The 576,716-nt window shown below is 39.1% G+C and overlaps 1 protein-coding gene, 2 non-coding genes and 2 pseudogenes across 3 annotated transcripts; 2 read left to right on the top strand and 3 right to left on the bottom strand.

The window, feature by feature from the left end:
- The first annotated feature begins 39,378 nt into the window (after positions 1-39,378).
- TRNAA-AGC lies at positions 39,379-39,449 on the top strand. The gene has a single exon. It is a non-coding gene; the product is annotated as a tRNA-Ala (tRNA).
- A 15,384-nt stretch (positions 39,450-54,833) lies between these two features.
- Positions 54,834-54,988, top strand: LOC113876881 (annotated as a pseudogene).
- Positions 54,989-100,595: 45,607 nt separating this feature from the next.
- Positions 100,596-101,238, bottom strand: LOC113875343 (annotated as a pseudogene).
- A 41,145-nt stretch (positions 101,239-142,383) lies between these two features.
- Positions 142,384-552,055, bottom strand: CDH8 (cadherin 8). The gene is made up of 12 exons (XM_027516392.1): positions 551,593-552,055; positions 536,435-536,885; positions 413,579-413,873; positions 358,099-358,218; positions 315,100-315,267; positions 311,196-311,383; positions 306,949-307,202; positions 274,248-274,384; positions 219,519-219,640; positions 205,709-205,826; positions 145,905-146,156; positions 142,384-144,476 (listed from the first exon to the last, which is right to left on the bottom strand). Exons 2-12 carry the CDS (start codon positions 536,684-536,686, stop codon positions 143,983-143,985), a joined length of 2,400 nt encoding a protein of 799 aa, XP_027372193.1. The 5' UTR covers positions 536,687-536,885; positions 551,593-552,055; the 3' UTR covers positions 142,384-143,982.
- Positions 249,639-249,767, bottom strand: LOC113876864. Its single transcript, XR_003506602.1, has one exon. It is a non-coding gene; the product is annotated as a small nucleolar RNA SNORA18 (small nucleolar RNA).
- Positions 552,056-576,716: the final 24,661 nt, after the last annotated feature.

Below are 576,716 nucleotides of genomic sequence, written 5' to 3'. Positions count from 1 at the left end.
TTACTCAGAAGCATTATTTAAAGTGTAAGAATGATACAAAACAATAGGAAATGACAAGAAACTTTAAAAAGAGATTTATTTTTCATAGTTTTATCTTTTTTGCTTTCCCAAAAAAAAAAAAATTATAGTACACCTGATACACTAATTGGAGGCCACTGTCATGCCTCCTATTGTCCATCACTTTATGCCCCTTTAAATAAAACTTGTTTGCCCACAGAAGTACAGATCCTGCTTAAACTATCTCAACATCTACTGGAGTCATTGAAACACCACTGACACAATTTCAACAGTCCACCTGTTACCCCAACTCAACTTTCCTGATCTTTCAATTCCTCTGCTTCACCTAAAACTCTTGAGGTCATACTTTTCTCATGATATGGCAGTCTTATGGTTCTTAGCAACAGAAAACAACTCTGATAAGCTTCCACAGGTAAAAGACATGCATTGAGTATGTTGGGCATAAGCAAGAAGACACTGCTAGCTGAGCATATCTCAGTCTGTGAGCTTCTGCCGCTTTTATTTCCTTCAAATAGATTGTTCTAGCTGCCTCCTGTAACTGTGTACTCAATTCAAATATTCATTTCTAGGAGAGAAAATATGATTAAAACTAACTGATATTACATGTTCATGTAGAGCAACAGAGTATAGGCAGAGAGGTAGCACTTATCACCCCTGCAAAAGACATAGTAAACATCTGAAGCCAAACATGACCTGAGGTCCACTTATCCACCTGGTCTTTTTTATCAGTGGTACTTCATGTGAACATACTTCTAGGATACACTTATATTCATGCTTCAATAAGTCCATCAACATTTGAATATCTATTTGCTATTTGTTAGGCATTATTAACCCTTGAACTCTTTAAGTGCTCAGAAGAAGGTAGTCAGATTCTCTGTTCTCAGTATACATTCTGGTGAAATAAAATATCACTATCAAAATCATCTTATTTTCTTAGTTAATAAGACATGTATGATGTAAATAAGATCAACTGAGCAAGGGGGTAGAGAGTCTAGAAAGGATGATCAGAGAAGACCCCTCTGGAGAGGTGAACTATACTTTATGTCCTGTATGATGAGAAGTACCCAGTCAAGTGAAGATCAAGAAGAAGAATATTTCATTACACATAGTAGGATCAAATGTTTGGGAATGAGAATGTAGCCTTGGTTTGTTAGAGGAATCAACATGGCTGGCGCATTGTGTAAAGAAGATGACAGTGGAGGATGTGAAGTTGAAGAGGACAAAATGATCTTTCTGCTTAAGCTAGCTTACTGAGCTTGGGTTTATGCCAAGTGCAAATGGAAGTCACTAGAGGCTCTTAAGGGAGTGGTATGATCTGTTCTATGCTTTTAAAAATTCCCTCCAGATACTCTGTGGGACACTCTGTGTTTGTTACAGAATAAGAGTAGAAATGCAGACAATGGGAAATCATGATGATGTGAAAGGGAAGAGTCATGGTTGGATTTAAAGCATATTGTAGGGGTATCATACACTGCCAAATGTTAGAAATACAGTTGGAAACAAGTCAGATAAAGCTTCTGCCCTAATGAAGTGTTTAGTTAGGTGGGGAAGATGGAAAGTGAACAAGTAACAATAAGTATCAGGAAATTGTTCTTTGGAAAATGTTAAGGAAGGTCTAAGGTGAAGGTCCAGAGAAGGCGATGGCACCCCACTCCAGTACTCTTGTCTGGAAGATCCCATGGACAGAGGAGCCTGGTAGGCTGCAGTCCATGAGGTCGCGAAGAGTCGGACACAACTGAGCAAATTCACTTTTACTTTTCACTTTCATGCATTGGAGAAGGAAATGGCAACTCACTCCAGTGTTCTTGCCTGGAGAATCCCAGGGACGGGGGAGCCTGCTGGGCTGCCGTCTATGGGGTCACACAGAGTGGGGCACAACTGAAGCAACTTAGCAGCAGCAGCAGCAGCAAGGTGAAGATCGAAGGACATAAATTATTCCAGGGAATAGTGATGGGTTGATCAGAGGACATGAGACAGTCTTCCCTGTTATACGTGGTAACTGTGGATTGCAAATAAAAGACTATCTATTCCTGACCTCTTCAAAGTGACCTGTGTCAGCCCTCTTGTAGTCTTGACTCAAAGCAAATGGATTTGTGTATATATGTTAACAGTTTGCAAAGTTTCTATTCACAGAATACTTTATAAAAAGTCAAAGCAAAATGTACTTTCATTAAAGTAGCATAATTCATAATAGCATAAACACACTGTAAATGTGAACTAATGTTTTCACATAAAGATGTTGGCTCATTTGAAAAATCAGAATTTGAAACATCTACCAGACATATATATATATATACTCAATAGGAGGGAAGGAGGCATAGATTATGAGGGGAAATGGCTTATTTGACATGCCAGCAGCATAATACATGTTATTATTAAAAGCATAGTTCCTAATGTTAATCAGAACTGGGCTGGGATCCTGGATTTGTGACTTTGAGCTCTGTTGACCCTTGGGCAAGTTATTTAATCTTTCTTAATTTGTTTTCCACTTGTAAAATAAAATTTAAAACAGTGCCTACATCATAAAATTGTAATGAGGATTAAATGTGATAATTAAGTGTGAGTATACATGTAAATGCTCAATACATTTCAGTTATTATTATTATTACTGTTAGAAAATGACAGCTACTGATGGTTATGAAGCATCATAGCAGAGTGATTAAGGACATGAATTCTGGAGCAAATTGCCCGGGTTGACTACCGGCTGCAGTTTTCCAGTATGGTGTACACTGTAGATCTTTTCTCCCTTGAAACACTGCCAAATAATTATTTCTGACAAAAACTCTTCTTCCCTCCAAATTTTTTCCCCAAAATTTTAATTCAGAAATTTACATTTATCCTGATGTTCACAACATATCATTGTGATAATACTTGTTAGTTTCTTTTCTTCTGCTATCAGTTTTTCAAAGTCTTTCATGGTATCTGTATCTTCAGTGCTTCCCACATTATCTGGAACATAATAGATGTTCAACAAGCGTTTGTTGCATAATGAAATAGCAAATAAATGTTTCAAACACATAATGGCAGTAACCCTCCACTCCAGTGTGGGATCTGCATATTCCAACAAGCGACTGAACTGAACTGAGAGTCACATCTGTGTCAGAAATCTTCTCACCCTTTCCCCTTCCTGTGCTCCCAGCCTAAGCTTCTGTTGTGTTTGGCTTGAAGAAAAGAAGGGTTGGACTTGTAGAAATATCCTAAGACCAAATTTCAGTAAATCTTTTCCAAACCACCATTGTCTATGGTCTTAGCCAAGTCAGTTTTATTTCTTGGAATCTTTGGAGCCCTGGCACCTCTGCACCTCAGTGACGATCTCATTTCTTAACCAAATTTTAGTATGTTCTAGTACATGAAGTGGAGAAGGCAATGGCACCCCATTCCAGTACTCTTGCCTGGAAAATCCCATGGACAGAGGAGCCTGGTGGGCTACAGTCCATGGGGTCGCTAAGAGTCGGACACGACAGTGACTTCACTTTCACTTTTTACTTTCATGCCTTGGAGAAGGAAATGGCAACCCACTCCAGTGTTCTTGCCTGGAGAATCCCAGGGACGGGGGAGCCTGTTGGGCTGCCCTCTATGGGGTCACACAGAGTTGGCCACGACTGAAGTGACTTAGCAGCAGAAGTACATGAAGAAGGATTATGTGAACTTGGGACTCAAAGTTGCAGCAAAGGTTAGAAAGTCAAATCCTGCCCCAACTAAGGGCAGTTTTCTCTTTTAGAGCATCACAATACTTTTTTGCAGCACATTCTATTATGCGTGATTTATGGGACCTTTATTATTTTCTTCATTTCCATCCCTCCCCAGAGCCACTTCCTCGCTCCTTTCTTGGATGGTATAAAGGCAGGGTTGTAGAATTTGTTTCTACACAAAAATAGAAAAACAAAAAATGGCATATTTGAGACTCTGAAACCCATTTACTCTCATCCCAATATTTGAAAGGACAGGAAATCGAGATTCCAAGGGGAAATTGATTTGTGCAAGGCCAAATGGAAAGTGAGAATTGGTAGTCATTAGACTCCAAAAGCTGACCAAACAAAATTGGCCTGTGTTAAAGTGCATGATCAGATACGCAATAAGTGTACCCCTTTTAGATCTGGCTTTGCTAAAGCTAAATAAACGTACACATAAAGCTCAATTAAAATAAATATGTAAATATTGATTAAATTCTCACTAAAAACTCTCACTACAAATATTTTCATGCTACCACTGATGCAAATGAGCTTTGCCACAAAACTGTACCATTTAGAATGTTCAATTGAGACAGCAAAAGAGACACTGATGTATAGAACAGTCTTATGGACTCTGTGGGAGAGGGAGAGGGTGGGAAGCTTTGGGAGAATGGCATTGAAACATGTAAAATATCATGTATGAAACGAGTTGCCAGTCCAGGTTCGATGCACGATGCTGGATGCTTGGGGCTAGTGACTGGGATGACCCAGAGGGATGGTATGGGGAGGGAGGAGGGAGGAGGGTTCAGGATGGGGAACACATGTATACCTGTGGCGGATTCATTTTGATATTTGGCAAAACTAATACAATTATGTAAAGTTTAAAAATAAAATAAAATTTAAAAAAAATAAAAATAAAAATTGTTTAATTATACAAGAAAGCAACATATTAACACATTATTCTTGTGAAAATAATAAATTCATTACAGATCAAAAAAAGAAAAATAGAATGTTCAATTTTTTAAATACATTGCTTTTTTAAAGAAATGTTCACTTTTTGGCATCTCCCTCCATCTCAATCAAAGAAGAAAAGGAAATGTATAATCCAACCACTGTGAATAAGAATTACAACTTATTCTATATTCTTTCCGACTGTTAAATGTATATGTACAAACATATTTACTTGGATGCATTTATAGATATTCTTTGACTTACAGTGGAGTTATGTCCCCAATAAACTCACTGTAAGTAGAAAATATCATAGGTGGAGAATGAATTTAATACTCCTAATTTACCCAGCATCATAGCTTAGCCTAGCCTGCCTTAAATATGCTCAGGACACTTACATTAGCCTATGGTTGGACAAAATCATCTAACATAAAGCTCATTTTATAGTTAAGTGTTGGATATCTTATGTAATTAATTGAATACTGTACTGAAAGTGAAAAGCAGAATGGTTGGGTACAGAATGGCTGTGAGGTCAGCATATTGCTTGTTTACCCTTGTGATCACCTGGCTGACTGCAAGCTGCAGGCTTGCTGCCCTGCCCAGCATCATGAGAGATTATCGTACCACCTATCACCAGCTTGAAAAAGATAAAAATTCCTAGTATGTTTTCTATTGAATGAGTATTGCTTTTGCATCATCTTAAGTCAGTGACATTCTATGTATTAAATTTGTCCAGAACTGAATGTCTTCCCAGCACATGGGGTATTCAGCACCAAACATGGATAATGCTTGCAAACCCAGGCAAGTTGCTTACCTTACCTTACCTGGAGCTTAATGACATGGCAACTGTATGGCTAGTCCAACTCCTGTAATGTTAAACTTTTAATCTAGGCATGCCTATCTGCCACGTGGTGCCTGATGACCCCATGCTTGTCTTCTCAAGGGTGTCCTAAGAAGCATCAACCAGGGTCATTTATCCTCACAGTCAGACATGGAGTCATTTTATCTGGTCCTTGTTGTGGGAGAATTGAGTAAAATTCTAAAAGTAGTAAGCACTCTCAGAGAAGGCAATGGCACCCCAGTCCAGTACTCTTGCCTGGAAAATCCCATGGGTGGAGGAGCCTAGTAGGCTGCAGTCCATGGGGTCGCTAAGAGTCAGACATGACTGAGCGACTTCACTTTCACTTTTCACGTTCATGCATTGGAGAAGGAAATGACAACTCACTCCAGTGGTCTTGCCTGGAGAATCCCAGGGACGGGGGAGCCTGGTGGGCTGCCGTCTACGGGGTCGCACAGAGTCGGACAAGACTGAAGTGACTTAGCAGCAGCAATAAGCACTTTTCACAGTGGTTAAAAAAAAAAAAAGAAAAGAATTGTACTCTTCTATCAACACTGTCAAAGGAATTTTTTTGACGGACTACGTGAACAATGTGTACTTTAAGCTATATAAGAGTTGTTTTCCACTTTGAGAAAATGCAAAAAAACAAATCTGAGAAGAAGCTATAGTTAAACTCATAAACTAAACATTGAAGAAGCTTTCACATCCTGTTCCAGATATTGACAGACATCAATATAAAAGCTGAATTTTTTTTTGAAGACTGACAAAATATATGTATTTGGAATTCCCAGGGTGCTAAAGATCTTGTGAATTCACAGTAGAGCTGAATAATAACCAAGATCAAATAATATTTTTATAAACCCTAATTTTCCATTTGCAAATGACAATTCTACCAACTTATTCTATTCTGCATCATTAAATTGTCAAGAGGCAACTTCTCTTTATTGTATTTGAGACACTTTAGAAATGAATAGTTGTGCCTCCATTACATTCTTCAGTGGTCCATCAGATCTCTTCCCTTCCGGTTACTCAGTTCTCTAGTTCAAAGAATACACAATACCTGCAATCTATTCCACATCTTATGTATGAAGAGATTAATCATGTTAGTTTCCAAGAATCCTATAAATGAAGGATTGATGTATGTATAGGTACAGACATTTTTCAAGAAGAAATCTGCTTAATGGCTTTTAATCATCAGGTATCAAATAGCATGGTGATTGGAAATAGGAGATAAATAAGTCAAATCCCCTGTAAGAAAAGAGATGGATATTACTTTTTATTGGAGTATAATTGTTCTACAGTGCTGTGTTAGTCTCTGCTGTATGATGAATGAATCAGCTATATGTATATATATATATATATATGTCCTCGCTCTTGGACCTTCCTCCCACCCTACCTGCATCCCACTCATCTAGGTCATCACAGAGTACCGAGCAGAGCTCCCTGTGCTGTACAGCAGGTTCCCACTAGCTAGCTATTTTATGCATAGTACTGTATGTATGCCAGTCCCAATCCCCCAGTTCATCCAGTCTTCCCTTTCCCCGCCCTGTGTCCACACATCTTTCCTCTACATCTTTATCTCTATTTCTGCTCTGCAAATAGGTTCATCTGTACCATTTTTCTAGATTCCACATATATGTGTTAATATATGCTATTTGTTTTTCTATTTCTGACTTACTTTCTTTCACTCTGTATGACAAACACTAGGTCCATCCACATCTCTACAAATGGCCCAATTTCAGTCCTTTTTATGATTTAGTAATATTTCATTATACATATGTACATCTTCTTTATCCACCCATAAGAAAGACGGATTTCTTTAATGCCAGTACAATACACTGCTAATTATTATAATTTTTCCCTCAATGCCCATCAGTGGGTGAGTGGCTAAAAACATATAATACATATCTGTTATATTTTCTCTAGCCTTAGGATATTGCAATGGGATATTACTCAGCCTTGAAGGAAGAAAGAAATCCTGCCATATGCAACAACACGGGTGACTCTGGAGGGCACTGTGTTGAGTGCAATAAACCACTCACAGAAAGACCAGTACCACAAGATTGCACTTGTACGGGGCATCTAAAATAGTCAAAGCCAGAGGCAGTGAGTAAAGGGTGGTTGGCGAAGGCTAGGGAGAGTTGCTGTTTAACCAATATGAAGTCTCAGTTTTGCAAGATGAATGATCTCTAAGATCTGCTATACAGCATTGAATCTGTGGTTAACCATACTGTGCTGTACACTGAAAATTTTGTTCAGAAGGTAGATATCATGTTAAGTGTTCTTACTACAGTAAAAAAATTAAATAATTTTTGAGCTCTTAAAAATAGAAAAGAAATAGAAAACAAATGGAGGAGGGGCAAAGTGCAAAAGACCAGGAAATGGGGGAAGGCACAGGGAATGTAGGCACAAGAAATGTGAAATGATGGAAGTAGCATTAAAGTAGTGACCTTCAAGTATATTCAGATCAGATCAGATCAGTTGCTCAGTCGTGTCTGACTCTTTGCCACCCCATGAATTGCAGCACGCCAGGCCTCCCTGTCCATCACCAACTCCTGGAGTTCACCCAGACTCACGTCCATCAAGTCATTGATGTCATCTAGCCATCTCATCCTCTGTCATCCCCTTCTTCTCCTGCCCCAATCCCTCCCAACATCAGAGTCTTTTCCAATGAGTCAACTCTTCACATGAGGTGGCCAAAGTACTGGAGTTTCAGCTTTAGCATCATTCCTTCCAAAGAAATCCCAGGGCTGATCTCCTTCAGAATGGACTGGTTGGATCTCCTTGCAGTCCAAGGGACTCTCAAGAGTCTTCTCCAACACCACAGTTCAAAAGCATCAATTCTTTGGCACTCAGCCTTCTTCACAGTCCAACTCTCACATCCATACATGACCACAGGAAAAACCATAGCCTTGACTAGACAAAACTTTGTTGGCAAAGTAATGTCTCTGCTTTTGAACATGCTATCTAGGTTGGTCATAACTTTCCTTCCAAGAGTAAGTGTCTTTTAAATTCATGGCTGCAGTCACCATCTGCAGTGATTTTCGATCCCAGAAAAATAAAGTCTGACACTGTTTCCACTGTTTCCCATGAAGTGATGGGACCTGATGTCATGATCTTTGTTTTCTGAATGTTGAGTTTAAGCCAACTTTTTCAGCCTCCACTTTCACTTTCATCAAGAGGCTTTTTAGTTCCTCTTCACTTTCTGTCATAAGGGTGGTGTCATCTGCATATCTGAGGTTATTGATATTTCTCCCGACAATCTTTGATTCCAGCTTGTGTTTCTTCCAGTCCAGAGTTTCTCATGATGTACTATGCATAGAAGTTAAATAAACAGGGTGATAATATACAGCCTTGATGAACTCCTTTTCCTATTTGGAACCAGTCTGTTGTTCCATGTCCAGTTCTAACTGTTGCTTGTTAACCTGCATACAAATTTCTCAAGAGGCAGATCAGGTGGTCTGGTATTCCCATCTCTTTCAGAATTTTCCACAGTGTATTGTGATCCACACAGTCGAAGGCTTTGGCATAGTCAATAAAGCAGAAATAGATGTTTTTCTGGAACTCTCTTGCTTTTTCCATGATCCAGCGGATGTTGGCAATTTGATCTCTGGTTCCTCTGCCTTTTCTAAAACCAGCTTGAACATCAGGAAGTTCACAGTTCACATATTGCTGAAGTCTGGCTTGGAGAATTTTGAGCATTACTTTACTAGCGTGTGAGATGAGTGCAATTGTGCAGTAGTTTGAGCATTCTTTGGCATTGCCTTTCTTTGGGATTGGAATGAAAACTGACCTTTTGCAGTCCTGTGGCCACTGCTGAGTTTTCCAAATTTGCTGGCATATTGAGTGCAGCACTTTCACAGCATCATCTTTCAGGATTTGCAATAGCTCAACTGGAATTCCATCACCTCCACTAGCTTTGTTCGTAGTTCGCAGATGCTTTCTCAGGCCCACTTGACTTCACATTCCAGGATGTCTGGCTCTAGGTCAGTGATCACACCATTGTGATTATCTGGGTCATGAAGATCTTTTTTGTACAGTTCTTCTGTGTATTCTTGCCATCTCTTCTTAATATCTTCTGCTTCTGTTAGGTCCATACCACTTCTGTCCTTTATTGAGCCCATCTTTGCATGAAATGTTCCTTTGGTATCTCTGTTTTTCTTGAAGAGATCCCTAGTCTTTCCCATTCTGTTGTTTTCCTCTATTTCTTTGTATTGATTGCTGAAGAAGGCTTTCTTATTTCTTCTTGCTATTCTTTGGAACTCTGCATTCACATGTTTATATCTTTCCTTTTCTCATTTGCTTTTTGCTTCTCTTCTTTTCACAGCTATTTGTAAGGCCTCCCAGACAGCCATTTTGCTTTTTTGCATTTCTTTTCCATGGGAATGGTCTTGATCCCTGTCTCCTGTACAATGTCAGGAACCTCAGTCCATAGTTCATCAGGCACTCTATCTATCAGATCTAGGCCCTTAAATCTATTTCTTACTTCCACTGTATAATCATAAGGGATTTGATTTAGGTCATACCTGAATGGTCTAGTGATTTTCCCTACTTTCTTCAATTTAAGTCTGAATTTGGCAATAAGAAGCTCATGATCTGAGCCACAGTCAGCTCCTGGTCTTGTTTTTGCTGGCTGTATAGAGCTTCTCCATCTTTGGCTGCAAAGAATATAATCAATCTGATTTCGGTGTTGACCATCTGGTGATGTCCATGTATAGAGTCTTCTCTTGTGTTGTTGGAAAAGGGTGTTTGTTATGACCAGTGCATTTTCTTGGCAAAACTCTATTAGTCTTTGCCCTGCTTCATTGTGTATTCCAAGGCCAAATTTGCCTGTTACTCCAGGTGTTTCTTGACTTCCTACTTTTGCATTCCAGTCCCCTATAATGAAAAGGACATCTTTTTTGGGTATTAGTTCTAAAAGGTCTTGTAGGTCTTCATAGAACCGTTCAACTTCAGCTTCTTTAGGGTTACTGGTTGGGGCACAGACTTGGATTACTGTGATATTGAATGGTTTGCCTTGGAAACGAACAGAGATCATTGTCTCATTTTTGAGATTGCATCCAAGTACTGCATTTCGGACTCTTTTGTTAACCATGATGGCCACTCCATTTCTTTTGAGGGATTCCTGCCCACAGTAGTAGATATAATGGTCATGTGAGTTAAATTCACCCATTCGGGTCCATTTGAGTTCGCTGATTCCTAGAATGTCGACATTCACTCTTGCCGTCTCTTGTTTGACCACTTCCAATTTGCCTTGATTCATGGACCTGACATTCCAGGTTCCTATGCAATATTGCTCTTTACAGCATCAGACCTTGTTTCTATCACCAGTCACATCCACATTTGGGTATTCTTTTTGCTTTGGCTCCATCCCTTCATTCTTTCTGGAGTTATTTCTCCACTGATCTCCAGTAGCATACTGGGCCCCTACTGACCTGGGGAGTTCCTCTTTGAGTATCCTATCATTTTGCCTTTTCATACTGTTCATGGGGTTCTCAAGGTAAGAATACTGAAGTGGTTTGCCATTCCCTTCTCCAGTGGACCACATTCTGTCAGATCTCTCCACCATGACCTGCCCATCTCAGGTTGTCCCACAGGCATGGCTTAGTTTCATTGAGTTAGACAAGGCTATGGTCCTAGTGTGATTAGATTGACTAGTTTTCTGTGAATATGGTTTCAGTGTTTTTGCCCTCTGATGCCCTCTTGCAACACCTACCATCTTACTTGGGTTTCTCTTACCTTGGACAAGGGGTATCTCCTCACCACCACCCTTCCTGACCTTCAACATGGAATAGCTCCTCTAGGCCCTCCTGTGCCCGTGCAGCCATGGCTCCTTGGACGTGGGGTTGGTCCTCCCGGCCACCACCCCTGGCCTCAGGCATGGGGTTGCTCCTCCCAGCCGCCACCCTTGGCCTCGGATGTGGGGGCGTGGGGTATCTCCTCCCTACTGCCGCCCCTGACCTCAGACGCGGGGTAACTCCTATCGTCGCCGCACCTGACCTTGGACGTGGGGTAACTCCTCTCGGCCGCCCGGACGTGGGGTAGCTCCTCTTGGCCGTTCCTGCGCCGTTGCAGTCTGGTACTTCGGCCGCTGCCCCTGACCTCGGACATGGGGTAACTCCTCTTGGCCGCCGCCCTTCGGGCATGGGGTCCTCCCGGCTTCTGCCCCTTACCTCAGACGTGGGGTGGCTCCTCTCCGAGCACTTAGCGTGCCCGTCACAGCCGCCTGCGCTTTAGTGCACCCATTGCAGCTGCCAAGTATATTAGGAACCCGTAATTCCAACCCCTGAACTCCAAGTAACTTTGCCCTCAGGGCAGGTAATATAATATAAAGACAGTGGAATTAGGAGGCAGATTTCCAGAGATAAGTTCAACTCTGCCACTGTGTAGAAGTTATTAAATAATATTTGTCTTAGTGTTCTAAGTTTTTAATATTCACTCCTTTATTTGGCTACATCAGATGTTAGTTGCAGTACACAGGATCTTTTGTTGCAATGCATGGACTGCTCGCACATGCACACGTGCACACACACACACATATATACATAGGTGTGTGTGTGTATTGTTCGGTCATTCAGTCATGTCTGACTCTTTGCAACCCAATGGACTGCAGCACTCCAAGCCTCTCTGTCCCTTACCATCACCTGAAGTTTGCCCAAGTTCACGTTCACTGCATCAGTGATGCCATCCAGCCATCTCACCCTCTTCTCCTTCTGCCCTCAGTCTTTCCTAGCATCATGGACTTTTCCTGTGAGTCAGCTGTTCGCCTCAGATAACCAAAATACTGGGCTTTAAGCTTTAGTATCAGTCCTTCCAAGGAGTATTCAGGATTGATTTCCTTTAAGATGGACTGGTTTGATCCAAAGGACTCTCAGGACTCTTCTCCAGCACTACAGTTCAAAGGCATCAATTCTTTCATGCTCTGCCTTCTTTATGGTCCAGCTCCCACAACTGTACACGACCACTGGGAAGACCATTGCCTTGATTATAGGGACCTTTGTTGATAGAGTAATGTCTCTGCTTTTTCACACACTGTCTAGGTTTGTCATAGCTTTCCTTCCAAGAAGCAAATGTCTTCTGATTTTCATGGCTACACTCACCATCACAGTGTTTTTAGAGCCCATGAAGAGGATATCTGTCTACATTTTCCTCCTCTCTTTGCCATGAAGTAATGGGGCTGGATGCCATGATCTTAGTTGTTTTTTTTTTTTTAATATTTAGTTTTAAGCCCACTCTTTCACGTTCCTTCTTCACCCTCAGGAGGCTCTTTAGTTCCTCTTTGTTTTCTGCCATTAAGGTGGTATCATCCTTATGTCTGAGGTTGTTGACGTTTCTCCCGCTGTCTTGATACTCCAGCTTGTAACTCATTCAGCCCAGAATTTCTCATTATGTGCTCAGTGTATAGATTAAACAACATGGTGACAGCAGAGAGCCCTGTGTTACTACTTTCTCAATCTTGAACCAATCAGTTGTGCCATACAGGGTTCTGCCTGTTGCTTCTTGACCCACACACAGGTTTCTCAGGAGATATGTAAGAGATTCCCCTCTCTTTAAGAGCTTTTCACAGTTTATTATGATCCACACAGTCCAAGGCTTTGGCATAGTTGATGGAACAGAGGTAGATGTCTCTCTGAAATTCCCTAGCTTTCTCTGTTATCCAGCGAATGTTGGCAATTTGATCTCTGGTTCCTCTTCCTTTTCTAAACCCAGCTTGGACGTCTGGAAATTCTTGGTTCACATAATACTGAAGCATAGCATGCAAGATTTTAGGCATGACATTACTATCATGGGAGATGAATGCAACTTGTCTGAAGGGTAGCACATTCTTTAGTACTACCCTTCTTGGGAACTGGGGTGAGGATTGACCTTTTCCAGTCCTGTGGCTACTGCTGGGTCTTCCAGATATGCTGACTTAAAGAATGCAACACCTTGATGGTATCATCCTTCAGGGTTTTGAATAGTTCTACTGGAATTCCACCACATCCACTAGTTTTATTAACAGTGTGTGTGTGTGTGTGTGTGTGTGTGTATACATGATATTCTCCTTTATGGGACTTGGGTTGAGTCTATTTCAAAAGATCTATATGGAAAAGCAAAAAACTAAGTGAAAAAAGTAAAATATAGTTATCATGAATAAGATTGTTATCACCAAGGGATGAGTTTCAATCTACCTCCTCAAGCATTAATATCAAAATAAATTAAAACATTAGGTATTAAAAGAAACTCAAGATGTTGGGTGTTACAAGCTAATTTTATCCCTGATAATTTATAAATTGAATAAATATATGTTTATTTTGAGAATTCCTTCCCTCTTCTTACTACTTATATATACCTTACAAGCCTATCTATACCACTATATATACAGTGCTGCAGTTAGTGATGGCTCTGAAAATGTGATGAAAGCTTTTGTACCACTTTAGAAAATGTGCACATGTACCCACACTTTTGCACTATAATTTTAGAGGATACAAGCCTTCTTCCATCTTGCATGTCCTGTCATCCTTTCCTAAGTTAGTATTTTCTCAAGGGCCAGCTTAAATGCTATAACTTCCTAAAGGCTTCTCTAATTTACTCTGCATTACTAAACTTTCATTGCTAGAACTGCCTATCTTCTCTCATTTATCGTGTTTCACATCATCATAGTTACCTGAACATACACCTTGGCATTCCTACCAGTCACAAACTTACATAAGTCAGAGACCACATGATTTTCTTCTTTGTATGACTGTCACTGAGTTTTGTACATATGTGATTTGCAGTTATTTTTGATGAATGGTGACAAACAACAAATTATAGCAAACAAAACCTTGAGTATTCATGAGTTTTACTAAGGTAGACCTAATCTTTAGGCTCACAATGCTAAACTGTAATATAACAGTTAAAGTAAAAATGTCATTTTATTTTTGTAACATTTATTTATTTGCCTGGCTGCCCTGGGTCTTAGTTGTAGCACCTGGAATCTTTAGTTGCAACATGCAAACTCATTACAGCATGTGGGATCTATTAATAGTTCCTTGACCAGGCATCGAACCTGGTCCCCGTATGTTGGGAGCATGGACACTTATTAGCCACTAGACTATGAGCGAAGTCATGGTTTTAAATTAATAAAAGTTAATAATAGAATTTACTAGCAAACTTAATAATTTTTAAATTAATAAGTTAAATTTTTAATTAAGTAAAAATTAACAGTAAAGGTAAGTGCAAATGGAGATACTTAAAAACATGTATTACCAGAATCCCATGTTAACAGATATATCATTTCTTGGAGAACAGTTTGGTTATTTTTATGAAACAGTGGGGGAGAAGTCCTATATATTGACCATGTAATCCTGATCTTCTGTTGGAAAATTCTTAGAAACTTCTTAATTGATCAGAATAAGTAACACTGTAATGAGCATCTTTATCTAAAAATAATGGGAACAGCAATAAGCAGGATTTCCTTAACATGTTCTTATCAGTAATAAATTTGTGACATATTAACTATATTGAAAATTATACATCCATAAAAATTCTAGTAGTGGGGATTGTAAAGCAAACAGAAATGTTATTATATAGTAAGAGAACAAATTACGATTAATAATTGTTTGAGCAGCACACTATTAGAACAGAAGTATTAAAAATCAGTGAAAAGGGGGAAATATATGTAGCTTATTAGAATGATGAATTTGCCTTTCAGTGGTGGTGGTGGTTTAGTTGCTAAGTTGTGTCTGACTTTTGCAACCCCATGGACTGTAGCCTGCCAGGCTCCTCTGTCTATGGAGTTCTTCAGGCAGGAATACAGGAGTGGGTTGCCATTCCCTTCTCCAGGGGATCTTCCTAACCCAGGGATTGAGCCCGTGCCTCCTGCATTGTAGGCAGATTCTTTTACTGTTGAACCACCAGGTTTCAATTTAAAATTGTGTCGTTGTATATGTTTGTATGTATGAGAGAGAGAGACAGGCATCCTGGAGGTAGACAAACCAAACCATTAGGGGCCATTTTGTCCAAGAATTTTGTTAAGGGATGACAGGGATCTGAATCAGAACAGTGCTCCAGTGCTCATGAAGGTGAGGAAAGTAAGTGTACCTCCTATATCTCATTTTTTTCTAGTGTCACAGCTATTCTTCCCACTGTGTACTAGGGCATTTTTTTTTTTTTAACATTTTCTGAGCCTTCAGTTCAGTTCAGTTCAGTCACTCAGTCATGTCCAACTTTTTGTGACCCCATGGATTGCAGCATGCCAGGCCTCCCTGTCCATCACCAACTCCCGGAATTCACCCAAACTCATGTCCATCGAGACATCCAGCCATCTCAACCTCTGTCGTCACCTTCTCCTCCTGCCCCCAATCCCTCCCAGCATCAGGGTCTTTTCCAATGAGTCAACTCTTTGCATGAGGTGGCCAAAGTACTGGAGTTTCAGTTTTACCATCATTTCTTCCAAAGAACACCCAGGACTGATCTCCTTTAGAATGGACTGGTTGGATCTCCTTGCAGTCCAAGGGACTCTCAAGAGTCTTCTCCAACACCACTGTTCAAAAGCATCAATTCTTCGGCGCTCAGCTTTCTTCACAGTCCAACTCTCACATCCATACATGACCACTGGAAAAACCATAGCCTTGACTAGATAGACCTTTGCTGGCAAAGTAATGTCTCTGCTTTTGAATATGCTATCTAGGTTCATCATAACTTTCCTTCCAAGGAGTAAGCATCTTTTAATTTCATGGCTGCAATCACCATCTGCAGTGATTTTGGAGCCCCAAAAAATAAAGTCTGACACTGTTTCCACTGTTTCCCCATCTATTTCCCATGAAGTGATGGGACCAGATGCCATGATATTAGTTTTCTGAATGTTGAGCTAGCACAGACCAAAAATTATCTCCAAATGTTCACATAAAAAAGGAAGTGACCAACATCAGCATAGAGTCCGCTTTAAATATAGTCGTTCTCATTTAATTACCATGGAGATTTTGCTACCTTCCAATCTCAAACAGGCGCTGCCTGTTTTACTTTTCAGGCTAGGAATGGCTTCACTGTACTGCAGCTATTTTGTGTTCTGAAATATTTGTCTCCATGTGTCACCTTCTCTGTCACAATCAACATTTTTCTGCCACACTGTCCCTTGGGAAGGTTTGTAGTTTTACCCTGTAATGAGCTGAGTCAGTTCCTGCTTTGGATTTCAAATGAAAATCATCTTTTCTTGCATAAGGCCATGACACTTCAAGTGTTACACAATTAAATTACCCTATTTGCAAAAGTAGTTCAGGGTCCTGGCTCTTTACCCATATGAGACTCATAATTGCCATGTGCAAAGTTGGAGTAAAATCACCCATTTTTCTCACAATTAATCATCTTACAGTATGTAAATAACAAAAAAATCTGATAAGTACATTGAGACAAATGTTTGATAGTCTATGAAAGCAATTAATTCATTGATTAGTAATACTCACTGTTCTCCCTTTGTTCTTCAAATTTCTCAAAAACCATAATTACATTTAAAGAAAAAATGTTACTTCTCATTCTGAGATAAATTGCAAGATCTGACCACAGGAGAAGCAACTTGATCAAAAGATAATTTATTTAATTAGAGTGCCCTTATGTTCCAAGAGACTCATATCTGACATCACCATGCAATTTCCTATTCATGAGTAACTACAAGACGTTGTCTCACATCTCATTCAGTCTTTGACCCAAATAACTAAAAATGCCTACTTAGGGTACATACAGGATTCCCCTGCAGCAGAGGTTTTGCAGCCTCAGTACTGTTACCATTGTAGGTAGAAGATTTCTTTCCTGTGTTTTGGAGGATATTTAGCAGCATCTCTGACTTTCATACACTAGATGCCAGTCTCAGTCCTCCACCCTAGTTACATCAGAAAAATTGTCTCCGAAAATTGGTAATGGTTCCTAGAGGCAAAATTTTCTCCCTGGTTTAAGAAACACTGCCCTAGAGTGAATTTCATGTGTATCTTATAACCTATATATTTTTCAGTCCATCTGAAAGATTCTATCAAAATTGGCTGAATTAAATATGTAAATACAGGTATTAGGATCATCAGTCATTTTAGTATAATGGAAAAATAGGTAAAAGCTGAATTTTAATTGTTTAGATATTTTTCAAGGGTCATATCTCCATTGACTATGGCATGATGGCTTCAACAGAAAGCATACAAACATGGTTGATGGGAGCCAGAGACTTACATGGTGGCATAATCAAGACAGCAGTACTGTTAGATACAGTCAACAACCAATCATATTGAAATTATAGATGATAATATTCTCAAACAGCAGGTAACTGTTTCCAGGATTAACTACTACATTACAGAGTGAACCGGAGAAGGCAATGGCACCTCACTCCAGTACTCTTGCCTGGAAAATCCCAGGGACGGAGGAGCCTGGTAGGCTGCAGTCCATAGGGAAGCGAAGAATCGGACACGACTGAGTGACTTCACTTTCACTTTTCACTTTCATGCATTGGAGAAGGAAATGGCAACCCACTCCAGTGTTCTTGCCTGGAGAATCCCAGGGACCGGGGAGCCTGGTGGGCTGCCGTCTATGGGGTCACACAGAGTCAGACACGACTGACTTAGCAGCAATAGCAACAGCAGCAGTGTGAACACACACTGGATGAGAGTCTCCTTATCCTGTAATCCCTGTGTGTCATACAAAGAAATGCAAGTGGGCATTTTATCAGAGCTAAAGTAAGTTTATTTAAGTATGAGACATATAAATTAGCAATGATACCAGTGGGGAATTTCACAGTTCTGTAACTGATTATGAAACATAAAAAGTTATGTTACTATCTTGTGGAAAATTTTGCACAGTTTTTAGTCTATTTTCTAATTAGTGTAATTAAAGCCAAATTTTATACTTGGAAAAGGTGATAGATTGCATCAACTGCTCTTCCTTCGTCTTTGAATTTTTAAATTGCGCATTTAATAATATGAAATATAGCACATCCTACATTTTGGAAAAGCAGCATTTTGAAAAGAATAAACCTTATCTGACTAAGCTCCAGAACCTAATCTTACATAGTTATGTGAAATTTACATAGTCCAGATGTCTGCTCATTATATGACTTGGCAAAGTTCCCTATCTTACAGTCTTATAAAGGATGAGAAAGTGTTATTGAGAAAGCTTTAGCCTCTTCCTCAAAATAATAATAATAATACAGTTTGTGAAAAACCATGTTGCTTTAATCCCTTGTGTTACTTGAGGTGTTTTTTTTTTTTCTTTCAAGTTATAGAAACCAACTTAAACTGGCTATTTTTTTTTAATCCAGATGTTATTATTAAGATATCTTTTGGAATTCAGAAGCAGCAATGTAGACAGAATAAGAAACAGAAACTAGAAGTAATGTGAAATTTGCTCTGTGCTAGTCAGTCTGTAAGAAAGAATATCCCAAAAAGAAAACTTGAATTTTTACTGTTCATAAGAAGCTAGATTATAATAATATTTCATAACCCCAATTCTAGATTTCTAGTTAAATCAACTTTGGTCGGAAGTGAGCATAGATTAATAAATTGTGTCTAAAGTTCGTGTGGGGGGATTTAATATACAATTCATCCCAACCCCCTTTCCTCTCTGGTGTTCATGCCTTTGTTCTCTTTGTCTCTATTTCTGCTTTGTAAATAAGACCATTTACCCATTTTTTTCAGATTCCACATATATGCATTAATATATGATATTTGTTTTCCACTTTCTGACTTACTTTACCCTGTATGTCTGTGTCTAGTTCCATCCACATCTCTCCAAATGGCACGTTTCATTCCTTTTTATGGCTGAGTGATATTCTATTGTCTAAGGTACCACATCTTCCTTATTCATTCCTCTGTCAATAGACATTTAGGTTGCCTCCTTGTCTTGGTTATTGTAAACAGTGCTGCAGTGAATATTGGGGTGCATGTATCTTTTTGAATTATGATTTTCTCTGGGTATATGCCCAATGGTGGGGTTGCGGGGTCACAGGGAAGTTCTATTTTTAGCTTTTTAAGGAACTACCATACTGTTCTCCATACATGACACAGTTCAGTTTTAATTTTGTCTTCTCAGATTGACTCAAGTGTTTATTCTCAGTACATCTTGGATTTGTTGAGTTAGTTTCACTTTTAGCCTCAGTGTTCTTTTTTGTTGTTGTTGTTAAAATTTTTTTTATTATTATTTTTTTAATTTTATTTTATTTTTAAACTTTACATAATTGTATTAGTTTTGCCAAATATCAAAATGAATCTGCCACAGGTATACATGTGTTCAAAGCACCCCTTACCATTGAAAAATACTGTCTTTATGCCATTTCAAAGAAGTTCAGATATTGATTATTGTCCAAGTAGCTATACAGCCTTAGAAAAGTATTTAACACCTTTAAGGTTCAGATACTATATCTGTTAAATGGACATACTACCATGCTCATTTGCTAAGCGGTGTCTGACTCTCCGTGACCCCATGAACTGTAGCCTGCCAGGCTCCTCTGTCTGTGGGATTTCCCACACAAGAATACTGGTGTGGGCTGCCATATCCTCCTCCAAGGGATCTTCCTGACCCAGGGATCAAACCCACATCTCCTGCATCTCCTGGTAAAGGCAAATTCATTACCACTGAGCCACCTGGGAAGCCAGGAAATGGGTATAATAGTAACGATACCATAGAGTTAGGGTAAGGATTGAATGGAATAATCTGTATAAAATACATAATTTGGTGCCTTGTCCAACTTAAGTACATCCCTCCCATGTATGTTAGCTATCGCCGCTAGTGATAGTACTATTATTAATTTACCACAACTGTCGCCACCACCGCAACTGCTGTTGCTTCTACTGACCTGGAAACCACTTGGGGTGTTACCTCTAATAATGGACTTTGACTGTCCTGTAGGATTTTGATGAACCTCAGAGACTCTACATAGGTCCCCAGGGTATCACTGGTCCAGTCCATAGAATCTCCCATTATGTACTCTGATGTTGGAAAGTGGGTAGAGATAAGTAAACAAATATGAGCAAACATTGAAATAAAATTTTTAATTTACTTAATTTTAGCAAATAAATATCTAATTTTAGTTGACACTTATTTACTAAAATAAATGTTTGAAACAAAGGTCTCCTACCAGCACAGCATCTTTTTGATCAAAGTGCCGTGAAGCAAATCCTCTTCATTCCCTATTCAAAAAGATACATGCACCCCAGTGTTCTCTGCAGCACTTTTTACAGTAACCAAGACAAGGAGGCAACCTAAATGTCCACGGACAGAGGAATGAATAAAGAAGATACATCTACATAATCCAATGGATTATCACTCAGCCATAGAAAGAAACGAAATGGGTCACTTGAAGAAATGTGGATGGAATTAGAGACAGTCATATAGAGGGAAGTAAGTCAGAAAGTGGCCTTCGAGTAGAATCAGTGGTAGAGTGGAATCACTGTTTGTGTCTCCTTGGTGCTTGACATCTCCTCTGTGGATGCTGCCCCCTGGCTGGCTCTGCCTGTGCTGCTGTTAAGGTGGATAACTGTTCATTCTACTCTCTTTATCAGGAAAGTGGTGCACTCTGTACCATGAGTGGCAGAAGCCAAGTGCCATAGAACTTCCTTTACGAAACCATTACAAGTCAAACTCTCTGGAACAACCCAGGAGGAAATTGCTTGCTCATCGTATGCTTAATAAGAAAGAAAATAACAATGACATGTTAAAAAATCCTCAGTTTAAAGACAGGATATAATCACATCCTGATCCAAACCCCTGGTTTAACCAGCAATCAAGACAAGTATCATTACCATGTTCACATCGTTTGTCTCCCAAATCAGGGCTATTTCCATTACATCATGCTAAGGGACAGTACGGTTCTTATTTTAAGCAATAAATTAGCAGACAGGTTCACCACCTAAAATTTCATTGAGTATCCAAACCACAGTGGTGTATAAATATCTATAAGGTGCTGGATTAAACCTGACAATTAGCATTCAATTAACATCATATTCAAATATTTCTTTCTTTAAAGTGTTGCATATAAAAATGTAGGGAACAAAGGTAAACCTCTGTGCAAACCAAAGCCAGTTTGGTATTTTGTTTTGATGAAAATGAAGGGCGGTGGAGGTAGTTCAGCATAAATAACACAAATCGGTTGTCTCCTCCAGCCTTTGTTTTAATTAGCATTACAAAAGAGAAACATTGCATTTATTAGGCATAATTTCTAACCTCAGAAAGAGAATGTTACCTTCAGTTCCACAGTGAGTGCAAGCTGAATTACTGTTTCAGCTCAGGGGAGGATATATTTAGGCTTGTTTGTAAAGTGTAAATTAGAGTAAGCGTTCTGGTGCCATAAGTTAGCTGGATTACCTGCCTTGAACCTGGTGTAGCTCCTCTCCTTCTGAATAATTAAGAATTTATTACTGATTAAAAGTGATTGGAAAGTACATGTAGGTCCATATACACAACCATACAAGTGCGAGTGTGAATCTGTCTCATTCTGCATGCATAAAGGATAAATGCATTTGGACAGATGTACATGTTTAATACATTCAAGCTTTAACTTCTTCAGTAAATTTGATCTCTTAGTCTTTTCTGGTGGTGATAAAAAGAATAATAACAGTAACAATAATTATAGACCTCTTGAGACTTGGAGCCTAGGGAGAGGGTTATTGTTGTTCAGTCACTAAGTTGTGTCTGACTCTTTATGACCTCATGGAATGTAGTACTCCAGGATCCTCTGTCCTCCACAATCTCCCAGAATTTGCTCAAATTAATAACCACTGAGTCAGTGATGCTATCTATCCATCTCATCCTCTGCTAACCCCTTCTCAACTCTCACATCTGTACATGACTGCTGGAAAAACCATAGCTTTGACTGTATGGACTTTTGTCAGCAAAGTGATGTCTCTACTTTTTAATATGCTGTCTAAGTTGTCATTGGAGAAGGAAATGGCAACCCACTCCAGTATTCTTGCCTGAAGAATCCCAGGGACAGAGGAGCCTGGTGGGCTGCCGTCTACGGGGTCCCACAGAGTCAGACATGACTGAAGCGACTTAGCAGCAGCAGATTTGTCATAACTTTCCTTCCAAGGAGCAAGTGTCTTTTAATATCATGGCTGTAGTCATCATCCACAGTGATTTTGGAGCCCAAAATAATAAAATCTGTCACTGCTTACAGTTATTTTTAATATAGACCAGTTCCTCCTAATCTGCATCATTTCCATAAGTTCTTATGTTCATGGTAGAGAGGAATGGGTTCAGGGTACTCAAAAGAAAAAGTGGGGAAGAAAAGGGAATGAATTGGTTCAGCTTCTAAAACCTGAAGAGCATGAAGAGGGTGCTAGCATTTCTAATAATCAGGCAGCTGTCCTGTAAAAAGTATCATCCTTTAACCATTTTTTCTAGCTGCCTTGTAGGCTTGCTTTCAAAGTGCCTTATCTAATATCATTTTATTAGAGATTAAAGTCATCTGTCTAACACAGTATCTTAATAATTGTTGAAAAAGCACCATATTAGAGAATATACTCAGAGAAATCAGGTTCACCCCTGGTTATATCATGGCTACAGCAAGATGGAAGCAGAGAGCATCCTTGTATACCTATAATCAATCAGTTGTTTGAATCTGCTCAGTATCAAGTTCCTCTTATTCAGGGAATAAAACAATTTTTTTCTTAGGAGACAGCTGCTTCTCCCAAACCCACCTCCCCAAATTCCCTGAAACTAGTCTGAAGAAAGGAAAAGAAAGATACAATCAAAGTTAACCCATGATTCATATGCCTTAAGCCTAAGTATTTAACAGTGGACAATTATTAATATGCCTGTAGTCATACCCCAATAAGCATAATAGAATTTATGATTCTATTCAATTACACAGATAATTAGGGTATTCTTTTAGGTGATGGAAAGTCTAGGTATGAGCCCTGGGGCTCTTCCTTCCAGGGGCCTGGTTTTCCAGTTGGTATGTCGTTTCCAAAGATACAGGGCATATAGCTCAAAGTCCACAGTCTGGCCCAAGATGGAGTCCTGCTCTCAAGATGGAGCCTGTTCTGTCTGTTTCCTCCTTCATCAGCTCTGACCAACAAGATCTTTGCAACCCCCTGACTAGTGAGTTGGTTCAGAGGTAGATAGGCTTGGGAAGCTGGTGAGACCAAAAGAAAGCAACTTCACACCACTGTTAGAACTGCTGGGAAGATTAGTTCTCTGCTGAGGTTGCTGACATGGAACAACAGACTGGTTGCAAATAGGAAAGGAAGTACATCAAGGCTGTATATTGTCACCCTGCTTATTTAACTTATATGCAGAGTATCATGAGCAATGCTGGGCTGGATGAAGCACAAGCTGGAATCAAGATTGCTGGGAGAAATATCAATAACCTCAGATATGCAGTTAACACTACCCTTATGGCAGAAAGTGAAGAAGAACTAAAGAGCCTCTTGATAAAAGTGAAAGAGCAGAGTGATAAAGTTGGCTTAAAACTCAACATTCAGAAAACTAAGATCATGGCATCCGGCCCCATCACCTTCATGGCAAATAGATGGAGAAATAGTGTCAGACTGCAGCCATGAAATTAAGACACTTAATCCTTGGAAAGAAAGTTATGACCAACCTAGACAGCATACTAAAAAGCAGAGACATTACTTTGCCAACAAAGGTCCATCTAGTCAAAGCTATGGTTTTTCCAGTAGTCATGTATGGATGTGAGAGTTGGGCTATAAAGAAAGCTGAGCAATGAAGAATCCATGCTTTTGAACTGTGGTGTTGGAGAAGACTGTTGAGAGTCCCTTGGATTGCAAGGAGATCCAGCCAGCCCATCCTAACGGAGATCAGTCCTGAGCATTCATTGGAAGGACTGATTTGAAGCTGAAACTCCAATACTTTGGTCACCTGATGCAAAGAGCTGACTCATTGGAAAAGATCTTATTGCTGGGAAAGATTGAAGGTAGGACAAAAAGGGGACAACAGAAGATGAGATAGTTAGATGGCATCACCGACTCAATGGACATGAATTTAGGTAAACTCCATGAGCTGGTGATGGACAGAGCAGCCTGGCATGCTGCAGTCCATGGAGTTGCAAAGAGTCAGACACAACTGAGCAACTGAATTGAACTGAAGTTGCTGAATTTTGAGGCTACAGGTGAACTCTGTCCAGGTGGGGGCCTGGAAACTTCAGGTTTGAGGGGATAAGTAGAGCTGAAAGAAAGATGGAAATTCTCTCTCTCACTCTATCTTTCAAATCAGAAGCCCATTTTCAGTCCCTTGGGCATGTGCATGCTAAGTCGCTTCAGTTGTGTCCGACTCTGTGTGACGCTGTAGCCTGTGCCAGGCTCCTCTGTCCATGGGATTCTCCAGGCAAGAGTACTGCAGGGGGTTGCCATGCAGTTTTCCAAGGGATCTTCCCAACCTATGACCTGGAGGGATTGAACCCCAGTCTCTTACATCTCCTGCATTAGTAGGTAGGTTCTTTAGCATTAGGGCCTCCTGTGAAGCCCTATCAGTCCCTTACCCTCTTGTAAAAGCAAAGAATTCAACTCAAAAGTCCTTGGTGGGTAGAACCCTTTATCACTACTGTATTACATATTTATGAATTTTATTTGTAGTTAGAAGAGATTTAACACAATTATTGAGTACTGTGCAGAATCTTGGGAAAGGCTAAAAGCATTTGCTGGAAGCTAAATTAATAGGAACAATTTCTGGACTGCGCGTTTTTTGTTTATTTTTGTTTTTTTTGTTATGGAATAGTTGATTTACAATGTGTTAATTTCTGCTGTACAGCAAAATGATTGTTGCACACGCACACACACACACAAATGTATACATTTTTCTTAAAATATTCTTTTCCATTTTGGCTTATCATAGAATATTGAATACAGTTCTTTGTGCTATACAGTAGGGCCTTGTTGTTTGTCCATCCTATATACAATAGCTTACATCCACTAACCCTAAACTCCCCCTCCATCTGTCTCTCACCCCTCTCATCCTTGGCAAACATAAGCCTGTTCTCTATGCTCCAGACCACAACAGAGCTGCTGTCATCACTAACGAATAACCTTGTGCCTCTGCAGCAGTCTGGAAGCTTCCAGCAATAACATGGACCACAGAACCAAGCTGCCTCAGCCATCACTGGTTGGTGGAACCCAACTTACATGTCTACATTCTAGCTATAAGAGAAGCTGGACATTATTTATTTTTCTTCACTGGAAGCCTCTGTAGACTTCAAAAGATGCAAAATAGGGTATAAAAATTATCTAGGTGAGCCTGAACAATCAATGACCACTGTGGCTATATTGTCCCCAATACAAATAATTTAGGTTTGGCTGAGAAGCATGTTGGTATTTATTATCTCAGTCTCTTGATGAGAATTTAATCATCCAGCTGATTAAATTCATGAAAATCCAGTTGGAGCCCCAAGCTGACCCATCATAGGCTGATATATAATCAAAGAGGTTCTCCTGGCCAGAGAAACAAAGGTCAGCTTTGCCTTCCAGACACACGCATTCAGTATTCTTGTTTCTGACACTCTGGCACACAGATGAGCTTTTCCTTTTAGGAAAATTAAATGCAGAGTAGCAGATGTTGGCATTCATCAGGTATGACAGCTGAATATTCTGATAATCAGAAAATTAAATGCATAAAACAAATACAAAGCACAACTGATTGTATTTTGAGAGGTTTGTCTTCGTTTTCAGTATGAAAGCTGCACATACATCAAGCTGAACTGTGTAATTTCTTGGACAATTAACTGCAGTACATCAGAACTTTGGTATCCAGCTCAGGGATCTTTATTCTCATCACTCAGTACTTCTCCAATGCATTCTGATACGATACATGCTGTTGGAGAAGTCATGTTTCTCCTTCGTAGACTTTGGTGTTCTTATCTGTGATGATGACAGTGACGATGATGATGGCAAAGGCAGTTTATTAAAAAACAAAAAAAATGTCAGGACTTCCATGGCAGTCCAGTGGTTAAGACTTCGCTTTCCAATGCAGGAACTGAGGGTTCAACCCCTGGTCAGAGAGCTAAACCTCCACATGACTTGCAGCCAAAAAACCAAAATGTTAAAGGTAATATTTTAACAAATTCAATAAAGACTTTAAAAATAGTCCACATCAAAAAAAAAATTCATTTATTGAACATATATTTGATACTGTATTTGGTATCATATTTTCATATTTGGTATATCATATTTTCACCATATATGGATGCTGCCTTATATCTATAGCTGCTGTTTCTATCTCTTAATATAATGTAATCCTAGTACTAATCCTAATAAAGCTGCTCTGTTAGCTTAACCCAATTAGAAATGAAGAACTTCCCTTGTTCCTTCCATCACATACAATGTGTGTGCTCAGTTACTCAGTTGCGTCTGACTCTGTGACCCCATGGACTGTAGCCCACCAGACTTCTCTGTCCATGGGGTTTTTCAGGCAAGAATACTGGAGTGAGTTGCCATTTCCTACTCCAGGGGATCTTCCTGCCCCAGGGGCTGAACTCATATCTTCTGCATCACCTGCATTGGCAGGCAGATTCTTGACCATTGTGCCACCTGGGAAGCCCATCACATACAATATCCTGGGATATATTTGGGGGTTGATTACTGTACCAGGACCTTAGTCTCTAGATGACTTAACTGAATCCACACAGGCAGTCCTCTCTCACAAAATCCCAGGGTAGGCCTGGAATCACTGTGCTGAGTATCACAGGCAAGGAGCTGGCTCCTGAGGCCGCAGGTCACCGGTGTGAAGTGTAGTTTGCTATGATTGTTTGGAGAAGACTGAACCATGTATGGAATTTGATTTTACTCAATTGCTGATAAAATGTTGCTGATATTTTCCTGGTTGTTTCTACACACATGGTAAATTTCTAGCCCTTAATATCTCTGGACACTTTCGTCAAATTCTCTCTCAATTTTTCCTCCCAGTTATGCATACCCAACCTCAGCCACCAGCCTGAGGGATGAGGGTGGAAGGTAAGGCCCTGGTCTTCATGGTAGAGATGTTCCTTAAATCCATCTTAAATGTCACTCTCGTTTTTCTTTCTACTTAAAATCACATTCCCTCTGTGTGTTTTAGTCTCAGAGCCACAATGCATAGTCTCCTTAGCTAACCTTTCAGTAGTAGATTAAGCTGTTGAAAACAAAAGACTGAAGACTAGAAGAGTTTCCTGACTTCCTTCCTGTTCCATCCCAATTCCCCAAGGCAATGCGTTGAGAACTCTTCTGCTCAGATTGCACAGAAGGGAGTCCAGAAATAAATATTTTATTTCTTTTCCCCTAATAGCTTAAAACTATTTTCCTGACATACAGAAATCTAAAGCTTAAAGGAGGTTAATTAATCTGTTTAAGGTCACAAAATCTGTAAATCACAGAACTTGGACTTTGACCTATGACTCTGAAATCTATATTTTTAACTGCCATAGTTTACCCTTTGCTTCTAACTACCTCCCTGTATTGGAAAGTAGGATCATTTAAATGTATTGGATATTCTATATATCAAAATCCAGTGTTTCATCTGAAAGTTAAAGTGCTGATGGTATGTGATTTAGGAACTCATTGACTGACCTACAAATATATAATTATTTTCTTGTCTCTAAATATATGTTATAATCTTCTCATATTTTAAGACTCTTTCAAATATTAAACTTAATGATGGGTAAAAAACTATTGTATCAAGCAATATAAAGTTTGGTGCATTTTGCGTGGAGCACTATTCTCTGCTATGCAGAGGGAAAAAAAAAGTTTTTAACAGCTTCTTTTAGATTTTCTTCATTCATTCAGTCCAGACACACCTAAGAAAAATAAGGAGGAAGCAGGAAGGAACACTTTAAGAAAAAATACTTACTTTGCTTATTATTTATCTATTTGGATTTAGGTTTATCTATTTATCCATTCGGGTCTTAGTTGAGGCTCGGGATCTTCGCTCTTTGTGGTAGCACGGAAGATCTTTGATTGCAGTGTGCAGAAGCTTTGACTGCAGCGTGTGAACCCTTATGCAGCATGTGGGTTCTAGTTCCCTGACCAGGGATCAGCCTTGCCTCTGCCCTTGCAAGGGGAGGACAGAGTCGCAGCCACTGGGCTACCCTAAAAGTCCCAAGAAGGAACATTTTGTATATATATATTCTGAATAATGTATCTATATCTATAAAATTTATAACGTAAGAATATTCTGTACAACAAGGTTCTTTGAAAGTGCTGCACTCAATATGCCAGCAAATTTGGAATATGCAAGCAAATTTGGAAAACTCAGCAGTGGCCACAGGACTAGAAAAGGTCAGTTTTTATTCCAATCCCAAAGAAAAGCATTGCCAGTGAATGCTCAAACTACCACACAATTGCACTCATCTCACACACTAGCCAAGTAATGCTCAAAATTCTCCAAGCCAGGCTTCAACAGTACATGAACCATGAACTTCCAGATGTTCAAGCTGGATTTAGAAAAGGCAGAGGAACCAGAGATTAAATTGCCAACATCTGCTGGATCATGGAAAAAGCAAGAGAGTTCCAGAAAAACATTTATTCCTGCTTTATTGACTATGCCAAAGCCTCAACTGTGTGGATCACCACAAACTGTGGAAAATTCGGGAAGACGTAAGAATACAAGGCCACCTGACCTGCCTCCTGAGAAACCTGTATGCAGGTCAGGAAGCAACAGTTAGAACTGGACATGGAACAATTGACGGGTTCCAAATTGGGAAAGGAGTACGTCAAGGCTGTATATTGTCACCCTGCTTATTTCACTTATATGTGGAGTACATCATGAGAAACCCTGGGCTGGATGAAGCACAAGCTGGAATCAAGATTGCTTGGAGAAATATCAATAACCACAGATACACAAATGACACCACCCTTATGGCAGAAAGTGAAGAACTATAGAGCCTTTTGATGAAAGTGAAAGAGGAGAGTGAAAAAGTTGGCTTAAAACTCAACATTCAGAAAACTAAAATCATGGCATCCGGTCCTATCACTTCATGGCAAATAGATGGGGAAAGAATGGAAACAGTGACAGACTATTTTTTGAGGCTCCAAAATCTCTGCAGGTGGTGACTGCAGCCATGAAGTTAAAAGACACTCCTTGGAAGGAAAGTTATGACCAACCGAGGCAGCATATTAAAAAGCAGAGACATTACTTGGCAACAAAGGTCTGTCTAGTCAAACTATGGTTTTTCCAGTGGTCATGTATGGATGTGAGAGTTGGACTGTGAAGAAAGCTGAGCACCAAAGAATTGATGCTTTTGAACTGTGGTGTTGGAGAAGACTCTTGAGAGTCCCTTGGACTGCAAGGAGATCCAACCAGTCCATCCTAAAGGAAATCAATCCTGAATGTTCATTGAAAGGACTGATGCTGAAGCTGAAACTCCAGTACTTTGGTTACCTGATTCAAAGAACCAACTAATTGGAAAAGACCCTGATGCTGGGAAGGATTGAAGGTGTGAGCAGAAGGGCATGACAGAGGATGAGATGGTTGGATGGCATCACCGACTCAATGGACATGAATTTGAGGAGACTCTAGGAGTTGGTGATGAACAGGGAGGCCTGGTGTGTTGCAGTCTATGGGGCCGCAAAGATTAGGGCATGACTGAGTGACTGAACTAAACTGAATTGATTCTGTACAAAAAAGGAGGCCAGAGGTCAGAATGAAAAAAAAAAAGAAAGAAAAAGGCCCCCAAATAGAAATAAAGTAACTATATAACCTACAAAGAATAATTCATGGCCATAAAAGATGATGACCAGTGGGGAAATGTGTCATTTGGGAATAGGAATTCCACCCCCACCCCTTCTTTTTTATTTTTTTTAATTTTTTCTGTCAGAAGCCTCTGAAGAATGAACAGAGGCTGTGATACAAGTAACATAGTGAAAAACACATTCTAGAAATTCTGGAAGATGCTTAAGGTTAGACTGTTGAACTCTAGACCATGCCTAATGCTTTCAGGTATGTGTGTGTGTGTGCCAAGTCCCTTCAGTCATGTCTGACCGTGTGACCATATGGACTGTAGCCCACAGGACTCCTCTGTCCATAGGATTCTCCAGGCAAAAATACTGGAGTGGGTTCCATGCCCTCCTCCAGGGGATCTTCCCAACCCAGAAATTGAACCCTCGTCTCCTGTGTCTCCTGTGTTGCAGACAGATTCTTTACCCCTGAGCTACCAAGGAAGCCTACTTTCAAGTATAGACATGGGGAGAGTCTGCTACAATTTAGCATTTAATTCAAAGTTACAGTTTTTAAACTAGTTGATATCTTTATTTCACTATATGCTGTATTCTTTAGTGGAATTCATTTTCTGTAAATATTCCCTGTATCCCCAGGATTTTCAACAAGTTAGCCCTTCTATGTCATGAGAAGTACAAACAGAATGTTGATTTGTAAGAAGTTCTGTTCTAATCTACTGAATTCCTGGTCCACGGTTTTCTTCTCATTTCTTTATCCTTACCATCCTTGAAGATACTGAAAGTTTTTAATGGCTACTTCTTCCCTGAGCTTCCCTCTATAGCTCACAAGTTTCCATTGGCTTGGTTTCTTACATCTTTTGGTTTTTATCATAGTCTGAAACTGTGGGAAACATTTTTTAGGCCAAGTCCTTGTGTCCTGGATAGTCCACTATGCTGTGCTCAAAAAGAGAGTGGTTCAAATATATGAATATAGGAGTATCTGTTTTAAGGGTTTCTCAGGTGCGCTAGTGGTAAAGAACCTGCCTGCCAATGCAGAAGACATAAGAGATGTTGGTTTGACCCCTGGACCGGTACGATCCACTGGAGAAGAGAATGGCTACCCACTCCAGTATTCTTGCCTGGGAAATCCCATGGACGTAGGAGGCTGATGGGCTACAGTCCATGAGATCACAAAGAGTTGGACACAACTGAAGCGACTTGGCACACATCTGTCTTTAATATTTTACCTCCTAGGAACACTATTAGAAAAGAATGTTTCTACCTGTCAAAATTCCAGAAAGGGCCATGCTAATGTAAAATATGAATATATACATAGGTGATGGAAAGTCAAGCAACCTAAATGCATTGTCACATTTAATGTTCACATGAAAAGGGTAGATTCAGTTGTATCAGGTTTTCACTTGAACAACTTGCTTATGATCACATAGGCAAAAGGCAGCTAAATTCTAATTCAGCTTTGAGCTTCTATTGTATTAATACCCTGTAGTTCAAGATTAACTAGTCATTCATATTTAAGGATCTTGGGGAAATGAGATATGAGAGATATTCATTTGGGGTAAAATTAAAAAAAAAAAAGAATACACTATGTGGTTTGTTAGGGGGAAGGAAAGAATGCTAGAAACAAACTAATCATACAGTTCTTTATACACTGGTGGCACACTTCAAATGTTCTTTGCAATATGCTCTCTGCTCATTACTTCCATTAAGAGTTGGGCCAAGCACCACTCTCCTCAAAGACTCTTCTCCTAATACTCTGCCTTCTGAAATCTATCTCAGTTTTAAACCCTGTGTTATTTGGTAATCACTTAACACAACAGTTTTAAATGATCACTTCTGCTTTTAAAAATTCAGTTTCTATATATAACTGAGCTATAATAAATAGAAGTCCTGGCAACAGACATTGTTTATTATTGAACTCTAATGAGATTCACCTTGGCAACTCATGGTATATGAGCACTGTTGTTAAACTGATAACCAAATTTAAGTGATATTATCAGTTAATGAAATTTTACCATTTTATTCTCTTACATTTCACTTTTAATAGCTGCCTTCAGTATATTAAAAAAGAAAAAGTCAGTCTCAATTTTGCCTAATCATGTAGTGCAATGTTTTATTATACAGATATATGTATATACAGATAAAAGGTGTGGAAACTAGAGAGGATTAAGGGAAAATGGTGAAGTAGTTAGCACTAGGAATATATCTCCCTACTTAGACACTAATTACACTGGCAGAACCTATCTAATATAACTAGTTTGGAAGTCTGGAGTCTGTTGGAGGCTTGCAACTTCCAGGAAAAACCTTGGCTGGTAAATTGCACTGATTTTGGTCAATTTTATCTCATAGCCAAGTAGCAGCTGCCCATTCTCCTCCCTCAGCCACGTGGTAGGCAGGCAGCTGTGCGTGTGTGTGAACACATGCACAAGGAGCAGCTTGCACACAGCTTATGGAAGTCAATGTGGGCAGAAAGAACCCTGCCCTTTACATATTGGGAAGCTCTTTTCTGTCACTGGTTTCTGCTTCTGGTTACAGACAAATCTGTGCAGACAAAGAGGCTGGCAGCCATTGTTTTTGCACCTCCCCCGTTTTCACAAGCACCCCTCCCCTTGAGGTGAAGTGACTTCTAAGGGATTTAAAGGACCACTGTTCTCCCATCCCACAGAATTTCTTTTTTTTTTTTTTTCCTCTTTTAGAAACCACACATTAAAGACTAGGACATTCAAAAACAACTTGCATATGCAGACAAAAGCAGAGAGTGACCATACATGTCCAGAGAAAGGATCAGAGAAGAACTGAAAAACTTCACACCTCAGGCTGATCCTTGGCATAAGAGACAGCCTATAAAAATCAAATAAACCAAAGAAATAACAAAATCAGAAAACCCATGGAAGAGGTAGAATCTGATTTCCAGAGTCATAGTACTATATTATTAGATTTTCCCTGGAGTAGGAAATGGCAACCCGCTCCAGTATTCTTGCTTGGAAAATTCCATGGATAGAGTAGAGTTGCAATCTATGTTCATTGGAAGGACTGATGGTGAAGCTGAAACTCCAATATTTTGGCCACCTGATGCGAGGAACTGACTCATTGGAAAAGACCCTGATGCAGGGAAAGACTGAGGGCAGGAGGAGAAGGGGATGACAGAGGATGAGATGGTTGGATGGCAACCCCGACTCAATGGACATGGGTTTGGGTGGACTCCGGGAGTTGATGATGGACAGGGAGGCCTGGTGTGCTGTGGTTCATGCGGTCACAAACAGTTGGACACGACTGAGTGACTAAACTGAACTAAACAGTCTATGTATGGGGTCACAAAGAATTGAATATGACTGAGTGACTGAGCACACATACAGATTATTAGATTTAAATGTTAAACAAGCAAACAAACAAACAAAAGCACAGGGCATATAAGGAAACAGGGAAGCACGGTCCATTCAAATAAATAAACAGAAACTGTGAAAAAAGACCTAATGGCAGATATACTAGACAAAGATTTTAAAACAGTTGTCTTAAAGCTACTTGGAGAACTAAATGAAGATTTGGAGAGGGTCAATACAACAATGTATAAATAAAATGGAAATGTCAGTAAAGAGATAGAAAATTTAAAAGAAACAAAAAAGAAAATCTGGAGCTGTCAGTATAACAAGTGAAATAAAAATCTTATAGGGAAATTCAGAGGTCAAACAGAAGAAGAATCAGTGAACTTGAAGATAGAATAATTAGAATTATTGTTTGAGGAACATAAAGAAAAAGTACTGAGGAAAAACAAACAGAGCCTAAGAGACCTAAGGGACATCATCAGGAGTAGCAACATGAAAGCAGCAAGAAAGAAGCAAATTGTCACACACAAAAAAGGATCCTCAATAAGAATATCAGCAGATTTTTCATCAGAAACTTTGAAAGGCAGAAGACAATCAGTCAATGTATTCAAAATCCTAAAAGGGGGCAGGGAGAATTCAGCCAAAAATTCCATATCCGGTAAAACTGTCTTTCAAAAGTAAGGGAGATATTAAGACATTTGCAGATAAACAAAAGCTGAGGGAGTTTATGACCATTCTACCTGCCTTGAGAGAAACCCTCAAGGAGTCCTGCAAGGAAAGGTGAAAGTACATTAGGTAGTAAATTGAAGCTGTATGGGAAAGTAAAGATTTCAGTAAAGATGAGTACATGGGCAATTAGAGAAGGAAATATTATTATAACACTGCTTTGTAACTTCACTTTTTGTTCCCTACCTGATTTCAGAGACTAATGCCTTTAAAGAAAAAAGAAAGAAAGAAGATTGTTAGTGTAAAAGCTTATATTATTGTAACTTTGCTTTGTAATTCCAAATCTTATTTTCTGCATAATATAAGACTAATGCATTTAAAAGATTATCAGTTTATGTTGTTGCACACACAATCTATAAAAGTATAACTCTGTGACATCAACACTGAAAGGGCTGGCAGTGGAGCTCTAAAGGAGCCCCTTTCTTGTTTCAGAAAGACTGTCTTCTACCTCTGAACCTTAGAATTATTTGAAAATAAGTTTATAGAAATTCCAAAACCTAGGTCCCAAGATTTATGATATGTGTTGCATGAACAATAATGTCTCTTATTGAGTATTAAGTGTGGATTTGTAAATTGTAAGCAAATTACCCTCATTTTTAATACTATCCACAATGTCTCGTACCTTTCGGATTAATGTCTCCTTTTATTTTCTTCTCTTTATGAAAAAAGCAGCCCAGAGTTCTAATCATTAATGCCTACAGTTTTTCCAAGGGGTTTGAACTCAAGTGCCGAACTTTGGGTGTAGTGACAAGCCATATGGTGTGAGAAAGATGTAAATTGCTACCTCATGATAGCTTTAATAGATTCCTCATCACCACAGAAGAATAATTTGATTTATTCAATAGTCACAGATCAACGTTTCAAAATTTTCTTTAAAGTGGAAGAGAGTCATTTGCAAATGAAATACTCTAGTGACTATTACAGCCATTTTTTACAGGGAGCATGTTCCTAAAATGCCTGCTTCTTTTTTCCACTGTGCCTGCTTTCTGTCATGCATGCCACTGGTTTGCCCTCTAGCCCACCCATCACATTCCTATTCAGAAGGCAAACTGCACTCGTGACTTCACTTGGAAGTAGCTCCAGATGTTCCATTTGCTTCTGGGCAAGAATGTATTAACATTTTAAGCGCTAGGTAGTGGAAATGTTCAAATATCATCTGTAGTGTCTGATTTGTAGCAAGACTACTTAATGGATATTCTATACTTAGGATGAATGGCAAAATGATAAGGCATAAGAAGGAAACAGACTGACAAAATTTGGCAAGCTAAGAAAAATTTTGTCAGCTTGAGGACACCACTGATGTTGTTTTTCCAAGTCTTGCATATTGTATTGGTTGTAATTCCCAGAAAGCATCATGTAATGATTGCCTTTCTGAGTTCACTAGAGTGTAGCCACATCCACTAGAGTGGTGAACTTCATATCTAGCCAAGAATTGCTAGACTAGTCTTGACTTTGTAGTGATTTGAGTGTTTAACTCTGTTTGATGGTATTATATTGAGTTAACTGTCCAATTAATATCTTGTTTCATGAACTGTCTGTTAAGCTTAATAGCTGAGAATCCAAAGTGACTTATAAGAATGTATAAGAATCTTATAAGAATGTATGAAACTTTAGAGAAGATTCAATTAATGTTAGGTTATATATACACAGTCTCTGCAACTTTCAAATTATGAAAAACAAACCAAAATATTTTTCTTGTGTACTTTTATATGATCACTATGCCCATTTTTTTAAAACTCTAATTCATTATACATTTTCTGATCTATCCACTGAACTAAGGATTTGAAATCTATACCTTACCTTATTGTATTTCCTTCCTGGAAATAAAATGATTCCCCAATAAAGGCAAAAAAAAAAAAAAAAGCATGGGAAAATATTGTGATGGCTGCTGCTCTGAAATTTTAAGAAGAGAACGTTTGACTATGTGAAACCTGTTGCATGAATTATGGAAATCATTGCAGCTATTGGATGTATATGTGTGTGTATTGGCAACATGGGAAGTGGCATTTGAAGCTTCCTGACCCATCTCCTTCATGTGCCTCCAGCTTAAGTCCTCCCTCATGTCCAGTCTTGTAGGAAAATTGAATAAATGGGTTCCTTCCCTTCTCTGTTTATGCTGGTTTCAGTAACAAGGTCTCTGCTTTAATCTATGAGAAACTCCAGTCTTTCATAGCATCCCACAGCTACTTAAGGTGGAGAATAGTCTTCTAGTTCCAGATCTAGCTAACTTTTTATATTATCATCACCACTTTCAGATTTAGAGAAGCATAATTTTATTACCTATTTACAAATATTTAAGAGTGCTTTTAAGTACATCAATATTATTTACATGTGCATAAAACTGTTTGAGTCCCTTGGACTGCAAGGAGATCCAACCAGTCCATCCTAAAGATCAGTCTTGAGTGTTCATTGGAAGGACTGATGTTGAAGCTGAAACGCCAATACTTTGGTCACCTGATGCAAAGAGCTGACTCATTTGAAAAGACCCTCATGCTGGGAAAGATTGAATGCAGGAGGAGAAGGGGACGGCAGAAGATGAAATGATTGGATGGCATCACTGACTCAATGGACATGAGTTTGGGTAAAATCTGAGAGTTGGTGATGGACAGGGAGGCCTGGCGTGCTGTGGTTCATGGGGTCGCAAAGAATCGGATATGACTGAGCAACTTCACTTTCATTTTTCACTTTCATGCATTGGAGAAGGAAATGGCAACCCACTCCAGTGTTCTTGCCTGGAGAATCCCAGGGACAGGGGAGCCTGGTGGGCTGCCGTCTATGGGGTCACACAGAGTCGGACACGACTGAAGTGACTTAGCAGCAGCAGCAGCTTTAAATTAAACTGGAGGACTGGCAGAAAAATGAGTGATTGAAAGTGATAAGCATTTGCCCTCACAAATGTGAAATGAAGACTAGTGGCCACTTACTATCCTGAACCAGTTGTAGAAATGCTAGTTCAGTGATGCTTTCCAATTGGTGCTCTTATTGGGACCATATTGAAATAAACTATTATTTTTAAAAATTAAAGATAAAATTTAGTTACTAAAAAGAATATGCATAGTGAGACTGAAATAACTTTATTATTAGATCAAACAATTCCATATTTGTACTGAAAGGGTCAGAACCTGAATAATTAAAAATTGCTAAAACAAAACAAAAAAAGGAGTTCCCTGATGGTCTGGTGGTTAGACTTGCAGGCTTTTGCCGCCATAAGCCAAGTTCAGTTCCTGGTCAGGAAACTGAAATCCCACAAGCTTTGTAGCATGACCCAAATAAATAAGTTAATTAAAAAATTTAAAAATTACATAAAATTCTTTCTTTACATTAAATAGGAAGACATCTTCCTATTCTCTTCCACCTAATAATTGATCAGAATCATCACAAGTTTGGGGCTTCCCTGGTGGCTCAGGAGGTAAAGAATCTGCCTGCAATGCAGGAGACCTGACTTTGATTCCTGGGTTGGAAAGATTCTCTGGCAAAGGGACTAACCACCCACTCCAGTATTCTTGCCTGGAAAATTCCATGGACAGAGGGGCCGGGCAGGCAACAGTCCATAGGGTTGCAAAGAGTTGGACATGACTGAGTGACTTAACGCTTTCCCTTTCACCACAATATTGCAAAAAAAAACAAAAACAAAAGCAAAACTAGTTTGTTTCACCTTTTTCTACTTGTTCTCCCATCTCTATTTGTAGGCAGTACATGGATTATGCACTTGAAAATGCAGATATAAACAAAGTTGACATTCAGAAATATTTGCTGGCCCATGATTTCTTTCCCTTTAGAGTTTGAGTTATGCATAACTAGTTATAATACAATGTGATATATAAATATATATGAGGTAATATATACAGTACACTTTAAAAATCCATGGAATATATTCTTATAAAATAAAAACATTTTGAGGTACTTTATATAGAGAGAGATATTAGACAGATGAGCATATATTTTAAATGTAGAGACAGAGACAAGTCATGAACAAACAAGGACTGAATAATTAAAAGCCATGTTGAAGAAATGGAGTGAAGAAACTGTGGCTAGATTCAAGGACCATTTTTAGAGATAAGGTTGTAGATGGAAGTTGAAGGCAGATCTTCGGAGGTTTTGAATACCGGGTAGATTGGGCCATAATTGTGCTGGAAATAGAATAGACACTGAGGAGTCACAAAGGAAGGAATGACATGATTTAACCTGTACTCTTAGAAAATCAATTTGGGAAGAATTACCTGAAGGGGACTTGAGGCAGAGAAGCTGTTAGAAGTCAGTGCCCCTGCCTAAGTTCCAAGCAATGAAAGCCCAAACCAAGGCAAAACAATGAAAACTGAGAGAAAGAGGCCATTTCAAAAGACATTGTAGGAGTATAATTGGCTGGATATTGAAACTAATGCTCTATCCTGGGAGAGAAAGAAATTGAAGATGGCTCTTAGATTTTTGAACATGGATGATAGAGCGATAGTACAGTTAACAGATAAGAAAATAGCTAAATAATAGTTTTCAATATATGGATCAACTCCAGTAATAAGGTAGTATGTTTCTGAACCACTCTGATGAGGAGTGTATGTTCAAATCTGAAGTCTTTGGGAAAGAGCCCCATGGTGGATTAGTTTTGTCTGACAGAGACATACACATGGATGTCAGATATTTTCCATTCTCATATAGGGGAAAAAAAAAGAGAGAGAGGTTCACTACTGTATTTGACTTATTTTGTGGAATATTCTAAAGATTGTTGCCAACAGATCTTTTCTTTTTCTTGTAATGTTTTTGTTATATTTTAATGGAATACAGGAACAGAGATATTAAAAATTTTAATATCCTCACTTGGACACAATAAGGTTGATAATTAGAGCAGAGAAGACAATGCACGCTCTTTGGGTGAAGCAAGGTCTACATGTGTGAATCCAGGGATTTACCATGTTGACTTGGCTACATGAATCACATTTGCATTTTATGGGACAAGAAGACTTACCTAAGAAGATAATATGATAATAGCTAGCACTTAAATGTAAAAGAATAGGAAATACTCTCTGGCAAATGTATTCTTTCTTTATCCAATGAATGCTCACAATAGCTAACACAATAATGTGAGCTTAGTAATAGTACCAACCCCATTTTGTAGGTGACAAAACTGAGGCAAGAGTTGTTAAATTGTTTGCCAAATCTCATACAACTAGGAAGTTGTGAAAGCAGAATTTAAATTAAGGTAGTCTGACTCCAAAGCCCATATTCTTAGCCACTAAACTATACAGTTTGTATTGTAGATGGAGCCTGGGGGTGTGGCTCAGTGGTAGAGTGCATGCTTAGCATGTATGAGACCCTGGGTTCAATCCCAGTACTCCCATCTTCATATTTGGGCTTCCCCCATCTTCATATTCGCTTCCATTGGCTAATGGTAAAGAATTCGCCTGCCATGCGGGAGACCCAGGTTGGATCCCTGAGATGGGAAGTTCCCCTGGCGATGGAAATGGCAACCTACTCCAGTATTCTTGCCTGGAGAATTTCACGGACAGAGGAGGCTAGTGGTCTCCATGGGGTCCATGGGGTTGCAAAGAGTCGGACATGACTGAGCGACTAACACACATTGTAGATGGAAGCATTCTCTATGCAAGAGAAAGTGGACTTTTTAAAGAAACACCAGTGGGACATGGAGTTGTTATTAGGAAACCTAAGGGAATATCAAATATCAGTGCTTGGCAAGAAATAGAAATAAATGAAGCAGGCTGGAAGCAGAGGGGAATTAAATCATGCATTTCCTGTCTGAGGAGACTAGTTACACCTGAAAGTCAGTGATGCTGACCAACTGTTGACAGTACTCATTCATCTTAGTGAAACACCAGAAATCCAGAACATCATGGGCAATCCCTTTAATTTTCAGTATTGGGACCAAATAAATTTGTTTAAAGATGGGATGGGGCCAAAGCACAAAAACAAAAGCAGAAACCAAAACAAAAACATAGAGTGTGATAAATCTGGGCCACAGATTTTTTTTTAATTTTATTTTTTTTAAATTTTTTTGCTGGGTCTTGGTTGCTGCACACAGGCTTTCTCTGATTGCAGTGAGCCAGGGCTACTCTTCGTGGCCGTGTGCAGGCTTCTCACTGCAGTGGCTTCTCTTCTTATGGAGCATGGGCTCAGTAGTGGTGGCACACAGGCTTAGCTGCCTGATGGCATTAGAATCTTCCAGGTGTCCCATTAATGTCCTCTGCATTATATGGCAGGCGGATTCTTAATTGAATCACTGAGGAACTCCCCACAGACTTTTCTAAATGAGCAGCTTTTCCTCTAGGCATGGAGCTGCTGATTAGTTGAAAGGACATTTGAGCCAAATGGCACCTGTGTCAGACATCCAGGCTTGGGTAAAGTCTGAGTGTGTCTGCTTCTTATTCACACCATAAAACCAGATACGAGGGACTTGAGATTTAGTCGGTCATCAGAATTAGTTGTAGGACCCTGGGGAAAATGCCTTTCACTCTGTCAGCCTTTGATCATTAGTGAAGTTTTGGGAGGAGGAGGAGATGTTTGAAAATATCATAAAATCCTTGAGGCTTTTCCAGTCTAATACTTCCCCTCCTTTCTCTTCATTTATTTCAGTTTCTCCATTCTTCTATTTTTATTTTAGATGAGATTGTAAGTGTTTACGACTTCTTTAAAACACCGTATTATCTGTGAGTATAGACCCAGGAGAAGAGTAAAAAGGCCTACATTTGTAGCCTTTTCTTTTCAGCAAATGGAGAGTTTGGATTTTCCAAATCTTTAATATTTCTTAGATCCTGGCTATGTTGAATAGTGGCTGAATTCACAAAGAGATTATGCTTAAATGATTTTAGAGCTCCTGGCAACTTGCTCCTCTAATCTTGCTTTTGAGTATTCATCAAAGCCTTTGAACATTTATGATGATCATAGATGTTAGAGGACATGAAGGCTTCTTGGATCTATTAATTATACTCCTAAAAAGGGCCCATCCTCAGGAATTTTTGTTAGGACCTGATAATCCAATGGTGGAGAAAATAATAAAACAATAAATAAAATAAATAAGCACATGAGTGCTCTGGGTTTTAGAAAATACATTCAGTGAATGGACCAAAATTCATAGAAAGGAATATTGGACCCAATATTTCACTAAGAGATGTCACTTCTGCTTTGTGTGAAAGTGTCTACAGTCCAGGGATCTTTTGGGGGTTTCTATCAGCATGTAGTAGAGCTCTCTAAAACCCTAGATATCTTTATAGATAGCATATTAAATTTCGTGCAACCAAAATTTGAAATGCAAGAAAAAATATCAGATGATATTTTTTAACCAGGCTTGGTTAAAGATACAGAGAACTTCTATATTAGTCAAATCTAGTTTTATATCAAAAATACAAAAACTTGCTGAAGCTTGCTCGATTATATATGTGAGTTCTCACATATATAGTGGTTTCAGTGTTGTTTTATAGCTTTAGGAACAGAGGTACAGTCTGACTTTACAGAAACCAGAACCTGAGCCTCTCTATTCCTCTTCCTCTTCCTCTTCTAAGGACTCGTTTTTCTCATACATGACTCTGCACTATTGCAGAACACTCCTTATTCACTGATGAGCTGGCTTCTCTAAGCTCACATGCTTCATCACATAAACCCATGAAGCAGACAAGCTTTGGATTATTTCAACAGTTTTTTTTTTTTTTTCTCTTCAGATTCTGATCCTGGGAAATTTTGTGTAAAGTTCAGTTTTAATTCTTAAAACCAAGAATGAGATTTTCTTTACCTCCTGAATTTTCACATATGAAAATGATGGGAGGTAGTGGGCATTTGGAAGTGATCTTTCAGCTCCAAGAATTCTTTGTTTTTAATATCCCAAATAACAATATTTGAAATAAATCTATGTCAAATGTAGTTGCTTATTTCTAGTTTTAAAGACAGTTTATAGAGTTTTTTTCTGCATTATGATATGATCTGTTTATTTTTATTCTTTGCTCAGTCGTGTCCGACTCTTTGAGACCCCATAGACTGTAGCCCACCAGGCTTCTCTGTCCATGGGATTTTCCAGGCGAGAATACTGGAGTGGGTTGCTATTTCCTTTTCCAGGTTTGCCATTTCCTTCTCCAAGGGATCTTCCTGACCCAGGAATCAAACTGGGGTCTCCTGCATTGCAGGCAAATTCTTTACCAGGTGAGCTACCAGGAAAGCCCCCTTTCTTATTGTTATAACATAGTAAAATGTACATACACATATACATGTATATGTGTGTATGTGTGTGTGTGTATATATATATGCCCATGTGCATATGCATGTATTTATTTTTAAATTAAAATACTTTTTTTGAACTTTTTAGTGGAAACCCAACATTCCTTATGGGAAATGAAATATTGGAAGGAAAGTAGCCTGAGAGAGTTACCTAAAACAATTTCATCCATTCCTTTATATATCACCATTGTGTTGATTCAAAATAGCTACAGATTATCTAGAAAGAGGTATACTGAAGGACTAATCACAGAAAGAATAGTATTGTCTTCTTAGTCGCTCAGTCGTGTCCGACTCTTTGAGACCTCACAGACTGTAGCCCACCAGGCTCCTCTGTCCATGGGATTCTCCAGGCAAGAATACTGGAATGGGTTGCCATTCCCTTCTGCAAAGGATGTTCACAACCCAGGGATCAAACCTGGTCTCCTGCATTGCAGACAGATTCTTTACCATCTGAGCTACAGGGAAGTCCCCACAGAATGAACAGGTCTCTGTAAATATCTCTGTCAGTTATATGAGACACATCATGAATAGGTGAAGAGATAGCTCAGAGCCCTGGGGGAGATTAACATCCTGTGTTTAGAATCAAGCACTTTCCCTTACTAGACCCACATTTTTACAAGTAACTTTTCTAGATCTGCATTTTTCCATTTTAAAAAACAAAGTGATTAGAAAGATTAGCTCTGGTGGAATTTCAAGTTCAAAGAAATCCGTGATTCTTTGTTTAACAATATTGCCTTCCACTGTATTCTAACATGAAACTTCTTCTCTTTGGGTCTACATATTCTTCTCAAGTCTTCCCTGGTGGCTCAGAGGTAAAGAATCCCCTGTCAATGCAGGAGACATGGGGTTGATCCCTGGGTCAGGAAGATCCCCTGGAGAAGGAAATGGCAACCCACTCCAGTATTCTTGCCTGGACAATCCCATGGACAGAGGAGCCTGGTGGGCTACAGTCCATGCGGTAGCAAAGAGTCGGACACAACTCAGTGACTAAACTGCAGCAGCGGTATCATATATTTGTCTTTCTCTGTCTGTCTTACTTCACTCAGTATGGTAATATCTAGCCTTTTCTGACCTTGCTCTGTGACTCTGAAAACTAGCCTGTTTAGAATATCATTTGGGCTCCCTTGCTCTTGAATTTTAGTTGTATTTGGCCTATGGAAATTGGACGATGAAAAAAGGAGGAACGTAGACTCCTTTCCTGTTGAGCTGCACTTTGATAATACCTTTCTCTACCCAAAGCCACAACTCCTGACTGACAGCTCTCTCACCAAGCTTAAAATATAGGATATTGTGAATATATACATGAAACAAATCTTATTTAAAACTATAGGTAAATATATAAATTAATCTGTACCCTACAGAAACCTGGTGCCTTAAAAAAGATTGAAAACGATTTAACAAAGCATCTGCTTTTTTCCAGGATGATGGCCAATACACATATTTATCACGTGATTTCAAGTATTACTTGTTTCTTGTGCTTGTCTGTGCATCTTAGTTTTAAACCTTGGTCAGAGCTGACAAAATATGACTTAGTAAAGATGTAGGAAAACAGTGAATTTGTGCAATCTCTTATGAGGTCAGGTTGGCAGTATCCAAAATAAAAATGCACATATAATGCAAAAACAATGTTGAATGAAGTCTGAAGATGTATATACATGGGCGATGTACATTTACACATACTTGTAAGTAAAAGAAGATTTTCATCACATTGTTGATAAGAGCTTAAGGCTGAAAATAAGCTAAATATCCATCACTAGGGGCATGGTTACATTAGAATACATTCCATTTATTAAAAAAAATATTCTGTGTAAAAAGGACAAAAATCAAGTTTTCTATGCATAGAAAAGACATATAAAGCATAATGGTTACATCTAGAAAGAAATATTGGTGTTCTTTTTTGGGAAATAGACTCTTCATTGAATATACTTTTGAACTCCTTTTAATGTTTATTTTGTGCACATTTTATTTTCAGTATTTTAAAAACTTCTTAAAATCCACTGAAATAAACTAGAAACAATTTATAAGTAAAAGGCGTATTATTCACTGTGACTATTAAATGCGGAGTTTGATATGAAGATGTTGGGTACTGTTAGCTAAGCTGTTGTGATTAACAGTGAATTCTGTTCAGCAGTCATGCAGTCACATAGCAATTTGAAACTGCACAGAGGCATGAATTTGGCTCAAAGTGACATCGTATTATATACCTTTCAAGTTACTCCTGGGCTTCCCAGGTGGCACAGCGGTAAAGAATCCACCTGCCAATGCAGGAGACGTGAGTTCGATCCCTGGGTTGGGAAGATCTCCTGGAGGAGGATACAGCAATCCACTGTAGTGCTCTTGCCTGGAGAGTCCCACAGACAGAGGAGCCTGGTGGGCTGCAGTCCATGGGGTAGCAAAGAGTCAGACACGACTGAGTGACCTCACACAGCACAGCATTTTTAATTTAAGTAAACACTTATTGAGGCACTCAAGATAGGTACACTACATACTCCTTTTTTTTAATAGGAATTTTTTAATAATGTAAAAAATAATTTCATTTATTTATTATTGGCCATCCTAGATGTTTATTGCAGTGTGGGTTTTTCTCTGGCTGCTGTGAGCAAGGGCTACTCTCTAGTTGAGCTGCGAGGGCTTCTAGTCGTGGTGGCTTCTCATGCTGCGGAGCTCAGACTCCAGAGGGAGAGAAATCAGTAGTTGTGGCACACAGGCTTAGTTGCTCTGAGGCATGTGGGATCGCCCCAGACCAGAGATCAGACCCTGTGTCTACTGCATTGGCAAGCAGATTCTTTACCACTGAGCCACCAGGGAAGCCCACACTCATTTATAAAATCAAAAGTTTATCAGTGTTGAATTCAGGTGCAAGGTTCTTCTTGACAGTCTATTCAAACATTGCTCATGCTGTGACTCAGGATTTCAGGTACCAATTGAAATTTAATCTCTCTTTAGTCTGCAGTGAATATTAATTTTATCTACTGACCACGAAATCCATGTTGTGTGGTCAGAATCCTTCTACAATGAATGATACATTTGAACTTTTGCAGTGATTATGAACGCTCATATTGCAACTACCAGGTTGTGTGGAACCATTTATGTATGCTACTTCAATTCTACTAAAACTTTCCAGCACATCTATTTACAAACTGATGGTGCTAGACAATATGAGAATATAAGGATAAATAAGATACTGTCACAAAATTTACATCTAAGATGTAAATATAAGGATAAATTACACTGTCACAAAATTTACATCTAAAATGAGAGGATATGAGAGATTATGAAAACAAATTGTCCAATACTTTAGACAGAGTCTGTACACTAGTTATTACATTACTGTTAGTACCTGGCATTGGTTATGCTTATTAAATAAAAATATTCCTAAGCTGATGTCTACAACAGCTCTTTAGTGAAATTTTTGTTTTATACCAGTTTAGATTCACAGAAAATTTGTGATCATAGTAGAGAGATTTAAATACCTTCTACCCTTTCCAGTATTTTTAATTAACATTTTATGTTACTCTGAAATATTTGCCTAAATTCACTAATCAATATTAATAAATTATTATCAATCAAAGACCATAATTTCTTTAGATTCAATAGCTTTCACCTAATGTTATTTTTCCACCCAAGAATCCTATCCAAGATATTACATTAGATATTATTAGATCTCTTTAGTCTCCTCTTGGCTGCAACAGTTTCTGAGACTTTACTTTTTTTTTTTTTTTTAATTACCTTGACAATATGCAAGAGAACTGGATCCGATATTTTACAGAATGAGCTTCATCTTGGATTTCCCAGTTATTTCTCATTATTGATCTGAAGTTTGGACTCGGGGCAGGAAGTTCATGTTGGTGGAGTGTCATAGAGTATCAATTACACATACTATTAACATGATTTATCACTGTTGGTATTAGCACTGCTCAAACCAGCTGGTGTAGTGCTTGTCATGTTTTTCCAATATAGAGTTGCTTCCATTTTCTTACTGTACTTTTGGGAAGAAGGCAATACACATAGTGGGAGTTATGTTCTATTTACTTGAGGGTGTTATATCACCATGCGTTATTTAAAATACACAGGAGACTTTTCTCTTCCACTTATTTCTTTTAATCTTTTGTTTATTTAGAGCATACTTTTGGATATTTATTTTATACTTTGGGCTGTATTCCAATGCTACTTTTATTTTTTTTTTTCTTCACATTGTAATAGCCTTACCACTGGGAGCCATTCTAGTTGGCTCCTGTATTCCTTTGACCAACTTCCATCCTTGTGTGTGTATGTTTTGAGTATTTCCTTTCTGAAACTATAAGATGCCACTCTGGGTCTTAGAATTTGCCATTTCTCCAAGAGGACCTGAGTCCTCTTTTGGCAAATGGTATTAGAAACAAAGTTCTATACACTAGCTGTGCTCATTGCTACTGTGATGTTGCTTCTTGGCTGTCTCAGCTGATAGAGCAAAGGAGCATGTGTGTGTATACTAACTCATGTATATCCATATGTCAGTAAGTATGTCTGTATCTATATAAAAGTAAACATTAGTTTAGGTTGATGTCTGCAACTATAAACCATTTTACATGGATCGTTGTAGCTTGCTCCATTTGCCTATTTGTAACCTCTCACTCCAATAGTTGGAACCTGAATTCCAACATCCCTCTTTGTAATTGTTCCATTACGGTATACATATACAGGGATTTTAGAAATATTAACTAGCACCACTGTAGGGGAGGGTACTTTATCAGTTAGAGTACAGTGCTTCTATATAGTTCTACTTACCTTTAATCTTACAGACTCCACACTTACTTCCAAAGTCAGCACCCTTTTCCCCACTTCTACAATGGGCTTTTTTTTTTTCTTTTTTTTTTACATTTCTACTCTAGTTTGCTTCCTTGGTCACATTTTACATGCCATTCAAGGATCTCCCAGTCTCCTATATAATGTTTTATTTTAATTTGCATACATTTTCCTGATGACTCAATGGTAAAAAATTGCCTGCCAATGCAGGCAATTAATTAACTTTATTAATAATCATCAAGAAAATGGACTCACCAGAGATGTCTTTTACAAGTTAATGAATAGAATAAACTTCATCACATTCATGCAAGAGAACATAGTTTGATCCTGGTTCAGGAAGATCTTCTGGAGAAGGGAATGGCTAACATTCCAGTATTCTTGTCTAGAGAAGTCCATGGACAGGGGAGCCTGGTAGGCTATAGTCCCTAGAATCACAAAGACTTGGACACGACTGAGTAACTAATTTCTTATTCTTTCTATGGATCTTACATATATAATGTCATGTATCACCAATACAGTATTGTAATAAGGTAGATTTTTTAAAAAACCTTATGCTTCATCTGTTTACCTTCCTCTTATTCCTGATTCCTGGTAGTCATTGATCAGTTTATATTCTCTACAGTGTTGCCGTATAAATGGAATTCTATAGGATGTAGCCTTCTCAGACTGGCTTCTTTCACTTGGTATTATGCATTTAAGATTCATCCATCTCCTTGAATGGCATGATAGCACATTCCTTTCTGTCATTGAATAGTATTCTCTTATATGAATGTGCTGCAGTTTATTCTATCCATCTACTTGTAAAAGACATCTCTGGTGTGTCCATTTTTTTTTTTTGATGATCATTAATAAAGTTGCTACAAGTATTTGTGTAGAGACTTTTAGGTGGACAAGGTTTTACTACTTTTTCACTTTCAATTCTAAAGTTTCAATTTAAAGAAATTTTCTTTTTTTTTTTTTTAATAACCACTTAGATGCAGTTTATATGGGCCAAATACTACACTAAGCTCTTGATTTTTAAAAATTATGTTTATTCGTTGGTTTATTTATTTTTGGCCATGCCATCTGGCATGCAGGATCTTAGTTCCCTGACCAGGGATCAACCCCATGCCTCCTGCGTTGGGAGCACAGAGTCTTAACCACTGGACCACCAGGAAAGTCCCTGAAGACATTTTCTTTATATTTCATTGTATTTTACTCCCTAATACAGTTGAAGTACATAAGAGTGCTTCTTAAACGGTTTCTTGTCTAGTTTACAAATGTATTTTAAATTCCAAATTCTGCCTTCAGAGGTGGCTATTCTAATTTGTCTTTTAATCTCATCCCCCATTAGATGTTGTACTGATGGTAATTACCTATTTTCTTATCTGTCAGTCAGTTTTATGTAGATGGACACCGGTAGTTTCAATCAGATGGAATGCTTCTAATTTCTCTCTTAGATTTCCCAGCAGAACTTTTCTTGAATGGTTTACTAAACTCTAAATAAATTACACCTTCTGAATTGGTTTCCAACTCTAACAAGAGTCAAGGATAGCTATCAGTTGTCTGACATGCTCAGGTTTTATTATCAAATATTACATGTCAGCCAGCAGACACTGTGTCTCCAAAAAGAGGCTTTGGTCCATTTGCTAAAAACAGCTATGAATGTTGATGCATTCTTAGTAAAAGGGTAATTTTTCGAATGTGTCTGGACAAACATTATGTGGGTCTGAGTCATCCTGGCCTTTATCTCTCTCTTCTTTGAAGAAGATTCTGGCTTTATTTCCCTACTCTGTTTATTTTCATCCCTACACTCTGCAGAGTATCTTGCTGGTTGTTTCTTCTTGGTACTTTGAGCAGAATCTGGAGATGGAGAGGAGGTAGTAAGAAGAAACGTGATGGTTCGAGAAGAGATGTGGGCACGAGAACTGCTGTGGGTTGGAGGAAATTGATGAGGAGAATGGTGATTTTTAAAAAGACCCCCAACATCATGCTCAAGAATTGAAATAGAACACTGGAGCTAACTTGGAGTTATTTCTACCCTCCTGATTATATTTTTCAGATTGTGATTATGATAAGTTTGGATTAAGTGGTCTACAGCTTCAAGAAAGTGGCAAAGTGTCTTAATATCTCACTCAATCAGAGCATACAGAAACACATACACAAACACAAAGGTAGCCACAACAAATACAACCACAGCAAAGCTATCCTAAGCTGGTATAAAGGTTGATGTTAAACAAAATAGAAATGTAATCTTTCTGACTATGCCAAAGCCTTTGACTGTGTGGATCACAATAAACTGTGGAAAATTCTAAAAGAGATGGGAATACCAGACCACCTGACCTGCCTCTTGAGAAACCTATATGCAGGTCAGGAAGCAACAGTTAGAACTAGACATGGAAAAACAGTCTGGTTCCAAATAGGAAAAGGAGTATGTCAAGGCTGTATCTTGTCACCCTGCTTATTTAACTTCTATGCAGAGTACATCATGAGAAACGCTGGGCTGGAAGAAGCACAAGCTGGAATCAAGATTGCTGGGAGAAATATCAATAACCTCAGATATGCAGATGACACCACCCTTATAGCAGAAAATGAAGAGGAACTAAAGAGCCTCTTGATGAAAGTGAAAGAGGGGAGTGAAAAAGTTGGCCTAACGCTCAGCATTCAGAAAACTAAGATCATGGCATCTGGTCCCATCACTTCATGGGAAATAGATGGGAAACAGTGGAAACAGTGGCTAACTTTATTTTTGGGGGCTCCAAAATCACTGTAGATGGTGATTGTAGCCATGAAATTAAAAGGCACTTGCTCCTTGGAAGGAAAGTTATGACTAACTTAGCATATTAAAAAGCAGAGATATTACTTTGCCAACAAAGGTCTGTCTAGTCAAGGGTATGATTTTTCCAGTGGTCATGTATGGATGTGAGAGTTAGACTGTGAAGAAAGCTGAGCACCAAAGAATTGATGCTTTTGAACTGTGGTGTTGGAGAAGATTTGTGAGAGTCCCTTGGACTGCAAGGAGATCCAACCAGTCCATCCTAAAGGAGATCAGTCCTGGGTGTTCATTGGAAGGACTGATGCTAAAGCTGAAACTCCAGTACTTTGCAAAGAGTTGACTCATGCAAAAGAGTTGACTCATTGGAAAAGACCCTGATGCTGGGAGGGATTGGGGGCAGGAGGAGAAGGGGATAACAGAGGATGAGATGGCTGGATGGCATCACCGACTCAATGGACATGAGTTTGAGTGAACTCCGGGAGTTGGTGATAGACAGGGAGGCCTGGCGTGCTGTGAATCATGGGATTGCAAAGAGTCAGACACGACTGAGCGACTGAACTGAACTGAACCAATGGTGTGGGCCTCCCTTGGGAGAGCATAGAGGAAAGGAGGTCTGCACAGGCCCTAGAGGAAAATTGAAGGCCTTGTGAGAAACTGTATTGTTGGAGGGGGCCCAGAGCAGGACTCTCTAAACCCTGGAATGCACACTCTTCTGTCCATGGAATTCAGATTCCTGGGATTAATAGCAGGCAGAACTGCTCACTTCCATCTTCTGTCGAGTCCACACTACTATTAACTTCAGTTGAGAAGATTGCAGCAGTTTCCTCATGGTCCTCTGTACAAATATTTTCCCCTTACATTTTTTTTTAATATTTATTTATTTATTGGCCACGTGGCATGTGGGATCTTAGTTCCCTGACCAGGGATTGAACCTATGCCCCCTGCATGGAGTCTTAACTGCTGGACCACCAGGGAAGTCCCCTATTTATTAATATTTTTAATCCTGATGGCAAAGTAGTGATTTAAAAGGCAAAATTCCTCTCATAACCTTTCCACCTTCATTATCCTAAGATTGATAAGAATCCACAAAAGTTTTTTAAGACATAGAGTTAAACATGTGTATGTTCTGGTCCCTGGTTACCTTAGCAACATCATCGCATACCTCTTTCCTATGTGTATAAGCCAGGCCGTCTGTCAGGCATGTTAACAGTACCATGTTTTTCTAGCCACAGAATTTTTGTCCACATTTGTCCCTACGCCTGGATGCTACAACCCACATAAATTACACTTGCAATGGTTAAGTCCTCCCTCTTCCCTCAGAGCTTCTAGACTAATTCTTCTTTATGTGTTTATATTTCACAACCCTAGCTGCATGTTAAAATTCTCAAATACCAATGCCTACGCATCAACTCAGATATCAGATTCATTCAGGTAAAGACGTAGGCATTAGTATTATTCAAAGTATGAGAATAATTGCTTCATATGCTACATTAGGGCTTCCCTGGTGGCTCAGATGTAAAGAATCCGCCTGCGGTGCAAGAAACCTGCTTTGATCCCTGGGTCAGGAAAATCCCTGGAGGAGAGCATGGCAACCTTCTCCAGTATTTTTGCCTGGAGAATCCCCATGGGTTAGGGGAGTCTGGCGGTCTACAGTCCATGGGGTTGCAAAGAGTCGGACACAACTGAGCGACTAGCACACATATGCTACCCTATGACCACGTGCGTGTACCTCTCCTTTGTAATTCTATAAATTGCAAGAAAAATCCAGGAATGTACAAAGTATATTTCCTTTTTATAGCTTTCCTTTGTAAACCCTGTATTAATTCTTTGATTAAATTTTTTTAATTAGGTATTTTTAAAATATCTTCTGTGCAGGAGACTCAGTTCTAGTTAATGGGGATGGAGCAGCAAAGAGTATCCTCTTATTTATTCCCTTAGAAAGCTTACATTTAGGGGCATTGTAGGGTTTCAATATATATTTGATGGACAACTGAGTAAACATTTTTATGTATTCAATTTTATTTATCTAGAAATATAATGTTTCCCTTTTCCTGAGATAACTCTTCATTTCTTCCAAAATATTTAGAGCAGTGAAGTTCCAAGCTGAGCTTTTTGAACACTTTTAAGTAATTGTTCAACTTCCTGCTTCATATTGTCTTTTATGACAGCCTTTGGATTTCTTAATTATTGCATTTTGTCTTTCTCTGGAGCTCTGATAATAAAACTATAGTCTGGCTCACCATTCTTCAGACAGAAGAAAAAATTTAAAAAGGCTTTCTGCCTTATTTTGTGACACTGCTACGTCACCATCCCTCTCTGTCTTTGGAAATAAATTGTTGGCAGATCTGCAATTTCTTCTGTCTGTTCCTAAGAACCCTTGGCAACATGTCACCTGTTCCAGCAGATTTTTATATTCAGAGCACAATTCAGAGCTCAGGAAGAATTCTTTACTGATTTCTTCCAGTCATTAATCATTGCCTACAGCCTCACTATTAGGGAAGCATCTCAGTCTACATATGTGCATTCAATTACAGGTTGATTGTTTTAGTTTATGGATTGTCTAGCTACTGTATTTCTTTTTCCCCCACCCCTCTCCATTTCTCTCCAGTCCTTATTTCCTAACGTAGTTCTTCACTGACTTTTATGATAAACGGAAGCATGGGGAGTGGAAAAAGTAAAATAAAATTAGTCTTTAGATCACTGTTACTAAAACTACCACCCAAATTTAGGGATATTCAAGCAATCTGTTATGGAATAAATAGATTATACAATTATTACATTTGCTTCTGTTATTCTTCCTGTCTCTTTCTGAAAAAGCAGCATAATGAAATGGGAAATTTTGATAAGCTGAGACTCAGACAGCTTGGCTTTGAATCCTGGCTCCATCACATAATAGTTGTGGTCTCAGCCAAATATCTGAGACTCAGTTTCTTATCTATGAAATCAATTAATGCCTTGACTTCCCACATGTATCATAGGAAAATCAATAATTTACAGTAAGATCCCCATTTAGAAGCTTTATGATATACGTATAAGACCATCTTATTATATAAATTCACAAAAGTTATACCAACTCAATCTATGTCATTACACAAGTATTCCAACACTGCTGCTTAAAAATTCACCTGAAAGCTCCGTCACTTAAAATACCCATCACACACTATCATGGTTCTGGGTGCAGCTGCAGAAGCTCATCTCTCCTGAGCTCAGGTTACTGGCTCCAGTCCTTGTATGCTTTCTCTGTGACCCAGACTGAACGGACAGAACCATTTAGGGAAGCTCTTTTCATAGCAATAGCAGAAATCAGGAGGCCCAAAGTTCAGTGGAACAGGCACTTTCCAAACCCCACTTTGTTCTATGTCTGCTCATAATTCATTTGCTAAGTAACATCACATTGGCAAGTTCAAAAAGAGACAGGGAAGTACATTCTGGCTTCAGAGGGAGAGACTGTGAAATTACACAGCAAGAGCATAGATACAGGAAAGGTGAAGTACTGGGGACAAAAATCCTGTTTATCCCACTTCTAATGACTATTCCAGATTCTGTCTGTCCTCTCCAGCTATCTGTCCTCTGGCCATCTACATGCCACTCACCCTTTAATATTTCTCATGTAAGAGGACATGATGTTTTATTGGAATCTTCAGTTTGTATTGTGAGAATGAACCTTATTAATTACATATTATACACAGACACCCATGCAGTATGTATTTTTAGGCAAGCCCATTTATATAAAATATTCAAAATGATTGATTTCTTCTTGCCATTTGAGAGGACATAATTGGGCTTCCCTGGTGGCTCGAATAGTAAAGAATCTGCTTGCAATATGGGAGACCCAGATTCAATCCCTGGGTCAGGAAGATCCCCTGGAGAAGGGAATGGCAACCTGCTGCAGTATTCTTGCCTGGAGAATCCCATGGAACCTGACAGGCTACAGTCCATGGGATCACAAAGAGTTGGACATGACTGAGCCACTAACACTGAAATGCTTAATCTTCCATAAACAAATTTTCAATGTAACAGGGCTATATCATTGAACAAATTTGAGTAAAAAAATTCTTGCTTGCAAATATTTCTAGGTTTCTCATATATTTGTTTGCCTTCTTATATGTAGAGCAATACACAGACACATATCTGAACTTTTGCAACCTAGGTCCTTGTGATACTGTGATTTATAATAGGAATATATTTTTGGGCTTCATCCAGGTTTTTGACATGGACAGATCTCCTGAGACTGTTGAAATTTCCTAGGCCCTGACAGTGATAAAGGTGCCTATTGTTGTTAATAGTGTGACTTCTGGAAAGCACCCAGGTAAATTTAGGAGTAGGGGCTGGTGTCTGGAAAACCTAACTATGTGACCAAAGGGTTGGAACTTTGAGCTTAACCACTACCCCCGAACTCTGATGAGAGGAGTGGGGCTGGAGGTGGAATCAGTTGCCAGTGGCCAATGATTTATTCAATCATGACTATGTAATGAAGCCTCTATTTAAAAAAAAAAAAAAACAAGCAAAAAAACCCCAAAGCATGGCTTTCTGAGAGCTTCAGTGTTGATGGACGTGTAGAGATTTGGGGGAGAGTTGGCCAACAGAGAAAGCATGGAAGCCACACACACTTTCCCTATACCTTACCCTATGCAGCTCTTTCATCTAGCTGTTTCTGAGTTATAGCCTATTGTAACCTACTAAGTAAAATGTTCCTCTAAATTCTGTGCATTGCTCTATCAAACCCAGGGAAGGTGGGTTTTATTTGTGGTGGGCCAAGCTTTCAGGGCTTCCCTGATTGCTCAGCTGGTAAAGAATCTGCCTGCAGTACAGGAGACCTGGGTTCGATCCCTGGGTTGGGAAGATACCCTGGAGAAGGGAACAGCTGCCCACTCCAGTATGCTGGGCTGGAGAATTCCATGGACTGTATAGTCAGTGGGGTTGCAAAGAGATGGACACGACTGAATGACTTTCACTTTCACTAGCTTTTCACAGTGGCAGTATCATAGCCAATGAAGTTTATCCAAGGCATGATTATTGCTAATTGAAAACTTCTCCCTATTAGCTGGTGGGCCAGCAGCACAGGAAATAACCTGAGCTTGCTGTTGCAGTTTGAAGTTGAAGTTGGCCTGAGGCCAGAGCCTATGGAATCATTCAGTGCCTCAGTGGACATGAAGTATAAAATGCCAGTTTCAGCTCTCAAAGCTTATTTATTTCCCCCATGTTTTTATTATTTATTTATTTATAGTTTTAATCTTTTTGGTCGTGCTGCACAGTATGTACAATCTAGTGCCCTGACCAGGAATTGAACATGAAACCCCTGTACTGACCGCACAGAATCCTAACCACTGGACCACCAGGGAAGTCCCTCTCCAACTTTTTTGTCCCACATGAGAGCTTATCCCTCAGTTCCTCACTTCTCTGAATTGGTATTCCTCTAGTCATGTCAAACTTTTTTTTAACTCCTAATTTAATTCTTAATTTTTGAAAAAAAAATATAATGTAATTTCTCACTTTTTGACTTGGTATTTCTCTAATAACTTCAAACTTTTTTTTTCTAGTTTTCTGAGTGATAGGGCTGCTCCATGGCTAGTCCTTGACTGTCTGAAACACTACCTTCAACTATAAAGTATTTAAAGAAAAAAAATACAAAAACCACTTTCTAGCTTCCCTTGTACCACCATCCTGCTTTCCCTAAGGCTGTTATGTAATAGAGTCAGTTAGACTTAATAGAGAACAAATTGGGTGAATTATTTGTAGCTAGCCCAGGAGATAATGCTCCATATTTTTCAAGGCTTGTTATTCTGTTTAAAGCCACAGGGTTTTAATTATGACTTTGATTTGATCTTTCAAAAGAAACTATGGGAGTAATCACATTTATTTTTTGCCTTTACATCAGATAGACACTACTTATCCAAAGATGAAGACTTTCACTCATTCAACACAAAGGAGATATGTCACTACTCTGTTTAAAAAAAAAAAAAAATTGAACAACTGAACAACTTGACTTTTTTTTTTCTCTTCCATGTGACACACAGGTTCTAAAATTACATATCAGATATTCTATGCCTTTTGGGATAATATACTGGCTATGAGCAACCCTATTATTTTGGTAGAAGTTATTTTAACTTTGGATTTGGGAAAATGTAAATATTACTTCCCAGCCCCCAGCCCAAGACTGTGTGGTTCATGCCTCATTCAGCCCTCCTGCTGTGGTTCCAGTTTTTATCCTTCTCATCACAGAGTATGAAACAGCATATACTTCATGCTCCATTAGTGTACAAATTGTTTCATTTCTCTTCATTTCTTCCTATCTCTCTCTCCTTACCTTTGTCCAAAATCAGTATATGGCACTTAGAAAATTTTTTTTTTTTGGTGACTGAACATTTCTCATAGTAAGTAAATAAGTAACATTTCTCATTTCTCACTCAAAAGGGGCATATTTACTAGATTTCTAGTTCCTTGGTTTACAGTGAAGACCCTTGCTATCCCATGAACCAGGAAATTTACAAGTAAATTGTGTATTCTCTTTTATTATAACAAGCTAAGATGCTGCATAGGGTCTGTCTTCAGGGAGCCTACCATCTGGTGAGTCTCATTCCTTGCTCATAATGTGCCAGGCACTGTGATCAGCATTTGACAGTCATTGAATAAATATTCACTTAAATGTGTGGTTGAATGAAAAGAAGGAAATAAACTGCTGATGGCTGCTGCTGCTAAGTTGCTTCAGTCGTGTCCGACTCTGTGCAACCCCATAGAGTGACCATGAAATTAAAAGAATTAGATGTTTCAAATACGTATTATCAAGTTATACTAACTTAATGTGTCTACCTGCACAATAGTAATGCCTTTCATATGAGTACAAGGTCCGGATCCCTGTTTTACTTTATTACTCTGGGTGAGGCATGGTGAGACCAGATGCAGATAAAAGAGAGAGAAACCAGGAAGAATCCACAAACAGAAAGAGTTATGTTGTGCTTACAGCTTCCTGGAGATAGCACAGAGTACCCTGCAGAGCCACTCAGGGGAAGGATTAGGACTGGTCATAAAGCAGAAGCGAGGGGCACTGAGGAAAAGAATTTTACCATGGTTTCTATGGGAAGAAAAGACTGAGGCATGGCAAGTAGGTTTAGAATTGATTTATCTAAATAATTTCAGCATGCTCTGGGGCATCAGTGTTGTCCCTGGTTTTCTGGTATCAGACTCTGGGAGACTAGCATGGGTGTGTAGTGAACCAGACTGTAAGAGTTAAGTAAGGGAAGTATTGGGGATGTTGACTTAATCTGCCAGACAGAAGAGGGAAATGAGGGACTTCCCTGATGGTCTAGTGGTTAAGAATCTGCACTCCCAATGCAACATTTGTTCCCTGGTCAGGGGATCCCACATGCTGTGAGCCATGGCCAAATACAGAAAAGAAAAGGGAACTGACTGGCCTCTAGCCAAAGCCTCAAAAACTGGATCAAGACAACACATATACACACATACACAACAGTTCCTGCATCCCTCCTTCCAGCTCTGAAAACTTGTCAATGGCCTTGCCGGTACATGCTGCACAAATTTGGAAATCAAAATTTTAAAATAATAATAATAGAAGAGAGAAAAGAAAGATGGAGAGAGAAGAAAGGAGTAAGCTAATAAAATTTTCTCCTCATTCATGAACAAATTCTTGTAGATACAGTTCCAACTTGTAAGTAAGTAGTTATGCTTGCATATAGTTTCATTTTTTAAAGGTATCTTGGATTCTGAAAGCAGTAGAAAGAGAGATAAGATAAACTCTAAGTAAGAGACTTCTGATTGTTATCACTCTGTTCAACACTTATTTTCCGCTTCGGAGACAAAGGAAATGTGTAAGAAAAGTAAATGTCTATGCTGTAGATTGATTGTGTTTTTCTGTGAGCAATAACTTTCTGTTGCGGATCACCCAGTCTGTGGTATTTTCTTATAGCAGCCGGATGGACTAAGTCTATTTTCAAATAACTTAGATTAAGGGAATAAAATATTGTTTAATGGACAAGCAACATGTTGTTGTTGTTCAGTCACTCAGTCATGTCCGACTCTTTGCTACCCCTCGGCCTGCAGCACGCTAGGCTTTCCTGTCCTTCAGAATCTCCCCGGAATTTGCTCAAACTCATGTCCACTGAGTCAATGAAGCCATCAAACCATCTCATCCTCTGTTGCTCCCATCTCCTCCTGTCCTCCATCTTTCCCGGCATCAGGGTCTTTTCCAGTAAGTCGGCTCTTTGTATCAGGTGGCCAAAGTATTGGAGCTTCAGCTTCAGCATCAGTCCTTCCAATAAATATTCAGGGTTAATTTCCTTTAGGATTGACTGGGGCTTCCCTGATAGCCCAGTTGGTAAAGAATCGCCTGCAATACAGTAAACCCTGGTACGATTCCTGGGTCAGAAGGATCCGCTGGAGGAGGGATAGGTTACCCACTCCAGGATTCTTGGGCTTCCCTTGTGGCTCAGTTGGTCAAGAATCTGCCTGATCTCCTTGCTGTCCAAGGGACTCTCAGGAGTCTTCTCCAGCACCACAGTTCAAAAGCATTAATTGTTTGACACTCAACCTTCTTTATGGTCCAACTCCCACATCCGTATATGACTACTGGAAAAATCATAGCTTTGACTATACAGACTTTGTTGGCAAAGTGATGTCTTTGCTTTTTAATAAACTGTCTAGGTCTGTCTTAGCTTTTCTTCCAAGAAACAGGCGTCTTTTAATTTTATGGCTTCAGTCACCATCTGCAGTGGAGCAAAAAAAAATAAAGTCTGCCACTGTTTCCATTGTTTCCCCATCTATTTGCCATGAAGTGATAGGACCTGATGCCTTTGTTTTTTGAATGTTGAATTTTAAGCCAGCTTTTTCACTCTCTTCTTTCAATTTCATCAAGAGGCTCCTTTAGATCCTTTTTACTTTCTGCCATTAGGGTGGTGTCATCTGCATATCTGAGGTTATTGATATTTCTCTTGGCAATCTTGATTCCAGTTTGTGATTCATTCAGCCCAGCATTTTGCGTGATGTACTCTGCATATAAGTTAAATAAGCAGGGTGACAATATACAACCCTGAAATATTCCTTTCCCAATTTTGAACCAGTCCATTTTTCCATGTCGGGTTCTAGCTGTTCCTTCTTGACCTATGTTCAGATTTCTCAGAAGGCAGGTAAAGTGGTCTGGTATTCCCATTTCTGGTATTTCCATTTGTTGATGACATTGGAAAACCAAGTAGAAACAGTTAGCAAATGTTATGCAATATCTCTCATCATTCACTAAAATAAGGCTTATGAATTTTAATTGTAAAGATTTGAAAACTTATCTTGGGTTATAGATAGGTTTCTTATAGAGAAATTTTCTTTTAATAATATCAGAATTTATTTTCCTATAAAGTTTAGTCCGGCAAGAGAAGAGAGAAGAAGAAAAAGAAAAACATACAAACACATACACAAACCAACAATGAGCATTACCTTCCTTGATACTTCCTAGTGCTAACCATTGACTTGTCACCTGAAGGGAAAATTTTGTCAGAAGACAAAGATCCCAATAAATTAAACTTGATATTGAGTCTTCAGTTCAGTTCAGTCTCTCAGTCGTGTCTGACTCTTTGCGACCCCATGAATCCCAGCATGCCAGGCCTCCCTGTCCATCACCAACTCCTGGAGTTTACCCAAACTCATGTCCATCAAGTTGGTGATGCCATCCAGCCATCTCATCCTCTGTCATCCCCTTCTCTTCCTGCCCCCAATCCCTCCCAGCATCAGGGTCTTTTCCAATGAGTCAACTCTTCAAATGAGGTGGCCAGTGTATTGGAGTTTCAGCTTCAGCATCAGTCTTTCCAATGAACACCCAGGACTGATCTCCTTTAGGATGGACTGGTTGGATGTCCCTGCTGTCCAAGGGACTCTCAAGAGATATTGAGTCTAACTACTTGTATTTTTCTTAAAAATATCATGCTGTTGTAAAAACCAGTTGTTAATGAGGTGATTGACTCTGAATGTCACCTCAGTTGCTTTCTAATTTTTTTTAAGCATAATTTTTCAAGCTTTTAACCATAAATTGAATTCTACATGATATGTTGTCATACATTCTAAGTAGAGATAAAAATATGAAAATGTGCCATCCAGTTTTCCTGATACTACTGGTTTTCATTGGAATACAATGTAATGAGAGACTGCCGTAGTGGCCACCTATGTTGAATCTGCTGTGTAACCTACTGAGTCAAACAGTCAACAGTTGCCAGGTGGATGTCTAACAATGTATGGCACATTTAAGGGGACACTTTCAATGCTTTATTGGAATCCTGATCATGAACTTCCACATTTTTTCCTTCTCTTTAATATCAATCATCAAGAGTTTGCATGTTTTATTATAATTAGAGCACATAGCATGGAGTTGGAGAAACAGAAGGAAAACTATGAGCTGTGGAAGAGAATATCTCCAGGATTTCCAAGTTTATTCATTTTTTATTGTATTCTTTCAGCATACGTGCATTGTTTTCAACATGTCACATACACTCTTAAGTGCTGAAGGTACAGAGATGAAACCGGTGGTTGCTGTCTTTCAGGGTTATCAGAACAAATTGATTGTGCAGTATCACAATCCTCAAGATGAGTTTTGTTTTTAACAAGTGCCCTTGTATCTTTATGTAATGGCTGTATTGACGTATAAATGAAACGTAAAGGATGAGTTACTTGATATGAGACTTCAGATGAGAAGAGTCTTTTATCTTGAGCACCCTGTTCACGTGAGGATGTAAACAGCATGTATTATGGTTGCAAAATATTACAGAAGCAAATATATGAGTAATGCTGGAGTAGAATTTGCAAAATGGAGACACGCAAGAGATAAAGCTGTGCAAAACATTTAATAACTTTGAAAAGACAGAGTCATTAAAATTTTGACAGAATAATATCAGGATAAGATTTAATTGTTACTGTAATGACTACCTGATTCTTCTATAGAATGGATTACAGAGTATCCCAGTGAATTGTTTGTGTATTTTTCAGTCTGTTACCTGACCTTCTCTTGTTCTGGTCTCATTTTCAGGGTAATCATGTTTTCCAGAAACTTCTTTTCTCTGACTTCTAGTGTTCTTCGTTCAGTAAGACTCCCAGGTAGAAGTCTGGAAGGGAGAGAGAAATGATGTATTTTTAACCTTTTTTTTTGGCTTTCTTGTTGCCACTGACAATGACTACCTTATTTGTCAGATCCAACTCTCCTTCTCCTCCCTCCATCATTACATTTCACGTGGAAAGCTTGTGTTCTGGCTCCTTTCAGATGATTCTTCATTAATGGGTCTGGTATGCCTACTTTTATTAAACACACAGCTCTAAGGGTGTAGCATCATCCCTCTGTTGCTAATCTATGGATTTCCTTAGCATTCTCTCTTGGGCTTTCAAGTTTTTTCCTTACTAGTGTGAACAAGTGTCTATTGATCTATCTATTTAGCTCATATATAATTAAAGTATAATTGAATATATACTTGAATGACCTAGAGGCTCTTGTTTTCATGTTTAAAATTGTACTACCACCTTTAAATGAATTATGTATAACAGTGAGATGCACAATGCAATGGACTATCCTAGTATAAGCCCTCACTATCAATTATCCAGTGAGTTTAGTAATATAGAAAAGGATAAACTATATAAACTATTTAAAGATAGAATTACAATTTTGAAATTTTTTTATGGTAGTGAAAAATATAGGAGGATGGTTTAGGATTTGAGTCAATGAGGTGAACATTTAGTAAGGAAACAGAACATACAGATTAGGAATTTGTGTGGTAATAGTATCTTTGATGGGGTCATTCTGAGATGTATATTAAGCTGACTAATGCAAAAGAGGTATACATTATAGTTGTAGGATAGTTATTATAGATAAGCAGTGTCTGCCAGGGTACATTATATTTTGTATAGATTTGAGTTTGTGTCAGGTAATTTATTTCTTCTGCCTAAACAATTTTTTTTTCAAGTTTCTTGTAGTGCTGGTCTGCTAGTAATAGAGTTTCTACTTTTATTTCAGACTGATATATATATATATATATATATATATATATATATTTTTTTTTTTTTTTCCCTATTTACAGTGCTATTCAAATATAGCTCCATCTCTTCTGGTTAGCATAGTTTCTGATAAGAAGTCTGTTATATATCTTATCCTTATGTAAATGCAATATGGTTTTTCTTTCTTTGTCTTCCTCCTTCAAGATTTTCTTTTGATCTTTGGTTTTCAGAAGATTTGAATATGATGTGTCTAGGTGTGCATGTTATATTTATTCTACCTACCATTCCAAGTTTCTTGAATCTATAATTTGACATCGTTCATTATTTTAAGAAAACTGTCATCATTTCTCCAAATATTCTAGGATTCCAGTTTCACAAATGTTAGTCTACTTGATATTTTCCTGTATTTCTTTATTATAGCATTATCTTTGTTTACTCTTATTCCTTTATGTTTCACATTGGATAATTTCTATTGATCTAGCTTTAAAGTCACTGTCTTAGTCAGCTTGGGTGGCAATAACAAAATACCATAGACTGAGTGGCTAAAAAGCAGGAACTTCCTTCTAATACTTCCAGAAGCTAGGAGGTCCAAGATAAGACGGCCAGCATGGTCAGGTTCAAGTGAGAGCCCTCTTCCCTTGCAGATGGCCTCCTTCTCACTGTATCCTTACCTAGTGAAGAGAGAGAAAGCTCTGACCTCTTTTCCTTCTAATAAGGAAGGAATCTTATCATTCATCATTCAATGCCACTCTCTTGACCTCATCTAAATCTAATTTTGTCTTAAAGACCTCCTTTCCAAATACCATCATAATGGAAGTTAGAGTTTCAAAATACAAACTTTGAGGATATACAAACATTCAGTTCATAACATTTGCTACTGCTCCCCCCGCCCCTGCAATTTTATATTCTTCTTACAGGCAAAATGCCTTCATTCCATTTCAACTGCTCCTATAATCTTAATTTGTTCTAATGTCAACTCTAAAGTTTAAAACTCAAAGTCTCATCTACTGTGAAGTTGCTCAGTTGTGTCTGACTCTTTGTGATCCCATGGACCATAGCCTACCAGGCTCCTCTGTCCATGGGATTTTCCAGGCAAGAATACTGGAGTAGGTTGCCATTTCCTTCTCCAAAAGGTCTTCCCAACCCAGGGATTGAACATGGGTCTCCCACATTGTAAGGAGACGCTTTACTGTCTGAGCCATCAGGGAAACCACCAGGGAAGTCTCATCTAAATATTACTTAAATCAGATATAGGTTAAACCCCAAGTACAGTTTATCCTGAGATTTTTTTTTTCCCTCTAGCTGTGAACCTATAAAACCAAATAAGTTATGCTCTTCCAAAATACAGTGGTGGAATTTGCATTTTTCTCATTTCAGAAGGAAGAAATTAGAAGGATGAGTCCCTATCAAGTTCAAAACCTAGGCAGAGAAACATCATTAGATCTCAATGCTAGTATTAATATAATCCTCTTTGTCTCAGTGTTACACCTTCCAGTCATACTAGGGTGGTAGTTTTACCTCTTTGATTCTACTAAGTAAGAATTAAGCCCCCAAGACCCTGGCAGCCCCACCCTCAAGGCTCCAGGCAAACATCATCTGTCCTGTTGACCTTGAGGCAATAGTGTTTCCCTTTGAAACCAATGAGAGAGACCTGATAATCTCTGACTCACCTTCAGCGTTATTCTCCTTTTGTCTTGAAGGCTTGTTGTTGTTGTTCAGTTGCTCAGTCATGTCTGACTCTTTGAGACCCCATGAACTGCAGCATTTCAGGATTCCCTGTCCTTCACTATCTCCCAGAGTTTGCTCAAACTCACATCCATCAAGTCAGTGATGCCATCCAACTATCTCATCCTCTGTGTCCTCTTCTCCTGCCCTCAATCTTTCCCAGCATCAGAAAGAAAGTGAAAGTGATGTCACTCAGTCCTGTCTGACTCTTTGTGACCCTATGGCCTGTAGCCCACCAGCTCCTCCATCCATGGGATTTTCCAGGCAAGAATATTGGAGTGGATTGCCATTTTCTTCTCCAGGGGATCTTTCCGACCCAGGGATCAAACTCAGGTCTTCCACATTGCAGGCAGACTCTTTACCCACTGAGCCAGAAGGGAATCCCAGCATCAGGGTCTTTACCAATGATTGGTTCTTCATATCAGGTGGCCAAAGTATTGTAGCTTCAGCTTCAGCACCAGTCCTTCCAATGAATATTCAGGGTTAATTTCCTTTAGGATTGACTGGTTTGATCTCCTCTCAGTCCAAGGGACTCTTCAAGGATTCTTGAAGACTAGCACATGTTTATGGACAAATATTTCTATGGTTCTGTCCTGTAGGCCCTAAGAAGTCTGACAGCTTTACTTAATTTTGTCTGATCTACATCTCTTTCAGTTTAAACTGATAGGGTTTCTGCTGGAGTGGATGATTAGGCCTATGATTCTCACCCAGACTAATCACTTTATCGAATGGTTGCTTGTACACACAATTAAAATTCTCTTCAGAAAAATGCTTTCTCAGTTTTGCAATATGGATAGGCTGAGAATTTTTCAGATCTTTAAGTTAAGCTTTACTTTGGTTAACAATTTTGTCTTCAAGTCTTTTTTTCTCTCTTCTGAAGTTTTCTATAAGCAATCAAGGGAAAACAAGCTACTTCTTCAACATTTTTCTTAAAAGTCTCCTCTGCTGCTTCTGCTGCTGCTAAGTCACTTCAGTCGTGTCTGACTCTGTGTGACCCCATAGATGGCAGCCCACCAGGCTCCCCAGTCACTTGGATTCTCCAAGCAAGAACACTGGAGTAGGTTGCAATTTCCTTCTCCAATGCATGAAAGTAAAAAGTGAAAGTGGAGTCGCTCAGTCGTGTCAGACTCTTAGCGACTCTGTGGACTGCAGCCTACCAGGCTCCTCTGTCCATGGGGTTTTCCAGGCAAGAGTCATGGAGTGGGGTGCCATTGCCTTCTCCTAAAAGTCTTCTCTACCAAATATCAAATTTCATCTTTTGCAAGCTGTATTTTCTACACAGCACTAGAATATGAACAAAATTCAGCCATGTTCTTTGCCGTATCATAGCAAGGATGATCTTTTCTCCATTGTCCAATAACATGTTCTTCATTTCTGCCTGACACGTCACCAGGATAACCTGTATTGTACACATTTCCAAAAATATTTTGCTCATAATTTATATAAGTATATTCTAAAACAACGTAAGCTTTCCCAGTAACTTTCCTTTTTTTTTGTTTTTTCCTGAGCTTTCACCAGAATCACCTTTAATAGTCCTTTCCTGACGGTCTTGGATTTTTCTATCCAGTACCTCAAAACTCCTCCAGCTTTTACCAATTATTCAGTTCTAAGATGCTTCCACATTTTTAGGTATTTGTTATGACATCAATCCACCTCTCAGTATCAATTTTTGTCTTAGTCAACTCAGACTGCCATGACAATAAGTAGTTTAAAAACAGAAATGTGTTTCTCACAGTTCTGTAGTTTGGGAAGTGAAAGATAAGGAGTGTCAGTATGTTCAGATTCTGGTAAGGGCCTTCTTCCTGGTTTGAAGACAGTTGCCTTTTCCCTGTGACCTCACATAGCGGAGAAAGAATAAACATGAGTCCCTTCCTCTACTTCAGTTCAGTTCAGTCACTCACACAACACTCAGTTGTGTCCAACTCCTTGCGACACCATGGAGTGCAGCACGCCAGGCCTCCTTGTCCATCACCAACTCCTGGAATTTACCCAAAATCATCTCCATAGTGTCTGTGATGCCATCCAACAATCTCATCCTCTGTTGTCCCCTTCTCCTCCTGCCTTCAATCTTTCCCACTATCAGGGTCCTTTCCAGTGAGTCAGCTCTTCACAGCAGGTGGCCAAAGTATTGGAGTTTCAGCTTCAACATCAGTCTTTCCAAAGAAAACTCAGGACTGATCTCCTTTAGAATGGATTGGATCTTCTTGGAGTCAAAGGGATTCTCAAGAGTCGTCTCCAACACCACAGTTCAAAAGCATCAATTATTCACACTCAGTATTCTTTATAGTCCAACTCTCACATCCATACATAACTACTGGAAAAACCATAGCCTTGACTAGATGGACTTTGTTGGCAAAGTAATGCCTCTGTGTTTTTTGTTTTTTTTTTTCCCCCTCTGTTTTTTAATATGCCATCTTTCTTCTAAGGAGCAAGCATCTTGTAATTTCATGGCTGCAGTCACCATCTATAGTGATTTTGGAGCCCCCCAAAATAAAGTCTGTCACTGTTTCCAATGTTTCCCTATCTATTTGCGATGAAGTGATGGAACCAGATGCCATGATCTTAACTTTCTCAATGTTGAGCTTTAAGCCAAAATTTCACTCTCTTCTTTCACTTTCATCAAGAGGCTCTAGTTTTTCTTCACTTTCTGCCATAAGGGTGGTGTTATCTGCGTATCTGAGGTTATTGATATTTCTCCCAGCAATCTTGATTCCAGCTGTGCTTCCTCCAGTCCAGCGTTTCTCATGAAGTATTCTGCATATAAGTTAAATAAGCAGGGTCACATTATATAGCCTTGACATACTACTTTCCTGATTTGCACCAGTCTGTTGTTCCATGTCCAGTTCTAACTGTTGCTTCCTGACCAGCATACAGATTTCTCAAGAGCCAGGTCAGGTGGTCTGGTATTCCCATCTCTTTCAGAATTTTCCATAGTTTGTGGTGATCCACAAGTCAAAGGCTTGGCTTAGTCAATAAAGCAGAAATAGATGTTTTTCTGGAACTCTCTTGCTTTTTTGAAGATCCAATATGTGTTGGCAATTTGATCTCTGGTTCTTCTACCTTTTCTAAAACTACATCTGGAAGTTCATAGTTCATGTACTATTAAAGCCTGGCTTGGAGAATTTTGAGCATTACTTTGCTAGCATGTGAGATGAGTGCAATTGTGCCATAGTTTGAGCATTCTTTGGCATTGTCTTTATTTGGGTTTGGAATGAAAACTGACCTTTTCCAGTCCTGTGGCAACTGCTGAGTTTTCCAAATTTACTGGCATATTGAGGGCAGCACTTTCACAGCATCATCTTTTAGGATTTGAAATAGCTCAATTGGAATTCCATCACCTCCACTACTTTTGTTCATAGTCATGTTCCTAAGGCCCACTTGACTTCACATTCCCAAATGTCTGGCTCTAGATGAGTGATCACACCATCGTGATTATCTGGGTCATGAAGATCTTTTTTGTACAGTTCCTCTGTGTATTCTTGCCACATCTTCTTAATATCTTCTGCTTCTGTTAGCTCCATACCCTTTCTGTCCTTTATTGAGCCCATCTCAGCATGAAATGTTCCCTTTCTATCTCTAATAATCTTGAAGAGATGTCTAGTTTTTCCCATTCTATTATTTTCCTCTAATTCTTTGCACTGATCACTGAGGCTTTCTTATCTCCTCTTGCTATTCTTTGGAACTCTGCATTCAAATAGGTCCCTTTCTCCTTTGCCTTTAGCTTCTCTTCTTTTCACAACTATTTGTAAGGCTTTCTCTGACAACCTTTTAGCATTTCTTTATCTTGGGGATGGTATTGATCCCTGTCTCCTGTACAATGTCACAAACCTCCATCCATAGTTCATCAGGCACTCTGTCTATCAGATCTAGTCCCTTAAATCTATTTCTTACTTCCCCTGTATAATCATAAGGGATTTGATTTAGGTCATACCTGAATGACCTAGTGGTTTTCCCTACTTTCTTCTATTTCAGTCTGAATTTGGCAATAAGAAGTTCATGATCTGAGCCACAGTCAGCTCCTGGTCTTGTTTTTACTGACTGTATAGAGCTTCTTCACCTTTGGCTGCAAAGAATACAATCAATCTGATTTCAGTGTTGAGCATCTGGTGATGTCCATGTGTAGAGTCTTCTCTTGTGCTGTGGGAAGAGGGTGTTTGCTATGACCAGTGTGTTCTCTTGGCAAAACTCTATTAGCCTTTGCTCTGCTTCATTCTGTACTCCAAAGCCAAATTTGCCTATTACTCCAGGTGTTTCTTGACTTCCTTCTTTTTCATTCCAGTCCCCTATAATGTAAAGGACATCTTTTTGGTGTCTTAGTTCTAGAAGGTCTTGTAAATCTTCCTAGAACCATTCAACTTCAGTGTCTTTAGCATTACTGGTCGGGGCATAGACTTGGATTACTGTGGTACTGAATAGTTTGCCTTAGAAATGAACCGAGATCATTCTGTCATTTTTGAGATTGCATCCAAGTACTGCGTTTTGGACTCTTTTTTTTTCACTATGATGGCTACTCCATTTCTTCTAAGGGATTCTTGTCCACAGTAGTATATATAATGGTCATCCAAGTTAAATTCACTATTTCAGTCCATTTTAGTTCTCTGATTCCTAAAATGTCGACGTTCACTCCTCCCATCTCCTGTTTGATCACTTTCATTTGGCCTTGATTCATGGACCTAACATTCCAGGTTCCTATGCAATATTGCTCTTTACAGCATCATACCTTGCTTCCATCACCAGTCACATCCACAACTGGGTGTGTTGTTTTTTCTTTGGCTCTGTCTCTTCCTTCTTTCTGGAGTTATTTCTCCACTGATCTCCAGTAGCCTAGTGGGCACCTACCAACCTAGGGAGTTCATCTTTCAGTGTCCTATCTTTTTGCCTTTTCATACTGTTCATGGGTTTCTCAAGGCAAGAATACTGGAGTGGTTTGCCATTCCCTTCTCCAGTGGACCTCATTTTATCAGAACTCTCCACCATGACCCATCCGTCTTGGGTGGCCCTTCATGGCATGGCTAATAGTTTCATTGAGTTAGACAACGCTGTGGTCCATGTGATTAGATTGATTACTTTTCTGTGATTGTGGTTTCAGTCTGTCTGCCCTCTGATGCCTTCTCCCAGCGCCTACCATCTTACTGGGGTTCCTCTGACCTTGGACATGGGGTATGTCCTCAGGCCACTGGTCCTGACTTTGAATGTGGGGTATCTCCTCTCGGCCCCTTGCCACTTCAGAGCCACACGACTGCTGTTCACCTTATAAAGAGACTAATCCCACGGTGGAAACTCCATGCTTATGATTGCATTTCAATTTAATTACCTCCTCAAAGTCCTACCTACAAATACCATCACTTTAAGAATTAGGGTTCCATAATACATATTTTGCAAGGACACAAGTCTGAATCTCTTTTGCCTATTTAGAATCCAACAAGTCAGTCAAAGGCATTTTGCATCTCTGCTACTATATTTTGCTTGGTTTGGTTTTATTTTAATCCTAATGTTTTCATTTGATTCTTATGGTTTCCATATTTTTACTAATCCCATCTGATTAAAATATCTACCATTTACCCCCAAAGTCTTGGCATATTAATGATAGGTATTTTAAATGGCTTTGATGTAAACTTACCTGAATCAGTTCCATTGAACTCAACTCAGATCTTCTTACCTGAGCCAGTCCTTATCTGAATCTAGTTCTGCTGATTATTTTGTCTCTTGACAGTGTGAATTATTTTCTTTGTATGTTGTTTTTGTTTTTTAGTTAAAATCTGATGATCAATGGGACAGTAAAGAACAAGATAAATAATACATATGCTTGGGAACAAGCATCTTCCTTACTCTATAAACCTTTGGTGTCTTAGTCTATTTGGGCTACTGTAACAATACTACAGACTAAAAAGCCTCTTGATGAAAGTGAAAGAGGAGAATGAAAAAGTTGACTTAAAGCTCAACATTCATAAAACTAAGATCATGGCATCTGGTCCCATCACTTCATGTCAAATAGATGGGGAAACAGTGGAAACAGTGTCAGACTTCATTTTTCTGGGATCCAAAATCACTGCAGATGGTGATTGCAGCCATGAAATTAAAAGACCCTTACTCCTTGAAAGGAAAGTTATGACCAAACTAGATAGCATATTGAAAAGCAGAGACATTCCTTTGCCAACAAAAGTCCATCTAGTCAAGGCTATGGTTTTTCCAGTAGTCATGTATGGATGTGAAAGTTGGACTGTGAAGAAAGCTGAGCACCGAAGAACTGATGCTTTTGAACTGTGGTGTTGGAGAAGACTCTTGCAAGTCCCTTGGACTGCAAAGAGATCCAACCAGTCCATTCTAAAGGAGATCAGTCCTGGGTGTTCTTTGGAAGGAATGATGCTAAAGCTAAAACTCCAGTACTTTGGCCACCTCATGCGAAGAGTTGACTCATTGGAAAAGACTCTGATGTTGGGAGGGATTGGGGGCAGGAGGAGAAGGAGGCGACAGAGGATGAGATGGCTGGATGGCATCACCGACTCGATGGATGTGAGTTTGAGTGAACTCCGGGAGTCGGTGATGGACAGGAAGGCCTGGCGTGCTGCAATTAATGGGGTCGCAAAGAGTTGGACACGACTGAGCGACTGAACTGAACTGAAGTATCAGTATAAGCAACAGAAATGTATTGCTTATGATTTGGAGGCTCAAATTCCAATTTGAGGGTGACAGCTTGGTTGGGTTTTAATGAAAACCCACTTTCCGGTTCATAGACAGTATCTTCCTGCTGTGTCCCCACATGTGGAAGGGACAAGAGAGAGCTTTCAGGCCTCTTTCACAGGGTATTCATGAGGGCAAGAAGACTCCACTTTCATGACCTTTCCAAAGGCCCCCACCTCCTGATACAATCACACTGTGCATTAGGATTCCAACACAGACGTTTGGTTGGGGGAAGAGGGACACAAAAATTCAGACCATAGCAGGGGGGCACTGGGAGCCTGAGTCATTCAGCTCAAAAGCTGAGCTGGCTTACAGATCACAAACAGTTGGACATGACTGAAGTGACTTCGCACATACTTAAATTCATTTGGTGTTACTGAATGGCCCAGATAAAAAGTGCTTTGCCAGAGAGATTTTCTGTGTTCTTGCTCCACTCTCAGCTTTAGCCTTCACTTACAAGCTTGATCTCCCAGAGGGTCTTTCTGCATCCTTTGCTTCTCTTCCCATGCCATAGTGCTGTTTTTGGTTAATTGTATTTTCTAGATTGTGAATGGGAGTGGATAGGTCTTGTGTGTGTGTGTTTCTGTTGCAGTGGTTCAGTCTTAAGTCTCAGGCAGTTTCTGTGTCTTTAGATTTAGAGGGTGGGGCTAAAGGAATTCCCCTGCTCCAGAAATGGTGTTCTCCAAAAGTCTGGGCTCAAGGTAATTTGCAGTCCCTCTTCCATGCTTCCTATCTTCCCACAAGCTGCAGCTACTCCCCTTCTCCAGGCGTGCTCCATGAGGAAAGCCATCAGTAGACGCCTGCCCTGACTCCAGTCTTTCTCATTGTCACCTGATGAGGTTCATTGAAAAGAATCTGAGAATGCCTATGGACTCTCCTTTGTCTGTTACTTCCATGGCTTCTGTATTTAGAAGCTATCAAATGCTCAGCACTTACAAATTCTTTAAATATATTAGCTGAGTTCTTTCCTAACTGTCTTCTTTCCTAACTATATGTCTTCCTCCTATGATTGGCCCAAGGTGAGATAGTATTCATGTCCCTTTTCTCCTTGGAGGCACTTTTTTATTCTTAGATTTCAGGCTAATTGGTTTCACTATAATTTCAGTTCCCTGATCAGTATGAGTCTGTATCTTATCCAGCTTTTCCTTGTTAGGATAAAAGAAACCCTCTTTCCAACTTTCTACATTCTAAGCAGAAGATGGAAGTCCTCAGAATACTTTCTATGTCATATTTTTACTTTGCCCTTACATCTTTAGTTATTCAGGGATTTTAGTTTATAATCAGTAATAAAAGCAAAATTTAACCTCTACTCATGACCATGTTAGTCACTTTCTTAATACTTCCCATATCAGCTCTGGGAAGAAAAAAAAAAAAAAAAACTTTGGGAAATAATGATTCTAGGAGTCTCCCTCCCCAAAATAACATATTTTTAAATGCTTCTTTGTTTGAACCCAGGAGAATTATCACAAAGGTGCAGTTCTTAACTATGTGGTGTATCTGTCTTAATGTATTTGGGCTACCATAACAAGGTAATATACACTAAGTGGCTTATAAACAACAGAAATTTAGTTCTGGAGGCTGAGGAGTTCAAGATCAATGAGAAGACAATGTCTGGTTAGAGTCTGCTACCTGCTTTCTTATAGCAGGAAGCCTTCTTCTTGCCATGTCCTTATCTGGTGGAAAAGAGAGGGAGTTCTCTGAGTTCTAAGACCACTGATCCAATTCATAAGATGACTAAACCATCTACCAAAGGCCCTACCTCCAAACACCATCTCATTGGGGGTAAGAATTTAATGTATGAATTTTGAGGGAATATAAATTTTTGTTTATAGCAGCATTTGTTAATATCATCTGGTCTTTTCATACATTGAAAGCCAGTATTTACTAATACAATGTAGAGTATTCGAATGTGTGTACAATGTATCAAAATATCTAACATTGCATCGAATCCTTAGATCTTTACATTGACTGTATCATCTTAGATTGGACATTCAAAATATAGACTCTAGGCCAACTGATGAGACCTCAGTAGCCAATACTTTTGCTTGTGTGTGTCTTTGGATCAGTGACATAGTCTTTTAAACACTGAGACAATTGTTTCATGGATCTGTGTACTATTTCCATGATTCTGATTCTCTGTGGTGATGAGAGGAATGTTAGCTTAGATTTCCTCTTCTCATTGCATCACTCTGATCCTTACTTTTTGAATGCAGAGTTCTCAAAAGTGACTCATCTGTCAAATTTCAACTCCAGTATTCTTTCTGAGTGCCTACAGTTTTACTCAGAATTAATGTTTACCAATCACACCATCATTACATTATATACAAATATACACCTGCTATATGAAAGGGCAGAGAACTCTTTGTACATGTCTGTGGTCAGGGTCATTGGAGCTATGGTTCTTTATAAACACTTACCAAGGATTAATCATAATAATTATAGAGTAAAAAGTGAACAGCATTTTAATCATGGTAAAATGAAGAGCTTCTCAGTCATTCTAAATATAGCCCACATATTTCATGTTAGCCAGAAAATAACATCAAAATTAAAGAGAAACAGCATTTATTATATATGTACACCTTCTTAGATATTATGAAACATGTTAAACAGAATATTTCTAATTCTCCTTGTTTAATCAAAATATCTTATATCCACAGAGATCAAGTCAGTTTCCTGAGGTCCAAGCAGAATATGAACTCAGCTCTCCTACATTCTAAGTCCTATACTTTCTGCCCTGAAATCACATGGATTATCTCTCATTGGAAGTGTTTAAACATATATGTTAAACATATAAGTGAATGAATGAATAAATGAATGAATTATGAAGTAACCTGAAGCTTAACCTCTGAAGCTCCATGTAATATACTTTCTTTTTTTTTTCTTGGTAGAGGAAATCTTCATCACTGTGGATTTATTATGATTTCTTAAATGACATCAAAAGCACAGCTAACAAATGAAAAAAATAGATAAGTTGAACTTCATGAAAATTAAAAACCTTTTATTCATCAAAGAATGCTATTAAAATGTTTTTATTTATGATGAGTAATTAAAAAAAATCTTTCTTAACTATTAGAAGTCTCCAAAATAGAAACAGAATTACTCTAATTTAATCCAAAATAATAAGAAATAAAGTTGTGTTGAAATTATTTTGGCATAATGTATAATTTGAAATTAAAAATGTGTCTGAAAAAGTTTATAGCCATTGATATCTTAAATTTAATTTCTGAAAAAATCTGAAAAAAACCAACTGAAACATGTAATATGGAAGCTGTGTGTCTTGCTGTGTTTGGCTTCTAATTTCATTTAAGACTGAGGATTAAAACAAATGGAGAATCACTTTTCTGATTGGTAGTAGTAATAATGATGACCATTTGGATCATTCAAGGAAAAAGAAGTACACTCTGTTCATGATGTAGGTGAACACTGTGATCCCATTAATAAAAGTGAAAACCAGAAAGAAGTAAAAAAGGACACTTTGAGTTAAAACTCACAAAATGGTAGAAAATATTGCAAATTGTACATTTGATAAAGAATTAATACCCAGAATGTATAAATAACTCCTATAGCTCAATCATACCACTAAAACCTAGACCCAGTTATGAATTTATGAATGGTCAAAGGCTTGAATAATATTCAAATGGTCAATAAGAACATGAAAAATTCTTGTTTTGGGGAAATGCAAATCAAAACCACAGTGAGGTACCACTTCACACCCCCCAGGATGGCTAAAAGTTTTTTTTTTTTTAACTTAAATTTACTTATTTTAATTGGAGGCTAATTACTTTACCATATTGTATTGGCTTTGTCATACATCAGCTAGAATCTGCCACTGGTGTACACGTGTTCCCCATCCTGAACCCCCCTCCCACCTGCCTCCCTGTACCATCCCTCTGGGTCATCCCAGTGCACTAGCCCCAAGCATCCTGTGTCCTGCATTGAACCTGGACTAGTGATTCGTTTCTTATATGATATGATACATGTTTCAATGCCATTCTCCCAAATCATCCCACCCTCTCCCTCTCCCACAAAGTCCAAAAGACTGTTCTATACATCTGTGCCTCTTTTGCTGTCTCACATACAGGGTTATCATTACTAGCTTTCTAAATTCCGTACATATGCATTAGTATACTGTATTGGTGTTTTTCTTTCTAACTTACTTCACTCTGTATAATAGGCTCCAGTTTCATCCACCTCACTAGAACTGATTCAAATGTATTCTTTTTAATGGCTGAGTAATATTCCATTGTGTATATGTACCACAGCTTTCTTATCCATTCATCTGCTGATGGACATCTAGGTTGCTTCCATGTCCTGGCTATTATAAACTGCTGCGATGAACATTAGGGCACATGTGTCTCTTTCAATTCTGGTTTCCTCGGTGTGTATGCCCAGCAGTGAGATTGCTGAGTCATAAGGCAGTTCTATTTCCAGTTTTTTAAGGAATCTCCACACTGTTCTCCATAGTGGCTGTACTAGTTTGCATTCCCACCAACAGTGTAAGAGGGTTCCCTTTTCTCCACACCCTCTCCAGCATTTATTGCTTGTAGACTTTTGGATCACAGCCATTCTGACTGGCATGAAATGGTACCTCATTGTGGTTTTGATTTGTATTTCTCTGATAATGAGTGATGTTGAGCATCTTTTCATGTGTTTGTTAGCCATCTGTATGTCTTCTTTGGAGAAATGTCTATTTAGTTCTTTGGCCCATTTTTTGATTGGGTCGTTTATTTTTCTGAAATTGAGCTGCAGGAGTTGCTTGTATATTTTTGAGATTAGTTGTTTGTCAGTTGCTTCATTTGCTATTGTTTTCTCCCATTCTGAAGGCTATCTTTTCACCTTGCTTATAGTTTCCTTTGTTGTGCAGAAGCTTTTAATTTTTGTTAGGTCCCATTTGTTTATTTTTGCTATTATTTCCAATATTCTGGGAGGTGGGTCATAGAGGATCCTGCTGTGATTTATGTCTGAGAGGTTTTTGCCTTTGTTCTCCTCTAGGAGTTTTATAGTTTCCGGTCTTATGTTTAGCTCTTTAATACATTTTGAGTTTATTTTTGTGTATGGTGTTAGAAAGTGTTCTAGCTTCATTCTTTTACAAGTGGTTGACCAGTTTTCCCAGCACCACTTGTTAAAGAGATTGTCTTTAATCCATTGTATATTCTTGCCTCCTTTGTCAAAGATAAGGTGTCCATAGATGCGTGGATTTATCTCTGGGCTTTCTATTTTGTTCCATTGATCTATATTTCTGTCTTTGTGCCAGTACCATACTGTCTTGATGACTGTGGCTTTGTAGTAGAGCCTGAAGTCAGGCAGGTTGATTCCTCCAGTTCCATTCTTCTTTCTCAAGATTGCTTTAGCTATTCAAGGTTTTTTGTATTTCCATACAAATTGTGAAACTATGTGTTTTAGCTCTGTGAAAAATACCGTTGGTAGCTTCATAGGGGTTGCATTGAATCTATAGATTGCTTTGAGTAGTATACTCATTTTCACTATATTGATTCTTCCAATCCATGAACATGGAATATTTCTCCATCTGTTAGTGTCCTCTTTGATTTCTTTCACCAGTGTTTTATAGTTTTCTATATATAGGTCTTTAGTTTCTTTAGGTAGATATATTCCTAAGTATTTTATTCTTTTCATTGCAATGGTGAATGGAATTGTTTCCTTAATTTCTCTTTCTGTTTTCTCATTATTAGTGTATAGGAATGCAAGGGATTTCTCTGTGTTAATTTTATATCCTGCAACTTTACTATATTCATTGATTAGCTCTAGTAATTTACTGGTGGAGTCTTTAGGGTTTTCTATGTAGAAGATCATGTCATCTGCAAACAGTGAGAGTTTTACTTCTTCTTTTCCAATCTGGATTCCTTTTATTTCTTTTTCTGCTCTGATTGCTGTGGCCAAAACTTCCAAAACTATGTTGAATAGTAGTGGTGAAAGTGGACACCTTTGTCTTATTCCTGACTTCAGGGGAAATGCTTTCAATTTTTCACCATTGAGGATAATGTTTGCTGTGTGTTTGTCATATTTAGCTTTTATTATGTTGAGGTATGTTCCTTCTATTCCTGCTTTCTGGAGAGTTTTTATCATAAATGGATGTTGAATTTTGTCAAAGGCTTTCTCTGCATCTATTGAGATAATTATATGCCTTTTATTTTTCAATTTGTTAATGTGGTATATTACACTGATTGATTTGTGGATATTGAAGAATCCTTGCATCCCTGGGATAAAGCCCACTTGGTCATGGTGTATGATCTTTTTAATATGTTGTTGGATTCTGATTGCTAGAATTTTGTTAAGGATTTTTGCATCTATGTTCATCAGTGATATTGGCCTGTAGTTGTTGTTGTTTTTTTTTTTGTGTGTGTGGCATCTTTTTCAGGTTTTGGTATTAGGGTGATGGTGGCCTCATAGAATGAGTTTGGAAGTTTACCTTCCTCTGCAATTTTCTGGAAGAGTTTGAGTAGGATAGGTGTTAGCTCTTCTCTAAATTTTTGGTAGAATTCAGCTGTGAAGCCATCTGGACCTCGGCTTTTGTTTGCTGGAAGATTTCTGATTACAGTTTCAATTTCCATGTTTGTGATGGGTCTGTTAAGATTTTCTATTTCTTCCTGGTTCAGTTTTGGAAAATCGTACTTTTCTAAGAATTTGTCCATTTCTTCCACGTTGTCCATTTTATTGGCATATAATTGCTGATAGTAGTCTCTTAATGATCCTTTGTATTTCTGTGTTGTCTGTTGTGATCTCTCCATTTTCATTTTTTAATTTTATTGACTTGATTTTTCTCCCTTTGTTTCTTGATGAGTCTGGCTAATGATTTGTCAATTTTATTTATCGTTTCAAAGAACCAGCTTTTGGTTTTGTTGATTTTTGCTATGGTCTCTTTTGTTCCTTTTGCATTTATTTCTGCCCTAATTTTTAAGATTTCTTTCCTTCTACTAACCCTGGGGTTCTTCATTTCTTCCTTTTCTAGTTGCTTTAGGAATAGAGTTAGTTTATTTATTTGACTTTTTTCTTGTTTCTTGAGGTATGCCTGTATTGCTATGAACTTTCCCCTTAGGACTGCTTTTAAAGTGTCCCACAGGCTTTGGGTTGTTGTGTTTTCATTTTCATTCATTTCTATGCATATTTTTATGTCTTTTTGATTTCTTCTGTGATTTATTGGTTATTCAGCAGCATGTTGTTCAGCCTCCATATGTTGGAATTTTTAATAGTTTTTCTCCTGTCATTGACATCCAATCTTACTGCATTGTGGTCAGAAAAGATGCTTGAAATGATTTAATTTTTTTTTTTTTTTTTAATTTACCAAGGCTAGATTTATGGCCCAGGATGCGATCTATCCTGGAGAAGGTTCCATGTGTGCTTGAGAAAAAGGTGAAATTCATTATTTTGGGGAGAAATATGCTATAGATATCAATTAGGTCTAACTGGTCTATTGTATCATTTAAAGTTTGTGTTTCCTTGTTAATTTTCTGTTTAGTTGATCTATCCATAGGTGTGAGTGGGGTATTAAAGTCTTCCACTATTATTGTGTTATTGTTAATTTCCCCTTTCATACTTGTTAGAATTTGTCTTACATATTGTGGTGCTCCTATGTTGGGTGCATGTATATTTATAATTATTATAAATTATTATGTCTTCTTCTTGGATTGATCCTTTGATCATTATTAGTGTCCTTTGTCTCTTTTCACAGCCTTTATTTTTTTTTTTACTTATTATTTTTATTTATTTATTTTTGAACATTAATGTTCACAGAATAATTATTTATTTATTTTAATTTTATTTTATTTTTAAACTTTATATAATTGTATTATTTTATCTGATATGAGTATTGCTACTCCTGCTTTCTTTTGGTCTCTATTTGTGTGGAATATCTTTCTCTAGCCCTTCACTTTCAGTCTGTATGTGTTTTGAGGTGGGTCTCTTGTAGACAACATATATAGGGTCTTGTTTTTGTATCCATTCAGCCAGTCTTTGTCTTTTGGTTGGGGCATTCAACCCATTTACGTTTAAGGTAATTATTGATAAGTATGATCTGGTTGCCATTTACTTCATTGTTTTAGGTTCAAGTTTATACACCCTTTTTGTGTTTCCTGTCTAGAGAATCTCCTTTAGCATTTGTTGGAGAGCTGGTTTGGTGGTGCTGAATTCTCTCAGCTTTGCTTGTCTGTAAAGCTTTTGATTTCTCCTTCATATTTGAATGAAATCCTTGTTGGGTAGAGTAATCTGGGATGTAGGTTATTTTCTTTCAACACTTTAAGTATGTCTTGCCATTTCCTCCTGGCCTGAAGAGTTTCTATTGAAAGATCAGCTGTTATCCTTATGGGAATCCCCTTGTGTGTTATTTGTTGTTTTTCCCTTGCTGCTTTTAATATTTGTTCTTTGTGTTTGGTCTTTGTTAATTTGATTAATATGTGTCTTGAGGTGTTTTGCCATGGGTTTATCCTGTTTGGGACTCTCTGGGTTTCTTGGACTTGGGTGATTATTTCCTTCCCCATTTTAGGGAAGTTTTCAACTATTATCTCTCAAGTATTTGTTCATGGTCTTTCTTTTTGTCTTCTTCTTCTGGGACTCCTATGATTCGAATGTTGGGGCGTTTAATATTGTCCTGGAGGTCTCTGAGATTGTCCTCATTTCTTTTAATTCGGTTTTCTTTTTTTCCTTTCTGATTCATTTATTTCTACCATTCTATCTTCCACTTCACTAATTCTATCTTTTGCCTCTGTTATTCTACTGTTGGTTCCCTCCAGAGTGTTTTTGATCTCATTTATTGGATCATTCATTATATATTGACTCTTTTTTATTTCTTCTAGGTCCTTGTTAAACCATTCTTGCATCTTCTCAATCCTTGTCTCCAGGCTATTTATCTGTGATTCCATTTTGATTTCAAGGTTTTGGATCATATTCACTATCATTATCCAGAATTCTTTATCAGGTAGATTCCCTATCTCTTCCTCTTTTGTTTGGTTTGGTGAGCATTTATCCTGTTCCTTTACCTGCTGGGTATTCTTCTGTCTCTTCATCTTGTTTATATTGCTGAGTTTGGGGTGTCCTTTCTGTATTCTGGCAGTTTGTGGAGTTCTCTTTACTGTGGAGTTTCCTCACTGTTGGTGGGGTTGTATGGGTGGCTTGTCAAGGTTTCTTGGTTAGGGAAGCTTGTGTCGGTGTTCTGGTGGGTGGAGCTGGATTTCTTCTCTCTGGAGTGCAATAAAGTATCCAGTAATGAGTTATGAGATGTCAATGGATTTGGAGTAACTTTGGGCAGCCTGTATATTGAAGCTCAGGGCTGTGTTCCTGTGTTGCTGGAGAATTTGCGTGGTATGTCTTGCTCTGGAACTTGTTGGCCTTGGGTGGTCCTTGGTTTCAGTGTAGGTATGGAGGTATTTGATGAGCTCCTGTTGATTAATGTTCCCTGGAGTCAGGAGTTCTCTGTTGTTCTCAGGATTTGGACTTAAGCCTCCTGCTTCTGGTTTTTAGTCTTATTTTTACAGTAGTCTCAAGACTTCTCCTTCTATACAGCACTGTTTATAAAACATCTCGGTTAAAGATGAAAAGTTTCTCCACAGTGAGGGACACCCAGAGAGGTTCACAGAGTTACATGGAGAAGAGAAGAGGGAAGAGGGAGTTAGAGGTGACCCGAATAAGATGAGGTGGAATCAAAAGAGGAGAGAGTAAGCTAGCCAGTAATCACTTCCTTATGTGCGCTCCACAGTTTGGACCACTCAGAGATGTTCACGGAGTTATACAGAGAAGAGAAGAAGGAGGAAGGAGACAGAGGTGGCCAGAAGGATAAAAGGGTGGAGTGAAAAGGAGAGAGACATATCCAGCCAGTAATCAGTTCCCTAAGTGTTCTCTACCGTCTGGAACACACAGAGATTCACAGAGTTGAGTAGAGAAGAAAAGGGGGAGGGAGGAGACACAGGTGACATGGTGGAGAAAAAGGAGAGTCCAAAGGGGGAGAGAGCAGTCAAGCCAGTAATCTTGCTCCCAAGTGAAAATGAGTACTGAAGATTGGGTTCTTAAAGGTACAAAATTGATAACAAATACCAAAAAGCAAAGATTAAAAATCTAGAGTAGTTTTCAAAAATACAATACTTAAGAAAAGAAGAAAAAAATGTTGATATATGGCAAAACCAATACAATATTGTAAAGTTAAAAAATAAAATAAAATTTAAAAAAAAGAAAAAATTATAAAAAAATATATATATATGTAGTTTGCTTTAAAAAATAGGATTTTTTTTGCAAAGTAATAGTAGGTTATAAAAATGAAAATTAAAGGAGTAATAGAGGACTTAAAATTTTTTTAAAAATTAAAAAAATAAAAGAATGATCGTAAAAATAGTAAAAATATATCTAGGACTTTCTCTGGTGTTGTGGGCAGTGTGGGGTCAGTTCATTTTTGGATAGTTCCTTGGTCCAGCTTATATTTCTCAAGATCTATAGGCCCCTTCCTATGTAGTCTGTACTAAAGACTAATCTATTGCTCCTGTCACTTCCAAGGCGGTTCCCTCTGTTTTAGCTTTTGCTGTTTGCTTGTCTCTTCAGTGCCTGATTTCCACCCTGACACAAGGTGGGGCAGTCGTGGACACTTTTTTTAGGCTCACTTGTTCAGTCGCGCTGTGGGGAGTGAGGGACGCTGCAAACAAATAACACTGGCATGTACTCACAGTGTCTCAGCCACACTGGGCCTGGCCCCGCTCATGATACGTGTGCCCTCCCTGCCCACACTGATCAGGCTCTAGGTTGCTCCATTGGGAACTGTCCAAGGCCGACCCTGGGCTGCATGCACCTCCCAGGTCTAAGCCGCTGAGGTTCAGGCAGTCGAGTAGTCCTCAGAGGTGCAGACTCAGTTGGGCCTACGTTTTGTGCCCTTCCCTGGTCCAAGCAGCTCAGGTAATGAGGTGTTTGGTGAGCACGGTCACTGTGACTTATCACCTCCCCCGTCCCTGCTGCTCGGTTTTCTGGGTGTACAACCGGCGCACCTTCTCAGGCGGATGTTGACTGTCCAGAACCCCAAGAAGTCTTAGTTAGCAAAGAAGCCTGCTTGCAGTTTGGTAGATAATGTCTCTCTGGGGCTGAGATTGCCCCCTTCTGGCTCTGGCTGCCTGTCACCGGAGTGAGATGGTCTGCAGCTGGCTAGTTCTGTTCAGTCTTTTGTTCTGTGTGCAGGCCTGGTGGTGTCTTAGGTTAGGGCTTTTCGCATGGTAGCTATCCCCACAGTCTGGTTTGCTAGCCCAGTTAGTTAGTTCCCTCAGATTGCCCTCGGGGCATTCAGGCCCGGTCCTTACTCTAAGCAATGCAGCCTGAGCCTCCCTGCCCAGCCCCCACTTGCTAGTGGCGGGGTGCAGGTATCTGCACTGCTTCTCCACTAGGGGAGTTACTGTTGAGCTCATAATCTGTGGGTTTTAATTATTTATTTATTTTTCCTCTGTGTTATGTTGCCCTCCGTGCTTCCAAGGCTCGGCACAGACTCGGCAGTGAGAGTGTTTCCTGGTGTTTGGAAACTTCTCTCTTTTTAAGACTCCCTTCCCAGGATGGAGCTCCATCCCTACCTTTTTTGTCTCTTTTTTTGTGTTTTATATTTTTTCCTACCTCCTTTCGAAGACAATGGGCTGCTTTTCTGGGTGCCTGATGTCCTCTGCCGGCATTCAGAAGTTGTTTTGTGGAATTTACTCAGTGTTTAAATGTTCTTTTGGTGAATTTGTAGGGGAGAAAATGGTTTCCCCGTCCTATTCCTTTGCCATCTTAGGACCACCGCTCTCCATGTAATATACTTTCTATGCATTTAGTTTCATCAAACCAGTTCTATGATACCAATTTTGTTGATAACAAAAACTATGACTGATGTATGACCTATAAAGACTATATAGCTTAGTTGAGAATATATATGTGTATATATATATATATATATATATAGAGAGAGAGAGAGAGAGAGAGAGAGAGAAGGAAAATTCTTGAAAAAAAGCGGTAATGTGGGTAGATAGATTGCAACCATAACCTCATTCCTTCATGCAGGAACAGGAGTAGGTTATTAGATCAATTAGGGAGTCAAACTTGTCTAAATTGGCTCCCAGAAGTTGTTTCTTACTATAGTTGTGGGGTAGCAATTGCAAGACATGTTTGGAATTGAATGCAGAGTAAGTAGACTATAGGTAGATGAAAATTAGTAGAATCAGTAAGTTAGGAAAGTAAGATCACAACATAAAAATTTTTTTAAAGTATTTAAGACATAGTAGAGTCAGTTTTTTCCTGGGCCTGAAATTAATAACAAATTAATGGTCTGCTGATCCAGAGAAGTGACAGTGTGGGTGGCCAAGAAGGGCCTGGTATGGTGAGGTGATACACTGTAGAAGGAAGGGGTGGTCGACCATGCCTTTGATGTAGAACAATATTACATGCAGAACTTCTAGGATACATCTCACTGTCTAGCAATATAAGTCCAAGGAGCCCCAAAATGAATAACAAGAAAATAGCTTCAATAGTAACAAACATAAATATTATCAATTGAGTCTCTAGTGTTAATTGGCCATATCTTACTAAATTAAAGATTACATTCATTCACTTATTTCTTCCTTATTTAGTTCTTCCCATATATCCATCTTCCCATACATTACATTCATTCACTTATTTCTTCCTTATATCCTCATCTTCCCATAAATATCCTGTGAAGTATTAATTATTATTATATTTGATAGATGAAAAAACTTGCCCCAGAGCTGCTTTGATAATAATTACAAGATTCAAACCCATATCTGTAAGAATCCATATCTCTTTTCATTATAATATTTATTCCTGGTACATCCTTTCCTATAAAATCCTCAATTAAAAAAAACATATCTTTTAATCAGATGTAAGTTGGTTAAGTTTGAGCCTAAACATCTGCATAGATATCAGAGTCCTTGAAATGTAAGAGATATGGTTACAAGTAGTCCAAGTGGGAAATTAGGGGAAACAGTTATATTATTTTAGAATTGTTTAGTTATTTTTTAAAAATGTTTACTTGCTGTATTCTTATTACATCCAAGAAAAAAGGTTGAAGGAACATTGGATTATGCTATATCTAGATGACAGGACATTAATGATTACTGAATACCTACTGTATCTTAAATACTGTGGAAAATTTTTGCAATTTAAATTACTCCTATTTAATTCACTAAGAGCTATAAAATCTCATCCCATTTCACAGATGATGAAACTGGAAGGTCAAAGCTCTAGACTTCTAATGTCATAAAAACTCGAGCATTCTGATTTCCAAATCTACACTTTTTCCTCACATGAGTGCTCATTAGCTAGGATAAGGACATGAACAGCAGGGAGTTGTGCTGATGGGTGACTAACTGTCTTCCTTCTCTGTTACTAGTGTGACAGTCCTGGGAAATTGTTTGGAGGCAGCAGAGAAGTGGGAAAAGGCCATGACAAGGATAATTAAGACTTGTCTGATGAATGTTGATCCCCGAGTTCTGGGAACCTAGCAATTTCAAATATCTACTTTAGTCCTTTGAATAGATTTATGACTCTACACATGGACACACAAGATGGCCAATAAAAATCAGACTGCTTACATTCTTTACAGCCAAAGATGGAGAAGCTCTATACAATCAACATAAATAAGACTGGGAGCTGACTATGGCTTAGATAATGAACTCCTTATTGCCAAATTCAGACTTATATTGAAGAAAGTAGGGAAGACCACTAGACCATTCAGGTATGCTGCTGCTGCTGCTAAGTTGCTTCAGTCGTGTCCGACTGTGTGCAACCCCATAGATGGCAGCCCACCAGCCTCCCCCGTCCTTGGGGTTCTCCAGGCAAGAACACTAGAGTGGGTTGCCATTTCCTTCTCCAATGCATGAAAGTGAAAAGTGAAAGTGAAGTCACTCAGTTGTGTCCAGCTCTTAACGACCCCATGGACTGCAGCCCACCAGGCTCCTCCGTCCATGGGATTTTCCAGGCAAGAGTACTGGAGTGGGGTGCCATTGCCTTTTCCAGACAATTCAGGTATGACCTATATCAAATCCTTATGATTATACAGTGTAAATGACAAATAGATTCAAGCGATTAAATCTGATAGAGTGCCTGAAGAACTATGGACAGAGGTTCTTGACATTGTGCAAGGGGCAGTGATCAAGACCACCCCCAAGAAAAAGAAATGCAAAAAGGCAAAATGGTTGTCTGGGGAGGCCTTACAAATAGCTGTGAAAAGAAGAAAAGCTAAAGGCAAAGGAGAAAAGGAAAGATATACCCATTTGAATGCAGAGTTCCAAAGAAAAGAGAGGAGGGAAGGAAAGCCTTCCTCAGCAATCAATGCAAAGAAATAGAGGAAAACAACAGAATGAGAAAGACTGGATATCTCTTCAAAAAACTTAGAGATACCAAGGGAACATTTCATGCAAAGATGGGCACAATAAAGGACAGAAATGATATGGACCTAACAGAAGCAGAAGATATTAAGAAGAGGTGGCAAGAATACACAGAAGAACTGTATAAAAAAGATCTTCATGATGCAGATAACCACAATGATGTGATCACTGGACTAGAGTCAGACATCCTGGAATGCAAAGTCAAGTGGTCCTTAGGAAGCATCACTATGAACAAAGTTAATGGAGGTGACAGAATTCCAGTTGAGCTATTTCAAATCCTAAAAGATGATGCTGTGAAAATGCTGCCCTCAATATGCCAGCAAATTTGGAAAACTCAGCAGTGGCCACAGGACTGGAAAAGGTCAGTTTTCATTCCAATCCCAAAGAAAGGCAATGCCAAAGAATGCTCAAACTATGGCACACTTGAACTCATCTCACATGTTAGCAAAGTAATGCTCAAAATTCTCCAAGCCAGGCTTGAACAGTATATGAACCATGAACTTCCAGATGTTCAAGCTGGAGTTTGAAAAGGCAGAGGAACCAGAGATCAAATTGCCAACATCTGTTGGATCATCAAAAAAGCAAGAGAGTTCCAGGAAAACAACTATTTTTTTGCTTTGATTACGCCAAAGCCTTTGACTGTGTGGATCACAAAAAACTAGAAAATTCTTCAAGAGATGGGAATACCAGACCACCTGACCTACCACTTGAGAAACCTATATGCAGGTCAGGAAGCACCAGTTAGAACTGGACATGGAACAACAGACTGGTTCCAAATAGGAAAAGAAGTACGTCAAGGCTATGTTTGTCACCCTTCTTATTCAACTTATATGCAGAGTACATCATGAGAAATGTTGGGCTGGAGGAAGCCCAAGCTGGAATCAAGATTACTGGGAGAAATATCAATAACCTCAGATATGCCAGTGGCACCACCCTTATGGCAGAAAGTGAAGAAGAACTAAAGATTCTCTTGATGAAAGTGAAAGAGGAGAGTGAAAAAGTTGGCTTAAAACTCAACATTCAGAAAACTAAGATCATGGCATCTGGTCCCATCACTTCATGTCAAATAGATGGGAAACGGTGGACAGCATGTTAGACTTTATTTTTCTGGGCTCCAAAAGCACTGCAGATGGTGATTGCAGCCATGAAATTAAAAGACGTTTGCTCTTTGGAAGGAAAGTTATGACCAACCTAGACAGCATATTAAAAGAAGAGACATTACTTTGCCAACAAAGTTCCACCTAGTCAAAGCTTTGGTTTTTCCAGTGGTCATGTATGGATGTAAGAGTTGGACTATAAAGAAAGCTGAGCACCAAAGAATTCATGCTTTTGAACTGTGGTGTTGGAGAAGACTGTTGAGAGTCCCTTGAACTGTAAGGATATCCAACCAGTCAACCCTAAAGGAAATCAGTTCTGAATATTCATTGGAAGAACTGATGCTGGAGCTGAAACTCCAATACTTTGGCCACCTGATGTGAAAAACTGACTCATTGGAAAAGACCCTGAAGATGGGAAAGATTGAAAGCAGAAGAAGAAGGGGACAACAGAGGATGATATGTTTGGATGGTATCACCAACTTGATGGACTTGAGTTTGAGTAAGCTCTGGGAGTTATTGATGGACAGGAAAGCCTGGTGTGCTGCAGTCCATGGTTTCACAAAGAGTTGGACATGACTGAGCGACTGAACTGAACTGATGACATTTTTATTTAAAGATGCACAATATAAACAGGCAACAGTCATCATCGTAGAGTAACACAATCAAATATACCTCAATCGTTATCAAATGGGTGCAATTCTCAATAATAAATTAGAAATAGTTGGCTTGCATTCATGCTCGGTCACTTTAGGCATGTGACTCTTTTCAACCTCATGGACCGCAGCCCACCAACCAGGCTCCTCTGTACGTGGGATTTTTCTGACAATCATACTGGAGTGGGTTGCCATGCCCTCATCCAGGAGATCTTCCAGACCCAGGAATTGCATCCACATCTCCTGTGTCTCCTGCATTGCAGGCAGATTCTTTACTGAGTCACCAGGGAAGCCCCTAGAAATAAATAGAACCATCACAATTATTTCCTGGCAAAGGGCATGGCAACCCACTCCAGTGTTCTTGCCTGGAGAAACCCATGGACTAAGTAGCCTGGAAGGCTACAGTCCATAGGATTGCAAAGAGTTGGACACAACTAAAGCAAATTAGCATGCGTGCACACATGCACAGGTATAAGCACAATACTAGAAAGAGACAGAAGGCAAGATTTGAATGTAAATGACTCGATGAATTAGAATACATAAAATATTTCAATAAAACAGAAGTTGATCAGATTTTAAGGTTAAAAAAAAAAATGTGGAGTAGGAGAGAGTCATATATGAAGTGAGCACCACTTGCTTAGAATTTTATTTGTCCTATCCAAATAAAAGGCTCCAGAGGACAACTTTATGCAACTCACCATGCCTTCCAGAAAGAGCCCTGAGGGGAAAGGAGAAAGAAAGCAGTATGGTTCTTCTCTCCTTACCCTTGGTTGCAGATTCCCCTAAGTTTCCTTCCTTTGAATTTTATTCTGCACTAAGTCTCCAACTATTTGTGGGGCTTCCCTGGTGGCTCATAGGTTAAACCTCCACCTGCAATGCAGGAGACCTGGGTTCAATCCCTGGGTCGGGAAGATTCCCTGGGTAAGGAAATGGCAATCCACTCCAGTATTCTTGCCTGGAGAATCCCATGGACAGAGGAGTCTGGTGGGCTACAGTCCATGGGGTTGCAAAGAGTCGGACACGACTAAGCAACTTCACTTTCACTTTCTTTTTCACCACATCCCCTGATATTTTCTCCTATGTAGGAGAATTTATCAACTATCTTATCCTAATACCCTTGAGTAATAAAATTCTATAACTCTTCTTGTTCTTAGTCCATATCTATCAAGGAACCATATTATTACAGTCTGAATTAAGCTAATAGGTAGAGACTATGCAAGTAACTTCAATTGAGTTTTTTAGAAGGCCAAATAGACTATTTGTTGTTTGGTTTATAATCATCCCAAAGATTTAAGATTACCAAGAGTCCATCTTCACAAATCCCATCAACCCAGAAATAGTAGAGTCCAAATCACTGAGAGTACAATTCTGAAGTTCCCTGGAGGACCAATGAATTAATAAATGTAGGCTATTCAGACTTTTGGTTTGGCACCCGTTAGAAAATCCCTAGATGGGGCCTGATACATCTTATTGTTGCATTTCACAATTTTTTCTTCTCAAAAAAATAAGTAATATTGATAGATGGGACTGCTATTCTCTCTCTCTCTCTCTTTTTTTTTCCTTTTAATTTTGGCTGCACCACACAGCTTGCTGAATCTTAATACCCCTGACCACAGATTGTACCCATGCCCACAGCAGTAAAAATGTGGAGTCCTAACCACTGGTGCACGTGCCCTAAGTCTCTTCTGTTGTGTCTGACTCTGTGTGACCTTGTGAACTGTAGCCCACCAGTCTCCTCTGTCCATGGGATTCTCAAAGCAAGAATACTGTGGTGGGTTGCAATGCCCTTCTCCAGGGCATCTCTCTGACCCAGGGATCAAACCCACATCTCTTGCATTCCCTGTTGGCAAGCCAGGTTCTTTACCACTAGTGCTACCTGGGAAGCCTGCGGAAATCCCAGAACTGATATTCTTAATATCGATTTCATGATACACTTTTCATAACCTAGGCTTCGTCTCTCAATATTGGAAAGTATTGTCTAGCACCTGTAATAACCTTTTAAAAACCCCTGGAGAACCCCTGCATGAAATTTTGTTTGTCTAAATAATATGGGGACCAAATTTTCTCCTATCCATCCACCTCACTCTTTTTCTGGAGGAGTTACCCTGTGCTTCTTATAGGGACTTCATTCTAGAAACAGAGGACTGAGTCACAACCTGGAGCCAAAGAACCAGCCATACAAGGTCTGAGGACCCAAATTAGTGAGACCACTGAGGAATCTCATGTTTACCAGACAAAGATTAGGGTCAGTGCTAATACCTGGGTAGTATTGAAGTTATCTTGGATAGAGAACATAAAAAAAAAATCAGCTGTTGGATGTACTTCTACCAATTGGTGTTTTGAGATTTGTGTCACTTTTGAGCAATAGCATTAAAACCCAGAAAACACTGTGTGTAGAAAGGATGTAACTTTAGTTATGAGAAGTTTCCCTAAGTATATCAACCAAGATTTAATCAAGAAAAATAACACTACTCTGAATTTCTAAAACAGAGAGAAATGATGAAGGGAGCTATTTACTCAGTTAGTGAAAACTTCAAAAGTCAGAGGACCATAAGGCATGCCAGACATTAGCAACAGAAGAAAGCTTCTACTATCCCATGCTTTAAAGAAAAAAAAAAAAAAATCAAAGGCAGTAATAACTTATTCCAGAGGAAAACAGGGACAGGTATGTCATTGTAGGGGCTTCCCAAGTGGTGCTAGTGATAAAGAATTGGCCTGCCAATGCAGGAGAGATAATCCCTGAGTTGGGAAGATCCCCGGAGGAGGAAATGACAACCCACTCCAGTATTCTTCCCTGGACAATCCCATGGATAGAGGAGCATGTGGACTATGGTCCATGGGGTCATATTCCATGAGCACTGGGATCATTCCATGCTCCTGCTGGAGAAGCAAGGAGATAAGCATCCTGGGGCTTTCTTGACTAATTTTTAAAATAAATGTTTTATTTTTAATACTTTTACAGAAAATTTTAAGAAATAATACTTAAGTTTACAATGGAGGATACCATATTGCATTTTGGTTTCACACACTATAGTTTTCACTTCTACTAGAGCTTTCCAAGGGAGAAGGCAATGCTTCAGAGTACTCCAGTACTCTTGCCTGGAAAATCCCATGGATGGAGGAGCCTGGTAGGCTACAGTCCATGGGGTCACTAAGAATCAGACATGACTGAGTGAGTGACTTCACTTTCACTTTCCACTTTGATGCATTGGAGAAGGAAACGGCAACCCACTCCAGTGTTCTTGCCTGGAGAATCCCATGGATGGAGAAGCCTGGTAGGCTGCAGTCCATGGGGTCGCACAGAGTCGGACATGACTGAAGCGACTTGGCAGTGGCAGCAGAGCTTTCCAAAGACTGAAATTAAGCAGAGATGAGCAAATAGAGGAATTGAGAAACACAGTCTGTAGGAATAAGTTTACCTGTGAATAGTTTAGCCCAGGAGAGGACAAAGTATCTCTAGGAGGACAAACGGGCACAGGATTAGCACACTAAATTATACCCTCTCTTTTTTATCAACATATTCTTTGAAGTTTTATATCTACTGAAGTCTTATCACCATATTAAAGTCACACTTGCATTATTAATCATCTGTATAAAACGTCTTCAAAGTTAGGTATCCCTGTCCTCAGGTCACAGAACCACTAATAAATAAAATAGTCAGGATTTAAACCCAATTTATTTGGCACTTTCCACTTGGCACATTAAGTTGTCAATTCAACATAGTCATTTCTTAACACTGTACCCAGATACCAAAAGCACATAAGCCATGCGAAATGCATTACTGTTCGATAACTGTAATCAAAGTTGGGCCTGTCTCTCCAGTTCTTTTTTTATTATTTTTGGCTGTGGTGGGTCTTCGTTGTCATGCACTAGCTTTTTCTACTTGCAGCAAGCAGAGGCTACTCTCTAGTTGAGGTGTGAGTACTTCACGTTGGGGTGGTTTCTCTTGTTGCAGATCACAAGCTCTAGGACTCATGGACTTTGTTGCCCCGTGCCACGCAGAATCTTCCAGGAATCTAACCTATGTCCTCTGCTTTGACAAGTGCATTCTCAACCAGTGGACAACCAAGAAAGTCCTCCATTTCTTAACAAGATTATTCATCTACAAAATGGGAAGAATTTCATATGATCTTAAAGTTCTCAATTCAAACAGCAGTAAGCCTATCTAAATTGTGTTGACCTTCTGACCGTGTCCAAAGCCCAATAGCAGTTGACTCTACCACCTCCCTTCCTGCTGGCTGAGTGATTTCACGCCATGTTCAAACAAAAAGTTAGTTTAGAATGGCACACTTGTTGTTCAAGGTGTGTAAAACAGTTTCACCATTTTTCCTACCCCAAAGAAGGAACACAATTATAAACATGTTGCAGGGGCTTGCTGCTTGATTTCTGTACAAATTCCATCAAAAATGTGCTAGCCTCACATTGATTCTCTGCATTCAAATGCTCAGCTACTGGACTGGAGCCATCAGGGCAACAAATGCTAGAGGAAGGCGTTTCAGATGTCAACACAGCTAAGCAGAAGGGACAGCTTTGTCTGTGGTTAACCACATATTGTATTTTTGCTGTTCTGTATCCATTTTTGTTGAATCCAATAACATTTTCATTTTTAGTGACCAAGCTCTGGACTTGTTATGTTTGTTCCCAGCAAACCACAAAGCACTGAAGTCAATTCATATAACTTGAGAAGCATGACATGCTCATGTACAGATTTCTCAAATGGTTAATGAGCTAAAGTGGGGACTTAGAATTCCATAATCACATCTCTCCCCTCCCTACAAACCCTCTTGTAACAATAGAGAAAAAAATAGAGAAAAACCACTGGGGAGAATATCATAATGGATAAGGAGACTAAATTAAATGGATTCAACTTCCACCTCTGTTTCTTATGTTTTCATATCCCATAAAAGTCATTGAATGCTCTGTGTCCAAAAAAAAAAAAAATCACTGATTCTAGAATACATTAATTGTTGCCTTCCTTTTTTTTTTTTTTTTAATAAAATCTTTCCTCCCCCACCCCAACCCCCACCCCATATCTTCCTTCTTCAAGCAGCCCAGCATTTCTCTAAGGAGATTAACCTTTACTAGCTGGAATCAATTATGATGTTCTTACTTGTCCTGCCAATGATTGGTTTAGTAACAGGCCTGTGACACAATTCTCCTCGATGAGAAAAGATGCCAGAGGTTCCTGAGGAAGGGTTTTATCCAGGACAATGCTGCTTTTCTTCCTCTTGGATTGGGCATGTCTGGATGTGACATTTAGAATTACTACATCTTTCTTGAAACCGCATAGGCAGCCAAACCAAAATCAGGTCAATATGGAGTATGACAGTCAAGAAAGATTTGAAAAACTGTTATCCTCAATTATACTGTTGGTCTCTTTACTATCAAAAAGTGGGACACTTAAGCCTTGGATAAATGAGAACATAAATATTTTTAATCTTTCTGTTTTATTTTTTACATTTACATTAATTCAACACTCTATAATTTGGAATTTCCTGCTTGTTGTGAATATACCAAGATAATGGATAATGCAGTGATAAGTGTCTAATACAGTGTCTGACATGTGATGGGTTTTTAGGAAGTCTTCATCCTTTTTTCAGTGTTCCTCACTGCACATCAGGCACCCCAAGGACAGATCATATTTTCACTGAACCTGACAAAAGGACCCTAAGTCTGTGTTTGAATAGTCTGAGGATTTATATTGCAGAGATATAAGGAATAAAATAAATATTCTAAAGGAGTTTTGCTTTTTCCTGCCAGGCAAAGAGGGACTCCAGTTTCCGGGAGTGATGCTTCAATAGCAATATAGAGTGTAAGGATAAGAAATAAAATAAAACAAATCTCACAAAATCTTCAAAGGAGGCAATGAAAAAGAGAAAGGGCACACCAGCCCAGGAAGAATGGCAATTCCAGGGCATTTATTATATGCAATTACCTGCTCCTGCTTACAAACACCACTCTGAGAGCATCTCCACTTATTCCCACTTACTAATGTCAAAACTGTAATTTTCACCTGTCCTCTTCTCTTCTTTTGTGAATGACCCCTTTTGCCTGGCTGTTAACTTCCATCTCCCTGTTGTTCTGCTAATGGCATTCTACAGAGTGTCCTGACAGAGACACCTGGCATGACTGGAAGGTAGTAGATTCACTGTGATTTCTAGTCTCTTTCAGCAATTTGTTCCTCAGTCTTCTGGTGACACAGCCAACCAAGGTCAATACTTTTCACCCTGCTGTGAATGGAAGCATGTGCAGTTCTGTTTATTTGCCTACTGTCATTGGAAATGGATGTCTGTCTAGTCCAGAGGATGGGCCATAGTTATTTGCCATAAACAAAGACCCTCTTGTTCAGGAGACTCTATTTTGTTGGTAATTTACAGTACTGACTTTGTATGCAGAATTTCCATCTCTATTCTAAAACACTAGTATAGCATGTGAATAGACAGAACACAATGTGGCCTAAACAAAACCACAGAGCAGCGGTCAGTGTTATTACTTCCTTTAGCCCTTTGCATACAATTATATGAACAGATTGTTTAACTAACTGTCCCTTTCTCCAATTTGGAAAATTAAAGAATTTAGCTGATGAAACCCTGGGTTAGTAAAAGCGATCTTGGAAATACCATAAGCAATGATACAGGGCTGACAAGACATCCTTTTTAGACCACTTTCCCCAATACTTTCTGTTGGAGGTGTTTTGCAGATTCGGATACAAGTTCTCAGAAAAAAACATCCTGGTGAGCATGGCCTCCAGGGTCCAACCATCTTTATCTTAAATTTAAATCTGACTCCGTGTTTTCATCTCAAAAAAAAATTTTTTTTTTCTGGGAGATTGTTTCCACCTGTGTAACCAACTAAGAAACTCAGTGATCTAAATATCTATAACTCCAGTTTAGAACATTGTCTTGGAAATCTTAAAAGAAAAATATATTGGAATCTGTGGTTAGGCAGATTTGCGTTAAAATCCTTCATCATTACCTTAGTAGCTAAAAGATCTTAAGCAAGATTCAACATTTCAAGTATCCCTATCCCCATTTTTCAAATAAAGAATTTAATTGTCCCAATTTTTTTGTAGTTGTTGTTAAAAGAAGACAACTTAATATGATTATCTAGCACTCATAATAATCAGTGGATATTCAATACAAGTTGCCTATGAAAGCCCCTTAAGTTCAAGTCAAAAGTTCTTGAAAGACTAGCCAAGGCAATTCATTTTATTTTATTGAAAGAAATTATTGGGTAAAAGGATTGGTTAATTTCTTTCTAAACTAGAAGCTGTAAGGATAATAATGATTTTAAAAATAACAAGAGTATACATATATTTTCCAAATATTGAATATTTATAAATGGTAGAACTACCTCATTTAGGTAAAAAAAAAAAAAAATTACCAAGATATGGAAGCGACCTAGGTGTCCATCAATAGATAAATGGATAAAGAAGCTGTGGCATATACACACACACATATATATATATACACACACACACACACATATATATATATATGTAATGGAATACTACTCAATCATATAAAAATAAAACTGCCATTTGCAGCAATATGGATGGACTTGGAGGATATTATGCTTAGTTAAATAAATCAGAGAAAGGCAAATGCTGTACATTATCACTAATATAAAATACAGCCAGTATTTTATAATAACTATAGAGTATAATCTATAAAATCACTCTTGTGCACCTGAAAATAATATAACATTATAAGTTAACTAAACCTCAATTTTAAAAAAGTGTTATATACATGAATGAGTGTCAGTGACTAGCTTTGGAGATGTGTATCCTATGTCATAGATAGCTAGATAGATATTATTTAGTTAATGGTATTTCAGAAACTTTTACTTTAAAAGATTTATCTTTCAATATCCCACCTAGACACTTGCGTTTTTGTTTATTAAGTATTTACTGTTGTATCTTTTAGAAAGAGAACTGAAATTATATATACCTATATACAAAATGACTTTCATTATAATACTTTAAAAATTGAATGATGCTAGGTTTCCAGTTGTCCCAGTCCCAGTAAACAGCCAGAGATCATGCTGAGCTGGATAAGCTTCCTCACATACTACTTCGAATAACTTACAAAGTTGATTCTCCTGCTCCAAAAAAATGCATGTCTGGCTGACAGCCACTTGAACCCTGCTGTCCTGAGCATTTCTTAAAGACCTCCAGGTGTGAGCAGTGCTTACTGTTATCTGAAAAATGTATCAAAACAGAAGCAGACATATGTTCCCCATGGGGTACTTACCTAAGGCTTCTGATAAAATTGAGACTTCTATGGAAGTGTGTGTGGATTGGGAGGGGGTGGGCTCGAAATATTCTGTGTCTCAAAGCCATTCTGACAGCATACATGATACTAGAATTAATTGTGCCTTGAAGATTGGGGCCCCAGGAACAACGCCATTTACAAAACAAAAATAAAAGGAGAGTGATTCTGGGGAAAGACCTATGAAAAAGTATACTGGGCTCTGTTGAAGACAGTGTAAATAATGTAATTACTAACTTCCAGGAGGGCATCAGAACAGCTTTGGGTGACTGATAGCCTTTGTTATCTTCTAAAATGAAGAGAGAGGGAGGAAGCATTTAGGGAAATGAACAAAGAAGAGATGTAAGGGCAGAAGAAAGGTGGATGAATGGCAGAGAACCCTGTCAGTGAGAATCTGATGGTTTAACAGCACCATTTCTTTTTTCATTCTCACCAAGAAAGGAGAGATTATAAGGGAGAGAAGTTCTGCTTCTTTATCCCTGACCAGTCTCACAGTTAGAGAGATTATTTTGATTATCATTATTAGTCTGTTTTGTGAGTTGGATGGCTGTTGAAATAAGGATGAGGGCAAGTTAAAACCTTGAGTTAAAAACAGGATTCCTGATTCGAGGTTATTTCTTCTCTTTTACTAATCTTGTAAAGCATAGGCAGCAAAATGCCTTCTCTGACTCACATTAGTGTTGTGTTGCAGAGAAAATTAAACTATGGATGTGAGATTCAAGACTGTAAAGTGTTCTTAACACTGGTTTTTTCCAGACACCCAAATGTAGACAGCCCATCATTAGGTGGTGGTAAGACCCTCTCTTAGGAAAGAGTTAACAGAAACCTTTGTAGAGAAGTGGGCCTTCAAGTACCACAAAAAGATTTTAAATGGGGATTGAAGTTGCCCAATTACAGCCTTTCAGATGAATCAAAGCCAAGGTCTGGTGATCTTCTTCTTAGGGCATGGTCTGAGGCTCTTTGGAGGGGAAGAGAAGAGAACAAAGAGAAACTGTTTCTCTATATGGATTATTAAATGAGAAACAACACTAGTACATCACAGGCACCAGAGTAAACAAACTACGCTCATCCCTTGTCTTGATTCAGTAGGTTTTGGTTTTTCTTTTTTCTCAAACAAATCTAGAAAATACACAAAGGGCTTTAACATCAAGGGAGCTGAAAGATGTCTTTTGCCTCTTTGTTGCGTTTGGCCTTTGTCGGTGGACAAAGAAGCAGTTTTTCTTTTGTTGTTGTTGTTAGACTTTATCTCTGTAAAATTACTACTGAAAATACAAACATCTGAAAAAAAAAATCTAAAGAAACCCACTTTTGTTTTTGTGAATGTATAGATTTTGAGTGTCTGTTTCAATTGCTTAAAAATACAGTCTCTCAGGTTCCCTTAAAAAAAAAAAAATAGGCAGCTTGTTTGCCATATCTTGTGTGCTGTAACTATCTGATGGATTAGAAGGTGCCTGCAACGAACACAAACAGAGATTGTCTAAACACTAAGTTTCAGCCAAATCTTACATAAAACCTGCCTCCCCAAGGGGTAATGATTCCAGTAGGAATGACCTTACCCTCTTCTGAACTTCCCCATGATCTTGTCTGTCTCTCAAGAAAAACCATCTTTTATTTGAACCAGAACACAGATAACTCTGACTTAATACCCATTTCTGAGATTCATGAGAAAATTAAGGATGGGATAAATAATAAGCATGAGTTCAGTATACATTCTTCTTAGTCACTTAATATATATTCTCTTGCTTCTCTTAAATGAGATACATATATTCTAACTTAATTGTGATAACTTCTGAGAATTCAATCATCCCTTTTACCCACAGTGAAATCTCAGGATCACAAAGTTACACTCACACAAGATCATGTAACTAGTAGGTTGAGATTTGGATCTAATTCTATCTTCAACTCTAGTAATGGTAACAATCATTTGACTTTTCTAGGTTGAGAATGGAGGCCATATCCTGTAGTCACACAACTTACTATCTATATATCGGTTCACCCAGGATCTTTGCTTAAGAATAGAAGTGATACAGGGGACTGAGATTTCCAGATATTAAACACACACACACACACACACACACACACTAAATACTACTAAGGGAATTCTGAAAGGTATACACACATCTCTGTGTTAAGTGCAGTGTGTATAAATGTGAAAAGATTGCTCCATCCAATTTACCAGAACTAAAATATAAATCTCCTCTCTTCCAACAGCTTATTAAATCACTTGGAAAAAGATTGTTGTCATTTGCATATTTGTTTTTGAGTGTTTCCTGTCGTGTGTCCTATTCAGGAAACTCCACAGCATAGCACAATAAGCAAAGGATTTGAAGTATACTAAGTTGCAGCACATCAGTCATGTATTCTATGTGTATTTTTGCATAAATTATTGTATTAGTCTTACAGTATTCAACTCATCTTCAAGTGAGAATGATTGCTTCACATGGTTGTGTTAAGAATTAAATGTGATTATGTATGTAAAGTTATCTACATTCAATAAATGCACGTTTTTTCACACTTTATAAATGATAAAGACAATGGTTATTAATTTTTAAGTACAATATAAAACTCAAGTCTTTTTATTGTCAAGTAATATGTCTCCTCTTCTAGTCTAAAATACCATGTCTTATATGCCCCCAGTGCCTGTTACAGTAAATATTGCAGAGGCATAATTCAATTACTACTGAATACATTTATTACCACTAGACTTAATTCAGTATGATCTTCAAAGGGAAAAGTTTTGAGATAATGCCTCTATTGTTGCCAAAATAATTGTCTCTATTCCACAGTCGTTTTTCTCCCACTTACTTAGACAAATCCACGCTGGGATTCCTTAGCCACTTGCTTAGAGTATCTGTATCTTAGCTCCTCAGGGGATTTACCTGAGGTCAGGTTCCCAGAAGCAGACACAGAAAGGAGAATCATGTATTAAGAACATACTTCAAAGAGAAACAGGGAAAATTGGACAATAGGAAATGGGGAGAATTTGGCAAGAGGAACAAGCCAAACAAGGGTAAAGTTTTAAGGACAGTCTCAGCTTCACTTCAGTAAGTACATGAGCTCTGTCTGAACTCTAGGGGGGGAACTGATCTTCCATAGTCCTGAGTTAGTCCCTCCTTGTCTTTGAGTTCCCCCTATTTGGAGGTTTGTGTGAATTGTAAACAACCATGCAATTCTAATTTCTGTCCTTTCAGGTAAAAGCAGCTCCAGTAACCAAAGGCTGTCCTATAAGAAGGTAACAGATACAAGACGGAAGAGACACAGGTTGCACAGGGCCACGCAGAACGGGTAAGAAGGGTTGGGGGTGGATTTGGGATAACGGTTTGGGCAGAGCACTGACAAAGTTCACTACCAGCCCCAAACAGACTCAAGTCTGTTTTAGTGCCTGTCTTAGGTTTATCTATGGAAATTTCATCACCAAAAAGTTCTAAACAGAGTCTAAAAACAACTATTTCATTTTTCTTCTAAAAGGGAAACTGGTATAGAAATGCAGGGAGCTTTCGGAAGTAGCAGACCAGAGCCGTCCATTTGTTCAGTTATATAAATTAATACTAGTCTTAACCTGCTCAGTCCCAGACTTCTTCACATAGCAACAATACTATTAATAATAACAAAATCCACACAGGTCTTGTTGGTTTGCAAAGTATGTTTGTTTCCCCTTTTATTTTCTTAACTGAGCCTCTCTCACAGCCCTTGGAATCTAAGTTAGGTACCAGTGCTTACATTTTGCAAAGAAACTCAAGGTCAGAGAGGTGATGTGATTTATTCAAGGTTACTCCCTAGTAAAGTGGCAGAATTGGGTCTAATATTTATTATTTTGTCTTCAAATCTTGTCTTCTTTCCTTGTATATATAAGTAAGTATGAACTTCAGTTCTAAACACTAGGTATCCATAAAAATAACTCTATATATTACCCTGTATTTTTTTTTCCCAGCTCTCAAGCCAGTCCTTATAGACTAGAAGGATAACTTCAACAAAAAAGAAATAACCTATCTTATACATTCTTCTGAGCTTCCCAGGTAGTTCTAGTGGTAAAGAACCCACCTGCCAATGCAGGAGACACAACAGATGCAAACTTGATCCCTGGGTCGGGAAGATGCCCTTGAAGATGGCATGGCAACCCACTCTAGCATTCTTGCCTGGAGAATCCCATGAACAGAGGAGCCTGGCGGGCTACATTCCATAGGGTCACAGAGTCGGACACAACTGAAGCGACTTACATGCACGCATATATTCTTCCATGTCCCCAGTATTTCCTCTCTCCAGACATTTGTCAGCTTCAATATACTGATGAGCAATTACTTGCATCCCAGTTGGTCAGTAAGCTCTATGATGGCAAAACCTTGATTGGATATATTTTCTTGACGTTTGAAACCCCACTACCTAGCTCCATACCAAGCGCAGGACAGGTGTTCCTTAGGAAGTTGCTGCTGAATACAGCAGTAGGTGAGGCCCACAGCAGAAAGGCAATAAAGTTAGCTTTCATTCATGTTTGTTCATTTATGCATTCATCTTTTTTTCCAAGATTCAAGCTTGTTCCAGTGTCTGTCTCATATTTATCAATGGAAATTTCACCCCCCCAAAATCCTCAAGGGATGAATCCTCTACTCCAAATGTCACTCTCCAAAGTTACTTCCCTTTGTTTTATGAAGACCTCATGTCCCTTTCCCTAACAGTTCTCTCCATGACTCAAAGATAGGAAGCAAGTACTTTGTTGAATGTTACAATTTTCCTAATAAAGCTTTTTTTTTTTTTTTTTGCTACCCCAAGTCTTCTTAGTTGAGGCCCTCAGGGTCTTCCATCAGCATGTGTGATTTTTTTTTAAGTTATGGTATGCAGGATCTTTAGTTACATCATAGGAACTCTTATTTGCATGGGAACTCTTACCTGCAACATGGGGGATCTGGTTATCTGACAAGGATTGAACCCAGGCACCCTCCATTGGGAGTGCGAAGTCTTAGCCACTGGACCATCAGAGAAGTCCCTTAATAGAGCTATTGTTTATCCATCTCTTTTTATATTGACAGAGGGTAAGGTCAGGAGTTAGAAAAACAGCAACTAGAAATGGGATTGTCTCTGATTGAAATGGATGATAATAGATGACTACTATTTGCTGCAACTGTCTAGCAGAATGGCTGACACAATGCTAATTCCAAGAAAAGTCTTCTTGTTGAGAAGAATACTTTTTTTTTTTTTTTCAGAGGGAATAGTATCATTTTATCTTGGTTTCACATTTCAAAAATTACATTGTCTGCATTTTGAATTAAGTGAAAGAGTTGAGAAAGGTCACTTTTTCTCCCTTATATCTCAAAAATAAACTGACTTTTAATAAGTTTCAGATGTAAAACAAGAGGTCCACCATAAACATTTATTTCAACAAAGTTATTTAAGATATCCCCTTTCTTAAAGTGCTCCAGGAATCAGATGAGTGACTATGGGCTAACCCCATCTTTATCAAGTAATAACAAAGGTTATAGCTGGGAAAGCCTTTGCTTGTTGAATGGAAGAGGGATCATAGAACTGAGTAACTTATAATACTTTGATCTTGAATCAGGTTAGGTCTTGATCTGTTTCTAGTCAGTTGATCTCTTGAAATATGTGGGCTGTGCAGTAAGATTTTGGTTTCTCTATGATTTTTTTCTTGCTTCTGTGTTTCACATATTCTTAATTTGTTTTACAGATCAATCTTTTCTTCTTTGGAATAAACCAATGTAGATAAGGGATCCCAAAAGGGAATTAATCAGTTTTGGTGCATATTTTGAAGACATCTTCAAAGAACATATTGCTCTGAAGTTAGGGTTAAACTGACACTTTCCATTAGGATAATGCAGAGGACAACGTTCTCTTAGGTGAAAGTAAGCTTTCTAAGCTTTCCTCTCCAAGACATCTTTCCTCAGGCACTGAGACTGCAGTCTTCCAATACATGGGGACAGGCAGAAAGAAGAGACTTCAAAAGTCAAATATATTTCAATAGCTAGTTTTTAGCAAGTCTGGCAGTGAGATCCTTAAATTCTTCTCTCTTCTTTGTGATGTGTGTAGGAGTGAGTAGCTGCCATAGTGATTCTGGCTATGGTCTGGAGAAGTTCTGACACAAGGCCTCAGTGTTACATATTGCATACATCCCAAAGTCATAGCTGCTTTGTTGAGGAGGGCGTTTCTCTTCCACAATGGCCAGTTTGTTTCCTTTTCTGCCTAAGAAAGCTTCTAGTTTCTCTGCTACCTGCTTTGCATGAAATGAGTGACTAATACCGTAAGAATCATAATGAAAAAAGCTATTTTTATCCTGTAGATAAACCAACAAGCTCCAGTGGGTTCCCCCAGCTGTATGGTTGGAGTTATCATTGATGGCCAAATATATAACTCTCTTATTTGGTAGGTTAAAGGGTTCAAGGAACATGGCTATCTCTGCTGGGTTGCCAGTGCACTTGATGAACTGAGTGGTCAGAGCAGTCATGAAATTGACTGTTGGAAAAGTACTGAAAGGCAAACCCAATAACATGGATATTGAGCCAGCTTGGAGGATCCAGTAGTGAGACATTTGATTGCTGCAGTAGACTGTCTGTGTAACTCAAGACTACTAGGTCCATTTTGTACCGACCAGGGCTGCTCAGAAATTCCAGAAGCTGCTTTGGGCCTCACCACCCCTACCCGCCTCCAAACAGTTCTGTACTGGCTAAAAAAAGCCCATTTTAATGGAAAAATATATACGCACACACATAATCTTGATAAAATTTGCTGTAAATAAATAGAAAGGGTAGATATTTCATTATCAAGACATCCAAGGATGGTTTCATACTCTTTCCTACCTAAGCTACATTAAAAGATATATATATATATTTGACTGCTCCAGATTTCTGTTGCAGCACATCTCCATTGCACAATGTTTGTTGCAACATGAGAACTCTTAGTTGCAGCATGTGGGATCTAGTTCCCTGACCAGGGGACCCAGACCCACTGCATCAGGAGTTCTGGGAAGTCTCTAAGCTGCATTTGAGAAGTATAGTCACTATTAGACAGTAAGAGAGATATGAAGTGGTGTCTCTGCAACCAGAGCCTCATAGAGAAATACATTGGAAACTTTTAGAAAGTGATGATGACTGAGCTGAATCAAAAAAGACAATCAGAATTAGCTGATGGGTAAAGTAGAAATTTGAGAGGAAAGAGTAAGCATAATGGTAATGAAGGCAATGTGTATAGTCCATTATTAATAATGGTTAGATTAACAGGACACGCTATGGCTGGAGTTAAGAGAGAGGAACTTTGCCTGGTCTGGTAGTGTTTGCAAACCATGAGAAAGAGCTTGTTTTTTGACTTGGGTGGTGTGGAACACTGTACCAATTAAAAAGATTTTCAGAAGGTTTGTTGGCCATGGAAATGTTAATATACCAAGTCATAAATACACACACATACATACATACACAAAATCTCTGCCAAGTGATTTAAAGATTTTCTAGTCTTATTGAAGTACAAATCATTTCAATATTGATTCACTTCTTAAGGAAAAATAAGACATGCTAAAGAGCTTGGGATAATGGAAAATGCAATTGTTTGGCATGTTCACAGGGAAATGAGAAAGGAAAAGTGAAAGTCTTTCAGTCGTGTCTGACTCTTTGAGACCCATGGACTAAGTCCATGGAATTCTCCATGCCAGAATACTGGAGTGAGTAGCCTTTCCCTTCTCCAGGAGATCTTCCCAACCCGGGGATCAAACCCAGGTCTCCAACATTGCAGATGGATTCTTTATCAGCTGAGCCATAAGGGAAGCCCAGAGATGGGAAAAGTGAGGCACAGTTGAGATCTGGCCAAAATTCTCCTGAAACTGGACATGATGACAGGTGAACCAGCACAACACATGGGATAATGTGTATCTTAACAAGGAATTTTATCACTTCTTGAAGGAGGAGGCATTTCAGAGGCAGGAGGGGAAATAATCAACAATATGCATGGAAGGGTATAGCAGAAGTTCAGATTTGAATTATAGAAAGTATGCCCACTCTGTCCCCTGGGAGAAAGTCTGGAGAATGAGTAGCCTGATAATTGACTTGAAGCAGGAAGTGCTATTGAAAAAGTATCTGAGAGATAATTCCCTGGCAGCCCAGTGGTTAAAACTCCACGCTTTCATTGCAGAGTGCCTGGGTTCAGTCCTGGGTCTGGGAATAAAAATCCTACATGCCTACGGCAGGGCCAAGTAAAAAAAAAAAATATGCCAGGCTAAGGGACCAATATAAAGATCTTGCCTTAATCCAGCTATTGTTCCTCCTTCTCTCACCAAAGGAGAGATATTCTAATAGGACGTATGGTGTCATATTCTTAATATTACCAAGAAAATGCTTACTACAGAACTCTGGCAAATGAGGATGAGGAGTATAGTTCAGATTTGAGGCAAAAGGTGGGTTACCATTTCTCTGAATTAAATGCTAGAGTTAAACTCAATTCTTTGTAGACCTTGAGGTGACCGCATAGACCATGCACAGGCTGGAGGAAGACAGGAGGGTGTAGAAATGAGGCAGAAGTTTGATGGCTATGTCTGATCTAAGATATACAGGTGAGAGATAGTACAGCTCCAGGTAAAGCGACACTGGGTAAACAAATCAACAGAAACTTATGAAAATTGTGAATACATATAAAAACAGAGAGAATAGCGTAATAAATTCCAGTGTACTTAATATGGGCTTCAGCAGTTATTAAAATAAGGCAAATAAAATTTCATCTATGCATCAAGCCCTAAATAATTACTATAATGAAGATCCAGGGCATTCTATAAATGCATCTGTAAGCTCTTCAGTTTGTATATCTAAGAAATAACACCCCCAGGCCCCATTTTATAAGATTTTAATCTTTTAGAATTCTGATCCAAATAAAATAGCCTGGTCCTTAGGATAAGGGTGAGATGTGCCTGTAACTTTCTCCTTCTCTCACCTACATATGCACAGGACATCCAGTAACATGTCATCCATGGGGTTTGCTATTTTAGCTTCAGCTGAAAGAACTTTAAATCAGTATACAAGTGTCACCTTCAAATGGTAATACTGCAAAGAAAAGAAACACAGGAACTTAAATGGAAAAAAAAATTTAGAATAATTTATAGGGATTTGCATAGCAATATTTTACAGGAGTGAAAAATTAGCCCCAGTATATTGTCTTAAAATTCAAAACAAAACAAAGCAAATTTTCAGCTCTCAATCCTGTTAGATTTTCTTCAGCCCAATATCACAAGCAGGATATTGCCTTTCTCACAGCTAGAGAATAAAGTGGATGAGGAGGAGGGGACAATGGGGAAGCCAGCAGGGAAGTGAAATCTGATGGTCAGATATCAGGCTTGTACCTTGATTTTATTGACGACTGAGCAAATTTAGACACAGAACAGCCCCAAATCTCATACCTATAAGTCTGTTTATGAACAACTGAAACAGTTCAGAGAAGTAATAGACATTAATCATTTTGGCAATTCACATAACTGTTATTGTAGGGATAATAGTATCAGTATTTCTCACAGATTTGTAGTACTTTATAACTTTTTTTCATATTTTAAAACAAATCATTCATGACATTAAAGAATGATCAAGTGAATAGTTGCAGCTTGATTACAGAGTTAGAATTTTCAGTATTTTAAATACAGTCTGTTTGTATTTTAGTAATATTCACAGTGTATTTTGGAGGGACTTTAATAACAATGAGGGACAAACCTGTTTTCCTTGATATCAGCCAGAGAAGATTAACTTTTCTAAGTAAAACAATCTTTTCTGAGAACTTTCATGTGCCATCTCACTTAAGCCTCACTCATCCCAATGAGGTGGATTAAAAATCTGCTTGCAGAGGTAAAACCACTGGCCAAGCTGTATAAATATCACGTAGTGAGTCCTGCCTTTTCATCTCAATTGAATTTTCTCTCTTTCTCTCAGTTTGCACTTACTTCTGTGTATCAGTATCTACCATATGTCATTTCTTCTAGGGGAATAATCATCCCTCTTTGCCTTAATAAATCCTAGTCATCTTTCAGGTATGGATTGACTTCCATATCACTTCTTTTGAGAATACTTCCTGGCTTCCTTTCTCCCAGGCTATTAGGTACAAACTTGTCATGCTTTTATAGTGTTGGTAATTTTATTTATCATGCTCCTATGAGCTTGTGCTCAGTGGTCTCTGACGCTTTGCCACCCCATGAACTGTAGCCCTCCAGGCTCCTCTGTCCATGGGATTCTCCAGGCAAGAATACTGGAGTGGGTTGCCATTTCCTTCTCTGGAAGATCTTCCTGATCCAGGGATCAAACCTGAGTCTCCTTCATTGGCAGGGGAATTCTTTACCACTGCTGCTAAGTCGCTTCAGTCATGTCCGACTCTGTGCAAGCCCATAGACGGCAGCCCACCAGGCTCCCCTGACCCTGGGATTCTCCAGGCAAGAGCACTGGAGCGGGTTACCATTTCCTTCTCCACTGAGCCACCTGGAAATGTTCGTGCTATGCTGTGCTTAGTTGCTTAGTCGTGTCCAACTCTTTGCAACCCCATGGACTGCAGCCCGCCAGGCTCCTCTCTCCAGGGGGCTTCTCCAGGCAAGAATACTGGAGTGGGTTGCCAAGCCTTCCTCCAAGGGATCGTCCCAACCCAGGGATCGAACCCAGGTCTCCTGCATTGTGGATTCTTTACAGACTGAAACACCAGCAAATCAAACCAGGGTCTCCTGAAATGCAAGTGGATTCTTTACCAGTTGAGAGCCTGGGAATGTTCATATTAAGCAATAAAGTCTTACAATTCTCTTCTAATTAACCAAAATGGTTTAATTAACACTACATTTTCTGGGTAAAAATACAGACACTCAGCCAACAGGCTCCTCTAAGATGCCACTTGCTGCTACAATTTGCATTATAATTTCTTTATTCAAATATGTTGTTGTTTCCAACCCTATTTATTTCATTTGTATTTTACATTGCAATTATTTATTGTGTTTCATTGTGTTTATGCAATATTTAATTAGGGTAAGAAAAGGAAGAATTGCCACATTTATGAAAACAAAATGGAATATTTCATAAAGACACAATAAAGACTGTAGCAAAAAATAAAGTTCTCCTACTTTAGGTGAGCAAGAAACAATATAAGAGTGGGAGAAATTCCAAACAGATACTGCACTTATTTTACAAGAATAAGTTCTCATATCTCTACTAAAATTGAAATCATAAATTTGACAGCATAAATTATATGTGAGAATCATTCAATAAAGGCAAGTTTGAATTCTAATCAAGAAGCACATAGTCTGAGAAAAAATATTCTCATTATATTGAAAGACTGATGAGTGTAAATTTATATGTTTAAGTTGTTTAAGTTTTTTAAGTTTTGAATACTGATTTTGATTCCCAGTTTAACCTTGTTTATAGTTATGCTGGCCATATCATCAATGAAACACTTAGGATCATTCAATTCATAAAAATTTAGTGAAAGGACATTTGCAGAGATGTGAGCCAGTTCACAATGGATAATGAAACACCTAACTTTTGGCAGCCAAATGACAGTCCCATTTCTAGACCTAAAGAAGAAAAAGATAAAGTCGTGTTACTAGAACCAGGCATGATCTGGAACCTTGAAAAAGAAGTTGCTTAGAAGGAACTATGACAGTAAGTGAAGGAATATATACCTTTCTGGAACCACAACCATAAAGAAAACAGATGAAAAAGAAATATCCTGACTTCTCTTCCTTCTGGCTGTTCTCTCTTGGATGGCGCCTCACACTTGCCCAAATTCAGCTGGTGTCCAGAGGAGCCTGAATGATGGAGTCGAACAGTTTTCAGTCTCCCAGGGTTCATAGCAAGGCAGAACGTGTTTAAAATGGATGTGGGTAACAGCATAACCAAACCACTGACCAAGAACCAGATCCCATTGTAATGAGTAAGTAGGTTTCCACCAGCTCTATTTACCATTTACATTCTTTTTTAGATTGTAAGCTTAGTAAAAGGAAAAACATGCCCATTTTGTTATGTTCTATAGCCAGCAGTATTAAGTAGCAGCAGTAAATACCTGTCATAGCTTGGACAATCAATCAATGTTAGTTGACTTACTGATGACTTTAAACATATATGTCTCTTTCTTTATTTGGCTGCTCTGGGTCTTAGTTGTGGCATGAGGGATCTTTAGTTGTTGCATGTGAGCTCTTCATCACAGCATGTGGGGTCGAGTTCCCTGACCAGGGATCGAACCCAAGCCCCCTGCTTTGGGAGCATGGAGTCTTAGACACTGGACCACTGGGGAAGTCCCTTACTGATGATTTAGAAGAAAGAGAGGTTCAATTTTAAGACTGAATTGACTTAAATGCAAGATCATTATATGACTTGGTGACAAGGCACTGGCTTAAGAGATTGGATTTTGCCCTTCCATTTAGTTTCCACAAACATTGAAACAGTGAGCTGCTAGATTTGGTTCTGATCACTAGAAGCATGTGCTGGATTTGAACCAGTTATTCAGATAGAAGAAGCACTCTAGCCAAGGCTTTCAGCTGTGTGGTTCCTTCAGTAGAAACATTAACTTAATTAGTTCTCAAGACAACACTACATCTTTTATTGTTCAGCATTTTTTTTCCTTTCTTCTTCTACAACTAATTTATTTCACCACGTTCACAGAATAGCTCCAAAAAGTAAATTATATACTCTCACAATGCAGTTGATTTATAATCCTTTCCTGGAAGAAAACAACTCATGTAAAACTCTGAGAATTAGGTATTCCTCTGTTGTTTCTCTCAATTTATTTTATTTTCTCCCTTTTGTAATAGCACTTTGCCTTTTTGCATACATATCTTTGTAAGCATTAAGACCTAGAAAAGTACTTTTATGCCTCAGATTAGGTAGAAATGTAAGAAAAATAATAATATGCTGGGGAAAACATTAGGATGAGTTGGGAGACATCTCAGTAGATGTAGACTGTTAGAACTTAAAGATATCTTAGACAGTCTTGCACCAGTTCATTATTTTAAAGTTGCTGAGGACTAAACAGGAGAATTGCTTTGCATATGATAACACAGAACCAGTAAAGAAAATTCATTCTCTCTCTGGAATATTATATAGACAGGATTTCAAGATTCTTCCTAATTGGGTTCCTCCATTTCCAGACCTAATTCTCAGAACATTAACAAAGGTCCTGGGATGGTATTTTGTTTGACAAGATGTTATCTCACGGTAATGTGGAAATTTGAAATTTCAGTCTCAGGTTATTGTAATCATCTTTTTCTATACCATCTTTTACTTCATATCTCACATTATTTGTATACCTTTTTAATTTCCCCAGGAAACTGAACTCTCAGAAAGCAAGGATTGTGTTTTAAAGATTTCTATTGCCTGCACAGGGCAAAGTACTTAGTTGCTGCTGCTGCTAAGTCGCTTCAGTAGTGTCCAACTCTGTGCGACCCCATAGACGGAAGCCCACCAGGCTCCCCCGTCCCTGGGATTCTCCAGGCAAGAACACTGGAGTAGGTTGCCATTTCCTTCTCCAATGCGTGAAAGTGAAGTTGCTCAGTCGCGTCCGACTCAGCGACCCCATGGACTGCAGCTTACCAGGCTTCGCCATCCATGGGATTTTCCAGGCAAGAGAACTAGAGTGGGGTGCCATTACCTTCTCCAAGTACTTAGTACAAGGAGCCAAACACATAGCATTTTGTGGACAAACCAAACCACAGAGCAACTTATATCCCCGGTCCTTACCAAAGGATATTTCACTATGTTTTTTTCACTGACTTTTTTTGAGCACCTTTCTACAAACCAAATGGTGTTTCACACTACATATTAGAAGGAATATATCTAAAGCAAATATGAAATAATTTTGTTTCTGTCACTTACGCTGTGCATTATTAAACGAGGAAAATGTTAAAACAATTAACACATGGAAACCAAAACCTCAACCACATTAGGCTCAAATGCTATTTCCACAAAATTAAATAAGTCAAAATAGTCATGACTTCTTTTCAATTCCACAGATTAGATCAGGGATTTCTGACTCCCCTTTGTTCCTCCACATTGTGTGCAGAGCTATAGAAACATGTGTTTACAAATTGTTCTTTTGTATTTTCTACTTATCTAAACCCCTCAGATGGGAGTTTGAGAACAGAATTACAGGAAACCAACTTAAATCTGACAGTTTAGCCTGCAACTGAGTGCTCAGTAGCTTGAAAGGGAAGACTCTTGACTGCACAGGGGGAAGCAGAGGTTGTTACTGGCAGTGGTAACAGCCCTGGGTAGGTGGATCAAAGATGGGGAAGACAGCCATAAGCAGACACCCGCACCATGAGACGGGGTAGCAGCGATGGGTATGGGAAGTCAGGAGCACTGGACACACCTGAAGCCAGAAAGTCAGTGTTTGTCACTGAGGGGATGAATGGGAGCAAGTGGAGGTTGGTTGCCAAAGGTGTTAGAAACCAAGCTTCTCTACCCAAAATTATGAAACTATTAAGTTCTTAACTGTGACACTAAATTCTGGGTAATGGACTCTATGAAACATTCAGTTTTCCTACATTATAACTGCTTAATAAGTCAAACATTTTCATTTATTTATGTATTTATTTACCGTTTCATGGGGTCTTCCATGCTGCACTCAGGATTTCTCTAGCTGTGGCAAGTGGGGGCTTCTCTCCTGTTGTGGTACATGGACGTCTCCTTGCTATGGCTTCTTTTATTGCAGAGCACAGGCTCTAGAACATGCAGCCTTCAGTTGTTCAAGCTCATGGGCTCAGTTGCCCCTTGCCACATGGGGTATTATTTCCTGGACAAGGGATCAAACCCATGTCTCCTGCATTCATTTACAGATGAACTCTTAACCACTGGACCACCAGGGAAGTACCTCAAACTATTTTTTTTTAATTAATAAGCACACGCACACATTCTTCTGCACACGTACAGGTATTTAGCAACATATATCCAGCACTTGCTATATGCCTTTCATGATCCAAAACATGTCACAAATATAAACCTATTTAATCCTCCAAACACTTGCAAGGTAATTACTATTATAGTTTTAGAGGTGAGGAGACTGAGGCATCCAAGGACACTGAGGCATATAATTTGGAAATAGCAGAACAAGATTTTGAATCTGAGAAGTCTAGCTCCAGGTTTACATGGCTGCTTACCGTATCAGACTGCCTCTTGTGGCATAATACAGTCTTTCATAAAATATTGAGCACATGCTTTAACCACACTCTATTGTTACACCAGAGTAACAACAATGAAGCACTCAGAAGTCTAGTTATCATGGCGCTTACATTCTGGTGTCCAAGACAAGGATAGATAAGTGAACCAAAGTAAGAAATAATTTCAGATACAATATCAAAATCAACAAAAAATAAAATACAGTAAGTAAGGATGGCTTTGAGGATATGGTTTATTTATAAATTGATGCACAGCCATCCTTATGAGGAAGAACACTCCAGACAGAGGGAGCAATAGGTACAGAAACCTAGAGGCTTGTTCTAGGAACAGAGAAGAACTTTGTGCCTGGAGTATGAGCAAGAGTAGAAGGAGTTAGTATGGAAATGGGTGTTCATCTAGCGGGACCTATTAAGGAGTTAAATAATGTTGCCCATGAACCTAATAGCGGGGAGATATCAGATGAAAATGCTATTTGCCACTCTCAGCTTTTGCATGAATGCTTACTCTTCATCCTAGCAAATTTTTTCCAGTGATTAAGATTTTGTATTTATAGAATGCTTATTAGTATAGTTATTTATTTTTTGGCTGGCTTAACCTGTTGTCTGATTTAATATTCTGATATATTATGTGGGGGAAAAAAGTTTCTCCCCATCTAAACAGCAATGCCCAGATCAACTTCCAAGTGCAAAACTAAGACACAGACTCTGAAGTCCATGTTCCTATCTCCAGATTACTAATTAAAATGAGGGCAGTATCAGTAATGGAATGGAAGAATTAACTATTTGGAGAGAACATAATGGAGTTTTCACTCAGGGAGCATCATTAAATGATTTTGTTCTTCAAAAAAAAAAAAAAAATACATCTTTATCTGCATAGTTTGTAGGCATTTCTATTTATTTAAATCAGATTAAATTTTTCTGAACAAAATAATTGTTCAGAAGAATTATTAAAGAATTAACTTAGTAGTTGAAAAGAGTTCTGATTTTAAGTTTTATTAAAAGGTTCTAATGCATAGTGTGAGTTTAAAATCTAGGTTGCTCATATTAAACTATCTGCATTCTGTGGTTTGGCTCATTCTAGCCACTATGGAAGGGGTAGTCTTCAACTTATGATTTTTCTCATGAAAATGATATTCCATCTCAGGTGAGAAATATGTATTTAATATATTTCATAAAATTCAAGATTGAATATCTTTAAAATAAGGAGGAACAAGGGTAAAAGCCAACTAACAGTTTTACAGATGAAGATGATCAATTCTTAACAGTAAAATCCATTTTAGAGAAAGTAATTGAGTTTGGAAAAGCAGTGACCTTTGGGTCAGGAAATTTGAGTTTTAGACTCTGCTTTATAAACTCTACACAATTTAATCATTTTATAATCACCAAATTAAAAATTTTCAACAAAATGATGCTTACTTAAAATTTATCCAAGCAACTTATTGATTAAAAGATTTCAAAAATATTCCAATAAGCCATGCTTCATTTTTTCAGACCTGTTTCCCATTAAATTGCAAGTGGCAGAGATCATGCCCATCTTTGTTGAATCCTCAGGTTCTAATACATAGTAGCTACTCAATAAATGTGCTAGTGGTATGTATTAAATAAATGTAGAAGTATGAATAGATGAATATATAAATTAATAAAGGCAAAATAAAAACTTAAAAAAAAACTATTTTTAGGAGACATATTAATTAGATTGTAATTGGTCAATAACTCAGTAGGTTTTGTTGTCCAAAACATAAGCTATTAGTTTCTATATTTTCTGTAAGACTTATAAATGCTACTTAAAAAAAAAAAAACTTTCAAAAAATATGACAAAATTTAACAGTTGAAAAAAAGATTTCTAAATGCTATGTTTAAGATATTTTATCTAAAGATTTCATGATCTAATGAAATACTTTATATGAAAACATTTTTATAAGCTAAGTAATATGCAGAAATGAGTTGTGTTCAGTTGCTAAGTCTTGTGGAACTCTTCGGAACCACATGGATTGCAGTGTACCAGGTTTCTCTGTCCTCCACTCTCTCCTGGAGTTGGCTCAAATTCATGTCCTTTGAATCAGTGATGCTATCTGAACATCTCATCCTCTGTAACCCCCTTCTCCTCCTGCCCTCAATCTTTTCTAGCATCAGAGTCTTTTCCAATGTGTGGACTTTTCACATCACATAGTCAAAGTATTAGAGATTCAGTTTCACCATCAGTCCTTCCACTGAGTATTCAGGGTTGATTTCCTTTAGGTTTGACTAGTTTTATCTCCTTGCAGTCCGAGGGCCTCTCATGAGTTTTCTCCAGCACCACAATTTGAAAGCATCAGCATTCCTTATGGACCAACTCTCACATTCATACATGATACTGGAAAAACCATAGCACTGACTATACGGACCTTTGTCAACAAAGTGATGTAGAAATGAGTAGCCAGTAACAAAATGACCAATGTGTCAAACTCTGCCTTTTTCTTCCAGGTCTGCCTTCCACCCTTCTTCCAAGTTATCTTAATGCCACAAGAACCACCTGTGTGTACCAGAGTTTCTCTGTTCTTTTGCTTCTAGTTGTATTAATAACAGATTATAGACCTGCATCAGGGGAACATAGTCAGAAAGTATATTTCTATGGCTTACTTTTGCAGAGTCCACTGCAGATAAACTTTCTTGAAAATGCCCTATTTTGAGACTTTTTTCCCCTGAAACCCTGAGTGATAATCTACCTAAACCCTCTAAACCAGTAATCCAACTTGCCTTTCCCAACTTCATCTCTCTAGAAAATGCCAGTGGAGGAAATCTAATAAACTAAAACTTCTGGGCCAATCAATCACCATTTTAATGATAAGAAATCTGAGGCTTAGATAAATTAAAAGTACATTATCTCACTTCAGTGTACATTTCCTAAGAGTCAAGGATTTAGTTAAGATCTTCACTTTCCTGATGGGGTTTGGAAGTGTATATGGTAAAAAAATTTGGGGGCTCCAAAATCACTGCAGATGGTGACTGGAGCCCTGAAATTAAAAGATGCTTCCTCCTTGGAAGAAAAGCTATGACCAATCTAGACAGCATATTAAAAAGACCTTTGCCAACAAAGGTCTGTCTAGTCAAAGCTATGCTTTTTCCAGTAGTCATGTATGGATGTGAGAGTTGGACTATAAAGAAAGCTCAGCACCAAAGAACTGATGCTTTTGAACTGTGGTTTTGGAGAAGACTCTTGAGAGTCCCTTGGACTGCAAGGAGATCCAACCAGTCCATCCTAAAGGAAATCAGTCCTGAATATTCATTGGAAGGACTGATGCTGAAGCTGAAACTCCAAAACTTTGGCCACCTGATTCAAAGAACCAACTCATTGGAAAAGACCCTGATGCTGGGAAAGATTGAAGATGGGAGGAGAAGGGGATGACAGGGGATGAGATGGTTGGATGGCATCACCAACTCGATAGACATGAGTTTGAGCAAGCTCTGGGAGTTGGTGGTGGACAGGGAAGCCTGGCATGCTGTAGTCCATGGGGTCACAAAGAGTTGGACATGACTGAGTGACTGAACTGAACTGATGGTTAAAAAAAAAGAGTTTTATTTTATTTTCTCACTTAATCCTAAAAAAAGTCACTGAGATTTTTTTTTACAAAAATCAGCACTTTATTTTATTTGATCATTGGATTCTACACAGGCAAAAGAGGTTTAGTGATTGTTACAGACTAGATGTTTGTGTCTTTCCAAAATATGTTTGATGGAACCCTAATTCTCAAAGTGATGGTATTTGTAGGTAGGATGTTGGGGAGGTAATTAAATTTAAATGCAATCATAAGCATAGGGTTTCCATCCTGGGCTTAGTCTTGTAAGTTGAGAAAGAGACTAGTGCTCATTCTCTCTCTGCTACATGGTGTCACAGGGAAAAGGCAGCAGGGGGAAGAGGTGGTCCATTCAAAAGAGGTTTTAAAGAAAGTTTAATGGAGGGTCAGAGTACAAAATAAGTGATGGTAAAAAAGCACCTTGGGAAACAGCCACTGCAAAACTGTAGCTAAGAAGGGAGAGAAACAAAGGACTAGAGAGCCTGTTATGTGCATTAGGCAGTAATCCTCCTCCAGGACACATAGCAGGAAGAAGAAAAATGAGAATACCTTTGGAGCGTCCGCAGGGAATACTTAAGAAAGGACACATGTGTGATTTAAGGTTTGGAAAATGTGATGGTTAGCTTTATGAGTCAACCTGACTGGGCCAAGGGGTGCCCAGAGAGCTGGTTAAGCATTATTTCTGGGTATGTCTGGGAGGGTGCTGCTGGAAAAGATTAGCATTTGAGTCTTAGATGGAGTCAAGCAGATTGCTCTCCCCAATTTGCCTGGACCTCATTCAATCCACTGAGGCCTTGAAGAGAAGGAAAAGGCAGAGGGAGAGTGAGTTAGCTTCTTCTTGACTATTTGACATAGGAGATTGGTCTTCCTCCCGCCACTGCCCAGGATTTACACTTTTGGCTGTCCAACCTTAACTAGGTTAAACTAGGAGTCGTACAACTGTTCTTCCTTGTTCTCTGTTCTTGGGGTTGGAACTATATGGATATACTACCTGCTTTCCTGGGCCTCCAACTTGTAGACAACAGCCTGTGGGACTTCTCAGCTCCACAGGCACATGAGCCAATTCTTTGTAATGAATCCCTTTCTCTATGGATAGAGATATAATGTGTGCTCAGTTGCTCAGACCTGTCTGACTCTTTGCCACCCGATGGACTGTAGCTCACCGGGCTTCTTTGTCCATGGAATTTTCCAGACAAGGATACTAGGGCAGGTTGCCATTTCCTACTCATTCTCTCTAGTGGAGAGAATGTGCGACATTTAGTATGTGGAGAGAGAGAATCCTCTCTCATTCTCATAGGTAGGGGATCTTCCCTACCCAGGGATCAAACCTGGAGCCCCTGCATTGGCAGGCGGATTCTTTACCACTGAGCTACCTGAGAAACCCTAGCTATAGATGATATAGATATGGATATATAGAGATCTGCATTTCCAAGGGAAGTCACCCTGTTGCTATGAGGAAGGCAGTCCAAGCAGTTTTTATATTGCCATCACCCAAGGTGAGCTTGTCAAAGAAGGACTCTGCCATGCCAGTTTCTGGAACACCCATCTTAGGCAGGTTGGTGAGATGGCCTCCCAACTCTTTGATTTCACCTGCTTGTGCCAGTAGTGACAGCTCCAGAAGCCACACCTGTGGGTGTTGCTCTTGGTGGCCGGTTGGTATGGATCCAGCAGGCTCAGGTTCATGCACTTCTCCCAGTGGAAGACACACCCCATTGCCCATTGCCTCAGGCTGGTCTCCTAATCTTTGTGATTTGCCTTCTTGTCATAGAAGTGGATGTGGCCATGGGGTTGCTTTTGCAGCCCCATTAGCTTCTCTGAGGGCTCCCACTCCTTAGGCCACTGGTGCAGAAAATATTGAGCAAAGAAATGGGCCGTGGACAGGTACAGGTAGGAGACGTAGAGTTCCAGGTGGGTCTAGCTGTTGATGGCAGCCTAGCAGCCTGGCTGGCAGATCTGGTGCACCTGCTTTGAGAGGTGCAATATTCACAGCTGGTAGCCCGGGCATGGAAAGCTGAAAGGCAACACGGAAGTAGCAGGACAGGCTGCAGAGAGGCCTCAAGGTGTTCCTGATGGCAGGCAGTTTCCAGGATACACAGACACTTAGTGTTGTGTTCTCTCAGCTGGGACAAGGGGGGCCAGCACCCCCAGAGAGGTGCCGGGTAAACAGACTGGTCTTTGAAATGATTTTTGGCAAAATAGAGTGAAATAGTGAAACAGCAACTAGAGAAAAACCTATGCACCGCAACAAAAGTTCCCATTCCCGCAACAAAGATCCTATGAGCTGCAGCTTAGTCTACCCGGCCAAAAATAAATATATAAAAAACTATTTTTTTAAATCCTAGAATCATGATCATACATCAGAGCAGTGAAATCGCATTTCCTCAGACTGAATGTAAGTATTTCTGAAGTTTCCTAGGTGATCCTCAAACATGTTCGAAGTTAGGAATCTGCAGTGTAACGCAATGTTTCTCAACCTCAGCACTGATATTTGGGCCACATGATTCTCTGTTATGGGGGCCTTTCTGGCCGTTGCAGGATGCTTTGCAGTATTGCTAGCCTCCGCATTCTAAATGTCGCACATTCCTAATATCAACCAAAAATGTCTCTGGATACTGTTGGATGCCTCCTGAGGGTAAAACCCACCCCTAGTTGCGAACCAGTGGTGTCATGGATATAAACTCTATTGTAATTAAATCCAGCTCCTGCCCCTGTGGAATTAAGCTCTCCCCCATGAATTAATTATCTCAAGATTTGAGGTACCATATTAGTTTGCTCATCTGTAATTTGGGAGTACGGTTTTTAAAGTATAGAGCATTTGATAGTATAGTAGGTAGTGTAAAATGATTATTACTCTGCTTCAAATTTTTAGTGACCATTAAAAGTTCTGTTGATTTTTTTTCCTGGATAATATTTTGAAATGTATACATTTTAATCTTGGCAAAAGAAACAAAAAGTTATTCTCAAAATAGGCTAGTATTTTAAGATATGAAGACTCCAAAGTTATAGTCAAATCTTGCTCTAAACTGCAAGGATATCCAGCTTAAGACATCACCATCACAGGAGAGCAATTCCCAGGTCAGCTTCAGTTATCAATTACCAGGAAAGTTGTGAAAGCAAAGCACGTCTTTGCCAACCAGTGGTTTTTACACTTGTTGGTCTAGTAGTATATAGACTGCAATAGTACAAACAATTGCCACTATTTGAGAGTAAAACCTCTTATAGGATAATCCCAAAACACTCATTTTTCCAAGTTCTCTTGTTAAGTACTATTTAACCTTAACTGAGATTTGGTTTTTGTCACCTAGTAATTGTTGGAAGGGTTATTTTAGCAACTTATAAAGTGAAATGGAATAAATACACAGAGAATGGATACATTTAGGAAAGATATCTTTTTCACCCTTTTTCTCTTATGACATAGGTCATGCACATCACATAGGGCTGTGACTGCTGATTCAAGGGAGTTCTATTCATTTCAGGTTTCAGAAATGAGAGTTAATTTACTCAAAAATTATATTTGGCAATTACTGATTTTCCCCTGAGGGTGGCCCAGGACCTTCCTCTCATCAGACATATATTTGGTTTAGCATGCATTTGGATATGACATTAATTCAGTAGCCTTATTATTTATTTATTTAAAATTTTATGGTCATATCATGTGACATGCAGTAGTTCCCTGATCAGAGATAGAACCCGTGCCCCCAGCATTAGGAACATGGATCCTTAACCACTGGGCCAGTCCCTCAATATCCATTTTAAAATTTTACTAAATGTACAAGGAAGAGGTATAATTGGGAAATTCAAAGTATAAGAAAATCACAAATGCAGAATCACAGAGGTACACATAAAAAGGACATGCCAAATGGAAGGAGATCAGTTTGGAGAAGATAGAAATTGCAGTCTGGACCTTGGACTTGACGTACTTTGTATAAAACTGATAGTCATTCTGCTTCCTCATTTTATCAAGGATGAAACTTAAGTAGTAAATTTGACCAGTGCAGAGTCTTACTGTACTTTATGTAAAGCAGATTTTTTGAAAATTAGTTTTTTTTAGGAAGTCTCCATTCCACTTCACTTATGGAAGATTTCCATACATATTTGAAAACATGGCAGATTTGACCTGCATATTTCTACTTTTCCTTTTTATTGTTTCCAGATAGCATGAAATGAGAGAGGTAGAGTGATGTGGCAGTTGAAATATACCTGGGTATTGTCAGGAAGAAAGGAAAGAGGCAGAGAAATAGGAATCTTCCAGTCTTAGGTTATGGTAATGTTAGTTCACTGTTCTTATGGAGGGAACTGATTGTGAGTTTCAAGCCCCTAAATTGCATGCTAAAGCTCTTACTTTCCATATGCATCCTTATAGTAAATATCTAGAAAACAGAAATAGCTAAAAACCTAAAAAATGTTTGAAGAATATAACATTGCATAGGAAAATCATTTTATTTATTACTGACTTACTTTATGATGACAAGATTATTTATTCTAGGGCAGATTCTCACTAAAGGAAGATCAACATCTCACTCAACAGTTTAAACATGCTAAAAACAAGTATTTTTTTGATGCATTAACCGTATGTAGTTTTTTGCTGTGCATGGAACAGAGAAAGAAGTGATCCAACAGAAACACTCTCTTGGGTCTAAGAATACATGTGTGTGTGTGTGTGTGCATGCACATGTGTGTGCATTTGTGTATTTCCTTTCTCACAGATATTTTCCCTCTGATTGCTATCTCTTAAGTCCTGAATTTTATTGTCTCAGACAAGGAAGTATATAGACAACTGTGAAAGTGTAAGTTCACTGCAGACATTGGGTGGGTAGCAAGTAACTCTGACAATGCAGAGAAGAGATACTTAAACTGGATTTCTAAAGAGAAGATAGAACGAAGAGTTGACATTTCATTAAAAATAATAATATGGAGAACAGGAAATACTCTCTGGATTTTAACAGTGTATCAGGAGATCCCTAAGATCAACAGAACTATACTTTTAATGCAAAGTATACAAAAATTAGATATTTATTTTTAATGTGAAAATAAATATAGATTAGAGTCCAGTTGCTAAAGTTCAAGAATTCTTGGTAAGAACTTTACTTTTGAGAGAAGAGGAGGTCCTGTGGACTTTTTTTTTTTTTGAAGGGAAAGATAATATGGGAGAAAGGCAAAAGACAAATGAAAAAATAAATTATTCAACTTCTTTTTTTGTGTAAAAAAAAAAGGGCTGGGCATGTTGAAGAATCAGGAAAACCAAAATTTATAAAAAATGAACACAAGTAAATATCTATTATCTGATTCTTTTAACCTGAGTATTCTCAGCAGACTTGAGTCTTCCTTTTTTGTATTTCCTATAATTATTATTTTAGGAAAAGAAGTGAGAAGTGATGGGAGGGTTGAAGGAAAAAAAAGATGGAAGAAAAGGAAGAAAGAGAAAGTAGGAATGGTGATTGAATTCTATCAGGATACATACAATTCACAGAAGAAACTTCTACTTATATTTGTTCATTTCTGCAGCACTGTTAGAGTTCGTGCAGCATAGCAGTAGCAGGATGACTTTAGAGTCAGGCAAACCAGTTGGAATCCTTTCCTCACTTATAAAGTAGTTAATACTTACATTCAATATACTTCTGTCATTCTTCCCCCTAAACACACACACGCATGCATGCACACATGTACCAAGTTTACTTTAAAAGTGCTGTGAGGAGGTAGAGTTTTATAGAAACTCAGAGAGGTTCACAGAAAACCATGACCTAAGGTTGAAATACGATTAACATTCAGTGAATACAGAAGTCTCCACAACAGGCTGTTGTTTCAAGTGTACTGTTTATTGTCTGTCTTCTTCACAGAACGGTACCTGGAGAGCTGATGTTACGGCTCTTTAGTTCAGTGATGTTATCCAATTATCTTGAACAATGTCTACGAGAATAAACTAAAAATAAATATTAGTTAAATTAGTGAATGAATGGATAGATGAACAGATAAATGGGGCATACAGTTGAATACGTAATCTTATTGCTCTGTTACTACACTTAAAATCTACAATGGCAGTTTTGTGATACTAATGTGTACATTAGTTTCAATAATTTTAAAGGGAAGGAAGCATGGCCAAGGAAAATGCCTTTCAAGTACAATGTGAAATTGTTTGACTTAGATTCTGGTGAATCTTGATTCTCCATTGGCTATTGACTTTTTTCTTTTTTAAGTTTTATTTTATACTGGAGCATAATTGATTAAAAATGTTTAGTTTCAGGTGTACAACAAAGTGATTTTGTTATACATATACATGTAAATATTCTTTTTTACATTCTTTTCCCATTTAGGTTGTTATAGAATATTGAGGAGAGTTCCCTGTGCTATATAACAAGGGTCCTTGTTGGTTATCTGTTTTAAATATAGCAGTGTATACATGTTGGCCTCTCCTTTATTTAAGAACCGAGTAGTCACCCTCCCCCTGTTATCAGTATAAGCTTATTGTATATCTGCAGCTGGAGAGGAGATTCAGCAAGACAGTGGCTTCTCTGATGAGTTCAAAATAGTTCTTAGAATAAGCCCATATTTGTACTGTGTCATGTTTCTAACAGACATAGTGCCCTCTGAGTCCCAAATGAAGGCTTTTTAAAAATTTCTTTCTTTGTTTATTTTTACTGCACTGGGTCTTCGTTGCTGCACATGGGCTTTCCCTAGTTGCAGCAAGCCGACGCTACTTTCTAATTGCGGTGTGCGGGCTTCACGTTGCAGTGGCTTCTGTTGTAGAGCATGTGATCTAGGGTGTGTGGGCTTCCGTAGTCGCAGCACATGGGCTCAGTTGCCCTGAGATGAAATCTTCCAGAACTAGCGATCGAACCTGTGTCTCCTGAATTGGCAGGTGGATTCTTAACCACTGGACCACCAGGGAAGTTCCCAAACAAAACTTTTTAGCAAATCACTGCTACTGATTCATGAGGGAAAGCAGATTTGGGTACCCCTCAATTGAAGGTATTGAGTGGGAATAAAGAGATCTAGGTCTCTCTGAGTTGTAGTGCACATTTCCAAGGGCCCACTGAAAAGAGAGATTACTTAGGCTCCCTTTGGAGTAAATTGGGCTTCCTTGACAGCTCAGATGGTAAAGAATCGGCCTGCAATGCAGGAGATCCAGGTTTAATCCTTGGGTGGAGAAGATCCCCTGGAGAAGGGAATGGCTACCCACTCCAGTATTCTTGCCTGGAGAATTCCATGGACAGAGAAGCCTGGCAGGCTACAGTCCATTGGGTCCCAGAGAGACGGACTCGACTGAGGAACTGACACTTTCACAGTTTCACTTGGAGGAATTTAGGGTTCTTTAAGACTCTAAATACGGCAGGATGTTGGGAATATGGTCTAATCTTAAACCCAATTTAGGAGAACATTAGCCTGCATCCCTTGAGCCCATGTCTCCAAATGTGAAGTGAAGAATTTTCCACTAATGAAGACAGAGGCTTCAAGCAGAGGTCATTTCAAGTCTGCAGGGGGAAGACAGAGGGTGCCTTTCCTGGCTCTGCCAGGGAGCTTTTATTTGTAACATTGTTCCCAGAACTGCTTGACAGCCATCTGCATGGGACACTTAATAGACCCTCCCTGCAGGAGGAAATACAAGAGGGAACGTAAATCTCATTATTGAGGGCTCTGTGTTTTGTCAAGATTTGGAAATTGTGAAGGTATTTTCTTTTCTTCACAACGCTGATGTGTTCTTAATGGAGGCAGTGGATAAGAGAAAGACAAATTCACAGAGAGAACTGTATCGACCACCCTGATTGGTCAGATCTATTGCCTTCTGTTTCTATGGTCTGAAAGAATGGGAAACTCTTTATGATTAATTGGGTGAGAGAAGGAGAATGTATCTTAATAGAGTTCAAGGCAAATATTTGCCAGACAGAAAAATGGGACTAACAGCCCCTGCCCTAACTACCACAAGGATTGCCGTGTGGACTGGGCAATTTAATAAGTGAAACTGAGATAATTAAGATTTTGACTACTTCAAAAGGTAGAAAAATCTCCACCTCTTCTCATCATGAGGAAAAGTATTCCACAACCCTTCCAGGCAAGAGTAGTCATAATGAAGAACAGAAGTATGAGAGAGGTGAGGGAGAGAGACTGGAAAATATTTAGGGAGTAAGGCTTCATGTAAATGTTTGAAGGTATTTTGCAAGCGCTAAATTAGTAATGATTTCTATTACACATTAGTCTCTCTTAACTAGCCCTGGGTACCTAAATAATTTTAGTATCTCACTCCCCTGCATTTCAGTGAGATGCCTGTAAAATCATTTTGCCTTAATATGGATAATATTCATGCCAGGAGGGAATTGATTTTCTAACTGTCGTTCACCTTCCATTCAAAATTGTGATGCCTTTCTGATTTTATGGGCTGTGAAGTGTTGTTTCCATAGTCACCTCCTGCCTCTCTCAGCCTCACTTATATTTGGTCTGTGTTCTCTTGCAGATATCAAAGAGTATGGCTCTAAATAAGTTTACCTTCTCTAAGACTCCTAAGGAGACTCCATGTATACATTTCTTAAGCCCTTATTACATAAACCTGCCACCTTTATCTTCATTTTGCAACTATCATTTATTGAATATTTATGATACACCAGGCAGCATACTAAAAATTTATAAAATCATCTCTTTAATTTGGTACAACTCAGGGCAGTGATTATTTTGAGCCCTAACTTACCAATAAGGATGAAAAAGGGTCGGAGGGTTTAAATAAGGACAATAAGTAACAGATGGACATGGACTTCCCTGGTAGCTCAGATGGTAAAGAATCTGCCTGTGACGCAAGAGACCTGGGTTCAATTTCCGGGTTGGGAAGATCCACTGAAGAAAGGAATGGCAACTCACATCAGTATTCTTGCGTGAAAAAGTCCATGGACAGAGAAGCCTGGTGAACTACAGTCCATGGGGTTGCAAAGGGTTGGAGCGACTGAGACTTTCACTTTCAAGTGGCAAATATTGGGTTTTAATTCAGGTCCTTCTGTCTTTGCCTTCTTAAACTCCATAACAAATTTCCTCCTCTTAAAATTCCTTTCGTTTAGTATTCCAAAGCTTAATTTCCCACTTAATATACATATTTTTTTCTTACTTCCATAATTCATGGTAACTGGAACTTGAAATTTCATAATTTCCTAAAATAATTACCAAAGTAAATTTATGCATAAATTTTTGGCTATACAAGAGTAATTAGTACCAAAACTTTTCCTTCTAGCCAAAAACCCATAAAACTATTTATTAATTCTCATTATAATTAATGTAAAAATGTGCTGTTACTATTAATGGATATAATTACATACTGCAGATAATCATAAACTCTATCATTATAGCAATGAAATGTAAAATATTCCTGAAGGAACCAAGAACTTTGTAGCAGCTGAAATATCAGGATGCAGTATTTCAGCAGTTTCCTGGAGACTGGAGCAAGGCTTGCGAAAGTTTTGAGAACAAGCTTTGTACAACATCCAGGTGATTTTGTTTTTTTTTTTTTTTTAAGGTTAAACAGAGTATTGAAACAGGGACATAGACACAGCACACAGAGAGTTAGCTCAAAATGCTCAGGATTCAAAAAAAAAAAAAAAAAGGCAGCACAGTTCCATTCTGCACAAATACCACCTCTTCAGAGAGGCCCCCTCTCACTGCTCTCTCTAAACTCTCCTCTCTCGTTACTCTCATTCCATCTAAACTGCATTTTAAGTCATTGCATTTATTTATTTACTTTTATTTCTATATTGACTGTGTAGGGAGGAAAAAATCATTTTTCCTCCACCCTTGTTACCAAGGAAGGGTTCCCTGCCCAACATGCATAGAAGCCAATACTGTGTTACCAGCTTCAGAGATGAATAAAGCAGGGTCAACTGGCAAGGAGACAGGAGGCAGGGCTCAAATCTCTCTGCTTGACCCAGGGTCTGGGTGAAATTTAAGGGGTTAGGGGAATTTCAAACTTGAAATTTGATTGGCCAGTTTTGAATAAGTCCATATAAGCTACTCGTGTTGCTGGAAGCTAGATCGTTCTTATTAAAGAACATCTTGCTTTGTAAAGGCCTCGAGTAGCAACATTTCCATTCTCTGAGTTTTAAGTAGATTGAAATTCGTGGTTCCTGGGTCATCATGGAGACAGGGGTTTTGTTGCACATTTGTGCTATGCTGTCTCTGGAACATAACTCAAGGCTTTATAATCTACCAGCCTATTTAAGGAGAGAGAACTCATTTAAGCTGGTCAGTGTTTTATCTGCTATTTCACTCTGCTAGGTTCTTGGCTGAGACCTCCCTGTAACAGAAAGACAAATTAACAAGAAAGAAAAGAAGAAACAAACAGAAGTTTAAAACATATATACCTCCTGTGTACTTGGGAGAGGATCAGGACCACTAAGTACTATTTCCCCCAAATGGCCCAAACTGTCACCTTAAATACTGTCTCCAGCTAAAGACCAAAGAAAAATGGGGTGGGGGTGGGGGTAAGGGAGGCAGTTTTAGGAGGTTACCAGGAAAAGTACAGCAAAATAACGGTGTGGTTGTTATGCAGATTGATTTAAATCACTTCTTTTTCATTGGCAAGAGTTTCTAGTTGTTGTTCAGTCCCTAAGTCAAGTCTGACTCTTTATGAGCCCATGAACTGCAGCATGCCAGGCTTCCCTGTTGCTTCACTGTCTCCCAGGGTTTGCTCAAACTAATGTCCACTGAGTTGGTAATGCCATCCCATCATCTTGTCTTCTGTTCTCTTTTTTCCTGCTGCCCTCAATCTTTCCCAATCAGAGCCTTTTCCACTGAGTCATCTCGTTCCATCAGGTGGGCAAAGTATTGGAGCTTCAGCATCAGTCCTCCAAATTAATATTCAGGGTTGATTTCCTTTAGGATTGACTGGTTTGTTCTCCTTGCAGTCCAAGGGACTCTCAAGAGTCTTCTCCAGCACCACAGTTCAAAAGCATCCATTCTTCGGTGCTCAGCCTTCTTTATGGTCCAGTTCTCACACCTGTACATGATTACTGGAAAAACCACAGCTTTGACTATAGCAGCTTTGTTGGCAAAGTGATGTCTCTGCTTTTTAGTACCCTGTCTAGGTTTGTCATAGGAACAGGCGTCTTTTAATTTCATGGCTTCAGTCACCGTCCGCAGTGACTATGGAGCCCAAGAAAATAAAGTCTTTAACTGTTTCCATTGTCTCCCCATCTATTTGCCATGAAGTGATGGAATCAGATGCCATGATATTTGTTTTTTGAATGTTGAGTTTTAAGCCAACTTTTTCACTGTCCTCTTTCACTTTCATCAAGAGGCTCTTTAGTTGCTCTTTGTTTTCTGCCATAAGGGTGGTGTCATCTGCATATCTGAGGTTATTGATATTTCTCCTGGCAATATTGATTTCAGCTTGTGCTTCCTCCAGCCCAGCGTTTCTCATGATGTACTCTGCATATAAGTTAAATAAGCAGGGTGACAATATACAGCCTTGATGTACTCCTTTCCCTATTTGGAACCAGTTTGTTGTTCCATGTCCAGTTCTAACTATTGCTTCTTGATCTGCATACAGGTTTCTCAGGAGGCAGGTCAGGTGGTCTGGTATTCCCATCTCTTTCAGAATTTTCCACAGTTTGTGGTGATCCACACAGTCAAAGGCTTTGGCATAGTCAATAAAGCAGAAACAGTATACATATATGTGTGTGTGTATATATATATATATATATATATATATATTTCTGGAAATCATGATGTCACAATCTGTTATTACCTGTGTTATAAATATAAGAAACATTAACACGTTCTTGAGTTTTTGGATTGATTTCGATTGAATTTGGACTGAATCCAATTGAGTTTTATATTTGTATATGTATACATATGTGTTTACTATGGCCTTCCCAACTTCCTTTTCCCTTCTATTGATGAGTTCTTACCTTACTGTGTAGGAACGTAAATGTGGCTCACCAAGACTGCAGATCCTGAATTGCCATTCTCAGCTGACCCAGAATAAACCCATCTTTGCTGGAGAGACATCTGGTAGTATATTTCAGGTCAACACAAGGTGGAGGCTGTAATCCAAAGAAGATGGAGAGGTGTTAGTGTCTGATAAGAGGGGCAATATTTTCTAAGCTGTAATGAGAAGAAAAAGTGAATGGCCTGTGTGATTCACACATTCTCAATATAAAATATTTCTTAAAATCTTATTATGCTTATAAATGAATATGCTAGATTCTGGACACACACAGATTATCAAGGAAAACACAGTCACTGTCTCACATAACTTTCATTTAGTTGTCAAGAAGGAAAGCAGAATTTTCCACCCCCAAATTTGCCTCTTTGTCCTAAGGATTATTTTAGGCTCATTATTTATTTATTTACTTACTTCTGTATTTTTCATTTTTTGTTCTGTTTTAAATTATTTTAGGTTTATTCGTTTAAGATATAGCAGACACGGGAAAGGCTCAAAAAACTGAAGTTCCTTTTGTAAGAGATGCTTACATTTGTAAGAGAGATCCCATTCTATTAGGATGCTGTCCTCTCTGTACCAGAAGAGGTCTTGACTAAATCTCTAGGACAATGCAAAGAAATAGAGGAAAACAATACAATGGGAAAGACTAAAGATCTCTTCAAGAAAATTGGAGATATCAAGGGAATGTTTCATGCAAGGATGGACACAGTAAAGGATAGAAACAGTAAGGACATAGCAGAGGCAAAAGAGATTAAGAAAAAGTGGCAAGAATACACAGAAGAGCTATAAAAAAAGGTCTTAATGACCTGGATAACCACGACGGTGGGGTCACTCACGTAGAGCCAGACATCGTGGAGTGTGAAGTCAAGTGGGCCTTAGGAAGCATCACTACAAACAAAGCTAGTGGAGGTGATGGAATTCCAGTTGAGCTATTTCAAATCCTAAAAGATGATGCTGTGAAACTGCTGCATTCAATATGCCAGCAAATTTGGAAACCCCAGCAGTGGGGACAGGACTGGGTAAGGTCAATTTTCATTTGAATTCCAAGAAGGGCAATGCCAAAGAATGTTCAAACAATCCACAATTACACTCATTTCCTATGTTAGCAAGGTAATGCTCAAAATCCTTCAAGCTAGGCTTCAACAGTACATGAACTGAGAACTTCAAAATATACAAGCTGGATTTAGAAAAGGCAGAGGAACCAGAAATCAAATTGCCAACATCCGTTACATCATAGAAAAAGTAAGGGAATTTCAGAAAAATATCTACTTCTGCTTCATTAACTACCCTAAAGCCTTTGATTTATGTTATGGCTACAGTCTGGTTATCATGTAGTTAACTTTTTCCACCTGATAGGGGTTTCAGTCCCTATAAGACAGTTCACAGGATATGGCTCAGATTGGAGAAGGAAATGGCAACCCACTCCAGTGTTCTTGCCTGGAGAATCCCAGAGACGGGGGAGCCTGGTGGGCTGCCGTCTATGGGGTCGCACAATGTCAGACACGACCGAAGCGACTTAGCAGCAGCAGCAGCAGCAGTATCTATATCCCTTCAGAAGGAATTAAAGGTTCTTGACTTTGCTAATGACTAAACTATTACCACTTGGTTTCCTTTAACTGTTTCCCTTTGTTTCTGCCTTTTCTCACTCTCTGACTAAACTTATTCTTTGGCTAAAGTTTTTCACTGACAAAAGTAAGCAGAGGACACAGTGGGGAGGAAGAGCTATGAGATCCCGCTTCGTTTCAGTATCTTCATTCTTATAAATGGTCTCTCTAATACTATAGATGAAATGTTACAGAACAAAAACTCGAACTTCCTTTTTCTAGGAAATAAGTAGTCTGATACTGTTTTAATTTAGAAAACTTTGAGACTATTGTTCTGCCTTTCTTTTGTCATGAAAAGTTCTATTGGCCCTTTTTAAACGTACAGGTTTTCAAGTGGAACATACAAGCTTATAAAATATTGAAAGGGAGTTTTGTAAAATGTTGGATCAACTTTCCAGAAAGATTTCCCAACCAAAATAAATACAATGTAGTTTACTTGGCATGTGGTGTAGTTTACTGGCCTCCTCGATAAGTAAAGTAACATTTTTTGGAGAGTTAAAATCAAGCGATAGTGGTAGTGATGGTGGAAAGTCTCTGACCTTCCTCTTCATCTCCAACTGTTAGCAGCATCAGGCAAGATTCCATGGAGTGCAATTTGGAAACACCTGTTGTGTGTTCCCATCACTTTATAGGGGAGGACCATGAACTCAAGCGGAGAAGGCAATGGCACCCCACTCCAGTACTCTTGCCTGGAAAATCCCATGGAAGGAGGAGCCTGGTAGGCTGCAGTCCATGGGGTCGCTAAGAGTAGGACACAACTGAACGAATTGACTTTCTCTTTTCACTTTCATGCATTGGAAAAGGAACTGGCAACCCACTCCAGTGTTCTTGCCTGGAGAATCCCAGGGACGGGGGAGCCTGGTGGGCTGCCACCTATGGGGTCGCACAGAGTCGGACACGACTGAAGTGACTTAGCATAGCATGAACTCAAGAGAGACAGCTGAATTTTTAAGGGCATATAACCTAATAACTGTCCCTCAAAGCTCTCAATCTTATCCATGTACCTAAACCTGACAAATGAATACCTCCCTTGAATCAGTTTAGTATTCTATTTCCCCCTCAGAGTGACCATTGTCATCTAAAGACAGTGCAGCTGTTGAACTAGTTTGTCTTTTTAATCTCCAACATTTGAACTTTCTCGGACTATTTCCTTTATTTATAAAGATCATTCACTCTGGACCCTCTTCCCTATTACTTCTGCCTAACTCCCGCTTGTTCAGAGCTCGTCTTGTGACCATGTGCCCAATACTGAAACTGGAACCTGAAGCGTGAATAATGTATGTTGTTGAGTGCCAGTGGGAGGGCATTGCTGGATGTTTTCAGCAACAGCAAACAAGAGGGGGATGCTCACCTTTATCACAGTAAGGGAGAAGACTTTAAATGGAAAGTTCAGTGGATTTGTTGGCTTGGAGGTCACTATTTAATATAATAAGGCCCCTCTTCTCCTGTGACCTAAAATCCAGCCTGAAAGTTTCTTTTTGCCAGAGGCTATGTTTTTGACTGATGGAGAAGGGAATGGCAACCCACTCCAGTATTCTTGCCTGGAGAATCCCATGGACAGAGGAGCCTGGCGGGCTACAGTCCATTGGGTCCCAGAGAGACGGACTCGACTGAGGAACTGGAGACATGACTTAGTGACTAAACTGCTACTACTATGTTTGACTGAGACCTGGTATATAATAAGTTCTATAAGTATGTATTTATTGTGCTGAACCAAAAACAATTTTAAAAAATGGTTAGGAAGCCATTTTAAGTTAGTGGCAGAAAAAAAAAAAAAAGGCTAAATGTGATGTTTTAGGAAGTTCACTTAATAACAGAGATGAGAGATGGAGTGCTATTCAGTAGACTATGACAATAACCTATATGAAAGGTAATTGTTTCACAAGCCCCCTCTCCTAGATAGGGAAGGGAAGCCTAACAGACAATTTCAACTTCTTGCACATTGCTTCTTCTAGCCCTTCTGACCTTTTTTGAGCTTTTTCTTTTTGGAACACCAATTGATTTGACAGCTTCCCCACATTTATCACTTCCTGAGATAGTGCCATATGCAGTAGGTCACATCACCTAATTATCTGCATGTGTTAAATTTCTCTCCCCAATTAGCTCTGTGGGAACAAGGTCTGTGATTTCTTCTACTGTTTTATTCCTAATCACACTTACCACAAAAGCTGTGTGCAATGTAGATGCTCAATAAATAGATGATGGTATCCTTAATAAGTTCCTTATTAAGATGATGGTAAGAGGAAGGGAATTAAATTAGCTTTTATCATATCTTTTTATCTCTTAAAAATCTCTTAAATTTGTCTATTGATTCCAGTAGTCATACTGAAATTGTATTTCACAAAATATACACATCTAAAAAGATGAATTTGGTGTTTCAATAAATGTGTGTGTGTGTGTGTGTGTGTGTGTATAATTATATTTGAGATATCCTGGGATAAATAAATATTTCCATTGCAATAGGATTTCTAAGAGCCTTTAGTTTTTGAATGTTCATTGTGACCTCTAAGAGAGGGATGAATGGTTAGAAAAGTCTCCAAGTGTGAAATATATCTAAAACTTTAACCTTTACTCAGAATACTTATCAAAATCATATGGGTTCCCATTGTTCTGCAGAACAAATTGCATAGGCTGGAGTTCCCCATCAGTGTCTGGACTCCTTAGTATGTATGAACTTTCATAATCAAAATACCACTCATCCACTTTCTAATATTTCTTCTCAACTGAATACCAAGTCCAAGACACATTTATTGTTTTCCCTATACAATAAACACATAAACATACTGTTTATTTTATTTTTATTTATGTATTTATTTCCTTACTGAAGCTCAACTGCAAATAGTTGGGTCATTCTTTTTCTAAGTGATGCAATAATAAATATTCTTGGGTATGTGTCCTTTGTAAAGTATATATTTGTGTGGGTGTGTTTTTAATCAATATAGATGTTATTGTGCCATAAAGGTCATTCTGTATTTTATATTTTTCACTTGACAATATTTTCAAAATGATACATGTTGGCCTATGTGCATGTATTTTGGTTTTACTTCTATATTTCCCAAAATAGCCCTTAATATTCATTTTCCTCATGCAGATGAATACAGTGCCTCCAACATTTGGTTTAAGAAAAAAATAAACAGTATAATGAATAACATTAGGTATATCCTTCTCAAGAGTTTCTCCAGGATTTATGCTCTGATATAGCATTGCAGAATCATAAGATAGATACACTGTATGAAACTTCCTCATTTTTTATATTTTCACCAACAGCTGGCCATATCTTCCTTTTTAGACCTGTTTCATGAGTTTGAAGTAATGGCATATTGTTTTTGCATTTCCATTTTTTCTGGTTATACTTAGTTTGATTATTAATTCACTTACTTAAGTATACTTCTGCACCCGTAAGAGGAATACCATAGATTTATTGTTTTTTATTGCTTTTGTTGTTCTTGTTTCATTTTCACAGCTTGGTAATAAGTCTTTCTTATCTAAATGTGAGAAACACCCTTCCCTCCTCAACTCTCTACTAGTTTTACTAAACTTTATATTGAAAAATGGAGCTAAATAACTACTAAAATCTAATTTTAAAAGATATTGAGTTAGTCACAAAATTCTGCTATAATTTTGATTATAATAGGATGAAAATTACAGGGGGGTGTTTAGAATGATTGACATCTTAACATTTTAAGTCCTTTCATCAATGATATATCACTCAGCTGAACTCTCTGTGTGGTATGAACAGTTTGTCTATTTTTTCTGTTAACTTTTCTATGTCTGTAGTAATGTTCCATTCAGTTAATGACACTTTTTCACTTTTTTCCATAAGTCTTTAAATCCATTTCTGTTTTCAATTTTCCTTGTATAATGGTGGTATCCAGACCCTCCGATATTATACTGTACTGAAGGAATGAAGACAACAGTTCTTTTCTTATCTCCATATTAAGGAAATGTACCTCAAAATTCTCTATTAACTATTTTATTAACTAATGTTTATTTTCATTAACTTGAAGAAGTTCCCATCTGTGTATTATTTTGTTTTCTGTTTTTCTTTTTTTTTCTTTTTTTAAACATTAAGTAAATTGTGAAGTCTCAGACTTTTGATCTAATGCATCTATGAAAATGTTCAGTGAAAGTTTTGTCTTTGATAGACAAATATAACATTAAATTATCTTTATATTTGTAGGATGAACCATGTTAAATAAGGTATTTTTATTAATACACTATTAGATTCTACTGATCTTTTATGGGGAAAATAAATAAGTCTGTAACTGTTAGTTTTTGGTTTATCCCTGCTAAGTTTTAAGATACAATACTATGTCTTCTTGAGGATCTTTGGGTCTGTCCTGCCTGCCTGCTTTGCACTAGTAATATTATTTTTGCCTGCATATTCTGTCTCTCACCTATGGACTAGCAGAGGAACATACTTTTTCTGTACTACAAAGCTTGATAAATATTTTGTACACTTCCCCAAACTCAGGAAGCATTAATTATTTTGACTCAATGCTCTTATAGCAATTTGAAAGTGCTAAAACTTATTTCAAATTCCAATGCTGTGATTAAAAAAATAAATAAATAAATAAAATTTTTTAAAAATTTTTAAATTCATTTTATGGTGCCACAGAAACTAGATGCTCTCGAGAGACTGAATCTTACTGTCTTTGGCCAACCCCCATGACATCAAGTAAAGGACTTACAGCTTAATAAGTGCATAACAAGTCAGGTGCATCCTATTAAAATAGCTTTTTATATATGAATGTCTTATAAGATGTTTTCCTCCAGACTGATACCACTTCAGTTCTGTACACCCAGCATTTATTAAGTGCCAAGCTCCTCAACTTCTAGAGGACCAGATGGACTTATCAGTAAGTGGCAATAAAGAAAAGAGAGAGATTTGTGTGAGTATGTCTTTTTCCAAACATATTTTTTTATGTTTTCAGTTCGGTTCAGTCGTTCAGTCATGTCTGACTCTTTGTGACCCCATGAACTGCAGCACTCCAGGCCTTCATGTACATCACCAACTTCCAGATTTACCCAAACTCATGTCCATTGATTCAGTGATGCCATCCAACCATCTCATCCTCCATCGTCCCCTTCTCCTCCTGCTCTCAATCTTTCCCAGAATCAGGGTCTTTTCAAATGAGTCAGCTCTTCGCATCAGGTAGCTGAAGTATTGGAGTTTCAGCCTCAGCATCAGTCTTTCCAATGAACACCCAGGACTGATCTCCTTTAGGATGGACTGGTTAGATCTCCTTACAGTCCAAGGGACTCTCAAAAGTCTTCTCCAACACCACAGTTCAAAAGCATCAATTCTTTGGTGCTCAGCTTTCTTTATAGTCCAACTCTCACATCCATACATGACTACTGGAAAAACCATAGCCTTGACTAGATGGACCTTTGCTGGCAAAGTAATGTCTCTGCTTTTTAATAGGCTGTCTAGGTTGGTCATAACTTTCCTTCCAAGGAGTAAGTCTTTTAACTTCATGGCTGCAATCACCATCTGCAGTGATTTTGGAGCCCCCCAAAATAAAATCAGCTACCGTTTCCACTCTTTCCCCATCTATTTGCCATGAAGTGATGGGGATGTATGCCATGATCTTTTTCTGAATGTTGAGCTTTAAGCCAACTTTTTCACTCTCCTCTTTCACTTTCATCAAGAGGCTCTTTAGTTCTTCTTCTTCACTTTCTGCCTTAAGGGTGGTGTCATCTGCATATCTGAGGTTATTGATATTTCTCTTGGAAATCTTCATTCCAGCTTGTGCTTCCTCCAGCCCAGCATTTCTCATGATGTACTCTGCATATAAGTTAAATAAGCAGGGTGACAATATACAGCCTTGATGTACTCCTTTTCCTATTTGGAACCAGTCTGTTGTTCCATGTTTAGTTCTAACTGTTGCTTCCTGATGTGCATACAGATTTCTCAGGAGGCAGGTCAGGTGGCATGGTGTTCCCATCTCTTTAAGAATTTTCCACAGTTTGTGGTGATCCACACAGTCAAAGGCCTTGGCATAGTCAATAAAGCAGAAATAGATGTTTTTCTGGAACTCTCTTGCTTTTTCCATGACCCAGCAGATGTTGGCAGTTTGATCTCTGGTTCCTCTGCCTTTTCTAAAACCAGCTTGAACATCTGGAAGTTCACGGTTCACGTATTGCTGAAGCCTGGCTTGGAGAATTTTGAGCATTACTTTACTAGTGTGTGAGATGAGTTCAATTGTGCAGTAGTTTGAGCATTCTTTGGCATTGCTTTTCTTTGGGATTGGAATGAAAACCGGCCTTTTCCAGTCCTGTGACCACTGCTGAGTTTTCCAAATTTGCTGACATATTGAGTGCAGCACTTTCACAGCATCATCTTTTAGGATTTGAAATAGCTCAACTGGAATTCCATCACTTCCATATATATTTTTAATCATAGCTAAGTCACAATGACCAAAATGTTCCTTCCCTATCCACTCCAAAGAAAAGGACACACCTGGGAATGCTTCCTGGACAATGGATTATGTTTTTAATATAGAGCTACATGTGCCCTTTTCCCTGTTTTAAGATAATCATAGGTAAATATTTCAGGATATTACTCCATTAAGAAATGTTTCTTGTCAGTGAATCCATAATACTCCGGCTAAGAGTGAACTCACTAATATGGAACCTTTTTATTTGCCTTTTCTCCATTTCTAGAAAGCTAAAAAAATAAAATAATCAGACTGGCCAGACTTCTTCTGCTTGAGACTAATTATGTAATTTGTGTATTGATATATGGGGCTTCCTAGGTGGTGCTGGTGGTAAAGAGCCTGCCTGACAATGTAGGAGATGCTGGAGATGCAGGTTCAATCCCTGGGTTGGGAAGATCCCCTGAAGAAGTAAATGGCAACCCACTACAGTATGCTCCCCTGGAGAATCCCATGGACAGAGGAGCCTGGCGGCTGCAGTTCATAGGATCACAAAGAGTTGGACATGAGTGAAACGACTTAGCATGCATATAGAAGATAATAATGTACAGAAGAATAAAAGTATAGTAACATTTTCTAGAAGGTCTTTTATGTACTCCCTGTAGGGATTTTTACAGGGCTCTAAATTTTGTCATCCCTTCTGTTGTGGATGATTAGTGGAATCAGGATGTCTATTTTGAAAACCAGATCATCTTTGAGTCATCCCAATTCCCTGTAAATGGCCTCGCCCATAACATAGTTATTTGGGTCAAAAACAATAGGGCTTACTTTAAGTATCCTTTTTTTCTTTGTTTTGCACATCCCATACAATTGTTAATACTGTCACTTTTATATCCAAAATGTGTCTGGGTCTATCCATTTCTTTGCACTGACCACTTCAGTAGTCAAAGCGAAGACAATCTGTTGCTTGAACCACTGCACCAATCTCCTATCTGGGTTTTTGCTTTCATATTTTATAATCCCATTTCCATGCCAGAACCAGAGTGATCTTTTAAAAATGTAAGCTGTATCCTGTCATTCTTTACCTTTAGATCCTTTCAGTCACCTCCTTTTTGATGTAAAGTGAATCTGAGCTCCTTATCCTAGTTGAAAAGGACTTGTGTAATATGGTCTCTGTCCAACTCTCTACAACGTATTGTCACACTCACCCTCTTCTGCTGTGGTCTGTGTATCCTTATCATTTCTAGCCCATTGATTTAGTGCAGCAGAACAACAAACACAAGCTTTTCCTTAGACCTTAATGTAGTTTGTTCTTATCTAGGTGACTTCATATAGCAACTCAAGTATCACCCCATCCATTCTATGGATACTGTTCAGTGTTCCATCCGTTTTATGTTCTGTTGTGTCATCTTTTTCTATTCTCTATTTCTACTCACTTACATTTCTTCTATACCATCAAGTCTTTGGGGAAACACACCCCTCATATACCCTGTCCTATTTACTGCTGTATTCTCAGCACTCAGGTCAGTGGCAAATCTTAGGCATACATTTGTAAAATAAATAGGGATATTAGAAGTTTTGTCATATGGGGAATTTCATATGGTAAAAAGCACTAGCAGTAAAGTCCTTTGAGAGATTTATCCCTGCAGCACAATTCATTTGCAAGTGCCTGGACCTGACCTGATCTTACCTACTGATGCTCCCAGTGTACTGATCTCCTCTGTTCAAGATTCACCCTAACATTGTCTCTAGCAGGATACTGGACTTTGGCAGGGTTAAATTTATTTCTCTGAATTTTCATAGAACTGCCTGTTCACCTTTTCCACAGCATAGACAATCCAATGTTTTATTATTTATTTGTTTCTGTAATTTATCCAATTAGACTCTATGTCTTGGAAAGGCAAGTGCTCTATGATTATAGGATCTAACATATATTTTGTAAAGGAATTTAGAAAGATATTTTTTTAAGTTTATTTGCAACATAGTTATTTGTAGCTCTGTCCTTGAGCCTAGATAGTACATTCATGCATGCAACAATTAGACTTGACCAGTATGGAGTATTTCTCAAACTTTAGAGGCTGAATTAAAGAAAATCAGAGAAAAAAATAAATAATTAAAAAAAAAAAGAAAATCAGAAAAAAAAAATGGTGAAGTGATAATGAGTGAATGCACAGATTAGAGAGAAGGATGCCGGTGACTCTGATTGTGTTCGGTTAGACCATGGTGGTTAAACCCTGGCCCATTTTTATGAGGAGTCACGGAGTGGCCCTGGATATTTTTGCATGCACAGAGGAGATCTGAAGAATTCAGATTTACCCTCAGGGACCTTCCATTTTATTATCTTGTCTGAATCTCTGCATTTGTTGAAACTTTTGTTTTCTACAGTTTTCCTCCTCAGACAGCATACTGTGCTATTCCTTCTGACAACCTTCTTCTGTCATCTGTGGATAATAATAGCGGCATCTATGATTTACTAATAAAGAAACCTGTGAGAGATAATACTTCCCCTCAAGATGTATATCATATGATGGCAGGTAACTCGAGTTGGGGGAAGAGAAAACCAAACACCAGTTCCTCCAGCAAATGCCTACTAGCCTTGCAACACAGATGGAACTGCTACAAATAAAAGAGAAGGGAGCCTGCACAAAAATCACAACTTCCCAGAACTGGTAATGAGCTAGAAGGCCAGAGTTTGATTCCTGCCACTTTCCCTTATTAAGTGTGCAATTTAACCAAGAAAAATCCCTTAAGATATCACTGAACCTCATTTTGCTTGTCCCCAAAACATGCTGCCATTTAGTCAAACATAGAATTCCCATAAGCTTGAGTGTCCATGAAGATGTCAGTAACCTACCAATGTGATCTTTTGATAGTTTCTCCCTCTTCGTGTTGGTCTTTGAAAAGCTTTGGTTACTGTTGCAACCATTCTTTGGGTCTCATCTTATTTGAAAACTTCTCCTTGTAGACTTTCCATTTAGAGTCACTTCCCCCCCCCGCCTCAGTTCTTCCCATATCACTGTGTATAACTCAGTTACTATTTCTTGTCATTACAAGCCTCATGTTATAATCATAGAGAGTGCTTTTTAGTCAAAAGTCATGGGCTTTACCTTTTCAGAAACATGAATGGACTTAGAGAGTGTTATACTAAGTGAAGTCAGACAGAGAAGGAGAAATATTGTATGACATCTCTTATGTGTGGAATATAAAAAGAAATGATACAAATGAGGTTGCTTACAAAACAGATACAGAGTCACAGACTTAGAAAATGAAATTATGGTTGCCCAGGAGGAGCAACCCCACGCCCGAGGCCAGGGGCGGTGGCCGGGAGGACCAACCCCACGTCCAAGGAGCCATGGCTGCTCGGGCACAGGCGGGCCTAGAGGAGCTATCCCACGTTGAAGGTCAGGAAGGGCGGCGGTGAGGAGATACCTGTCGTCCAAGGTAAGGAGCAATGGCTGCGTTTTGCTGGAGCAGCCGTGAAGAGATACCCCACGCCCAAGGTAAGAGAAACCCAAGTAAGACGGTAGGTGTTGCAAGAGGGCATCAGAGGGCAAACACACTGAAACCATACTCACAGAAAACTAGTCAATCTAATCACACTAGGACCACAGCCTTGTCTAACTCAATGAAACTAAGCCATGCCCATGGGGCAACCCAAGACGGGCGGGTCATGGTGAAGATCTGACAGAATGTGGTCCACTGGAGAAGGGAATGGCAAACCACTTCAGTATTCTTGCCTTGAGAACCCCATGAACAGTAGGAAAAGGCAAAATGATAGGCTACTGAAAGAGGAACTCCCCAGGTCAGTAGGTGCCAATATGCTACTGGAGATCAGTGGAGAAATAACTCCAGAAAGAGCAAAGGGATGGAGCCAAAGCAAAAAGAATACCCAGCTGAGTTGACTCATTGGAAAAGACTCTAATGCTGGGAGTGATTGGGGGCAGGAGGAGAAGGGGACGACAGAAGATGAGATGGCTGGATGGCATCACTGACTCGATGGACGTGAGTCTCAGTAAACTCTGGGAGTTGGTGATGGACAGGGAGGCCTGGCATGCTGCGATTCATGGGGTCGCAAAGAGTCGGACACACCTGAGCGACTGATCTGATCTGATCTGGGGTAATGATGGAGGGAAAGGGTAGTGAGGGCGTTTGGGATGGTCATGTACACACTGCTATATTTAAAATGGGTAACCAACAAGTACCTACTGTATAGCGCATGGAACTCTGTTCAGTGTTATGTGTCAGCATGGATGGGAAGGGAGTTTGAGGGGAGAATGGATACATATATGTATATCTCCAAGTCCCTTTGCTGCTCACCTGAAACTATTACATTGTTTGTTAATCAGCTATACCCCAATACAAAACAAAATAAATAAATAAAAGGAATATAACAATTTAAAAAAAGAAAGAAAGGCACGGGCTTTAGTGTCAGACCAACCTAAGTTTAAAGCTAGATGCAAATAACTGTTTACAAGACCATGCTTCAAAAATTAGCTTAGGCAAGATTCATTAGCTCATTTTTTTATACATAAAGGAAATAAATAAAATTTTAAATTATAAATTTTATAACTAAAAATTATTTGGCAATTTTTTATAAATAAATCATTTGGCAATGCCATCTCATATAAACTTTCCATATTAGCTACATAGCCCAATTATTGAGCAGCATGATGCTCAGTGTTCATAGGAGACACATTTCTCTTTCCTTTTAGATAGACCATCAAATCAGGGGGGTTTTAAACGGCATGACCTCTGTAATACTAGTATTGGGTGGAAAATACTGGGACTAGAATATCTTTAATGTCAAAAGTACAATTGATAAACAGTAAGAACGACAAAAATTACACCATGTGATATACAGATGTGTGTTGACTAAGAGGAAAATAATGAAAATAAACCCTGGTACAGACAGAATAATCATCATAAAGAGCAATAACTACAGTGACAATAATACGCGCAGCACCATTTGGCTGACTGAGTAACTTTGCAAAGGTGCTTGGTATAGCAAAAAACGAAGTATTGGAATAGAGGACAATTTTAAAGTACATTGAAAACTACATTTCTTGTGAAATACGTTCTACAGTTATTGTCTCCACAGAAACACAATATAAAAAATATCTAATCCAACTTTACAATATTATGCATTTCATTCTAATGTCAGGTACCATGGTCATTATTTTGTTCTTAAATAAAAACCAGCCTTTAAAATCCTTTACCTTCAGTACAATTTCTCTCAAAGTTAGGTTCAGAAATGGAGAAGGCAATGGCACCCCACTCTAGTACTCTTGCCTGGAAAATCCCATGGACGGAAGAGCCTGGTAGGCTGCAGTCCATGGGGTCACTAGAGTCGGACACAACTGAGCGACTTCACTTTCACTTTTCACTTTCATGCATTGGAGAAGGAAATGGCAACCCACTCCAGTGTTCTTGCCTGGAGAATCCCAGGGACGGGGGAGCCTGGTGGGCTGCCGTCTATGGGGTCGCACAGAGTCACACGACTGAAGCGACTTAGCAGTAGCAGCAGCAGGTTCAGAAAAACAAAAAGCCACTGCTCCAGGTTTTTGATAGTATGTGATTGTGAGAAGAAAAGTTGTAAATATAAATTTATTTCTAAAAACTTGAAGATATCTGTGTGTATAAATATATATGTGTGTGTATATATATTGTCTTTTGATGTTGATATTTATGTTTAAATTGTGCATTTATATAGCTTTTATAGTGATGCCCAATCTTACCTTATTTTTTGACTGACAATGATGGGATTTCAGTCATGCTCAGCCTTTCCAACAGTGCCAGTGATGGGATTTTTTGAAATCTTATTACTGGTTGCACTGCCTTGATCTCAGATGGAACTTTCAATCAAAAAGGCAATCAGAAGGTTATACATTTGTGAGATTCCCTGCAAAGCCAGTGATCGCATAATACAACTTGTTGGAAAGGCCTACTTGCCTCCAGTCCTTATGTGGCTATAAAGAGTAATTGGCTACTTAGCTCTCAGCACCTGCTTTTCCTTCTCCAAAATACAGCATAGCCCAGAACTCTGTTGGGTCTCAGTGTGGAATCTGGCTGCTCCTAGGAGATTTCCAAGTTTCATGCAGAGACTTGTCTTACTTTAAGCATCTGATTAAGCAAACTCTCCCAAAGACACATTTGGCTCTTTCTAAGCATTCTTGTTTCACTAGTGATGTCAGTGAATCTAAGTTTTATTTTATATACATATGAACACTCACCCACACACTTCTGCAAGACACTTTTACTGTAAAGTTTATTTCCTAGAAATAGCAATTCTGCACGGCACTGCTACCCACCCCAGTATTCTTGGTAGCTTCCCTTATGGCTCAGTATTCTTGGTAGCTTCCCTTATGGCTCCCGCATTGCGGGAGACCTGGGTTCAATCCCTGGGTTGGGAAGATCCCCTGAAGAAGGGAAAGGCTACCCACTCCAGTATTTTGTCCAGGAGAATTCCATGGACTGTATAGTCCATGGGTTCACAAAGAGTCGGACATGACTCAGTGACTTTAAATGTAATAAATGGCAATTCTAACACTTGGATTTTATTTCTAGCATGTTTTAATCATCCTATTATTAATATAAAATTTTAAGTCTTACTACAGTACTCATAAAATACTATTATAAAAATTGCCTCAATACTCTTTAGTGTACATGTATGGATGTTTAAAAGAAATTTCTTCAATTTTATTTGATCAAATAGTGAACCAGGTTGAGGCTGAATTGATCCCACGTGGTGTCCAGTCACCCAGGGATGCCTCAGTTCCCAGGCATGAACCTTGGATTGTGAAGTAGGCAGAGGGAGATAATTTTGTCTCACTTGGCTCCAACTCACTGGTTCTTCTCCAGTATTTAGAGAACACTTGGGTGGGATAAATTTAAATAAAAGGGAAAAAAATCTAATGCTTGGAACACAATAATGATCTATAGACACATTAAAATGCCTATGGACTGAATAAGCATTTCATTTGCAGAATAACTACACAGGTATATGTAAGACATATGTCAGTATTGCTACGATAGAAAAACCATGCACAGAGACAGAACTTTGTTGTTCAGTTGCTGAGTTGTGTCTGATTCTTAGTGACCTCATGAGCTGCAGCACTCCAGGTTTCCCTGTCCTTCACCATCTCCTGGAGTCTGTTCAAACTCATGTCCTTTGAGTTGGTGGTACCATCCAACCATCTCATCCTCTGTCACCGCCCTTCTCCTCTTGTCCTCAATCTTTTCCAGCATCAGGGTTTTTCCAGTGAGTCAGCTTTTTGCCAACAGTATTACAGTGACAAAAAATACACAGAGACAAAACTAGTCACTTTGGTATACTCAAATCCTAAAAGTTTGAAAACCCCATCAACCTCTTGATGCAGGAAGTTTTAGCAATTCTACTGCTAAAGTAAAAAGTACTTTAAGTCATTGTAGGAGTGTGAGTGTGTGTATATATTCTTCAGATCTTTATTTAAAGTCATGGTTGCATGCATGCTCACTCAGTCATGTTTGACTCTTTGAGACCGCATGGACTGTAGCCCATCAGGCTCCTCTGTCCATGGGATTTCCCAGGCAAAAACACTGGAGTGGGTTGCCATTTCCTCCTCCAGGGCATCTTCCCAACCCAGGGATAGAACCCACCTCTCCTGAATTGTTAGGTGGATACTTTACAACTGAGCCACCCTGAAAGCCCATACTTAATTATATTTGGGGTACTCTAAAAGTGTAGTTCAGCCTTATATGAATATGATATAATTGACTTGACCCCATATTATAAAACCTTAAACGGGCTTTTAAGCACAAAGAGCCAGCATAATAGTGGCAAAGAAAATCAACAATAAAACCACACTTTCTTTCTGTCTTCTTGGGCAAAGTAAATTTTGAGATAAGATTGAACAACCTGTATACTAAATAATATCTCCTGCCCATGAAAATCACCCTATGAAGATTATCTTATTTACTGGCAAGATCCAAGGATATGGATATTATATTCCTGAAAAACAGTGTAATTTTTGTTATTCACATTTATATGCCTGTAACCTATGCCATTTCACTGAAAAGTACACTAGAAATGAGTCTAGTACGCAAGAGATAACTGAAGTAGTAATTTAGTCCACACATTGGAATAGAATGTGTGACATCATCAGAATATTAATTTTGGTTACTACTACAACTACTATTAATGATCTACATTTACCAGGTATTTGTTTTAGTCACTGTGCCAAGTCCTAGTGTATATGAAAGTCACTTTAGGTCATCATTTTAACCTCAAGAAAAAGAATTTAATAGTCAAAGTGATAAGTATTAAAGATAAACTGTTCTCAGGCAAAGAAACTCAGTAAGGAATCAGTTAAGTTGCTGAGCACTGGGAGGTTGTAAATTCTAAGTGTAATATTTAAACATTTTAGTTGATCAGTCATGTCCAACTCTGCGATCCCATGGAATGTAGCCTGCCAGGCTTCTCTGTCCATGGGATTCTCCAGGCAAGAATACTAGAGTGGGTTGCCATGCCTTCCTCCAGGGGATCTTCCCAACCCAGGGATGGAACTCAGGTTTCCCATATTGCAGGTGGATTCTTTACCATTTGAACCACCAGGGAAACCCTACTTAAACATTTTAAATCCATGTAGTCAATTCAGAATTTGATGCGTTTGGATTTGCAGCTAAAGCCCTTCTTCTCTCAGGCAACCCCAAGCCAATGAGAGGTGACAGGGGAACTGGAGGCTGTTTGTACCCGATGAGAGATTCCTCTCACGGGACCCCTCCGAACTCCTTATTTGTCAGGTCTGCATTGCAGTCTAAGGTTCTCTTGCCAAATCCTGCTTCCTAATCTCCTCACTTTGGCATTTTAAAATCTGTATCCTTGTCTGAAAAAGTTCCCCGCACAATCCTGTTTCCTTTCTTTTACCTTTTACTCCTAACTCCGCTTTAGCACTTGTTTCCAGGAGGACCCCAACTAGCAGAGCTGAACTAGCCTTACCATATACCATGTTCCTGCCCACGTTCCTTTAATGGCCCTGTTGCTATCTTCCTGTGTGATCATCACCAAGCCATTGCTCATCTCTGGTTCTTTATCATAAAGACGCTTAAAATAAAAAGTGATCCATGGGATGGTTTTGTTGAACATTCTAGAATTCTAGTTAGAGTTGATGACTCTGTTAATTGATTTCCGTCTGATTAGAAAAAAAAAGTGATGACAACAAGGGTATTTATAAAAATATATTTCACAAAGTAGGAAACAATACAGGAGTTTCTCTGAATACAATACATGGAGTAAATAAACAATATTGCATTAAAGCAAAGTAGAAAATTAAAATGATCTGCATGTAGTACTTGAGTTTTATCATACATTATCTACTCCTAAATGGCAGGTTTGCGTTACAAATTGAATATGCTCACATCTTCTAGTGCAGTTCTGTTTTGGAGTCTAATACGTTCTGTGCATCATCATGATGATCAGGGAGAGAAGTGCTAAAAACAGAAGCAGTAAAATTATGTACAAATCAGTTCCTGCTCTAAAACAGTGGGATCAACTTGAAGCATGTTTATTGGGCAGGGCGTTATGTAGATATCTAAAAGTCTAGAGTTTAAATATTCACATGAATCAATATACTTTCAGATGTTTGTGCTTGTTGTAAAAACACCAAATACTAGGATTATGAACAAAATAGAAAACAGTCCAAAAGTTTCTCTGGGAAAATGCTGCTCCTGCCATCACCAGTCACAATAACATTTTCTACTCTAAAGAGACTATTAGCTTCCCTTTGATAATATTGCCTGCCATACTCATCTCATCAAAATGTACATGTATTAAACATTCATTGTATATATATTTATATAAAACAATCTAAAGGATTATTAATGGATATAATTTAGTTTTTTTTTTCATATAGTCCCTTAATCTATAAATTACCAACCTTAATAAATAAAAGCATTAATGGACATCAATAAAATATTTATTTTGAGGATTAAACAAATAAATTCACGCGCTAGCAGTAAAACCATCTGCCTCTTATGTAGTCCACTGTGTGACACAGTTTCTCTTTGTATCCTTGTGGGAGAAGGTGAACTGGAGGGAAAGAGTAATCCTGGTTCCAGAGAACAGGCCCATTCGAATGAGATTTCTCTCCTCCCACCACTGAGCTGGCAGTCCCCACCCTGGAATGGATTACAAACATGAATATTTTAAGGCTCGACACAATATTTAAAGATGCTATTCCGTCTCTGATGAGTGGGGCCAACAATTATGTACAATGTGTGGTCAGCGTACCGTATAATCTAGGAGGCCTCCCAAAACTCCAAAAAGTCAGAATGTACAGCAGACCAAGTATTGCTTTATCATTAGTGGCAGGATCCTTGCAGGCGAAGGGGAAAAAACCATTTGCATTTATAAAAATCCTCGCAGAAGACACATATCAGCAGCAAATTTCTTGCAGGTCCATTTTTCTAAGAAAGCACCTTTTTAATTTTGATTTTTTCCTCTTTATATGCCATTCCTCTAAGGAGGAGCCAGGATCCCAAACTTTGTCTCTGGTGGTCAGGTAAATATCAAATATCCAAAGACTTCTAGACACTCCACATACTTTAATTCACACTCCACAAGATTTATAACCTCCTAACATATACTTTTTAATTTTTATTATTAACTTTTTGGTTCAACAGTAAAATGTAGTTGAGTTTATAGATGATTGGTGCTAAACTTGCCTCTAAAACAAATAGCCACATTGGTTGTATCTAAGGGGAGTGACCCTAGAATATTACAGAATGCTCAGTTCCCTTTGATTTATTTATAATAATCCACTGTCAAGTTTCTTTGTCACTTTCACCGACAGAGTAGAGTTCGCCCAGTCTCTTAAAGCGGGGACCCCAGTCACTGAGGTAGTCAAAATTCTGGTCCGAGTCTGAGGTGGTGGACTCCAAGGAGCTGAGGGAGCCGGCCACGGACCCTCGGCCTTCATAGCCATAAATCTGAATGGAGTCATATGGTGGGGCTGTGGGATCGTTATCTGCCTCGTGTAGCCGCACGTTTATAAATTCATCCACATCAACACCGTTCGGAACCGGCGCAAGCCCTTGCCTTGGCATAAACTGCAAATCTGGTTTAATATCTTTACGGGGTAAAAATCCATTAATTCCATCTGGGTTTTGTAAAGTTGCAATGTCAAAAGCCTCTGTGTCTTCTTCCCCTCCTCCTTCGTCATCATAGCGAATGATGTTTTCTCTCACGTCTTCATCATCTTTGATAATGAGTGGCTCATTTTTGTGTCGCCGCAGAGTTACAAACAGCACCACAATGACTGTAGGAAAAACATAAAATAACAATTAGCCAGACAGACATATAATTTCACAAGTAACACATCGTGTATTTTGAGCAAGGGGCATTATTTAAAAACTTATGAACGTGTAACTTTCGTGCATTCATTTGGGAATTAAGTGAAACGCCTTTCTGAAGTATGGGCACTGAATTTTGAGTGAATATTATTCTAGGTTGCTTCTATTTGTTGAATGGTGATGAAGAAGCTGGGTTAAAATAACAAGTTTGCATCTATTCATGGTGAAGGCTACATTTAATACCACTGGGAGCTCTGGAGTGAATGACGCAAAATGTGAAACAGCACAGAGAGCATGAGTAACTTGCTGTGTGTCTTGGGCAGATCATTCAATACTTTTTGACTCCGTGCCTCTCTTCCATAAAGAAAAAGGAGCTGAATAGACTATATTGAGTATGTTTTGTATTTTTCTAATAAGTTCTTCAAGACTGTTTCCAATACAATAATGTTCATTCACAGACAAAGTGGTATATTAAGGTGAATGTCAGCTTTGAATGGGCAACTTCTTCTCTTGTGTGAAAGTGCTAGCTTTCCTCTACCTGGTAAAGTAGAACTAAAGGTGGGGAAAGGGAGAGGAATGCATTAAAAGAAAAAAAAAAAAAAAACTAGCCAGATCAGCCAAATCAAACTTGGGCTAATGACATCAAATATGGAAGGAAATGATGCTCAATACAAGATACCGGGTGAGCAGAACTGATATAACCAGGAAGGTAGTGACTGACATAACCTTTTTCCAAGGGCAGGATAAGATGTATGAATACCTTCCCTTTTGTGTCCTCTTACTGTCTAATCTCATTTTTATAATTGAATTCTTTAGCAGAAAAGTTACAAAAACATTTTCTTAATTTGCAGTCTTCATCTTAATTTGATTTTAGTATCAAGAAAACTATCTGAGAAACACAATGCAATTTTGAGAAAAAGTATTTTTTGTTTGCTTGTTTGCTTTCATCTTATCTCACCAAATTTTGTGATTGGATGGATTCAGCAACCCAACCCATACACTATTTAGATAAAAGAGTATTTTGGACACAGGAGAGCCCCCTCCTGAAGTAAACTGGTGTGCATCGGAACCCTGCGGGTCTTTTTATATAACAGTTGCTGTTGTAACCACTTAAGGTCCATCCCCACTTCCACCACAATTATTCGTAGTTTATCTTTTCACGGGTGATGGAATTGAAAAAGGCAATGAACATTTCTCTCCACCTGGACATTTACTATTACAATCCTTTTTTTCCCTCTTGGTGACCTCAAAGCTTGGAGAAGTGGAAAAGAGTTTTTCTTCCAAAGAATATTGACTAGGATTTTCTAGGTTGAGTTAGGGTTTTCTGTCCTTATTTACAGTCATTTATGAGCCAGAAAAATGGTGACCCCCTAGGCTATGAAGAAAATACATACCTAGCAGCAAAATGATGCATGCTAATATGGCGATTAAGGCGCCCATACTGAGTCCAATCGGAAGTACATAAGCTTCAACATTACAAGACTGGACAACGCCGTCACTGCTACAGCCACAGACCCGGATGGTCAGGGTGCTAGTGCTGCTCAGAGGAGGATTCCCACTGTCACTGATTATGATTGGTAAGAGATAGACTTCTTGCTTCTGGCGGTTGAATCCATTATGCTTTGCCAAAATGCTGAGGGAATTATCTGGAAAAATGAAAATTAAAGTAGTTTGCATCATTTCAAAACGGCTGCCCGAACAACACTTGTTTTTCTAGTTCATAAATCCTCTGCAATCCTCACGACAATCCCGACTCCACTGAACCACTCCTGAACTCTTCTTCTTCCCTCTTCCCATTTTCCCAATTGGCATGGACCATACACACCCTTACAGGTTCAATGACAATGGCCTCAGGATAAACTAATGGAGTTTTACCCTCACCTTGTAAATGCAAAGGATTTCTCTTGCAAAAATAATCTTCAAGTGTCCTTTTATAGAACACAAATTACCTGAAGTCCCCATAAATAAATTTAATGTTCTTTATCCAGACAATGAAAACTAGACTATAAATTTCCCCACATTTTGAAAGCCATATTTGAAAAGCTTTGTGTTACAAGATAGACTTTATGACCGTATGGCATACAAAACAATACACTTGATTCCCACAGGTACCTATTCATATAAAAAGAGTTATTTATGCTCTACAGCATTTACATTAAGATACACAAAAGTCCAATTTACTGCCAATTGGAGGAGATATGCCACATATTTTAAAATTCTGTAGAGAAGACCTAGAGTGGTTATACAAATAAGAATTAAATGAGAAGTCATAGGAGCAGGTGATCCATTTTTCATGTATTAATTATATGGAAATGTATACTGTTTATCTGGAGCAACCCTTAAGGACATTTAAGGGCATACTTCAGTTCAAAGTAGAACTGACTAGTGAGAAGTGATTGGTCCCATGGTAGCCCTATGAATCTCAAACTTTTACTCCCAAAATGAATTTCACCCCCAACTTTCTGTTGTCATTCATCCCTATGTCATGAACTGTAGCTATATATGCATATGTGTGTGTGTGTGTGTGTGTGTGTATATATATATATATGTCTGTTTTCTCATTTCAATTAATGACAGACAGAGGGCTATTCAGATGGGAACACTGATTATTTCATACTGATATTCAAGCCAAAAGCAAATAAACGTAACTTTGATTAATGTGTGCAGTACTATTTGGGCAAAGTGATTATTTCAGTGGGATTTTTTTCAAATATTGACAAGTTTGCAGACCCCAGAACATTTGTCTGCCTCACTGTTGCCTTTTAAGGCAGACATTCCAAACCATTGTTGTACAGTTCCTGGTCATGGATGTCCCAGTGATTTCTAGAATACTCAAATATATGAACAGATATTCCACTCAAATGATTTTTATGTAAATGTGTTAAATCTTCTGTACCATGTAGTACAGTGTGCGGTGCTATGCTGTGTTTAATTGCTCAGGTGTGTCTGACTCTGCAATCCCATGGACTATAGCCCACCAGGCTCCTCTGTCCATGGGGATTCTCCAGGCAAGATTAGTGGAGTGGATTGCCATGCCTCCTCCGGGGATCGAACCCAGGACTCCTGCATTGCAGGCAGATTTTTTACCATCTGAGCCACCAGGGAAGCCAATACCAGAATTCAAAAAATGTGACAGACATTCCTTAAAATAAATGGATAAATTATATTTGTCTTTGCTTTGTTTAAGATATATGCAGACCTACAGTGTCTTGATAGTAAGCAGTTAGAGAGAAAAAAAACTCTGTTAACATTTTTTTTTCTAAGTTATTTCTGATTGTATCTCATTATTTAGTAATTTGAAAAGTGAAAAGAGGTCTCTAGTGGAAGTAAGCAGTGATATTCCAAATGATCTAGTAATCTTTATTTCCATGACAGAAGGAAATGCCAGTAAGCTAAAAGCAGGAGAACATTATCTCAAAACAGATACCAAATATATAGCTGTGTGTGTTATATTTCCAGAAAGTGTGAGACAAGTTTGAGTACAGTTAATTAGTACAAGGAATATTTGTGGATGATTTCATATACCATAGTTCAAAACAGAAGATGGGAATTGTTCTTCAAGATGCAATTAATAAAATTACAATGGAGGCTTTTGTCTTTTTGTGGTTAACATTATTTATATGAAAAACTATCTTTGCATAGTCTCTCTTTAAACAATCTATAATGATAATTTAGAAACTGCAGCAGGAGTATTATTCATTGCAGAACAAAGCTATCTCCTTTATTACTTAGAAAAGCATTGACGAGTCTTAGACCTAACTCATTTTTTTCTTTTACTATTCCTGGTATCTGCATATGTTGCTCTCTTTCTATATAAAGAAAATTATTGACTAAGTAAAGGAAGTTCACGGGTCATTTATGATAACTTTCACCTGCTACCTCCAGGGAAAGTCAATTGCCTATTTGCCTATTAATATTTTTACCATATTTTCAGTTGGTATTTACATTTATTATTAATTATTTTATTAGGTCACATTGAATTGTCATTATTTCACACCCCCAAAAACCCACTGAATATTAGCAGTTTCACATACTTCAAATTCGGGTATTTGAAATACATATTTCTTTTAAATTGCATGTTGCAAATATGTTCAATAAAGTTCTGCTTTATTTATTTAAAACATATGATGCCTTTTCATTTTATTAAAATTTTAATCTCAATGTAGTCAATTTTACCAGTCTTTTTAATGATTAGTAATTTAGCCTTATTTTTTAAATTATTATTACGTAAAAATTACTTTTTTTAATATTGCCTTTCACATTTAAGCAATTGTATGGTATCGATATTTTTCTGTACTGATCATTGATTTTCCCAAGGTTAATTGTGGAGTAATTTATCTCTTACCCACTGACATTCAATTCTTAGTCCTCACAAATCAAAGCTTTGTATATCTTCATCCTTTTAGGCTCTCTATTATGTTCTAGTGCTCTGTTTTTCTAATCTTGTATCAATATTATGCTTTCTATGTATGAAAAATTTATAATAAATCATGATGTTTGTTTTTCCCATTATGTTCTTCTTTAGGAATATTTCAGTCATTCTTGCTTATTTGCTAATCTCTGACAAATGCAGAACAGATTACCAAGTTCCATGAACATTCCTGTAAGAGTTTTACTTGAAATTATATTAAGATGTAAATACATTAAGAAAATTGACAACTTTAGTCTTCTATATCAAGACTCTGGTTTTTTTATTTAATATATGTTAAAATGTTTTTATTTTAACTGCAAGAGATTTTCACATACTTCATTACACTTAGTATTTTATATATATACAGTTGCTTTAGTACTTATACCTTTTTAATATTATATTTTCATCTCATTGTTGCTAGTGTATAAAACATAACTTTTATATGTTGGATTTAATTTCAGTCACCCTTTAAAACATTTTTTTTTAACTTATAAGAATATATCTCAACACAGAGATACATATGAGGAGCATGATAATGTGGGGAATTCCACAGTGGAACTGGAATTACAGTTTATAAAATTTATAAAATAAAATTTAAGCAAACTAATGTCTCTGGAAATAGTTCTGGAGAAGGGCACCAAACAGAGAAACATTTATTCAGGAAGCATGGTACAGCCTGGTAGGAATGACTTGAGTATGGTGCTCCAACCAGAACCTGGTAGCTAGCTTCTTCACCCCTTCTCTCAGCTCTGCGAGGTGGAAACTGTACTCCAAATTGGTCCAGCCAAGAGCACACAGCTTCCTCCCTGCCACAGCTAGCAGTTGCAGGGCGGTGTCACCAGTTCTCACCCTGCTCCTATCTACCTCTTAATGGACTAGATTCTGAGTCGGTGTGGACAAGGCAGGGTTCCTTTCTTCCTTGCTGCCCCTGCTTGGGCAACAGAGGCTCTATCTTGGCAAGACTTCACGGGGAATACAGGGCTTCAGTTGTGCTTGCCCTGAATTATGACAATGGCTTCACAGTGGGAGAGCCAAGCCAAAAAGACTTGAGGCTACTGTACCCTCATGTCAAGTGCACAGCTCCTAAAGTAGAGGTGTCACTCAGAGAAAAACAGCACAGTCTCCAACTCAGCTTCAAAGCCAGTGGCTCAATGTTTTGCCTCAGTTGAGAAGTAGAGAACCTAGAAACCTAGAAACTAGAAAAGAGCTGGAGAGGAGCCAGCCTGGGTCAGAACAATTCTGAAACACTGAGGGAAATACCCTTCTGAAAGAGCCCACATTTGGTTGGATTAGGGATTTAGACGATTTCTGAATTAAGAACAATTTAGATGATTTCTGAATTAAGAACAATGCAGAAAGCATCTAGCAACTAGTGAAGTTTAACAACGTGGGTGTAGTCAAGGAAAGAGACAACTCTGCCAAAACCACTGCCATTGCTGGTGACTGACTGTGGGCAAAGCCAAGGCTGGGATCCCCTGAGGTGAAACATTAGAGGCTTAACGTTGCAGAGGGAAAACAGACCTCACTAAAATAATCCAGCCAGTTACTAAACAAATAAATGAACAAATTACAATAACATGCCTTGGCTGAAGGCTCAATATCCAGAGTTACTATAATATATTTTCTAAAAATGTCCAGTTTTCAACAAAAGATTATAAGACATTCAAAGAAACAAGAAAGCATGACCCATAAATGGGATAGGGATGGGAGGTAGGGAGCAGGTGGGAGCAGGTTTGCTCCATGAGAGCAAGCAAAAATCAAGTTAAACAAAGACTTCTAAGAAACCATTGTAAATGTGTTCAATGAGCTACCGTAAACCATTAAAGAACTATGGAGGCATGATGACAATCTCATATCATAGAGAATATAAATAAAGAGATAGACATTATTTTTTAAAAAGAACTTAATGGAAGCTATGGAGTTGAAAAGTACAGTAACTAAATGAAAAATTACAATAGCTAAACTGAATCTGAATTGGCAAAAGAAAGCATTAGTGAACTTGGAGATAGATCAATAGAAATTTTGCAAACTGTACTATATAGGGAAAAAAGAAAAATGAATAGAGCCCTAGAAATATATGGGACAAAATTAAGTCCACCAATGTACCTGCAATGAAAATACTTTCCTTGCAGAAAGGAAAAGAAAAAATCCTTGCAGAAAAGAAAGGAAAAGAAAAAATACAACAGAAAAACTTCAAAACTTTTTGGAAACATTAGTTTCCACTTTGAGAAACCAATAAAAATCAAGGTAGGTGGGAATGCAAACTAGTACAGCCACTATGGAGAACAGTGTGGAGATTCCTTAAAAAACTGGAAATAGAACTGCCTTATGATCCAGCAATCCCACTGCTGGGCATACACACTGAGGAAACCAGAAGAGAAAGAGTGACGTGTACCCCAATGTTCATCGCAGCACTGTTTATAATAGCCAGGACATGGAAGCAACCTAGATGTCCATCAGCAGATGAATGGATAAGAAAGCTGTGGTACATATACACAATGGAGTATTACTCAGCCATTAAAAAGAATACATTTGAATCAGTTCTAATGAGGTGGATGAAACTGGAGTTTATTATACAGAGTGAAGTAAGCCAGAGGGAAAAACACCAATACAGTATACTAACGCATATATATGGAATTTAGAAAGATGGTAACAATAACCCTGTGTACGAGACAGCAAAAGAGACACTGATGTATAGAACAGTCTTATGGACTCTGTGGGAGAGGGAGAGGGTGGTAAGATTTGGGAGAATGGCATTGAAACATGTAAAATATCATGTATGAAACGAGATGCCAGTCCAGGTTCGATGCACGATCCTGGATGCTTGGGGCTGGTGCACTGGGACGACCCAGAGGGATGGTGTGGGGAGGGAGGATGGAGGAGGGTTCAGGATGGGGAGCACGTGTATACCTGTGGCGGATTCATTTTGATATTTGGCAAAACTAATACAATTATGTAAAGTTTAAAAATAAAATTAAATTAAAAAATAATTTAAAAAAAATCAAGGTAAACACAAAGACACTCACAAAGAGACAGGAAAAAATACTGAAACTAAAAGACAAGAAGAATATTCTGAAAGCAAGAGAAAGTTGACTCATCACTTCCAAGGGAACCTCAATAAGATTAACAACTGAATTTTTATAGAAACAGTGGACCCAAGAAGAAAGAAGGTTAGCACATTTAAAATGCTCAAATCAAAACCTTTCACCCCAGGATCATATATTCAGCAAAACTGTCTTTCAAAAAGAATGAAATAGAGATATTCCCAGATAAACAAAAAATTGAGGGAATTTGTCACCAGAAGACATGTCTTAAAAGAAACAAGAAAGGAAGTTCTTCAGACTAAAAGCAAATAACAAATAACCCCAGATGGTAATTCAACTCCACACTAAAAACAAAGAACATCAGGAGAAGTAATTATGTAGTTATAGAAGACAGTATAAATGCATAGTTTTTCTCTTTTCTTAACTTTTAAAAAGCAACTGTATAAAACTGTGCATACATAACATATTGTTGAGCATATAATAACTAAGATTTCAAAAGCAATGATTTGGTATCCCAATATTATACTTTCAGTAATGGATAAAACAACTGCTGCTTAAGTCGCTTCAGTCGTGTCCGGCTCTGTGCAACCCCATAGACGGCAGCCCACCAGGCTCCCCCGTCCCGGGGATTCAAGAACACTGGAGTGGGTTGCCATTTCCTTCCCCAGTGCATGAAAGTGAAAAGTGAAAGTGAAGTCTCTCAGTCGTGTCCAACTCCTAGCGACCCCATGGACTGCAGCCTACCAGGCTCCTCCATCCATGGGATTTCCCAGGCAAGGATAAAAGGACTAGTCAGAAGTAAATAAGCAATAGAAGATTTGAACAACAGTATGAATCCACTATACCTAACATATTAATAGAATACTCCACCCAAAAACAACAGAATATTCTTCTCAAGCACACATGGAGCATTCTGCATTATGTATCATAGGCTAGGCCATAAAATGAACCCCCATAAATTTAAAAGGATATAAATAATACAAAATGCATTCTCTGACCATAAAAGGAATGAAATTAGATATCAATAACAGAAAATAATTGGAGGAAACTCACAAATATATGGAAATTAAACAATGTATTCCTCAATAACCAATGACTTAATAAAGAGATCAAAAGGAAAATTTTAAAAAAATATCAGACAACATAAGTGAAAATGCAGTCAATCAAAATTTAATGGATGTAGCTATAGCAGTGCTTAGAAGGATACTTACAGGGTTAAGGCCTATATGAATTTTCTCCTATCTTGCTATACTAACAAGAATCTCAAATACAATGTTTAATATAAGAAATTATGGTACACACTGTACCTTGTTCTTGATATTAAAAAAAGAGAAAATAGCTTTTGACTTTCAGCATTAAGATAACTGAAGGTGCTTATTTGAAGATACTGTTTATAAAAGTGTATTCTAGTTTGTTTTCAATTTAATTTTTTCTTTCATTTATTTGCTTCACAACGATGTAAAGCAGAAAAGTAGTCATATCAAGGACTTAGCTGTTTACTACCTCTAAAACTTGGCTTCAGTTATATTATTATGTTATTTAAAAACCTTCATTACAGTCCTTCATATGTAGATGCATTTCCATGTTATATCATCTTGTTATCTTGGAAACTTAACCTGCTCTATCCTATGGCTTCTTATCTTAATTATATTTACTGCATTTTTTTTCTTTTTGAGCATAACACATGTAAGAGGATAATACCTTGATAGTGACTTATCAGAGAAAACAGACATTTTATAAAACTGGAAAGTATATGAAACAAAAAAGATGAAATGATCGCTGCAAGTCCATAGACACATAACTAATGATGTTTTTTAAATTACATCTCTTGAAATTGAGTATATAGTTGCAGAGTTTGACAAATATAGAACAATATTTTGCCAAGATTTATTTAAGAAGAAAGTAGGCTCTTAAATTCTCTAGTGTGGACTAATATCCAGCTGGATAGATTAGTATCCAGCTGCTACCCATCTAGTGCAGTTGTGTTGCCTTGAGATAGAAACATAAAAACCTTATCACCTAGTTCTCTGATACTCTCAATAGGTGGAATATTCCCTAGTATTTTTCTCAGCTAGGGATTTTCTTGTTTCCTCAACCTTTTATAATGTTTTGCTTATGAGCCTTATACCAAGGAAGACGAGTAACTCCATTTTCAGAACCTTGCTTCATACTCCACACCCATTTGTTTCTGTTTATGACCAACTATTGAAGGAAAGATCATGAAAGGTGTTAAGGTGGACTAATAGCACCAGGCATACTTAAAATGACAATATGCCTTAGTAGTGGTATAGTTGGGTTCCTTTCTCCTTATCTGAGTAATACAAGGGACACACTAAATAAATAAAAGACCAGGTAAACAGTAGGTGCATAGACTTGCTTGCTTTCAGATAGCACATTGCAATTATGCCATTATGTATGAAATTTCTTTCAGATTTTGACAACAGAATAATTTTGAATACAAATAGCTACTTGAGGACTTCCTGGTGTCCAGTGGTTAGGACTCTGTGCACCCAATGCAGGGGGCCCAGGTTCAATCCCTGGTCGGGGAAAGAGATCCCACATGCTGCAACTAAGACCTGGCACAGACAAATACATAAATAAATACATTTTTTTAAAGTTACTTATATTCTTAGTTTTGCCAAGGTGTTATTCCAGAACACTTATAATTTTACTGGAAATTGCTAGAAGCTGTAACAAAGGCAGCCATCTTAAAATTAAGTTCTTAGAAGTTTTTGCAATAGTTTTGACTTTATAGAGACAAATAGATAATATTCAATACATTTGTGTATTATCTTGCTAGACTCTAAGCTCCTTGAGGGAGACTAACTAGCCTTTGTCACAGCTCTCCTCTCAGTCCCCAGCATGGGACTTGGTGCAGAACAAAGATGCTTATAACAACATTAGTCATATTGTTTAACCTACGTTTATTTGGTCTTGTCTCTCTTCTTTCTTTCTTTGTTCTAGCCCTCTTTTCTGAGTTAAGCATCTTCTGTCTTTAGGGCTTTTATATGTGCTCTTTTTTTTTTATGCCTGATAATCTCTCTATTCCTCCTTAGCCCTAATTTGAATTATTAATATTTAGGCAATCTTTATGTCTGTGCTTAAATATCACTTCTTTGGGAAAAATTTCCTTTACTAGTCATCCCCAATCTCCCCAGATAAATTAGTTATATAGTCTTCTAAAAACCTTTTCAATTTCATCAAAACACTCATCACAAAAAATGTTGTCATAATGGGTATATGATAGACCACTGGGGATACAGAAATGAACTAGGGAACTTCCAAGTAACAAATAACCAATTTAAGATGCATAATGAATACTCAGCAAATATTTGCTGAATAAATGAATAAGCAAGTAATCATTAGCCATATTTTGTGGGACTCATATTTATTTCCATTTATGTTATTTTGTCATAGAGGATTATATTATGGTTCAAATAAATCAGTGAGAAGGTTCAGTGTCAGGCTATTGGAAAGAATATATAGCCAGGGTCTTATATGGAAATTTAAGAGAAATATTGATGGTTTCCAAGTCTTTCCCTGGACCTGCCTCATATCCTGTAATATGAACAATAAACTGAGGATGCTTATATTCAAGTAGAGAAGACTCAGGGAGGAAGAAACATTGCTATAAAATATCTGAAACACCATCATTTAAAGAGGTATACACCAGAGTTCTGTTTTACTGAGTTGAAATTGGATGACTTAGTCCTACATTCAGGAAAGGGCTCCTAATCCAAGTAAGTATCTTCTCTGGTTTCTAGAAAGAATTTCCTCTTGATTCTTGATATTTGGTCTTTGAATCATTTGGAATTGGAAATCAAATGACCTTTCTTCAAAGGTACATTAGTACCCTTATAAGAAAAATTTCCTTTTGTAACTGAGTTAATAAATGTTTGTTATAGTCTGAACTTGTGTGGCTCAAGAATTCATATGTTGAAACCCTGACTCCACCCCCCACACCCCCACCATTGTGGCTGTCTTCAGGGATGGAGTTTTTAAGGAAGTTCACTTCAGTTCAGTTTGGTTCAGTCACTCAGTTGTGTCCGATTCTTTGCAACACAAGGACTTCAGCACGCCAGGCTTCCCTGTCCATCACCAACTCCTAGACTTTATTCAAACTCATGTCCATCGAGTCAGTGATGCCATCCAACCATCTCATTCTCTGTCATCCCCTTCTCCTCCCGCTGTTAATTTTTCCCAGCATCAGGGTCTTTTCAAATGAGTCAGCTCTTTGCATCAGGTGGCCAAAATATTGGAGTTTCAGCTTCAGCATCAGTTCTTCCAAGGAATATCCAGGACTGATTTCCTTCAGGATGGACTGGTTGGATCTCCTTGCAGTCCAAGGGACTCTCAAGAGTCTTCTCCAACACCACAGTTCAAAAGCATCAATTCTTCAGCACTCAGCTTTCTTCACAGTCCAACTTTCACATCCACGCATGACCACTGGAAAAACCATAGCCTTGACTAGATGAACCTTTGTTGGCAAAGTAATGTCTCTGCTTTTGAATGTGCTATCTAGGTTGGTCATAACTTTCCTTCCAAGGAGTAAGCATTTTTCATTTCATGGCTGCAGTCACCATCTGCAGTGATTTTGGAGCCCAAAAATATAAAGTCTGACACTGTTTCCCCATCTATTTCCCATGAAGTGATGGGACCAGATGCCATGATCTTAGTTTTCTGAATGTTGAGCTTTAAGCCAACTTTTTCACTCTCTTCTTTCACTTTCATCAAGAGGCTCTTTTTGTTCTTCACTTTCTGCCATAAGGGTGGTGTCATCTGCATATCTGAGCTTATTGATATTTCTCCCGGCAATCTTGATTCCAGCTTGTGCTTCCTCCAGCCCAGCATTTCTCATATGTACTCTGCATATAAGTTAAATAAGCAGGGTGACAATATACAGCCTTGACGTACTCCTTTTCCTATTTGGAACCAGTCTGTTGTTCCATGTCCAGTTCAAACTGTTGCTTCGTGACCTGCATACAGATTTCTCAACGGGCAGGTCAGGTGGTCGGGTATTCCCATCTCTTTCAGAATTTTCCACAGTTTCTTGTGATTCACACAGTCAAAGTTGTTGGCATAGTCCATAAAGCAGAAGTAGATGTTTTTCTAGAACTCTCTGGCTTTTCAATGATGCAATGGATGTTGGCAATTTGATCTCTGGTTCCTCTGCCTTTTCTAAAAGAAGCTTGAACATCTGGAAGTTCACAGTTCATGTATTTCTGAAGCCTGGCTTGGAAAATTCTGAGCATTACTTTACTAGCATGTGAGATGAAGGAAGTAAATAAGGTTAAAGAAGTTTATAAGAGTGGGTCCTGATCCTGTAGGATGGTGTCTACAGAATATAGAGATGTCAGAGAGCTCTTTCTCTATCCATGATGAAACAAAGAAAAGGTCATGAGAATGTATAGGGAGATGGTGACCATCTATAACCAGTTTAAAAAAAAGGGTTCAGGATGAGTCCTATCTTGCCTACACTTTGATCTTGGACTTCCTATCCTCTGGGACTGTAAGAAAACTGTGTTGTTGAAGCCACCAGTCTGAAGTATTTTGCTGTAGCAGGCTTGCTGCTGCTGCTGCTTCTACTGCTTAAGTCGCTTCAGTCGTGTCTGATTCTGTGCGAACCCATAGACGGCCTCCCATCAGGCTCCCTCGTCCCTGGGATTCTCCAGGCAAGAACACGAGTGGGTTGCCATTTCCTTCTCCAATGCATGAAAGTGCAAAGTGAAAATGAAGTTGCTCAGTCGTGTCCGATTCTTAGCGACCTCATTGACTGGCTACCTAGATAATGCTATAGTCACTTATTAGTTCTATATGCATATTCCTTCCTTTCTTCCTCTTTTCTCCTTCCCTCCTCCCTCCCTCCCTCCCTTCTGTTTATTTTCTTTGCGTTTTAATAAAACAATAGTGGCCATTATTATTGTTTGTATTATTTAAATATCCCATTTCTCTCTACATTGTCTTTTTCTTCAGATAAATTAAAGCTGGCAAACCTAAATTCTCTATTTGTTTCAGGGTAGTTTATCTGTTATTGTTGCCCTGATGCAGAAAGTTTACTTTGGTCTAGGTCCCCTTTATTTGAAATCATAGAATTATAGCTATTGTTCATCCTGTTAGATACAAGCCTAAGCAACAAGGAGCCAGAGTTAATGAAGGCACTTGCCAGACAAATGTTTATGACAAAGGAATAGATGAAAAGAAGATCAGTAGATATTATGCCTTTTTGAGAAATGTCTCCTGTTATTTTACTTGCAAATTTAATTCATTTTTTCTTGATCAAATCAAATGGAATGGAAATGGCAAGAAGGCCAAAACCAAGGGAAAATGGTGCTCTGCTCAGTAGGTATGGACAAGAGATTTAATTAGGTTCCTAGCACTGTATTGTGTCTGTTTATTTCTAAAAACCTAGCAAAGCAATAAAGATACCAAATCCATTGGTTTCAACATAGTAGATATATGCCTATATAGTGTATAATACCTAGGAATATGATGCATAGATGATAGCATTTCCACTGCATTTATGTATTTTTACTTCAAACACTAAGTTTGGTTGGAAACAATCAGACTGTAGTGAATTGATAAAAATTTAGACTCTGTGAAGCCAGTCTCCTCCAGTACCTTTATAATTTTCTACATACCAATACACCACGTGTGCCACATGCAACTGGATATTCTGAGTCACCTAATTAGATCATTGGTCATTCTTCCCCCTCCCCGACCCTCGCCTTTTTTTTTCCTCATTAGATCATTCACCATGCCACCTGATGTCAATAATCTCAATGTTTATATGAATGTTGCATGTTCAGTTGCTCAGTTGTGTCTGAATGTTGATTCATTTCCAAATCTCCTGTGTGTGTGTTAAGTTGCTTCAGTCATGTCTGACTGTTTGTGGCCACATGGACTGTAGCCTGCCAGGCTCCTCTGTCCATGGGATTTTCCAGGTAAGAATACTGGAGTGGGTTGCCATTTCCGTCTCCATCCAAATCTCCTAATATTTGATAATAAAGTATATATATCTAGCCATAAAATATTGACCAAGGTTAACTTTGACTTTAGAAAAACTATCACTGAATTCTTTTAGAAGTTCCTAGACTAATTCCAAAGATAATGTTTAGTCAACATTTTGCAATTACATATATAAAAAGTTGGCACTTTTTTTAACAGAAAAAAACACACTTATTTCTCTATAACCATGCACTACAATTCTATAAATATTTGCAAAATTAACATCTGGCAAAAAAAAAAAAAAAATCTGGCAAATGAAATGTACAGAGGATGGGCTGTGATTTTTACTTTACAAAAGTTAGGATTTGTTAAAGTAATCTATGAAATTTAAGCATATTCCAAAATTCTTTAAGAAGCTACATACACTGTTTGGGGCGGGGGGCGGGGGGTTGTGGCTGTGCTGGATCTCCATTGCTGCGTGGGCTTTTCTCTAGTTGTGGCAAGAGTGGGTTACTCTCTTGTTATGATGGAAGGGGTTCAGTAGTTATGGCACATGGACTCAGTAGTTGCGGCTCCTGGACTCTAGAGCACAGGCTCAAGAGTTGTGGCTCGGGCTTAGTTGCTCTGTGGCGTGGGGATCAGAGATTGAACATCTGTCTCCCGCACTGGCAGGCGAGTTCTTTACGCTAAGCCACCAGGGAAGCCCTACATATACTGTTTCTAAATGGATAATATCAAAGGAAATTTTTTCTTAGACATCTGAAGATGGTGTTTAGTATAGTGGTCTGAATGGTGACCCCCAAGGAGACATGTTTATGTCCTTTTCCTTGGAATTTCTAAATGTTACCTTACTTGAAAAAGGGTTTTTGCAGATGCAATCAAGTTGGCAATCTTAAAATGAAGTTTATCTGGGATTACCCAATGGGTCCTAAATCCAATAACATGCATCTTTATAAGAAAGTTTGTTAACATGTGTCCTTATAAGAGTAAGTCAGAGGGAGACTTAACACAGAGAAGAGGAAGAGAGAATGTGACCACAGAGGCAGATGTGGACATGTGGCCACAACCGTGGAATGCCTGCAGTGAATAGAAGCTGAGGAGAATGAATTCTCCTCTAGAGTCTCTAAAAAGACTGTGATGCTGCTAACACCTTGATATCAGATTTCTGGCTCCTACACTGGGAAAGAATGCATCTCTGTTGTTTTAAGCTTCTTAGTTTGTGATTATTTGTTATGGCAGCCCTAGGAAACTAATATAATCAATAAGTCTGATGAACTATTATTGACAGAGGCAAGGAAGGCATTCTTATGTCCATTAAACAAATGATAAACAAGTTTTTTGAATAATAAAATCATTTACTCAAGGTTTCTCAGCTGACTGTTAAGAATTACTACCAAGTCCAACGTATTTCTACACTTCCTCTATCATCTTAGCAAAAGTCCCCTAAAGAAGGAAGTAGAAATGGGCTCTAAGAAGGCTATATTAAAGCTCAAGGATAAGATAAAGAGAAAGTGTGCCAAGGGCAGTTTTTCCAATCCATGACACCTTTATCAGAGACAAGGGGAAAATTAAGTGGTCAAGGCCACAGTTAGGCAGGAATATAGTATTTTACAGCATTAAAAAGTATTTAGTACAACACTTTATGGGCTTTCCTGGTAGCTCAAATGGTAAAGAATCTACCTGCAATGCAGGAGACCCAAGTTTGATCCCTGAGTCAGGAAGATTACTTGGAGAAGGAAATGGCTACTCACTCCAGTATTCTTGCCTGGAAAATTCCACAGACAGAGGAGCCTGGTGAGCTGCAGTCCGAGGGATCTCAAAGAGTCGGACATGACTGAGTGACAACACTATATAGATCTAAATCCTGTATCTTGAGAGTCAACATAACATAGCATGGCATCACAGGACCTTGAATTAATTAAGAAATAATCACTTTTGGTGCTGGAGAGGAATGCAAATATCTCAGTGTCCAAGTTCCATGCTAGATACAGTCACACAGCCCAAAGTCCTCTGAGTTTGATTTTTCTCCTGCACCTAATTTGCATTCTTGCTCTTATTCAAACTGTTCCATGTACCTCATGCAGATCCCTTAGTGCTAAGAGGAAAGGCAAATTTATCTCACTCTAGGCATTAGGAAATGAGAGATGAAGATTAATATTACCTTCATTTTATCTGAGGAATACCTGCATTAACTAACCCACAAAAGTAAAAAACTATACCAAAACCCAATTTCTATTTTGTTTGAATGAAAATTTTTAAAGCTTTTATAAATATCAACAGATCTGGAAAATAATATTTCTAATTTACTTGGATTTATGCAGAATTGAAAAATGTAATAATATTTTTTAAAGTGTACATCTACTTAGGGAAGAAACAAAAACAAAATAAGAAATAACAAGGCACTTAGTGGAGCTGTGACCTTTTCAGAAATCAACCTAACAGTGGTTAAAAATCCAGACAATAGCACTGTCAGGAGAATGATTTTTCCACCACATCTTGATTGAATAGTTATCTCTAAATATTTAAGAAACTGAGAGATTAATTCATTTTGCACTGGAGCTAATAAATTTGTGCTCATTAACACACTAAATATATAGGGTAGTTGGACCAGGAAGTAAGACGGCTTTAAAATAGCAGTTAAAGTGAAGCATGCATTGTGTATAAGATACTGAAATCATTACACGTAGTGACTGGAGAGATGAGGATATAAAAGAAAGGAAGTACCAAAAGTAGTTTGTATTCTAAATCACCTGCTTTGATTTGAAGGAGGTTAAGCATTCCTAGATAGCATATTGAAAAGCAGAGACATTACTTTGCCAACAAAGGTCCGTCTAGGCAAGGCTATGGTTTTTCCTGTGCTCATGTATGGATGTGAGATTTGGACTATAAAGAAAGCTGAGCGCCAAAGAATTGATGCTTTTGAACTGTGGTGTTGGAGAAGACTCTTGAGAGTCCCTTGGACTGCAAGGAGATCCAACCAGTCCATTCTGAAGGAGATCAGCCCTGGGATTTCTTTGGAAGGAATGATGCTAAAGCTGAAACTCCAGTACTTTGGCCACCTCATGCGAAGAGTTGACTCATTGGAAAAGACTCTGATGCTTGGAGGGATTGGGGGCAGGAGGAGAAGGGGACAACAGAGGATGAGATGGCTGGATGGCATCACCAACTCAATGGATGTGAGTTTGAGTGAACTCCAGGAGTTGGTGATGGACAGGGAGGCCTGGCATGCTGTGATTCATGGGGTCGCAAAGAGTTGGACACAACTGAGCGACTGAACTGAACTGAACTGAAGCATTCCTAGAAATTGTCACTTTGTTAGATACCATCATTTTCTTGAAGATTTTGAATTTGCACATATGAAAATAAGACATAATGTGAAAGTCACCGAAAACGGTACAAATCCATTTTCCTTTGCCTTCACCCATGCCTCCATCTTGAAGTCTTTCAAATCCACACTGACACATTCAGTTCATTCTGTCCTCAGTTATTCAGTTCCTATTATATCCAAGACATCGCTGTGAGAGGAAAGTCTTCTTGGGCACATATTCACCCAGCATGCTGCAATGCAGTCAGGGGTGATGGTTCTGTCTCACCAGCTGGAAGATCCTTGAATGCAGAGATTTTGTCTAAAGTGAATATCTCCTGTTGTCTACCACATGTGTCACATATGGCAGTCTCCGTGGTGAGATTTTAATGAATCTTTGTTGAATGAATAAATGGATAGGTTTGTTGTTGTTATTGTTGTTTATGATTACTGATCTCAAGGAACATCTAACTCAGAGGGGAGAGAAAATAGAATGTTAATAGCAAGTTAAAATGTGAGTCAGCTGATGATCATTCTCTAACCTTGATCCCTGTCCTTTGATCTCACTCCTGTATCCCCTGTGGTCCTCTATGCCATCTGTGGTTGGTGTTGTTTAGTCGCTAAGTCGTGTCCGAATCTTTTGTGATCCTATGGACTGTATAGCCCACTAGGCTCCTCTGTCCATGGGATTTCCCAGGCAAGAATACTGGAGTGGGTTGCCATTTCCTTTTCCAGGGGATCTTCCCCAAATAGGGATTGAACCCGTGTCTCCTGCATTGCCATCTGTACCTTTCATCATAGACACAAATGAAAGAGGCTTTAAGGAAAGAGTAGAATGTGAACTGGGTTTGGATGCAAGGGCTGGTTTGTTAAATGGCAGAAGTACAGAGGACAACATTGCCTCTTGTCCCTATAATTACCATTTTTCTGTTCCATAGCATTCTGTTCTCAAGCTTTTTTTCTAACTTCTTCATGATTTTATTTGAATCCCCTTCACTTACCTGATTTCAGACAATATTTATTGTATTGGTACCTGATTTACCAGATAATATTTATCTAAAATATTAGCCCTATGCCTCCTCTGCTTACCTACTGGGTACATCTACTTGGATGGTCATTATCACAAATTCAGTCTATCAATCATGGAACTAATAACATGCAGTGCCCATTCTTCTCCATTTCCAAAAATCTGTTTCTTGATCACATTTCTCATATCAGTTTTGTGGCTATGTAATTTTATATACATCTTCTCCCTTGTATCTGATAACTTCACATCTTCCTCTGTTAATGTGGGGAAAGTTCTGATTCACTAATCAGCTGAAAACTGATAATTTCCTTTATGAAGGAAGCAACAGAAACAAACAGAATCCTGAGGATTCTTGGCCTATCTAATTCAGAGATGTAATGGAGATTTGATTATAAAGTAAATGCAAAGCAAATATAGTGGTTTTAGTTTGTTGAACAAATACTAACAGTCATCAGTGAATATGAGTAAGTCAGGGTGTTACAAGAGACCCAGAATGCAAAGCAGTTCTTTGAAAGTCCAAGATATACCCAGTCCTACATAAATAGAATGCAATGAGAGGATCATATGTCACTAATGTTACATATATTATTACATTAATTTTGAAAGTAAAGTGTCTATTATATACTAGATTCTGATATATTTTGTTCATCTTAACATTCTAAATTCAAGCCTTTTCATTTATTTATTTTTGATATGGATGATTTTTAAATTATTTATTGAGTTTGTTACAATACTGTCTCTGTTTTATGTTTCTCTTTCTTGGCCTTGTGGCATGTGGGCTCTTTATCTCCCCAACCAGGGATCAAACCTATTCCCCTGCAATGGAAGGTGAAGTCTTAACCACTGGACTGCTAGGAAAGTCCCCAACCTTTTTAATGATCTGAGCAAATATTCACACAAACAGAAGCCAACTGAAAATTTCAGATACAAATAGATAGCTGGGCATGTTAAAAATGCATATTCTTGGGTTTTACTGTAAATGAACTGAATGAGAATTTCTGGGGCTAGGCCCTGGACATCTGCATTTCAAACAAATTTTGTTTGCATAAAAATCTCCTGAGATGCCTGAGAGCCATTCTACTCTGTTCCTCCCTTAGGTGTGAGCAGTGGTTAATGGCTTGGCCAAGCCTTCAGAGGCTCCACTGGGGAAGCTATTATGCTCTCGGTTCTGTAATCCAGCAGGGGCAGTGGCTGATAGCAACTTTCCTGCATAATTCCTTCTTTTCTGGTTTAGTGGTAAAATAGCTGCTAAAAAAGAAGGGAAATGATGCAAGAAAATGTGGCATCCTACAGCGAGCTGAAGTCCAGTGTTTGTTGTTGAATCATTTTAAAGTTTAATAAGTTATATCAAAATAGCTTGGCTAAACATATATCTTTGGGCAGAAGTCTTAATATACAGTGAAGGCAAGAGGATGGAAGGCAGTCATGTAGATAAAATTATCATGCAAGTAGTGGTCACATTATCATTCCTCCCAGATTGCTGAGAATGGCACGTGCTTTTGAATCTTAAAATCCATGCTCTTTATAGTCTTGGAAATAGTACTGTTTTGATCATACAAAAATGACTTTACATTAAAGGTCAAACTGATTTGCTTTTCCTCAAATTCACCCACATATTAACAGGTTAAAATACAGATGGCGAGAGCAGAAATAAAATGATCGAAGAAAAAGATACCTGTGTAGGTCACCCTTATGATTGAAATAGGAATCACATCAGACTCATTCAAACTCTTTTTATTGAAAATGTAATCTGATAAAATTCCCTATTGTTATACACTGTGGAGAAATCTGAATACATTTTCAAGTCATGCATGATTTCATTTTAATACTTTCTTTTCAAATAAAAGGAATTTTTGATGAGTCTTTTAAAATATTCTCAAGATGATATTTGATTTTCCAAGCTTACCACCCCCACTGACAATAAATGTATGGTATTTCCTGAGAGTGAGCAGTGATATAGAGATCTCCACCATTGGATTCTCCAATTTTGGAATCTTAAGGGGAATGCTTAACAAATAAAGAGACTTATAAGGGAATTTGTTCTCTTTTTAACACTCTAATTCCTGAAAAGTTTATATTAGGTGCAATTTCTTTAGGATGTGTAGTTCAGAATGTTGTATTAATGTTTGGGCTCTGGAATCATTTCCTAATTGTGTTTCCATCCTAATTTTATTTCTTACCTGATTGCATGTTAAAATAATTTCCCCAAAGTCATAGCAGGTACTCTTATTGTGCCCAAACTGCTAATTAAGGGACTGAGGGTCAGGAGGTGTTTGAGGAGTAAATGTGAATTTTCATGTAAAGTACATTTTCAAGTTCTAAAGTGTGCAGTGTTTAATGAAACTTAAAACAATAGTCATTATTATTCATATATGTAAGATTATCACTTTAGCTTTGAAATAAAGCAAAGCATGCAATCTTTTAAGAATATTTGGATTTTATACTTTTATACTTTCCAATGAATTTCTATTTGAAAGCATCAAAGGTAAAATACAAACTAAATTATAAAGTAAAATATAAGGTAAAAAAAGGAGAAAATATGTGTTAAGTAGAGTACAACTACTTAAAAGTGTTTATTATAGGTCAATTATATGTCAATAAAGATGACTTTTAAAAATCTAACATTTAATTTAAAACATCTGCCATCTCTAGTCTTAGTTTTGCTTCCATCTTTGGAAGACAGCCCTCCAAAAGTAGGATATAATTGTCTTTTGTCTCTAACATTTTGTCTCTAACATCTCTTTCTGTCAAGTATTTGCTATATGTAATTCTGTCCATGGAACACAGGAATCAAAGAAAAGGGCATAATCTTGCAGGGTTAATATAGGTATAATTTGTCGCTGATGCCCTAAGAAAGGAAGACAGAAAGTGCTAGTACTTTTACTTACTGGGATTTTTCATATGTTCTTCATTCTCCCACTGGGAACCTCAACTTTTTTTTTTTTTAACCTCCAACTTTAACTCATCTGATGCAAAAAAAAAAAAAAAAACTTTCCCTAAAAAATCTCCAGTTCAGCTCTTTGGTTTACCTTATTTGGGTCCTTCAGTCTTTCTAGGACTAAGTTTTTTTGTTTTTTTTTTTAAGATGATCCCACATTTGGTTGCCCTGTTATGCCAATTAGAAACTGGTACCACCTGTCAGTGGATAAATGACAATAACACATTTAGAAAATTAAAAATAGAATTGGCTATCAAAACATAGTTGAGATGAAAGGTTAGCCTATATCAGTTTTGCTGACAAGTGCTCAGTCATGTCCAACTCTTTACAATCTCATGGACTGTAGACTGCCAGATTCCTCTGTCCATGGGATTTTTCCAGGCAAGAATACAGGAGTGGGTTGCCATTTCCTTCTCCAAGGGATCTTCCAAACCCAGGGATCGAACTCACATCTCTTGTGTCTAATGAATTGGCAGGCGGATTCCTTACCACTCGTGCCACCTGGGAAGCCTTCTATATCAGCAAACCTATTCATCATTTGAAGGTGATAGAATTGTTCTAAAATTAGATAGTGGTGATAGAGGCACAACTTTGTAAATTTACTAAAAAATCCCTTAAATTTCACCATAAAATAAGTGAGTTTTATGAAATGTAATCTGTGTCTCAAAAGGCCATTTTAAAACTTTGAAAAATAAAAAGGATATTGTCACATTTGAGCATTCATATTGAGAGAGCTGCATATCCTTTAAAGATTGGAAGAGCAGTTGCAAAGTCAGCCTCATGACCTTAAGGCCAATGCACAGAATGTTTCTTTGAGCAATACTGTGCATGGATTGACAGCTGACAGCATTTGGCTCCTAAACTTAGGTGTCCTCTACGGTAATCTGGATGATCCTACCAGTATGCATAATGCTTTGCAAAAACTGTAGAAACTTTCACTGAATCTCTGGAAAAATAATCTCTCCAAGTAAAGAAGGATAAGCTTCTGAAGATATTCCACATTTTGAAAAATAGATATTCACACCACTCGATAAGTAGATCCTGCTGTTTAACTTGCTTTTCTATAACAGAAAAGAGCTTATTTCAGTCTTTTGTGTGTGTGTATGGAAAGTGAAATCTAAGCCAATCTTCTGAAAAGAGTTAAAGCATTTTCCTTTTACAAGAAGCCATTTAAGACTAAAAACAGTTTCTATGGACATTTAACAGCTCATTAATTTTTTGTGATCAGAAGCAATGAGAGTTTATTTATTAGGAAAACTAGTAATTTTATTTTATTTTTTTTAATGTTAGATGGAAGATATTAAAAGTCTAAGGATAAATGAAATTGGTTCAAAAAGACTCCCGAGAGATGTCATATATGAATTTTCTGCTAATTGCTCTGCATTCTTACTTTTAAACACTCATTTGCCAAGATCTCAATACCCAGGGCAATATGTAGAAGCAATGCTTAAAATTCTTGTGTTACTTTTATTATCATGTTTTTGCAGTTGAGTATTTTCCAGTGGTTTTTTTTTTTTTTTTTTTTAGTTCTTCTTACTGTACATGCAATTATATCCTTCAATTCATTATACTTATGGTGTTTTTCCTCAATTATTCTTCTCCTTCCCCACAGCCCTTATATTAAAGACAAAGATGTTTTTGAAAAAATACAGCACTTGTTCTCTGACTTGTGTTTGTTTCCTTGTAAATTCTTGTTCCTGTCCAATAAGCTAACAGAACATCTGTAATGATCCTGTATAGCTTTTGGGATAATGATTGACCTCCTGTGTGTGGGCTGAAATGGTTGGTTTGCTAGTGGCAATTCACAGTGAAAGTACATGGTAGTTTTTAACATTTCCCGGTAATAACTAGTTCTGCATTAAACTATTTATTCTATATATACAAACAGTTTTTACATTAAAAAGGAGCCTAGATAAAATATACTAAAATGATGAAAGATGAATAATATCCTATCTAGGACTTGCTTCAGGGAAGTACAAGTCAAGAAAAGTGGTCAGATGATACATGAAATAAGCTTGGCTAAGCTGACAGTTTTGAAATTTAAGATATGGGTATGTGGTGTTCAATAAGTTTTGTACACATTTGATGTTTTCTGTATTAAATGTTAAAAAAATTAATAACCTAGATATTTTCTAATTACATCTTTGCTCTTTAGGAACTTTGTGGACTTGGTCAAGGTGGTCTGCCTTTTTGAATTTCTAGTCCTGTAACTGAATAATGACATGATAAGATACAACCTGTAGAAGTTGTAGAAAGATCAGATAGTACTGTATATTAAAACCTATAGCACAATACCAACCCTAAGGTCTGTAAATGGCACACATGATTTAATTCATGGACCTTTACAGGGATGCATTTTACTTTTAAATGAGAATTTGATGACATAATATATGTAGATCCCCAAGTACAGTGTCATGCTTACAAGAGTCATTGAAGTGCAAATTTGAATTCCCAGCTCTCTTTGGCATGCTCTAACCAACCACAATCAGGGATTATCTGACAAGCGTGTTGAAAGGGGCCCTTACAGGTACACTATTTGGGTTTTTTAAAGTGTCAAAGGACATTGGAGTATCATTATGTATTTATTAGAGGCGTTAATTGTAGATATTTATTTCATCATGCATTACATTCATTAATCTCTTTGTCGAGTTCATAGTCACAAATCTGACTGTCTTCCCATTAAGGGTCTTATATTAATAGAAAGATTCTAAAATCCATTTGAGCTTCTTGTTGCTCAGCAGCAACCTCTCTATAAAAAAAATTAATTTAATCACCCTCATCAACTTTGAGGAAAGGTAGAGGTGGCAAGAATACACAGAAATGTACAAAAAAGATCTTCATGACCCAGATAATCACGATGGTGTGATCACTCACCTACAGCCAGATATCCTGGAATGTGAAGTCAAGTGGGCCTTAGAAAGCATCACTATGAACAAAGCTAGTGGACGTGATGGAATTTCAGTTGAGCTATTTCAAATCCCAAAAGATGATGCTGTGAAAGTGTTATACTCAATATGCCAGCAAACTTGGAAAACTCAGCAGTGGCCACAGGACTGGAAAAGGTCAGTTTTCATTCCAATCCCAAAGAAAGGCAATGCCAAAGAATGCTTAAACTACTGCACAATTGCACTCATCTCACATGCTAGTAAAGTAATGCTCAAAATTCTCCAAGCCAGGCTTCAGCAATACGTGAACCGTGAACTTCCTGATGTTCAAGCTGGTTTTAGAAAAGGCAGAGGAACCACAGACCAAATTGCCAACATCTGCTGGATCATGGAAAAAGCAAGAGAGTTCCAGAAAAACATCTATTTCTGCTTGATTGACTATGCCAAAGCCTTTGACTGTGTGGATCACAATAAACTGTGGAAAATTCTGAAAGAGATGTGAATACCAGACCACCTGACCTGCCTCTTGAGAAATCTGTATGCATGTCAGGAAGCAACAGTTTGAATTGGACATGGAACAACGGACTGGTTCCAAATAGGAATAGGAGTACGTCAAGGCTGTATATTGTCACCCTGCTTATTTAAGTTATATGAAGAGTACATCATGAGAAACGCTGGACTGCAAGAAGCACAAGCTGGAATCAAGATTGCCCACAGAAATATCAATAACCTCAGATATGCAGATGACACCACTCTTATGGCAGAAAGTGAAGAGGAACTAAAAAGCCTCTTGATGAAGGTGAAAGAGGAGAGTGAAAAAGTTGGTTTAAAGCTCAACATTCAGAAAACAAAGATCATGGCATCTGGTCCCATCACTTCATGGGAAATAGATGGGGAAACAGTGGCAACAGTGTCAGACTTTATGTTGGGGGGCTCCAAAATCACTGCAGATGGTGACTGTGGCCATGAAATTAAAAGACGCTTACTCCTTGGAAGGAAAGTTATGACCAACCTAGATAGCATATTCAAAAGCAGAGACATTACTTTGCCAACAAAGGTCCGTTTAGTCAAGGCTATGGTTTTTCTAGTGGTCATGTATGGATGTGAGAGTTGGACTGTGAAGAAAGCTGAGTGCCAAAGAATTGATGCTTTTGAAGTGTGGTGTTGGAGAAGACTCTTGAGAGTCCCTTGGACTGCAAGGAGATCCAACCAGTCCATTCTGAAGGAGATCAGCCCTGGGATTTCTTTGGAAGGAATGATGCTAAAGCTGAAACTCCAGTGCTTTGGCCACCTCATGGGAAGAGTTGACTCATTGGAAAAGACTTTGATGCTGGGAGGGATTGGAGGCAGGAGGAGAAGGGGATGACAGAGGATGAGATGGCTGGATGGCATCACCAGCTCGATGGACGTGAGTTTGAGTGAACTCCAGGAGTTGGTGATGGACAGGGAGGCCTGGTGTGCTGTGATTCATGGTTTCGTGAAGAGTCAGACATGACTGAGCGACTGAACTCAACTGAACTTATGATACTGTGATACTAGGCAATCATACTTCCTTTCAAAATTTGAGATCACTTACACATTCTTGCCTTTTTGGAGCTAGAAGACTAGGTTAGGAAATAGAACCAGAACCAATAAGCAAGTCATTATTACAATGTGATGATAGTATATAAATCACTGTGCTGCAGTAGCTCAGATTATTCACCCTCATTCATTCATTTACCAGGCATTTATTGAGAAGAACTTTGTGAAAGTTTTTCTATAGACTATGCATTAAATAATAGAGAGAAGTCGCTCAGTCATGTCCAACTCTTTGTGACCCCATGGACTGTAGCCTACCAGGCTCCTCAGTCCATGGAATTTTCCATGCAAGAGTACTGGAGTGGGTTGCCATTTCCTTCTCCAGGGGATCTTCCCAACCCAGGGATCGAACCTGGGTGTCCCGCACTGCAGGCAGATGCTTTACCGTCTGAGCCACCAGGGATTGAGGTATTACATAATAGATATGACAATGAAAAGATATAGCTGCTGTCGTGGAGTTTATAATCTAGTTGGACGCTTAATTAAACAACAACAATAATAACAAATGCAGAAATCACACACAGATTTCATTAACTACATTTTTGGCATGTGCTGTGTAACACAGAAGCCAGGATACATTGAAGGTCTATGTCAAAGGCCCTTAAAGCCAACCTGAAGCCTAATTCATCACTGAGACTGTGCCAGTTATTTGACTTCCGGTACTCAAATCCATCTCCTGATGGCCCAGTGCTCTGCTCTGTGTTGTAGGAGGTGCTGACCTAACAGACCCAGTATCATCCTGTTTGGCTGGTTTCAACCAAACACAGTGGCTAAAGAAAAGGAGATCCCAAGTCATGCTATTCATCTCCCTTCTTTTCTACCTCAAGTGGCGTTTCTGCAGCAGCTGAACCTCCTCAGTGGCTTTGGCTCCCTCTCATTCCATTTGGCCTCTTGTGATTCTAGCTTTTCTAGCAAACTCCAGACTGACCATGGGCTCCAGTAATTCCATATTCTGCCTTTCTCTCTTTACTTAGCAGCCGTAGAAACTTTCTTTTGTTGTCAATCTTTAGGGTGCTTCCCTGTCCCTTGTTTAGCTTTTCAACCAAAAACTGGCACTTGCTGCAGCTATTGATTTTCAATACCCTCTGAAAGTTCAGGGTGGAGAGCAGAAATGAGGCAGTCTGTGCTTTGGAAATACCTGGCAGAACAGGTCTTCAGGTAGTCAGATATTTTCAGAAACCGATTTTATGATACCAATTCATGTTTCATCTCGTATCTAGAAAAGTGCGAAAATCTTTCATGGTGATGTCTGCTCCTTGTGACTATCAGTACCCTTCACAAAAAGAGCAGAAACCTTCTGCAAAAAAGGCATGCTTGATTGCATGTACTCACCCTTCACCAAAATTACATATATACTGACCTTCCTCCCTACCTCTTGGAGAAGTTACTCAGAGCTATCTGAGGCGCTGTCTCCCAAGCTGTAGTCCTCATATTGCCCCAAATGAAACCTGACTCACAACTCTCATGTTGTGTATTTGTTTAGATCAACAGGCTTCTCAGCATTTTCAATCATCTTTGGGACCAATGTCTTGCTTTACTTTTTCCTGTTTTAAATACCCAAAATGGTTTCTGTTGTCTTAGTAGGTCCTTGAACAATTGAATTGAAAACAGAGTTTGAAAGCACAGAATTTTTTTTTTTTTCCTAAAGGGTTCTATATAAAAATAAAAATCTAGGATGAACATTCAACTTAGTTTGGATAGCAGAGGAACTGGGTGTGAGAAGTTGGCCAGTGAGTTCTCATAGAGAGTGAAAATACTACGGAGAAAAATAAAGGATGCTAGGCAGAGCGGGAAGAAAGGAGAGAAAAGCATGTTCAGTGAAAGCCTGCCCTCTTGGCACATTTTAGCAGATTTGAGGCAGGTGATGAGTGAGTCCAGCATTCAGATATATGGGGGTGGGGGAGGGGAGTGTGTTAAGAGCGGGAAGGGTAAGTTCGACCCTGAGGTGAAGATAGCCATTGATGAGCTCAATGAGTTCAACAGGAAGGGAGCTGTTGTGACTGGAGATAGTGGAATGAAGTGGACCACAGCTGGAGTAAAAGGAGATGAAATCAAAGAGATTAAGAAGAGACCTTCGGTATTCATTTACATAGTTTGTCTAAGACCTTTTCAAACACTGAAATTTCAATTTCCTTTTATATAAAATGATAATAATAGCACTTACCTCACAGACTAATAGTGAGGATGGCATGACATAGGGTATGCTTGCATGCATGCTAAGTCGCTTCAGTCGGGTCCGACTCTTTGCGACCCAATGGACTGTAGCTCACCAGTCTCCTATGCCCATGGGATTCTCCAGGCATGAATACTGGAGTGGGTTGCTGTGCCCTTCTCCAGGGACATAAGGTATACAAAGTCCTTAACATAGACCAGACACACAGGAACAATGTCAATTTTAAATTATTATCATTATTGCCCTTTTGTGGGTTTTCTCTTCCCTTGGTTGCTACCCTTACCAGAGGAAATGGGTTTGCCTTGTTCCGCACAACTTCCCGTGACAGATGACTGTTGACTTTAGGGTAGAATCAAAGCAGAACTTGTTCTCTTATCTAAGAATGGAACTAACTTAATGGATTACTACTGTGTTCATCACAGGTTAATGGTGCCAACTAAAAATTGTCTCTTGCTATCTACAAGGATGAGGTCACTAGCCACTGCAGTCACTATCCTTCAACACACTCTGAAAGGAGTTCAGGGTAGAAATCAGGAATGAGGCACTCTGTGCTCTAGCAAAAATGGCAGAACAGGCTGTCAGATAGTTAGCTATTTTTAGAAGATTTTGTGAGCCCAAATTCTTGCATTTCCTCATATTGGAAAAACATGAAAATCATTAATGGTGACACCTGTTCTCATGGCCAGCAGCATGCCTCTGCCAAAATGCGTGCTTGACTGCATATATTCTCCTTCACTAAAATCATATATAATACTGACCTTCCCTCCTACCCTGTAACCAGTACCTGAGAGCTAACTGAGATTTGTCTCCCAGGCTATAGTCCTCATTTTGCCTAAAACAGAGTTAACTAACAGCTCTCACATTGTGCATTTTTGTTTGTTTGTTTTTCAGTCTGAAATGGTAAGTTCATTTGAGGGCAGAGGTTGTGTTTTCAATAACTTTAATTATATACACACACACACATACACACACTTTTTTTGGAGGGGGAACTATGTAGGGGTCTTAGTTGCAGCACATGAGCTCCAGAGCATACACAAGCTTAGTGTTTGAGGCACAGGGGCTTAATTGCCCCATAGCATATGGGGTCTTAGTTCCCCAACTAGGGATTGAACCAGTGCCCTCTGCATTGGAAGGCAGATACTTAACCACTGGACCAATACTGAAGTTCCTTCACTGGCTTTATATTTAAAGAATCTAGCACCAAGGCAATAGTAAATCCATAATGGTTATGGAATGAAAAATGAATATTATTCTCATCCACTCAGTTTATCTCATTTAGGGAAACTGAATATATTTGAAGTTGCCAGACTTTACTCATGCATAACTGAAGCAAAAAGTCTTACTTGTTTTGAGGTATTTCTGGGTCAGTGAATCTGATTCCTCAAAACCACAGTAAACCCCTATCTATAAACAAAGACAATCTAAATCTTTAGGCAATTATTCAAATAATGATCCCTGTTTATGCAAGAATGCTTCCATTCTTCTTACTCTGTTTTCATGACAGCAGGATTTTATTTATTTATTTATGGCCTGAATTATTTGTTTTTCAAATTTATTAGTCACAAGGCACTGTTCTCAGTACTAATTGCCTCAATTATCCGTTTGATTTTGCCTGTGAAGATAAAGCCGAAGAGATATTGAAAATCCACTTTCTCATTCCAAAATCCTTATTTAAAAAATCAGTTGGTTTGTGTTCAAGTGTTACTTTGTAAGTGCACCTCATCTGGTTCCTTTAATTCTGGGGCACTCACTTTAATATGTTCAGATCACTAGCTCTTCCCGCTGTGTAACCTTGCACCTACCTTCCTCGGGTCTGTTGCTGTCTTCTACAGGCTGTTAAGCTCTCCACAGAAAGATCAAATCATTAATGGTATTAAAGATGTCGCAGTAAAATTGTTATCTATGTTGGAGATGTTACTTGACTGAAGAAAAGGAGAATTTTTAATTGGAAGTCATGCAGCTGGAAACCTTGACAGGGCTGGAATTTGTGTTTCTTTTTATTTGTTGGAGTTAATGCATTTTAGTTTAGGCAGTATGTGTTTGGAAATTGCAAGGACATTTCTGCATATTGGAGGTGTCCTTTGGAGATCTGAAAGCGAAAGCTATGCTTAACCAAATAGCTTTAAAAACAAGAGGGAATAAAGAGTTTAACAGGGGCAGTTTTGCAGAAAGCAGCAACAATGGATTTTTATGAAAGATCCTGTAGACCAGTTCCGCAGCTTCCTAACCATAAACTTATCGTATGCAAGTCACATAATTTCTTTTCCCTCAGTACCATAAACTTTAAAATGGTATTGATATTTGTTCCTGAAATGTTGTAATAGATTAAATGAATCATTGAACAGAATACATAGTTTACAAGGGATTAATTTTAGTCTGATTTCTTTTCCCTCTTCCTTTCATGCCACAATGAAAAAGGGATGAAATGTGATTGTGAGAAATTTGGGAATTCTCAGTCCTTACTCTATTTTGAAGTGAAACATTTCAGTTTCAAATCCCAGAGAGTTCATAAAGGTCATCTCCACATTTAGCACGCACTGTACATATACAGATTTCATCCAGCAGTCTTCACTATAAATGAAGGTATGACATACCCATTATACAGATCAGGACTCTGAGGCACACGTAGTCGACCTTTTGAAAAGTCATTCTGGCCTTTAGTAACAGCATTAAGTATATGGAATTCCTGACACAGAAGCCTAATCTCATGAATTTAAAGGACCTTATGAAGGTCTTGATGAAGGTCACAAGGAAATCTCTACCAATTTGATTTCATAGTTACAACTTCATTAGGTCTCACACAAACCTTCCCACCAGGAATTATTACTGTAATCTTACACTATAAGAAAAACTTCCTAGCCCAATGTCTTTTCTTGTGCATTCTGGAGTCAGATTGCTTGGGATTGGTTCTGGCTGTGCATTTATCAGTTAAGTGCCATTGGCAAGTTGCTTAACCCCCATGTGCTTCAGTTTTAGCATCTATAAAATGAAAATAACAGTACTAGCCTAAGTGAATTCTAATGTATTTTATTGAATCTGTATAATTGATAAGCTGGGAATTGTGGTGAGTCTTTCTAAGCTTCATCTCTTAAGCTATTATTGTATTTGGTTTTTTATCATGTACTATGTTTATTATGTACTATTTTATCAGGTACTGTTTCTCGATGATGGTGAGGAACATCATCGGCCTCCTTTGGTAAATGAGAACACGAGGGCAAAAGCAGTGAAGTAACTCATCCCACAAAACTGCCTTAGAGGGCCTCATATCCACATCTTTTCCCCCCAGAACTCGTGTTCTAAGCATTTTGAAATCTCTTCTCAGATTCCAGACTATGTTGGACCAGTAGAGGAAGCAAGAAGGTGGACACATCTATTCATGTTGTCTTCTTGCTTTATTATGTCACATTCAAGTGTTATCTCCATCATTCCAACCTCTCTGCCAGAGCAGCTTATTTGTACCTCATTCATTCAGATCAGATGCAAGCCAAGGATGTAATTACTGCTTATGTGCCCTTGGAAATTCTAATGAAAGACCCTGAATTTATTTACTTATGAGTATAAGGACTCAAGGCAGGTACAAGCAGCAATTTTCTCTCTGCTCCTAACCTCCTGCAGGACCCAGACTTGTCTGCAAGGCATTTTGTTTTTAAAGGAGTTTACAAAGGAGAGTTTTGTCTCCTTTTTACAGTGCTTCCTTTTTCATGTTGTTGATAGGCCACTGAACAGTTGGAGGAAATGAAATGTGCTTATTCCCTGGGTTATCTCCACACATAGCAGTCCTAGAGTTAGTATCCCCTTGTGTCTTGGGTTTCTGCAGAATGATCCCACTGAGATGCCAGTGGGGATATGAGGATTTGAACAGCATAAATTCCCTTCTGCTCTTTCCCCAGCTAGGGAATACTTTTGTACTGAGAAATCTCAAGTTGATTGACAGAGAATATGCACCCCATTTCAAAAGAACATTTTCCCTCTTTTTGCTTTCTAGTGGATGGACTACTCTTAATATCAACTCAAATGGTCCTTATCAGAGTGAACATTTTAAATATTAGGTATAAAACATCCCAAATCTATTCTATGCTTAAAATTTTTCAGTCAAAGCCCTGCAGTGAGTTTGCAGTGGAAAATAGGGCTAAGAAGATGGGGGTATTGAATGAAAAGAAGAACTACTTTCTGTGAGCTTATGTTTACTTCTAATTTCATGCATTGCCTCTTCCACCTACAAGCCACACATTTGGCATGTCTGCAGTATGTAACAGCCAAAATATAGACCCAAAAGGGTGAGATACATGAGTGATGGGGAGTCAGGGTGGAGGGAGCTTCATTGAAGCATAGATGGGTGGGTGGTTCCAAACTGCAGAGGTGTGGCGCCCCATTTCATCTGACAGTTTAAGAACTGGCCTCCTCTCTGTTACCCAAATAAGATTTCATAATGAGACACTACGGGCTTTAGAATCAAAATGATTAGAGTTCGAATCTTAGTTCTTCTGTGACTTTGGAAAAGCTCCTCCACATGACTCATCTTAAATTTGTACAGATGTAGAACGGAGCAAAAGATATCTCATTTTTAGGACTGTCAGAAGGCTAAAATGAGATAAGCTGTATAAAGTACCTGGTCCATAAGAGGCATGCAGTCAACATTCACCAATCTGTACTCCATGCTTCGTTTTCTCTCGTGAATCCCCTCCTACCCCCAGCATGCAGACTTGGAACTCTGGTTTCATTATTTAATTAGCACTCATTAGCTTTGTGATTTGGGTTTCCCAAATGCAGGAGACCTAAGAGACATGGATTCAATTCCTGGGTCAGGAGGGTGTGGCAACCCACTCCAATATTCTTGCCTGGAGAATCCCATGGATAGAGGAGCCTGGCGGGATAGAGTCCGTAGGGTGACAAACAGTTGGACACGACTCGAGCAATGTAGCACGCACGCACATGCAGCTTTGTGATTTAGGGCAACCTCACTGAACCTTAGATACTACAGCTCTAAAACAGCATCTTTTTATGAATCTTTGTGAGGGACAAAAAGGCAAGGAAAGTGAAACCATTGCTTTGTAAGGCAAAAACTATCATTGTAGATCTTTTTTGGCTTCAGTGATAATAATAATAGCCAGGAATTTTGTACAGAGAAAACATTTGTCGAGTCCTTGCTTTTTATAAACATAAATCATGAAACTTTTATGAAGATAGTTTTACTAATTTTTTTTTTCAGGTAAAAACTGAGTTTTAGAGATTTTAACTAATTTACCCACAGTCACATCACTAACACATGTTCCAGCTGAGATACAACAATCTAACCATGATCTGTAAGCTGCTAATCTAGACTGCCTTCCATTCTCTAGAAACGTGAATTTCATGTTATCCAGTTGAATTATAGCTGTGTACGTCTATATTCTTAACACCATTCCACTAAAGTTGACATTCTTCAGGATGTAGAGGAGCAAGAAGGGATGCTGGAAATTTGCTGAATAATGGGTCACAGGGGGGGTGGTATTGACATTGTGGAGGTACAGTATCCATATTTTAGAATATGGATCATCTTAGAGATGATCAAGTTCCTGAATCATGAGAGTCTCTGAAGTAACTCTAACTCTTGGAGGCACTGTTGAGAAGGAAGTATAAAGATAGATTCTAAAGGTTAATAATGCTTCCCCCTCTTGTCTTGAACGTTGAGTTTTTTATTGATCCTGTTGCAGTTCTGTCACTACTGGCTTTCTGGAACCTTGGAATAACTTGGCACCATGGTGACAAGTTATAAGCACCCTCCTTATTAAAAAAGTTTTCTGGCACATATAGATGATCCTAAAATGGTCTCTCTCATCTATCAGGTATGACCTAAATCAAATCCCTTATGATTATACAGTGGAAGTGAGAAATAGATTTAAGGGCCTAGATCTGATAGATAGAGTGCCTGATGAACTATGGATGGAGGTTCGTGACATTGTACAGGAGACAGGGATCAAGAACATCCCCATGGAAAAGAAATGCAAAAAAGCAAAATGGCTGTCTGGGGAGGCCTTACAAATAGCTGTGAAAAGAAGAGAAGCGAAAAGCAAAGGAGAAAAGGAAAGATATAAGCATCAGAATGCACAGTTCCAAAGAATAGCAAGAAGAGATAAGAAAGCCTTCCTCAACGATCAATGAAAAGAAATAGAGGAAAACAACAGAATGGGAAAGACTAGAGGTGTCTTCAAGAAAATTAGAGATACCAAGGGAATATTGCATGCAAAGATGGGCTCGATAAAGGACAGAAATGGTATGGACCTAACAGAAGCAGAAGATATGAAGAAGAGGTGGCAAGAATAAACAGAAGAACTGTACAAAAAAGATCTTCATGACCAAGATAATCATGATGGTGTGATCACTGACCTAGAGCCAAACATCCTGGAATGTGAAGTCAAGTGGGCCTTAAGAAGCATCACTACGAACAAAGCTAGTGGAGGTGATAGAATTCCAGTTGAGCTATTTAAAATCCTGAAAGATGATGCTGTGAAAGTGCTGCACTCAATATGACAGGAAACTTGGAAAACTCAGCAGTGGCCACAGGACTGGAAAAGGTCAGTTTTCATTCCAATCCCAAAGAAAGGCAATGCCAAAGAATGCTCAAACTACCGCATAATTGCACTCATTTCACATGCCAGTAAAGTAATGCTCAAAATTCTCCAAGCCAGGCTTCAGCAATATGTGAACCGTGAACTTCCTGTTGTTCAAGCTGGTTTTAGAAAAGGCAGAGGAACCACAGACCAAATTGCCAACATCCGCTGGACCATCAAAAAAGCAAGAGAGTTCCAGAAAAACATCTATTTCTGCTTTATTGACTATGCCAAAGCCTTTGACTGTGTGGATCACAATAAACTGTGGAAAATTCTGAAAGAGATGTGAATACCAGGCCACCTGACCTGCCTCTTGAGAAATCTATATGCAGGTCAGGAAGCAACAGTTAGAAGTGGACATGGAACAACAGACTGGTTCCAAATAGGAAAAGGCTGTATATTATCACCCTGCTTATTTAACTTATATGCAGTGTACATCATGAGAAACGTTGGACTGGAAGAAGCACAAGCTGGAATCAAGATTGCTGGGAGAAATATCAATAACTTCAGATATGCAGATGACACCACCCTTATGGCAGAAAGTGAAGAGGAACTAAAAAGCCTCTTGATGAAAGTGAAAATGGAGAGTGAAAAAGTTGGCTTAAAGCTCAACATTCAGAAAACGAAGATCATGGCATCCGGTCCCATCACTTCATGGGAAATAGATGGGGAAACAGTGGAAACAGTGGCAGACTTTATTTTTGGGGGCTCCAAAAATCACTGCAGATGGTGACTGTAGCCATGAGATTAAAAGACGCTTACTCCTTGGAAGCAAAGTTATGACCAACCTAGATAGCATATTCAAAAGCAGAGACATTACTTTGCCAACAAAGGTTCGTCTAGTCAAGGCTATGGTTTTTCCTGTGGTCATGTATGGATGTTAGAGTTGGACTATAAAGAAAGCTGAGCGCCGAAGAATTGATGCTTTTGAACTGTGGTGTTGGAGAAGACTCTTGAGAGTCCCTTGGACTGCAAGGAGATCCAACCAGTCCATTCTGAAGGAGATCAGTCCTGGGTGTTCTTTGGAGGGAATGATGCTGAAGCTGAAACTCCAGTACTTTGGCCACCTCATGCAGAGTTGACTCATTGGAGAAGACTCTGATGCTGGGAGGGATTGGGGGCAGGAGGAGAAGGGGACGACAGAGGATGAGATGGCTGGATGGCATCGCTGACTTGATGGACGTGAGTCTGAGTGAACTCCGGGAGTTGGTAATGGACAGGGAGGCCTGGCATGCTGTGATTCATGGGGTTGCAAAGAGTTGGACATGACTGAGCGACTGAACTGAACTGAACTGAAAAATGGTCTCTCTCATCTATAGAAGCTCTCCTATTTCACATGAGCAACATGAAGTTTGAAAGAACACCATTTTCATTAACATTCATGATACGATCTTCAGAGTTTGGTCAGTGTGTACAAGAATGGAAATTGTGAAATATTTATACACCTTCGATAAACACACACCTTTACAGTTGCTATTGATTAAACCTTTGAAATACATCTCTCAGCTTGTTGGTCTTTACACTTTTTTTTTTTTCCTGTGCCAAGTAACATGTTCATTAACAGGACCATATGCTTATTCTAAGATCATTGCCAGTCTAAGAAGACACAGAGATAGAGTAGACATGTCTCTATAACTAATGTCTGGAATCTCTAGGATTTTCTTTCTAACAAGGATAGTTTATTATACATGAGCGACTCCTCCTATGGACTGATTGCAGCTTGGAAACTCATTGTAAGAATCACTTCCTTCTTTCCTTTTTATTATATTTTTATTGTAGTATAATTGCTTTATAATGCTGTGTTAGTTTCTGCTGTACACCAGAGTGAATCAGCCATGTGTATACACTTCTCCCCTCCCTCCGGAATGGCCCTCCCACGCACCCCATCCCACCCTTCTAGGGCATCACAGAGCACCAAGCTGAGCTCCTTGTGCTATACAGCAGCTTCCCACTAGCTGTTTCACACACAGCAGTGTATATATGTCAGTCCTAACCTCCCAGTTCACAGAAGGCAATGGCACCCCACTCCAGTACTCGTGGAGGAGCCTGGTGGGCTACAGTCCATGGGGTTGCTCAGAGTCGGACACGACTGAGCGACTTCACTTTCACTTTTCACTTTCATGCATTGGAGACAGAAATGGCAACCCACTCCAGTGTTCTTGCCTGAGGAATCCCAGGGACTGGGGAGCCTGGTGGGCTGCCATCTGTGGGGTCCCACAGAGTCGGACACGACTGAAGCGACTTAGCAGCAGCAGCAACAGCAACCTCCCAGTTAGTCCCACCCTCCCCCTAACCCCATGTTCACATGTCCATTCTCTACATCTATGTCTGTATTCCTAGCCTGCACGTGGTCCCTCCTTTTCTTACATTACAGCCTTCAGCAGCAATTTTTAAAAATCTCCCTGGGTCTCTCTCCAGCCCTCATCTTTAGTCATTAATGCCTACATGCCCTCTCACAATAGAGTTGAGTACTGCCAATGCTCCCTTGTATATATGGCTATTTAAGCAAGTCACATTCCCTTTGTCGTGGATGGTCCCTGCTTTCACTTACCTGGGTAAGTCATACACTTTCGGTAGACAGACTCACCTTGAAGAATCAGCCCAGATTTACTGCTTTCAGACTTGAGTATCAGAGCTCCTTCTTTATGTTCTAGTCACACCCTGTGTTTGTCCCTTCCATTGCCTGCAAAGGGCCATCTTCATTTCTGGGATGAACTGAAGTTCACCGCTGAACTGAACTTCTCTGTCTGCATTGCCAGACACTGCAGTTGGCCATACATACATATCTTACACATTTACATAGTCTTCTTTTTGTCCCCTGATTTGTTCTCTTGGACTGAAACACCCCTCAGTCTTTACTTTCTCCATCTGGCAATTCCTATAAGACAGCTTAAGCCCCTCTCTCTCCTAGAAATCCTCATTGTCCCCCTTTCCCAACCCAGTCTTATTAAGGTCCCTTTGTCTCAGGCCTTGTTTGCCCTCTGGAAACCCTAGACTTGAGACAAACAAACCAATGATTATAGGATACAGTAATAACTCCGATGTCTTTGTGTGTGTCACAACACCTTTTCCTGATAAGCCACAAGAATTCAGTCGACATGTTAAATGTACATGAATGGATGAGTAATAGGAAAATTGCATGAAAGATAGCTTTATAGTACTTGGTCACAACATTCTCTAAAAACTTCCTAAATAAGAGTAAAAATGCATGACCTATATGCATTTAACTATTCAGTCAACATTTCATAATCACCTTGATCACCTTCTTAACTACATTGCCAGACACTGACAGATATTTAATGTTTTTGCGATGTAGATAAAGTGGTATTCAAGGGAAGCACATCATTATTCACTTGAAGTTATTAAATTCACTTGCAAAAATCAGTGACTTTTTTATAATAGGAATGCAGATGGAATGTAGAGGTTAGGTGACAATAATATTTATCATTGAAATAGTTTAGAAACAGAAGAGGTCATTATTACCAAGTATAATGCTGGAAGAGTTGGCATAAACCTGGAATTGACCAGGCAAACTGTGATGAATTTATATTATCTTGAGAGAAAACACAATGTTTATATGAGTGTCCTTCCATTGACATGAATTTTCATGTCCAAAGGCAATGTGATGGACAATCCCATAAAGATCCTTCCATCACAGGTTTTTTCCTAAGTGTCTCAGGTTGCCTGTGAACCTGACTGTTAGGTATTTCTCTTAGTCACTCACTCCTGCTATGCATCATTACTGCCATTTGAAGGATTCCTTTCGGCAGACCTGTCTGATATAAAAGAATGTCTAGTTTGTTGCTCTTCTTCTGCATTTCCTCTTTCAGAGAGTGTGGAAAGAATAGGGTAGGCAGATACCTTGCTGGCCATGCCAGAATCACTCTCCCACCTTGCCACCGCCACCTGGAAAAATGAAGATGAGGATGTGTATATATGCACATGTGTTGAATTGTGGACTGATGTTGCAAGCTAAGAAGAAAAACAACTGTCTTTCTTGGAAAGAGAATAAGTTCTGCTTTATCTGATATTTGACATAGTCACAGGCTGAGCGATTATAGCAAAATGTCTTCGGAGGTCACCCGTCCCCGGGATGGGGATGGTGGTAGGAGTAGAAGACATAGTGAACCCCACGGCTCTGCAGAATTTTTTTTTAATCTGTAGAAAATTGGTGCTGAATAATGAGTAAGTTGGTTATAGGTTTTCTTTCTTGCAAAAATGCAATAATTCTTCTATCCATAAGTATGTTCCCAGATAGTCCCCTTCTTACACTGAATCTGGAATTTTCCATGTGTATCCCAGTATTTGGTGTTTGCCCTTTCTTTCTATCCTTGAGTATCCTGTAATCAACACCTTTTGAACAGACAGGAACTGGCCTTCAGAATGGTGAGTCGCACCTTATTAAATGATTCTTGTTGCTCAGCTAACACTCAACCAATCATCATGTATATTAAGAAGCCATGTTATATCATCCAACCCAGCTGAGCCAGCCCAGAAAAGATCACCCAGATGATCTCTAGAATTATAAGACAGACATTTTAAAATTTGACTGTTTTAAGCTGGAAGTTCTGGGTTAGTTTGTTACATGAAACAGCCAACTGATAAAGTCTAAAATATGTACCAGTGCCTTTGGGACCAAGTAGGTGCAGAGGCTGAAAAAGAAGTCAGAAGACTTTTAGCAAATGCTGGAAAAACAGCAAGGAAACTCTTAGATGCTTAGTGGCATCTATTAAAGTGATGACGAAATTGCTATAGTAAACATGTTGTCTGTCAGAAATACAGTGAATCAGTGATGTAGTGGCCAATCAAGTTATATGGTGGACTAAAATTTAGAGAATATCAATAATAAAAGATTTTTCAAAATTCCCCTAATTAATTTGTAGACTTTGGCAAGAAATCTTTCAGACAAACTGTTACAGTTGGCTTCTTTTAGTGAAACATGATAAGGTATCAGAAAAGGGAGATAGCTAAAATAAAACAATAAAAACAAAAATAAATATTATTTTATAAGCATTATTTACTGAAATTTTGGATATAAGGCTTATTGAGTTGGATAATAAAATTGCTTCTCAATTCTTGTCTCTCATACAGTACATGAGTTTCAGAGCATAAGGTGGCCTAGGGTAGAAGTCAGCAAATTATGACAATGGACAACATCCAGTCTGCCACCTGTTTTTGTAAATAGCTTTTTTGGAACACAGACATGCCCATAGTTTATGTATTGTTTATTTGCTGGTTTCTCTAGCAAAGCAGAATCAACTAGATGTGACAGAGGGCATGAGGCCCACAAAACCTTTTGTATCCCTTATGGGAAAAGTTTGCCAACCTGTCTCACGGGGTAAAGATCAAATAAAGGGTGAGACTGCCCTTTGTTAAGACATCTTAAAGATTTAAGATGGTACCTCGCAGACCAGCCTGTCTAGAATTCAAGAAAAAAAATCTTTAGGGCAGTATCTTAAACTGACATACTAAAAGAAAAAAGAGGTAGTTCTCAAAAAGAATAATAAATATGGCTTTTGGAGACATGGATTGGATCTGAATTAGACTCATAGGAAATCTGTAAAGTATTAAAAGATAGTTTTATGATAAATTAGAAGTTTGGGATTAAAGTATACACATTGCTATATACAAAATAGATAATCAATAAGGATCTTCTGTATAGCACAAGGAGCTAAACACAATATCTTGTATCAATAATAACCTATAATAGAAGAGAATATTATATTTTTAAAGAATATATATACTTATATATATGTATAACTGAGTCAATTTACTGTATACTTGAAACTAATACAGTATTGTAAATCAACTATATTTCAATAAAAACTTAAAAAAGACAATTTTATAGCTGAAAGCTTCATCAACATGGATAAAATTGATGACAGTTGCAATTAAAAAAGAAACCTCAGACACCTCGCAGATGAGAAAGCTACTCAACTGAAAACATGCAGTACTTCTTATAGAAAACCAAGGATTTAGCAGGGGATGATCCAAGAACCCAGAGACAGAGTCAAGAGCAATGGTGAACAATGAACCCAGCGTGGTGTCCATAGAGTAGAACCTGGTTCATACCCACCCATACCCGAGTAACAGGATCTGGCAACAGGTAACCGAGTGGATTTTAGAGTAACTGTGGGCCAGTGACTTCTATCTATCTCACGATCCCTCCCCTTTCTAAATAGGATCTCTGTTTAACCAGATGTTAGATGTGTGGGGTACAGATAACGTGTCTTCAGTTTATAGTCTCCTGATGAAGAGAAGCTGAAGCAGGAATCTCATTTGCATTCAACCTGTTACAGAGCATGATCAGCTGATGCTATAATTGTAAGAGGTTTTGGGGAATCCTGGGATAGGGGAACACACATATCAAATGTGAGAAGAATAAAGAATCTGTGGACAGAAGCCAGACAGTAGTAGACTGTAAGAAATGGCCACAGGGCATCCATTGATTTTTCTATCAGAGTGGAGATTCTTTTCTCCCCTAATGTGGGCTGCTCCTGTGACTTGCTTTGACCAAAAGTATGTGCTGAAAGTGACAATGTACAAGTGCCAAGCACGGGAATCAAGGGAACCTGAAGAACCTTCTCCCAGTTCTAGGAAAGTGTTGATGACCTGAGTTCAGTTTTTCCTTCTGGAGGAGGAGAAATTGCATAATGAGGCTCCAGTTGCCCAGCCGAAGCCCCAGGCAGGCTCATGAACCACAGTGAGAATAGCTGAGACTAGCTCAGGCCAGAAGAAATACAAAGCTAAGCACAGCATTACAACTTGCTGAGGCAGAGAACTGTGATTAAATTAAACGGCTGTTGCTTTATGCCATCTCAGGGTCCCGTTATTAGGAGGCATTCAACTTGGCAACACTCAGTTATATGATTCACACACAAAGTTCTGAAGCTGACAGTTTTAACCTGCATCTTGGGTTCACCAATTCCTGCTTAATTGACTTTGGCTAAGGTGCTTAACCTCCTCCTGCCTCTGCCTCTCCATCTGCAAAACAGAGATACCCTTCGTAAGAAAAGCTAGCCACTCAGGTGCTGCTGTTATCATTATCATTATGAGTTACTTGTAAGTTAGCTTTTATTGAATATCACAGTTAGACTCTCAGATACCTGGGGCAGCCTGGAGATTCTCTGACACAAACAAGAAAAAGAGAGAAATGAGGTATGATGCAAAACAGTAAAACTAACTGCCTCCATTTTATAGATGTTTCTGGAACTCTTTCTGGTTGCATGTTCTAGCTGAATAACTACAGTAGCTACTGTATATGGGGCGTCTTCTACATGTCAGGCACTTTATACACATTATCTCTAATTCTTGCAATTATAGTACTAAGCAGTCAATAAATGATAGCTATTATTATGCAGCGCACTCTGTAGTAAATGCTTTACATCATTATCACATTTAATCCTTAAACTCACTTCTACGATAGGCATTATTAACCCAACCTTGCAAAGAAAGCAACAAAAGCATCCAGACCTTAAATAATGAACCCAAACATACACAGTCAGTAAATGGCAGAGCAAGTATTCCTGTTTGGATCTATCATAATCTGAAACCTACTTTCTTTTTACCGGTGCTACTCTGTATCTTGGCAGATGAAAATCCTAGATAGTGAGAGTTCTTTGTCAGGTACATATAAACACTGACAATGGATTGTTTTCAGCTTTATTCTCAGATGTATCTTTCTGGAAGCAAAGGGGAAAGCTGAAGAATCTGTCCACATTCCTTAGTGAGTTCTACCAAGAGCAATATTGACTTGCCAGTGTTTTTCCCTGGCATGAATCATAACATCAGATGAATTTACTCCTGGAGGGAGCCTCGCACATCACTGGGTTTCTAGTTATTTCTTGGGTCCTGTCATATAGGGAGTGATGGGGTGATGGGGAATGGACAGGGTCCCTGTTCTTGTCTCTAGCCTATTTCAGTCACAGAAGCTTCACACCTATGTGTGCTATATAATTAGGGTACCTTGAAAAGTATAGCTGAATATAAGAATTTATGTTGGGCAAAACTAATACAATATTGTAAAGTTTAAAAATAAAATAAAATTTTAAAAAATAAATAAAAACAAACAAGCAAAGTCAGATAATACTGCTTTGTGAAATTTCCCCTTGTGTAGATGAGACCTATAAGGGAAAACCATTTTCCCAAGGCCCTTAAAGATAGAGTTTTGACAGAGGTAGAATAAGAGCTCAGAAATTCTGTCTTCTAATCTATAGGACTAACTGTGAGACTGGTAGTAGGGGAAATACCCCATCAGTTTTGATATGTACAGAGATTCTGCTTAGTGGCTCTTAAGCCCCAAAATGTCAGCTAGATATTTAAATAATGTATTTCCATGGCCTGTTTTGAGGATAAGGTGATATATGAAACCAATTCTATATTCATTATGTTTTTACTTGGGACAGCATTGGACCAAGTTTAGGCCAATTCATTTAAACAGTGACCTCTGAGATCAGAGGCATGGCCAAGGTATTAGACAGAGTGACTTGTGGGTGTTGGCCTGTGCATCATAGAATACTTAGCAGCATCTCTGACCTTTACCCACTAGATGCAAGTAACCTCCCACCGCTGTCTGAGTTGTGACATATCCAGATGTTGCAAAATACCTCCTGAACTACACAATCATATTCAGTTGTGAAGTGCTTGTTTGATCTGGGGACTAAAATAATTTATCTGATCATCACTTTCTAGCAATATCCAAAAGAAAAGCAAATCCAAAATCTAAAATAATAAACAATGTTGTACTTATCTTAGAAAGCATAAAAAGAACTTGAGTCAAGACTAGTGCAGCTTAAGAGTGTTTGGTTTTGATTGTAAAAGATTTATGGTAACTAAGTTGTGCAGGCACTGAAGTGTTTGTGGATGTTTCAAAATGACCTGCTTTTCATGAACATCAAATTCTTGATCTATCTGCAGGAAAAAAAAATGGATTGATAGTTGCTATCAAATTTGATAGCAGATCCTGGATATAAAAAAAAAGTTTTCTTGCTGTAAAATTTTAGCTGCCTGTCACTTATATTATATTATGTCACATCTCACAATGATATATTGCAATGTAATGCAATGTAAGTCACATAATAGACAACTGCAATTCATAACTTTGAACAGGGAGAGTCATTCTTTACAGAGTAGCTTCCCAAGGGACACATAGGTATCCCTTTGTTGAGGTCACTCACAGCACCAGTACTACTGGCCTATTTGTGACTTATCTTCCCATCCGTCCATACAATTTTTCCAATCTGCCTTCCTTTTAAACTGGACCTTCTCTCATATCTCTGGTGGCACAGATGGTAAAGAATCTGTTCGAAATGCACGAGACCCAGGTTTGATCCCTGGCTCGGGCAGATCCCCTGAAGAAGGAAATGGCTACCCACTCTGGTATTCTTGCCTGGATAATTCCATGGACAGAGTTACCTGGCAGGCTGCAGTCCATGGAGTCACAAAGAGTCGGACATGACTGAGCAACTAACATTTTCATTTCTTCTCTACTTCACATATTCTGATTGTCAGTCAAGTGGCTTGTCTGCAGCGGAAGGTGGGAACTTACCCAGGCTGAACCAACAGGGGTCTCAAGGCTGCTACTAGCCTAAGGTGGCATTTGTGTGAATTAAAAGATGTATTTATATTTTGAAGCTATAGCCTCAGTGAACTCAAGGGCTTGGTGATGAGATGGTGCCTTTCTAAAAATGAGACAAGGGAGACTGCACTGGGATCATAGCTTCTCAAAGGGAGTGTGTGCTGGTTTTGAGTCACCATTCCTCCCAGGGCTTAGCGCCTGGCACAGGGGACAATTCATACAGCCGTAGCCCTGAGAGCATTTCATCCCCATAAATGCAGAGGGTGGCTTAGTTGAGTCACATGCTCATCTCCTAGATCAAACACAGACCTTGTGTTGTTGTTGTTTTTTGGTTGCACCTGGTCTTAGTTGCAGCACACGGGATCTTCATGACTGCATGCAGGATCTTAGTTGCAGCAGTGGGATCTAGTTCCCCAAACAGGGACCAAACTCGGGCCCCCTGAATGGGGAGCATGGAGCTTAACTATTGGACCACCAGGCAAGTCCTCACCCCATTTTTTAAACCAGGGATTGACATGGAACCTGGCATAGAGAAGCTGTGAGATCTTTACAGCTGTGAGATCATATAGGCCTACACTTTCTGCAAGCTTTCTTTCCCATTCTTTGGAGAAAATGTACAGAGGAAGCAACACAGCACAGAGAATGTCACAGCACTGTGACATCCTCGGGGCACTTGGATCTGATCACGAGAGAAGGTATTTTAAACCCTGGGGACTTTTTGTTATTTGGGCTGGTTTCCACTTATTGTTCAGGTAATTTGAGAGAGGTTTTCTGTCCTGAATAAGCAAATATGTTTTAATAAATATATGTACTCTCTCCATCTAGTTGTTTTCTGTTTAAGAGCGGTGTAAGCACTTCCCAAGCTCTTTTGTGTGAAGCTACATGAAATGCATACATTCATTCAACAGTTTCTTTTATTTGTTAAACACAGCCACCATTTTTTGATCTTCCCTTTGAGCCCGTGTATTATACGCTAAGGTCACATAATTTGTTTTTTAAATTCCTTGAAATGCTGTAAGTAACGCCTAGATGTACTTATCTTAAGAGAAGACTGGGGCTGAGAAACGCAATACTTATATTTATCAAAGAGCAGCTAATACGCGATGCTGCCCATAGACAGAACCCAGTCTGTGGGAGATGGCCTCCCTACCTTGTGTGACTGTCTCTGTCACTGCTCACTTTCATCATTGTTGCTTCTAAGAGTATTTTATGTATTATAAGCCCAAGGAAGTCACAAATTGTGTAGGACCAAGGATAATAGAATCACAGCTGGAACAGCCCACGCTTCCCCTCTTTCCTCCAATTTTCTCTGCATCACAACTTTTTTTCCTCTCAGCCCTCTAAGAAAACAAATGAATGTATGCTGTATATCAGGAGGCTCAGGCCCATTATAATGTGTGCGGTCTTGCTTGTATAAGCCCAACATCCAATAGACTTTAAAATGTGAACCTCACAGGGACCCAGGAATTGACTAGTAAATTATGGACTCTGTCTGCTTAACCTTCACAGCCTGGTTTTGGCCTGTTGGTTTCCTAAATTTTCCCCGGATCTCTTAAGGGAACTGGGGACTTCTCTGACATCTTATTTTGTTCATCTTTGCCCTCCTGCCAAGCCATAAGTCATACATATCCATGGAACAAGCACGCTGGCTGGGTACTGCTCTTAAGGAGAGTCACAGGTGGGAACATCTACATACCTAGTAGTGAAGAGTTTTTGACTTTTTGGAAATTCCTCCTGCCAAGTCCTCCTCACTAATTTAACCCTCCATATCCCTCTTTGGGATCCCCATATGGAGATCCAGGATACATTATGCGAAGGTTTAATATAGCTAGTTTAACCCCTTAAATTCCATCCTTACCTGACACCAGCTTCCTTCTCTCCAATTATAAGGTCCCAGCAACTTTGCTACTTGGTCCATCCGAATTACGTTACTAAAAACCCCTGCTACTTTGCTGTTCTCTACCACCTGCTCATTGTCATTACCCTGCTGAGGAGGAAAGGCTCGGATAAGAGAAACTTTACAATGCTAAAACTCCATATTCTACCCTTACAATCAAGATCCAGCACATACTACAATAATGCATTTCCAGAAGACTCTTGCACAGCCAAGATTTTGATTTTAAATTCCCGTTTTACAATTCTGACATTGGAAACTGTGCTTTTAAGAGAAATGGTTAAGTAATTCCTTGGTGACAGTGCTTTGCTTACTGTGGAGGATACAAATGAGTAATATAATAAAAGTGATGACTGCCTTTGGAAATGTGCTTCATTAGAGCTCTTGCATTTTGCTTAAACTTTAAATTCGGTGGAATGTTGATATAGAGTAGTGATCTTTATGAAAGTGAAAGTGAAGGTTGCTCAGTCGTGTCCAACTCTTTGCAAATCCATGGACTGTAGTCCAAGGAATTATCCAGGCCAGAATATTGGAGTGGGTAGCATTTCCCTTCCCTTCAGGGGATCATCCTGACCCAGGAATCGAACTGTGACCCTCTGCATTGCAGGTGGATTCTTTACCAGCTGAGCCATAAGGGAAGACCAAGAATACTGGAGTGGGTAGCTTATCCCTTCTCCCTGGGATCTTCCTGACCCAAGAATCGAACTGGGGTATCCTGCATTGCAGGCAGATTCTTTACCAACTGAGCTATCAGGGAAGCCCAGTGATCTTTATATCCAGCATTATTTTTTTTTGCTTAGGTTCTTTTTTTTTTTTTAATTATTTATTTGGCTGCATCCAGTCTTAGTTGTAGCACATGGCATGCAGGCTTAGTTGCTTCACAGCATGTGGGATCTCAGTTCCCCAACTACAAACTGAACCCATGCCTTGCAACCTGGCATTGCAAGGCAGGTTTGTAACCACTGGACCACCAGGGAAGTCCCTGTACTTAAGTTCTTGTTCATTTCCTCCAGTTTTATATAAGGCAATGTGTTTTTCTTCAAGTTTACTAATCTAAATACCATATTGATTGAAATATCTTTGAAATAAGAGTGTGTATTATAGCTGAGACCATATTGTATTATATTTAATTGTCAGCTTTTTGGTGGAACATTATTTGTCTTAGTTGGATATAAATTAATGATTCATCTCCTTAACAATATCTTATGTTTGGTGATATCAAAGTTCAAAGGTATTGGATGAGAGTTTAGGCTTTCAGTCAGAAGAAAGGCTAAGATAGCATGTTGCCCTGATGTGGTTTCAGGCCACTACAATTGACTTACCTCCATTAGAAATGATTCACTAGACTATATTGAAGAGGGTTCCCTGGTAGACTATATTGAAGAGGGTTCCTTGGTAAAGAATTCCCCTGCAATGCAGGAGACCCAGTTCGATTCCTGGGTCGAGAAGATCCCCTGAAGAAGGTATAGACTACTCACTTCAGTATTCTTGGGCTTTCCCTGTGGCTCAGCTGGTAAAGAATCTGCCTGCAATGTGGGAGACCTGGGTTCGATCCCTGGGTTGGGAAGATCCCCTGGTGAAGGGAAAGGCTACCCACTCCAGTATTCTGGCCTGGAGAATTCCATGGACTGTATAATCCATGCGGTTGCAAAGAGTCGGATAGGACTGAGTGACTTTTGCTTTCACTCACTCAGACTATATTGAGGTATAGGTCAAATGATGTAGTATTTAAGTCCCTACTTTGTTCTGTAGCAACATAATAATCCTAAGAATAGCCAAGGGAAAAACGATACTGATCAAGATCAGGAGTCAAGTATTTATGTGTCCCTAACTGTGGATCATGTAAATGTCCCATCATATTACTAAAAATTATATAAAAACTGTTTATGTGGAACTGAAGTACTATGAAAGTCCCATTTCTAAAAAATAGTAAATATTTCTAAATGCCTTTTCTTTCCATTTAATGTATTTTAGACTCTTTGTATTTAAAAAAATTTTTAATGAATTATCTGTGTTCTTTTTGTCAATGCACTGCGTATATATATTTGAGTGATAATGTGTGATCATTAAAAGAAGATTATGTAGCAAGACCTTTTCAACTTTTTAGTTAGATGCGCCTTCCAATTTTGGCAATATGTTGACTATCAGTTTTTGTGGCTTTTGTTTTTCTCTATCTTCTATATAATTGTCTATATATAGAAAGGTATCTTTCTATATCTTCATTAAAATTAGAGTGGAAAGTTGTGCAAGACAACCAGGACTATTAGCCCAATACAAGAGTCATTGTTCTCTTCGTCAGCATAGGAAACAAATGCTTTACTGTGTTTCTTAATAACTCAGTATCGTTGTAATGAATATCAAAGACCATGGTGAGGATCAGACAGCCTAGATTCACACTTGGCATCTAGTAGATGCTCACTAAGCAGTAGGCATAATCAATTTTCTGTGTGTTTTAGGCCTGCAATATCTACAGTAAATCATTTGTTTTAGTCTTTTTTTGTTGGTGTTGCCAGGTTGTCTCCAACTAATACTGATGATGTTCTTTGATGCTTCTCTATTAGTTTCTAACTTTCAATATTTTGAAAAAAGAAAGCACAAGTGTTTGGAAACTATAAATGAAATAGCTACAGTTTTACTGAGCAAATATTCTAGAAGTACAGTGTAAGGCATCGAAAGGCAGCAGGTGCTACTATGAGAATGCAGTTTTAGCAGCGTCGCAGCTGCATGCTGTGCCTGGCAAGTCAGTGAACATATCTGAGCCTCAATGCGCTCATCTGAAAAATGGCGCTAATAATACTCACCCTGTGTATGTGTGTATATATATAGACATAGATAGATAGATAGATATAGATATAGGTAGATATATATTATGTATATCAATACATTTTAGCAACTTTTTTGCAATTTTATATATAACCCATTCAAAGTAAGAAAGTATATATTTGTCTCAATGATGGGACTTTTAAATAATATCCTAAACAGAGATGTAAGCATGCTTTCTAATCTTACAATCCTTTTTAATATTTCTCAATGCAAGTTATTTTGTAAGCAATTCTGTGTTCATGGTATTTAATGTTAGATTATTCCTTGAAAGACAAGTTCTTGCAAAATTAAACATCCATTTTAGAATAAGTATTTTTAGAAAGACAGAAAAGTTCTAACAGGATTAATATAGGGGTATAGTTTTGTTTTGTTTTTTTCCTGTCTACCCAGTACAAATGTGGAATTTATATAATTACCTGCATACATTTTAGTTTTCTTTCTTTGGGGAAAAGAGATAATAAATTCTAGATAATTGTCTTTTAACCATTCTAAAACTTTCTTCTTTGAACTTTAACTTTCCAACATTCATGCCAAAGTTTTATGTCAACTCACAATACATTTCAGAATATGGCCAAAGTTATTATTTTTATTTTTAAGATTTGAAACTTTACACTGAGGAAATTCTTCTAAATCTATTACTGATACACATAACATGCATTTATATCAACTTACTTCCCAGCACCACCAGTAAACTCTGTGTGTGTGTGTGTGTGTGAGAGAGAGAGAGAGAGAGAGAGTGTGTGTGTGTGTGTGTGTGTGTGTGTAAAAGCCTCTTCAATGTGTGACACATTTTTTTTGTCCTATGAAGAAACTTAAGAATAGATGCAGATATACTCAAAATACAAAGAACTACTTCATTAATTTCTTTTTGGGAATCAAGTGAAGTCTTATGATCGAAGAGTTTATGACTCCACAAAATATTTCATTGCATTTTTCTTTTAAAAACATTTTTGCTCATTCCCTGTTTCTCCTTTAAGTAAACTATTCATATATCTGATCATTCTTCCACAAATTTGACAGGCACCTGTACCTGTAACTGTGTTCTTATCCCTGCAAAATTTCTTCAAACTCTCTCATTTTGAGAGATCTTTCTGATAAATCAAGACTGAATCCAGCAACTAAATATCTTCATAAAACTGTTAACTTTTTTTGTCTTCAGTCTTAGAATATAGACAAGACTTAGCAATTCTGAACTATTAGAGCCATCTATCATGCGTTCATTGAGTTCTTTGATGTATGGGAATAATTTAATTCTTTAATATGTCCAGAGCCCTGCTCAACAAGTTATCGAGAACCTATAATACTGTAGAAGCGTATCTTTTAATAATACTATTCACATTTTAATATGGAAGAGATCTGGTACAATAATTTCTAGTGTAAAGATCACTCCAATTTGCATTATTTCTTTTCAAAGTTGATAAAGAGGACAAAGTACATAGAGTATCATGTAAGTTCACACACTGCCCTTGACATTCATCTTCAGTTCAGTTCAGTTCAGTTGTTCAGTTGTGTCTGACTCTTTGCGACTCCATGAATTGCAGCATGTCAGGCCTCCATCCATCACCAACTCCCGGAGTTCACCCAAACTCATGTCCATTGAGTCGGTGATACCATCCAGCCGTCTCATCCTCTGTCATCCCCTTCTCCTCCTGCCCCCAATTCCTCCCAGCATCAGAGTCTTTTCCAATGAGTCAACTCTTTGCATGAGGTGGCCAAAGTACTGGAGTTTCAGCTTTAGCATCAGTCCTTCCAATGAACACTCAGGACTGATCTCCTTTAGAATGGACTGGTTCGATCTCCTTGCAGTCCAAGGGACTCTCAAGAGTCTTCTCCAACACCACAGTTCAAAAGCATCAATTCTTTGGTGCTCAGCTTTCTTCACAGTCCAACTCTCACATCCATACACGACCACTGGAAAAACCATAGCCTTGACTAGACGGACCTTTGTTGGCAAAGTAATGTCTCTGCTTTTGAATATGCTATCTAGGTTGGTCATAACTTTCCTTCTAAGGAGTAAGCGTCTTTTAATTTCATGGCTGCAATCACCATCTGCAGTGATTTTTTAGCCCCCAAAAATAAAGTCTGACACTGTTTCCACTGTTTCCCCATCTATTTCCCATGAAGTGATGGGACCGGATGCCACGATCTTAGTTTTCTGAATGTTGAGCTTTAAGCCAATTTTTTCACTCTCCTCTTTCACTTTCATCAAGACATTCATCTTACATTGTTTCATTTGCTCATCACAGTGGTTTTGTTTTAACATTGTCCAACACGGCCTGCTACAGAAAGTTAAAAGCCTTGTCCAAAGTCACATCTTCATTAATTGGTGGATGGGGGACTTGTCTGATTTTAAAGTTTGTACTATTTTTCCTAATACCATGAGTTTGCACAGTCAGTATGTTAGAATAGATGAGTCCTTAGCTCCCAGCATGAACCTATTCATTTTGTGCGAGAGGAAACTAAAGTCCAGGGAGAAGTATATCACAGTGTGACCTTGACGAAACTAGCAATCTCTGGCCAAATGAAACCGTGAAACTCAGAGAAGGATGACTCTGCTCAGCACACCAGGTACAGCAGCACCCTTTATTTCAGACTGCTTTAAGATAAACAGCCTTCAAAAGGCTGAGAATAATATACTCAAGCAATAGAGGTAAGAAATTTTAGTAGGCCATCTACTAGGATGAAAACAAAGTTAATGAGTAACCCAAAAAGATCCAAGGACAACAATTACTGTCTTCCTCTACAAAATGCATCAGCACATTCATTCTGGAGGCAGCTTAGGAATAGAACAGGCAACAAATAGAAAATGAGCCCAACATCATGTCCAGAAAACAGAACAATACCATCCTTTAGTTGCCAGGGGCCCTCAGTAACATTAAACAACACTGAAAGTTAGCTGAAAATTGTTAGCTGACAGATACCTAAACCAACTATGCATAGCAACTGGAAAAGGCATGAACTATTTATCAGGAGATGTGGATCAAAACTAGAATGGATTCTAATAAACTTGCAAAAATAGAATCATCAGTCCTGCCTCACAGTCCTGCAGCACAAATTGCAATGATGTCTGTGGATCGCTGTGAATTTGGAAAGAGCTCACCAAAATGATTTGAGTCTGCAAGCAGAAAAAATATAGTTCAACATCATGTGTCTAAGCTCAGGAATCATGAGGATGCCAATCTGAAACTCACAGGGAGAATTATCTGCTGGTGACTGCAGATGTCCATCACCACTCCGATCAGCTAAACACTTTGTTAAGGTGAGAGAGAGGGAACCTAGGAAAACCTAACCCATTATGTTGGGCTTCCCTGCTGGCTCAGCTGGTAAGGAATCTGCTTGCAATGTGGGAGACCTGGGTTCAATCCCTAGGTTGGGAAGATCCCCTGAAGAAGGGAAAGGCTACCCACTCCCATATTCTGCCCTGGAGAATTTCATGGACTGTATAGTCCGTGGGGTCACAAACAGTCAGACACAACTGAGTGACTTTCACTTCCAATCCTTTATGTAGAAACTGTTTCACAAGATGAGGAAGATTTAAGCAGGAACATTGTTTATGACAGTATAGAAGTTGGAATGTGTGATCATTCCTCCTCAAATCACAGCATTTTTGCAGGCTTAGCCTGTGAATTTCTCCCCTCGATGACAAAAAGCCATGTTAAGTTATAGCCTTTCTCTCTGAGAATTCAGATTAGTAGAAGACTGAGTCCTAAGGAGAACAAAAATACTCTGTACAGGAGGACAAATACAGTGTCTATGTTATTCACTGTTTTATTTTGAATTCCCAGGGCAGTGCCTTGCAGGTGGTAAACACTAAATAAATAGGTATTGAATGACTATCTGAGTGAATGAAGATATACTGTCTTATCAGTAACCTCAGAGAACAGTGGAGGAGCTACTCCTTGACTCAAGATAGATACACGTGTCTACCTTAGCAGTCACCACAGTCCTGCAGAGAAAAGTGAAGAAAACTTTTCAGAAATGTAAGTACTCCCTTCCTCTCCTCACAGCTGAGAGGAACCTGGGTTGTTATGAACTACTGGGAATTAGACAGAAAATAGAGGGAGCAGAGTATATATTCCAGACAGAAGGAATGGACAGTAGGTACAAAAAGCATACTTGGTTTTGCATGTTCAACCTAAAGAATGTATAAGATGGGAACAAGGTAGAATGGAGAGAGTGATGGAAAATAAAGTTGGAGAGAGAGACATCTCTCATCATTGTCTTTTTTTTAAAGTTAATTTTTATTGGAGTATAATTGCTTTACATTATTGTATTAGTTTCTACTGTACAGTTGGAGAAGGCAATGGCACCCCACTCCAACACTCTTGCCTGGAAAATCCCATGGATGGAGGAGCCTGGTGGGCTGCCAGTCCATGGGGTCACTGAGAGTCGGACACAACTGAGCGACTTCACTTTCACTTTTCAGTTACATGCATTGGAGAAGGAAATGGCAACCCACTCCAGTGTTCTTGCCTGGAGAATCCCAGAGACAGGGGAGCCTGGTGGGCTGCCATCTATGGGGTCGCACAGAGTCGGACAGGACTGAAGCGACTTAGCAGCAGCAGCAGCAGCTACTGTACAGTAAAGTAAATCATCTATATATATATACATCTATCTCTACTTCTTTTGGATTTCCTTGCCATTTAGGTCACCACAGAGCATTGAGTAGACTTCCCTGTGCTATACAGTAGGTTGTCTACTATTGATTTTTTAACAAATACATTTGAAGTCTCTGTATCTAGCATCTAATATTGTCATAACCTGGCTATTCACTAAGGTGCTACTAGCTCAAAAATTTTATCTTTCTATCAAGTCTTAAACATTCCATTTGCCAATATAGAGAGCCATATGTGCAATTGGACTGAGTCCTGTGGAAACCTACAGTTTTTAGGTACTTTTTATTTTTAGCTATTAATCATCTTATCAGGGTTACATTCAAAGAACTTGAGTTACCCAAATACTCTTTTTTCCCATTTCTGCTTTCTCTCTGCTTTACTCATTGCCAACATTTACTGATGTGTTCAATCACTAGCCTCTCAGGTAAGGGACAGCTGAACAGTATATAACTACTTATCACGCAAATCTTTATTTTGGTTTCCTTTTTGATATTTTTGTTTGTTGCATTGCGTGAATGGGATAGATTCAGGGGGCTCACAAATTTGTAGAAGAAGAAGAGAAAGAAGGGGAGGAAACTAGTATTTATTGAGTCCCTTCTAGTCACCAGACACTGAACTTCACACATTTTTATTTTTTTAACTTAATATTTTCTTATAAAAAACAACATAGGGATAGTTATTATTTTCCTCTTATAGAAAAAGGCTTGAGGTTATTCAGCGATTTGTGCAAGTTCTCACAGTTCATATTCAGAAGAGCTAGGATTCAAAACTAAATATTCTTAACCAGAAAGCCTGTGCTGTTCTATATTCCACAGGGGCTCTCTTTTATCATTCATTCTAATTCATCCCAAGTCAGCTTTTTAAATGTTTATCTATGTGAGTGTCCCCTTTACTGTTCCCAAATTATTTCTCTGCCTTCTCTCCACACTTTAATAAACTGAAGGATCCAAAGAACAGGGTGGGTGTTATTCAGGTCACATCCCTAGATGGCATGTCACGTATGCCTAATGTTGTGTCTATAAAGTGCTCAAATTAATTCAAAATGCGAACTTCTGTGTTGAAAAGAGACGAAGTGATTGTCAACTACATTTAATACTTTTTTAGAAAGGGAGAATTTGCATAGACTGACAGCTCATTTTGTTTCCACATTCAATTTTAATATCTGGTTGTGCTTACCAAAGGACAGTCGTGTTTATTTGGCACCTGCAAAATCCCAAGGCTTATTTTCATGCTTGTAAATAGATGACAGATCAGTAAATAACATTATTCTTTAATGACACAAACAGCAAAGTAGTCTAAACAAGATTTGGTTAAAAAAAATGTGTTTTCTGAGTAATTCTTTATACTTCCCCTAATGTACGGTTGCTTCCAACAAGTGTTCTATTTTTTTTTTTTTTCTTTTGAAGCAAAAGTCTCAGAAAGCAAAATTCTAAAACAAAAATAAAACAAATTTCTATGCTGTAAGGTATTTTTGAGATAACTTCAAGGTAACTAACCATGTGAAAATTTATCTATGGTTTTTTCTCTTTCAAAAATCTTTAGAATTAGAATTCTCTATAAGAACCAGAAATGATTGCCAGCAGGTTGACAGCGAAGCTCTGAATCAGTTCATAACTTTGAATAGCATATGGACAACTACACATATCAGCGTATGCAGTGTATCTAAATTATATCCGTAGGAATCAGCAATCTCAGAACTAAATTGTCTTCCATAACATACACTGGAAAATATATGCTGTGCTGTACTGTGTATGACCAGAGCAATAATTTTAGGCTTATCGATTCTTGCAAAAGAAATTCTTAACTTCTGAGGGTACTCTTGTATTATGACTTAAAAAAAGAAAACCAAACATATGAAAAAAAAAAAAGATTTGGAAATGATACAAAATAACAAGAGCTTTATAAAAACTACTTAAGCAAAGAAAATCTAGTTTTCTGACCCAAACTCTACAGCCACACTCAACTTGGAAGTGCAGATCTGTTATCTATTTTTCTTAACTTGCACATCATCTTTAATTACAGTTTAGACGACAAAATGAAACATAAATGGCTTTTTATCAACGAAACATTGCTGGAAGCATAAACAATAAATTATGAATTACTGAAGCAGAAGCCTTTTCGGATCATGTATGCATAATGCTATTCTGCATATTCGGAATCCCAGTTGGCCCCTTCTGTTTCATGCAAATTGAACACTACCTTTTATGATTTAACACTGAGGAAAAATGCCTTGCTTCATATGGGTAAAAGCTAGCACCATATATGAAAAAGCGCTCTTGTCAATGTTTGATGCTGTGGAAGTCTACTGTGTGAGCAGAGTGGGCAGGATCACCATATTGGAAGCATGCGTGGATAGGTATTCATTATCACACTCACACAAGCACACAGTGTTCACTTGTTGCTTAGGTATGGTTGCCAGAGTAACCCAATAATAATGAGTCCACTGTCGCTGAGGAATGGAGGCTTTGTAAAGAACACTTGAGGAAAGAGATGCTATTTAGGAAAAGTCCTCTGTTAGTTTCAAAGCAGCTCGGTGTAATGGAAGAATTTAATGAGACTCAAGATGGCCAGAAAGAGGACAATCGGCTTACCAGGGTGGTCCTCTTTGCCGTGTGGATCATCAGGAAGGCCTTTCAGGTCTCATTCAGCCCAGACGAGGTAAAGTGGCTTAAGAGAGAGGAAAGAGGAACTCTGCCTGGAAACCTACCTCCTGAACACAGGAGAGGTGTTCATGAGGATTAAGGTGGAGAGAGGATGGAGAGCAGAGGACCAGCTCGGGCTGGCTTAGAAGGAGGGAAACCCACTTCCAATCACTAAATTTTAGTTTTGGGGCAAGAGTCTTCTGAATTAAGTTGGTATTATTCAAAAGAGCAAAGGAAGACTGTCATTCATTTTCCAGCTTATACAAAATGATTCCCGTAGAGTCTGTTTTGGGAGGTAGTAGATGGGTTTAAAACAACTTGATATGCTAGAATGGAATGTCATCTTAACAAGTTGGAAACTGGAATTAGCCTTTGTGTGGAGAAAGCTGAGTTTCACGTTGGCAAAGAAGAAAGGAAAAAAAAAAAAAGCCTGCATATTTAAAACTAGATCCAGGAATCCCAGCGATTTTGTGGCTGGTAAATATCTTCATTCTTTCCCCACCTTCCCGGCTTCCTATTTTTTTTCCCTTTTATGTTTCTTTGATGATACCCTTTAGACTGCAATGCATTGCAAGGCATATTAGTGAGGATCATGGTTTTCACAGCTACCAAATGAGGCCAGTTTCAGAACTACTGTGCAACATTCAAAAATCAACAGAATTAAAGCTACAAAGAGATCTGTTTGAGAACGGTAAACCAGAAGAGATGGAACATAGCACGGACATTTAGGAATTAATGGATTCATGTAAATAGGATCTTGTCCCATTTCATGATGAGTATTTTTCTATGTGCCAGACATTGGGATAAGAGCTCTGTAAGCCATCGGTTGCTTATATCCATCAAAGCACACCTAAGGGGTAGATAGGTGGTGTTACCCTTGGTGTCACAGATGAGAAAATTGAGGCTTAAAATAACTAGTCTGCAGTCAGTATTTTCACAAGGGAGGTTTCTAGAGGATCAAAAGATGTGAAACACATCATGATTGAAGTTGGCCGTTGAGTTGAGATGGAAACCCTGCCAAACAAAACATGAATTATGCTCTAAACAGATAACTATGGAATGGACATTGAGATAACTGAAGGCACACCTATTTCAAAGCTCCAGTCAGCATCTCCATTATCCAAATTAATTACCAAAATCAGGCCTTTTAGAGTGAGGTTCTTGCTAATAGAATTTTGGTTAATGAAGTGTCATCAAGAAGAGACAAAAACAAAAATAGCATCATCAGACACTCTGGTTTCCCCACTGTTTTTCCTAACCGGTAGTCTAATCAAGCTATAATTGAGGCCAAGTCGATGTCTTTCTTTCTCACAGACCCTCTTTAGGGCAGAGTTTTATGTTTATTCTCATTACTCTACACATGTGATTCAAATATTTCAGTAAAGATTCCCATTTTTCCAGCTAGCTTTCTGGCAATTTCCATCAAATCTTCTAACTACAGTGTGCAGGCTAGAGAAAATCATGTTTCTGTCAGCCTCTGATTTTCTGCATTCAAGATGTTTCTGTATCTGGGGGAAGTTCATTTATCTTCCCTGACTCGTTATAGTTAATTGTTGAGTATCTTCCATTTTCACAATTAGAATAGAAGTCAGTCCTGAAGTGCGGTTAGTCACACTCCCTTTGTTTATAAATTCATCCAACTGGAAGATGAAGAAAATGATATCTGGGGCTGCATAACTGAGAAGATATAAGTTGTTGTGGTTGTTTAGTGTGTACATGTGATGAGTGATTCATCACGTTTTTGACCTTTGTTTTCACCTTTATCTGTGTTGAAGTTTGCTTTCCTAATCTGGCAGGAATATAATTCTCATATATTCAGAAAGAGAATTATTTGTGAAATCACTCAACTGCAAAGAAGACAAGAGACAGTTAATTTCTATCTCATTTTGTTTTTGATGATGAATTAGTCAGCTGAAAATTGCAGAAGGACCAAGCTATATGAGAGGAGAGAAAGATCACAGTAAACTTGAACTTAAAGACACGCTGCAAGTTTCCTAGAAAAAGCCAAATGCTGAAACCATCTCCCTTAAAGATCAAGTTAATAAGAGGAGCCATCCACCCATCAATATGGATTTGACTATGTTGCCTCTCTCAAAATGTTAACTCTTATCTGGTGGGCTGGGACTTGTAAATCATGATGTTCTCAGTGGAGAAACATTAGCTATTGACCATTTTAAAGTCAATCTGAAGAAGAAAAAAAAACATTCTGAATATGAGTTTATCATTTGATTTTCTTATGTTTCAAACATAAAATATACCATAGTTTTAGAGTAAATGATGTCTAATATTTGAAATTTTTTTTTGGTTGTTTTGTGTTCTCTTATCATCTTAAGGAATGGGTAACAGGCTCACAAAACATCATCTTATCTACCTTCTTATCAATGTGTCTCCAGCATTTTAAATCCGACAACTTCTTTCCATTACTTTAATGGTTTCTACACATTAAGAGGAGACAAATTGTGGTTTATGCCCTATTTTCTTAGAAACTATCCAGATTCCAAAAAAGTGAAAGAAAACTCAATGAATTTCTGATCTAGGAAAAGAGAGATAGTGTATAAACTTGACATATCTGTTCTAAAGACCTGTGGGTTCATGATTTATTCTATGGAGATGTTGAATATTTGGATCCTAAATCCAAAGTCACAGAGAACATATGCCCTAGTTTCCACAAGACAGTCCTGGTTTATGGTTTTTCTAGGCTTAAATATAAATAGCAACCCCTTTCACTTAAAAAAAAAAAATCCCAATTGGAACAATAAATTATATGGTCGCTCTCTACAAAATAAATCAACACATGTTTTTATATAAACAATCATGGCACAGAGAGTGTTCTTTCTCTTCTGAGCCCTTTTGTGATACCTAGGACCACCCCCTACCCCCGCGCCTTTTTTTTTTTTTGTAATTATTTCACACACTTGTGAGGTAAGTCAAAACTTAAGTCATTATTTTCTAGTTTCAAGAGAAAACAGATAATCCACATATCTTTCATATTTTACTGCAAATTTTATTGAAATGTGTGATGGGGCACAAAGAGCTTTCCTAGGTGTACAAGCTTCTACTTTGTATTAATTCTAACAGTTTGAGAAAACACTTGAAATGCATTCACCTTAGGACTAATATCTCATCTTTAAAGGGTTTAGGGCATAATAAATATAGTACAAAGCTACACTTTCACAGGCACGCAGTAACAACCTTTCATTCCTCCAATACATGTTTATGCAGTATCTTTGAGCCATACCTATGACGGCCATATCCTGAATTGCAGAATGCATAGAAAATGCCAAGGAGCTCAAAACCTGGGATGGGAAAACATTTCTTCACAGAGAATTTTTAAATGTAGGGCATTTGATATGCAAAAATAATGACTGATATCTGTTAGTTCACAATCAAAGTAAGAACTGCCCACACTTATGCACAGACTTTCAGCTCAGTTTGGAATTTCCAAGGGGGCTCTCATCTTAGGCATAGTCATGTGACTTCCGCAAAAAAGAAATGTTGGCAGAGTTACCCAAAAAACAAAAACATGTACTTGGATTAGAGCTCCTAATTAAGGGAGGCTAAAACATGTAACTCCATCACTGAGGCAAGAGATCAAGATTTCGTCTCCTTAATGTTTGCAACAGTGGAAGCCAGCTGAATGAGTAATATCTATAAACAGCTTTCTCATTTCCTTTTCTGTGATGCATTCATGATCCCCAAAGAAACAAGTAGCATTTGTTAAAAGGTAAGGCCAGAATATACTTTAACAAGGGCCATACATGTTATTTCACTTCATAAGGGAAGTTTTATCAAAACTCACTACCTCCTTGAAACAGAACAAAGCAAATAATCCAAATGTCATGAACCAGATTTACTCTTCCAACTGAGTATAGTTTTTTTTTTTTTTTTACATAGACCATTTGTAAATTTAAACAGATGCCTATAATAAAGCCAGAAGACAGACCCTGACAACATATTTATTTTGCTAATCATTCTGTGAAACATCTGAAATGAAGACTTAAATACATCTGAGCCAAAATAAATAGCTAAAAATCCTTGTTAAATATACTGCAGCTTAGAAAAGAAAAATGTATAGATGAGATAGACTTTTAAAAAATGATCTATGACCTTCCTGTGTAATAGACAACAGTTAAGGGAAACGGTTAATCTGAGCTTGGTTCTTAACAAATAATGAAATGGATTAAATGTTCTCTGTGAGTAAAAGACTTAACAATAAAATCAGTTCATATTAGCACCAAAATAACACTGATAAGGAGTGTCCTTCAAGAAGGATTTTCAGATCTAATTGCTGTTGTCAAAGTTGGTACAGGCTTAAAACAAATACCTCTAATGTGTACCCACAAAGCAGGCAAAATTAGAATAGGCTTTCCCTAAAGACTTGGTAAACATTCAATTAAAACTTAACAACTGCAAAGTATAAGCCAGCTCCTCCTCTATCAGATATCTCAGTATCTTAAAATTACTGGAACTTTCACAGGGTTTAAATCTTTATTGTTCATTTCCTATAAGTAAGGTGATCGAGGTACTGTCTGGGATAAAATTAACTTGCACATTCACAATTTCCGTATGTATTGTTTGAATACTGGAAAGAGGAAGAGTTGCAATTACCATGCCTTTAGGCTGATAAGCTAAATTTTAACTGCTCATAGGTGAAGAAAAAATACTGTGCTGATATTTTCAGTGAAATTATGAAATCACATCCTATTTTCTGATTTATATCCTATCCTGTTTCCCAATGCTAATATATTTACCTTCATTTTTCTTGATGGTAAAATTCGGATTGTTGACCATTTCTGGAAGAAGACTGTATAAGAAATAATGTCCATTTTTGGGATCATCTTTGTCCATGGCACTCACTGTTTGAATGACCTGTAACATAAAACTTGACGTCAGCATTTCTGATGACATCAGAGGGCTCGCACTGCCTTTAAAAGCTGAGTGACATTCCTCTCATGGAGTGATACTTTGGTCCAAGGAATCGTTTCCATTTTCTAAATTGTTATGGATGGTTTGTGCCACGGATAAGGAGAAACATCCATCACTTTGAAACCTAACCCTGATAAGTTCATGAAAATTAAGGTCATTACCTTTGTGTCCATTTATTATCTGTGGCTTGAAATAGCAAATTTCAGGGTATTTGAAAACATTTTCATTGGGCCTTTAGAGGTTTCTTTCCACTTCGAGTATGGGCGGGCTTCTAGAATGAAATTTGGAATTGTACAGTGATTGTAGTGTGGCTTCTGGGAGGATATAGGAGGTAAAGGACTTACATCTTGAATCCTCACAGCTCCTCTTTCATTTTGCTGATTAGGCTGTAAGTGCCAAAAAGCATGTTCCTGGACACAAACATCACTGCCACACACCTTCCTGAAAAGTTGTGTCTTCTGTTCCCTCCCAGTAATGAATACTGTTTTTAAAGCTAGTGGATAACACATGCAAACAATGCTTTGGAGTGTATCCTAGATGAATAAATTATAGGGCTTAGAAGAATTACCACCGTGCAGAGAACTGTTTGGATAGATACACATACTCAGAATCGGTGCCAGTTGAATGTGCTTATTTCATTTGCAGAGCTGCATTAACTTAGTGCTAAGTTGTTCAGTGGGATGTCAAGAGAATTCACTTAGTAATTCATATTTATAAATTTGTGATATTAATCACTTCAGTATGAAACGCTGGGCAACAGCTAATGGAGTATAAATGATAGCTTATACTTCTACTGTAAATAGCTACAACATAATTTCTACAAAAAAATATGCCCACGAAGCATGACTGTCAAGGAGATATCAGATTTACCATCAAAAATTAACACAGAAATATTTTTAGATATGTGAAATTTAGAGAATACAATTTGATGCCTAATATGTCTGTCTGAACAATTATGTTCTATTCAACTTTGCCAGTATCATTAGAAAAAATTGGATCACTTTTTTTTTTTTTTTTTTTGAGAAAGATATCATTGCCTTGGACCTTATTGCCTACGTAAGATGAGAACTACAATTTAATAACATTTCCAATAGCTGTAGAGTTTTGCACTGTATCACCCACATGCTATATGGTAAGTAGTATATCAAGGTTATTTCAGGCATAAATGAAATAACTTCTCTCATTTTCTATTTCTCCATTTTTTAAAAATGGAACATATTCCTACTTGGTAGGTATTTTACTCTTGTTAAGGACCTTGTGAAATGTCTTATAATTTTACTTAGCTTGAGTAACAGAAAATAGCACAAAATATAACTCATGGATAAAACAATGAGATAGCCATTAAGGTGATTGACTCTGAAATAAAGCTGCCTTGATAGAAGTCATAATTACTAATTGCATGACATGGAGGGACTTAACTCTTTTCGAAACTCAGTCTTCTTGTATTCCTAAATTTTAAATTAAAAAAAATGCTTTTTTTCATAGGATCCTTTTCTTTAGGTAAATTCACATCAATTTCTTAATATACTGTCTGGTTCCTAGTAAATGTTCAATGAGTATTAGTCATCATCATTATTATTGACTATTTTTTGTTAAGGTCAATACCATTTTTTTCATGACATGGCACCTTGATAAGTGTAACAACTTTGATATTACACGAACAGGGCCTCACTTCTATCAAATTAGGTGGTAAAGCAATTTTATTTACTGTATCTAAACAACTGGCATATTTGCCTTGACATTTAAGGGCAGAGAGATTCCCTGGGGTTCCAGTTTTATAAAGAAGGGGAGAAACTCTGAAACCCAGATGACTCTTTTATTATATACAACCTACACATACAAATATTGAACAGAATAATTTTACAGAAGCCTTCTTTTAGGCAGTTACAAAGAACAGAGTGGGGGAAATTACTTGTGAGTACATGTAGCATCATCTTCTTCCTTTAACCAATTTTGTTTCAAAAGACTTCTCTTCCCAAGTCCACCTATTGAAGAAGTAATTCCTGAAGTGTGTGAGCACATGTAAAGAAGATCAGGGACTTTCCCTGGTGGTCCAGCAGTTAAGACCCCATGCTTCCAATGCAAGGGGCATGGGTTTGACCCCTGGTTGGGGAATAAGATCCCATATGCTGTGTGGCATGGCCAAGAAAATATTTAGAAATGAATAATAATAATAAAAATAAGAAGAACAAACGAAAAGAGGATTTCTTGATATTCTGGGGGTGGAAATCATTCAAATTTAAATGCACTCTTGAAGTGTAATTAATGGATAGATCTCCTACAAGCAATACCATTCTTAATATTTCTAAGTCATCTTCATGAAAAAGACTCATCAAAACAAAAGAGGCAATAATTTAGCTTACCTGAAGTAAATGAGTGTAATTACCTGTCATACCACGTCTCAGAAGTTTGGTCTAAATATTACACCTGCAATGAATATTTTTCCCACCATTTATTTAAGCCAGGAACTCTGTAAGACATGCGACTTCTTGAGCTTGTTGAACCAAAAACTCTTGGAATAGGGCCTAGAAATCTGTGTATTAAACACTCTTCTTGGTGATTCTGATGCATGCTTAAGACTGGGATCACTCTTTTGAGTCAAGGGAAATGATTGGTGTCTATATGTCCCCCGTTATTATTCATTAGGAGAGTTTGTACTGTCAAATGCACATCAAAATCAGGACATTATGTGTTGGGGAAAAAGTGGTGAAATGGTGAACCTTTAAATTATCTTCCCAATATCCTATGAACTGGCTATGGTTAGGACTTTGGTTTAAATCATTTTTGACACTTCATTTATTTTTAATGCAGATGGCCTGGCTGGTCATTTTCCCTTAAACTAGATGCTTGGTAGATCATTTGGAGGACTTTATGCTATTAAAATGCATAAAGTTACCCATGTTTAAAAGGCTGAAGTCTTCATTGATGTAATAACATCTGAACACATTCTGTTTTAAACAACAGAAGAATAAGAAGCAAGGAAGTGCACCTCCACACAAGCAGATTTTATAGGCACACTGAGTTGATGGCAAATGAAAAGCGCACACATTTCCCACTGGGAGCTACTTAGACATCAGTTGATTTTTTAAGTAATTGGAGAACTATTTCATGAAAATGATATAAAAATTTTGGAGAAGATATCAGTTTGTTCATAAGTGATGAGTTGGTGCTTTTCCCCCCTCCCACTGCTGTTATCGATACTACTATTGATATGTAGTATATCGATATACTACATACTACTGTGTACGGCATACATACATAGCATTTAGTTTAGGGGACATATATACACCTATGGCTAATTCACGTTCATGTCTGACAGAAATCAACAAAATTTTGTAATGCAGTTATCCTTCAATTAAAAAATAAATTTTAAAAAAGCATCTAGTTTAAGTACTTCCTAGCAATAAAGTTAGGATGCAGTTGAAAAATAGAATGTTTGATAATGTATTGTGGATTAAGTTCAAAGGAATCTAAAAGCTCATATACATCTCATCAGAAAAACAAAGCTTATCTGAGGTCAGGCATAAGGAAATGAATTTCCAGGTTATACTTGGATTTCCACTGGAGCAGACTCTGACTTGAAATCAATGACCTTTCTAAGGCATAAAACTTAAAAAAGAAAGTTTTTTGACAACTGTGGGCCATATCATAATTCTGACTCTCAAAAAAAATGATTCATTGGTAATCAATAACATTAAATCTCAAATTATAGTAAAGCAAGAATAGTAAAGCAAACCTCAGATTGCTCTTATTAAAACATTTTCTTAAGCTTTAATTTAGACTTTTATACTGACACAAAAATATTTTGAATAGTACAGTTTTGCTGTTGTTATTAACTTTTCAAAAGGCAAGCAGCCAGCAAACAAACACATTTCTGGTGATCTGATTGGTTAACAATCTTAAAATCCTCGTGGAATCTATTAGAATATCCCCTCTGAGTTTCTGTAGGTATTATTCATTGATTTGTCCTTAAATGATGAGTGTTTCTTTTTTTCCCTCTCACTGCTGTTACAAAAGTATCTGACATATGGTAGCTATTTAATAAGTATTGTCTAAATGAATAAGTGAGCAGATGAATACATAAATCATGTCAGGCATGCTTTAGCATCATCACTAATTCTTACGTAACCTTGAGAGGTAGACATGAAGAACTCTAGTGCATCAAAGACATTATGACATCTGATTCCAAGTAATTTGGATAACAACTCCTACATCCTCCTGCCCCTGTGTCAAAATCTTGGCGTTCATACCTTCTGCACATGTACTTCAGTTAAATTGGGGCTCAGACTTCCAATATTTTGGATAGCATAAGGATGAACTTATCCATCTTTGCCACCTATGTTATTTATTTTATGAGTATTAAAGGTTCCCCTTTGATTTTAAAGGTGGTAGAAAGCGAGCGAGTGAGGAGACATTAAAGGCAGTATAGAAAGGACAGGATAATTTTTGGTTTTCCATTCATTCTTTGGACTAATATTGATGGTTTTTATCAGTGAAATACTAACTCCTAATTTCTTAGAATACTAACTAACTTCTGATTTACTGAAATACTAACTTCTAATTTCTTAGATCCGACTTCCCTAAGGCTCTGTGGTAAAGAACCCACCAGCCAAGCAGGATACGCGGGTTCGACCCCTGGGTTGAGAAGATCTCCTGGAGTAGGAATGGCAACCCACTCCAGTATTCTTGCCTGGGAATCCCAGGGACAGAGGAGCCTGGCGGACTACAGTCCATGGGGTCACAAAAAAGTCCAACGTGACTTCAGAGCTACACAACAACAAATTTCTTAGATCAGTAGTTTTCAACTTGAGGGAGGAAAAAATGAAACATGAAAGCAAAATTGTAAGAAATTATAGGAGGAAATACAGGAATTTGAGAAAGTACGTTAAAACCCATAGGATGACCCAATTATCCTATTATTTTCAAAACTTTGTAGCACAGTTATAAATAAGCACTGTTCATATCCATTTAATGGATAGTTCTGGATACTTTTTTTTGGTAATAATTTTCAAGACAATTCATGTCTACCAAGATTTTCCCTTTACTCCCCAAAGTGTTTTGTTATGTCTTATTTTTTTTGCATGAATATACCCTTGTCTTTAAAAAGCACTCAGTGGCTCTTTAGAGTGTGCATCTTAGAGTCTGAACTATAGAAATTACAGCAAGAAAACGCACATTAGATTATGTATGTTTCTTTTAAGCACTTAGTAAAGTCCTCAGACCTCTGGCTAGACTTTTGGGATCTGTGCCTTCACTAACCTGCCATAGAACTTCCAACATTTTTGTTTCATTCTTTTTCACTCCACTTTCCTTTACTGAAACTGAGTTGACATAAAATGATACAAAGCAAAGACTCTTGAAGGATGTATTTATACAAAGTTTGAAATTTTCAGCTGCTCCTGTTTCTTATTTTCTTTTGCTGGTCTCTGCATATTTCATGTGAATTTTGTATACCTCTGAAATGATTAATATTTATTTTTAAAAATTTCTCCATCACTTGCTCTGCTTTGAAAACCTCATTAGTAGGGCAAAATTCACAGTTTCAACATAGTTTAGAAGTCTCAACTTGCTTTTCTCCTCTCCATCTTCTACTATGTAACTTCACAGGAATATTTCCTGATGCCTCATGAATATCATAAACATTACTTCCTAGGCTGAAAATGCTAAGCATAATATTGTTTATTCTTCTGAAGCAAGATTTTTCCAGCTGAGTTCCATTTATCACTTGTTGTATCGTTTTCTATGAAGAAAATTCAAAAGATTTTATAATCAACTTTGTTTGGTAAAGGCCAAGGACCATTTGGGATTCATATGTATTTATTAATGCAAAATCAATAGAATATAATGTTGTTTAACTGTTTAATTCAGTGGTCCCCAACCTTACTGGGGAAAACATGCACATACACACAGGCACATCACATACCATAGCATTTACTGACACACTTTACTGTAAAGGTGCTTCTCAGGCATTCCCTTTAAGACATGCTATCCTCTAAAACCCTGCATGAGTCTTAAAGTCCTGGAACCCTCTTTAATCTCCTTTTGAAGGTGTTGTGTCTACATAGCTTGGTGGTTACAGCACTAACTCCATTAGCATCTCTGCCCTTCTGATAATACATCAGCTCCTCTTGGTATAAAGTTAAGTGAAAGTGAAAGTTGCTCAGCCGTGTCTGACTCTTTGTGACCCATGGACTATATAGTCCATGGAATTCTCCAGGCCAGAATACTGGAGTGGGTAGCCTTTCCCTTCTCCAGGGGATCTTCCCAACCCAGGGATCGAACCCAGGTCTCCCACATTGCAGGCAGATTCTTTACCAGCTGAGCATAAGGGAAGCCCAAGAGTACTGGAGTGGGTAGCCTATGCCTTCTCCAGCAGATCTTCCTGGCCCAGGAATTGAACTGGGGTCCTCTGCATTGCAGGAGGATTTTTCACTAACTGAATAAAATAAAATCTTGCCCAATTTATGTCACTAACACAAAGCCTAGGATGACAACATCTTAATGGTTACTGTCAATTTCACTTTCTTCAAAAAGGTGTGCTCATCACCATGGCTTCCATGGTGATGGAAGCATACACATGTGGCCACCATGCTGCTGCTAAGTCACTTTAGTCATGTCCGACTCTGTGCAACCCCATAGACGGCAGCCCACCAGGCTCCCCCATCCCTGGGATTCTCCAGGCAAGAACACTGGTGTGGGTTGCCATTTCCTTCTCCATGCTTCCATCTAAATTCTTATCCACTAGCTTGAAGGTTGAAAATAAAACAGAGTAATCATTCAGTAACAGCCCAAGATTTGTAAACAACCCTTTATACCATTTTTTCTCCTGTGGATCATTACTTATTTAGGTGAGGGGCCAGAATAAAGCCTGTGGATTTGGATTCATGCAAGAGGGTCAGCCAAAACATACAGAGGCTGCAAACATGATTTCAAGAAACATTTAGATTGTATGTGGTCCTGTAAGTTGATTCTGATGTACTTGAAGAAAATAATTATATTATCCCACAAATTCATATGGGGAGAAGTGATGTAGGAGCCCTTTCTTTACCCTTGATAAATATAAGACACTAGTTATCAGAGGAAGAGTTACTCCAATATAGGGGAATAGGTTGTCCTAGTTTATATTGACTCATTTAGGGATTATTTATAGTGTTTCACTCCAAATCAAAGCTCATAAATATATAACAATAACAGCAATAATACCAAAAAATCTAATAAAATAGTTTGCTATTAAAATTATGAAACTAGTTAAAATATATAGTACTAGTTGTTATAGTTATTTATTGAGTACTTGATGTTAAGTTGGATATTCCTAAAATATGTTTAAACTAACAGAAGACCCAAGGTTACAAAACCGGTAAATGGCAGATCTATGACTCAGACTTAGATTGTGCTAGTTTCAAACCTTCAAAACTTCTGTTTTTTTTCACTATGCTTTTTGGTTTTTTAGCTTTCCCCCTCTGTCAAAGTCCCACTCTAAAAGTTATGCTTCTATTAGAGACTGTGTCTAAAAGTTATGCTTCTATTAGAGACTGTCTTGAAATGTTTTGTTACATGTGTCGTCTTCGCAGAGTTTTATGCATTCCACTGATTTACCATCTCCTTACTCCACCCAAAGTAAAATGAAAATTGTATTTTATGCATTTTGTTGAGGCTATCAGTTTCATCTGTTCTAAAATCAATCTTCTCTCCCTCTTGTGTATGCAGATAGATCCTGAAAGATGCCTTCTGGCAGGAAAGTTAAAATTAAATCTTCTATATTTATTGTTTCATGAGTGTTACAAAATGCCATAATTTCACTTCATTGTTTAACATTTATTAGAAAAAGACCAACAGAAACTAAATATATATGTATATAAATAGAGTACCAAACTCATTCACTGCTGCTGTTGATCAAGGGCTAATTCTACTTTTCTTATTATGTAGAATGCTTTTGAATAGAGTGTGTTATTGATCATGGGAGTTGACTTTTTTGACAAGTGCTCATTCTTGATCAGAATATTATTCTCATTAATGGAATTCCAAAATCTGCTCCTTGGGAAGCATTGTGAAATCCTAGAAAGTACAGGGACTGGGACACCTTCAAGAACAGACTTTGAAGCCCATGTTTCTTACTTTTGTGGGTGTGGATAGACTCTTACTCTTTTCTCAGCCTCAGCTTCCACATTTGTAAAATGTCTTTACACCGCCAACTCCAAGCACAGTGGTACTGAGTGCATGTCAGATGTCTGGATGTATTACTGGATGCATGGAAGCATGCAGCCTCCCCAGTCACCTCTCTCCCCCTTCACTGCCAGCACAGGCCAGACTACCATTATCTTTTGCGATTACATCCTTCTAGATGCTCTTCCTGTTTCATTGCTCATGCCCACATCTCTGTGTGTGTGCACATGCATGTGTGTGTATGGATTTTATTCAAACATAATACTCTTTGTCCAATTTCATTTTTCTTATTATACTCTTATTAAACTTGCTTATTACCCTTATTATTCTTAGCCACAGATGCCTTCAATTTTTCGAACACACCAAGCTTTTTCTCCCTTCAGGATCTTTGCACAGGCTTATCCTGTTGGCTAGAAGACTTCTGCTTTCACTTCTTGTATGACTACCCTCTTTCATTTTTTTTTTTTTCAGTTTCAACTTAAATTATACCCATTTAAAAAGTAACTGTCTTGACAATGCCACATAAAATATCTCTGCTTTTTCTATACTCTCTTCTGTCCAAGTTGTGTTAGTGTTTTCTTCAGCATAATTTTTAAAATTTATCTTATTGATTCATTCTATCCTTTTTATTATCCCTCTTCCTCATTCAGTTCCATTAGAAGGAACTGAATTTTTTGTTCTTTTCACATTGTTTCCCCAGGTAATATTACAAAACTTGGCATCCTGTAGATGCATAGTAAATATTGTTCAATAAATGAATGAATGATTTTTCATTTATGCACTATATGTCTGTAAATAAAACAAGTGTCTCAATGGTAATATCTGAGAAATTAATTATTAAAGTATTTGTCACTGCTAAATTAGAATGATGCTTCTAAAATTTTGTGAATGTCCATTACATGAAGAACGTTGGCTAGATACCTATCTATAAATATAGGCTATTATCTTTTTCTTTAACCTGTGATAGTCCCATGATAAGCAAACTTTATATTGCCTCAGTATTGGTCAGAGAGAGAAAGGATTAAAAGAGATAAGTCAAAGTATATTTTTAACCCAGACATAATTAACTTGATGCTAAATAGCACATCTCATCTTCTACAGATGATGATGAAGCTTAAATTATATTCCACTAGATTTATTTACAGTAACAGGGAAGCTCCTTTCTGAAGGGGAAAAAAAAAGCACTGAAAGGGTCTATTGTTAACTAATTCTCGAATGATAAATATTCTCTAAGACTTCAGAGACCTTGACTCACATTTCATATTTAAACTATTTTAATTCTGTATGTATGGTAAGCAAGAGGTAAGCGTCTAAAATAAAATCCTAGAAAGAGCCTCTTGAGGAGATAAAATGTAGAACAGAGTTATGGAAGCCCCTTTGGCCAACACTGGCCATTGATGTTCTGTAATTTTCATGTTTGGTTCTGAGTGTGGTGGTACCATCACAGTGAAGGAAGACACTGGTTTCTTCTGGTGGAGCTGTTACCTGGTCCTCCACCTCTCCCGTCAGAGGTCCATTCTCCTCAGACAGAACCTGGTTTATCCCCAGCTGACTTCTTCTCAGCATCTGATAGATGTTCCCTATCTCTGGTGGCATGTGTCCTTTTTAAGGGATCTTTTCATTAAGATACTTCCATTTCCTCTCATCTCTTTAACTTTCTTTCTGCCCAGAGGACTTGAAATATTTTCTTGCAATTCTGTCATTTCTAATTTTATTAAGTGTCTACCAGTGAGAAAACTCTATGTGGAAAAAGATTGATGTTTGTCTGCCACTAAGTCCCCAGTACCTAGCCAAGTTCTGGGACGTATTAATAGTTTGTATTCAATAAGCATTTACTGACTGACCCAAACCTATCAAACTATTAGATACATACATTTTCAGCCATATATCTTCCTTTCTAATTTCGAAATCCTCAACTCATACCCTCATTTCTGCTTTGACCATCAAATAGGAGTAAGTAGAGAGAATCTTTTTATTCATCCTGTTAAACTGAGGGCCAAGTCATGGTAGTATTGAATTGGAGACTAAAAATATACATCACCTTATAACTTTTAACTTAAATTACCTGTAGCTATTTGGGGGAAATTATGTTAAATAAGAGTAACTAGCTAGTTACTATGGAGAAGGCAATGGCACCCCACTCCAGGACTCTTGCCTGGAAAATCCCATGGACGAAGGAGTCTGGTAGGCTGCAGTCCATGGGGTCGCTAAGAGTCGGACATGACTGAGCGACTTCACTTTCCCTTTTCCCTTTCATGCATTGGAGAAGGAAATGGCAACCCACTCCAGTGTTCTTGCCTGGAGAATCCCAGAGACGGGGGAGCCTGGTGGGCTGCCGTCTGTGGGGTCGCACAGAGTCAGACACGACTGAAGTGACTTAGCAGCAGCAGCAGCTAGTTACTAAGTTTTAAATAAGAGTAACTAGTAATAAGAAAATACCACATTAACATTTTAACTTTGAAATGGAGGGATTATTTAAAAGGATTCTAAAAGGGATTCTCATTGATTTTTTTCCTTATAATATGGACTGTGAATTCTTTTTCTCTGTCATGGGTGGTCATTACCCTCTTAAGGGAACCAATTCAAGAAAATGTCATCTTTTACTTCAGCATTATGAGAAGGTGGCAGAATGAGATAGGACTTCCAGTTCTGCTTTCACCAGTGAGCCTATAACAATTTTAGCACAGGTGTACCATGAACCAGGGATGCCGGCCTAGAGAAGAGGAAGTGGTTTTCCTTTCTTTTTCTGTATTTTAGACTCTGTTTAAATGAGTCCAATGGAGAACAGTCAAGTGCAGTAGCATCCTCTTGTGTTCATATTGCAACTGGTTTTCATTCTGTGAGATGTTTTAGAAACCTCTTTACAGAGGGTCACCCAATGCAGAAGATTTGTTACAGATTGGGTTTTTTTGATGGCTTGTGCTTGATTATTGCTAATGATATCCAGCTACATCATCTCCTAGACAGCAGACCTTAAATCCGTATCTCCCAGGCAAACCAGACATTTCAAAGTCACCTGCACTTCTTTCTCTGAGGCTGTTATAAAGCAGACATTAATTGTTGAAAAATATAGAGATGACTGAGTTTAGTGCTAATTCAGTTTTTGACTTTTTTTTTTGCATGAGACTGTGATAATTGATATTCTAATTTCAAAATGAGTCATGTGGTAGGATGAAACATGATGGAAAGTGCATCCGTGCTGAACTTTTATAAGTAAACACTATTTAGTGTGGATAACAAATATGAATTCTTGAAAATGTTAAATATAAAAATGAGATATTTGAGCCATTAAAAGTGACCTGGGAATGATGTAATGAATCAAACATGAGTTCTGACTAGCACAAAGGATTCAAGGAATTCAGGAGCTATTTTAACTGTGTGTATCAACCAGTCAGCCATATGTCCAAAAAATTTTGCTGAACAGACAAATATCTGATATCTTCATGTAAATATGAAGTCAAATAAACATGCCTAAAGATTCATCTGAGGATAAGATAGTGCAGTGTACACACACAACAAACATTTTTTCACAGAGTGAGTCATTCATGTTGATTTGCAAAAATCATAAAACAAAGAATCGACTTTTGTTTTTTATTTTGATCTTGCATAGGAAAGGTGATGAAACAGTGTATTTTTTTTTTCTGAGGATTAAAAACTGCTGATGAATCATTAAAACCTTGGAAACAGTCAAAATCCACAGGGTAAACCTCCATATTTCAGGAGGTCCTAAGGTATGCATGTCAATATCACAAGTGAAGCCAATGTGGAATTTTTGAAATATCAATGCCATTGACTCTCTGAACTTATGTGATGAGTTTTACATGAACAATGTAGTTTTATTTAAATTCTAAAGCATTTGACAGTTTCTGTATGATCAAAAATGTCTGACATAACTCTGTGATTGGCTATATCATCCAGCAACAATCTGGCCCACACAACCATACCCTTGAAAACTGACCTTGCGTGTATTTTGACCAAACTCTCTCCATCAACTCCATTCACCAACTTTAGCTAAATGATATTTACTGTCACGTATTTAAACTCCATCCTCAAAGGATCACAAATAAAAACACTCAAAGGATAAGACAAGTAGAGGGCAATTCAACATGATGAGATTAGGAAATGCTGAAACTAATGTTAGAGTAGTATTTTAAAAAAGAGGTCACCTTTGGCATATCACTGCTGAAGGTAAATATTTTGATTGTAACATATATGATGCCTGGTATTTAAAATTGATTTTATTATTAAAATGTTAGCTTTTAACTTATGTGCACACACATATACTTGTGTCGTCTTTTAGTGAGTGGAAACAACGCTAATCCTTCAGACAGAGGAGAATAGTCTGGGGAAAATGTCCACTGTTTTATAGGGGAGCAGCCACTTGATCTTCTGTAATAAGTACATAAAACTATAGAGCCCCAGTGCTATTCCCTTCTTAGGTGGAAAAAGTCTGACTCTTGTCAGGTAAACGCTTGGAAAATAGTAAGTTGCATTCCTAACACCCACATGAGGCACAAGAATAGTTGGATTAACAACTCCAATGTCATGCTGTCAGCTGCTGTTTATTTAAATTAAAATGTCACCATCCAGAAATAAATTAGGAAGTTGAAAAACGATAAATTTCTTAAACATACAGTACTTTGGCACCTTGTTAAAGTAAATCTATTACATTTGTGGTTTTTTTCAAACTTTACATAGACTATTTCCATTATGACATTCAGAGAATAGCAGGTTTGGTTTTTGTTGTTCTTTCTTAACTCTCTCCCTCTTTCCCACCCTCTACCTCCTTTCCTGCCTCCCTCTCCCCTTCATTCTCCCCTTTCCTCCTCCCCTCCTTCCCTCCTTTCCTTCCTTTCTTCCTTCCTCTCTGTCTCTCTCTGTGTCGCCATTGTCTTATCTAAGCTATATAAGAGAGGTTAAAAAAAAGAGTTCCATCAATACACATCAATACACAATTATCAGATGCTTTACTTGCATGTCTAAAACATGTTGTTCGTCTTATGTCTATCTAAATATAGCTACACCTAACAGATTTAAAAATGCACTTCCTACAACTGGTCTTCCTAGGGTTCCTTATTATGTGTTATTCCTACCTTTGTTATGAAACGAACATGCCTTCCCCATGGGCTTTTTTTCCCTTCACGTCCTGTCATTTGAAGGTTTAACATTTTGGCCCCATTACTCTAAGACCTCCCCTGTGATCATCCCTATCCTGAGATATTTTAAGCTCTATTTTGGCTCTGGGTTCATGGCACCACGGGCCATTTCTTTTCAGGAGCCAATTTGGTCATAAGTCAGAAGAGAATAACATCTTGGAAAGAAAAATACTCTCTCTCTTTTCCCATGTGGATGATTCTTGCCTATGACTTTGCAGGTTGTAAATGATGCAAATGCACACTATAATGCAGGTTAATCAAATATGAGACAGTGGTATACAAACATATTCAGCATTAACAACATGGAGATATTTACTTGGCCGGGTTTTCCATTTTCACATAAAAATGCCTCATATTCGGATGCGAATTCAGGGGCGTTGTCATTGACATCCAGCACTTTAATAGCAACAGGTACTCGGGATATCTGACTGTGGTTCCCTATGGGAAGGAAAAAATAACATCAGCATTGAGGATACTGCATTTTAACGTGCAACTCAACTTTCTGCTCGAAAGCCTGTGTGTCTGTTTCAACTTCCCTTAATTAGGGTGTTTTCAACATGGTGATTATGGAATCTGACCATTCGGCAAGGAAAAAGAGCAAGCGCTTGGCTGCTTTAAAAAAAAGTATAAATTACTATTCCAAACACCATTTGCTGGAGCTTAGCTTGATAGACGGTCTCTGAACAAATTGCAAGAGGCTTCCTAGATGAAGAAAACTTTATTTTATTGATAAAGCCCATTGTATGAAAGGAAAAATTCTAATATTTATCTCTTTGTTTATCTTGGGTAGAACACAGCCCATTTTTGCACTATTACATGTTTGACTGACTATATATTAAAGATAAACATCAAAAACCCAAAAAAGGCTAGAACCACATTAACTGTTGAGAAGGTATCTTTAATAATGATAAAGGGGATAATCTTAAAGATAGGGACTCATATCTTATATGAATTTTATTTTGTACTAAAAATTGACCTTGGGATCTTTTTGGATTAGATAAGCCAAGTTATTTTAATATTGTCATTTTCATAAAGATTTTCATCAGTGTAAACAGATAATAATCTTTTAATCTTTCCATGTCAATTCCAGTAGCATGGAACTTAATGCATAATCCTTAATCTTTAAGTCCTTAAATTTAAAAAGTTATATGCAGACACACACACACAAACATGCATGCACAGAAATAAGGTTCATTAATACATTGCTAACCTGGCCAAATGATAATTTTTTATTTGTAATAAATCCAATACTGTTTGACTCTGATTGTACCATGTAATAATCTTTTGATCATGTGTAAATTACACAGAATGTATTGAAAAATGGAGAAGTATTTGTGTTTCTGTGGCACTGAATATTTATAAGCAAGTCAAAAGATAGATCTTTAGCTTTTGAATATGAAGAAATAGACTTGTATTTGATATATCAAACTCTTCTTTCTGACAGCTGATTAAATTTTGACCTCTGAAACCTTCAAATATTCATTTTTTCCATTAAATATAAAAGTATTTTAAAGCACATGCCAAATAATCAGAGCCATGTTACAAATTTATAGTTGGTTGACCCCACTGGCAATGCTACGAGATTTGAATTGGGTTAACTACCACGGCTATTCACCAATATGCTACTTTGATTAACTATGGATGGATGAACATCATCCTTTGGAATTCCAACCACTAAGTAATGAAACATAATCTCACTTTCCCAAAATCATACCAGTAGCCTCAAATGTCTCACCTCTACTATTCCTTTTTCTTTTACTCTATTATGTCTGATGAATTAACTCATTCCCATTCAGAGCATGCAGCTCCCCACATCAATGTAAGGGAAAGTTTTTGTAGCATGTGACCCTAAGACAAGAAACTTACACTGTACCTTTTATCTACTTGAATCAGGTAGATGAATGAGTTATAAGGTATTTGAAATAAGGTCTGATTATATCCTTAAAGACGTACATCTCTTTTCTAGTCTGACCATGAGCTCAAGAGCAGTTGCTGAAGTATAAAGAGGAATCTAGTGTTTGCAGAAAACAAATAAAGTTTGGTCCCCCATCTCTGTCTTCCACTACCAACGTGATTCTGAAAATGGTATTTAACCTCATTTTATTCCTGAGGAAACTGAACTCAATACCTTGACACTGCAGTTACAGAACTGTTACGTACATTATATGAGAAACAGTTCGAAGTGCTCAGATCATGGTGGGCACATAGGAGTATCTTATAGCCTTTATGTTTTATCAGCGGAAGTGTCAACACTGTCCACATTCAGTGTGCACTATGTCCAGTGCAAGGTATTTCTTAGAGTCGTTTCATTCAGTCCTCACTAAGGAGCTGTGAAATAGGTAATGTGATGTGGAGATGGACGCTCAAATGGCTACATGTCTTTACCAGTACATATCAATTTAAAATTAACTCCAAGACTCCAAAATGTAGTTTTGACCTTCCAAACATGAGTCATGCACACAATATTATATTGATGAAGTTTAAAACAAAATATATTTTGTTTTGTAAGGTAACTAATCACTGTCATTTCTTCAAGAATGCATATAGACTTGCTGTATTTATTTCAAGTTTGACTAAAGTTTGAGTACAAATATAAAAATCAAGCCAGCTAAATCTAATAGGTTGTGCCATCACTGATATTCTCAGAACTGCACTTATAATCAGCCAGCCTCTCTGCGAAACTAAACAATTTAAACTGTATTTTTCCTTTTACTTCTGTTTCACCCTAGCAAAGCCTCTTTCCTTGATTAATTTTATTTTGTAATTCTCTGTATTTCAACCTTGAGAACTATTGCTTATTTATTTATATACCAATCATTTCTTCCTTGCCACATTTTTAGACCAACTTTTGTATATATAAATGATTAGAGGAGACTTCTATTATGCTTTAGTCTCATTAACCATTCAGTTCATAAACAAATGACGATCAACACAGACTTGAACAGTGAGTAAATAGGTGCATTGTCTTATAAGACTATATAAGTACAAGAAAAAGCTATCATACTCTTTAAACATGATTTTGCTCCTACAGAAGTGAAGAAAATGCTGATCTTATCAAGTTAGATTCACTGAAAATTGTTAATGGGGCAAAGTCTACTAAACATGATATTTTTGTCTTCCCTCTTATGCCTTGTATACACACACACACACTTCAAAGGCAAACATGAATATAAAGATTTTACTCTCACTATTTTGGCAGAAGGATAATTATGCCAAGGCGCATATTCTTCTCTTTTCTTAATATCACATTTGTAATGAATGTAGTTATCTCGTAGATCTAAATGGCCAGCAGGTGGTAAAACTCAAGCATAGAGGATAGGGAATCTCCATAAGCTTCTTTTTGGGATAACTCTCAACATTAAAGTGCTATATGGTTTCCTCTTATTGTAAGATCTGGAACAAGATACGTGTTTTACTATCCAGGGGCCCAGATCCCTAGAACAATACCATCTAATTTTGTTGTTGTTGTTGTTAAAAGTAATACAGGTTTGGGAGCTATCACTTAATACTGTTATAAGATCACGAGCATATGATCATTGGTGAGTCATTGAAATATTTTTAGATGGATTACAATTTTAAAAATTAGCAGTAAGCTTTCTGACAAGAGAAGTTATGGTTTAATTTGTTTTCTTAAATGTATGAATGTCCCAGACACTTTGAATATTTCTAGAAACTGCTAAAACAAAGAGGAAAACAAAGAAATATGCGTGCATGCTCAGTCCCTTCACTCATGTCCAACTCTTTGTGACCCCATGGACTGCACCCCACTAGGCTCCTCTGTCCATGGGATTTCCCAGGCAAGAATACTGGAGTGGGTTACCATGCCATCCTCCAGGGGATCTTCCTGACTCAGGGATCGAACACACGTTTCCTGCAGCCCCTGCATTGCAGGCAGATTCTTTACCACTGAGCTGTCTGGGAAGCCCCAATAAAATATAACAATGAACTAGTGCTATATATCCCCCAAATATCCCCAAATGTGTTATCATTATCTATATTAGATGAACGTGCATGATTGAAATTATTTCATCTTATCATAATTTTCGACACAAGTGTCATATTTACATGCTGAAGATTCACTTTTATCTAAATTAATGAAATGATGGGAGTTCAAATTTTAAAGATATTATAGAGCAATAAAATTAATTAGATATGCTTCTGAGGAAATTATTCATGTCCTTTGTGACTGGCCCCCAAATGTTTGCCTTTCATCTGATACACAAACATTAAATATAAAGATATTATAATTAGAAACTTGATTAGCATTCATTAAAGATTAATTTTCTAAACACAGGAGATGTGACAAAGTGGTCTGGAAGGAAAAGCGCATTTCAATTGGCCACAAAAGTCAACTCTTTTCACAAATGATGGAAAAAGGCTGAAATGGCACCTGGTATAAACAATTCCTTGACTCCTACCATGTGAATCTTAGTGACTTTCTGTCACCTCTCTGTCACATAGCCTCATGAATTGCCCATTAATTTTGCCCTTTTATAATCAAAGGTAATGGAATACTGCCAAGTCTACGTTACTTGGGAATTTGCTTCTAACTAGTTTCCACAAGCTGCTGTTTTTGCAGGCATTGACTGAAATAAACAACCTCTCCTTTTCAGGCTATAAGAGAGAAAAAATAATTTGACAAATTTAGATATACTGGTGGGCTCAATAAATAATTCTTGAGCCTTCCACGAGTAGAAGGGTGGAAGGCTTGAGCAGTAAATTACAGTCAACAGGGGGAATGCAAAATAAGAGAATTTATAATTGAATAGGGATGAGAGGATGGTGGAAGTTTATAAAATAGGATGATTTGAATTGAATATATGATACAAAACATAGCATCTTAGGAAATTTAAAATAAAACTAATGGAAGTTTCCAAAAAGATTTTGGAAAATAATTTCAATAGTGAATTTAGGCTCTCTGGTGACTAAGGAAAAAAAGTTTTTGATGCATATTTTACCCATAAATAGTGTGATTATTTCTAAATCATTAGTCATGGTTCATTAATCCATATATTATTAAACAGCATAGAAACGAGGTGAAATATAATTAACCAGTGGACACCAGCAGGATAGAAAAGCTGTTGGGGATTTTTTTTTAATTTTTATTGGACAAATATATCACTTGTATGTGGAATCTAATTACAAATGGTATAGATGAACTTATTTACAAAACAGAAATAGACTCACAGATGTAGAAAACAATCTTATGGTTATCAGGGGGGTAAAAGGGGAAAGGAATAAATTGGGAGATTGGGTCTGACATATACATAATGCTTTATATAAAATAGATAACTAATAAGGACCTAATAAGCCCAGGAAACTCTACTCAATATTCTGTTGGGGATATTTTTGATAGGTTTTTCTCTTTACAGTATTATTTTTATGCATTACCCTTTCACTATCATAGCAACTGTATTAATGCATCAGTTAAAACACAATCTATTATTTCCCTCAAATAAATACCAAGAAATTTCAGCATCAAGAGAACCAGTTGATCACCAGAATTTTTACAATTTTTGATTATGTTATTGTGAAAATTCCAGCAAACCAGGCTGTAAAGAGGAGTCATTCTGTTTTATTCCTTAAAATCACCTTCATATTTAGAACAGTTTCCAACTAAATGAGAACTTTAATCAGATGGTGGCTTTGGTATCAAATAAACAAAGTTTGTAAGGTATAGCTTTTGAACCAAGTATGAACCAAGTAGTATGAACCAAGTAGTAACTCTCAGACGAAAGGTGGGGAAATGCTTTCTCTCACTGTGGATTTTGTGGAGTTAGACATATTTGAAAATGCCTTAAACTCTCCAGAGAAAACAGCTCTTAAATGGTGACTTTAGTTCAAGTCCTCACTGACCCCTGTCTGTGCTCCCTACTGACTGTGAAAACGCATGCTGTTTGGTCCCAGCATTTTCAAATGTTCTCTAAAACGGGAGAAAATGTGTAAGTCTCTTATTTATTACATTCATCTTAAGTGAACCTCCATGTACTGGAGTCCTTGGCAAGCCCTCGTTCCACCTTCTCCTACACTCTATAATGAACCTTCAGTGTCCTTATTTCGGCTCACAGGAGTTGAAGTTCTAAAGAGTACGGTAGGCACATTTATGGTGGTGAAGTTCTATGGAAAAATTTTTAGAGCCATTAAAGTAAGGACTGATGTTATGAATCTCTCAGATACTATGAGTCTATGAAATGTAAAACTTTAACAGTCACATTCTATATAAAGGCAACCTTAATGGCAGTTTATAAATGAAAAATTAGTACTAACAGGAACAGAACTGTTACACTTTCCATTTTTATATTAATATGTTATATAATACTATGCTGCTGTGCGCTTAGTCGCTCAGTCATGTCTGACTCTGTGACCCCAAGGACCCTCTGTCCATGGGGATTCTCCAGGCAAGAATACTAGAGTGGGTTTCCATGCCCTCCTCCAGGGGTTATATAATACTGCCTACTTTTAATAGTCTTATTATCATTAACATTTTACTTCAACGTAAAATTTATAAATATGCATTATTTGCCAAACTTTTTCCCAAGATCTTTTTTTTAAATTATTTATTTTTAGTTGAAGGATAATTTCTTTACAATATTGTGTTGGTTTCTGACAAACATCAACATGAATCAACCATAGGTATACATATGTCCCCTCCTTCTTGAACCTCCCTCCCACTTCCTTCCACATTCCACCCCTCTAGGTTGTTAGAGAGCCTTGGTTTGAGTTCCCTGAGTCACACAACAAATTTCCATTGGCTCTCTAATTTACATATGGTTATGTAAAATACCCTGGGTTACTGTGTTACTCTCTGTGTTACTCTCTCCTTACAACCCACCCTCTCCTTCCCCTCTGCCCAACCTCCACGTCCATAAGTCTGTTCTCTATATCTGTGTTTCCACTGCTGCCCTATAAATAGGTTCATCCATACCATCTTTCTAGATTCCATTTATATGTGTTAATATATGATATTTTTTTCTCTTGTAATAGGTTCTAGGTTCATCCACCTCATTAGAACTGACTCAAATGTGTTCCTTTTTATGGCTGAGTAATATTCCATTGTGTATATGTACAACAGCTGCTTTATCCATTCATCTGTCGATGGACATCTAGGTTGCTTCCATGCCTTAGCTATTGTAAACAGTTCTGCAGTGAACATTGGGTTACATGTGTCTTTTTTAATTTTGGTTTCCTCAGGGTATATGCCTCAGAGTGGGATTGCTGGGCCATATGGTAGTTTTATTCCTAGTATTTTAAGGAACCCCCATACTATCTTCCATAGCAGCTTCATCAATTTACATTATCACCAACAGTGCAAGAGGGTTCCCTTTTCTCCACACCCTCTCCAGCATGTATTGTTTGTAGATTTCTTTATGATGGACATTCTGACTGGTATCAGGTGATATCTCATTGTAGTTTTGATTTGTATTTCTCTAATAATGAAAGATGTTGAGCATTTTTTCACATTTATTAGCCGTGTGTATGTCTTCTTTGGAGCAATGTCTGCTTTGGTCTTTTGCCCACTTTTTTATTGTGTTGTTTGTTTTTCTGGCATTGAGCTGCTTGTATATTTTTGAGATGAATCCTCTGTCAGGTTCACTTTCATGTTTCATTTGATATTATTTTCTCCCATTCTGATGGTTGTCTTTCACCTTATTCATAGTTTCCTTTGCTATGCAAAAACGTATGCTTAATTAGGTCCCACTGGTTAATTTTTGTTTTTACTTCTATTACTCTAGGAGATGGGTCATAGAGGATCTTGTCATGATTTATGTCATAGAGTGTTCTGCCTATGTTTTCTTCTATGAGCTTTATGGTTTCTGGGCTTATATTTAGCTCTTTAATGCATTTTGAGTTTTATTTTTGTGTAGGGTGTTAGGAAGTGTTCTAATTTCATTCTTTTGCACAGAGCTGTCCAGTTTTCCCAGCAACACATTAAATAGACTATCTTTGCCATTGTATATTTTTGCCTCCTTTCGAAGACAAGGTACCCATCTGTGTGTGGGTTTATCTCTGGGCTTTCTGTCTTGTTCCATTGGTCTATATTTCTGTTCTGTGCCAGTACCATACCGACCAGACCTTTTTTTTTTTTTTTTTTTTTGATAATAAGTCTCCTTCTAGAATTCTAAGTTAGATTTACATAAACCAGTGATTCATCTTTTATTATTTCTGGGTATTTTTAAAGATTAAGATAACACTGGCTTATAACATTATATAAACTTCATGTGTACAACATGAGTTCAACTTCAATGTACACTAATGTGCTTCCCAAGATACTTTTAACGCTTTATGTCTGCTTATCAGTTTGTTTCTTTTTGTTGTCTATATTATTTTGTGTTGTGTGTGCACATGCACACGCATTTTATATGTTTGTTTTATGTACACCTCTCTTTTTTACTGTGTACTACTCTTGCTGAATTTGTAGCTGGAAAATATCGACTCCCTCCTTTCACAGCCCTAAGTACATGTTTAAATCCTTCTTATACATCTCATCTTTTTTCATACTATAAGAGGAGAGGAATCAAAGTTTTGTAATGAGTTTATTATTCCTTACATCTCCTTTAGTAATCTAAGTCTTTGCAAAGTCTCTAATTCTACTCTGGCAACAAAAATTGCATTATGCTTCCATTACTAAATCTTCAGTGTTTTTTTTCCTCCCTTATTATTTCAAATAGGATTGGTTCAAAATTATTGGAACTGAATTTCTTGGGATTATTCTCACAATGCAATTCAATTTAAATCCTTTATATATTAGAACCTTAATAATGGAGACTCACACTTTCAGAGGAATATAGATTTATCTAATATTCAGTTTAAATGCTCATTCAACAGCAGTTTACAGTAACAATTGTACATGCACACATAAACACACACGTTTTATCAGAGAAGAAAACCACTATTGTAAACTACCCAGCATGTATTGCATGATCTGTTATGTACTATCTCTTTGAGGTTTGTTGGGTTACCATGAAGACATTATTTTCTTAAGTGGGAATTTGCCTTCAGGGTATCTAAGACTTAAATTTATATAACTCACATATCAGAGCAAGTAGTAAAGAAATATCCATCTGTGAACATCCAATCATGTGGACTTGCCCATATTAGTCAAAGCCAGGAAGTGGTAAAGCTGAAATATTAGTCCAGAGCAGTGTCATCAATAAGTAAAAAAGACACACACAGAAACAAACAAAAGCAATTCCCCACAGGCTCTCTTTTAGCATAGCACTCGTAAAAGACAATCTTACAATACCATACTTTTAAGATGGACTGTTTCCCAAATAATACACTATCCTAATAAACTAATAATATCAAAGAAAGATGTGATGATTCCATTAACATGAAATTTTTGTTAGTCAATTTATCTTTAGAAATATATGTGTTAATTATTTGGGTAATTTCCTTACATTTTTAGTGTGAGATCAACTTTTGTATTTGAAGTAAGCCATGAAAACAATAAACTGTATAAATCTCAAGATTTTATTCCAGTGTATTTTTGTAAGATGAATATACCCCATGTACCCATCACTCAGATCAAGATATCCAGCATAACTAGCATCCCAAAAGGTTCCATGTACCCCTTCTAGGTCATTATGCCCTTCAAGGTAACCTCTGCTCTGTTTCTTTTTAAAATGAATTGTTATTATTATTATTTTGGCTGCCCTGGGTCTATGTCACTGTGTGCAGGCTTTCTCTAGTTGTAGGGGAGTTAGGTCTACTCTCCAGTCACAGTGCATGGACTTATTGTGTTGGCCTCTCTTGCTGTGGAGCATTGGCTCTGAGCATGCAAGCTTATGTAGTTGCAGCTCGTGGCCTCAAGTGTGTGGGCTTAGTAGTTGTGGGGCGCGTAGGATCTTCCCAGACCAGGAACTGAACCCATGTCCCCTGCATTGGCAGTCAGATTCTTAACCAATGGACCAACAGAGAAGTCCTACTCTGTTTCTGAACATTATATTAGTTTGCCTTCTTCAGAACATTATAAAGTACACACTTTTGTATCTGACTTCTTTAGCTCAATATACTATTTGCAAATTCATTCATGAGATTGTAGGCAGTTGTAGTTCACTCTTTTTCATTCTTTGGAAAAGAATTTCATTGTATACATATACCACAGTTTATTCATTTATCCTCTTACTGGTGGATATTTGGTGTGTTTTAGTTTCATGCTCTTCTGAAACGGGCTGCTATAAATATTTTGTGTATTTCTGTTGATGCACAAATACATGGATTCCAGTATGTAACATACTAAAGAATAGAGTGGAAGATTATAGAATATGGTCCCTTTCAATTTTAGCATAAGCTTCCAAATATTTTTCTAATGTGGGTGTGCCAATTTACACTCCGACTAGCAATACGTAGAAGTTCAAGCTGCTGCATGTCTTTAGGACACTTGGAAAAGTCAATTATTTATTATATTTTTAATTTTAACCATTGCAGAGACATATAGTTATATTTTAGTTTCCTCGTATTTTAATATTAATATCTTGATGATTTGATGTTAAAGACATCAAGTGCTTACTGGTCACTTGGATATATTCTTTTGTGAATGATCTGTTCCACTTTTTGTCATGTTTTAACTGGCTTGTCTTTGTTTTTCTAATAGATAGCCATACTATATATTAAGGATATGTGTCCTTTGCTAGATATGAGTATCACAATAGCCTTGCCTAGTCTCTGGGTTACTTTTTCACTCTTAATAGTAATTTTTGATGAGCATAAATTCTTAATTAATAAAGTTGAATTCATCAGTCTTCATTCCTATTAACTTTAATACTTTTTGCAATATACTCATTAATTATGCAAGTAATTAATGCAAATTATGCAAATAACCAAGAATTTGAAAGTTATTATTTTTTAGAAGATACAACTTTTCTCACATTTATATCTCTGATGTCTCTGAAGATTACTAAAATTGGTGGTCTGAGTTAAAGGCCAAGGTTCAATTTTATCCACTCATGTATACCCAGTTCACAATCAACATCATTGTAAGTTCATCTGTCATATCTTTATCATAAATCGGTTGAGTATTTTTGTACAGACTTGTTCCTGGAATTCTCTTTTCTCTTTGTATCTTTTTCTATCTTTGTGCTCATACAATCCTCTTTTATTAACTCTTTATAATACATCTTATATAGTTGTTATGAATATAATAAGCTCAACAATTTTTCTTTTAAAATATTTTCTTCATTGTTTTTCCCTTTACTTTTTATTTTACAAATTTTAGTGTTATTTGCCAAACTGTGGGCATGCACACACACATATACACACATACACAGCTGCTGGAATATTGATTGATATTGCAAAGAGTCTACCAATAAATTTAAAGAGGATTGACATCTTTTACACTTGAATCTCCAAATCATGAAGTATGTTATATTTCATTTATTTAGATCAGTTTCCCAGGTGGCTTAGTGGTAAAGAACCTGCCTGCAAATGCAGAAGATGTAAGAGACACGGGTTTGATCCCTATGTCAGGAAGATTCCCTGTAGGAGAGCACGGCAACCCACTCCAGTATTCTTGCCTGGAGAATCCCCATGGACAGAGGTGTCTGGATGGCTACAGTCCATAGAGTCTTAAAGAGTTGGACATGACCGAAGCGACTGAACATAATTTCTCTCCGTAATGTTCTGTAGTTTTCTGTTTAGAAGTCATATACTTCATTTTTAGTTAAAGTCTTTTTACTATTATAAGTAGTATCTTTATTTTCTGACTGGTGGTGTTGTTATTTTAAATCATATTTTTATTTTCAAACTCTAACAAGCATGCAAATTTTGCTTATTATTTGTAACAGTTTAATTTTGATTTTTTCATTTTTATGTACTCAATCATGTTGTCTCTGAATAGTGACAACTTTATTTCTTCCTTTCCAACATTTATATTTTAATTTCTCATTTCCAATCTCAGGAAGAAAGCTTTCCATATATTGCCCATTAGGTCTGGTATATGCTGTTTGTTTTCTGTAGCTATCCTTTATCAGATTAAGTTCTCTTCTATTTCTAGTGTGCAAAGAGCTTTTTCATGAACAAGAGATGAATATATAACATTTTCTACATCTGTTGAGAATGATCATATGTTTTCTCTTCTCTTCCCTCAGTACTTTAATTCACATTAATAGATTTTCAAAAGTTATCATCAGTCCTTGTATTCCTGTGTAATATTATATTTAGTGGTTTTGATTTGCTAACATGTAACTAGCATATGCTAATATGTTTATGAGAAGCAGGCTATTAATTCTATTTTCTTATAATACTCTTGTCAATTTTAGCATTAAGATTATGCTGGCTTTATGACATAAAGTGGGAAATGCTCCCTCTTTTACTTTTCTCTGATAAAGTTTGTGTCAGGTTCATTTGGGCATGATGAGTCATATGTTAAGTTAGTAATTATGGATTCAGTTGAGAAAATGATAGACATATTTTTCTTTTTCTTACATATGCCAGTTTGCACCAAACATATTTTTCAACTTATTAGTCCATCTCATATATATTTTAATCCTTATTCCATACCTATATTAATAATGTTCAGTTATTTTTTAATATCTGTAGAATCTATAATGAAGTCCCCTTTGCCATTTTTTTCTATGCCCCAAGGCGATGGCACCCCACTCCAGTACTCTTGCCTGGAAAATCCCATGGGCGGAGGAGCCTGGTGGGCTGCAGTCCGTGGGGTCGCTAAGAGTCGGTGACGACTGAGCGACTTCACTTTCACTTTTCACTTTCATGCAGTGGAGAAAGAAATGGCAACCCACTCCAGTGTTCTTGCCTGGATAATCCAGGACGGGAAGCCTGGTGGGCTGCCGTCTATGGGGTCACACAGAGTCGGACACGACTGAGGTGACTTAGCAGCAGCAGCATGCAGTGGAAATGCTGAGTTCTAACCATTGAACCAGCAGAGAATTCCGTGGCATTTCTGATATTGGCTACTTGTACCTTTACTATTTTTTCTTGCAAGATTTTATCAGCTTTATTTACCTTTGCAAATAAACAGTTTTTGACTTTGTTGAATTTCAGGACTGTATATTTGTATTCAATTTCATTACATTCTACCCTGTATTTATCTTCACCTCGCTACTGGTTTTTAATTTTCTGTTCACTTTCAGCCTTTTTGAAGTGGATGCTTAGATAATTGATTTTGAGCATTTCTTCTTTTTTAATATAGACATTTAAGGCTAATTTCTCTCTAGGCACTGTGTTAGCTGTGTTTCACAAGTTTTGTCATGTCATTATTTTCTTATCATTCATTTTTCAAATGTGCTAATTCTCTTTGTGATTTTATTCTGTTTTCCAGTCATTTAGAGATGCATGGCTTAATTTTCAGTACTTCGGATAATTTCAGACAGAGCTTTTTGTTATTTATTTCTAGTTTAATTCCACTGTGTTAAGAAAGTGTACTCTGCTTGGAGTCCTGAGACTTGATTTATGGCCTAATTTTGGCTATGTTGGGTAAATGTTTCAAGTGTGTTTGGCAGTTATCGTATTTTTATAATTTTCAAGAGCAGTGTTTATATATATATTTCAACTGGACAAGTTCACTAATCATGATATTCAAATACTTTCTATCCTTAGTAATTTCTTGTTTACTTGTTTGATTGGTAGAGAGTTGTAGGATAAAATTTTCATTTACAAGTGTTGACTTGTCTATTTCATCATTTGTATATGTCAATTTTTTTTTTTTGCTTTATGTACTTGGCAAACATCTTATTATTATGTATACATAACTTCAGAATTTTTATATCTTCCTGTTGAATTTAATTATTTATCGTTATGAAAAATGTCTCTTTATCTTTGGCAATATTTCTTTCTCCTTAGTCTATCGGTGAACTATTTCGGTTTTAATTTGCATAGATCTTTTTACAATCATTTGTCTTTATGTGTTCTTATACTTGAGGTTCGTTTCTGATAAAAAGAGCTTCCCTGGTGGTTCAGACGGTAAAGAATCTGCCTGCAATGCTGAGACCCATGTTTGATTCCTGGATCGGGAAAATCCCCTGGAGAAGGGGATGACAACTCACTCCACTGTTTTTGCCTGGAAAATCCCATGGATAGATGAGCCTTGCAGGCTACAGTCTACGGGGTTGCAAAGAGTCAGACATGACTGAGCAACTAACACTTTCACTTTATGATAAAAAAAAAAAAAAAAGATTTGAAAATTGATGCTTTTTCCCCACTCTGACAAAGAATGTCTTTTAACTGAAGTGTGTAGTTTATTTATAGGCATCTTCCCTGGTGGCTCAGACAGTAAAATATTTGTCTGCAATGCAGAAGAACCGGGTTTGATCCCTGGATTGGAAAGATCCTTGGAGAAGGGAATGGCTCCCCTTCAGTATTCTTGCCTGGAGTATTTCATTACTGTGATTTTATATCTGGGTTTTAATTTCTTGTTGTCATTGCTGTTTAGTTGCTAAGTCATGTCCAACTCTTTTGTGACCCCATGGACCGTAGCCCACCAGGCTCCTCTGTCAGGATTTTCCAGGCAAGAATATTGAAATGGGTTGCCATTTCCTTCTCCAGAGGATCTTCCTGACCCAGGGATCAAACCCTCATTTCCTGCATTTGCAGGCAGATTCTTTACCACTGAGCCACCTGGGAATTGCACTTAAAGTTTTCTTCATCAGTTCTTTCTCATTTTACTTTTCTATATATTTTTTTTTGATTCGTAAGTTTTAATTTTTTATTTGCTCCAACTAATAAGCTAAAGGGGGAAATGAAATAATTAAAACTTACGAATTCAAAAAAAGAAAAGAGGGTTTAACCTATTTACTATATAGTCTTCTATTAACATTATTTTAGTGGTAACCTTAAATATCATATTTATATTTGTGTCACTGACTTATTAGAACATGCTTTAAAGTAATGCCTCAAACATTTTATGTACAATGCAAGGATGTTTATAATGCATTGTTTATGCCATTTTATTACCCCTTTCCTGGATCTAGGTTTTAATTCTGGAAATTAGATATGAAAATGTGTTCTATTCCTTCAGATAGAGTTGATTTTTTTTCCTCACAGGAAGGTCTTTATGGATAGATAGATCACCTCGATACTCTTAGGCTGGAATTCAGAATTTATGAGGGCTAATTTAACTTCTAGTTTTCCCTTAGTTCTAGAGATTACTCTTTCTGTTAAGCTACAATTTTTATTTTAGCTTTTTAGCCTCTTAGCACACTCGCTGATAGGTTTGAAATCCCTTTACTCCTGTACGTGTTAAGATTTGTTAAATGCATCATGGGAGAAAACCACCCATAATGCTCTGAAATCTTCTTTTCAAATGCCTCCTTGCTGTAGACTTGGTCTCTCCATTTCTGGACACTTTGGTAGCCCTGAACTACAATTGTCTCCACAGTCCCACGAGACACTCGTAAACTCCAAGTCACTGATTTCTACATGGTTTCTATGCTCTGTGAGTTGAATAGTTAAAGCCCGGAAGGAAATAGGCAGTGCTAAACTGAGTCACTTCAATTTGTTTCCTTTCTTTATGGTATTTTGGCTTAAGTACTGATTCCCTTTGAATACCTTCTTTTCCTCTAATTTTGTAGTTTCTCAGTGATGAAAATTAGTCAGGTATAAGCTACCATCAGAGACAAAAGAAAAATACATAATTTTCTCCCATCCCATTGTGGTAAAATAGGTTCATTGTTTCCCCAAGAAAATCAAACTGTAAATCTCCCCGTACTTGTGGAACAATGGACAGAATATCACTATAAAATGACCCTAATCCTCCATGAGTTAGTGCCTTGCAAGATTCAGGTATGGTAATTAAGATTGTGTTATCTTTGGTTAATGCTTTGACAACAAAGCCAGAACAGTCTCCTGAGATTCTTTTCCTCAGTCTGTGCTTTGGTCACAATAAATTATGCATTTATTTTGACAGTGGACCAAGATATATAAAGCATACTGAGTTACAAAAACAAATACATAATTCAAGATAAATGATGAGCAGAGATGGTAAAATGACTACAGTGACCCACCACCTCACTGTAGTACATGATAATAAAATAGATGATGTTGATTTATTCCCAGATGTTAACATTAAATGGTTTGAATAGATGTGAATGTAAACATAGACATACATAATTACATCCATATATTGATACTTCCTCCAGCTGCCTTTACAGCCACAAAATCATCTATCAATATATATTAGAAAGGCAACTAGACAGAATATCATGCATTCTTTTAATAAAACTTAAAAAGATATATTGGGTGAAATATGTGAATCAATAAGTAATAGGAAGCATGATGTGTTTTTTATAACTGTATTTGGAGAAGCAATGCAGAACACCTGTATATAATGGTGTTGTGCATCTCAGAATTTCTGTAAACCAATCTTTCTCTCCTTCCCTCTCTCTGTTTCTTGTTATAGGTAAAAGTTAGGTGCTAAATGTAAAAACTTTAAAACTACTTACTCTGTTAGAGGAAGGTTAATAAACTCTTCCCGGACCCAGTAAATCTATCATGCAAATTTGCAATGTAGAGCAACAGAGAGGCTGACAGGGACACCAAGTGTCAAGTTTACTTCCAAACATTGCAAGAGAGAAAACACAGGCCAGTATTGAAATCTTCAATGTTGTTAGGAAAATAATTGCAAATAATGGTGAAAAAGAAAAACAACTGGATCTGTTTTTTGTTTGTTTGTTGAACTAAATTTATGGAGAATGACACAAAGCCCTGTATGCTACCAAAATACTTTCTAAAAAAATAAGGTCAGAAACAAAAATGAAAAGTAATTTTTCCTTAACACACCAGGAAAAAAAAGGATGCAAGAGAAAACCATCGCCAGCGAAATGCTAAGTTCTGTTGTTGGCACGTACACTATTGCTGTTGTAAATAAGATACTTGCTTGTGGTAGTCTGTTCCTGACATGGCCTAGCATTATTGGGGTGGATCGTCAATTAGTCATTTGTGTAAAAAGTAACTTACGCCCATATATGGGCACATTCCTCTATAACATTAATCAAATCTCCATCAAGATACTAGAACCATCAGTGGAGAATGAACCACTTTAGTTAACTTCTTTCTGAGCGCCATTAGGTGACATGGAAAACTGTATGCTTGGGGTCCAAGCTTTGAGTATTCTCTATATAAGTCTTAGTACAATCAAGGAGAAGGCAGTGGCAACACACTCCAGTACTCTTGCCTGGAAAATCCCATGGATGGAGGAGCCTGGTGGGCTGCAGTCCATGGGGTCGTGAAGAGTCAGACACAACTGAGCGACTTCACTTTCACTTTTTACTTTCATGCATTGGAGAAGGAAATGGCAACCCATTCCAGTGTTCTTGCCTGGAGAATCTCAGGGATGGCAGAGCTGCTGTCTATGGGGTCACACAGAGTCAGACACGACTGAAGCGACTTAGCAGCAGCAGCAGCAGTATAATCAAACTGATAGTCAATTCCTATTTGGAAACCCAAAGCCTACTCCAGAATAATCTATATCAGATATATCAGAGTGCCATCATTGTCTTAAGAAACTGTTTGCTATTTATTGAACGCTTACATTCAGGCACCATGCTTTTATCCCTATACAATTCTACAGCTAAAGTAATATGATTATTTCCTCTCATAAGCATTTAACAAGTTAATAATTTTAAACTTCTGTGCTTTTCTCATTAAAAAAAAAAAACCTTTAATTGAAGGATAATTGCTTAACAATGTCATGTTGGTTTCTGCTGTACAACAAAGTGAATCAGCTATATCTATACATAGATCCCCTCCCTCTTGAGCCTCTCTCCTGCCCCACGCCCATCCACCCCTCTAGATTATCACAAAACCCCAGCTGAGCTCCCTGTGCTGCTAGTAGCTTCCCACTAGAGCTCTATTTCACACATGGTAGTGTATATATGTCAGGGCTGCATCCCACCCTCTCCTTCCCCCACTGTGTCTGCAGGTTCATTCTCTACTTCTGCGTCTCGATCCCTGCCCTTCAAATAAGTCCTTCAGTACCGTTTTTTTTCTAGATTCAACCAACAAATATTGACCTTATACTTACTGGGTGCCAGATACTCCTTTAGGACAGGAGATACCAAATAGAAAAGACACACAAACAAAAACATGGGTTATTATATTCACACATAAATGAGGGTAGGGGTGGAGACTCTCAGGTGTAGATAAAGACTATGAACCAAAATAAAACCAGGTAAAATAAAAGATACAAATGTTAGTACTCAACTTTTCACTTGGTACGTATATATACAGCACTCTAATATCAAGTTTATTGATGTGTTAACCTCCTTTCTCTATTTTCTTATCTGAACAATCAATTCTCTCCTTTCTTTAATTAAAAATCTAATAATTTGACCCTGAGCATTCATCCTCAATATGGAAATGAAATGAGACTGACTCCTTTTTCTTGATGATTCCTGGAAAACTATATCTACTCTTAGCAGAGGCCTGCTGGCCACTAGAGATGCTCACAGAGTTAACAGCTTCCAAAGGTCCAAGCTCAAGTACATCCTTCAGTACTTCTGCCAACTGATGCTCTGAAGAGGGTACCACCTATTGGCAGGGGGTGAGGGGTCCTAGAGGAATGCAATTTTCTTTTTAATTTTCTTTTATGGAGGAAACAAATGATTTTATTGAATTCTGGCTATTGAAGCCATAACTGACAAATACGAAAAGAGGGTACTAAATTCACTTCATTTGAAACATCTAAAATAAAAACTTAGGCAGTTTTTCTCAAATTCTCATGGATTTCAGAACATTTGGTAAAATTCGACTTGATGTGTTTGACTGGAGCCTGTGCATATGTGTATAGTAAGCTGCTTCAGTCATGTCCGACTCTTTGCAACCTCATGGACTGTAGACTGTCAGGCTCCTCTGTCCATGTGGATTCTCTGCAAGAATGCTGGAGTGGCTTGCCATGCCCTCCTCCAGGGGATCTTCCTGACCCAGGGATTGAACCCATGTCTCTTATGTCTCCTGCATTGGCAGGCGAGTTCTTTACCATTGGTGCCACTGAGGATGCCCTAATTGGATCCCAGAAACTTTTATTAGGAAAAAATAATCAAAAAGGATTTCAGAGGTATTTATTTAGTTTTGGCTGTGCTGGGTCGTTACTGTGGAAGGACTTTTTCTATCTGTGGCAAATGGGGGCTACTCTCTAGTTGTAGGTGTCTCATTGTGGTGGCTTCTCGTTGCAGAGCATGGGTTCTAGAACGTGTGGGCTTCAGTAGTTATGGCACACGGGATTGGTTGCTCTGCAGCATGTGGCTCTTCCTTGACCAGAGATCCAACTGGTGTCCCCTGCATTGGCAGGTGGATTCTTAACCACTGGACACCGCAAAAGTCCTGGATTTCAGAACTTTGATCACATTCAGTATGATAAGAACCATAGTAAGAAAATCCCTCCTTCATTTAAAAATCTTACTCTGTCTATACCATGAATTTTATGATGGTTCAGAAGAGAACATTAATATTTGTTTCATTTTTATGTATTCTAGCGAAGATTTGGTTCTAGGAACAACAACAACAAACACGTCCTAGGATCTGGCAGTAGAAATTCAGACTTTAAGGCAACTTTGTTGTTGTTCAGCCACTAAGTTGTGTCTGACTCTGCAACCCCATGGACTGCAGCATGCCAGGCTTCCTTTTCCATCACCATTTCCCAGAGTTTGCTCAGACTCATGTCCATTGAGTTGGTGATGACATCCAACCATCGCATCCTCTGTCATCCCCTTCTCCTCCTGCCTTCAATTTTTCCCAGCATCAGGGTTAAGGCAACTGGTAAGCAGGTATTATCATTTGGCAAACCCTGGTTATCATTAATAGAATCTTAATTCCACCTGGATGGTACTTTTTGGTTCACTGTTGTATTCAGCATATAGAACTGGTACATAAGAGGTCAACCTAAAGTCAAGATAATACCTATCTGAGGGTTATCGAGAGGACTGAATGAAATTATATATGAAAGTGAAAACGACTCAGTTGTGTCTTTGCAACCTCATGGACTAAACAGTCCACGGAATTCTCCAGGCCAGAATACTGGAGTGGGCAGCCATTCCCTTCTCCGAGGGATCTTCCCAACCCAGGGATTGAACCCAGATCTCCTGCATTGCAGGTGGATTCTTTACCAGCTGAGCTATCAGGGAAGGCCAAAATGAAAGTTGCTCAGTCGAAAATACTAAGCAAATTGCAGAATTTTAAGTTAGGCCATGTTTTTGGTTTCTGTTGTAATTTGCTCCGAACTTTCTAATTACCGCCTTACTGACTCAACTTCCTCTGAGGTATTGTCACCTCCATGCATAATTCTACAAGTTCATTTTTCTCCTCAGCCATTTTTCCAGGGTACTTAAACCATGTCATATAAACAATTTTTTCAAGACACTTTGTAGTCTAGGCTAAAGGGGAAGCGACTAAGACTTGTTTATACCTTGAGGCACATTTTGGCTCACTCCAAGATTAAAGTGCTTTCCAACACAGCTGCTCAAGAGAAAAACCCATCAGTTCCCCAAGGTAGTGAGTTTCTGACCACTGCAAGTACCTGATCATAGAATGAGGCTGTGGGAAAGGCAAGCAGAGTACCAGATGCTGGATGGGGGGTAGGTTTAATATCTGCTCTAATCTTTAAATCAAAGCAAAGATTGCATTGCATTTTCTGACTCATGTTAACTTATTTATGTTAGCTCTTTATTTTGAATTTATTTAGTAAAAGTTATCTTCAGAGCTGACTCAGTGAAACTATATTAGGAATTGTTGTAATAATTTTCCAACTCATCTGGTTGCTCCATTGAAATTACAGGTCATGCATTCACAGCACCACAAATTGCTGTCTTTCCTGTATGCAAGTTGACTCTGATTTGTTTATATAGAATTTGAGGATTTCCCCCCTCTAACATCTTACTATTTGACTGATGATGATATTGCTCCCAGAATTCTCTACTGAAAAAAACAAACAAAAACTCTGCTAATGAGTTCCACTCTGTAGTTTCTGATCCAAAGAGCCATATTTACTTCTAATTGAGTGCACAAGAGCAATTCAGAATTTTATTATTTCAAGTGTTGCCTATCCAGGTGATTTTTCATAACTATGAGGATAAAATAATTCTATAACTTTTATACCTGAGAATAAAAAGATTCTATAACTTTTAATTTCTTGCACATAAACCTTCATTATAATTTTGTCTCAGGATGTTGTTGGAATTTGCTCAAGACTAAAAAGAATTAATTGCCTAATGTATTAAGGCAATTAAAACAACTCATTTCATCATATGAATAACAATGAATATAGTCTCAGAGTAATATAGAAAATGAAGGCAAAAGCAGGGATGTGAAAAAAAGGAAGCTAATAATGATATGTGTTCAGTTTAGTGTTTATTATGCAGTTAGTTTTAGTATCCATTATACAGATGACAAAACAAAGGTATAAACTATCTCACATCCTTAGTCAAACAATTAAAAGACACTGATATGATACAGGGTTTGGAATTAATGAATGCCTCATTCCAAAGCACATCCAAATCTCTTACAGTTAGACGATATTTGCCTTAAATATTAGCTTGATACAGACACTACAGAAATAGAGTTACAAAGCCATCTACTAGAAGAGAGGATTTTCCTCTAGAAGTGTATCTGGGGTGAAATAATTTGCCATGAATACACTATGCCTTCTCTCCATTAAAAACAAACAAAACAAACAAACAAATAAAATATCAGTGTGAGGGATTAAAAAAATATTGGCTTAAAGGAAACACGATACTTGTATCTCTGAGGTAAAATAATGTCCAATCATGTTTTAACCACCTCAATATGCTACAGGGTCCAAATGGGCACACTGAATTACCACAGCGAATAAGAAGAGTAAAAAGTTGGTTTAGAGGGCAGTTGCGTTAAGAGTGTGGTGATAAGAACTCTAGATTAGAATGCAGGGTCAGCCTAGGACCCTTAATAACATTGTTTAATTGTTGGCATACAGCAGGAAACATATTTCCTCTCTCCATGCTTCACATTACACTTTATGAAAACAAAAAGGTAATTGTATTGCAGTGAGTTGTGGTGAACTTTCCAGTTCAAATATTTGAAGATGTCTATGGAAATTAAGCATGTTGTTATACTACCAGTTAATTATCCAGTGGAATTAGGTATTAGCCAGTGCTCTTTAAGCCAAGATAAATGTTAACAGTCTAGTACTCATTCTACATGTTGTCCCTTCATTCATTTACTCAATCAATCATTCATTCATTCAGTAAATATTTATTGAAGACTTAACAATTATCAGGTACTCCGTAGCTGTTGAGGTGGTATCAATTTACAGTATAAGACATTCTATCCATGGAGAAGAATTCATGAACAGTATACACGATAGTAACTAAATTATATAGCATGTAAGAAAGGATTAAATGCTAATAAAAACAAAGCAGACTCTGGAAGATATGGCACTGGGGGTGGTAAAGGTCAGACTTATTTGAGCAAAGACTTAAAGGTGGAGTTACTCATGACCACAGCTGGAGGATGCAGACTCTAGGCAGAGGAAGGAGCTGTTGCAAAGATCCTAAAGGGAGAGCACGGTGACTGTCTAGAAGTATCTAACCACAGATTTCTAGACAGTTAGCAAGTAAAATTATTTTCTTAGTGATAGACTTGCACACAATAGTGATATACTTGACAGACTGCAAAAAGAATTAAGCAATATCATTTTCTTGATAACTGAGACTGAGATAACAAGGAAAAACTACCTTTAGGTTGTTTTTTTTTTTTTTTTTAATATAAATGTATTTATTTTAACTGGAAGCTAATTATTTTACAATATTGTAGTCATTTTTGCCATACGTTGACATGAATCTGCCACGGGTTTACATGTGTTCCCCATCCTGAACCCCCCTTCCACCTCCCTCCCCATCCCATCCCTCTGGGTCATCCCAGTGCACCAGCCACGAGCACCCTGTATCATGCATCGAACCTGGACTGGCGATTCGTTTCACATATGATATTATATATGTTTCAATGCCATTCTCCCAAATCATCCCCGCCGCCACAGAGTCCAAAACACTGTTCTATACATCTGTGTCTCTTTTGCTGTCTCGCATACAGGGTTATCATTACCATCTTTCTAAATTCCATATATATGCGTTAGTATACTGTATTGGTGTTTTTCTTTCTGGCTTACTTCACTCTGTATAATAGGCTCAGTTTCATCCACCTCATTAGAACCGATTCAAATGTATTCTTTTTAATGGCTGAGTAATACTCCATTGTGTATATGTACCACAGCTTTCTTATCCATTCATCTGCTGATGGGCATCTAGGTTGCTTCCATGTCCTGGCTATTATAAACAGTGCTGCAATGAACACTGGGGTACATGTGTCTCTTTGAATTCTGGTTTCCTTGGTGTGTATGCCCAGCAGTGCAATTGCTGGGTCAGGCTTGGGTTATTAACTTTAAAATGTACAACCAATTGCTGTATTCTTGGAGGATATTTCCTTAGGAAATTTCTCTTCTGATGTATTCCCACCTCAGAATATTTGTGATAATTTTGTGCCCTTTTTTCCCTCCATATTTTGGGAGGTTAGATTTTTTTTTCCCTTTCTAAAGTATTCAGCATATTAAAAGCACATGCTTAAAAACCCTGTAATTGTATCCAAAAAGTAGCCATTAAGATTATTCACTCATTGAATGAATATTTGCCAATCATGATGTGATACTTTGTATGCTGTAAGCTATGAGGTTTATAGAAAAGTGTAAAATGTAGTCTCTGCCCTTGAGAACATTCGTCTGGGTGGGAATGGAAGGCACATGCACAAATAACTATAATTATAACTTAGATCATCATGGCCTTCTCTGAACTCTCATGTAGTTGCAGGAAAATGTATACTTTCCAAAAGAAGGTAACATTTGATCCGAACCTTGAAAGAAAAGTAGTAACTGGAAATGTAGGGAAATGACAGGGTGTTCAAAGAAAGAAAAAATATAATGAGAAAAGGTCCAGAGGTAGGATCGCATGCACACTGCGAGGGAAGAAGTGATGAGTAATAAGGGTTTTGACAAAAGAGTGTGGTTATAAGACATCTATGTAGTTTTGGGGTAATGTCATTTTGTATCATTGTATCCTGAAACAGTTTTCTCAAGTTTAAAACCACAGCCATACATTACTTTTTTTAGATTATTTATTTATCTGAGCTAGGTCTTTGTTTCTGGATGTGGGCTTTCTCCAGCTGTGCTGAGCAGGGACTTCTCTGTAGTTGTGGTGTGCAGGCCGTTGTGGTGGCTTCTCTTGTTGCACAGCATGGGCTCTAGAGCACTGGCTCAGTAGGGCAGTGGCTCAGCACCCTTCTCTTCTCACCCTCAATATTTCCAGCATCAGGGTCTTTTCTAATGAGTTAGCTATTTGCATCAGGTGGCCAAAGTATTGGAGCTTCAGCTTCAGCACCAGTCCTTTCAATTAATGTTCAGGGTTGATTTCCTTTAGGATTGACTGGTTTGATCTTGCAGTCCAAGGGACTCTCAAGAGTCTTCTCCAACACCACAGTTCAAAAGCATCCATTCTTCGATGCTCAGCCTTCTTTACAGTCCAACCCTCACATCCATACATGACCACTGGAAAAACCATAGCTTTGACTCTAGAAGGACCTTTGTCGGCTAAGTGATGTCTCTGCTTTTTAATACATTGGGTTTGTACCATCAGGGAGGTCCAAAATATTATAGCCATCCATTGTTATTGATAATTGGCATTTCATTTTTTTTTTTATTTTTAGCTTTTAAAGTTTTATTTATTGAATTTTTGACCACACCTGAATCATGTGGGATCTTGGTTTCTGATCAGGACTAAACCTGTACCCCCTGCATTGGAAGGCAGAGTCTTAACCACTGGAAGGCCAGGGAAGTCCCCCAGAAGCTTTTTTAAAATTTTTATTTAATTAAAAATAACATTTATTGGGTATAGCCAGTTAACAATGTTGTGATAGTTTCAGATGAACAGCAAAGGGACTCAGCCATACATATATATGTAATAGCAGTATTCTAAAGAAGTAATTCTTCATTTAAACTATTTTATTTTTAAAAGGCCTTGATACTACTTATAAGAGATAAACTCAGAACTCCTAACATTTCTGGATTTCAGCATAGAGTCTCAAACTGAGTTCTGTTCAAATATAAAATCCTTATAGTTTCCTTGGAAAAGTGAAAGTGAAAGTCACTCAGTCGTGTCTGACTCTTTGCGACCCCAGGGACTATACAGTCCATGGAATTCTCCAGGCCAGAATACTGGAGTGGGTAGCCATTCCCTTCTCCAGGGGATCTTCCCGACCCAGGGATCGAACCCAGGCCTCCTGTGTTGCAGCTCACCAGCTGAGCCACAAGGGAAGCATAGTTTCCTTGGAAGAGACATATTATTAATATTATTTGTTTAAAGAAAAAATTTTAAAAGGCTTTGTGGATACAAGAAACAATCCCAAGGCCACATGGCTGGCTAGATTACCAAGATGTGTCTTAAAACAAGGACTTCACTTCATCCAAAGATGAAGCACCACAACCAACATACCTAACAGGTTTTATGAAGTAGCAGGGAAACTGCATGGACGTTCTCAGCTTTTAATAATCTCTAAAGTTTTAGGGCTTAACCAACTCTAAGAGGACTTAGGAAGTATTTAATATTAAAGATTTTAATGGTATTAATAGTATTCTTTAAGACTTTAAGTAGTTTCAGACTATTTTAACTGTCTTTTTTAACATACTACTTTTGTAGGAACCAAAAGTATTAGTTTGTGTGGTAATTAACCAAGTTAGTATGGTAAGTTTAAAACACGGCCCCAAAATTGTTGACATGCATCTCATTGCAAGGTGGAGGTTTATGTTCTGTGTTCTATTACTAATCAATAGTATATATAAAAAAAGTGACACTGCAGAAATTTCTAGACTTAAGTTTACAGAGCTAGCAGCTTCCACTTCCCGTCTTTATTGGGAAACACAGACACTAGTCAGTAAAGAACCCAAGCTGCCTGTTAGCCATTTACCAACTAATGTGGCCTCCATATGAGTAAACTGTCTTAGAATTGGATGGTCAGCCACGTTCAAGCTATCTAGCTGGGGTTACATTCTGCAGAGACAAGCTGACTCTGATAAGGATTGCTCACATTTCAGATTTGTGAGTAAAATATTCATTGTTGCTTTCTTTATGCCATTAAATTCTGGAGTAGTTTGTTTTGTAATAGTAGACAATTAGAACAGATTTTAGTGTTTGGATATAAGGCGCTACTGTAATGAAAACTGAAAACCTGTGGCAATGGTTTTAGGACCAGGTTGCAGACAGCAAGTAGATAAATTGGGGAGACTTGGTGAAAGCCTGAAGGGCCCCAGGGAGAGTGTCGAGAGACTAAAGGATGTGAGGGGGCTGTTGACAAAGTCTTAGAGTAACGAAAATAGGGAAAGTATTACGGGAAGTTGGAAGAAAGGAGACCCTTCTATGTAGTGGCTAAACTTTTGACCACGTCACCTGCAGAAGTAAAGGAAACGTATTCATGTCTACTGAATTTGATGATCCAACTAAGAGCTTCCAGGCAGAGGCATAATTTTTAAGATGCCACATCACTTCTTGTTGACTAAATAAAATGTGAATGAAGAGAAATTAACTAAAGAAGTAAATTTTCCATCAAGACTGGTCAGGTGTGAAAATAAAACTTTTTCATTTGCAGCTTCTCCAGAGAAAAACAATATTCAAATTAAGAAACACATCAGCCCACAGATCAAATACAGATTGGGACAACAGAACGCTTTGTTAGTAATATCTCAGAATGATCTGAAGTTCCTCATGGGAACTTTCAGAGAGAAAAATCTCTGTGAAGATTTTAAGGACAGGACAGTCTCCCGGATCCTCTCTGTTATTAATAAAAATCTTAAGAGTATCAACCACAGCAGTTTTTCTAGATTCCCAGGGTCATCATGAAGGGGTTTGAGAGTGCAGCTGTGTTTTTTAATGCAGTGGATTATAAATTGATTTGTTAGAATCTTGTAAAATGTTTAAAAGAAATGTTCTAGTTTTGAGTAAAAGAGTGATTATAACTGGACACAGGAGAGATTCTTATGGTGAGTGAGATGTATTAGCTCATGTATGTATTAGCTGTGATGATTATGCAAGAAATGACACCTGTGCTAGAACTGCATAGAGCTAACCTCTCTCTCTCACTCACTCACACGCAGACGATAAGTAAAACCGAGGCTATCTGAATTCATTTGGATAGATTGTATGGATGTCGGTATCCTGATTGTGATTTACTGCAGTTTTACAAGATGTTACCATTAGAAGAGGCTGTACAAAGGGTGCAAAGGAACTTTCCACATATACATTTTTTACAATTGAATGAAAATATATAATTATATTAAATATAATAAATTAATATATTAAATAAATAAGTAAATAACAACTTCCTGATGATCATCATCTACCTAAAGCTGAAAAACCAAATATGGTTTTCCAAACTGTTAACCAAAGTTTTCCGATAAGAGAGGAACTAGTCCAGGTCCATGCTTTTCAATTTATGGTCCACACTGCAGTATGATTATCACTTGGAAACTTGTTACATATGCAGATTCCCAGGCACTAATTCAGACCCCATGATGCAGAAACCCTGAGGGTGGGACAAGTAATCTGTGCTTCAGTAAGCCCTCCAGTTGGATGTGATACATGCTGAACTCTGAGAAACACTGGACTAGAATTTTGTTTTGTGATAACTATTAAGCAGATACTAACTAGAACCTTGCTATTCACATTTACTCCACTAACCAGTATCATCAAAATCATCTGCCAGCATATTAGAAATGCAGAATCTGTGCTGTAGACTTAAGAGAATCCAAATCTGCATTTTTACAAGATCTCCAGTTTACTCAAAGGCATACAAAAGCTAAAGAAGTGGTGCCTTAGTCCTTTTATTGAACAAGTATGTACATCCCATGAAAATACAATTTCTAGTGAGAGTGAGGACATTTGGGCACCCACTTCCTGCTGAGTCAGGGATATTACACACGTTGCCCTGGATCATACATCTTATAAGAAGTGCACCTAAGATTTGAATTTACACAGTACTTAAAGGGAGACAGGAAAGATCTTTCTGGTCTGGATCCCTCCAGACCCTACGTTCACAAGCACGATGCTGGCTTGTTCAGTCTTTCTTCATCTGTTAGTCCAGCTCCTGTGGGCCAGGTCTGGTTTCCAGCTATTTACAACAGGGAGTGTCTGAACTCCAGACACACATACCAGGGTCAGAATAGAGACTATTATTCCCTCAGGCAGTTTTGACCATATTACTCTCTAGATGCTAAGCTCATAACAGGAACCTTGGACACACCACCCAGGATGTTCTGGCTTCAGGACTGCAGTCTGCACGACCTTGTTCTCCTCCTCCCCATAGCCGCCCCCCTCCCCCAGCCCTCCCGCCATCCCCGCATCGATCCTTCGATGTGCATCACAAGGCACAGACTCCTAGTTGACAGAGTACACATTAGCTGTAAAATAATACTACGGGGAGCCAGAGTTGAAAGGGAAATCTCTGATTGTCCCTGACTGGATTTTCTGCCTATTTATCTTCTAAACTTCAATTCTGTGGAAGTTGCTGAAAGAACCAAATGTTATCTGAACGCACAACTGACAGCATAGAAAATCATTTACCATTTTTATGTCTAGGATTTAACTTCCATAAAATAGTAAAATTCCACATTAGTAGATGGTTTAGGGATTTCAGGGGGAGGGGTAGTTGTTTTTTAATCCTTTTTGCTAAATAAGTAGGGAGGCATAGCTAGAAAATGCTTCAAAGCTGTTAAAGAATAGATTAGGATTCTGTGTATTTTGTAGAATCCTCAGAAGTGAAATGATAAATAAAGTTGTATCTGTAACAATAAAACAAATAGCTAATGGAGCAAAGTAGACTCTCATTAATAATGGTAAGTATTATCTTTGAGCATCATATTCTAGCTTCAGCTAGCCCCTGGAAATTCAAAGACAAATAATTTAGGGTGAACAATACACTGTAATAATCAAATGAATGAATACCTCTAATATAACTAGTTGTCAATTTCAATGTGCCAGGCATGATGCTAGCTGCTACTAGGTGCACTCTCTACAATCCCACAAAGTGAATATTATCATTCACGCTTCACAAAGAAGGAAACTGAAGCTCAGGAACGTTGGGGCGTGGCGGGGGACTTTCCCATAAACACACAACCCACATGTGCCCCAGACAGAATTCAAACAAAAAGCTATCTGCCCAGAACTCATTCTTTGATGAAAGACATGGGAAGGAGCCCTGAAACGAGATCATAAGCTGTCCATTGAAAAAAGGATGGATTTTAGATTCAGACCAAAGAGTGCTACCCAACCTCTACATTTTCCCTGTATTTCTCCACAGATGGCTCCAAATGTGCTCAGTTTATCTTTGGAAAAGTAAGACTAATTACTACCATCTACATGAATCGCTAACCATTCACATCCAATTAGTGACGCAGCATAATAACCATTATACGTGTCCATAAACTGTCAGATTAATGTTGCTGTACATTCCATTTTGTCTCAACACTGAACAAAGTATACCAAAGATTCTCTGTCTTCATGTGTCATGAGCTTTTGAGAGGAAAAGTAGAGCAAACTGACACATTTGCTGCTGCTGCTGCTGCTAAGTCGCTTCAGTCGTGTCTGACTTTGTGCGACCCCATAGATGGCAGCCCACCAGGCTCCCCCGTCCCTGGGATTCTCCAGGCAGGAACACTGGAGTGGGTTGCCATTTCCTTCTCCAGTGCATGAAAGTGAAAAGTGAAAGTGAAGTCGCTCAGTTGTGTCCGAATCTTCGCGACCCCATGGACTGCAGCCTATCAGGCTCCTCCATCCATGGGATTTTCCAGGCAAGAGTACTGGAGTGGGGTGCCATTGCCTTCTCCAAACTGACACATTTAGGGTGAAGGTAATGGGTAGCATGACATAGACCAAGAGACTGACTAATCTACATTAGTTCTCAGTTCTCCAAGGCTTTATTTTTTATAAAATGCATAAAGGGTTTTAAAAAATTATGTGGAACATAGGCAAAATTATTTAAAGTCAATGAATTTTTAAGAGATTTCACGTCTTGATTCCTTCCACTGTCACTCACCTTATTTCCTCCAATGTTTGAGTCAGATCTTCAAGATAGCCTTTCTAAACAAGAACTTTTGCTCAACCTACTGTTATCAAATCAAGTTATCCACAGTTCTTTTAGTTAGACTTCTTTAATTTCCAATGCACCATGGGCACACTTCAAAACGCCCCTATCTGTAGTCTTGGGGATACAGTTTCCTCAAGTCATGTACTTTAGGGCCATATTTAGGGTCAGTGGAGATGGATCTGCCTGGTTCTGAATTTTAGACACCCTGTAACATGCATTAAGTCCAAATGGCATTCACTCCTAAACTATCACAGCCTAGAATAGTATAGACTGTCGGAATATGCCAATGTCTAAGGTAAAGGCACTGTCAGGTTTTCCATAGTTTATTTAGCAGCTCTGTGTTGTAGTTCTTTCTCACAGATTTAACACATAGTTCTATGAGTAGAGGAAACAAACACTTTACTTTGTGAGGTGTTTCTAATGATATAGGTCTATAGAAAAAGCCCTCAGGATAGACCTCAACTCCAATCCTTATTTTTTTAAAGTATTTATTTATTCATTAATTAGGCCCTGTCGGATCTTACTGCATCCCACAGGATCTTTCATGTGGTTCACAGACTCAATTTGTGTCAAACAGGCTCAGTTGCCCCAAAGGATGTGGGATCGAACCTGCATCCCTTGCATTTCATGGAGGGTTCCTCAAACTGGACAACCAGGAAAGTCCCTCCAATGCTGACTTTAATGGGTAAAAACAATTCCCTTTCCTCTTACTCTCAGAATATAAATATAGATGTAGATATATATACATACACACTAATAACTCATCTTACAAGTTTAAGAAATAATTTCCAGGTGAATCTATCAAGTTTTCAAAGCAACGCTGCAACTACACATATGAGGTGGTTTGGTCAAGGCTCCGATTGCTGTCCTAGGAAAATGATTTTCTATCTCACTTTATCTTTTTTCTAGACTTGAAAAATGGGTCTAATAATACTTGCCCTTTACATACCTCACAGAAATGTTGCAAAGATTAATGAAATATGTGTAAAGAGCTATAAGCCAGATAAATTAAGAGAAAATCATCATTGGATTCTTCAAATAAAATTTCCAGTAGAACTATGTCCTTCCCTACCTTGGTGAGTAATGCAGATATAAGAATGCAGGAATAATGTGATTTTTAAAGAGGTTATTGTTGTTTAAATCAAGTGCTTAAATCGAATGCCTAAATCTCAAATAGATATGAGAAACAAAACAAATTTTTCAGGAAAAAGGAATGAAGCTGTCCAAGAACTAGGGAACCAAGAAAGGTATAAACTTCAAATGATACAAGTTGACACTTCAGGTGGCACCCAACCTTCAGATAAGATTACTGTCATTAGACCCATGATTCGGAAGACTTAATAAATGGACAATTAGGGTTTATTTCTCCTGGAATTTATCAAAATTAGTTGAGATAGTCATCCAGCCTTTCCCCCCATCTGTTGCTCGGCAGTGTATGTGTAAATGTCAGTTGATTTAATTTTCATTTCTGCTGCCAGATGTTTGGGCATCAGTTGCTATAGGTATGCAATTGTTTAAAAATGCTCTCACATTAATGCAGGAAAGTTCTACTGTTTTCTGCCTTCTAGGCTTTAACTATGATAAGAAAGGAAGTAAGTTTATTGTTTTTAAATATGTAACAAGGTCTGAAATTCACATCTAGCTTCACCCAGTACTTCAGCAATAGACTGATACAAACTTTTTAAATTAGATGCCTTCCTTTGAGAAACCCAAGGCTGATTCCATGGGAGGAGAGAAAGGAGTTAGAGAGAGAGAGAAGAGAGATTCTATATCCAGAATATATCCAGAATCAATCTAGATATTTGCAAGTAGTCCATGTGCTGTTAACTTGGATATAGTCTACTGATGTAGCAAGACAGATGTGGTGGACATTTGATTTCCAGAAAGTGCTTGTTCAGTGACCTAGAGGAAAATTACCTCTATAGATATATCAATCTTATAAAATAGAGATAATGTAACCTATTTATTTAACATTTTGTTATCTCAATATTCATTGTACTAAAGTTAATCGTCTTTTCTCTGTGCAAGTTATTTATGGTATGAAAAGGAGCTTCAGGCCAACATTATCCTAGTACATTAAATACAAGATCAGACTTTCGAGCCCCAAGCATACACAGCTCTAGGGATACATTTATGCGCTTTGGAGAAGATGATCTGCAGACAGATGAGAGATGCGCGTTCCTCCGTAAGGAGCAAAGCAGCAGGCAGCTTGCTCCCTTGAAGGGTGTTTACCAAGATGACTGCTGCCTGATTTGTAAGGGTGTGTGACTCTGTTCATACAGTTCCTACGTAAAATAGCTACTCCATAAAACTGATAGCACATAGACTCGCCTTGGTGCCCTGTGATGACCTAGAGGAGTGTGACTGGGGACAGTGGGAGGGAAGGGACATATGTATACATAAAGATGACTCATGTTGTTGTACAGCAGAAACTAAGACAACATTGTAAACCAATTATACTCCAATTAAAAAAAATTTAATTGATGGTAATACACAGAGTAACCAATAGGTACTATTATCATTACCATCGTCAAAGACTGTATTACCCGAATCGATCTGGTGTATATCTGTTCTTGCGAAATGAATATTAGTAAAGCACATGCTAATTACAAATTCATGGAAAGTCTTAGGGTTATGGAAGGACTTTGCATTGTCTAGCAGAATGATCTTGAGAAAACAACAGCTCAAGCTTTCTAACTTTGGGCTACATCATCTGAAATGCAGGATGATACACCCCACTCTGGCTTATTTTCATGTAGTTGTTTTGAGTCTTCAATGTTGCAAAAAATAATCAGTTTACAAAATACATAGTAAAAAACAGAAAGGTAACAATTCCTATCACTAGCAGAAACGAAACAAAATCTGGAGGCCAAAATTATCCTTATCTGTCAAGGGCTTTGGTTTTATGACTAAATTTTCCAAAATAGAATTCATCTTACTGGGTTCATTGAGATTTAGGGTTTTGTCCTCAGCCTGGTGGAAATGGAAACTTAATTCTTTCAGCACATTCCGTAAGAGAACAGTGCTTCAGCAGATAAGAATTAGCCAATCCATGGAAGACACCTGCTTAACAAGAATGTGAATACATTAAATTACAGTGAAAAATTAAATGTTTACCAAAGACCCTATAGTGTGGTACAATAGTTAGGGCAGTAGGTTTATAGCTTGGCTCCATGAAGTATTACTTGTGAAGTCCTTAAAGCTTAGAGACACGCAATAGCTGTATGATTTTCTCATTTGTACAATGAAGATAATATTCCCAACCACATAGGGAAGTTTTATAAAGTACATGGGTGACTCCATTCAAAATGCTGTGTCAAACTTTGAGGAAAGTAAGCTCAAGAAATTATGGAACAATTGTTGTTACAATTGTTGTGTGTTTTTTTTTTTTTAACTTAGTTTTTTTCTTATTTCTTTATTTTAATTGGAGGCAAATTACTTTACAGTATTGTAGTGGGTTTTGCCATACATTGACATGAATCAGCCATGGATGTACATGTGTTCCCCATCCTGAACTCCCCCTCCCACCTCCCTCACCATCCCATCCCTCTGGGTCATCCCAGTGCACCAGCCCTGATTACCCTGTCTCATGCATGCAACCTGGACTGGCGATCAATTTCACATATGATAATTAACATGTTTCAATGCTATTCTCTCAAATCATCCCACCCTCGCCATCTCCCACAAAGTCCAAAAGACTGTTCTATACATCTGTGTCTCTTTTGCTGTCTTGCATACAGGATTATCGTTACCATCTTTCTAAATTCCACATATATACGTTAGTATACTGTATTGGTGTTTTTCTTTCTGACTTACTTCACTCTGTATAATAGGCTCCAGTTTCATCCACCTCATTAGAACAGATTCAAATGTATTCTTTTTAATGGCTGAGTAATACTCCATTGTGTATAAGTACCACAGCTTTCTTATCCATTTGTTTGCCGATGGACATCTGGCTTGCTTCCATGTCCTGGCTCTTATAAACAGTGCTGCGATGAACTTTGGGGTACATGTGTCTCTTTCAATTCTGGTTTCCTTGGTGTGCATGCCCAGCAGTGGGATTGCTGGGTCATCAGTTCAGTTCAGTTCAGTCGCTCAGTCATGTCCGACTCTTTGCAACCCCATGAGCTGCAGCGTGCCAGACCTCCCTGTCCAACGCCAACTCCTGGAGCCTACCCAAATTCATGTCCATTGAGTCAGTGATGCCATCCAACCATTTCATCCTCTGTCATCCCCTTCTCCTCTAGCCCTCAATATTTCCCAGCATCAGGGTCTTTTCCAATGAGTCAGCTCTTTGCATCAGGTGGCCAAAGTAGTGGAGTTTCAGCTTCAACATCAGACCTTCCAATGAACACCCAGGACTGATCTCCTTCAGGATGGACTGGTTGGATCTCCTTGCAGTCCCAGGGACTCTCAAATCTTCTCCAGCACTACAGTTCAAAAGCATCAATTCTTTGGTGCTCAGCTTTCTTTATAGTCCAACTCTCACATCCATACATGACTACTGGAAAAACGATAGCCTTGACTAGACGGACCTTTGTTGACAAAGTAATGTCTCTGCTTTTTAATATGCTGTCTAAGTTGGCCATAGCTTTTCTTCCGAGGAGTAAGCATCTTTTAATTTCATGGCTGCAGTCACCATCTGCAGTGATTTTGGAGCCCCTCCTCAAAATAAAGTCTCTCACTGTTTCCACTGTTTCCCCATCTATTTCCCATGAAGTGATGAGACCAGATGCCATGATCTTTGTTTTCTGAATATTGAGATTCAATCCAAATTTTTCACTCTCCTCTTTTACTTTCATCAAGAGGCTCTTTAGTTCTTCTTCACTTTCTGCCATAAAGGTAGTGTCATCTGCATATCTGAGGTTATTGATATTTCTCCCAGCAATCTTGATTACAGCTTGTGCTTCTTCCAGCCCAGCATTTCTCATGATGTACTCTGCACATAAGTTAAATAAACACGGTGACAATATTCAGCCTTGATGTACTCCTTTTCCTATTTGGAACCAGTCTGTTGTTCCACATGTAATTCTAACTGTTGTTTTTGACCTGCATACAGATTTCTCAAGAGGCAGATCAGGTGGTCTGGTATTCCCAACTGTTTCAGAATTTTCCACAGTTTATTGTGATCCACACAGTCAAAGGCTTTGGCATAGTCACTAAAGCAGAAATAGATGTTTTTCTGGAACTCTCTTGCTTTTTTGATGATCCAACAGATGTTGGCAATTTGATCTCTGGTTCCTCTGCCTTTTCTAAAACAAGCTTGAACATCTGGAAGTTCATGGTTCATGTATTGGTGAAGCCTGGCTTGGAGAATTTTGAGCATTACTTTACTAGTGTGTGAGATGAGTGCAATTGTGGGGAACTTGAGCACTCTTTGGCATTGCCTTTCTTTGAGACTGGAATGAAAACTGACCTTTTCCAGTCCTGTGGTCACTGCTGAGTTTTCCAAATTTGCTGACATATTGAGTGCAACACTTTCACAGTATCATCTTTCAGGGTTTGAAATAGCTCAACTAGAATTCCATCACCTCCACCAGCTTTGTTTGGAGTGAGGCTTCCCGTAAGGCCCACTTGACTTCACATCACAGGATGTCTGGCTCTAGGTGAGTGATTGCACCATCATAATTATCTGGGTCATGAAGATCTTTTTTGTGCCGTTCTCCTGTGTATTCTGGCCACCTCTTCTTAATATATCTTCTGCTTCTGTTAGGTCCATACAATTTGTGTCCTTTGTTGAGCCCATCTTTGCATAAAATGTTCCCTTGGTATCTCTAATTTTCTTGAGGAGATCTCTAGTCTTTCCCATTGTATTGTTTTCCTCTATTTCTTTGCATTGATCGCTGAGAAAGGCTTTCTTATCTCTACTTGCTATTCTTTGGAACTCTGTATTCAAATGGGTATATGTTTCCTTTTCTCCTTTGTTGGGTCAAATGGCAGTTCTGTTTCCAGTTTTTTTGAGGAATCTCCACACTGTTCTCCATAGTGGTTGAACAAGTTTGCGTTCCCACCAACAATATAAGAGGGTTCCCTTTTCTCCAGCATTTATTGTTTGTAGACTTCTGGGTGAGATGGTACTTCATTGTGGTTTTGATTTGCATTTCTCTGATAAAGAGTGATGTTTAGCATCTTTTCATGTGTTTGTTAGCCATTACAATTGTTATCATTATCATCAGCATCATCTCGGTCAGCATATTTTATGGCAGTGTTTCTAAAATTGAATAAAATAATCTAAAAAAAATTGGCTTAAAACACATGGAGAGAGAGCAGTGGGAGCTCGATGTGTAGTTTAAACTCTGACGGCCTCATGCTCTGTTAATCGCCTTGGCTCTAGAGGCTGGGCTGGTCCTGAGGGCAGATCAGGTTTGGTCCTTAGACTGAGGCGTCACTCTCTGAAAGTGCCTGGATGGCTGCCCCCGCCTTCATCTCTGTGATACACTTAATTCCCTCTTCCTGCTCATAGGCCTCTCTGAACGACTAACAATACCCAGGATTTAGCAGAAGGCAAGTCTCTATCTGTCCTGACCTAATGCTGTCTTTTGAGAAGGCAACCTTCTTTGATGAGACCCTAGAAATGTCACTTATAATGCTGATCTATTTCCACTGGGGCTAACTTCATTTTTCTTCTTCTCTTAAAAATGTTTACTAAGTTCTTACTCCCTATGCTGTATCAGGAATCCTACAAAACATGTTATATGTGGTATTTCTTTCAATATCCAATATCCTACATTTTGCTATTGACAAACTATTTTATCAACATGATATCTAAGACAGAGGAATACTTTTTGCTGTTACCATATCTCAAAGTAATAGAGAAAATAAATGCCTTCCTAAGGCCACAGTTCTTAAACAATTTGGTCTTAGGGCTTCTTTACACTTATTTTTACACTTCAAAATAACTGAAGACATAAAAAGCTTTTATTTATTAAAAAAAAAAACATGTTACTAACTATATCTCTCAAAATTTACCAACCAGAAGTTATGACTAATTTTTTTAAAGCTTTTGTTTATTTATTTGCTGGGTCTTAGTTGCAGGATTCAAGTTCTTTCAGTTGCAGCATCCTGACTAGGGATCAAACCCAGGCCCACTGCATTGGGAGTGTGGAGTCTTGGTCATTGGACCACCAGCCAAGTTCCTACAACTAATTTTTATAACAAAATAATACACACATGCACATATTTAATTAGCCATTGAGCCACAATACTAACACACATCATGTTGCCTTTGGAAAACTCCACTCTCACATGTGAGAACAGGAGAGAGAAAAGGCCAAAACATGAGTATTAATATAAACACATTTTGACCTCATGAAATCACTGCAAGTGTCTCAAAGACCTTAATTTACTCTCCACCATATTTTGAACATGCGATTTTAAAGGAGAATAAAAGATTTTTGCCTCCCCTCCATATTGTCCTGTATATTTCAACCATTCTGTGATCTTTTGTTAAGACTAGGGAGTAGGATAGATGAAGCATATACACTATAGAAAAATGTTATCATTCACACATTACAATTGCTGAAATTGAGGCTTAGAAAAGAAAAGCACTTTTCCTAGCACATGACTTATAGGTATTGTTTTAATAGTTTACAGCTCCATAACTTTCTGTCCCCAAACCTGTGCTCTTCATTATCATGTTATGCTGAAGCCACTGAAGATCCATCAACCCAAGATGGATGAGAAGTTAGTAATGGTCTCATTTTAGCCACATACTACAGAGAACTTGAAGTCCAGAGTTACCATTAAGATAGGTATAGAATTGAACCTGTGGTTTCCTGAGTGAATTCATCATACCCATCATCTTGCCTCTTAAAATTAGATGTTCCCGTAGTTGACACAATACTTTTAATATGTGTACATTAAGAAGAGGGACCAGGGATGTCCCTGGCAGTCCAGTGGTTAAAACTCCATGCTCCCAATGCAGGAATCACGGGTTCGATTCCTAGTTGGGGAACTAAGATTCCTCATGCCAGACTGTATGGTCAAAAAAAAGAAGGAAAGAAACGAAGAAGGACCAAAGTGCTAACTTCACAATGTAGACGAGCCAAGTTTCTTGGCAAAACTACACTGAATAAAATAAACACACTACCTTATATGACTTATTTATTTTTATGGTTTTTATCTCAAGTAGACTATCAGCAACTTCATTCCTTGATTTATTTTCTTCCCAAACGTATAGTATCTAGTACAAACCCTGGTATCTAGTGGCACATTTGTACAAAGATTGTATTTTCAGGGATGTTTGTCCTGTTTGCCTATCTGTCACGCTTAGTAGCGCCAAAGAGTAGAGAGTTCAGGCTTTGATGTTAAACCCTGGTGGATGAACCTATGGTACTCGATCTTGACCTTATATATATTCCTTGACTTCCCCAGATCTCACTTTGTACCTTTTTGAAACAGTGCTCAGGATGCGTCCATCTCAGTGTCCTTGTGTTTAGTCATACAGTTGTGTCCGACTCTTTGTGATTCTATGGACTAGGTTCGTCTGTTCATGGGGGTTCCCCAGGCAAGAATACTAGAGTGGATTGCCATGCCCTCCTCTAGGGGATCTTCCCAACCTAGGGATCAAAGCCAGGTCTCCCACGTTGCAGGCGATTCTTTACCATCTGAGTCACCAGGGAAGCCCCGGTGTTGTTATGAGTAAACGATAATGTCTGCACACAGTGGTCACTGCCATTCTGCCTGAAATTAGGTAGCATCTCAAATTCTAATTTGCTTTGATTGCCACACCCAGACATTTAGATCTAGACACTGAATCAAAGGAGATCATAGGAGAGTTGCTTTGTATGCATCCAGGCAACTTTCCCAAATCATGATTCTTATGATGTCCAAAGACCAGTGAGCTTCTCCAGCTCACAACCAGACAACACATCTCGGGCATTCATTTTTATTTTCCTGTTGGCTAAAAAGCACAACAGAAAGGTCCGCACGGAAATAAGTGACATGTACAAAGGAGGCTCCTATAATCATAAAACAAACCAGTCCTCCCTTTTATCACACATTTCCTGGGTGGATTCATGCTATTCTCTTTGCCCATAGCATGCCTGCTTTTCCTCTTCACCTCTCCAAATGCAGCACTGCACTTGACTCCTGGTGGGCACTAGAGAAGGTATCATATAGAACTAATTTCTTCCTCACATGAGTAGTTAGGACGTGTTCTGCCATTCTATCAGGCACCCTGTCTGTAGGCCAGTAGTTATTGCCCTACTGCAGAAGCCCCGCCTCCCGGCAGGGAACTGTGTCTTTAACAACCTGTGCTCACACTGTCTAGGAGAGAGGTGCGGAAATGTGTTTGCCTCACTATGGTTTTGTGTATTCAGTTATTTGGTACGTTTAGTGATTAGTTTATTGGATCTTAAGCCTCTTTAAGAAGGACACTACAAGGGACAAAATCATTCAAAGACCAAAGATAAAGGTCTCTAATTCAGTATTTCCCACTTTCACTAAGGTCTCCTTTTTATATGCCAAAGGCCATTTGTAAAACATCTAACTGCCTTTTTAAACCCATACCTAACTCATCACTATAGATAAATATCCAGATATTTTCAGATTTATTTTAGCTATCAGTTTCCCTGAGAAGTCACCCAGCACATCAATTCTGTCTTAGATGCTTTTTATATCTTTTCTTAAATAAACAAATGTAGGTTTCTATGGTATTCTGTGGAGTGCAGCCTTTGTTTCTTTGTAACTGCTACATAATTATATTGGAAATGTGAAAAACAATTCAGCAGGAAATCAAATGCTGGCTCAGTGTGGGTATTTTTAAATCCAGAGATACACAAATATTAACCAGCAATGAGATTTAGATACTGTGCTTAAAACACAATCTAATGACAAGCCTTATTTAAAAGCTAGGGAAATAAATAAATATATATATGTGCTCAAATAGGACATTTTTATAAACACAGATTTTCTTTACAGCACATTTAGAATTGTTTATTTTGCTAAAAAAAAAAAAAAAAAAAAACAGTTAAATAAATTCAAGACAGAGATGGTTCTAAAAAATCACTGTCTCTTAAACATCAAGTTCACAGCAGTCTACCTGAAAGAACAGGTAATGATGGGGACTTTCCTGATAGTCCAATGACTAAGACTCTGCACTCACAATGCTGGGGGCCCAGGTTTGATTCCTTGTCAGGGATGCTGTGAAAGTGCTGCACTCAATACGTCAGCAAATTTGGAAAACTCAGCAGTGGCCACAGGACTGGAAAAGGTCAGTTTTCATTCTAATCCCAAAGAAAGGCAATGCCAAAGAATGCTCAAACTACCGCACAATTGCACTCATCTCATACGCTAGTAAAGTAATGCTCAAAATTCTCCAAGCCAGGCTTCAGCAATATATGAACCATGAACTTCCTGATGTTCAAGCTGGTTTTAGAAAAGGCAGAGGAGCCAGAGATCAAATTGCCAACATCTGTTGGATCATCAAAAAAGCAAGAGAGTTCCAGAAAAACATCTATTTCTGCTTTATTGAATATGCCAAAGCCTTTGATTGTGTGGATCACAAGAAACTGTGGAAAATTCTGAAAGAGATGGGAATACCAGACCACGTGATCTGTCTTCTGAGAAATCTATATTCAGGTCAGGAAGCAACAGTTAGAACTGGACATGGAACAACAGACTGGTTCCAAATTGGAAAAGGAGTATGTCAAGGCTGTATACTGTCACTCTGCTTATTTAACTTATATGCAGAGTACATCATGAGAAACGCTGGACTGGAAGAAACACAGTCTGAAATCAAGATTGCCGGGAGAAATATCAATAACCTCAGATATGCAGATGATACCACCCTTATGGCAGAAAGTGAAGAGAAACTAAAAAGCCTCTTGATGAAAGTGAAAATGGAGAGTGAAAAAGTTAGCTTAAAGCTCAACATTCAGAAAACGAAGATCATGGCATCTGGTCCTATCATTTCATGGGAAATAGATGGGGAAACAGTGTCAGACTTTATTTTTTGGGCTCCAAAATCACTGTAGATGGTGACAAAGACACTTACTCCTTGGAAGGAAAGTTATGACCAGCCTAGATAGCATATTGAAAAGCAGAGACATTACTTTGCCAACAAAGGTTAGTCTAGTCAAGGCTATGGTTTTTCCTGTGGTCACGTATGGATGTGAGAGTTGGACTGTGAAGAAGGCTGAGCACCGAAGAATAGATGCTTTTGAACTGTGGTGTTGGAGAAGACTCTTGAGAGTCCCTTGGACTGCAAGGAGATCCAACCAGTCCAGTCTGAAGGAGATCAGCCCTGGGATTTCTTTGGAAGGAATGATGCTAAAGCTGAAACTCCAGTACTTTGGCCACCTCATGCGAAGAGTTGACTCATTGGAAAAGACTCTGATGCTGGGAGGGATTGGGGGCAGGAGGAGAAGGGGCCGACAGAGGATGAGATGGCTGGATGGCATCACTGATTCGATGGACGTGAACTCCGGGAGTTGGTGATGGACAGGGAGGCCTGGCGTGCTGGGATTCATGGGGTCACAAAGAGTCGGACACGACTGAGCGACTGAACTGAACTGAACTAAACAGGGAAGTAGAACCCACTTGCTGCAACCAAGATATGGCACAGCCAAATAAATAAATATCTTTTAATAACCAACAGGTAATGAGGCTTATATTATTACTGTGATTGCTAAAAACAGAGACTATATTTATATCATATTACATTATAATAGTATGATATGTGATAATAATACACTAATTTCGTCTATATTATAAAAATACTATTCAGTCCAGTTCAGTCGCTCAGTCGTGTCTGACTCTTTGTGACCCCATGAATTGCAGGACTCCAGGCCTCCCTATCCATCACCAGCTGCCGGAGTCTACCCAAACCCATGTCCATTGAGTTGGTGATGCCATCCTACTATCTAATCCTCTTGTTTTCCTCTTCTCCTCCTGCCTTCCATCTTTCCCAGAATCAGGGTCTTTTATCGATGCACGATACTGGATGCTTGGGGCTAGTGCACTGGGATGACCCAGAGGGATGGTATGGGGAGGGAGGAGGGAGGAGGGTTCAGGATGGGGAACACATGTATACCTGTGGTGGATTCATTTTGATATTTGGCAAAACTAATACAATTACGTAAAGTTTAAAAATAAAATAAAATTTAAAAATACCATTATAATATGGTATATACATATATATTCTCTGTATCAGCCAGCTGAGTCTTAGTTTGCTTTTGAGTATTAGTTTCCTTTTAACCAATAAATAAATACATTAGATTGCTCAAGGAAATTGTTGATGTTCAGGTCACTCATTGAATGGAACTTAGGTTGGAATTTATATTTGTTTGGCTACATAGTCAAAACTTTTCTTCCACATTTGTCATCCAAGGTTTTATCCCTTGTTCCCCTTCTTCAGCCTGTTATTAAGCATTCATTGTCAAATTATAGCAGCAGGTGTGTGGAGCAGATTTCAGCATTATTCCGGGCTTATCTCAGTAGGTTACAGGAGCTTCAGATTTCAGTATAAGGAGTCTCTTTAGTTTGTTTTAAATTTAGGAAACTAGAAGTTCCTAAAAATCCAAATTCCCCTGGAACGGATAGTTCACAGATGCAACTTTTAAATGCATGCTCCCCAACTGGACCTCCTCTTTCAGTAGGGAAAAGAGCCTCTCAGTGATACCCCATTATGTTCTAACCTATTTTATATAGAGCTATTCAAAGGAAGGCTGTGAACTCAAACTTTGAAAGGATGGACAATCTTTTCTGACTTGAATCATGATATGTCTCAGTAGCAACTTGCTGTCAGTAGAAGATGACTGAGGTTCAGTAGTCAGAGATTTGGCTGAAGCATCAGATAAACCTAAGATCAAATCCAAATTTAGCCACCCAAATATGGGGAGCATCAAGTGTGGTATCTTGGCTTTATTAGATGAGAGATGGTACCAACTTGTGGACCCGTTATGAGGATTTAATGGATAAAGGGCACTGGAAGAGCTGGAATGCTGCCTAGTATACAGTTAGCAGCAACTCTTAATTGTATCATTATTTTCATCCTTATCACAAGGGTTTGCAATTTTCAGCAGTATTTACTTTACCCTATTGCTCATTAGTTTTAACCAGATGCCAATTTCCATTCATTGAAACTTCATTTCTAATGCAGCTTTAGTTTTTTCAGAATTAGGACTGCAGGGACTGTAGCAATGGTTCTCAAAGTGTGGTCCCTGGAACAGCAGCCTCAGCCTCGCATGGGAACTTGTTAGAAATACAAATTCTTTGGCCTGGGAATCTATGTTTTAACAAGCTCTCTGGGTGATTCTGAGGCACCATCACAGCCAGAGTCTTCCCTTTCTCATTCTCCAGGCTCTCTGTTTCACCCATAGCCTAGTCTGCTGCTAAGTCTGGGATGCTAATATTCTGAATGCTACATTTCCCTTATTTTAATATTTCTATGTATTTGATGGACCCCTCTGACATAGAGGATAAGATCATTTCTTGTACTTGGCATCCGAAAGCAATCATAATTTGCTCTACTTAACTTTCCAGCCATATATTCTTTTCTCTCTGGAGTCCTCTGATCTTCAGAAGACTTGATCAAGATATGTGTTAATTTTGAAATACATCTTTGACAAAAACCTACTGTTACTTTATGACCCTGACAAAAATACACCTTCCACAAAGGATCTTCATAGAGAAGACTGTCTCTCCCATCCAATGGAAATATCCAACCCTACTGCAAATCATATGCTTTCTAAGTAAATGATAGAGTTTTAGTGCTTGCCTTAGAGACAGTTTCTTTACATTCTAGCTCATTGCTTCTTTGTGACAAAGAGCGTAACTCTTGACCTTGGGAAACATGTGGGATGGACTCTTGCTGTATAGCCACTTCAGGAGCAAGAAAATATTAGTATCATAAGTGAGGATTTAGTCACCGAGTCTTGTCCAAGTCTTTGTGGCCCCATGGACTATAGCCTCCCAGGATGTGAAGAGACAACTCATTTGAAAAGACTCTGAGGCTGGGAAAGATTGAAGGCATGAGGAGAAGGGGATGACAGAGGATGAGATGGTGGATAGCATCACTGTGTCAATGGACATGAGTTTGAGCAAGCTCTGGGAGTTGGTGATGCACAGAGAAGCCTGGTGTGCTGCAGTCTATGGGGGTGCAAAGAATCAATCATGGCTTAGTGACTGAACAATAACAAACTGAGGGTTTAGAGTAACCAATGCCCTGTCACCTCAAATTAGACAGAAGCAAGTTATCCTAGTTCAAAATTCTACCATCCAGTGGCCACCTGACCTGACACTGAAATGCTAGGTGAGTAGGGGTAAATTCAAGATGGAATTGTGTCTATTTTTAGCCCTGGTTTTTAAGCATTGGATTAGGAAGTCCTATAATCAGAAAACGTGCTGCATTTTCACTCTTTAGGCTTTGCTTCTTTGTAACCTGCTTCTGCTTGTTCAATATAGATCAGATTAAATGATAAATGGGCTTGTTGGGTAATGAAGTGTGGGCTGGCATAATTCAGGTCTTGCCTCAGGCTCTCAGAGGGAAGAGAAGTAAAGGATCTTTGATCAGAGGGCTGGCTCCTTGTGGGGAGAGAGAGGGAACCTGGGGCTCCTCTCTGCCAGCACCTTTCTCATGGTCTCTGTCCCCGACTCTTCAGAGGGCTTACTATTCTATGGGAGAGCTTCCCCTTGAGCACAGTCAATGCCCCACAATTTTCACACAAGGAGAGCACAGTCAGTCCTGTCCTTCATGCCTCAGCTTCAGTCACTCAGGAAAGAATGACTTTAAAAACTTCAGAAAGCCATTGTGCCGATGTGCTTGTCAGCTCAAGACTTTTAACAAAGAGCTGAGTGGGATATATTAAAGCAGAGATCTTCTCCACCAATGAATCAATAATGTCTGTTTAGAGTCAGAACTCATCAGGCTAATATTTTGTGGTATTAATTCTTATTTCCTCTATTCATTCATTAACTCAGCAAACATTCACTGGGAGACCCCACAGTGCTAGGCTCCCAGGATAAAACAGTGGTCGACATCAAAGCAATAATGTCTCATGAGAACAAGAACTTTATCAATGTATTTTCAGGGAATTCCTTGGAACCCCAGTGGTTAGGACTCAGCGCTTTGACTGCTATGGGTCTGGGTTTGATCCCCTTAGTCAGAGAACTAAGATCCCATAGGCCATAAGGTGTGGCCAAAAAAAAATGTATTTTCAAAACCTCAGGCAAATAAATGGGTGTTTTAGGCCTCAACCAGTCTCTTAAAGGCAAAGAACATGGATCTTTGAGACCTGACAGCAAAGGAACTTAGCCCGGCTTGGATATCAAGAAATATTAATAATAGTATTTAAAGCTTACATGTGGGAGAAATTGTCATAGTATCATAAATGTGTTAACAGATTTATAATAAATAATACCAATTGCTACTTAAGCTGAAATTCTAAAGAATCCATAGCTAATGAGTTCACAGCTGTTAGAAATGTTGTGTCCAGTCCTTTTTCTCAAATAAGTAAGGGGTTGGAGGAGAACCTTTGAGATGTACAGTACTATAATGAGAAGAGGAACCTAGAAGGGAAGTTTCTGTGTGTGTAGGCTACAGATCTGTATCATTCCCGGTCATGCATCACTAAGATTTAGCATTCCAGTCTGAAATTACTTTTTTAAAAATGAATGCCCACAATATTTGGAAATTCCACCTCCCCATCAAGAGGCGACATTTATTTCTCTACTTTGTAAACCTGCTCTTGGTAACATGACCTGCTTTGACCAATGGGATTTGCAGCAAACTCCAACCAGTCCATTCTGAAGGACATCAGCCCTGGGATTTCTTTGGAAGGAATGATGCTAAAGCTGAAACTCCAGTACTTTGGCCACCTCATGCGAAGAGTTGACTCATTGGAAAAGACTCTGATGCTGGGAGGGATTGGGGGCAGGAGGAAAAGGGGATGACAGAGGATGAGATGGCTGGATGGCATCACTGACTCGATGGACGTGAGTCTGAGTAACTCCGGGAGTTCGTGATGGACAGGGAGGCCTGGCGTGCTGCGATTCATGGGGTTGCAAAGAGTCGGACATGACTGTGGGACTGATCTGATCTGAGACCTGGCAAGTACTAGCTCTTCCCTGAGTCGCAAAGAGTCAGACACACTGAACAATTAACACTTTTACTTTCACTTTCATGTGTAAGCCCAAGTGACCGGGGGGAAAAGGGAGATCTGAATGATACATTTAGACAAAGAACTAACAGTTTATGCTTCACCTTCTAGTAGGCACCAGGTTCGGTCTGGAGAAGGTCAGAGAGCAGGATGAGGATGAGGGGAGAGGGGCACTAGAGGGGGAAAGAAATGTTATTAAGTCCTTTCCATATGCCATTTTACCTGTATTATCTCATTTTGTCATAACGTACTTCAAATATATCAACTGAAGCTTAAAGAGATTATGTGGTGTATTCAAATCACATCTAAAGCATATTTTTGGCTGTGAAAATCTGCCTTCATAATTTGTTTTTACCTAGGCAATGGCACTCCACTCCAGTACTCCTGCCTGGAAAATCCCATGGACGGAGGAGCCTGGTAGGCTGCAGTCTATGGGATTGCTGAGGGTCGGACACGACTGAGAGACTTCACTTTCACTTTTCACTTTCATGCATTGGAGAAGGAAATGGCGACCCATTCCAGTGTTCTCGCCTGGAGAATCTCAGGGACGGGGGAGCCTGGTGGGCTGCCGTCAATGGGGTCGCACAGAGTTGGACACGACTGAAGTGACTTAGCAGCAGCAGCAGTAACCATTACTGCTTTCTGAGAAAGAGGTTACAACTACAACTTTGGTTTGGGTAAGAAGGAGTCTTTTAAGGCTGCCAAACTGGCCAGGACTGAGGAAAAAAGCTCCTCCTTTTGGACACATGTTTGTAGAAAATTATACCTCCCAAATCATCTTAAGATGATACTGCCTCAAAAACTCATTAATTTGTATATTCTCAAAATAAAGCTGGGTGGTTTTATCTGATGACAAGAAAGCTAAAGTTTTAGGACTATCCTCTTTAATTATACGAAGTGATAAAATTAATGTTTACTTTATAACTACTGTTATACTAATATTAACATAAGCATTATCACCAAAACTTTACTGTGTGTTAGGAAAGATATTAGCATGTAAGCATATTCACTTCTTATCACATACCTCTAAAGGTGTTTCAATATATCCCCCATTTTAGAAATAGGGAATCTAAGCCACAGAGAGAAGTTCAGTAACTTATCCACTAAGTGAGTGTGGATGAATGAAAAAATAATGATTCCATCTAAGCAACCTGATTTATAAACTTGCTTACTTAACTCTGACTGATATCTGCATTTTCTTCCCAAGTCCACGTGCTTCCTTTACTCCCAGAGAAACCACTGTTGTTGCTGTTTACTCACTAAGTTGTATCTGACTCCATTGTGACCTCACGGATGGTGGCCCACCAGGCTCCTCTGTCCATAGTCTATCCCAGGCAAGACTACTGGAGTGGGTTGCTATTTCCTTCTCCAGGGGATCTTCCCGACCCAGGGGTGGAACTCGTATCTCCTGCATTGGCAGGTGGATTCTTTTACCACTGAGTCACCAAGGAAAACCATAACTGAGGATAAATCATCCTACTATCATCCAGTCTTTATAATCTGCTCACATATCTAGGATCTCCCCAACCTACCCCCCTCTATCCAATATCCTCAAACCTGGAGATTACCATTTGCTGTGACTAGTCAGCTTGCTACAACTTGCACCTGAAAAGCTTGGATTACTGTTTGCTGTGTATCTCCTGTCCTTTATCTACAACTGTCTACAATAAGAGCTCCTGTCAAGGATTTGAGGAGGGTGGTTTATAAGAGAGACCAGGGCAAGACACAGGGGTAGAAGCCTCTTACGTTCTGTGTTTTTCTAGGTTAGGACTAAAGAGCTGTTAGTCATAGTGACATCTTAAAGGAGTTCCTAGTTAAAATCTGTATCTCCAGCCTCAATCTACAGGCGTTTCCTAAATAGACTAGAACAAAAAGAAAGGCAGAGACGAAAGAGATGGGGAGGTGGTGGGAGGAGTTCGGTAGAATGGATGCATTCCAAGAGGAACAAAGAGGAGCTAAAGGAGACATCAAGTGGATATTCAAGGAAGTGGAGTAGTTGTCCACAAAACGGGCACGATTGTGGTTAAAACTGGTGTGAGTTATGCAGAGTGATACTCATTTGGGGCCTGCTTCTCCTCGAACTCAGAATGACACTCCCATTCTTCTCTGTCAGGAAATTCCCAGGAACCCGTAGCTTCCCCTTCACTTCCCCATAATGGATTTTCCACTTCCCTTCATTATAACCTTTATTGTTAAGAATATTGATTGTTACCTCACAGCACGTGTATGCTTATCTGAGGAAGGGTATAGCCACAGAAACTTGCCATGTGCCTCTGTTCCCCAAGAGTCACGTCGTTCATCTGCTGCCACAGCTTCTCTGATACTTGGGAGCCCCGTAACCACCCCAGCCCTGAACTTCACTGTCCACCTCAGACTTTAATCATTCTTTCCCTTCTGTGAGTTACCTAACTGGACAGTGGCTTCTCTCCATCTTCTTCTACTCAATTCTTTCATTATGTATTATTTCTTAAAATGTTTCTTTGTTTCTATTCATTTATTTCTGGCTGCATCGGGTCTGAGTTGTGGCACATGGGATCCTGTGCTGCAGTGCGCATGCTTAGTCGCCCTGAGGCATATGGGATCTTTGTTCCCTGACTAAGGATCGAACCTGCAGCCCTTGCACTGGAAGGTGGACTCTTAACCCCTGGACCACCAGGAAAGTTCCTGCTTCCACTCAATTCTATACAAGGGAAGGATATTGATCTTAAAGAAACTCTAGCCCTGATTATGCCACAGGCAATACACAGAGAGATTACATCTTTTGAGCGAGATCCTGATATAAAATCTGAAGTCCTTATTAGTTCAATCAGGCTCTCCAAGAATATGCCAGCTTCATTTTGAGGGCCTTCCTTTAGGCACAGATCAATCTACCATGACTGAACCGGGGACAAAAGGAAGGTCAGTAAACAAACTTATTGGTTGTGCAGTGAAGAAACACAGCTGCACCCAGCAGTAACTCACAGGACATGATTACCAGTTTTCTTGTTGTGGGGAGGAGAAGGGATGAAAGACAATATAAGCCAAATAAATAATTTAAAATTAAGCTATAATTCAAAGCCTAAGGTTAGGGCTGTATTAACAAGAACACGTGCAATTTATTCATCAATTTCTAAAGGTTATAGATATATTTTGAGCTAAGAGGTAGAGTACCGTCACTTTTAATTCAATCCTTGTGTGTATGCACGTGTGTGTGAGTGCTAAGTCGCTTCAGTTGTATCTGACTATTTGGGACTTTATGGACTGTAGCTGGCCAGGCTCCTACACCCTAAATTTAAAAGAACAATTATGATTCCCATTTCATAGATGGGAAAACTGAAAGCAAGAGAGGGGAAATATTTTGCCTAGGGTTATATGGGCAAGATGAGGCCAACTCCACTAACTCCAGGACCTAAGATTTCTCTAAACAATGAGCTCCCTATAAAGATATGTTTTTCCTAAGTAGCCTGGGTTGGACAAAGCAAATTATTGTGGCAACTGGGCCTTTTGCCAGGGAGAAACATTCCTTAAGCGCTATCAAACTAGCGTGTTCCCTGGGAGATTTAACCATCATTAGTGAAAAGCTTCATTTGCAATATTGTGTGCAGCCCACTGTAGTGGGCTAGAGCAATGCATTATCGCTAACTCAAAGAGATTAATTTAATGGGCAATTATATGCTTCCTGCTTTACAATACTTTCAGGTAACCAACAGTAGTCCACTTTCTGTAAATGTCAGCTGCCTGCTCTCAGGTACACGATGTCAGTGGGTTTCCCCACTCTCCATCCCACGTCACCACTTTCTCCGAGAAGGACACTCTAAAACTGGCACTCAATACCTCTGAAATGCCCCTGCAGAGACTGTATTTCCCTTACCATCCCCTCCCTGCCCTGGTTTCCTTTCTCTCTCTGACAGCTGTGCTTGTTACTACGTTTCTCTCATAGGTACGTCTATACTACTCTGCCCAACCTAAATGAATCTCATGCTTCTTCTGACAAACCTTAGCTCAAATATCACCGATCACCAATAAAGACCAAACAGAACATTTCACCTCTTTCTGCCTTCCTTCACAACATTAAAACAATGTTTATAATATATATTAATTGCAATAAAATTAATGGTTCCATAGATGCTCAGCAAATGCCATAACTCTGGTTTAAACACTAACCCAGGAGACTGGGGTCAGCTGGATATGTCAAGTTCTCTGTGAACTTCATTGAAAAACGTCCCCTTAAAGGCACTGTTTTCTGCTTTCTCATCTCTGTTCCTCAGTTTCCTAATCTCAAAAATGGGAATAGAATTCCAGTCTGAACAGTTCCAAAGCCTGACTTTGTCCACCAAGCCGTTTTCCTCCCTAGGGTTATAAGCGTTAGAATAGGAGGTTCTGAGTAAATGGAGGCTTGTTTTTTTTCTCCACTGCACTCTTGTCCCTGTGCCAACCTTCTGCTTTGCAGAGAAGAACTATTTCATTGGCTTGCTTCAGGTAATGATATAGCAGTGTCAGAAGCTCAATTTAAGGAGGAGAAAGGAAGAAGAGAAGATACAGGAGAGGGTTCCTCCTGAAGAAGGCATCTAAGAACATGTAATCTGCAATTAAACAGCATTGATAGCAAACCTACCTCTGAACCCTTTGCTCTCCTTGAGATTCTGGGCAAGATACTTAACCTTCTGTCTGAATTTCCTTGACAGAAAAATGAATACAATAATGGTACCTATTTTCAAAGAATGACGTGAGAATTAGAAGCATCATGGGCATTACATAATACTTTTTCAGTGTTTAACTAGCTAAATTTACTTTAAGCCATCACCATCATGATACACAGCAGTTTCAAGCCTTAGGATAGTTTCAGGAGAGGGGGCTGCTGCTAGAGAAGCTACTTAGCACAGATGTGCTATACAAGCCTAATCTGCTGTTAGTACTTGGGCATCTAACTGCCAGCTCATGTAATGAGATGTGCCTGTTGATCATGATGGCAAGTTAGATCTATTACCACTGAAATACTTGGGAAATACACACAGTGAAGCATCTCAGCCTTGGTTAAGTGAATCTGACACGAGAGGATAAAGGATGACATCTCCATTCTCATTAAGAGATAACAGATGGACTTTCCTAAAATCCATTTTTTAGCTTAATTTCATTTGCTTAAATCTTTTTGTCTGAAGAGATGGTGCTCTGGGAGTAATTTTAAATTGTTCTCCCTGGAATGAATATTTCTTTATCTTTATTAGAAGCTCCCCCTATGGGGTTCTATTGTCCTGGGTGGTTTTAAACATTCATCTCATCCAAATACAATAAATCTCCCTTTAATATTTTTTTCCAGGACATGATCTGCGGCTTCAGAAGATAAACATTACATGATGTGCTCAATAATAAAACCAAGTCAAAATAAGTTTCTAAGCCATTTTCATAGTAATTCCAATTTTTCTTAAGTTCTCTGTGATCTTATTATTTTGAATTCTGTAACTTAATTTTACATTTAAAATTTCTAGACTTATGCCCACCTCAGCTAGAAGGCAATGGCACCCCACTCCAGTACTCTTGCATGGAAAATCCCATGGACGGAGGAAACTGGTAGGCTGCAGTCCATGGGGTCGCTAAGAGTCGGGCAGGACTGAGAGACTTCCCTTTCACTTTTCACTTTTATGTATTGGAGAAGGAAATGGCAACCCACTCCAGTATTCTTGCCTGGAGAATCCCAGGGACAGAGAAGCCTAGTGGGCTGCCATCTGTGGGGTTGCACAGAGTCGGACACGACTGAAGCAACTTAGCAGCAGCAGCAGCAGCTTATATTTTACAGCTAAAATTTACAGTTCTCTTTTATACTTCCAATCTTGTTGGTTTCCCTGGTAGCTCAGTCAGTGAAGAGTCTGACTGCAATGAAGGAGACCTGGGTTCGATCCCTGGGTCAGAAAGATCCCCTGGAGAAGGAAATGGCAACCAAGTATTCTTGCCTGGAGAATCCCATGGACAGAGGAGTCTGGCAGACTACAATCTAAGGGGTCACAGGAGTTGGACACAACTGAATGACTAAGCACACACTTGTTGGTTTTAAGACAGTTACATGCAAAAATTCAAAAAGAAATGTTTAGTTTTTCAATTTCTGAGCAAAAAAAAAAAAAGATCAAAAGAAAGATGCAGTAAAAGATGAGATAACTCCCACTGATGTCAACAGAATAAGGTGAGTTTGGGTTGTGTACTTTTAATTCTATAAGGTTCAAAGAAAAGCTTTGGGTTGCCATATGAACAGAACCATTTCCTGTTTGGTCTCTTTATGGAGCTAACTGTAAACTTAAGTCTGGGATATATTTCAGTGGTTTCTCTCAAGCCATAAAGGAAAAATTATCCGGTCTATATTTCAATCATTTGTAATCAATAGATGTCCACTGAAGCAGGTTTGTGGTCGCACCATCAACTGCTTTTATTCCCAGTACTCATCACCTTCTTCCTCACCTCTGTGTCATTCTTTATGGATATATCAGCAGATTTCAACCCATGTTTCATATTCAGGTGCCCCTAGAAAGAAAACTCCAAGAGGACCAGATGTTTTTTGCCTGCGTTTCAATCACTGCTATATCCCCAGTCACTAAAACAGTACTTGGCAAGAACCAAAGACTCAATAAATAATTACTGAGTGAACGAACAAATGAATGTCTTCCCTATTGGGCTTGGTACGCTTGTCACCCTAGAGTTAACAGCTCATTACCCTGCAGCATCTGCTTTTGTATCTGTCTTCCTTACTTGTTTGTGATTCCTTGCAAATGAGTTTTTTGTTTCTGGATTGCCCCTGAAATGTTTCCTAACCACCTGTTCTGGTCATTTCCTTTTACTCTACAGAATAGAGTACATGGAGTCTTTTGATTAGGGCCTTCTTGATGAATATGTAAGTGAAGGCAGACAACTCATAAAAAAGAAGTGTCTTAGATTTAGGCAAATTCAAGTAGGTTATTATGTTCAATATATGAGAAAATTATTTTAATGGTAATTATTGCCTGCATACTTTAACAATAACTATGGTCATTTAGACTGGGGATCCGAGATCTAATGCCTGATGATCTAAGGCAGAGCTGACATAGTAGATGACCTACGTAGTAGCTTACGTACGTAGTAGCTTACGTACGTAGCTGACGTAATAGAAATAAAGGGCACAATAAATGTAATGAGCTTGAATTATCCCAAACCATTCCCCTTTACCCCCGATCCGTGGAAAATGTCTTCCATGAAGCCAGCCCCTGGTGCCAAAAAGGTTGGGGACCACTGCTTTAGAGCATTTTTATATAACCTCAAGCCAATCTAAACAGATACAGTTTTTCTCAGAGGCTTAAGGGGACATACAGCTTCAACACTGTAAATTATAAATATTTCACATCTAGATGGGGTTAACATGGCTAAGAAATCAAAGCTACCAAATGAGATGCTCAATTTTCTTTATCTCTTAATGTTACAAGGGATAAACTACTAGCAGAGCAACATACTAGAGAAGAAAATGGTACTCCTAATAAGGAAAAGCACCAAAGTTTCCAAAGCGCTTCTTTTAAATCCCATATCAAGCTGTTTCTCTGCCTGCTTTGAGGTTGCCAAGAGAAACATTCTGCACTCTTGAATGGTCACTTTTTCACACAGTGGTTGTGTTTTATTTTTTGAATAAGACTCCACGGAAGACATTACCCCCACATCTCAAAGCAAGGAAAATCCAGGCCTTTCCTGAAGGTCTAGATTACTCTTCTTACAGACAAATTTATCATGAATCTCAGAGACATTGGCTGTGAAACCAGAGCAGATTTAGAGAGTGCAAAGAGCAGAGTTTAGGGCTCACATCCTTTACATATTTGTACCCATGAATCTTTTTTATTGTGAACTTTTGTTGCCTTATTCAGATTCCTTCTATCCCAGTTCCCTCAAGAATGTACTGTCATCTCCCTTGAACGTGTATAAACTGTGAAGTCTTTCATCTCCTTTACAGAAAGGAATATTCAGATAACATGCAGAATGTCTTTTGCTTGGAAATAAAATGAACATCATATCTCCTTTGCAAAGGGGATTTAATCTGTACGATTAAAAAACAAAAACAAAACTGGTGAGGCAAAGTGCAAGTTCTCCTAGACAGGACAGCACTAAATTTCACCAAAGAGCTATTGTTTAGAGACTCCACTGTAGTGTCAGTAAGTGCGATCTGAGAAGCTGCGCTCATTAAAAATTGGCAGAAAGACTAACATATGTTATTTTAACAACCCTGGAACCTCCCCTGAAAAAAAAATAAGGCTTACATTTTCACATGTAATTTAGGAAGAATTTTATATTGAAGATGTAATTTTAAATAGTCTGTGATTACTGTGTAAAACACATTAATTCTAAAAAAAAAAACAAACTATAATCTCATCTCCCCAAAATGTGATATATATTGATACTGTAAATTTTCTTTCTATAATTTCTGCATTTATATGTGTATGTGTATATGCATAGCTTAAATGTGTGAGCAATAGTTTCTATATTGTATATAATATAAATGTTAGTGTTCATTTAAATTTATGATCTATAGTTCTTAAATTCTACTTTTACTTACCCTTTTATGCTAAATCTTTCCCATATTTTAATATGCAAAACATTGTTTTTAATGGCTGAATAATGGGTATAAAGATACAGGAATACTTGGATGTAAAAATGTTTCCTTCCCACATATATTGCAACCTTTTGGTAATTTACCACAGCGTAAGTTATTTCATGTTGAGATGAAGCATTCCAAGTCTCCTTGGAAACAGAAGTTCTAATGCCAAAATATCTAAAAGAAACAGGACCACTTCTTGTATGATCCCTAGGCATAAACTGCACGCAGGCACACAAGGAAGAAATGAACAAACCCAGGCACTTACTGATTTCGGTAGCAATGATTGTTATGTTGTGCCACACACTTAATTCTCTGTCCAATGGTGTTGCAAGCGTTATCTTCCCATCATCAGCATTAATGTTGAATTGTCTCTCCAGGTCAGTGTGCCGGTCGATGGAAAACCTGCAAAACAGACACATCTGTAATCTACTTCAAAGTTTATATGATTCATACATTCCACAGCAGACCTTTAGTAATCCTTAGAGAGCCAGTTGTGAAGCGAAATGAATTGGTAAACTCAATGGCATCCTAATTTGTAAAACAAAACGACTGAATGAGGCACAAGAAACTTAATAATTATTGCCCAAGGAGTCATTAGCTACATATGCAACATGGAGGTCATAAACTGCCATCAGTTTCAATAGGTAACATCTTCAAAAATGGCTGCTGATGAAGAGTTAATTGGACAATCCATCACTTTTATTGGACAGCTTATGATAATTAGCAGTTGCCACAAAATACCATATAAAACAATGAACTCAAATCCAAAGGAGGATGGTGCTAGACAGCAAATTATTTATGGTAGGTCCAAGGAAATGTGTGTTTGTGTTAAACTTAGATTTGACTGCACAAAAGGTATGTGTTTTTGTTGCTGTTGGTTTGTTTTGTTATCATTTTAAGTAAGGTATATATTTAGGTTTCCTATTCATTTCTGTCCATAGACATCAGATGCTTTCTGATTCTCTGGTAAATAATTTTTTAAAATTGGTCTAGATATTTTAGCAGATTTAAAACTTTAATGGGCAGGTTAGTAGTTCTGTTGAGAAAACTTTTGGATAAGGCAGACATTAAGATGCTCTATGTCTATAGCCAAGTGCTTCTCGGGAACACTAAGTAACAAGATCATACAGGAATTACTTTTTTTTTACCACATTTACTAATATCTTAAGAAACACAAGGCATGATTAGAAAAACTGGCATGATTGGAAAAACTTTATTCCACAAATAAGCAGTGGAATAAAGTAAAACAGAATGAAATGGAGGTTCAAATAAGGATTGTGCATGTATGCTAAGTCACTTCAGTCATGTCTGACTCTTTGCGACCCTATAGACTATAGCCTTTGACTGTGTGGATCACAAGAAACTGTGGAAAATTCTGAAAGAGACGGGAATACCAGACCACCTGACCTGCCTCTTGAGAAATTTGTATGCAGGTCAGGAAGCAACAGTTAGAACTGGACATGGAACAACAGACTGGTTCCAAATAGGAAAAGGAGAACGTCAAGGCTGTATATTGTCACCCTGCTTATTTAACTTATATGCAGAGTACATCATGAGAAACGCTGGGCTGGAAGAAGCATGAGCTGGAATCAAGATTGCTGGGAGAAATATCAATAACCTCAGATATGCATATGACACCACCCTTATGGCAGAAAGTGAAGAGGAACTAAAAAGCCTCTTGATGAAAGTGAAAGTGGAGGGTGAAAAAGTTGGCTTAAAGCTCAACATTCAGAAAACAAAGATCATGGCATCTGGTCCCATCACTTCATGGGAAATAGATGGGGAAACAGTGGAAACAGTGTCAGACTTTATGTTGGGGGGCTCCAAAATCACTGCAGATGGTGATTGCAGCCATGAAATTAAAAGACGCTTACTCCTTGGAAGAAAAGTTATGACCAAACTAGATAGCATATTGAAAAGCAGAGACATTACTTTGCCAACTAAGGTCCATCTAGTCAAGGCTATGGTTTTTCCAGTGGTCATGTATGGATGTGAGAGTTGGACTGTGAAGAAAGCTGAGTGCTGAAGAATTGATGCTTTTGAACTGTGGTGTTGGAGAAGACTCTTGAGAGTCCCTTGGACTGCAAGGAGATCCAACCAGTCCATTCTGAAGGAGATCAGCCCTGGGATTTCTTTGGAAGGAATGATGCTAAAGCTGAAACTCCAGTACTTTGGCCACCTCATGGGAAGAGTTGACTCATTGGAAAAGACTCTGATGCTTGGAGGGATTGGGGGCAGGAGGAGAAGGGGACGACAGAGGATGAGATGGCTGGATGGCATCACTGACTCAATGGACGTGAGTCTGAGTGAACTCCAGGTGTTGGTGATGGACAGGGAGGCCTGGCGTGCTGCAATTCATGGGGTCGCAAAGAGTCGGACACGACTGAGGGACTGAACTGAACTGAACTGAGACTAGGCCCACTAGGGTCCTCTGTCCATGGAATTCTCCAGGCAAGAATACTGGAGTGGGTTGCCATGCCCTTCTCCACAGGATCTTCATGACCCAGGGATCAAGCCCGTGTCTCTTACGTCTCCTGCATTGGCAGGCAGGTTCTTTACCACTAGTGCCACCTGGGAAACCCTCAAAGAACTCCCCCAAATTTTTATGTTAAAACCCTCATTCCTAATGTGTGATAGCGTTTGGAAATAAGGCCTTTAGGAGGTAATTAGGGTTAGAATAAGTCATTAGAATAGGGCTCTCCTGTGGGATTAATGATCTTATTTAAAAAAAGAAAAGAAGAAGAAGGGGACATAGGCTGTCTCTTTTCTGCTCTCTGCCAAGGAGGATTCAAGAAGACAACCATACCAGAAAATGTGCCCTCACCATACAGTGGATCTGCTGGTACCTTGATCTTGGACTTCCCAGCCCCCAGAAACTGTGAGAAACAGATTTTTGGTGTTTAATCCACCCCATCTAGGATACTCTGTATCTAAGAAGCCCAAACTAAGACCAAGGTCACGTGCAATCCCATCTACGAGGCAGGACTGAGGAAACCTTTCATGGTTTAGGGGAACTCCTAAGAACTATACATGAAATCTGTTTATTGGTACCCATTAACACTAAATACGAAACATGCTCCATGGCTATTTGCAGCTAAGCGTATTTTCCATTTCTATGGTTTTTATTAACATTTATTATATCATCAAGAATAAAACTATGCTATTATAAGAAAAAAAATAAAATTTCCCATAATTTTGTATCTGTAGGTTTGTACTGTTAACATTTTAGTGGATTTCATTGCAAACATATAAACAGGTACTTTATGCTTATCTATCTATGCATATATACTTATTTGTATCTATATCTAACTCCAGGAAATAGTGAAAGACAGGGAAGCCTGACATGCTGCAGTTCATGGGGTCGCAAAGAATCGGACACAACCTAGCAACTGAATAACAACAACAACACAAAGGGGGATGGGTAAATGGATGGATAGCAGACAGACAGACATATAGGGATATGGATAACTCCTTGCTCCTCTTAGCTGTATCTTCTCATTAGAAATGGCACGCATGCTCCTTATCAGTTCAGTTCAGTCGCTCAGCCATGCCCGACTCACTGCGACTCCTTATACCAGATGCAGATATTAAGAAAAAAGACATTCCTGTAAATCCTCTACACCAATCACAAGCATCATTAGACATTCTGGAATAATATTAAAAAGTACTTAATTTTATTGACAGGATCTTCTTCCCTGTAGCTCAGACGGTAAAGAATCCGCTTGCGATCCAGGAGACCCAGGTTCCATCCCTGGGTCGGGAAGATCCCCTGGAGAAGAGAATGGCAACCCACTCCAGTATTCTTGCCTGGAGAATCCCATGGACAGAGAAGCCTGGCAGGCTACAGTCCATGGGGTCACAAAGAGTCAGACGTGACTGAGCTACTAACACTACTACTACTAATTTTATTGACAACAGTATGTTGCTAAATTCCTTGATAAAACCATGTACCAAGAGATCATAACTCCAGGTATAATAAAGACTTGCTGCTGCTGCTGCTGCTAAGTCACTTCAGTTGTGTCCGACTCTGTGCGACCCCACAGACGGCAGACCACCAGGCTCCCCCGTCCCTGGGATTCTCCAGGCAAGCACTGGAGTGGGTTGCCATTTCCTAATAAAGACTTAGATATAAAGAAAATAAATACACTGACTTGCATCTATACACCAGGAATTTATAAAACAATCCCTTGCCTAACCCTCAGGATAATTAGAGAAATTCAGAATGGATTTAAGAACCTAGAGACATAGCTGAATTAACAGTGCTTGCAAAATAATCCTGAACATGAGGAAGTAAGTGTTCACTGCAAAACATCTGAATCTGTTGTATTACTGAAAAAAAGACTAAAAATCATTATCCTGGGGAACAATGATTGTTGATTAGACCAATGAGGTTCCACGTTTAACTGTAAAATAATAGGCATGTGTTTTGCTCCAGATATCATGAACACTCTGTTAAAAGATCTAAGTGATGTCCAGAGGATTAATTATCACTATCTGCATCATATTCATAAATAAACTTTGCATGCACTGCTGGGTTCTAATAATTTTATTATCACACTGCTGATATTTCACACATTTATGCATCTGCCAATTTCCCAGAGGCCACAGAAAACGAGGTCGGAAACACACTCCATGGCTATTTGACTGCTGTCCAGTAAATGCCTAGAACTTCTGGCCTAGAAGAAGCGCTGGGAACAATGACAGAGTTTGGGAAGCTGTTTGTGTAATCCCTTATTTAAAACTGTACCATGCAACCTTGACATTGGAATAAATTATATCTCTATTATTTATATATTGTTGTTTCTAGGATAATTAATAAATACCCCGAGCCTCAGTTTCTTCACTGGCCAAATATAATACTCAAATCACAGGTCTGGTTGTGAAGATTAAAAATGAAACATAAATCAGTCTTTGGTAATTAGTAAGTGCTGAAGATATGTTCATCATCACCACATCACGATAATAACATCATGTCCCATTAAATGAAGCTTCATAAATTTTCCTACTCGGAAGGTGGTGGAGAAGGCCCCTTTCTTACCAGTTTATAAATAGCATAAATGTGGAAAAAACGTTTGGGTGTTATTTAACTCCCATAACTCTAAAAGAGACAGGGATATTTTTCTCATTTTTTAAAGATCAGCTCATGACGGACTTTATGAGGTGAGTCATAAGAATTTATAAAATACAGCCCTTTAGTAAGATCAGAGGTAAGATTGTCATAACATTACAAGATAACACAATGGGAGGAACTTGATGGGGGGAAAAAAAAAACAGCTTAAAATTCAGTTTAAAGTCTACCTTGACTGTATAAAGAAGCCTCTTGCTCCCTTTGTACACATTTTGCATATTTTATAGCCTAGTAGACTTCATGGTAAAGGCTGCCCAGAACTGCTAAATAGTTCAAAAATTCAGACTTAGCATCAATAAGCACGCATTAAACACCAAATGTATACCAGGCACAGTGCTAGATGCCTCTTTCTTTTTGCATCTTTCTCTCTTTGGTGTCTTATAAAATGAATAAAAGAAAAATCACAGGTGTGATTTCATCGTGTTATTAATCATTTTGTGCCTTTGTTACCTAATCTGTTAAATGGGAATTAGAATAGGTTTTGTGAGATGTAGACGAGGTAATACCTATAGAGCACTTATTGCAGTGCCTGGCACATATAATAATAAATATCTATTGAAAATCTCTAATGTTGTCATCACTCATCTGGAAACAGTAGGTTTCTACTAATGAATCCCAGGCCTCTCTTCACGTTTAAGCCAGCCTTCCTGTTACTCCTTGATTCTCTTTCCCTATACCAGTTCATCTGGGTTCTCATACCCATGGAAGCAGAAGCATGGAGGGTATCACTTTAAGTGACAAACTAAAGCCAAGGAGAAGGAGCATGTGGAGAGGCTCTTACTTGCACTTCTAGCATCATTTTAGCATCCATTTTTCTGCCACCTTTTCTGACCAAATCTCCATCCCATGAACTGACTGTTCCAAGTTCAAAGCATTATTGGACACATTCACTTTTTATTCATGTTGAATAACATATGAGTGTTTGTTATCATAGTTAAAATTAAGTACATTTTAACACAAGTTTGGATTAAAAAAAAAAAAACTGCACTCCACATGCCATTTTTAGCAATGCTCTCAGAAGATGCTTGCTCCCCACAAATAGCTATGCCTCTCCATTGCTAGTTGCAAAGATTCAGCTTGCTTTCCTGTGGTCCTTTAGCTGCCACCATCCACTCGGCTGTTTCAGTTTCTCCTCTCATCTTCTGTTCATTGCACTCTATGACACAGCTCCATCAGAGTAATAAAGGGAAGTGAAGTGTAGTTGCTCAGTCATGTCTGACTCTTTGCGACACCATGGACTCCATTTTCCAGGCAAGAATACTGGAGTGGGTTGCTACTTCCTTCTCCAGAGGATCTTCCCAACCCAGGGATTGAACCTGGGTCTCCCGCATTGTAGGCAGACACTTTACCATCTAAGCCACCAGGGAAGGGAAACCACAGTCAATTACGGGGCTTCCCAGGTGGCACTAGGGTAAAGAACCCACCCACCCGCCAACACAGGAAACAAAATGAGACATGAGTCCGATCCCTGGGTCAGGCAGATTCCCTGGAGGAGGGCATTGGCAATCCACTCCAGGACTCTTGCCTGGAAAATCCCATGCATGGAGGAGCCTGGTAGGCTGCAGTCCATGGGGTCACTAAGAGTCGGACATGACTGAGTGACTTCACTTTCACTTTTCACTTTCATGCATTGGAGAAGAAAATGGCAACCCAGTCCAGTGTTCTTGCCTGGAGAATCCCAGGGACGGGGGAGCCTGGTGGGCTGCCGTCTATGGGGTTACACAGAGTCACACAACTGAAGCGACTTAGCAGCAGCAGCAGCATTCTTGCCTGGAGAATCCCATGGAGAAGCCTGGTGGGCTACAGTCCATAGGGAGGGCAGAGAGTCAGACACGACGGAAGCGACTGAGCACATGTGCGTGCACACTCAGTTACAAGACTTGGATACAGACTGTTTTCTTACACCAATTAACAGAGAATAATTTCAAAGAGAAACAGGGTGGATTAAATTAACTGCAAACCCGAAGGAAAGACTTAATTTTTTAGAATCCCGTGTACCAGGCAAGTTCTTCAGATGTCATGATTTTGCATAGATGTCTCAGAACTAGAAGTAAGCCACACTGTTTTCTAGGATTCCCAGTATCTATCTGAATAGCAGCAGATAAAGTGGAAGAAACAGAAACCAGATAACCTTCAGTGGAATCTCACCGGTGAGATCTCACTGAAACAATGTAATTGGTCATAATCTCATAGGCTCATCTATAAATAGGAGAAAGGATCTATTAATATTTCACAAAATGGTTCTCTGCAATAAATGAATGGATACATGACTCAGATACAGCAAAGTAATTGGTTAATTAATAGGCGATTCTTTAAGCCCAGAATGACTGAAAATGAATAATTAGAAATAGAAAGATATAAATAAAATCGACCATTCACATCCTTTAGTAGTTTCCCAAGTGATACTAGAAAAATATTCCAAATCTGTCATGTGCATGAGTGCCTGCTAAGTCGTGTCTGACTCTGTGCAACTCTGTGGACGGCAGCCTGCCAGGCTCCTCCATCCATGGGGTTCTCCATGTAAGAATCCTGGAGTGTGTTGCCATGTCGTCCTCCAGGGGATCTTCCCGACCCAGGAATCCTACCCACATCTCTTACATCCCCAGCATTGGCAGGAAGGTTCCTTACCACTAGCACTACTTGGGAAGCCCAATCTCTTCATAGTGTTAGTCTATACCAGCCATCACCTTTTTCAAAATAGACTCTGAGCTGAAGAGGCTACTGGGTTTCTTTGCTTAGTGCTCATCCACAAGGAGCCTTTGGGACCTGACCCGAGTCTTCACTGATCTTCTCTTCCTTAAGGTTGTCCTCCCTATTATTCTACAATTAAGCATTTGCTGGACTTTTGCTCTTTAAAACAGGAAGAGATTGTTTGATTCTTATAACATCACATTGGTTGGAATTTTGTACTACAGTTATTCCATAACTCTCTGTTGGAAAGATGCACAAGCTTTCATTGAGCGTGGGTTGTTATTATGTAGGAAACATGGTGCTAAAGAAGTATGAGGAAAGGAGTAAATGGGATAAGAACAGAAGAAAAAAAGAAGAGTGAATTTGGTTCCCACTGTATCTACAGAAAAGTTCAATGTCTTCTAATTTGCATCTTAAAAGTCATAGGGTTTGTATCTCCGGTATTGAAGTCATTTTAATTTCTTTTTTTATTCACAAAAATGTTATTATTAACATAGTTGTTAAATTATATAAATTCTGTGCTGACTCGAACATTTCTCAGAATATTTTCAGGGTTTTAAAAATCATCAGTTTAAAAAATTAATTTATTTATTTTCAGTTCAGTTCAGTTCAGTTGCTCAGTCATGTCCAACTCTTTTTGACCCCATGAATTGCAGCACACCAGGCCTCCCTGTCCATCACCAACTCCCGGAGTTCACGCAGACTCAAGTCCATCGAGTCCATGGTGCCATCCAGCCATTGCATCCTCTGTTGTCCCCTTTTCCTCCTGCCCCCAATCCCTCCCAGCATTAGAGTCTTTTCCAGTGAGTCAACTCTTCACATGAGGTGGCCAAAGTACTGGAGTTTCAGCTCCAGCATCATTCCCTCCAAAGAACACCCAGGGCTGATCTCCTTTAGAATGGACTGGTTGGATCTCCTTGCAGTCCAGGGACTCTCAAGAGTCTTCTCCAACACCACAGTTCAAAAGCATCAATTCTTCAGGGCTTAGCTTTCTTCACAGTCCAACTCTCACATCTGTACATGACCACTGGAAAAACCATAGCCTTGACTAGACGGACCTTTGTTGGCAAAGTAATGTCTCTGCTTTTCAATTTGCTATCTAGGTTGACATAACTTTTCTTCCAAGCAGTAAGTGTCTTTTAATTTCATGGCTGCAGTCACGATCTGCAGTGATTTTGGAGCCCCCAAAAATAAAGTCTGACACTGTTCCCACTGTTTCCCCATCTATTTCCCACGAAGTGATGGAACCAGATGCCATGATCTTTGTTTTCTGAATATTGAGCTTTAAGCCAAGTTTTTCAGTCTCCTCTTTCACTTTCATCAAGAGGCTTTTTAGTTCCTCTTCACTTTCTGCCATAAGGGTGGTGTCATCTGCATATCTGAGGTTATTGATATTTCTCCCGGCAATCTTGATTCCAGCTTGTGCTTCTTCTAGCCCAGCATTTCTCATGAGGTACTCTGCATAGAAGTTAAATAAGCAGGGTGACAATATACAGCCTTGACATACTCCTTTTCCTATTTGGAACCAGTCTGTTGTTCCATGTCCAGTTCTAACTGTTGCTTCCTGACCTGCATACTGGTTTCTCAAGAGGCAGTGAGGTGATCTGGTATTCCCATCTCTTTCAGAATTTTCCACAGTTTATTGTGATCCACACAGTCAAAGGCTTTGGCATAGTCAATAAAGCAGAAATAGATTGGAGGCTAATTACTTTAAAATTGTTGTGGTTTTTGCCATACATCAACATGAATCAGCCATGGGTGTTCATGTGTCCCATCATCCTGAACCCTGAAGGCTTCATTTTAATATCTTGAAAATACACATATGTTTGATTTGCTGTTCTTTTACAGATTTACTTAAGATGCGTTTGAGACAACAGAACTCATTCAAAGAGACTAGAATATATTTTGGAGAGTCATCTTTTTGCCACAATAAGAAGAAAGATTTTAACACAGTAGGGCATGGTATGTGACAAAACAGGCTTCTTGGACCATGTTATTAATAACATCAATCCTAATGATGGCAATTTTGCAAACAGACATTCTCATTCTATAACAATGAAGATGGTTTAGAAACTGCATCACCCATGATAATCAATATTCAACTTTCCCTATTTCAACTTTCCCATTCTATTCCAACAACTATCCTGGTTTGCTTCAATCTTGCTGCTGCTGCTAAGTTGCTTCAATCGTGTCCAACTCTATGCGACCCCATAGATGGTAGCCCACCAGGCTCCCCCGTCCCTGGGACTCCCCACGCAAGAACACTGGAGTGGGTTGCCATTTCCTTCTCCAATGCATGAAAGTGAAAAGTGAAAGTGAAGTCGCTCATTCGTGTCCGACTCTTAGCGACCCCATGGACTACAGCCCACCAGGCTCCTCCATCCATGGGATTTTCCAGGCAAGAGTATTGGAGTGGGGTGCCATTGCCTTCTCCACTAATATTCCTCTAACTTGTAGTAGTATGTCTTAGAAATGAATGCTAACAACTTCATCATTGTACTTTGTGAAGTAAAGGCTATGGATGTGAGGAAATTCCTACCTAGATGCTTAGCACTTTGTTGGGGATCTAATTTAACCTACTGGGCTCTGACCATGAGCACAAACTTTGTCACCAGTTCACTCAATCAAGAGTAGTTTGCAGAGGTCAGAAGTTAATATTAGAAGATATCACTATTGCAGTGATTGAGACTAGGTCAAAATGGGCAACTGGATATTATTATATTGGAAAATAGCACCCTTTCTGCATTGCTGCAATATACAACTTTTACCTGAATCATAGTGAAGTCGCTCAGTCGTGCCCGACTCTTTGAGACCCCATGGATAGTAGCCTGCACCAAGCTCCTCCGTCCATGGGATTTTTCAAGGCAAGAAGTACTGGAGTGGGTTGCCATTTCCTTCTCCAACCTGAATCATATGTTTACTCAATTATCACAGCCTAACTATTTACATTTCATACCAATATTTGGCACAAAATCCTGTATCTTGTTTGTGTGTGTGTAAGACAGATTTTACCATCAACATATAAATATTATATGTATATATACATTCATTCATTTGTTCATTTAAAGCATCTCCTACTCCCTCTTCCCAATCTTGCCCCATATGACACACCTACAGAGACCCTCTGTCCCTACTGAATTTCTGTTTCTTGTTTGCAATAAAGAACATCAAACTCTGATAATATCAAGAGTATTTTAAGGATGATCAGCACCAAGCTTTCAATATCAAGGAGTCTTTTCCACTCCCAGTGACTTGTGTCAGAAAGGAAGAATGTAAATTAAAGTCTGGAATGTGCACGAGAAGCTACACCAGTTATCTTAATAATCAGGTAAAGATAAATAATTTTCTCTCAAAAGTTACTCTGGACTATATTATTATTAATACAGTATTTGTGAAATACCTGATGAATTTTCAAGAGAAAGACCCTTTTCTTCCTAATGTCTCCTCTAGGCCAATTTATAGATCTATCCTTAGTTTCTTCATCTGAAAAATGAGAATAGACTACCTTCTTTTTTTTTTTTTCCTAATTTTATTTTTAAACTTTACATAATTGTATTAGTTTTGCCAAATATCAAAATGAATCCGCCACAGGTATACATGTGTTCCCCATCCCGAACCCTCCTCCCTCCTCCCTCCCCATACCATCCCTCTGGGCCGTCCCAGTGCGCCAGCCCCAAGCATCCAGCATCGTGCATCGAACCTGGACTGGCAACTCGTTTCCTACATGATATTTTACATGTTTCATTGCCATTCTCCCAAATCTTCCCACCCTCTCCCTCTCCCACAGAGTCCATAAGACTGTTCTATTCATCAGTGTCTCTTTTGCTGTCTCGTACACCGGGTTATTGTTACCATCTTTCTAAATTCCATATATATGCGTTAGTATACTGTATTTATGTTTTTCCTTCTGGCTTACTTCACTCTGTATAATAGGCTCCAGTTTCATCCACCTCATTAGAACTGATTCAAATGTATTCTTTTTAATGGCTGAGTAATACTCCATTGTGTATATGTACCACTGCTTTCTTATCCATTCATCTGCTGATGGACATCTAGGTTGCTTCCATGTCTTGGCTATTATAAACAGTGCTGCGATGAACATTGGGGTACACGTGTCTCTTTCCCTTCTGGTTTCCTCAGTGTGTATGCCCAGCAGTGGGATTGCTGGATCATAAGGCAGTTCTATTTCCAGTTTTTTAAGGAATCTCCACACTGTTCTCCATAGTGGCTGTACTAGTTTGCATTCCCACCAACAGTGTAAGAGGGTTCCCTTTTCTCCACACCCTCTCCAGCATTTATTATTTGTAGACTTTTGGATCGCAGCCATTCTGACTGGTGTGAAATGGTACCTCATAGTGGTTTTGATTTGCATTTCTCTGATAATGAGTGATGTTGAGCATCTTTTCATGTGTTTGTTAGCCATCTGTATGTCTTCTTTGGAGAAATGTCTATTTAGTTCTTTGGCCCATTTTTTGATTGGGTCGTTTATTTTTCTGGAGTTGAGCTGTAGGAGTTGCTTGTATATTTTTGAGATTAGTTGTTTGTCGGTTGCTTCATTTGCTATTATTTTCTCCCATTCTGAAGGCTGTCTTTTCACCTTGCTAATAGTTTCCTTTGATGTGCAGAAGCTTTTAAGGTTAATTAGGTCCCGTTTGTTTATTTTTGCTTTTATTTCCAATATTCTGGGAGGTGGGTCATAGAGGATCCTGCTGTGATGTATGTCGGAGAGTGTTTTGCCTATGTTCTCCTCTAGGAGTTTTATAGTTTCTGGTCTTATGTTGAGATCTTTAATCCATTTTGAGTTTATTTTTGTGTATTGTGTTAGAAAGTGGTCCAGTTTCATTCTTTTACAAGTGGTTGACCAAATTTCCCAGCACCACTTGTTAAAGAGATTGTCTTTAATCCATTGTATATTCTTGCCTCCTTTGTCAAAGACAAGGTGTCCATAAGTGCGTGGATTTATCTCTGGGCTTTCTATGTTATTCCATTGATCAATATTTCTGTCTTTGTGCCAGTACCATACTGTCTTGATAACTGTGGCTTTGTAGTAGAGCCTGAAGTCAGGTAGGTTGATTCCTCCAGTTCCATTCTTCTTTCTCAAGATCGCTTTGGCTATTCGAGGTTTTTTGTATTTCCATACAAATTGTGAAATTATTTGTTCTAGCTCTGTGAAGAATACGGTTGGTAGCTTGATAGGGATTGCGTTGAATCTATAAATTGCTTTGGGTAGTATACTCATTTTCACTATATTGATTCTTCCAATCCATGAACATGGTATATTTCTCCATCTATTAGTGTCCTCTTTGATTTCTTTCACCAGTGTTTTATAGTTTTCTATATATAGGTCTTTAGTTTCTTTAGGTAGATATATTCCTAAGTATTTTATTCTTTCCGTTGCAATGGTGAATGGAATTGTTTCCTTAATTTCTCTTTCTGTTTTCTCATTATTAGTGTATAGGAATGCAAGGGATTTCTGTGTGTTGATTTTATATCCTGCAACTTTACTATAGTCATTGATTATTTCTAGTAATTTTCTGGTGGAATCTTTAGGGTTTTCTATGTAGAGGATCATGTCATCTGCAAATAGTGAGAGTTTTACTTCTTCTTTTCCAATTTGGATTCCTTTTATTTCTTTTTCTGCTCTGATTGCTGTGGCCAAAACTTCCAAAACTATGTTGAATAGTAATGGTGAAAGTGGGCACCCTTGTCTTGTTCCTGACTTTAGAGGAAATTCTTTCAATTTTTCACCATTGAGGATAATGTTTGCTGTGGGTTTGTCATATATAGCTTTTATTATGTTGAGGTATGTTCCTTCTATTCCTGCTTTCTGGAGAGTTTTTATCATAAATGGATGTTGAATTTTGTCAAAGGCTTTCTCTGCATCTATTGAGATAATCATATGGTTTTTATTTTTCAATTTGTTAATGTGGTGTATTACATTGATTGATTTGCGGATATTGAAGAATCCTTGCATCCCTGGGATAAAGCCCACTTGATCATGGTGTATGATCTTTTTAATGTGTTGTTGGATTCTGATTCCTAGAATTTTGTTAAGGATTTTTGCATCTATGTTCATCAGTGATATTGGCCTGTAGTTTTCTTTTTTTGTGGCATCTTTGTCAGGTTTTGGTATTAGGGTGATGGTGGCCTCATAGAATGAGTTTGGAAGTTTACCTTCCTCTGCAATTTTCTGGAAGAGATTGAGCAGGATAGGTGTTAGCTCTTCTCTAAATTTTTGGTAGAATTCAGCTGTGAAGCCGTCTGGACCGGGGCTTTTGTTTGCTGGAAGATTTTTGATTACAGTTTCAATTTCCATGCTTGTGATGGGTCTGTTAAGATTTTCTACTTCTTCCTGGTCCAGTTTTGGAAAGTTGTACTTTTCTAAGAATTTGTCCGTTTCTTCCACGTTGTCCATTTTATTGGCATATAATTGTTGATAGTAGTCTCTTATGATCCTTTGTATTTCTGTGTTGTCTGTTGTGATCTCTCCATTTTCGTTTCTAATTTTGTTGATTTGATTTTTCTCCCTTTGTTTCTTGATGAGTCTGGCTAATGGTTTGTCAATTTTATTTATCCTTTCAAAGAACCAGCTTTTGGTTTTGTTGATTTTTGCTATGGTCTCTTTTGTTTCTTTTGCATTTATTTCTGCCCTAATTTTTAAGATTTCTTTCCTTCTACTAACCCTGGGGTTCTTCATTTCTTCCTTTTCTAGTTTCTTTAGGTGTAGAGTTAGGTTATTTATTTGACTTTTTTCTTGTTTCTTGAGGTGTGCCTGTATTGCTATGAACTTTCCCCTTAGGACTGCTTTTACCGTGTCCCACAGGTTTTGGGTTGTTGTGTTTTCATTTTCATTCATTTCTATGCAAATTTTGATTTCTTCTGTAATTTGTTGGTTATTCAGCAGTGTGTTGTTCAGCCTCCATATGTTGGAATTTTTAATAGTTTTTCTCCTGTAATTGAGATCTAATCTTACTGCATTGTGGTCAGAAAAAATGCTTGGAATGATTTCTATTTTTTTGAATTTACCAAGCCTAGCTTTATGGCCCAGGATGTGATCTATCCTGGAGAAGGTTCCATGTGCGCTTGAGAAAAAAGTGAAATTCATTGTTTTGGGATGAAATGTCCTATAGATATCAATTAGGTCTAACTGGTCTATTGCATTGTTTAAAGTTTGTGTTTCCTTGTTAATTTTCTGTTTAGTTGATCTATCCATAGGTGTAAGTGGGGTATTAAAGTCTCCCACTATTATTGTGTTATTGTTAATTTCTCCTTTCATACTTGTTAGTATTTGTCTTACGTACTGTGGTGCTCCAGTGTTGGGTGCATATATATTTATAATTGTTATATCTTCTTCTTGGATTGATCCTTTGATCATTATGTAGTGACCTTCTTTGTCTCTTTTCACAGCCTTTGTTTTAAAGTCTATTTTATCTGATATGAGGATTGCTACTCCTGCTTTCTTTTGGTCCCTATTTGCATGGAAAATCTTTTTCCAGCCCTTCACTTTCAGTCTGTATGTGTCCCCTGTTTTGAGGTGGGTCTCTTGTAGACAACATATGTAGGGGTCTTGTTTTTGTATCCATTCAGCCAGTCTTTGTCTTTTGGTTGGGGCATTCAACCCATTTACATTTAAGGTAATTACTGATAAGTATGATCCCGTTGCCATTTACTTTATTGTTTTGGGTTCGAGTTTATACCCGTTTTTGTGTTTCCTGTCTAGAGAATATCCTTTAGTATTTGTTGGAGAGCTGGTTTGGTGGTGCAGAATTCTCTCAGCTTTTGCTTGTCTGAAAAGCTTTTGATTTCTCCTTCATACTTGAATGAGATCCTTGCTGGGTACAATAATCTGGGCTGTAGGTTATTTTCTTTCATCATTTTAAGTATGTCTTGCCATTCCCTCCTGGCTTGAAGAGTTTCTATTGAAAGATCAGCTGTTATCCTTATGGGAATTCCCTTGTGTGTTATTTGTTGTTTTTCCCTTGCTGCTTTTAATATTTGTTCTTTGTGTTTGATCTTTGTTAATTTGATTAATATGTGTCTTGGGGTGTTTCGCCTTGGGTTTATCCTGTTTGGGACTCTCTGGATTTCTTGGACTTGGGTGATTATTTCCTTCCCCATTTTAGGGAAGTTTTCAACTATTATCTCCTCAAGTATTTTCTCATGGTCTTTCTTTTTGTCTTCTTCTTCTGGAACCCCTATGATTCGAATGTTGTAGCGTTTAATATTGTCCTGGAGGTTTCTGAGCTTGTCCTCATTTCTTTTAATTCGTTTTTCTTTTATCCTCTCTGATTCATTTATTTCTACCATTCTATCTTCTAATTCACTAATCCTGTCTTCTGCCTCTGTTATTCTACTATTTGTTGCCTCCAGAGTGTTTTTAATTTCACTTATTGCATTATTCATTATATACTGACTCTTTTTTATTTCTTCTAGGTCCTTGTTAAACCTTTCTTGCATCTTCTCAATCCTTGTCTCCAGGCTATTTATCTGTGATTCCATTTTAGTTTCAAGATTTTGGATCAATTTCACTATCATTATTCGGAATTCTTTATCAGGTAGATTCCCTATCTCTTCCTCTTTTGTTTGGTTTGGTGGGCATTTATCCTGTTCCTTTATCTGCTGAGTATTCCTCTGTCTCTTCATCTTGTTTAAATTGCTGAGTTTGGGGTGTCCTTTCCGTATTCTGGCAGTTTGTGGAGTTCTCTTTATTGTGGCGTTTCCTCACTGTGTGTGGGTTTGTACAGGTGCCTTGTCAAGGTTTCCTGGTTAGGGAAGCTTGTGTCGGTGTTCTGGTGGGTGGAGCTGTATTTCTTCTCTCTCCTTTCGAAGAGTTGGGTTGCTTTTCTGGGTGCCTGATGTCCTCTGCCGGCATTCAGAAGTTGTTTTGTGGAATTTACTCGACGTTTAAATGCTCTTTTGATGAATTTGTGGGGGAGAAAGTGTTCTCCCCATCCTACTCCTCCGCCATCTTGGCTCCTCCCTCCAATAGACTACCTTCTTTTAAAGTTTAAGGTAAATCCCCTTAGGTAATGCATTGTAAATTTCCTTTTGATTTTTTTTTTTTTAGATTGTTGTTGTGGATCATTGTTAAAGTCTGTATTGAATTTGTTATAATACTGCTTCTGTCATGTTTTGTTTTTTTGGCTGCAAGGTATGTGGGATGTTAGCTTCCCTATCCCTAATCAAGCCTGCACCCCCTGCAATGGAAGGCAAAGTCTTAACCACTGGACTGCTAGGGATGTCCTCCTTTTGCTTTTTAAATGCAGTTTCATACTGAATATTTATCATTATTTCTAGTTAGACACTCTGACAAATGTCTAGGTATTTTTAAACAACAATAATAACATATTTGAAAGATTCTGATGTTGTTGTTTAGTCACCAAGGTGTGTCGGACTCTTCACGATCCCTCGGACTGCAGATACCAGGCTTCCCTGTCCCTCAAAGGATGAAGCAGATCCACCTACAATAATCATCCTTAGATACCTTCACTTACTTAGGGTCACATATAGAAATCTCAGATGCTAAATCTGTTGGTTTAGAGAATGTCCCATTTTCTGAGCATGCATTTTGTTTTATAGTTTGTTCCACTCATACCTTAAAAAGATGCCATCATAAAGCCAAAGTCGTACATGTAAATTTCTGCAGTCACAAGACCAAAATTAGTGTGTCCCAGATAAAATCTAATTCATGATTAATTATTTAATATTTACATAATATCTTTAGAGAAATTCTAATTTTCTCCCTGAGTCATCAAAATAATCATTTATAACTGAGAACTCTAAATCCAATATGATGACAAAAATATGAAAAAAAGTGAATGCTTTACATAAAAGATTAATGTAAATTTTTAATTTTTTATTTAATTCCATAAAGGCTTAGTGACTGCTTCTTTTAGTCAAGTATGATGCTAAATGCTTGAACAAAGCCTCCTCTCAGACACACTGGTTGTGTTTTTCTCATTTCTTACAATGAAAAATGGCAAGCACTGTAATAAAGTCATTGTTATACTGCAGTTAGAAAGGGGCCCCAGATGTGCCTGGGAAAGGGGAGGGTGGTCAAAGATGACACCACAGTGTGGCAGCATCTGTTTGGGGACAGGAAGAATGAGTAGGGGTTTTCCAGGTAGAATATGTAGGGAGAGCATCCCCAGCAGAAAGGAATACAGGAAGAAAATCTTGGGTTTGTTTAGGAAACGATAGAATTAAGGACCAGGCTGGGCATGGTGAGAGCTAAGGTCTGACAGATGAGCAACCTGCCCTTTCATTCCCATCCTTCCTTTCATCTTGTCCCTTCCATCCCTCTTTCTTTTACTCTTTACTGAGTATTTCTTATATATAAGGCATTGTGTTAGTTGCCAAGACAGACATGGCCTTGCTTTCATGTAACTGAGTCTACCTGTAGAGAAAGACAATGAAAGGAAATAAGATTTTTAAAGCTTACAGTGATGTATTCTTGAAAAAGAAAAGGGATTAGATGTATAAAATGTTATTAAAATACGCCTGTCAAAAGAAACAGCAAATATGAAAGGTCAGTTAGGAAGATGGTCAGTATTTTTAACGACTAACAAATGACAGGATTGTTGAAATTCAGGATTCAGTGCGGGGGTGGGCATTGGGAAGGACCTTGGAAACCATGTTGAAGAATTAAGTTTTTTCACTTGCAGGAAATGAGGAACCACTTGAACAAAATACAGGAGGAGAATGACATGATCTAAACCGCAGCTGGATTCCACAGGACTTTCTGTATTGTACAAATGTGCTTTGTCCAAGATGGTAAGCGCTAGCTCTATGTGGCTATGTAGCCCTTGAAATCTAGCTAGTGTGACTGAGAAATTGAAATCATGATTATATTTAATTTAATTCATTTTATTTCCATTCAAAGAGCCACATGTGGCTAGTGGCTACAATATCAGCACAGATCTAAACTGAGTTAGAGATCACTGGGGCAGCCGTGTGGATACCAAAGGGCAGGAGACAAGCACACGGGGCTGCTGTAACTGCTCACCTTAAAGAGGACAGTGTTTGGGACTCCCCTGGTGGGCCACTGGTTAAGAATCTGCTTCTTCAGGGGGCCCAGGTTCTATTCCGGGTTGGGGAACTAAGATCCGTGCAAGGCACAGAGCAGCAAAAAAAAAAAGGGGGGGGGGCAAATATGATGGTGTTTGAGCTTAGTAACTAAAATAAACAGGACATGGTGATTATTTGGATATAGGAAGTAAAGGACATTAAAGAATTTTGAAACAATACCCTTGTGGAAGGCTCATAACTGTCTTCTATTAATCTACATTGCTTTCAAATTAGATAATTCTCTTTCTTTTGTCTCCTTTTAGCCATATTTACCTAATTAATCACAAAATACACCAAACTGGTCAAACAGTTCACATAAAGATGAGCAAATATGGACTTCCCTGGTGATAGAGTGGATAGTAATCTGCCTGTGAATGCAGGGGACAGGGGTTCCGTCCTTGGTCTGGGAAGACGGTGCGCCATAACTACTGAAACCCAAGCACTCTAGGACCTCAGAGTCACTGCTACTGAAGCCCGTGTGCCTGCAACCTGTACTCTGAAACAAGAGATGCCCATGCACCGCAACACAGAGTCCCACTTGCAGCAACTAGAAAAAACCTGAGCATAATAATGAAGACCCAGCACAACGAAAAAGAACTACATACACAAATTATCCAGAAAAAAAAAAAAAAGGAGAGAGTGAATCCCTAAAAGCAGCCAACTGAAAAAGGACATTACATTAAAAAAAAAAAAAAAAAAGACTACCAAAATGTAATTAAATATTTCCATAAATGGTATCTGTAGCTCAGAGCAGGTATCTGATATTTCCCTCTGGTGTGTCTTTTTATGATGGGAGATAGGATTTGTGAGGATAAAATCTTCTACACCCATGATAACCTTGATTCTCACTGTTTACCCTCAGGTCACAGGAATCCCAACAACTCTCATAAATCTCAAGGGGCTCACAACGACCTAAGGCTGACAGGGGACAGTTAGCAGTGAAGAGTAGCTTTTAACTCACTTAGTTACCTTCTTGGGGCTGTCAATCAGGCCAATAATGACTTTTCCCTATATGAAAGAATATGCAGAGTTGATGAATGGCACATGGACAATAAGGAAGAGATGGAGTGAGATGGAAATACATCATTGTGTAGCTGTATGGATCAGGAGACCACAACCAGAATTGAGACTTAATAAATATTTCATGTATTTATCATGGCCTTCCTAATTTTTGGCCTGTCTTCTAAGCCCTGTATATTAATTTCTTAGTTAATCCTCCTTTTACTTATGTAGCCCACATAAATTGTTATGACTCTCAATGCTTTGAGTCATAAAATGAGGGTCATATACATTTTTACCCAGCCACAAAGTTAGTGAGATAATAAGTGTAATCTCCTGACCATAATATCTGACACTTAATCAATTAGTCAGTGTTGAATAGTTGTCAGAATGGTGGTATTTGATTTTATGTTTGTCCAATTTTTGTCAGAACCATTAATTATATAGTAAAATATGTTTTTATGGAAAACATTGTACACCCAAGAAATAAGAGTAGTGCATATAAAAGTAGGTGTTTTGAAAATTTCCTAAAGTTATTTATATACACTTAAAAATTTTAATTGGACATTCAGACTCAGTAAGTGCTAAGGTCTTATGGTAAGTGCTAGGAAGTAAGAGGTGAACCAGATGTATCCTGTCGGGACTCCCCTGGTGGTCCAGTGGTTAAGACTTGACCTTCCAATGCAGGGGGTGCAGGTTCGATCCCTGATCTCGGAAATGAGATCCCACATGACTCAAGGCCAAAAAACCAAAACATAAAACAGAAGCAGTGTTGTAACATACTCAATAAAGACTTTAAAAACGGTCCACATCAAAAAAAAAAAAAAAAAAAAACAACTTAAAAAGATGCATCCTATTAATTCTTTAAGAAATGGAAGTGCATTTAGACTCAAATAGCTTGTTTACTTGCTATCACAACAAAAATAACATATATTTTTATGTTATAAATAACCATTCCTATATTCAGCCAGATAATATCTTTCTAGGAGGTCAAAAGTGTTTTTTACCAAAAATGCTCATCCCTAAAACACAGTGCCTGACCACATGGTCTAATCTAGTCTTGGATCTTCATGTAAGTGCAAAGCCTAATATCATGTACTTGTTGTTGAATAAACGTGCTCCAGACATGTTTCCTCTTTCTCCAGTGGAGACCCCATCCTCCAACTTAACCACCCCGTGGGCTCTGCTCCCTTTCCACATCTGTTCTGCAGTTTCAGATCCTTGGTTTTAAAGGACATTTAGATCTTGTGCTGTCTTTTGCACCATTAAATACATCTTTCATAACTCTGAACCTTCTTAAGGACTTCCATAAACTTTATTTTCATTTACCATGAAGCTATTAATACATAACTCAGTTGACTATCCCAAACTTGACTTGTACCACAAGAGCCATTTATAGTTATTTCAGCTAAGCCTATTCCACTCGCCAGCAAACTGACTTCAAACACACAGAAGAGAGCTAATAAACGTCTGATAGGTGGATGGGAATGACATTCCTCCATCTTTTAACATGTTCTCTTCTTAAATATGCAATACTATGTTTTCGTCTGCAACACTAAGTCAAATCTGATTGTCCTTTATCAAAAGCAAGGTTGTATAATACACTGTGTCACATCAGAATGTAGAAATATAAGGAAAACTAAAGGCTTTGTTGAAATGACTCCCATAAATATTTGAACATCAGATAAGAGTGTCAAGCTCCCTTTGTTGGGATGCAAAATAGGGGATTTATTTTGCCTTATGAGTATAATAATGTTAGATAACACAGCTCAGCCTATACAAGCAGCTTTGTTTCTCTCAGAATATAAATGTTATTATTAAGTTTTGTTCCCTGGAGGGTACAGAGACTTCACCAATCACAAAAAAATAAAAACATTTTAAACCCCAGATAAGCACTTTTCCCATTTTTTCCCCCTCTTTAAAACTTCTTATGCTTTTTTTAAAAAGCACCCTAGATCACTTGTCTTAAAATAGTTTATTAATATGTGAAGCTTGATTTTTTTATTATTATTATGAGTCAGGTTTATTGTACCACACTGGAAACATTTCAGCTAAATCAATTGGCTGCTTAGAGCCTGCATCTCAAAATACAGAACAGATACATATTTGCCACCACACCATAGTGTGGAGCTAGATGGCTAGCAGGGTGAAGTTAGTCAAATTACTCCCTCAGTAAAGAGGTTCCCTGCACTTGTGCTGGAGGGATGTGAAGATACACAGGGCAGCTGCCCCTTTAAGGAAGGACACCAGAGCTGTAGGAGGAGCAGTCAGGGGAAACCCTCTAAGTATCAGCTCCTGAGAATCTGCCTCATTTTCAGAGATTGTCCTGTGTTACCTGGAGATTAAGCCAGCAGAGGGATAAAGACACTACCAATTTGGCAGGACATAGGACTCCTCTGATGATCAATATGCATTCCATTGGATTGGGCCAAGGCTTTGCCAGGCCTGCACTGCAGGTTAATCGTGCCCCCTGTCCGCCTGTTTCTGTCCCCTCCCAGTCACAGGTGCTTCTCTCTAACAAACAGCTTGTACTTCAAATGCCATCTACTTTCAGGGAAAACAACCTGTAACCCATGTTTTTAATGGGAATATGGGAGTAAGAATATGGGTAATCACAGAGTTCATGTAATATAGTATAAATGAGATACCTGTGAAGGGCCCTGTACTAAAACCCTAAACAGACATAACTAAAGATCCGCAAGATACTCCCAGTATGACTCCTTAAATATCTACTCTCGTATTGGGGAATACATGTTAGAGTTTGTCGAACATACTCCAGCAAATCTATTCCAAGTGAATTTCTATTTCATGTCACTTCATGTTTTCAGAGAAAGAGAAATGCTGCTGGAATCAGAGATTTTTCCAAGACACTGAAAAGCAGAGACTAATTTAGTTAAGACAATCTGTATTGTAATCATCACTGAGGTCTAGAGAATGGAAGGGGCAGGTAGAAAAATCAGGTATTATGAGAAATTCATGCAAGAAACAAATATATTCCCCACTCCAAGTGAGTAAGCATCCAGGTCTTTTTCATGATGCCTTTTCACAGTCCATATGATAGTTATTGGCTTCCCCTGTGACTCATCAGTAAAGAATTTGCCTGCAATGCAAGAGATGAGGGGTCCATTCCTAGGTTGGGAAGATCCCCTGGAGGAGGGCATGGCAACCCACTCCTGTATTCTAGCCTGGAGAATCCCCATGGACAGAGGAGCCTGGTGGCTACAGTCCACAGGATTGCAGAGTCGGACATGAATGAAGCAACTGAGCACACAAGCATGATAGCTATGGTGATTTCTCCAAAAGCTATGCTACATGAAGCCAATTTTTTCCAGTAGATTCAAAGTAAGTGCACACAGGGTCAGGGGCCCCATAGAACTAACCTCCGGAGGGTTCTAAGGCAAGTATGGAGGATGTCAACTCCATCATATACAACTGGATTTTAATACAAAGAATTTCTTTGACTACAACAGATTTTTTTTTTAAGAATTTTTTTAATCCTCTCTCTAGGGAGTTTTCTAGATAGATTAGGATCCTGAAATTATGTGAGAATCAACTGTTAAGATTACTGATGAAAAACCCAAGCTCTTACCAGTATACCGTAGGAGATGACAAACTCTTTTGTAAAATAAATATCTTAGGCTTTGCAGGTCATACTGTCTCTGTTACAATGACTCCACTGCAGTTCTTAGGCATAAAGGAATGAGAGTGGCTGCATTCCAATCAAACTTAAAAGAAAAAAAAAAAAAAAAAAAGAAGTGGGGAGCCAGATTCGGGACACAGGCTATACTTGACTGACTTCTGGCCTCATGTAATAGAGTTTAAACTATTTACTCATGGAACACACCCGCCCCCCAACCCCTTCATGAAGGGTCTATGGAAAGGAAAGGGGGCAAATTTATATATTATAATAACATATAGACATGTATCCTCTTACAAAATAGGAATAAGTGCCATGATAGCTGCAATGCTTGATGGATTAGAATCTAGAGCTCAGACCAGCAAGGAAGCCTGAGCGTCCTTTACCTCAGATGCTTCTGATTCTCTACAGAAATTTCAAACTTTAAATCTCTTCTTCTTAAAGAGTGCAAGGCACCTGAGCCAATTAACTTATCTATGAAATCCTAGTGCAAAGAAACTGGAGTTCAAATTGATCTGGTCACACTGTCTTTAGTCCTAGTGATGTTCCTTAGAGCACAGCTAGGGAGATGCTGCTCTTGGAGAAAAGTGGTATATATCTATTTTTCAAATTTAACAGGCATAAATGCACTTTAAATTATAAAGAAATGTTTTGCTAAACATTGGTTTGCAGCCTCTGTATGGCAAATTTACAGGAAGATACATTTTTGAACCAACTGTGAGTGAAGATGCTATTTAGAGTCACTAATAATGAAATAAACCCCTTAGTTATGAATCAGTTATTATATTTCACTGAACTCCAACTGTTTCTTTCTCACTGTTTAATTTCATTCTAGCTTTTGTTATTGTGCCTAAAGAAACCATTTTAACATTTTCTCGCATGCACTTCAAATATCAAAAATTCCATCGACAAGTTTTCAGCTTTTTGGCTCTAATTGCTCTACTGGTTGCTCTAACTGCTTTAATAAATAATATTATCTGAGTTCTGCTAGTCCCAGAATTCTAAAGTCCCTGCATCACACATTATTTATTATACCTTTAAGAGAAAAAGGAGCCTTTTTCTACCCAAAGCTTCTCTTAATAGTGAGAGAGAAAGAAGAGGCAGGGAGGGAGGTATGGAACAAAAAATGAGAGAAAAGAAGATACACACAGTCCATGCTCTAGATTAATACTAGGTTCTCTAGAGTGTGACATAGTTCCACATTAGCATCACTGAGTATCTGCAGTTCCTTCTATTGCAATCCCTTAGAAAACTAAGAAGTCTCTTCTTCTGGGTGAGCCTAAAAATAATCTAGTTTTGCTTATCATTTTTCCGATTGAATTAAAGGTTAGATAACTGTGAAAGACTTGACTTTAACACAGGTGTGCAACTCGCTTCCTTACTATAGAGCAATGTCCATGAGGGCAGAGGCTCTGTCTCTATAGAAATCCCTTGAGAAACCATGAGTTCTGTATATCTATATCTAAAACATAGATATAGATATGTGTGTACCATTCCATATGTGACATATATATATATATATCATAAATGTTATATATGTACATACATATATGTATATATATATATAGTAATGTGAATGAATAGGTGACTATATGACTAAATGAATACATGACTTAATTAGTATTAATCATTGTTAGCTGAATTAGCAGTACAGTGAGTTTTTTGGGGGGAAAAATGACTTGGATAAGCTGGTACTTTTGAAATGGGAAACATTCACATTTTAATTGGCTAAAAGTGTGCAGGAACTGAATGACCAAGGTTTAATTGCTTTTAAAAGACTCCTTGTATGATACTAGACCCCTGTGCACTGTTGGTAGGGAAGGAAAGTGGTGCAGCAGCTGTGGAAAACAGTATGGAAGTTCCTAGAAAATTAAAATAGAATGACCATATGATTCAGCAATCTCACTTTTGTGCGTTTATTCAAAAGAACTGAAATCATATTAGCACCCCCACATTCACTGTAGCATTATTCACAATAGCTAAGATGTGGAAACAACGTAAATGGCCATCAGCAGATGAATGGGTAAAGAAAATGTAGTATATGGTATATTGTTGTTTAGCCTCAAAAAGAAGAAAATTCTGTAATGTGCAGCAACATAGATAAACCTGGAGGACATTGTGCTAAGTAAAAGAAACCAGTCATCAAAGGATAATATAGCATGATTCCACTTGTATTCCACCTGGGCTCTTGCTTCCCTGGTAGCTCAACTGGTAAAGAATCTTCCTGCAATGCAGGAGACCCGGTTCAATTCCTGGGTCGGGAAGATCCACTGGAGAAGGGAACAGCTTATCCACTCCAGTATTCTAGCCTGGAGAATGCCATGCACTGTATAGTCTATGGAGTCGCAAAGAGTTGGACCCGACTGAGCGACTTTTACTTAAAACAGTCAGAGTCATAGATGCCTAGAATGATGGTTGTCCGGCTGGCCTCAGAGAAGGGAGGAATGAGAAGTTGCTATAAAGTGTCACTTACATTCTGCACAACCCTGTGGCTATAGTTAACAATACTGTATTGTACCCTTAAAACTCTGTTAAAAAGACAGATCTCATGTAAAGTGTTCTCATCACGATTAAAAACAACAGTAAAAAGAGACAAGGTCTCTTGGGAATTATTGCAAGACTGAGGAGAGAGTCAATCGATACACAGTTTATTCACCATACAATTACCAGGTTCTCTATGAAATATTTCCACTGTCGCACCATTGGATATCAGGACTATCAGAAGTGCTTTCAGGAAAAGAGCTCATTAATGGTAAGCCTGGTGTCTGAGGTGAATTGTAAAAATGCCAGAATGCAAGTAGGAAAAAAAAGGCAGAGTCTTGTGTTGAGTGGGCACTTCAAGAGAGGAATTCGGACAACACAGCACTGTGGCCATCATGGTTATGTGTCAACCCACTTTGACTGCTGAATAGCCATCATGCCCACTTTTAATTCAAGCAGCTCATGTAGACGTACGGGAAACGCTTTGAAAGAAAAGTAGGAAGCAGCCATCAAAAAAGAAAACAGTCACATGCCATCTCAACACCATGGTGACAATAAATACACACTTGACGTGTATTTATTGGGTGGAAAATAAAAATGAACCATAGCAGGTTTACATGAAAGCACTGACCGTTAATTAACACCCACTCTGTGCTAGTAGGGGCTTCCCTGGTGGTTGAGCAGTAAAGAATCCATCTGCCCATGCAGGAGACGTGAGTTTGATCCCTGGGTCTGGAAGATCCCCTGGAGGAGGAAATGGCAACCCACTCCAGTCTTCTTGCTTGGAAAATCCCACAGACAGAGGAGCTTGGCAGTCTGCAAGCCATGGGGTCACAAGAGAGTCGGACACGACAGCAACTAAGCAGCTGTGCTAGTAAGTTGGCCTTAAGTACAAATAACTTGCTGCCTCTAACACTGTTTCAGAGTGTCTGTCACAAAGTAAACAGTAAACATTAGCTGTCATCATCCTACACTTCATGCAAATGCCAGGACCTAGCAAAGCACGTGCAGACATAGTGGTCAATGGTAAGAAGAAATCTGGATTTAACCCTAGCCCTCACACCTGCCGCTATATCACCATGCATAGGAAACATCCTCAGTTTCCTTCCTCGTAAAACTGGAATCATACTGAGTACTTCACAGGTGTCTTTTGTGAGAATTAAGTGAAATGATACATAATAGAAGCTTAACACAGTGCCTGATTCATCAAATACCTATTGTTTCTCCTGTTACCTCCTTAATCATAATTTGGTTCACAGCTGATAGTAACAGACCCACACAAAAGGGCTAGGCTTATTTAACTTACAAGCAGAGTACATCATGAGAAACGCTGGACTGGAAGAAGCCCAAGCTGGAATCAAGATTGCCGGGAGAAATATCAATAACCTCAGATATGCAGATGACACCACCCTTATGGCAGAAAGTGAAGAGGAACTAAAAAGCCTCTTGATGAAAGTGAAAAAGTTGGCTTAAAGCTCACCATTCAGAAAACGAAGATCATGGTATCTGGTCCCATCACTTCATGGGAAATAGATGGGGAAACAGTGGAAACACTGTCAGACTTTATTTTTTGGGGGCTCCAAAATCACTGCAGATGCTGACTGCAGCCATGAGATTAAAAGATGCTTACTTCTTAGAAGGAAAGTTCTGACCAACCTAGATAGCATATTGAAAAGCAGAGACATTACTTTGCCAACAAAGGTCCGTCTAGTCAAGGCTATGGTTTTTCCAGTGGTCATATACGGATGTGAGAGTTGGACTGTGAAGAAAGCTGAGCACCAAAGCATTGATGCTTTTGAACTGTGGTGTTGGAGAAGACTCTTGAGAGTCCCTTGGATTGCAAGGAGATCCAACCAGTCCATCCTAAAGGAGATCAGTCCTGCGCGTTCACTGGAAGGACTGATGCTGAAGCTGAAACTCCAATACTTTGGCCACCTGATGCGAAGAGTTGACTCATTTGAAAAGACCCTGATGCTGGGAGGGATTGAGGGCAGGAGGAGAAGGGGATGACAGAGGATGAGATGGCTGGATGGCATCACCGACTCCATGGACATGAGTTTGAGTGAACTCCAGGAGTTGGTGATGGACAGGGAGGCCTGGCGTGCTGTGATTCATGGGGTCGCAAAGAGTCGGACACGACTGAGCGACTGAACTGAACTGAAGGAGCAAGAAATCCTCCACTCATACTCTGGTTAATTCCACAGCCTGGTATACTCTCCTTTTTCTTGATCTTGTGCATCCTGAATTGCATGAAACCAGTTAGAAAATGAATGGGTTTTGTATTTCCTGCTAATTCAGAGCAGCCTTGCTTATAATAGCCAAGATATGGAAACAATCTAAATGTCCATCCATGAATGAATGGATAAAGAAGATCACACACACACACACACACACACACACACAAACAAAATGCAGTGGAATACTACTCAGTCATGAAAAAGAATAAAATCCTACCATTTGTGAAAATGTGGATGGACCCTGAAGGTATTATGTTAAGTAAAGTTTGTCAGAGAAATAACAAATATATAATCTTACTTACACGTGCCATCTAAAACAAAATAAAACAGAAACACACTCATAGGGATGAGTAGCTACCAGAAGGGAAGAGGCTTTTGGAGGTGGTGAAATGGGTGAGGGTGGTGAGCTGTATGTTGGTAGGTGGTGACTGGGCTTGTGGTGGTGAAAAGTCTGTAGTGTATATCGATGTTTATACCACAAACATCTGTACTATAGTACCTACCATAGTATAACACTTATACTATAAACATTGCAGTCTAACTATAATTCTGCACACCTGAAACTTACTAGAATAAACAAATAAAAAAGATTTGCAGAAAAAACTGGTCCTGCTAAGCCATCCCAACAGTTTGTGTCAAGACACAGTTTGTGTCACAGAAATCACAAGGAAAGAAAGGGAGTGTGACAAAGGATAGAAATCAGGCATTGCATTGTCAGAAAGAAAGAACAAAAAATGGCTATGCACCACAGTTCCATCCTTGACTATTTGTGTGACGACAGGCAAGATAGTCTTTTTCTCCTCAGCTTCCTCATCTGTTAAATGAGTATACACATTATCTCACAGAGGTGTTAAAGAATGAAATGAACCCATGTAGCACATCTCTGCCACATATTAAGCACTCACTAGTAGCAATATTCACCACAGTAGCAAAGGCAAATTAGACCAAATGAGGTTAATTAGACTATTTAGCATGCAACTGATAAGTGAAAAGAAAAAGATAATCCTGCACAGTCAGCAAACTTTAGTAGAAGAATCTCTACTAAAATGAGTACTAGGCTTTTATTTTGCATTTAAGATATGAAATTTATGGTGGCTTTATTAGTTGGTAGTCCTAATAACTCCACTTATTTTATTTAACAACTTAATTATGTCAGTAACTGTCTGAGGAAAATGATATTATCCTAGAATACCAAGGAAGAAGCTGAGTCTCAAAGAGAATTCCAGAGACCAGCTATCTGTCTGGGAAGTAGCATTGACAGGGTTTGAAACGATCTGTTCAAGACATGGCATCTTTTAAATAATTTACACAACTATATTCTATATTACTGAGATGCATATGCTAATGAAGAAAGTAGCACATGCTTAATTAATGTTCCCGGAAGGGAGATTTTGCCTTTGTGTTTTGTCTTTGTATCACTGTGTGTTTGCCCTGTGATTATACAAACATAGATATAAATACAGACATGTTTATAGACACAGACACATGTTTAGTTATAAGAATTTTTTAAATACATTGATATTTTTAGCCTGTCAGTGAGCTCTCAAAAGAAGCAGAGTCGTAGAGGAAGCTGACCAGCCAATTAATGACTACATGTTTTAACATGGCCAATGCCACAATAAATGCCTATTTCTTGCTGGATAGCAAAGCAAACATTCCCCTAAACGATGGATACAGTCTTGTTAGTATATAAAATACAACAGTCCTAAAGAGACAATCATGCGTTACTATTTGTTACTTGATAATTCCCTGAATATCTGTGTCCTCTAGTCCTGTTTTAAAAGGTTAAATGGCTCTAAATCTGTCTGCTAGACGTATAAGGAACTCTGTACTGCTCTGGCTAGTCAGGAAATTTAATTTTCTACAGAAATTAACCAATTGTGCATAGAAAGAGGAAAGCCACTCTCCACAACCCAACTCGGGGACTAAGGTGGGAGGGGGGATAACTGCAAAAATGCAGAACAGATACTGAAAAAATGCAGTTGGTGATTCTTACATTCTTATCCCATGGAGCCAATGCACCGCCAATTAGAACCACGTGGGGCGCTCTTTCTGAATAACGCATCAAAACCCTACTGGAAATGATTTGAAACACTGATCACCCCTTCTTTGGGTGGGGCCATATATGCCACCTGGGCTTCCCAGGTGGCGCTATATTAAAGAACCTGCCTACCAATGCAGGAGACTTAAGAGCTGCGGGTCCTGTCCGTTGGTTGGGAAGATCCCCTGGAGAAGGAAGTGGCAACCCACTCTAGAATTCTTGCCTAAAGAATCCCATGGACAGAGGAGCCTGGCGCACATGGTCCATGGGACTGCAAAGAGTTGGACATGGCTGAAGTGAATTTGCACATACACAGGCACATATGCCAAGGGAACAATTAATAGCACTTGCCTGCCATCTACCAGAGCTACAGATATGACTGTGTCATCAAATGGCACTTCATCTGTCCATCTCTTCCTGGGAACATGGCCCCAAGCCTCCTTTAGTTTGCCTGGAAATGAAATGCTTCCAAACCAGGCAGTTGTTGCTAAGCAGCCTCAAGCTTCTTATACACCTGCCTTTTATGCCAATGGCAGTAATAAAAAACAATAGCAATAGCCGTAACAATCAACTGCAGTGATAATAGTCACTGGATTCCCTGTGAACTGGAATGATTCTAAAAATATCCATTTTTACATAAGTAAAAAGATAGATTACAACACGTGGGGAGCTCTAAACCTAGATTTTTACCCATTTCTGCCCATTTGAGGTTAGTATTACTTCAGTACCAAAAGTTCCTCACACTTCATCTCTAGCTGATGAAGGACATGTCTCCGCACAGGAAGTTTGTTCCTGCTGGTACTCCAGATTCCATGTCTGGGGTGTACCCGGAACTCCTCTGATATCTGAACCCCCACTTTCCATGAGGGTCCTCCGCTTGGCTTGCTCCTGGCCCCCTATGGAGTCTTTGCTGACAGGAGTAGAAATCTTGACAAACCCAGTGCTAAGCTGGCCCACGGTCTCTCGGTCGGTTCAGTCTTGTTTACGCTTGCCATTACCCTGTCCCTTATGCTTAAAGATGTGAAGGAAGTGGGAACTGCTCAGTTCTGTGTTCCTTCAGAAGAAAATGGGTAACAGTTGAAAACGGGGCAGATTCATTTACTCAACAAGTATCATTGCCTCTATTTATATTAGAATTTCAGCATAAAGTGATTTCACAACTTCACCATTTAGTCAGAAAATGGACATCCATCTAAACTTATTTTTCTGGATTCTTTCTTCCCTGGTATCCAATTCTTGTCCCTTTTAGAGGTACGGTTCTCTTAACAAATAGGGAGGATTCCGTGTGCCTACAGCATGTTGAGTTCCTTAGAACAGAGAATAGGCAACTGACCATTCCTCAATTCCCCACATGGAGTTTTACCTTCTTAGAGGTTGCTCTTTTGAAGAAAGCATTTTTTTGGTATCCTTATGAGATACACTCTCATCCTGAATTTCAAAATGGCTTGTGCTAAAAACAACTTTTCTGGATCTGAAAAGGATTTTTTTTTTTGCCCAGACACAAATTATTTGGGGCACTGACTACGCCGAAGTGTTTTACCTCCAGCCTCAGCGTTTCACCACCCTCGGGAGTATTGGGCATTTAATACAGGAACAAGAATTGAATAAACATAGCTTTCAGAAAGCCATTTGTCTATCTAGAGTTTCCCTGAATAAAGTAATTAGAAAAATATCTGCCCTAAGTCCCCGTAATTTAGAAACTGAATGACTTGCATATAAGCTGACATCTAACTCATAAATTAACTGGACAATTCTTTAAAACTGTATTCTTCTATATATATTTTCTCTCTCTTTTTCAACAAGCATTTCTCAGAAAATATTTGAAATCCACACTCAAACACGTCATTAACCAACACTTCACCCTTGGAGACCAGTGGACAAGTTATAGATTTTCAGTGTTCTTTCGGAAGAAAGCTATTTAGCTTGAGCATCTGCACCGTCATTTGGGTGACTGGCAAAAGAGAAAAGATGTACACAGTTCAACAACAACAACAAAAAAACCCAGAACTGAGCCTCATTTCTAAAAAAAAGAACAAAATCCTTAATGAAGGGTTATATTTCTCATCTTGGGAAAATTTTTGAGCAGGGAAAGTATAAACAAAGGGTACTTTTGAAATAGCAGAGAAAGGTTTTTGTCTAAAAGGCACCCATGCAGATATGCTGACCGATCAGAAATGTCCATCTAGTAATAAAAAGATAATTTCAAACCCAAATACAGAAATAAGATGAGGGTCTCTTACTACTCCAAGACAATACCTTACAGCTCTAAATTTTTATACATAATCCATGTGATTGTCAAAGGAGAAAGAAAAGAAAATAGCAATCCTTTTCTGATGCTAGAAAACAAAAGGACAACAAGCAAAAACAATGTAATATAAAGGGTCCACCCAAAAGCACTGCAAAATACATGTGATCTGGCCTTTTCACTGTGCTCTCTGAAAGCCAAACAGCTTTCTTCATCTTAGCATTTCTGGCTCTGAGCATTATATATAGCTGTTCCCAGGTGTGTGGGCATATGTGTGTGCAACACACCCATAGACACAAGCGTGGTGCATGTTGACCAAAATCCCTTGGCCATGTGAGCAGTGTCTCAAAGGCAGCCACATGGACTGCATACATAATTACATTTTGTACTGATTTGCTTGTCACAGGCCGTAGCGAATCTTCCTTTTAAAAGAGAAATACCTTATTGGACTGGAGGTGATGTCGGGGTCACGAGCGGTCACCTGCCCAATCACGGAGTTGAGAGCAGCGTTCTCATGCACTTCCAGGAGGTAAGTCGGTGAAGAGAAGACCGGAGGCTCATCAGCATCTTCGACGACAATTTTGACGGTCGCCGTGTCTTTAAAGGGCCCCCTGCCGCTGAAACGCGGGTCAATGTGGACATTGGCCGCCTCTACCTTCAGTGTATAGGATTTTTTGGTCTCAAAATCCAGAGGCTGTTAAGAAATGACAAAGATGAATGTTTCTCACTAATGACCACAGCCGCGAGAACAAATGAGTATAACACTGATGGATGATCGTTATGTGCATTTAAGCCCATTTGTGAGTCTTAATGGGATCACTCTCCTATCCCCCATATTCAACCTGTAAATTTTACAGGCATTTATTGATATCTGTTTATTATACAAGCTCAGTGAATCTAATCTCCTACTGTTTTGTTTTGTTTTGCTCATTTCACTTGGAATTCACAAAATATTCACAGTCATGAATCGTGCCATCAAAATTTCACTTCAGAGTCATAATAAAATTTTACTAGTGATGGTGTGACCTGCATACCAATCAGTCAGTTAATCGGGCCTCTGCTGGTCGGAGATAAGGCAGCATCAAACACAATCTCTATCTGGGAAGAATATTTTTTATCATTTCTGCAACAGTGTGTGAAATGTAAAGAACAAGAAATAATCATTGTTTAGTCCATGGAGACATTATAAAGCATAATTTAGCACTAATCCCAACAAAGAGTGTTTTCCTATTTCACTTCTAGAGCATCACTGCTTTGCTGATCATGGCTAAAATCAAGTTTATTCTTTTTTAGGGCATTCTGAGAAGGTCTCTATTATGAGTTCCGTGCTGTGAAGCAGGTGGACATATAAAGATGTATGCAGATATATATCTACCTGTTTTTATATTTAAGGGAAGGAAGAGGGAGACAAGTAGATATATAGATAGCTAGGACTTACTGTGTCTTCTACAAACCACTTAAAAGCAATACGAAATTACCTCATTGCACCATTACTGAAAATATTTCTGACCTATTAATTCTTCCTGCCTTAAAAGCCCCAAAGACTTAATGATCTAAGTAAATAGAGGAAGGTAAAAGAACACAGCCCCCCTTAACAACCCAAAGCCCATCTGCGTCAGAATCCTCGCTGTCCAATTCTCTCAGCAGGGCATAATACTTCAGATGTCAAGGATGTATTTCTGTCAAGGTTCAAAAAGATAATTTAGGCTTGCACTGCAATTTCTTATAAGAAATTGAACTTTACATCTGTGATGCAAATTTTTTTTAAAAGAAGTCTGAACACAAAGCAGCATTACTGAATTCTTTCAGAACTCTCCTACAAGCTTATATATACACATATATAGTGTTGATTTTTATATTTGAATTTTTTTCTAATTGGACTGGACTTTTCTTGAGAGATATTTTCTAATAAAGCAGATACTCAATCCTGCGCATTCTGAAATTTCTAAGCACATATATACACATACCCATGAATACATGATTCAACATCATCATTTTCACAATTTTGCAACAGCCCCAACTGTAACAATTATGTAATTTCAAATTCTTCACAAATGCCATTGAATATAGCATATTATGCTCTGCTAAATTCTTAGCCCAACCTGAACACATTCTGGTGTCCTTAGGACTTTATCAGACCAAAAACAGGGTCCATGCATTGTGGGAAAATGACTCCGTACATCATTTTCCAGAGTAAAATGCATGTGTTTCTTGGTGTTGAGATGTGAATATGTTTCTAAGTTTATGAAGAGCGGTGAATAAAAATAGAGCAAATGGCTAATTGCTTCAGTTTATAAAAGCACCTTATGGTAACAAAGAATAGCAGTTAATAATAACAATAAAAATGACATTAGGAATCATTAACCAAGGAAAATGTGGCCCTGGGTTATTCAATAATTGACTCAAGTATAATTATACTGTACTCTATTTCAAACATGAGTTTTTAAATACTTTGCAACTTTTACTACTGAGCTCCATCCAGGTCAAAACGAAGCATTGCTCAGCAGAGTTAAAATAGATGCAACCAATTTTTTCTTCAAAATTGATTTTTAAACTTGATTTTGTATTTTAGAGTATATCCAGAAAATTCCAGGTTCTCACTGTCAAGACCTCCCTGATGGGGGACTTCAAAAGCATGACCATGGGGAGCAGATCCCTGTGTAACATGAGAGAGAGTCAGATAGTAAGCTCGGAGTCATGTCAATATATTGCTGATCAAGACAGAGGGCAGAACGACTGGCTCCCAACAGCGTGACTGATCATACGTCTTTCAATTCATGAATCAGCAAATCTGTTTTAAAATTAATTTCTACTACTTCACAACAAACATGCAGTACAATACTGAGCAAAATACTCATTATGAGGATAAAGGGGCATTTTCCTTTGCAAATGCCCATGTCCATAAAATACTGAACTGTGCTCTACACATTTTTTTTTCAATAAACTTGTCATGATGAGAAATAAATATGGAAAATGTGCAGAATCTTTCATATTTACCATACGTACATACACACAAATGGTTGTGAGCAAAAGCAATCACAGATTGCCATATATTCTTTGTACTATTTGTGGAGATATTTCTTTCTTCAGTGGTAGCCCCAGGTGTGTGGATGCTAAGTCGCTTCAGTCCTGTTTGACTCTTTGTGACCCTATGGATGTAGCCCACCAGGCTCCTCTATCCATGGGATTCTCCAGGCAAGAATACCGGAGTGGGTTGCCATGCCCTCCTCCAGGGGATCCTCCCAAGCCAGAAATAAAACCCGTACGTCTTACATCTCCTATATTGGCAGGCGGGTTCTTTACCACTAACACCACCTGAGAAGTCCATCCCCACACCCAGGAACAAAACAAAGCTGAGCTTCACTGACCTCATTGCTTGGACATTTGATCATAATTTGGAGTATCTTATGTTAGCCAGGTTGGCCCTGTCCTTTCAGGGCCAGAACGAGCCAGAATAACAGGCTGACTAGTTTGTCTGTCTTTGAGTTTCTCTAAAAGCAGAGATTGCAATGAAGACCTAGGAACCTTCAATGCATGTTTTAGAACTACTCCAAGAGTTGGACTGTGAAGAAAGCTGAGCGAGGAATTGATGCTTTTGAACTGTGGTGTTGGAGAAGACTCCTGAGAGTCCCTTGAACTGCAAGGACATCCATCAAGTCCATTCTGAAGGAGATCAGCCCTGGGTGTTCTTTGGAGGGAATGATGCTAAAGCTGAAGCTCCAGTACTTTGGCCACCTCATGCGAAGAGTTGACTCATTGGAAAAGACTCTGATGCTGGGACGGATTGGGGGCAGGAGGAGAAGGGGATGACAGAGGATGAGATGGCTGGATGGCATCACCGACTCGATGGACATGAGTCTGAGTGAACTCTGGGAGTTGGTGATGGACAGGGAGGCCTGGCATGCTGCGATTCATGGGGTCGGACACGACTGAGCAACTGAACTGAACTGAAGAAGCAGGAATACAGAAATGGGGGGGGCGAGTTCTATAGAAAAGGCATTGAATTTGCCACTTTTGTGGGCTAATGAGGATCCCCCTCCCCTCCGCCAACTGAAAAATCTCTGAGGAGCCACAGACAATCTGCCTCAAGGTAATTTCTTCCAAGAAAACTGTCCACAAGTCTTTGTCCTTTATTGCTTGAAGGCTGCCTTCAGTGTTGACTTTCCTAGATAGCTGGAGGCTCTGGACAAGAACTGAGCAAGTTCCTGCGACTCATGGTAAAACACTGAGGCACAGACAGGAGAGAAATGATGGATGAGATGGCAGGCTAGCACCACCATGGTCACTGCTTACTGAGCTTTAGCTGAAATATAAAGTAGGACCAAGAGATAGGATGTGAGAAAGGACTCTTACTTTTTCTTCTTATTTCTTCCAACATTATTTATTATTCATTTATTTGACTATGCCTGGTCTTGGCTGTGCCACATGGCGTGTGGGTTGCGGCATGTAGGATCTAGTTTCCTGACCAGGGATCTAACCTGGGCTCCCTGCATTAGGAGGACGGAATCGTAGCCACTAGAACATGAGGGAGGTCCCAGGACTCTTACTTTTTCATAGCTAAAGAAGCCAAACCTCCTTCCCTTCTAAGATTATATCAGGAAGTCCACCCAACCACCACCATCTTCAATGTTCACATTTCAAAGAGGTATTAATATTTTGAAGATGAGCAAAACCTTCCTGAGCTTACCTTTCTCAGTCTTATAATGCCATCCTGGGCCTGGGCATCAGAAGTGATCTCAAAGAGTGCTGTTCCGTCTCCATCAATGATGTCATAGGATGACTGTGCGTTTTCACCAATATCCTGATCATTGGCCTTCACCCTTCCTATGGCAGTGCCAAGAACCACGTCTTCTGGTACCGAGAAGTGATACAGACCTTAGGAAAGAGGAGAGACCCTGAGCACTGCATATGTTCCATTCATTCATTCATTTAGCAAATACTTATTGGGCACCTTTCTTGTTCGAGGTACCTGGGTACAGATGTGACCGACACAGTGATGGGAAAGGCAAAAACATCCTTTTCACTGTGGAACATACAACCTTTTACATGAGTCAGAGACAAATAGTTCCCAGAAAAAGCAGCGATCTCTCTTTGAAACTCTTCTGAGTTATGGGACTTACTCAACCATATGTTTACCAAGTACATATTTGGAGCAGAGTTATATCAGGATATTAGTGAGTCTGTGTGAATGTTCTTCCCCATTCGCTGTATAATCACATTGGCTGCCCTTGGGGATATTCATTGTTGCCCAACATAAAATATTAAGCTAATTTCGGCACAGATAGATGCAATGTGTAACACACTGAAAGTCACTTTTGAAGTTACCTTTATATTTACAGACTTGTAGACCATTTTTGATAAAATCCAATTACCAAGCCTCTGCTATGCCCTGCAGCAAGCTGTTCAGACACATGAAACACTCCTCTTGTTACTAAAGTCCTCCTTGCTCTGAAGACCAAAAATCCTACCTTCAAAACTCTCTAGGCAAAAATACAATTACAGTGTGTATCCCTTCTCCTAGGGGGAGGCAGGACAATGTGTCTAATTAGTTATATCAGTTCTTTTTTTATTCAGATCACTTTGACTGTTGCACCGGTGCCATTCGCTCTCATTGGTGTAGGGGAAGCTGCTGGTACCCCAAGCCCTAACCTCTGGTAGTAACCACTTCAGTCACTCATATCCTCTAGCCAACAGCCAACTTCTGAGGGTTTCCTTTGGCCTTCAGAACCCATGTTGCCCATTGCCTGTCAGGCTAGAACTCTCAGAAAATTAACACCCCTCAAAGACTCACACAACTTACTATATAAAATCCCTGGCTCCATCACCTCTCTGGCAGGATAGTCTTAAGCTTGTTCTTTCCTTTTGTTTATTTACAGGGTGCCAGGGTATCCCCAAAGGGATGGAGCTCCAGTTTCTTCAGTGGTAGCTGGCTTGAGAATACACAGCATTGGCTTTCTGGCCTCCCCTCCCTCACATTCTCACTTCCAAACTGGCCTTTCTTGGATCATCTCCAAGATAAACCACTTATAATCAAATTCTTGTCTCAGTGCCTGTTTCTGGGGAATCCAAATCCAGGCAACCAGGAAGTTGTAGTCCCCATGTAACGAGAACAAGGGGAAATAAACGTTCAATGGACCATAATCCCGAAAGGAAAAATTAAATCTAGAGAACATTACCTGAGTCTATTTTGAACTCAATCATTGAGTCCCTTGGATAAACTAAGGCCTCATTGTACCCAGTATATAAGGATAACTTCTTATGAGGGAAAAATTTTCTAATGGCAGTGGCACACTTTTATCTAATGATGGAATCAAAATGCCTCTTAAAATCATAATATTATGGGACTAGGGAACAAAACAGTTTTTTCACAAGGTAGGCACCAAAAATCATCATGTCAAGCACAAGTCTCCCACTCCCCCCATAATCAGTAATGATTCCATTTCCTTCCAACTTTATATTTCAGGTAAGGTCTTGTGATGATTCCTCAAGATGTGCTTATTAGGTAAATAAGACAGCATGGGGCCTCACCTTACTGCCAGCCCTGCAACAGGAAGCTTTGAGAAATCGAGCCAGTGACACGTTTCATTATCCACTGTTATTCTTCCTACTCTCATCATCCCTTTCAGTGTGATCATAGTTAATCATTATTACTTCTAAGAGAGGAAACACTTGTGAAACTCATAGGCTACTGTGCAATTGAAACAATAATTTTCTGAGAAAGAGGAGTTGCATGCTAGTGTATTAACTATAATGGCAACTGAAAAGAGAATAAAAGAATCGGGGGAAAGATGCAAGAGACAGCGTTTTTAATTTCCGTCATTTCGGCTTAAAAAGGGTTGCATTGTTGTCTGATTTATGAATGGCCAGATGTGGATATTCTCACATGCTTAATGAAATGCAGTATTTCTTGTTCTTTCTACCTTGGCATTTTTGCAGAGAATTTTTCCAAAGCACCTCAAATGTGTCATTTCCAAGCCTTGTCTCTGTCTCTCCCTCTCTCACTCTCCTTCTCCCTCATCTGGTTTCTCTCTCTCTCTCTCTCTCTCTCTCTTCAAAAACCGTGGTTTTCCTAAAGTATTTTCTATCCCAGCAAAGAGCACCAGCAGGCAGCTGATCTCTCATGTCAGGAAGAGGGTAACTTGCATCCTCGACTGAAAGCGCAGTCTACCCTTAGACTGTTGTTAACATTAGCCCTCAAACATCTATCACTTCCCTCCATTCCCACACGATCGACCCTGCTTGCCAGGGCTTTCATCACCTTTTATGTGAATGATTTCTAGCATCCTTTACCTGGCTGCAGTGTGGAAAAGACTCTGGAAGAAGGCCAGCTTCCATTTTCTCTGATTTCCTTAAAATCAAATCCTATTATTCAACCTACAACTTAAAATATTTTAATGACTTCCTAGCGATATTAGGAGGAGGGAGCCTGGAAGGCTGCAGTCCATGGGGTTGCTGAGGGTCTTTACTTTCACTTTTCACTTTCATGTATTGGAGAAGGAAATGGCAACCCACTCCAGTGTACTTGCCTGGAGAATCCCAGGGACGGGGTGCCTGGTGGGCTGCCGTCTATGGGGTTGCACAGAGTCGGACACGACTGAAGTGACTTAGCAGCAGCAGCGATATTAGGATAAAGATCATGGTACTTAAAATGGCCTACAGATCCAAGGATGACTGACTCCCTGCCTAACCTAGCTCTCCAGACTGTGCTCCAGCTGTAGTGGAATTTTTTCAATTCTCATTCAGGGCCACATACCCTTCTTCACAGGACTTTTGGGCATCTATTTCCTCCAGTTGCAATGTCCATCCTCCCTTTCATGGTTTCACCTTGTTCCCAATTCCTACTCATCATTCATTTCTCTCAATTTAAGGCTCTCATGTCAGAAAGCTCTTCCTAAATCATCTCTCTAATAGAAGATCCCTTGCCAAAATGCACAGAAGGAAAGGTTTCTATGAGAGTACAGGAAAGTTGGCAAATAATGATCGTCTTCCTGATTCACTGATGGTGGCTGCCTCAATTGCTGTTGCGAGGTTTAGGAGGCCGAGCACAGCTTTCACAGGCACTGGGAGAGTCGGTGATCATTGATGTCCCGCCAGCCACTGGAAGGAGGAGTATATATTTTGCAGCAAGTGTACTGTATATCTGCCTTCTCCACCTCAGGCTCTAGAGATTTAGTTTCTTTTATAGAACAAGTGGGACTATTGATAGAGCAATACCTGAGGTGCGTTTCAATCATTCTCTCCAGTTTTCTTCACAGGACTACCCTGGACTAGAGAAATAAGCACAAATCTTTGCATCCAGGCTTGCTGGTTCTAATACTCAGCTGTGATATTTACTTTATGTTTAATATTCGAAAATGTTCTTATATATGCTTTGAAATCTGTAAAGTGAGGATACATGTGGGCTCCAAATGATAGCACGGGTAGTCTCCTATATACATGGGTTTATTCTACCTTGCACGTCAGAGGCACTCAGTGATTGCTATCAGTTTTTCAAATGACTGAAAATTAGATTTTTCATTGAATCTAGTTTTCATAGATTCAAATGAAAACATCATACAGAGATGCTCATGCAACACAGGGAATTCACTTACTCTGGGCAAATTTTGGAGGATTGTCGTTCACGTCAGTGAGGGTCACTGTAAGCGTTGTGGTGCCAGACAGGCCCCCCGAGTGTCCCCCCATGTCTTTGGCTTGAATAACGACCAGGTACTCCTCCTTGGCTTCTCTGTCCATATTGGGAAGGGCAGTTTTTATAATTGCTGAGGGGAAGAAAATGGGAGAATGACTTTCAGACAGCTCATTCAAAAATGAATGTGTGAATCACACACACACACACACGTGCACACACTCATGCACACATACAGAAACACATGCATATACCACAGATCCCCACTCAGATAATTTTCTGTTTTCTTTTGACATTTAGCTGGTGTGCATCTCTGATGCCAACACTGAGAAAGACTGTAGTCATAGACATTAGTGGATTACTTGCAAAAGTACATTTTATAATGTATAAAAAAGAACTTATAAAAATGTACATTAGAAAGTAAGTTGAATGGCATACTCTTGCCTACCAAATTAAAGTATAAATCATAACATAGATTCATCTACCCAGGAAAACCCTGGAAGTGAAAGAATCCTTCAATTTATCACAGACTCCAATTCCCCTACAAGAGAAGTAAATACACAAATAGCTGGAAGGCTCCGAGGTCAAAGATAAATTATTCTAAGGCTCACAAATACATCAGAGATGAAAGAAATAAATGCATTATGAGAATCAACTCAGATGAATAAAATGCCAATCAGAATTAATATAGGCAAGTGTCTAAGTCCAGGCATTGTTCAACTACATTTATATTTTAATTGTTTAGTTACATCATGACTATTGTAAAAGTAATAAATGTTTTATAGAAACAGAAAGATAGAGAAAATAGAAAAGGGGGTAAACACAAAATCATGTAAATAATGTAGTATCAGTTCTAAAACGTGAACTATTTTTTTCTGATATATTTTCAGAGTTCTATCTTTCTGCTTCTCAGTATATTTCACTAGTCATTTAATATTCTTGTTAAAGATTCAAAGATCAGTGTAGGTACTCCTGAAGTTATTTTGAAAAATCTTCATTTTGCCCTCTCCCTACCCTCATACCTCTTTTCATAGATAAATATCTCTAGCATTTTGATATGTACATTTTCATATATATATATATATATATATGCATACAAATGTGCAAATGTACATATGAACATTTAACCACAAATGTGATCACAGTATAGTCATTGTTCTGAGGCTTTCTTTTTTCACACAATGGATATTTTTGAGGTCTTGTCAATGGTTAGAGGCTCAACTCATTACTTCTCATAGCTGTATAATTCTTCATTAATTAATGTACAATGAGTAATGCAGGCATTCCCATATTAATGGAGATTGCTATTTTTCTGTGTCCTACACTTTTACTTAACTCAGTCATAAGATCCCCTGCCGCCATATTGCTAAAGGCCCATGATAAAAATGTTTGTGACTAGCTCAGAATATTCCTGTTGAGTAAATGAGTTACCTCTCAGGACCAAGTAAAAAAAAATCTCTGAATTAAAGACAATTTGCCTCTCACTTCTAACCTCAGGGACATTACACATGTTCAATTCAAGGTAAGGATGTCTGAAGTTGTAATTCTGTTTTTCTGGACTCATATGCTCTTAATTAAATCATCTATCTGCAAAAGGTTTGCAAGAAGTTCAAGTCCCTGAATCACTCAAGTAGCAGCTGAGGAACAAGAGTGTCCAGGGAAATCTAATCCATTCAGGCAATGAGCAGGCTCTGGGAAAAGATGTGAGTTCTTCTGCACTTTATTTGACCTTGAAACCACCTTTATATCAGAGTTGCCCATTTAGGGAGCACTCAACTGGACAGCCCTGCCTATTTAGAAATATGGATAGTAACAAAATAATATCTTTCAATATGAAAATTCATTTTAGGACTTGACCATATCTTAATATATTAATAATTCAGGCAGGAACGCGGAGAGGGGAGGTCCTCTGAGAGGAGGGGTGGGGAGCGGTGGGCCAGGAGGGGCCCCAGCCCCCAGCGATGGCTCCCCGTCACTCCTCCCTTCCCCTTTGGTCTGCTCGGGGCTCGGGGTCTTTCTGTCCTTGACTCCATCCGTCTCTTTCTCTCTCCCCCCACCTTCTGGTTTTCCGTTTCCGCACAGCCTGACCATGTCTTGGTTTATTGATTGGCCCCTTTCAGCTGGGCCTCCTGTCTTCTCCATCTTGGTCTCTGTCTTTCTGTGTCTCTGTTGGTCAGGGTCCCTCGCCCCCTCCCCGCAGTGTCCGTGGAGCCCACTCTCTCCAGCAGTCTACCTGTTCCGTCTGTCAGTCTCTCTCCGGATCTCACTCTCTCCCTCCTGTTCTCACTCCAACTTTCCCTCTCTGGGTCTCTCACTCTCTGACCGTCTCCTCTCTTTTGTCAGTTTTCTTGGCTGTCTTCTCTTCACCCACTCCCAGACTCTCCCCCATCCTGCACCCCCCATCCCTCCACCTCTTTGCCCCTCACCTGGGTCTTTCTCCCCCTTCTCCCACAAAAAAAAAAAAAAAAAGAAAAAAAAATAATTCAATAAGTCATACCTTTATGAACAAAAACTGAAGGGAGAAAAATTAGAAATACAGCAACCATTCCAATTTGGATCACTGTGAGGCATTTTTGAGGAGAAAATAAACATCTAGGCAAAAGATAGTAAGAACAACAATAAGGGAACCTTATCATTAGTATGAGAAGATGCCAATGTGGCTACTCTGCTATGGATGCATATTTACATGACTCAGAATATCCTGAGTCTGGGACCAATTCCAGTAAGAAGGATTATAAAATGGTTTTACTCCCATGATAGTTACAGGAGTAACTTGTAGCTTGTAAAGTTGAGGTACCATCACAGTTTAAAGTCATTATGAATTAAAGCCAACCACTCGACTTTGGAATGTCATGTATAGTTTCCACTAACCAGAGAAAAGTGATATAATTCCTCAAGGAAGACAGCAACTTTTTTCAAAGAAGTTGATGGATTGAGATCTACACATTAATCCTCTCAGGTTACTCCAATGAAAGAATGTTTACAACTCTCTCAGAGACTGAGAAGATCGGTGTATATTATCCTCATCATTTAAAAAAAATATATCATTAGAGAATAATTTTTTTTTAAAAACTGTGATGTCTCTCAGACACCGGGAATTAAAACAATTTTGATGCTCAGTTGATTTTAGCATACCTAGGTCAGTGTCTTTGAGTTGTATCAGAATGTGAGTGAAGCATCATGATGGATGGCCTTGCTTTAATGGGACAAGAAGGGTTCCCTGGGTTTCCACTTATTACAGAAATGTTGATGTCCTCCACCATCAAGGTATACAGCTTCATACTATCTATGATGTGCATCTATTGACAAGTTAGAGGTCCCTTATAAGTGCTCTCTCCTACTGAAGTGAAGCAAGTTCGGTTTCTCACATTACCCTCACACTTACTAGCTTTGTGACCATGAACAATTTAGTAAACTCCCGGGATCACCTGTCCTGTTAAATGGAAATAAGAATCAGCTATCCATTAAGGGGATTCTAAGACTCATAGCTGCAGATCGTGATTGCAGCCATGAAATTAAAAGACGCTTACTCCTTGGAAGGAAAGTTATGACCATACTAGATAGCATATTGAAAAGCAGAGACGTTACTTTGCCAAAAAAGGTCCGTCTAGTCAAGGCTATGGTTTTTCCAGTGGTCATGTATGGATGTGAGAGTTGGACTGTGAAGAAAGCTGAGCGCTGAAGAATTGATGCTTTTGAACTGTGGTGTTGGAGAAGACCTTTGAGAGTCCCTTGGACTGCAAGGAGATCCAACCAGTCCATTCTGAAGGAGATCAGCCCTGGGATTTCTTTGGAAGGAATGATGCTAAAGCTGAAACTCCAGTACTTTGGCCACCTCATGCAGAGAGTTGACTCATTGGAAAAGACTCTGATGCTGGGAGGGATTGGGGGCAGGAGGAGAAGGGGACAACAGAGGATGAGATGGCTGGATGGCATCACCAACTCAATGGACATGAGTTTGGGTGAACTCCAGGAGTTGGTGAGGGACAGGGAGGCCTGGCGTGCTGCAGTTCATGAGGTCGCAAAGAGTCGGACACGTCTGAGTGACTGAACAGAACTGAACTGAAGACTATGAGACAGAAATCGGCAGTTTTGTCAAAGAGCAGTTTTCCTTCACCCTTTGGATTCCTAATCACAATTTATTCTTTTAATCAGTTTTTCCTGGAGTATGATTATTTCACAATGTTGTGTTAGTTTCTGCTGTACTGCAAAGTGAATCAGCTACACATATACATACATCTCCTCTCTTTTGGATTTCCTTCCCATTAAGTCATCACAGAGCATTGAGTAGAGTTCCCTGTGCTACACATTAGGTCCTCACTAGTTAGTCATGTCTGGACCCAGAGACTGTCATGGAATCTAGGAAAAAAGGTATAGATGATCTTAATGTGAAACATAAATAGAGACACAGATGTAGAGAACAAATGAGTGGACATGGCAGGGAGGAAGAAGGGGGATGAATTGGGAGATTGGGGTTAACATATACACACCAAACAACATCTATTTAAAGCTTTTCTGGATAGTGGTTAGCGTGCTGAACAATCCCCAGCTGCTCTTCCAGATCCACTCTCCAGCACTGTCCACCTGTTCTTGGCATGGGAGAGTGACCACTATGGAATGGATGCACTTACTTGCTGGCTTCGTGTTGGACTCCACCAAGATACATTACCCAAGGAGATATGGAGACTGGAGAAGGGTGAGGTTCTAGATCACGCAGTACCTCAATCACACTTGGGCATCTACAGTTATCTTGGGGAGTTTTCAGAGCAAAACTCTAGTGTCCATGAGCAGCTTCCTTCCCTCAACCCTTCAGATCTAGGAATGGTATTAGCACTTCTGCTGCTGGCCTTGGGGGCCTCCCTACCCCTTGATAGCTCTCAGTCAGCCCACACTTTTCTCAGTACTTCCCTCACTCAACTCTCCTGAAACACCCGACTCATACCAGGCCCTAAAAAATACAGTTAAGATACTGTTCTTTAGCCAAGTGCCAAACATGTTTCCACCATGTCATTCTTACAGACATCTACAGGTCAAAAGTACGTCAGTGTAATTATAAATTGCCATCCAAAGGACTGCTCCTTGAGAGAGCAAAACAAGTGTTTGTTTCCTTATCTGTAACATGAGAACAGCTATTCAGTTAAGTCAGTTGCTCAGGATGACCCATCTGGGAGGCTGTACACCTGGGAGTTTTCACACCTTCTTTTCTTGTAGGACATTGGGAGCAGATTTCTTGATGTGTTAAGGTAAGCAGGGAGTGTCTCCAGTGTCCTTAGGGCCTGCCACACACTTAATTGGCTTCGGTACAAACAGTGTAATGAACAGGCTTTGTTTTGCCTGAGCCTACTGCCTCCAGTCTCAACCTTACGACTAGCAGCAGCTCATTAGAAAATCCAAGATAGAATTTCTGGAACATTTCTCCTGCTACTTTGTGGCCATAAAGACACAAGGATAAGAAAAACCACAAGTGTCTTTGGTCCTTCTATTTTTCTCCTTGTGTTGGGGCATATCTATACATGTTACTTAATTTCTTCTATTCCTATTCAAAAGGCAGATCATTCCAGGGGCATAGATACAGCAAGATGTTGAAAGGAAAAATACCTTCTACAATAGAAGCTTACAAACTGTCATAAACGTTTCTTCCTTCTACTACTTCTCCCCTGAACTATTTGCTTTGGTGCATCTATTCTCCCAAGTATTAGTAGCTTTAAGCCATTTCTTTTGTGGACAAGATAGAGGACTTCTATACTTCAAAAATTGCTTGGTATTAAATATCACCAGGGTCTTTCCTGGTGGTCCAGTTGCTAAGACTCCCCGTTCCCATTGCAGGGAGGCCCAAGTTCAGTCTCCGGTGAGGGAACCAGATTCCTTGTGCCTCAGTTAAGAGTTTGCATGCTGCCACTAAAGATCCCATATGCCACAACTAAGACTCAGCACAACCAAATAAATAAAGAAATAAGGTAAATAAATATTTTGTAAAAATCACCAAATACAGAACAAAAAAATATAGTCATAAGTGATTTTTCCTCTCCCATTTGAGAAGTCAGAAATTTGGAAATGTGAAGACTAAAAGTGACTACAGTTCAGTTCAGTTGCTCAGTCATGTTCTACTATTTGCAACCCCATGGACTGCAGCACACCAGGCCTCCCTGTCCATCACCAACTCCTGGAGCTTGCTCAAACTCATGTCTATCGAGTCAGAGATGTGATCCAAACTTCTCATCCTCTGTGATCCCCTTCTCCTGTCTTCAATCTTTCCCAACATCAGGGTTTTTTCCAATGAGTCAGTTCTTTGCATTAGGTGGCCAAAATATTGGAGTTTCAACTTTAGCCTCAGTCCATCCAGTGAATATTCAGGACTGCTTTCCTTTAGGATGGACTGGTTGGATCTCCTTGCAGTCCAAGGACTCTCAAGAGTCTTCTCCAACACCACACTTCAAAAGCATCAATTCTTTGGCACTCAGCTTTCTTTATAGTCCAACTCTCACATTTATATATGACTACTGGAAAAACCATAGGTTTGACTAGATGGACCTTTGTTGGCAAAGTAATGTCTCTGCTTTTTAATATGCTTTCTAAGTTGGACATAGCTTTTCTTCCAAGGAGCAAGCATTTTTAATTTCATGGCTGCAGTCACTATCTGCAGTGATTTTGAAGCCCAAGAAAATAAAGTTTCTTGCTGTTTCCGCTGTTTCCACTGTTTCCCCATCTATTTGCCATGAAGCAATGGGACCAGATTCCTTGATCTTAGTTTTCTGAATGTTGACTTTTAAGCCAGCTTTTTCACTCTCCTCTTTCACTTTCATCAAGAGGCTCTGTAGTAGTTCATTTTCTGCCACAAGGGTGGTGTCATCTGCGTATCTGAGGTTATTGATATTTCTCCAGGTAATCTTGATTCTAGTTTGTGCTTCATCCAGCTTGGCCTTTTGCATGATGTACTGGGCATATAAGTTAAATAAGCAGCATGATAATATACAACTTTGATGTACTCCTTTCCCAATTTGGAATCAGTCTGTTTTTCCATGTCTAGTTCTAACTGTTGCTTCTTGACCTGCATATAGATTTCTCAGGAGACAGGTCAGGTGTTCTGGTATTCCCATCTTTTTCAGAATTTTCCACACTTTGTTTTGATCTACACCATCAAAAGTTTAGGCATAGTCAATAAAACAGAAATAGATGTTTTTCTGGAACTCTCTTGCTTTTTCGATGATCCAATGCATGTTGGCAATTTGATCTCTGGTTCCTCTGCCTTTTCTAAATCCAGCTTGAACATCTGGAAGTTCGCAATTCATGTACTGTTGAAGCCTGGCTTGGAGAGTTTAGAGCATTACTTTGCTATCATGTGAGATGAGTGCAATTGTGCGGTAGTATGAACATTCTTTGCCATTGCCCTTCTTTGGGATTGGAATGAAAACTGACATTTTCCAATCCTGTGGCCGCTGCTGGACTACAATCCTCAATTATTTAAATGGCATTTTTATCCATTTTCAACTGTGATTGTTAAGAAGTCAGAGAAGAGATCCCTTTTGCCAAAATTTAAATATCTTTGAATGGTACTCATGTTAAATTCCTTCCTTTCACCCAAAACATAGATTGTGTTCCTCTTTTTCAAAGTAGTGATCAAGCAAAAGTAGTGTCCATGTCTCCCCATGTACTTCCACTTCCGAATGTTCAGTGCCCAGTGATGTGTTCACAAGCTTAAATACTATCCTTAAAGTTCCATTACATCATATTGGCAACAAATTAGAGTTTTCAATTAATTTTTTTTTTTTTGGCAAGTGTATGTTTTCTTCAGTAGTATGCTTTCTGCTTCACATTATTAGTAAAACTCCTTAATGTAAGCATTTGGTAAGTAACCTCACAAAAAAGAAAATAGATTTAGTTGTTCTAAGCATGGTAACTTCAGCATATGACTTGGAGTTGATACAATACAAACGGTTAAAACTTTTGTCTTTGCCTTTTGTAAATTTCCAGCTGAAGCATACATAGCTCTAGGGTTTAGACTTAGATGCCTTGACTCGTTACCCTTGGGAAAAATCACAGAACTTCCTGGAATATGTTTTCTTTCCCTTGAAAATGGGAGGCTCTGACATTTGGAGTAGAATGATCTGCATTTGATACCCTGGCCTGCTGGACCCTTGATCACATTAACTGTAGAGTTGACTCAGAAACAGGAATGCTGACACATTCTGCAAGTGCTTCCCTGGAACTCCATTGTGAAAATCTAATCTCATCAGAAAATTCAATTAATGAGAATAGTCCATTCTCTGTGAATTGAATTCAACGGAGATTTTGAACCTGGCCCTGGGAGTGGGGTTGGGAAGATACAAGATTGGAGGTGAATGCCAGCAGGAGGATTAACATGGAAAAGAGGGAATCATCTTGTTCTGAAGCTGGCATTCACGACCCTACTGTGAATAGACTGATGTGCTTGATTCTTTCGTATTTAAAAGACGTAGTTTTTATCTTAACTCTATTCAGTCAAACGGAGATTTCCCTAGCGCAGAAGTTGAAGAATTTAAATCCTTGCCTGGCCTAAGTTCTTCCCAAGTACTAAACAGCTGTTCCTTATGGTCTCATCATTCAGGGAGGACTTCTGATTAGAATTCAGTCATCTCAAAAATTTAAAGCTTGAGTCTTTTTTTTTTTCTTTCCATTGTCTTTGGTGTTATCATTTGAGAAGCATTTTGTACCCGTCACGAAGATTTCCTTTTATAATTTCTGTGATATCACCAGATTGAGAGGCTTCATGAGAAAGGCACGGAGATGCTGATTAACTCCTTTGTCATTTTGAAGGCTGATTACTGTAATTCACTCTTTACGGGTCTCCCAGATTGTTCTGCTTAAAGATTGCAGTTGATATAAAATTCTGTGCTAAACTCCCATTTGAATAAGACTTGTTGAACACATTATCCTAGTTATGAAACCACTAGCTTTGTTATTCCCCCAAACTCTTGCCAATATAACGTGCAATTATCATCTTACGAGCTGTGAAAAAGTGTCTTTCAATTATGAGGTTAAGTGGAACAAATTCATCAGGGATCAATTCTTTTTCAGGGGGGGTCATACACTGTACCCATACTTTCCACTACCTACGGAATTTGTACCACATGCTGCCAGTTATGAGGGGTGAAGTGCATACAACCAGAGACCCTTCAATAGATGCCCACCCTGTCATAGAACAGTAGCTTTGATACAATAACTTCAGTAATGCCAAACCTGCACAGATATACAAAAGAGAAAGTAAGACACTAGAAAAGTGTTTATCCTTTATACAGCTCAGAAAAACCTGCGTTTACTCCCCTTGTGACCAATAACTTAGGAATTAGATAGGTGATAGGCGGATAGGCAGATCGATAGATATGTAGACAGAATGGTCGGGATTTGGAGAAATGATTCTCACATATTTCTGGTGCTTCTGCAAAATATACTAGAAAGCTAATGGGTTTAATGTATCAGGAATTAAAAACTTGCTTAGATATTTTGACCTGGTATTTTTTAAATTAAAAATATATTCCAAGGAAATTATATATTTCCTTTCTTCTAACTCCTCAAGTTTTTAGATTAAGATGTTCACTTTTAAGTATAGTATTTTTAAATAGGCAAGTGATTTAAATATGTAAAATGGGAAACTAACTTAGTGGTTAAGATTGTTGAGATCAAATGTGTAAAATATTAAGCAGGTATTGTAAAAAATTCTGTAGCAACACAAAACACTTCTAACAATTTTCAAATTTTATTTAAAAAATAAAGTATGCCATGATTATTCTTGTACTTATATAAGTGCTTATAATAATTTGGCAAAGAATATAAATGAAGGTAACTTCATGTGTTTTGTGAAGGAATTGGAGGTTCACCCCCAAACTTCCCAGCACTCAGTAATACAAAGTAGAGGATTACGTTTGTTAGACAAGAGGCTCTGGGATTATAGAGATGAGAATTTATTTCACTAGGAGGATTACCAGCCATGTGATTTTGGGCAGGTCACTGAAATTTCCTTCAGCTCATCAATCTCATGTGTAAAATGTTATTAATTGCCAAATAAGAGTTTAGGTTGATATTATTATAGAGAGGTAAAATGTCAAATGCTTTACTTAGTGCAATAGGCATAGATCTATAGATACAGACACATAGAGATATATGTAAATATATATTTTAAATAAATGTATACATATTACACTCAGAGGTATGCATATTCATATATATTTACATTTTATAAATATACACATATACATGCATTAAGTAAACTTTAGATATTAATTCAATGGTAATAATAAAGTAAACCTGTTATTTTAAAGATTAGAAACAAAGATTACATTCAGCAGAGGTACTAGAACATCTCTCATCAACTTCAAAATGATAATGCCTCACTAGTAACTTTCATGTAACTAACGCAAAGTATATTTTTTGCAAAGACATCTTTACAAGATTTGCACCCAAATTCATTTTGACAAATATTACAACTTTACAAATATTAATAATTGTCATGTATCTGCTGTTGGGGGCCAGAGTGAGGTACTCCACCCATGGCAAAGGTCATGAGGAAGGAGGCTCGACATACGCAAAGGCGGGATCGAGCCTCAGGAGTCCCCCTGGAAATCCTCGAGCGTCTACCCCCATAACCAGAGCCTGCCTACTTTACTACTTTGTGCTCTTACCTACACCTCTGACTTTACGGGGGGCTGTCCCCCACCACCTCTTTCGGAGAAGGAGTTAACCTAGAGCTCCAGTCAATAAAAACTCTTGGGTGTGACAAGAGTGTTTTAACCTACAAACTCCTCTGAAGGTTCTCTAGCCTGCCTGACAGGCTCATCGGGCCACATGTGATTGCTCACAGCCTCCCAACCGTGACAGGCACAAGATGCTTTAAACCCTCTAAAAACAGGTTCTTTAGAGAAGTTAGAAAACTATAAGTATAGTGGGCTAATTAGAAATTGTGTTGGTGAAGGGTTTTTCATTTGTTGAGCCAATGTTTGTTGCTAAGTCTCCATACCCCCTGCCCTTACACACATTAATGAATATATAGAAGGAATAAGTATTAACCTTTGATATTAATCACGTTAGACCTTAGGCTAAGTAAATTCTTTCCTTAACTAAAACCCACTACACCCTCACCCTGTAGGAATGTAACTTTATTTGGGTGGCGTCTGTTTTGAGAATAATCAGCCCTGGGGAAATAAATGTCCTGATTGACTGACCGCTGTCACAAGGAGAGGGTCGTAAATTGTCAGCAGGCCCCCCTGGCCAGAAGATGATGTAACACCCCTAAGACCTCTGTATACATTTGTATGAAGCACCTGACTTTGATAAAAGTCAGGACTGCTGACCCTGCGTGACTTTTGCATAACATCTCAGTGTATAAAAGTAGACCACGGAAAATAAAGAATTGGGATCAGTTTCTCGAAATACTGGTCTCCCCATGTCGCTCTCTCTCCCACTCTGGCTGAGTCTCCATCTGGAGCGCAGAACCCACCATGCTTACTAACTTTGCCTGGGCTTCTAAGATCTGACCGGGGAGGCCTCAGTGTCTCCTCTCCTTCAGGAGAACGGAAGGACGCCTGTGGCCTACGTAAGTGGTGCAAACTTCTTGTCTTGAAGTTTTATTGGTCTCCCGCGTAAACCAAGCCACTCAGCCTCTTTTCTCCACTGAATTTTCCTACTGAGCTATCCTTATTCTATTACTCTTTATATCTTTAATTAATATCTAACTGAAGCTATTGTATCCTGATCCTCGCCTATGCCATCTCTCCTTCGAATACCCTGGATCAGCCGGGGCTGGTCATGTATCTGCGACCAGAGATGTTGAGAAACAGTTATAAAGTTACAGAGCCACTAAGTCGGGGAGAATATCAAGATTCAAACCCAAGTCTTGCTGCCTTTAGGGTTCAAGGGAGACTCCAGGGCTATTCTGAACCTTGCCCAGAGCCCACCACTTCTTAATGTGATGCTGGTTTGCCAGAGTAAGGGCATAGCACTTCCAGAACATAAGTGAGGTGGGTGTATTTTGCAAATTAAATAAGCCAGGAGTTCTCATAATTTCTTTAGATCTGTACCCATTTCATAATTGACATTGTTAGTTATTTATTAAATGTCTCAGTATAAATTTGCACTGCACTGTTCTAATTTTCAGATAATCCCATGGTTATTCAAAAATGTGATGCTGATGAGCTGTGTATATTAGGAATACTTCAAAAATTGAATTAGCTAAGGATGAATTCATGAAAAAATTCTTTTGATCTATATGCCTCATCAACAATGCTTTAGTTTTTCTATTTTTGAAGTTGCATTGTTATTTACTTCTCCTGGGAAATGGACAGCTATGGCAGCTAAATTTTCCTACGGTAATCCATAGGAAAACTTAGTTCATTTGCCAGAATTATAAGATGTATTAACACATAAATATTCGGGATTTGAATGTGGTCCAGCAACTAGAAAGGTCATGGGCAAGGTCACAGACTGTGGCTGAGCCAGGATCCAAATCTTGGCCTGTAGAGTCTTAATTATGAATTATTAATAATACACTCTCCCTTGAAAAAAAATAATTAAAAGTCTCCATATAGTGCTAGTTAGCTACTTATCCAACAGTCTCCTCCTATGCAAGCATAGCATCTTAACATGAGTCTGTTTGACAGACATAGCTTCTTCCATATAGATTTTATATATTAACCTCTACAGTACACAACCCTTCCCATTTGTGTTTGGAAACTGTTCTAGGAGAACAGCGGGCTTGAAAGCCTTAAATCAGACCATTGAAAATCATTCCAGTATCTCAATGTGTACAAATTGCTTCCTTACATGTGCATTTCCTGTCTTATAATGCAGAATATTCTTTTACTAAATAACTACAACTTTAAAACTTCCCCACTATGTGGATCACAGCCATGGCTCTCTCCATATCCATATGGAATAACATATGAAGCAGTTGTAAGTGAATTAACAATGATACCCCATCTCCATATTTTTATACACAGTGTGCATACTGAGTTTAGTGTATGGACTGTCACTTCTGTAGCTCCCGGATTCCCCTATTAAATAGTTGTCACAGACCACCATTTATAACATCAACACACTGGCTAGCCAATAACTGATGCTACTTAAAATGCCAATTCTGAGTTACACTGAAATCCTTGCAATTATTCCTATTCAGAATTAAGATGAAATTTCTTTTCCCCTAAATGAAAACACCTTCTGGGACTCCTCAATCAAGTGAAATTATTTCTGTGAAGAACATGATGGCACTATCCTTTCCTTAAGCCATAGTTCCAATAACTAATTATATGTATAATAAGTATGGGTGGTTTAAAAAAGCAAAGTGAAAGTCGCTAAAAAAAACTGGATGCTTTCTCTTAGCAATTCAGGACTTAAGCAGACAAGAATGGTGGGGGTTGTTGAGTAGATAAAGCACAGGCTCTGTAGTTGCCTACTGAGAAATGGAGCCAAGATTGAAACCTGAGTCTAAAGTTAAGAAACTATTTTCAACTCATGGAACCTCAGTCTCCTCATCCAAATAACAGAGATAGTAACATCACCTGAGGTTGTATGAAATAGCATGCAGCATTGTTCACAGAAAAAAACAGGTACTCAAAACAAATTTTAACTGAACTGATACTACCCCCCAGTGCTAAGTGGCCCCCATTTCTCTAATGCCTCAGAGGAATTCTCTGACTCCAGATGTCAAGCAGATACAGCATGTCATATTAATTACAGCCTGCTGACATGGACAAATAGAACACAGTGTTTTCAGAGCCCAGGATTTGATACGGGAAACTGGGGTTTTTTTCTGATCCTTTCAATTCCAGGTGTTATAAATAATCTGGGTAACTTTTTAACATCATCGAGCCCCTGTTTTATCCTCCATTACCTAGAGATAGTACTTACCCATATGTTTTTGGGTTCATAAAATGATTATTAAGGAAGATAATGCATCTAAAATATTTAACCATCAATAAAATAGTAATTAGCTGATTACTACTACTACTGCTATAATTGGGTTTCCCTTGGGGCTCAGCTGGTAAAGAATCCATCTGCAATGCATGAGACCTGGGTTCAAGCCTGGGGTTGGGAACATCCCCTGGAGAAGGGAAAAGCTACACACTCCAGTATTTGGACCTGGAGAATTCCGTGAACTATATAGTCCATGGGATCACAAAGAGTCAGACACGACTGAGAGACTTTCACTCTCATTGCTGTAGTTATCACATTCTACATTATTGCTGGGTGATTGTGAAGATCAATCAGCGTAAAAATATTACTACTCCACATCTTATTGAGTCTCCTTTGTGCCACGCCCTGCACAGGTGCAAAGTCTATGTGCATATAGGGTGCTTAGTGTAATGACTGGCAAAGAGTAGATATTTACCCCTATAGGTATTAAAATTATTATCACCATCACCTTATCTTTGTTTTTCTTAACCACCCAACTAGGTAACTATTGCAGTTCCTGTTAAAAGATGAAAACACATGAACTTTTGCAATCTTATTATTTATATTCTATGAGCTTAGATGGTCACAGACCTGATATTTCTTTCTGTATTTCCTGTTACATCAACTTTTTTCTCCTACACTTTGAAGGATCTGCATGTATGCTAAGTCACTAAGTTGTATCTGACTCTTTGCAACCCCATGGTCTGTAGCCTGCCAGACTCCTTTGTTCATGGGATTCTCCAGGCAAGACTACTACAGTGGGCTGCCATGCCCTTCTCCTGGGCATCTTCCTGACCTAGGGATCAAACTCTCATCTTTTATATCTCCTGCATTGGCAGGTGGGTTCTTTACTGCTACCTTGGAGGGTCTAGATAGTCACTAACCATTGACTGACTTCAGATTCCTCTGCATGGTAAGTTTGCCTGTTAGCATCAAATAATAATTGTCACTCTTCCCCTTTAAGTAATCTCTAACCCAGAGGTACTAAACCAACTCAGAGACTTCCCTCAGGGGACTTCCAGGAACTCACTAACCCTGATTTGAAGTATCTATAAAAATACAGAAAATAAGCCAGACACTGGTGATGTGACTGCCATTGCTAATGAAGTTTTCCCTATTAGCCAAATCCTAAAACTCAAATTTTCAAAGACATCTCGGGCTAATAAACCCATACTTTTGCCCCATGCGTCACTGTGTGTTCAATAACAGAGGATCACTGTATATATGGATTTCTACATGTAGGATTTCTATATGTATGAATGAAGAAGGTTCCCATTCACATAGCACTTCAGAGACATGGGGTATCAGTTTGCTTCCAGACATGGGTTATCAGTTTGCTTTAATACAGGGAGGAAGGGCACACGTACACCCAGGAGAAAGCTTCAGCCAGGAAAGGAGGGTCTTCCTTTAATTATAATAGCTGCCATGGTCATCAAACATGTGCTGAGAACTTGTCCCAGCTGCTCTCAAAGTAACAATCAGGAATTTGAATGGGCTCAAAAGAAATATTCTAGGGTTTCCTACTGAAAGGGAGCAAAACCCCATAGTCCTTACCTCCCCATGTCCACTGCCTGCCTTTTGCCTGAAACTTAATCAAAGAATACGTTTAATCAGAGAATTGAGAACATGCAGAAAAAAAGGACAAGAGGCAAAGGAGACAAAATAATAATAATAATAATATACTCATTAAGCACAGTCAGGAACCTTTAGTTCTTTCTCGAGTGTTATAGATAATATTCTGAGCCATATCCTGTGAGCTGTCTTATAGATACTAAAACACTGGGCGGAAGAAGTTAACGACATGATGACCTGACTGTACCCACGACATGAACTGCCACAGTTCTAAGAACTGGCCTCAGAGAAGTGGAAACAAACCGACCCTGGAACCAAAGATTAACTGTGCCTAAAACAATCAAGATGACACTGGTCAGATCACCGATGACCAATTTGAAGATGACTTTCAGAGCTGTCTGTGCTGTTTCTGCATGTAGTCACCCCCCACCCCCAACCTTCTGTCTAAAAAAGCTCTGGCCCCACTGGTTGTCAGCGCAGGGAGTTGACCTTTGTACAGATGTCCACCCTCCTCCCCCAGTTGCTGGCATCTGAAATAAATCAAACTTTCCTTTCCATCAATCTAGCCTGTTTATTGGCTTTTGGGCAGCAAGCAGCCAGACCCCACCTTTCGGTAACACTACCACTGTGTTGGATGCTTGTGTTTCATTTTCTTTATCAGACAAAGAGCTTCATAAAACGTTGACGTGTGCAAAAGTAAAAACATTTTCAGGTCCTGAGAGGAGCCACATAATAAAATCACTCCACACCCTGCCAAGTTGATTCAGTAAAATTTAAGGGGCATTGATCTTGCAACTAACTAACCCTGGAAAATCTCCTCACCACTCCTTTTGTGCCTTTCAACCCAATGCCCTCCTTGACCCCTTTGATACATTCCCCAAGTCCTGTTTTTGAAATCCTTTTACGTTCTTCTTTGGGCTTGCAGGCTTTCTTCCTGGCAGAGTGACTTCTCTCCTTTCCTTCACATTAGCTCTCAAAATAGAATTCTCCTCCTCCTCCTCCCCTCTTCTCAGACAAAGGTGCTGTGTGATTCCCGCTTCATCAGATCAGTGTCTGTACAAGAAGCACTGTCAGCCTCCTTCCCCCAGCTCTATACCCGTCCCTCCTCTTCGCCTTTTTTTTTTTTTTTTTAATCATGGGCTTTAGTTTATTTTATTCTTTTTTATTTTCAAGCATTTTCTTCGCATGAAAATGGTCTGTACAGTCAATGTCGTTCAGCTCCCATCCGTGGACCCATTCAGATGCTCAGAACGCCCTGGGCTCTGTTTTGTACACAATAAAGAGGAAGAAGCAGGATGGCTGAATAACTGAAAAGGACTCAGTCTGCGGTTTCACAAATGTTTGTCAAGGAGTAGTCTGTATGGAACACTCTTTCAGGAACTTAAGAATGCAGCGGACAAGACAGACTAGGAGGCTAACTTTGTAAGGTGAGTGTGTACGTCACTGGATGGTGTCCGATTCTTGGCAACCCGGTGAGCTGTAGCCCACCACGCTCTTTTGTCCATGGGATTCTCCAGGCAAGAATACTGGAGTAGGTTGCCATTTCCTTCTCCAGGGGATCTTCCCGACCCAAAGATCGAACCCGTATCCTCCTGCATTGACAGGCAAATTCTTTACCACTGAGCCACCTGGGAATCCTTACATGCTAAGTGTAAAAGCAAGGGTTGGATTACAATATGCAGGACAACACAAAACCAGGTAACCAGGCTCACAACTCACTGGGTTTCTGGGCTCCAGTTACTTCCTTTTTAAAGCTGGCAGAGTGATACTAAACTAGCAGGGGAAAAAATGAGACAGACACATGTCACTTGCAGGAGCTATTCATTCGTTATCAGTGGTTCTCATATACATAGGACACATTTAACTATAATTAGTCCAGAACTTTTGTGAATACTGACATCCAGGTGTGATTATACCCCACAATAGAGAGGCGAGCACAAGGGAATGGATCTCCCTGTCCCTCCAGGACAGAGATAATTAGACGTGTATAAACAAGAAGCTGCCTGACCTTCCTGGGAGGCAAGCCGGAGGCAAAACCAGACAGAACGGCAAGTGAGGTAGATGTTCTCGTTAATAGAGAGTTACCACACAGAGGGTTAGTAAGAGCAGATTTTTATGGATCTATCGTTCCTTTAGTGACAGTTGTCAAAATACATCAGAGCTCTGTTTCTTCAAATACATTAAGCGGCTTATGATTTTTATTCTCTATCTTAAAAACTGTAACAAATAAGTATCTCTTCCTTTTTCTTCTCTGAATTTTTAAAGGTTATATATCTCCCCTCTCTCTCTTCCTGATTCTTACCAATCTCTTCTCATATCCCATTTGCTACTCCTTTCCCTACTGTATATATTCTTCTTTTTATTTTTTATTTTTTTTTATATTCTTCTTTTTAATGTCTTTGTTCTAACAGATCTAAGCAAAGCTACATATTATGAGACTATATATTTGGTGTGTGTATGGATATGGCATGAATGAGTGAGTACCAAAGCTCGATCATCTCTAAAAGTCTTCCTCTGTCAATGCAATTCAATTGTCACTCACTAATCACTTCCTTCTTGCTAAGCATTAGGCATGCTGGAGGGGTCTGTGAACACTTCTCTGCCACAGAGGTACCCACAGTAGGTCAAAGACTGATTCCTTCAAACTCTCAGTTACTCATGGTTATTATAGGACGTGAGGTTTATGTGTGTATCCATCATTAACCTTCTCACAAAGCAAAGAATGTAAGATGCTGATTCTGAGAAACCTGCATTCTCTCCTTGCACAGGTCATTATATGCAGTGCAATAAGAAATGAAATACCATCTCTAGGAGTAAAGTCTACCCATGAACATGAGTGCCATATACATAAGAGAAATCACATGATACAGAGAAAACGTTTGTGTATGAGGACACAGGAATATATTTGTCTTCAATTCTGACCTTTATGTTTTGGCTGACTTTGAACATGTCATCTACCCTCTCTCATTATGATTTCTCTGTATTAAATAAAGACCACCAGCTCTTTGTTTCTAAGATGATCAAAGGATTAAATCAAAGATATGTGGGTGAGGTGGCCTGGAAGACATACTTTTCCTACTCTTTCAAAGTGCTACAACATAGTAAGTGACTTACTCAGGGTCACACTACTAGTAAATGATGACAGAATCCAGACTTTCCTAACTCAGATTCCAGTATTTCTCACCATTAGCACTGACGTGCCAAGTGTTAGTGTGTTTTTTTCATCCATCCATGTTAAAGACACACATTTCCTGAAAACCTATAGAACAAACCAAATATATTGTGTCCGAGACAGAAGCCATGTTGCACTGATGACCACTAAGTCTGTAATTTTTTCCTTTATCTTTTTCTAGCAATTATTTCCAAATAATGGCCCCAAAGCGCTCCAAAGATATGGAGATGGTTCTATTCTTTTCTGAACTTATCAGGCAATCCTTCAATAGTTATTTGCCTGATCCATTTCCAAGTGTAAACCCTTTTTTGTTGTTTTATATGTTAAGAGGCAAGTAAAATTTCATAAGCCTCTCTATCTTCATGGATGCAAACAATCTGTTAATATGGGCAACTTCTAGGGGTCCATTCTGGATATGAGTGAACTTCCAAAGAAGGCTCATGTGAGGTAAATGGGAGGAAGATAATTAAAATCAACATTTCTTTCTTCCTTAGAGGCTTTCAATATGCCTCTTCTATATTTATTCTAACTCTTTCAAAACACTCCAAATAATTCTAATTTCTTCGCCCATCCCCAACAGGGCAAGAGAAAAAAGCCATGTCACCAGGGTCCACCCTATCCAATTCTTCATCTTTCCAGAAGTTTGGCTAATGTCATTTGAGTCAATGGCCATGGAGAGATCATCTCAAATGAAACAGGCACTGCACCAAGAGTTAGAGGTATACAGGCAGCTGACTTGTCTGGAGTAGTTCCCAGTCCAAACAGTGAGGCAAGCATGATCGATTGCCTGCTATTAATAAAATACAAATCCACCCTCTCCCATTGGTGAACTTTGTTATCATTTTTTTTTTTTTTAATTTGGCTGTATTAGGTCTTAGTTGCGGCACTCGGATTCTTTGCTGGGATATGTGGGATCTAGTTCCCTGATCAGGGATTGAACCCAGCCCCCTGAATTGGGAATGTAGGCTCCTAACCACTGGACCACTCAGAGAAGTTCCACTTTGCTATCATTTTATGGACCACTTGGTCATAACACTTATCACACCAAATGTGTTTTCTGTACATGCTTTTGCTCTTATTGTAGCATCTAACTAGCCTGACCCTCTCTGTCAAATTTACTTTCTAAGGCATTAAGCATCCTCTTTTCTAGAAAAATGTTCCTGTTCTAACCTTTTTTCACTCTAAAACTGTACATAGGGGCCTCCTGTTCAGTCCCCTCAGCACCTTGACAAACACCCTAAGACCAGGTAGGAGTGATCTTCATGACTCCTTCTTGTAAAAGGACAGTCACACATTTGGCACCCCAGCATCCATGGTATCCCAGGTGCACACTGTCGTGGGAGCGTGGGCCAGTGGCTTTCTCTCTTTGATGCTGTCTTCATTTGTAAAAACAGCATTGTGGTATCTCTACTCAAATGTCAAATTATTAGTGAGGCTTCCCTGACCAGCCTTCACAGGGTAATGTGTGTATTAGTTGCTCAGTTGTGTCCAACTCTTTGTGACCCCATAGACTGCACCCTGTCAGACTCCTCTGACTATGGGATTTCCCCAGGTGAGAATCCTAGAGTGGTTACCATTCCCTTCTCCAGGGAATCTTCCTGACCATGGGATCAAACCGGGGTCTCCTGTGTTGGCAGGCAGATTCTTTACCATCTGAGCTACCAGGGAAGCCAACATGATAACCACTCTAAACTGGTCCTTTTCTTCCTTACTCAGCCATCAAAGTCACTGCCTGTGGCTCAGATGGTAAAGAATCCACCTGCAATGCAGGAGACCTGGGTTCAATTCCTGGGTTGGGAAGATCCCCTGGAAAAGGGAATGGCTACCTGCTCCAATATTCTGGCCTGGAGAATTTCATGGACAGAGGAGTCTGGCAGGCTACAGTCCATGGGGTTGCAAAGAATAGGACATGACTGAGCAACTTTCACTTTCACACATATTCTAGGGGGACCAGACAGACAATAAACAAGTGGGATTTCCTAGTTTCCTGATGTTAATCCAGCCCCTAGAACAATACCTGACACACAGTGGTCTCCCAGTGCATTTTTCATATTTTTCAATGACTCAATGCATGAATGAATCTTTTCTTCCATGTAAGCCTCTGAGGAATCCCACATAAAAATAACCACAGACAAGTAAAGGGCTATTGCACACCTCCTCTGAAGAAGCATGGAGGTCTAATTCAAACTGACTTTCCCCACTTCTGCCCACGGAATGCTCAAGAGCCAGAGTGGTATGGCTCTACTTAACAGGGAGCTGCGTGGTACAATTAATTTCCGCCAGTGAAGCATTCTGAATACCTTAGGATCAAATTACTGTTGTGCTTATTTTCAGTGTTACATAAATATTGCACATGTAAAAATTCAGCACCTTGACATTTATTGAATGAGTTGCACAGAAAAATCAGACAAATTGACTCACAGACAGGTGTTGGCAGTCAGCATGGGGAAAGACAGCCTTCTGTCAATGTGCCAACTGCAAATAGTGGAGCAGAAATGCAGAAACTGGGACCTGCAACGGTGGTGGGGGGGTGGGGGCATGGGGGCTGACTCTGAAAACTCCACACCCACCTCGATTGCTCAGGAATCTGAACATATGGGTGGACGAAGGTCTTGGTATATATTAAATGTGAACAAACCTCAGTTTTCCACCCAAATTCCTTTTCAAGCCAATGGCTTGTTAACAATTTTCACTCAAGGGGGCAGTATTTGGGTTAATGTTCTATAGTGGGGATTCTAACTTTGGCAGGTAAAGGAACTCAAGTAGTTAAGAGGAAATTAGGTGCTGGACACCCTAAATATGTTATCTCAATCTTAACCTTTCAAGAGCTCTAAAAGGTAGCTATGATCATGCACAATTAAGATATAAAGAATAGAATCTTAGGGACAGGACGTGTTAATGATGGTCATCAACTTGGGAGTGTTGGTGACAGAAGCTGAACTGAAGCCTTATTTCTTATTCCAAAGTTCCCATTCAAAACTTTCCATACCATATTGTATCCTCTGAAATTCCAACTCACACTGGCATCAGTTGGAATTTTTCTCTGAGAAGCACAATGGTGATTCAGAGGCTTAGCTTTGTTATAACTGTTTATACACAACACAGAACTTTTGTTTGTCTGTTTCACCTCCTTTCAGCATATTTTTCAGGTGCTTTAGATGACAGTCTTCAAAAACTGTTTTCCAGAGTGTAGGAGGTATATTACTTTAGAGTTCATATGAAATGTAAATAAGACAAACATTGTTTTTCCCCATATCTATTCAAATGTGATAGAAAGTGATGTCATTTCAGAATAGATACCATTATGACAATTCTAATATTTTGCAACTGCAATTTGGGAGACCTGGTGAATATAAAATGGAATGTGGTGGGAGGTTGGGGTGACTTCCTTCCAGCTATTGTGAAATCAGGAAGGGGGGCAACATCCTTCCAGCTATTGTAAAATCAGGAGGGTGGGGCAACTTTCTTCCAGCTATTGTGAAATCAGGAGGCTGGGGTGACTTCTTTCCAACTAGTGTGAAATCATGGCAGATAGGGATACACAGAGTGAGAAAAAGTACCACAAGTACCACACTTGGAAGCATTCTCTCAGGACCCAATTATTAACAATTCTTGTTCAGTTACCGCAAAAGTGAAAGGTTTTTCAAATATGATTTTGTGAAGCTAGTAGAACACGATTGTTAAAAACACTACTCAACTAAAACTCAATGGACCTGACTCAAATCATAGAGAAAGCAAAGTTAACCCTATGAGAACAAGAACATTATGAAGTTACTTCTTTACATGAGCTGGTTTTGTAGGAGGACTGAGGACCAGTGAGATTTAATGCCAGTTCTTTGAAATCACTAAATGTTTTAGCTTTATTATCCAAGACCTAGTATATAGCAAGCATTTTCTGTTCTTACCATTTGTGTCTGGGGTTGCTAATCTATACTCTGCTGAGAATGAGAGGGAAGGAATCGAGTCAGCATTTTGTTTCATCATGTAAATATAGACATTATTATTTTCATTTGATAGCTCATGGATGAATTTGTAATTAAACAGCAGAATGAAGTGATCTCAATTCTTTTCTTTAAAGAGATCCACAGGTGTCAGAGTGCAAAGGTAGCTTTTAAGATAGATAATACCACAGCAACATGATTAAAGTTAATGGGATGGAAAGCAAAGTTCCAACAGTACTCTGTCACACACAATAAAATTTTACCGCACATGGAAACTACTTTTAAAGAAACTCTCCAGATATAAAAAAAAAATATCTATCTAATTATGTCTATGCTTGCATTTACCAACCAGTGCAATCCTGTTAACCTTATGAACACTAAAATGACTAATTTACTGTTCCATATTTCTGCTCCTCATGGTCATATAAAACAGCCTGGCTCATTGTAAAATAATCACATTTAAGATTCTGAATGGGAAATTACACATAATCACAAATCGTAATGTGACTTTAGTATGATTCTTAAATCCTTTTTTTTTTTTTTTTTTTTGCTTTACTCTATTTATAGAGTAAATGCTCCTTAGTCCCTGCCTCAGTTCAGTTCAGTCCCTCAGTCGTGTCCAACTCTTTGCAGCCCCATGGACTCCAGCATACCAGGCCTCCCTATCCATCACCAGCTCCCAGAGTTTACTCAAACTCATGTCCATTGAGTCGGTGATGCCATTCAACCATTTCATCCTCTGTCATCCCCTTCTCCTCCTGCCTTCAAGCTTTCCCAGCATCAAGGTCTTTTCCAATGAGTCAATTCTTCCCATCAGGTGGCTAAAGTATTAGAGTTTCAGCTTCAGCATCAGTCCTTCCAATGAATATTTAGGACTGATTTCCTTTAGGATGGACTGGTTGGATTCCCATGCAATCCAAGGGACTCTCAAGAGTCTTCCCCAACACCACAGTTCAAAAGCATCAGTTCTTTGGGGCTCAGCTTTCTTTATATTCCAACTCTCACATCCATACATAACTACTGGAAAAAACATATCTTTGACTAGACAGACCTTTGCTGGCAAAGTAATGTCTCTGCTTTTTAATATGCTATCTAGGTTAGTCATAACTTTTCTTCCAAGGAGCAAGCATCTTTTAATTTCATGGCTGCAGTTACCATCTGCAGTGATTTTGGAACCCCCACCCCCACCCCGCAAATAAAGTCAGCCACTGTTTCTACTGTTTCCCCATCTATTTCCCATGAAGTGATGGGACCGGATGCCATGATTTTCATTTTCTGAATGTTAAGCTTTAAGCCAACATTTTCACCCTCCTCTTTCACCTTCATCAAGAGGCTTTTTAGTTCCTCTTCACTTTCTGCCATAACGGTGGTGTCATCTGCATATCTGAGGTTATTGATATTTCTCCCGGCAATCTTGATTCCAGTTTGTGCTTCATCCAGCTCAGAGTTTTTCATGATGTTCTCTGCATGTAAGTTAAATAAGCAGAGGGACAGTATATGGCCTTGATGTACTCCTTTCCCTATTTGGAACCAATCTGTTGTTCCATGTCTAGTTCCATGTTCCAGTTCTAACTGTTGCTTCTTGACCTGCATACAGATTTCTCAAAAGGCAGGTCAGGTGGTCTGGTATTCGCATCTCTTGAGGAATTTCCCACAGTTTGTCATGATCCACACAGTCAAAGGCTTTGGCATAGTCAATAAAGCAGAAATAGCTGTTTTTCTGGAACTCCCTTGCTTTTTTGATGAGCCAACGGATGTTGGCAATTTTATCTCTGGTTCTTCTGCCTTTTCTAAAACCAGCTTGAACATCTGGAAGTTCACGGTTCATGTACTGTTGAAGCCTGGCTTGGAGGATTTTGAGCATTACTTTACTAACGTGTGAGATGAGTGCAATTGTGTGATGGTTTGAGCATTCTTTGGCATTGCCTTTCTTTGGGATTGGAATGAAACCTGACCTTTTCCAGTCCTGTGGCCACTTTGCCTGGAGAATCCCATGGATGGAGGTGCCTGGTAGGCTGCAGTCCATGGGGTCGCGAAGAGTCAGACATGACTGAGAGACTTCACTTTCACTTTTCACTTTCATGCATTGGAGAAGGAACTGGCAACCCACTCCCGTATTCTTGCCTGGAGAATCCCAAGGATGGCAGGGCCTGGTGGGCTGCCATCTCTGGGGTTGCACAGAGTCGGACATGACTAAAACGACTTAGCAGCAGCAGCAGCTGACATATTGAGTGCAGCACTTTCACAGCATCATCTTTCAGGATTTCAGCTCAACTGAAATTCCATCACCTCCACTAGCTTTGTCCATAGTGAAGCTTTCTAAGGCTCACTGGACTTTGCATTCCAGGATTTCTGTCTCTAGGTGAGTGATCACACCATCGTGATTATCTGGGTCATGAAGATCTTTTTTGTATAGTTTCTGCCTAGGAGAACACAAAACTTGATCTTTTCCACTTCCTCTACACACAGTGCCCAGCACAGAAGAGTTTGAAAACTATATTTGATCTATAAATATCGATTAAACCTGTATAAGTAGAAATAAGCATTTATTTCCATATTACAACCATGACATCATCCAACTTAAGGGAATAAATATAAGCCTGTAGACCACTACTTACTCTCCAAATTTTTTATGAATCAGAATTTCACCCCAAGTGGAAAGTCCTCCAGTTTTTGAAAAATGAAGAACTGATTCTCTTGAGACTGATTATTCTTTGCAAGCAGCTCTATTTTCAACTCCCTTATCCTATACTCTTGAATCATCCATATTTATCTGAGCCAATTATTCTCATTATTCAAGAATGTTATTCAGTTTTTCCACTTTATTTTCTTGAAATTCAATCTAACCCTTCAAATAACAACCACCATCATAATAATAATAAGTTAACTATGTCATTCCCTTACATCTTTTCTTCATGGCACTTTGGACAATAAAGAAGAAAACATTTAATTGATGTATTTTAACATAATTATTAATGTTACAATCTCTCTAGTTGTTCTCTAAGCTCCGGGACATCAGGGCCATGTTTACTCCATTCATCATTTTGTCCCTGAGAGTGGAGATGATCAATAAATATCTATTTACTGAATTGAAAAAGAAAAACAAAACATTAATATAAATGAGTGCATTAAAATGCTTAGAGTCTTTTTTTTTTCTGTTTTAGTTTCTGGACTCATTGAGTTTTCAGTGTTGTTGTCTTTCCTGTCCCCAGCCCCCCAACCCCCAGTCCTCTCTATTAGAACATAAAAAGCCTAATACAGCAGAGCTTGAAATCAGACAGATGTGGTCGGGAAACCAGCTCTGACTTTTACTACCTGGGCAGCCTCCAGAGATTCACTCACCTGGAGCTTGTATTTCCTTTATGTAAAGTGAGGATCTCAGAACTCACTTCACATGGTCACTAAGAAATTCAAAAGAAATGTCATACAGTAGCTGATCAATAAACAGGACCTTCCTTCCCTTTGATTTTATAAGCAGAATAGAATGTACAGTGTTATTGCCACTGCCATAAGACCTCACTGCTTCTTCAAAAGGAGATATAAATGGACACAATGGTGCTATGGGCTATTCTTAAGTAGCATCTATGGGCACATCCTTGTGTCCCTGATCTGTCTGTCATAAGCAATGTCACATCAAATGGTCCCACATGATCGAATGATCAGATGCTAATACATATTGAATATGAGAATTCAAAGATATACTCTGAACTTCTAGAAGCACCCATTTTTCAAATTCAGAATTCTCTGGAATCTGAAATTGACAGCTGTAAGTCTCTCTGAGGAAGCCCATTTTCTAACCACACTCATCTGTGATGTAATTGTTCATGTTTACTGGTTCATTTATAACATGTTTCTTGAACAATTATCACAAGGTGAGCACAGAGCAAGGCATGTAGGTGCACAGTAAGAACTAGACAGGATTCCCTGTAATTAGGCTTGAAATCCTTTCTGGGGGTTAGTCTTTCTTAGAAAGAAAATTTGTTGTCTTTCATGCTTAAGTCCAGAGGAAATTATCTCACAGGACTATTTTGATGAAATATTTATATATTTCTTCTAATCCAGCCTCTCAGTAGATTCCTATCTGTGCACTAGACCTATTTCAGTTGCCTTAAGGAGAATGGTGTCCAATATAAAGTAACACTCTTTTCTGAGCTTTCCAAAATCATATGTATATAAAATCACAGTTAACATTTTATGATGTTTAGTACTCTGTTTTCCAAACTAGAAAAATTGAATATTAGATAATCCTTCTCTGGGGAGCTATAGCTTAAGTCATATTTGCTACAATATTTTAAAACAATTACTGGGCATCAGTGATATGTTCAATATAGTCTTAAGTGCTGGGGATGCAGAGTTAGACTGAAAGGCTAGAGTACAGTGGGGCTGGAACTATACAAACAAAACCTGCTGTCCTTAAACAAAAACACCAAAGGGATATGTATGTGTGTGTGTGTGTGTGTGTGTGCATTTTTTGAATATATAAGGTTAATATTTGATAGTCTTACATACATTTTGCTTTTCCATAAAATCAATGAAAGCACATCTTTGCCCTTCTTCCCTAAGTCATTTTGAACTAGTCCAAATGAAACTCAGAGCTATAGTTCAAAGGAGGGAAATACCATAGAAATAGAAACTACAATTTAATTCTGCAGGGACATGATTCATAGTAAGCTGGGGAAAATTCCTGATTCTAGCTGGTCTACTAAGGTTAGATATGTGTCATGGGGGTGGAAATTTGCTTTTGCTTCCACCTAAACCCATCCCAAAGCACCCCAGTGTGACAGCAGCTGTTACATGGTATGTGGTTCAGTCTTTGTGTTCACCATGAACCTCCAAAGACTTTGGTTTCTCTAGAAATATAACACTTTGACTCTAGCTATGGTTAGCACTGGACAGCTCCCTATAGGCTTAAGACTGTTCCAAGGTGTAAGTAATATGACAATCACACTTTTTTCAGCTTACTCAAGTATATATAATTGATCTGGGGTGGGTTGTGGGGGGTGGGTCTGGGTAGGGAGATTATTTTTTAGTAATCATAAAACAATTAATGTGACCACCATACTTACTTAACCTACTTTACCTCTCACAAGAGACTCTAAGCAGAGAAATAAATGATTAAGTCAGTGGGCACAAGCAGTCAGCTGATATACTCACTGGGATATGAAAATTTAATCATCACCAAGGCTATGGAGGGGACAGCATTTGTTGGGAATGCTATTTCTAAATACTGAGCAGATTAGGATATTAATCCATTAGATACTTAAAGTGAAATTTGTCATCATTGTACCATCACTGAGTTGGAACTAAACAGCACAGCGTGGTTTAAATATAGGGACAGTTGGCATTGCTTCGTGGTAAAGAATCCGCCTGCCAATGCAGGAGACACAGCTTCAATCCCTGGGTCAGGAAGATCCCCTGGAGAAGAAAATGGCAACCCACTCCAGTATTCTTCGCCTGGAAAATCCCATGGACAGAGAAGCCTGGAGGGCTATATAATTATGGGGTCATAAAAGTCAGACATGACTTAGTGTCTAAGATTCTCATTCTCACTAATTCATTCACTTATTCATTTTCTCAACAAATATTTATTTTGTGCTATATGTAAAAAACACTTATTCATAATCCTGATCTTTAATAAGATATCTTAAAATAGCTACTTCATATGGGGTAGGGATTCATCAAGAGTGCAAGACAGTGATACCTAGTTTGTTGCTGCCTATGATTTTATTCAGCGTCTTTTGGTGGTTCTCCTACCTGAACTGTAAGGAATATGAGAAAAGAACTGTCTTTCTCTATATACTCTTTTGGCCTAAAATGAGCATATATTCACAAACTGATATTTCCCCCCATCTTGAGTTGATCTGCCTTTGTATCTGCATGTGTGTGTGTGTGTGTGTGTAGTTGGGGATCTTGAAAGGGATGTCTCTCTACTTGTATTCTTTCCTTAAGAGTCATGGATATCTATGCCCCTCCGTGTGTAAAGAAAATATAAATTGGATAAAGAGTGCATTAGGAGGCTATCCCCACAGGAAGAACAGCATCTTTTGGCTCCTTCCCACATCTTTTTGTCTGTTGGTTTCACACCTGAGTTCTCTGGGGAGAACCCCTGTTCTCCTTCCGGAGGGCTTAGAAGAGATTCCACATGTAATAGAAGATGTACCTGCTCCTAACCCCCATGGGCCACCCACTTCCTGGGAGGACTTGATCTGGGTTGTTCTGCAGTTTTCACAGTGAGTCAGCTGTGTGATGGATGCAGATACCCTAGGTTTTGATCAGCACTTAGGGAGTAGTGGTTTATCAGTTATAATGAAACTGTCTCAGACAATTGGTTAAGCCAGCTTCCCCTTTCTCCGTGTCACTCCCACCTTGCAGTCAGACTTCCAACTCCAAATCCTGAGATTTCAATGGAAACCAGTGTCTTGTACTTAATGATGCTCAAGTACTTTTCTCTCTACCATTCTTTTGTTTGATTCAACACAAATAAAAATATAAAAATAATATTCAAGATAGTCTAAATTTGTGAATGTCAAAAGCAAAGCATGGAGTATATGCTTTCCCCCCAATTTCATGAATGACTAGAAACAGTATTACAATCAGTAGTCTTAAAAATTGGATACTTAGTCCCAAGAGGTGATGGCACTCATCCAAAAACAAAGTCATGCGAAAAATTAATAGGAGTTTGGATCCATAAATTAGTGCCTAAGTTTATCTCATTTGGAAACATCTCTTAAAGTAAAAATCTTCTGATACGATTGAGGAATTGAAAACTATTGAATTTTTCAGTATCACCTCCATATATATATTTTTCCCCCTGGACCACATATCCTCTTTATTTCTTCATGCTAAAAGGCCTTATTTAACAGTCTCCCCTACCGTGGAACAATTACCTGTTAGTGGAAACAGGTTTTCAGGACGCACAGACTTTAGTATCACTACCTATTTTTAAAATTTTTATTTTATATTAGAGCATAGTTCGTTAGCAATGTTGTATTAGTTTCAGGCATATAACAAAGTGATCAGTTATACATATACATGTATCTATCCCTTTTCAAACTCTTTTCCCATTTAGGTTATTTCAGTGTATTGAGCAGAGTTCCCTGTGCTTATACAGTAGGTCTTTGTTGGTAACCTTTTTCTAATCAGGGTATAATTGGGTTATAATATTGTGTTTGTCTCTCCTGTACAATGAAGTGAATCAGCTATATGTATACATATATCCCTTCCCTTTTAGACCCCCTCCCACACCCCATAGCACCCCTCTGGGTCACCACAGAGCACCTAGCTGAGTTCCCTGTGCCAAACAACAGCTCCCCACTAGCTATCTCTTTTATACATGTGAAAGTTATTGAAAGGGAAAGTGAAAGTCATTCAGTCATGTTCCACTCTTTGCTACCCCATGGACTATACAGTCCATGGAATTCTCCAGGCCACAATATTGGAGTGGGTAGCCTTTCCCTTCTTTAGAGGATCTTCCCAACCAAGGAGCTGAACCCAGGTCTCCCACATTGCAGGTGAATCCTTTACCAGCTGAGCCACAAGGGAAGCCCAAGAATACTGGAGTGGGTAGCCTATCCCTTCTCCAGGGGATCTTCCCAACCTAGGAATCAAACTGGGGTCTGCTGCATTGCAAGCATATTCATTACCAACTGAGTTATTAGGGAAGCCCATTCCCATTTTATACATGGTAGTGTATATATGTCAATCATAATCTCCCAGTTCATCCTACCTCCTCATCCCCACCACTATGTCCACACTTCTGTTCCCTACATCTGTGTTTCTATTCCTGCCCTGCAAATAGGCTCATCTGTACCATTTTTTCCTGCCCTGCAAATAGGCTCATCTGTACCATTTTTCTAGATTCCACGTATATATTCAACATTAATGTATGATATTTTTTTACTTTCTAACTTACTTCAGTCTGTATGACAGTCTCTAGGCCCAATGCTACCTGTTAAAAGGCTTCTTTAATCTCCTCTTTCAACACTAGATGCCTTCATTGGACTCCTCAGCATCCCCATTTCAAGAATTCTGGAAAGTGAGAGGATGGGAAAATATATTCCATCCAAATGGGAATCAAAAGAAAGCTGGAGTAGCAATCCTCATATCAGGCAAAACAGACCTTAAAATAAAGAAGATTACAGGAGACAAGGAAGGACACTACATAATGATCAAGGGATCAATCCAAGGGGAAGACATAACAATTATAAATATCTATGCACCCAACATAGGAGAACCTCAATACATAAGGCAAACACTAACAGACGTAAAAGGAGAAATTGACAATAACGCAATAATAGTAGGAGGCTTTAACACCCCACTCACACCAATGGGCAGATCATCAAAACAGAAAATTAATAAGGACACGCAAGTCTGAAATGATACATTAGACGAGATGGATCTCACTGATATCTTTAGGACATTCCATCCAAATGCAGAAGAATACACCTTCTTCTCAAGTGCACATGGAACATTCTCCAGGATAGAACACATCTTGGGTCACAAATAAAACCTCAGTAAATTTAAGAAAACTGAAATTGTATCAAGCATCTTCTCCAACCACAATGCTATAGAGACTAGATATCAATTACAAGAAAAAAACTGTAAAAAACACAAACACATGGAGATTAAACAACACATTTCTAAATAACCAACAGGTTACTGAAGAAATCAAAAGGGAAATCAAAAAATTTCTAGAAACAAAAGACAATGAAAATACAACAACTCAAACCTATGGGATGCAGCAAAAGCAGTTCTAAGAGGGACGTTTATAGCAATACAATCCTACCTGAAGAAACAAGAAAAACATTGAATAGAAAACCTAACTTTACACCTAAAGTAACTGGAAAAAGAAGAATAAAAAACTCCCAAAATTAGTAGAAGGAAAGAAATCATAAAGACCTGAGCAGAAATAAATGAAAAAGAAATGAAATAAACAATAGTAAAGATTAATAAAACTAAAAGCTGGTTCTTTGAGAAGATAAACAAAATTGACAAACCTTTAGCCAGACTCATTAAGGAAAAAAGAGAGAAGAAACAAGTCAACAAAATTAGAAATGAAAAAGGAGAGATTACAACAGACAGTGCAGAAATACAAAGGATTATAAGAGACTATTATGAACAACTATATGGCAACAAAATAGATAATCTGGAAGAAATGGACAGATTCTTAGAAAAGTTCAATCTTCCAAGAATGAACCAAGAAGAAATAGAAATTATGAACAACCCAATTACAAGCACTGAGTTGAAGCTGTGATCAAAAATCTCCCAAAAAACAAAAGCCCAGGACCAGATGGCTTCACAGGAGAATTCTATCAAACATTTCAAAGAGCTAATGCCTATCCTTCTAAAACTCTTTCTAAAAATTTCAGAGGAAAGAACACTTCCAAACTCTTTCTATAAGGCCACCATCACCCTGATACCAAAACCAGACAAAGAAAAAGAAAAAAAAAATCAGACGCAAAAAAAGAAAACTACAGGCCAATATCACTGATGAACATAGATGCAAAAATCCTCCACAAAGTTTTAGCAAACAGAATTCAACAGCACATCAAAAAGCTCATACACCATGATCAAGTTGGATTTATTCCAGGGATATAAGGATTCTTCAATATATGCAAATCAATCAATGTGATACACCATATTAACAAATTGAAAGATAAAAACCATATGATCACCTGAAGAGATGCAGAAAAAGCCTTTGACAAAAGTTAGCACCTACTTATGATTGGAGAAGGAAATTGCAATCTACTCCAGTACTATTGCCTGGAAAATCCCATGGACAGAGGAGGCTGCTAGGCTACAGTCCATGGGGTCGCAAAGAGTCAGACATGACTGAGCAACTTCACTTTCACTTTCACTTATGATTAAAACTCTTCAAAAAATTGTCATAGAAGGAACCAATCTCAACATAGTAAAGGCCATATACGATAAGCCTACAGCAAACATTATTCTCAACGGTGAAAAACTGAAAGCATTCCCCCTTAGATCAGAAACAAGACAAGGGTGTCCACTTTCACCACAATTATTCAACATTTCTGGAAGTCCTAGCTATAGCAATAAGAGAAGAAAAAGAAATAAAAGGAATCCAGATCAGAAAAGGAGGATAAAAGCTCTCACTGTTTGCAGATTACATGATACTGTACCTCCTGCTGCTGCTGCTGCTAAGTCGCTTCAGTTGTGTCTGACTCTGTGTGACCCCATAGACGGCAGCCCACCAGGCTCCCCTGTCCCTGGGATTCTCCAGGCAAGAACACTGGAGTGGGTTGCCATTTCCTTCTCCAATGCAGGAAAGTGAAAAGTGAAAGTGAAGTCGCTCAGTCGTGTTCGACTCTTCGAGACCCCATGGACTGCAGCCTACCAGGCTCCTCCATCCATAGGATTTTCCAAGCAAGAGTACTGGAGTAGGGTGCCATTGCCTTCTCCGGATACTGTACCTAGAAAACCCTAAAGATGTATCAGAAAATTACTAGAGCTAATCAGTGAATTTACCAGTTACAGGATACAAAATCAATACACAGAAATCACTGGCATTTCTATATACTAACACTGAAAAATCAGAAACAGCAATTAAGGAATCAATCCCATTCACCATTACAACAAAAATAATTAAATAGCTAGGAATAAACTTATCTAAGGAGACAAAAGAACTGTACAGAAAAAATTATAAGACTCCAATAAAAGAAATAAAAGACATAAATAAAATGACATAAACAGATGGAGAGATATCGCACATTCCTGGGTAGGAAGAATCGATATTGTAACAATAACTATACTATCAAATGTAATCTACAGATTCAGTGCAATCCGTATCAAATTACCAATAGCATTTTTCACAAAACTAGAACAAAAAAATTCACAGTTCATATGGAAACACAAAAGACCCCGAATAGCCAAAGCAGTCTAGAGAAAGAAGAATAGAGTTGGAGAAATCAAGCTTCCTGACTTCAGGTTATATTACAAAGCCACAGTCATCAAGACAGTATGGTACTGGCACAAAAACAGAAATACCAACCAATGGAACAAGATAGAGAGCCCAGAAATAAACCCACGCACCTATGGGTATCTTATTTTTGACGAAGAAGGCAAGAATATACAACGGGGCAAAGACAGCCTCTTCAATAAACGGTGCTGGGAGAACTGGACAGCTCCATGTAAAAGAATGAAATTAGAATATTTCTTAACACCATACACAAAGATAAACTCAAAATGGATTAAAGACCTAAATGTAAGGCCAGAAACTATAAAACTCTTAGAAGAAAACACAGGCAGAACACTCAATGACATAAATGAAAGCAAGATCCTCTATGACATACTTGCTAGAGTAACGGAAATAAAAACAAAAGTAAACAAGTGGGACCTGATTAAAAAAAAAAAAAAACTTTTGCACAGCAAAGGAAACTATAAGCAAGGTGAAAAGACAACCCTCAGAATGGGAGAAAAAAATAGCAAATGAACAACTGTCAAAGGATTAATTTCCAAAATATATAAGCAGCTCATACAATTCAATACCAGAAAAACAAACAACTTAGTCAAAAAGTGGCAAAAAGACCTAAACAGACATTTCTCCAAGGAAGACATTCACATGGCTAACAAACACATGAAAAGATGCTCAACATTGCTCATTGTTAGAGAAAAGCAAATCAAAACTACAATGAGCTATCACCTTACAGTGGTCAGAATGGCCCTCATCAAGAAGTCTACAAACAATAAATGCTGGAGAGGGTGTGGAGAAAAGGGAACACTTTTGCACTGTTAGTGGGAATGTAAATTGATACAGCCACTATGGAAGATGGTATGGAGATTCTTTTAAAAACTAGGAATAAAACCACCATATGACCCAGCAATCCCACTCATAGGCATATACCCTGAGGAAACAAAGATTGAGAGAGACACACGTATCTCATTGTTCATTGCACCACTGTTTACAATAGCTAGAACATGGAAGCAACCTAGATATCCATCAACAGATGAATGGACAAAGAAGTTGTGGTATATATACACAATGGAATATTACTCAGCCATAAAAAGGAACATGTTTGAGTTAGTTCTAATGAGGTGGATGAACCTAGAACCTATTATACAGAGTGAAGTGAGTCAAAAAGAGAAAGATAGACACCGTATTCTAACACATATATACAGAATTTAGAAAAATGTTACTGAAGAATTTACTTACAGGGCAGCAATGGAGAAATAAACATAGAGAATAGACTTACAGACATGGGGAGAGGGGAGGAGAGGGTGAGATGTATGGAAAGAGGAACATGGAAACTTACATTACCATATGTAAAATAGATAGCCAACGGGAATTTGCTGTATGGCTCAGGAAACTCAAACAGGGGCTCTGTATCAACCTAGAGGGGTGGGATGGGGAGGGAAATGGGAGGGAGGTTCAAAAGGGAGCGGATATATGTATACCTATGGCTGATTCATGTTGCGGTTTGACAGAAAACAGCAAAATTCTGTAAAGAAATTATCCTTCAATAAAATATAAATAAATTACAAAAAAAAAAAAAGAATTCTGGCGAGGATCCTATGTTATCACCCTGTTCTGATTGCCCACATATTTTGGCTTCCTAGATGGCTCGGTGGTAGAGAATCCACCTGCCAAGCAGGCAATGTGGGTTCAACCCCTAGGTCAGGAAGATCCCCTGAAAAAGGAAATGGTAAGCCAATCCACTATTGTTGCCTGAAGAATCCCATCAGAGGGGTCTGGGTAGATGGCAGTCCATGGAGTCACAAAGGGACAGACACGCCTTAGCGACTAAACAACAGCAACAACATATATCTCTTTTAGGATTTATCATATACAACACTGCACGCTCAATGGCTAGCATATGACTTTAATATTAGAGTGTAGATGTTGACTAGGTATCATTTAATGTGAATTACAAAGAGATTCTCATTCATCAATGTATATCCTAGCATTGTTGGACAGCTTGAGTTTATCTGAATGTTTCTTCTCAAAGGTCTGCACAGTAAAATTCTTTAGCCAGTCCTCAAGGCAGTGGAAATGATAATTTATGTAATCCTGATATTTTTTAAAAAGAGATCTTGTATGTTTGCACTTTATCACTTTGGCCCAGAAGTTATAACAATGACTCAATGCCATAAAGGCATTCCATGAAGAGACTGTGTATTATCCTTGATTTTTATAAAAGAGAACCATTCGTTATATGGATTATTTTTTCCAAGGAGTACTTTTTGCCTTAGCTCATTTTTACAGGTTCCACTGAGACAAATGCTATTTGTATCCAATAAAGAAAGATGGTCTGAGTCTCAACAAAAGGTCAATGAATTAACTTGGTTTATTTTGCAACTGGTCATTTTTCTTAGTCTTGATTGCCTGGAGCAATGTGCACGCTGTCCTGCAACTTTACCCTGATTTCTTCAGATAATTAAGCATTTACTATTCACTTGCCTTGCATTTTATTTAGATGTTCCATCTTCAGTCACTTAGGATGGTCTGCAACTGTTTTCTCATTGCTATCCTCAAATTAGTAGCTTTTTAAATAAATGCCACATTTCTCCCTGTCTGTGCTCAAAATGTTACAAGCAAACATATGGTATAGGGGGTGGCAGGGAGAGGAAAACAAAAAAAAAAGAGAGAGAGAGAAAACATTTATAGAATACAAAATAAGCTATTTTCAGCCTTTTGAAGCTATTCACAAAAATGACACTTCATTTTACAATTACTACTGCCTCACATCTTATCTGACATCAAATTGTTTCCTGTGTCCATGTATAAAGGAGACCTGGGCCCGATTCCAAGTTCTATGGGTCCATTTCTATACCAACAGCAGCCCAGGGAATGAGACACAATGCATGGAAGTCAGGTGGGGTTACAGGAGAATGTGAAAAACTGGATCTTGCAATCAGAGAGACTCACCTGAAGCCTTGCTTCAAACACCTTGTGCAATAAATGTATTAATATCAGTTCTGATCCTCTGTTCTCTGATCAGTAACACGGAGATGACATTTAGTACCTACCTCAAAATATTGTGTGGCATAAATTAAATTAAATTTGATAATGCATGCAAACCCAATTAGCACACTGCCAAGAACACAATACATGTTCAATAAATGAGGTGGTGGTTTATAGTCTTGTTTTTATTTCTTCCTATTGTTTATAATTTGACAGAGAGTTTGATGTAAGGATAGGGAAGACATTTTACCTTACTTTCTCTGAAATACAGTTCTGTCAACTGCAAATTGGAGACAGAAATTCTTCCTTCTTCACTATGGTTTAGAAACACAATAATATTTTCCCTTTTATTACTATTGTTATTTTTATTACTATCACAGTGATCTCCAGAATATGAAGATATATTTAATAACCATCCTTTCTTCTGCAATGGCTGCAATGGTTCCCTGAACCTTTCCATCTCAACATCTAATCTAGAACTGAATCTGAGCAAGAGTTTATAAGTCTCAAGGTTCGTTTTTGCAAGGACCAGAATAGCACTGCATTGGCTAGACACTTAAGATATAGCATGAGACTTTGAAATGACGTGAATTTGAGTCTTCAGTGAATCTCAGTAAAAACAACAAAAATCACACGTGAGGTTACAGTGGTGTTCTTCCTACCACAAAAATAGACAGAAGGAAGACAGGCTGGAAATTAAACTGGATTGCCTTCTTGGTGTTTCCTCATCTTCTCTGTAAGTTGTGGCAAGCTTTTCCCTTTCTCTTTATTAATTCATTCCTTCCTTCTCTTCTTTCTCCCCACCTTACCCTCTTCATGCCTTTCTGTCTCAACTACTTACTGAATAATTTCAGGTGCCAAACTCTCTGCTAGGCATAGGGATGCAAAATGAACAAATTAGACAAGCCCCATTCTTTCATGAGCTGTACATTCTAGCATGAAAACTGACTTAGAAACATAAGCAAGTCAATTACAAGATAATTACTGATTAGGAGACGCTCACAGAAGAGAATAAACAGAATAAATAGCAAATCTTTCTGAATCCTAAGCTGATACCTAAAACAAGAGGAGAAGCTCTTCCTGAGACAGAGCAATTAATGTGCTCTGGTGACAGGAAGTAAGTCCATAAAGTTGTAATGTAACAAGCAAGCAGGAAAACAGAACTTACTATGTTCCAAAGTCCGGAGTTCTGTCCTTAGCATTCTTGTGAGAGTAAAGCAAGACACATACATGTATTCTTGTCTCCTATCCTTGGGTTTTGTCAGTGGAACCACCGACTGAAACCGCCTACCCTGGCCAAGTAGGCCAGTGGTCACCACAGTGACCACTTGTGGCAATTCAGAACTAACAAGCTACTGCCAACTGGAAAAATTCAGAAAAAGTCAAAAGGAAAGAGGAGACTCCATTCCTTATATCTTACCACCTCTCAGAATCCTTCTCACTGTAATCCATCTTGGCTGAGTGATGTGTGCAGCACCAAGAAGGATCTTGAGCCACAGTGATTGGCCAGAGACAACCTGGAACCTAACCCAATTACCATAAATCCCGAGACTTCGAGCCACATGGCAGAGCAGTTCTCCTGAGTTCCCTTACCCTCCTGTTTCTGCCCAGGCACCCCTTCCCAATAAAGTCTCTTGCCTTGTCAGCACAGGCGTCTCCTCAGAAAATTCATTTCTGAGTGTCAGACAAGAGCCCACCCTCAGGCCCTGGAAGGGGGGTCCCCCTTCCTGCAACAGTTTTATTTTCCTTATTGAAAATATTCTAACATCAAGGACTTGCTGACAGTGGTCAGTGGGCAGTCTTCTTTACACAGATCATTCCCCAAAATGATTCTCCAGATTCCAGTTTTTGCTGGAAGTTGTGTCGCTAAGTCATGTGCAACTTTTCGCGACTCCATGAACTACAGCATGCCAGACTTCCCTGTCCTTCACTATCTCCTGGAGTTTTCTCAACCTCATGTCCATTGATTCGATGATGCCATCCAACCATCTCATCCTCTGTCACCCCCCTTTTCCTTCTGCCCTCAGTCTTTCCCAGCATCAGGGTCTTTTCCAGTGAATCAGCTCTTCCCATCAGTTGGTCCAAGTATTGGGGCTTCAGCTTCAGCATCAGTCCTTACAATGAATAGTCAGGGTTGATTTCCATTAGGATTGATTGGTTTGATCACTTTGCTGCCAAGGGACTCCCAAGAGTCTTCTCCAGCACCACAGTCTGAAAGTATCAATTTGGCACTCAGCCTTCTTTATGGCCCAACTCTCACATCCATACATGATTACTTGAGGCATATGTAGGACTGGTTTTAAGTTTCAAGCGGGTATCTTACTCTTCCCAGGTATATCTCAGCCAACAGCTGCACAAGGCAGGTGATAATAAAGCCTGGTCATTTGTGTACACTATGAGACTCCTTTTAAGAGAAATCTTTGTTCCAGGGATGTCTATGGGTTTGGCCAAGATGCTGGTGAATCTACATTGCCTTAGCGTATATCCTCTTCTAACTTGTATGGGTTTAAGGTCAGAATTACAGTGTGATGGACTTCCCTGCCTAATTCTGTTTCATGTCTAACCTGGATTGCATGTTTTTTACCCTCCGCAAATTCATATGGTGAACTGTAATCCCCTCTGTGATGGTATTTGGAGGTGGCAGATTTGAGAGGTAGATCATGAGGGTGAATCTTTCACAAATAGTATTAACATTCATATAAAAAGAAGCCAGAGACCTAGCTTCTTCTCTTTCCAAGGGAACAGGAGAGACAGCCTCTGCAACCCAGAAGAGGGCAGTCCCTAGAACCTGACGGTACCCACCCTGATCTCAAACTTCCAGCCTCCAGGCCTCTGAGAAATAAATGTCTGTTTCTTATAAGTTGCCCAGTTTATCGTATTTTGTTACAGCAGTGGAACTAAGACAGTACTTCTTCTATCTTTCACAGTCTTTAAGCCCCAAGAAGTCACTTGTCCTCCTAACTCCAAGTCAGAGTCTCTTTCTCAGATGAGGCAAATGATGCAAATCTTCTCATCACCAGAAAGGGTATTTTCTTTCCTTTTGCTTAGAAAATAAAAATTCAAATGTTCTATGTTCTTTGTACCTTTTTCTAACATAAAATATTTTAAAATATTCTTAATGTACTTCTGCCTTATACCCTCCTCTACTATGTCCACATGCATTCACACCAGTCTCAATTTTTCTTTTAGAAAGATGACCAAAGGTCTCAGAGATAGACAAATTTAGATCCTTTAGAAACAACTAACCCTCTGCTTTCATTCGAACAAACTCAAGTATAATTAAGCAAACATTTACACAATAATGCTTACTTTTCATTTAACATGTTGATGTTTCAATATGTGATTTACTATTTGATAAGCTATTTGATAAACTATATCAACTTGCTAATTGATAAGCTATTAAACATCTGTTGCTGACTCTATTATTAAATTTAGCCTCTACTTCCTTCTGCTCTCTGCTTGAGTTAAAAACCTTAACTTCATTCAACCAGTATTTATTAAGTAACTTCTATGTACATGCTTCAAGTATCATTTCTCTCCACTGCATTCCCACAATAGTACCAGAATACACTTTCTAAAATATGAATCAGATAACTTTGTATCTGTCAAATTGGACATGATAAGGCTAAAATGAATATGGGTTGAGATAAACACTCATTATGCTGAGTGAAAATGTACATATTAAATGTTGCTGACAACATTTAATTAAGCAAATAGCAATATATGTCAAATGAGATTTAAAGTTGCCCAAATTCTCTGACTTAGTACTAGGCTTTTATTCTCTGTACTTCATGGTAAGTTATTCCTAAAGATATAAATTATTTAAATGGCATCATCATGCTTCCTTGTATTTATGTTGAAAAAAAAATCTGTCTGCCAAAATGGATTGTGAGATATTGTAGGCTGAATATAGCCTTTGTGAATTTGTCTCCTTATATCTAACTTGGTTCCTGGCACGTAGTGAATGCTGATTTGGACATTTGTTGGATAAATATCTATTGCTGGCCCAAAGGTAAAAACTTACAGTTATAAAATGAATAAGTCCTGGGGATATAATGTTCTGTGTGGTGCTGCTAGGGGTTAAGAACCTGCCTGCTGATGCAGGAGACTTAAGAGACTCAGGTTCAATCCCTGGGTCAGAAAGATCCCCTGGAGAAGGGCATAGAAACCCACTCCAGTATTCTTGTCTGGAGAATCCCATGGAAAGAGGAGGCTGAAGGGTGACAGTCCATAGGGTTGCACAGTCAGACACAACTGAAGTGAGTCAGCACAGCATGGCACATAGTGTCTATAATTACTAGCACTGTGTCATATATTTAGAAGTTGCCAAGATCCTAAAATTTCTCATCAAAAGAAAAAAAAATACAACTGTGTGGTGATGGATGATAACCAGACTTATTATGATAATCACTTCACAGTACATGCTGTGCTACACTCAATCAGGTCTGACTCTTTGAGACCCCATGGACTGTAGCCTGCCAGGCCCCCCTGTCCATGGAGATTCTCCAGGCAAGAATACTGCAGTGGGTTGCCATGCCCTCCTCCAGGGAATCTTCCCAACCCAGGGATCAAACTTAGGTCTCCCATTTTGCAGGTGGATTCTTTACCATCTAAGCCACCAGGGAAGCCCTCTTGGGCTTCAGTATTCTTATACTGAAGTGAGTAGCCTATCCTTTCTCCAGGGGAACTTCCCAACCCAGGAATAGAACCAGGGTCTCCTGCATTGCAGGTGAATTCTTTACCAGCTGAGCTACCATGGAATCCCTATTAAATCTTTATGCTATACATCTGAAACTAATATAACACTATGTGTCGATTGTTTCTCAATATCTTCTCAATATACTTTCTCAATAATTGTTTCTCAATATATTACACTGTAAATGGTGAACCAAAAGATTCAAGTAAACAAACAAATAGCCAAGAAGCGAAGAGGAGATTATTCAATTTCACTTAAGGAGTTAACACTTTTCTGTTTTGCGAACGCCACTATACCATACCTCTTGCCATTGAAAAGAGAAGTTTGAAGATGTCTGTCAGTGGCTTTGAAATTAAAGCCCTGGTTCTGAGTCCCAACCCTGGTCCCATCTCTCACTGTGACTCTGGCCGAGGAGTAGGACATCTCCAGATGTTTCTCTTTTCCCTTAAAATTCAGAGCTGACCACCTTCTCTACTCTTCCCCAGGGTCATCAAGGAGGACAAAGGAGATGACATCTATAGCAGACTTCTTCTTCGCTGAGGAAAACCGTATGTAATTATGCCCCTAATTAATGTATTTTACAAGAGTTATTTCCTGTTTCTGAATCTAAATTCAATTTTAAGCCATGACCTATTTATGTATAGATATACTTTTTCTCACTTTTAAATTCATGAGGATTTTTCTTTGAATTAAAAAAAAAAAGTGAGGAGAGGCTCTAAATTTTTAATTTAATTAATAATTGACTTAATGGTAAGACATGAAAATTCATCTCAATACTGCTGAAAACTCATGAATCAAAGTAACAAATGTATATGTGCCCACATATTGAATTTTTCTATTTGGAAGTCTGCAGACAAAATCACCAGATACAGGAAAAACCTATACCCAAAAGATGGTGCTATTTTAAGTAATTTTAAAATATGCTATAAAAATCATGATTATAAAAAGTCTGACACAGTGTCTTTGCTCTCTTGCTACACTGTTAAAATTAAACAATAAAAGATATATCTTCATTTATAAAAACTGTTATTTTATGAAGTTATCTGCCAAATCATTAAAAATAGATTTTCTAGTTTGTCTGCTTTATTTTTTTAAATAACTTATTTCCTGTTTGCTAAAATCTATATCATTGAACCCAAGATACTGGCTGCATTTAATATTGGCAAAAATGATAATATTTTCATGAGAGTCCTAGTACACAGATATCAGAATCCTGTTTAACAAATGAGGAATCTAGTAACAAATATAATAATATCCATGCATGAAATGATTACCACATGCCATGTACTGTGTGCTGAATATTTATTGGTTCATCTGATCTTCATAAGGCTATGAGGAAGGTTCCACTCCACTTCATAGATGTGCAAGTTAAAACTTAGAAATCTTTATAAATGTTACTTGCCAAGCATTTTGCAGCCAATAAGTAATTGTATTTATTCTTAAATCTGATATCTAAGTCGGCCTGAGGTATAAGCACACTTTTTTCCCAGGGATGAACAACGGTGCCAGGCCATCTGTTAAACAGGTGATATTCTACAAAGGATCTGCAATTCATTTTAATATGTATCAAAATGATTGTCAGGCTTGCCATGTATCTGGCACTGCACAGGAATAACACATTCAAATGTTACTGATAGGCAGTGAAGTTCCTTAACCAGAGCATTTCGTAATCCACATTCCAAGAAAAGTGTATCCCTGAAGCAATGACACAGTAAATAGAATTCAAAATTTAGGCCACAAACCTGTTTCAGGCTCAATGGAAAAATAAGGTTGCCCTTCCAAGATGCTATAAACCAACTTCGCACTGTTTCCATAAACTGGGTCATCAGCATCAGTAGCTGTTACATTAGTGACAGACGTACCTAAAAAAAAAAGGAAAAGAAAAAGAGAAAATAAGAATTAACACATTATTCTTTGCCAAGAGCTGAATTTTGTCAAGGATATTATACAGAAATCCATGTGTGGTAATGAGGAAGAAAAGAAATCTTTTTAAAAATATGGAGATAAACTATCATAACTTCAACAATATACAAGCCTTTTAAAAGACAGAGTACTGCTAAGTTGAAGTACTATATAAAGACAGCTCTTTTAGAATCTGTATTATTTAAGATTCCTTTGTAGTTTTCATTTGAAAGATACCTATCAGATTCGTGGGCTTAGAGAATATGAAAAGGATACATATCAAAGAAATATGAAATGTAAGGTTAATAAGATGATGGATATAAAATGTAACATTTAAGTTCTCCAAAAAGCACAACTGAATGTACTTGGAAAAACTGGCTGCTGGAAAAGCTGCACAGAATATGAAAGGAATATTTTATCCCATCTTATTTATTTCCTCAAAATATAAAATTACATTGGACTACTAATTAATCATAATATTTTGATAACTGGGCCTATGGATAACAGAATCAAAATTTTATTTTTTTCCCCAGATTAACTTTCCATTTTTATTCACTCATTCATTTAGCCATTGAATACATTCAGCTTGCCTGATACAAAGTCAAAATTTACACTCGAGAAGCTTACATTTGGTGGTAGGAGAGGAGAGACAAATTCAGCTGAATGCACTGACACTGAGTTTGGACCCCTCACTTAATCCAGCACAAACCGGATATGGTCAGGGACAGCTTTCTGAGAGGCACTGCATTTGAGTGGAATTATGAAAGGTGAAAAATGCTTACTCCTTGGAAGGAAAGTTATGACCAACCTAGATAGCATATTGAAAAGCAGAGACATTACTTTGCCAAAAAAGGTCCATCTAGTCAAGGCTATGGTTTTTCCCGTGGTCATGTATGGATGTGAGATTTGGACTGTGAAGAAGGCTGAGCGCTGAAGAATTGATGCTTTTGAACTGTGGTGTTGGAGAAGACTCTTGAGAGTCCCTTGAACTGCAAGGAGATCCAACCAGTCCATTCTGAAGGAGATCAGCCCTGGGATTTCTTTGGAAGGAATGATGCTAAAGCTGAAACTCCAGTACTTTGGCCACCTCATGCGAAGAGTTGACTCATTGGAAAAGACCCTGATGCTGGGAGGGATTGGGGGCAGGAGGAGAAGGGGACAACAGAGGATGAGATGGCTGGATGGCATCACCGACTCGATGGATGTGAGTTTGAGTGAACTCCGGGAGTTGGTGATGGACAGGGAGGCCTGGCGTGCTGCGATTCATGGGGTCGCAAAGAGTCGGACACGACTGAGCAACTGAACTGAACTGAACTGAACTGATGAAAGGTGGGTAGAGTTTAACCAGGAAAAGAACAGCAGGGAAGGAATTTTAAGAAAAGTAAAAACAAAGTAGTCTGCGAGACTGTTAAATTCTTGGAATTACTGAAAGTGGGGAGAAACTGGAGAAGTCTGGTGTGCTAACAAGAAGCATGTTTTATGAGGGCAGGGTCCATGTCTTCCTCACTAAGTGTCGGACGTGTAATGATTATTGAACATACATTTGCTAACTGAATGGATGGACAAATGAATAAATCATCTATGATTTCATAACGAATGGTAGGTATTACAAATGAGCTTCCTAGAAATAGATTCTAAGATGAAGATTTCTTGAATTTTTACTGAGGAGTCCCTTTGATCAGTATATTAATACATATACACAGAATCTAGAAAAATGATACTGATGAACCTATTTGCAGGGCAGGAATAGAGACCCTGACACAGAGAACAGGCTTGTGGACATAGATGTAGAAGGAGAGGGTGGGACGAATTGAGAGGATAGCATTGACACATATATACACTCTAATGTGTAAAGCTGGAGAAGGAAATGGCAACCCACTCCACTATTCTTGCCATGAATCTCACGGATAGAGAGGCCTCGTGGGCTACAGTCCAGGGAGTCGCAAAGAGTCTGACACAGCTTAGCGACTACCAACAAATGTGTAAAGTAGATAGCTAGTGGGAAGCTGCTGTATAACACAGGGAGCTCAACCTGGTGCTCTGTGATAACCTAGAGAGGTGGGGTGGGGTGGGGTGGGCGGGAGGTTCTAGAGGGAGGGGACGTAAGAATACTCATGGGCTTCCCAGGTGGCTCAATGGTAAAGAAAACTGCTTGTCAATCCAGGAGCCACGGGTTTGATCCTTGGGTTGGAGAGATCCCCTGGAGGAGGGCATGGCAGCCCAATCCAGTATTCTTGCCTTGAGAATCCCATAGACAGAGGAGCCTGATCATGGGGTCTCAAAGAGTCAGACACAACTGAGCAACTGAGCGTGCATGCATGGCTGATTCATATTGTTCATGGCAGAAACCAACATAACACTGTAAAGCAATTATCCTCTGATTAAAAAAAAAAAAAGTATCTGTAGGAAAGCGAAAAGGACAAGACTGGGAAGAAGGAGCACTTGGGCAGTGATGCAGTTACAACAAAGACCTCAGTGGACTTCTCTTTAGAGTTGGGATGGTCAATGAGGAAATCCATCCAAGACTTTATACTCCAGCACTGACCAGTTATTGGCTGTGGGAACCTGCCTCAGAATGGAGGCTTGGCCCTGGTCCAGGCGGCTGTCTTCAGCTGAGGGATAATCAGCCCTGAACTGTCGACAGTCAACACGCCCTGCAGCTGAGGGAAGAGTGTTTTAAACCTGAAGGGAGCTGTGGGTGGATCTGAGCAGCATTTTTTTTTTTTTTTTTTTTGCTGAAACAAGGTAGAGCTTCTGCAAGATCTTGCCAATCAAAATCTTTTTTGAAGTGTGTTGAATTATGGTCACTACATAGGAAAATGTAATGTTTGTTGAGCAGTTGATCATCCTGTAAAACTGGAATTTTTACTCGGCATGATGATTCAGAGGTTCTACAAAAATCTACAGCTAGAGATAAAAAATGCTTTGAATGTGTTGTGTAATACATTTCACCAGACACTGGGAACAGTATCAAAAAAATAAATAAATAAAGACTCACTTTCACAAGTAGCTCATCAACTAGCTGGTGAAATGAGCACATGCAAGCAAAATATTTGCAGTTATTTGAATATTGTGTGGGATGGAGAAGAATTGGAGGAAAGACATTCCAGGTGAGAGGAGGATAGTCAGATAGACATGACTAGGTTTCTGTTAGAAAGAGAGATGTCTGGAAAAGGTAGTCATTAAAACTAAAGTTGGAGATGCAAACAGAACAAAATATAAGGGCACATAAATGTCAAGATGGGAAAAGTTGGCTTCAACCTGTAGAAAAGAGAGGAGATCCATCATTTGCAATCAACCCTATGTAGGAGGCTCCTCCGTTAGTACTTCCAGACTCAACTGGAGGCAGAGATATAGAATGTTAGGAGATGAGACAAGTTATGAGGTTTACAGGTATAGTCCAATTAAGAGATGATAAAACATTGACACTGGGTAATGACAATAAATACAAGTCTCAGTGCTGATTTTCTTGTTTTGGTCCTTGCACTAATTTTACCTAAAATGTTCAGCTGAAGGTAAGCTGATGATGCTTTTGAACTGTGGTGCTGGAGAAGACTCTTGAGAGTCCCTTGGACTGCAAGAAGATCAAATCAGTCAGTCCTAAAGCAACTCAACCTTGAATATTCACTGAAAGGACTGGTGCTGAAGTGGAAGATACACTATTTGGCCACCTGATGCAAACACCCAACTCATTGGAAAAGACCCTGATGCTGGGAAAGATTGAGGGTAGGAGGAGAAAAGGGCAACGGAGGATGAGATGGTTGGATGGCATCACTGACTCAATGGACATGAGTTTGAGCAAACTCCAAGAGATGGTGAAGGACAGGGAAGCCTGGTATGCTTCAATTCACGGGGTTGAAAAGAATCAGACATGAGTTAGCAACTGAACAACAACAAAGCTAAGTAAGGGGTATACATGAACTATTTTTGAAGCTTTTCTCTAAGATTAAAATTAATTCAGGAGAGTTTTTTTTTTTTTTTTTTAATGAATCACAAGAAAAAGATGCAAGATTTACTAAAAGAACTGAGTTCAGAGACTAATCTGAAAGGGTGAACTCTTTCTTCCCTGCAGAAGGCCATGAGATAACTTTTGTTTTTGTTTTGCTGGGTTGTGTTTTTACTTAGATTTTGTTTCTAGGAGAAATTATTTCCCCCATTATGAAATCATAACACATTAACAGAAAAATAAAGTCAAGCTCTGTACTCTGTGTTGGGCTGTTAGTGAGTGTGTGCATTTCATACTAGTTTCTGTTTAGGCTGGAAAAAGAGAAGAGATAAAATGAAAAAAAATCTGTTATCAACAGAGTTACCTTCTAGTGGGGGTACTCTAAAATTAAGAAATGCCTTCATAAAGAGAATAAATAAATCTAGATAGTGTCTGAACAATGACAAACTCTGTGTATATTTGTGGGGTGAGTGTATTTGGGCAGAGTAGCATGGAGTTCAGGCTCCCCCGGTGGCTCAGCAGTAAAGAATCTGCCTGCAATGCAGCAGACCCAGGTTTGATCCCTGGGTCGATAAAATCCCTTGAAGGAGGGCATATCAACCCACTCCAGTACTCCTGCCTGGAGAATCCCATGGACAGAGGAGCCTGACTGGCTACAGTCCACGGGGTTGCAAAGAGTCAGACACGACTGAATGGCTAGGCAGCAGCAGCGTGGGGTTAAGTTTCACAGATGGAATATTTATATGTGAAATGTTCTGATGTAAGTACCTTTTCTCTTCGGACCAATCATTTAACGTGTCTTCGCTCCAGATTTCAAGTCTACAACAAATGTTAAAATTACTGCGAGGCTCCAATGAAATAATATAGACAGGGGCTAGAACAGAAATTACCATATGCTAAGTCTGTGAGTACCAACTCTGCTTATGTGTTAGTATCCAGCTTTGAAAAATATTTGGATCCCTAGGGTTGCTTTCAAATCTGTGGGATGACAATATAGGGATGAAGGTGAAGCAGTTTTTAAAGTCGTCTCAGCAATTCTAATGTAAAGCCATACTTCAGATAAACTCTAATGGAAACCAGGCTTTTTGAAATTTAACTTCACTCTTCTCCATCAGATCAGATCAGATCAGATCAGTCGCTCAGTCGTGTCCGACTCTTTGCGACCCCATGAATCACAGCACGCCAGGCCTCCCTGTCCATCACCAACTCCCGGAGTTCACTCAGACTCACGTCCATTGAGTCGGTGATGCCATCCAGCCATCTCATCCTCTGTCGGCCCCTTCTCCTTCTGCCCCCAGTCCCTCCCAGCATCAGGGTCTTTTCCAATGAGTCAACTCTTTGCATGAGGTGGCCAAAGTACTGGAGTTTCAGCTTTAGCATCATTCCTTCCAAAGAAATCCCAGGGCTGATCTCCTTCAGAATGGACTGGTTGGATCTTCTTGTAGTCCAAGGGACTCTCAAGAGTCTTCTCTAACACTACAGTTCAAAAGCATCAATTCTTTGGCGCTCAGCCTTCTTCACAGTCAGAAACATTAATTTTCTATCCTGATTACTGTGAAGAACTTTTGCTCAGATTTGTTTATAAAATGAAGTAACTTTTAAATCACTCTGCTGAATGAACAGTCATGGAGATTGCTCAGTTGCTCAGTCATTTCTGACTCTTTGCAACCCCATGGACTCCAGCCTGCCAGGTTCCTGAGTTCCATCATTTACCTGCTCTGCTCTGTGATTCATTGCTTTCATATACAAAAGCAATAATCTGGGGACTTCCCTGGCAGTCCAGTGGCTAAGACTTCTCCTTGCAATGCAGGGGACGAGAATTTGATCTCTGGTCTGGGAACTAAGATTCCACATAACTTGGAGCAACTAAGCCCATGTGCCCCAACTACTAAGCCCAGGACCCACGACCGAAAACTCCATGTGATGCAACCAAAGATCCTACATGATGCAATGAAGATGCTATGCGCCACAACTAAGACCCAATACAGCCTAATTAATTAATCAATTAAAAAAAAAAAACAATTTTTTTATTCTTCAAACCTCAAAGTTTTGTGCAAAAAACAAATGAGATAATAGTAAGGGAGTAGTGGCTGGAAAGACAACTTTAGAGTCAAACTGTCTTGAACCAGAACACTTGTTTTATATTCCATGCTCAACTTGTATTAGTTGTGTGTCCTTGCCCAAGTAACAAAACTTTCCTAAGCTTGAGTTCTTTAATCTGCAAAAAAAAGGAAGTTAATAGAAATTGTTATATCCTAGGCTTATTGAGATAATTAAATATAATAATGTATGTAAAGAGTATGTGTTCATGCATGCTAAGTTGCTTCAGTCATGTCCAACTCTTTGTGATCATATGGACTGTAGCCCGCCAGGCTCCTCTGTCCATGGGGTTCTCCAGGTAAGAATACTGGAGCGGGTTGCCATGCCCTCCTCCAGGGAATCTTCCCCACCCAGGGAGTGAACCTGCATCTCTATGTCTCCTGCATTGGCAGATGGGTTCTTGACCACTAGCGTCACTTGGGAAGCTCACGTAAAGAGGATAAAAGAGTTAAATACATAATATTTCTGAGAGCTTATTGTCACTATAATTATAGGCACATTATGTGTTTGAATATGAGATATTGAATAATAAACTAGCCTTTTCCCATTTTAAGTGGTGGTGGATATTGTAATTGTAACTAGGTGTAGTTTTGCTTAGTCATTTTAATACTAGCTTTCTTTCACCGGAGAGGGTGTGGAGAAAAGGGATCCTTCCTACACTGTTGATGGGAATGTAAGTTGGTGCAGCTACTGTGGAAGATAGTATGGATATCCCTCAGAAAACTAAAAACAGAAGTATCATATGATCTATCAATCCCACTCCTGGCACATATCCAAACAGAAGTATAATTCAAAAAGATAATTGCACCCCTATGTTCATAGCAACACTATTTCCAACAGCCAAGACATGGTGACAACCTAAATTTCCAACAACAAATGAATGGATAAAGAAGATGCGGTACATATATACAGTGGAATACTACTCAGCCCTAAAAATCGATAATGCCATCTGCTGCAACATGAATGCAACAGAGATTATCACACTAAGTAAAATAAGTGTGAAAGTGTGAAAGACAAATACCATGATATCATTTATATGTGGAATCTAAAATATGACAGAAATGAACCTACCTATGAAACAGAAAAAAAAACATATAGACTGGTGGTTGCCAAAGGGGTGGGGGTGGAAGAGGGATGAACCGGGAGCTTGGGATTAGCAGATGCGAACTGGTATATATAGAACAGGTAGACAACAAGGTCCTGCTGTATAGCACAGGGAAATATATTCAATATCCTGTGAAAAAATCATAATGGAAAAGAAAAAAAAGTAGCTTATTTTCTTAAATTTGGAAGAGGAAACACAAAAAGACATTCTCAAATGCAACAAGTTAAAAAACACACAATCTCAGGTTCACCCATCCAATCAATTTCATATCAGTTTCCTCTGTGGCATAAAATTGCTCAAAAATACAATGTGTTTTGATGTAGCAGGCACAAGGCCAGGCACTGGGCACATCCTTAGTACAAGTGTCTTAGAGTTACTTGAGTGAATCGCTCCCATATTTGAATGTCACATCTCCCAGTCCATACAAATCCCACACGCTTGCCGAGAAGAACCACTGGGCTAAGGACTGTAACAAAGCTAAGACAAGCTTTAATCCACATCCTCCCTCAAGATCTTTCTGCCTGATGTCTGGCTTCTTGGGAAATCTGCATCCTTTAGCTTCAGACACCTGGAAATGAAAAGGCAGCACTCCTTTCCGTCAAGGATGATATTTCTCCTAATAGTGATTCAAGACTGTTGACGCACCTGTACGCTGGAATAGATGTGCATGGAGGTTTTGTGGATGCATTTGTCAAGTGATTACCCAGAGGGGGGGAAATGGATGCTTTGAGGTTAATCTTGCAGCAGAAAAGATTTCTAGTCAAGCTGCGGTGTAGGCTCCTCCACGGAAATGCATGCAGAATGCAGACCATGGAGGCAAATTGAAAAGTGTAAACCTTGCAGGATAATGTTTCTTCAAAGCGGCAAGTGTTGGTGTGTGATAAATAGGACCCTGAGTGATACCCAGGAAATACAACAACAGGATTCTCTGTTTGTGTTTTCATTTGGAACTGTTTCTGTCCCTTGGTTGACGGTACAAGAGCCTCATTTAGCTAGTGACTATAAATTTGACACCGTGCCATTTCTCCAAGAAAGCCCCTATTATAATCCAACTTGATTCAGATCCTAATTATAATAATATAGCTGTTGTATTTCCAGCTGTTTTTCAACAAACATGATCCCTGTCATCACAATTCATCCTGCCAGTGTCAAGTCAAGTGTGAACGGCATCAATCCCAAGGTGAAGTCCGCTTTTAATAAATCCATATTTTTTCTGCATTTAGCTTCTTGGTTAAAGTGCAATTGGCTTGGATTTCAATTAACACGGTGCTCCCAGAATCCTTTGCCTCTGGCCATACCTGAAAGTTCCCTCCCATTAGCAACAAAACCCACACATCTCCCGCCTATAATGACAGCACACACTACAAAGAAAATTAACCATTAAAAATTTTACACTGTCAGGGTAGAGGTTCCAGCTTGCTGACAAACTAAGATGAAAGGCCTTCGGGAAAATAAGATGTTGAGGTTTTGGGTAGTGAGGCTCTGTTAGCGAGGCTCTACTTTTTTATGAGCAAGTCAGCACACCAATTCTGCACATTATTCAGAAAGAAAAATGCTGGTGCTGACACCCTGAGCGGAAAAACAAAGGTTTGGTGCAGCGTGAAAATGTGCACACTGGAAAAGCTAAAACCCTTATGATGAGAAGAACACAGACCCCATTTGCAAAGACTTATTTGCAATACATTTTCAGAGAATAAGCATTTCAATAGCAGGTGAAAAATAAAATAGCTGAACCTTCCACACTAGCTGAAACTCAGAAAGGTGTGCATAACTGGCCCTCCCAGGAACATCTCCCAAATCTGACTTGCCCTTTCAGCTATCCTGGGCCAAGTTCAGTATGGACAACCCCCAGACAGGGTAACTGGCATTACCATCTGAAAATACATTCTTTAAACAGTCACACATTCCAAAGCTCATAGGCCTAACAGGTAACAGCAACCTATGCAATGCCTTCATTATTTTAATAAAATTGAACTCTCAACCCATTCCCCCTCACCTTCCTTATTAATTCCCCCAAGCAGTAGGCAACACAAGAGGTAATGGGGCACAGGTGTTAATGACAACCCTTTTGGGTTGCTGTTGCACCACAGAGCAATAATTTCATGATACCCATGTAACTTGTTGATGTTTAAATTATTGCTTACTAGAAGCTGAAGCATCTGGCCCTAGAGGTTTTAAATGTGTCATGCGAAATCCTTTTTATTTTTTTTAGTCTTATCAAACCTGGGATTCCTGTGCATGCACTTTTAGAGGTGTTTTTTTTGTTTGTTTTTTTTCCTTCCTGTTTGTTTGTTGGGTCTGAGCAGAGACCTTGTATACTTAAGAACAAAATCAGAGAAATAAATGCAGACAGCCAATATTCTTTTTTCCTCACATCTCTATAACTGATATCATAGGCTTCAACATTCATTTCTCCTAAAGGGACTCAAGCAAACTCCCCAAGTGGGGAAGATGACCTAAACCTTACTGATATTTTTTTTTCCCCGTTTTGCTATTTAATTATAGAAGACACACGCCAAATATCCAAACTTTTAGGGGATCTTTGGAGGAGGAAAAGGATTAAACATGGATCAGTAAAAATTGCAGCTTATTTATTTTAACCTTGTATATGGAGAATTCCTCCCCATCTAAGTTCTGAGGGAAATAGTGAATTGTACCATCTGACTGTTCATTCACCTATAAGCAGGAAGGTTTCCACTTCCTTCTAGGAATCTGTGCTATGACCTACTGTTGGTTAACTAGGAAAGTTACATCAGGGCACTAACAGACGATCTAACCTTCCCTTTGGATGGTGATCGATCTCGCAACTGAGCAAAAGGATGAGGCGGTGTCTGCTTGCCATGTCACTGCAGAAACCTCCCTTTGAAGACACACAGCCCATACTGCAATCTCAAACAGTCACTTCCCATGCTGTCTTCTTCCACAGAGGCCTAACCATTGCTTGCTGGGTGTTTTCCTCCCATGCCAACTCAGCCTGTAGTGCAGAGTCACTGCCAAACTCTACAGGCTCCAAATTGAATTTATTATGGGAACAGGGACAGACTCAAAACTGCAGTCAGGCGGATGGACAGCACCGAAATGTATCCTGTCATTTCTCTGGCTCTGTTTTGGAACATAAACTCGGGAAATAAAATGCAGTTTCCAGATTATATTCTGGAGCATTCTGAGGTATAAACTGTTTTGTAACTTAATGAAACAGCCCATACAGACTTAACAGGGTGTTTTTAAAATGAGCCTGGAAGTTTCTGGAACAATTAAACACTTCAAAAGACACACTAGAGCACACAGATGTCTTCTCTTCACCCATGCAGCATTCCGGCAAACATCTGTAATGTGCATCGGGTGAGAGAAATGAAAAATATTGTATGAAAATGTGTAACTGTAAAATCTCAGCCCTTGTTTACTATGCACAGGAGGAAAAATGCTTTCTGGATCCCAGGCAAACAACGCCAGGATGGTGGCCTACCCACTGCTTCCGCAAACAAATAATGAGGACAATTGGAGGCCTGGTTGTGAAAACTAATAAGCTGTCTGTTTTACAGTTTCATATGTATAAATAAACCCTTTCAGAATCGGAATGACTCTTTTATAATATAACAGGGGGAAAAAAAAAAGTATCTCTTCTTTTCTTAGGTGGCCTGTTCCCAGCAAGCAAGCCTTTGCTGTTCTGTTACCTATGGAACAAAATCCTGTAACTGCTTAAGAAGTAAACTAGCATCATTCATGCTTTAGACTGACAGCTATTTCCAGCCTGACCTTGCACAATTATGCTACCGGTGGCACTGCAGGCGTTTTCCGCAATGTGTCAGGACTGCAGTAGGTGGAAGGCTTCGTTGGTTCTGTTTTATTATCTGAGTTCTTCATTCACTCACACAAAGGCGATTTGCATAGAGTGCACTGTGTGCAGAGCTCAGAGCTAGATGCAGAGGTACAGGAATGTGCAGCAGAGCCCGAGTTGCTGTCCCAACAGTATTTGAAGTTTCTTTTAGCAATGCCTTCACATGGTTTCACTTTATTACAGGAAAGTGTGCAAATCTTTGCTAAGTTTAGAAGGCATGATGCAGTGGAAAACTCCTATATACTACAATTATAAAGTTAGAAGATTTTGTTCACATTATCTTGTTATAAGAAAGATCATATTCTACATCATTGATTTGCCGCTCTCACACAGCGAGGACATTTTTTTTAACATCTTTAAGGTTTAGATTCTTAATCAAAAAAATGGGAATGATACCACCCACATCAAGGTCTTACTCTGCTGCTGCTGCTAAGTCGCGTCAGTCGTGTCCAACCCTGTGCAACCCCAGAGATGGCAGCCCACCAGGCTCCCCCATCCCTGGGATTCTCCAGGCAAGAACACTGGAGTGGGTTGCCATTTCCTTCTCCAATGCAGGAAAGTGAAAAGTGAAAGTCAAGTCGCTCACTCGTGTCCGACTCTTCGCGACCCCATGGACTGCAGCCCACCAGGCTCCTCCGCCCATGGGATTTTCCAGGCAAGAGTACTGGACTCTAATGCCCCTTAAAGCAGGGGTCCCCAGCTGCCGGGATCTAATGCCTGATGCTCTGGGGTGGAACTGATGTAATGGTAATAGACATAAAGTGCACTGTACATATAATGCACTTGAAACATCCCCAAACCATCCCCTCACACTCGTCCCTGGAAAAACTGTCTTCCATGAAACTGGTCCCTGGTGCCAAAAAGATTGGGGCCCGCTGGTATAAAGACACCACACAATCAACACTCCCTGGGTGAGGGGACACTGTATAAATCACAGCCCTGGGCTCTCAAGGGCATGCTACTACTTTATTTATATTGGATGAAGTGAGAATTTGGGGCCAAGTTGCATGAGAAAAAAAAAAAAAAATACAACCATGGCACAGGCTGTTCATATTTTATTCTTTCAGAATAGGCTTAATTTTCTAGTTAAAAGACAGGACTTCAAAATTTTTTCAGTAGTGTGGTCATGGCTACCCTCTCTCTCTTTCTGTTTCTTCTTTTATCCCCTAGCTTTATCGAGGTATAATTGACAAAAAAATTGCAGTATATTTAAAATGGTGTATAATATGATTTGATATGCCTATACATTGTGAAACGATTACCACAATCAACTTAATTAACACATCTATCACATCACAGAGTTACTTTTCTTCCCCCTAGATGTAAAATACAAAATGAGTGACTCTCCCATCAAATTGCAAACCCGGCAACATGAAAAGCCACTCAGCCGCTGTGCTATTGGGAAGGGAAAGTCCTAGACAAAACAGGCCTAATTGGGCAATCATTGCAGAGCTATGGTTTCAAAGAGATTTAAAAAAATAATAATAATAAGTATTCACTAACTCATCCGAAATACGCCATCCTACCTAGGGGTTGTCATACTGAGTGAAGGAAGTCAGACAGAGAAGGAGAAATATCTTACGGCATCCCTTTTATGTGCAGTCTAAAAAGAAGTGATACGAATGAAGTTATTTACAAACCAGAAACAGACTCGCAGACTTAAGAGAACAAGCTGGGGAGGAGAAGGGAAGGGATAGTTAGGGAGTTTGGGATGGACAGGTACACACTGCTATATTTAAAATGGATGACCAACAAGGACCGACTGTTCAGCACAGGGAACTCTGCTCAATGTTATGTAGCAGCCTGGATGGGAGGTGGGTTTAGGGGAGAACAGATATATGTATAAGACTTCCCTGTAGCTCAAATGGTAAAGAATCTGCCTGCCATGCAGGAGACCAGAGTTCGATTCCTGGGTTGGGAAGTTCCTCTGGAGAAGGGAATGGCAATCCACTCCAGTATTCTTGCCTGGAGAATTCCATGGACAGAGAAGCCTGGTGGGCTACAGTCTGTGGGGTTGCAAAGAGTCGGACACGACTGAGCAACTACCACACACACGCAGATACATGTATACAGATGGCTGAGTCCCTTTGCTGTCCATCTGAAATGATCACAACATTGTTAATCAGCTATACTCCAAAATAGAATAAAAGGTTTAAAAAATACAACATTCTTCATGTTCAGCCAGCTAATACTGAGGTAAGCCAGACTGATCTCCTGTTTGGGCCATTTTGCAACACATTTTTATTGAGCTCTTGCAATGTTTCAAGCTTTCTTTAAGGCACCTGAGAAACTTGATAGAAAAGCCTTGCTTTCTTGAGGGGCAGACTAGTGCGAAGGCAGAAAATTAAACAACTAACACAAATAATGTAAAATTATAAAGTGCTGTAGGTGAGGGACTTCCCTGGTGGTCCAGTGGTTAAGACGCCTGCAACGCAGGGGATGTAGGTTCGGTTCCTGGTCACAGAACTAAGATCCCATGTGCGGCGGGGCAAGTAAGCCTGTATCCTCAGCTCCTGAGCTGGCACACCACAACTAGAGAGCCTGCATGCTGCAACTGAGGCCCAGTGCAGCCAGAAATTAAAAAAAGAAGAAGAAGAAGAGAAAGGTGAAAGAAAGGACCTGAATAACTCAGGAGGGGCAACTAAACAGCTATAGCAAGGTTTCAAAGTGGAGGGGACACTGATATTGAGATTAGATTTTAAAAAACGGTGATCCTGAGTCAAGGTTCAGAGGCACGGTTGCAAATCAGATGGAACCCCCAAGAAAGAGGTCAATCGGACTGGAGCTTAGAAAAATAGAAAGTTAGAGACGGGATTTGAACAGCGTTTTTATACCAATTACCTAGAGTTCACTAATTTTCCCAACTTTTTTTTTTTTCCCCAACACACTTGCTCAAACAAGCATATTCCTATGATTCCATAATACATCCACCTAAGGTCACACCCAGATTCAAAAGATTTAGTTGATTCCTGAGCTGAATCATTCCTTCTTCTAAATTCTAAAAATACTTTTTTTGGACTGTCTCTCGGGGTACCTTTTACTTTTATATAATAAACTGCAGTGCATATAGATTTTCCCCTTTCAGACTGAAAGCTTCTTCAAAACAATATTCTTTCTTATTTGCTCAACTTTTCCCTCTAATCTTCTTCTCCAGAATTAACTCATTCCTCCTTAATGTAGCTTCATCCCTTTATCACATAATAAACACAGCTCTATGCTGTCCTATTTGTACAAATGCTAAGAACGGCCTAGTACGAAATATTTATTCATTTAATCTTTGCAACAAGCCTTTGAGCATTTGTTATGATTATCTCCTTTCAAACAGAAAGGGATAAATCCTGTATTGAAAACCAGAAGTTTCCAAACTGGCCCTCATTACTACTACACAAGCACAGGACTCAGTGCAGAGAACATGGCCCAGTTTCCTGTTTTTCTTCCTAGCATCTCAGAAAGTGCCTTGAGTATAAATATCTATTAAGTGAATAAATGGATGAATGCTGATTTTCTTCAGGAAGAAATATTTAGAAATGAATACAGCAGGTTGATTCATTGATAGTTTTAATTAGATGTTATTTTTATTGTTTTGCCTTATTTTTATATTGTTAATTGTTGGTGAAGAAACAGCAGAGATTTCGGATCCTCTTAATAGAGAGTAGTCATGGCAGAAAACAACAAAATTCCATAAAGCAATTATCCTTCAAATAAAAGTTAAAAAAAAAAAAAGTGTAGTCATGATTTTGTCTTCCTAAAGAGAAGCTCACTTTAATGGCTGTAAACAAAAGCTAGTATGATATCAAGCCCTTTTAAGCTTGTGAAAAGTTTCTATAGAAGAAATGATGGGGGATTTGCCTGGTGGCCCAGTGGTTAAGAATCTGCCTTTCAATGAAGGGAATGCAAGTCTGGTCCTTGGTCAGGAAACTAAGATCCCACATGCTGAGGGGTAACTAAGCCCAGGCACCGAAACTAGAGAAGACCACGCCTCATGATGAAGAGATAGCATGTCCCAGTGAAGACCCAGTGCAGGCAAACTTGAAAAAATGAAGAAATGATGGACTGCCTCGAGGGTGGAACATGTCTTTACCAGGAGTAAGCACTGTCCCAGGGACTAGGAAGAAAGACAAAGAGGGAAGGTCCCGAGAATGATAGGTTGGAGCCTGCTTAGGATTTACCAGCCTGTACCAAGGATGTCTGCAGTCACATCCTGAAGCTGATCATTAAGAGCCCAAGTCTGATGGACATCTAGGTTGCTTCCATGTCCTGGCTAGATGTCCACCAGCAGATGAATGGATAAGAAAGCTGTGGTACATATACACAATGGAGTATTACTCAGCCATTAAAAATAATACATTTGAATCAGTTCTAATGAGGTGGATGAAACTGGAGCCTATTATACAGAGTGAAGTAAGACAGAAATAAAAACACCAATACAGTATTCTAATGCATATATATGGAATTTAGAAAGATGGTAATGATAACCCTGTATACGGGACAGCAAAAGAGTCACTGATGTATAGAACAGTCTTTTGGACTCTGTGGGAGAGGGAGAGGGTGGGAAGATTTGGGAGAATGGCATTGAAATATGTATAATATCATATATGAAATGAGTTTCCAGTCCAGGTTCGATGCACGATACTGGATGCTTGGGGCTGGTGCATTGGGACGACCCAGAGGGATGCTATGGGGAGGGAGGAGGGAGGAGGGTTCAGGATGGGGAACACATGTATATCTGTGGTGGATTCATTTCAATATATGGCAAAACCAACACAATATTGTAAAGTTAAAAAATAAAATAAAATTAAAAAAAAAAAAAAAGAGCCTAAGTCTGAGAACCAGGCATCAAAGCCAAGTTTATCATGGAGTGAATGAAGAGCTACAAGGCTCCCTTCCTCCCAGGGAAAGCACAGGTCTAGCAGAGAACTGGACTAGGGGATTCCATGAAAGCTCACATCAACACAGTCATTTGATCATAAAGGGTGGTAGAAATGGCCAGGGATGAGTTGGTGATAGAGGATGGAGAAGAGCTAGACTCTCCTGCCTGCCCTCAGAGCTTGAAGCCGAGTGGAGCTTTTGTGTGTGTGTGAGGAGTAAATCCCTCTGGAGTTGAGCCACAAGTACTTATTCTCATGGCTTTCTGCCCATCTTGCTAGTATGTGCTGAAGAAAATTCTACTTAAACCAGAGAAAATAAGTAGAGATCACATTTCTTGAATCTGAGCCACTCCCTGCTAGATGTTCCACTAACATTACATAGGAAATCCCCTTAATCTTTACAAAAATATCACAAACAGGGTACCATGGACTACTTTTTTTGCACCCTCCCCCCTTCATATGTTGCTCATTCATGGATCAGAAGCTTGTCATGGCAAAGGGGCTAGTGTAACTCACTTCATGGCAAATAGAAGGGGAAAAAGTGAAGGCAGTGACTATCTTCTTGAGTGCCAAAATCACTGTGTATGGTGAATGCAGCCATGAAATTAAAAGACACTTGCTCCCTGGAAGGAAAACTATGACAAACCCAGAGAGTATATTAAAAAGCAGAGACATTACTTTGCCAATGAAGGTCCATATAGTCAAAGCTATGGTTTTTCCAGTAGTCATGTATGGATGTGACAGTTGGGACTATAAAGAAAGCTGAGGGCCGAAGAATTGATGCTTTCAAACTGTGGTTCTGCAGAAGACTCTTGAAAGTCCCCTGGACTGCAAGGAGATCAAACCAGTCCATCCTAAAGGAAATCAACCATGAAGATTCATTAGAAGGACTGATGCTGATAGTGAAGCTCTGATACTTTGGCCACCTGACAGGAAGAGCCGACTCACTGGAAAAGACCCTGATGCTGGTAAAGATGGAAGGCAAAAAAAGAAGAGGGCAGCAGAGGATGAGATGGTTAGACAGCATCACCAACTCAATGGACATGAATTTGAGCAAACTCCAGGAGATACTAGAGGACAGAGGAGATTGGGATACTGAAGACCAAGGGGTGACAAAGAGTTGGTCATGACAGCAACTAAGCAACAATATTCATATGTTGAGTTCCAAACCCTCAGTGGGATAGTATTAGGACATAGGACCTTTGGGAGACAATTAGTTAATAAGGATAAAGCCTCATAGTGAGGTTAGTGCCCTGATAAGAAGAGGAAAAAGACAGCTTGCTTCTTTTCTCTCTGCTCTCTACACAGCAAGAAAATGAACATTTACAAACCAGGAAGCAGGTTCTCACCAGATGCCAGATCTGCTGGCCACTTGATCTTGGACTTCCAACCTCCAGAATTATGAGAAACAAATGTTGTTTCGGTCATTCAGTCTATTGCAATTTTTTATAACAGCCTGAACTGATGACTAAGACACACAGAGGATGGAGAGGGAGGGATAGTTGCTCAGTCGTGTCCAACTCTTAGTGATCCCATGGACTGTAACCCACCAGGCTCCTCTGTCCATGGAATTCTCCAGGCAAGAATACTGCAATGGGTTGCCGTTTCCTTCTCCAAGACACAAAGTGCCTCTGTCTTTTATTACCAAGGTCTAGTTTATAACTGAAGAAGCTGGCATTCAAGTCCAGTTCCATCTGATCCAAAGACAACATTTCTACTCTATTAAAAAGAAAAAGGCATACATCATTTGTCCTTTGGTATCAGAATATTTTAAATTAAATTTTACTTATCATAAAAGCAGAGATGGTCAGTCTGAAAAAGGAGAGATATCGCTTGGTCCTAATCCCAAATTCTGGTTAGGTCAGAGACAGTGAGGCCACTATTTGTCTCCAACTATGTGTTACACACTATGCAATGTCCTTTATCTTTCCTTATTTATTTTTATACTCCAAGTACATCTATTAAGCTGAAACGGTTGTCTCCATTTTTAGATAGGAAAACAGGCTCAAAGAAGCTAAATAAATGTATTAAGACATATACTTCATAAGTGTAGAAATAATTCTGTTTCATTTTCCCCTCAGAGTTCAACTCTGGAGTTCTAGCATCTTACTGTAGATAGCCATAGGTTTGAAACCTAATGATCTAACTAAGGAATTCACACATATACAACCCTGACAATCAACAAATGAGGGCTACTGACAGAAATTTAGCCTTGACATAGGGACCTCACCTCAAAAAAAAAAAAAAATTACCAATTGGATTTATAATCCAAGTCAATTCATGTCAATTCCCAACCCCATCTTTTGCATCTCTTGTGTTGTTAGATCTTCCTGTCTGCAGGGATCCCTGGATGCCAGTGGGAGTCTCCCCAGTTCATCCTAGAAGATGCATGAGAGGAAAGGGGACTTCTCCAGCAGTATAGGATGAAATTAAGTGTGGCCAAATCAAACAAGCAGAGCATAGAACCAAAAGCACAAGAAGAATACGGTGAGATCATGGCATCTGCATGCTTGGAGAGAGTTGGGAAAAAATATATTGGAAACTCTACATGCCTTAATTAAAATCATGGTAAAACCAAAAGAATACATGAAAGACTAGGCACTAATTTCACCAAAAAAAAAAAAAAAGATCAAAGATCTGCCAACATCTTAAGGGTTCTTTTTTCTTTTAAACTGGGGGGATAGAAACCACAAAAAGGGAAAGAAGATGAGACAGAGAGAATAAGACTGATGACGCTTTTAGCCTGACAAGGTATTGATGAGTCTGATACACACCACACCTTTAAATAGCTTAGGAAAACCAAACTAATATTTCATCTCTTCATCTTCAGTTGGCCTTTGTATCCTTCTTTCTCTTTACTCTCCCTTTCTTAGTCCTTTCTCATTCTATAGATATTTATTGATTGATATACATTTCAAGTCTGTGCTTGGCCCTGGGGTATGAATATGGATCGGGACCTCCCCGGTGGTCCCGTGGTTAAGAATCTGCCTTCCAATGCAAGGGGCACAGGTTTGATCCCTGGTCGAGGAACTAAGACCCCATATGCCCCACCAAGGGGCAACTAAGTCTGGGGGTGGGGGGCGGCCACAACTACTGAGCCTGTGCTCTGGAGACCTCACTCCACAACTAGAGGGAAGCCCAGACACTGCCACGAAGATCCCAGATGCCACAACAAAGACCCAACACAGCCAAAAGTAAATAAATAAAAAGATACCAAAAAAAAAAAAAAGAAGAAGACTACATGTCCTTCCTGGCCCTTGGGATATTCACAGCCTAACAGGAGGAGAAGCGTGGAAGAACCATCTCTGCATAGGCTGTAAAGTAGGGTGGGTTCCAGGCGCGCTTACAAAGATGAGTCCAGGTCCTTCTGCTGGGAATGATGGTGGGCAGGTTTGAGATGTGTCAGTGAAACCGTCCCTGATACGAGACAGGGCAGGTAACTCAACTTCAAGGGTATTTTGTGATTTCTGAATTTTGACTCTGACATCAGTAATGAACAGTATATGTGTGTGGAGGTGTGTCAGGTTTTTTAATCTGTTCTTCATCTGGATCACATTAAGGTAAGACTGCTTCCAAATCGGGGTTTTATTTAGAAAAGAACTTACTGTGTGCATCAATTTATTTGCACAACTCATTTGAAAATATCAGTATTTTCTTAGATTTGTTTAAATTTTAATCATGCTGAGAAAAGTGACTGTGCTAGGTTCCAACAAAAGGTAAAAGCAAAAATGAGCAGATTTGAAAAACACATGCAGAGAATTTGGAGTTACATCAAAGAAAATGTCTATTTCATTTTTTAAAAAGCCAAAATGATAAAATAAAGTTCTAATCAATTATATTTCCATTCTTTTCACTTCTTCCTATTACCACATTTAAGAATCTTAGGTTGAATAAGAGAACAGACTGTATATGCTTTTCAACAGCTGTGCCTTTCCAACTATATTTTACAACATCTATGGCTTTTTTCTCTTTAACATTTATACTACCTTTGTGTTTACCCTTTGGGCTAATTTGTAGTTGACCCTCGTAATAGAGCCCTTTTAACCAACATTTTGTGACAGACAATCATTGATTTAGCAGTCTTGCAGAATGCCTTAAAAATCAATGTACTCAGAAGAACGAACTGGTGGGACTTCATAATATCACATCTCGTTTTTATCACAAATTTCCAATTTACCAAGTTCCTGTCTCATTATTTATACCAGACAGGGCATGCTGATGAGATACACAACCCGTTCTGTCCCTTTTGGCAATCCATTTATAACTGAAGCACAATTAATATCTTTACAGCTGTTCTCCAGGCAGAAGGAAAAATGTGGAGGCAAAGATTCTGTACATGTTTCAGTATAAATGTGTGAAATGAGGAGCACCGGGATATGGCTAAAAACAGTGGACTCTGGGTTTTTCTTGTTTTTAAATTCTCTGGAGAAATATTTTCAAAATAGTATTTCATACAGGAAGTTAAGTTACCTTTAGTATCTTTCTAGATTTCTCAAGAAAACAATTAGGAGTCAGGAAAATCTTTAAACTCAAACTTCATACATGATGCTTCTTTAAAGGAAAAACATTGAGAGGAAAAAATCCACAAATTTATTTATTTAAACCTCCTTTAAAATATCTATTGTCAATTCTTTTATTTTCAAATATTAATCTTCTTTTTTAATTAGATATTGATAGTTGCCATCAAATATAAAGAAACCACCATGATTCTGGCCCATATTGATTTAATTACCTCACTTATCTTACCCACCCAGGGATCAAACCCAGGTCTCCTGCATTGCAGGTAGATTCTTTATTGCCTGAGCCATCAGAGAAGACCCATTTAGACCTCACATAAACCCTAAATATTACATGTAAATCACATTTAGATTCCTAAAAGAGGATAGGAATTCCTAAAACAAGATAGGCACCCGATAAATGTTTGTCTTTAATTAATCAATCTACTCAGTTACTGGCTTCCCTGGTGGCTCAGGCGGTAAAGAATGCACCTGCAATGCGGGAGACCCAGGTTCAATCCCTGGATCAGGAAGATCCCTTAGAGAAGGAAATGGCAACCGACTCTAGTATTCTTGTCTGGGAAATCCCATGGACAGAGGAGCCTGGTGGGCTACAGTCCATGGGGTCACAAAGAGTCAGGCACGACTGAGAGACTAACACAACTCAATTACAGATGAGTTTTCTATATGGATCCTTTTAGAATAAATGTATTTGTTTATTTACTGGAGTGTAGTTGATTAACAATGTTGTGTTAGTTTCAGATGTACAGTAATGTGATTCAGTTTTACGCACATATGTGTTCATTCTTTCTCAGATTCTTTTCTATTTTAGGTTCTTACCTTGGGTATAGTTCCCTGTGTTAAACAGTTGTTGTTTAGTCACTAGGTTGGGTCTCTTTGGGACCCGATGGACCATAGCCCACCAGGCTCCTCTGTCGATGGGATTCTCCAGGCAAGAATACTGGAGTGGGTTGCCATTTCCTTCAGGGGGTCTTCCCAATCCAAGGACTAAACCATGTCTCCTGCACTGGCAGATAGATTCTTTACCACTAGGCCAGCAGGGAAGCCCTGTGCTATACGGCAAGTTCTTGGGAAAAAACTACTGAACAAGGCAAAAGACCTGTGTCCCTGAAAACAATAAGATGCTGATGAAAGAAACTGGAGATGGCACAAACAGAAGGAAAGATACACCAATTCTTGGATAGGAAGAATCAATATTGTCAAAATTGATTCTCCAAGGCAATCTATAGATTCAATGCAATCTCTATCAAATTATTAATGGCATTTTTCACAGAACTAGAATAATTTTATAATAGCATGCACTCCGGTAGTTAGTACAGCCAGTACAGTATGTCAGCTAGGAAAACAAAACAGATAGATACATAGATAGATACACAATTGATACATAGACAGAAATTGATATCATTTCAGTTCAGTTCAGTTGCTCAGTCGTGTCCAACTCTTTGTGACCCCATGAATTGCAGCACGCCAGGCCTCCCTGTCCATCACCAACTCCCAGAGTTCACCCAAACCCACGTCCATTGAGTCGGTGATGCCATCCAGCCATCTCATCCTCTGTCATCTCCTTTTCCTCCTGCCCCCAATCCCTCCCAGCATCAGAGACTTTTCCAACGAGTCAACGCTTCGCATGAGGTGGCCAAAGTACTGGGGTTTCAGCTTTAGCACCATTCCTTCCAAAGAACACCCAGGACTGATCTCCTTTAGTGTTTGATCTCCTTGCAGTCCAAGGGACTCTCAAGAGTCTTCTCCAACACCAGTTCAAAAGCATCAATTATTCGGCGCTCAGCTATCTTCACAGAAATTGATATGCTGCTACTGCTAAGTCACTTCAGTCGTGTCCGACTCTGTGTGATCCCATAGATGACTGCCCACCATTGATATAGATATTGATATAGAAATTGATATAGATATACTCAAAACATTTGATTTACCAATTTCACCTCTTGGAAATTATTCTAAAGAAAGAATTCAAAATATGAACAGACTTTCTTATTGCTACATTCTGATGGAACAAAAAAAAATACTTATTTTTAAACATTTAGAACACATTAGTAATATTTGCAGTAAATATAAATACAACCATAGTTTTTTTTTAAAACCCTGAAGATATAATAGGTTATGCAAAATTAAAACAACCAAAGACAAATAGGAGAAACATAATGACTTTAAAAAAAGAGAAAGAAGACAAAGGGAAGGAAAAACTTACATGTTTAGCTAGGTGTCCTGGGTTGCCATTACTGACAGATGTGGGTCCTGCAGTAAGAAGCTGGTTCTGATAGCAAACTGCATGCACTCTGAAGTATTATACAATGCTAGAAAAAGCAAGAGAGTTCCAGAAAAATATCTATTTCTGCTTTATTGACTATGCCAAAGACTTTGACTGTGTGGATCACAATAAACTGTGGAAAATTCTGAAAGAGATGGGAATACCAGACCACCTGATCTGCCTCTTGAGAAATCTGTATACAGGTCAGGAAGCAACAGTTAGAACTGGACATGGAACAACAGACTGGTTCCAAATAGGGAAAGGAGTACATCAAGGCTGTATATTGTCACCCTGCTTATTTAACTTTTATGCAGAGTACATCATGAGACACGTTGGGCTAGAAGAAGCACAAGCTGGAATCAAGATTGCCCAAAGAAATATCAATAACCTCAGATATGCAGATGACACCACCCTTATGGCAGAAAGTGAAGAGGAACTAAAAAGCCTGTTGATGAAAGTGAAAGAGGAGAGTGAAAAAGTTGGCTTAAAACTCAACATTCAGAAAACAAAGATCATGGCATCTGGTCCCATCACTTCATGGGAAATACATGGGGAAACAGTGGAAACAGTGGCTGACCTTATTTTGGGGGGCTCCAAAATCACTGCAGACGGTGACTGCAGCCATGAAATTAAAAGATGCTTACTCCTTGGAAGGAAAGTTATGACCAACGTAGACAGCATATTAAAAAGCAGAGACATTACTTTGCCAACAAAGGTCCGTCTAGTCAAAGCTATGGTTTTTCCTGTGGTCATGTATGGATGTGAGAGTTGGACTGTGAAGAAAGCTGAGCACCAAAGAATTGATGCTTTTGAACTGTGGTGTTGGAGAAAACTCTTGAGAGTTCCTTGGACTGTAAGGAGATTGAACCAGTCCATTCTAAAGGAGATCAGTCCTGGGTGTTCTTTGGAAGGACTGATGCTAAAGCTGAAACTCCAGTACTTTGGCCACCTCATGAGAAGAGTTGACTCATTGGAAAAGACTCTGATGCTGGGAGGGATTGGGGGCAGGAGAAGGGGGCGACAGAGGATGAGATGGCTGGATGGCATCACCGACTCGATGGACATGAGTCTGAGTGAACTCCAGGAGTTGGTGATGGACAGGGAGGCCTGGCGTGCTGTGATTCATGGAGTCGCAAAGAGTCGGACACGACTGAGCGACTGACCTGAACTGAACTGAGGTGCTATGTATGTGCTATGTACTGTGTCCTAAGCTATGCTGCTCCTGTGTGCCTAGAAGAAACAGAACTCATCAGCTATTTGAGAACAGAACGTGGGGACACTCACAGGACATATTTTGAAGCTATCAAAGTACAGTATGTCAGGAAATGGAGCAGTGTTTCCAGTGCTTGGGAAAGAAGCCTGCTTGGAATGAATGACCCCTCCCCCAGGACCAGAATCTCCTGAGAAGGTGAGATTGAAATGCAAATAGATCCCTAGGTCCTACCCCTGGAATCTCAGAGAAGGGGGACAAAGAATATACATCACACCCCACCAGCCCTTGGAAAGTGATATTTGTGAGTCAGGAAGAAGAAGAAGGGGCTCATACACCCTTTAAAAAGTTATATGTTATTTCAAGTTTTTAATTACAAAAATAGTACATACTCATTGTGGGAAACACACCTCTTTTAGTCAAAGAGACACCTTAGAAGGCCCAGAAGTGAGAAGGCTGGGCTTTTAGGACAGTGCAAAGAAGTGTTAAGAAGTTAATTAGCACCTACATCATAAAGAGTTGTCAGGTACAATTTGGGACAGATAGGGTGGTCAAACAATGTGAAAAACACCCAGGAAAGCCTGGAGAATGGTGAAAAATAATAGCTTAAATTTCACTTTCCTAAGTATTTAGATGTATATGTTGTGATTTTCTGTAGAGCTAAGGCATCGGGACATTTCTAATGCTCTCTCTATAATTAAGTGTAGCTCGTTTGAATGTATGTCTTTACTAATGGACGTCAATGATGCAAACAGTGGCTAATACACAAATAATAAAAAGATCAGTCATTTAAACAAGCACAAGTGTCCAGTTGACTCTTAATTTACCTAAATAAGCCTGAGGTAGGCTGAATTTTTCATCCTCTCTTTATTTGCTGGCATATCACCCAGGCTGGCATTAGCCCTAAAAGGAATAAAAACATCTGTAGCACTGTTATCTGAGTTGCAAACCACACAGGCTACCTAATGAAGAAGCCCACTCTGAGCTGGTTCAATATGAAATTCCCAGGTTCCACAAAGAATTTCCTATAGAAAGTACACATCCACTTGTCTGCTCACAAGTAATTAAAGAGTTGCATGGCTCACAGTAAGCTCTCCCTGCATTTATTATATTTGGTAAATTCTTTCAAATAATGTCTTGAATCAACATGAAATGCCCAACTGAGCATACTGTTTCCCCAGTGGAGTGGTTCCATCATTGTTGCTTTTTTCCTAAAGCAGCAACTATACACACAGAGGTTACAGCAAAAGAAATGTTGTCTAGGACCACACAGATGGTTGAGGCTCCATTCTTGGCAGACTTCAACTTAGAATCTAGGGATTTAGGATTAGGGAAATAAACACAGAACTTGCCTTTGTGGAGACCCTAAATTTAGAATATTTGTGGACTTCCCTGTTGCTCCAGTGGTTAAGTCTGTCTTCCAATGCAGGGGATGCAGGTTCGATCCTTGGTCTGGAAAGATTCTGCCTGCCTCGAGGCAGCTAAGCACGTGTGCCATGACTACTGAGCCCAGGCTTTAGAGCCTGGGAGCCACAGCTACCGAGCTCATGTGCCAAAGCTACTGAAGCCTATGCACCCTAGAACCCATGCTCTGCAAAAAGAGAAGCCACCACAATGAGAAGGCTTGGCACTGCAATGAAGAGCAGCCCCCACTGATTGAAACTAAAGAAAGCTTGTGCATAGCAACAAAAATTTAGTGCACCCAAAAAAATTCATTAGATTTTTTTTTTTTTTAAAGAAGAATATTTGGATGGACAAGTCTGAAAAGCTGTAGTAAGTTAGGCAGCCAAATTAGGTGATGAATCTCATAGGTAGACGTGGACAATTATAAACTTGGAACTACTTTGAGGTCTTGCATTTTTTTCTCAAAATATATCATACACTTTCTGCATTTCATTCTTAATATATCACCATTATTTCTTTAAAATATTAAATAGTTTTACAAAGCCTTTGGTAACACCATGAAAAGATGTGTCAGACCTATCTTATTTTGCTTCCAGAATCTTCTGGCACCCTACCAGGTAGAGATGCCAAGTGGAGTGGACTCCAAGTAAGGAAATATGGCACAACAGTCACCACCAGGAAGGTAGTTCTCAGAGTGTGGTCCCCATGCCAGCAGCATCAGTCTCCTCCAAGTATGTGTTAGACATGTAAATTCTCAGCTCTACTCCAGACCTACTGAATCACAGACTATGTGAGTGAGGCTAAAGTATATTTTAGCCAGTCCTCCAGGTTCTGCTAATGCACACTCAAATTAAGGCAACTTTGTATTGAGTGAACAGTAACAACTATTTAGGACTTCTCTAGTGGCTCAGATGGTAAAGAATCTGCCTGCAAAGCAGGAGACCCAAGTTTGATCCCTGGGTTGACTATATGAGATCAACATAGATATCCTTGATCTAAAAATATAAAGCCACTAAGATAATGTGTTAGCTTCTTTTTGTAACTTTACAACTTTCTGCGTAAGGTAAGACCATTATGAAGTTTCTAATTTTATAGAAAAGTAGACTGAAAAATTCCCTTAACCTCTGTGTGTTAGAAAGTTGTACAGAAAGTACCAATATTCAAGATGCTGGGAATACATCTAGGTATGCTTCTTAACCTTTTAATATATGCTCCATTTTAGTGTAGTCTTAGTAAGGCTATAACTCGTAAATTCCCTTATTTTCACCCAATGTCTTCCAGTAATGATGGTGTCTTACTACCAAATGGCAAATTGTCATGACCAGAATAGCTCATTTTTCTTTCGGATGGAAAATTGAGAAATACGGGATGCAGTCTAGTTTTCACATTAATCTTTTTACTTCTCCAAAATTAATATATTGTAACACATCTAAGTACAGTTGTTAAAATTCCATCCTTTGTGAAATTTTGAGCGAGAATTAAATAAGCATAAATTTCCAGGCATATAATTTCACAAATCCCTTAATAGCTGGCAATTGCTGCTTCCCATCTCCCACATTAGATTTGAAGACTCCAGGTTCCTGATATCATCAATCTGCTCCCCATTTGTTGTACAAAGAACCCACACACTTCAAGGCTTTAGAATGTCCAAGAACTCTGGATATTTTGCTGGTATGACAGTTTTCGTACCTTCAAATAACCTTCAAAATGAGGTCTAAGCACACTTGAATATGAGGCAAATGGCCTCTGCTAACCTGGGCTTAGCTCATTTCTCTCTACATGTTCGTTTGAGGGACAAAAGAAGCAGCGAGGGAACTTCCCTGGTTGCCCAGTGGTGAACGCTGTACGCTCAATGCAGACAGCTCAGGTTCCATCCCTGGTCAGGCAACTAGACCCTGCATGCCACAACTAAGACCCAGTGCAGCCAAATAAATTAAAAAAAAAAAGAAAAAAAGCAGCAAGAATTATGAAACATGTATAATATCATGTATGAAACGAGTCGCCAGTCCAGGTTCAATGCACGGTACTGGATGCTTGGGGCTGGTGCACTGGGACGACCCAGAAGGAGGGTAGGGGAGGGAGGAGGGAGGAGGGTTCAGGATGGGGAACGCGGGTATACCTGTGGCGGATTCATTTCGATATTTGGCAAAACTAATACAATATTGTAAAGTTTAAAAATAAAATAAAATTTTAAAAAAAGATGCACAAAAGAATTATGAGGTACTGATCATGAAATAGCACTCTCTTATACGTATATTCTCACAGCTAAGACGTTCTCCTTTCTCTTCATTAAGTGAATATCTACCAATTGACCACAAAGAACATGTTCAGGTCAACTTTCCATTTGTGTCTGTCCCTTTCCCTTTTAATTCTGATCCAGGCATTATCCTTGATTTAGTGGAAAGCACGTGGAGAGCACATTTGGCATAGGAATCAGTATATGTGGGGCTTACGGATAATCAAAGCTGGAACACACGGACTGAAAGCAAGTCGCTGAATCTCTGAGTCTAATTTTCTTATTGGCTTTACCCATTTTACTGTACTATCCTGGAAAACCGGCAGCGTAACAAAGATATACAGCCCTATTCAACAACATATGAAAATCTCATGCAAACATTAAGACATCTATAAAGATAATTGCAGTAAATATATTTACACATTAGGTGTCAGTTCCCTTGCATTTTAACTTCTATCTCTGTCACCAGTAAGAAAAGCCTTTTTAGACACCACCACATCTATAAAACCTATTGAAATCAGACACAATTACTTTAAGCACCATTATAAAGAAATAATTGCATCATCTTAGAACAAGACTATCTGACGCTGTACATTATGGTTGGAACTGACAGCTCATGAGGAAGTGAATGGGGAATGTGGAATTCTTAAAAAAAAAAAGAGAGAGAGAGAGGTGTCCTAGGCATTTGCTGAAACTTGATCCTTTGGAACTTGAATTGCCTTGAATCGCCTTGAATCAGAGCCCACAATATAAATAATTTCTCACCCCCATTTTTGGCAAGATAATACAAAATTAATGGTCTCACATGTCCCTGTATAGACTTTAGAATCTGCACATATTTCACTATCCATGTATGTATATAGAGAAATCTACCCTAGACAGAAAAGCGAATTCCCTTCAGGATAGAATTTATATTTCAGAGTAGAGAGGCTGTGAGGCAAGCCAGCTATTTTTGTTGTCGTTCCAGACTCTACATATTTTTCTCTTTGATTTGGAAAGAAAGCAGCATTTTCTCTCCAACTTAGACAGTATATATCACACAAATCCACACACAAACACACATATACTGTGACATATAGAAATAAGAGAGAATGAAGAGAAAGGGAATGTGTGTGTGTGAGGGGGGGAGGGAATAAATTTGTACAAGAGATATAAAATATTAAAGAACTCTTCTCTTTTTAAGGGTTAAGAGAAGCATTTTTGGAAATTGCATTAATCTGCAATTCATAAACAGTAACTTACAAACTAAGAAAAGAGACTAGAATCACAGTTTTCAAAAACAGGTTTCTGTTTTTGGTCACAGTTGAAAAAATGACATGCAAACAAAATCATGCCTCAGGACTTGCTGAGTGCAAATCATTTGTGCAACACGATGCTAAACATGTGTGAACAGTGGTCCTGCCTTCACAGAGCTGGCCATCTAGTCAGATGTCAGACGAGTGTGAATTTCCTTTTAGACACTTGTTCCATTTACCAGTGATGGATGGAAGAATGAGAAATGAATTCCATTTTCTCTCCCTAGGAAAGGTATCCTGAAAAACATGGCTCAAGGAACACCTTGAATAAGTGATGCCCAGGTTGAAGAAAAGCTTCTTCCCCAAGGGACTGCAACATCACTCTAAAGGCTCTCGTCTGGGGACAACAGGAAGTGAGTAAAGCCATACCTTAAAATCATTTGTGATTCTTATAATAGATAGATAGTAAATAACAATGGTGTGCTTCACTTGGATGTACAGAATCAAGCTGTAGTTCAAGTGTTTGTGGGTAAGACTGCAGAGTCCAGTTCTAGCCTCATCACACATTTGCTGCAAGACTCTTAGCCAATTGCTTTACTGCATTTTCTTTACACAAAACAAAAACCAACAAATCTTCCTGATAGATGTGTGACATCATTAAGTCAGACGAAACTGCACAGCACAGTGTTGGTCCAGATAGGAGTTATGATCGTGACGTTGATGATGAGGATGCTAATGATGTCAATTTACTGAGCACCTACTGTATGCAAGACACTAGCTCGGATATTTTGTATGTGCTATTATTTTTCTTAATCAACAGATACTGAATGCCTACCAAGGGTCACTGCGACAGGTACATACAACTTACTGTTTAAACATATTACTGTTCTCTAAATAACAGTAAAGGAATATCATGTTTAAAATCATATACTGGATGTGCAGGAAAGAGACATAATGCATCTAAATGTGTTTATTTAACGAGGGGCCTTCGTGATCCACAGGTCTGCAGAGCCCTCATGTTCTCTGCTGCCCATTTCAGTTTACATTGAATATCTCGTGTTATACATTAAATCCTATTTTATAACAGGCTATCTAAGTTACTGCCTGAAGATTTTGATCCCTTACATTTGAATAAAATTAATGTATCCACCCCTATGACCTGGGTAAGTTTCTAAAGCCACTGCAAATAAAAGATGATACAGCAAATCTCATATTTCATTGTCTAAATTCTACACAGATGAGTTTCCTCAAAAGGAAGGGAGACTGATAAATTGTTACTCCCAGGGCTCCCATGATGCTCCTATCTCTGATGACCAAATTTTAAAAGATAATAACGAACTGACTCACTGGACATGAGTCTGAGCAAACTCTGGGAGATAGTGAAGGACAGGGAAGCCTGGCATGCTGCAGTCCGTGGGGTCACAAAGAGTCTGACTGAACAACAACATTAACTTCCTTTATATTGAATCATCAAGGGAAAGAATGTGATTGTTTTAGGACAAATTTATTTTAAATATGAGGGAGAAACTTGAGCAGCATAAGAAAAAAAGAAAGATGAGAAGGTCATGAGCATTTTCTCACTTAAACAGGACTTTCCTCATTTCTACATCAGTTTGGTTTATGTAGGGAGACTGAAGACATGATATCATCTAAAAGAAATTCCTTTTTTGTCACATTTCAGGATCAGCTGCCTTGTCACTCTGAGAGGCAGTACAGAGCTTGATAACATTCGAACACCAAAATGCCTCATATTTCTGTAAGACACTGAGGTTTACTTCACCATTTTCTGAGTGCTATCTATTGCACTAGCTCTTGTCATCATTGTCTCAAATCGTTCTGCACCTCCGTCATCGCTGAACCTCTCCCAGTCTCTTGCAGTGCGCTGCTCAGGACCATAGACTACAAAACATCACCGTATGCCTCTAACATCATCGCTCAAAGGTCTCTTGTCTGTTTCCCTAACTGCCATTGAAATCTTCTGAGAACATTGCACATTATTTCAGCCCTACCTTCCTTTTGTTTAATACGTATTTTCTGAGATACCGACTATGTGTTTGGCCCTGTGAGGGGCACTGGAGGACAGCAATGAACAGTAAAAGCGCAGGTTCCACCTTCAGGAAGCTTTATTACAGCCAAGCCCAGAGAACCCCACAAGGAATTCATCAGTCAATGAAAAATCTATATGAAGAAAATTACAGAATGATATGAAGTCTTCAACAGACTTGGAGAAAGTGATCCTCATCTGAGACTGGAAGGATGAATAGGAATTAAGGGTCTTCTGGGCAAAATCAATGGCATGTATGAAGACTCTGAGGCCTTCAGACATGAGGCACAAAAAGCAGGCCAGTAAGGCAGAGAATACATCTAGAAAACACGGGGATGTCGACATGGTTTAATTGTGCAGAACATTCTCAGCCATGTTACAAATCTTGATCTATATCAGAAAAGCAGTGGAGATAAACTGAAGTTCTATAAACAGGAACAAATCAGAGGATGCATTAGAACAGGGCATCAGTGAATCCAGACAACCAGTATGGAGTCTAGGCAGAGGGCTAAGTGGATTCTAGTCTCTTGAAATAGGATTGGTGAGAGAAGGCACAGTGGTTGAAAAGTAGAATGTGACTCTTATTTATTGTAAAATGACTCAAATTCACTTACATTTATTTCTCAGAGCAAGGGAAAAGCACTCAAGTATATGTGTAAGATAATGCCATGTTCAAAACCATGTTTTGGAAATATCACCCTTGCTAATGTAGACTGGAGGAGAGCAGTAATAAATATGACCTGGGACTTGTTTGTAACCAAAAAAAAATGCAGCAGAGGTGACCGAGAGTGCGTGTTCGTGTGGATGTGCCAATTTTATCTGAGATTGCGATGTCTCCCACAACAAGACTCTCTCTGGCTGACTGTGAAGCAAGTGGCCACCTTCTGAGCTGCCTTTTGGAAAGTCCCTGTAGCAAGGAGTGGAGAGTCCACCAGACGCAGGTAGCAAAGAAGCTGAGCCCTTCAAGGACCTGAATGCTGACACCAACCATGAGACCTTGGAATTGGGGAATTGCCGGTCAAGCCTCAGATGTGACCTCAGCCCCCATGGAAACCCCAATGTCAGCCTCACGAGATCCTAAAGCAGCAGAACCCACAGCCGTCCTAAACAGTTCCGTCGACCATAGGAACCGTGAGATAATAAATGTGGGTTGTTAAAAGCCGTGAAATTTGTGGTAATATTGTCACACAGTGACAAATAACAGATGCATTCAATCTTTTCATTTTTTTGTTTTGTTTTTTAGAAAACTAATGCACTGGTTTTACCCATAACAGAAACTTATGCTTTTTGAAAGATACTGTTAAAATAATGAAATGATAAACCACAAACCAGGAGAAAACATTTGCAAATCATATATCTTTCAAAGGACTCAGGTGCATGACATATAAAGAACTTTTTAAAGTTCAATAAAAATCAACCAACTACCCAATTAAAAAATGGGCAGAAAACTTGAACAGATAATACAGATGGCGAATAAGGAAAGGATGGTTGACGTTGTCTCTGACCAGGGAAACGAGTGCAAACCCTAAAGAAATAACATATCTACTAAAATGCCCTTCAAATGTGACACATGGTGCTGGTAAGAGTGTAGAATCACTGCAGCTCTTTTGTGGGGAGAGGATTTGGGGTTTGTGGCTGGAGGTGACTTCCAGAAGGGCTGAGGACAAAAGGGCAGATGCACGCAGTTTTCAATGTGCTCATTGTTAACCAAGGCACCTCAATCTCATGTTTCTGTGTCACATGGGCAGTCTGAGTTGTAGGCCTGGAACTCAGAGCAAAGGTTAGAAATAAGATGCTAATTTCAGAGGGTGAACTTAAAACAAAATAAAAGAGAGAAGGGCATTCACAGAAACAGAGGGTAAGAATATCATCTGAAGTAAAGCTAATGGATTAATCAATTATTTGCTTTGGATATAAGAGCTTAATTCTGAAAATGTATCATAAACAAAAACATCAGAGAGAAAGACTCAGTTCTACATACATCAATGCTCAGAGAATTCAGAAGCAGCATGCTGATGAGAAAGGAAGTCAGGGTAACCTTCCTAATATACAGCTATGGCTCAAAGCTGGGGCAAAACTGACATTTATTGAAATATTGCATGTCAGGCAGAGTATTTTATCCTTTCACATAATTTTCCTTTTCAAATCCCTTTTTTAGAAAAGAAACTCAGATTCTGAGAGGTAAATTCCCTTCTCATGGTCGTTCACTAGTTAGGAGAAGATCCACAATTCAAACAGTCTGGCTTCAAAGCTCCAGCTTTTATCTTTGAGCATTTCAAGAAAGCATTAAATCAGACACAAAGAAGCACATTTTTGTATTCTTTATGCGGTCCTAAGCCTAACCTTGAATCCCACATTCTAAGCATCTCCTCCTTCAAGTTGACTTCTATAGTATTAGAAGCTCTATAGAACTTAAAGAGCTACAGATATATCTAAAAACTCAGGCAAATCTCAGCATTAGTCAGGAATATCTTTTCTGTTCAAAGCAAATGCCAAGTCTAATGTGTTAGAATATCCCTTCAAAATCCAACATGGCCCTGGTCCCTGGGGCTGGGGGAAAGGGAGCGTCAAAATGGCCTATATTGCTATGACTGATAACACAGCAATAACTCACTTTAATCATGCCATTTTGAAATATCTTCAGATGAAATGTGTTTTACATGATGGATATAATGTAAAAGCTCCAATCCAATATTTAAAACAACTACACACGTTTAAATCCATCTACCTGCTTCCACATTTGAATATGACACTAATTGCTTATATACACTGGGATCCTTCAGTTCAGTTCACTTCAGTAGCTCAGTCACGTCTGATTCTTTATGACCCCATGAACTGCAGCATGCCAGGCCTCCCTGCCTATCACCAACTCTCAGAGCTTACCCAACTCATTTCCATTGAGTCGGTGATGCCATCCAACCATCCCATCCTCTGTCGTCCCCTTCTTCTCCTGCCCTCAAACTTTCCCAGCATCAGGGTCTTTTCAAATGAGTCAGCTCTTTGCATCAAGTGGCCAAAGTATTGGAGTTTCAGCTTCAAAATCAGTCCTTCCAATGTATACCCAGGACTGATCTCCTTTAGGATGGCCTGGTTGGATCTCCTTGCAGTCCAAGGGACTCTCAAGAGTCTTCTCCAACACCACAGTTCAAAAGCATCAATCCTTTGACACTCAGCTTTCTTTATGGTCCAACTCTCACATCCATACATGACCACTGGAAAAACCATAGCCTTGACTAGACGGACCTTTGTTGACAAAGTAATGTCTCTGCTTTTTAATATGCTGTCTACGTTGGTTATAACTTTCCTTCCAAGGAGTAAGCATCTTTTAATTTTATGGCTGTGATCACCATCTGCAGTGATTTTGGAACCCCCAAAAATAAGGTCAGCCACTGTTTCCACTGTCTCCCCATCTATTTGCCATGAAGTGATGGGACCGGATGCCATGACCTTAGTTTTCTGAATGTTGAGCTTTTAAACCAACTTTTTCACTCTCCGCTTTCACTTTCATCAAGAGCTCATTAGTTCTTCACTTTCTGCCATAAGGGTGGTATCATTTGCATATCTGAGGTTATTGATATTTCTTTGGGCAATCTTGATTCCAGCTTGTGTTTCTTCCAGCCCAGAATTTCTCATGATGTCCTCTGCATAAGAGTTAAATAAGCAGGGTGACAATATACAGCCTTGATGTATTCCTTTTCCTATTTGGAACCAGTCTGTTGTTCCATGTCCAGTTCTAACTGTTGCTTCCTAATCTGCATACAGGTTTCTCAAGAGGCAGATCAGGTGTTCTGGTATTCCCATCTCTTTCAGAATTTTCCACAGTTTTTTTGTGATCCACACAGTCAAAGGCTTTGGCATAGTCAATAAAGCAGAAATAGATGTTTTTCTGGAACTCTCTTGCTTTTTCCATGATCCAGCAGATGTTGGCAATTTGATCTCTGGTTCCTCTGCCTTCTCTAAAACCAGCTTGAACATCTGGAAGTTCACGGTTCATGTATTGCTGAAACCTGGCTTGGAGAATTTTGAGCATTACTTTACTAGCGTGTGAGATGAGTGCAATTGTGCTGGGTTCCTTAGGCCTAGGAACAGAGAAATGATGCTGAAATCACTTCCACTGTGCAGGAAATCAATCCTTTAGCTACTAGGGAGAGTCCACACAGTCCTGCTGCTCCCCTGTCTAGACTTCTGAGCAGCTGATTTCACACGTTTTGTTCTCATCACTTCCAAAGATCTCTGTTGTTGTGTAGTCACTAAGTCATATCTACCTCTTTGCAACCCGATGGTCTGCAGCATGCCAGGCTTCCCTGTCCTTCACTATTTCCCATGGTTTGCTCAAACTCATCTCCATCGAGTCAGTGATACCATCCAACCATCTCATCCTCTGTCACCCCCTTCTCCTCCTGCCTTCAATCTTTCCCAGCATCAGGGTCTTTTCCAGTGAGTTAGCTATTTGCATCAGGTGGCCAAAATATTGGAGCTTCAGCTTCAGCATCAGTCCTTCCACTGAGTATTCAGGGTTTCCTTTAGTATTGACTGGTTTGATCTCCTTGCTTCCAGGGACTCTCAAGAGTCTTCTCCAGAACCACAGTTTGAAAGCATCAATTCTTTCGAGCTTAATGTTCTTTATGGTCCAACACTTACATCCACACATGACTATTGGAAAAATCATCCAAAGATCTAAAGACATGGCAATAGGTCCTCTGAGTCAGAAGGAAACAAGCAATTTTAATTGGTACCCTGCCATGCAAACCTTAGGCAAGCCAAGTTCCCAGGGGTATCTCCTGGCATCCCTCAGCCATCTCGGTTATCATGGTTTTTGCAATGATAGTTCTGCATGACTTTGAACAAGCTAAGAAAGCAGAATATCTACCCTAACAGATTGTGTGTGAAATCACTTCAGTCATGTCTGACTCTCTGCAACCCTATGGACTGTAGGCTGCCAGGCTCCTCTGTCCATGGATTCTCCATGCAAGCATACTGGAGTGGGTTGCCATTTCCTCCTCCAGGGGATCTTCCCAACCCAGGGATTGAACCTGCATCTCCTGCATTGGCAGGCAGAATTTTTTTGTTTTTATTTATTTATTTATTTATTTTGTATTACTGAGCTACCAGGGAAGCCTATATCTCACATTATACTTATCTAAGAGTATGTATATACTTCATGATATTTATCAATATATTTATCTGGTATTTATCTTCTCTGTTTATGGTGATACTGGGGGTAGGATAAAGTTCTTTTTTTAATTTTATTTTATTTTTAAACTTTACAAATTGTATTAGTTTTGCCAAATATCAAAATGAATCCGCCACAGGTATACATGTGTTCCCCATCTTGAACCCTCCTCCCTCCTCCCTCCCCATACCATCCCTCTGGGTCGTCCCAGTGCACTAGCCCCAAGCATCCAGTATCGTGCATCGAACATGACAATTTATATAAATAAAATTATAATAGTTCTAACACAGCAGTTCCATGTAAGCTAATGGGATATTTGATACCAGACAACAATCCTGGGTTTCCACTGTTGCTCAGCTGGTAAAGAATCTGCCTGCGATGCAGGAGACCTTGGTTTGATTCCTGGGTCATGAAGATCCCCTGGTGAAGGGACAGGATATCCATTTCAGTTTTCTTGGGCTTCCTTAGTGGCTCAGTCAGTGAAGAATCTGCCTACGATGTGGGATACCTGGGTTCAATCCCAGGATGGGGAAGTTCTCCTAGAGGAGGGCATGGTAACCCACTCCAGTATTCTTGCCTGGAGAATCCCCATGGACAGAGGAGCCTGGTGGGCTACAGTCCATAGGAATGCAAAGAGTTGGACACAACTGAGCAACTAATACTTCACTCAGAGAAAACAGACACACGGAGGTTGAAACCAAAAGCAGAAATAAAGGGGGAGAGGTAGAATGGTAGTTTCCTTTGAAATGGATGCTATTTTAATTAGTGAATCTGGTAGGAATAAGATGAGATCTGTTTCAGGCAGATTAGATACTTAAACCTCCCACAGGCACAGATTTACCACTGGTGAAGCTAACCATGGCTTTGACATAGAAGTCTCTCCTTAGCTTAGCTGCCTTGAGCTTGGTGTATAATGAAAGGTCACCCTAAATAACATACTTAATATTAAAGTCACCTTCCAGTGCCAGAACACAAAGGAAAAGAGGGGATGCGAGAAGAGAACCAATAGGGTAAATAAATATAAAAAATCAATATATTCACTGGTTCATTCACCAGTCTTGTAAACTTGGTAGACCTGGTTTCAAGCTTGAATGTAGAGAGAAAACTGACTCCAGAGCAAAAGCAGTGCATGAGTCCAGCTGTATAAAGTACAAAGCAGGCAAAACTTCTCTATGCTTTTAGAAGGATTTGGTTCTTCTGTGGGAACAGCGACAAGAAAAAGGCACAAGAGTGCATCTCGCAGGGCTGGGAACTCTTCTGATTCATCTGGGCGCCGATTACACACGTCTGGTGGGTTTGTGAGCTTGTGCTCTTAACAATATACACACTTTACTGTGTGGATATCACACTTCAGTGCATAGTTTAAAAACATGGGGACTTCCCTGATGGTTAAGAATCTGCCTTGTACTGCAGCAGACACAGGTTTGATCCCTGGTCCTGGAAGATCCCACATGCTTGCAGGCAACTAGGCACAGGCCACGACTACCGAAGCGCTTGAGCCTGGGTGCCAGGCTAAAGAGTCTGTGCGCCACAGTGAAGACTCTGCACGCTACAACCAAGACCCAACACAGCCAAATAAACTTAAATAAAAATTAAAAATCTGTCTGGGGGACAAGAAAATGCACATTGTTGAAAAGCTGAATAGAAATATGAATTGCTGTTTACATTTATGAAAAAGCTAACTGAACCATGCCCTTAGCACTGAATCGAGCAGCAGCAACCATGCTGGATTCAGATCGTATGGTCTTATTATTTCCCTTGCCGTGTGGTCCCCCAAAAGGCTCCTCACAGTGCACTTGCATCAAGTTGACCAGAGCTGTGCGACACCGTAAGAGCAACTCTTAAGATGGATACTGGCACTTCTTTCATTTAGCTTTGACATTGTAACTTGTTACCTACACACGAATGTGTGAGACATGTTTGATATTATTCCATTGTTACTGAATGGTATTAGCAGCCTTAATAATTACACTAGAAGAGCAATAAAAAAAATCCTGGGGTGATTATCATTATTCAGATTCTGTCAAGGTGAGAAAAAGGACAATAAAGACATGTTCAGGAATGGATTTTGCCCTTTGTTTTCCGTCTTGATAATCCAGTTTTTCTTTAATACTAATTTTAAAAAAGAACAAAGCACAGAAGGCTGTAGTAGGATCTGAGAATATAAATGGATACAAGAGTGACACTCCACTCAGCATGAAGAGTCTTTTCAGGCTGAACTCAGAATATTCCTTCTCTCATTGTCTCCTTCTCACTCAGGTTAAGGAGATGCATAGTCCTTTCACAAGTCTGCCAGAAGGGATAAACCACTCCAATTCTTACTTTCCCAAGAATCTAAATTTCAGTTCATTGTTTTTATATGGACAGCAGTCAAACACAGTAAAAGAAAATTCAAACAAAAGATCAAACACCCTCTTATATTAAGAAGACATGTGCCACATATCATTAATATCCATCCATACCATGCCTTGCCCTAAAGTGTCAGGATCTTTTACAAGGAAGACACAACACTGATAGTCAATTCTCTCGGTTCATATAATGAGAAAACTGCACACCATTTGAGTGGATATAAATATTTATCATTTTATACACCGTTTACATAGCCAAGGAGAAAGACATTTCTATCGCTACTCTCTGAAAGGCCAGAACTCCTTGGAATAACTCCTCACAGGGCACCCACAGCATCCAGCAGACAATTTTCTATTTCTTAGGAAATTTTTGTTTTTAAAAAGCTAACTATCCCTTGACCTGATCTTTTTTTGAGTTGTCATACATGGAGAAACAGAAATAACATGGAAACCAGAGATGGGAACTGAGACTCCATGACTCCATGTGTTCCTACTGGGCTTCCCTGGTGGCTCAGCTGGTAAAGAATCCACCTGCAGTGCAGGAGACCTGGGTTCGATTGCTGGGTTGGGAAGATCCCCTGGAGAAGCAAAAGGCTACCCACTCCAGTATTCTGGCCTGGAGAATTCCATGGATACAGTCCATGGGGTCGCAAAGAGTCAGACACGACTGAATGACTTTGACAGTGTACAGTGTATTCCTAGAACCAGACACTAAGAAATCCAACATGAGAAGCATAACTTTTCTGTTTTTCTAATATTAGTATATATTATGAAAGGATGATGTCTACCTGATGGTGCCTAAGTTCACATATTTCCATGTTGAGCTACTTCGAAAGATACTATTTCATTATCTATTTCATTATCTTCTCAGTCCTTATGGAAAATGGCTGGGGTTGAGTTAACTGAACTAGATTGGGTGAAATGTCTATCTGTGTATGAGAACAAAAGAAACCCTTCACAAACTGGCTATCCATACTGTGGTTATCCATACTGCCATCGGGGAGATGGTCCATTCCAAGGGAATAAACACACATGGGTTTGGCTGACATTATTTGGGTGCTCACTACAAGCTGGAAAGAGAGCCTCCATAGATGGTTGTTGACTACCAGATTTTCACTCCTGTATTAATTTTTTCTTTTTTTTCTTTTTTAGCATAGACTTTCAAAAAGCAGAAACAGGCAGAGTAACACTGGTAGTGACAGCTTGGTGAACAGTGTCCATGAACACATTTTCAAAAACTAGAAATAGGAGAACCCATTTTGACTAGAAGAATGGAAAATTTAAAAATCCTCTGGGGCAGCATTTCCCAAAGGCACCAAAATCTGACAACATTTTAAGACAATTCCTATTTACAGCGTGATCACTGGAACTCATATAAGCACATCCATTCATGTCTATATTAATGGATTTTTTTCCTACGATTTCTCCCATTGTTTTCCCTGTTAATGAATGAAGGATGTCTTTATATAATGTTTTAAATATTACTGATAGAGTTTTGTGGCCAATATTTTGGTTAAATCTATTAAAATATATATTAAAACTAAATACATTCTTATTGAAAGATGCATCAGATATACTCCTAGGTATTTCAACTGAATTAAAAACTTATTTCTAAACAAAAATCTGTACATGAATGTTTATAGCAGTTGTATTTATAATTACACAATGTCAGAAACAATCAAAATATACTTCAATAGACAAAAGGATGAACAAAATATGGTAACCCATACAAAGGAATACTATTTAGTATATACTGAGCACTCAAGAATTGATGCTTTTGAACTGTGGTTTTGGAGAAGACTCTTGAGAGTCCCTTGGACTGCAAGGAGATCCAACCAGTCCATCCTAAAGGAAATCAGTCCTGAATATTCATTGGAAGGACTGATGTTGAAGCTGAAACTCCAATACTTTGGCCACCTGATGCCAAGAGCTGACTCATTTGAAAAGACCTTAATGCTGGGAAAGACTGAAGGCAGGAGGAGAAGGGGATGACAGAGGATGAGATGATTAGATGGCATCACCAACTCAATAGGCATGAGTTTGAGTAAACTCCGGGAGTTGGTGATGAACAGGGAGGCCTGGCGTGCTGCAGTCCATGGGGTCACAAAGAGTCAGACACGACTGAACGACAGAATTGGACTGACATAATATTTTATTATATTTATAGGATATTTTAGAAAAGACAAAGATATAAAGTCAATAGGGGGTTAGAGAATGAGGAAGTTAATAGGTAAAGCTCACGGCTTTCTTTAAGGTAGGAGAACTATTCCATCTGATACAGTAATGATGAACATGTGTCACAATGAACTTATCAAAATCAATAGCACATGAAAAATTTAATACATGTAGATTCAAAAAAATGAGATGTGGAGTTTCCCACGATGGACTTCAAACTGTGACAAAATAATATAATTATGTTACCACTGTATTTTAAAAACTCAAGTGGATAAATACATCTCCACACATATTTGTCCTCCCTCTATCATCTGGGAGAGTCTAAAATCAAAGACAATCCAGCAGCAACAAGTGCAATTAGCATACTTCGCTTCTAATGGCCCCAACAAAAGGAACCAGGGCTCCTTGGAGATAGAGGTAATTCCAGAAGTGGGGCAATAAATACACAAGATGAGCCTGAGGCCTCCTGCGCATCAGCAGGTGGACTTCTCTGGTGGTGCAGTGGATAAGAATCTGCCTGCAATGCAGGAGACCCAGTTTGGTTTTTGGATCATGAAGATCTCCCGGAGAAGCAAATGACAACCCTCTCCAGTATTCTTGCCTGGAAAATCCCATGGACAGAGGAGCCTGGCAAGCTACTATCCATGGGGCAGCAAGAGTCAGACACAACTTAGTGACTAAACAACATTGATAATGTCACAAAATGTCAGTTTTCCTCCCCCGACACTCTAACCCATCAGACAATTCTAAAATGAGGGAAATTCTACAAAAATACCTGACCAGTTCTCCCTACAAGTGTTAAAATGTAGTGTCAATATCAATTCATTAATTTTAAAAAAGTTTACCACACTAATGTAAGATGTTAATATTGATAATAGTGAAATGTGGGTGTGAAGGTATATGGGGACTCTATTATAATTTCACAACCTTTCCATAAATCTAAAACTCAAATTCAAAGTTTACTTAAAATGAAAAGAAGCTCCACACACTTAAGCATATGATTTTTTATTTTTTAAAAACATCCCATAGCTGGGAACAGATGTTCGCTCCATATGTATCCAAAGATATGACCTTAAGTCAAGGCTTATACAGGGACATGATAATTCTAGAAGAGAGAACACTGGTATCCAATTTAACAAGTCTCTGGTTTTGGATTTTGATCCTAAAGCCTCCTAATTAAGTTAATATGGCCACACTAAACCACATTAGTCCTCTAGGGTTGCCATAACAAAACACTCCAGCCTAGGTGACTTCTACAACAGGAGTTAATTTTCATACAGTCCTAGAGGCTGGGAGTCCAAGTTCAAGGCGCTGGCAGGGTTGGTTTCTCCCGAGGTCTCTCCTTGGCTTGCAGATGGTTGCTTTTCTTGTGCCTTGTCACACAGCGGTCCTTGTGTTCATATGTGCCCCTGGAGTCTCTGTGTCCAAATTCCTTCTTCTGGTAAGGACACCAGTCAGACTGGACCAGCGCCTGCCCATTTGTCCTCACTTAACTTTAATCACCTCTTCAAGGGCTTTACCTCCAAATACAATCTCATTTGAAGGTCCTGGGGGTTAGAGCTTCAGTACATTAATTTTGTGAAATAGAACTCAGCCCACAACACAAATAAATGTATATCTGTATTTTTTTCAGTAAAGATATGATAATAACATGCAACCAACAATATATAAAGTTTTACATAATACATAATGTGCACTGATAACACTAGACATATATAATGCTCTTTTCCAAAAATCTACGCAGTGTTTTCCACAGGACCCAGCCTACAACGGAAGCTAAATAAAGTGTATCTGTCATGGTTTTGTTTTCGATAAGTTTAGCTACACTGGGATTATTTTTCTAGAATTCCCTTTCCTATGTTTGTCCTGGTTAGGTTTGGCGTGAGCTGTTGCAGGCAGAAGTGGAGAAGGCAGACACAACATCATTGAAGGATATTGGACACTGGGGCAGTGCATGCCTGACTCAGCAGGTTCTCAAGCACACCATGAGGACAGGGAGCAGAATCCAGCTCACGGCTCCTTAGGCAGCTCTAGGCTGTGCTCCTCCAGAATGCCCACGTCCTGGCCCAGGTCCAGCCCTGTGACCAAGGGCATCAGCTGCTCCTGCAGGAACACTGAGGTGGAAGTGTCAGGTACAGGCTCCTTTTGGATTCCAGTGTATTCCTGGTCTCTTCCACTTCACTTCTGGTTTTCCTTCCTGTCACCCAGTGCAGAGACAAGAGCTTGTCTATCAACTCTACTGTTGTATATAGTCTCATCTCTATAACCACTCCTTCCTTACTCTGTGGACTGCTAGTTTCTCTGCATGCCTGATGTTGTTGTTCAGTCCCTAAGTTGTGTCTGACTGTTTGCAACCCCATGGACAGGCAGGCCAGGTTTCCCTGTCTTTCACTATTTCCCAGTTTGCTTAAACTCATGTCCATTGAGTCAGTGATGCCATGCAACCATCTTCTCCTCTGTCGCCCCCTTCTCCTCCTGCTCTCACTTTCCCAGTGTCAGGGTCTTTTCCAGTGAGTCAGTTCATGGCGTCAGGTGGCCAAAGTATTGGAGCTTCAGCATCAGCTCTTTCAATGAATATCCAGTGTTAATTTCCTTTAGGATTGACTGGTTTGATCATTCTTGATGAGGAGCTCTTATTTTTACCCATCATAAGACTTTGAGTATATTTTAAGCTTGTGTGCCTCAGTTTTCTCTTTTAAAAAATAAAAATAATAAAATTCACTTCATAAGGTTGTTGTTAGGATCAAATGAATATACATGAATAGTGTGTTTGGCATAAACTTTTAAATATTAATCTCTGTGTAGTCCTAAAACAATTATTCATCATGCTAACCTTAAGTGACTTAACATTGCTTTGGATTTCAGAAGAAACACATATGAACATCTCAAAACCTATTCCAGAGACCTTTATATAGTGAAGTTCCCCTCTCCTGCCCTCGTGTATTTCTTGAACTTAAACCACTCTTGCGGCTTGCAAAGATTCATAATTGGTATATAAAGACGAAATCCAGAAAGTCTGACATGGTTATAAAGAGAAGACTCCTTGGTGTCATGTTCCCTGACAAAAAGAAAATGAATAAAATCATCTTCAACACTGGCACAAATATGATTATACTGACTTTAAAGTCTTCTAGTACAGACACCAGACACAAGGAAGAAAGCCTTGTTCGCTTAGAATCAGACATGAGTCTGAGACAATCCGTATGTTCCCACTTACAGCCTCATAATGTAACTTTTTTTTTAGGGTATCTAATTATAATATCAAATACACACACACACACACATGCGAACTTGCATTTCTTTCCTCCATACATCTACATACTTAACTTTATCCTCAGTTCTTTTAACAGCTTATATATCTTCTTTACCATTTTTTTATGTACATGTATACTTTGTTTTATTAGGCTTCATAATACTGCATGTTTTGATTTTTTTTTTTTTTTTTTACAAATTAGAGGTATGTGGCAAACCTGTGCTGTCAGATGATGATTAGGTCAGCATTTTTTAGTAATGTTTTAGAAATTAAAGTGTGTATACATTTTTAGATATAATGCTATTGTATACTTAATAAACTACAGTATAGCATAAACATGACTTTTATATACACTGAGAAACCAAAACATTTTGCAACTTGCTTTATTGCAGCAGTCTAGAACCCAACTGGCAATATCTCTGAGGCATGCCTGTATTGATCTATATGCTTATCTATGCATGTGACTATCCTGCCATTTAAATTTCATCATATTTTTCTTTATGTAACATTACTGATAAGAATAGAAAAAATGGCATATATGTCACATAACTGTGATTGCTAATCAACCAAAGAATAAAAGCAATTTGGGCCTAAAACTCAAATAGCAATTTTCCAAGTCCAGTGAATCCAGAAGCACAATTATTAAGTCCACTATGCACAAACATAAAAATCAAAGAAATAATATTAAAAAATGTTCAAACTCTAGGAACCCCTACCAGCTCTGAGAGGTAAGGAGGGCATGACATACTTCAAAAAGATATTGACAAAGGTGTCCCACATTCATTTTCAGCCAAGACTTCAGGATTTCACAAATGCGTGTTTCAGAGCTGCCCTGACATGCAGTGCATCCCTTTCTCTGACAGGCGAATGTGGGCAAAGGCTGAACTCTATATGCTTTTTCTCTCTAGCTCCTTTTAATTCATGATTTTCTGAAATGGGCATGTAACAAAAAGTCGTAACACTGTAGGTATTGATGCTAATACACAGAGCTCTAGACACAAACATGGCTTGAATAACTTAAGAATGATTTGCCCTTTTGCCTCAAAAAATCAATAAATGTGTTGAATCCTAAAATATCCATTCTTATCAATCTATGAGGACAAAGAGATAGAAAGACAACAGGGTCATGGAACTGTCTGGGTAGAATTCCACCTATGTTTCTTAAACTTCCATCTGCAATACAATGTTTTTTGTTGTTGTTGAGTGTTTTGATTTTCCTTATAAGTGCAGGTTTACTGATATGAGAATACCTCTCAGTACTTCAAGTACCAGAAGATTACTTGAATCAGAAGCAGTAGATGTCTTATCTTTTCAGAAGGGTTCAGGGTAGACTTGGATGAAGTATTATTCATCATAGAAAATCTACCAACAGGGAAGTGGGTGTAATTTTCAGAGAAGTTACCCAATGTATCCAGAAATAGAAAAATAAAAAATCTGAGTAGATGGACTCCCCTGGTGGTCCAGTGGTTAAGAATAAGCCTGCCAATACAGGGGATGTGCGTTTGACCCCTGGTCCAGGAATAGCCCACATCCCACAGGTCAACTGAGCCCATGCGCTGCAAGTACTGAGCCCATGTGCCAGAACTAGTGAAGCCCGTGCACCCTAGAGCCTGTGCTCCCCAACAGAAGAGCTCCCCAATGAAGAGCCCACACACCACGACTAGAGAGTGTCCCACGCTGGCCACAGCTAGAGAAAGCCAGCACACAGCAATGAAGACCGAGCACAGCCAAAAATAATAAAATAAATAAACAAAGCTTAAAAAATGTAAGTAGAAGACATATTTCTGAAGAGCTTAAAGAAACAATACCAGGATAATTAAACTGAGTTTAATTTGATAATCAAATTGAGTTTCATTGTGAGTGAGCACAAGGATAAAATGGAGGGAAAAAATAAAAGGGAAAGAAACAGAAAGTTAGCTTTAGCCACTGTTATGAATAGGCTAGGAATCCATTGTATAATTGGTATATTGAGTGGATGACCTGGTTGATATGAACAGGTTGATCTCAATGTTGCCGCCACTCAGATACTGTAAATGCTGAGTCAAAGGTTTAATTTTAATCTTCAAAATCACCAATTCAAATTAAGAGATACTCATGAATGGGAGATACAGGTCTCTAAATTAATCCCATCCCACAGGGAATTCCACTCTTTTCACCAGTTGGGATGGCGTTAAGGACAGAGTGTTTCCAATAGGTTCAAGTTTCAGGTATTTATGGAATTGTTGAAATATATTTTCATGTAATATTCTATTATATAGAACAACAGTGACACCAATATTACAACTTGTAAAATCAAATGAGGTATTTATAAGATTCTCTTTTGATTTATACCATACTGAAAAAAAATTTACTGGCTAATGATTGAGAATTCATCTTCTAGAAAGACTTCGAAGATTTCTGGTGTTTCCATGAAATTCCTAAGTCAACAGTCCAAATCTACAAGAAGAGACCATTGAAAACGTCCAGTTTATGTTGGCAATGAAACCCCGAAATAGAGTTGGGTCTGGAGTTCCTGAGGCAGACCTAAAATGAGTAGTTCTATAATTTTAACTATTTTCAAAGTGACTCTAGAAGGTAGATTTCTATATAAGTTTAATAACTTCCCTAAGCTATCCTATAGGAGAAGGAAATGGCAACCCACTCCAGTGTTCTTGCCTGGAGAATCCCAGGGATAGAAGCCTGGTGGGCTGCTGTCTATGGGGTCGCACAGAGTCGGACACGACTGAAGCGACTTAGCAGCAGTAGCAGCAGCAAGCTATCCTATAATAGAAGTAAATGTCAGCCCACTCCAGTACTCTTGCCTGGAGAATCTCATGGACAGAAGAGCCTGGTGGGCTACAGTCCATGGGGTTGCAAGAGTCAGACCCAACTTAAAAACTAAACCACCATCACAAGCTATCCTATCTGCATTCACGTATTTGAGTTGATATTTAGCCCATAGAACATTAAAATTAAAGATATCAGATTATAAGTTGACCAAAAAATAGTAAGAATCCCATTAGAAACAGTACAATAAATTGATTGTATATTGTTATCACTTAATTGATTCATAAAATGTCCCCTTACGGTTTAGAGAGTACAGAGGAGTAAGCATTAAAGCAAAATTTGATGGAAGGAGTTTTCTCTTCACAGAAGCCTTTCAAATAAACCTTGTTTATATCCCCATGATTATACACCAATCTTGTTCTTAGCCACCATGTAGAAATTACAATGCCTTTTGGAAGACTAAGTGGTTTTAGGTACCTCTCACAGTTTATTGCCAGTAACTTTCCCATTTGTATACTCCAGTAATTTCTAAGCCATAGATCAATTAGGGAGACCTTTGGGAATCACCAAAATCTGCACATCAGAAATCACTGCTTCATTTTTATCATAAGATACAAGAAAACATTCAGTTACTATACCAACTGTCTATGTAGTCCCTGGGGTTGCAAAGTGTCAGACACGACTTAGCAACTGAACAACAGGAACAATGCAGGTCCCTTCCTTCTGCAGAACAGAAACTGTACAGTCCTTTCCCTTCTTGGAGTTTGGAAACCACAGCTGTTACAGATACTGATACCAGGTAGAGCAGCTGGATTTCTTCGAAAAGTGTTTATTTCAATCTTCATGATTTCCCACCCATGTTTTCCTAAAGAATTTCAAATTTGTTTGTCACTCTGTATCAAATATGACAAAAACGATAATCAAATCCATCAAGATATGTTTTTCTCTCTCACTTTGCATCTCTCCTTTAAAATAGAGAAATGCTACCAAATCTTTTCAAAATCTAGCCGAGAGAGAGAAGGAAAACCACCTCCACATTATGAAAAAGATGTATGTTAGGTTTAAGACAGTTTGTCAGTATGAACATCTTTTGATCTTTTAAGCCTCTGTAACATAAACTGCTTCTTTAATAATAAAAAATATGAAAATGAATTTCTAATTATTAATTGGGGAAACTTCTTTTTATGGGATGAAAATGTCTATCGGGCAGTGACAAGAATAACAAGCTAATGCATATAAGCTAGAGTCATCATAATTTTTAATTTGCTCTTTAGAAATTGCAAATTTGACTATTTAGCTGCATGTTAAATTAACATGTGACCTAACATAGATTCAAAATTCTCTTCTCATTAGACATGTGTTTTTATAAGTTTCATAGTATAAAATTATGCAGTTTTTCAAGATACTTTTTAAAGATAGTTTCTGGGATCATATAAATGTCTGAAATCTCCAAAAGGGCATAAAATATGAATTTATCCAATTCTTACATACTAATACTCTAAACAGTCTGATGTAAGACAATCATTTTACTTTCTTTAATTTGGTGTTTACCAGTTAACTTTGATTTTTTTTCAGTAAATCTATTTTGAGCACAGGTTGGAGCCACTGCCACAGGTCTGTTGTACAACTGAAATACACAAGAGAATAGAATTTGAGAGTATCATATAGTTTCCTGCCTCCATTCCTGACTGCCTGCCACCTAAACAGTTCATTCCAAAAGCCATTAAGTATGGCTGGGCGAGTAAGAATTCACAGAAAGGCAGGAAGGTGGAGGTAGAGTGAAACGGCGATAAACATTTGTGTCAGTGAGTCAGGGGACGAGCAGAGCAGCAAATGAGAACACTTACTACAGCAGTGAGGGGTGATGCTAACACCAAATACATCAAGGGAAAAGAAACAGGGTTCTCACTGTTGGAGAAAAAGAAACAATTAGAATGAACCTTGTGGTGTTGCTTTGGCATTGGAGGTATAGAGATGAACTCATGGTAATGCATGTAGGGGTGTAGATTTGATCCTTTTGCTATAAGAAGACTTTATTAGGACAACTGGAGACATCTGACTAAGGTGGGTGCATGCACTAGCAATGGTGTATCACTATTAATTCCCTAATTTTGAAGGTTGAATTGTGTTTGTGTAGAAAATCATCCATGTGGCAAAGACTGATTGAAGAATCTCACGGTGATGGGGTATCATCTCAGCAATGCACCCTCTAAAAGTTGAGGAAACATTAATTTGGACTACAACTGCAACTTCTCTCTAAGATTAAATGTATTCCAAATTAAAAATGATGAACAACACAAAAGACATAGACTGTATTTTACATGGGCCTTGGGTTTGAAGACGTTTACCATAAAAAAGTCTTCCCAGGTGGTGCTAGCAGTAAAGAAGCCACCTGCCAATGCAGGAGACAAGAGACACGGGTTTCATTCCTGGGTTGGGAAGATCCTCTGGAGGAGGGCATGGCAACCCACTCCAATATTCTTGCCTGGGGAATCCCATGGACGGAGGAGCCTGGTGGGCTACAGTCTATGGGGTTGCAAAGAGTCAGACACAACTAAAGTGACTTAGCACACATACACATACCAAAATAGAACAAAATTACACAGAAAAGACATACTACTAATGGTAAGAGAAGACAGGAGAGTGAGAATAAAACATAGAAGGGTCAACACTAAAACTACTCTCAAATGTTAACACTTTACCTTTGGCTGAGTCACTGTTTCAAGTAGAGTAAATCCCCTTGCATATTATGTACTGACATCCATAACCTCTATAGTTATGATCCTTCGCAAAGCAATGAGATTTTCCTTTCCAAAATAAATTTTACTAAGTAACCTCTTGACCTTCTGATTTTTTGATTAATATTTTTTGATGGAGAGTGCATTCTCTTTTACAGTCACCACCAGGAAATCCAGAGTCAATCCCAGTTATTCTCTTTAGTTTTTACTTTAATATTAACAGCACTTCAGCCCCAGTTATTCACCAAATGGCTCTCAATTAATTTTACTGTGATTTGAATTTCTATGTGATATATTGTTCTTATATTTTTAACATGCTGATATTCCTATTTTTAAAACTGTGTAAGATTTCACCCACACTTCTCTTTGTCCAACTCCTGTCTTCTTTGTCCAGCTCCTCAATTTAATTTGGAAAGTATGCTAACCTAAAGAGCTCTTCCACCTTGGAAAAACAGTAATTATTATTGATAGGCAACAGAATCATTAGGCAGTGGAATTATAGAGCATATATAAGTGAATTTCTCTAGAGATATTATCAAAGTTTAGTATAGCATACTGGTTAAAACCTTGGAAAGAAGAGCCCCATATCTGGATTCAATCCCAGCTCCACCATTTAATATCTCAGTTTGGATTATTTTCCCCACTTTTCTGATTAAAAATAATGAATAGAAAAGTTAATATCAGTACTAATGTTAAAAGACTGTTGTGAATATTGCACACTTTTAACAGCATTGGGAATATAGCAACTTTTTTAATACACATTGATCACCATTATAGAAGCCTTGCATCTCAAAGAAAACTAAGAAAACCTCCAGTGCCATGTTTTATACAACTTTGCACTCAACAACAGTCATTCATACCAGCTCAAGTCCTACTTGGCTTTCTCATCCATCCCTTTATCTCCATCTTTACTAATATACCCTTTAGAATACAATAGGGTTCATTGCAATGTATGCAATTGTGAAACACAAAGTTAAGGCTTCTTGAGCAACTTTTCCTTGACTAAGGCATTCACAGGGCTCCCCTCATAGTTCAGTTGGTAAAGAATCTGCCTGCAATTCAGGAGACCCGGTTCAATCCCTGGGGAAGATCCACTGGAGAAGGGATAGGTTACCCACTCCGGTATTGCAGGGCTTCCCTGTGGCTCAGCTGGTAAAGAATCCACCTGTGATGCGGGAGACCTGGGTTCGACCCCTGGGTTGGAAGATCCCCTGGAGAAGGAAACAGCTACCCACTCTAGTATTCTGGCCTGGAGAATTCCTTGTACTATCTAGTCCATGGGGTCGCAGAGTCAGACATGACTGAGCGACTTTCACTTCACTTTCAAGGCATTCGTATCATATACACAATTTATTGAATGATACTAGTATAAGCAGCTCAAAGACGGTTGTTTGTGAAGAAACAAATATCAACTGAGCACCAACTCTATGGCTATGCCAAGTAATTCGAATATACTCATTGAATTTTTCCAAACATATTTTCTTGGTAAGGATTCTTATGCACGCTACACAGAGAAGGTAAGGCTTAGATGGGTTATATCACTAACACAGGTAGAAAGCAGATTTGCAGACAAATTATCCGAGATTCTATTTCCAAGCTAAATATAGAGTTCATTTTACCTGAACCCAGGGGTGGATGCAAGAGATGAGAGTTTGATGTCTGGGTTGGGAGGATCCCTTGGAGTAGGAAATAGCAACCCACTCCAGTATTCTTGCCTGAAAAGTTCCATGGACAGAGGATTCTGGTGGGCTATAGTCCACAGGGTAGCAAAGAGTCAGACGCAACTCAGCATAGGTGTAAAAACACAATCAGGGTCTACAGTCCTTCACTCCAATATCCAATAGCATAAAAATATTTAAAGTGTCTGGAACGTATTAAGTGTGGGCAAATTTTCACTGAAAAGCCAACTTTAACCTTGCTAGCTTGGGATCCACAGTAAAAATCAGACAAGCTCACACATCTATCTTTACGCAGTATTGCTATAAAAGTGAATTCTCATCAAGTTCTGAAATAAACAGTAGAATATAAAAGAGCTCTGCCTCCAGTTTCCAAATAAGATACTTCTAAAATAATTTGGCTGCCATTTGGGCAAATATATATGTGTGTTTTGTCTTGACAGCCTGTCAACTGGCAGACAGTTTTGGAATATCACATTCATTTCAATGTAATATTGGTAAATTTCTCAATTATAATTTTATTTTTCTCTCTCTGCAACAGTGAAATCCCCCAGTCCTTGCTGGCATTCTTCAGGGTGTTCAGGTGCAGGTTTTGGCATTTCTGCAGTAGCAAAGGAAGAAAAATGAAAGAAGGAAGGCAGGGAGGGAAGAGGCAGGCTGGAAGAGAACAGTGGTGATAGGGAGAGAACAGAGATAGGAGCTGACCTTCATCCTGATATTCACCTTCATGAGAAATGAAGGGAATAATTCACACTTGACAATAAAATAGTGCAGCTGCCTCTTCCTCCTTTAACCAGAGAGGCTGGAGTCAAACAGAAACCAGACGCCCGATGCATAAAATCGATACAGAGGAACAGTCCAAAGGTAATACGGGAATGAGATTAATAAAAATAATTTTATAAACCACACCTACCAATTATTGAACACTTACTTACTTTATGGCATGCCTTTACCTTGTATTTCATCAAGCGATTCTCAAAAACTGAAAGCAAGATAGAAGTTGTTATCTTTGCATTGTGGCTAAGGGAAATAAGCAACAGTTTCACCTCCTTGAATTTCAAAGTCAAGCAGATATTCAAAATTTCATCCATTTGGTTTCAAAACCCCCTTCTTTCAACTGCAGCATATTCCATGTGGTTTTCAGCAGAGAGGTAACAAGCTAAGCATTTTTAAAATAACTATGTAAGTTAGTGTAGATTATTTCTTTTATAAAGAAATACTATACTATATTGTAAATATAGTATAGTATTGAGCAGTATAAATATAGTATAAATACTATACTATATTTATAAAGAAATACTATAGTATATTGTAAACATAGTCTAGTATTGAGCAGTATAAATATAGTATAAATACTATACTATATTTATAAAGAAATACTATAGTATATTGTAAACATAGTCTAGTATTGAGCAGTATAAATATAGTATAAATACTATACTATATTTATAAAGAAATACTATAGTATATTGTAAACATAGTCTAGTATTGAGCAGTATAAATATAGTATAAATACTATACTATATTTATAAAGAAATACTATACTATATTGCCATACTCTTATAAAGAAAAATCTTTCAGATAAAGGAACAATGTATAGGTCCACATACACATTGTGCTATATAGCTAATAATATCTTTAAATTCCTTTCCTTAGGAGAAATTGACCATGACGTTTGTAGAAGTCTGTATTTTATTGTTTTCCCTCAGCGTATTTATCAGGGACATGACTCATATACACAGGAATGGAAGCCTCTGACACATCTACAATAAATAGGTATAGACTTGGCCATTAAAGATGTAGAAATTATAATAATGAGGAAAAAATAGCAGCTTTCTGTTGATCATTTATTCGTAATTAAGTATTCTGTATGTGGGGCTTCCAGGTGGCTCAGCAGTAAAGAATTAATCTGCCAATTCAGGAGACGTGAGTTCTCTCCCTGGATCAGGAAGATCCCCTGGAGAAGGAAATGGCAGCCCACTCCAGTATTCTTGCCTGGGAAATCTCATGGGCAGAGGAGCCTAGCAGGCTACAGTCCATGGGGTCATAAAGAAGTGAACACGACTTAGTGATTAAACAACAACAATTCTGTACGTATTGCAAGTGGTAATGGTCCTTTAAAATCACCTTATACTAACAGAGACACACTCATAAATTTAGAGATCAAACTTATGGTTGTCGGGAATGAACGGGGGATGGAAGAGTTTGGAAGTGTGGTGGACAGGTACACACTGCTATATTTAAGATGGATAACCAAGAAGGAACTGCTGTACGGCACATGGAGCTCTGCTCAGTGTTACGTGGCAGCCGGAGGGGAGGGGAACTTGGGGGAGAATGAACACACGAGCTTGTGTGGCTGAGTCCCCTTCTCTGTTCCACCTGAGACTATCACAACATTGTCAATCATCTATACCTCAATACACAATAAAAAGGTTTTTTTTAAGATGGATTAGGCAAGTTCTCTGCCCTAAATAACTTGATGAAATAAGAAGCAAATAAAAAGAAAGAAAGAAATGTAGTATTTCTCAGCTCCTGTTTACCTGTCAGAATTTAAAAGAAGTATGAACATGAAGGTGTTTTTGATCATTTGTGGGTTCCTTTCTGTTGTAGTAGTGATGGAAGAGAGAGAACTTCCTGCTAGAAATCCCTAGAAGTTTCCCACAAACTTTTCCTAGAAAAAGTATCATTTCAGCCTACCATAGAGGAGTGACTTGATTTTGATAAGAAGGGAAAAAATACATAAAAGTAGGATTCTTCACACAAGAAATAGACAAAATAGAGTCTTGGTAGAAGAAATACACTGGTAAGATGTGAACACCTGAAGTCAATTCTGATTTGCTGCTGCAATGAGTGCATTTACCAAAGTTATAGTGTAGGTTAAAAAATAAGAGATCAAATTAAGCCAACCTATTTACCTAATTTGGGTTTTTGATTTGTATCTCTATTTGTGTGTGTGTATGTGTTTTATCACATTATGTTCACCTACTTCTAATTTATGTGATTTTGCTGTGATACTGGGAGGGATTGGGGGCAGGAGGAGAAGGGGACGACAGAGGATGAGATGGCTGGATGGCATGACCAACTCAATGGACGGGAGTTTGAGTGAACTCCGGCAGTTGGTGATGGACAGGGAGGCCTGGCGTGCTGTGGTTCATGGGGTTGCAAAGAGTCGGACACAACTGAGCAACTGAACTGAACTGAAATCTTTATAGGTTGCCTTAAATGCAGTTTGAAACAAACTAGACTATCCATTCCACTATATGCTTAGGAATGACTTTGGTGATCTAGGGCCCTGGATCTTAGATTCTGTCTACTACTTTTGTCAGACAAGGAAGAACTCTAAAATTCCCTTTTATCCTGGTACAAAGTCCTGGGTCAGGAATTCCTGTATCAAGGCCAGAGTTTGGGGATGAAGTGAAGCGAAAGTCTCTCAGTCGTGTCAAACTCTTTGCAACCCATGAATTGTGGCCTGCCAGGCTCCTCTGTCCATGGAGTTCTCCAGGCCAGAATACTGGAGTGGGTAACTGTTCCCTTCTCCAGGGAATCTTTCCAACCCAGGTATCAAACCCAGGTCTCCCGCATTGCAGGTGGATTTTCTATCATCTGAGCCACCAGGGAAACCGGAGAATACTGGACTGGGTAGTCTATCCCTTCTCCAACAGATCTTTCCAACCCAGGAATCGAACTATTGTCTCCTGCATTGCAGGCAGATTCTTTACCAGCTGAACTACCAGATAACACTGATTTGGGGATAAATAAGCAAATACAAAAAAAAGGAAGAAAAAGGTAGGAAACCGTGTTTTGAAATAAATGTTGTTCTGTAGAGTATAATGAATATTTCAATGGCTCACAAAAAGTGGGAGTGAGTCACTGGTGATAGCAAGGATTCTTTTAAAAGTTCAGTTCAAGTAAGATAAGCACAACACACAAGCCTCTAGTAGCTGATTTCCTAATCCACTCTAGACTCTACCCACCAGCTCAGTGAAATATCTGGCTGACTACAGACCTAGACACTTTTCTATTTCTCTATGTGCTATATCTGCATGTGAATACACACAAACAAATAATTAAACATCAAGCAAATATCAATAGGATTAGTCTGGCATGTTGGAACAAATCTTGATAAATCCGCCTCAGTAACAATACTCGAACTCCAGGTCTATGAGAGGAATACAAATTCAGCCTATTGAAATACCGTCGTGCAAGGAGAGAGATTTTAATAAAACTGCTTCGTCAGTTCCTATTACTCAGGGACTAAAGCTATTGAGCTGTGGAACTGAGGCCAAAAATGGGGATTTGGAAATGCAAATTAGAGATAAGACGGTAATAAATGTCTCTTATTCAGTCACACACTATCCCTGATGCCAAAAGCTATTTTAAAGATGATTCTTAATAGTTCTGTGAAAATGGAAGCATACATACCCAAAATGGACATCTCTGGCACAGTGGCATGATAGGGTCCGTTGAGAAACTCTGGGGCATTGTCGTTGATGTCTTGGACTTTAATAATAAATTCAGACGGAGGTTCAAGAGGCTTATTCGTCTCCCAGTCCACTGCCTGAGCGGTCAGGGTGTACTCAGCTTTTTCCTCTCGGTCAAGTCTTTTTATAGCATGGATATCTCCTGTTACGTCATTGATTTGAAAGATAGTCCCAGCTCCATCGCCTGACAGGATGTATTTGATTTTTTTGCTCCCAGGATCCAGGTCTGTGTGTAGCTAAAATGAAAGGGGACATTGGTTAGTGAGGTGGCAATTTGCAAAGTATGTTTTAAATACCTCCTGTTTCAATATAACATTGTTTCTTTCTACAGTGATTATAACTTCATCAATTTCTGCCAACAGTAGCTGCACAGAGAGTCTGTGCAACTGTCTGTATATCAAGTACAGTATATGAGAGTCAAACAAATATGTTTGAATGCCTTTAAAAAATACTCTGGCCCGTTCAGTATAAATTGATATACATTTACAATGATAAAAAAAATTGAGCAGAAAACACTAAAGTATATGTGTTCCTTCAATTTATTCATATATTTACTTGCTTAGTATTAACTGATGTGCAATTAGAATGATAAAAAGATTGATAAGAATATATAAAAATGTATGCATTCTTTTCAATTTGTTAATAAATTTAAAGTTATTATTATTATTAGTTATTTTTATGGGCTACTATCTGTGTGCCAAAAACTGTGTGAATCACTTCTCATGTACTAATTCTTCTCATTTTTCCAAAAGTCATTGAATTAGAATATTTCATATGAAACACAAGAAAAGGGAAGTTTGAGAAGGTATATTGTAACATCTCTACAGTTTCTACTTGATAGAAACAAGTGCAGCCGGCCTAAAGTTCAACTCAGCTCTGGCTGCTCTATTCATAACGCTGACATAATTCTAACAATCTGATGGATATTAAGACCTTATGTTTGTGTAAGTTATTTTTTCCCCTTTGATTTGTATAATTCTTCTAGTCCAGGAAAATTATTCCCATTTTACAAAGATGACTGAGACCAGATTATGGGAGCACATTTTCCAGAAATGGGACTTCTTTGAGAAATAAAAACTTTGCAGCAGGAATTCAGATCCATCTTCAATCATGGCAATAAATATTTATTGAACACCTACTCTGCCTAAAACATTTTGGTATGTACTGGGGAAAACAGAATCCCAAAATTTCATAGTTTATTCTCAGGAGGGAAACAAAAGTGTTCTGATATATGGAGCTTTTTCTTTATACTATATAGACTCCTATTAAAAAATAAAATAAAACAAGAATATATATTTTTAATTCACATTTTTAAAAGGAAAATTCATTGGGTTATAGTTGTAAAATATTCCTTAAATGCACATATTTTCAGATAAACACAATTATTTAAATGCAAATATAATTAGTTATTGGGCTTCCCTGGTGGCTCAGATGGTAAAGAATCTGCTGCAATGCAGGAGATCTGGGTTCGATCCCTGGGTTGGGAAGGCCCCTGGAGGAGGGCACAGCAACCCACTCCAGTGTTCTTGCCTGGAGAATCCCCGTGATCAGAGGAGCCTGGCGGTCTACAGTCCATGGAGGTACAGAGTCGGACATGACTGAGCAACTGACTTATGTGGGGAAAGAGGAGAGGCTGAGACGAGCACACACATAACCCCAACACAAAAGATCTGGCAAGCGCCATAAGAATTGTTTATGGCGTGCATAGTTCGTTCTTGCATCATGAGATTTTTAAATACCTGTTCCTTAAAATATATATATGTATATATTGAAGAAAAAAAGTCTTGTGCAAAGAAACTCCTAGAAACTCAAAAGCCATTGTGTTCTCTTGGGATCACTTTTGATTCATAACAGATTTTATCACTTTCTTTGCCAATTTAAATTGTATTTAGCTCCTCAATAAATGAAAAGAAAAGATTATACAAAAGACATAAAACAGCAACAATGCGTCCAAATGCATCTAGATCGCCTATTTTACTTCTGAATATTTTTAAAAGTTAAAACATTAGATTACATCAAATATTTATTGAACCTCAAATTGTATCCATTTCATTTATTGTACTAAACTTATTAACAAGAGGAAATATTGAAATGCCACTTCATCTTAATGAATGTGGGAATATAATTCATTAATGTGATATTAATCCAAATTTATGATCATTTTAATTTATGTGCATTTTAATATTCTATTAGCATTTTTATTAAAAAAGAAAAATTTGAATAAAGTATGATTCATGGATGTTCCCATTCATATACATGCATTCCTGAGACTCAGAATGTATTGACATGTGTCACTCTTGCCCATCACAGTTTTGCTATCAAAAATTAAGTCATTCAACATACTGTTATTATTTATGTTAGAGCTTATTCGTGCCATATTTTCCATACATTTATCAATGGCCTCTGATTAGTAAATCCTATCATATTCTTAGATTTTGATGGTCCTTTCCTTTGTATTTAGAAATAACTGAGGGAGAAGGGAACAGCATAGGTTTTGAAAAAACAATAAGCTAAGCAAGACTCAGATCTCGCTAACTACGTGAACTGAAGAAATTAACACATTTATTTGAGCTTCAGTTACTTTGCCTCTAATATGGAGATAAGATACCTATTTTGCAGAATTGGTTTTATAATCTGAGATGATCTATTTGAAAAACAGAAAAATTAAATATTAACTGTATAATAACTGAAGCTGTTTCTACTTCATAACATCCTCAACTATATACAACTATCTGAAAACACTATAATAAAGCCTATCTGCAAGCTGAGTGAAAAGTTCCCAAAATTCCATCCTGAAAAAATGGAGAAAAAAGCTCTTAGCAAACACTGTGTACTTCCTCTTTCTTCTGGAAAATTATTTTTAGCAAATCTCAGCAAAATCCAGAGCCCTCATGATCTTAAAAGGCAGAGTATTGTGTTTCCATATTCATTTCTTTAATCCAGTTATTAATATTGACACACACATACACACACTTGAACATGGCTCATTGAAGTAATCAACTTAACATTACAAATAAAGACCTGTGGGTGTGTAAGAATAGCAATTTACAGGGAGCAAATGTTCATAAGACTCCACATCTGGTCCTGAGAAATCAGAATACTTGCTAATAAGCTGCTGCTCTCTTGGTTGGTCTTCATGTGTCTGTTTAAACCTGTTCACTTCAATGTATCAAGACTGTTCTGTCAACCCACCCCAGGACCTTCTCTGTGAGATCATGATGCCAAAGACATCCCAAATTCTCACACATCATGCATCATCTGGAAGTGTGAGGACCATCTCTCCTAAGGGCTGCTTCTGCTAATTATACCGGGATAAGGGCCACATGCAAATTGGCTGCAGTGGTAAGATGTTGGCCTGGCTGTGGTACAAAGACCTCATCCATTCATTGGTTAATTATGCACCAAACATGATTACAAGCAACGCAGACATGGTCTCTGCCCTCAAAGACCCACAGCTTTGTGGGAGATAACACAAACAGAAAATATTTGTTATTGTTACTGTTACTATTACTGTCACACGCACTGATTACTTATTATCTGGTAAACATCTTGCATCTACATATGTAATCTATTCTCACAGCCAACCAGAGACCATTCCTGCATTTCAACAATGAAATGACTGAAATTCAGAGGTTTTTAGGGAACTTTTCCATAGAATTTACTATCAGCAAGTGGAAATCTTAACAACATAAGATTTAAAGTAAATTTCCTGGATTCAAATACATGCCCCAAGGCTCTGATACAGAAAGAAAGCTGGGGTGGTGGGGGGAGGTGGCGACGGAGTGCATATGTTAAATTTATTTAACTCACAAAATAGAGTGTGGGGAACAGCAAAGGCCACTACAAAAAAGTAATGATTTGGGTTTCCCTGGTGTTTCGATGATAAAGAATCCACCTGCCAGTGCGGGAGTCATGGGTTCACACGCTGCTGAGCAACTAGCCTGGCATCCTAATAGTTTTGTTTCAGTAAATCACAGTGGTAGGCAGGCACCCGTTAGCAAAAGTCTTAAAAGCAAAGGGAAAGAGGAAGTCAGAGGAAAACTTAGACCTCAATTCACAAAGCTACCTCAAATTGGGATTCCAAGTTCAGCCCCATACCCATGATCTGTGTCACCTACAACCAGATGAACCCCTGTGGTCACTCCCTACAGCCTTGGCGAGGAGCACCGAGTGTCGGGTATACAGTGAGCAATCCTGGTCATTCATTGGTCATTCATGTTGCGTCTTCCATTTCAGGGATCATAACAGGACCACAACATAATTGAGCTGAATTGTGAGCATCAATGTAATTACACCCTCACTATCTTTCATATATTTGCATAATATCCCCTAATTACAAGTTTAAAACTTTAAAAGCCATGGGAGGAAACATTTGCATTTCCACTTTCCTTTGCATTCCCACTGCCTAGTAAGGTGGCTGTCATGCTCTTGGGGCTCAGAAAGTGTTTGCGGAGTAAGGTAAAGGAAGGGAAGGGAAGGAAAGAACACTGTCTCATTTTATTTTCAAAATAGTAATTTAAAGAAGAGTGAAGAAATTTAGAAATGTGAGGTCTAGTGAGCTGAAACCTTATCTACTCTAAACATAAAACCCTGAGTTCCCTCAATTCTGCATTCAATTTTAGCAGAACTCCTGAGACATAGCAGAGGGAACATCAAGGGAAGGACGAGTGGATGGATGACAGTGGATGAATAACAGAAAACAGAGGAAAGTGCCTGATATTCAATAGCACTGCCCTCAGAATAAGAGCCCCTCCCACCCTATTCTTCAGTGTCACCCATCTCTCTTTTTTAAATTAGATACATACTTTTTTATTTAAAATAAAATACTGCATTCATTTTTAAAATTTAAGTGTGCAGTGAGATTAGTCAAAACTAATACAAGCATTGGCTAATCCCTGTTTAATTACACTACGGACAGTTTGTACTTCACTCTTCTAAATTTCTATATTGAGCCTATATTGTCCTTACAATAAGAGAAGAAAGCAGCTAAACTAATCTAACATCTAGTGATTTCAGCCAACTTATTATGAAAGGCTAAACTACTTTGAATTTATGGCACTTTCTGATTATTGAGGCTAGAAGAAAAATATCTTTTTGCTTTTCTAAATGTTCAATTTATTTCTGAATTTAAAATTAGTAAATTTACCCTTAAAGATCAGATGACCAGAGATAGTTCTGTGGCTGTCAAATTATAAAAGTACAAACTACTTTTCCACCTTCTTCTTCAGAATTCTTGAGGACACTGAAGTACTTCTAGTATCAATACAGTAGAGCCAAAAAAAAGATAAAGTCTCCTCTGAGTGCCTATCTTAATACCAAAGAATGACTTAATTACCGTGCTTGCCAACCTCTTCCTGGAGAGTGAGTGATGTAGAATAGGACTCAGTGAACTATGGGGGAAATCAGCTCCTCATGTGAACATCTGTAGCTCTGACGTTGGAACTTACTTTGAAGTTCCACTCAATCCAAAAGGAAATCCCAGGAGAGTTCCTCAAATTTCCTGTCTTCCTCTAGAGTTACTGGGAGAGCATCAGCATCTTTAGAACCCAAAGGGGTTAACAATGATCACTACAACACGAATCTCTCTCACTTACTGATTCCTGGTTTTCATCAATCTATTCTCCCTTGGAGAGAACAGCAAGCTTAGCACACTTAAATAAAGTCACATCTTACACTGTGTTCTCAGTATCTAGTAGGTGCCTGTCAGGGAGACACAGGTACTTCGGGCTAACGATCTATATCAGTTACGAATGGATGGATAATCTAATTCTTAAATGGTAACCAATTAATATCAAAGGTGGGACCAGAAACATAACAGAGTATAAATTTTTGACCAAAATGATAAAGAATGCAGGACTTCACTCTAAATCAGGTACACATTTAGGCTGCTAGGGGAGTGAAAGGGCAGGTAAGGAGAAAGAGTAAATTGATACAGGAAAACAATACATTCCTGTTTCTGAACTGCTCCCCCACCAGAAGGACCAGAAGTTTGACTTGAAGTCTACTTATTTTAACCTGTAGTTCAGTCTTCTTGCACACAATAGAACATCTCACAAAAGATGCTGACCCAACATGAAACGGTCCATTCAAGAATGAGTTTGCTTTCATCATTGTATTCAAGTAGAACTAGGCAACCGCGGGTTCCTGATGCTTTGAAAGTGAAAGTGAAGTTGGTCAGTTGTGTCCGACTCTTTGCGACCCTATGGACTGTAGCCTGTCATGCTCCTCCATCCATGGGATTTTCCAGACAAAAGTAGTGGAGTGGGTTGCCATTTCCTTCTCCAGAGGATCTTCCTGACCCAGGATAGAGCTAAATTAATCATAATACGACGGTGGGAGATGGAGTAGGAGGAGTGAGATTGGACCACATCGCTTGTAAGATGCCTTTATATGCTGAAATGTTACAACACTTTAGTAAATCTAAATAATTATTTCATCCAGTCATGCCACTTTATATTCCATTTACTTTATTGAAGTATGGTTGATTTTCAATGTGGGGTTAATTTCTGCTGTATATCAAAGGGACTCATATAGATAGACTGATATGCTTTTTTCATATTCTATTTCATTATGGTTTATCACAGGATATTGGATACAATTCCCTGTGCTATACAGCAGGACCTTACTGTTTACACATTCTATATATAACACTTTTCCTCGCTAAGCCCAAACTCCCAATCCTTCCCTCCCTTGCTCCCCCACCCACCCCCACACCGGCAACCACAAATCTGTTCTCTATTTCTGAGTCACATCATTCTTAACAATTTGCAGAAACAAATTATACAACTACAGCTCAGTAATAGACATAAGAACACCTCAGCATGTTAGTAAGATTGAGTTGGGAATATGCACTTACGCATGTGATCATACACTCTGAAGAAATAATTCAGTGAAATAATAACAGTCCTTCATTCTCATACAAACCAAATTACCCTGAAATTTGTCTTACACGGTGAAAGAATGAAGAAGACACAATCACCGATTAAAAGACTAGAACAGAGCATCTTACAATGCAGGTGACCTTCTACGTTGACAAAAAAGTTCTGATGTTTTACAGGAGACAAATGTGTAGCATCCTGATATCTCAGATCTGCGGTCTTTGCACTCTGCGTTAGCTGCTGGTATGAGTGCTGAATACCTTAACCTGGCCAAGGGGAGCAATGCCCAGAGAAATAGAAAATTGGAAGCAAGTCTGAGTAAACTGCTGCTTCTGGCTGCAGGAATCCAAAATTATCACCAGAATTAGGAATGCAATACTTGTGCTACTGTTTAAGATAGTAAGTGCCACAAAGACAGGGCATCGAGGTATGTTATTCAACAATCTTCTCAACAACAAGCATAATAGCTGGTACATAGCAGATGCTCAGTAAAGTCTAATGGCTGTTGTGTCTGTATAGGATCTATCATAACGGCCTGCACCTTGTCAGTGACTTTACAAGGATGAGAGAAACAGGTTCTGTAAATATATGGATTTTCTCAAGTTCACATAATTAACAAATAACAGAACCAGATGTAACTCAGTAAATCAGATTTCAGAGCCTATACATTTTGGCATCTTTCCAGAGAAACCCCCAGGACTGCATATCTAGTTAGCCTGGGGGTTTCCTAGTTCACTGTATGAGAAGGAGATGGGCTGGAGCAGACTCCCTACTCTGTCCCTAAATGGCAATAGGCATTTTTTAAAGACATTTATAAGCCATGTGCATGAAGCCATAAGTACAGTTTGTCCTATAAAAGCTTGAAATAGAGTAGAGACAGAAATAGAAAGGCAGTATGCTCAACTAATAGGAATGCAAACAGAGAATATTGACAAGAAGAGGCTGGCAGGCTGTTTACCAAGAGACTTTGCAAGCCAACACTTATGACCTTGGCAAATTTGCTACTTTCTTCAGTCTGGACCACAGCTTTATGGGTTTGGAAACATGACATGTAAGTTTACAGAAAATCCAATCTCTCTTAGCCAGACTCCAATAAAGAAAGTTCCCAAGTCCAATTTTTTTTTAAGGGAATGTTTTGATGATAAACAGCATTTCAACTATCTGAGCGATCATGATAAGCAAAATTTCTCCTAATATAAAGACCCACACACAAGTGAAGCCAAATTATCCTTGTTGATAGGATTCAGAGAAAGGAGATGGATCCATTCCATAATGATGTCATAGGAAAAATAACATAAGTGTGCCTATCCTACCAAAATGATCTTAAACATGCTCTGAGGATGCTTAAGTTCTGTATTCTCAGATTTCTTTTTCTTTTCTTTAAGTACTGAGATCAAGACTCCAGTATTTAAGCAACTATAGGGGCATAAAGGAGAAGGAAATTGCAACCCACCCCAGTACTTTGCCTGGAAAATCCCATGGATGGAGGAGCCAGGTAGGATGCAGTCCATGGGGTCTCGAAAAGTCGGACACGACTGAGCGATTTCACTTTCACTTTTCACTTTCATGCATTGGAGTAGGAAATGGCAACCCACTCCAGTGTTCTTGCCTGGAGAATCCCAGGGGTGGGGGAGCCTGGTGGGCTGCCGTCTATGGGGTCACACAGAGTCGACACGACTGAAGTGACTTAGCAGCAGCAGCCAGTGTTCTTGCCTGGAGAATCCCAGGGACGGCGGAGCCTGGTGGGCTGCCGTCTATGGGGTCACACAGAGTTGGACACGACTGAAGTGACTTAGTAGGGGCATAAAAGACACTGAACTCCTTTCATTTGGACATATCACTGGAAGGACTGATGCTAAAGCTGAAGTTCCAATACTTTGGCCACCTGATGCGAGAAGCTGACTCACTGAAAAAGACCCTGATGCTGGGAAAGAGTGAGGGTGTGAGAATAGGGCAACAGAGGATGAGATGGTTGCATGGCATCACTGACTCAATACACACGTTTGAACAAATTCCAGGAGATGGTGAAGGACAGCGAAGCCTGGCATCATGCTGCAGTCCGTGGAGTCACAAGGAGTTGGACACAACTTAGCAACTGAACAATAATACTTTCTTATCGTATGGATGTTGATAACATACTGGCTAATATATTAAATCCTACAGGGTTGGAAGTCAATACGTTTCTTTAAGGCAATCAAAGATTTATAAAGTAGTAATTGATATTATGGGAACCAGAATGAACGCCTGATAAGAAATAGAACAAACAGGAAAACACTGAGGGATTTGCTTAATCTCCCCAGAATTCGGTGTCCTTGTTTGTAAAGTATTTTTTAATAACAGTTTTAACAACCTATCATTACAAAACCTAAAGGGTTTTTGTAATGCTTAAAATATGCCAATAGATAATCGGTAAAGCACATTATCTTCTAGGAACTAAAACATTCAAACAAAACTGCATATAGGGTGGATTCTTGTGGAGACTGAATCTTGGAATTACAATGATAGATTCTGCCAAAACTGGAACTTCTTTCCAAGAAAAATACACCTAAAAAATATATTGTGGGTCAGAATTCGACATGCAGCATTACTTTGTAGTAAATACAAGAATGTTACTTCTTGACTAAAATGCTGTTTGTACAAAGTAGCTTAAACTCTTACATCGGACATTCTTATATTGGGAATATAATCACATATTTGGTACTTACTGTTTAGGAAGTACAGACAGTAGATTTATTTGGAAGCTTTTACTCTTTTTTCAGCTTTAGTGATGTGTATTTCACAAATAAAACTGTAAGGTGTTTAAAGTGTACTTCATTTTTATTTCTTGTTATTCAAAAACTGTAAGCCTAGAAGTAAAAGGGGGTGGTCAATGTGCATTGTGTCATTGAATAAATGCTTGTGTGTGCCAGAGTGTGGGTGAATAATAATTGTGGATCTATTACTAAAAGAAATTTAGGTGAAAGGATCAAGCACATTAAATTCTATGAATCAACACATGAATGAACAAATGGACATATTGTTGAGTAGGTGGGTGGAAGGACCACAGGGTTTCTCACTAAAAAGACTCATTTGGGAAAACATAATAAATTTTTTCTCTCAAAGTCCTATTCCTTGTCTTATACTCAAGCAGACATAGTACTTGGGAGCTCAACTATAAATTATAAGAGATTCTTATACAAAGATCCTTGGAGCATGTTTAGTTTTCAACTCAATCATCACTCTCCACAAATCTCTTAAAAATTTTTCTATCTCTCTTTCTATATATATATATAGGTAGATAGATGAATAGGACAGATGTCGATATGAGAGAGGGAAATTTTGTTCAGAATAAATAGACAATGTGATAATATACAATGTAAGCAAGGTGAATAGGACTAAAAGGAGACAACTAAGATTATTAGCCAAACAAAAGAAGTAGATTTTAAATAGATATGGACATTTAAAACATATATTAAGGATATTGTTAATATTCAAAGATCAATTTAGATTGAAACCTTCAGTTCAATTCAGTTCAGTTGTTCAGTCATGTCCGACTTTTTGTGACCCCATGGACTGCAGCATGCTAGGCTTCGCTGCCCATCACCAACTCCCAGAGTTTACTCAAACTCATGTCCATTGAGTCGGTGATGCCATCCAAGCATCTCATTCTCTGTCATCCCCTTTTCCTCCTGCCTTCAAACTTTCCCAGCATCAGGGTCTTTTTTTTGGCAGGGGGGGGGGACTGACAATTCGTTTCATATATGATATTATACAGGTTTCAATGCCATTCTCCCAAATCATCACACCCTCTCCCTCTCCCACAGAGTCCAAAAGACTGAGTCAGTTCTTTGCATCAGGTGGCCAAAGTATTGGAGTTTCAGCTTCAGCATCAGTCCTTCCAATGAATATTCAGGACTGATTTCCTTTAGGATGGACTGGTTGGACCTCCTTGCAGTCCATGGGATTCTCAAGAGTCTTCTCCAACAACACAGTTCAAAAGCATCAATTCTTCGGCGCTCAGCTTTCTTCACATGCCAACTCTCACATCCATACATGGATACTGGAAAAACCTTAGCTTTGACTAGACAGACCTTTGCTGGCAAAGTAATGTCTCTACTTTTTAATATGCTGCCTAGGTTGGTCATAACTTTCCTTCCAAGGAGCAAGCGTCTTTTAATTTCATGGCTGCAGTCATCATCTGCAGTAATTTTGGAGCCCAGAAAAATAAAGTCTGACACTCTTTCCCCATCTATTTGCCATGAAGTGATGAGACCAGTATAACCTTCCGTTATACTGTGGAAAAAGGAGAAAACATTTAAGAAGGTTGTGTCAGTGTCCTTTATGTTTGAAAAGACCTTGATTAACCAGAGTCCCAATAGGAGTTGAAAATATGAGACAAATTTCTGATGTGGTAATCACAATTACTTGCTAAACAGGATGCATTTTGTTATCCAAAAACTGACAAGATCACAGTGGGAAAGAACACAGTGGATAACCAAATGACAGTCATCTATTCTCTCTGAAATTCTCTCTTTATAAAGGGACTGTGAGGTAATCAAAATGCCATGAACTTGGAAGAATGTTGAAGTTAAAGTTAAAAGTGAAATAACATAAACCCGGGATTTAGTTTGGGCTATAGAATAGGATGTGACCCTGGCAAATCATTTTTTTATGTGATCAAAAAGCCTGATAAGTGTTGTCCAGTGGTTAAGACTTCATGCTTCCCATGCAGGGGCCCCTGGTTCAATCCCTGGTCGGGGAACTAAGATCCCACAGGCCATGTGGCATGGCCAAAGAAATCCACAAACCCAAAATTTAAAGCCTGACAATAACTTAGCTGTGTTACCCACTCCTACCCCTTGAACACTGTAAACTGTCTCATTCACAACCTCAATAAGAAAGAAGAGGGTCATGACCAAAGCACAGATTAAACAGAAATATGCAAGTTTGACAACTCAATGGGTAGATGAATTATTGATTATTCATCAATGGATTATTGATGTGTGGGTGGAAAAATGGACAAATGTGGTGATAAAAAATTAAGAGGAAGAAGAAGGGCCGTTAAATGGTTTTGTTGGAGAATGGATAGGTGCACAAAGAAATAGATAAGAGGATGGCTAACTAAATAGATTCACAAACACCCTTCCTTTTTGAAAAATGACAATCAGAAAACCTGATTTGAATTAAAACTAGTAGATATGATTTCAGACAAATCACTTTAAATGTCCCTATTTTAGTTTCTTTTTATTAAAATGATACCAACAAAGCCATTGGCACCATTATAAAAACATTTACCTGACTGTTTTAAGGATAGTATGTATGTAAAAGTTGTTCTTAATTATTTTAACTCTACTCCCCCAAGTTTCATTCCTATAGTATCCCTATAGTGATGGGATGGGGGCTTCCCTGGTGGCTCAGTTGGTAAAGAATCTGCCTGCAATGCAGAAGACTGTCTGCAATGCAAAAGATCCATGTTCCATCCCTGAGTTGGGGAGATCCCCAGGAGAAGGAAATGGCAACCTACTCCAGTGTTCTTGCTTGGGAAATCTCGACAGAGGAGCCTGGAGGGCTATATAGTCCATGGGGTTGCAAAAGTCGGATAGGACTTTGCAACTAACGACCATAATGATGTGGAAATGGAACCTAATATACCATCACTTATGGAATTAGATGCTAATATAGCCTTCAGTGCTATAAATACGTGTGTGTTTAAGACTGAGTGTGTGTGTGTGTGTGTGGGTACGTATGTGTCTGTCCACTCCATCTCCATTCTGTCAATGAAGCTTAGAAGTTAGCTGAAAAAATCCCTAATAGCAACAACAACCTGAAAACTAAAAACGCCCTTACTTTTCACACTATAAATAGATCTGTTGCAAATCCATAAATCCCCTGCAATAATAATGATATTATTAGTATTTTTTATGAAAATGAAGTTTTTTCATTCTTAAACAAAAACAAATAATTCTTTCAGGTCCTCTGTTGGAAGGTCAATAGTTTCTTCTTCAAAATTAATATGTTGAAGTTCTAACCCCCAGTACTTCAGAATGTGACAATATCATATATATATATAGATAGATAGATAGATATAGATATAGGTTTCCATTTCCTTCTCCAGGGGATCTTCCCAACGCAGGGATCAAACCTGGGTCTCCTGCATTGCAGGCAGCATGTAGATTCATACACACTCATATATATGCATATATAATACATATATATCATATATATAAAATAACTGAGTCACTGTGCTATACACCTGAAAATAACATATGTTAAATCACCATACTTCAATAAAAATTTAAATAGAAAAGCATGTGATCATATCTGGTGATAGAGCCATTAAAGAGTATGTTTAAGTTAAAATGAGATCATTAAGATGGGTCTTAATTCAATCTGACTGTGTCCTTATAAGAAGAGGAAGCTTAGACACACAGAGAGATACCAGGGACACAGGCGCACAGAGGAAAGACCATATGGAGGAGGTATGGGAAAGGGTAGCCGGAAGGCAGTTGTCTGCAAGCCAAAGAGACAGAGATCTAGGGAGACACCCAACCTGCTGACACCTGGACTTTTGGCCTCCAGAGCTGTGAGAAAATAAACTTCTGTTGCTTTAAGCTACTCTGTCTTCTGCATGTTATTATGCCAGCTCCAGCAAACTAACATATCCTCCCAAATCACACCAGCTACTTATCAATGAATACCTTACTCATACAAAATGGTGGCTGCAATTTACAATGATTATACTGATATGTTACAATTCTAAGTGCTGTAGACTGATAAATAGCCCCCCAAAGATATCCATGTCCTCACTACTAGAACCTATAAATATGTTACCTTACCTGTCAAAAGGGCCTTTATGTATGTGATTAATTTAAGGACCCTGAAATGGGTAGATTATTCTGGGTTATCCAGGTGTGCCCAATCTAAATATATGTATCCTTTAAGAAATTTCTTCTGTCTGTGGTCAGAGGGAGATATGATTGCAGAATAATGGTCAGAGAGATTTAAGTCTGCTCACTGTGAAGATGTAAGAAAGGGCCGAAAACCAAGAAATGAGTAGCCTCTAGACTGAAACGTTTAAAAAGAAATAACAGATTCTCCCTGGAGGCTCCAGAAAAGAACACATGCAGATGCCTTATCTTAGCCTGGAGAGACCTATGTTGATTTCTGACCTACATAATTATAAGATAATACATCCATGTCATGTTAAGCCACTATGTCTGTGGTAATTTGTCACAGCAACCACAGAAAACTCATGTAATACTTCCAATCAGTACAATTATAGAATTGTTGAAATGCTGCTAAGTTTATATATCAGTTATCTAGTGTCTGTGGGTAAACCTTGTACCCTTTCTAACTGTACCTTCCTTCACTTATAAAATAAAAAGTATAAAATGACTTCTCAGACGTTGTATAGCTCAAAGAGCCTGTGCTTATTTAGACACGTCCCTCCATTCTGCATAGCTGCTTTACTTCCTCAGTATTCTGTCATGGATGATCCCTCAGAAAATACATGGTTACCCCAGATACCCAGGCACGGGTAGCTGCCACATTCTTTACTTATTCAGTCATTTTTCTAAGACCATGAGCTTCCTTATACTAGATATGCTTATTTTCTTCTTTTTTTTTTTAATTGGAGTATAATTGCTTTACAATGTTGCAATAGTTTCTACTGTACAACAAAGTGAATCAGCTATATGTATGATTATATTCCCTCCCTTTTGAACCTCCTTCCAACCTCCCCACCAATCCTACCCTCTAAGTCATCAGAGAGCACCAAGCTGAGCTCCCTGTGCTACACAACAGCTTCTCACTAGTAATCTACATTACACACGGCAGTGTATATAATTCAGTGCTACTCTCTCATTTCCTCCCCGCGCCTGCCCGTTTTTCCCCTGCTGTGTCCACAAGCCTGTTTTCTACATCTGCATCTCTATTCCTGCCCGGCAAAATAGGTTCATCTGTACCATTTTTCTAGAATCCATATATATGCATTAATATACATTTGTTTTTCTTTCTCTGACTTCACTCTGTCTGACGGACTCTAGGTCTATCTTATTTTCTATAAGTACCACAACAACCCTATGAGTGGCATATTCAACTCCTCAGTTTACTAAGAATCTAAGGATAGAATTTTAAATAATTGCTCAGTATCACATGTAGAAAGGGATGAAGAATGGATAGAAATCCAAGTCTATCTGCTTCTCAAGTTCATGTTCATTTTATTATTTTAGCACTGTGTGCCAGAACCAAACATGGATGAAGAAAAATAGAAGTACCTGTAACCAAAGGTACTGTTCACAAAAGTATAACCTGTTTAGTGAATTTTTTTTAATATACATTTCATCTATCACTCTTTGCTTAATAGGAACCTTGTGAGAATTGAAGCCAAAGTGAGAGTTGTAATCCCTGTGGCACACAGGAGGAAACCGAGTCCTATATCTAATGACCTCTGGCAACCTGTGACACCCAATTAACCTCAGGGTCCTAGGTAGCCAAACTCCCCAGTGGGGAGGAGCCTAATGAGAGAAACCTCCCTGGGGCAAGGGAGGAGGAGAGGCCGGAAAGGAGAAAGCTTGCCCTTGCCAGAAGAAAAAAGCTTTGGAGAAATATAGCAAGCCTAGCAGGTGGAGGTGGGGAGTTAAGAGACAACTATGTCAAGCTAGAAAATTATTAGATACACTTTGCAAATCACAATCTACTAATAAGAAAGTATTAGTCGTTCAGTCGTGTCCAAGTGTTTACAACCCCATGGACTGTCGCCTACCAGGCTTCTCTGTCCACAGAATTCTCCAGGCAAGAATACTGGAGTGGGTTGCCATTTCCTTCTCCCTGGGATCGTCCCAGCCCAGAGATTGAACCTGTGGCTCCAGCTGCATCTTCTGCATTGCCGGTAGATTCTTTACCGCTGAGCCACCAGAAACCTTTCCCCATGGTAACATCTTAAGTGTTCTCATATAGAATTAAATATCAGGCCAAATTTGCCTGCTCATGATCCACAGGAACTTGGAACATTTAATAACGAGTTTCTTTTCCACCCCTGACTTCTCCCACTCTACTGAAAGTTGCTGAAAATAATAATCTTCCTAGGCATCATCAGTGTGTGCTCATGTGAAGGTTAAAAGACATCATACTCAAAAATTGCACTCATAAATATACAGGATCTTGGTGATTGATGGAGCAATACAATCAAGATAAATGAATATTAGTCTCCGTGAGAAGGAAAAAAAAAGTTATAAACACTTAAAAAAATCTTCTTATCCAGGCATGTAGTCGTCTTTAGTTGCTGCAAGTCAAACTAAAATTCAACCTTCTATTTTTAACATCTCTGCCTGTTTTGGCAAAGAAACAATTTAAAATAAAGAGCTGTTAGTCGTCTTGAGGAGGATTATTCATAAGACACTCTTAATATACAATTTCCATAAAGTCGCTAATTGTTCCCTACTTTAAAATTCATCCTTCTGAAAATGAGATGCATTCGGTAATGTAAATATCAGCCAGGCACAGGATACTGCTCGGCGTTAGCATCCACATTATTATTCAGTCATAATTAATACACTTCTAAAATAAAGTGTTGACAGCACTCTTATTCAAATATATAGCATATGTTTATAGTCTCACACATTGAGGTGCACACATAATTACAATATACGTGTGAGAGAAATCACAGAGGCAGTCCAAAGAGCTGCGTGCTTTACACTAATTGAAAACTGCCACTGTCCAATTAAAGCCTGAGAGACCATGAGGTGGCAACACTGTCAAACGCCTATCAGATACAGCCAGACATTAAATAATAAGACAAAATGTAAGAAAAAGAATAAAGGAGCTTTTTGTTGTTTAAATAGAACATCCAGAAGCGAACAGAATTCAGAATACTCAGTGTTCTTCATTATCCTAGTCCAGACTCGATCTCAACAGAAAAATGCATGATTGTCAGCAATAGTGAGTAACTGAAAATTAAAATGTTCAGCTTCTACCAGACCAAGCCACCATTTGGAGGAGGATACTTATGCCTATTGCTTTAAACTCAACATTAAAAGAAATAAGATCTTGGCATTGAGTAGTCCCATCATAGCAAATACAAGGAAAAAATGCAAACAGTGACAGATTTTATTTTCTTGCACTCCAAAACCACTGTGGATGGTGACTGCAACCATGAAATTAAAAGATGCTTACTCTTTGGAAGAAAAGCTATGACAAACCTAGACGGCACATTAGAAGGCAGAGACATCATTCGGCTGACAAAGTTCTGTATAGTCAAAGCTATGGTTTTTCCATTCATGATGTATGGATGTGAGAGTTGGACCATAAAGACGGCTGAGTGCTGAAGAACTGATGCTTTTGAACTATGGTGTTGGAGAAGACTCTTGAGAGTCCCTTGGACAGCCGGGAGATCAAATCAGTTAATCCAAAAGGAAATCAACCCTGAGTATTCATTGGAAGGACTGATGCTGAAGCTGAAGATATGATACTTTGGCCACCTGATATGAAGAGCCAACTCATTGTAAAAGCCCCTGATGCTGGGAAAGATTGAGGGCAGGTGGAGAAGGGTGTGACAGAGAATGAGATATTTGGATGGCATCACTGACTCAATGGACATGAGTTTGAGCAAACCTCAGGAGATTGTGAAGGACAGAGAAGCCTGGTGTACTGCAGTCCATGGGGTTGCAAAGTCAGGCACAACTTAGCAATTGAACAATAGCTTATGGCTACTTGTTTGTTGGTTTTAGTCAAATAAAGGAAAAAAACATCCTATTACATTACTTTGGTGCTATTTTTACTTTTTTTCCATTTGAGCTCATTAGGAAATAATTAATGCATGATGTGTAATTATAGAGGAATCACCACACATATATTTCAAAGCCTCATACAATATGAATTTTAAGAGGATTTTAAAGCAGGGTCATTTTCTGCAAAAGCGCAATATACTATTCCTTAGAGGATGTGTGCATCATCAAATGTTAACATCAAGATTCACAGTAAATAACTGTCTCTTCCATAAATAATTTGACTTCTGATGTGTTCGGAAGTGGGAGCAAAAAAGCAAAACAAAATCTCTAACATTATTTCAAAGATGACTCTCACCATGGTCAGATCAGGAGATGGAAGGATAAGTTAAATGAGTGAGAGAGAGACGGAGGAGGAAGAAACCTGGAAATATGTAGAACCTACTATGGACTATGCACAGTACTAATTGACTAACACGCAGTATGTCATCCTCACACCCAAGAGTTTCTATTACTCTCATCTTATAGGTTGAAAATCTAAGACACAAAGCAGTTAAATAAACTGCTCCAGGATACACAAGCTAATAAGCAGCAGCACCATGGAGTTTTGTCATGGATTAAAAGGAATGTGTGCTTGTGTTTGTGTAAACATATTGGTTTACAATTATCTTTCCCTTCATTACAAATAAATAATCATTCTATTTTTTTTTCTTCTGAATTCCGCTGTTGCCTCTTTGGAAAATAAAATCTATGGGAAGAAGGAAAATGAATAACCTCTTATTGAACGCTGATCCTTTGGCAGATTATTTAAACCACAAGACAACAAATAGGAGAGGAGATATTTGAACCCAAGTATGTCTGATAGCAGCCCATTAATTTCGAATACCTCACATCCCTTTCCAAAGGCTTCTATTTATAGATGGTTTTGCTTCCTCTCTTTGTAACACCTTCCAAATTAACACCTTGATCTATGTCCTTGTTAGCTATTGCTTCTAAAGGGTCAACTCTTGAATTCACCAAACAGATGAAAACCATTAGGTGGTAGAAGGACTTTTTTACGTCCTTAGGTTTCTGTGACACCTGACAGATGGAGCATATGCCCACAAATGACCCAGCATTTAAACAATTGTTGGCTATGCAACAGGAATCACCAGGACACACTTTGCTTATTCACTAGGAAGAACTGTTAAAGGATTCATAATTTGGATTCAATGGGTCCCATTATTTCTTTTGTGAGCCTACAGAAGTCTCATTAATAGTAACAGCAATTATATGTAGACACACACTGGAGACTGGAATCTAGGTTGTGCTGCGTTAATGGTGAGGTTTGGGAGGGAAAAAATGGCTGCAAAAGGTCTCATTTAAGATGTTATGCACTTTTTATTTCATGTGGCTAATTATTGCCATTGAACTCTGCCACTGATACCTTTTAGGACAATTTCAAGGATAAAGAGGAGAAAACGACAGGCATTGCATGAGCCATCCCCTGTGGTCTGAGTGCTTAGCCTCGCCATGTAATTCAACACCATGGCATAGTACAAAGGAAGTGGGTTTTGAAGTCACTGAGTCCTCCACCACGACACTGGCTTTGTGGTTTAAACATCAGCGTGACTTGAAACAGATCATTTTACTTTTCTTGCCTTCAGTTTCATGGGGGTTGTTTGTTGTTACGTGCTTTGTCTTTGCCATGTTGCATTTGGGATCTTAGTTCCCCAACCAGAAATCGAACCCACACCCCATGCACTGGAAGCCCGGAGGCCTAACCACTGGATGGCCAGGTTCAGTTTCTCCGTCACCATAGACATAAGAATGGAGTCAGTGTGAGATTTACATTAAGTAGAAATATGTCTGTTAACTGGCAATAGGTGTGCAAAGTGTAGGTTTAGGTCTTGATTCACCAAATACGATTTTGTTTCTACTGGTATATATCTGTCATTAAACACATGCATACACAAATGTCAAATCATAGATACTGTATATATATATAAACATATGGCACAACTCTGTGCCAGGGACAGAATCTGCAACGATGCCTCCAGAGATGGAGCACGAGGGACCATGTGGCTGAACATTGCCCACAGCATAATGCTGATCCTCAAATGTACCAGCTTTAAATGTTTCTATGGAAGGCATTGTTTGACAAGAGGTTTGCTGCTGCTGCTGCTAAGTCACTTCAGTCGTGTCCGACTCTGTGTGACCCCACAGATGGCAGCCACCAGGCTCCCCTGTCCCTGGGATTCTCCAGGCAAGAACACTGGAGTGGGTTGCCATTTCCTTCTCCAGTGCATGAAAGTGAAAAGTCAAAGTGAAGTCGCTCAGTCGTGTCCGACTCTTCGAGACCCCATGGACTGCATCCTACCTGGCTCCTCCATCCATGGGACTTTCCAGGCAAGAGTACTGGAGTGGGGTGCCATTGCCTTCTCCAGAAAAGAGGGTTAGGCTATGTAAAAATATTTGAGGGACTTCCCTGGTGGTACAGTGGATAAGAATCTGCCTACCAATGAAGGGGACATGGGTTCAATCCCTAGTCTGGTAAGATTCCACGTGCTGTGAGGCAACTAAGCCCCTGTGCCACAGCTATTGAGCCTTTATCCCTAAAGCCTGTGCTCTGCAACAAGAGAAGCCACCTCGATGAGAAGCCCATGCACAACAACAAAGACAAAGCACAGCCAAAAATAAAGCTTTTAAAAAAATTAAAAATATTTGAAAATCACATGGATTGACCTAGAGATTGTAATACTGAGTAAAGGAAGTCAGAAAGAGAAAGATAAATATCATATGGTATTGCTTATATGTGCAATCTAAAAAATGATACAAATTAACTTATTAACAAAACAGAAACAGGGTCACAGATGTAGAAATCAAACAGTCACCAGGAAGGAGAGTGGAGTGGGGGGAGGGATAAATTGGGAGACTGGGATTGACAAATACACACTGCTGCTGCTGCTGCTAAGTCGCTTCAGTCGTGTCCGACTCTGTGTGATCCCATAGACGGCAGCCCACCAGGCTCCCCCGTCCCTGGGATTCTCCAGGCAAGAACACTGGAGTGGGTTGCCATTTCCTTCTCCAGTGCATGAAAGTGAAAAGTGAAAGTGAAGTCGCTCAGTCGAGTCTTGAGTCTGACTCTAAGCGACCCCATGGATTGCAGCCTACCAGGCTCTTCCGTCCATGGGATTTTCCAGGCAACAGTACTGGAGTGGGGTGCCATTGCCTATATATAAAATGTGTGTGTGTTTGTGTGTGCTCAGTTGCTCAGTCGTGTCCGACTTTCTGGCACCCCATGAACTGTAGCCCTCCAGGTTCCTCTGTCCATGGAATTCTCCAGGCAAGAATACTGGAGTGGGTTGCCATTTTCTTCTCCAATATATAAAATATATAACTAATAAGGACCTACTGTACAGCAAACTCTTCCTAATACTTTGAAAAGAATTTCAAAAAGAGTGAATATATGTACATGTATAACTGATACGCTTTGCTCTACACCTGAAACTAACACAGCATTGTAAATCAACTATACTCTAATAATTAAATTTTAAAAAATAAAAATATTTGAAAATCACTGTTCTGAATATTCTAAGACCTATGACTAAGCTACACAGGAATACTTGAGAGCTCCAACTGCAATCTCATTTGTACGATGAGTCCTTCTCTTCAGTCGAGTTAGTAGAGTTAGTTCCACTGAATTGCACTTTACATGCAATAGTTGCACTTTTGTGACCTACATTAAGGAATGATAGAAATTAAGAGCCCTGTGAAATACCTCACGGTGATATTACAGCGCCAGAGTCGAAGATGCTGCTCATTACCCTGCCTAGAGCACTGCAGGGAGAGAACGTGTAGGTGAAAGTAACTAAGACACTAACAACATTTCTTGAGATGTGTTAGTTTATTTTATCCCCTGGATATCCTTCTTTGTACTAGTAATGAGCTTTTACAATCACGATGGACATTAGGTACACTGAGAGCCAACATGTTGGCCCCAGCAATAACAAATGTGTAGAAATTCCATTCCACAATTGTGTGTATTAACTAAATTAACTGTGCCCTTTCGCTCCTGTTTGTTTTCCATTTTCACTGCTTTGTTCTCAACTATTACCAGTTTACAGAGTCCTGCCAATGTTTTCACGTTATGTTGTGGTTTTATTCTTAAAAATATGTATCTTCAGGACTTCCTTGGTGGGAAGAAAATGCCTTCCCATGCAGGGGATGTAGGCTCAATCCCTGGTTGGGGAAGTAATTAAGATCCGTGTCATAGGGCAGCTAAGCCCATGCACAGCAACAAAAGACACCTCAGGATGCAAAGAAGATCCTGTGTGCTGATCAGCCAAATAAATAAATATTAAAAAAAAAAAAACACTCCCAGCATTTAAAAAAAATACATATATTCCTCTGTGGTAAGGTTTAATGTGCTGAGATAAATATAGTAAACTTAACATTTGAGATATTCAAATTCAGGCCCACCATATGCATATGCTAATTGCACATTACAAATGTTCTATTTATAATTCTACCTCTTTCATCATGAAATCTGGTTCACTCTAAAATTGATAAAAAAGCTTCTGCTTACTATGACTCTTAAGTGTTCTGAGTAACTGCATCTATTGTCCGCCCGCACCTCTCCTCCATTATTTCCTGTTATCTCTTGTCCAATTCTAATGGAGACCAAGACTGCACATTTAGCCAACGAATAGCCTCATCCCCTGATTCCAACAGTGACCCCTATCTTAAGGAATCTAGTCAGTAAGAAAGGCTTAACATCCTTTTATATGAGCACATGGAAATAGCACTGTATTTTAGAGACCCTATGAAAGTTAGGGATATAAAGGCTTTTTGAAGGGGTTCAAGACACAGGTGCTGTTGAACAAGCCGAACTATTCTTCCCTGTCTATATTCTAATATGCCAACATATTTGGAGCTACAATGGCCTCTGGTAAATTTTAAAAAGCACATAGAAGCAAAACAGTTTGTTGAACTATAGACACTAGATAGCTGTTTTATAGAGGCTACAGGTTTTCTGTTTGTTTAGAGTTTTACCTGTTGTCAGGTACTGTACTATCTACTTTCTATGTATAAACTCATACAAGCATTTGAAGCCTTGATTTTCTAATGTGTGCAGTGGGGCTAAAGATACATCCCCAGTTGCCTTGATACCAACCCAGTTACTCTGACTCCAAAACTTCTGCTCTTAACTATGTGACCATAACAAAAATTTTCTGAGCTTGCTAATTTCACTCTCAACTATCTTACTAGGAGTTGGTTGTTCATCCATTCTTGAGAGAAATCTTAGTGTACTGAGATTGCTCGTAAAGATTCTATTAATAATAAGTCCACAAATGGACTTATTACCAAGACCTTCTTCTTTAATGAGAAGGAAATCAGTTAATCAATCAATAGGTTGACACATACAAAATCTACATCAATGACATGACTTAGCCAAAGGGCAAAAGGTGAATCATAGGTCAGTTTAATATCTGCAAAGTCATTTTCTCTATGGCTCTGCTCCATAAAAAACACATGCCAAGGATAGTATTTAAACAGAAGGGTGATCATTACTCATTCTGTAATCACATTAGCAATGACAAATGATTGCTTAAAAACAACTGCTTACTTAAATTTGTGTTATTCAGAACTAAGAGCAAAGAGAACTGTTTAAAGTAGTGGAGGGGGGAAGTATGGATAGTGAAAGTAAGAATCATATTAATGTGAAGTAATTGCCCAGGAGATTCCTGTATAAACTAGCTGGTGCTGTTGCTGCTGCTGCTGCTGCTGCTAAGTCGCTTCAGTGATGTCCAACTCTGTGCGACCCCAGAGACGGCAGCCCACCAGGCTCCGCCGTCCCTGGGATTCTCCAGGCAAGAACACTGGTGTGGGTTGCCATTTCCTTCTCTAATGCATGAAAGTGAAAAGTGAAAGTGAAGTTGCTCAGTAAGTGTCCGACTCTTCGTGACACCATGGACTGCAGCCTACCAGGCTCCTCCATCCATGGGATTTTCCAGGCAAAAGTACTGGAGTGGGGTGCCATTGCCTTCTCCGATAAACTGGCTAACATTAGAGAAATACATACACATACATATGTACACAGGTACACATGTATTTTTACCGAGAAATATAATTTTATTATATTTAAATGCATATAATCCTCAAATGCAAGTTAACTGTTGCTGAGACACACCTCAATTTGAGAAAAGGAAGAAAATTCTTCATAATTAGCACATTAAGTCACTAACCTTTGCTTATACTACAATTAGGTTGCTTGTTAGTCAACATAGCTTTGAAAAGGGTTGGAGACTTATTTCTTTCATGCCAAAAGGAATGTAAGTTTACAACCCTGCATTGGCCTTTGGAGTTCTGGATTCATCACTCACAAACCTTAGGAGACACTTGCTTTCAGCTAAGAATGTGCATTAAGAACCTTGTGGACCTTCTATTCCATAAAAATAAACCATAAACTCTTTTCCTGATCCTGGTAAAAATCATGTCCAGACTTAAAATAAAAACTCAGGTAAGAATTTGTACTATATCGTTCCTTTCTCCACAGACCATTAAGGATATTGTAGCTACAATTCTGTCTCGTTAAGAGAAGTGGTCTGTAGGTGTTTGACTGCAACCAAACCAAACCAAAGGCCTGAAATGTCACCCTCAACAAAATTTCTGATGTTACTCTAACATTACTCGGCTTGAGTCATGCAAGGAATAAAACTCAAGCTTTCAAAAAAGCCTGACTCACTACCTGCTGGCTCCAAATAGCTCCATCCATATCTAGCCACCCTCTGGAATTAAAAAGTTACCAGGATATCACATCAAAGATGGTACTTACTGTGGCATTTTTCTCTGTATTTGATTCCACCAATTTAAAATTGTGAGATATAAATATATACTAATAATGTTTCCATTAAAATGAAAATGTTGAAGTAATGAGGATTTCTTTTAACATTCATTAGGAGTCACCTGGCTTCAGGGCATGCTGAGTGAAATGTAAACTATGTTAGCTTCTTATCACACTGCTGTGCCATTTCTTCTGGATGCTAGAAACACCCACACTCCACTGGCAGTAACTGTGAACCACAATGTCATCTGAATTCATCAGAAAGTTCACGAGGGATTTGCTTACTATAACAGTGGCAAGTGTGAAACAAAAAGAGCATAAACATGTAACCTCCAGTTATAAAATACACTTTTGCAAAATCAGTGGTATGAAATATGTGGTTCTGGGGTTTGTGCTGAAAACACATATGCACATACGTACACACACACACACATCTATTCAGTAACTGGATTAACACACATCTAATCAACAACCGGATGAGAAGTGAGATGTTATACAATATAATGAGAAAGCACAACGCATCTCCATGACATACCATGTTATTAGAAATAATTATTACAGATAATGCTAAAAACAAAACCTGAGAATGCAGGGTCCATGGGTTTGATTTCTGGTCCAGGAAGATGCCACATGCCGTGCCCTTGCGCTACAACTACTGAAGCCCATGTGCTTAGAACCTCCATTCTGCAACAAGGGAAGCCACCGCAATGAGAAGCTGGCGCACTGCCCCTAGAGAGCAGCCCCCACTTTCTGAAAATGGAGAAATCCTGCATGCAGCAATGAAGAAAAAGCAAAACCAAAAAATAAATAATTAATTTAAAAATATTTTTAAAACTGTAAAGCATTATTAAGACAAAAATGCAATGCAGAGGTTTGGATTTATATGCTCTGAAAATACATTTAGGGTATGTATATATGCTTCCCCAAACATTCTCCACTTTCTATGCCCTGGGGAAAAATGAACCTGCAGTCATTTGAGTTTTGATATATACAGAGTCCTTGAATAGCATGCTACACTTATGTAATGACTGACAGTAATCAGGGTTAGGATGTAACACTAGGTTCTGGGTGGTGAAAATTGTGTCCTGATTTATTCTCTGGAACATATTACTAATTTTTTAACTACTGTCTTTGAGTGATTTCGTGTAAATCCTGGGGATATAACAATGAATAAGTCAGAGATAGCCTCAGCCCTCAGTGGCTTACATCCTACTGGGAATGATGGCTTGATTTGAATTCTACAAGAGAAACACAATAATTAAGAAATATTACCACCTGTTCGTAAACAAGCCCCCAATGTGCACCTATATTATCTGGGGAATCTTGTTAAAATGCAGATTTTGATTCAGTAGTCTATTGTGGGGTCTGAGATTCTGCATTTCTGAAAAGCTCCCAGGTGACACTGATGTTGTGATCTAGGGAGCCCATGGGACCCACTTTGAATAGCAAGACAAAGATCCAATCTTTGGAAGGTGAAAATAAAGAGCAATTGCTCTTATAAGAAATAAATTGCATTTACTAAGGTGGGTATTGTCTTCTTTCTTATTCATAATAATCCTGAGAGTGAAACCTCCCCATCTCTATTTGAAATAAACTGCAACACAGCCAAAGAGAAACTGAATCTAATGGGAAATTTGAGTCAAGGTCCAAAGCTCTTTCTCTTTGCAACCAACACCACTGTATACCAAACTAAGAAGACCAGTATTAGTTGAACAGTTTCAAGAAATCTGAATAAATCCAGAGAATACAGAGGATAATGAAGATAATAAGGAGAGTGACTAGAACAGAGGATAATAAAAAAAACTGACAAAAGGCTGAAATCATAGGCAGTGGTATCTTCCTGTGGGCATCTTACAAATACATTAAGGATATTAGACTTTTACCCAAAGGAGTTTGGAGAAATTAATGGAGGATTTAGAGAAAGACAATAGCATACCCAGAAATGCTTAGAAATCAAATTTTCTTTGCAACCCCATAGACTTTACAGTCCTTGGAATTCTCCAGGCCAGAATACTGGAGTGGGAGCCTTTCTGTTCTCCAGGGGATTTTCCCAACCCAGTGACTGAACCCAGGTCTTCCCCATTGCAGGTGGGTTCTTTACAAACTTAGCCACCAGGGAAGCCCAGGAATACTGGAATGGGTAGCTTATCCCTTCTCCAGCATATATTCCCAACCCAGGAATCAAACTAGGGTCTCTTGCATTGCAGGTGGATTCTTTACCAGCTGAGCTACCAGGGAAGTCCCTTTAAAAATACACAGTGAACTAAATCAAACAGGAAACAGGAAAAATGGAAAGGCGTGGTGAATTTTAAGAAATATTTATTGGGATAAAGCTATCAGTGGGGGTATTCATTAACTCTCATGCCTGGGTTTTCTATTTTTTTGCAGCACTCACATGTGGCTAAAGGGACAGAGTTCCAGGATATCTTCCCCTCCTTTAAGATCTCATATGGTCTGGCATATTTTGTGTTGGCACTGTGTTTCCCAAAAAGGGATAACAAATTTAAGTGGTACAGAGAGAAGGATTTTAAAATGCATGGATTTATTTTCCTCTGAATGGAGAGGGCAGCTAACATAGTAAAACATGTGATTGGAAAGATAACACTGCTTCAGTCAAGGCAGAAAGCATCTAAAATACTCTGATTTGATCAACAACGGACATGTTTGATGGAGCTGGCGTATGGTACAAAATGCGAAGGTAATATCTTTAAGAACTATGGTGCCTCAGCCCACACCTTCCAGAAGCACCAAATGGTATCCAGATTGAACCAAAGACAAACAGGTTTTGTGTTTAGTGTTCTGAACATCTGGAACACTAAGGCCCTACTACTGGACACCCCAGGCACACCAGTGGAGGTAAGAGAGTGACATGGTTCAGAAAGAAAGATTAGAAGGGAAATACAGGATGCATCTGGGGAGGTGAACAGATACCCAGCTATCCTTGAAGCCCTCATTCACAGCTTACTGCAGAGGGCTTCCTTAATCTGCTGAGTAAATAGTAACTCTATACTAGCTAGAATAAACTAAAGGATAAAAACATGGGAAAGGTTAATGTTAAAAATCAGGAAAAACACTTCTCTTTTGTACCTTATCAGTTAAGAATATGGGTTGTGAATGGAATATTACTCAGCTATCAAAAAGAATGTCATTTGCCGCAACATGGAAGAACCTAGGGACTGTCATACTGAGTGAAGTAAGTCAGACAGAAAAGGAGAAATATTGTCCTGTTGTTGTTTAGTCGCTAAGTCATGTTCGAGTTTTGTGACCCTATGGACTGTAGCCAGCCAGCCTCCTCCGTCCATGAGATTTCCCAAATTAGAATACCAGAGCAGGTTGTCATTTTCTTCTCCAGGGGATCTGTCCAACCGAGGGATCGAACCTGCAACTCCTGCATTGGCAGGTGGATTCTTTATCACTGAGCCACCTGGGAATCCCAAAATACCATACGACATCCCTTGTATGTGGAATCTAAAAAGAAATAATCCAAATAAACTTATTTACAAGATAGAGACTCACAGACTTAGAGAACAAACTTATGGTTGCCAGGAGCAAGAATGGGGGGAAAGGATAGTTAGGGAGTTTGGGATGACTGTACACACTGCTCTATTTAAATGAATAACCAACAAGAACCTACTGCATAGCACAGGGAACCCTTCTCAATGTTATGTGGCAGCCTGGATGGGAGGGGAATTTGGGGGAGAATGGATACATGTATATGTACGGCTGAGTGCCTTTGCTGTTCACCTGAACCTGTCACAACATTGTTAATTGGCTACACCCAGATACAAAATAAAAAGTTTAAAAAAAAAGAATATGGATTGTGGATCAGCTATGTGTGATTTGGTGCATATGCTATTTATTTAATGTTAAAATCATTTACTTCTCTCTATCACAATTTTTCAGATGGAAAAATACGGAGTCGAATAATAGAACTCTGTGAGGAAAATGTCTGGTATGTACCAATTCATTAGTGAAAGCTGCAGCTATTATTATCTCATTATGGTACCAGGACTCTTTCCCTCCTCCCAAATGGGTGTGAACTCCTGACCATATCCCACTCATCTTTGTATCCCTGGCAGTGAGCACATGACTTAGCTTATTGTTGGTATTCAAGACATGCTTGTAGAATTATTGGATGATCACAAGCACTAAAATCACCAGAGAATTTAAGTCTGATTGTCAACAGAAGCTTCTGAAGGATAAAAATTGTGAGCTTCAGCTTCTCGGGCAATAATTGCAACCTCAGGACATGACTGAGGTTGATCCCATGCCAGATCCAAAGTAAGCAGTTCAGACAGAAAACTGCTGAAAGGATTGTCTGAGGGGAAGATTTTGAATGTGTTAGCACTAATATCAACTAGCCAGTCATGTTCTGCATTAAAACCCACGGCCACGGGAAACGCCGTCCCTGTGAGAAGGTAGGAGATGATGAGCATTAGATGACATTATTGATGAAAAGGCACCAACATCCTGCAGGCGAACCTTGGAAGAGTCGGAAGTAGAGCAATTGCAGCCCATATGCTCTAAACAAGCACAACCGATGTCAAAGTAGGATAGAGCTATCCAGTTTTGAATGCATCAACAAGCTTTAAGTGTTTAGTATGTATGGTGCATAAGTAGAAAAACAGTCATCATATTATTTTATATGGAATGACTGAAGCTACACATTTTTATTAAACTCCTAGAGCCAACTCATTGGAAAATATCCTGACGCTAAGAAAGAATGAAGGAAGGAAGGGAAGCGGGCAACAGAGGAAGAGATGGTTGGGTGGCAACATCGACTCCATGGACATGAGTTGAGCAAACTCCTGGAGATGGTGAAGGACAGGGAAGCCCGGCGTGCTGCAGTCCATGGGGTTGCAAAGAGTAGGACATGACTGAGCAACTGAACATCAACACGGCCCAAATACAACTTTATGTAGAAAAATTCTGACTGGAATAATTTAGAAGTGATGAATGGCAGTGGTACGTAAGTGAAAATATGTATCTAGAACTGTTCCTGGACTGTAGCAAGGCAGCATGAAGAATGGAATATACATTTAAATGTCCTCTCCTCTTTCTCCATCCTGACCATGAACTCATACTTGCATGCCTTTGATGGGAGAGGAAGGAGGTAACCTCATATTTCTTAGACGTGGATATGATTTTCTTTCTACATTTATTTCCTGTGATTCCCTTATCCATTTTTCTCTTTGGCTCTATTGTTAATATTGGTTGAACATCTAGAATACATCAGCCACTTTATTGTGAACTAAAGACACATAAATAAAGAAGACACATGTGTTCTCCTCTAATGGATTATGTATTCCTTTTTTAAGTATCTATTTATTTATTTGGCTGCACTGGGTCTTCATTGCGGCATATGAACTCTTATTTGCCGCATGTGGGATCTAGTTACCTGACCCAGGCCCCCTGCATTGGGAGCATGGAGTCTTAGCCACTGGACCACAAGGGAAGACCTACAAGTTCCTGGACTATGTATTCTTTGAAAAAAAAATAATGCTGCAGTATAGCATCATAGATATGTTTATAATCTGTATAGGAGACAGTGGAGAAGATGGATCATATTCTTTAGAGGAGGCAGATGTCTATGATGGATGTGCATAATCATGATACTTGAAAGTTGTATCTTAAGAGGGTGAGATAGTAGAGATTGTGAACATTCACAGCTTTGAATTCTGGAATCAGACGTCCTGAGTTCAAATTCCACGCCCACCACATAGTATCTGTCTCCTTCAGAAAGCTACATAACTTCTTAGTGACTCAGTGTCTTTATTTCTAAAATGAGGGGTAACAGTAAGAATCATCTATAGGTATAAGGAATAAATAAGCTAAATATATAATGGCCTTAAAACAGTGCCCATTACCTTGTAAATACTTAAGGTATGTTAGCTCTCACTTTGTATACTTCCCTGGAAAGAGACGAAATTATCATTTCAGAAGTAATGAATAATGAGAGAATCACAGATTTCTGAGGCATTCAGGTAAATAAATACAGAATGTTGGAAATGAAAATAATTACAGCCAACATGTAAGGAACATTTAACACCATCAAACACTATGCTATATTCCTGCTGCTTAATTTAATCCTCACATCGAAAACTAGTGGATAAAGATTGCCAAAATACCATCAGCCTTCTAACAAGGTGAACAAACACTAAATTTATCACAATCCCTTCAGGGAGATGAAGTATGTGGCTGGCAAGAGTAATGTGAGAAGTCACTTGAAGTGGGAAAGATGATCTCCCTCCCAAAGTGGCAAGTTCAAGTGTTAATGGACTATCACTCTACTCATATCTAAGGGATCTAGGTCTAGTTTAGCAGAAGGCTTTTGTCTTGTTGAGTGGGATTATCAGTATAGAGAGCTAGAGCTTCATTTCTGAGTAGAAGAGACAAAGCTGAGGACTGCCACCAGGGGTCCTACTTTTCTGAGCATTTGCAATGTCGTGTTCTGGCTCTAAGTAAGCATCGAATTAAAAATTCACTGGTGGCTCAATGGTAAACAATCCACCTGCCAAGCAGGAGATGCCGGTTCGATCCATGGGTTGGGATGATCTCCTGGAGTAGGAAATGGCAATCCACTCCAGTATTCTTGCCTGGGAAAACTCAAGGATAGAGGAGCCTGGAGGGCTACAGTCCATGGGGTCACAAAAGAGTCAGACATGATTTAGTACCTAAACAACAAATCAGAAAAAGGCAAATATGATATTGCTCATACACAGAATCTTAAAAATAAGGTGCAAATGAACCTATTTAAAAAACAAAAATAGACTCACAAAAAAATAGACTTGTCAAAAATAGATATAGAAAATAAACTTCAGATTGTCAAGGGGGCAAGTGGGGAAGGGATAAAATGGGAGATTGGGATTGACATGTAGACACTACTATATATAACACTGGTAACTAATAAGAACCTACTGTATAGCACAAAGAACTCTACTCAATACTCCGTAATGACCTGTAAGGGAATAGAATCTACAAAAGAGTGGATATATGTGTATTTGTTGTTTGTATTTTTTAGTCCATAAATTGTGCCCAACTCTTTTGCAGTCCCATGGACTATAACCCACCAGGCTCTTCTGTCCACGGAATTTCCCAGGCAAGAATACTGCAGTGGGTTGCCATTTCCTTCTCCACGGGATCTTCCCAACCCAGGAATTGAACCTGCATTTGGCTGTATGGCACCCCCCTCCAGTACTCTTGCCTGGAAAATCCCATGGACGGAGGAGCCGGGTGGGCTGCAGTCCATGGGGTCACAAAGAGTCGGACACAACTGAGCAACTTCACTTTCACTTTTCACTTTCATGCATTGGAGAAGGAGGTGGCAACTCACTCCAGTGTTCTTGCCTGGAGAATCCCAGGCACGGTGGAGCCTGGTGGGCTGCCGTCTATGGGGTCGCACAGAGTCAGACACGACTGAAGCGACTTAGCAGCAGCAGACAGATTCGTCACCACTGAGCCATAAGGGAAGTCCATGTATATGTATAACTGATTCACTTTGCTGTACAGCAGGAACTAACACAAAATTATAAATCAACTATGCTCCGATAAAAATTAATTTTAAAAAAGAACATATTCAGACCTTCAGGACTGCTAAATTCACAGCCCTTATTCTTAACTGCTAGGTAATAAACTTTTATTATGTTATATTATCTTGAAGTGGTTTTAAAATTTGGATGAAAACTGAAATCACTAATGTTGGGGGATTTTGCAAAATACCAAAGTCCAGGTACCATTTCCTGAAATTCTGAATTAGAATATTTCAGTAGGACTCAGGAATCAGTATTTTAGAGCCTCCCAGGTAAATTTAATGTTCACTTGGACTGAAAACAACTGTTATGCTGCCCCTGTGGATCATAGCTTTTCCAAGTGTAATTAGTGGGTGGTCTCCACGCAGTAGGACTTTCTAACCAGCATACAACCACACGTTGTTTGCTGTTGTTGTTGTTGTTTAGTTGCTTAAGTTGTGACTGACTTTTTGCAGCCCCAAAGACTGTAACCTGCTAGGCTCCTTTGTCCATAGGATTTCCCAGGCAAGAATACTGGAGTGGGTTGCCATTTCATTCTCCAAAAAATCTTCCCAAACCAAGGATCGAACACGTGTCTCCTACATTGCCAGGCGGGTTCTTTACCTCTGGGCCACCATATCAGTATCAGTTCACTCACTCAGTCATGTCCGACTCTTTGCGACCCCATGGACTGCAGCACGCCAGGCTTCCCTGACCATCACCAACTCCTGGAGCTTGCTCAAACCATTGAATTGGTGATGCCATCCAATCATCTCATCCTCTGTCATCCCCTTCTCCTCCCACCTTCAATCTTTCCCAGCATCAGGGTCTTTTCCAATGAGTCAGTTCTTTGCATCAGGTGGCAAAAAGATTGGAGTTTCAGCTTCAGCATCAGTCCCTCCAACAAATATTCAGGGCTCATTTCCTTTAGGATTGACTTGTTTGATCTCCTTGCAGTCCAAGGGACTTTCAAGAGTCTTCTCCAACACCACACAGTTCAAAAGCATCCATTCTTTGGCGCTCAGCTTTCTTTCTGGTCCAACTCTCCACACATGACTACTGGAAAAGCCATAGCTTTGACTAGACAGACCTTTGTTGGCAAAGCAATGTCTCTACTGTCTAGATTGGTCATAGCTTTTCTTCCAAGGAGTGAGTGCCTTTTCATTTCATGGCTGCAGTCACCATCCGCAGTGATTTTGGAGCCCCAAAATTAAAGTCTGTCACTGTTTCTATTGCTTCCCCATTGATTTGCCATGAAGTCATGGGACCGGATGCCATGATCTTAGTTGGAAGCCGATAAACTTTAAAACATGGTTCTGGGCTTATAGTCCTCAAAGACTGGGAGATGAAGAACAGGAAGAGGTTGTTTATGATGACATGTTTTGTGCAATGAAAGTAGCTTGGATTTGATCTTGAAGACAGAAAGAAACAACGGAAGGATGCCAGCAAATGCTTGAATGCATGCTTTAGAAAGAATCAAACTGATCATTTTGAGATATATTTCTGAGAGATGATGTGTGTCACAGTGGACACCAGTGACCAAAGAAACAATCTTTGCTCACTATCTGCTACTTCCATATCCCCCACCCTATACACACATCCTTTCTTAGACCCTGAAAAACTGGCATAAGCCAGAGGAAAATGTGAACAGCCAACAAACCATAATTCAGGTTTGCACAGAGTGAAAACAAATACAGCATTTCAGTGTTGAGAGGAGCACATAGTGTCACTATTTTCAAGCCTCTGCAAGTGATGGAGCTTTATTCACAATATCTGTAAAGGAACCTAGATATCTTCTTCCAATTAATCAAGTGTTATGTATAAGCTGCAAATTCTAGCAAGTGAATGCTTCCTCCCTAAAGAAGAAAACCTTCTCCAGGCAGTAACTGAACCCAGGAGTCCTGAGTCAAAGGCTGAACATCTAATTGTGTTTCCTTCTTTTATCAAGGGCACACCTGTTTCTAATCGATTTCTTTATTTCTGTTTATACTTTTAGCTTGGAGAACTGCTGGGAGGATTAATTACAGCAGTTAATGTTTCCATTTGAAAGGAGATGATACGCTATGAGTACTAAATATTATTCAATTTAATGGAGTAAAATTCCTTTAAAAGAGACAAATGGCACAATTCAGCATTTCATTGATGCCCTGGAAAATTACAACACCTCATGTTGAGTCATCAAGATAAAGTACTGGAGTTTTTTTTTAAAAATTCCCCAAATCATATATAAAACGATTTCATCAAGTGTATATTTCACCAATTTCTAATGATGCCCAGATCTATGTAATACATATGTGACTGTAGACGAGTTGATAAGGAGGGAATTAATTACTCAGTTATCCCAAATGACACTTATTTTACAAAATACGTGATTTCCATGTTCATGCCAGTCATTTCAGAACTGAAATAGTTCATTGATGGAGAAGGATACCATAAAATTGGAAGCAATCATTCCTTGCAGTTAGATATTAATGAGGAGCCCCACTCCACCCACACTCCTGCTGGCATCTCTCTCTGACTAAAGGAGAAATATATCCTTGTTTTCTGTTTTCCTCTGCATAATACAGAACCAGAGGCCCTGTTCTTTGGCCATACCTCTGCAATATGCAAATATACCTACGAAATGTTAGTGTTAGTAAATCGTACATATGAGGAGTCATGTTAAAATGTAAGGTTATAGCAAACAGTTAAGCTGAGACACGACACTCATCTATCTGGTAACCTCTCTGAAAATCACAGGTAAGCAAAATCACTCAAACGTCCAAAGATCATTAGCCTCACGGGGTTTTCCTTCCCAGTGGGCTTTGTTGAAAAGAAGCAGTACTGAATTGAGGTTAACATGCAGTAGACAGGCTTGTGTTTTCAGCTCTAATAATACTTATATACTGCATGACCTTCAGCAATTGCTCCTCTGAAATTGAGATGATGCTAGTTCATATCCCCTACCAGGGTTTGTGAACATAGAATGAAAAAATAAAGGTAAAATATTTAGTATTGTGCCAGCTATATAGTAAGCATTTAATACATGTTTGTCATTATTCATTGAATATTCATTGGAAGGACTGATGCAGAAGCTGAAGTTCCAATATTTTGGCCACATGATGGGAAGAGCTGACTCACTGGAAAAGACCTTGATGCTGAGAAAGTTTGAGGGCAGGAGGAGAAGGGAGTGACAGAAGGGAACTAGATTCCACATGCCACAATTAAAGATCCCACAAGGCACCACCAAGACCTGGCACGGCCAAATAAATAAACAAATATTTTTAAAAGAATATTTTAAAAAAGGAATCGTGCTTCAGTATGGATATTGGTATTGAATCCAAAAAGTTGAAGAGATATGAAAAGATGCCTCATTTATCATAACAATTCAACTTGTTTCTAATAAGAATTAAGACACAGAGTTTAATTCAAGGAATATAGGGAATATGTGCAAACAAAATATGCCCTTCTCATCTCAAGGAGGAAAAAAAAGTTTAGGGGGAAAGTTTATTACTTTCTGATTATTACATAATATTACTTTCTGATTATTACATAATCAGAAAAAAAAAGATTTCTGTATCATCCATATTTATTAAGGTATAGATTTTTAGAAATAATTCTAAATTCAAATACACCATGTTTGGATATGGGAAAGCATTATTTCTCCTCCTTTGAAGATTTTATTCTGACAGCTAAGTTAATTTATGCCATCCTTGGGTAAATTTTCAGCAGGTGACTTTTACTGAGATGTTTGAAGAATACAGCTACTTATTTCATAACATGACATTATAATTTATTAGCATTCCAATTAAAAACATAATTTATCTATAACCTTCAAGTTTATTATTTATATTGCACCTTCCCAGTAGCTAATAAATCACAGGTAATTGACTTTAATACTAAAAGATAAATACCAAGCCCTACCATAGTCTTAAATGATGGGATACGCTAACATATCTGCCTTTCCTGCCACATACAAAGTTAGAGAGAAAGGCTAAAGGTTTAGCAATTTGGAGAAGTATGTGAAACAACATTGTAAGTAACTGTCACTAAATATAAGTGGTGTCATGCTGCACAGAGAAGAAGCTGAGACTTCGTTTAAAAAACCTGTGCTCTAATTAAAATAAATAAATTTAAATTAAAAAAAATAAAAAACTTGTGCAAGAGAACACTGGCTTTGGGACTTTCCTGGTGGTCCAGTGGTTAAGAATCCACCAGCAATACAGGAGACAGAGGTTCCATCCCTGATCTGGGAACTAAGACCCCACATTGCCACAGCTAAGACCACAACTAAGACCCCGTGCAGCAAAATAAATAAATACATTTTATTTCTTTAAACCCATGCACCATAACTCTGACCCCGAGCTCTAGAGCCCGGGAGCTACGACCATTGAAGCCCATGTGCCCATGCTCTGCAACAAGAGAAGTCACTGCAGTGAGAAGCCTGCACACCATAACTAGAAAGCAGCCCCCATTCAAGGCAACTATAGAAAGCCCTCAAGCAGCACCCGAAACCCAACATCAGCATAAATAAATGTATCTTTTTTTTTTTTAAAGAGAGAGAACACTAACTTGGAGTGACAGAGATTCAAACCAGAAATGTCTGGTTCACAAAACACCCTTATCCTCTCTTCTCTTGCAACCTCATAAAAGAGCTGCATCTCTTTGCTTAGCAGAAAAAGTGAAAAGTATTAGTCGCTCAGTCATGTCTAATTCCTTGAGACTCCATGGACTGTAGCCTGCTAGGCTCCTCTACCCATGGAATTTCTCCAGGCAAGAATACTGGAGTAGGCTGCCATTCCCTTTTCTAGTTGTTTAGCAGAGCTCCTTATTAACTCACCAATTTTACCACATCACAAGTAATCAACATCCAAGAGAAAAATAAAAGTCAGTCCTGGAATTATATTTCTTGGAGAGTTTGTAGATTTTTTACATAAGTGAAGAATATATTAAAATAATACATCTACCCCTTATCTTCGTTTCCATCTTCCTTACATCAAATGATGTACATCAGCATCAATGAGTCACCACAAGATCGAATCACACTGTGCTCCCTGCCCCATCCAATATTTATTTGCACATTAAAGATCTCATTATTGGCCCGAATTGGCTTCTGAATATGTGTGCTCCTCACAAGGGCCAGAGTTTACAGCCTTTCTGGATAGAGCTATACTAATGGGTCGTTTTATCTTTAAAAAAAAAAAAAAAAAGGCCCAGAACAGAAGCTGCTGGAATCCCTTAAGTCTCTCTGAGTCTGATGTAACCACGGCTGATTCAACAGCAACTTCATGGCAAGGAGATGCCATATGGAACACCCCAAGAGATACCCTCTTCCCTGTCTTTTCTGTCTTTCAAGAATTACAAAAGTAAAGTTTTTATGAGTCGCAGATCTTTTATATATATATATATTTTTTTTTTTAATTGGAGGAAAATTGCCTTTCAATGTTGCGATGGGTTTCTGCTGTACAATGCAAACCAGCCATAATTATATATATATATATATATATATATATATATATATATATATATCATCTCCCTCTTAAGCCTTCCTCCACTCCCCCATCCCACCATTTTAGGTCATCACAGAGTGCCAAGCTGGGCTCCCTGTGTTAGACAGCAACTTCTCACCAGCTCTCTGTTTCACACATGATAGAGAATATATGTCGATGCGACTTTCTCCATTCTTCCCGCTCTCTCCTTTGGCCACTGTGTCCACAGTCCGTTCTCTACATCTGTGTCTCCATTCCTTCCCCGCAAATAGGTTCATCGATACCACTTTTTCCAGATTCCATAAATATGCATTAATATACGACATTTGCTCTTCTCTTTCTGACTCCCTTCACTCTGTGTAACAGGCTCTAGGTTCCTCCACCTCACTAGAACTAAACGGTCTTGGATCTTAAGGACAAGAGAAACACTTGCATAATAATGATAATAAAAATGGTAATAACAATAAACTAACAGTGAGAAAATGTTGGCAAATCGAGGAGTCACAGTGATTATATTCACGTGTACCATTTTAAAGGCACACAAAACTCAATCAGGTTGAACTTGACAAAGAAAAATACAGTCATTTTACAGTGATGCAACACTGTTTTCAAAGAGTTATGACACAATCCATGAGAAAAACAAGCAGTTGAGGCTGACTGCATTTATCCTGGGTTCTCATTTTATTCGTGTGCAGCCTTAAAAGACAGCTTCAATTGTATTGTGAGATTTTCAGAGGTGACCTAGAAATACGGCCAATACCTTTTATTTTTTTATTTTTTTTATTTTTGGGAAGTTAAGATTTCTTCAAAGCACTCTTCAAATAGCTCTTGCTTTGACCCAAAATGATTTTAATTAAAATAATGATAACAGCAAGTAAAACAAAGTGTCACATTCTCCTTGAAACACTTTTCTGCTTGACTCCCCAAACACTTCACTTTTTAGGCATATACTCTTCCTCTCTTCCACGGATGCACCCTCCTGCTCCAGAACTCAGAAAGCTGGATTTCCCTCCTGCAGTGCTGTCCTGGGTCTTCTCTATTCACACGCTCTTCTTAGATGATCTCATCCTATCTTCTGCCCTTCTTTCAGTGTCAATGATCCCACAAAGTGCATGCTGTGAAAGACCTCCCTCTAGACCCCAGACTCATGCTGTGTTTGATAGTCCAACACTGTATTTGATAGTCCCAGCTACAGTCCCCAGAGAAATCTCAGTATCACTAGGCTGCTGCTAAGTCACTTCAGTTGTGTCCAGCTCTTTGTGACCCCATGGACTATAGCCCAACACGCTTCTCTGTTCATGGCATTTTCAAAGCAAGAACACTGGAGCAGGTTGCCACCATGACCCAAGCAGAACTCTCAATCCCTTGAACTCATCTCTACTCACAACCTGCTCCTCATTTGAGGAAGCAGCAATACCATCTACCCAGTTCAAAGCAGAAATCTAGAAGTTATCCTGGTTTCTTCTCTTCTCGAAAGCCCCACATCCAAATGAGGTGTTGCCTCATCCTCTGAACAATATCCCTAAGCTGTCCTGTTTTCTCATCTCCACTGTTATCCACATCCTCAGACCATGAAATATCCTCCCTTGATTGAGCCAATATAAATGGTCTCCCCTCTTCCACTTTTACCTCCCTGAGACCCATTCTACATACTGCATCTTGAGTGATGATTATAACATAAGTAAGTAAGTGTTAGTCGCTCAGTCGTGCCCGACTCTTTGCGACACCATGGACTTCAGTCCACCAGGCTCCTGTGTCCATGAGATTTTCCAAGCAAGGATACTGAAGTGGGTTGCCATTTCCTTCTCCAGAGGATCGCCCGACCCAGGGATCAAACCCAGGTCTCCTGCACTGCAGGCAGATTCTTTACCGACTGAGCTACAAGGGAAGCTTTGACATGTTGTTGTCCCTAGTTTAAAACTCTTCAATACCACCCCTCCCTAACATATTTAGTGCACATTTAGAAAACAAGCTAAACTCCTTATCAATCCATAAGCACCTATTAACTGACCTTGATGTTACACTTTGACTCCATCTCATAATACTGCACTCCTAGCTCACCACTCTTCAGCCACCCTAAATTCCTTTCTATTCCTCTAACACGTCCATCCGTTCCTTGCTAAAAGTGTTTGCCTTAATTCCTCTTGTCTTTTCATGGATGGATACTTCTTGTCACTCACATCCTAGCTGAAAAATAATCACTAATTCAGAGAAGATTTTCTAAACAGCTCAAACTAGTCACCAGTCATTCTACATTACCTGGTTCTGTTTCATTTTATTTTACTATTCCCCAGTCTCAAATACTAGAACATGAGCCTCATGAGAGTAGACAATTTATCCATCTTGCTCAGTTTGTACACTGGTGCCTAGGGGAGTGTCTCATCAATATACAGTGCTGTGTGTAATGGGTCACTGAATAAAAGAACAAATGCACAGAGACAAACAGTGGCATTGATATGGATTTCCATTGTCTAGATTACAGACACTTGAGGAGGATAAAATTCAGAGGATTCCTCCTGTCCTTTATATTAGCTTCGGATTCCGAATAGGTATTTGCAGCTCAGTTTCATGTCAAGATGGTACTGAGCTCTTGATAGAGTGGCCATTCTACTCTCAGTCAAAGCTTAGTTTGCATACATGGATACCAAATAATCCCCAACTACATATGTGTGAGAATTGAATTTATTCAGATATATGATATTCAATGGAAGTTTGTTGAATGACTATTCTATTTTCTATGTACTGTTTGAGTTTGAAAAATACACATATACTTGAGACATAACCCATTTTCTGTGATCTCATAATCTAATGGGAGTGATAGAACAATAAACAGAATATTTATTACAGCATGGAAAGTGAAATTATATTTATTATAGCACGGTATTATGAAGCCCAGAGGCTGATCATAACAGAAGGTTTCTTGTGTGTAAATGAATGCCTCATCTGATTCTCGAAGCAACATAGAGTAATGTGAGAATGGAGAAAAATAGAATCAGGAATAGTGTCAACCAAAGAAGAGAGCTAAGTCACCAAACCCTACGGAGGACAACTCTAAACAGAGAGATATACAGCACAGCATAATGGTAAAGAGCAGACGCTCTAAGATCAGGCAGAACTGGATTTGCATCCTCGGTTTATACATATATACATGTATATGCAAGCACCTCTTTGGGCAAGTTACTTATTATCTCCTTCTACAGATGAGGGCTTCCCTGGTGCCTCAGTAATAAAGAATCCGCCTGCCCATGCAAGAGACACAGTTTGATCCCTGGGTCAGGAAGATCCCCTGGAGAAGGAAATGACAACCCACCCCAGTGTTCTTACCTGAGAAATCCCATGGACAGAGGAGCCTGGTGGGCTACAGTCCATGGGGTTGCAAGAGTCAGACATGATTTAATAACTAAACAACAACAGATGAGAATAACGAAGGCTTTGAGAGCACTGCTCATTACCCCAGAGCTGTGTCGTGACAATAATCGGTGTAAAGCATGTAATGCCACAATCCCTAGCACATGAGTGTCCGGCAAGTGTTTGCAACACTCAGTTGAAAGGCATAGAGTGACAAGAAATGACTCTAGAGAGGCTGAAATGTTGCTTAGCAGACAATGGACATCTTTCTGGCTTTGGATTGATACTTCTAACACAAAAGTAAGAGTTCTCAGGGATTTCCCTGGTGGTTAAGAATCTGCAATGCAGGGGATGAGGGTTCAATCCCTGATCAGGTAACTAAGATCCTACATGCCAAGGAGCAATTAAGCCTGTGTACCACAAGTACTGAGCCTGCCCACTCAGGAGTCCACACCACAGCTACAGAGTATATAAGGGCAACGAAAGATCCTGCATGATGCAACGAAGACTGCATGTGCCACAACAAGGACCTGAGACAGTCCAAATAAATAAATAAATACTTTTCTTAAAAAAATAAATAATAAGAGTTCTCAGTCATCCCTTCCTAAACACAGCTGGAGGAGGTGCCATTGTCCATTTGATACTCAGTATAGCAGTTTGAATAATATAGTAGCTTGAATACTTATTGGCTGTGTCACCTTTTCCAAATTATTTAAGCCTTAATTCCTTTTCCTTTTAAAAATAGGAATAATGTTGGTGGTTATTTACTAAGTTGTTCTGAAGACTGAATGAATTAGCTGTATGTAAAGCACTTACTTGGACTGCAAGGAGATCCAACCAGTCCATTCTGAAGGAGATCAGCCCTGGGATTTCTTTGGAAGGAATGATGCTAAAGCTGAAACTCCAGTACTTTGGCCACCTCATGCAAAGAGTTGACTCATTGGAAAAGACTCTGATGCTGGGAGGGATTGGGGGCAGGAGAAGGGGACGACAGAGGATGAGATGGCTGGATGGCACCACCGACTCGATGGACGTGAGTCTGGGTGAACTCCGGGAGTTGGTGATGGACAGGGAGGCCTGGCGTGCTGTGATTCATGGGGTCGCAAAGAGTCGGACACAACTGAGCAACTGAACTGAACTGAACTGAAAGCACTTACAGTTTAAAAGATACTGATATCTATATATTCACAATCATTAGAAGCAATATTCCAGGCATGATTCTGATTTCCTCATTTCCTGGACAAGGCTTCTCCAAAGTAAGGAGTCTGTTAAAAAAAAATATAATGTTTAATATATAGCGAGATACACACACACATAGTGAAAGTCCTACCAATGTTACAAGGCTTCTCTGGTGGCTCAGATGGTAAAGAATCTGCCTGCAATGCAGGAGACCTGAGTTCAGTCCCTAGGCTGGGAAGATCCCCTGGAGAAGGGAATGGCTACCCACTTCAGCATTCTTGCCTGGAATATCTCATGGACGGAGGAGCCTGGTGGGCTACATATAGTTCATGGGGTCACAGAGAGCTGGACACAACTGAGTGACTAACACTAATGTTACAAGAAAGACAAAAGAAAACATGGTTCAAAATCTAAGAAAACAGGTTCAAACAGAAGCAAGTTCATCAGATTTATCACGACTGAAGCCTGGATACTGTCATCCATTAGGAAGAAATGGCTTTTGAGGCTTTTGAGTTTGACAATCTGGGTCTGAAGATTTTATTCCTATGAGCTATGTGATATTAGCAATTGCTTAAGCTCTCTAAGCCTGCTTTAAATATTTTTTTTAAAGAAGACATGAAAATACCCACCTGTCAGGATCCTTGTGAGGATGAACTACAATAGTGCTTGAGAAATATGCTCTATATTTGTTAACAGAATTTGCATCTAAATAGTTACAAAGTCTGCTTTTCCATTAAAACTACTCAAACTACTGCCACTGGCCAAAGAGAGGTGATGAGTGGCCAGATGCTCATACCTCAGCCAGTCCTGCCCCAAAACGCAACTTCATTTTGAGCCGAGATGACTGATAAGGCAGGGATTCGAGTTTATCCATGCGATATGTCACCATTCTTAACCCCTAAAGGTTACCTAAGCTCATAGGGGCTGTGAATTTCTGGGATCGTCCTTGCTCAAAGGTCAGCTATTAAGGCTCAGTTTATTTAAGCGTTAAGAGCAGAAAGTTGAGGAGGACTAATATTAATACCTTCTGTAGGAATTTCAAACTCAGGGAGTCATCGGCAAAGGCTGAGAGATTAGCTTCAAGGGAAATAGCTATTCCAAGACACTGAGGAGAAATTAGAAACGACCAGCTGGTGTGAATCAAGAGAAATATGTTGCTAAAAGGTGGTGGAGCAAGCTGCTTACAGAGAACTAGGCTTTCTAACAGCTTTCTCAGGCATAGTGATTTTTTTTTTCCTGTGTGTTTCATTATTTCCTCCTATTTTTCCTTTAAATCCTTTGGAAGGCTATAGAATGAATGACTGGAAAACGTGAAAAGAAACGTGGCTGAATCAAAGATGTTTTGTGATTTCCCTTCATTTTAATAAGTCTGAGCCAGAAATGGATTTCAGCAACTTCAAAATCAGTACCTGTCAAAGAAGTCTCAAAAAATTTGAGTCCATTTCCTTACTTTGAAGCCTCTACCACCCACTGCACACCTCTAAGCTCCCACATGAACACACACACGCACACAAGTGCAATCATCCCTCTGCACTAAGACCTGCTCCACTGTTTTGGAGAAGACTGCAACGTCTTCTTGCTAGTGGTAACTTGTGCTTTGCTGGCTTAAGATTTATCCAAAAAATGAACAACCCCATAAAAAGTTTGAACACGACTAGGAACTCTTTTTTTCCTTATCTCTAAATGAAAAGTCTATCTATAAGAAACTGTGGAAACCATAAGAATTGAAGATTGTATACTGTGCAGTGCCTAGCAAAATTCTAAAGAAAGCATTCATTTTTTAATACCTTTATTTACAGTTTTTCTAGAGAGGCTATTTAGGAAAGAAATAAATTACATAAATTTCAGAATCAGGTATGTCAGGACTTGAGTTCAATCTCTAAGAGCTGATGCCTGATCAAACTTCTGTTTTCTCCTTTGAAGTAGGTAGGTATCAATACCCATTTAGTGAATTAGGAAGCTGAGGTTTGAAAGGTATACTATTAGGCATACAGTAAGTGTTCAAAACAGATTAGTTTTCTTCCACTTTTCCCCTCGTACATGCCAACCCTCTTGACCCTGAAAACAAGATGGCATTTAGACAGAACAAAGATTATTCTGAAGTTCAATGGCACTGAGTGACTTGTCCAAGGAGGCACAGCTCATAAATATCTGCAGATTCTAATCTCCAGTTTGGCCTCTTACCAAATATTTGCTGAGCTGAATGACAGTGTTTCTCCTCTTCTCATGGCTGGGGAAAAAACAGTGTTATGTAAAGAAATCAGAGAGGACAAGAGAAGTAATTGAGCACCTAGTGACTGAGGATCTGGCATCAGACTGTAGGTAACTTCATGTGTGCATGCTAAGTCCCTTCAGTCGTGTCTGACTCTCTGTGACTCTATGTATCATAGCTCATCAGACTCCTCTGTCCATGGAATTCTCCAGGCAAGAATACTGGAGTGGATTGCCATTTCCTCCTCCAGGGAATCTTCTCCCTGTAGCTAACTAAGGTTGACCAAATCTGGTTATCTGGTTCCCAAAGAAAACAGTGAAAGTGTTAGGGCTCAGTTGTGTCTGACTTTCTGTGACTTCGTGGACTGTAGTGCACCAGGCTCCTCGGTCCATGGGATTCTTTCGGCAAGTATACTGGAGTAGGTAGCCATTCCCTTCTGCAGGGGATCTTCCTGATCCAGGGATTGAACCCAGGTCTCCTGCATTGCAGGCAGATTCTTTGCCATCTGAGCCACCAGGGAAGGCTCCCAGGTAGAGGTAAATTCTCCCATTTATTGGGTGGACTATTCCATAGTGACTGAAGCAGTGTCCCCACTAGTTTACTAGTATGCTCCTGCTAGGGGGGTGGGCGTGGGATTGAAACAGCTGTTTATTCCTTAAACCCAAGAATTTAAAGATTGCTCAAAAACAGTATCACAAACATTATCAAAACAACTCCACACCGTTATTTCTTTCCCATACATGAATGCTATTGTAGATCTTATTTCTAAACTGAAGTGTATTTCACACTAGGTTTGAGTATGATTATTATTACAATGATTATGAGGAAAGAAGGCAAATATGACTTTTCCATAAGGTATTGAGTCTTTTTAATATCTCAACAGTTTGAATAAAAATTGTATTAAATGTGTCAAGGAAAATGCTGATCATTCCCCTAAAACATATTTTTATAACTGTATGATTCAATCTTTTTTACTTTTCAGTCATACAGAGTCATACAAGCATATATTGAGCCCCTATTATTTTCCAGACGAGTTATACACAGAGATGATGAATAAAACATGGCCCCTGCCTTCAAGAAGTTCTCATTCTATGTTGAATTCTCTATTCCTGGAACATATGAGTCAATTGAAAATAAAAACAAAATAGAATTCAAGTTTCAGGTAGTGTAAATCTGAGAGAAAGTATATTCCTTTTTTTTCTCTAAATGAAATTTTTCCCATTTTCAGACTTAATGAATGAACATGCTTTCTGCCTCCTCATTCAACATATTTGTTTCAATTCCTTCTTAGAAACATCTCACTTATTTCTCTGGAGAATTTAAAATTATGTCTAAGAATAAAATAAACTAAATAAAATAAAATAAAAACAAAATAAAAGAATCAAATAGTGTTTAAATCGTATGTAAATTTCAACATGGAATTGCTATTGGCTAACATACAAGGCTGCTGTGGCCCCATTCTCAAATAATAGATGTCACAGGAAATGAAAATTATCTGCAGGTTGTTGTTTGGTCGCCCAGTCATGTCCTACTCTTTGTGACCCCATGGACTGCAGCACACCAGGCTTCCCTGTCCATCACTAACACCTAGAGTTTGCTCAGTCTCGTGTCCCTTGAGTCAATGATCCCATCCAATCATCTCATCCTCTGTCACCCCTGTCCCTTGCTGACCTCAATCTTTCCCAGCATCAAAGTCTTTTCCAATGAGTCAGCTCTTCTCATCAGGTGCCCAAAGAATGGGAGCTTCAGGATCAGTCCTTAAAGGTTTAATGGAGTGTGTATTACAGTGAAACAGTCACTGTATATATGGTTGTGAGCACACACATGCCCAGTGTGTCTGCCCTGTCCACACTTCTGTCTTGACTATCTAGCCATTAAGAACCTCACTGAGAATGGCAACACAATGAGAAAACCACATGTAAACCAAGCAGTTGGTAAGTACCAATTGAACTTCATTTAATGGCACCAGATTGGGACAAAATCTGAGAAGCTGTTTAAGTGGCCCTGACACAGTAAAGAATAGCATGGTAAAACAGAAAGATATTAAGATATCTTCCAAAGGGTTAACTTAAGTGTGCCTGCAAGAATTAGCTTCTGAGTATGTCCGATCTCTTGCTTTGCTGATTTGAATCTGATTAAATAATTTTAGGTTTAAAAAGTCATGAAATTAAGGACTTCCCTGATGGTCCTGTGGTTAAAACTCTGCACTTCCAATACAGGGGCAGAGTGGGTTTGATCCCTGGTCTGGGAACTAAGATACATGACAGAATGTAAGAACTAAGACACATGCAGAATGGCATGGCCAAAAGAAAAAAAAAAAAAAATCATGACATTGGAAGAAACATCCAAAAGGAGCATAGACCACAGTCAACACTTAACATCTAGCATGGTGTATCTCCAATAGCAGACACACTACTCATTCATTATTTACCAAATATTGCCACTCCAGTACTCTTGCCTGGAAAATCCCATGGACGGAGGAGCCTGGTGGGCTACAGTCCATGGGGTCACTAAGAGTCGGACACGACTGAGCGACTTCACTTTCACTTTTCACTTTCATGCATTGGAGAAGGAAATGGCAACCCACTCCAGTGTTCTTGCCTGGAGAATCCCAGGGACGGGGGAGCCTGGTGGGCTGCCGTCTGTGGGGTCGCACAGAGTTGGCCAGGACTGCATCGACTTAGCAGCAACAGCAGCAGCCAATATGTATCCAGAATATAACTTGGGCTCCAAGTGGCAAAGAACCTGTCCAGTGCTGACTGAAAGAAGCAGCAGTCCAACAATAGATGTGAAGTGCATATTTTTAATCCCTCTCAAGAATATACTAGAGACAAGAGTACATTCTAATTGTCCAGTGCAGTTTCCTTTTATTATAGAGTTATTTCCTCTGTCAATACTTTTGACAAAATTGGGGCAGGGAAATAAACTCCTCTGATGATGGAAGTAGCAGAGGGGGTGAAAATTTTCAAAAATAATCTTATGCACCCAAGGTGATGAACATATTTTGGGGAAATTATGTTCAGTTTATACTGTTACTAATTGGAGACACACAAAACAGGTTTGGCACGTTAAAAGTTCTGGTACTCCTGCAGCAAAGAAAAAGGTTAATATTAAAAACTCGTAGGTTTTGTGGTCAACACTGTGAAACACTATTTCATGTGACATGTTAATACCTCACAGGATGCACGTCAGTAAATGTTAGAGTTAAGACATCTTAAGCTCCATGAACCACAGCCTCACACTCGTGCTTCCTGTGCCCTGGTTTTTCACAGCATGTATAGCCTGTATAATCCTGAAATCAAGACAGCCAGAGACCTGTAAATGAGGTAGTACAGCAAAATTATTGATAAAGCACTTTCTGTCTGTAAAGGATGAGCCCAGCACACTTGCTGGTAAGTGGTACAGGTTGTAATACAGAAGGCAAGACCTTTTTGATCCCAAATGGATTTTTTTTCCCCCCTCTCTGACTTCTGTGTTGAGAGAAGGTGCTAGAGATAAGACAGAGTAAGATATTTTTAGCAGAGAAGCAGCTCTTCATGAGACAGACACCTTTAGGGAAATACTGCAGGCAGCTACGAGATTTTACTCTATTTAGCAAATGTGCATAGGAGTTCAATACCTGTTTGTTGAGTGCATCGATGTTGAAAAGATTAAACAACATGAGTGCAGAGTTCCATGGGGAGTGTAACTGGGTGCCGATCCTCACTACTGCTTTTGATTCAAATGGCTTAGTGCCAAAAATGACAACATAAGACAAAATAACCTCAACATGTGGTTCTTTTCTTATTTTTACTCCCCAGCACCAGGTCAACTATGATTTCTAACTCTTTATGTCACTAACATTCCACACTCCAATCTTTGACACATTTGAAAAATACGGAACTCAAAGAAGTTAAATAAATTTTCCTGGCTCATTCCACTAATGAGGAAAAAACTGGGATTCAAAATCAAAAGCCTTTGCCTGTCTTCACCAGTAAGTCTCATGTTTACTCTGCTGAAGGTAAAGCCAGAAATAATTCCTAAGCCACCATTAACCTTTAACTACAGCACCTTTGTAGGACATTAACAATTCCTGTCACACCTATGGCTCCTCCTTTTCTCTTTATGCATTTAAAGAGATATGATTTCCCAATGAGCCACTGTGCCAAGCAATTGAATACTGCAGGTCCTCTCACCAAGAGGAAATGCATTTTCAATATCATAATGGAAGTCGATGGGAAAATGGGATTTGCTTCACAGGAATTTGCCAGCTTTGCTGGAATTCATTCAATGCATAAGTTAGTAGAAACCTTTGATGTAGAGAGCAATGGAATAAATTCCTCAAATCAGTTATTGAATATTATTAGGCATCCTGAAGGCAGTGCCCATGTCTTCTTGTTCATCTGTGTATCTTTCAAGGTAGAGTTCTTTGGACCTGATGCTTAATAATTGCCTGACAGAAATAAATTCTTTGAAGAGGATGCATGGTCTACAGAAGGTTGAATAGAAAGGCAAGGGTGGGACTTCCTCGGTGGTCTAGTGGTCAAGAATCCACTTGCCAAGGCAGGGGTCATAAGTTCGATCCCTGGTCCAGGAAGATCCCACGGGCCACGGAGCAACTAAGCCCTGTGCCACAACTACTAAAACTAAGCACCTAGAGGTGGTGTTCTGCAACAAAAGAAGCCACTGCAGTGAGAAGCTGGAGCACTGCAACTAGAGTGCAGCCCCCGCTCACAGCAACTGGAAAAAGCCCGGGTCGAGCAACAAAAACCTAGCACAAGCAAAAATCAAATAAATACATGAATAATTAAAAAATAAAGAAAGGCAGGGGCAAGTCATGTGATGTCTGTTAGAGATCCTTAGGATTTTATCTCTTCTATGTAAAGATAAACATCTAATGTGTAGTATCTCACATGATTTTCTCAAAGTGAAAGTGTTATTCACTCAGTCATGTCCAATGCTTTTCAACCCCATGGACTTTAGCCCACCAGGCTCCTCTGTCCATGGAATTCTCCAGGCAAGAATAGTGGAGTGGGTTGTCATTCCCTTCTCCAAGGGTCTCCTGCATTGCAGGCTGATTCTTTACCATCTAAGCTACCAGGGAAGCCCCATCTTCTCAAAATGCAAATCAAACTGTATCACTTCTGTGACTAAGCATAGAGTGAAAATTGGGAAGGGATGTGGATACAAGGAAATGGATGGATGCATTTGAATCCATCCAAATGGATGCAAGGAAATCATCTGGAATAGCTTTTCAACAATTCATGAAAGTAGCTGATCATTTGGACCCCAAGGGTAGAAGAGGAAAGACTGGTCGGTGGAAGAACATGACATATTTAGAATGTAAATCTTCACAGAGCATACTAATGCTTCCATATTTCTGGTTGTTTGCTTTTTTTTTTTTCCCTTCCATCTACTTGAGGATTTTTTCTGTACCAGAATACTATTAATTTTATTTGTTGTTCTTTGTGTAAATATATTTTAAAAGTATATCATATTATTAGTAGTATAAAATTAGTATTATAAATACTATCTCTTATCTCCCCAAATCTCTGAGTGTGACACCAATTCTATCTCACTTAAAAAACAGATACTGTTTCAGCATTATCTGTGAAAGATATACTATGACTATGTGGAGACACAGTCTTTGAAATATCAAAGCACTGAGAACTCAACAAAGAATAACTGTTACCAAAAGACACCATTTTCTTTAAAGTCATATTGGTCAACTTCATGCAATCATCTCGGTTCATGTACTGTGTTTGGAACAAACACTTCCCCTATTGACTGATGAGTGGAGTCTTCCACTCAGGTGAAATCTCATGGGAGGGCTTCCCCCATCTCAGGAAGACCTTTCTAAGTCAACTGACCACTTCTCATCTATCTGCTGTGGAGAAAGGATGTATAAAAAACTAGATATGGTGCTTGTCCCTCTTGGTTTCGCATCCTCTCCCTACTCAGCATCTCCTCTAAGCAATTCCTCTAGTGCCAGCCCCAACAGTGATTTTAACAGGATGCTCTTTACAACGACTAGCAAAGGCCTTTACACATCTCTGCATCCCTAGCACTCAAAATTCAACTTTCAGACTTTCCTGATAGTCCAGTGGTTAAGAATAAGCCTGCCAATGCAGGGGACATGGGTGGTCCAGGAAGATTCCACATGCCATGGGGCAACTAGGCCCGTGCTCCATGAGTATTGAGCCTGCGCTCTAGAGCCCGGGAGACGCAGCTACAGAAGCCCGCATACGCCAGAGCCCATGCTCCACAATAAGAGAAAGCCCGCGTGTAGCAAAATAGACCCAGCACAATCAAAAATAAATAAAAATAAATGTAAAATGTTAAACGTTTATTGTTTAAAACTTAAACTTGCCTCATGATAAATACTCGAAACAAACTTGTAGAACAAAAAAAAAATTTTTTGGAGAGTCAGTTCTTGTGCACATAATTATCTGATGTTTGAAAATTGAGCCCCAATCTTTATGGGAAAAGTGAAATATCTAAATAATAATGTACATATCTGTAAACATAAACTCTGCCTGGTAGGAACAACATTAAAAGAGAAAACATAATGAACTAACACTAATGTTGTATTTCAACAGTAACCTTCTAAATTAGGTATTAACTCTGTTTAACAGATGAGGAAGTAAATGAGAGGGAAAGGACTTAACCAAGGCCACAAACCTAGTGTTTAAGAAATGGAATCCCACCTAATGAAGACCATGCTAACTTCACTGCAGAATGCTGACATTTACAGAACCCAGTGGATTCTAGCTCTTCATTAAAATGACCTAGTATCTCATAGACATAACATTCATCTGTTTTCTAGTTTTTATTTTTTTATTGATATATATATTTAAAGTTTTACATAACGTGACTGAAACATGATTGCAAAGAACTGTGAATAACTTTAAAGAGGAAATTTGTTAGCACAAAAGATTTTTTGATATTCTGTAGGTAATCAAACCATCTCCATTACAATGGCGAGTATCTTGTAACGATGTGTCTTATAGGGCTTCTGGGAAATTTAAAGCTATTTGGTTCTCTCCAAATGTTTAAATACTGGAAGTATCATCTGACTGGTTAATGCCCACACGTAGACAGTCTAGTTATCAAAGTTGCCACGTGGGACAGAAAAAAGCTATTCCACACTTCAAACAAGTAGAAATGAGTCCCATAGTAAGAGAATTTAAATCCCTTTATTTACTAACAATATCGGCTTAAGTATCCGATCACGTAAGTTAAATTTGTTTACTAATAAAGAAATGATTAGAATGTGTTTAACTTTCTTTAACACAAATTCCCATGTGTACTTTAATAATTAGACCAACAGTATCAACCCTGTAAATTAGCTGCTCAAAAAATTACACATGCACACACATTCACACATATACTCTTTAACTATAAATATATGCACACTGAAAGTTAAAAACGATAAATTTAATTTGATCCCATTTCTTGAAAGTTTTCATTGCACAACAGAAGTGTTTATTTGGTTTTAAAGCAGGCAAGACAGCCTTTGAAAAAGCAGGAGACTCACAAAGCAAAATCTTAAGGTAAACTTAGAATATTTGGAATTGACTCAAATAATCACTAGACGCTAATAAAATTCATCTTGGAAAAAGGAAGGTATGGAGGTAAATTTACATTGTATTTTATTATATTCTTTAATGTTATCTAATTTCCAAACAGTGCACCCAAGGTAATGCAAATTCTACTTTATGAGAGCAAATTAAGCCTAGTTTGCATAAACACAAAGCACTATCTATTTTTTCAGTAAAAATACCAAGTCCCTGAACAGTATTTTTATGATACTACTTAACAAGTTTGTACTTCTTTGGCAAGAAGTTGTTTTACTTCTAAAGTATAAAACAGAAAATTTTAAAAAGGGAATAAAAAGCTAAGTGAAAATGCTCGATTTTGTGCAATTCATTCCAATTTCAATAATGATTTTAGTGGTATTGCTTTTTTTCACCCTGCACCCACAGAGACACACTTCAAGTACTTGAGGCAGAAGGTCCAGCGTCCAAGAGGTGTGGAGGGTCCTTAAAGCTAACTATTGTATTACCTGTACTGTCTTTCCCACCCAGTTTTATCTTCCTTTTGGTCAAGGCAGTACATGCTCTAGATCAGTCCTCCTGCTAATAAGTGTGAAGTAGTCAATGCACGTTTAACACAATGCGGATGCTCCATTGAAAACATTAGTTGTTCCTGGGTGATTGAGTATTTCTAACTGATTTTCAGAGAAGATTAGGCATTAATGTAATATTGCCTAGCAAATCATTTCAGCAGAAGCAAGTTAGTGGAAGTGGTTATATATTCAAAATTAGGTTTTGGCCAATTGATTCTTAATTACACAATCAGGGGCTCAAGAGATCAAAGTTAATCGTCCTTTCTCCTCCCTTTAGACATATAGATACACACACACACACACACACACACACACACACACACCATGAAAAGTTCTAGCTGTTCTTAGGAATCAAAGCATATCCTGGCAGTATTTGTCTAAGAATAAAGCTTCAAATGTCTAAGCAAGACCACCTACAGTCTATCTGATTGTTCCCTTCAAGGAAGCCAGAAAGAATGTCGATTTAAGAGCCAGGAGCAGCAGCTAAGTGTAGTTTAAAAAGAACACATTGGAAACCCTCCCTATCTGTCAGGTTCACCATTTCTGTGAAAAAGAACACCAGTTAATGTGACTTCAAGAGACTCCAACTATTTAAGTAGCCATTCAGCTCAGGTACAAGGAAAAAAAAAAGAGTGTAGGATTTAAGGTTGGAAATAAAAGGACTGAAAAATATATGAAGAACCATATATAGATGTATAAACACATCCATTCAAGCACATGCATTCATTTGCTCTGGTCCAGCCACACATGCTACCTGAACGTGACAAATTTTCTTACGACACAGATCTTTTGAATTTGGTATTTTCTTGATGCATGAAATACTTTACACATGAATCTTTACAGAGCTGATTTCTTACCCTTCAGGTTATAGCCTAGATATAACCCCGCCTCTGCTAAGCACCATATTTAGAATCCTTTCTTCCTTTTCCCATTCATCCTCAGCATGTCTTTTCCTTCAGCTTTATAGCCCTTAGAACCCAGCACAATGCCTGCCTTATACTAGGCACTTGATACAATTTTCTGTTAATGTCAGGCACTCCCCTGAACAGGTAATTCTATTAGGACAGTGAATGACTACACATGCTGGAATATAATTTTGCACTGACTATATTCCAAATTGTTCTAGAGACTGAGTATATGCGGAATAAAACACTACAGAAATGCAGAAATAAAACATGTGCCTGTCCTCGAGAACCTCCTGTCTAGTGGGAGAGGACACAGAGCAAACTACAGGCATGGTACAAGATAAGAAAGCACAGAGGGGGCCTTCCCTGGTAGTCTGGTGGTTAAGACTTCATCTTCCAATTCAGGAGAGAGGGGTTTGATCCCTGGTTGGGGAGCTAAGACGAGCACAAGCCTCGGGGCCAAAACCAAAACATAAAACAGAAGCAATATTGTAACAAATTCAAGAAAGACATTTTTTTTAAATGGTCGACTTAAAAAAAAAAAGTCTTAAAAAAAATCACAGAGGATTAAGGGACTTCAGAAAAAAGAAGCCAAGCATGAGGCAGGCAAAATTCAGGAGGCTGGTGATAGATTAGGAGGGTCTCCAGAGACTGAGCTCAATAAAACAGAGCTTGGACGTGCTCTCCAGTCAAAAGAGAAAGCAAGTATGCAGGTCTGAAGTTATGAGAATTTTTTGATCTATCTGAAAGATGAATTTATCTATATGAGTGTGGTGATATATGGGAAAACAGCTAAACAAAGCAGAGCTGTATCCACATAAGAAAACAATATTGTCACATCTATCCATAACACCAATACAATAAAACTCTACAGTCCTTATCATTCCAGTCAAGGCTTGTCAATGTGTCAAAGCCTTTTCCCACCATGCCTGTTGACCTGCCATTCTGTAGAGATGCCAAAACATGTGAGAGACAGGAGCATGGGTTCTGAAGTCAAAATCCATGACAAGAATCTCAGTCTCCCACTTTTCTCTAACGCCACCCATTTGGAGAGTTATGGGCTCACCCTCAGTTCCTGCATCCATAGTCCAGGGTAGGGATGAACAGGAAACTTCAAAACAGTCTTGTGAAGCAAGGTGATGCACACGAGAAGATCTGCACAAGGAGTGTCACGTAAAACTCGATAAAAACATTCATCACTCTCCTGAACAACTTCCTTACTTTGTGCACATCTGAGGTTATTCACTAAAAGCAGTATTTCAGAGAAAATTTGCTTATCTACTCAACAGTGTGACCAGGAAAGCTCCCCCTGATCTGGGCCTGACCAAAGCCCCAGGCACAACCCTTCACACTTCACTTTCACACATACTGTTTGCTGTCTCTACCTGAAGTCCTTTCTCTCATTTGCCCAGCTCCTGATTTTCCTTGCTGTATGACACAGGGAACCCAAAGCTGATGCTCTGTGACAATCTAGAGGGCTGGGATGGGGAGGGAGGTGGGAGGGAGGTTTAAGAGGGAGGAGACATATGTATACCCATGGCTGATTCATGTTGATGGTAGAGGCCATCATGGTGTTGTAAAGAAATTATCCTCAAATTAAAAATAAAATTAAATTTTAAAAAGTCGGCTTGATTCTTGCTTGTTCCTGAAAATCTTCCTTGACTCCCTGCATCTCCCACCTCTGTCTGACTCCAGTGCCTCTAACACTATGCCCAACCATAGGTACTTGTCACTGAGGAAAAGCCAGGGTCTACTGTAATGACTGATTTAAATATCCACATGTCTGGCTGCAAACCAACTACATCATTTGTGATGCTCATTACAAAATGAAAACACAGAAAAAAAATACTAAAATATGAAAGGGCTTTTCTGGTGGCTCCAGCAGTAAGGAATCTGCCTGCAATGCAGAAGAGGCAAGTTCAATCCTGGGGTCAGGAAGATCCCCTGGAGAAGGGAAGGGCAACTTGCTCCAGTATTCTTGTCTGGAGAAACCTATGGACAGAGGAGCCTGGTGGGCTATAGTCCACGCGTGGGGCCACAAAAAAAAAATTAGACATGACAGCAACTAAAGAACAACAACAAAAATATGAAATATCTTCCTTTCTTCCACTTAGTTCTTGCGGCTTATATGCTTGCTCCTTTCTCTCACCAGACTTCAATCACAAAAATTAAGAATGCTCAGATTGACATCAGAGAATGAACCCAGGAATGGAGGCCCCTTCTGAGCAGCAGAGACCTGTGTGACCCCACGGATTTTTTTTTCCAATTTATTTAATTGGAGGCTAATTGCTTTACAATATTGTGGTGGTTTTTGCCATACATTCACATGCATCAGCCATGGGTGTACATGTGTTCCCCATCCTGACCCTCCCTCCCCCGTCCCTCCCCATCCTGACCCCATGGATTTTATGCACAAGAAACCAGCCCTGTCCCTCCAGAATCTTGGGATGTCATGGCCACATCATCTATATTTTTCTGACTTCAGCACAGAGCCTATCACAGTGTAGCGCTCAATGCATGTTTATTGAAGATGTTTCTGAATAGTACATCATGACACACTGAATCCACAGCCTGTGTATGCCCAGTTGCTTCAGTCATGTCCAACTCTTTGTGACCCTATGGACTGCGGCTCACCAGCCTCCTCAGTCCATGGGATTCTCCAGGCAAGAATACTGGAGTGGGTTGCCATGCCCTCCTCCAGGGGGTATTCTAGACCCAGGGATCGAACCTGCATCTCTTAGGTCTCCTGCACTGTCAGGCAGGTTCTTTACTACCAGTGTCCCCTGGGAAGTCCACAGCCTAGTACTCACAAATACTCTAACGATGAAAGAAATGCAGCATGCAAACAGAAATAGTGGGTGTATTTTCTGCTACTTCAGAGCTGTCCCTGCTTCTTTACTCAGTCCGCATGCTGTTCCCATCCCTTCCTTCTCTCCTGCCTTCCTGTATCATCCATCACTGACACACCACCTTGACTGTCTGGATCCTTGCGGTCAAGCTGAGCAGTGTACTTCACACTTTTAAAAACTATTGTCAGAGCTCTCTCTGATGGCTTTAAGAACATTCACCTCACTTTTACTCTTTCTCATCCACGTCCTCTGAGGATTTGCATTCCTTAAAGTTCGGAGATGAAAGTGCTAAGAAAATCAGAGTAGCATCCCCAATGAGCTCCTGCTTCTGTTCTGCCCTCCGTACACTTCATTCCCCTAGAAGAGAGAATGACCTCAGAAAAACATGCATCAGATCTCTTTACCCTCCCACTCCAAGTCTCCAGTGGCAGCAAATCTCCACCACACATTTCCCAGTCACATTCCTGTCTACCTCCACAGCCCTCCCTCCCCATCTCTCTTCTCTGCCTCACTCAGGACAATAACGAAGATCATGCCACCCCAATCTCTTTCTTTGCTTACGCACCTGCCTGGCTCCTCCTGGTCCTAGGGAAAGAGTTTCCAGTGCTTTCCTTCCAGCCTCTGCTCCGAAGTTACCACTTCACAGAGGAATTCCCTAAGGGCATTGATTGCTGTTTTTATCTTAATCCTGTCTTATCCACAGCACTTACATAAACAAGTACAGTTCTCTTCCCTTCCAAGGTGAATTCATTGTTTCACACCAAAATCACTTTGGGCATGACTGTCTCCTGCAATTCTGCATCCCTATACTGAGAACAATGCCTAGCAAAGAGCAGACACTCAGAAAAGATTTGTGAAAGTTGTTAAAGGTGGGAAAACTGCAAGTACTAAGTAAACATGTGTCTCTGAGAGAGTGGGGTTAGCCTTGAGTGCTCACTGGGTGTGGAGTTGGCAGGGGGGCAGGCACAGAGCTGTTGCCGTGACTGTGCCACCCTCAGCATCTCTCATTTCCATCACATGACCCCGTGGATCTGCTGTTTGAGGAAATTCCTGGGCACATCAACTGCAAACCCAGTTAGACCTGAGCTGCTAAAGCCCTGCTTCTAATACTGTTGAACGTAATAAGCTGTGACTTAAAATTGGTGTTCATTCCTTCCCTTCAAAAACTAAAAAAAAAAATTAAATATGTGCTATTCCTTCTGTTTTTGTAAGAAAAGTATGGTATAACTCGACAAAATGGAACACGGGTATAAAATTGTAGAAAATAAAAAGTAAGCCTTTTCCCAAGTTCACCTCTCAACCCTGCCTGAGGCAATCATTGATAACTTCCCCCAAGTGCGTATTTCCAGACGTTTTCTGTCTTCATCCACGTTAGCATGCATGTTGCGTTCATTTTCTTTTAAAAATGGGAGAAACAAAGCACACTCTTGCAGCATCTTTTGACCTTTTTGCATTTAATCGGCTTTAGAAATCTATTACCACACTGCATCCAGATCAATGTGGCATGTTTAACAGTTCTATACAAATCCAGTTCAGTTCAGTGGCTCAGTCCTGTCTGACTCTTTGCGACCCCATGGACTGCAGCTTACCAGGCCTCTCTGTCCATCACCAACTTCGGGAGTTTACTCAAACTCATGTCTGTACCACTCCATGATACACAAAAAGCATACTTTACCTTAAAAAGTATTTCTTTGACAAATATTCATCTTCTCTCCCCAGCCCCACTCCCATTAAGAGGCCAGGAAAATTTCAGAAGATTAGAGCTGTTTGGTATCTCGTGTTGCTGCTACTGCTATTGAGTCCTTAAGATATGTCCCACTCTTTTGTGACCCCATGGACTGTGAGATTTCCCAGACAAGAATACTGGAGTGGGTTGCCATTTCTTCTGCCAGGGGATCTTCCTGACCCAGGGATTGACCCGCATCTCTTGCATCTCCTGCCTTGGCAGGCGGATTCTTCACCACTGAGCTACCAGGGAAGCCTAGTTGTTAACTCACACTTAATACCTTACTATGGGAATAAGGGGGTGGGGGCACTTCCCGAGAGGCTCAGCAGTAACTGTAAGGAATCCGCCTGCAATGCAGGAGCCACAAGAGACTCAGGTTCGACCCCTGGGTAGGAAGATCTGCTGGAGGAGCACCTTGCAACCTACTCCAGTATTCTTACCTGGAGAATCCCGTGGACAGAGGAGCCTGGTGGGCTACAGTCTATAGAGTCACAAAAAGGTGGACACAACTGAAGTGACTGAGCATGCACGCACCCATGGGAATATGGGAAACGGACGTTTTCCCCAGAGTGAAAAACAGAGGGAATGTAAGGAGAATTTGTTGTAGGGGACAGATACAAGAGTGGCCCCCAGCACACCCCTCTCCACTTCCCCACTATTCTAACAAGACGATCACAAGCTGACTGATGAAAAAGATCTAAAATGCTTCTTTATATTTGTCACATACCCATGTCACTTACAGCATTCTTATTTTTCTCTTTAAGTTGACTTTTTCCTCAAATTTATTTCACAAGAAAACTTTATGTCACTACTGTACAGGGAGGGAGAAGGGAGGAGGGTTCAGGATGGGGAACACATGTATACCTGTGGTGGATTCATGTTGATATATGGCAAAACCAATACAATATTGTAAAGTTAAAAAAGAAAAGAAAAGAAAGAAAAAAAAAAGAAAACCTATATCACATGCCATAAATAACTGTAATAATAAAAATAAATTCCACAAAATCAAAGCAATGTGATTAAGTTCCATCTAGATGCTGTAGCCTGCCAACGTCTCTAAGAAAGGAAGCGGGGAACTTGAGGCCCAAGGATGTGTTTCAGTTTAGTTGCTCAGTCGTGTCCGATTCTTTGCGATCCCATGGACTGCAGCACACCAGGCTTCTCTGCCCATCACCAACTCCCAGAGCTTGCTCAAACTCATGGTGTTGGTATCCAACAATCTCATCCTCTGTCATTCCCTTCTCATCCTGCCTTCAATCTTTCCCAGCATCAAGGTCTTTTCCATTGGGTCAGTTCTTCACATCAGGTGGCCAAACCTTGGGAGCTTCAGCTTCAGCATCAGTCCTTCCAAGGAATATTCAGGACTGATTTCCTTTAGGACTCACTGGTTTGATTTCCCTGCAGTCCAAGGGACTCTCAAGAGTCTTCTCCAACATCACAGTTCAAAACCATCAGTTCTTTGGCACTCAGCTTTCTTTATGGTTCAACTCTCACATCCATCCATACGTGACTACTGGAAAAACCATAGCTTTGACTAGATGGGTCTTTGTTGGCAAAGTAATGTCTCTGCTTTTAATACGCTGTCTAAGTTTGCCATAGCTTTTCTTCCGAGGAGCAAGTATCTTTTAATTTCATGGCTGCATTCACCATCTGCAATGATTTTGGAGCCCAAGAAAATAAAGTCTCTCACTGTTTCCATAGTTTCCCCATCTATTTGCCATGAGGGACATGTTAATCTTTCTGTTTAACACTAGCCAAACACTAACAATAAACTAAGAGTTTCTTCTCCACCGTGATAAAGACTGAAAGACAAAGGAAGAGGGAATGACTGACGAAATAAAAACTACCTATTTTCTCAGGTCTTTCCCAAGTTCCATAATTTCTGGAATTCAGGGAACCAAATATATCAGTAATGCTCATTGTTTTTTGTTTGTTTGTTTGTTTGTTTTCTTTATGAGAAACTTCTAACAAATCAGATGTAAGTGAATACTTAGAAAGCCACTTTTAAGCTTATTTAAAGCCTCTCTGTCTTGCTTATCTCAACCAAACAAGAGGCAGTTAATGGCAACACAATTAAACCCTTGGGTATTTCTCCCTGGAAAGTCCTTCAAAGCTCACCTATTTACAATGAGAACAGGCTTGGAGGGGAAAGATACTTGGCTCTAGTTCAGCCCTTGAGTGGGTCCCTGGCCCTGGCCAAAGCACTGCCTCCTTATGGGTCTCAGTCTGCCCCACAATATACAGGAAGTCGATTACCGCCTTACTCTGTCCTTCTCTATAAATTAGCATCAATGCTCTCTGCTGGGTTAACTCTTGGCCTTACAGATGGTTACTGGTTACCTTTCTCTTTCCATGCTACCTCTCTGCTCAATAGAATCAATCAATTTTTTTTTTTTTTAATGTAAAGTACTTTGCAACCTTTTTTGCCTAAAATTCTCCCATGGTTTTCCTGTGCACAAAGCAATAAAATCCGGATTTCTACAGTGGTTAATTTGGTCTGCAAAACCTGGCCTCTAACACAAAAGTATTTTAGTTCCTCATATGCATCTAGCTCTTCCCTAACTGTCTCTGCCTTAAAGCCTTTGATCATGCTGTTCTCTATGTATAAAATACATCCCACCCCCATTCCAATCAGCTGTTCTTTCTACAGCATTTGGTGTTGAGGTTAGAGGCAAAAGTGTTCAAAATATAAGAAAAAGCATGGTCAAATTCCCTCAAATGGGCATCGTGTTCTAATTAAATGTCAAAAGTGATCCCTTTAAGACCACATCTAAACTAGACTATCCTGTTGTTTAGTCACTAAGTCATTTCCAACTATCCCTACCCATTGGCTATTTTCTATACACATCCTGCTTGTTTCATGGTCAACCAGCTTCCCATCCTGACACTTAACTTATTAATGTGCTTACCTTCCCTTAGGGGAGGCAGGATCCAAAACAGATCATCTTTCCTTAAAGGTTACAGTCACTTCAATATGGTAATTATGGAATCCCCCAGAGCCAGCACAAGACCTGGCACAGAAGAGCTGTTTCACATATGCCCATTAAATGTCTCCAACAAGAGACACGCTTACCACTCCCAAAGTTCATAATAGCAAAGTATCTCCTAAGTTCGATGTTTAGTTACTCAGTTTTCTATATGCCCTGGCTCTTAAAAGCCTAAACAAAGAATTCTAAAATGAGCTCATACAAACTCATGGTGACCCTTCCTTATCTTCTGCTACCAAGTAAATGTAATTCTAAGTAAAAGAAAAGTGAAAGAACCTATACACACACACACACACATATTTGTGAGTATGTGCAAAGTCACTTTAGCCATGTCCAACTCCTTGCAATCCATAGGACTCACCAGGCTCCTCTATTCATGGCGTTGTCCAGGCAAGTATACTGGAGTGTGTTGCCATGGCTTCCTCCGGGGATCTCCTCCAGGGGATCTTCTCGACCCACTGATCAAATCTGCAATCTCTTAAGTCTCCTGCACTGGGAAGCAGGTTCTTTACCACTAGCACCACTGAAAAGACCATATCATATATGCCTAGGATGCTCTTACAGGTGACTGCCTTTCTGCTAAAACATGCTGACAAGGCCCAAGGGGGCACTAGTGGATGCCGGGGAGCACAGCCACTACACATTTCCACCTGGGTGTTCTCATTTGCAAGCAGGCACTTTCATGAAAAAGGCCCCTAATGCATGTTAATCCTTTTCATTCGCAGTGACTCTAGAAAAACATGCAGGGCAAATGCATATTTGTGAATTATCTTTCTGTTTACACAGGAATCCTACTGGCTAATTGTTCCTACACCTTGATCACAAATGTGACCCTATCAAAGGATTAGTAAAATTGGCTTCTTGAGATGAGAAAACATGATTTCAAAATTCAGGATGAATTATCAATTGAAATGAATGTTCATTGGTTTTAACACAAAGGGCCTTGTCAGGCTGAACCTCTTCATTGGAAATGTTGCTTTGAAAAGAAGAGGATAAAGCAGTTCTCTATTCTACGTTCTTCTTATGCTTCTTTCATACAGACAAGAGGTGGGAGTAATTTGAGAGCAAACTAACTTGTCTACTGATATAATTTATCCATGAAAGGAAAACAAATAGTGTGGTTATTCAGAAACAAAGACACACACAAATGCACATACACAGGCCCACAGACACACACACACAACGTGTACATAAATATTTAACTATATAGTTAACTTATCATCATCATAAAAATCTGTGTCAAAATAAGAATACTAAATAACACACTGAATCAAACCATCAAAATTAAGTCAATCAATTCTGTTCCAAAACTCAGAAACAAACAATGAGTAATTGCTAATTTTTATCTTCTAGATAGAAAACTGCACTCCAAAACATCCAGTGCATTCAGACCTCTGCGCTGGGATCTTTACATTATCTCATTTATTACTCAAAGCAATCATGAAAATGCAGGCAGACATTTTCACTTCAGAGAGAAGGAAACCAAGTTCTAGAAAGGATAAAATACAAGCCCATGTCAAGTCGTTTGTAAGAGATGTTATTGTTGCTGTTTAGCCACTAAGTCGTGTCGGAATATTTTGCGACCCTATGGACCGTCGTTGCCTACCAGGCATTTCCCTGGCAAGAATACTGGACTGGGTTGCCCTTTCCTTCTCCCGGGTATCTTCCTGACACAGGCTCGAACTTGTCTCCTGCATTGGCAGGGGGTTTCTTTCCCACTGAGCCACCTGGGAAACTTGTAAAAGAATACACATGCTCGAAGATCCCACATATGGTTGACTTCAAATAATGTACAGGTTTTAGCTTTCTCTTTACAATACCATCACATTCCCACCCATCATGTTAATACTGATCATTAGTAACCTAGTGAGAATCTCATGCTGGGGTTAAAATATTCATATTACTTATATCACAGTTGGACTTAAGTAGAGACATGACTTTAAGGCCAGTGGTTTTTTAACTAGAACAAGACTTGCTTGGAGGATAGTTTTATGTAGATTCCTGTGATCAGCTCAAGAAGGAAAAAAAAAGATGTGAACAGGAGTTCTTACATGTGGCCCAGAAACTACTCTGTAAAAACACATCAATGATGTATGCATTTGAAGGTTTTCTCCCCTCCTTTTATTTCCACTGGACTATTGATTCATAGGTCATGAGCTTCTTTCCTACTCTCATTCACCACATTCTTGTCACTCAGGGAATTATGCCCATTTTAAAGATGATAAAGGTTATCAACGCAGTAAGACTCAGGGCAGGTAAAGGGCATATAATCTTGAGTCCAAGACACTTTTATCTGACTGTAATCACAGCCCTCTCCGTCCGCACATCTTTACTCTCCCTTCCACTTAAAGGAGAGTGTAAAATAACACCGTCAAATAAGGAGAATCACTGCAAGAAAAGCCTTGCTTTGAGAGGAAAAGCTCTCATTGAACATGATCTGAATAGAATTTCTGCAGCTTAATTTAATAAATGAGGCATCGTCTTTAGACTCCAAGCATAATAAACTCTCATTTGCATTGACTGGCTTCATAAATTCATGCTGTTAAAAACCTGTTTCTGTCAGGGCTGGCCCTGGCCCCCACAGCTTTCACTCACATTCCAATTCTGAGCTGCAGAAGAGTTTGCCCATCACAAGCGTCAGCTATCATTAGTTCGTTTCCTTTAGCGCTGCTTGGAAAAGCGGCAGGAAGTCTGACAGGATGCAGGCTGCTCATCTCAAACAAGTTTTCCTCTGCTCTCAAAAAGGGTGGGGGGCCGGTCCCTGTCTCCCTGCACCATAAATTGACTCTTATTCTTGGCAAAAGACCACAGGAAAATGTTGAGAGTCCAAGATTTTTTGAAAAACACCTAGTTACTATTTGGATTTACATGCATTAAAAAAAAAAAAAAAAAAAAAAAGAGGAGCAGGATGAATCTTCTCAGGGAGTTAAGTATTTAAGAAAAAAGAAACATGAAGGTCATTGTGTTGATATGTGTTAAGAACCTTATTTTTCTTGCCCTTAAATTGCAATAATGATACAAATGACTCAAAATAAATAGACCTCCTCCTGGCGGAGTGATTGGTATGAAGTGAGGATTGGCATCTGACATGAGGGTTCTCAGAACTTACAGAAAGTAACCAGGCACAAACACAGAAAATCACTACCAAGAGTGAACTTCAGTGGCAGACCTGTTGCTGAAGGGATTTCTGAGCAGACTGAATCTTCCCTCCAAGCCGTGGAACACTAAAATGGATTTCTGTCTGTGTGATGTGGCAGGATAAAACATGAATTGTGATTCGGGAGAATAGATTTCATAGCACAGGGTGTTCCCTTATTAAAATCATAGAAGCACAGGCTTGAATCCCGACTCTGACGCTCACTAGTTGTGTGCTTTTGTTCAAGTCGCCTACCACTCTGAGTCACGGCTAAATGAGTCATGGAAACATATAGTAGTTTTGGTAATGGGGCTATTGTCTGTCTTAGCATGCGGCAGGTCCCTTAAATATTGCCTGCATTTTATTTTGAAATCTATCAAAAAATATCCAGAGTGCAGAGAGGTCCCTCATGGGTTTATCTGCAAAATGTACTGAATAACCTCCAGTGTCTCTCCCAGCTCCAATAGACTAAAATTCTCTGAATGTCAGACAATAATTGAATTCGATTATATATATTTTACATTATATATATATATATATATAAAAATAATTGCTTTCCAATGCATTCATTAATTAACAAAAGATTTATTGAGCATCTAATAGATTTACTGTGTACTGAACAACTGGTGGAGTAAAATGCATATCATGTCATTCCTGATCTCATTAGTGTATGTTGCAATCTCTTCAAGTTCAAGGGTATAAATATAAATCTAGTATATGGAAATTCCTTCTTAGCATCTAAGAACATGAATCAGGCATGGGTCTATTTTCTAGACAACATTATTTTGACCCAGAGATAATTATGTGATTCAAGGCTTCCAATTGTGCTTCTGTAGGACTGATATGTGTGGACTGAAAGGATAAGAAAGCCATTCTTGGGCTTCCCTGGTGGCTCAGTGCTGAAGAATCCACCAGCAACTAAGCCCGTGCACAACTGCTGAGCCTGTGCTCTAGAGCCCAGGAAACCCAACTGCTGTGCCCGCACGCCCTAGAGCCCGTGCTCTGCATCAAGAGAATGCACCACAGTGAGAAGCCCTTGCACCACGAACAGAGACAGTCCCTCCTCGCTGCAACTAGCGAGAAGCCTGCACAGCAATAAAGACCCAGCACAGCCAAAAATCAATCAATCAATCAATTTTTTTAAAAAGCCATTATTTTAGTTTGAAGTCCAAATGGTAACAGTAACTTTCTTCAATGCTATGTTTTGGGCCATCTGCTCATGATTTTACAGAGAGTATCTTGGATCTTCAAAACATTTCTTAAAGATATTCATTATTATCTCCATATTAAACATGCTACACAATATACCCTGTTTTCTACAAGATCCCCTCATTACTAAAGGTAGAATGCTGGACTTCTACCCAAGTCCATAAGATGCCTAATACATGTATTTTTAATTGCACCAAGATAGTTTGAGCTTAATGTACTGATGTAGATGTCTAGGTGGAGCCATTAGCTGTGTGGTTTAGAAGCTTAAAAAAGAGACCTGGTTTAGAGATGTGTATTTGTATGTCATCCTGATTGAAGTAAAATCCAAACTTCAGGGAAGGATAAGAACAGAAATTCAAGCAGAAAATATTGAAGAATGTCTCTTTTCTTAAGTGAAAGTTGAAAAAAGATTATCAAAGGCATTGGAAAATGAGAACCAAAGCAGCTTCAATTGGATAAACACAGAATCTCCAAAACCAAGAAACAAGAAGAATGTAGTTCATCGAAGCAAAAAGAAAATGAACACAACTTGTTCACCTCCCTGAGGAGCAGCATGCTGGAACCTTCTATTTTTGTAGTTGTTTTAGTTTTGGGTGGGAGAGTATAAGCAACATGCATTATTCCTGAAGGCAATGGGAGGGCTGGTGAAAAGGTGAAGAGAGCAAAGTCAGGGTGGACTTCTGAGTGTCTCCTTTACTCTGTTAGCAAGAAAAAATGTCTTTTGTCTGAGAACACTGTGGGTCTGTGTATTTGATTCTGTCTTTTAAATGGGCCTGATTCCTACAATGTCCTAACTATTCCTTACCATAATAATGTGATTGAACTGTGAGCAGAGATGTCACCCAGTCAACAGTGACCAAAACCTTTCCATGGAATAGTCTGAGTGCTAGGTGATTGACACTGTATATATACACACACAGTAGCTGGTAGCTCAGTGGTAAGGAATCTGCCTGCCTATATGGGAGCCACAGGTCCGATCCCTGAGTAGGGAAGATTCTCTGGAGAAGGGAATGGCAACTCACTCCAGTATTCTTTCTGGGGAAATCCCATGGACAGAGAAGCCTGGCAGGCTACAGTACACAGGGTCGCAAAAGAGTCAGACGTGACTTAGCAACTAAACGACAACAACAAAATGTACAAAATAGATAACCAACGAGAACTGACGGTATAGCACAAGGAACTCTACTCGGTGCTCTGTGGTGACCTAAATGGGAAGGAAATTCAAGGAAGAAGGAATATATGTATATGTGTGGCTGATTCACTTTGCAGTACAGAAGAAACTAACATCGTTAAGCAACTACTCTCCGATTTAAAAAAAAAATTAAAAAAGAATGCTAGGTGATAATAGACCTCACTTTCCTATTGTCTTTTGAGTTTGAAAGAAGAATCAAGCCTATAGATGTCAAGAACTCTCTTGTTCAGGTGCTTAGCAGAAGCAGTCTACATAAAGACATCCACTCAGAGAAAAAAGCGAAAATGAAACGTGGAGAAAAAGACACAGTGCTCAGTTGAGATATTAAACAATACAAGTCTTTGCAATTAGAGATGGGTCTGGATTTAGAAACTGCTTAAACCAGCTTAAGCCAAAAAGGTGACTATACAACTCTTCAGAGTCCTAAATTATACATATGTGATTTCCTGAAGCTTTTCCCACCTCTCCTTCATACCACAGAGCCCATGGTCCAATAAAGCCTCATGCACAGGTTGCTAAGAAACCTGGAGTGCAGTCTATGAAAATAACATTGTGAAGACTAAATAAACCCAGAGACATAAATTCCTGAATGATGATATGAAGAAAAGACCCACAGCTTCTCAGTCTCCAGTTACAGATCAAATCAGCCTAAAATGTGTAATTTGTAAATTGATATCCAAAAATTCTATACTTACTTAACAATGTTTTAAGTTGTTGGTGCATTAAGAACCCCATATCCCCAAAGCCCCCATCTCAAATATCTGAAATAAACTTTAGTTCTTGTGTCCCTCTTCCGCCTTATCTGTCAGGTATGCCTAATTCTAAGACTCACCATTTTTGAGTCACTAAAGAAGGGCCGAAAATAAGTAAGCCATTTTCATATATTGCTCATCACAAGAGTTTTATTGTGTAGGTATCATTAGTCCCATTTTTAATTAAATAATCTGAGGTTTAGAGAGAGTAAATAACTTGACCAAAGCAGCTAGTAATGGGCCTACCTGACACTTCTACATAATAACTCAAGAGGCTATGAACAAGAGAAACATATTAAAAAATAAAAAAACGCACGCATGAAGTGAAAAAATATATTTGGCTTTCAATAAAGAGTTTTGGGAAAGGATGAGGGCATATACTGAGTTTTACAATTGCCACCCATTAGATAATGGAATGTTTATCAAGTGAATACAGACATCCATCTCTGAACCAGGCTGGTATTTTCATAAGAATGGGGGTGGGTACCAACCTGCAACAGGGATGAGAGGTCTGGATATATAACGGCATCTTTTTCAGTCTGTTAAGCCTGGCAATGCAGGGTACATCTGGCTCACATAAAGCAAGAACTAATGTGAGAAGAGGTGCAAGTAAGTACCAGGAAATCCAAGACACCCAGTTCTGAAAGTTTTGAATGACTCAGAACATTATGTGGCACTGTTGTTGATATCACAGCTTTTAAGAAGCCTGAAAGCAGATTCAAAAGAAAGAAAATTGTAGATATTCGCCATCTTCTTTTTAAACTTCCAAAGCACATAATCCATTAAACAGTATAGAAAACATAGAAGCCATATCACAGCAAAGTATGCTTGGCACATCTTTTTTCTATTTTTTTTTCAGTGTCTTAAGTGGTACCTTTTTCATGGGCAGTAATTCTAGAAGTTATGACATCCAAGATGATAATACCCAGCGGATCTAAGCTCAGAGTGAGAGTGCTCAATCCCAATTCCATCTGCTTGGGCAGATGGCAAAATACACTGAATTTCTCCACATCTCCCAGTTCTCAGTGCCCCATCAGCACATTGATTTCCTGATAAGAACATACGGAAGGTTTTGGGCAAAAAAAAATAAAATAAAATAAAAAGGGTTTTGTATTTTCACACTGAGTATGTTGACAATAAGTCCATGATTCTTTCTGACATGACCTTAAGAGTAATGAATGAATGCTTGTAGGATGACTCTCTTTATAGGAAGAAAGATGTGTATGACCTGAAAATAATAAAAGATGTCAAGTATATTGACGTACGGTACAAAGAACTTCATTTTATTCTCAGAGAAGCAGGAGACAATCTCAAGAAGCCATAAATCTCTTTGTCTCCCTTTGGATCATCAAGGTTCTGTGATGGTCTATGAGGTTGGGTAGAAAGTGTCATTGACATTAAAAAAAGAAAAAGAAAATAACCAAGCATGAGCACCCTCTTGCCTATTGAAAGAGACTGCTCAGCATTTTGACTGTGGATATCCAAAGTAGAAAATTCATACTGCTTTGGTATTTACTGGCAGACACAAACTTGTAGAGTAGGAAGAAAAAAACAAACAAAAAAAACTGACCACGAACATAGAGATTGGGCTTAAATTTCAGCTCCACCTAATACCTAGGAAAGTCGATTCTCTGCTGTGTTTCTGTCTGTCAAATGATGGTAATGACCGACTCCCTTAGGAAGCTCAGTGTTGCAATAAGCCAAGCATACAGAATGGCATGTGGTAGGTCATTAGTATGAAGCTCTAATGGTAAGAAATTAAGTGGGATAAAAATAAGGAAGATGACCACATAGCATGACTACAACAGCATGGAAACGATACTTGTTATTTGATACTTGAAAAATTTAAAAACATTTTGAGGTCATAAAAATGGTATTACAAATAACTGATTTAATGAGTGAATTAAACATTCATTCCTTTATTCATCCAATTCATATAGTCAATTGGATATATTCATCCAATTCATTTCTCCCAACATTAACAGAAAAGTTAGATCTAGCACTACACTTATAAGCTTTCCTTTAAGGTTAGTATTTCTGCTTCTAAGGGGAAATGACAAAGCTCGGAAAGACTGATCTCCCAAAGCTCATAATTGAAAGAATAAGAACATCTCTCACAAAGCCCATGTGCCTACCCAGCCCAACTGAATGCACGAGGGTAGAACGAAGGGGCTCTCATTGATAATCTGGGTTATAATAGCCAAAAGAGATTTGAAATGTGGGTTCAAGAGGCTGCAGGTTTCTTTCAACGAATGTAGATCAGAACTAATATTCACAACGTTGACTGACACGTGAGTCAGTCTACTCCAGTGCCTGACAAATACACTCCTTTTCCCAGTCATTTCCTAAGGCTGCACTGTTAATCCCACACTTAAGACTTGATGGAAACTTTTTCAGGGAGGAAGTTATACTGAAATATATGATATTCAAAAGTTAGTTCCAGTCTTTTATTAGCTTTGCAAACTTGGAGAGGTTGCTTCAATTCTCTCACTCTAAGTATGCAAAACAGCAGTGAAAATCATCTTGCAAATATTTTTGTAGTAATGCATATATAATAGACCGTCTGTGCTTCATAACTATATATATTTTTTTATTTTTCAAAAACATTTTTATTGGAGTATAGTTACTTTACAATGTTGTGTTAATTTCTACTGTATAGCATAGTGAATCAGCTATATGTATACATACATACATCCCCTCTTTTTGAGATTTCCATCCTACTTAGGTCACCACCACCAGAGCACTGAGTGGAGTTCCCTGTGCTATACAGGAGGTTCTCATTAGTTACCTATTTTACACATGATATCAAGAGTATGTATGTGTGAATCCCCATCTCCCAATTTATCCCATCCTCCACCTTTTCCCCTCGGAATCCATATGTTTGTTTTCTACACCTGTGTCTTTATTTCTGCTTTACCAATTTTTCCAGATCCTATATATATACATTAATATATGATACTTGTTTTTCTCTGACTTACTTCATTCTGTACGACAGTCTCTAGGTCCATCCACATCACTCTCAATTCTTTTAGATATATATCCAGAAGTGGAATTGCTGGATCATATGGTAGCTCTGTATTTTTAATTTTTTTTTAATTGGAGGATGATTGCTTTACAATATTGTATCGGTTTCTCCCATATATCAACATAAATCAGTCATAGGTCCCATAATAATATTTTAATACTACAAAGTTCATTTTAAGAATAGTCCAGGTTGATTTTGTAGTAGATCTATTCTCTCTCTCTCTGGCTGCACATCATATCAAGATCCCTCCTGTGATATCTTGGGAATCCATCATCACTCATGGATTTGATCGGGGATTCCAGACTTCTCAGGGTGAGTGCTGGAGGGGGCAGCACCAGGGCTGTTAGTTAGCGATCATCATTTCGGGATCTGAAGATGCTCTCTGAGTGAGGTTCAATGAATTGGCGATGGACAGGGAGGCCTGGCGTGCTGCAGTTCATGGAGTCACAAAGAGTCGGACATGACTGAGCGACTGAACTGAACTGAACTGTGACTAAAAATACAATAGTCCACGCATAATGGACATTGGTGGAGACCTTAACTGTAAACCAAAGCTGGAAGAGTATGAGTAGCTTAAAGCTTCTTAAGCTTAACCCTTTGTTACCATACTGGTGGTAACCCACTCTCATGATTGGAGGATTCACTCCATGTGAATCTATGCAAACAACTCATATGTCTTTAAAAAAAAAGCATACTGATCCATTTGAGAAAAACAGTCTGGAATGCAGACATCCAGTATAAAGATCAGTTTTCAAAATACCTAATGGTACATGAAACCAATGGGCTCTTACAAGGCATAATATTAAAAAGCCAGAACTGTTAACAAAGAACACAAAGTCATGGAATTTGGGCAACATTTTTTTTTAAGGTGAACTTTCACTGCTGTGGAGTTAAGTCACTTAAATTCTTTTCATAGATTTTACTATCTTCTCCACTCACACAGCAGTCAACCCTCTGAGAGATCCTGGCATGGCAGCTCCTTAAAGGCAGACAGAATACTATTTGTCTTTGATTCTCCAGCCCCAAGCAGTGTCTAGAGCATAGTAAACACTCAAAAATGTCTGTGTAAGTAACAACAACAAAAAAGAGGCAGGAAGTTGGGGAAGACAAATCTTAAAATTCATTGGTGGAAAAAATACCATTATAAGAAGGTATTATTCTATACTTCTTGAAGGTCATTTACTTCAGACGTCCTTCCAATGCATTCAAGTAAAGTGCCTCCTGGCCAGAGAGGGGGTGGAGGACTGGTTAGGGTGAATTGGGAAGTTGGGAGTGACATATATACACTGCTGCTGCTGCTGCTAAGTCGCTTCAGTCGTGTCCAGCTCTGTGCGACCCCATAGACGGCAGCCCACTAGGCTCCTCTGTCCCTGGGATTCTCCAGGCAAGAATACTGGAGTGGGTATAAAACAGATAACTAATAAGAACTTATTGTATAGCACAGGGAACCCTACTCAATGATTTGTGGTGACCTAAATGGGAAGGAAATCTAAATAAGAGTGGAGATTTTATATATATATATATATATATATACACACACACACACACACATACATATGTGTATATATATATATATATATATATATATATATATATACACACATACATACATACATACATACATGCACACAACCAGTTCGCTTTGCTATACAGCATAAATTAACACAACAATTAATAAAACAACAATTAACAAAAATTAATTTAAAAAATTAAAAAATGTAAAGGTGCCTCCTCTCCAGGACTTGTGTCTTAAAAAACATGATGGCTAAACTGTCAAGGTGATAAATTCTTTTCTATGAACAAGGTGAGTTTGAAGTTAAGGGTAACTGAAATCAGTGCCAGTATGATACATATAATGAAGCAGTCTGAAACTAAACAAAACAGCTTGGGAGAAAAATACCCCCGGAATTCCCATAAGAAATTTTGGGAGGTAAAGTAAATGGGTCAGGATAAGTTTCGTTTCATGTAAGCTAAGGGTGTGGAAGAGAAGAATAATCTTTAAGATCATGGAGAATGATTACGTGTATATGTATGGCTGAGTCCCTTCACTGTTCACTTGAAACTATCATTTTTAACAGGCTATATCCCAATACCAAAGTTTAAAAACAAACATAAATCATGCCTGCCTATAACACTGCTATAGGGCATCTGAACTCTCAGCTTCCAATATTGAATTTACCATGTCTGAACTGTGTGTTAATGGACACATTGTATTTATTAATTCATTTTTTTTCCTTCACAACCACACTGGTTAGGTTCTTGCCAGCTTATTAAAGAACTTAGCACACAGCCGGTAGTAGCAAGCATTCAGTACATATTAGCTTTAGTGGCTGTTTGTCATTTTTATCATTATTTTTGTGGTGGCTTTCATTGTTATTGCAGTGCAGAATCATCTAAAATGTGCCAGTATATTCAACAATGTTTTTTCAACCTCCATCCAAGCTCAGTTTAAACCCAGAATCTATAGATGTGTAATTTCTTCCTCTTTTGGCAGGGAACCCCTACTATCTTTGGATGCTCCAAAATTTTCTTCTGCTCTTCTATTAAAATCTTTATCCCACTTCACAAGGTATGCCAGCATTTTAGTGAGTGTATCAGGCCAGTAGTTCTGAAACACAAGGTTCTCATTATTTGTGTGTATGTGTGTGCATTTCTCTCTGTACAAATCAGGCTTTTCTTGACCCATTTGGTAAAAAGGCTAAGATCTATTGCCCTGACTATTCATACTGAGGGAAGCTACCAAGGATGGTTTTGTTGTTGCTGCTACTGCTATTACTGTTGGAGGTGGCGGTGGTGTAATGATTTTGTATGGTAACACATTTATACAAATAAAATCCTCCAAGATGTTTGCTTCAAACCAGTCTGAAACTGAATAATTCCAGTGGGCTTGTAAGTCATCAAATACTGTTATTGTTGTTCAGGTGCTAAGTCGTGTATGACTCTTGGCAACTCCATCGACTGCAGCACGCCAGGCTCCTCTGTCGTCCACGAGCTCCCGGACTTTGCTCAAATTCACATTTATTGAGTTGGTGATACTATCTAAGCATCTCATCCTCTGCTGCTCCCTTCTCTTTTGCCTTCAGTCTTTCCCACCATCAGGGTCTAGTTTCCTATTCTAATGTCAGGGTCTACTATTCATTTCTAAGGTTTCCCTCATGATAAACTGAAGAGAACAAAGATTTACTGATGGGCATCTACTGCATGCGAGGTTATGCATGTATTTTACATGAATTGCTCCCCATTTTGCAGATGAAGAAGCTGACATTCTTTGACCTTAAGCTACCTGCACAAGTTCACACTTCTTGTCAGTGATCCAAATTCAGATATTTTTGACTCAAAGCCTGTGCATTTTCTACTGGATTGACCCTCTGTAATGGCAGCTACAAAGGGCTACTTAGAGCTGATTTTTACTTACAACAAAGGAAAACTACATTCTCTGTAAGTGGAGCTCTAACACCCATGCTGCTTTTTGCCTAAAAGCCTCCTCACCTCCTTCCTGCCAATCTTTACCTTTTAATCCCTGTTTGAGGCTGCAAAGTGGAGAACTGCAGGCAAATATTTATTCATGAAATGAGCCATTTCCCCCAATTTCTAACCCATCCAAAACTGCTCTAGTTTCTTCTCAAACTTTTGAAAAGCAATTTGCTTCTGGGCTGAAAAAGAGCAGAAAGAAATAAAGACTCAGAAGCCCAGAGCTAGAGCCAGAAAAGATGAGCCCAAAGTAAAGGTGTCTTCAGTAAGGTAGGCATTCAATAAATCTTAGCTACTGACAACACGCATTTCAGACATTAGAGGTGAGACACAATACAGGACTGTTAGAATTGGGGTAAAAGGCTTTCCTCATCTCCTGCAGACGAGCGAAAAGGGAACCTGAGAAACATTAGTAAGGCCAAGATAGAGGCCAGCTAGAGTTTGTCACTGACATGTTTTCTCACTGATTAGTAAAATAGAAATCTTTATTTAGAGAGCAACATAAATTCTAGTAAAGATAGATACTTGGCAGAGGTGCCCCCACTTTACCATCACACACCCATGGGAGGCATCACTGATCATTCAAGCTACTAGTTCTCAGGAGACCAGGATTAGCCTAAGCATTTTTATGAACGCAACCTTCCAACAAGCCTCTATCAATCACTGGAAGAGACACAAGGGAAAAAAAAACAAAGCAAAACCTTTGTGCAAACCCAAACACAGAAGACAGGGAAAATGAATGATTACTTTTTTTTTAACTTATTTTTCTTTTTTTTTAAATTTGCCCTCCGTTTTTTTACATAGTATCAGTCATTGTTCTTTCTTTAGAGGTAAGGAATACATTTATTGCCTTGACTGTGATACTAGCTTCACAGGTGTAAGCATATGTCCATATGTCCAGACTCATCAAATTGTATGCATTAAATATGTGCAGTTTCTGTACATCAATTATACCCCAATAATCTGTTAAAAATGAAAAAAAAGAACTTTAAAGGTAGGTGAGACGTTGTCTCATACATAGACTGGGGAAACAGAAGAAGGAATTTTCTTAAGGGCATCCAAATGTTTAATTACAAGTACTCATAGTTACATCCTCAGATAAGTGGATGATATCACACTAATGGCAGAAAGCGAAGAGGAACTAAAGAACCTCTTGATGAGGGTCATAGAGGAGAGTGAAAAAGCCAGCTTAAAACTAAATATTATAAAAGGGAAATAACCCCCTAAGATCATGGCATCTGGCCTCATGATTTCATGGCAAATAGAAGGGGAAAAGTGGAAACAGTGGCGGATTTCCTCTCAGGCGGAGCCCTTTCTTGGGCTCTAAAATCACCGCAGATGGTGACTGCAGCCATGAAATTAGAAGCTGATTGCTTCTCGGCAGGGAAGCTATGACAAACCTAGACAGCGCGTTAAAATGCAAAGACATCACTTTGCCCACAAAGGTCCGTAGAGTTAAGCTATGGTCTTTCCAGTAGTCACGTGTGACTGTGAGCTGGACCATAAAGAATGGATGCTTTTGAATGGTGGTGCTGGAGAAGACTCTTGAGAGTTCCTTGAACTGCAAAAGGAGATCAAACCAGTCAATACTAATGGAAATAACCCTGAATACTCATTGGAAGGGCTGATGCCGAAGCTGAAGCTCCAATATTTTGGCCACCTGATACGAACACCCAACTCGTTGGAAAAAAACCCTGAGGCTGGGAAAGATTGAAGGCAAAAGGAGAAGAGCACGACAGAGGATGAGATGGTTGGATGGCATCACTGACTCAGTTGACATGAACTTGGGCAAACTCGGGGAGATGGTGAAGGAAAGGGAAGCCCGGAGTGCTGCAGTCCATGGGATCAGGAAGAGTCAGACAAGACTAGGCTACTGAACAACAACACCATTCACATCTACTTACTGTCTAATCAGTGAATACTCTCTTCATTTCAGAAATGCTTTAAGACTATCAAGTAAGAGGCGCCATTTAGCCATTTATTTATTTGGCAACATTTATTAGGCACCTGTTTAATGTCAGATACTTTAACATCTCCTGCAGAAGTCAAGATGAATCTTGCTTGGTTTCACCTTCAAGAAAAAACAATGTCGCTCATTTATATATCCCTTTATTGAAATCCAGCATGCAGAAATGTGCTTCTCTTCTCGCGAGCCGTTACATAAATAGTTTACAGAGAGTATGTGCAAAACTTGATGCACTCCATCCAGAGTCAATCCAAACATAGGAACAAAAGAATAGAAGGAGAAAGAGGAGCTGAAGAAGGTAGGCAGAAGGTACTCAGGATTGTATAACAAGGCACTGAAACCTTATAGACACATGAAAGGAAGCATATGGACCTCCAGGGAAGCCCTGAGGAATATAAGGACTGGGGAAAGAATATACGTTTAGAAGTGCTCATAGTATGTACCTTGGCACAGGGATTTCCTAGGAAGAACTAAGGATGTGTCCTGGGACTGAAGAGGCAGAGAGGAAGAGCTGAAAGTGAAAGTGTTAGTACCTCAGTCATGTCTGACCCTTTGCAACCCCATGGACTGTAGCCCACCAGGCTCCTCTGTCCATTGGGATTTCCCAGGCAAGAATACTGGAGTGGGTTGCCATTTCCTTCTCCAGGGGATCTTTCTGACTCAGGGATTGAACCCAGGACTCCTGCACTGCAGGCAGATTCTTTACCATCTGAGCCACCAGGGAAGCCCTACTCTCTCACAAATTTAGGAGTTAGAATCTGGGACTTCTGTTGAGTCAAATGTGGGGACATCACACAAATGGTGAAGACTACAGTCCTGAAGACCTCACACTCTCCTTCTATTGTTTACCAGTTATGAAAGTTTGGGCAATTTATTTTAACTTTATTCACCTCAGTTTCCTAATATGTTATACTGTTGCCATTAATATAGCAATACCTGCTTTTAAGTTTTCTTGCTTTTGTTTTAAGGATTATGGTGGTATTTGTCAACCCCTTCAAACCAGGGTCCACAATCGGAAACTCTTAGGCTAACGCTGGTCATTCCTTGTGAATAAAGATTTGTGGGGGACACAGATACACCCATTCATTTGCCTTGGTGGTCTTCACTCCCTAATGGCAGATTTGAACAGTTCCAACGAAGCCTGTGTGGCGCACAGAACCTATATGTACTCTCCAATCCTTTCTAGAAAAGTGGACTCCTGAACTCCTGGCTTAAAACACTGCCAGATTAGGTATGTTTCTGTTAAAACACAATATCATAAAATTATTATACAGTGCAGATGGACTCTCCTCTCAGACAAAATATGTCTAAAAGAACCAAAGCTAGATTTGGGAAGATCTGGGTTTCAAATCAAGTTCTGCAATTTACCAGCAAGATGACCTTGAACAAGTCACTTTAGCTACATAGTCAGTCAGTTCGGTCACTCAGTCGTGTATGGCTCTTTGCGATCCCATGGACTGCAGAATGCCAGGCCTCCCTGTCGATAACCAGCTCCCAGAGTTTACTCAAACTCGAGTCCATTGAGTCGGTGATGCCATCCAACCATCTCATTCTCTGAGTCCCCTTCTCCTCCCGCCTTCAATCTTTCCCAGTATCAGGGTCTTTTCAAATGAGTCAGCTCTACACATCAGGTGGTCAAAGTATTGGAGTTTCAGTTGCAGCATCATTCCTTCCAATGAATATTCAGGACTGGTTTCCTTTAAGATGGACTGGCTGGATCCCCTTGAAGTCCAAGGGACTCTTAAGAGTCTTCTCCAACACCACATTTCAAAAGCATCAATTCTTCGGCACTCAGTTTTCTTTATATTCCAACTCTCACATCCATACATGACTACTGGAAAAACCATAGCATTGACTAGATGGACAATTGTTGTTAATCTCTATGCGTTTTAATATGCTGTCTAGGTTAGTCATAACTTTTTTTCCAAAGAGTAAGCATCTTTTAATTTCATGGCTGCAGTCACCAGCTGCAGTGATTTTGGAGCCCAAGAAAATAAATTCTGTTATTGTTTTCACTGTTTCCCCACCTATTTGCCATGAAGTGATGGAACCAGATGCCATGATCTGAGTTTTTTGAATGTTGAGCTTTAAGCCAACTTTTTCACTCTCCTCTTTCACTTTCATCAAGAGGCTCTTTAGTTCTTCTTCACCTTCTGCCATAAGGATGTCGTCATCTGCATATCTGCGGTTATTGATATTTCTCCCAGCAATCTTGATTCCAGCTTGTGTTTCATCCAGTCCAGCATTTCTCATGATGTACTCTGCATATAAGTTAAATAAGCAGGGTGACAATATACAGCCTTGATGTACTCCTTTTCCTATTTAGAACCAGTCTGTTGTTTCATGTCTAGTTCAAACTGTTGCTTCCTGACTTGCATACAGATTTCTCAAGAGGCAGATCAGGTGGTCTGGTATGCCCATCTTTTTCAGAATTTTCCACAGTTTTTTTGTGATCCACACAATCAAAGGCATAGTCAATAAAGCTATGTCAAATAAAACATCTATTTTATTTGTTTTTCTGGAACTCTCTTGCTTTTTCAATGATCCAGCAGATGTTGGCAATTTGATCTCTGGTTCCTCTGCCTTTTCTAAATATATCCTCTGCCTTTTTCAGCTTGAACATCTGGAAGTTACTGTTGAAACCTGGCTTGGAGAATTTTGAGCATTACTTTAGTAGCATGTGAGATGAATGCAATTGCGCGGTAGTTTGAGCAATCTTTGGCATTCCCTTTCTTAGGGATTGGAATGAAACTGACCTTTTCCAGTCCTGTGGTCACTGATGAGATTTCCAAATTTGCTGGCATATTGAGTACAGCACTTTCACAGCATCATCTTTCCGGATTGAAATAGCTCAATTGGAATTCCATCACCTCCACTAGCTTTGTTCGTAGTGATGCTTCCTAAGGCCCACTTGACTTCACATTCCCGGATGTCTGGCTCTAGGTGAGTGATCACACTATCGTGATTATATGGGTTGTGAAGATCTTTTTTGTATAATTCTTCTGTGTATTCTTGCCACCTCTTCTTAATATCTTCTGCTTCTGTTAGGTCCATACCATTCCTGTCCTTTATTGTGCCCATCTTTGCATGAAATGCTCCCTTGGTATCTCTAATTTTCTTGAAGAGATCTCTAGTCTTTCCCATTCTATTTTTTTCCTCTATTGCTTCGCACTGATCACTGACAAAGGCTTTCTTACCTCTCCTTGCTATTCTTCGGGTATATCTTTCCTTTTCTCCTTTGCTTTTCACTTCTCTACGTTTCACAGCTATTTGTAAGCTGTGAAAAGTAGAGAAGCCATTTTGCACTTCTTTTTCTTGGGGATGGTCTTGAGGGATAATAACATAACAATGCCAAAGATAAACAGGAGAGCATTGCCAAAATATTTAATCCAGTTTCTGGCATGTGGAATGTACTAAGGAAGTATTAGCTGTTAAGATTGTTACGAGTGATGCCTCTTGGCAACAGAACCAATCAGATTCATGAGAATTTGAACAGTGAAATAAGAAAATCTGGAAAAAATGTCTGAGGAATGCAAATGATAACTAATAGTACCATATCCACTAATTTAAGACATGATAACTATCAATGACACTGCTTTTATTATTAAGCTATTTCATCATTTTCTTATAACTGTAACAAACACTCATTATTGCTTTCCTCAACCTAAATTCCTCAAGAAGACTTATTTCTTAGTACAGTGGTTTCTGTTCTGATGGTCTATAATCAAGTGCTGGACACGAGGTTTCCAAACTCAACATCAATTAGGGGATACAGAGAAAGAGCCTGTAGCCATTCCTCTGAACTCCTACTACTTGTGTGAGCAACAGTCTTCTCTACTCACTAGCTGTGGAAAATTGGGCAAGTCATTCAAACTTTCTGAATTTCAGCTTCCTTATCAGCAGAAAGGGAATGGATAATAATAATGCTCTCTTCATTGAGCTGTGGCAAAGACTCAATAAATTAATGTGTGCTAAGCTTGAGAAACCTATATGCAGGTCAGGAAGCAACAGTTAGAACTGGACATGGAACAACAGACTGGTTCCAAATAGGAAAAGGAGTACGTCAAGGCTGTATATTATCACCCTGCTTATTTAACTTATATGCAGAGTACATCATGAGAAACTCTGGGCTGGAAGAAGCACAAGCTGGAATCAAGACTGCCAGGAGAAATATCAATAACCTCAGATATGCAGATGACACCACCCTTATGGCAAAAAGTGAAGAGGAACTAAAAAGCCTTTTGATGAAAGTAAAAGAGGAGAGTGAAAAAGTTGGCTTAAAGCTCAACATTCAGAAAACAAAAGATCATGTCATCTGGTCCCATCACTTCATGGGAAATAGATGGGGACAGTGGAAACAGTGGCTGACTTTATTTTGGGGGGCTCCAAAATCACTGCAGATGGTGACTGCAGCCATGAAATTAAAAGACACTTACTCCTTGGAAGGAAAGTTATGACCAACCTAGACAGCATATTCAAAAGCAGAGACATTACTTTGCCAACAAAGGTCCATCTAGTCAAGGCTATGGTTTTTCCAGTGGTCATGTATCGATGTGAAAGTTGGACTGTGAAGAAGGCTGAGTGCCGAAGAATTGATGCTTTTGAACTGTGGTGTTGGAGAAGACTACTGAGAGTCCCTTGGACTGCAAGGAGATCCAACCAGTCCATTCTAAAGGCAATCAGTCCTGAGTGTTCTTTGGAAGGAATGATGCTAAAGCTGAAACTCCAGTACTTTGGCCACCTCATGCGGAGAGTTGACTGATTGGAAAAGACTCTGATGCTGGGAGGGATTTGGGGGCAGGAGGAGAAGGGGACAACAGAGGATGAGATGGCTGGATGGCATTACCAACTCGATGGACGTGAGTTTGAGTGAACTCTGGGAGTTGGTGATGGACAGGGAGTCCTGGCGTGCTGAGATTCATGGGGCCACAAAGAGTTGGACACAACTGAGGGATTGAACTGAACTGAAGCTATTTAAAAAGTGCCAGGTCCATAATGACCACTTAATAGACATAAGCCAGTCTTATTTCTAGACATAACACTAGCAATTTTAGCTTTGATATATAACATATAAGGATTATTAATTTACTAGGACAGAAATTTGAGCGCCAAGAACTCTGAGTCTGAGCCTGTAAGAAAAAGAACTAAACTAGCATGTTGTTGTTATTTGTTTGCTAAGTCAGGTCTGGCTCTTTGAGACCCCATGGACTGTAGCCCGCCAGGCTCCTCGGTCCCTGGGATTTTCCAGGCAAGAACACTGGAGAGTGTTGCCATTTCCTTCTTCAGGGGATCTTCCTTACTCAGGGATCGAACCCACATCTCGTGCATTGGCAGATGGGTTCTTTACCACTGAGACACCAGGACAGGCTCTCAAATTAGCATATCTTTTAGCTTATGAGTGAGCCTAGAGGTTCTCTGCAGCTGGTAAAGAACTTTTTTTATGAAGCAATTTATATTCTGCCATAGAAGTGTGCTCTTTTTTTAATATTTGCTTTTATTGTGAAATAAGCTATCTATACACAAAATATATGCATAACATATAAAAGAAAGGTTAAAGAATAATACTAAAAGGAACATTCATGAATTAGTCAACCACATAAAAGTAGAATGATCCTGAAGTATTTGAAGTTTCTTATATGACCCTACAGAACAGCATCCCATCCCTCACTAATACTATTTCTCCAAATTCCATATTTAACCCCTCCTCCTTTTTTTTTAGAATTCAGCCTCACGTATACTTCTTGGCTTGATCTTCTTCAACTCTTGTTTTTGAGATTCATCCATGCTATTGGTTTCAGTTTTAGTTCATTCATTACACCAAATTATCTTAAGACAACACCAGATCTATCCACTCTACATTAGTGAAAATCTGAGATATTTACATTTTTTAACATTAAATGCTTATGTGGACCTTTTACTTGAACTCCAGTGCCTGTGTCTAAGAAGAGTTTCTAGGGCATTTACCTAGGAGAAAAATTGCTAGGTAATAAATATATCCATAGTTTCAGTCTTTGTAGTTTCCATGATAATATTAAATTATTTTATAAAAGAGTTTTATAAGCTCACACACTAGCTATCAGTTATAAGAACTTACATTGCTCTATATCTTCATCATTTACTATTGTTCAACATGTAATTTTTGCATTGTGTTAGATACACAACACTGCTGCTGCTGCTGCTAAGTCACTTCAGCCGTGTCCTACTCTGTGTGACACCATCGACGGCAGCCCACCAGGCTCCCCCGTCCCTGGGATTCTCCAGGCAAGAACACTACTTAACTGCAATTATTAATTTGCATGATACATTTACAGTAATTCATGTTTCTCTTTTGCATCTTTTATTTTATTTATTTTTACTTATTATAATAATTTTTTGCCAGTTATAAGCAGCAAATACCTTTTCTTTTTCCCATTCACTTTTTTTTTAACTTTATGATGCCTAAATCAAAGTTCTTAAGTTCTTAATTTTGTAAAAATTATTAATTTTTCTTTTAAGGCTCACAATGTATGTGTGCATGCTCAGTCTCATTTGACTCTTTGAGACCCTATGAACTGTAGCCCACCAGGCTCCTCTATCCACGGAATTCTCCAGGCGGGAATACTGGAGTGGGTTGCCATTTTCTACTCCAGGGGACCTGACCCAGGGATCAAACTCAGGTGTCTTGCATCTCCTCCACTGACAGGTAGATTCTTTACCAATGTGCCACCAATGCTTCCTTACCAACAAGGACATAAAGAGTATTGATGCATGATAATGCAACCACCCATGTCATGTTTTTCTTCAAAAATGACTGTCTGTTTCAAACGTGGAGACTCTTAGTGATCCCAAATGTCTCTGCAGGGGTGGTCTGAAATACTCTTTGGCAGTTAAGTATCTTTCCAACAAAACCATGATACGTTCTAGACCCACTACATTCTAGAGCCACTAGACATGTGGACAATTAAATTTATGTTAAATAAAATTAAATACTCAGTTACTCAGTCACATTATGTTCCAAGTGTTCAATAACCATAAATGGTTAGTGCTATCATACTGGGACACACCGATGTGGAACATTTCTATCAATCATCGGAGAAAGTTTTGTCAAACAGCATCTTGATACAGAGCCATTGAAGGAAGTTGGTTTGTTCACTTCTAAAGAAAACATTGCAGCGATAAACCCAGAAAGGTCTTCTGATTTTCAATGCTTTTTATCTGGTTTTTGGATTTTTAAAAAATCTCTACATGTAATGGCTTTGTTGCTGAATATAACTATCCTCATCCCAACAGGTAAAGAGCTGAAAAATAAAAGGGTACTGGGTTGAAATATCCTAATAGTCTCAAGAGCAGGTGAGAGTTCCTCCACGGACTTTCTCATCCCTTTCCACCTTTTTTATATCCCCTGGGTAACCTGCAGGATAAGAGATCTCTGCTTACACATGCCTGGTGATAAGAAATTCAAATATCTTCCTAGGGTCTCTCTATTTGCCCTGAAACAGCTCTAAAAGTCAACAAGGTCTACCTACCCTATGCTTTTTGGGAATAACAAAAAGAAAGAACACATGGTATTTGGCATGTTTAAGTAGTCAGATTAGGTCCAGGACAGAGCTGCTCACACTTGCTCACACGTCAGCAAACAAAATTTTTCCTTAATTTCTACGCTTGACTCTCCCAGAAAAGGAAGTCCTACATCAACCAGTCAGCACTTGCCAGCTCAGCATAGTTGCCTACCTGGTTCCACGGCTGCCCTTTCCTCCATATAAAGGGAGTAACCCTGCTTTAATTGGCCAACATCCAGTATAACTCCTTTGTTCTTACTCACTTTGGTCTATAAAGCTCTCCTGAATTGCACAATAATAGACTGGATGTTCCTCAATTCATGATTGCTGAATATAGCCAATAAGATATTTAAAATGTACTCTGTTGAATTTTATTCTTTAACAGGTGTTTAATAAAAAATATTGTCCAACTCATGCCTGAAATCATGAGAACTGAATACAACTAAGGACTGGAGGCTTGTACCCAAGGTCAAAGACTCTATGCTCTCAAAGCAAGGGGCCAGGATTAGATCCCTGGTTAGGGAAACAGATCCTGAACACCACAACTAAAAGATCCTGCATTCTGCAACTAAGACCCAGCACAGACATATAAATGAAAAACAGTAACAAAAGAGGCAAGAATATACAATGGAGAAAAGATAGTCTCTTCAGTAAGTGGTGACAGGAAAACTAGACCGCTACATGTAGAAGAATGAAATTAGAACACTTCCTAACACCATAAAAGTTAAAGTTAGTTGCTCAGTCATGTCCAACTCTTTGTGACCCCATGGACTGTAGACCACAAGGTGCTTCCATCCATGGAATTTTCCAGGCAAGAATACCAGAGTGGGTTGCCATTTCCTTCTCCAGGGGATCTTCCTGATCCAGGGACTGAACACAGGTCTCCTGCATTGCAGGCAGACTCTTTACCATCTGAGCTACCAGTGAAGCATCCTTACACCATACACAAAGATAAACTCAAAATGGATTAAAGACCTAAATGTAAGACCAGAAACTATAAAACTATTAGAAGAAAACATAGGCAGAATACTTTATGACATAAATCACAACAGGATCCTCTATGACCCATCTCCGAGAGTAATGGAAATAAAAACAAAAATAAACAAGTGGGACCTAATTAAACTTAAAAGCTTTTGTACAGAAAAGGAAACGATAAACAAGGTGAAAAGACAACTCTTAGGATGGGAGAAAATAATAGCAAATGAAACAACTGACAAAGGATTAATTTCCAAAATATACAAGCAGCTCATGCAACTCAATACCAGAAAAACAAACAACCGAATTCAAAAAGTGGGCAGAAGACCTAAAGAGACATTGCTTCAAAGACATACAGATGGCTACAAAGCACATGAAAAGATGCTCAACATCATTCTTTATTCAGTTCAGTTCAGTCGCTCAGTCGTCTGACTCTTTGCGACCCCATGAATCGCAGCACGCCAGGCCTCCCTGTCCATCACCAACTCCCGGAGTTCACTCAGACTCAGGTCCATCGAGTCAGTGATGCCATCCAGCCATCTCATCCTCTGTTGTCCCCTTCTCCTCCTGCCCCCAATCCCTCCCAGCATCAGAGTCTTTTCCAATGAGTCAACTCTTCAAAACTACAGTTAGATATCACCTCACACCAGTCAGAATGGCCATCATCAAAAAAATCTAAAAAGAATAAATGCTGGAGTGGGTATGGAGAAAAGGGAACCCTCTTGCACTGTTGATGGTAATGTAAACTGATACAGCCACTGTGGACGACAGTGGAGTATTCCCTAAAAAACTAGGAATAAAACTACCATATGACCCAACAATCCCACTACCGGGCATATATCCTGAGTAAATCATAATTTAAAAAGACACATGTACCCCAATGTTCACTGAAGCATTATTTACAACAGTTAGGACATGGAAGCAATCTAGCTGCCCATCAACAGATGAATGAATAAAGAAGCTGTGGTACATATATACAATGGAATATTACTCAACCATAAAAAGGGACTGTATTTGAGTCAATGTGTTCTAATTATGGTGCATAATTAGAAACTAGAACCTATTATACAGAGGGAAAGGAGTCAGAAAGAGAAAAAACGTAGATCGCATATGAACACACACATGTGTACTCTAGAAAGATGGTAATGATTAACCTATTCGCAGGGCAGCAGTTTAGATGCAGACAAAGAGAACGGACTTGCGGACATGGAGTGGGGGAAGGAGACAGTGGGACAAATGGAGAGAGCAGCGTGGAAACATTCACACTGCCATATGTAAAATAGATAGCCAGCCAATAGAAGAGTGCTGTGTGACTCCGGGAACTCAAGCTGGGGCCCTGTGACAACAGAGGGATGGGACGGAATGGGAGGAGGGAAGGAAGTTCAACAGGGAGGGGACATATGTCTACCTATGGCTGATTCATGTTGATATACGGCAGCAACCAACACACTATTGTAAAGCAACTATCCTTCAATTAAAAAAAAAAAAAGTAACAGGGTCAGGAGGTGATTAGACAGCTCAGAGGTGAAACATCTATGTGGCTGGAGGCCAGGGAGTCCAGGACTGTGTGAAGGTCGATCAGAGAGTTAGAATAAATAACGTAGAAGGTCCTCACACAATCATGGAGTCTATGGGCCACTGGCTGTGAAAAAGCCTTCAAGCACACCTTGGATGCTTTTGCCCAGGAAGGCCATTTACAACTAAATGGGTCCAGAAGAGGCATCAGGATATGGAACACTGAGATTTGTCTCAGCATCTTAATGTTCTGACTCCTCAGGAGCAGACTGATTCTTTAGGAATAAATCTCAGGTAGGCTGGCCTGCCTATCATCCACAACAATAATTGATAAGTAATGTGACTGGGCTTTCAAACAAGTATCTCTGCCCCTAACTCCCAGGAAGTTCAATAAAACTATGTTATACGGGAGGAAAGAGGTGTTTCCATCGCATTAACTCACTCTCTGATACTAATTCATAATGAAGAGTTTAAAGGAGAATGCATAAACAGTAGAAAATGTATTGGGTTTTCACTATGGGTCAATACAGTTTGGAGATAGCATCACTTAATCCTAACAACAGCCCATAAAGATAAGGATTATTCCCTCTCTTTGGTGGGAGAAAAAACTGAAGCTTAGCTAGTAAGTAATGGAGCTGAGATTCAAATATATACCTGGGTGATTTTGTGGTCTCATACTTTTTTCACTACAATATGATGTCAAAAACATGAATTTTTGCATTATTCAAAGTATAACCAGTCTGGTGTTTTAGAATGGCAAAAATATTCAGTCTCTGAAAACTGTTCGCCCTTATAGATACATCTTATTTGGATATTAATACTAACAGCATTTACTAAGTGTTAACTTCGTTTCAGGGGCTTCCCAGGTGGCTCAGTGATAAAGAATCTGCCTGCCAATGCAGGAGGCACAAGAGATATAGGTTCTATCCCTGGGTGGGGAAGCTCCACTGGAGAAGGAAAAGGCAACCCACTCCAGTATTCTGGCCTGGGAAATCCAATGGACAGAGGAGCCTGCTGGGCTACAGTCCGGGGGTCACAAAGAGTCGAACATGACTCAGCGACTAAGCGTACAACTTCATTCCAGGCACTTGTACTTTATATAAACTGAATTATTTAATTTTCTCAAAAACCTTATGAGGAATAAAATACCACCTTTATAACTCTCCAAGTTGAGAAAAATCTAACAAGTTTCCTGAATTTACATTACTAGTAAATGGCCCAAGCCTCTCTAACTTTGTACCATTATAAGCCCAGGTTGTGATTATCTACTCTACATTTACTCTCAGAGAATCAAGGTATTCAATTAACAAAAAATCTCCATCACCACAAAACTCAGAAGATTCAGGACACTACTCTTTTCTGCTTCTTATTTCTCTAGGTAAGATCTGTAGCAAACTTCCTGCAGGAAATTATTTTTTAAAGACAAAAGGAAAATTAAACATAAAATGTTATATTAAAAACAGAATGTATAGAATAATTTCATCTTTTAAAAACACATTTAGGGAAAAACATACACTAAAATGTAAATAATAATGACTGAATTAGTTATTTTTATTTAATGCTATTTTTAATTTTCTTCTTTAAATCATTCTTTATTTTCTGAATGTTTCATGATGAGAATGTATACTTTGATATATTATTTTGATAATAAAGGAAAATATTTTGAAAATTAAAAAAAAGAAAAACCTAACTCAGTGCCCAAGCAAACCTTAGTAGATAAATATTTGTCCTAAAATTTTAACTAGCAGTCCAACAGAAAACAAAGAGTTTTCTGGAGAAAACTCTTTAGAACAGACAGTAATCAGGGACAGAATTGATATGCAAGGCACCTGCTCACCCAGTGGCATATACAAAATATGACTTTCTAGCCTTGATTAAACAGGTGTTCTTTAAACCAAGCCCCACATTTTAATTGTAAATATTTTTGTAATAACAGTATAAAACCACTCCTGATAGCATGCAGCCCTTACTGACGAGGCAGCTGTTTCCCTCTGCCTGTGTTCATGAGCTATAAAAAAAAAAAAAAAAAAATTCAGCATGCTCAGATGATAGAACCTCCTTTATTAAATAAACACAAAGCAGATCGAATTACAGGTAAAAACACATTTACGGCATCTGTTGTAACACAGTCAGACAGGAAATTTTCACTATGGCTGGGCAGTTTTTTAAATGCTGTTTTGTTATTAACCCAAATAAGTAAGTACGGCTGTCAGCCAAACATTTATTGGCAACGTTGAAATCTGTGGCTCAAGCCCTTTGAAAACGTGAAAGGTTATTCAGGAAATCCCAATGTCAGTCTGTGCAGCAACACTAAGAGAGATGCTGAGGCCAGAAATATTCACACGTGAGATCATTGCATCGATATAATTTCATTCCCAAAAGAACTGGCTTTTTTGTCAAGAAAAAGAAAAAAAAGGGTCAGGGTACAGATCAGACTTGGAAAGAGCTCCTGAAAACACTCCTGCAATTTTTCTTTGGTCTGTATTTGGGCTCACAGACAGAGAAAGTTCCTTTGATTCTGTCAGACCTTCAAGTAACTGGAGACTTCTGCAAAACCTTGGAAGTGAATTGGTTTAGAGATGAATTCTAACACTTAAAGTCAGATGGAGAAAAATAAAATGGATAGAATAAAACTAAAAGGGATGCTGAAACTATAGTTTCACACATCTATACTCTTTGGACAAGGGTGGCTACATGCTATCGAAGCATTGTTATTTTTAGACAAAGAAGAGTGGCTCAAAATATTCCAGATAAGTCAATACTGTGATTGATTGAAATGAGTTTCCTTACACAGGGTGGCTGGTTAGTGGCAAAGTGCTGATGTTAGGGTTTGGGCAGCTTTGATGGAATGGTAACGTCTCAGGCTGTGTGCCAATACCAAGAGTCACAACTTCAACTCAATGCCCTAAAGAAGGCGGAGCATCTGAGCCCCAGGAGAGCAACAGACACATTCAGAGATAAAACCAGTGCCAAGGGCCCCATCTCAAATCTCTTGGAACATATTTTTTTCAGAGATGTGCCTGTATAGCCAATAGCCCCAGTTACCACAGTTACTAATCAGTATAGTGGGTTCAGATTGCCATCCTTAGCTCCTATGATTGATCAGGGAAGTGATGAAATAAATTCACTGTACTGAATTGCATTAGAGCTCAGGGAATCAGAAACATGTGCTTGTTTCTGTTCTTTTTTTCTTGTATTCCTTTTGAAACAAATAAGTACTCCATAAATATTAATTAAGCCCTCGTCATCTGTTGCAGAGAAGGTGATAGCACCCCACTCAAGTACTCTTGCCTGGAAAATCCCATGGACAGAGGAGCCCGGAAGGCTGTAGTCCATGGGGTTGCTCAGAGTCAGACACGACTGAGCGATTTCACTTTCACTTTTCACCTTCATGCATTGGAGAAGGAAATGGCAAGCCACTCCAGTGTTCTTGCCTGGAGAATCCCAGGGACGGAGGAGCCTGGTGGGCTGCCATCTATGGGGTCACACAGAGTCGGACACAACTGAAGCGACTTAGCAGCAGCAGCAGCATCTGCTGCTATTGCACTAAGGATATACTTTTCTTTACTCTCTTTGTTAAATTTAGGAGCCTATAATATTATATGATTTGTCCAAGGCAAATAATTTTGTCTTTAGAAGAACCCAGAATGCAGGCTTCTGGGTTCTTCTAATGCCTTTAGAAACGCAAATATCACATGCTAGTTAGAAGCCAGCCAGGTGTCCAGAGATGAACAAGGTGTAGAGATATCCAATCGCTACACCTAAAATTACCAGACTTTTGACTATAAGTATGCATATAATCTCTTTATTAACAGATTAAGTTATCTGTACTACTGCTTTTCCCATTTTTGAGATAAAGCAAAAATGTGGCAGTTAACACAGCATTTGGCACAGATGTAGTGATCATTAAGTTCTTATAGAGTGGGTGTTAATGCCAGATTATATTAATTAATACCATGTATTCTATTTATCAGTGTACCTATTACTAGCTGGATCCTTTAACAAATAATTGACATATTTTGGTTCAAATCCTCTTTACATCCTGTTAAAGTCAATGGTATTCATTCCCATTTGACAGAAAAGAAACAGAGAGTCAAGCATAAAAGTGCATACTGGCAGAATAATCCTAAACACAGTGAGGGCTGGACTCCTTGCCTCTGTGACTTCACTAGCAATATGTCTTTACTAACAATACTCATGTACAAAAAGCATATACTCATACGCTAAACCAAACTGGCACGTTCAGAAATGCAATCTTCTGAAAACAGACAGAGTTAGCATCCCTAAGTCGTTTTAGGTAAGCAGAGGCGGAAGGAAAGGAACGTATCTATATAGGTACAACCATCTGCCAGGTGGAGTGTGAGGCACTTTGGAGAACTCCGTCTGCACTACAGATTCTCCTTTTTTGTAAACGTCTGTTCTCATTTCCCCATAAAAATCCCAAAGAGCAGGAATGTAAGACATCATAACCTTCCTGTTGCTCTTAACACCTAATGCAAATGCGAGAAGACTCTGTGTAGGTGGGCAATAACACGCCTTTAAGTTTCTGGAGCACTGGGGACATTTACACAATGCTTTCACATATTTCACTTTCCATACCACTGAAAATGTGTGGAGGCGGATGGAGGATATAGCATCATCTGTTTTGCAGGTGAGCTGGATAGAATTTCTGAAACAATAAGAGTTTTGCCCAAAACAATACAAGTTAAGGAGAAGGTTGGAGTTCATGCCCTTTCAACCATTTAGCTAAATCAGAAAAATTGGGAGTTAGCCAAGTTTTCTCTCTCCTTCTCTCTCTCTTGTCTAATCTGATTCCTCAAACTGGCAATCCCCAAACCTATCTATTGCTTTGGAGAGGTAAGCTGCTCTTCATAGACTCTGGGATGTCTAATGCTTTGCTTTCCTAACTTGTCAGCCCGTCAATATATTGAATGTATGTCTGCAACCACCTGCTTCCAGCAAAGTATGAAATAGAGAGTCAAAGTCTTAGTTGCTCAGTCATGTCCGATTCTTTGAGACCCTAAAGACTGAAGTTCACCAGGCTCCTCTGCACATGGAATTCTCTAGACAAGAATAATGGAGTAGGTTGCCATTCCCTTTTCCAAGGGATCTTCTCAACCCAGAGATTGAAACCAGGTCCCCTGAATTGCAGGCAAATTCTTTACCATCTGAGCCACCAGGGAAACCCATCCATGGTGTCTGACTTTGATTTTTCGGGCAAGAATACTGGAGTGAGTTGCCATTTCCTCCTACAGGAGATCTTACTGACCTAGGGATTAAGCCCACATCAGCTGTGTCGCCCACACTGCAGGAGGACTCTTTATCTGCTGAGCCACCGGCAAAACATATGCTAAGCCTTTTTTGTGTGGGAGTCATCTATGCAGGAAATAGAAGGGAATAAAGGCCCCTCTGGGGGCTATGCAATAGAAAAGCATATACTCCATTTGGGCTCTATACCCAAGTGATTTACATAACTTTAATGTGCGGTTCAGAGAACAAAAGGTCAACAGGGGCAAGAAATAAATTAAAGCCCTGTGATTCATTCATCTGATAATATTTGTGAGCCCTGACCTAGGAAGTGCTGAGGATATGAATGAGAAAAAGAAATCCTTCACAGTCAATTTGTTTACTTTCTGCTAAAGAAGATACATTTTGTTTTGCATGTCTTAAAAAGGTTCCAAAGATACTTTTATATGTATATAGTGACTTTAGAAAACATCTGGGTTGTATAACCCTTCCAGATCAGTTATAAGAAGGACTTCCTGGTGGTCCACTGGTTAAGGCACCTCCCTTCCACTGAAGGAGGCACATGTTCCATGATCCCTGGTCAGGAAACGAAGACCCGCACACCATGGGGCATGGCCAAATATATGTATTTTGGGCTTTCCTTGTAGCTCAGATGGTAAAGAATGTGCTTGCAATGTAGGAGACCTGGGTTCCTTACCTGGGTCAGGAAAATCCCCTGGAGAAGGAAATGGCAATGCACTCCAGTATTCTTATCTGGGAAATCCCACGGACAGAGGAGCCTCAAGGGTTATAGTCCATGGGGTTGCAAAGAGTCAGATATGGCCGAGCAACTAACACACACACTCTGCATATAAAACATGTGTATATATATTTTAACAGTAATATTTTTCCTCTAAGATGACTTGTTAATAGTCATCATAGTGGTAAATGTGTATGATAACAAAAGTAAAATGAGTATCTTAAAATCATTTCAAATAGTACAAAAAAACACACAAAGCATTAAATATTCTTCCCATTACAGACTTTCTCCTTTAATGCCTATATCCAAAGGCAACTATTGCTATCAAGTTATATTTTGCATGTTTGTGCATGTAAATTATTCCTACACATAAAAATACTATAATCAAACACAAGCATATGTTAATGCAGACATCCTTTTCATTATTCTTTGCACACAAACGGAAGCAGCTGATGAACAAAATTCTGTATTTTGTTTTAGAGGCAATCCATAGCATAATACTACCTTATCCTTTTTCACAGCTGCATAAAGTTCCACAGAATAGATATAAAGTATTTAGACAATAATAATGGGAATCGAATTTCATTACTCCCTTGTTTAAAACCTTCAATGTCTGACCCTCCCACCTTCATCACATACATAATAAAATGAAAACCCCTAAGAATGCCAGGAAAAACTCATGGCTGGGAACTGAATAGTGATTAAGATGGGGAAGAAGCAAGTTTCTCAACAATATTTCATGTTCAACTTCTACTGAATGGTTCATTATTTTAAAATTGCATTGTCATTTTAATCAGTTGTGCCTTTAACTCTTATCTTTTTTGGTTTTAATACTGTCCCTCCATCTAATAAATCCTATATGGTATTCAAAACTCATTTTCAATTTTTTTTTTAAATTGAAGTATGTATAACTGCTGTATGTTGACCTGTATACAGACCAAGAAGCAACAGTTAGAACCAGACAGGGAACAACCGACTGTTTCCAAATTGGGAAAGGAGTACATCAAGGCTGTATATTGTCACCTTGCTTATTTAACTTATGTGCAGAGTACATTATGCGAAATGCTGGGCAAGTTGAAGCACAAGCTGGAATCAAGAATCCTAGAAGAAATAACAATAACCTCATATACACAGATGACACCACTCTTATGGCAGAAAGCAAAGAGTAAGCAAAGAGCATCTTGATGAAAGTGAAAGAAGAGAGTGAAAAAGTTGGCTTAAACTCATCATGGCATCTGGTTCCATCAGTTCATGGCAAATAGATGGGGAAACAATGGAAACTGAAAAACTTTATTTTCTTGGGCTCCAAAATCACTGTGGACGGTGGCTGCAGCCAGGAAATGAAAAGACACATGCTTCTTGGGAGGAAAACCTAGTCAGCATATTAAAAAGCATAAACATTACCTTGCTGACAAAGGTCCCTATAGTCAAAGCTATGGTTTTTCCAGTAGTCATCTACAGATGCGAAAGTTGGACCATAAAGAAGGCTGAATGCCAACGAATTGATGCTTTCGAACTGTGGTGCTGGAGGACTCTTGAGAATCCCTTAGACAGCTGGGCAATCAAACCAGTCAATTCTAAAGGAAATCAACCCTGAGTATTCATTGGAAGGACTGATGCTGAAGCTGCAGCTCCAATACTTTAGCCACTGATGCAAACAGCTGACTCACTGGAAAAGATCCTGATGGGAAAGATAGAAAGCAGGAGGAGAAGGGGATGACAGAGGATGAGATGGTTGCACAGTATCACTGACTCAATGGACATGAAATGGCTAAGGACAGAGAAACCTGGCATGCTGCAGTCCATGGGGTCCTAATGAGTTAGACATCACAGAGTGACTGAACAAACACACCAACATAGTTGCTGTAGAATATTATATAAGTTACAAGTATACAATACATCAATTTACAAACTTTATAGGCTATACTCCGTTTATAGTTATTATAAAATATTGGTTATATTCCCTATATTATTCAATATATAAAATTATTTATTTTATACTTAATAACTTGTATGCTTTACTTTCTTACCCCTATATTGACCCTTCTCCCAAAATCATTTTTGATTTCTGCTCCCTAGAACTTTGCCCTGGTATAAATTGAGGCCGGTATGAATTGAGGCCAGTAGGGCTCTAATCGGAGAAGGCAATAGCACCCCCACTCCAGTACTCTTGCCTGGAAAATCCCATGGACAGAGGAGCCTGGTGGGCTGCAGTCCATGGGGTCACTAGAGTCGGACACGACTGAGCGACTTTACTTTCACTTTTCATTTTCATGCATTGGAGAAGGAAATGGCAACCCACTCCAGTGTTCTTGCCTGGAGAATCCCAGGGACGGGGGAGCCTGGGGGGCTGCTGTCTATGGGGTCGCACAGAGTCGGACACGGCTGAAGCGACTTAGCAGCAGCAGCAGCAGCAGGGCTCTAATACATCCCCACAGCAAACCAGTACTAACTTCCATTAGATTGTTTATTATACTGTACTGAGAAGGCTTTTCAGGTCTCATCAGTGGTAAAGAATCTGCCTGCCAATGCAGGACACATAAGAGATACGGGTTCAATCCCTGAGGCAGGAAGATCCCCTGGAGTAAGAAATGACAATCCACTTCCAGTATTCTTGCCTGAAAAATCCCTTGGACAGAGGAGCCCCGAGGGTCCGTGGAGTTGCAAAGAGTCAGAGACAACTGAAGCAACTTAGCACATATAGCACACACTGAGATTGTGGATGTCTTTGTCTCCCCTAAAGTTGACTATCAATCTCTTGGAATACAAGGCTGATTTATTAATCTCTTTATTAATAGTGCATAGCACATAATTTACTTATCATAAGCCAGGAAAATTCACCAAGTGACTAATTTAAAAAAAAAGCTTCATGGTTCCAATCTAATCCTCTCTCCACTACAGACAAAAGCTACTGAAATGAATGTATTTTAGGGATATATTAAGAGTACTGGTACTGAAAATCTGGTCCTCTGACCAGCACTGGCAGCACCACTAGGGCACTCGTCCACAATGCAAACTCCCATGCTCCACTTCAGAGTGCAGTCCACGGGGTCGCAGAGTCAGACACGACTTAGCCACTGCAGAACAACCTCAGAGGCACTGAATCAGAAACTTTCAAGGTGGGGCCCAGCACCCAGACTTAACCAGTCCTCCAGGTCAGGGGTCCCCAACCTTTGGGATCTAATGTCTGATGATCTGAGGTGGAGCTGATGTACTCAATCACACAATAAGTGCAATGTGCTTGAATCATCCTGAATCCATCACCCCATCCCTGGTCCGTGAAAAAAAAAAAAAACCTGTCTTCCATGAAACCAGTCCCTGGTGCCAAAAAGGTTGGGGATACTGCTCTATGTAATTCTCACGCTCACTGAACTCTCAGAAGTCTAGTGTGTATGTTTCCTGATTCTTTTTTCCCATCATCTATCCTCCTGCAATCAATTTAGCTCCCCACATTGGAACCAGCTATTGGGAAAAGCAGCGGAACCTCACCACTCCTGTTTCTATTTCCTTCTACGATCTTATTGAAGTTCTAATTGTGCCCCGCAATACTGACTTTCCGCAAACAGATCTGTCTGAAGGTTAACTCAAGGTCCCAGGGAGATTAAGAAAAATGAACCGAGTTTCAGAAAAGGTGATTACTTGTGAGAAATCGTGCTGGCTCTCTTGTTCCTAGCCAAGTCACTCCTGGGTAAAGTTTTATTAAAGAGGGAATAGGCCTAGTATACATACAAAGAAAACATGCTGCTCTGTAACACAGAGAGAGCCTTTCTTGTGAGAGATGATTATGAATGAGGAAACGTCCCTACCTAAAGCTATAATAAAAAAGGAAAAAGAAAACACGAAAACAAAACAAACAACGTTGGAGGTTAATGTTAGCAATTCCTGTCTTCTGACAAAGATCATCTCGTTCTCAGATTCTAAGGCAGGAGACATAAGAGACGGGGGTTCTATCCCTGGGTCAGGAAGATACTCTGGAAGAGGGCATGGTTGCGCATTCCAATATTCTTCCCTGGAGAATACCATGGACAGAGGAGGCTGGCTGGCTTTGGTTCATAGGGTTGCAAAGAGTCAAACAGGACTGAAGTGACTTAGCACACACACAAGGACAAAGACAGGCTTTATTCAAATAAATTGGACCAAAACAGTTTCTACTAGGCAGATTGAGTGTTTATAACCATATTTAATAATATGTTTTTCATTATTGTTCAATCCAAATTAATGTGTATTAAAAAAAAAGATAAAGGAAAAATTCTTTTAATCTGACAAGTTCTCATCTTATACAGCTCAGTAGATATAATCCATCCACCCTTGGTTGTCTCATCTACTTATTCTCCCAAAAGAATTTATGGAATCTTCAGATGGCTTATACTGACTCTAATCCTATGTGAAAGTTTCCAGTGTTCTTAAATCATGCTGAAAAGACAGTCCAGCCTGCAGCTTTAAAGACATATGTCTCCTTCCCCTAGAGACAAAGAAAAATAAACCTAATCCATCCTCGCAGATAAATTCATCAAAACTCAAGGCCTGTGGAAATGTTTACTAGTGTGCTCTCTGTTTCTTAGTTTTGAGTATCTGGAAGGGACCTGACAGATCATCCAACCCAATCCCCGGAAGCGGAGATAAAATAACAGCATCTGGACTGAGGTTGAAACCAGGATGGAAGAATCATGTCTTCTAATTGAACAACACAGTCCTTTCACTGCCACCACGGGGAGTGGCAGACACTGGACACGGGGGCAGAGCTGGCCTCTGTCAGAGGATGACTGCACTTAAAGATGCTGTCAACCTGCAGGTGAAGCAAAAGCTTGCCTTAGCATCTTCCTTTCCTAAAAGAGCATTAATGCATTCCTGGGAGACATTTAAAAAGTCCTTTTAAGAATGCTCAGCTTGGGATGTCCATGGTGGTCCAGGTGGTTAAGAAGTCACCTTCAAAATGCAGGGGATGTACATTTGATCCCTGGTTGGGGAGCTAAGTTCTCACATGCCACAGAGCAACTAAGTCTGCACACCACCAAATACCGAGCTGCTTGATCATTTTAGATCCCATGCACTGCAAGACCCCATGGACTTCAATAAGAGAAGCCCACATGCCACAGCTAGAGAAAACCCTCACACAGAAATGAAGACCCAGCATGGCCTAAATAAAAATGCTCAACGACAATAGGTTTTACTTAGGAATATATGAAGTTATATAATATTGCCTAAAGCTGCATCAGCTTTCACTTTAAAGTCCAAAAGATTCCCACAAACACAGATCTAGATTAAGATGGTTGCCAAGAAGTAGGGAAACTTAACTGAAACCCACAGTGGTAATTTATACTATGAAATAATTTTAAGGCAGCAAACTGAATTATATCATGGCCATAAGGTGGTTTATTAGATCCCTAATGGGTCTACAATTTAAACAATCCTAAAATGTTAGGTAGCTTAATCCCCACTTCACTGTCTATCATAAATGAGATTAACATTCTTCAGAAAATATTCATGACCATAGAGATTTTGTTTAAGAATAATCCCTCCCAGATTTTGTAGTTTCTTTGTTCTTTGTCCTAAAAACTGTTCATAATTCTTTTAATCTTAAACTTATTTGTTTGCACCGAGTCTTGTTTGTGGCATGAGGGATCTAATTCCCTCAGCAGGGACCAAAGCCGGGTCCCCTGCTTTGCGAATGTGAGTCTTAACCGCTCAAGCACCAGGAAGTCCCCTCAAGACTGCTCATAATACTTATGTTAAATACCCTTTCCAATCTATAGTCTCTAGAATCTACTCTGCTGATTGCCGCATTACTCTGCCTCCTGCCTTAAGCTATACTGTCTGAACTAAAAATTAAGACATGCTATAGAAATGAAACATAATGTGTATACCTCTGCTGCCCGACCCAGGTCGTGTTTCCGACACCATCCAAATAGCTGGCTAGGTAGCCTTACACTGCTTATTTACCTAGGCACTTAAGGCACTGACCCCAATGCTTTCTCTTGCTCCTACTGTGACTTCCCCCCAATAGAACAGTCTATCAAATGACCATGAACTTCCTGAGAATAGAATGCTTATTAATAAATATGAAAGGAATAGCAGAGATACCAAATCCCCCACTGATGCTAAAACTATTGAATGGAAGTCTGATGAAGAATAACATTTTCAGAGTTTCCCTTCCAACAAATCACTTATTAATTACTAAGTGGAAAATAGTAATGTTACAGTGGGGAGACTTGGCAGACACCATTTTAACCAGGTGGGCAAATTTAGCATCATCAATCCTGAAACAGACAGACTTCACACGTTGTATGGTATCATGTGCGGAGAAGAACACAGTGCCACTTCTCCAGGTATTTTATCCAAAAGTGCATAACAGGTATATACTCACAAGGAACTATCAGATTGTTCCTTCAACAAATTGAAAAGCATTCTACAAAATAAATGGCCAATAATCCTTAAAAATATAAATCTCAGGAAAAACCAAGAAATTGTTTCAGATCAAAGGAAACTGAAAAGACATGACAACTAAATGCCATATGCCATCTTGATCGAGACCAAAAATGACAAACATTTTTAAGGAGAATTGTTGAGACAACTGACAAAATTTGATACAGGAAAACAGTATTGTGCCAATGTTATATTTATTGATTATGATAATTACTGTGTGGTTAGAAAATATACTGAAGTATTTTAGACAGACCAAAATGTCCCCAACTTACTCTCAAATGATTCAGAAGAAAATACAATATGTGCTAGTAGATAGATATTAAATGATAAAACAAATGGATTAAAGTGTAAACAAAAAAAAATAAAGTGTAAACAAAGGTGAATATGGGAAGATCCATATTACTCGAACTTTCCCATCAAGTTGAAATTATATCATAATAAAATATGGCTTTCTGTGACAAATAATAACTCAAGCTGTTTTTCAAATTTCTATGAGGTATCATTTTCCTCACTTGAAAGATGAATACTCTGAGGTTCAAAGAGATCAGGTTATTTGCATAAGAACACATGGTAGCTAGGAGAGTTCATTTTATGCATTAATTTGAGTGGGCTAAGAAATGTCCAGATAGAATGTAAAACAGTATTTCTGGGTGTGCTTTTGAGGATGTGTCTGGAATAGCTTAGCATTTGAATGAGCTAACTGGGTAAAGAGGACTGTCCTGTCCAGTATTAGTGGGCATCATCCAATCCCCTGAGGACCAGAATAAAACAAAAGTGTGAAGGAAGGGTGGATTTGCTCTCTGTTTAATCCGGGATATCCATTTTCTGCCCTCGGACATTGGCGTTCCTGGTTCTCAGACTTGGGACTCAGACTGGGACTCGCATCATGGACTCCCCTGGTTCTGGAATTGCATCACTGGCTTTCCTGGACCTCCACTGTATAGATGGCACTTTGGGAGACTTCTCCGCCTCTATAATTGTCTAAACCACCCCCTTATAACAAATCTCTTTCTGTATGTCTCTATATGTTATATTGGCTCTGTTTTTCCATGTAACCCTGACTAATACAACGACAGAATCAGAATTTTAACCCAGGACTGTCTAAAAATCAAAGACTCCCCAATCCACCATACTGCCGTCAATCAGAAACCCCTATACCTAGACACAGAAGAAGCTGATATGGACTTCAGTGCAGCCCTTTCCTGCAGCTTCTTCTATGCTCTGCCTCAGTTTTCATCTTGTAAATAAATGAATCATGTCCATCGTCTGTTTGTCGTCTGATATTCAATCTTAGCTTTTGAATCAAAGGACTTCTGTGGTGGGTCATTGTGTTGGTACCCACGTGGAAGGCAGCTATCATGTAGAAAAGATAAGCAAGTCTCTTCTTCCTCCAGTCAGTTACTTGATCTCAGGAATAAAACTACATTCCTGGTTCCAAAAACTGCTTTCTCTTAAGACCAGATTTTTTTATTCCAGTGACTCACTGTTTCTAAAGGTCTAATGAAATCAATACAGAAGGGGGAAAGATTCAGTACTAAGAAATAAGGAGGATAAATATTATATGAAAGCTAAAACTATGACACTGGGCCATGACAAAGCAGATAGTTCAGTTAAGTACAAGAGTCTCATTAGCAAACAGAACCAGGATGAAAATCCTAACAACTCATGGTGCAGCTCTATGATCTCATTATTAACAATAATCAAGAGAGTATGAATCATAATAAGAGTAGCTACCATTTACTGAGTGCCTATTGCATGAAAGATGCTGTGTGAGGTGCTTCTCGTTATTTGCTGTTTAGTTGCTCAGTCATGTCTGACTCTTTTGCGACCCCATGAACTGCAACCCACCAGGCTCCTCTGTCTATGGGATTAGAGGCAAGAATCCTGGAGTCGGTTGCCATTTTGACCAAATATTTTACAACTGAACAAACTGAGCTCAGAGAGGTTGCACTGAATTTTTCGTGGCCACAGGAATCCAACACACCACCACCACGATTTTGCAAGGTAATCCCATCTTTTGGAGACTGGAGTTGTTGAAATGGAGGACTGAGATCTGGAGGCAGAAACTCTTGGAGTAAAACGATCACAGACGTTACAGGCTACTTCTAATAGAAGCATGATGTAGGAGAACAAGATGAATGTCAGCACAGCTAGATCTGTCTTTACTCCATTGGAAATTTTACTTTTCCTCTTGGAATATACTGGTTTCTCATTATGCAACTGAGATAATAACACCTAACTTTTAGGTTTATTATGAGCATTAAATGAGATAGTGTGTGTAAAATGCCAGGTAGTGGCAATGACGTTAAAGACTCCTGGAAAAGGTTATATACATACACACAACTCTGCATGTGTTTCTGACATTGATACTGTGTTCACTGGGATACTGTAAGGAAACAAGTGAAATGTTCTCCACCCCCACCACATAATTAAAAAAAACAAAACAAAACAAAGAATTCCTTCCTTTTCTGGGAAACACATGGCTTAAGACAGCACCTGCTGCGTCTCTTCAGAGGAGATTGCTTTTCCAAAATGCCAAGAGAAAAGACTAGAAGAAAAGAGAATGTGCTTTTATTTAGTACCCACTATTGTTAGGTGGTTTTGTTAAGTTCTAACAAAAATGATACACAGATATCTCAATTATCAAACATTTACTGTGAAGCCACAATCTGCCAAAAACTGAATAGAGAGATGCTACAGTGGACATACCCGTACGGAGACAAGACAAAGCTTTTAACTGAAATCTTAACTGAAGTTCTTTCTCGTTTCTCTGAGCTCAGTCTCTCACATGACTGCTGAGAAAAGTTAACATATTTTTTTTCTCATCTGTAGACAAATTCTGTGGTATTTTTAGCAGCAGTAGTGGTAACGCTAGTAGTAACAGTTATTTGTTGGTGAATAATAGTTACTATTTTCAGGACTTCCTTAATGGTCCAGTGGTTAATAATCTGCCTTCCAATGCAGGGGGCACAGGCTCAAACCCTAGTCGGGAAGCTCTGATCCCACATGCCCCAGAGCACCTAAGCTTATGCACTGCAACCACTGAGTCTACACGCTCTAGAGCCTGTGCTCCACAGTAAGAGAAACCCACAATCTGCAACAAGAAGTCCACGTGCTGCAACGAGAGAAGCCGTCACATCACAAGAAGACTTAGCACGGACGAAGTAAAATAATTTTTAAAAGTAGTTATTTTCATTGTAATTGGTACAGTTAACAATTTACAGAGCAATACTGTGCTACGTGCTAAATGCTACGTGCTATTTATTTCCTATCAACTCATTTAATGTTTTCAATATTAAAGGTTCAATGAGTCCCCTAGCATCCCATGATGGTTAACTGCTGTTCACGGAGGCTAGGGAGATTTTTAGGAGTCAACTACATAGGTAGAAATTTTACACGCAGGGGAATAATCTGTTCAGTTTTGAAATTTAGGGGAAAAAAACCAATTTAAATAAAACAGAGAAAGTTAGGTGGAAAAACAGATTTGACCACCGTCAACCCTACAGGGAAGGGCTTGAAAAAGATAAATTTAGATAATTTCCCACACCCCACCCTACACTTAAAAAGTAAAGAGTTCGTCAAATAATAACTCATTCTGGACAGAATTTTCATTTTATCTCACTTTCTTGGGATATCTGGGTTAGGATGGAGAGATAGGTTATCATGAGTCCAGGGGAAGGCTTCCCTGGTGGCTCAGTGGTCAAGAATCCACCTGCCAATGCAGGAGACACAGGTTGGATCCTTGGCCTGGGAAGATCCCACATGCCGCAGAGCAACAGAGTCTGTGCACCACAACTACTGAGCCTGTGCTCTAGAGCCCAGGAGCCACCACTGCTGAAGCCAGCGTGCCCTGGAGCCCGTGCTCCACAACGAGAGAAGCGCCTTCAATGAGAAGCCCGTGCACTGCAAATGGGGAGTAGACTCCTCTCGCTGCAACTAGAGAAAAGCCCTCACAGCAACAAAGACCTAGTCCAACCAAAAATAAATAAAATTATTTTTTAAAGTAATTAGCCTCCAATTAAAATGAATAAATTCATATTTTTTAAAAATGCTACAAACAAACAAAAAAAAATAGTCCAGGGGATAATTTAAGCCTTGGAATGCAGTTAATCCAGGGTGACATGAGCATAATAATGTGTGTGTGTGTGTATCAACCTGCTGTAAGTATTTCATCTCAAATAGTTACCCCATGGAGACAAATAGCCTGAGGTAAATACACAAACTGTATATTCTGCTTTTGACTAGAGGCTTAACTTGTCAGGAATAATGATTTACATAGTGATCCCCTCTCTTCCTGCATAGGAAGTTGCACTAGCTGCAAGCTATGTGCTCTGTTAAGAGCCGTAAGGAGAGAAATCCTTCCTATTTCAAGCTGGTTTGATTGCTCATTCCTTTCCAGGGCTGATGTGAAATCTGGATAATGTATGTGAACTGGTAGCAATGCTATAGATAGGATAGAAAAAAATAGGTAAAATTGTTTTAAAGAGTGAATAGCCCACTCCTGAATATTTCTACCTTGTTTTCTTCAAAGTGAATGTTGATGTCATCCTGAATCAGAGCAGGACCCTGCAGGGCCCTCCTAGGTAAAAAAGCTTTTCCATGTCCCATTTTTCTTGTTTGTAGAAAAAAAAAAAAAAGGCTGATTTCATAGGCTTTCCCTGAGTTCCAAAGAACAGGTTCAAGGTCAATGATTAGGATACAAGAATCAGAGGACTCCTAGCTCCTCCCGAAGGGGTAGAAAGGAGAATCTGATGCATATCTTTGAGTTGTTCTATGAAAACTAAAACCCGTCTGCCCCCAGATGGATGATGGTGACTACATGACTACATGACCACAAGCACCTAGACCCCAGACTGGTCGGAACTAGAAATCACCCTGTTACTTCAGCATCAACCAATCAGAAGGTCCATGAACTGATCACACATCTTAAGACCCTCTCTCCTGACACTGTGTTTAAAGACCTTAGCCTGAAAATCACTGGGGAGTTTGGGTCTTTTGAGCACAAGCTGCCTGTTATCCAAGCCTGACCCTTGCAATAATCCTTTTTCTGCTCCAAACTCCGACCTTTTGGGTTGTCTGGCCTCACTATATGCTGGACATACCAGCTTGGGTAGGACAACGATACACGGTCCTTGCCTCTGTCTTAATCATCTCAGTAAAGGTTCTGGCACATAGTATGTTCCCAATAAATACTGCTGAATAAATATATTAATCTACTTTTACCCAATAATTTGTCAGCACTTCAGAATAACACATTAATCAATTGTATTGATTTTGAAAAGAAAAAGTAAATATATCTGTGGAACATCACGTTAGTTTCTAAATTCTATGTATGCGTGTGCTTGATGAAATGTGAATACTTTACCCAAGAATTTAAACTATTTTATGGGAGATTATATATTAGGAAAGTTCAAGGGCAAAATTCGATGGCAAATGTATTTATGTCTGCAATGTGATTCAGCAACATTCAGCTGCCTGACTTCACACAAATTATATAACTTCATGAAGTCTGTTTATATCTACAGACTGAAAGGTATTACAGGATGGACCTCACAAGGATTTTGTGAACATTAAATGAGATGGGCCATAGTGTTTATTCTAGTCCTAGAAAAAAGTGTTCAAAATGTTAGTCCTTAGAATTAGGATTAATAACAATGAAATTTCCTATTTTCTTTGAGAGCACTATAGGATGGAACCTGTAATACCTATGATACAATATAGTTTAAGATGAACTTCTTGTAAAACATCTCATTTTCACAAAAACAAAGTTAATTACAAAAGTGAGGTGAACTTATAAGATGATACAACTCATCTTAGGTAACAGATTTAACCATCACTGTATCTAAAAACAAACTTATCAGAAACATTCAGTACAATAATTATCCATTAGTAGGAAAGTTAATAATTGTTTATCTGAGTAGGTGTGAGATTTTGGCAGTATGCATGAGTGGAAGGGGTGTAAAATGCATAAGTAATTATGAATCTAAAGTTTCCTTCTCTTCAATACTTATAAAGTGTGCCATTGAAGATTAACTTCTGTTTCAGTGAATTTCAGATACTAAAATAATAGAATGTTTTTTGCTTGTTCAAGAATTTGAAAATCAAGCTCTTTTGAAAATTTGCCCACACAAAAAATAGCAATTTAATAGCACTGTTTCTGCAATGTTACAGCTTTTATCAAGTATGTTTTAATAACGTTCTTTTCATGCAATCTCCTTACTAGGTATTATAAATTTAATATTTCATTGTAATTTATATTATTATGATGACTGTTATTCTATATGTATATGCCAAAAATACTTCGCAATGCCTGATTGTATTTGTTTTTCAGAGAATCATTTTTATTCTTATCAGCTCAAAAGAAAATAGTCTCTCTAATCAGTGTTGGTCTTTGGGTGGTCTATATCAAAGCAGAACTCAGTATGTTCAACATCACTCCTTAATAAGTGGTGGAAGCTAAAAGCTGGTTAATGTCTTCAGCTCACCCTTCCTCTTGACCTTCAGGTTTCTGCAGTGTGTTTGTACTGTGACATTTTGAAGACTGGAAATGTGTGGTTATCAATATGGAATGTGGATATTCATCATTTGATTCTAAATTTTCTTCTCCTCCCTGATATCAAATAGAGAGTCACAATTAAGCAGGTACTTTCCTCCATGCCTTCAGAAAACAAAGCACTCATGTTAAACAAGCACCAGCTCCTTCTATTCCATGAGATTTACTCCTTCCTTACACTCAATGTTATATTTGTTTAGATGACTCAGAATTATACAGAAACAGAATGTTGGGTTTCAGAGGGCCCTAGAGAGCCCTGAAGTCATCCATGTCAATTTCCAGATGAGTAACGTATGGCTATGGAATATAGGGGCCTCATAATTTCTAGGGAATAACAATCAGAAGAAAATTTTAACTGAAGACAAGTCAAGTCCAAGGTGTAGGCTACTTAAAACAGAACCAACTTTTATGACATCATTTAGTCCCCTCTAAGTGAATGAAGCTTTCATACGGTTTGGGGGATCCTAGAGGAGAATAAGTCCTTCAAGCTAATTTTCTAGATGAGGAAACTGAAGTTCAACAAGATTAAATGACACACAAGGTCACAAGCTGCAGTGTATGACTGTTTTGACAAGATTTAAAATCCAGCTTTGTCTAACTTCAGAGATGAACTCCTACCACAATACTCTAGGCTACCACAGTTGTCATTTAAAAGGTAAGAAGCCTGTACTTTTCTTTACATATTCATTTTATTGACTAATTTGGCTGTGCCGGGCCTAGCTGAGGCATCTCAGATCTTCAATCTGTGTTGCAGCATGCAGGATCTTTCTAATTGTGCCCTGCAAACAGTTGCACCATGTGGGATCTAGTTCCCTGAGCAGGTTATCAAACCTAGGCCCCCTGCATTGAGAGCACGGAGTCTTAGCCATTGGACCACCAGGGAAATGCCAGGAGTCTATACTTTTGACCAAGAGAGGTCAGTGTAGGTGATGCGAGGTACGGTGAACCGAATAAGCTATTCATCATAGGGGATAAATACAGGACAACAAGCTAGCCACTGTGGTTATAACAACAAAAAAAGAATGCAGGTTGTATTGAAAACTTGCTAATGGTTTCAGAAATCTGTACTAAACATTATTCCCTAATTTTGTGTTAAGTGTGTTTCTCTGTTCATACAAGGCTATTTCCCTTCTAGAGCTGTAAACCTAAATCTATGCCCCCTACAAAGTTGGTTTGCTTGCAAAAATATACCTTAAATAGTAAACTGTAAAATAGAAAATGCAAGTCCTTTAACAGGAAGGAGGTTCAAATGAAAATTTGCATAGGTGGCTCAGATGGTAAAGAATCCGCCTGCAATGAAGGAGACCTGGTTCGATCCCTGGCCTGGAAAGATCCTCTAGAGACGGGAATGGCAATCTACTCCCGTACTCTTGCCTGGGAAATCCCATGGACAGAGGAGCCAGGCGGGCTACAGTCCATGGCATTGCAAAGCATCAGACACAACTGAGTGACTACACTTTCACATTAATGTTTAGCTTTCACGGGAGGCAGAATGGAACCTAAACTCAACCCCTGCCCTGACCAGGTTAGAAGAGTTTTCCTTGTGTTGACACTTAATAAAATTCAAAAGAAGAAATCAGAACCGTGTAGTGCTTATAGAGCAACAGAATTAGACAATTCTGCATTTGCAAAGGCTCTTGGAAGTCTCCAAGCCCAAAGTAGGAATCCTTTCTTGAAATACCTCAAAAGTTCTCTCAGGAGAGAAAAGCCTTCCAACACAGACTTTCCCTTCCTTATCACATCTCAGGGAGCAGTCTCCAGGAATGCTGATTTCCCCTGCAAATGTAACAAAGTTTCTCTGCCAGGTCATGAGATAAAATTGGATTCCAGGGCTTGAATTACCAAGTGGCACAGACCTGGTCCCACCCAAATGGAAGCCTGGTGAATATTTTTTTTAAAAAGATTTGATTGCAGTGATCTTCCTCAAATGTTAACAAAGGAATTCTCTTCTTGCAATCATGGTTTCTTAGCCTGGACTACTCATTATTGGGAACTTGGGATGCCAGGCTCTAGAAAGAAACACAATCTTGAATAATGTGAAGATAAGAGGTCACACAAGGCAGGGCAGGCTTTTCACAGCCTCATTCAGTAACATCTCCTGGGAGGATGACTATGATGAATCCACATTCTCAGTCTGCATTTGGCAGTGTTAGTAGGCAAAAAGCACAATTCTTAGATTTAAAAGAGACCACATAAACCAGGTGATGGGATGGGATACTTTTAAAATATCCCACCCAGGCCTTTGCTAGCCCTCAGCAGTGGCAGGCTGCAGGATTTAGGAGTCCGAGTCTTACTTAAGTCAGTGGTGCAAGTTAGAGCTGCAATAGTAATCTCAACACACTTCTTGATGGAGAGGAATTACCATAGTGCTTCCCAGGTGGCACTAGTGGTAAAGAACCCGTGTGCCAATGAAGGAGATGTAAGAGATGTGGGTTCGATCTCTGGGTCAGGAAGATCCCCAGGAGGAGGGCATGGCAACCCACTCCAGTATTCTTGCCTGAAGAATCCTCAGGGACAGAGGAGCTTGGAAGGTTACAGTCCATAGGGTCGCAAAGAATTAGACACGACTGAAGTGACTTAGTACCCACCACAAAGCAAACCTCTCTAAGGACCATGAGCAGGCAGAGTGATGATCAGCGCAAACACTGAACAAAGTGCCCGAGATTTCACTTTGCACCATTTCCAGCGTGGGCCGAATACCACCCCAGTTTTCCTTCTTGGCTCCCTGGGTTGCTGGAATAATCAAGAAAAAATATTTGGAAGAGCTAATTGTGTTGTGTAAAAGTAAGAACTTTCCCCCTATTCTGTAAGAACATATCCATGCGCAAGGAAACATATGGAAGAACCAAATAAAGTGAGAGAGGAGGCAGAGCAGTGTAGGCAGAAAGAAGCATAGAATTTGGATTCAGCTGCTTCTGCATTCTACTCCCCATTCCCCACTTTCTTGGCCATTCTAGGACAGTGACTAAATCTCTACAAACCTAAAATTCTTTATCTGTTAAAGGAGGCATAAAGGTGATGTTAACAGTACCCTCTCTCACAGGGTTCAGGTGAAGGCTAAATAAGATTTTGTACATCCTGGGAGGACTAGGTATTTAGAAAGTGTTACTTCCCTTGGTCGGACCTATACGTAATCTTCAACTTTCAACATATAATTATTCAAATATATTTGCAAAGTATAAATAGAGAAAATCACCTCAGCCTTCTCTATGGCCATTTTAGGTTATTTAAAATTACTCAGGACTTCCCTGGCAGTCCAGTGGTTACGATTCTGAACTTCCAAGGCAAGGGGCGCAGGTTCAATCCCTGGTCAGGGAACTAAGATCCCATGTGCTGTGCACATGGTCAAAAATAATAATAATAATAATAATAATAACTTTTAAAAAATAATAAAATAAAATTAGTTGCCAAAAATTAAATTGTTTACATACTGGAAATATAAATTCTAACAAAATGGTATATTTCTTTCAATGTTTTAAAAGCCCATCCCATAATTTTAGAGAGCTTTAGAAAATATAAATTGTACAAAGGCTTACTGGTAATCCTTTCCCTCTTTTTCACTTGGTTTATAAGCTACTGCCATGATTCCTCATATGGATGACACGATGATTTCACTTAAAGACTCATTATTATGTTCCATAGCTAATTTGAGGTTAAAATCCCTTGATTTAGTCTCTAGCATCAATGTTAGAATGTGTATACTTTTAAAAAACAAAACTGGGTCTCAGGCAAAGTTGAGAAGAAAGATCATCATGTCTGTTGGTTCACTCAAATTATTCTGACTTCAGACCCAGTCCTGCCAGCCACAGTTACTCAGCAAATGTCATGTGTCAGAATCAAAATGCACTTATTTTCAAAAAACCAGACCCATGTGATCAGAAATGCCATAAAAGTATGCATAAGCCCATCTGTCCAGGGGCTGAAAGAAATTAGCCTCGGCCTAGTGAAAACCACTTGCTGCTGCTGCTGCTGCTAAGTCACTTCAGTCGTGTCCGACTCTGTGCGACCCCATAGACGGCAGCCCACCAGGCTCCCCCATCCCTGGAATTCTCCAGGCAAGAACGCTGGAGTGGGTTGCCATTTCCTTCTCCAATGCATGAAAGTGAAAAGTGAACGTGAAGTCGCTCAGTCGTGTCAGACTCTTAGCAACCCCATGGACTGTAGCCTACCAGGCTCCTCTGTCCATGGGATTTTCAAGGCAAGAGTACTAGAGTGGGGTGCCATCGCCTTCTCTGAGTGAAAACCACTTAGCAGACCCCAAATCCTCTCCATGTGGCTTTTCTTCACACACTAGCCTCCTAACTCCACCACCCTACTTTCTCTCCCTCTCTCAATCTTCATCCTCACCAAGTCTCAGTTTTCTTCCTCATGGTTTTGGATTCTCTATTTCTGTGACAGTCGCTCACTGTCTATGAGTATATGCTTTCTGTACATAGGCTCCTCTCTTATGTTGCAACAGTTATGTAACTTTCTGTCTATAATTGAGGCTTTCTCTCTTACTGTCCATTTGCTGCTTGGTCCTGTTCTTTGCATCTCTTTGACCCTGTCTAATCACCTCATTCTGTGTGTGTCTGTACTTATGTGTTAAGGGCAAGTGTGCTCAGTGTTTCTTGTTTGGTCTTTTCACTGCAACTTGTATCTTTTCTTCCACTCGTGAGATGAAGGAAAAACTAGGAACACTGAAATGCATTCCCAATAGTTTTGTTTGGATATGGAATTTGGTTTCAGCTATTAAAAAAAAAAAAAAACTGAGATGTTTACAGCATGAATCTAAGGCAGAGGAGAAGATGAGGACAACAGAAACTGTAATCAATAGGACCAACCACTGCAAAAGTCTAATGATTCCTGAAAAGACTTCACAAGGCTGATTACAAATGTCCCTGCAAAGTCAGGGTCATAGTCAGAGCATGAGCCCTGCCAAAGTAACACTGCTCTAAGAGGAAAAATAATAGGACAGTGCACACGCCTGAACACACACACACACACACACACACACATACAAAAGGCAAACTGCAATGAGAAATTCATTTATACTTTCGGATTCCCAGAACCACATAAAAAATAAAAGCAAAGAAAACTCCACTATAAATAAACCTGCCACATTCTAAATAAAGCCTTTGACTGGCTGGGGAGTCTGGCTTTGTTTGGAGGAGTTACAGGATTTGGTCATTTTTAATAGCCATGTTTGCTCTTTCAGCAAATTACTTTTCCTCACGGAATCTGCTAAAGGCATGAGGGGGTTATTCTCAGTGGTCAAAGTGCACCCGTACCAAAGGACATGACCAGAAGTGTCCAGAGGAAGGTCACTGTGGTAAGAGCTAGCAAGGAAGAGATGAAACGAGAAGCACATGTTCATTTGGAAAAAGATTCTTGGAGCTGCAAAAGGCAAATGGAGAGAGGGGAGGTCACTGAAGAGAGCTAAGTAAACCATAGATTCCACCCTTAGATCCTCTGTAGTGCTGTCCACCAGTTCAGTTTCCAAGTGCAGAGGGAATTGTTACTATTCAGCACAATTAGTTCAAGCAACTGGGAGGTACAATTCTTCTGTCTTCTTTCAGCTCCTGTCTATGTATGCAAGATTTTCTTTTCTATTCCACTCAACTATTCTATGCTTCTTTCTACTGTTCTGGTGATTCTCAGTTCAAACACACACACATAAAATTGCCCAGTTGTGGCAAAGCTTCCAGTGAACTAACTTAATGATACAGCTCTGGAGTACTTAAGAACTTTGCCCAACTCAGAAAATAGCTAGAATCATTTCACCATAGTCACCTAACCAATCAGAACTCACTTCAGTTCCAATGTCCCAATTGTCTTACCTGCAAAATGGAAACAACAACATCTTTAAAGATATTTAATGCACAAAGTAAGAGGTCTTAAAGGCTCAATAAAATTATTCTTCTCCTCCTCCTCCTACTCCATCATTTTTCTCCTATTTTATCATCATGATCACCTTAAATGTGTATCTGTAAATGATAGAGCCAAAAAAACAGATACTGGGCTGGCCCCCTACATTTGGAGAAAACCCCACAAATTGCTTTGTACATGGTACCATCCCTGCCTAGGCCCAGACTGAGGCAGTTTCTCTCTCCATAAAGGAAATAAAACAGAGGTACCACATGCATTAGCCTCAAGGATATTTTTTTCCTTTTCTCAAGGGGTTTGTATTCACTCCTGTCTCTTACTTCCAATGCATAGAGAGATATTTGCAAAGAAAAAGGTGTAGCGGCTTTGCAATTGAATAGAAATCTCTAAATGTCTATTTATATCCTACTAAATGTTTTAAACAGGCTTCCCAGATGGCTCAGTGGTAAAGAACCCACCTGCCAATGCAAGAGACATGGGTTTGATCCCTCAGTCAGGAAGATCCCCTGGAGAAAGAGATGGCAACCCACTCCAGTGGGGAATTTTTTTTTTTTTTAATTGGAGGCTAATTACTTTACAATATTGTGGTGGTTTTTGCCATATGTTCACATGAGAGAATACCACTGAAACATGTATTATCATATGTGAAACAGATCACCAGTCCAGGTTCGATGTATGAGGCAGGGTACTCAGGGCTGGTGCACTGGGATGACCCTGAGAGATGGGATGGGGAGAGAGGTGGAAGGGAGGGTCAGGATGGGGAATACATGAACTCCCATGGCAGATTCAGTGGGGAAATTCTTGCCTGGGAAATCCATGGGCAGTGGAGCCTAGCAGGCTAGAGTCTGCAGAGTCACAAAACAGTCAGGCACTACTTAGCGACTAAACAACAAACAACAAACATTTTACATCTAGTCTTGAGATGCTACCTTGATTAACCCCAGAGAGCCTCACTTTTCTCATCTGCCAATTGTGGTGGCAGCCTAGCACATTGAGCCCCTCCTCTATGAGGTTCAAATGTGACAATGTGTTTCCAAGATTACAGAAACAAGTTATAAGATCACCATGCCTAGGTTTGATTCCTGGCTTTATCACTTGTACACTATTTGTGTAACTTGGTAAACTCTAATGCAAATGACTCTTCTCTTCAGTGAATCTCTCCAGGTCTGGACATGGGAATAATGGTAGCTTCATCAGGGGGTTGCCATGAGGCCTGAACGAGAAAACTTCATAAAATTGAGTCGCTCATTCGTGTCCGACTCTTTGCGACCGCGTGGACTGTAGCCCACCAGGTTCCTCCATCCATGGGATTCTCCACGCAAGAATACTGGAGTGGGTTGCCATTTCCTTCTCTAGGGGATCTTCCCGACCCAGGGATCGAACCCAGGTCTCCCACATTGCAGGCAGATGCTTTAACCTCTGAGCCACCAGGGAAGCCCCATAAAGTGTCTACCACACAGTAAACATTTAATAGAATTAAGATGCCTCTGGCCAATGTCATCAAGTTCACAATCTCAACTATACATTTAAGGAAAAAAAAAATCTATGCAACACAGCCAGATTATTTTAAGATTAGAGAGAATAGAGATAGGTATTCAGTAATTTATTCCCTGCTGTTCCCCCAATATTCCTCAGCCCTTCTGGTTCATTTGGATTCCACTATTGTGTCCCATGGAAGCCCAGTGACATCTGATACTCTTGCAGATGTCAGAGCACATCTACCATTGTGGTAAACAGACGCAGGAGAAAAAAGAAGTCAACACATCTGAGCAGGAGAAAGTTCCTGTTAACTAATCCAGCTTGGTGGAATCGGGGAGTTCCACAGGCAGTAACCTCCTCTTCTGTCAGCTGTAGTACAGTGGAGTCCCGTCTGCAAACTGATGTTACAGCCTGCTGTGCAACATCTACCACACAAGATTGAGGCTTCTACCCACAACCTTGCCTGGAACTCTTGCCAATACAACCTCCAAGACTTTTCTTTGATTGAGTTGTATTCAAAACGTACTCTGTCTACAGACAGCAAAAACCACGACTTGCACTGTCCCTGGATTGATTGATTTATGATGGATTGATTTCTTCAAAAACAAGTTTTCATTTTAATGCTTTCTTGGGTGTATGAGTTCCCCAGGGTTTATTGTGAAAATGCAGATTCTGATTCAGTAAGAATGAAATTCTATATTTCGAAGGAGCTCTCAGGTGAAGATGCTGCTGTTGATCAGCAGACCCTCACTTTGACTAAGCAGAATGGAGTATGCTTTAGTTTTCCTCCTAGTTATGATGTCTAAAAAGAATTCTAAATGCTTTGAAATGTGAGTGAGGCAGCTGGTGCTTATGAGAAAGCATATCCCTACTTTAACAAACTAGTCAGATCTTTGAATATTGACAGCAGTGTCATATTAATATATTTCGAAATATTCAAGGACTTGGTTAGGAACAGGAATATACATAATCAAATTATGCCAAGGAGTGAGTGTGTATATGTGTTGTTGTTGTTCAGTCACTCAGTTGTGCCCAACTCTGCAACCCATGGACTGCAGCATGCTGGGCTTCCCTGTCCACTATCTCCCAGAGTTTGCTCAGACTCATGTCTATTGAGTTGGTGATGTCATCCAACCATCTCATCTTCTGTTGTCCCCTTCTCCTCCTGCCTTTAATCTTTCCCAGCATCAGGGGCTTTCCTATGAGTAGGCCGTTCGCATCAGGTGGCCAAAGTGTTGGAGCTTCAGTTTCAGCATCAGTCCTTCCAATGAATATTCAGGGTTGATTTCCTTTAGGATAGACTGGTTTGATCTCGTTGTAGTCCAAGGGACTCTCAAGAGTCTTCTCCAGCACCACAGTTTGAAAGCATCTAATCTCTGGCACTCAGCCTTCTCTGAGGTCCAATTCTCACAACCAGATCTGACTACTGGAAAAACTATAGCTTTGACTGTACAGACCTTTGTTGGCAAAGTGATGTCTCTGCTTAATACACTGACTAGGTTTGTCATAGCTTTTCTTCCAAGGAGCAAGTGTCTTTTAATTTCATGGCTGCGGTCACCATCAACAGTGATTTTGGAGCCCCCAAATATAAAGTCTCTCACTGTTTCCATTGTTTCCCCCTCTATTTGCCATGAAGTGACGGGACCGATGCCATGATCTTAGTTTTTTTAATGTTGAGTTTTAAGCCAGCTTTTTCACTCTCCTCTTTCACCTTCATCAAGAGGCTCTTTAGATCCTCTTCACTTTCTGCCATAAGGGTGGTGTCATTTACATATGTGAGGTTATTGATATTTTCCCCAAAAATCTTGATTATAGCTCGTGCTTCATCCAGCCAAGCATTTCACATGAACATACACATGTAAGGGGCGAATTTAAGTTAACTATAATGGAAATAATATATGCAGATAAAAAATGCTGAAATGCTAAAGAAATTGCTATGTAGAAAACATGTCTGGCCAAGCCAAATGAGATCCTGTAAATCCTATAAAACTCTTATTTTTCTTAAATAATCTAGTATCATAAATAACATTTCTAGGCTATTCTCTTTTATTGAAAGGTTACAAGCAACATGAAGGCTGACTGCATTACTTAAAGACTCCAAAGGTAGTTCCCACCTTCGAGGTCAAATGCAAAATCTTCATAAGATAGTTTCCCATTTGAAGGCCAAATCCAAAATCTTCATTTTTCATTAATATGTGGTCTGTTCCAGGGAAATGAAACTTATTTAACATGCATTCAGCAGGACAGCAGGGCTGTGACTGTTCTTTCTCTCTTTATCGTTTCATAAAAATGATTAAATATTGCTGGCACTTTAATTTATTAATCGATGAGATTGAATTTCCAAGGGTTTAATAAGGTATGGTTTAGGGAAAAAAAAAAAGATTCTATTTACCAAATGAGTTTCACATTAAATCATGGTCCCCAAGAATTAACTATGAATAGATGGCATTGTTTTTTTTTAAAAACTGAGCAATATAACACTGTCGTTTGTTTTTCTCTCATTTTACTATGTTTTAAAATGTAATAATAGCTTACAAAATGAAATATAGGAAAATTAAAAAAAGAAAAAGATAATCCAACCACATGTACTGAAGAAAAAATGTTATAGTATATTGGTATATTTCCCTTTATTGATTTGTGGTACAGTTATTAATGGGGCTTCCCTGGTGATTCAGACAGTAAAGAATTCCCCTGCAATGTAAAGAGATCCAAGTTCAATCCCTGGGTTGGGAAGATCTCCTAGAGAAGGGAATGGCAATCCACTCCAGTATTCTTGCCTGGAGAATTCCATGGGCAGAAGAGCCTGGTGGACTATAGTCCAGGGGGTCGCAAAGAGTCAGACATGACTCAGTGATTAACATACTTATTAATATGAATTAATGTCAGGAATTTTGTTTTTAATAGGTTCAGTTCAGTTCAGTTCAGTCACTCAGTCGTGTCCGACTCTGCGACCCCATGAATTGCAGCACACCAGGCTTCCCTGTCCATCACCAACTCCCGGAGTTCACCCAAACTCTTGTCCATCAAGTCAGTGATGTCATCCAGCCATCTCATCCTCTGTCGTCCCCTTTCCTCCTACCCCCAATCCCTCCCAGCATCAGAGTCTTTTCCAATGAGTCAACTCTTCGCATGAGGTGGCCAAAGTACTGGAGCTTCAGCTTTAGCATCAGTCCTTCCAAGGAGCACCCAGGACTGATCTCCTTCAGAATGGACTGGTTGGATCTCCTTGCAGTCCAAGGGACTCTCAAGAGTCTTCTCCAACACCACAGTTCAAAAGCATCAATTCTTTGGTGCTCAGCTTTCTTCACAGTCCAAATTTCACATCCATACATGACCACTGGAAAAACCATAGCCTTGACTAGATGGACCTTTGTTGGCAAAGTAATGTCTCTGCTTTTGAATATGCTATCTAGGTTACATGATTATTATTACTCATTAAATAGAATCATAGATTTGTGATTTTTATAATCATGCTGTTTTCAATTAGGCAAGTTTTTATATCAGAAACAATGGGTGGTGATTATAGATACAATTAGGATTCTCCTTACAATAGGTTTTAAGATCCAAAGTATTGACTTTGTATGAAAACTATTAAATATGGTTGATCAGACTGAGAGGTACACAGAAATTGACTTTTTTGCTAATGTTTGATTATATTATTTTATGTACCCATAATAATAATAGCTATGTATCAGATATTATTAATTAATATTATAATTATTTTAATTTAATATAATGATTAATATCTTATTATTATATATGTATTAGATATATATTAGATATCCTGCTCTATTAGATACAGGTACTCTATTCATATCACACATATATTTTAAATTATATTCTCTACACATTTTACATCTTGCTTCTGATATTTACTCAGTTGCAATTATGTTCCCATGTCCTACATTTTAACCATTTTGGGGTGATTCATACTACTCTGCTGTGTAAATACACAAGGAAAGCCTTCCCAATTGTGCAGCCTCTACATCTGCCAATTCTTCTCTCTGAGCTTTGGCCCTACATTAGTGGTAGGTATCCGTTCTCTGTTTGCTTTCTTTTTTTTTTTCCACATTGACTGCCTCGATGCCATTTATTCATAAAATAGGGTTACTTAATCTGGCTTTTTCAGCCATAAACATAGACTTACTAGTATTTTGCTTCAAGTGGGAAAAGTATGTGTCTCAATGAGGAAACTCTTAAAAGAGGACCAATAAAATGTATAAGACTCTTCTTCTAAGAAGTCTGCATGAATTTATTTTTCAAGACATCTACAGAGACAAGCAGATTGTACACACTCTTACCTGGCCCCTTGGTAAGGAACACAGATACAATTTGCTGGGCCCAAGAGAGGCTGTGTGACTTTTCCCTCCAGCTACTTTTATAGCAGAAGTGGAAAAAAAAGAAAAGAAAACATAGTGAAAGTCTAGGGGCTACCAAGAGAAAGAATTAGGAGATGACTTGGGATTTTACTCATGTAGAAAGTCAGCTAATAGACTGTGCACATATGTGTATGCATGTATATGTGTGTGCATGTGTGTGTGTTGAGGGTTTCTGCTAACACACATGACTAATACTACTCCAGTTTTTTATATCAGCACCAAAAGATTTCCAACAGCCCTGGGATGCCTGTCATTTGTAAGTCGGGACATTGGGCAAAAGGCAGACAACCCTTGTTGTTTGGCCAGATTGAGATGTGCAATGCTGACTGCATTCCTGCCAAATTACTGGTGCACAAGGTTCTATCTGAGTAGGCGGGAGCCTCACAAAACTGACAGTGAATTGTTCTCGCAAGGCCGAAGATACAATTTGGCTGCGGCTGCGCAACCCAGTGCTCTTAACATGCAAACAGCCAGCAAAAATAATGGCATGTCAAGTGCAATTTTCTCACCAGCCGCTGACACGGTAAACTGTAATACAGTGTAATTATTTGGCATCCCATGACCTTCATACTAAGCACCACCCAAACGATTTCCAAGTTATGGCGAAGAGGGAAGGTTAGAAGGTCAATTTTAAAGACAGAAAATGAGTCAGTGCCTTGGAGGGAGAGAATTATAAATAGACGTGGCATCACCAATGGGAGTTCTATCCAAATAAGGAGTTGCTCAGAAATCCAGGTAGGAGGGGAAAAGAGAGGAAAGAGAGCTGAGGAGTTTATGTAAGAAAGAAGATTTAGGAGAGATCTCTGACCACCTGGAAAGCAAACCGTATTTTTTTCCCCCAAAATAAAGCAGTCTGAGGAACAGTGGATCACAGAACAAGAGCTCAAGGAACTTGGGCCAAAAATCAATAGATGTTGCACACATTTTTTATATTGCTTTCTTTTCCTGTTCCATTGGGGATTTGTAACTTAAATATAATTCCATAATCCACTATACAAATTACAAGTGAGGAAACTGAACCTGAGAAGTGTTGCATGGCTTTCTCTTCCAGCTCCTTTAGAGCAGATGGGGAAAAAGACAGAAGCCAGATCTCCAAGAGATTCTTGCTCATCTTTCTACCTAATTCCAAAGCTCTCAACACAAGCTCTCTGTCTTCCAGTTACCCAGACCCAGTCTCAGCTCCTTAAATGGCCTTGTGCATATACTATGTCTTCTGGGTCAATGTTGTCTTCTTCAGCTCTGCACCCTGGTTCACCTGGTTATGGGAACCTTTAGGGAAGCTTCCATCATCCCACCAAACAAAATAGCTTCCTCTGTATGGGCTTCCACACCAGAGTACTAACCTCAGTTTTAACCTGACATATGTTTTTGTGATTGTTTTCTAAACATCTGTCTCCCCATAGTAGCCCATTCTGATAGAGGACATGGATCTATGTTTGCTCAGGGTTAAGAATCCATAGACAAGAACACTTAGGAGATAGTAGCTGCTTGATAAATATTTGTGGAATGATCTGATCAATCACCCTCCTGACTCACAGGCAAGAGCTTTCAGGATGGCATCAAGCAGCCCAGCTTAAAGAATCCATGCACATTTCATCCCAAGGATGATATTTTTGTCTCAGTTATAAGACTTACGAAAAACTACCATGGGTTTTCCATCTTTCTTTTCTAAGACCAGAGCAAATAAGAATACAGGGTGAAGGGTGTACCACATTATTCTCTTCCAGAACTGGCAGAGAAAGTCAACACAGGAGGTTCTGGGCAGTATAGAAGTCAAAGTATTTATGTTTATACCAACAGGCTCTGAACTACCTTGCTCCACAGAGAGCTGGAGGCAGGAGTGGAGTCTGTTATTTGCTTTTCAGATATTCAGAAAGATTTTGGGTCTAGTTTGTGACATAAGTTTCTAGATGAATTGGAAGATAATGGAATTTCCAGGCTGCACTGCTTCATGCTACGGCTAAGGGGACAACCTCCAAAGAGAATAATCTGCAGTCTTCATAAAAAGACTTGTTTTAACAAATTTGTTGTTGTTGTTTTTTAGTTGCTAAGTTATTTCCAACCCTTTGCGACCTGACGAAGAGCACCCCGCCAGGCATGCCTGGGATTTCCCAGACAAGAACACTGGAGTGGGTGGCCATTTCCTACTCTAGGGGATCTTCCTAACCCAGGGATCGAACCCATGGGTGGTAGGTGGATTCTTTACCACCAAGCCACCAAGGATTCTTATCACTATTACTATTTCAAAGAAAGACTTAAAATCAATGTCTAGAAACAATGTTTAAACTACCTAGCAAGTCCCTAAAATCCCAACAGGAGTGGATAACATGAAAGCAATGTATTGTCTCCTAATTGAAAAATACTATTGATATAAAAGCTGATCTATCTTATTTTATAAATTCCTCCATTTTTAGGTGAATTACTCATTCACTTATTCATGCAAAATATTTACGAGCTCTCCCCATATGCAGGCAGAGTTCCAGGATCTGGGGATATTTAGTAAAGAACAAAGAAGACAAAATCCCTTTCTTTGTAGAACTTACATTCTAGTAGGTGACAAATCAGAAGCAAGATATAGTATGGTGATGTGAGATAGTGGTCTTCAGGAAGGAATAAAAATAAAGCATAGTCAAAGGGTTTGAAATATCAGAGATGGAACAGTTCTATTTTAGACAGAATGGGGCAGAGAGGGCTCTGTAAGAATACAAAATTCAACTTCTTTTTAATTCAATGGAACATATGCGGGCTTATGCTGCTTGTGATGAAGGGGACACTCAGTCATCCCACCCTATTCCCACGACGTTGCATAAACCTTTCCACCCGGGAGCGCCTCCTAACTTCCTACTCCAGCCCACGCCACTAAGCTAAATGACAGTTACCCTTCAAGACACATGGAAATATCAACCATCACCTTCATCCTAAGCAACCTGGGCTCATTGAAAGGGCCCCTCATTAGGCTCCCAGAGTCCTGTGCTCACCTAGTGATGTAGTTGTAGTTTCTTTGTCCTTCACTCCAACTACACACACACACACACACACACACACACACACACGAACACATTTAAGAATACAATCATGCCTACAATATGTACAGGCACTATGCATGCCTTATTTTAGTCATTCTTATCTACTTGTATTTACCTTATCTGGCTAGCCCTTGAGGAGCTTGGTTACTTTCCTAGGCTAAATATCCAGAAAGTGGCAAAGCCAATACTCAAACCTCTGCAGAGTCCAGCTCTAAGACTTAGTTTTTTCTCTGCATCCAGCTGCCTACCAATAGAATATAAACAGAAATGAAGGATGTGAGGGTGTATGTGAAACTCTGAAGAGCCAATCACTCAAACACTGACTCTGCCCTTGAGCTTGAACTCAGTCTGCCAAGCCCGAGGCTCCCACTATGGTGACTCGCAGGAGGGCCTTTTAAAGAGCAGGTATGCTCCTAAGTAACTACTGCTTCTCAGCCAGTTCCTGGGGAGAAGCTCAACAATGAAGCAGTTCAGAGTCAGATGTGGAAGAGCATTTAGACAGACGTGGAAGAGCGTTCACAGAGATAAAACGGTATAAAGCGCCGGTGGGCACCCCGATACGGATCATCCCCACACTCAGCTTGCCTCATCACCTGCAGCAGTCACCTGAAATGCATTTTTAGACTCTGCTACAACCTAAGTCCCTCAAAGGCTAAGCCATAATAACTCAGGAGCAATTTTCTTTAAGGGGAAATATACATGACTGGAAATGTTTGCAGGAAAAGTTCTTCAGAAAAGAGGATTAACTCAGACTGAACAGTCGTTTAGGAACTGGCCGTGTCCAGGATTACAGAGAGAGGAGTACATCAAGGATCAGAATCATCTTGGCCATTTCAAAATCTGAGGGTTCGGGACTTCCCTGGCAGTCCAGTGGTTGAGACTTTGTGCCTCTGATGCAGAGGGTGCAGGTTTGATCCCTGGTCAGGGAACTAAGATCCCACATGCTGTGCAACACCGCCAGAAAAAAAAAAATCCTAGGATTTACTAGCAACATTTCTGTCCTTGAAAGAAGCATGAATTTCTCAAGTACTGCTGCTGCTGCTGCTAAGTCGCTTCAGTTGTATCTGACTCTGTGAGACCCCATAGATGGCAGCCCACCAGGCTCCTCTCTCCCTGGGATTCTCCAGGCAAGAACACTGGAGTGGGTTGCCATTTCCTTCTCCAATGCATGCATACATGCTAAGTCATCTCAGTTATGTCCGACTCTGTGTGACCCTATGAACAGCAGCCCACCAGGTTCCTCTGTCCACGGGATTCTCCAGACAAGAATACTGGAGTGGGTTGCCATTTCCTTCTCCTCTCATGTACTATTATGTCACAAAAGGATAGTAAACACTGAATTGTTTGCCTCTCTCTATGGCTACATTTAAACAACGGAGGTAAAATTAGTCATTAGATCCTGACTCCAAAACAAATCCCAATTTAATTACTTTTTATATTCAGGTAAAAATGGAAAGTTCTTCTGGGGATAGCAAGTTTGTTTGTTTATATTACGCAAGACAGCAACAGTGTGATAGACCTCCATAGAGTTAACTAACAGAAAACAGGCAGAAAATATCCATCAATTATGTATGTGTGCATGTATTGTATATCCAGAATTTCATATGGCATGAAAATGCCTTGTCAGAGGGCTGGATAAGAAGTCTGAATATCCAGAAAGTAAGAATTTAAGAACTCTGCATTCTATACTCAATAATTCTTAAGTGCAAATTATGGTTTAAAAACATGGTAACTAGTCACTAAAATGTAATCGGATCCAGTGGATAAAATTACGGCCTTGGGAATCCTCAACTTGGTTCAGATTCAGATCATTTACTAGTGCTACAATCTTGGTTTGCTTTATTAATCCAAGTCTCAATTTCTGCACTCACCAAAATAAAAGAGAGAGAGAGAGAGACAGATAATGTGGTCAAGAAGCCCCTGTGCAAAACCCACTGGGCCAGATGTTTTGCAAATGAGAACTTTTCACATTTAGAAACGTTTTAAGGTAGATAAACTGTATAGTAAGTAAAACCTTCAGCAGAGTCTGGGGCAGTAGCCTCTAATCAAACACATTAACATTTCTGCAGGGAAATATATGAAGTCACAGTAATGGGATGTGTTACGACTATAAATAGCCTCCAGTCAGTTCTGCTACCTGAGTGTGCATCAGGCATACAAAAAAATCATTTTTGTATTTTGACAAAGAAAGGAGCGTAGATGTGTTTTATTCATATATTGTTTGTATATGTGTATATATGCACACATAAACACATATATGTATACATGGTCGGGGGAGGGAGCTACTGTTAGAATCAATCAGGACTGTGCCCACAGAGTGCTTTAATAATAGTGCTCAATACAAAACAATATTGACCAGAATGCAAATTCCTTGAAGGCAGGGGTCGTTGGTTTGTTCATCAACAGGCCCCTATCCACCTAAAAATGTGTTTGCCTCAATAATAGGTGCTCTCCGAATGACTCCTGACACCACCTCCTCTGGATTCCCCTTGCCCAAGTGAAACTACATGAAGTGAAAAAGCATAATCCTTGGGGAGGCTCAACCTGCTTTGCAAGACAATGAGGTGCGAGCACAAATGGGATCAGAAGTTTCCAGTGAGACACCAAGTCCTGAAGCTCAATATTTAATTCTTTTTTTCTTTTTTAATCACTGCATTTGGGAAACGCACAGTATTGGCATGATTCACTTCTGAATCTGACTTATCAGGAAAATCAGTGCTTGGCAGGCTCATAATTGGAATTCTACCTACAATGATGGTATGTGCCCAAATTAACAGAAGTGTATGAATAATTCTGAGGAAAAAAACATGTATAGTCTTCAACAACCCACAGTGAGACTGTGTAAATCAGGCAGTGCCTATCGTCAGAACAAGGAACACCTGTCTAACTCGCCAACAGCAAAACGAATGTAAACCCAGTCTAACACATACATGCACACGCACGCGTGCAAACACACACACATCACCAAACCAAAACTTTGATTCTATCCATTTGATTCCACCTGCCAACGAATAAATCAATATCCTGTTGCAAAATCACTGAATGACCATAAGTACAAAGCACTGCTAAGCACCCACTCCAAGAATCGACCTTTCTCTATCCTAGGTTAATAACTGAAACAACAAATGAATAACAACAAAAAAGGACAAAAGTCTACCTGCAATTGGAGATACACAGCCTCAGAATAAAATGGGACAAAATAACATCTTAGGAATCCAGGTGGTAGAAATTCAAACTGAGCAAAAATGCATACATCTTCCAAGTCCTGTAAGCTACAGAAGAGGTTTGGCATGCAGACTTTTTATACGAAGTGAGAATGAGAATGCTTATTTGTGTATGCATTACACAAGTGTTATTATAGCTATGATATAATAGATGGGGAGGGCGGGAGAGGTGGGGAGGATGAGCTTTCCAGAGAAAAGCAATTTGTCTACATTTAAATCTGTTACTGTGGGATTATTCATATTCCTAAAGAAACCAAGAGGTAAATGAACTAACCATCTGGCCAAAAGTACTTACAGCTAAGTGCAGCAACAACTGTGACAAGCCTAATGTTAAAGATCTAGAGACCAGTAGGATCCCAAAATTGGGATCTTAAAAACGAAGCTTACCCGGCCAACAAGGATCGGTTCAGGTCCAGAAAACTCTTCCAGGACAAACATTTGATTCCAAACCCAGCCTCTTTTGGAACGATTCAAAATCCGCTGTTCTTCACTCAGCCTGTTTAGTTCCAATGGGGATCCACTCATTAGAACCGGAGACTGATTCATCGGAGCCGAGTAAATACAAGGGGGAAGAGTAATCCATAATATTATTAATGGAGTCCAGAGATCCAAGAGCATTTCCGCTAGCCGTTCTGGCATGGTCCCACCAGTTAAGCAAATCACCACGAAAATGAGACAATTACTTTTTTTGCCTCCGGTCTGCAGCCATCCAATTCATCATGCGGTGCTGAGCATTTACTTACAGCCCTGCCACCTGTTTACAGCACAGGAAACAGACATCATCTACGCAGTTTTTCTAAGACCACGATCCATGGGCTGTCCTTCTCATTGAAATTTCCTGCAAAAACAAGGAGGGAGAAAAATAATGATCCACTGCCAACAGGTTTTAAAACAAAATCACTGCTTTTCAAAAGCATGTGAATGAACATTTCCCACAGCCTTGAATTAAGAAAGTGGATCCATATAGATTGAGAATAAGTAGGCTCACAGGTCTTTTTATTCTTTAAGCTTTCAGATATATTCATATTAATTTTTGTTGGCTTCCCAGGTGGCGCAGTGGTGAAGAATCTGCCTGCCAGTGCAGGAGACACAAGAGACATGGGTTAGATATCTGGGGGGTGGGGGGAGGGGTGGGGGTGACCGCGGTCAGGAAATCCCCTGGGAGAGGAAATGGCAACCCACTCCAGTATCCTTACCTGGTTACTACCCTGGACAGAGGAGCCTGGTGGGCTACAGTCCATGGGGTAGCAAAGAGACACAACTGAGCACGCATGCATGTAAGACTGGACAGGACTTAGCAACTGAGCACCGCAGCGCAACACAATGTTAATTTCTGTTATCTGCTATTTATCAAAAACTGCTTCAAGTCCCTGAAATTTGCTTCTCCCTCCTTGTTTTTTTTTTCCTCCTTTCTCCCTTCCTTCTTCTTTCATGCTCCCTCCCTTTTCTCTCTCCATCACTTTCACTCTCTTTTTTTGCAGTCTTTGCTTGTAACGCAAGTGTGGGTGTTGCCAGTGTGGCCCTCCTGCATTCTTGTAGAGACTGCAAGTCTTTCTTCCTTCCTTCATGTCTTCCTGCTTTTCTTCCTTCTCTTTTCCGTCTCCTTCCCCACCCTCCAGTTTAAAGAGAAGTTCTAGTTCTCTTTGGGCTGTGCTATGTGAAGAAACTAGCTTCAATGGTTAATTAAAAAAAAAAAAAAAATCTACAAATGAGAACAGGAAGGGAAATAGCCCCAGTTGTTACCGTCTTAGCTGCCACAGCCCATCAGAAGGGATTGTCCAGCTCAGCCTGCAGAATACAATTCTCTGCCAGGATGCTAATAATGAGTGAATAAAATTAGAATGCTCCCAGAGAGAAATTCTGTAACGTCCAGCATGTATGTTATAATCAGGACAGTGTCAAGGCTCCCATTCCAAATGTACAGTTGAACAGGAGATTTAAATTATGAAAAGCTCCTTTGGGAATGAAATATGGTAAAAATACAATTTTCAATTGAGGAGATTTCAGAAAGGGATGCGCAAAAAAAATCCCCATTACCTGAGGTGTCAAATACATTTTTTTGCTTACCTTCGGTGTGGCAAAACGTGTTTCTTCCCTCTCAAAAAAATTATTTTTAAAGAAATAATGTTCCCCACACATCCCAGAGAGAAGTCTAGCTGAATTAGATGAAATGGGAAAATAATTCCTCGGAACACCATGGGGAATAGTTTGGCTCAGGGAATTCATAATGGGGTAGGGAAACTTTCCCCTGTGTGTCCCTGGTTCCATTCTGGCTCAGAATGGGAAAGCAAGAAAGTCCTTAACATTGGCTTAGCTAGTGAGTGGTCTTAGCAAAGCCAGATGTAAGGGGCAGATTCAGATCCTGCTGCAAAGACAGGCAGGATCTTATCTAACAAGGTGGTGAATAGAATCGCCCTGCTTGTCACTTTTCTCCTGGGCTCAGCTCCACCACTGGGACTCTCTTTGTACCTCAAAAGAGGCTCCACCCTGATAGGGGCACAGGAGAACCCCTGCAAACAACAGTTGCAATGTAAACTGAAGGCAAGAAAAACTTTCAACAGGAAATAATTCAGAGCAAAGAGAGTCCAGAACAAGGCCCCAGCTTTCCCTAAAACTGCAGCACCAGCAGGGAGATCAGCCTTCCTGTATAGCAGATTTCCATGAAGACCTTGTCTCATCCCATCTGAGAACAGACCTTTCGAATTTAAAACAAAAGTTGAAAGATCTTGATAAAAAAAAATCCCTTCAATACCAACAGTTTTCTAAATGGTCATTCCACTTAAACAGCATTTAAACTTAAAATACTTAGCGTGAACAGCACACCCATCACGTGCCATGCAATCTCCTAAACATGGGGCAGGAACAGTGATGCAGGATTAGTGTGTTACTCCCCAGACTGTCTGTTTTACAGGCAGAAAATCCTGGGCTCGAATCCCAGCTCATCCGACTTGCTGTCTCTGTAATAATGGGAAGAACTACTTAAGTTCTCTGAGCTTCTGTTTTCTCTTCTGCAAAATGGCAATAAGAAGAATTCCTAATTTCCAAGCAGTAGGGTGATTCAGAAACAAGACTCAGATGAAGCACCCAGAACCTGGGAAGCACTTACTAAGCTGTGATGCTTGTTCTCCTGAGCCAGACTGAGGAAGTGGTCCTGACACCATCTCTGCCCTTGAAAAGCTTCAGTTAAAAAAAAGTCAAAGGAGCAAAGAGTTAATAAGCTGTGTGACCTCTGCAGGAAAGGTAAAGGTATGAGAGTTACAAAGGCAGTCAAGAATCCTCCCTAAGGTGGGATGTGGGTGGACGAGGGTGATGCTGGTGAGAGAAGGGCTGGACCATATTGGATGGAAGGGAATACTCATTTTAATCATGGAGGCTCAGCCTAAACACTTCTCAGGGGCAAGAAGACTTCTCTCCGAACATACCCTGCTTCATGCTGGGCCATACCTGAATGCTCGAGAGCCATGTAGACCATCCTCTGATGGCCTGAGTGCTATAGAGGGAGAACCATGAGATGGTTGTGTTTCCTCTAGCTCCAGCCAGCCTGGGGTTTGAATTCCAGCCAGAGAGACACCATTACCAGCTGCATAACTAGGGGTCAATTAAAAAAAAAACAAACTAGAATGCTATTTACCTAGCTGGTTTATTTTGAAGATTACAAGTGATAATTTTGGTAAAGTGATTAAGAATGCACAGTTATTTTTAAATTGTGCCAAATACTCTGCAAGTATTCTCTGGCATCTGCTCTGTTGTTAATGATTCTGGGATTAAAGCAGTTTAATCCCAATTTAAAGTCCTAATAGACACTTCCCTGATGGAAGCCACCAAGCAGATAGATTGCCACCAACCCACTCGGGATGGAATGTGACACAATTCCTCCCTGAACTCGTCAGAATCAGTAAAAAGTAAATAATAGGCCCTGAAACTGCTTTATACAATGGCATAGCTTCACTAGTTAGAATAAAGGGATTAATCAATCAAGAACATATGCATAGCCCCAAATAGTATCCATGAACACAAGATCTTGCAGTCAGATAAAACTTACTGTGCCTTTTAAGTTTTGTTACAAGGCACAGTACTTATAAGCCACAGTAAGTCTTATTCAAAACTGAGGTGCAGAGTAATGACATGACTTGCCCAAAGAACACCTCTAGTAAAGAGAAAACAGCTGTTTGAATCTAGGGAATCTAACTTTAGAATTCTTTCTTACCACAGTCCCTCCTCTTGTTATCTAAATATTTGATGAGCTTATACTGTGGGTCAGGCACGGAGGCAAGAGAAGCAAACATATCAGAATTCTTATCTTCAGGAAGCCAAGAGCCAAGGTAAAGACTAAGAAATGAATACTTGGAATATCCTATTAAGTCTGAGAAACGTTAGGGTAGTACAGAGTGATGGGTATGCCACTCGTCTTCACTGCCTTAAAGAAGGCTTCCTGGGGGAAGCATCATCTAACCCTCGAAAAGGAATAACCCAGAGGGGAGGGTAAGTACAAAGGGTCGTTTAAGTCAATCAATGAACAAGAACGAAACCATTCACTAAGACAGGATTTGTGAATGAATTAGTACCGAGGGTAGTTTTCAAATTATTTCTTGTCATATTATCTAATCCATGGCCATGGTATCCTCTTGCCACCCACCACGTCATTCTAATTATGGTCTCTAGACTACATGTCAAATTGACGTCCTCTTCTCTGCCAAAGCTTTGTGAAGAGAAGAGTGTGTTCAATTTAGAAAGCTCTAAGGCATAAAAATAAGTGCCATTCCACAATGATGGTATGCTCAGTCATGGCCAACTCTTGTGACCCTATGGACTGCAGCCCACCAGCCTCCTCTTTCCATAGGATTTTCCAGGGAAGAATACTAGAGTGGGTTGCCATTTCCTCCTCCAAGGAATCTTCCCAACCCAGGGATCAAACCTGCATCTCCTGAGTCTCTTGCACTGGCAGACAGGTTCTCTACCACTGAGCCACCTGGTGAGAGTATGGGAGACAGCAACTGGAAGCACAGTGAGATTGGTACTTTATATAATGTTTAATTTTCATTTAACTAAATATAGTCAGAGCCTGAGGTTGTGTCCCTCTTTGTCGAAAAGGAAGACAAGCAACAGTTAGAGGCAAGGGTGTGCAGTTAAATATTTACCAAGTGGCTATCTGAAAGAAAAAAAATCCCTGATTTTTTTATTTCCATGATATAAATACTTCCACCGTGACCAATTGCAAGTTTTCAATGTGATCACTAACCAGGTATGGCAATCGGCGAAAGTTTCTAAACCAGAAACAGCTCTGGTTTAGTCAAGTAAGAGATTCCTCCAGCATACCCCTAGGTGATGCTTCTCAAACTTTAATATGCATACAAATCCTGGAAGTTTTTCTAAAATGCAGATTCTGATCCAGTAAGTCTAGAGTGGGGCTTGCAACTCTGCATTTGTAATAACCTCATCTGTGAGGCAGGTGCTGTAGCTGGAGAAGCCTAGAGTTCGCAGGAATAAAACCACCTAACTCAGACCTCCTTCTTATGAAGGCTTGAAAGATTCAGTGGTGTGGTACAAAAGTTACTTCCTCCTCAGTGTCATTAAATGGCATGCCCATAAAATACTTCCTACCTGGGAATAGACATATATCAGACTTTGGGAAAACCAGCCATAGAATGTATGAATAAATGAGATTTTGCATGATGTCATAACTTTTATACTTAACCCACTCCATATGGGACACTGGAAAAACTGCTCCAATAAGCAGTGTGTTCCCACGCATGCTATTAGGGGGTGTTGAGACTTGACTTTCACTTCGGTGAAGTCTATTACTAGGAGAGAAATGGGATTCTCCTGTGATAATCAGAACTGTACTGTTTATATGCGGGGCTCTGCCATGGGCAGAGCTAATGTTGTCCTCTTAGATGATCAGAGAACAGCTTTATAGGAATTCTTGAGATGCAACCAAATGTCCTGTCACTGTTATCAGAATTAATAAACATTGTAATAGTAGCTGCATACACAAACTGCTTAACTCTACGCAAGGAAGAAGAAATTGAGTGAGGTTGTAAAGCTTGGGTAAAAAAAAAATCAATGTATTTTTAGATTTTCTAACAATAGTATGTATGTCTGGCCAAGCAATCCACTTTATTATAATGCTGCTGCATTGATTTACACCCCGAGAGTGAGATGAAGAGATTTTACAGTCCCTCTGGAATTCTTACAAAGAAGTAACTAGAATTCCCCCATTAAGAAGATGTTTTGTCTTAGGTAAGATACTTACAATCCTGCTTTTCGTTCACACTTACATTTTAGAGATAGCTTTAATTACAGCCTGGTCTGACCCCATTGAGTTCAACTTTTTTTTTTTTTTTTTTTGAGGTTAAAAAAAAAAACTTTCAGATAAGTCATTATGCAAAAATATTACTGCACCATTGACTTGGTAAACAACAAAGATTGCAGTTTCCAACGATAAGCCACACTCTGAAGCCTAAAATAAAAACGGGCTTTTACCGACACTTCAGAATTCAATCCTGCAGATTATTGTGGTTGACAGGAAATTATGCTTTTATTATCCACTGGGCTTAGTGGCCACAATATTTCATGGAAGCAAAAATGACACACAAGACCAGAGAGTTTCTATTAAAAATGTTTCTGACCTTGAATTTAGAGCCATTAGCAGGCTGCTTCAAAACAGGTAAATGCACATTGAATTCAAAGTGGTGTTTCAGCAACACAGGGTACGCGATTCAGCCCGCGGCCCAGTGCGATTCATGCCAAGCCCTGGAGAACTAGAGACAAACAATACTTGTGTGTGTCCAGATATAAATAATGCAGGAGAATTACCTTTCTTAAAGCCTTCAGAATGCCCTGACCAAATTCCCTCGGCAGAAGAGAATTTAATTTTTTTTTTCATTTACACACACACACACACACACACACACACACACAGAGGATTATCTCTCCTCTCAACCACAACACTTCTGGACATCTTTCTTTGGCATCAAATCATACATTTATCCAACTGTCTATCCAAAAGCACATTATTTGCTTTGTTTTACCACCCAGAATAATAGCTGTCAAATCTACTCTACTTTTTGCTATTATTGACATGCTATTGTTTTTTTCTACTGGAAGCTTTAGTTTTCTTTAAGTTTGATAATTACTGGTTACCACGGCAAAGACAGATAGCTCCTCATCCTTTCCCAAGATGGAGTCAGAACTCTGTCCTTCATGTAGAAGCTTTCCTGCTATAGACATCTCAGAACTGGGATAACAAAGACAGGAGGGTCAAGTTTCTTTTTCTAGTGTTTACAGGCTCAGAAATTTATTTAATGAACTTTCTTAGAATTATAAGGTTAGTTAAGATACTGAAGCTGAATCTATCCTGTTGGATCTTCTTCAGGCAGAACTGTCTAGAAACCACCTCAGAACGATGAATCTAAGACCCACACTTTCCTTGCCTATAAGAGTCATGCCAGGAAGTCATTTCTCAAGGGTAATCTAAATCCTTCCTTCTCCATTTAAAAGCCACATCCTTTGCTGTCTTTAAATCAACCTGCTCAAAGTTTAACAGCCAAAGACCTAATGAGGGAAAACAATTTGTGCTGGCCCTCCGCTGGGGGAGGTCATGGAGGAGCTGTGACCGCAGGTTCATCCATGAGCTGGACCTTGGCAATCAAAGGCTCCTTACCCCTCCCTGTCCTTGGAATGCATGTCCTGCCCACTGTGTCTGCATTAGCAGCCACTTCAAAGATGTAGCCTTGAGAGAGTTACGTGTTATTGAGATTATCTGGATGGTAAATGAGACTGAATGCTACAAACATCTCCGTGTAAATGAACTTTAAGATTCCAGCAAGCAGATGCAGAGATCTTGTGGTTGCCCAAATCAAGCCTCATATGTAGTGTCCATTCCCTTGTTTATTAAAACTGCCACCTACCAATCTGGAGTGGCTTGCCTCTTTCTTCCGTCTCTCCTGGAGCTCCAAGTATAAGGGTCGGCTTTGAATTTCACCCTCTACCCCCTCTGCAAACTCCAAGGTTGCAAACCAACATGCCTTTAAATCAGAGTAACCACTAGGAAATCAATCTTACCCTTAACAATCTTGTTAACACAACTGAACTGTGGGGGCACAGATGCTGAGAACCTTGACTCTGGAGTCAGAAGTTCTTTGAATCACAGTCCTATCATTCCTAAGATAAGTGACCTAGGCAAATTTATCTTAATAGTGGCAGATGAGGGAACTGACTTGAAGGATGGTGAAAAAAATTAAATGAGATAAGCTTTGTAAAAACCCTTTTGTCAATGTAACAATGATAGTCACAATTTATTGAATGTTTCACCTGCTTCACAAAGAACCTTGACAAATTTTTTAAAAACTATTTGATGTCAATTTCTTGCTGGATACACCAGTGGGGAAAATTTTGGTGCTCTGTGTAAACAGGTAATAAAATAACTTTTTCCAGCTTCTTTTTTTTTTAATGTCATAAACCAAGAGGGATATAAGTAAAACAGCATTTCACAAATAGCTTTTCCTATCCACAGTTACTATACACTTAATGTCTTCAAATAATTTTATGAGGCCTCTAAAGGGTGGTATATTTTTAATTATTTAAGTACAGTTCATTTATAACATTGTGTTAATTTCTGCTATACAGTAAAGTGATTCAGTTTTTATATATATATATATATATATATATGTATATATATATATATATATATATTCTTTTTCATATTCTTTTCCATTATGGCTTATCATAGGATATTGAGTATATCTCCCTGTGTTATACAGTAGGACTAAAGGGTTATATTTTTAACTTTCCCCCACCCTGGGGTCATCCATGTCTCTCTTTTCCAAAGAAGACATGGCATTGCCCATCATCATTAATCTTAAAAGGGCAAAGGGTAAAGTGCAAAGGACAAAGTACAATTACACATCCACACCATAACTACTTACTTTCAAATTGTAACCACTCACTGAAACACTCTTCTCTCCTACAAGAAAAATTCCATTGCATCTCATAATCATCTAGTATATTCTCATGGGAATGGTTCAAGTGGGAAGCCCCTATTAATTCAAAGATGAAAACACAGTGACATCTAAACACTTCTCAGAAAGGAGTTGAGAAGATAATCTTAACTAGAGGTTGCATTTAGGTAGTGTCTTCTTCCAAAAAATATTTAGCAAATTCTTGATGTGTTTCAAGAAATTTTAGTATTATTGATGATGGTTAAAAATTAGAAGCTCTCCCTTCCTGCTTAAATAATGTGGAAATAGCATTGTTGTATGGAAGAAACCAATACAACATTGTAAAGCAATTTTCCTCCAAATGAAAAGTAAATTAAAAAAAGAAATGTGGAAATGGTTAAAATCAGATATAACACATAACCAGGGCTACAGAGTCTACAATACTGAAACTGGAATGCAGCCAAATATCCCAGCCTAATAAGTCAGGATTCTGCCAATTAGATTATACTGTGCAGTAACCACCCTTACTTCCATTCTGTCATGTTTCAAAGACTTTATAGCTTAAAAACCACCCACAAGCACTGTTACCATGAACTCCACATGGACATAGATGATGGGTAGGTAAATGGATAGCAAGCAATCATTTGACAAAAATGATATTTAGATATCACTTTGAATGTATAGTTTCTGAAAGTTACATTGCTTATACAGATTCTAAAATAAGTGTATCTCCTTCAGCTGTTATATTGTAGTGAAATTCAAAGATCAAGCCTGTTTCACTACTCCAATAAAAATAGATTTGAATTATTTTTTCATAATTCTGAGCATCCCCATTTTAAAGATGCCAATACTTGGGACACAGAGAAGTTAAATTCCATTTGTCAAGCTGAAACAGCAATGGCTAATAAAGAATGAAATGTGCTCTTGCAAATTTTACATTATATTTTGGAGATAAGGCTCCATAGATAAAAAAGAAAAGCATTCCTTAATGATATTCATATTATTCCCCATCTACTTATTTTATGTTATTTGTGTTACATCAGGAATCAACTAATCATATTTTATGCATGAATTCATTTAGAAAGAAACAATGCATGGAAAATATGGTCCCTACTGCTAATAGAATATGAATATAGTATAATAACATTTTCACTTAATGATATAGAAGAATTAAGAAGATTCCATTTAATATTTCTTTGAAGTGCATTCCATTTGCTTAAAATATCAGTAAGTACATCCATGAGGACTTTCTGATGGAACTTTTTTTTCCTGTGTGTATTTGTGAGGGCCAGGTATCCTGCTGATTAAAATCAATATAGAGGAGTCTTCTAACAGACACGGAATTGCAATTCACATGAGGTTGATGCGAACTGTTCAAATATAATATATATTAAAAAATTAAAGAAGAGAGGGAGGGAGCAAAAGAAGGAAAGAAGAATTAGTTTCCTCGTTGGGTTTTTGTTTTTTTTTTTTTAATAAATTCTCCACAAGGGAAAGGTACAGATACTGAGTTACACATGTAAGACTTCCATAATTAGAGCATTTTTCCCAATAAAATATAACTTCCTATCACACAGAGTTTAAAAGCATTCTTGATGCAAGTCTAGTCTTAGAAGTATTCTTAATTTTTATAAGTCCATATCATTTTAAAAATGATTTTGAGGGAGAAATAAATGCTTTGTGGAACATGAATAAAAATGACTTCTTAAAAAAGGTAAAATCTGGGTCTAAGAAAAAACTTGGGACAATTTATGAAATTTCTGTAGAGAAAACTGAGGTAGATTGTCACAATATTGGACTTTAGATACACTTGTATCCCTCCCTCCCCTTTACTGAGAATATCCTAGAAAAAAAAAAAAAAGGCACAGGGCTTGTTAATTGTTAATGCATTAAATCAATGTTGACTTAGCACTAATTCCATGCTGTACCCCCAACCAACCCTCATCTTAGCATTTGTAGTTGTTTTTGACAAGCAGAGTAGGGAAGGAAAGTGCAGGTTCCAAATACAAGTGTTATTCTTTTATGATGGTGTCCAAAGAGATACAGAAAAATCACTTCTGTGCATTTCCTCCTACTAATAGAACTTTACAAAAAACAAGACTTCTAAAGTCAAGAAGGTGGATGATATTTGTGATAGGGAATAGCACATGACATTTAAAACTCAGGAAATAAAAGCTTGGGACATGAGAGAGAAAGGAAACAGCGTTGGCCTGGATGCTCTGCCATGAAGAGGCAATGGAGATTTTGTTCACAGCAACGTATGGGAGAAGCAGCTGAATGGCATCCGTTGAACTTATTTCTTTTCTGACCTTTTGAAGTTGCCAGGTTCAACTAATTTTCTCCCCCTGGTTACATCTGGAGGCGGGTTCCAGAGGCAGGAGCCAACAGTGCAGCTGAGATACACTGCACACTCCACATCATCAGCAGCTTTCCATGGGACTCAAAAGAGAGCAGACGAACGGCTCTTTGGTTAATTAAGCCCCATGACATCAGTGGATGGCCTCGGACCATCAAAATATTCTATTCCACAAATATACATTTATGAGATTCTGTAAAAAAAAATCCTCCCACACCACAGACAGATGTGTTTGCTTTAAAAGACTAGTCAATATATGAATCTAAGAAGCCTAGAGGGCACATCAAATCATCTAAAGCAGATGAAAGGGCAAAGGGAATCTCCTACTTGAACCAATAAGTGAGTTAGTTATCTAGGGACATTTCCAGGTTTTCTAGAAGTAAGCAGTGTGTGTGTGTGTGTGTGTGTGTGTGTGTGTGTGTGTAAGTAACACCTAATACAGAGCAAAGGAATCAGCCTTGGTTCAATTGTATGCTCTGTAGGAGGTATACAACACACCAAAGACAGAAGCCTTTCCCAAACTAAAAAGCAAAGTTAGTCCATTTCACCTGTGAATGCCAACAGTGTTGAAAACAGAAAAACTGCATTTCCCCCACGCCTTGCTTCTCTGAATAACGTTGTAAAAATACAAAATTATTGAAACTAGGATCGACAGCACCATTGAGCAGAATAGTTTTGAAAAAGTCTTGGGATCTTAGTTTGCATCTATAATTTAAAGGCTAGTCTGTTTTGCTTCTCCCTTGATTTGTCAGACACAAAACGTTGCTGATAGTGTAAGAAAGAATGGTTGGCAATACAAACTGAATGTCGGTTTATCCATGAAAAGCTTTTGTTTGTGCACGGCAATTTTGCTCAGATTGGAATGTTGATAAAATTGTAAGGTATACTAGCTTAATAGAAAAATGATGAAGATTATTAATTTTGTCTTTAGAGAATTAGTTACTTCTAACGATAAAGTTACTTCTGAACAGTTGCCAATGAAGTGCAGATTCTAACTTTTCTGTCTGTGCTTGATCCTTTTTCCTCACCCATAAACAGAGAAAGGAACTGTGAGAGGAAAGCCCTGAGGTACAGTTCCCTGAATAGAATCATTATACCCTCATTCTTTGGACTTTTCTTGCTTTGTTCCAAGAATCAGGTGCTCCCCGCTAACCAGGAGCATCAGACCTTAAATCTGTTCAGTTTACAAGGAAATGTTGCATCATGAGTTTGTTTATATAACAGCCTTTACAAAATGCCTTCTCAAGTGGTCTACTGCATCCTGCAGAGAATGTTTCACAGATTGTTTTGTTGTTTTTTTTGTTCATTTGTTTTTTACTTTGAGCGAACTGCCATTGGCTACTTCTACTGTGTTCAGTGCTAAATTAAGCGGTGGCTTTAGATGAATACTGTCTTGACCAGAGAGGAGCATATAATGCCCACATAAAGTTATTTTTTCAGGTTAAAGACTTCCTTCTTTATCCAGTTGATACATGTACAGCAGGCCAATGGAGCTGCTATTCCAGTGAGGGTTGCTACAAAACTGTTCTTCAGTTAAATTCTTAACACCTTCAGGAGCTCAAGAAATGTATCTTGGACACCCAAAATGCAGCCAAAATATGTTAAGTGATTTGGGTGGAGAGATTTCCTCATCTGGAGTCTTGAGAGTTTTAAGAGACTATAGATTATAAGGCAGAAGAATTGATTTTTAAATAGTAATAGTAATTGGAAAATAGAAGATCCAGGTTGAAGGGGGGAACAGTTAAAAAGTTTGCATGACAACATTGCAGCACACATTTCAGAGAACATTAGCCAGTGTCTCTGAAACATCGGGCTTGTTTGTGATGGCTATGGGATACCTGGATGCCCATGTGGATGTCGTGGGGGACAGAATGAAGAGTGCCAGCTGCCACAGAGCAGCCCTGAATGAAACAGTCCCCAGGGCATCTGCGGGGCCTCCTCTGTGTTTTCAGAATAGATTTTCTCAACTCCAAGCCCTCTTCAGAGTCCAGGGGGGAAAATATATATCTATATCTATATTTATCAAAGATGATTTAAAATCCTGCGACTGCTCCAGCATGAAATGACTATGCGATTGGGGGGCTTCCAAACTGCTGAAGCAGATTTACAGAATATTATTAGTCGTATTATTATTTAATAAGAGGGAGAGCCCTAGAATTTCTTTCAGCCACAGAGCTCAGGGAAGTGGAAAAACATGTCTGGACAGGATGATTATGGAGAACTCCCTTTGAGGGATTAAAAAAAAAAAAAAGTAACCCTCAGAGAACATCCTCTAAAGGTCTCTTGGTTAAAACAATCTCTTACACACACACACACACACACACACACACACACACACACACACACGATAAACCCCCTGCAAAACCGGACACGACTGATGAAAAGCAAAAACGAGGCAGAAATTTCAGTTGTGTTTGCCATGAACGACAGGGCTCATTTTGCATGCAGTGAGGTACAGCGGCCAGGTTGAATGGATGGAAAATCCCACTTTCGAATCTTACATAAATATCTCCTTCCAGCACATAGTTTTCCAGTTGAAAACCTCCTATAATGAAGCCTGAGGTGACAGCCTAGGGAGGGTTGTTAACCACTGAGATAGCTGTCAGGAGTGCCGTAAAGAGGGCCGGCGCTTCCTAGGGGCCCCAACCTCCCCCCTACCCCGTGCCTCCGATCTGTTTCGCGGTGGTACCCATTCGAGAGGGCAAGGCCAGTGCACCTTCTCCTGCGTCCGGGTTCCCATTCTCGGCCCACAGATACTGTGAAGCCAGTGAAAGAAAACAGCCGGCTGATCGGCTGAGCAGCTCCGGCGCGCTAAGGGCATGGTCGAATCTTGCCTCTTAAAGAGGAAACTCTGGAATCTTCAGGAAAGGGTGGTAAAGTTGAAAGACCCCTTCTCCCTTGCCTAATTATCAGCTCTATCCTTTAATTGGAGCTGAAGTGAGCAGCTGCCAGGGTGGTTTTCCATTACTGACTAATGTGCATTTGCAACAATAAACAATTAATGTTTGATTTCTTACATGTAGCAGCCCAAGCAAACTGCTGCCATCTCGGCTCGAGGAGACGAACGGCTCGTCCCGGACCTGCTGCCGGCTCTGTGCTTACAGGGAAGGGTCTCGGGATCACGAAACTTTGAGGTTTCTACCAGATTGGATGGGGAAGGCTCTGGTCTTGCGGAGAGGGAAAGGCACAGTAAACTGTGGATACCTGTTGGCATCCTCGTTGGCGGCGGCAGATTTTCACTGGCTCCCAGGCTTGGCTGGAGCCTGAGAGAACGGGGATCAAGTCCCTTATGAACCTGTTACGCGCTGCCAGAACCCGGGCAAGAATCCGCTTTTCCTCAGGTCCCGCGAGGGGCGCAGCCCGCCCTCCCCCGCCCCCACCCCACCCCAAGGGTTCGCCGATGGGGAGGAGTGAGCTGTCAGAAAGCGCAGCTCTGTGCTCTGGCGGCGCTAGGAGAGGGAGTCCGAGGGAGTCCCCGGCTCGGCTCAGGAGGCCTCTGTGAGCACAGTCTGGCGGGCTCGGAGAGGACACTGGGGGGCTTGCCTGGATGCGGGGCCCCATCTCGGTGTCCACAGAGCCGTGGGGCCGCCAGGGAGCCTGGCAAGTTTGGAACCCGCACCGCGCTTCCCGGGGCTGGAGGAGCCACTTGTGGGAAAGCCGTGGGCTGGGGCTCTCGCGGCTGAGTCGTGGCCCGCTGCCCCACTGCGGGGGTCGCCCTCCGTCTTTTCGGGATTGGGGCGGTGCGGCAAACCAGCCAGAGGGCACCCTCACCACCACCGCCCCGCTCCCCTTCGCCTCCTTTCTGCTCCGGCTGGCACTTGCCTCTCAGCCGGCGGCGGGTGCTTCCCATTCACCGCACGGACCCCGCAGTGAAGGCGCGCGGCTGCAGCGGCGCCTGCCTGTGTCGCGAGGCGGCGAAATCGCCAGGCGACCGCAAGAAAGGGAGCCCGGCAGGAAAGCTGGAGGGGCACAGCCTGCTTGCTGTTCCCCGGGATCTGCTGTCAGAGCAGGTTGCAAAAATGGTCAGGTAAAACCCTGAGGTGATCCCATCAGCTGCTCATAGCAGGAAAGAAGATACAGCTCAGCCCCACACTGGGGCAGCGAACCCACACGCACCATTCGAATGGAAGGAGGCGCGCAGGGTGCCGGAAGGGGCAGGGGTATTCCTTAAAAAAAAAAAAAAAATACGGTCCCTTTTGGGTCCTCGGGGCATGGATTAAAACGAGGGGTTTGGGTGGAGGATCACTCACTCTTGAGGGGCTCCGCGCGGGCGAATTTCAAGCCTCTTGGTTCACTAATGGCCGGAGGGGTTCGAGGTCTGCTCCCGAGGGCGGTGAACAGCGAGCGTTCCCCGCGCGCTGGGCAGGCGCCTCCGGATCGCGTTCATGCCTCTCGGAGCTGCGGGGCTTGGTGCTGAGACGCGGGGCGGGCGCGCCGGGCTCTGCGTGTCTGTAGCCCAAAGTGCAGCTTCGCTGGGTGGACGCTACCGTCCGCGCACGAACCGGCGACAGCAGATGAGCTTCGGGGAAGCAGGGAGATTCCAAATAGATCCACTAATTCTGGGCTGAGCGCTCCGGCGTGCAAGCCCGCCTGCCTGCCAAATGTAACTGTGAAGTGATGTGGAAAAGTGAGTCGGGTGCCTCCCCTGACGGATCTCATTGGGCAGAGCGCAGAGGCAGGTCTACCACTTGGAAATTCATGTAAGCGGGCCCCCTCCCCGCCCCCTCCTTTCCTCCCCCCACCGGCGCTCTGGCGCGCTCGCTCCTCGGTTCTCTCCCGCTACCAAGTGGGCGCACAACTTTTCGCTCCTCGCTCTCGAGCGCGCCCAGCGCGTCTCCGCCTCCGGAGCCACTCGGTGAAGATGCGCCCTTCCGTGCGGTGCGCGCCGCCCGCGGAGGGCCAGGCTCCAGGGTAAAAGAGCTGGCAGACTACAAAAGGATGCGGACGAGTGTACCCGCGAGCTTTCTCTCTGAGTCTTCCCGGAGCTCTGAGGCTAGCGAGATCTTGAAAAGCGTCCCAGTGAACCACGGCTGTTTTCCTTGGGAGGAAGAGGACGCGACAGGGCAAAAGGGTGCGCGTGGGCGTCTTGTCTCCTCTTTAAGCCAAGATCCTCAGGCAGACCGAGTGGGGTGTCGGTAGGACCAACGCCTGCTGCTCAGACGCTGTGCTTTAGAGGCACTGTGTCGCGGTCCTGTGGGTGGTGCGCATTCCTCATATCCCCAGGCTTCTACTTCTTCAGGGAGATGGGATGAGGAAGCGCAGACGGGCAGACGCAAGGGACGCGTAAGTAGGTGTGAAAAAAGCAGAACTTGCTTGGGAAATAAAAGGAGAGACTGCTAGGTCTTCTCAATGTGCCCTTGCCTGGAAATCTCTCGGGCACCAGACTTCAAGCTCCTTTGCTTCCGCCACGAGATGCGCTTTCGAGTCCTTTGATGGACTCCACTCAAACGTTGAGAATTGCCCACCATGGATCAAAGCCCATGCAAGAGGAGGAATCATGAATCAGGAGGTCCAGATTTCTTTTCGTCTCATCAGCGAGGCAAACACGTAGAAATAGGCAGCTATTTTTAATAAAATTTGTGAAATTACTATGAGCTAATCCTTATTCCTTTGTTTAACTCCCCTCCACAGAACACTTAGTCCATTCTCTGTGCACTAAAGCTGAACTTTGAGGAAGGGTTTTACTATCCGGGAACAAAGTCAGGAATGGAAAAAGAAAGAAAGGGTATGGAGAACCAGACAAGAGGTCCGTAAAGCTTGTACTGTCTGACTTCAATTAATTAGAGTGAGGAGAATGAGAAAACAGACACAATATACTTATAATAGTTATGCAATTTTGACTTTTTTGTGTCTGTTGCATCTACCATCCCATTGTGAGATGTTGAAAAGGATGCTGACTATAGGTCTAGTATCTGTTTCACATTCTAGGTGATTTAGGGAAGAAAATTGAGTTATTTCAGAGCAGGGAGAAGTGAAGAGAAGCAGGGGGTATTTTCCCACGAGACAGTCACTAAGTAACTGATCTCATCTCAGACTCTGTTTACAGGATATTCAGAAATTGGCTAATTTTGTCTTGGGAAAAGGAACAGTAGTCATGCCTCAGTCATATTATAACTGCCTCTGGACCGGACAGTCCCAAATGGATAGAGAAATAGATCACACCTTGGACTATGCTTAATTTTCAGACATTCATTTTCACTTTGAACAAATGCTCTGAACCTTTCCTTAGGGTACCTTCTTACGTCTATGAGAATTAAAGCAAACGTTACGTATTACTGAAGCCTGGGAATTGTTCCTAGTAACAAAGTCACCTCAAAAGCAAGCTAGAGTGGTAGAGCTAAACAGTATCCTCAAATCCCATCTTCTTAATGGTGAAATAAAACTATTTTAATGACAAAGTGAAGAAGGTCAGAATCCAATGGCTTTAGTTCCCTTGGGTTAGAATGAGTTTATTTTGACTCACCTTATCCAAGTTTATTCCCAGAGCAGTTAAATACACTGTCCTAGCTGACTTTTGGCCATCTAAATTTCAAGGTAGCCCCTTCTCTCTATATATTGCTAATCTCTAGTCAAAGCACTGCAGTAGGAATTTCTTACTACTTTTCTCTTGATTCTTAGGAGAGACCGGGATGATTAAGCAGTGTGAAAGAGGATTAGGATAATGTTAAAAAGCCCTATAAGGATATTTCTAAAATAATCAGGGAAACTGAAAGACAAGGCATTTGCCTCTTTAACAATTCCACCCCCTCTTAATAGGATGCAGTGTAATGTCACAATGGTGAGAACCTACCTCCTTAAGATAGTTTTTTTCAACGTCCTCTTCAGAGTGACAGCCTTCTAGCAGGAAGAGGACTGTAACACAGGCTTTGTAGGATGGCCACTAGAATTGCATGTGTCCTGGAGTATTCTGGGGGAGGAAGGGTGAGGAGTTATCTGCTAGGACAGCAATATAATCAGAGAGGCAGTGGCTGTTGGGGGAATAGGAGAGGGAGGAGAGCATTCAGGATAACCCTGGCTGGCTGATGCTAGTATAGGAAGAGGCAGAATGTCTCCAGCCTGTGTTTCAGTGACAGGCAGACAGTTCTGCACAGGAGTCTGTGCAGTTGAATGAGATGGAGGGTAACTCCATCCAGTAAAAGGCACTTTTGTTTTTCATGAGGAATGGGACTTTTCTTCTAATTTTGAGTAAAAATGACAGTTAACAAAGGGACTGATTAGTTGGAGCGGGGAGGGATCTGATGGCTTCCTCTGCCCCCACCAGAAGAGGGAAGGAGAGATAGGAAGACTCCAGCTTCTACAGTTGGAGCAGGAAATGGCAGAATGGAACATATCTATTACTGCCAGAGATAAAATTCAAACTTTTCATCTTTTCCTTCTTCAGTACATGATAAAGAAAAAAAAAAACTAAAATTAACTTAAAAATGTGTATCATGGTATGATTACTGAGAGCTTTCAGATTTATTGGATTGCTTTTAAATTTAGATTAACTAAGTAATTCATTCATGGGATACCTCTTAAAGGTAAGGCTGAGGAGTGTGGATTCCATGAATGAAAGGATTTTGCAATGTGATACCTACCAAGGGTATTTCAAAATAAGGTTTAAAATAAAAAGCTAAAGAATGTGAAATATGAAGAAGGCAAAAAATTACACCAATTAGTATGTGATCTTTTCTAGGAATTCAGAGAACTTTTCTCACATTTCATCTTATGGAATTCCAATTAAAAATCTGAAGATGACTGTGTCTTTTTTTTTTTTTTTTTGAGAGGGTGCATATTTTATTATCAGTAGTGTACTTTCCTGAGAAACATATTTATATATATTATATATATAATATAAAAAGATATGACAACTGTGCCATTAGGTAAAAAAATAATTTTTTGAAATTTTAGTTTGACTACCAATATTTGAGCCTAAGTCATAAGAATGGAAAGATTAGGAAAACTCTTAAGTGATTATGGATTCTTGGGGTACATTCATCACTGGACTGTATTCAGAGCTGTGATGCTCTACATTTCTTGGCTGCTGGTTTTAGCTATCCTGAAATTAGACCTGGATCTCTTAATATTGACTGTAACTACTAATCTTGAACTTGCTATTATATTTTCAGTAAATGAAGGTATAAACACTTTCTGAAAACTACATCTGTGCTGAGAGCATTTTGGAGAAGTTTTTCAAAATGGCATTATCTCCCATCGTCCCAGGTGTTAGAAAATAGATAAGCTCCAATTCCGCTTCTAAACAGAAACTGACCAGTGGGGGGTGCGGGGAGGGACGGTAGATAGATTTAAAGGGACTGGTACAAAACTGTCAAATAAGCCAGCCCAGGTTTGGTAGACTACACACATTTTCATTTGTTGTTTCGTTGTGGATTTTAGTTTTTAGTTTTCTTGAAAGTGAACAGCAGCTAGATTAAGATTCCAGACCCCTCTTGTTTAACACGGGAACCAAGAAGAAGAAAAAAATAAAAACTATTCACACCATACCCTAAAAAGAAGAGAAATGGAGGGAGTTTTCCTTCCAACACCCCTTACCCCACACTATGAGCCCCCAGATACAATTAATTTGGTATATCAGATTGCTTTGGCTATTAAAGAAAGTGAAAGCGAAAGAAAGTGAAGTCGCTCAGTCCTGTCTGACTCTTTGCGACCCCGTGGTCTATAGCCTGCCGGGCTCCTCTGTCCATGGGATTCTCCAGGCAAGAATACTGGAGCGGGTTGCCATTTCCTTCTCCAGGGGATCTTCCCAACCCAGGGATCGAACCCGGGTCTCCTGCATTGCAGGCAGATGCTTTATCCTCTGAGCCACCAGGGAAGCCACTATTAAATTTAATTGATCTTAAGTCTGATTTAGAAGATGATTATCATTTGGAATTGGCACACTTATACTAATGTATTAGTACACATGTATAAAGGAATACAAATGTAAGAGGGGGAAGGCACATCAGCATGACTTATTGTGTCTAAAATGGGGTTTATCATTCTGGTTACTTGTTATCAAGTTGGTTACTGGACAAGACACTACTACATATGCATTCGACAAATGTCCCAAGAAGTTGAAAGGGAATTACATTACTGAGAATATGAACATGATTTCTTTATTAGTCAAAGCTGCATAAAACTATCTAAAGATTCTTTGTTTGCTCGTTCATTTATCAAAGTCATGCTGCCTGGAGGGAAAAAAAATTGCACAGGCTTTCAGGTGGCCATCTCCTTCCTGCCTGCACAGATAACTGGTTCTATCTGAGCCATGTCGAAGTTTTTTTTTTTTTTCCCACCTCAAGCGCCCTCTAGCGTGCAATATCTGCTTAGGTTGCTATATAGAGGAAGGTGGAGAGAAGAAAAGAAATATTCTACCAATCCCTGCCCTAATTCCTGAATTGCTCCGCTTTTTTTTTTTTTTCTCCTTCCTCAAAGGGGTCATTTCCACTGAAGTGTTTGGCAAAACAAAAGAAGTGCTTTGCTTTTGCATGAAAAACAAATCTCTCATTTACTAAACTGAGAAACAAATGCTAATCCTTTCTCAGGGGTTTCTTTTGAACATTCATCATAATTTTCCGGAAGTTTCATACACTCTAGTAATCAGGCAAATAAAAGAAGGTAAGTTGCTCCCTAGGAAGAAATTCCATTTTGTTCCTGACTCACTGCAGCCTGGCTATAAGACATCTGATGCAAATTGATTAACCTCTCCGTGGGTTTTTCAGTTTGTGTCTCCATAAAAGTGCATAATACTTCTTTCTTGCCTCAGGGGGGTGGTATGAGGCCTAATTGAGGTTTATAAAACAATTTCAGCTCCTCAGATACAATTTGATATACAGTTGAACCCGTCTTTCATCTTGCCTCTACTAACAGGGTTTCAAATTCTGTTCGGTGGTCCAGAGGGAAATTGTGATCAGGATTTGTATTTTCATAAACATGTCGTTAAAACAACTCTATTGTAAACAGTGGCTTTGCTCAGGAGACTCAGAATGGTAGGAGATGGGGAAGAATATTTGGAGAAGAAAAATGTACTTGCTTTTGCAAACATTGTGTCTGAATAAATATAGCTAAATAGTAAGGCAAAATTCCTTCAAGACATACATTTGGGCATGTCTCCCTAAATTTTAAAACAAGCTAACAATAACAGAAGGTAGTTCTACTCACCCAAACACCACCCACTCAACACTTAGTCTCGGAGAGAGAAGCAGACACCTGTAAACAGACTTGTGTATTGGCATCTGTTCAGATGGTGGGGTGTCTAAACACCTGTTATGCAACTTGAGATTTTATTTACTAATAATATGATTAGTATACATCACTATGTTTTACCAATACCCTTATAGCTATGATATTTTACCAGGTAGGAAAAGAAGGAAGCGAGCTAGCATTGTAACATACTCCATTCGCTCTTCTACATGCAGTCTTCCTTTAATTATTAAGGCACCATGAATGGAGAGGATATTGTTGGTATCCTTTAAAGTCTGAGAAAACGAGGCTCAGAGACATGAAGTGATTTGCTCAAGATTACCCAGTTACTAAGTTAAGGAATCAATTCAAACCGAGGGTTTCCAACATTGAATATAATCTAGTCCTACCTTTCCATACTGAAGTACTAGTAACTATTATAAGCTACTTTCAAAACACTGCAACACTACTTTCCCTCACTGCAGAAGGGACCTACACAGCACAATACAAGATGAACTAAACATTATGTATTCCTGAGAAGAATCAGAATCCTTAATTAATTGCATGTGGTTTCGAAAATATAGATCCCAGATTCCATGGTTAACCAACTAAATCAAAGTCTCCAAGGGGAATGTATATTTTCAGAAAGCAAACATGGTGATTCTGATTCAACATAACAAACATCATTCTGGAGACCATTTGAGAATAATGAAACCAAATATATTCAAGGTCCCATTGAGCTCCTCAGTACTGGAGTCCCAGGCAAAGGCGCTCTTGTGCTATCACTATTTAGATATATATAGCCCTTCATATGTTCCTGAGCACATTGGCTTTCTTACTTGATCCTTGCAATAGTCTTGTGAGGTGAGAAGAAGGTACATTATTTCCTCCATTTTATAGAGTTACAAGCTTTTAGAACCAAAAATGGAGAAGGCAATGGCACCCCACTCCAGTACTTTTGCCTGGAAAATCCCATGGACAGAGGAGCCTGGTAGGCTGCAGTCCATGGGGTCGCGAAGAGTCGGACACGACTGAGTGACTTCACTTTTACTTTTCACTTTCATGCATTGAAGAAGGAAATGGCAAGCCACTCCAGTGTTCTTGCCTGGAGAATCCCAGGGACAGGGGAGCCTGGTGGGCTGCCGTCTATGGTGTCGCACAGAGTCGGACACGACTGAAGCAACTTAGCAGCAGCAGCAGCGGCAGCAGAACCAAAATGGCCCTTAGAGATAGTCTAGTACAACTTCTTCATTTTATAGGAAGAAAAAAACTGGATGAGTGTTCTGACTCCTAAGCCTGAAGATACATAACCATGCTCTTGGAAAAAGCCCTGGCCAGATCCCAGGTCACTGGATCCAAACATCCCTTTAAAGGATACATCAGGCTGTCATTTGTCCCTGAAAATATGGCCCAGGGAAAAATCATTAGGCTAATAACTTGATTAGTCTTCCAGATATAAAGTCAGAAGATGTGAAAAAAACAAACAAACAAGAACAGAAAACACAGTTTAGACCCAAATTAATGCAGACTAGAAAAAGTCTACTGACATTTTCTGGTGAGATTACATTTACTCTTTTCTCCTAGTATCTGCTCAGTCTAATAATGTCTTGTCTTGGTTGAATTATTTCAGTACCCTGGAGTTTGTTTCACTAATGTAGCCCCAGAGGCTCCTTCAAAGCAGATCGTGTGTGCAGTAGATTTTTGGAGTGAGAATTATTGTGGAATCAGAGGACGATAACAGCATAAGAAAAAAAAAATAATAACTGTGCTCTCATGTGTTCTGATGTTTCTGATGTACCCTAAAAGTTTCTCTGGTATCTTCTGGTAGAAAACCCAGACAGAAACAACTCATTTTAAATGGAGATGTGTAAGACTCGACTCCTGCATTCTCTGAAAGCAGAGAAAAGCAAATGCATGGAGCCTGTTGAATTTTTTTCTCACTTTTCTTTTTTGCATAAGGATATTCTGGCTTTCTTCCCTAAATGACCTCGTTGTGCCTGAGCAGGGAACCCCTCATTTTACACCAGGTTGTTTGCTGGTTGTCCAAAGCCCTCCTACCGCCACTACGTAAGGCATATTGTCACTTTTCTGGAACAGACAGTGATAATAAATGACATTAGCATTTGTAGTGGGTATTCTTTCTATTGACTGTTTAATATCTTGCTAGGCACTATAGGGAGTGATTGGCATAGGTGATTTCATTTATTCTCTACAATAACCTCCCGATTTTTCAGATGAAGAAATTGTCAAGGGAAATATATTTTCTTCTCTAAATTCCAATTAGACTTTTGCTCACCTTTATACCATCACTTTATAGCACAGTCTCTTTGTCCTTTGTAGACCAGCCAAACTAAATTTTTCTTGGTCCTTTGAAAATGTTAACTCCCTGATCTAGGGACATAGGAGGTGTGACACCTGAAAGAAAAAGCAAGATATATAGATGTTTCTGGGGTCATATAGCTATGGTCAATTGTCACAGTATTGGTGCTGTAAATCAGACAGCTAACTGGTTAATTAAAGTTTGATAACCTTTCTGAGTCTCATTTGCCTTTGTGTATAAGGTATTATTTCTTTTAGGATCAAACCTGAAGCTCCAATATTTTGGCCACCTGATGTGAAGAGACAACTCATTGGGAAAGACCCTGATGGCTGGGAAAGGTTGAAGGCAAAAGGAGAAGAGGGCGGCAGAGGACAAGATGGTTCGATAGCATTATCAACTCAATGGACGTGAATTTGAGAAATCTCCAGGAGATGGTAAAAGACAGGAAAGCCTGGCGTGGTGCAGTCCCTGGGGTCACAGAGTTGGACTTGACATAACAAATGAACAACAGGAACAAGAGGGTATTATATGCTTTACAGAATGCTTAACTCACAAGGTTGTTCAATTAACAGATGCAGTGAAAGAAAAAAGTTTGGTTTTTAATATATATGTTAGTTTCCTCTCAAGTGAGCCTACCTATAAAAGCAGATAGCCAGAAAACAGATTCTTCTGAGATCCCTATAGTTAGACTGCTCCTTTTCACTGTGTAATCCTGTCTCCTGGCTACACAGGGCATTCAGTCAGACCTCAGTCAGCCCTTTAAATGGTATCATCCTCTGTTTTCCAACACATCTGAGCTCTAAGCAAACAAGACTTCATTCTTCTCCAAACTATCATTTTCTAAACAATTTATACACTACAGTTCAGTTCAGTTCAGCCGTTCAGTCATGTCCGACTCTTTGCGACCCCATGAATCGCAGCATGCCAGGCCTCCCTGTTCATCACCAACTCCCGGAGTTCACCCAGACTCACATCCATCGAGTCACTGATGCCATCCAGCCATCTCATCCTCTGTCATCCCCTTCTCCTCCTGCCCCCAATCCACTACACACAACTGTATTTCTTTTTGAGAAATTAAAACTGTGTGTGTGTTTTTTTTTTTCCCTTACTTTGTCTTCCCTGAACTCCACTTTGATTAGTAAAGCAGCTAATGTTAAAAGGAGGCCTGTCTCAATCTTACGATCTGGTAAAAAAAAATATGGATTGATATGTTGCATTTAATGATCTAAATTATGGGATCTTGAGGCATAAATGAGAGAAAGGGAAGGCTCAGTGTCAAGGTCCATAGAGAAGGCGAACTTTCTGACTTCTCTGTTGAAAAAAGTACTAGTATCTATTTTCTATCAGGAGGGTGCTAGAATTTACAGACAGGAATGGAATTCACTGGTGGCACAGTGGTTAAATCTTTGTGCCTCACGTGAAGGGAACATGGGTTCGATCCCTGCTCAGGGAGCTAAGATACCACATGCCAAATGTTGAAGCCAGAAAAAAAAAAAAAAAAAAGCCACTAGGTTTCTAATTTCAGAATATTTGGTAGGTATGTCCTTGGCCAGTTGAGAGCTTCAGAAAAGCACCCTGTAAACAGTGGGTCAGCCCCATACTCATTTCCCTATGCATGTACTATGCAGGAGGTTTTTCATTTATTCAGTTATTTGGAAGTCATCAACCTTGGAGATTAGAGCTTGACCAACTTTATGAATGGGTAGGTCTCAGGGGAAGAAATCTGGACAGAAATCCCTGAATTAGTCCTGAATAAGGGAGTCTGGCTCTTCTGGGCATTTGCCTGGAACCTGAATTTGCATAGCAGGAACACTGATTTTTTATATACAGATTGTGCACCTTTTTGGAAATGCATTGTTATGATGCTGCTGGTAATTATAGAGGATCCTAAGCCACCCTATAGACATTGCTTGGAATTGCCACTAGGCTCGGCTCTGTACTCTGGGGATGCAATTAGCATCTGCTTGTTGAACAGACTCTGAGCACAGAGAAATGATATTCTCCCTCTCTTAGGATACCTATCCATGATTAGTGGCCATCTTATCTGCCCAGATGGAGCGCAGGTATCACTTAAACTCTAAATCTTCACTCCCGCCCCACTTATGTACCTCTGCTGCTCCTTGCACGTATTTGCAGTATGAGGCTGAACGCACTGTTCTGTCATTTAACGTTTATTTGCCTACCACCCTCACTAGATTGATTCTGAGCTCTTTGAGAAGCAAGGACTATATTATCTATATCTGGGTATTCCCAACCTAGTCCAAAGCCTGATGCATAGTTGATGGTCAGGAATTATATTACTTAAGATGAGAAACAAGTGAATATGACTGCAAAGATAACTATGGTATTATAGTCACCAGTTGGCAGGAAATACACCCAGATTTGGAGTTAGAAAAAATCAGATGGCCCAGCAGATTGGTGTGGGGAGCTCGATGAGGATAACAGATTTCACTGGAAAAGAGAGAGGGAGGAAAGAGGATCCTAATACAAAGTGAAAAGAAACACAACCAGGAAGCTCAGTCTCTTGGAACAGAAGTAAGACAGTGAAGCTAGACTAAGAGGCTGAACAATTGAAAAAAATTAAAATTCACCGAACTGACACAACCAAGAATGAACATCAGGAAACAATTCAGATCCCAAATGGTGAGTTGCACAAGAGTAGTAGCTAATACTCCAGGAGATAGTGCAGGACAAGGAAGCATGGCATGCTGCAGTCCATGGGGTCACAGAGTTGTGACATTTGCTAAGTTGTGTCTGACTCTTTGCAACCCCATGGGCTGCAGCAGGCCATGCTTCCCTGTCCTTCACTATCTCCTGGAGTATTAACTACTACTCTTGTTCAAATCACCATTTGGGATTGCGACCCCATGGTCTATAGCCTGCCAGGCTCCTCTGTCCATGGAGATTCTCCAGGCAAGAATACTGGAGTGGGTTGCCTTGCCCTCCTCCAGGGTATCTTCCCAACCCAGGGATTGAACCCAGGTCTCCCACATAGCAGGCAGATTCTTTACCATCTGAGCCACCAGGGAGGAAGCCCATTGATAAGGACCCATTTGCTCCTTAATGCTTCATAATTTGGTACCTGAGTGTTTACAAAGTAAGTTCCCATTCTGGAGGAAAAGCACCCCCTTCATTCCAGGTAGAGTGCACTGTCTCTGTAGCCTGTAGACTCTTGTGCATGTCATGCCATCCCCAAGATAGCACTCTAAAATAGATTCTCAGAGTACTTTCTTAGCTAGACATTTCCTCAAAGACCAGAGGGAAATATTTTGTTCATTTATCTTTGAATCCCCAGTAGCACAGAAATGATGCACCATAAATTTTTGTTGATTTATCACCTCATATCTATCCCACAGCAAGCTGCAAGATAAATCGATCCTGTCCAGAAGCCCCATTTTTCAGATGAGGAAACCGGAAACATCCAGTCAGAGTTGAATCCGGGAACCCAATCTGAGATCTTTGAACTCATTGGGCTTTTTTTGCTGTGCCATGCTACAGCAGAGAAAGATTACCAAGGTCGCACTGCTTATTAATTACATCTTTTCTGTTAGAAATTCTAAGAAAAGTACGGTCCTTTAGTATTCACAGAGAGGACCAAAGAAACGTCACCACTTCTGATGCTTTACAAGCATCAAGGGCAAGGCTTAGCACTTCTGAGTCAGTCTTGAGCACCTAAAACACCCTTTCAAATGCTGAAGTGATGGAAAACAGGAAAGGTATTTTGCATCTGGATGTACAAATCCATGTGTACTCTAAGGGAGATGGAATCCATGCATTTCTGATTAATTCACACTTAAATCAATGAAGTGTTTGGAGAAGATATTTGCTGTTCAAGAAGCCTTTTTAAAAGAACCTAATGGGACTTTAAAGTTATTTTTGCCTTAAGAAGAGGAACTTATCTTTCCCCTCGATCTTCCACTCAAATGATATGTTTCAAAGTCTCATTTATGAACAGAATCTTATTGCTCTCAAAATCTTGCCACTTCCCCCTACCCAGGTTTGATTCATCTGTATTTCATTAATGGTGCTTTTTTCATTTATCTATTTATTTTGTCAGTGTAGCTTTTAATAGAACAAGCAGATATACTTGTGGAGTCTGCCAGAATATTGGGTGTGATTTCCTCAGAAAGCCTCAGAGTGTTCTACCTAAAATGTGGAGTGAATTATACAAGTTAAAGAAGATTTCTGTAAGAAGGAAGGATATGCAGAGAGTGAGGACAGGGGCTTGGAAGAGATGACGTTTCCATGTTTGTAGAATAGATAGACAAAATATGTTGAGGGTTGGTGGTAACTAGAATTAATTGAGTAACCAGCAGGTATGTTGGGTTATTTTTTACAGTATAGGATGTTATTTCATTTAATCCTCATAGCTCTTCAGAGAGACCCGTGACCCAGATAACCCTCATAGCTGTTCAGAGAGACACGTGACCCAGAGATGCATTCCACAGTTAAAGAAAGTGAGACTCAGGAATGAATCCCACCACTGGCAGTCCCGCCCAAACTGGTTAGGAGACCCCAGCATTTGTCATACTGCAGGGGGTGTACCCCTGTGGTGATCTCTGAAGGGACACAAGTGTGTAAACACCACTGAATCACAAGGAGAGAGAGTTGCTTGCTTGCCAGTTCTCTTTTAGTCCTCTGAGTATGTCAAAAGAGAATGTCTCAGCTCCCTGCCAGTGGAGATCTCTCTAACAAGCAGAATATTGCCCTCAAGCTCAGAGCCGTAAGCCATTCCCAAGTGCTTTGTTAGACCGTAAGAACATTGTGCTGCATTCATTCATTTGATTTCTAAGTTTACCTTGTTTTTACAGTAAGTGAAAGTTCCTTTATTATTTTTTAGATATGGATATACAGGTCCCCTTTAAAACAAATATTTACTTTGTTAAAGTGAGTTGATTACAAATTATATCACATAGATGGTACACAGACCTTTAGAAAAACCCAACACAAAACTACATAAATGACCATCATCAGGGGATCTTCCCCACCCAGGGATCAAACCTGCATCTCTGATGTCTCCTGTATTGGCAGGTGGGTTCTATACTACTAGAGAAACCTGGGAAGACCCCTAAATGACTTCAGCTTGGGTCAAAAAAACATATACATTATATCAGCATCCTTTCAAAGTACTATTATCAAGTCCCCTTAAACTTGGAAGTACAGCATACTTAAAGTATTATTCCTGAGTTTGAAGTTTTTACTCAATACCAAATGCTCCAAATTTCTCTATTTTGATTTCCTATAAAATCAACTATTAAAAATATAAATGTCAAGTCTGGGAGTTACAAAGAATTGAGACAATATAACCTATTCCAGTGGACTTTGCAGAAATGCTTTTAGTCTCCAGGTGCAAACAATATTATACTATTGTCTCTGTCCCGGCTTCCCCCACTGATATTTGGAAAAAATAATCATCATCTTCAGTTAACATCCTTGACATGGGTTGATGAAAATCACACTATATTTTCTTTTTGTCTGGAAAGATTCAACTAAATAAATCAAATAAATCTTCCGAGCATACAGATTTGGAGCAGAGTGAGTGAGAACAAACGAAAACCTTCCATTTTTTGGTGCCTATTTTATTTGGTTTATCACCCAATTTCATTTAGGGAGACACTTTAGACTTCTTCAGTGAGAGTTTATTTTTATTTTTTTCCTTGCCATTGTAAAGGGAAGTCAATATATTGCTCATAAAGTGTTAAAGTCTTTATGAACTGCTGATAGATATCAAGGAAATGCTCTAAGGATTAAGAGGTGAAATTGTGGCAGAATATCCACTTCCTCTAAATATTACCTTCAGTAGCTTTACAGCAAATATTGCAGAAGAAAGAGAATATAAATCACTCAAGTCCCCCAGGACTTAATACTGAAGTACCATTTATGTTTTCCTTTTGTTTGAATTACTGACTAGCACTCTACTGTGTGAGAGGGGGAAAAAAATTTACAAAGAAAAGTGGAGAGACAAAAAGAGAAAGAAAGAGAAACTGGAAAAGTAGAAAAGAAAATAAATGCTAAACACGTCTGGTGCCCTTTGATCCTTGAGCCCAAGTCCTTGGTATTTTGGGAACGCCTATGGGGATGTTTAAACCACGCATCTCTTTTCAGGGCCAGATGTGAAGTCTAGAAATCATTTTAGGATTTCACAAGTTTGGAGTCAGGAAATCTGGGACACGTTCTGGGCCTTATTACTTATGAGGTTCAGGGCTTTTAAGAAGTAAAATAGTATAGGCATACCTCACTGGATTGTACTTCACTTTATGTGCATTACAGATGTTGCATTTTTTAAAAATTGAGGGTTTGTGGGACTTCCCTGGTGGTCTTTTAATTAATATTCCAAGCTTCCAATGCAGAGAATGTGGGTTTGACCCCTATTTGCAGAGCTCAGATCCCACATGCTGCACGGTGCCGCCCTCCTAAAAAAAAAAAAAAAAAAGAAATTGAAAGATTGTGTCAACTGCATTGTGGGTTTTTTTTGACAATAAAGTATTTCTAAATTAAGGGATATGCATTTTTTCAGAAGTAATGATATTATTGCGCACAGAATATAGTATAGTGTAAACATAACTTTTATATACACTAGGGAATAAAAAATGTCATGTGACTTGTTGTCCTGTGATATTCATTTTATTGAGGTGGTCTGAAACCCAACTTGCATAACTCTGAGGTAGGCCTGTATTGTTCTATTGTTGTTTTGATGTGTTTGTCTTTTAAAAAAGATGTGGCGGTAGTCACTTCTTGATATATTGTAACATGACCCTCCTGTTCTCTTTTCTACCTGCCTGTGAGTTTGTCCCTGTCAACTGAGTCAGTCAAGATGGGAATGCTAATTTATTCTAGTGGTCTTTTGTCAATGTCGCTTTGATATCTATACAGAGCTTTCACATTTTTTCCCCCCCTGCACTTACCGCCTCCACTACGCCTTGTTTAACCTCCCTGAACCTCGGGCTCTTCATCAGCAATTTGAGCGAAATAAACGGTGCCTCATCTTTCTCATTGGGTTGTTGTGAAAATCTAATAATATGAAGTATATGTGACAAAACTGTGTTAATGGCACACATACACACACAGTGTTATGATCTTTATGCTAACGTGTGAGATCAAAAGCAAGAAACAGCAACCGAACTCTTCCTATTTTGCTTGAAATTTTGACTCTAACATGTTATCTGTCATTTTCCATAATGATTTTACAAATAGAGAGGCGAAAGCCCACACTCTATGTGTGGGGGCTAAAATCTCCCTGATCAGCAGACATCCTCGTCTGACTTGCCATTTCCTTTAAAAATTCCATCGTGAGCATTTCTCATTAAGAGCTAAGGCATTACATGAGTGCTTAGCAGGAGTACTGTTTAGTTTGTTTGATTAACCCCCTAGAAGTTGGTGTCTTATTAATATAAAAACAAGTACATGAATGAATACATGTACATGACCACCCAGTTTCATCAAGCGTGTGATTATTCTCATGCTGTTACCCTACTCAGTAACAGGTGCAGATAATTCAGAGATGAATGAGACAAGATGCCCTCAAAAGCTCAGTCAAGTGGCAGAGATGATGTGAATACACGAGCTCAGTACAAGGACAGCTCTCAAGAGCTGCAGCAAAATGGATGGATGGAAACAGTGACGGCTTAGGAGTCAGGGAGTACCCTTGGAAATGTCCTGGTAAACTTCTCACCTTGGGAGTCACTTAACCCCGCTGGGAAGGAGTCAGGCATGGTTGGAGCATAGGCCACATAGGAGAGTACAAGGTGAGAATCGTGGGTCCTGTGTTCAGAAAGTTAAATGGACCAGTTCACGGGGCCTTATCTATTAGACTGAGAAACTTGGGCATTAATCTGCCAAGCCTATCTCATGTTGAAAAATAGCCAGTGGGTGTAGATACATCATCTCTGTGATAGCCCTGCATGAATAGAGCCCTGGACATTGCGTGAGTATAGAGTGGATAACAGGCAATGGGAGTACTAGTTAAGAAGTCATTGCAGGGGGCTATCCTGGTGGCCTGCCAGTGCAGCAGACACTGCTTCAATCCCTGATCCAGGAACATTCCACATGCAGAGGAGTGACTAAGCCTGTGTGCCACAACTACTGAGCCTGTGCTTTAGAGCCCGGGAGCCACTACTGAGCCCATGTGCTGCAACTGCTGAAGCCCATGTGTCCTAGAGCCTGTGCTCCACAGTGAGAAGCCACAACGATGAAAGAAGACCCAGCATTCAACTCGAGAGTAGCCCCAGCTCTTCGCAACTAGAGAAAAGCTGGCTCAACAATGAAGACCCAGCACAGTCAAAAATAAATAAATAAATAAAATTATTTTAAAAAGAGAATTGCAATAACAATAACCCTGTATACGAGACAGCAAAAGAGACACTGATGCATAGAACAGTCTTTTAGACTCTGTGGGAGAGGGAGAGGGTGGGATGATTTGGGAGAAAGGCATTGAAATATGTATAATATCATATATGAAACGAGTTGCCAGTCCAGGTTCGATGCACGATACTGGGTGCTTGGGACTGGTGCACTGGGATGACCCAGAGGGATGGTATGGGGAGGGAGGAGGGAGGAGGGTTCAGGATGGGGAACACATGTATACCTGTGGCAGATTCACTTTGATATATGGCAAAACCAATACAATATTGTAAAGTTAAATAAAATAAAATTAAAAAAAATAAATAAAAATTTAAAAAATAAAAAAAAATAAATAAAAAGAGAATTGCAATATAATCCAAACAATAGCAAATGTAAAATAGCACTCTTCTAAAGGCTTTTAACTCATTAACGTCTTATAAAGCCCTACGACATAGGTAACCTTATTGTTCTTATTTCACAGATCAGAAGTGTGGGGTACAGAGAGGTAAAGTAAATTGCTTGTGATCACACAGCTAGCGCAGCTTCAGAGATCCTATCCTTAGCCATTATATCATACCATAGTGGCCCAGGAAAGAAAATTTGAGTGAAAACTTTGTGAAAATGTGCTTTTTATTTGACTATACATTTTGGACTTGGTATCTCTCTGCCTTTACATAATGAATTTCCTTTTTGGAGTTATACCCTCCAGGATAGGTGCTCTGAAATTTACAAATTATTATTGCTTTTACTATGTTTTTTAAATTAATTTTACTGGGATATATTTGCTTCATAATGTTATATTCTGTTGTACAGCCAAGTGGATCAGCTATGTGTATACATATATTCCCTCCTTTTTGGGTTTTCTTCCCATTTAGGTCCTTACAGAGCATTTAGTAGAGTTCCCTGAGCTATACATTAGGTTATCATTAGTTATCTATTTTACATATAGTATCAAATAACAAGTATGTCAATCCCAATCTCCAAATTTATCCCACCCCCACACTTGGTATTCATATGTTTGCTCTCTACATCCGTGTCTCTATTTCTGCTTTGTCAAGTAAGTTCACCTGTATCATTTTTCTAGATTCCGCATATAAGCTGTATGATATTGGTTTTCTCTTTCTGACTTATTTCACTTTGTATGACAGTTTCTAGGTCCATCCACATCTCTGTAAATGGCACAATTTATTCATTTTTATGGCTGAGTTATATTCCATTGTGCATATATATACACACACACACACACCCCACATTTTCTTTATCCATTTCTCTGTTGATGGACATCTATATTGCCTCCATGAGTTAGCTATTGTGAATAGTCCTGCGATGAACATTGGGGTTCAACTATCTTTTGGAATTGTGGTTTTCTCTGGGTATATGCCCAGGAGTGGGCTACTATGCTTTAGCAGGGCCTGCTTTAGTGCTTCCAGGTGCCACTAGTGGTAAGGAACCCACCTGCCAATGCAGGAGGTGCTGAGATGCAGGTTTAATCCCGGGGTCAGAAAGATTCTCTAGAGTGGGAAATGGCAACCTGCTCCAGTATTTTTGCCTGGAAAATTTCATGAACAGAGGAGACTGGCAGGCTACAGTCCAAGAGGTCCCAGAGTCAGACATGCCTGAGCGACTTAGCACACACATACACACTTTGGTTCTTAGCAAATAGCAGGTACATATAACTGGTTACCAAATGCACCACAGTGATGGGGATCAGAGACATCCATGGGTTCTATGTATAATCGCAAGGTTACAATTCAACTGTAACTTGTGACAGGATGCTATCAGGCAGGCACATCGCAGCATCATTGCTTTTCTTTCTCAAAACGATTGCTCACTTTCTTAGTCCAGAATTTTCTTTTCACTCTCCCTTGCCGCTTATACATACAGAAATCTTGCCTAATCACCAAGATCCACCTAGATTACGAGGCAGCTCTTGTAAGAAGCCTTTGCTGTTTCCGGCCCTCCAAACTCTGTCGACCATGACTATTTACTTAGGGCATACTGCAGTATCTTACAGATATCTGATGCCTGTCCTATCACATCTACAAAGAAATCTGGGAAACCAGGGACACGTTATTTACATTATGCGTCATGTGTATTACAATTTACCTTATGTAACTAAGGGCTACACACAAAGCTATTTGTAGTAAAGAAAATAAAATGCGTTGAAGAGTTAATATTTGGGAAATGAGAAAGGACAGACAGACCTGTACGGATGGAACAGCTGTGGGCTTAAGTCCCATGAAGTTAGTCTCACTAGATTTTCACATAGCGAGTATTGGGCTTTCCTGGCAGTTCAGACCGTAAAGAAACTGCTGCAGTGCAGGAGACCTGGGTTCGATTCCTGAGTTGGGAAGATCCCTGGAGAAGAGAATGGCAACCCACTCCAGTATTCTCGCCTGGAGAATCCCATGGACAGAGGAGCCTGTTGGGCTATAGCCCGTGGGGTTGCAAACAGTCAGATGCGACTGAGTGGCTGACACACACACACACACACACACACTGAGTATTAAATACATAAGTGTATGTTTTTCTCACAGAATGAAATTTCTTCACCCTGATATCCACAGCCCTTTTAATCTGCCCCCAATTTGCTTTACTAACCAATCTCTTTTACCTCCTGTGTAAAACCTCTTCAACCAACAGCAAACTTCGTGCTTTGGCTCACTAAATTCTTTGAAAGCTTTGAATACAGCAGTTTACATAGAGACCTCTTCAATTCTGTAACCATGGCAGACACATCTAATTGATCATGGCTGAGCATGAACTCATTTTTAAGATTTATCTCAGGGTTGCACTTAAGCCAGACATGAAAATTCATTCAGAATTGGACAATTCGATTAAGATCCTTTGCCGAATAAGCTTACATGCTTCCTTTGGCTGGAGATGGTCTGTTTCATCAGGCTCACATTTCAGAATCCTGCCAGTTCACTTCCTCAATGAAGTTTCCTTGATTCTCTCAACTCAAGAGGAATCACCACCCCTGAACTAAAGTCGTATAGATCTTTGGCACTTAGAAAATCTTGTTTGCGTTCTGGCTCCCTAGCTATTGTATTCCCACCTACCTTTTTGCCTAATGTCACTTGTCCAGGCTTAAGCCACTATAACAAAATACCATAAGCTGGGTGGCTTAAAATATAATCATTGATTTCTCACAGTTCTGCAAGGTGGGAGGCCTGAAATCAAGGTGCTGGAAGCTTCAGTTTTCGATGAGAGTTCTCTTTTTGGCTTGCATATGGCCCCTATTTCACTGTGTGCTCATGTGGCTTTTTATGGATCCAGGGGTGTGCGTGTGTGTGTGTGTGTGTGTGTGAGGGGTGCTCTTAAGTCTCTCCTTCCTTGTATAAAGACAGTCATCCCATCATGAGGGCACTACTTTCATACTTCATCTATGACTTCTCAAAGTCTGTATCTACGAATGATATCACATTGGGAATCTATTGGGCTTCCCTGGTGGCTCAGATGGTAAAGAATATCCCTGCAATGCAGGAGATCTGGGTTTGATCCTGGGGTTGGGAAGGTACCCTGGAGAAGGGAAAGGAAACCCACTCCAGTATTCTTGCCTGGAGAATTCCATGGGCAGAGGAGCTTGGCAGGCCCTAGCCATGGGGGAACAAAGAGACATGACTGAGCAACTAACACTATCAACAAATGTACCACACATAAACAACACATAAGTATTGGTGGAATGCAAGTATCTAGTTCTTAAGATTATTTTGTTTTCTTTTGTTTAATATTTATTTATTTATGGTTGTGCTGGGTCTTCACTGCAGCATTTCAGCGTTTTCTAGTTGCAGTGAGTCGGGGCTACTCTGTCATTTAGATGCGTGGGCTTCTCATTGCAATGGCATCTATTGTGGAAGAGCATGAGCTCTAGGGCACCCAGGCTTCAGCAGTTGCAGCTCACTGGCTTAGTTGCCCTATGGCATGTGGGATCTTAGTTCCCAGACCAGAGATTAAATCCGTGTCCTCTGCACTGGCAGGCAGATTCTTAACAACTGGACCACCAGGAAAGTCTCCCTTTGTCATTTAGCCTGCTGATATGCTACAATGAGCATATACTGAGGCCCAAGGTCTAGTGGAATTTGACTTCTCTGCCATATTGGACCCATTTGGTTCTTCCAGTCCTTAAAATCTGAATATGTCTTGTGGGCAGTAGAAACGCTCTTGATATTCTTTATGATACTCATCATTGCTCAGCACTTAGTAGGAGTTGAGGAAAGCTGGGATAACTGAATGGTGCATGAGAAAGAAAGCAAACCTAAGGAGACTGATCAAATTCAACCAACAAAACTGAATTTGAAGGGAGGGCAGATTGACAAGGCCACTATGTAAGTTAATTTGCTCTAAGATGTCAGTGCCACTTGGAGCTTTCTTGGCTTTCAATCTCTACGAACACCTCATCCGACAGACAGACAGACAGACAGCTTCAGGTGGATTAAATAGTCAAGTGAGAAGAGCGTATATGCAAAAACACTTCTGTTTCAAGAACAATTATTAAAAGCCACAAGGAAGGAAGTGATGATACAGTTAAAACATTGACATACTGATCAAAAGAGACAGTAACACATATTCCTTAAGTGAAAGGGTTAGATTTTTATAGGCGTACGTGTCTGCTAAGTCATTTGAGTTGTGTCTGACTCTGTACTACCCTATGGCCTGAAGCCTGCCAGGCTCCTCTGTTCATGGGGATTCTCCAGGCAAGAATACTGGAGTGGGTTCCCATGCCCTCCTCCAGGAGATCTTCCTGAATAAGGGATTGAACACGCATGTCTTATGTCTCCTGCATTGGCAGGCGGATTCTTTACCATGAGCACCACCTGGGAAGGCTGGGAGATTTTTACATGCTTATAAGCAAATCCCCTAGCTTCCTCTCTCTGTGTTGTCACAGAAGTCCCATCTCTGTTACTTTCCTTTTGGCTCACAGCTCTTCAGCAATATTTTCCTTTTTCTCTCTTTTTGGCTTTGGTTCTGTATTCTTTCTTTCTTTCTTTTTCTTCCTTTGTTCCTCCCCTCCTCCTTTCTTTTCCTCCATGGTGTGGTTTTCTTTGGGTTCTTTTTTTTTTTCACCATTCTTTCATTTTTCCTTTTAGTTCAGAGAGCTTTTCCTCATAATTTATTAATTTTAATTTAATAAAGTTACATTTAATTTATTAATAAATCAATCACTTATTAATAGTGCCACCCAAACAACAAATACAATTTGCTAAAGAGGAAACTCCATCAAATCAAGTTACAAAGGGCACTTGTGTTTTAATCAGCATTTCTTAGGTGAAACATCTTGGCTTCTCCAAATATAAGTGCCTACATCTGTAAAATAGCACATCTACAGTACAACTGGCACATAGGAAGACTCTTTTATGGTTACAGTGATCATACAGTATTGTACGGGGAAACTGAGTCACTGACATGGAAGTGTCTGCATCGACTCCATGAAAAGTGAATCCCTCATTTGTAATCCTCAGGGCTTTTAACTCATTCTGTGAATATCAGCCTATTTTTTGAGGTCTGTTTGTTTCTTATCAACCAGGACAACTGTCTTCTGAGACACACTAACACTCATTTCTATGTGGCAGGTGGAGAGGGCGCTCGGGATGTAAGTGCTCCTAATTAAAATGCATGATGCTGAAAATGTAAAAGGGACAGTGAGCCATAAACAGATCTGACGGTGACTGACAGCATTGACTGGACATGCATTTTTTTTTTTTAAGACAGGAAAAAAACAAAACAAAACAAAACAGTCTGGTTTAGAAAGATGCACAACTACTACAAGCTCTTGCCAGTTAACTCTTTCTCATGGAAAATCTGCCTCTGACTTGGAATTCACGTGTCAGTTTAAACCAGGGGGAGGGTGGAGGGGGGTCCCTTCCCTCTTACCTTCTCCTAACAATCCACAGGAGATACCATTTAAAATCACAGGGAGCTCAGCTGAGTGCTCTGTGGGGACCTAGATGGGTGGGATGGCGGGGAAGTCCAAGAGAGAGGGGATATATGTATACATATAGCTGATTCACTTTCTTGTACAGCAGAGACTAACTCAATTTTGTAAAGCGAACACATGTATACCTGTGGCGGATTCATTTTGATATTTGGCAAAACTAATACAATTATGTAAAGTTTAAAAATAAAATTAAAAAAAAATCAATGTTTAGGGGGATAAAACTGAGGTGAGATCCATTCTTAAGTATTTTAAAAACTTAGGTGTTAGTAATCATACCATTTCAGAGCTGGAAGGATGCTGAAAGATAATTTAGGCCACTGGTTCCTATTACAGACGTGCAGATGAGGTCTGTTTTGTTCATGTTAACTCACTTAGGGTTACACAGGGAGTTTGAAGATACCTGTTCTAGCTGGGCCTTGGCATGCAAGTTTTGAACCTTGTTCTTTCTATCCAATGAGGTCGATAGCTGCCTGGGACCAACGAAAGCTCACAGCCAAAAGTAAGAACTAGGGCTCCTGATTTCCAATTTGGAGATCCTTCACTTTATCTGCGTTCTGAAGTTGAACTGTTATTTAGTTCACTGAAAAGCAAAGACAAGTGGTTTCACATCATGTATGTTGTGTATTTACTCCACAGAGGTGGATATTGACATTCAGGTGTGATGCTACTGGTAAAGAATCTGCCTGCCAATGCAGGAGACACAAGAGATGTGGGTTCCATCCCTGGGTTGGAAAGATCCCCTGGAGAAGGAAATGGCAACCCACTCCAGTATTCTCATCTGGAAAATTCCATGGACAGAGGAGCCTGGCAGGCTAGAGTCCGTGGGGTCCCAAAGAGTCAGGCGCAACTAAGCACACACACACACAAAAGCTCCTCTTGAATACCTAGCATTTGATCATCTATTTGATCATCTATTTCAAAAATTGTAAATTAGGACCTTTTTTTTTTTTTAAAAGATGAGATAACAGAAGGTTCCAAGGGTTAAATAATTCCCCAGGAAGCAGAACAAATTCTGAAATTTGGCTTGACTTTTTTTTTGTTGTTGTTGTTACAAAGCTCATGTATTTTCCACTAGACGGAAAGTGAAAGTGAAGTTGCTCAGTCATGTCTGACTTTTTGTGACCTCATGGACTATAGCCTACCATGTTCCTCTGTTCATGGGATTTTCCAGTCAAGAGTACTGGAGTGGGTTGCCATTTCCTTCTCCAGAGGATCTTCCCAACCCAGGGATCGAACCCAGGTCTCCTGCATTGTAGGCAGACGCTTTACCATCTGAGCCACCAGGGAAGTCCTCCACTAAATTCATCTGCTGCCTAAATATTCCGAGTAGTGTTTTATAGTACTTAATATAAAATAAGTTCTCTCATGCCAGTTTCCTTTATGTGATAAACATCACCTCATGTTCATGATCCTAACAAAAAAAGTTTAAATACATACACATACAGTACAATATATGTGAATATATGTAATATATTCCTTACATGTATTTAATTATATTTTTGTTTTTGTGGCTAATCAATTCAACAGTAAATCAGAACTAAAGACAGAGGCATAGAGAAGACATTGTCTGCTTAAATAGAAATTGTATATTCTTTGTAGAAGCAGTCTAAGCATTATTTAGAATACCATTACAAACCTGGCTTTCCTTGGCACAGACATATGAAGAAATCTTAATTTCCAATAGCATCGTCACAAATTATCCCTGTCTGTGGAACATTTACTAGGCCTTCTAGTATTTCCCAACTTCTAATTGCATATATTCATCATCAGCCTCAGCATAGCTAACATTTATGCCAGAAACAATACTGAACTCTTCACTACATTTATTCATTTAATCCTCACAATACCACTACAAAGTAGGTGCAGTTATTACTCCCCTTTTATAGAGAAGGAAACTTCAATTCAGAGACTTTAAGCATTTTACCTTAAGCCATGCAGCTTGGGCATAAATAACCAGGGTTAGAATCCAGAAAGTGTGACTGTTATCCCAAACCTGGATCAATGCCCTGCTCCATACCAAACTCTCTCTGCAAGGATGTAGAGTAGGTCTTCTCCTCTGACTGTCCAGGTTTTGTCTTTCCAACTCTTTGAGGGAAATTCTAAAGTTGTCTGGTATAAAATGTGCCATTTTCCTGATGCACAGGTTTTATTCTTTAATTTCATAGACTTCAAGTTTAGTGTGCAAACAAGAAGATGACAAATCATATTAAGTTCTGTGTGAGAGTCAGTTCCTAGATCACTCAATATCCATGATCTATGCAAGTCTGTATTCCTAATCATGCATAAATGCTTAAATTTCCTAAACTGAAATTGATGCACAAAACGCACAGGTGAATAAATAAATCTTTCTTTTGACATGAGTCTTGATCTTAAGTAAAATACAGTGGTTATTATTTACAATTAAAAGGAACAGGAGGAAATGGTACAGATAAACCTAATTGCACAGCAGAGAAAGAGACATAGAGAACAAATGTAGGGACATCAAGCCGGGAAAGGGGGAGGGCTGAATTGGGAGACTGGGACTCACATATAGACATTACTACATATAAAATAGATTACTAGTGAAAACCTACTATATAGCAAGGGAACTCTCCTCAGGGCTCTGTGGTGACCTA

The sequence above is a fragment of the Bos indicus x Bos taurus genome, chromosome 18 (assembly GCF_003369695.1).
Source record: "Bos indicus x Bos taurus breed Angus x Brahman F1 hybrid chromosome 18, Bos_hybrid_MaternalHap_v2.0, whole genome shotgun sequence".
In the NCBI taxonomy this organism is placed as follows: domain Eukaryota; kingdom Metazoa; phylum Chordata; class Mammalia; order Artiodactyla; family Bovidae; genus Bos; species Bos indicus x Bos taurus.
Note: the sequence above shows the minus strand (reverse complement) of the source record. Positions and strands in the feature narration are given on the sequence as shown.

Coding starts and splice junctions, on each gene's coding strand:
- CDH8 (XM_027516392.1), bottom strand. CDS start 536,686: ATGCCAGAACGGCTAGCGGAAATGCTCTTGGATCTCTGGACTCCATTA. Junction 205,827..219,518: donor AAAATGGAAAACCCGGCCAA/GTAAATATCTCC, acceptor TTTATGTTACAG/GTCATTCAAACAGTGAGTGC. Junction 144,477..145,904: donor ATGCATCATTTTGCTGCTAG/GTATGTATTTTC, acceptor TTTTTCCTACAG/TCATTGTGGTGCTGTTTGTA.